Raw genomic sequence first — 576716 nt, 5'->3', positions numbered from 1 at the left:
GTTAAGTTACTCTCCTTCCTCAGCCTTCCTCCCCCATAGGATTCTCAGATCACTATTATCAGGGTAATCAACCCATGTCCCTTCTTCTCCTGAGGCCCTCTACTGTGTATGGACTCCTGAATCTCCTGATTCTTCCTCTTCTTCCTCATCAGACACACTTTCAATGTCTGATTCTTGAAACAAAACTCAACTTGTGCAATACATGCAGCAATTTGGACCCACTTTCTGAGGGACAACAGCTGCCACTTATGAAGACCATTTGGTGTTTTCCACCTGCCAGAAAAAAGGAAACAGGTAGGAAAGTTTGCTACTTCACCTCTAGATGTCCCCATCCCTTTTTTAAAAAAATGAATGTACGGATATAAAGTTTGCTTGCAGGGATGCCCAGGAACTTTCATAGGTGGTATTTCCTAAACTGTACCAGCTTCAACACCTCTCACAGGCTGAATTCCCACTGAAAATTTAATCTAAATACAACCAAGTTTCAAAATAATCAGCACCTTTTCATCCAGGTTCCAACATCCTCACTACAGCATGCTTCTAGTGAAGACGTCTAGCCCTGCCCCTGGGGGGGGTGGGGTGGGGTGCCTGCTGTCAGGGGTGCAATTGTTAAGCTAGCACCACCAAAATTTCAGACTATCTTTAGGAGTCCCTCCTGATGATACCACCCAGTTTTGGTGAAGTTTGCTTCAAGGGGGCCAAAGTTATGGACCCTCAAATGTGTAGCCCCATCTCCTATTAGCTCCCATTGGAGTGTTTTTTCAAAAAGGTGCATATACAAACAAGTCCAGGAAAATCCCATGATAAGGGGGGGGGGGGGTTTGCCAGAAATGGGACTGATCTGTGTTCTGTGGTTCGGCATGGAGCGATTGGTGGAAACCTGGATATTTCAGGTGACTATCCCAGGATTAATCACCAGTGGGAAATCGCCCACAGTTGGTAGTTTCCAAACTGGATATCAGATTTGGAATGATCATATGCCTCTTAAACTATTACTTTGCCATTTCTCCATTTTAAAATGACTTGTCAAATAAAATGTACATCTATTGGCAAACTTACCACCAAAATCCCAATAAATACTGGTGTAAAACAAGGATGTATATTGGCACCAACTTTGTTCAATTTATTTCTGAATGACTTCACTCCTAAACCCAGAGAGGCAAATATGCATTGTCCAACAATGAGTAATGTTGCTGTGTCAATTTTGCTATATGCTGACGATGCAATCCTATTATCCAGGACTAAAGTTGGCTTAAACCGCTTTTTATTGAAATGCAATGCATACTGTAAGGAAAATTCTCTAAGCTTAAATCTCTAAGCAAAATCATGGTTGCCTCCAATAGTCATCAACTTTTTAAGTGGTCCTTAAATGGAAGCCCTGTAGAGCAGGTTCAAAAATTTCAATATTTAGTAGTCTTTTTTCATCAAAATACCTACTGGATAACACAGGCAATTAAAAGATATAACACTTCAATTATGGCATTATTACATTTCTTCTTTATGAAAGGTCATGCTTTTATCCCTGCCGTACTAAAAGTGTATAATGCCAAAATAACTCAGCAGATATTATATGGATCACCACTGTGGATAAATGAATGGAATAACAAGGTGGAAAGGGTACAATCTTGTTTTTTATATTAAATTTTTGGAGTGCCTTATAGTGTCCCTTATGCAGTTTTATGCCTAGAGACTGGTCTCCATTTATTAGAAACCAGGGCATGGCTTCAATCCTTTAAATATTGCATTAAATTTTGTTTTAATAGGGCTGAGTGTAGTTTAACTTACATAGTGCTTCCTGAGTTGCAGAAAACAAAATATTACTCAAAAACTGTGCTGCTTGGGATCTTGATAAAATTCTATTTCATTACAGCAAATACAGCAGATCTGACCCACCTCCCTGTTGGGGCACACTGACTATTTCTCAAACAAATACCATGCCACTTCTGTATTATCTTGAAGAGAAAACACAATCCTGGTTTTTCCCCCTGGTTGATTCTTCTCTGCTCCCATTTTTCCTGCAGTACTTATACCATACAATGTGGACTGCACTCTGGTCATTCTTCAGCACCAGCAACCTTGTTATGCCAGACTTCCTGAGGAGCAAGCATTTCTTCATGAATCACTTCTTACATCTCCACAGAAACATCTGTTGAAACAGGCATCATTTCCTCATACACAGGTGTACTTTCCATAATGAAATTGGATGCAGCATCAGCAAAACACCTGCTAGAAGTAATGTCGAAGGCTTTCACGGCTGGATTCAACTGGTTCTGGTGGGTTTTCCGGGCTGTGTGGCCAGACCACGGCCACACAGCCTGGAAAACCCACCAAAACCAGTGCTAGAAGTAACTTTTCTCTCCCATTTTTAAAGAGAACAAGACCTGAATTCTAATTGGTGCATTTAAATCTCATTGGATACTCATGGGGTGAAAGAGGATATCACCCAGGTTTGGTGAGGTTTGGTTTAGGGAGTCCAAAGTTATGGACTCCCAAAGGGAGTGCCCCATCCCCCATTGTTTCCAATGGGAGCTAATAGATGGAGGCTACACTTTTGAGGGTCCATAACTTTGGACCCCCTGACCAATTTCACCAAACCTGTCATCAATAGGGGCTCACAAAGATACTCTGAAATTGTGGTGCTGCTATCTTAATAATTGCACCCCTGACAGCAGGCACCCACTAAATTTCCCCAGATTCTCCTTTTAAATCCACCCCCTTCCTGCCAATGCTTGTTTCTTTCTTTCTTTTATTATCTCAATGCCTAATAAAGGTTATTATTGTTGTTGTTGTTGTTATTATTATTGTAGATTTCACAGCTGCCAGATCTTTAGCTGGTTGTTGGCCTTCATTACAATTCGAGCCTCACCCAGAGGTCTAGGAAGTTGTAATGTATTGGCGTAGTATTTGTGCGGATTCCAGCAGGGCTGCCTTCTGAATTTGACCAATGTTAATTTTGTCAATTCGAAGATGTTTCAGGTGCTGCCCTAGTGTTTTTGGGATGGCGCCCAGCGTGCCAATTACCACTGGGATGACCTCAGCTGGTTTGTGCCATAGATGCTGAAGCTCAATTTTCAAATCGTGGTATCTAGGGACCTTCTTTTTCAATGACCCTGCTGTCACCGGGGACTGCTATGTAGATGATGCTCACTTTCTTGTCCTCGATCACGGTGATATCTGGTGTATTGTGTTTCAACACTTTGTCCATTTAGATTCAAAAGTCCCACAGGATATTGACCTTCTCATTTTCCATTACTTTCTCTGGACAATGTTCCCACCAGTTCTTAGCTGTTCTTATGTTGTAATTCTTGCATAAATTCCAATGGATCATCTTGGCCACTGAGTTGTGTCTCTGTTTGTACTCAGTCTGGGCAATCTTTTTGCAGCAGCTGAGGACATGATCTACAGTTTCATCAGCTTCTTTGCACAATCTGCATATTGCATCGTCCGAGGATTTTTCAATTCTGGCCTTGATCAAATTTGTTCTAATGGCTTGCTCTTGGGCGGCTAAAATCAGGGATTCAGTTTCCTTTTTCAGAGTTCCAGTTGTAGCCTTTGTAGTCTCAAAGTTGTAGCCCCACCTTCTATTAGCTCCCATTGGAAACAAAGGGGGATGGAGCACCCCCTTTGGGAGTCCATAACTTTGGACCCCCTGAACCAAACCTCACCAAACCTGGGTGGTATCATCAGGAGAGTCTCCCAAACAATCCCTGAAATGATGGTGCTGCTATGCAGGCCATAAACCGAAAAACACTTTTAAAATACAAAACCCCCCAAACGGGGGGCGGAGCTTCAGACACGTAATGGAGGTTGAACCAGAGAAAGCCCCATTACCTACGTCCTTGCCAGAAACCTTCTTACTATTTCCCTGCTACTTTTCCATAAAATCTGGAATAATTTGCAACTCTGTCCCTGTCTGTTGTTGAGCAGATGAGACTGGCTGTCTGCCCCTTTCCACTTGCCTCAATCACAGCATGTGATTCTCTGCCCCCTTCTGTCATTTCTCCATTGTTATTTCTCAAACGACTCAGGAAAGCTCATGCTGGGATCCATGTAATCTTTCATTATGGATCCATTGGACCACTCATTTAGCTGCAAAATGTAACACAGGTCCAGTAGCACCTTAAAGGCTGATGACATGAGTTCACTATGAGCTTTCATGGATAGCAGCAGTTCACCTCTTCAAGAAACCGAAACAGCCACTCCTTGGCAGTCCCCTCCCCTTCCAACTCATGTGGTAAAGAGGGATTGTGAAGTGGTGTCTTAACCAGAATGATGAGTGTTCTGGCAGTCCATTAACTAGGCCATCCTGTTTTGAAGTCTGTAGAGGCCAAATGTCTTCTCTGAATCTTTGCCAGCCTTGGCCATGATAGGTCTGAATCATGCTGTCTGAGTGCCTTTCAACAAAGCCCTCCTTGTCTTTGCAACAGGGTTGCCGTCCTCCAGGTAGGGCCTGAAGTTCCCTTGAAATTACAGCTTATCTCCAGACTATGGAGATCAGATCACTGGGAGGAAATGGCACCAACAGAGAACAGATTCTTTGGCATTACATCCCTGCTGAACTTACTCCCTTCCCCAAATTCCACCTTTTCCCAAATCTCCAGGAATTTCTGGCAACCCTACTTTGCTTTGGCCTTTGCCTGAACCCATGTGGCTGCTGTCTTCCTTCATTTTATGTCTGTCTGTCTATATGTATGTATTATATTTGTATGCTGCCCTTTCCTTTGCGGGCTCAGGGCAGCTTCTATCATGTAACCCCCAAGGAAAAGGCTTTGTTATCTAGATTTAATTTTAATTACATACTATTAAACAGCAAGCAGGCTATTTTCTATAAAGAATAATGTTAAGCTTCATTCAGCAGGTGGCAGCAGTTTACTGCTCATTGATTAACTGGCATTTGTATCTAATATCAGATAAATGTTGATGTCTATCTTATTATTTCGTAATAATTAATTGCTGAGTGATGTAGTAAAATGACATGTGGCTTAGACACTGATTACTAGCTTAGTGGAAATGCGAATTATTTATTCAGTTGGAAAAGAGTTTAACTTGGGACTGAGAATGGACAGCAAGTAAATTTTTGGCATATTTTCCAATGAGGAATTCCCAAATATCACAGTCAGGGCACAATCCTTTGAGACTCTGGCTTCAGACCTGTCGAAAAATGTCATTGTGCTCTAACTTCTGCTGTCCTCATCAGAAAATGTTTTGATTTACAAAACAATTTATAGAGTTTTATTTTTAGCTGTCCTGTCCTGTCACTATTTAATTAGAATGATCTTCTGCATTGCGTCAGAGTTGAAAGGTACGATCTGTATGCATCCTGCCCAATAGTTTTGTTCGGTGTTGATATTTGCATGAAGAAAGTCCACTGCCTGTTCCATATCCTGTGATCTGCTGGAGTTTATGCTCAACTTCTTGATTTCATTAGGCACAAGTTGTGTGGGATGATCACAAGAGGTCTCATGTTCCTCATACTGGCCAGTATTTTGCCTCTCTTCCATCATATTTAACCCTTTATCAGTTCTCACTTGGGTCCAGTTTTGATGTTGGGAAACATTTTCATAAATACAGCACATAACTATTGCTTTTTAAATGAATGTGTGCCATTGTGCATGTGCACCCTCTACACACTGCTAAATTTCACTTGGTGTTGAAAATCATGGTTGAATCCAGACTAAACTGGGAATTTCTTCCAATTTCCCCTTCCCACTGCAGACCCCCTTCACATTGTTCCTTGGGGTTCCCTCAACTACCAGGAGCAGCCTTTGTGGAGATCAGTGGGCGGGAAAGCCCCGTTCCAATGGTGAAAAATTTAGTCTGGATCCAACCTATTAAAAATAGTTGCTGCAAATCCTGAAACCTGACTATTTCACAACCCTTTCTCAAGGATCCCTTCTGCTTTTTTTTGGGGGGGGGGGGGGGGGGTGAAGGATGGAGTCAAATTGATTGGTGAAAACTAAATTATGGGAGCAATTGCTCAAATTCAGGCCGTTTCCGCATGGCCCCGCTGCAGGGTGCGGTAGGGGTGGGGAAGACGGCGCAGCCTGCGCAGAGGCTGTGCCATCCCCCGAATGCCTTACCATTCCCTCCGACCTTCCGGTGCGTCGCACAGGCCAGGGGACACGCCCCCCCGCCCTGGAGTCGCAGGGCGGGGGGGCATGTCCCCTGGCCTGTGCGACGTGCTGGAAGGCTGGAGGGGACAGTAAGGCATTCGGGAAAGGGGGGAATGGTGCCTTCCAGTTGCTGCCATTCGAACGGCAGTGGTTGGAAGACACTGCTTCCAAAAAACCTCGCTCAGGGAATGAGGTTCAGAAGCAGCGTCTTTGCGCCACTCGGGGGTTGCAAGGCCGGTGCTGCTGTGATGCAGCAGCGGCAGCCGTGCAAACCCCTCCCCAGGGACGCTGTTTTTAGCGTCCCTGGGGCGCTTTTTACCGCCCGTGCAGAAAGGGCCTCAGTCTTTATTATATAATTTCTGAGACCAGTGAAGGACAAAAGTGAGACTAAATAAAACATGACAGGGTATTATTGTCATATTATTACTGGTGTATTTATCTGATAATTCAACCATACAATGTGTGTAATAAGACGCTGAAAGTTTGTGCCTTTTGTTGCAAAGAGGAGAAGCAGTGAAGGAGAATGCTTAACCATCCCCCCCCCACACACACATTTTATCCCCAATATATATCTGCGTAAGGCTGAACACACTCAGACAAAGCTAACTTTTAAAAAGGAACTTTATTGAATTATGTCGCCCTAACTACAGGGTGCTAGAACTGAGGATTCTTGTCCTCAGTTCCAGTATTTATTCTATTTACAAAAACAGGCAGCAACAAATCATCTTTTCCCCTCCCACAGTTCCTGGCCTCTCATTGTTTCTGAAGCTTCGATGGGATGTAGCTTCCCAGTTTGTTTTCCCGCTCTTTGTGGGAAAAGGCCGATTCATGCTAGGAGTTGCAGTCCTGACAATCTGCAAGTTTAAATGTTATATGGAATCTGGGGTGGGGTGGGGTGGGAAACAGTGACTTGGTTGTATGTGCACAGTTTAGGAACCTTGCTGACGAGAAACTTATAGAAACCATTAATAGGTTAATGATTAGTTTGGATATGTCACTGCTCTCTAGGTATGAGGCACATCTGTAAGAGTTGTAAGTTTTCTAGAAGGGCTGAAAAAGTACAGGTCATAGGGAAGGAGGATCAAATGTGCTTCCTGTTCAAGGTTAGGTGGTTTTTCTTTGTCAGATTGTTTCAAAATTATCCATTCATTTAGAGAAATAAAATTATCAAAGAGATGCTGCAGCTCTGCATCCTGGCTTGGCTGTCTCACAAGTGGCAAGTTTGGGATGAAAAGCAGCACATGGGAGAATGATTAGGTACCCGTTTTCTTGCTACTTCTCCACTATGACTTGCCACCTCCGTTCCAAGTAGGTGAAGAAAGCATGGAGTCAAACTCCATGTGGGAATTCTTTTGCACTCACAGCAGCAATCAGAGCAGAACTGTTAATTACCCTCATGCCAAGTAACCCAGATCTTAGGAAGATGAGGCGAATGGTAACCAGTGATAAGGCTGTCTCTGTGGTGTCCCTGAAACTCTGTTTCTTCAGAAATCTGTCAGGCACTGGATTTCCTTAACTTTAACTATCAGTTGGTCATTTATGTCATCAGACATTATTGCTGGTTTTATCTTCAGATTATTTTTTTAGGCTGCTGTATTAATTATTTTATGGGTTGTTTTTATTAGTGTCATTGTAACTAATAATGTTTAAAATTCTATTTTGATTGTATACTACAATGTGAGAAGCTTTAAGGCTGTCAGTTGTGGGGTATAGTTTTTTAAAACAAACAAATAAAGCACTGTTTAGCCCTGGAGAAGTGAACTGTTGAGGTTGCCTTCCATACATTCATGTATAATGTATTTTAGTCTTGAAAATATGTTTCCTACAAACAACACAGTTTAAATTATGTAAATACCAAACAAACAAGGTCAGCTCCAACTGTGGCATATCCTCTTTCTCCCTGCCTTGGCTTCAGTTGTGGCATCTATCTTCAAGATGGGGTTGAACCTGCAAGTGGGCATCTTGGCTCTCCCTGACTGCCTGGCTCTCTCCTCCTTGGAACCAGTCAGCTGACCTCCTTCTCAGCCATCCAGGTGCCAGCCTTCTTATCCCCTCTTTCAATCATTAGCCTTGCCCTGTCCCCTCAGCTGCCCCTGCTGGCCCACCACCGGGCTCTAGCTGTCCCTGTCTCCCTGATCTTCAGGTGGGATGAGCCCAGACCTCAGGTTTCCACCTCTGTAGGCCCCAAGGCTACATGACCTATCAAGGCCAGTTGAGGCCTCTCTTCATCCAAGAGCCTTTTCTTCGTCACATGGCCATTTGGCTGTGGTCCCTGCCACAGTAGTATTTGTTCCTGCTACCATCAGCTGACTGATGTCTCCTGCTCCTTTGGCCTCTTGTGGGGTGTTCACTCACTGCTTGTCCATGTCTTTCCTAGTGGAAAGTGTAGTGTTGGTCAGCTATGGCCATCCAAGTCTGGCAGGAGGGGAAAGCCTAGTGAGGCAGTCCCCAAACACAAACACTAATTTTCTGCAAAGATGTGGGGAGACTTTTGCCAATTTTTCTTCCCAACCTCAGACCCCCACACTGCAGTGAAACTATTCTTGGGAGTTCCCTGGGCTCCAAGGGCAATGTTTTTTTGCAGCAGGGCACACAGAGAACTACAGCAGAAGAGTTACATTCAGCAAAAGATCTAACTCTGGATCCAACTCATGATCCTGGAGCTGATCCTATCATGAGAGAGAGAGAGACAGAGAGAGAGAGATTCCCATCTTGCAATGGAAATAATCCCGCAATCTTTATTCCAAATAATATATCCTTTTTCAATGTTTAAAACATATTTCCATCCATTGGCACTGCAACCTTGCCATCTTAATTCTAATCTGACCCATGTCCCCCTGATGCTTTATGGAATGCTGGGATGAAGTTGTAAAAATTGCAATTTCTCATAAAACCCTTATGGGCTGTGTATTCATTATTAAATGCCAAACCATTTATAACTGAAAAAAATATGGATTTGGAGGAGAACTGATTTTTTCCTCTTTGAGCCTCTGCCCCCAAGAAAAGTCCTCCATAGTTTAGCCCTTTGACAAATCAGTTGATATAATGCAAGAGGGTGTGCCATATAAGAAAGCAACAGAACAATTCAGGCCACTTTAGCTGTACAAGCAAGCCCCGAAGTTTGTTGTACATGGGATTTGTGGCAATGCACCACTGAACTGTGTGATCACTCACTAGCCAGTTTTGCTTTTGCTTCTGGGTCAGAAATTGTTCTCATTCAGAAATATCCTCATCAGGGTGTCCCCTGGGATCTTAAGAACTGCTGCTGTTCCTAGGACTACTAGGAATAGTTGAAGTTTAGGTTCAGCCTAAACTAGGATTAACAATCTGAAAGAGGGACACTTGTCTGCCATATGCAGGATATGGTTAGAGAGTTGGACTAGGACCAGGAATACCTGGGTTCAAATCTACAATTGGCATGAAATTTACTGGGTGCCTTTAGGCAAACTTTCTCTTTCAGCCAAATCTACCTCACAGGGTTGTGAGGATGAGAGGAGAATCACGAATGCTTCCCTAATCTCTTTGGAGGGAGGGTAGAATATGTGACAGCTGAGTCAACTTCTGCGTTGCACATGAAGGGGAGCAGCTAGGAGCAACCTGACAAAGGACCACCCCTCCTTCAATTTGCCGATGGTGCCTTCTGCCCTGCATATCATCGTGTTGCAATTAGCTACAAGTAAGGGACCAATCTTGAGAGAAATTGAACAGCCCTAGATTTAAGTGCTTCACTTAAGCCACACACATCACCAGAAAAAAGAACAACGTGACCCCTGTCCAGTTCCTTTTGACTATGCAAATGCCAGCCCCCATGTAGGTAATGTTTTTGTAAACCGTACTAAGTTGTAGCAGGTGCACATGATTCACTTATATACAACACTGCCAGGGTTAAGTGTCCTTTTATCTCTTTGGATTACCTTAACAGCTTCCTTTGGCCTTGAGTGCAAATTGAATTTGTAGACTGCTCTCCCCCGCCCCCCTAAGATCCATGTGCTTCTCCGTAGATTGTATTAAATCAGAGGAGAAAGGTCAGGAGAGACTTTTGAGTTGCTGCTTTTTGTGGGGTAAGGAGGTCGTTTTATTAGCAGTATTTAGAAAGAAATGCATAGTATATGATTATTTTAACATACCTGTTAAGTGTGTGAGTGTGTGACTCTGTGGCTGTGTGTGCAAGGGAGAAGCAGGAGAGGCTGACTCCTGCGAAGATGGTTTCTCTGCCCAGAGACTGCATAATTGCCTGCACGGCATTAGGTAGACACCACGTGGTGCAGAGGATTAGTGCATCAAAAAATTGATGCCAAGAGAAATCCTTCAAATCTTGTTTAAAAAGCAAACAGCAAGTGGGAAAAACACAATTTATTTGACGGGTTTATCTTTTCATTCAGTTGCTTTCGCTTATGACAGGGAATGGCCCTGTGCTGCCAAAGCATAGCAGGCACCTGTGGAAAAGGTGAATATTGACATTGCAAAGTGAATGCTGGCACAGCAGGAAGGAACAAACAGGTCACAACTGATCTATAGCAAAATAAATAAGTAAATATCCAGTGGGGTACAATGCCAGACAGTCACTTTGAAAACCAAGTGTACATTTTGGTCAATGAAGAGTTTACATGTGAGCTACAGATGAAGGAAATAGTACAATCCCAATTGTAAGCAAGAGGGGAGAGTCCCATCTGGTGCAGTAGATAAGGACTTGGAAATCCTGAGATCAGAAGATCACTGGGTGACTTGGACCAACCATGTTCTCTTAGTCTTACCTTGTAGGGTTGGCATGATGGTAAAACTGGTTATACCCACCACACTTAGGTCAAAGGAGGCATGTGCTGAAAAGCTGTGTTCTGTACTTGCACTTTATTTCTGCTCTAAAATGGGAAGGACAAATGTTCATTCTCAACAATGTAGGTGTCAGACTCGACTGCATTTGGGATGCTGTGAGAGGGCATTTTATAAAATCCTACATGGATGCTGCAATATGCTTGGATCACCAGCACTAAAGGTGAAATCTCTCTCATGTTACCGGAAAGGAATGTCAAGGTGACAGCCTATAGAACAAGGAAAGCATATTTCATATGGAAAACTGAATTCAGTATGATTTATAGAACAGCAAAGGCTGCTTTAGGCTTAAAAAAACAAAATAAATTAGTCTCTGTGTCTGGGGGTGTGGGGGAATAGTTCAGATCAATCTCAATTACTTGTAGCAAAGGGGTACTGGCAGAAACCAACATTCAGAAGCAACTCAGCCTCTGGTGCATTGATGCAAATGTGATCCAATACAGGGTCTGATGAAGATCAATAGTGTGAAGGATTTCAGAAAATGCAAGCATACCTAAACCGCTACTGTCAAAGCAACCAGCAAATTAGACATGACAGTCAGGTGTGTGTGTGTCCCCCTAATCTATTATAGAAAGCAACACCTGACCCTCAGCCATCACCAAATCCAGTTCACTGGTAAAATGTATACAGTTGTCATAACAAAAGTATATGAGCCTTTGCTTATTGTGAAAGCTCTCCCAAGAAGGCAAGGAAACCTACTGTACAGTTTTTTCCAGTGCATATGCACATCAAAGCAGCTGCAAAGGGGTGCAGGGAGACAGTGGGATAGGAAGAAGTGCCTCCCTTTTAGGAAACTATAGCAGGGAGGGCAAGAGCAATAATATTTTTGGATCAAACAGCATTCAGAATACAATATGGAAGTATTGCAGGGCAGGGGGAGGGTAACAAAGGACTCCTGATCTGGATTTAGAAGGGGAGTTTGTTGTTAAATGATGGAATGATTTTAATCCAGTTGTTCCCAAGTACTATGTTTGCCATAAAAGGATTTTAATTATCCTTTCAACACAATGCTAAGCATAGGTAGTTATAAATCCCACTGAATTCCATGGGTGTATTATTCCATAAATGGTGTATCTAAGATTGTGGTCTGACAATGCAGTCCTATGCCTAGTTATCACAGTCGACATGTTGATTTCAGTGGCCTTAGAAGATTGTAACCCTGTGATAGTTAAATCCTATGCAGAGTTACTGCAGGCTAACTCTATTGAAGTCAACAGGCTTAGAAGGATGTAATGTTGCTTAGTGTCACTCTGTTAATGGCAGAACCTTTCTCCAGCTTTTGATATATGATACCAATTAAAGTTTTGGGGATGAGCTCAGAGATTGAAACAAGGTTGCAACCTGAATTTAATCTGAGACATAGAAAATAAGAGGGAACTGAAAGTTTGCTGAAAGTGGAGAACCTTAGGGTGTAGTTGCTCCCTTTGATGCAGGATCCACTCTACTATCAGATGAATGACTCCATTTAAACAGATTTATGAAACTACCATAAACCTCTAGTAGTTTTTGTGAGGAAATGAAAATTAATCTAGTGCTACCACTTTATAGTGTACCACTCAGTAGAATGGATATAGTACATACAAGTCTGAAATGGGGAAATATGCTTCCACATATGTCAAGGGTTGTTTCCCCACTTACAAAATGTTGGTTAATAGCTGCGGTTTCCTTTGCTGCGGGACCTTTTGAATGCAGGCTCATGGTCCCCACCACAGCTTCCTCCCCTGGTCAAATGAATTTTGCAGCTGCACAGCAGCTACACAGGACTCCCCACGATCCGCTCAGAGGCTGTTCTTATTGGCTGCTGCGCTGTTCTGGGGCGGGGATTTTTTAAATTATCAAAAGGACGAAACCACGTCTCCGTGCTGTGCTGAGGAATCCACGTGTATTTGAACAGACACCATAGACGTCTATGCCCATCTGCGCTCAGAATGATGTGGAGACGTGGATTTTTAGCGTTAAAAAGAAAAAAATTAAAACTCAGGCTGCGTGTGCATAGCACACACCCCACCGTTGCCTAATTGGATGGAGGGCTCCACGTCACCAGCAACGACGGGAAACTTTAACCCGGAGTCACCTCCTGGGCTTCCCCATTCCCCCGGGCTCAGCGTGGGGTTTTTGAAAAAGTGCTTGACCAAACAGGAACTGAAATAACCTGCGCAAAAGAGGAAAGAGAGTGGCAGAATCGGGGTCGCTGTGTTGCTGCCGCTGAGGTAGTGGGGAATGCAGCAGGCCCCCGGATTATTTGCCACAAGTGCCCGCAACTAAAGGTGAGTGGGGAAACCACCAAGGTTCCCTCATCTTTCCACTTCATGGTATTTATCTCTACAAATGCCAATGAAGATGTGACGCATGTGCTATGTAAAGTGTGACTTTGGCCTGAGTTGAGGCAAGTCCTGGTTACAACTGGACTTTTGAAGTTTTAAGTCACCAAAGGAATGCAGTAGTAAGTAAAAACCAACCTCTGAGAATATAAAGCAACAAAAGTAGGAAAATGGAATCTTGATGCAGTTTGACGTATAGGAAATGAACTGACCACTTGGGTACAGCACCTAAATGCTATCCTTATACATTATGGGCTAAAGGATGGAATGTTGCAACAACGAACCCCCCACCAATTGGTGTGCTGGACTCACTCCTGCACGCCCATTGGTGGAAAGGTCATCCTCCTGACATTCTACCCACTCTCCCACCTGCCATTCCCAAACCCGGGAGCAAGCTGCCGGGGCAGCTCCAGGTTGCCAAAGTGCTGCCTCGCTGGCCCAGCCCAACCTCCTCCTTCACCCACCTCCCAGGCCCCCAACATCCACTTGGACCAGTGGACAGCACTGGCTTGATGTGGACTGTTTTGCATGCACAGGGCCTGGGAGAGCCCCCCCTTCTCCACCCCTATCTCCCACCCCCAATGACCAAACCAGGCCCTGTGGGGCATCCATGGTAAGCTGCCAATGCCCCACAGGACCCATTAGAAGCTCCCTTCCACCCACCCTAAACAAAATCTGGTCCAACTGCTCTCCCCCACCCCAAAAGCCACACCCTGCTTGGCAGGGCTGTGGCAGGAAGCTGCCCTACCTGCCAGCCCAGGCAGCACCTTCCCCTTCTCCCGTCCCCCTCTCCCACCTCAAAGACCAAGGCAAAGATTTACCAGACAGAAGAAGCAAAAGGTAAGTTGGGGGGAAGTGGGAGAAGTGAAGAAGGTGCAGAAGGTCAGGAAAAGCTGTGGCCCTTCCACCAACCTGATCAGTTCTCTGCTCACCTCCCCTATTTCCTATCTAGAGCCCATTTTATTTGAATTTAAAATGGGATTTTTTTACTGCTAGTAGTAACAAATTCTCTGAGCATTGTTGATACGTCCATCACAGAGCTTTCTAGAGCACTTTGAGAAAACAAATAATTCCTATCTGCAGTTCCAGCGGGACTTGCCATAGAAATAATTTTTTTTTAAAAATCTTCATTTTACATTTCCAGACTTGGTTGCATGGCATACTTTGCACGGACCTGTACTTTTCAGTCAGAATCTCAAGAGCTAATTGTGGCATGTTTTAATGCAGCTTGCAGGACCTCTTGCCTTTGAATGGCAGATCCATTCATGCCCCATCACAAAACATTTTTGAAAACACCCTAATATTCAAAAGCAATTTGCCCAAAAACATGAAAAAATGATTTTTTTTTTAAAAAAAAATCTGAAATCCTGCTTGGCATTCCTCTGGACTGTGAGAAGAAAAGGGTTGCTAAATGAAGGGATTCTGGTCATTTACCATTATGTTCTTGTGACTCTGAATGTATGAAAATGAGCTATAATTATAACATATCTCCGAATGTTATATCATTCAGATTAATTTGGGAGGAAAGGAATTTCTCTAGGCTTATCTCCTGAAAACATGCCTACATTTCCCTAGGTTACAAGAATGACTCAGTGATCTTACTCTTGCCAAGGAGTTGCAATATTCCAATCACATCAGCAAGGAAATTGTGTCACTGAAGCAAACAAAATAAAATGTTTTCCTCTTCAGGTTTAGGAAATTTTGTGTTTGTTATCATCAATCAACTGTAGTCATTTTTGTTCTTTGTTGATTTGATGCTGTCTTCAGCCTTCCCAACCTCTCTGGAGCTTCCCAAGGCAACGCCAGGTTACTGCATCATGGAGCACGGTGACAGCTGGGAGGCCTCGGGTGGCATCCCAGGCAAAGGGAGGGCAAGAAATGGGAATGAGGAAGATTAAGTGGTGTTTACAGCGGCAGAAAAAGAGGGGGAAAGGTTTAAAGGGCAAGCTGCCCGATGGCCAAAGAGGAAGATTAAAAGGTTCTGAGGAGCACTGCTGGATACTGTAGCCAGGAGCATCAGATCCTCCAGTTGGAGAGACCTGTCCCATTCTGAGGTCAGACAACAACACCTGATCACAGCAGAGAAAAGGAAGAAGAGGGAGCCACTCAGACAGGTAATGCTAAAGCAAGGGACCAGCTTCACTTTTTCAGTATATCCTGTCACATGGCCTGGTCCTTCATCTTGTGCTCATTTCCCTACAGGCCACATGGAGACTGGTATGGCTAGTGCAGCCTGCATACTTGGCTTTGCAGAATGTCATTTGCAGTGACTGTGGCATCACCATATTTTAGTGGCTTTTTTGTTTTTAATGGTTGCATTTTATTTTTTAGTTTCAAGCTACCTCAAGCAGTCTCTGGAGGGATGGCTCATAATTTTTCTAAATAAATAGAATGAGATGTTTCTACTGTTCTATATCCTACGGCACATTTATTTACTTTTGTCTTTTTCATTTTCTGATTATTTCAACCTTTTTGAAATCAATAGTACTGAATTGTGAGCATAGCTGTTGATCGTCTTGCAGTATATGTGTAAATGCATTCTCAATTATTAGTATTAATATAGTTTTAGTATAATAGTATTAAGACATGGGTATATTTATGAAAAAAAAATGGAAATAAAGTCCTTGGCAGGCTACTCACCTCCCACTAATGCCGTTTCGTGAAACCTGGTTTCTTTGAATTTTAAAATGTTGTAGTAGTATAAAGGGGGTACTTTTCACCAAATCCATTTGACAGCTGTCAATCAAATCAGAAGAACTAAAACTCCTATTCTCAAGATCTCTCAATCCTATCCCCTTTTTGTGTCTGATTTTATAATCTTTAATTAACCAATGGTAAATGTACCCCTTAGTGTAATCCCCTGCATCTCTATCAAATGTGTGTTGATTTGTTTCCTTAAATTTATTAGCTGATATTAACATATCACCCTCCTCCATCAGTTTCAGATGGAAGTTAAAATCAGTGACTGTATCCTTAAGTGAATTCAAAGCATTCTCAATATCTTCATCTAACTTACTGACAGTAAATATATGGAGGCAGATAAAAAGTTAGTGGGTGAATGGGAAGAGAAGAGGAAGCGGGGAAAGGAAAGGTTCATAGATTTCTCCTGTGTAAAGGGTCATCTCAAACTCCTTTCTTTTCCAGCAGTTCTCTCCTTATAATTCTATTTTGAAAGTTTTTACCCCAACCTACTGAGAGCTATAGTAATGCGTAAAGCCAAGTTAACGTCTTCGAGTATTTATAGAAAGCCTTGTCTGAAGACTGCATAGTAAATTATTCATTAGGTCTCCTGCCAGTTGCCAGGGCTTCCTCAAAGGACAACTGCCATGGAAATGTCTAGTTGGCAGGATTTCCTCCTGAGGCCTGAAGCCAGTGCTGGAGAGAGATGTGAGTGGTGAGTGGAGTTAGGGTATTGAAGGTGGCATGAGAGAGGCACTGCTTTCCTTGATGTGTAAATTCATCTCCCTACTGCCTTTAGTAAAGAGATACAGCAGAAGGGAAGACAATTTTCAAAACCTCTTCAAGACCTGCAAAATCTGTCTTCCTAGAGATGCCCTTGGGGTGCAATCAATGTGTATACAAAGGCAATGGTGACATTGCTGTCATACAATGTGTACCTCCTTTTAAAAAAACTGATCTGTCTCCAGCCCAAGACTGAATGAAACTTCAAGGAAGTGTGGCATTTGTTCAGATATTATAGAGTAAAACAAAACTGCATTTCTATAGCCTTTTCAACAATGAACCCTAATTTGTTTAGTGGTCTGCTACTGCTGGTTAGATTCAATGTCAATTGCACAGTCACTGACACTGAATGTGAAGCTGTCCTTGGCAGGCGAGTCCATGCCCACCTCTTGCAGTGGTATTAGCATGGAGCTGGAGAAAAGTGGCCTGCATGTTCATTTCTCTCTATCATCAGGAATCCCCTTGAGGAATTTTGGGTTGAAGGCTACAGTGTCAAGGCATCCTCACTTTCAAGTGGCAGAGGAGACCACACAGGGGTATTAATGTGCTAAAAGAACTGGTGAAAAGTTATAATAACAGTTTTCACAGACCATTCAGACATGTCCTGTAGACATTAATCTTTCCAATTCTCTAGCGCAGTGATGGCGAACCTTTTCGAGACCAAGTGCCCAAATTGTAACCCCAAACCCACTTATTTATTGCAAAGTGCCAACACGGCAATTTAACCTGAATACTGAGGTTTTAGTTTAGAAAAAACGGTTGGCTCCGAGACATGCGTTACTCAGGAGTAAGCTTGGTGAAGCAACTGTGCAACGCTTCAAATGGATGAATTACGACCCTAGAAGAGTTTACTCAGAAGCAAGTCCCATTCCCAGCAACTGAGCTTACTCCCAGGTAAAGGATCATGCCCAGGCCAGCCTAGGGGTGTGTGTGTGGGAGGTGATTTTCTGCCCCCCCACATGATGAACTCTGTGCACGTGTGCCCACAGAAAGGGCTCTGAGTGCCACCTCTGGCACCTGTGCCATAGGTTCGCCACCACTGCTCTAGCGGTATGGGGGAATGCTAACAGCTCAGCCCCACACACTGTTCAAAAACAAACATGGCATTTATTTAGGACATTAAAATATTTAAAGGTGTTCTTAGCTGTAAAATAATGCAACACCTTGGTCTTCAACAATCAGTTTCAGCAGATTCTCTACCACAGTGGCTTTTACTTCATTATTTGTGGTAAAGTGTTTCACCCCATGTTGCTGAAACACATCCCCCACTTTTTTATTTAAAAATTATTTTCCCTCATCAGTCTGTAGTTTCTGAGGGTGATGCCCTTCTGTGAATATAGTTTTGAAATTCCTGGCTACCTCTCCAGAGGTCTTATCTTTGAGCAGTACCCAGAGGCCTACCAGCATAAAATGGCACCTGGTGGAATACCTTGTTTTTGCATGCTCTGGCCTCTGATAGAGGAGGGGAAGCACAAAAACAAGGCCTTGCCAGCAGCAGGATCCCGGCCAGGCACCAGCTGCTGCCGCTTCCCCACCTCTATGCGGGGCCGGGAGTCTGCTGGGCACTCCTGGGTGCTCCCAGGCTGGGAGCCTGCTGGGTGCTCCTGGCCTGGCGGCTGCTGCTGCCAAGCCAGCCCCTCCTCCATCGGACTGGTACTGCCAATGCGTATTTTGAGAGAATGTTTAGTGCCATTAAAGTGTATTTGTACCCCCAGTGTTGTATTTAGAATATTTCTGCATATCCATCAGGTCTGCTTGCCATTGCTCATCAATATCTCCAACATAAATCCTGTTTCTTCGAAGATAAATTCTAGCTGGTTTGTGCACAGTGTTAGCATCTTGATCTGCAAGCCAATTTGCCACATTTTTCCTTCCATTCCTATAACCTTGCTTAGAGGCGACCCTGAAAAGCAAATCAACCCCTCCTAAACTCCCAACTTCACCAGGGTTAAAATAAATAGCATTTAAGATAGCCTTTTGAGGAGATATGACATGCTTGCTTTTCTTCACAGCAATGAATGTTTTTTCTTCATTAAATGCCTTCTATACAGAGATGTGGCACTCCCCAACCCCTCCTCTTTTGCCTTCTCTGATGTTTCACATACCCCCCAAAACAAACAAACAAACAAACAAACAAACAAACAAACAAACAAACAAACAAACAAACAAAAACAGCAAAGGCTAATCAATGCATTTTTCACAGAGGATCTCCTCTATCTCCTGAAGGAACATGCCCGGCTTGTGTATTTTGGAGACATGGATAGTCCGCTCTGCAGAGCTGGTGTGAGAGACATGTTTGTGTGTACTTTTTAAACAAGGAACATTTTCCCAGTGTTACCGCTGCTGCTCGGGTAACAATAAGTGATTTCAGCTCAGCAATGTATTGAGGCGCAGGAAGCTGGCGCTCTTCAAAGCAAAAGGATTTTATTTTGGAGGTGGTGGTCACAGCTTGGGCAGGAGAATCGTGCCTTGCAAACAAGCGCAAGAACTTTTATTCCCAAACATCAAAGGGAGCAAGGGGGCAGGTAGAAAGGGGAGGTAAGGGGGCAAGTCCCTTACCAGACACCAATAAGAAAACAACAATACAAAAAGAAGATACAATTACAACTTTTGAATGGGATTACGAAATCCCGCTGTCAAACATCTTCCCGCGAAATCTCGCAATGGTGCTGAAGGGAGAGCAGATACAATTCATTCAGGAAATCTATGTTGGCTCGCTACCTCACCCAGCTATCTCCTTTATCAGATGGCTGTTTCCTTCAGTTATGTCCTGAGGCTCCCGCGCCTCATCTCTGTAACAAAGAAGAGTTTAAATTGTCCAATGGTGGTTCCTACACGTTCTCCAACAGCTGGAACTTCTGGGTGCTGCTATCAGTTTTAATTAGCAAAACCAAAGAGGGTCTTTTGTCTTTGCTAAGAAGTTGGCTGGGTTTTGGTCCAAGATGTATTCCAGGGCTAACTTCCTTGTCCCTTAATATCAGCCTCTTTAGGCTACTGTTCTTACTGACAAACACAAAATTTCAAAAATAGCATTCCTAACTTAAACATTAGGGAAACCTTGAGGAATAAATACATATACTTGTAAGCAAGAATCTGCTAAGTTAACAGTAATAAAACCTTAAACTAGCTGGGGAACCTAATTAAAGTATAACCTCAAACAGTGGGCAAATCATAAATTCAACAGAAAAGGGGCTTTTTTCATATCTAAAAAGGGTAAAGGCTAGAGGGAAACCATATAACATTGGTACAATTACATGTTTATGTCCTTTGCAAGCCTTATGGAGGTCTCTGCGTCCTGACAAGTTACATGTAGCCATGTAACTTGACTCAAGAAAATATTTTGGCTATTTTCTTGGGTGGTAACACCAGCCAGTTTGGGACAGCAGGGTAGATAATCTGGTGCTTAGATACATAGAGGAGATATAATGTGGAGGAGACTATGTTCTTTCACTCCAAGGAAAACAGTACATGCGGCTCCGTCTAAGCTGTTCTCCCATTGGCTCTTTTCTTTTTAAAACAGGAGAGGTGGGGGGCTGTTTTTAAACCATTTTTGATCTTCTGTTAAATGTATGCTTGTGGCTGTAGCACATGCTCATTGGAAAGGTGGGGGGGGGATCTGGACATTTCTAACACCCCGACTCTCTGGTACATCCTGATAGGAACTGGCGGGGAGAATGAAGGGTGGGGTGGAGGGAAGTTCAAAATGTTAACTGGCCATCCTGATAACAAATGGTCCTCTAACCACAAACTCTGATAAAACGTGTACACCCACTTCCAAGAATTAGGCATGCAGGAATGGAAAAACACAAGCTGATGCTTTAAAATCCACCCTGAGTGCCACAGAGAAAATTTACCCCTTCCCATCATAACCAGGGACAGAAAACACAATTTCTACTAGGAGGATGGCTATAACGGGGTGGGGCCCTTGTGGTTCTGGACTCTTCTGATTATGAAGGAGAAGTCATGAGACAACTTTCTGACACATGGTATTATTTACCCCTTGAGACTGATCTCATCTTTATTTTGCAAGGGTTATTCAGATCGTAGTGAATGAAGCTCTTGCTATGGGTGAGATAGGGGAACCAATGGCTAAGTTCCTTACAGTTGAGAATCTATTGTTTGCTTGAAATACACAAAGGAGTATCTCTTCCTCCTGGCAGACCCATCATTACTGGGACTGGATCTATTTTTGAGTCTTTCGCCAAGCTTATTGATTTTCAGCTCCTTCTTTTTTTTAAGCCATGACTACTTTTGTTAGGGATTCTACAGATTTGATTTCCCAAATTGAAAGTCAACACATCCCTAATGGTGCTGTTTTGATTTCCCTGGACATTGCCTCGCTTCATACTAACATCCCACATGAGGAAGCCAAGGTGACTGCTTTAGATTACTTTGGTCTTCAGGATATTAGGTCTCCTCTATCCCACTTCCTCATTCAACTTTTAGATGTTATTCTGGGTGGTTTTTTTTTGGTTTGGTAAAGGTCTGGATAAACAGGTCTGCAGCATTTCAGTGGGGAGTAACATGTCTCCAAGTTTACCAAATTTATTTCTGTCATGGATTGAGGGATTGCACATTTTGGATATTAATAACAATCCTTTTTTCCTATTATTATTTTGTATAAGAGATATATTGATGATTTATTTTTCATTTTCCGTGATGCCAGTAACGCTGATTCATTTGTTTCTTGGATGAACACTATACACCTTAATTTGAAGTTTCTTGCAGGAATCAGTGATCAGCAACTATTCTTTCTAGATGTGATGGTCAAAATCAGACAGGAGAGGAAATTAACTGAATGTCTTTTTCAAAAAGCTACAGACCGCAATTCATATCTCCACTGGGGATCTTCACATCTTCCCTTCTTGAAATATAACAGCTCATATGGGATACTGTTACATACAAAGAGAAACTCTTCCCTGAACAAGGATTACAAAAGATCTGCAAGGAGGATGGAAGTAAGATTTTTAAATCAGGGGTATCCCTGATTGGTGATCTGACAAGCCCGCATTAAGGTTGATAGGGCTGATAGGACACAATTACTATCTGCCACAGTCAGGGCCCCTACACAAAGGATTTATTTTTCATTGGAATACACTGAGTTGGGAATAGATAGTGAGAAGATTGTGCAAAATTTTCCTGGTTACCATCTCCTGCCCAGGATTGGCTTTAGAAAAATACCATATCTTGGTAACTTGTGAGAGAAGACCATAGAAGGGTTAAACATAAGATCCCAGCAGTTACAGGACACCTCAGGGGCAGTAATTGCTCTACTAGTAAGTATGTGTGGGAATGTAAAGTTTTTGAATACAAAGGATAGTCCTGTAAGTTCTCTCTTTTTAGCAAATGTCATGTATGTACAAGTTGTCCTTGTGACTTATTATATATTAGAGAAACCACATGTTGGATCAGGACCAGAATTCTTGAACATTTCTCTCGAATCCGGAACAGAGTGATGGATACCCCACTTGTGGAGCATTTTATTAAAGAAAGACATGCACTAGAATCCTTAAGATTTACTGTTTCAGATTGTCTTGAGAAGGCTGATTCTTCTGTGAGTGATAATATGAGACTCCAGAGGCTGGAGAACAGGTACTCTTTTGAGTTGTCAGCCATATTTCCTGATAGCCTTAATCAAGTACTTCACTATTCTCCATTCCTATGACTGTTATAGGTGTGACTAATTAACCTGGGGTTTATTTATTTTTCTATGTGGCTCTGTTCTTTCTCTCTTCCAATTGATACTGACAGGAGGCATGTAGAAGAGAGTTGGGCTTTGAGATTTTTATATATGGGTTCTGCAGCATTGACTCTCTGATGAGACATGATTATTAATTCAGGGGTTTGGAGGGTTTTTGTTACAGAGAGCAGCACAAGCGTTTACAGTGTACCCTGAAAAAATATAATTGAAAATTTATTTGTAAGTTACATTGTACACTAGCATACCTCTGTGGGCTAGTGACATGGATTTTTGTATTTCACTTTATAATCTTTTTGTAACATGTTATAGTTAGCCATTATACTGAGTAGGTTGTCCTTTTCGTATTAGCAGCTACTTGGTGGGAGGAAGAAATGTTTTGGAACCACAGCACTAGCAGAGGGGAGAACATTTTTAGTCCTTTCCTTCATGCCATTTTTGCAGATTACCATTGAAGCTACCATCTGTCTTACTAGAGAAAATGTACAGGTTTACAATCAGGAACAATATCATAAAAGTACAACATGGTATTATAATTGGATTATGCCAGTATCACAGGCAGATAGCTCTTCCCCAGTATTTGAGATTATGGCCTTCAAATTTCACTCTCAAATTATATACAAATGAAGGTACCTCACATGGAATCAGACCATTATTCTGCTCGAACTGGCAGTAGCTGTCCAGAGTCTCAGCCAGAGGTCTTTCTCACTGCCTAGGATTTTGTGTTCTCAGTTATTTATCAAGGACTGGTGAATGGAAGTGGGAACTCATTGAGTAATATCCATGTGCAGGGATAATGGAAGGGTATGGCATGAAGAAGGAATGGTGCTCACGGTGAATACCAACAACCAGAATTTAATTTGAACCAGAATTAAACCTTAAATTTGTTTTCATTGGAGCATGATAACTCCAGAATTCATCCCCACCAGGAGAAATAGCAAAGAGAAGATGATAGATTACTGATGGTCAATCCCCTGCACTCTTGCAGAAAGAATCCATGATTCTAGAAAGCACAGATCTTAGGATAAGGGTTCCTGTCTTCTACAAACCAGCTCCACTGCTGGATTGCAGCCAAGCTTGGTTGCCTTTTGTAACATTGAGAGTCAACTGTGAAACTCCTAACTATCCACTTATGATAAAGGAGCTCATTGCTAATATCTGCCTGGTAGGGCTGCCTGCCTAGGGATCTATGGGTCAGGCTACTGCACTCTTTGAGATGTTATATTCTGCACACCTTGCTTGACATAGCAATTATTACAGATCAGGTGCTGAGATATCATTATGATTATAATTACCACTGTCATAGTGTGCTTAAGTCACTAGTCTGAATGCACCCCCCCCCAAATGAGTTTGACATATTGCGGGTGGGTAGAAGAAAAGTGCATGGATTTATACCCCACTTTTCTCAACTGTAAGGTGTCTCAAAGCGGCTTACAAATACCTTCCCTTCTTCTCTCCACAACAGACACATTGTGAGGTAGGTGTGGCTGAGAGAGTCCTGAGAGAACCGAGACTAGTCCAAGGTCACCCAGCAGGCTTCATGTGCAGGAGGGGGAAACAAACCCAGTTCACCAGATTAGAGTCCACTGCTATTATTATTATTATTATTATTATTATTATTATTATTATTATTATTATTATTATTATTATTATTATTATTATTATTATTATTATTATTATTATTATTATTATTATTATTATTATTATTATTATTATTAATTAATTAATTAATTAATTAATTAATTAATTAATTAATTAAACTTGCTATACCGCCCTATCCCCGGAGGGCTTAGGGCGGTGAACAACATAAAGTCATACAAAAAACATAAAAATAATCTTAAAGGCAGAATTTTCTACAAATAGGGGCCCATGTAGACCCATGCTATACCAACCCTCTTCCAAAAAAAAAATGGGAGGAGGGTCCCGAAATGAGGTTAGGGACCCTACTAGCAGAGGCGGGGCATTATCGGCAGCTGGACTCTCCGGAAGGCCTGGGTGGAATAATTAGGTTTTACAGGCCCCTCAGGCGGAATCCCTCTCCAAGGTCCCGCAGGGCCCGGAATAGCCTGATAGTAATGTGTTCCACCAGGCCGGTGCCAGGGCTGTAAGCGCCCTGGCCCGTGTGGAGGCCAGCAAAAGTAATTGAGAGGCCAGGGATCTCCACAGTAGATTCCCAGCCTCTGCTGATCGCAGAAGGACTCGAGCCGGGACATATGGGGTAATGCGGTCCCCGGAAGGTATCGAGGGTCCCGGGCCGCTGTAAAGGCCTTAAAGGTTCAAACACCCACACCTGGAACACTCGATTCGGAATTCGATGGGTAACCAATGCAGGCGGCGCAACACAGGGGAGAGATGTGTTCACGCGAAGGCACCCCCCCTTCTGTGAGCAAACCCGGGCCGCCGCATGTTGGACCAATTTCAGTTTCCGGATCAGGCGCAAGGGAAGGTTCATGTATGAAGCGAAGTTAAGCAATAGTCCAGTCTGGAGGTGACCGTTGCATGGACTCACAGTGGCTAGAGTCAGTGTTGGGAGAGAAAGGGGCCAGCCGGACGGGCCTGCTTCGAAGATGGAAAAAAACGCATAACCGGGTTATATGGGCCACCTGGGTCTCCGATTGAAAGACGACGAATCCAGGTGGAATCCCCCCAGGCTGGGCGAAAGGGAGGGGGTCGGTGCCAATATGGCCCCCCTCCCACACCGGAAGCGGGCTGGAAACTCCCCAATCTCACCCCTACGACCAAACCCCAAAGGATCTCATAGCTTCCATGGGTTAAGTTTTACACCTGCTCTGTTTGTAGCCAACCAGCGACCACCTCCAAACATTGCTGTAGAGCTGCAGGGGCAGCGGCAGCTCCCCCCTCCATCAACAGAATGAGCTGAGTGTCATCAGCGTACTGATGGCAGATCAGCCCAAAGCTCCGTACCAGTTGAGCAAGTGGTCGCATATAGATGTTAAATAACAGTGGGGACAGCAATGCCCCCTGAGGCACACCGCAATGAAAGTTGCGGCACCTCCGGGAAGCTTTGTCCCCACACCACACTTGCTGACTACGCCCCCGGAGGAACAAGGCAATCCACTGAAGGACAGTGCCCCGGACCCCGGAAGCGGCCAGGCGGTGGGTCAAAAGGTTAATCCCCGACCCAAAGACCAAATCCAGCGTGTGACCGGCCTCATGCGTGGGGCCAGAATTTATTAAGGAGAGGCCCAGTGTCGCCATGGATGACACCAGGTCCGCAGCCGCCATACAAGAGGCGGTGTCGACATGGACGTTGAGATCACCCAAGACCATAAGTCTGGGAAACCGCAACGCCCAGTCGGCCACCACCTCCAGCAACCGCAGAAGGCCGTCCCTCGGTGCGCTAGGCGACCGGTACACCAGAAGGATAGCCAACCTCTCCGTGGCCAACCACTCTAGGCCGACACACTCCATGCCAGTGATCTCCGGGACGGGGACTGCCCTGAAGGGGATGGAATTATGGATGAACATTGCCACGCCGCCCCCCCGGCCCTGGGTTCTTAACCACTATACCACACTTATGAATCTACTGTACTGAGTGATGGCATAAGAGATAGACAAAAGTGCTAGGAAAAAAAGCTGCTGGTCTATTTGTCAATCCTTGATATGATGAACAACCAAGGATTAAAGTCATGCACTCATTTAGAATGCAGTAGTTATGTCATGAAGCCACCAAGGCAAACTTGGGGGACACAACAGAACTACTAGTTCTTTGACAACATAAAGGCAGCGCCTTGAATCCTAGACAAATGTTTTGAAATCTTCACTGCATGAACCTGTTGATGTTTGTAACAAAGCATCAGAAAGGGCAAAAAGTGAACAGATGCGCAGAACGACCCTATGCAGAAACTGATCCACGTCTCTGCGAGCATGCGTGGGAACATTTTTAAGTGAATGCAAGGTAGACTCAAACACCCCCCCACCCCCTCCCCACAACGACCGAAAAGTGAAAGTGTCCAAAGGTGGGCATTTATGCTTGAAACCACGAGTGTGGCGCACAAAGGACTGGACTTTCTCAAGCAGTTTCAAGGGCTAAAATAAAATAAAATGAAATAAAATAAAAACAGCTTCCTTGTCCCTGGCTGGGATCAAACCACCAACCTCTTGGCCATTAGCTGAGTGTTCAATCAATTCACAGAGACACCACTGTTTTAAGGTTGGAGAAAACACAACTTCAGTCTTATCTCAAAACTATTTTCACATTGCCTCAAATCGACGTAGATCTTGGCACTGGGAAATAAAAAAAAGAGGGGCTGTGTGCATATTGCGTGCAGCCCACTGCTTCCTGATTGGATGGGAAGCTCCACGTCACTCACAAGGGCGGGTAATTCAAATCTGGACCCCCCCCCCCGAGCTTCCCCACCACTCCTTGTTTGGCGCGTGTTTTTCAAAAAGGTCTACTTTCTTCCAGGTTCTGAAAGACGCGCTGGGAGGGGGGCGGGCACAGAGATGGGGTGAATGCGTTTTTGGCGCTGGCGTAGTGGGGAGTTCTGCTGAAAACCTGGATATTTTGTGTGACGAGCGCGCATCTAATCATGAGCGGAGAATTATCCTTAGGGAAAACTGAAGCTTAATGGGGAAATAACAAAAGCCTCTGTGGGTGCATGACAACGTGGGCATTTGCTGTTGCTATAACATGAATGTTTGTTGTTTACTCTTTTCATGTTGAGATGCTGCTGAAGATATTGATTTTTTTTTACTTTGCATTGGTAGGACCAGCTGATGAGACAGAAGAGCAGGTTTCCTGTCTTATTATTGTGATGTAAATAACTTGAATTAGCTTACTTTAGATACTTTCACTAACTATATGTGGTTTGATAGGGAAGTAATGTCACTTTACATACTTTATGAAAGGGGAACTGATTGCAGAACTTGTTGAACTAGAATAATTACTACTGTTTTCCATTCACGTGCAACCAAGACAAGGAATAGTTTCTGTAGCAGCCTACATTTCTCTATATCCCTGTTCAAGCCTTCATACTTTTGTTTCCAGACTTTCTCAACCTTCACACTGGCTTCTTCTGTTCCATTGCCTGTGTCTTCAGGCAACAGCAACACATCCGATAGGTTGCTTTTGTTGCTGGGTGCTAAATCTTCCAGATTTTTCAGCTGTTAGAAGAATCTGCCAAACACAAGCAAACCAGAGAAGGGGGATGGGATCTTTATATAACAAGAGTATGTAGTTCAGAGGCATCTGTTTTCCTTTAGTAGTAATTGCATTCTAGGTAATATGCCTTTCTAGTACATTTTTAGACTTATTGAAAATGCTAGATGGCTTAGTTGTTGATAATTTAAAAGGAGAATATATGACACCCCCCTTTCGTCTTCTTTTCAATTTAACAGATTTCCCTCTTGTTTGGCACAATTTTATTTTGGGGAATGTAGGACTATGGAGGGGCTAGAGCTGCTTAGCCTGTGCCAGGGCAAAGGGGTGCTTTATGCTGTGCTCAGAGTTGCTGCCCTCCCCACATTGAAGTGTGTGTAGTTAGCTAACAATACCCCCCTAGGGAGAGTGTTCCCTTTCCCCATTGGAACAATTGTGGGGAAATCCCCCCTCCCCTTCCTGTTCCTCTTTCTTGGAAGCAGGGGTGTTGTGTTTCTAGGGAAAGGGCGTTTTTATCTGTGCAGACCAGATTTTGTGTTGGACTGTCCCTCCCAAAAGACTATCAGGACATATGTATTAGTATTTTTCAAGAGTCTGTCACACTTCAGACAGGAAAGGGTTAACATGCTAATGTGCATGCTAATTAGTTCCTGAAGTCATAGCTTTATAGCCAATCCATTGATTAAACTATTGGTCAGTTAGCCCTGGCTTATGTGGAACTAGTCATGTAGACAGAAAGTTACAAAGTCTGTTTCTTTGTTTGCTCACACAAGACATTGTGTTGCAGAAGCCATTGCATCACATTGCAAGGCAGGCACCATGTGAGACTATACAAGGTGTGAGCATGTAACCAAGTTAGTGCTAGAACAGGAAGTTGTTTTTATTTTCCTTCCAAGTGACCCTTCCTAATAGCTAGTAAATTTGTTTATATAAAACCAGCAACTGTGAATTGGTCTCTTTTATGCTACTCTGCTAATTATATTAAGTTCACAGGTTATCAACATATGCTAGCAACCCCACTCCCCTTTCCAATTAACTTCTATGGATTGGTAGTGTAGAGACCGTCTTAAGTGTGCAATTTTTAGAATCATGAGAAGTAGTGTTAGAGAGTAGGGGTGTGGTTGGCTCTTGGGGGCTAATCTGTCTATTAGGGGCAGGTTTTTTTAAATGACCAACAAGCAAGCATTATTTACGATTTAAATATGGGCAAGCAGAGTTAATGGAAGCAATTTTTCTGCCATTGTTGACTTGGAGCCATCATGGAAAGCACACCTATGAATGCAGAAATGCAGGTCGAAACAACAGAGATGGATGGCACGGGGACTGGAGAAGGAATTTGTGAAGACATGCAGCGTGTGAGAGTGGGGAATGGTGCTGAGCCAGGTTAGGAAGCAGCAGCAGCAGCAGTTTGTGTGGAAATGCAACCTCTTGAAGTGCAGCACAATGAGCCACTGTGTGTCTATTTCAATAGCTGCATGGGAGGCTTTTAAAATGTTCTTTTACCACCTTTTTGTCATAAACCATCTTTTGAGCCTTTTAAAGGAGCTGAGTCTTACTGGAAAAGCTCTCCTTGTGTCTACCAATCCTAGTAGATTGGTAGAAGCTGGGTTCATCAGAGGATTGGTAGACTCTAAACTTGGAAGGCAGAAGAGGTGGGAAAGGGCTCTGGGGACACACTTTTACCTTAGGAAAATCAAAATATTCTGTGAGGGATTTGAAATTCTGTTTGTGGCAACTTCATCTGAGCAGGATCAGCCCAGTTTGCACCATCTACTGACTGCATCACAACCTCTTCCACATTAAAAATCACATTTTTCTTGATGCTCTTGTCCTCCTTGCAAAATTGGCTACAGGGAAACTCCCAGTTAAATAAAGCTAATAAATGCAATTTATTGCATTTGCATTAAATCCATTTGGCCATGCTGGCAGGGGCTGATGGGAATTGTAGTTCATGAACATCTGGAGAGCCGCAGGTTACAGACCCGTGCTCTAGATGGCTACTAATTTTTAAAAGATCTATATTTTTAATTGAACAGAAGTTGAAGGGCTGCAATGCTGACTTATCCCCTTATGTGACTTACATGAGCCAACAGGCTCTAACGGCCCCTTTCCACACATAACCAATCAACAGAGGTTTTGACAGAGCCCCGACTTTAAACAGTGGCTCACTCTATTTGACAGTATTTTAGGGTGTGTAGCAATGACTCACTGAGAAGTACATAGGGAGTACTGTGCCAAACCCGCTGTTTACTCCATAGTAGGTAGGATTAACGAGCTCTTGGAAGCAAATGGCTGAAATAGAGAGGGGAGGGCTAGGATCAGGGGCTGTGCTGTGGGACCAAATGAGAAAGTATTGGGGGCTGATTTGGGCCCCAGGATATCAGTGGCCTGTTCTTAACATACAATGTGTCCCCTTAAATCTTCTTCTCTGTAACCTTGCAAATACAATCTGTGTTTACTTCATTGAATGGCAGGAAACATTTTTTTCTACATTATATTTTGAAACAATCTATGGAACTACTCAGTGGAAAGATGAATGTAATGGACCCATTAATTTCATATAAGCCCTGGAAAAAAATAGAACTGTATAAAAGCTGGCAAACCCAACAGCAGGATAAAAGTGTTACTACCCTTCTGAAAAGGATTAACTAACGGCAGAGAGAGGAAAAAACCTCTGATATAAACTAGTTTGCAATGAACAGATCAGAAACAAAACATACAGTCGGGGCAAGAATTAAACCCCATGAAAAATATACCCATCTAAGCAACCGGAAGAGGTCTTAATCTGACACCAAAAGGACATCAGATTTGGCACCAGGCAAAAAACTGGGTGGAGTTACCTTCCATAGGCATGGGGCCACAATGGAAAAGGTTCAGCTGGTGTGGCCAGGTGCTGTCAAGACCTGCCCTTAATCAGCCTCAACAATAGACAATGACTAAGAAAAGGAGGAGTCCTCAGTACACCTTTGGCCTCAGCACCTCAGAATGTTAAGAGAAAAGCACGTGGAAGGACAACACAGCACTTTAAGTCTGGGCAGGACCAGAGCTTTTACTCTAGTAGTGATTGAAAGGGTGGAGGTATAAGTCGTCAGCTGGGACCCCACTGGTTTAACATAGTATAATTTCAGTAGGTATATCTGTTTGGATTATGCTCTACTACTGAGTGAATGCTAGCTGTGCAGGAACTAGCCTGGTTTTTTGTTTGTCCTGTGTTTCTGGACAGCTCAACCTGTTACCCTTTTACTTGTGCAGGCCAGGTGAAGAATGGGGCAATGCTATTTCCATAATCTCTGACATTAGGGGCACATGCAGTTGAGTTTGCAGTGAATACTCCTCAGAACGGTTTGTCTGATATCGCTGTGGAACTCTTACAAGCTTCTACAGAATTCCTAGTTTCCAAAGAACATAGTCTAAAAACAATTGTTAGCATATTACATTCAGATTTATTTTTCAGATATGTCTTCTATCCACTGTGACTGTTTCAATAAGTCTTTAAGGTGTATTTTAATTGGATCAGTTTACCTGATTCCATGAAAAAACTTAGTGCATGCCTGTAGAGGAAAATCTGTTTTACCATTAGCTTTATTGTGAAGGTCAATAATTCTGGTGTGGAGCACATACTTGTCCTGTAGAAGGTCTAGGTCCATTGTCTAATAAGAAACAACATGAGTATAATGAAGGGGAGAGACCTGTGCTTGAGGCTGTAAAGAGCTACTGTTCACCATAATGGATAGGTGGACCAAAGTTCTAGTGTGTGAGGTAGCTTCATATGTTCAGTTTGCTTTTTCTCGTTCCTGCCCAGTAGCACTTCTGCTGGTGTCACCTTTCATTGGCTATTCTTTCCATTTTAAATTATGAATTATTCATAAAGGTAGTATCTCTGTTTACTGTCACTGAGTACTAAACTCAGATTGAATACAAGAAGAGGAAATCACACTTCTCCACTCATGTTTCAAGGTCCTGTGAGTGTTAAACTACTGTTAGTAAAGACCAGTCAAAATATGGACTTTGCCCAATGTAGGTACTCAAAAATAATCCCTCCAAGCCACTTAAAATAACCAAAATGAGGCAGAAGTGAAAATGAGCTGTAGGACTTAGTTTAAACCTGCAGAGTTTTATGTAGAAACTGGGGTGTTGATAACTAATGTTACATTCTGGAGTTAATAGTCTTATTACCGCTTGCTGCACCCCTCCCACTGCTGAACCCATCAGCAGAGGCTGTGGACATGACCCAAAGCCTGGCCCCAATGCAGTGGTGGGATCCAAAAAATTTAGTAACAGGTTCCCATGGTGGTGGGATTCAAACTGCGGCGTAGTGCCAATGTGGCTGGGTGGGGCACAACGGGGGCGTGGCCGGGCATTCTGGGGGCAGGGCATTCCTGGGCAGGGTTGTAGCAAGGACGCAGCCGCTGCGCCGGTCCTTGGGTGGGAAACGAATGCATGCAGGCGCAGGCTGCCACGCACGCCGGTGCACCTCCTGCTAGACTGCTTCAAGTTCTGCGCGCTACTGCTGAGAGGAGGGGCGTAACTAAGGCAAAAATCACATGGCAAAATCACCAATTAGTAACCCCCTCTCGGCACACACAAATAATTAGTAACCTACTCTTAGGAACCTGGGAGAACCTGCTGGATCCCACCTCTGCCCCAATGGCATTATTGCTCAAAACCCATGAAAATAATAAGGGTCAGCTTTTGAGTCTGCACAGGGTATTTACTTCTCACCACTAAATAATCTCAGTTTGTTATCATGTACATGGAATGGAACTAGGAAGTGACATTTTGTCCATACCCCTCTTTTTTCCACACAGAGTCCTAGAGTAAATGAAATGGAATACTTATTTTTAAAATTTCTGATCTGCTTTCTCCAAAAGGCCAAAGTAACAAAACCAAACAATACATCTTGCACATTAAAAACAAAGTTACTTTGATATTTGTATAGTTAAATTATTAAAAATGTCCTGCCACAGATTCATTTACAGAAAGCTAGCCAAAGGAGAAAAATGTTACACCCTTCTCAGAACGCCTTTAAGATGAAGACTCTCACCTTTCCATTAACAAGGTATTCTAGAGTCTATAGGCTACAATGCTAAAGGCAATGCCTCTGTCTAAATCTGAAGCAGCAAGAGAAAACCTGACTGCAATTAGTGTGTGCCTGATATAAAAAGGAAAATACATAGGTCCCAGACCATGTACTACCTTTCAGAGGCGTACTTAGGGAAACTGGAGCCCTGGGCAAAATATGAGTTTGATTTCCCCCCCCCCCCCCCCGGGCGGCCACCTTCCCCTACCGTGACCAAACAATGATTTTTTCCACCAGGTCATTTCAAAGTCATCATCACATTATAGAACATCCCCCAACTCACAAATCTGAACACAGCAATGGGCCATGCCACACAGCAGAAATAATTTTTGGAAAACATTTTCAAAATGCTTTCAAAATGTTTGATTACTGATATGAAAACATTTTATGGTGTTGTATCCAGTCCCCCCAATTGGGGGAAACAGAATCACTTTCAATGTTATTTAAACTGGGGACCCCAGACTCTCCCATTAAGGTGGATTTAAAAGGAGAATCTGGGCTCCCTAGTTTAAACAAGTGATGCTGGAATCCACCCCCAAACAGCATCATTTTCAATGATGTTTAAACTAGGGTGTAACCCTGCCCTGTATACCCTGCCTTATGAAATATTGAATTTTATATTGTTTCTCATGCTATGTGCTGCAAAATGCCAGTTTCCATGTTTGTATGGGTGGATAGCAGAGTGTCCAAGCTGAAAGCAAGCCTAAGGCAAAACAATCTGTGTGCAAATCTATTAGTTACTCCAGGCAATTATCTGGACGTCTCATAACAAGGACATGCATCTTTGATTCTCTCACCCTACCAGAGTACTCCATTAGCATAATGGAATCTGTAGAACTCCTGAGCACCACGCCTCAACAAGCTGTTTCTTCGGAAGTCCCTGATACTGTACCTTTGAGAAAACATTTCTCAAACAATTGCTGCTTCCTTGCATTTCCCCCACCTTTCAGATACAATCTCCCTAACAACAAGATCCTGTCCTAAATCACTCAAGCCTCAGCTAAATTTAAATACTTAAGGCAGAGACTTTAGGAAGTACCTCTGCATAAAGCCTTTCAGAGCTACTGATGTAATCTAGGACCAATTGACCTCATTGTCCCGGGAAGCAGATCAATAGATAGAGCTGCTAATTAGCTCGGCCTGCAACCAGCATAGAGGCAAGAAACGAAACCTAATGCAAAGGGTTTCTTTTCCCGCCAAACTAGCGATCCACCCTATAAAAGTCCTGCACACCTTAAGATCATTGCTCATTGCTAACTTGAACCTCCCTTGGTCTTGTTGGTGTGAGACACGACTTCGTCCTTCGCCTGGATTCAGATGCTGGTCAAATCCAATTCTATCACCCCACCTATCTTTCCTACCTATCTATATACTAGGAACTGTGTGTATGTGCCTTAACGTCTCACTGTGTGATTGTTTGCAACTAAAACTTGTATAAAAATATTTAAACTGCAAGTTGGTCTTTTGTGAATTCTCTGCAGATAAGTTTCAAGCCGTTTCTGATATACATAATCTAAAAAGATCCCTACCCAGCCTGCCTCTAGCACTGCCAAGCCAAGTTATTTTCCCCATTGCTACTTTAAGATATTTGTGTGCTGTTACACTCTTAGCAGCTGGTGGAGATTCCTTAGGAATAAGTTCACAACCTGTGAAAGCTGGGTAATAAGGGAGCCCAGCTTCAGGGTATGTGATACACTCCTGTAGAAGTAAGGAAGTCTCTCTTGTCCTTTGCCGAGCGAAGCGTATGCTGTATTTTCCTGGCTACCAGTACTTAAAAACACCAGAATAAAAGGCCAAGGGCATGCTAGGTTCATGGACAATGAACTCCACCCAGAGACAGGATCTGTATTCACTAATACTGCTGCTGGGAATGCAAATGTGAATACGAATGTAAATGGACTAAAAACTCCACCCGCAGTACAATGCAGTCAACCACACCTTTGCATAGCAAGTTCCATCCAAACACTTACTGGTTGGTTCCCCACCCTGGGACATGGACAATATATACCCCACTAAACATTCCCTTCTCACTGAACACAGTGTATAACACACTTCGCTCTGTGATACACCTCTGAAGATGCCAGCCACAGATGCAGGCGAAACTTTAGGAACAAGATCTACCAGACCACGGCCACACAGCCCAGAAATCCCACAACAACCAGTTGAGCCTGGCCGTGAAAGCTTTCGACAATACATTTTAATACATTGTTTGAGGTAACTATGATGTTTGTATGGGAACTAGTAAGGGAGGGAGGCTTTTGTTTTGAATTGTAATTTTTAGAATTTATTGTTTCAGGCTGTGTTTAACTGATTTACCTCGCCTTTTGAAGCCAGTACACCAAGAGTTCGCCTTCAGATTTCCTGGTTACCTGGAAGAGGAAAGAAACAGACTTGGGGTTGGCAAGGCATGAAAAGGGGAACGTTAATTGTTAAACTTGAATTGGGTCATGGTTTTGTTGTATTATTATGTTCTATATTGGTACATAATATGTTCAGTGAAAAGTGAGAGAAAAATTGTTTTACATTGTTTTGTGAGATTCATTCTAAGTTCTGAACCACAGAACACACAAGCTGAGGCTACACATGCTTCATGCAGATAGTGGCGAAACCATGGCAAAGGCTGAACTATGGCAGAGGATGTGATTCCAATCATGAACCTTCCAGGCTACCTAAAAACAACTGCAATCCATTTAAGGCACCCATAAAATGGGAGAAGTTCAGATTGAGGCAGTGATGCCAGGTGTGTGTTAATCCTCTTCTATGACATTTTCCTGATCACAGTTACTCCTCCAGAGTTGCTTCTTATCCTGTGGAGAAAAGAATACAAATAGCAGTTCTGAAAGGATGCTTAGCACTGTGTAGATGAAGGAACATTCTTCCTAGTGCCACTCTTAATCCAGCTCTCTACTTCTCCTGCTTTTAAAATGAGATCTCCCTGATCTCCACTATTTCCATTCACTACCACTTCTGTTTCTAAGGCATTCAGTGATAATCCATGTGTCCTTATTCAATCAAATATCAATTCAGGAAAACAAACAGCTCCTTCTCTCAGTATTAGTCGACTGACACATATAAGCTACCATATGCAAATTACTAATATAGTTCAAAATCAATTACCTAAATAAATAAATTTTGTAAATTAGTAAAAGGAATAAACCATTAATACAAATTCTCTGGGGTTCTCTGATTTTTAATTCTGAATACCTCTGCCAAAATTTTTGCTACCTTCAGTGTGATCCTACAGTTCTTGTCTTTTAAGTTCTCTCTTAATGAAAGAGCTGCCTTGCTGTCATCACTATACTTATTGTATTTATAGCCATCTTTTTCATTGAGACGCAAAGTGGGTCACACAGTATAAATCAACAATAGGACATATGCAGTGGTGGGATTCAGCAGGTTTGCACCACTTTGGCAGAACTGGTTGTTAAAATGGTGCTTGCAAACAGCCAGTTAAATTATTTGAATTTTACCACCAGAACCGGTGGTTAAATTATTTGAACCCCAACACTGGACATATGAAGCATCCAGTAAGCACAGCATAGAATAAACTGACACAATCCTGACCCAAATGGCTGAGGCTAGCCCAGTTTCATAAGGTGAGTGGGGTGAGCCCTGGTTAGTTCTGGAACAGGAGACCACCATGTCCAGGGTTGCTACACAGAGGCAGGCAATGGCAAACCACCTTTGTTCACCTCTTGCTTTGAAAACTCCATGAGATTACCATAAATTAACTGTAATTTGATGGCACTTTGGTTGTAATGCCAAATCTTTTGAACTCCCTTCCTTGGGAGATTCATCTGTTTCCCTCTATTGTTGTGTTTGTTCTGCCAGCAAGTAAGAACTTTTTTTGGGTTTTGTTTGGCATACCCCCCCCCCCCCCCTGTTATTGCCTTCCATCCCCGGGTCAGTTTAGCCTAGCGGTTCCTTCCTTAGCACTGCAAGGACTTCAGTTCGTCTGAAGCCTTCCTTCCTGGTTTTGGTGTCATGTTTATGTATTTGTTTTTACTGAATTATTTTATATATACTTTATTTTAAATAGCAAAACCTCAAGGCTCTGATCACACTCAGCAACTGAGCAACACTGGAGAAACATCAATTGCTATGAAACCCACCAATTGTTGTGATAGAATTTCCAAGGATCAACAACTGTGTGTCAGACAAGGACTAATGCCCCTGGTATTCCCTCACCTACTAACCTAATGGGTGTTATAAGTGACAAAAGAGAATCAAGTGTTAAAAGTTGCTGAGCAGCTGATCTCTATCAGCAAAGAGGTACTCACCTGTTTATCATTAGGGCTACTAAAGCAGTCTTTACCCCATAGCTAGACTGAAAGTCAGATCATGACAGATCAGAACAAATTTATTGTCTAGGAGAGCCTAGCAGCTACCACCTTAAAGGAAGCTTAAGTATTTGTCAACCTTACTCAGGCTTTCTAAAGTGTTAGTAAACTTTAGCCTCCTTCAGCACTTGAGGGAACTTAACTCTTCCTCAAATAAGTAGTAGTAGAAATTCATGAAGTTCACAACTTCTACTTTTGACCTCATTAATCTTTCATATTGATATATTTCCTTCCCCTTCTAACACCTTTTGTAGATTCTATTTATGTTTAGACCTCTTCTTATTCTGATGCTAAGGATGTAACAGTAAAAGGAGGGAAAGGAGTATTCAGATGTTAAAATATCACATAACTTTATTTACAAAAGTTACCTGAAGTTGGTATTTCAAAAATAATCTGGTGAATCTTCTCTACGGGAATACTGCATATTCTTGCTGTCTGTTATAAGGGTATTCTGATGTGGGCCTCTCCAGTTAATTTTATTTATTTATTTATTTACTTGAATTTGTATACCGCCCTCCCCTGGAGGGCTCAGGGCGGTGTCCAACAATCATATACAACATTTACATTAAAACAGGCAATCCCCACTAAAAAGGAACCATAAATATATAATTTCCATACTTTCAGACAGCATGAAAAGTACTCCCTCACCCCCTCCCTTGCGCCCACGGGAAGCCAGATGTTTATTATAGCAGATTTTCGATATCATCCCGGCTGGCCAAAGGCCTGGCGGAACAGGTCCGTTTTTACAGGATTACTATGTGATAGTTTCTTTTGGACATAAACAATTGAAGGTATTGTTTCAAAAACAGTACCTAGAATTATGTCTGGAAGCTGATAAGAAATCAGTGGTGTTATGACAATCTTCCAGTGATAGCTCATGAGATTCAAGGATTGGGGTGGGAGTGCGGGTTGAAGCCAATTATTTCTTTCAAAGACTTGAAATGACTACTGCTGAAAGTTAAAAGAGAAAGTGCCAAAGCGGGACTACAGCTGAACATAAAGAAGACAAAAGTAATGATTACTAGATACTTCCTCAGCTTAAGGGAGACTGCAATCATGAAGGAGACTGAGACTCGGAAGGGCAGTCATGAAAGAGCTAGAAAAGATCCTGAAGTGTAAGGATGTGTCACTGGCAACCAAAAAAAAATCTAGTTAATTCATACCATAGTAATCTCTATTACTGTGTAATGGGGTGAAAGATGGTCAATGAAGAAAGCTGATAGAAATAAACCAGATTACTTAGAAATATGTTTTTGGAAGGGTGTTATGGATACCATGGACACCCCCCCCCCCCAACTGTCCTGAGAAGCTAAAATGACTAAACCGAGGCTGTGGTATTTTGGTCACATAAGAAGACAAGAGTCACTGGAAAACACAATAATGCTAGGTAACGTTGAAGCAGGTAGTAGAAAAACATGGATTGACTCACAAGTAGTATCAGCCGCTTTTTCCCAACAGGATTTTGTCTTCTTTTAGAAAGGAAATTTAACATGTGAATTTTTCCCCACTGCCTATGGGACAAATCTTCAGGGGATGTATTTCAACTGGTCAAGCTGTTTACAACCTCCCTCTGTGTACTTTCCTCTTTGCCCACTGCAGTGGCGTATTTGCCCAGGGACATGGGCGCAACTAATCTGGTCACGTGGGGGGTGCAAAATCATCCCTCAAGTGGCCAGAGGGAAACTGGTGCCCTGGCTACTGGGTTGGGAAGAGTGGGTGCCTCTCGGCTCCTCTTCTCACCCAGCAACTGGGAGGCGAGGGAAATTGGTGCCCCTGCTTATATGCCAATAAAGGCTTGTGTTGTGTTGGTGCCCCTGCTGCTACTCTGCTAAATATATTAAGTTAAACAGTCCAACACTCTGCTGCTGGGCTAGGAAGAGGGGCTACCCGGCTCGCGCCCCTGCTGTTGGGCTGGAAAGAGGGGGTGCCCCTAGGCTCCTCTTCTGGCCCAGCAGCCGGGACGCGAGGGAAACTGGCGCCCGGGCTGCTGGGCTGGGAAGAGGGGCTGTAGTTCTACTCACGAGTAAGCGTTGCTCCTCGTGGGGGGGGGGCAGAAGCGTTTTTGCCTCTGGGTGCGATTTGGCCCCCCAACGCCTCTGGGGTCTACTCCCAAACGGGTAAGAGGCCGTTTCAGCGCAGCAGATAACACGGGAGCCCTGACAGGGGTAAGGGAGTTCTGCGGCCGCCGAGCGATGTCTTTAAGGCGCCGTCTCCACCCCCTTTCCGGGCCATCGCTGGAGGCTCCTTGCCCGCCCTTCTCCGCGGAGCCGGCAGAGAGTGTAATGCAATGAGAGGTTGCAAACCACAGGTGCAAACGAGGCTCGAAGCACTGTGGCGCCTGGGCTCTCGCTCGGAGGTGGTGGCGGCGGCGGCGGCGGCGTGCCTAGGGAGGGAAGCCAGGCAGCAAGCGACCTCGAGAGGCTTTCCCCAGGAGGGAGTTGAAGCGGAGTATGTCAGTGGCTACCGGGGGTAGTGAGCCGGCGGCCGCCGCTACTGGTGGGGGCGGCGGGAACCGGGTTTTCTTCCAGAGCCCCCGCGGCGGCGGCGGCGGCGGCGGCTCTTCCCGGGAGGATTCGGTCGCCCCTGCGGCCGCGGTGGTGCAAATTCAGCAGCAACAGCGGCGCCATCAGCAGGGCAAAGTGACGGTCAAATACGATCGCAAAGAGCTGCGGAAAAGGCTGGTGCTGGAGGAGTGGATCGTGGAGCAGCTCGGGCAGCTCTATGGCTGCGAGGTACCCGTTGCCCGTGCATAGAGGGGCGAGAGTCGGTCCATGGGAAGCGTTTTGTTGTGTGTGTTTTCCCGACTCAAATCTCCGGGGGTCAGATGGTGTCACTCCGAAATCCAGAGAAGACCCCTGTCGAGGCGCTCAGTACCACACCCCTTGCTGCACAGTTATCCAGGCAGTGCTGAGCACCTTCAATCCAGTAGCTTAATTCGCCTTGCCTGATATTTTAGAGAGGCATCGGGGCAGAGTTCTGTAGTACCTTTAAGCTCATCGCTGTGTTTCTGTAACGTATTTTTTTTTGCCCTGAAACTGCAATTACTGGCCAAGGAATTATGATGTAAGGAATTACTAAAATAGTCACCGTTTTGAAAGGGCTTTAACGGAATGAAGATCTCCTTGGTTGAGTGGAAGAAACAGCCACCTCCAAATGTCATTTACAATATTTGGGCTCTTCTCCCCTTACATCTTCTCCTAGTCACTGTGTCTTTTATTTTCCTTAGAAGGAAGAAAGGGGAATCTCCTAGAGCGGGTGATTCTTATATCAGATTGCAAATACCCTTTAAGGGGCAAGGTGCCAGTCCTCCAGAGGTGTCTAGATATTTGGTGGTGGAGGGCTTTCTCAGTGTTCCAGCATGCAGGGGCTCCTCTGTATCATGTGACTGCATATTGCACTGTGGTGGTTCTGCTTACAGCAGCTTAGCTGAAATCCTCTGCCCAGCATGCTGAGAAGCTCTGATTTGTGAGGGTGATGAACATATTTTTTTGCTGTTCTTCCTGGCTTTGACACATCCTGTTTATAATGTTGCATACTGTTGATAATTATAGACATCTTGTAAGCTGATCTATCAGATTTGTAGTCTCTCTGTGTGATGGCAAATCACAGGTTTAGGAGGCAACTGGATTTAATTGGCTTAAAAATCCATGGATTGTTTGGCTAAGTGGAGTCTCTGGACTTCATAATATTGTGTAAAAGAGGGAGACTGTCGTCATTTTCCAGTTTCTGCTACCTTTGCATTCTGAGTGGAGCCCATGTGGCTGAATACTTTGATAAACAGATATGGCTGGGAGTGATTGTGTGTGTGTGTGTATATATATATATATATGTATAAAATCTAAGTGTTGCCTATCCTAATTTTTTTTCCTCTAGCCAACTTGGAAGTAAAGGGATCAAAGCTCTAGGGGGAAAGGGGTTAGATTTCAGCGTTTCTAAAGAGATGATTGGGGGTGGAATGTGTCCAGGATTGTACTTATGGGCAAGTTAATTGAGGATCTGGGTTATTTTCTTATATGCTGGGAATCTTTCTGTTGAAATACCAGGGGCTGTTGCATGGGAAAAGTGCTCAGTGCAAGAGTCAACTTCAGTGGAGGTCCATGAGCTGCAGCCAAAGAGAATCATTCAAATGCTCATCAGGTTAGCAAACAGTGTGCTCTCCCCTCCCAAGCTGGAAAAAAGAGTGACGGGAAGAACAAATGCTTGATTTCCGCTGCATTAAGCAGGTTCTAAATGTGCCCTTGGGGACTTCTGTTCCTGTGACTTTGTCTGTTATGGTAGGTAGCTTCTTTTAAAACAGCAAGCTAGAGAAATAGCTTTTGTCTGTTATAAACTTGGGATTATTTAGTCCTGGCAACTGATGAATAGTTAATGTCAGAGGCCTGCTTCTCACTGAGGTGATGGACCTGCCTTTGGGCTACAGTGGCCATTAAAACTGTAAGGAGGGAGGACTTGTGACTGAATGCTTTTGTAGTCCCACCACCTTCAAATCCCTGCATATTTTTGCCTAGATGACCGGAATCCTTCTTCCTGGCTGTAGTAGTTTTCTATGTGAGGGAATTCCTTTGTGTTTGCGGAGGGGGCAGGGGAATATTTTAGCATGTGCATTCTCAATTGGTATACTCCATGTACAGATTTATCATTTTAGCCAGGGCAGTCCTAGACTTGAAGGAACCAGCTTTGTCTTATGTCTGCTGTGTTTCTATAAAGAAGGGGGTAGAAAAGGGAAAATAGACCCCCCCCCCCGCCACCCTTTAACATTTCATTTGTTGCTTCCTTGGGTCTTCATACTGGATATCTGAGCTGAGCTGGCTTGGGGCAAAAAGTCACTGAAGCAACAGAGGTGGTTTGGTTCCTCACACCTGCTGTTTTTCAATTTGTTGAGTTAGACCTTCACCTCCACCTTCTCCATTAATCAGGCAGATGTGAATAAACAAACATGGCTGCCCTTCCATGCCTATTTCATCCCTAGGCTGTACAATACACTTTCATTTACAGTGTAAGTACTACATCACTGTGACTGATAGACTTACAGACTAACCGGGAACTAATAAGAGAATTTTAAAAATTTGATGATTGGTTCTATTTGATGTTCCTGTAGTTGCATTAAACATCAGCGCTGAAAGTGGAGGAAGCAAATCTAGACCTTCTTTTGGTATTTTTGTCATCTTCTATGGAGTTCCCAACATGATATAATCGTAGATTCAAATACTAATCCACTATGGAGTTCACTGGGTGACCTTGGGCTGTCATTCTCTTTTAGTCTGACTTACCTCACAGGGGGGCTGTGAGCATGGAGGCAGGGGCAGAGCACCCACAGGGACATGTGGAGTTCCATGTCCCCAGACTCACATCATCCTTTCATCGGGGATGGGACACAAAATCGCCCCCACACCCCTCCTCCCATGCACCAACTTGGCTTCTGGGTTGATGTGGGGGAGGAGAAGTGTGCCATGTGGGGGGTGCAAAATTGTCCAAGTCAGTGTGGAGGAGGAGGAGATGGTGCCCACAGGGGAGGGGTGCAAAATCGCCCCCATACCCCTCCCTCTTTATCCCTTGGCTGGGCCCGGCCCGGCCAGGTCACTCCTTCAGCTGGCGGAGGCTGAAAGAGCGGCCTAGTGGGGCCATCACAGGGTGCCCTTTGGCCCTGCCCTGCCAGGCTGTTCGGGATTGTCACCAGCTCAGGTAAGTGGGGTGCGGTGGGGGTGGGTATAGCTACTGCATGGGGCCGCAGGGGGCACCATTTTGCCCTGGGCACCATTTCTCCCTGCTATGCCTCTGCATGGAGGAACATGGTTGATGGATAGTTCAACTCAACTCAACTCAACAACCTTTATTGGCATAATGATGGATAGTTGTACTACTCCTCTCACTCTAATAGCACTCTTGTAGTTATGTTTTGTAGTCCTGCAAGAAAATAGCATGAAATCCTGCATGTTAGTTTTTCATAGTTGCAAATAAAATATAAATTGTGCATATGGTACTTACCAAATTAGTGAGTGCCCCTACATTAATACATTACTTGTGAACTTTGATGGTAATGGTTTGGGGTGAGCAAGTAGCTCCAACTGTTCTCCTTTGCCTCCTTACTTTTCAAGCATTCTCAGACAGTTTTAGATTTATAGAGTGGGGGTGTTCAACCTATTGCTCTCCAGATGTTCATGGACTATGATTCCATAAGCTCTGCCAATTGGTCATACTGGTAGGGGCTGATGGGAATCGTACTCCCTGTACATCTGGAGGGCCATAGGTTGGGCACCCCTGTTATAGAGGATTAGTGGTTGTATTGCTGACACAACTCCTTTGCTTATCTTCCCAATCTGGGATGGGGCTTCCTTCTGTTCAGAGCTTGAAGTCCAAACATTCCTCATCCTCTGCAATCCTGGAATTTCCTTTGGGGTTGGGAAGATATTTAACATTGTTTTCCTTGCAAACTAGGTTGGGAAGGGCTGGAGGTGTCTTCCCTGTGCCCTGCCCATCCCTGTGTTCTCCTCATCTCTGTTGTAAGGAGTGGCTGTAGTGCCAGGTTAGAGGAAAGGTGGAATAAGAGGAGCTGGAAAATGAGGATTTACCAGGAAGAAGTCAAAAGACAAGAGTGGGATGGAGCAAAGTGAGAAGTATGGAGGAGGGGCTAGAGCTGCCTTTTGGCTTGAGGCCACCACTGTGAGTCTTCACAAGCCTTCCCCTTCAATCTTAATAACTGAGAACATTTGTCTCCCACTGAAACACTGGATATGAAATGTAAGTGTGGGTGGACGTTTCCCTCCAACTCAGTCTAAATCCAAATTGAATATTAACATTAGATGCATTGTAACTGTGTCTGGAGATGATCTTCCAGTGAAGACTTGAAAGGCTGCAAGCTGAGGAAAAGACAGGTTTGCTTGACCTTTCCCCTCTGGTTATATTTTTCTTCAAACTCATTGGCTTATTTTGACTGGTGTTCTTGCATGCTAGGAAAAATAATATTGAGTATATGTGACTGTGAAGAATTGTAAGGAATCTCAGCAAGGAAAAATAGCTGGAGTTGAAAGTGTTAAGCAACTTCCCTCTAAACTTCCCACACAAAATGTGTCAGAGCAGATGCGAGGATGGATGAATGAAAATGTGTGTTTTTCTATAGCGTAACATCCATTTTCATGTCATTGAGTTTGGTTCTATGTTGGGGCTCTTCAGGGTAGAGGAAATATAATCTTTATGGAGTGCTTCCTCCTCCTATCTAGTTCTAGTTTTCCTTATATATTTAAAATAATTCTGTTTAATACAAGTGGAACGTTGGGGACTGTCTTTTCTGAATAACAATGAAATGCTCAAAATGCTTTACTAATTAAACACTGCTGTTTGTGAGTGTCTTTGGCTGCTGGTTGGGATTAATTCATTCTGAACAGATCATGAATGAATAAATGAAATGAGTCAATTTCCAACCTGCACAAATGACTGTAACATTGTTTTTGTTGGGTTGTGTGAGAAAGAATGGTATCTCTCCTTTCTTTAATTGTGACCTACCTTTTCTAGCATATGTTCACAATTTATGATGATACATGATGATACTCTTAAAGCATGGAAATATTAAGGTTGTGCGCTTTAGTTCTTCAGGGGAACAGCTGTGTACTTCAAAACTGTGTTAACATAGACCTTCAAACAGCACTACATAAATTCTAAGTATTGTCATTTGTGAGCCATAATTGTGGTGCACAGATCAGGGTTGTTCAAAACCTGCAAAACCTGAACTCTGGGGAAATCCATTTGTCTAATGGAATCTAGCTGTTCAGCAAATTCACCTTTGTTACATCAGTGAGGAAGACTGATGAAGACATTCCCGCTTTCTGCCTTGCATTTGCTGCCGTGCAAATTCATATTGTTTGTTAACTGCATTTAACAGATTGTATTTGTCACTGAATCATTCATACTCTGTATTTCACACTAAGTTTGTATGGTGTATATATTGTGATAGTATACAATAACAATCACAATAATTTAAATGCAGAGTTAGTAGGTAATGTGCATTTGCATTGAGGGATCTGAAAGGGTAGAAGCAAATATTTACAATATTTAATAGTAGAAGTCATTTTTTATAGCTAGCTTTTCTCAGCATGAATTATTTATAGGATGTCTTGTCCAGAATAGTATGTAGGGAAAGTTCTCTTTGCCCCCACCCCAATTTCTTCCAAAATAACTTTGCTTAGGGTTTGTATGGATGGTCCCCTTTTTTGGAGTAATGCACTGGCAGGTTGCAGTCTATGCAGAGAAGTTTGGTATTAACAATATGTGTTCACCTACCAAGTATTATATAGTTAACAATTGAAACCATTGTGTTAATTGTTCTGTAACATGTAAATGTATTATTTTAAAGCCACACAATTTTCTAAAGAGCAGGGAAATGTGTTTGTAGTTTATTATAAATGGCAAGTGAAGATGCAGGTTTTTTACAAGGGGGAAAAACCTGTAGCCTTTGGGAGTGATATGACTGTTCTTGCCTCTTCCAGTTTATCCTAATTTATTGGTATATAAACCTTCTTTGGGATGTAATTCAGAATTGCAAAGATCCATGAGCTGACTGTGTTGTTACCCCTTGTAACTGAAAGGGTTGTCAAAGCTGGTAAAATACACTTAAACCATGTTGATACTTGCAATATTAGTACAATCTGAATAGTGTGATTCTCTTTGTAGAAATTGTACTTGGAATTTAGTTTTGATCCAAGAAAGCAGTCCTTCTGGCTTAACCCTATAATGAATTAGTGTAATGTTGGTGCAGGCCTGATGCGGCTGTTGCTCTTCAGAGCTGTGTGAAGAAGGATGGTGCAGGCCCTTGGCATCTTCCGTGGTGTCCCTGAACGTTTGACTGGCTCTTGGCCAAGTACAGGAATGAGGGAACATTCTCATGGATCCATGGCTCATCCTGGTCTGAGCTAGATGCTGCAAAGGGTGAAGCAGATGGCATGGCTCGCATTCACCATCAAAGGGTAATTGATATGCACAATGGAAAGGCTTTAACCGATGGATGATTCCTGATGGCCTGTAGTACAGTTCGGCCTGTTGAATGAATAGAGACCAGTAGCTCCCAGAAATGCTTGTGGATCAGGCACCTTAAAGGTACGGAAACTTCTTCTGCATGATAGTTTCTGTGTTGCTTGGAGAACAGATGTAGCAATAGTAATGTAGCTATGTAATGAATTCAGTTACTTTCTATGTATATGTTGTATTTTGAAAGCCAGTGATGTTGGCATTAGATGTAACCACACTGGTCCCTTAATCCACATGATTGATAACATTAGTAGAAAGTAAATTGTGATTACATGATATTGTTGGTCAACATGAATTGGCTTTGTCAGAAGCTGTGTGCTGCGTCTGGAATAAGATATCCATGGTAGTGTTTCTCACCATTCTTGCTGCAACTTTCTTTTGAAAAAGAGGTGATGAATAATTTTCAGCTCCTGGAAGAAGAAAACAGTTCACAGCAAACAGTGTCTGTAGGGTAGAGCAGGTGTCCTCAGCCTTGTATACCTGCTGGTGTTCTTGGAATTTTGAGGAAAGGTAGTAGGTACTACACCAAGATGACTGCCATAGGGGTGTGGTCTGCTGTGCAGTGTTGGTAGGTTTCAAGTCACATTTCACTTTTCAGCTGAGGCAGCTGTTTTCAAATGGGCAGGTGCAAAGGCCATGCCTCCTGGAATCTTCTGAAGCTCCTCCTACACTAAGGAAGCAGAGGAAAGCCAGAATAGGCTCTACTTCTGGAAAGAGCTATTATTTGCCTTTGGTGCCCAAAGAAAGGAAAGGCACAGCCACAGGGAAAAGTTTCCAGGTCTAGAGACATAAGTGCGTTCAGTACCGAGCTGAGAGAATCAACCGAGACAGCACTCTGCACAGTTAACTTACAGGGACTATTTGAGAACTAAGGGGGGGGGGGCACCATCCACCATGCTGGTGGGTTTGCTTAGAGTTCTATGGGTAATGTTTTATGTCAGCGTTCTATGGATGCTGACTGTGAGATGAAGTTTCTTTGCAGGTACATCAGTGATTCTTGGTGGCAATGTTTGGAAAGAAAACTCATGCTGCAAAAGAAAATTGCCTGTTAATAGTGTAACTGCCTTCCCGAATCTCAGTTTAGATATTTGTCTTCTTGGCTTGTGAAATATATGATCTGCAAAATAGGAGGTTTATGAAGTACTTAGTTAGGTCTCAGCATGTAATTGATAGTGTTCGACTTCTGAGAAACTCTGCGAAGTACAGCGGGTCAACTTTACAATCGTTAGTAATGAAGCCTGTAAACAGCAGTGGGGTAGGAAGTTGAAACTGTAAATTCAGTTTTTAGAGAAAAGACTATATGTAGGAAAATGATTGAACAATAGATGTAAAAGCATTCTTCGTAATGTATGTTACTTTGAAACCTGATGTGTGTTAGATGACTGAGTTTTCTATATTTAGGACATGAATTATTCATTATTCAGGGAACTCTTCAGTATTTTTAACTAAAGTAATGGATATGATAAACAGAAGGAAGTGATGTCAGGCAGTTTCTACAGTAGGGATACTGAAATGAGATGAGAATCTGAAAATGTGCAGAGTTGATTTTTAAGTCCCAAATGCACTAAAATGCTTTGTATGTTTTCAAACAAGGTTGAATAGAAATCAGGTGTGCATGTGAATTATTTTGTCATGGAAATGTTTGAAAGCAAATATCACCCCAAATCTAGTTTTATAAAATAAAATTGGCAGAGAATAAGAAAACACTACTACTTTCTGGTTGTGGTGGCTTTCCCGGGCTGTATGGCCGTCGTCTGGTAGATCTTGTTTCTAACGTTTTGCCTGCATCTGAGGCTGGTTTTCCTCTAAAAAATGTTAGGAACAAGATCTACCAGACCACAGCCACGCAGCCTGGAAAACCCACCACTACCAGTTGAATCCAGCCGTGAAAGCCTTTGACATTACTTTCACCCGCTAGTAATTGGGTGTTGGTAGGAGGTCTTACAGTAAGATGCAGTTCACAATCCAGGAAAACTATGCTTTTCACCCTGCCCCTTTGGAACATTTATTTGTTTACTATTTTATCTCCTGCCTTTCTCCACAAAGGAGGCCTAAAGCAGTTTACAGCAATCTTTTTCATTTTACTTTCACAATAAACCTGTGAGGTAAGTTAGGCTGAGTGCATGTGATTGGTCACTCACAAGCTTCCATAGCAGAGAGGAGATTTGAATCTGGGTCTCTCAGATTCTAGTCTGACACTCTGAACAGTGTACCACAGCATGATAAATTAACTAAAATGTAAATAGAACACAGAGATCACTTTAGCTTCTCTGCCTTTTGGGGCAGCTGTCTTCATGCATTGTGGTGAGTAGCAATAGAGGAATGTCTTTCAAGGGCTTGTCTTTCTGTTGAACTGCTCCTTAGTGCATAGCTTATTGATCTCAATAACCAAAATAGACAGCAGGTCCACCAAGGGCCAGAGAACTAGGCAACAAAGAGCAAATAGTGGTACCTAGGCAATCCAAAACTGTCCCAAAACGTTTTTCTGAGTGCATAAATATTAAAATATTTAGGAGCAGCAGTGGCGTAGGAGGTTAAGAGCTCGTGTATCTAATCTGGAGGAACTGGGTTTGATTCCCAGCTCTGCTGCTTGAGCTGTGGAGGCTTATCTGGGGAATTCAGATTAGCCTGTGCACTCCCACACACGCCAGCTGGGTGACCTTGGGCTAGTCACAGCTTCTTGGAGCTCTCTCAGCCCCACCCACCTCACAGGGTGTTTGTTGTGAGGGGGGAAGGGCAAGGAGATTGTAAGCCCCTTTGAGTCTCCTGCAGGAGAGAAAGGGGGGATATAAATCCAAACTCTTCTTCTTCTTCTAAAGTGCTCAAGGCATACACAAAAAAGTATACAAGTAAGGAGGCACACATATACAAATAGTGTAAATCAGTCCATGCAAAATGATGAGCCACTGGGTTTTCTTGCTTGTTTTGTAGGTTAATATTCACATCTTCAGTTCATGCAGTCCGCTTGCTTATGGGACATGGTATACCTTTCATAGCAGAATTAATACATTATAGACATTTAAACACTCAACAATTCTTTGATGTGCTCTAAAGATGTCAGTCAAAAATACAGTGCTAGAAAAAAAGTTTGTTTACATAGAGTAAGCAAGAGAACACGATCGTATGTATGGATGTGCACAGAAATGGAAGCTACTCTGCTCTAGAATGCTTATTCAGCACGTTATCTTTCTTACACTTCTCTTAAACAGAATTCAGGAAGAACAATGCCTGTTGGGTTTAACTGGAGGGGATTGCGCAGAATACTGATAAGCTGGGGTACCTGTGATATCAGAAGAATTCCTCTCTTTGGAGCAGTTTTTTAGGTGTAAAATTATGAACCCCACCCCCACCCCCAAGTGCTGCATGATTACTTTTTTGCTTGGCTAAAACCACAATTTTTTAAACACCACTTTAAATAGATCACCGACTGAAAGTATGGGAAAAAGGCAAAAACGATGAGGAAATCAGTGTCCGCCATGACTCGTATGAAGAGCGAAGCTGAAAGGAAGACAGGCTTATCCAGAGAGAGCAGAAAGCATGCTGGGTTCTTGTTTGTGTACACATTGACCCCGCTCCCCTCATATTTCATATTGAGCACACAGGTTACTAAATTACCTCCCCACCAACTAATATGTAGACATGTTAAAACTAATGGGCATGATCCAACCTAAGCTAAACATGTGCATGGCTTTTTATTGTAGAGAACACAAAGCTTAAAAGTGCTTCACATTCTTTGACTTGGGCTATTGGATAATGTTGCATTCTGTTTTTAAGATACGATAGTGAAGAAACTGAAGGAAGCTTTTTAATTAGGTGTGTTTACCCAGTGTGATGTACTTTTTTCCAAGGTGGAAATGGAGCTTTTATATCTTACAAGAAAATGTTATGCATGGATCCTTTTGATCTTGGAGCTAAAGTCAGTGGTTGTTTAGGCTCTTTGCACCCTCCAGCCAACTCAGGAATGAATAAAGATTGGAGACCTGCTGCAACATGCTTAGCTGCACCAATTGAGATTCCTCATTATTTGGGTTAAACTAACGCTTTCAATGGCATGGGTTGTTTTGTGAATGTGTGCCATGATTTGGGCTTATGCATTAAGCCTTTCTATCATTTAACTTGTGTACTTCTACTGTGTAAGTCTGTGGTTCTACTGTTCAGTGTAAGTACTTTGAGATTTTTTTTGTGACTGCTCGATTTATTTATATATTTTATTTCATCTCAGTTTTCTCCCCAGATGGAACCTAAAGTGAATCACAACACTCTCCTTTTCTCCATTTTATCTCTTCACCAACCTTGTGCGGTAGTTTAGGCTGAGAGTGGCTTACTGGCATCTGGCAAGCTTCCATGGCAGAGTGGGGATTTGGATCTGGGTCAAGATCATAGTTTGACTCTTTCATGGCAACTCGAGAGAAGTGAAGGTCCGGGGGAAAAGGGGGAAATTTGTAAAAAATCATTTTTTCTAAGCTCCCCCCCATTTTTTCCAATGGAAAATTTGGAGGAGCCCCCTGCCCCCAAAAGAGCTTTGTTGTTTTTGCAGATTCCTGGGGGAATTCTCTCGATTAGGATGAGAGAAAATACACAGCATATGCAAACTGTGATTCTAGAAGCCTCTTTATTCCTCCTACTACAATCTTCTTGTGTAAGGAAAAAAAAACCTTACTCATTCCAAATGTACAGCTTGAAAAAATGTGATGACCTTAATTTTTCCAGGGGAAAAAATGGGAAATTTGGAGACTTCCAGAAAAAAAACATTATACTGTACACACAATATTTTAACATTTTTATTTAAATGTAAATGTTTTGGCAATAATTAATATGTTCAATGCATTGTCGAAGGCTTTCATGGCCGGATTCAACTGGTTCTGGTGAGTTTTCTGGACTGTGTGGCTGTGGTCTGGTGGATCTTGTTCCTAATGTTTCGCCTGAAGATGCCAGCCACAGATGCAGGCAAAATGTTAGGAACAAGATCCACCAGACTATGGCCACACAGCCCAAAAAGCCCACCAGAACCAATATGTTCAATGTTCACTGTTTTTGATATTATGAAGTTTAGCTTAATAACCAAATATGCTTTCAGTCCTATCTGTGGCGACTCTATAAGAGATTTTGTCCTAATAATATACGTCCTTTTCTTACTACAGAATTTGTTTTCTGCCTTCAACTTCTGTTTGCAACTGTTTCTCAAGGGCTGGGTTTACCTTTTCAAGTAAGATGTTTGCCTTTTGAAATTCCAAAAATAGTGCAGTTTTATGTATGCATTTCATGTTAAATGAGTCAAAGAAGCATAAGAAAAATTGTTCCATATATTCTAGTTTCCTCCCCAAATTTCCATTTTCCCACATGCTTTCAACATTTCCTGTAATTTTATATCTCTACAAGAGCATAAAATGGAGTGTTTATGACAGTGTAAGAACTTGGCTTGCAATTTGTCCACTATATAAAGTAGAAGTCAATACTATTCTCCCAAGAATGACTCTTTCTCCCATTATTCTGGTGCCATAATGGAAGTTGCTTTGGTGTGGCTTCTAGAATCACATGAAAAGCTCCAGATCATGATGATGGTCCCATGATTTGGCTCTTTTCCATGTCATTGTTGCCCTGGTTTCTTCTCATGTTGGGATTTATTATGCTAGCAGATGGGAGGGAGCCACAATATCATGATGAGCACATCTCCAGTGTAACACAAAGCAAGCCAATTATCAATACTTTCTGGTGATTTATTCATTCTTTAAGAACCCTGTAAAAATCCAGTTTACCCATAATCTGCTGCTGCTTTAGACAGTATAGTATAGTATGCTTCATAGTATAGAAGGAAAGATTGCATATTGCAAGTATCCTTGGAAGGGATGCATTCAGGAGCCCAGAGAGTCCTCCCTTCTCAACCATGGGATCCACATTTCCGGAGGCTAGTCATGATGTTGGCACAGAGAGCAAATAATGCCATCAAATTTGGTGCGCAGTATAATGGCTTATTTATGGCATAGTACATGGCTTAGTTTTTCTGCCACTAGCCCTTTACTACCTACTGGTGATAACTATAGGAGTGAATGGCAGCCATTCTTTGCATAGTAACAGGAATAATGGGATGGTTTCTTTGCATGAGGCCAGAACTTGGACAGCTCCTGGTAGCCACAACAACTGTGGTTTTGTTCTTCCATCAGCTGGGTTTCACTTTAAATCCTTGTTACTTGTTTAACAGAAACTGCTGAGAAGGTTTTACGTATCATCTTCAGATAAAAATCCTAAATCCAGAACCTAGGCTCCATTTTGTGATGTGATCCTAGTTTGTGATGGAAGCCTGAGAGACTGTCTTTATACTAATTATATAGCCTGTTCTTCAGGGATGCTGTGCTATGCTTGAGAACTGCATAATTGCAGATAGTAGAGTACCTTTTCCAGTTCATACAACATTTGAGGATCACTTCTGCAGCCAAAGAATGTAGTGGAGTGAAGTCAACTTGTTGAGCAGCTAGAGTTTGGCATCTGCCATGTTGGAAGTCATGTTAACAACCCAAAGCTAAAATGGGCAAATTAGCTGCCACCCTTCTACTCATACTGTAATCCATGTGGTGCATCACTCTGAACAAACTGTTCACCACTGATAGGGATTGCTGTGAGATTTTCCATATGTTTGTAGGCCTACTTCATGGCTCTGACTTATATGTTTCAAATTACTTCCATAAATTTGTGGTTACTGCTGGATAAGATTCTGCAACCAGTTAAAATGTACATTTCCTTCTATAGCATTTATAAAATGGCATAGCAAGGATGAGATTTGTTAAAAAATGTAAAATGATTGCAGTTATCCTTTATATCAGAGAAAAGTTTTAGACTCTGTCACTCTCTACAAAGGAGCAGAACATTGTAAGTTATTCTCCAAACTGGAGGTCCTATTTTCCTACATCTGTGTCACCTGTAACTGGTCCATAATCGTTGGGGATTCGCAGCCCTTCTACTCTCGTCTCAGTGATCTCATTGGCTGCAAATCAAGAGTTTGGGAAAAATGGGACTCTAATTGCTCATCAAATATCCTTATTGATATTGTGTCCAGGGATGGGACTGCCTCCCAAAACCAGGCTGCCTGTTCTACTCCCTTCCTTGTCACAAATGCCCACTTAGGGACTCTGGAGCACCCCACAATTGACAGCTCTGCATCTGGATTTACCAGAAGGAGGAGGGACCTCCAGCAAGCCAATAGCAAGAAGGAACATCAGAGACATGAAAAGAAAGCTGGACCAACACAGCTGTTCCATGGAATAGGATGCACACACACCCCTAGCCAAGCTACAATCAGAAGGGTTCAGCAGCCTTGTATAGTGGAGAGGGGGACAGCACAGCCCCAGTTAGACTGCAATCAAGGAGGAGGGCCACGAAATCTGAAGAGCCAGTCTCAGGTTGGCAGGGCCAGACAGACAGCTTGTCAGGCATTAGGAGTCTAGAGCAAAGAGCTCCCAGGAATGAGGGAACCTCCTGAAAGGGATAAAAGGGAGACAGAGCAAAAGGGAGGAGATGTGTATGGTACAGGAGCTCAAGTTTGCAGGAGTGCTTTTAAGTACCTGACAGAAGTAAAGAGTTTATGAATAGAAGCCTGAGTCATGTTCTGTTTGTGCCAGAAGGGTAACTGAGCTCCTGCAAGGCCAAAGTGGCCTTCCCTGCAGGGGTAGTCAGCAGAGGGAGCAATTACATATTGTGCCTTTTTAAAAACGGCTGTAGCATAAAATATGCATGTGGTATTCACTCACTGTCCCGTTAGACTTTTCTGCTCACACAGTTTTCTTTGTTGCTGTTTCCATGAGCTCACTAGTAGGTTCCTTTCTGGACTGTGCCTTTTAAAACTAGAGGTAGAATAGCTCTTTAAAATGTTTGCCTGCACGTGGAGGGCTAGTACATTGGGGGAGAGGTTTAGTCCTTTTCATGATAGAGATATTTTTTTAAAATACTGCAGAATGTTTGACAAAATGAGGGAGAATTACTGGGGTGGGGGAGAGGAGAATGAAATATTTGTAATCTACTTATTTTTCTGATTGATTTCAAGTTATTAGAGTTGGTGGAGATGGCCAGACTCACTTTGTCACTTGAATAAAATAACTTAGTTAAATTTTTGGAAAGTTAGAAACTCACTCTTAGTAGGTTATTTGGACAGAACAAGAAAAATAAATACATTAATGATTAATGGTTTTGAAGGTTAGAGGATTGTTAAAGTAAAATCTAATAGAGAATTTTTTTACTCAAGTTAAAGCGCAAGTGGTAATATTTTTTAATGTGAATACATGGTGCAGATGAAGTTGGGAATCCTTATGGGAAATGTTCTTTTTTTGTGATATTCCTGTCTCTTTGGTATTAAGCTTTTTAAGTACTAATACAAACTTTAGTATCAGATTTTAATGTTAAATAAAATGTGCCTTCACATTCAATAGCAAACTCTTGCACTCTGAGGTAAATTGTTGTGAAATATGTTTGGCTGATCAGGGAGCCAACGGAGTGCCAAAATTATTTCTCAGTTATGTGATGTTTTGTAGTGTGTTGGCGGGGTGGTGGGGGCAAGGATGAACTTGGTTTGGGATTATTTTCTGAACTCTGTTACTTGTGTTCAAATAAATGAAAAGTTTTATCAAATGTCTGGCTGTATGGGGGATCTTCATTTGTAGTGTACAGCATTCAAATAGAGGAGCGATGAGAACTCCTTTTACCCCTTAGCTGACTAAAAACTTTCCTTCCAATTTGTGTACTTGGCAGCTTTCTTGGCAGCATGCTAAAGCGCAAATAACATGCTTCCTTAGCTGAGTGATATAGCTCACAGTCGAGAATTTCAAGTAAGTCTTCGCCCATAGCAGGTGCTTTTCTGCAGGATGTTCCCATACATGTTATGAAAGCAAACATTCTGAAGTGGATTGATATTGATACCTTCTACCTGTGGTTAATAAGCCTAATAATTACAGTGTTAAAAATCATTCCTGCATCCTACAGTCAGATCTATTGCAGCACTTTCACCTTGCCATATAGACTTCTTCAGCCCATCATTGCTTCCCTACAGGCAATAGGTAATGAGGCGGCAATGCATTTTACCATCCTGCCCACATAGCGCATCTGCATCCATTTCGTGCAGTTGAAATTATAGATAAAATTGAGGATTCTTGATGGCCTGAGCAGGCCCACTGGATTCTGTCAACTAAGGATTTTTGTCTGAAACATGAAATACTACAAAACTGGATTTTTCCTGCTTTGTTTTAAGCCTATCCAGTTCACAATTCAAAGCTGGCTTTGACTTTCTGTCTGCAGTTGGTGGCATTCAGAATTGTGCTTGGCTGAATATCGGCTGCTGGCATTTTTTTTACAGGGTTCAGTTGCTGGGCACTCATATGCTCCAGCGCCATCTGGCCATGTATCATTTTAAATTGGCTGCATTTTGTGGGTGCATGTGTACACTTGATGGCATTTGTCATGTTGGTGCATGCTCAGTACTTACTGGATAGGCAATAGTGTGAGAAGTTTTCAGTCCTTTGTATATTCCAGGATGGCAACATGGGCAAGGTTAAAGTACCAGAGATACTAGCTGTGAAGCTGTTTTCACCACATGCCCAAACAGGAAAGCACTTGAGGAGGTTAATCACCTTCTCTTTTGTATGGCCCAGTGAGCCCTGGAAATGCAGTTCAAGATCCTATGTATACCAAATGTTTGCAATACAGAGAACAAAGTCAAACTCAGGGTATTGCTGACAATTTTCAATCAGACTGCAATTTGAACATGGGATTGTTCGCCCATCACTGATATGTATGTAGACCTTATTTAACATTATAGATTAATGTGTACTAAGTCAGTCAATGGGACTTCCAAGTAAAAGATTTAGGCTTATTGCCTTAGTGCAAAATGAATATACCCTCTTTGATTTCCAGTGCTGGGGTGTGTTGACAAGGCTAATAGGCAACAATGCAGCTCATATGTTTAAAGGTTAAAGGGCTTAAATATACGTGGGTACCATTTTGCTTATATTATGAATGTACCTGAAGCCTAGTTTTGAACATCTTTATCCCTCAGATGTCATAAATATTAATGAAAAGGCCTTTGGCTGGCATGAATGAAGTTGTTTGTCCACTTCCTTCAATGAATGCTGCCATATGACTATGTCCTGTGCATAGGAGACCTCAGAATTGAGTTGGTTGCCATGGTTACTTAGAGGCCTGGTTCATACGGTGCAGAAGCAGTAAGCTTTGCAGCATTTAGAGAGGATTTGCACGTTCATTTGATGTACATGATTAACTTATCCTCTGTGGTACTTTGAAGTGGTGGGCTGCGTTGAACTTTCTATTCTAGCTCTGCATGAAAAGAATATCTTAGGCCATTTCCTCATGGGCCAAAAACGGCGGCCTGGGGGTGGTAAAAACGCTGCCCCCAGGCCGCCGTTCGCACAGGCGGCGCTGCTGAAACGCAGCAGCGCCGACCTGGCTGCCCTTCCCCTCCCTCAGGGCGGCATCAGGCCGTCCTAAAAAACAACCCTTTAAAGGGTTGTTTTTGAGAGAACAGCGTCTTCCCGGCGGTGCGGTGCAAACAGCACCGCCGGGAACACGCTGTTTCCCCTTCCCTGTCCCACTTACCTCTCGCTGTTGTCGCCCTGCTGGCCTCCTAAGTCCCTCCCTCGCTGTCCTCCGACCCCTGGAGGTCGGAGGGCAGCGTGGACGGGGCTTAGGCGGCCAGCAGGACGACGACAGCGAGAGGTAAGTGGGACAGGGAAGGGGAAAGAGGTGGCTCCATGCGGAGCCGCCTCTCCTGCGGCGGCCTCCGCCCCCACGCCGGCAGAATTCTTGCCAGTGTGGGGGCGCATAGAGGCCCATGCGGAAACGGCCTTAGTGTTTTGTTAGAGAGGTTTTAAGATACTTGGTTATATGAACTAATTTATGTATCTCCTTGCATTATAATGCAATGTTGAGGGCAAGTCACATGCTACCATGAAGCAACTGTGCACTGTAGTGGTTGTAATCCATGCCTGTACTTTGTAGTGATATGTGGATATCCTCACCACAAAACTGAGAATGATGAATGAAGCAACAGCTGGATGTGGCCTGTTAAAGAATGTGCAAATTCTGTCGTCTTAAAATGAGATACAGACTCGTTTATATCTTTTAAAGCTGTAGCCATTGATCAGTTTCTCATTGTAATGGTGAACTAGACAGCAGCTTGAGAAATGGAGGTCTAGTATTGCCAGCTTCTATTACACAATATCCAGAAAAAGAAGGTATTTGCTGTATGAAATAGCCCAAGGATATCCAAAGTATAAATTACTTACCTGTAATTCAATCTACAGACACTTAACAACAGTAGCAGGATTAAAATATTGAATTTGTTGACAAATGTATCAAGTATACTTGTGTTCGGATACTTGAGAGCTTAAGCACCACATTTAAAATTTGGCATAGCTTTAGTAAAACATGTGTATCAATGGTATTTATGTCTGGCTGGCTGTTAGATTTCAGGATGTCCTATGAATTGGAACAGCGTGAAGTTCTTAATCTGTCAGCCTCAGTCCTGTATGACTATCCTGGAGGAAGAGAATGGTGTGCGTACTCAGCTTTCCTTTGCAAAGGAATATGTATATTGAGTAGGTTTTTAGTAGGAATGTCAGGGATGTGAGGGGTGTATAAAGGGCAGCAGAGTACAGTTTTGGAGGAGGGAAGAATGGGGAACGTGTGGTGAGGTGTGAAAAGAACAGGCAAAGGACTGGGGCTAGGGAGGAAGACAGAATTGAGGGAAGACATAAATGGTGGGGAGAACAGTGAAAGAACAGAGATATGTGGAGACTGGGGGGTATGGAGAACTAACAACATGGAGCTAGCATCAATAATGGCAGAATTAAAGGCATGGGAAAGGCGCAGCAAGGAGGAAGAAAAAGAAGAAAGGTTTGTTCGTAACCTGGGTATCTGTTGTGCTTGTTTCACTATGTTCACATTTGCTGAACTTTTTAAAATTCCAGTTTATATCTTGCCTTGAAGTCTTATTGAATGACAGAAACTGAGGGTGAAACATTTATTTTTAATAACTAGCCTGCATTTCCATGAAATCTTGTGAGATTAGACATATGGGGCGAGGGCAGAATTCCCAGTGGCCAGGCACCTTTGCATAGTTCGGTGCCCTTTGACCTGTTAGGTTCCATTTTTCACCCTGATCCAGAGCTCATGAGCCACTTTGATGCCTTTTTTCCCCAGGTCTCTAGAACTTCCAAATCTGGCTGTGCATGGGGAAAATGGAACATCTTAGTGTTCTGTTACAGAAGTTTTAAGATCGTATGACCTTTAAAAAAATCTGTGCTGCTTATATTTCTAGGAGTTTCCTTTTTGCTGTTGTATAGAAGGGTGTGGTAACCTTTTCACCAACGGAGGATGAGTCACTTATTCAAGTGGAAGAACTTTTAAGCAGTGTAAAATAGTCATGGCAAGGAGCTCTCTGTTTAGCCATTAACCACCTGATTCAGTTCAGTTGAATGAATTTAATTTTTGTTGTTTTTTAATTTTTTAATTTAATTTTTATATGATTTATGTCCCACCCTTTCCTGGCAGGGTTGGGCACAGGATAGCTTATAACAATCAACAAACAGGTAAAATATGAGATTAAAACATATATAAAATCATACAATTTTAATTTGACAAGAAATGGTGTCCTCAACTATGCTCCTATCTCACAAACATTTTAAACTAATATTCAGAGGGAGAATCATCACTGATATAGGTGATGTTGTACCAAGAAGATAATAAGATAGAAACCAAAAGAAAGGGAGGGGGGAGATGTAGCCAATCCAATAAGGTCAAACAGGAGGGAAGGACAAAAAAAATGGTGTGTGTGTGGGGGAAACAGAAGGGAAAGGAGAAATGAGAGGAGGGAAGACCAGCTAATGTCCTATAGCTCATGTATAACTCAACCTTGGTACTTCTGATTTTGCTGTCAATCACATGAATTTCACAGTTGTCCTAAATAGCATAGTTGTTCATAGGGCATATAAACCATTGACCCTCCCCCCATTAGTATAGATTTGAATATATGCTCTCCCAACTCTTTCTGTGGTCATTTGTGGAATATGGGACTGATTTAAATAGCAACAGAGTAGTATCCCACCAGTGCAAACTATGGTGCAATGCTTTCATACACAGGCAGGGGCAGAGCAAGGGGGAACTGCACCTGGGGCATCCCTGCATCCTCCGCCCCTGCCTACCCCACCCTGGAATGCCCCCGTCACACCCCGACAACACCCCTGCACAGGCATGCCCCCGGGGCATCGCTCCCCACCCCGCCCCGTTGGCACTACACCACTGTACACAGGCTATTTTTCCACCTAGTTCATCTCTGACCCCTAGTTTTTGTACTACATAATGTGTACATTGGGAGAGAAGGTGGCATAGTATCAGTCTCAGAAGTTAAGCAGGGTCAATACCTGGATGGGATACTACCAAGGAAAACTGTATTATTATCTCTTTAGGTATATACTGGAAGACCAATGTAGCTGTGTGGCAGCTTCAAATGTGTTTTAAGGATGGTGTAATATTCTTACAATACAAAATAATATTTACTGTTAATGATTTCATTATTGCCAAGCAGGCATACAATTATGAATAGGTGGAGAAACAACCCTACAGTCGTTCCAGTATGTAGTAGCTTGAATCCAATCTGCAATTCTGTTACCAAGTCATATAACTTGTCTGATTGATATCTCCAAGACAGCTTTCAGGAGAGTTGGAAACAGTTACATAATCCCACAGGAAGTAACTATTATTCCCAACTTCTTAGAAGATAAGTAATAAGTAATAAAATTGAAGACCCAACAGAACCTGAAACTACCATCAGTTCTTCATAATCATACCCAGCTCAAAGTGTGATGAGAGAATCCTTAAAGGAAATAGAGATGGAAACTTTGGCACTTGGCAACAACATTATTCAGGACCGCTACCCGTGTTTGCAGGGGCAGGGCTAGGGGGCATTTTAACTTGCTGTATGGATCTCTTTGGAACTTTTCCCATGCTGCTCTGCAGTCCCTGGACTTCCTCACCGGTACCATTTTGTGAGCTAATGCTGGCAGTCTCGCACTGCATTTCTGTCACTTTATTTATATATATATTACATAGACACAACCCCTAGAGAATCACAGCACTGGGCTTTGAACCTTGTAGCATCAAATCTACAGATCAATAACACCCCCCTCCAAATAATGACACAAATGGCCAGGAAGCTTTTTCAAGGGGGTAAGTGCAGACAAATTGAGTTTTTGAAAACATTTGCAAAATGTTTTCAGGGGCTTGTGCTGAAAGAACCAGAGTCTTGCTTCTCAACCTTTACTGTTTGGATGAGAACATCCACTGCAATTACTCTTTATACAATGCTGTATGACAGTTCAGGGTTCTGGTTTTTCAATGACCAGTTGAACTTATCAGCAGCTTGCCTTTCAGACATCTACAGAATGGCATAATAATAAGAAAAATATTTCATATATCATAAAAGGAAACAATATGGAATACAACCAGCATAGAAATACAGCAGCAGAAATAAGAACAGTAACAAAACAGCAAACAACTTGAGAGAACCGTGGGTGTGATACTCATTTACAAGACAAACTCTCAGGAACTTTATTTCAGCCAGTCCATAAGCCACAAAGAATTCCACTCCCCATCCTTTCTCAGAGACTGTTGAATGCAAGCTAATATTAGAGTCCTCTTGAGCTCCTAAGAGGACTCATCACATTCTTTTCTCCATTCAGCTCCTGTTAAGGCAATAGATTAGCTTTGACAGCAAAATCTTCTGTAATCAAATCCCATCATTTCTGCCTTCAGTTATGACCACAAGGGCAGCAAAGTCTTCACAGCTTCTGTGTCAAGGATGGTTGTAGCAAAATACTCTATCTCTAATGGCTACTAGTTTACACATTTGGAAGGTTTGGCCTTTTAATATCAGCTACTCCCATGTATTGCAAATTGCAATACACAGCAGAGCTTCACTAAATATAAGTGAAATTTCTGCCCAATGATTCTGGTATTGGGTAATTTGACAAGCTAGGTCCTCGTCCTTAGGAATCAAGTGTTCTGAGGTCACTGTGAAGTCATTTAAGATGTATCCAGTATGAAAGTCACTGTGATGTTCTGTCACCTCCAAGTGTGCACCCCTGTTTGTAAATATGTATTGGTAAAATCAAAGATGATTTGAGAACTAGAAAATATTGGCCAGCAAATTCAGGATATCATTCCATTCTTAGTTCTGTCACACTGAATAGAAACAAAACTGGGCTGCTGGGCTGTTCTTTCTTTGCTGTCATTCCTGGATTACACTTCATAGTCAAGTATAATCATTCATTGAAACCCTAAGCATGTTGCAAATATGTGAGGACCTATTTTTTTTTAACATTTTGTATAGGATTTCACAGAATGATAGCACAATCAATGGCACCTATTGAAAAATCTCAGACAATTTCAACAGGATTACTGTTGTGGAGAGCTTTTGCTTTCAATGTTAACAGGGTAATTGTGTAACAGAAATGGATTCAGCTTCCTTTGTACTCTGAACCTGCTTGTGTACAGGCTTCAAATGACAAGCTTAACTACCTATTGCTTGCCCCACTCCCCTTTTTCTACAGCCCACTGCATGTACCCTGATGGGGTCAGGGTGGTTCAGGGTCTACATCTGACTCAGAAGATAGGGCTGTATCCCTGCCAAATGGGTTGACTGAGGTTCCTGGGACTCTTCTTACACTTTAAAGAAAGTCTCTCAACTGTCTCCCTCCTTCTATGGTGGTGCCAGGTGTTCAGCTCAGTCCTTGCCTGCCTCCACTCTCTCTGCTGGACAAGGAGGAGTTTGTACTTTGGTGAATAGCAAAAACTAATCAGTACCACCACACTGGCTCTTCAACATGTGCTCCACATGTATTTGCAAATAAAGCAAATGCTACAGGAACACCATAGGAAGAGCTCACCTGGCAGTTCTTATATTCCCATTTGGAGCTAGCACTTCCAATGGTATGAAAAGTTCCCAGTCTGTCATGAAACCCACTGGGCAACATTTGACCAGTTGCTCTTTCAAGTTAATTGAACTTGTAAGGAATAAAATGGGGGGGAGGGGGGGAGAACTAGGTGTCTGATCTAACCCCAGGAGTCTTCTTTCCCTTTTTAGGATCAGAACTGCAGTTGTAGTCTTTGCTGCTGTCAACCATTCTCTAATGGGGTAGCTACTTGCTGAATCGTCAGAATATGAGATGGGCTCAAGTCCTGCTTTCATGTTCTGAGAGTTCTAATCAGGTCAGAGAGAGCATTTCAGTAGCAAATTAATAAAAAATAGACAAGACCTACTGCTAGTTTTGAAATTCATTGTTAGCCCCCAAGAAATGAATTAGGGCTAGCCTTAAAACATGAACAGTGGTCTCTTGTTGCTTGCTTTTGCTGTCTATGAGGGTTTCAGATCTTGGCCTGATTCTGAAGTAATTCTGAATTATTTTTTATCAGTAATCGAGTTTCACATATTTCTGTAGATCATCTTGGTGAGGCATGTTTTTCCTTTGCTTTTCAAAGTCAAAATCTCTTAACTCTAAGAAACAGGAAGAGAATTATGCTATGAGTATCTCTACATCTAGTTCCCTAGAAGTTTTACTAGGTTATCTGTATTTGCTTTGGTGGAACTCCTGTGCCCAAAGGGTTGCCTGGCATGCAGAAACTTAGCGGGTGAAATTTCCCATCTTCATGCCAGGATTATTGCAATCCAGGCTTGTTAAGGGTACAAGTACATAGCCAAAAAGGAAAAGTTTCTAACTTGTGTGGTTACTGCTCTAAATATTTGTTTTGGTGTTTCCTGCAGGGAATCAGTCCATTGAATCAGTTTCGTTTTCTTTGCAGGCATATTAGTTGCATTTTGAATTTCTGTGTTTCTGTACAAATTGCCATATAGTTTGGAGCCTGTTGACAATATTAGATCCTTTAAATTATAGTCCATACTGAAGATCAAGGGGCAGTAAAACCTTCGCCATCAAGCCAAGGTTTATTTTTTGCTCCAGGAATTGCTGGTGATGTGAGATTAATAGTAGTAGGAACTGAGACACTATTAAGTTATGGATAAACAAAAAGATTAATCTACAATGTTTACATTGGTTTTTATTGCTTGGTTTGCATAGTGCACAAATTAAGCATCCTGGGTTTGGGAATGGCACGTGAACCCTATGTTTGGGTGAGCATGATCCTGAATATGGGAAACTGCTAGTGTGTGTTCTGTAGCTAGAATTAAGAACTGGAAGGAAGTCGGCAAACATTGCAGCCAAATGGCAGTGCTCTAACTAGGAGGCTCTTTGCCTGTCCCTGAGGTTTTCTGGAGCCAATTGGCCTCATTCAAATTCTTTTTTTTTGTTTTAAATTTAACATTGAGTTTTCTGAAGACTGCTGAACAGAGAAGAAAGTCTGAATTAAATATTTTATCATGTTGCTTCAATTTACTGTTAAAATTCAGGTTTTTAGTAATGGAGCTTCCTTGTGAAATATGTCTGCTTCCAATGAACCTTGTCTTTGCTTTATGATGTAGTGAGCAAATTAGAACATTGTATGGCTTTTCTCACATAAAACCTGTGATTTTCATTTGGAAGGAGTTTCCATATACAAAATTTGTATGCAATTGTCTTAACATCTCAAGAATAGTGGCTTTTTTCTTGTCAACTGATTCACTATCCGGGTCCCTGAATGGTGCTTTGTCTGCCATGTGAGACTGACAAACTGTTTTCACTAACTTGTTTGGTTATGTTGTTTGGTTCTCCTGCTAATATTTAGTATTTGGATTAATTATGTTATAGTAGCGCACTGTCAAGTTTTTCGTTTTTAGAAATACCAGAATACATGGGCATTTGTCATTCTGTCCCTTTTTTAATCAGACCTCCAAAATAGAATTGGCAAAGATGAAATGTAGAATGACAATCCCAAACCAAACTAATGTGGTTACATAAATATTAAACTATAGCTAAAGCTGCATTTGAACTGGAAAAGAGGAAGGAAGGAGAATTCCCACTGTGTGTTTTTGCCCTGCTTTCTACATCTATTTTGGACCATTCAAGTACTGATTCCATTTCTTGTTAATATCTGTTTCTAGTGCTAAATTCTTCTGTTCACATTTAGAAATAGCCAGAAAATGGCTGAAAGTGTATCTTTTGGTGTATCTAAAAGATACTTGTTCTCTGATTGGTGTTTATCCCTAGATCTAGGTCTCTGCCTACAACTACCAGCTGGTAAAGGTTGGAAGCATGTGATGAGTACACAACCTCTGGTAAAGCCTGATTAGATTAAATTGTGGTTTCCCACATACCTTCAAGGTGTATTTTATTATAGTCAGTCTGGACCCATGTAAGTTGCTCAGTGACAGACTTTGAATTTATGTGTGAAGCGCATTTGTTCTTACCTTGAATATGATGAAGTCTAGTGGGGTCTGCTTACAGACTCAGGCTTTTCTCATGCACAGAACTTGTCATATTTAGTATTTTACTTGCCATAGTTTTATAGCATCCCTCTTGCAGATAGCTCATTAGTTAAGGAAAGCCTTTTCAGTGCATTTTACCCATCCTTTATCATGACACTGTTAGAGATAGCAGAACAGTGTCCATCAATATCAGGCAGAGAGAAAACAAAGAAAGAGAATAAGAGTTGAAAGATAATACTTAAAGAATACCAAAAACCTACTAGGCTTCTAAAACAAAATAACATATTTATAGTCCGCCATACGTTTCTCACTTCAGGTGAACTACGCAGTGTAAAACAATACAGTCGAGTAGCATGAGAGTTAATAAACAGTGCAATAATACTAGGATTAGGAACAATGCAAAAAAAAAACCCCAACATGATATGCCAATCAGTGCAGAAGATGGTTTTATAAAAATAGAAAACTAATATAGTAAGAGCAGGATAATACATGTATGACAAATAATACATACAATAGACTATAGTCTTATTCCCTTTATAAAAGTGCCTTCCTAATATATATTATTGCATGCTTCAGACTGAAACATCTCTGTCAGTATTGTTATAATTTGTACATTTCCAATGCCCTTGAGAAGATCAGAAGAAACAGTAATATTTTTGGTAAATCAGAGGTGTCCTTGTTTAAGTAGTGATTAATAAGAGCTGATTTCAACATTAATCCATATGTGGCATAATCGGGTGGTCACATGCAGTTGTAGTCTTAGGTGGTCTAGAAAGGAACTGAACTGCATATTTCCTGGTTATTGCATCATACATCTGCTGGGCATCTTCCAGACAGAAAGCAGCCAGAAAGCAGGTGCTCTAGAGCAACTTCCTCAGACAAGGGAATCCACTTTTAGTCTCAGTTTGGGCCCTCTCTAAAGTTTTGTCACACGTCCAGCATTCCCTTAAATAAACAATGACAGAGCAGTGCCGCTAGTATGCGTGGCCCACTAGTTGAAGACTGGTGATCTAGAGTAATTGCTATAAATGGGTGTGCTCACTTCTGCTAGTGATGATGGCTCACAGAAAATTCTGGAGAACTTTTTTTAATTAGCTCATGTTACATTTAAAATTTGCACTTTTGTTGTCTTTTGTGTTTCTGATATAGGATTAAAAACAAGTTTGTAAGTCTGAGAAAAGACAAGACTTGTCTACACATGAAGAAGTCTTCCTGTAACTTGAACTTCGAACATATCTTGTTGCTTCTACTCTGATGGTTAATCTTGTGACAAGATGAAATTAAAAATGTTTACCTGTCTTATGGGCAAGGTGAATGTTGGTTGTGTCCGTGGTGTTTGAATGTGAAATGGATGGGGAAACCTCTTTTTAATTTCTTATATTACAAATGTGGAAACTTGGAACAGAGGACACTGCTGAACTTTAACATGGCAACCTTCAGACAAGATCCATGGCTACTGCCTTAATAGTACTGATTGAGATTAGTAGGGGACTGCTTTCTTCTGGGATTTCTGAGTGTAAAATTCAGAACTGGCTGAGTCGTTGGCCTTGGCAGTTTAGTAGAGCTTATTGGCCATCTGTTCTGTCTAGTTCACCACATGGTAAAGTTGCACTGAGCCAAAACACTGACAGAACAGCATGCAGCAAAACAACTTGCATTGTATTAAAATGGGTTTTGTTTCCAAGTAGGTTTAAAAGGAGTTATTAATTGGGGGTGTCCTCCCTGTCCTGTCTAATACAAGCACTAAGATGTAAAAGACACTGCAGAAGGTTAGTGAATAAAAAGAAGCCTGCTAGCTTTGGGGTAGGTGTCCCCAGCAGACTCTTTTTCTGTTTCAGTCCAGCACTTCTCTTCTCAACGGGTGGGCCCCCAAGCCAATTAAAGCTTCTCGACTAGACTTATTGCTGTTGTTGCATACTGCTGACTGATGAGGGTACTAATAGCACTGCTTGCTGTCCTTGAATTTGTTTTGTGCATGAAAGAGGCAGTACTGTGAAAGTAATGTAACCCAGCTCTGGGCAAATTCCTACTGGCGATTAATCCTGGGATAGTCACCCAAAATATCAAGATTCCCTCAAGATCTCCTCACGACCAAACCACGGAACACAGATCAGTCCTGTTTCTGGCACTCCCCCCCCCCCCGCCCCTTATCACGGGATTTTTCTGGACCTGCTTGTATATGCACCTTTTTGAAAAAACACTCAATGGGAGCTAATAGGAGATGGGGCTACACATTTGAGGGTCCATAACTTTGGCCCCCATGAACCAAACTACACCAAACCTGGGTGATATCATCAGGAGTGCCTCCTAATGATACCACCCAGGTTTTGTGAAGTTTGGTCCAGGGGGTCCAAAGCTATTGACTCTCAAAGAGGATGCCCCATTCCCATTGTTTCCAATGGGAGCTATTAGGAGATGGGGGCTACACATTTGAGGGTCAATAACTTTGGCCCCCATGAACCAAACTTCACCAAACCTGGGTGGTATCATTGCACCCCTGACATCAGGCACCCCTCCAAGGGACAGGCCTAGATGTCTTCACTAGAAACATGCTGCAGAGAGGATGTTGGAACCTGGATGAAAAGGTGCCAATTCTTTTGAAACTTGGTTGTATCTAGATTAAATTTTCAGCGGGAATTTGGCCTCTGAGGGACTAAACTCCCCTTGAAACTTCGTGCCTCCAGTCCTCTTGATGCTCCAGAGATTTTCTTGCTCAGGAAAATTAAAGTAACAAATCATAATAATATGGCAGAGCTTCAGGACAGAGGTCAGGATGCCTTCTCCCCCTCCCCCCACCATTAGTAGAGTTGCCTCTTCTTTTTTGCTGGTTGGCTTTCCAGTCTAGCTCATGTGCATCATTCTGTAGCCTCCTTACATCTGAAGTAGGCAGTCTATGTAGATGAGATAACCAACATCCTTTCACATTGCAGCTGTGACCTTCAGACAAGGGTGGATTCTGCATGGGCCAAAAACAGCGGTGTGAAAACCATGTAAAATGGTTTAAAACGGTGTAAAAGGGTTTACACCATTTTCACACCGTTTTCACACTGCTGTTTTGGCCCATGCGGAATCCGCCAAGGAGAATTTAAATCTAAATCTAATACAATAAATACAGCCTCATTTGAGGAACTTTTCACCTTTCAAATTGTATCTGTTGCAAATTCTGTGGGCCTTTGAGGTTGTTGAGAAAACTTCAGGGGGGAAGCGCAAAGGGAAGCTGCAACTCATGAGTTACAATTCCCCAACATGTAACATGTTTAAGCCAGTGTCAGGTGAGACAAGAAAACCTTTACATCATCATAATGCAATAAACTCATTTGTGTGCAATGCATAGGGAATGTCAACAAGGAAAACAATAAATACTTCTGGCCTTGCTGCCTTTTGTCATGACTGCATTACTTTAAGGCACAGGTGTGTTTGTATACTAAAAAAAAGCTAAGGGCAATGCAAGAAGAAAAGAACATGAAAAGCCGCAGCTAAGGAGTGCAAACATAATCCCTAAGTTAGTTGTGAAAAAGGAACCAGGGCAGTTCTGGGCAACCTTTACCACAGCTTCTTCTCTTCATCAGCTTTATGGCTATTAGTAGCCTGACAGGGGAAGGTTAAGGAGTGTCATTCCTTTCCTCAAAGGGAGCATGATACAGATATTTTTCCTTCCTGCTTCAGTGACTGAAACCCTTACAGGCAAAACTCTCACCACACACACACAGGAGCAGCTTCTTCTCTTCAACCAAAGAGAAGGAACAACTTTCAGCTATGAAAGAGAAGGAAAACACAGTCTCTCCCCATCCTACCTATGGATTTACCTATATAAACTGATCATAGGTTATCAAAACACCAAACATAAGTCCATTGCTCAAGGCTTAGAGCACCTTCAAGCAAGCCTTGTCATCTTTGAAGGTAACTGGCTATATGTGAACCTTCTATATTTTATCAAACTGAAGTATTTGTAATGCAAAGGAACATTCTGGCCAATGTTAAGCCAAAACATTCACATTTCTTTGGCAATGAAATTTTATTCCAAGGGCTGCTTTCTTTCAATATTTTTTCTCCTAAACATTCTGTATTGCTTCAAATTGAAGAAATTTACTTGGGAAATAAAATATTATTACCATTTAAATCCAGAAGTGTTGTGCCCACATACTCACGTATATGGACAGCTTAGTGTGAATTACTTACTCTTTGACAGCTAATTCACTCTGTCCAATAATGCATTCTTGTGAAAAGCTGCACTACTCAAAGTGTTGAAAGCAGTTAAATGGCATATGTCAGTATAGCCATAGTGACTTCTCGGGAACATTTATATATAACCAACTTGAAATATCAGTGTGGGCCAATAGAAGTTGACCTGAAAGACTTGGAAAAGGACTTAATCAACTGGGATGTATTTGTAGACTTTAATTGTGACTCAAATTGGTTACCTTGGGCCACAAGCACCTAATGTGTCATCCAAATGAAGCTGCTGCCTGGGTGTACTAGAACCCTGTTTGGGCACTTGGTGAACTCTGGGATTAAATCTTGTTTGTTGTTCAATTTATGTATGATGGCTTTGATCAATTTGGAGCACTCACTAACTGCTCCTCAAAGCTTCATCTTGTAAAAGCTACCTCATCCTGGACTGAAACTTTTAAAAATCCAATATGGCCAGGTTATGTATCTCTTAAAGTCATCTTATATTGAAAGGTACACAGAATAAATTATTTTTTTAGGTACTGAGAATGTTGGGTTTGCTGCAAGAAGCATGCAGTTACTGTTCCAGAATTAATATTCAGCTATGGACATTGGAATGCTACTGTACTTCTGCTACAGTTCTTCAATTTACAAGAGGGAATTTAATGGCGTAGTGAACAGGGAGATTGGTGTGTTCCTTAGCAAGGGATTGACAAGATTATGCTCAAATAACAGCTAGTATGCAAGTTCCCTTAAAGTGAATGTGAGCTCATTTAGTGTGTGCTTTACAGTTGCCTAGTTTGTGGACTTTCTACTATTGTAAGTGTACTAACTAGACCCTTCCATTTTGGAGGGTGGTTAATTTGTGATCTTCTTATAAATACAGGGGATTCTGTAGATTTCCCAAGAGGCACTATAGCTATGATCTAGTGAATGAAAAGGAGAAAACAACATATTAGTCATACTTCTAAAGCAGCAAATCCCCAATATAGTGTCTGTTTGGACCTTGAGCTTTGGGGGTCTTGAATAGAAGCAGCTGCCTTCATCATAGCATAATACTTGGCTTGAAATCTCCTGATTTTTTAAAACTAACTCTACCTCAGACAGCCATTTTGTGGTGGTGACGACTTAACATTTTTCAAAATTCCAAAAGTGCCCTCAGGTTGGGTGACTTGGGTCACTTGTCAAAGATGACTGGCAAAAGAATAGTGAATGAGTTCAGTCTGTGTTGCTCTACAGACTACAGAAGTTAATTTCTAAGCCAGTGCCTAGATCCTTCACTGATACCCTACTGACCTCCATATATAAATGCTGCCCTGTCAGTATTGCCTTTCCATTTGTCTCCTCCAGTGTCAAAATGGTATATGATGCCTCACAGAATATACAGCAACACACAACTGTTATTACCCTGAGGAGTTCATCTATAACCAAAATGTGCCCCTCCCTTCCAGCTCAAACTTCAAGTAATGTATAAGGATACATGTGCCCCTTCTCCTCCACAAAGCCTCTATACAAGAAATGAATGTTAATGTTCAATAAATACTGTTAGTCTCTTAATTTGTCTTTCAAAGGTTTAAAACTTACTGCACTTCATGTGTTATTGACAACAAAATTAGCTGTTATGATCTCTCACTAGACTTCAACTCTTCCTTGCAAGGTCTGAAACAATGTGGCTAGTACTTGATTTATCAGAGATTTATAAAGACTGATGAAATGGATAAAATTAGATTTGCTGATATTTTTTTTTGCTGTAATGCAGTTGTTGATATGAATCTGAATGTTATTTCATCAAAATGCTGTAGAAAAAGTAAGAGGTTCTCCAGAATTCTGATATTCCCTTGTATTTGTTATCCTTATCACCTCTACTTTCTCTTGGCCATGGCAGCCAGAAAGTATTGGCCTTGGTTTCTTTGAAGGATTTAAGAGAAAAGAGGCTTCCATCTGTAACATGGCAAAATGAAATTTCTGTTTTTACAGACCCGTATTGACCGAGTTACTACACTGTTGATTCAAATGGAGAAGGAAAAGAAAATAAAGGCTCTATGGAGGAGGAGGGGCATATGTGTCCTTGTATAATACTTGAAGTTTGAACTGGAAGGGAAGGGCACATTTTGGTTGCTCAACTACACAGAAAGATCAGCTGACTAAATCTGAACTGGGGTCTAAGCCAGAGAGAGGATGTGAGTGAATAAAAGAAAAAAATTGACCCATTATTCTGCTTTTGAGCCTGCTTAAAGTGCAGTGAACTAATATTTCAACTTGGTTCTTTCCCAGGAAGAAGAGATGCCAGATGTAGAGATTGACATTGATGATCTTCTTGATGCTGCTGATGAAGACGAGAGAGCACTCAAATTGCAAGTATGTTTGACTTTGAGTATATTCAAATTTGGGAAAGCATGAATAAATTTGGATAACTTATTTCTGATTCTGCTGTCTGGCCTACTGTACCTGTGTCTTTGAAAGTCACATGTTGCAAAATCATAACAAAAATTTCCACAGATGCTTATTTATTAGCAGATGTGAAAGCAACACTGGATGCCCACTTGCTACATAAAATGACTGTCTTTCCTCCTCCTCCTCCTCCTCTTCCCCCCGCCCCTCCAACTGATCCTTTTTTTGTTTGACTTCTAGGAAGCGCTTGTAGATTGCTACAAACCTACAGAGGTAAAATACCTTTTCCTGTTTTAAATATAGAAGCTTGATGATGTCACACTGTGATGGGGAATGGGGCTATGTGCATGTATACGTATGCAAAACAAAGTTTACTGTCCAAAACGCACTAAAAGAATACAAATATTTAGATGGTTAAATGTCATATATGTATTTTAGCAACCAGTAATTTGCCATATGCTGAAATGTAATATGCTTGTTGGAAAAAGGAAGTCCTGCTGTATTTAGTTATATGCATATTCTACTGATATAAAAAGTTTTGTGCATTGTTCAATGTGTGCTCCTTTAAAAAAAGTTTTTAAGATGGGAAAGAATAAAGGATTGTTCATGTATAACTGAATGTATTTTAATTCAGTAACATGGATGGAAATGCAGATTAGCAGGACATCAAATTTTCTGGGAGAATCTGAATCATTGTTCTGACTCAAAACCTTCTTTATATAACTGCTGCAACTGGGTAAAAGCAGTCCACTGAATCCAGTAATCAGACTCCTGGAAACAGCATTGAATTAAAAAAGGTAGAGAGAGAAGCTTTTTGGTTATTTAACAGTTGTCCTTCTAGAGGCTATTTAAGTTGATAGCTGTCTAACTTTATATTCGGGGGTCCTTTCAAACTTGCCCCTCACTGTTGTTGACCCCTCATAATGACTGATGTTGGATTGCCTCCTATATCCACATCAGTCCTTGAGACCTCCAAATAGTCAATGCCAGGAACTGTGTAACATGTGCTTAAAATGCCACAGGGCGATGAAGGCTGCAGTGAAGGAGGAGAATCCCCACTTCTCTACTGTGCCAGCATCAACTTGCATCAGTGGAAACTCCACTGATCGAGTAGTGATGGTGTTGCTCAGTTTCTCCCTCCTCACTGCAATTCCCATGTGGCCCATGGCATTTTCTCCACAAGGGTCGTGCCACTATCAGCATCAACTTTTCAGAAGTCTCAGAAGCTACTGTGGGAACAGAAGAAGTGGGATATTGGGCTGGCAATTTGAAAGATACAAGAAGCCGGAGGTTTCAGTGTAGACCTGCATATTGAGGACTGTTTCTAGGTAATACAGTTCTAGCAGAAAAACTGAAACACTAAGGACCTTTCGCATGGGCCAGTAAACATGGGTTAAGGACAATATAAAATGGAACTTCGCATGGATCCTGCGGTTAACGTGAGTCCGCTCTGTTTTTTGCCCCCCAATCTGGGTTTTTCAAGAATCGCACTATGTGCAACTTTTTTTTGTTTTAACGTGCCTTGCAGCTGTGGCCGAGCAAATGGCTGGGCAGGAGGCGCTTTAGTTGGCTGTGCTTTCTGTTTTGTTTTCTATCCTGACTCACATGTGGAGCCATCAGGCACAAAGGGGCATGTTATGGCTATGGGGGTTCATTTGAGCCTGCCTGTGAAGCTACGCATCGGTGGGAGGTAATTTTTTTTTTTAAAAAAACTATGCTTCCGTGCAAAGGCACTCTCCCTAGCCAATGCGTTTGTTGTCCACGGGACAGCCAGCCATGCGAATGGCCTGGGATGAAGGCGGGTTCATTTATCCTGTCTACAACCTGCTTTAGATTTGCTGTGCGGAAAAGGCCTTACTGTTTGCTCCCAATTAAAAATATTAAATGAGTCAGGTTGTTGTACAACAGTCTTCTAGCTGTGTTGGGTCTAATCATATGGATTCCAAAAGCACCACCTTAAAAAAAAAAGCTGCTTTGCCTATGCCTTTAAGGAATTAAACAAAGTTTCTGATATACTCACACAATCTTGAAAGAAATCTTGACTGGTTGTGTGCCAACAGCTAAAAATAGTTTCCTAACATGTGTTGCCAACTTAGAGAAGAGGCGTATTTTTGCAAGCCAGTGAGCTCTTGGAGAGTAAACAACACATTTGGCTCCCTAATGTATTGAGGCGATACTTTCTGACTTGATGTATCTCCTAGAGCCGTGGTGGCGAACCTTTGGCACTCCAGATGTTATGGACTACAATTCCCATCAGCCCCTGCCAGCATGGCCAATTGTTCTAGAGGTTTTCTGTCCTAGAGGATTTCTGTTTGGTTAATCAGTTGATATATGCTTAGAAGATAAGTAATTGGGGCCAAATTGCATTAAATTGAATTGCATTGAATTGCATTGAAATGTTGGGAATTCAGTGAATAAGCCCTCAAGTAATGGGAAGAAACTACGGACATTCTGGGTCCTGCCTATAAAATATCTAAGCCTCCATTGTGGGAGTGTCTTTCAAGGAGGCCCAGAGTGCCTAGTGTGAGAAGAACATTACTCATTGTGGAGGACCACCTCTGAAATAAACAGTGCCTCCAGAATGAAGAGACTGGCTTCAAGGCTGACTGTTAAATTGTGTGTACTGGGGTATGTGTGTACTGGGGTATGTGTGGGGGTGCTTGCCCACATTATTGCTTTTGTTGATGTTTTGTTCTGCACTTTGTGTGTTGTAGGATTTTATCAAAGAACTGCTAACTCGGATAAAAGGAATGAGGAAACTGAGCCCTCCTCAAAAGAAAAGTATATAACTGGAGTGGGAGCCATCCTGAGAGACGTGACCATGTAACTGGAACTTTTGAATAGAACACATTCTAGCTTAATTGTTATAAGCAATTTAGTTCTATTTTTTATTTCTTTTCTGACTTTGTGTTTTTAAAGATTTTTTTAAGTGTCAATTTTTTTTATCATGGATTATCAACATCATGGATGCTGTTTTTACTACTTGAGGATGATCAATATAATGGGGGGAAACTGCCAAATTAGAGACTGTCCCAGGCAGATTTAACTGTCCCAGGCAGTAATCTTACCTAATGGATTGTGTGTAGAACTACTTGGGAAGGATGTTTTTCATTGTTGTCTCTCTTTTTTTTACTACTTGGATCACTTAAGTTGTACATCCAACTCATGGATATCAAGATTCTTGTGCTTGTGTACATAAATTATTGAGTGATTTACCACTACTTCACTTGGGTGGAAGAGAAATGTGGTCTAGTCAACCATTTAAATGGAAGTTGTAACAGATGTGGTGTTGGGGGAGGGGGAGGGATGCAATTTGTTACAGTGAATGGTGCCACTGTTTCTAAATGCATTTAAAGCATTGGGGTGAATATTTTCATTCACAAAGTAACACATGAGCAAGCTGGGGATTTTAAGGGCTTAATTTTGAGGGTTTGAACTTACTTTATTGACTTTGATGCTTAGCCAGATCATCTCCTCTTCACCTCATGGTCTGTTAGGATTGTATTAATCGACTGCCTACGGGTTTGATGCGATAGTGGATGGTCGGTGCTGTTTCAGAGGAGCTTCTTGTAAAAGGAAATACAATTGCAGGCAAGCTGATTCTGTGTTTGGCCCACTGCAGTTCCTTATCACTCTTCTTAAACTACTCTTCTTCAATGTTAGATCACTTTCCTAGTGTTGACATCAACCCTGGGGGTGGAGACTTCTTAGTCATGAAAGCAGGATCCCGTTACTCTTCAGGAAAACATTTCACAAGCTACCATCTGCTGGTAGATGCTAGTCTAGCATTTTATATCAAGGGTGCTCTGAACATAATTTTATTTTTAAAAAGACAAAATACATGTTTGTGAACTTTATGTACACTGGCAAGCTTTTAAAAATGTATTTACTTTTGTAATGTTTTATCAATGATTTTATTTACTTGATATTTACTCAAATAAATGCAACAACTTGTGGCTTTGTTTTATATGTATTTTAGTTGTCAGCATACAACTGGAAATTAAAAGTGTCTTCATTGTACTGATAAGCAAAAATAGGATGACAAACAACTACAAACCTGATCCAGTTTAATTTTTGTTTTTTAAAAACTCACGAGTCTCTCATCAAATGTATGTTGGAGTGGGGTTTTTTTTGGTAAAAAGTGCCTCCTGGAAAGGTGTGTATGTTACCATTTAGTATAGCTGTTTTTTTTAAATAAAACCCTTTTGTGTTTAAGGGTTTTTTAATGCTTGGCAAGCTATGCTGAGAGGGAGCATGTGCCATAATATCTTGTACAATTATAGCACTCTATAAATAAGCTTTTAAGTCATAGCTGACCCTCATGACAACACCAAAACAAGTGCAACTTATTCATTGAGCAGTGTCACATGTGACTCAATTTAATGTAAGATTTTGGTTTTTGTGGCAAGGCATTATCACTGTATTCAAACTTCCAACTGTGGTTTTTGCACTTCCCTGAAAAACAGCATTCCAAATTGTAATTTGCAGCAAAAGTCAAAATCTTTAACTGTCATGCCTTACATTAGCATGGAAATCCCCCAGATTTGTTCATTTGCTAACAATTCCTGGTTGGTCAAATCTAAATACATGCTAAATGTGATTGTTTTCTGCTGTCACTTTGTGGAATAAAGCCTTCAGTTAACAATACATACTTATTTCATGGTTAGTAAACCACATTATGAGTAATGCATTGCAGATGGCTATGAATTTATATATATGTTCTAATTGTCAGATCATTTCGTTCCCCTCTCTATTTATCAAGGCTTGGCCTGCTCCCACTGCCTTTTGTCCAGATGTCCCCTCAGATTTGCTTGATTTCTTGTTGTCTTTGCCTGTAGAATACTTACTAGTGTCATCTGCTTCTGTAGCTTCCCTGAGTTGTGATTGTTTTACACAAAGTTTATAGCAACCACTCAGTAGCTGCTGTTTTTCCTCCTCCACTACACATGCAACAACAGCTACAAAAAATGACAATAAGCACATATATATAATGAGATTATTTAAGAGAGATTGGCAAAGCTCTGTGGATATCTCCCCTGAAGTTATAGAAATCTCATCTACAGACAGTCTTGCTCAGGAATGTACAAAGTGACTCTCAGTTCTTGCCACTAAATTAAAACATACAGACTTGGTTTATTTTATAACTGTCACCAAATCCATTAGGATTCATTTGGATGCTGTAAAGTAATCTCATGGAGAACAGCAGTTTACAAGCCCAGAACCAGCCTACTTCCCTAAACTCAGGTTCTAAATTGACTACTGATCTGGGCAAGAAATACTTTTTAAGAGACTATTTCTCCAACCTGTCTGCTGTTGTTTCAAATGGGGTGTTTCAAAATGGGATGTAGATGCCATTTTTAGATGAAGGTTACTCAAACCAGAATAGAATGCAAGAAAGTTAAATATGCATACTTTCTAGCACAGTTCAACCGAATTAGGATTATTAGGCAAGACCTAAAACTGATTTTACTCATGGGAGACTGTTTCAGGGGGTGGATGGTCTGGGTTCTAGATCATTGCTCTGGGTTCTAAAGCAGTGGTCCTCAACCTTCCTGATGCCACAACCCTTTAATACAGTTCCTCATGTTGTGGTGACCCCCAACCCTAACATTTATCCATTTTACAGATGGAGAACACTGATGCAGAGAGCCTTAGTAGACCCCTGTGAAAGGGTTGTTTGACCCCCAAAGGGGTCCCGACTTCCAGGTTGAGAACCACTGTTCTAAAGCATCTATAGTTTTGCATCTCTCTCTTTCTAGCATCAGGAAGGAACAGAAAAAACTGGGAGGGCTCTAAGTTGTATTATTTTTAAAACTGGGATCTGAAAAAGGTTTACCTGCCCTTGTGAGTTGGTTTTTTGAAAAGCTAATTGTGGAGACTCATTCTGATAGTGTTTTATATTCCTTATTCTCATGAAGCAGGGAAGGAGAAGTTTTGAACTATCATCACTGGGTGAATCTGGCTAAGATTTGTCAAATTCCTGTAGCAACTGAAATTTATTTTTGAGATAAAAGAGATAGATATTTATTGTCATGGTGACCAACAACTTAAACCCATATTTAAGTTAGATTTCATACTCCTGAAAATGGTGTGTTAAAAAATTTAAGCCAGGAGGCCAAACAAAGAACTAGAAATTAGACATGAAAAATACAGCAAACATCAAGGTATCAGAATAATTAGGAAGTGTATATTGTCAGAATTGTCAGGCAAAGAACATTTCCAAGTAGAGTTGACTTTTAATACTCTCTATATTTAAGCACATAACCGACTGGCACCACATACAAATCTGTTTCAGGCATAAATGATGCCTCACTAATTTTTCAGAGGGTTAGATAATCTTGTATACCTTAAATTCCTCAGCAATGTAGTTGCCGACAATTTCATCCTTTTATAGAATTCTGTATGTCAGGGTTTTCAAAGTTCTCCACAAGCTCCACAAACCTAGGAAGACTGAGCTAAAAATGGTTCTGTTTTCTTGCTTTTAGCTTTATGTGAGCATAAAACAGTGTTGTGGCTTGCCCTCCTACAGATTAGACATGTTGAAAATTCTTCTATTGTTTTACAATGTATGGGAGAGCGGAACTGAATTTTAATTTCTTGGCTAGGTCTACTTGTGGACTTGAAAGGGATCGATTCTTCTCTTGAGCTGCAGTGTAACTTCAGTGATTTAACAATAACTTCTAATGTATTGTAAGATGAGTTGAATCCATGGAACTGAGATCTCATTGTGATTCACCTCTTTATGCTGTGTAGGTGTTCTAACAGAGGAGTGGCATTTCAATAGTACACTGTTAACTAAAGCAGCATGAAACCAGAGCCTCTTTAGATAGGGGAACTTGCATGAACAGAGTCATGCTTGGAATAACTTTGCTTTTAGAAAGAAGGACTATTGTTAATCTGGTTTGTAATAAATATGCTGTGAAGCCCATTTCTCATTTCCCTTTTAAAGCAGGACAGAGGATGCAGGCAAAAGAGTTTTCAATATGCTGATGTAAAATTTCACACCTTGTACCTGCAGGACTGTGGCCAGATGAGTGATCTGAAGGGGAAACCAAAGGCTCATGGTTTCCTCAGCTTGTTTTCAATAATTCACAACTGCTGTCATTTTCTGTGTGAATCCAGATTCAAATATTCTTCCAGGTAGTTAGTTTTAAATAGAAGACAACTACCTCCTCTTGGTTTGAGGATGGGGTGGGTGGTGGAATGTCAGCATTCTAGCCAACATTGGGAATTATGTTTGTAATGACCAGTGGCTCTATGTATCACATTCAGCTTTCCTGTGTTATTCATGAGACCTATAGATTGGGGGCCCTTGCTTATTGTAGGAAGGTTTAAAGTTGTAGCGGACTATCTAGTGAATTGTGCTTAGTCTTCTTACCCTCTGCACTCAGGATATGAAAATGATCGCCACCAAGTTGCACACTCTGACTCATAAAACAAAATCCTGTATTAAGGTGATCCTAGCAAGAAAAAAGAATTCTGCAATGAGGAATATATTAAGTGTTCCGCAATTTTTGTGAGCCATTAGGGAGCAAAACAGAGATTAAGGTTTTTTTAAAAAATATATAAAACAGACTTCTTGTCTCTTGAATATCTGTTTACAAATATACAGTCAGAACACAGTAAGAACAAATAGATTCCTACATGAAGCACCACAATCATTGATTTCCCGTGTGGACCCAAGCAGGTCCTTAGCTGCCTCTGGTCTAGTTAAACTGAGATCTCCCTATCTTACTGTCTGTCTTAATTGAAACAACAGTCTGTCTCTCTCCTAGGAACTCTGTGTAGTATTCTCAAGGCAGGAGATAAGATCTCCTGGCATTTAGAGAAATGATCTCCCACTGAAGAGCTAAATAAATAATCAGCTTGGCAAATGGTGGTCCCCTAAGACTTAGAACAGCAGACCAATCAAATTGGGATATGTTTATTCTACATAATTCAGTTTCTCTCAAGAAGGGGAGGGCAAAAAGCAAGGAAAAGTACCAACACTACCTTCCCCCTACCCAAAGCAGTTATTGTGAATGTTCTAAAGGATGCTAATTACTCAGATGCAATTTCCAAGATCGTCCTGTTGGGAAATATAGCTTTGCTGATATTTGTTGTACACTGAAGAGGAACTTTTGCCTGCTTTGAGAGAACCAGAATGACTGCAACATGGTGGATTCCCAAGCTTGATCTATTTGGCCTTCTAATACACAATTGTCTTCCATGTGGTAACAAGAGGCATTTGATCAATTGTAGAGTTTTTTAATGTTGAAATGGAGGATGCTATTTTTTCTTCATTATGCAAGGTAAACATGAGAAGCTTTAACATAGCCTCTCCGCTCCCCACGCACCCCCTCCACCAAATCTGTTCTAGAGTCTTTAAATACCACTGTGCACTATTGGGAATGATACTGAAAATGATATTTCATGGATTTTGTTTGACCCAGAGATTTAAGTGGTAAGAAACAATGCTTGGATAGTTAGTAATGAGCTTTTACCATCCACAACTTAGTCTGTTTATTGTGGGTGCCTTTTTCATATCATACACTTTAGCTTTTTATAGATTTCAAGTTCTGAACATATCTGTATGCAAAACATACTTTCTGCTAAAGGGAGAGGGAAGGAATGTAATATCCAGCATTGTGATATGTTGAAATGGAAACCCAGTGTTTTGGAGGCTGTTAACAGGTTCTTCAAGTGAGAGAGAAACTACAGACTGACCTAAAACACCACTTTTGAAGCAGAATGCTATCCCCTGGGCCTTCACAAGAGCCAGTTCTTATTAAAATGAAAAGAGTTTATTGCAGCAGTAAATATGGAATTCAGCAGTTTATGAACACTTAATAACAAGTATGAAGAAACTACACAAGAGGTACTGGATTAACTGGTATATTGAACGTAACTTCCAAGAAGTCCCAAGAGGAATTCTTGAGCTGAGTCAGTTTTAGGAAGAACAAAACTGAACTGAAATGTGAAACTACTCTTCCTAAGTGGCTGCATTCTATTATAGGAAGCCAGAAAGTCAGTATACTATACTGAAGAATCCATACAGCATTCTCTCACAGGAAACACAAACTAAATCATGCTAAGAGAAATGGAAGCAACCTTTTAATTCTCAAAAATATAGAGAAATCAATGGAATCTTTCCTTGGTTAGATTGCCTTGATATGGTAATTGGACACACTCATAATTATTTATCCTTGTCCTCCCCAAGCTGACAATATCTTAACAGCTTAAACCATGCGGCTGCATGTTGCTTCCTGTTTTTAACTAAGGTAAAGATTGGATCAGAAGGAAGCAAGCTTGTATAACCCCCACCCCCACCCCCCAGGGTTAATCTTATACATCTCTAAGAAAGACTTCCCTCTTGCTTTTGTAGAAACAATTTATAAGAAAGGAATTGCTATCATGCAAAAATCTTCAGATCTCAAGCCTTCTTCTATCTGTCCACCATCAAGTTTTCTTTATATCTCATGTGTCTTTTTGGCATTGGCCTGAATCACACAGTTGTAAATTTGGTTCTTTGCCTTGGTGGTGGGGCAGAGGACTTAGACGCTGGGGGCGAGGTCTTCTACCATTTTTGTGAGGAATAGTAGATTTTTAAATGGAGATGATTTGCTTCTAAAATGTTTGGATTTCTGGAATTTGTAAAAGTACTACCTAATGGTTGTCACAGAGTTCAGTAATAAAGAAATCTTTATTTTTTTGTTTCCCATTTTCCCAGTTTCAAGAAATTGTAAGCCTGCATTCTTTGTATTTGATTTTCTTAATCAATTTGCTATACTGCTTCTGTGTTCCTATGTCCAGGCTGTAGTTGGCAGCTGATTGATTCAATGGAATGATTTCCCTTTCTTGTGTGAAGTTTCCTCAAATCAGAACGTGAGACAATAAACCTGTTTTGAATTCAGATTTTCTGGTCTACTTGACAGGATGGGAGGGGGAGTGTTTTTAACACTATCAGAATTTTTTTTTTTAATATCTGGAGTTACAGAAACAGGTGAAGCTTGTTTAAGAAGTGGGTGAGAACACACCACAGCAGGCCACTTTTCAGGTGCTGAACATGCTTTAGTCCAAGCTGGACATAAAATCTTATTTGCTGACATAGACATTCTTGACAAGACAACTACACAGGGAAACCATTGGAATCCACAAACAGAGACACTTCAACAAAAAAGAGAATCTGAAAATCCACAAAACCTGACTCCCATTATTAAAAAAAAAGTGGACTTTTCAAACACCATTCAACAATCATCAGATGCTACATACGTCACCCGGACACATACAAATGCACAGCATCCCATTCCCACCTCAGAGGTGGACAAAACAAATACCCAGCTAGACAAAAACACTCCACCCTGTGCCACAGAGACAAATATTTTAGGCTTTGTTTTCTGCATCAATTCTTTAAGCATTTCTAAGAACAAAAGAAACTCTGAGATACTTAATGCCACAGGGCCATTGTGAGATGTCAAACACTAGCACAATTACTCTGTCTGACTCAAAGCCAAATTGCTGAACTATTTAAAAGAATTGCTTTAGGGAGAAAGAGTGTACCTTGAAAAAATTCAAAACACAGAGCAACTCTAGTTAGACTCTAAGGTCTTATATTGAGTGATGCTATCAACTATACACATCAATCTTAAGTGAGAAGAAACATACAAACTCTGAATACAAAGTGAATGTGGCTCTAAGAGCTTCAATGAAGTACAAAAAAATTAAGACCACTCGATTCAACTTTTTTTTTTTATTCCAGGTGAATTTCTATCCATAAAGTCATAATTGGACCAATTCCCATCGTGACAGAGTAAAACAAAAAAGGGGTGGGAGTAAAGTAAATGTCTGCTTCAAGCCGGAAAAGTAAATAAAAGGAAGAGGCAGACAGAATTATTGTGACCCCAGACTGTTTTCTATAAGCTGGCAGTAAGCCCGAACAGTTAACACATAATACTGGAGATGTAGGGAAAAATTAGTTCTACTCTGAGCTGATTAATTTAGATGTGGACAATCTAATGTTCTTTAAATGATCACAACTAGCAGTTTTCTTCAAAAGATCACTACAGGCTGTTTACGTCTCTGCAGGAAAGTCTGGAGCAGTGGAGTGTAGCTCTCGCAGCCCAGTAAAAAGATTCAGCAGCCACTGGAATCTGAAACTTTTTGATCCAGCCTTGATAGTACTTGCAGAAAATGGCAGGATATTTGATATAATGTTGCAAATTCACATCTCTTGGTTTCTTGGTAAACTGGTGTCGTTGCATTGATACTAGTTTGGTGTAATCTGAACCTTGGCTGGCACTCTGCAGGAAGCTTATTAGAAGCTACTGACAAACAGGACCCACGTGGCAGCTGTAGAACGTTGGGCTGCCTGTCACCCAGGAAGGGGTTAACCCACATAAGTGACCAACAGATGTGGTTATTGCCCAGAATTAAGATCTCTATAGCTTGCTGCCTTCTGTCAGCCCCTGTGTGCTGGAATCTGACTTGAGTTTTAAGATCAAGTTGCGAGGGGGTGGGTGGGTGAATAGCGTCGATTAGTTTGATAAGGTAGATAATCAGACTGTCCCCTTTAGTTGCATTTTGTCTATGTAATAGTGGAGTAGTGAGCAATTCAGTGTTTAGAGCTAGTTTAGGAATATAGTGATTTGGCTTAGTATATAACTATTAGTATTAGTTATTGAGCTAGGCCTCGTCTTATATTGTATTATTAAGTCACTAATTAGCTAGCTAGTGGGGTTTGCATTTTGATTAGTCCTAGGCAAAGGATGTCTTTTTCTGCTTGCATCCATGGAGAGGCCATAGGAGTGTCGGAGATCCCAGTCATTGTGGGGTGTGGGAGGTATAGCAGTAGGTGCAGGCTGAATGCAAGACATAGGGGGAGATATGGATATGCTCGCTTGTTGTCTGACCTGTGGCCTATCCCAAGGGATGCAGGTTGTATGGTAGGTGTTCCTTACTCTGCTCCGAGGCTGCTATTGATGAATGCGAGGTCTATTAACAACAAAATTGCCACTCTCCGGGATTACCTTGGAGAACAAGCTGTCGACCTCCCATGTGTCATGGAAGCCTGGGTGAGGGAGGGAGAGACAGTTGCCCTCAATAACCTCACCCTGGATGGTACGGTGGCAGTCCAACAGCCTCGGACACAGGGCTGGGGAGTGGCGGGGCAATGCTTGTTTGTGATACTATTCCCTTTAGGACGTCCCCTGTCCCGGTGATTGATGGCATAGAGTGTTTGCTGGTGTACCGGTCGCCTAGCATACTGGCAGACAGTCTGTCGTGGCTATTGGAGGTTGTCTCTGGGTGGGTGTTGCAGCACCCAAATTTGATTGTTTTGGGTGATTTCAATGTCCATTCCGATTTGGCCTCCTCCTCAGTAGCTGCTGATCTAGTGTCAACCATGGCAATGCTAGGCCTCTCACTGGTTAACACCGGGGATTCTACTCATTAGGGAGACCACACTCTGGATCTTCGCGGCAGGAGAGCATCTCCTATCTACTATTGATAGAGTGCCGTGGTCCGACCACTATGTTCTAAAGGCCCAAATTGATGCTGCCATGCCCCCTGTCTAGGCAATGGGCGTATTTGGGTCTGCCCATGGAGATTAATGAACCCTGAGCGATTCCAGGACATCCTGCAGGAGACCTCACCCACTGACAACACTCTTGATGCACTGGTAGGGAGCTGGGAGACCAGACTCTCTGAAGCCATTGAGCTGGTTGCCTCAAGATGCCCTCTCTGCTCCCATGCCAGGTCAGCACCTTAGTATACTAAGGAGCTGCAAAAGATTAAATGGGAGCTGAGACGGCTTGAGCGAGTGTGGCGGCAGATTTTTGACAAGGGGTCATGACGCTCGTAGAGGACATTTATGAAGGCCTACGAGAAAGCAGTGAAGGATGCCAAAAGAGCTTTCTTTGTTTCCTCCATTGCATCTGCAAACTCATGCCCAGCACAATTATTTAGGGTAATTCAGACTCTAGTGACCTCTTTGATCGGTCCAAAATCTGAGGAATTAGCATTCAGCTGTGAGGCATTTGTTAGCCATTTTGCAGAGAAAGTCCTATCCCTCTGCCAAGCCCTTCCTGCCACAGTTGATACAGTAAAGGAACTGGAGGCCCCTTGGCCATCTTCTGGTCCTTGCTTATACCACTTCAGTTGTCTTGACCCCGATGATGTAGATAGGACTCTGGTAATTGTGAGACCTACCACTTGTTCTTTTGATCCGTGCTCTTCCTGGTTGGTAAAAGCCAGCAGGGAGGAGCTTCGGGGTCACCAGTTGAAAATTGTTAACAACTCCCTTGAGCAAGGAGTGTTTCCAGGTCCAGCTTAAAGAGGCAGTGGTTTACCCACTACTGAAAAAATCTCAATTAGATCCATTAGATCTAGCCAATTACTGCCTAGTCTCGAATCTTTCATTTCTGGGCAAGATAATACCTACGGGACTGCCTCTCCCCATATTGCCCAACTAGATCCCTCTGCTTATTGGAGGGAAATTTACTGGAGGTCCTCTCATTGGAGGGAAATTTACCTGGCCCAGAGGAGGTCTGGCTGGCTTCCACAAGGGCTAGGGCTTTCTCAGCCCTGGCCCCCACCTCGTGGAATAAGCTCCCTAATGAGATCAGGGCTCTGCGGGACTTGAGTGAGTTCCGCAGGGTCTGCAAGATGGAGCCTTTCTGCCAGGCATGCCTGTCTAACCAGCCGGCCTAATCAGTACTAACATTGACCTCCCATGGGTGCATGGGGGGGGGGGATTTCACCATCTGTGGTTGTTTTTAACTGTTTTTAACCGTTATTTTACTGGCTGTTTTATCTGTTGTGCTGCCCTAAGCCCTTCTTGGGAAGGGCAGGATACAAATAAAAATATAAAATAAAATAAAATAGAGCATAATCAAATTTTCATTAAGATCCTAACAAACATATTGTTTCTGTTTTGCAAGGTGAAGGAGGTGATCTCTCACACTCACTGTGAAGAACTGCACAGTTACTGGGGATGGCTTATTCGCGTTGCTCGGCACATGAGGGAACTGATCAGCTTGTTCAAGTTGGAACTGAAAATCAAATGGAAGCTGCAAACGTTCATGTAAAAAACTCCCAACCATTCCAACAGCAACTCCCATACATGCCAAAAAATCCCATACGTTCCTGCCTTATCACCAAGGCCACAGAGGACAAATCAACTAGTATAACTCCTGAGCTTCGATGTTCAGCAGGACAACATATTATATGAAACTGAGGCTGCTGTTCCATGAACCATGGTTCAAGCTTCCAAAGCAGCTATTTTGGACACCATCTGTTGAACTCGTATACAAATAGATTTGACCAACCCACAGGGCTGTTGAACTGAATCCTCAGTGTTAGCAGAAAGTTGTTTTTGTTCTCAAGACTGCTGTTTCGGTTGTTTGGGTTGTTGTTTTTTAGCTGAGCAGCATTGTTTTCAGCCAGAGAATTGCCTCTTCTTAACTGTCAGTGGCAGAAGGTTCAGCAGCTGTTTCAGTTTCTTTTCCTTTATAGCTCATTGATTTGAAATTATAACCCAATTTACTGGAAAAAATGATAACAAACAAAAATAGAAAAAAGGGAGAGCAAAAGAAATACCAGCTTTGGTAGCTGATATATTGAGAAAATCTAGGAGACATAGAGAGTTGGCTATAATTTGGAAGAATGAAGCGTAGCTTGAGAGAACTATTAGCTAATGTTGCTTTCTGACATTTCCCCCCTCTGTGCTGTTAGCTGTTACTGAGCTAGACAGAACTTCCCTCCTGGGAACAAAGTATTTTTCCAAAGTGAACTTCTTTGAGCAGTGGTTACAGCAACAGCAATTCTCAGGACAATCTCCTTTGTTATTTAAACCACACCTCTATTCCTGCTCCCCTTCCAAACCATCAATATGAAGTAATGTGACCAGTTACAGGAACCATAAAAGCGTATGCCAAGCATTTAAGTGGGTATCAGCTGGTACAGCGTACCATAAGAAAGCTGCTGAAATGGTGCCTGTCATCTTCAGCTTTGAGCCCCCCCACCCAAGACAAACATTTCTGATAAAAGAGATGTTGCATTCAGTCCTGGCATATGCTAGAATACAAATGTGTGGAACAAGAGCTGGAAGCATCTTTTTAGGCCAACTATTCTACCCTCCCCCCCTCCACCATCAATAAAGTAAATTCAAAACTAGAGCAGTCACAACAGAACATAAACCAGCCTGTTTCTGAAGCAATTCTGTTTTTGCACATTCTAATGCTCCGTGGCTTAGCCAAGGAGCGTACCTGCTGTGGGGCTTCTTACTCTGCTTGTAGTTCCCCACTGCTGCCCTGCTCTGTCTTTTACTCAAATCAGGGCAGGTGAGGGAACCCGTAAATGGTTTCCCATAAGCCTGGGGCTTTCCCATAAGCACTGCTTAAGCACCGTGAGCTCTTCCAGATTCTCTTTCACACACGCGTGGGAAGCCTCCATTTCCTGCATTCAGATTGGCTGAATCTCACCCCATCTCCCGCACTCACTTCCACTACTTTAGTTGTACATGACAAATCAGGCGCCCTAATCCTAACCCTCACCCACCCTTCTAAAATCCTTGCACGTGCGATGGGACGCTGTCCTCTATCCCCCTCCTTCTAAAATGTAAATCTAAAATCTTTGCATGTGTGAGCAAATCACCGCCCTCCCGTTCACGGTGCTTGCACACTCTGCTTTTCTGCCCAAGGTTTCTCCCTCCTTTACAAAAACCAAGTTTTCTCCCTCCGTTTTTTTCACTGCAAGGTGGGGGGGGGGGCGCCATTCCAAAAGAATCTCAGCCTTTGCAGTTCAGGAAATTCACGGAGCAAAGCCATTGCCGCGGGGCTGCTCCGGGACAGAAATGTGGCAGCCATTCTGCAGAACTGAGGGCTGTGCGAATCTCCTGATTACCATCGGGGCATTCCCCATGCCAACAGAGGGACAATTCCAGCATGCAAAAGCAGCCTAAGAACATGAAAGCAAACTCTGCTAGATCATATGGTGGTTCATCTAGTCCGCACAGCAGCCAACCAGCTGTCCTGCAAGGCGAACAGACAGGGCATTCAGGCCAAGGGTGCCTCCTGGTGCCACCTTCTACGGTAGAACTGGTTATTTGAGGTTTGCTATTTCTGAACATTGAGGATTCCCTCTAGTCATGAATAGTAGCCACCAGTGGACCAGATCCTTCGAATCTAACTACCTCTCCCTTTGAAGCCATCTATGCTCTTGGCTGTCACTATATATCCTCTGGCAGTGAATTCCACAATTTAATTCCTTGGTGAGTAAAGAAGTATTTCCTTTTATTTGTCCTCCAGTGACAGAAAGCATGCCACTCCCTTAGAAAACTGGTGTAGAACTGCTCTCATTTACTAGTCTCTAAAATGCCATTAGACTCTACAGAGAATTGCTGAATTTCCAAGAGAACAAATGTGAACTTAAACCTATGAATGACTAAAAAATATAGTTAAAAACTGGTTCCACTACTATCAACTTCCAGAAACACTTAAAGCTGATTACAAAAATGCAGGTTTTTAACACACTAATGACAGACTTTGAGAGTAACTTATGTACAAATGGTGATAAACTGATTACTGAAATGTATAAGATGTTACTGAAATGAGATACAGAAGATAAGGTGGTTAAGCCTGTAGTGATTAAATGGAATTGAAATGTGGTAGAAACATACAAATGGAACAATGGGAGAAACTGTGGAAGAAAGTTTTAAAGTTCACCACATGTTATGACTGGAAGAAAAATGACCATAAAATGATGTATAGATAATATTTGATGCCAAAAAATGGCAAAGATGTTTAAAGGTATGTCTAACAGATGCTGGAAATGCCAACAACAAAAGGGGTCTTTCTTTCATATGGGGTGGATGTGTTAAGAAGCTAAATTCTTTTGGAACATTATGTTAAAAGAAATACAAAAGATTCTGAGGACAACAATTGTGAAAAAATCTGAGGCTTTTTTGTTGGGACTCATAGAAGATTTTATTCCAAATCAATACAAACCACTCTTTAGGTATATGACTACGGCAGCAAAGACTTTATATGCACAAAAATGGAGAGACAATAAAATATCGACTGGATTTTGACAGTCACAGAACATTTCAGAAATTGCAAAGCTGATGTCTCTACTAAGGGATAATAATATGGACAACTTTTCAGAAAACTGGAAACCTTTTACAGAATACCTTTGGAAAACCTATTCAAACCAAGAGACAGAGGTCCATTTCACACAGCCCAAATAAGACATCCTGAGGACCTTAGAAAAGATGTTCTGGGAAGGAATTTTTGTTCATCTTTTTCCCCAAGACATCCTCAGGACACCTTCTTTCAGCATAAGGCATATTTTTTTTTGAAAAAGCTTTGTGCACCTTTTTTCCTTAAAGTGTCTGCAAGACATCCCCTGCCTGGCTGTGCAGAAGGCAGAACTCAGGAGGCATTTTATTTTTCCTGCCCAAACGTTTTGCTGTCTGGTTAGTTTCACCCTCCGCTTACACAGGACATTTTGTGTGCTAGCAAAGGGATTGTCCCTGCCTCCATTTGCTGAAGGTTGCCCCAGGATGTTTGCTCTGCAGGCTCTGATTTTGGACACCTTTTCAGTAACAACAGCGCTCAGCTCCTCCTGCCTTTTCAGTGAAAAGTAGTAGCATTCAACTCCTCCTGCCTATTCTGGTAATATATAGTTTTCCTCTTTTTTTATTTTGGCAGAGCTATCTTCAAAGATATACAGACCTGCATAAGAGAATCTTAGCCACTCAGAGGACTTCTATTACAAAGCATTGGGACTGTGCAGGACAGATCTACTGTCCACTGAGAAGCAATGTTGGTTTGATACTACCAACCCTACCTGTCTGTGTTGGCTCAGCAGAGTATCTCTGTAGCCTGTTCACAAATTACAGTGAATGCATGTACAATCTTGTACACTTGACTTTGAACATGTGATACAAACCCCACAATTATCTAGGTACCGGCCACTGGTTTCAGTTGATGCTTACAAATGTGATGCATGTGCACACATATGCAGAAAGTATATATGTCTTCACTGTAACATATAAATAGAGCTATTGTGTTTCAGAGGGCAGAAGTAGTTGCAAAGGAAGCACAGAATTCAATTTTAGTGTTGTGTTGAGAGGATATACCATGGTGAACTAGGGAACTATGTATAGGATATAAAGCAAGTACGTGCACAAGCTGAAATTATGCTATTAACTTGGATTTATCAAAATTCTGGCAACCAGTCCAGAATTCAGATTTTTGCACCCAACTCTCTCTGTCAATTGTTCCCAAAATTTGACTAGGCCATTTCATCCTTTTGGCTGACAGCCACGTTTGGTGCCTCTTCCGTACACATATGGGAAATGGCTGGGCACTGGGAATTGAACTTGCATGCCAAGCAGATGTTCAGCCACTGAGCCAGTCACTTCCTGGACCATTCATCTGACTGACTGTCACTCGCATCTAAACGAACACAGGCATTCTAGATATTTCACAGGAAAATGGCCACTATTATGATTTACATTTGTAGGATGCCTTTTCCCTTGTGGGCTCAGGGCAGCTTCCATCATAAAACAATACTATAAGATAAAAACAACATCCAAAAATCTAACAAGTCTCTGCTAAAAATAGAATCCCAATGGTGGAGAAATTCAAAATTTAAGACATTAAAATCCCAACAGCCTACGCAGAAAGGTAAGAAAGGAAAGAGCTGGAGAAAGAGGGAGGCCAGTAGAAGATAAAATCATTGCTGCCTGAACCATATGCCTGATGGAACAACTCTGTCTGACAGGTCCTGCAATATTTAAACTTTTTAAAAATAATATCTATTTTATACTGGACTTCTCCATTGAGTTTTGAACTTCTGCAATTTAGTACTCATCTGTCCCTTAAAATTAAGCACCTCTGAGTTTTGCCTAACTTCTGTGTTCTCAGTCTCTATGGAAGTATAATGCAAATATGTATCTAGTTCTCCATACAGAATCCTGCTGCTTTTGTGTCTGTTCTCTCAGCTTACACCTTCGGCAGCTCCCCCTTCCCTCCCAGTGGTGGGACCCTGATATTTCCCTGCACCTGAGGGCAACTGTTCACATTCTGAAAGGCAAACAGCTGACTGGTTATCAGTCACTAGCCTCATGCCTTTGAAGAGCATTGTTTGCTCAGGCATTTTCTGAAAACTAGGCAAGCTGCATACAATGGACTGAATGGAACACCCTTCATACAACCAGAAGTTTCACACTAATTCAAAAAACACAAAGGAACCTTCTAAGATTCCTTTCCATGTACTAACCTCATTTGATCAGAGACACTGCTGCCAGAACCTAAGAAATGGCCTGAATGAAAGCCACTTGTTTCTAATGTAAAACAAAGGGAACCCAAACTTTGATTGTGTATAAAGTAATGGCCTGGGTTATTTTTAACTGTGGCAGGAGTGCTGAATGTGTAAGGCGAATCCTACTGATACAGGAGATGCTTTACATTTTCTCCACCAGCACAAGAGCTCAGGTTACTGAACTAAACCGGAATAACAAGCTACTGTGCTAATCCCGCTGTTTCTGTTTTAAGATGCTCAGTGTATTTGATGGATCTGTGTTATTCCACTCTCTTACCAACACCAGCAAGCACTAGGCGATATTGGCCGGTGAAGATTCTTCCCACCCACCACCATTTTGCAATGTGATCCTTAACACCTTCCTTCCCAGTTAGAAGTTGGGGGTGTTTTTGTTTATCTTGCTTTGATGTGTTTGTTTATTATGGGTTCTCCACAGTATTTTTTTTTACTTGATTGGCTTTCTATCTTGACTCCATCTAAAAAAGCTAGAAGCAGTCAGCTATGTTCCTAGGGTATTTAGTATATAAAACAATTTAACAAGTCACAAAGGTGCAAAAATTTCTTAGCTGGATGGTAGCTGCTAAGAATCCTTCTCTGCACTTCCTTGCACTTCTGAGTGGGGCACCTGAAGGCAATTGGAAATAGCAGTGCCATGGGGCAATTTGGGGTACTTTACTGAATTACAAAATTTGCACTCTGCCTTTCTGCCTTCATCAAGGCCTTCAAGGCAGCTAGCATATAAAAAACATACATAATAAAAACATGGCTTTAAAATAATTGAACCCAAAGCTAAAATACATAACACATACATGAAAACAGCAGTTAAAATATAGGGTTGGAAGATGAGATCACTGAGCGAATGCCAGCCTTCATCTACTGGTGGAAGACCAAAACTGGAGGGATTAGATAAGTATCCCTAGAGCCAGGACCAAGAAGGCTCTCCTCAAGGTTGCTACCTGCCTATCTCAGAAGGCAGAGCCATCTGAAACAGGGCCTTGGAAGATGACAGTAGCAGCCATGCAGGTTCACAATAAAGTATTTATATTTTGATTTATAACCCGCCCTTCCCCGCATTATTTATCAATAATGATAAAACATACAAAACAAATAAGCATAAAAACATAAAAGCTTAAAATAGTTTAAAACAATAACAATGGATGGCATCATCCCATACCCTTAACATATCCCTGGGAGGCCACAGACAACAAGTTGATTCAATTCAGACCTGGCTGGCCAGATATAAAAATCTGATGGAACAGCTCTGTTTTACAGGCCCTGTGGAAACTGTTCAAATCCTGCAGGGCCCTGATCTCACTGGGGAGCTTGTTTCACCAGGTAGGGGCCAAGACCGTAAATGTCCTGGCCTTCATAGTGGTCAGTCGGACATCTTGGGGGCCAGGGACCACCAGCAGATTTTCCTCTGATGAACGGAGGGATCTTAAGGGGCAATACGGGGAGAGGCAGTCCTGCAGGTATGCAGGTCCAAGACCACTCACAGCCTTGAAGAACTTTGAACATGATCCAGTACTCGACTGGCAGCCAGTGCAGATGATACAGGACCAGAGTAATCCGGTCCATATATGATGCTCCAGTAAGGAGCCTGGTTGCTGCATGCTAGACGAGTTTCAATTTCCAGATCACAGATAAAGGTAGGCTAGCATAGAGTAATCCAGTCTGGAGGTGACCATTGCATGGATTACTGTGGCCAGATTGGAATGGGAGAGATACGGAGCCAACTGCCGTGCCTCTTGCAGATAGTAGAAAGCTACCTGAGTGGTCCTAATAATATGAGACTCAAGTGAAAGAGCCAAGTCTAAAGTGACCCCCAGGTTCTTGATGGCCGAGGCCAGTTGTAAAGCCTCACTGTCTAGTGTAGGCAGACCAAAGGCCACTGGTCACTCCCCTCGACCCACCCACAGAACCTCCATCTTTGTTGAATTCAGCTTCAGCCTGCTTGCTCTCAACCACCCAGCCACAGCCTCTAAACAATACTGGAGAGCCCCCATGGCTGAGCCCCCGTGGCTGAGGTATGTAGCATGAAGAAATTGAATAGTCTTGCAATGTTTAAATATTTTGATAAATGAATTCTGTTAATCTATTCACAATGTCATGCCCTTCCAGAGGTTTCTGTAAGACTGTTTAGGGAAATTTTCCATCTAGAAGATATTATTACCGATGTTTGGTTCTGCATTTCTCAAAACTGTGAATTTGTGACTGCAAAGATACCATGCTTCTTCACATCAAATATGTTATGAAACAAACATACAGAGTTGAGGGGGAAAAACCTTTGCCCCGTTTTCCTTTGCAAATCTATGTACACAGAGTTGACCCCTTATCTCCTAAGTGGAGGGAAAGAGAAGCAGTAAAAATGAAAGTGAAACCTTTTGGGCAGACTATTCCACAAGTCTGGGATCTCTGTGTGTATAGTGTATAGTCTAAGGCTTATCATATTATTCTCTCCTTGGAGGAGAAAACATATAAAAGAAACCCAGTTTGGGAATATTGTAATGAAGTTCCTCCAGCTATGGGTAAAGCAGGCATGAGGTAAAATCCAAACTCCGCAACAAAGAAATGCTAGGCCTGTTAGCCCAAATGCAACAACATCATGAGAAGTACTTTAATGAAGATGTCAAAAGGAAGATGTTTGAAGAGGCAGAATCTTCAGGTTGATAAACATTTTTATTTCATCATATTTCTTAAAGACTGCCTCAAGGAATTGTCATATTTGAGCAAAAATATATTTGTTATTCATGTGACTGCCGTTTCAGTACAGTTGTTTTGAAGAAATAAAGAGCTAAAACAAGCAAATATTCCTTTTGGGGGCAGTTCTGAGGCAGTGAATACAATGAATAATACTAAGTAAGCTAAAAGGGTATCAATAATAAAATAACAGCACTGACCTTTTAGTTTAGGGGAATCCATCATCAACCTACTGGATTCTGGAAACTATCCACCTTTGAGATCAAACCATCCTACTGCTCTACAGTTTCACAGTTTTCAATATCTCTGTTGAATGTGCACTATAAAATATTTACAACAATTATGACTGAGAGGATAAAATATATTTCTGAAATAATTCATGAAGATTAGACTGCATTTATTGCACTGAGATATATGAAAGACAATGTGAGATTTCTCTTGAATGCAATAGAATATTGTAAGAAGAAGGGATAGAAGATGGCAATTATGTTCTTAGATGCAGAGAAAGCATTTGATAAAGTCTGTTAGCTTTTTCTAATGAAAGCCTTGAAATATGTGAATTGCAGATAATTTTTTAATGAATTAAAAGCATATACACAAAATAGGATGTGAGAATTATAATCAGTGGGTCTTTAACGAATAAAATTGAAATGACAAAAGGAACTTGACAAGATTACCTATTGTCAGAACCTCCTTGAACCAAACAATTGAAACAATTGTGCTGAACAATGATTTCTTTATTGCAGGTCAGATAAGTTCTGTACACGGTCCAAGACGTCTCTGGCTTGGCTCAGCTGAGACGCCTCAATCATAAAGCATCCCGACATCCCTTCCTCTTTCCACCATACAGTTTCTCAGCAGTACTACTAGGAGCCAGAGCATTTGGCCTTCACTAAGAGCGGGAGAGATAAACGGAGCAGAAAGCAACAGCGAAATAGTTTCACACAGCAGATTCATACCAGAGAGAGATCCCATCCCCCAATAAGCAGGCCATCCCGACACCCATTATACCCCTTATTGTTCATATTGGCAATGGAGATATTAGTTATAAGAATAAGATCAGAGATAGATATCCATGGGATTAAAAAAGATAGTGAAGAGTACGAAGTGAGGAGCTATGATAATGATGCAGTTATCTCAATAACTACACCCATGACTGCATTAAAATGTGTATTGAAACAAATTCAAAGATTTGGAACTTATTCTGGGTATAAATTGAATAAACAAGACAGGCATCCCTATCCATAGCTCCAGGGGGCTGTCTGCGGCACCACACTCACATCACACACACCCCTAACCCCCAAGGAACTTCCTGGTAGCACAGGAAGGCTGCACAAGCATGACAGTCTCCCTATCAGTGAGAAGCCCCCATAGGGCTTCATAGATGTACACTATCCAAAAGGATAGAGTGAGTTCCAATCCTGGCCTGCCGGCATAAGACACCAGATGGCAGGGAGGAAGCTGACTGCAGTGGTGGAGGCACAGGGACATGGCTATGGCTGCAGCATCCTATGCTACATCCCACCGCTGGAAAGGGCAGCGGTCACCACACAGCAATGATGTCACCCCTCCACTGGGATAAATGCCCCAGAGAGGGTGAATCTACCAGCACAGCTGCCTTGCCACTTCCACAAGTGGATTCGACCCCTCCTTTGGATGGGGCTGTAAGTTATTGCTATCGAGTATGACAAAAGTGGACAAAGAGGAAATAGAGAAGATGACCAGATATTCAGTTACAAAAAAATAGATATCTAAAAATAAGTGTAACAGGACAAAATGAAAATCTTAACAAAAAAAATTATCAGAAGGTTTGGATTAGAATTAAAGATGCTATACAAAGATGGGAAAAGCTAAACATGTCCCATTAAAAGAATCTAAACTGACATTTTAAAGAAATAGGAGGGCCTCCAGGCAGAGATCTTCTTTGTCTGGTTATGGTTGTAGTAAAGCCATCTTTACTGGCAATAAAAATGTAGTGGTAGCCTAAATTCAGTTTGTACTTTCTCTGGTTCTTTAATTTAGCCTCAGTCCATGACAGAACAGAATCCGAAGAAGTATAAAAGTCAGGTTTAAAATATCTCAGTTCATAAAATCTCTACCATTTAAATTCTGAGATAAGGGTACTCGTGTTGGTTTTTTATTGTTAATTTAATTTACTTAATTTTTTTTAATTCCCTCCCTCCCCCCTCCCCTGTAACACATGATTTTTAATAAAATGGCTCCTTGCAGTTTATAGAGTTCTCAACCTTTAGAATGATATTTATCCTACGTATCAGAAACACCTTTTGTTCAGTCTGGCAACCTGAAAAAACAACCAAACTTCTAACATAGGAGAACGTGAACGGCCATGATGAATCAGACCAAACCACCATCCTGTCCAGCATCCTGTTTCCTAAGGACCACAGTGTTGAAACTTCAGAACAAGGACAGCATGGCATTGAACTTACTGGTGAATGAACCCATTCTGCCCTGTACGACTCATTTGTTCAGTTCTTAAGCTGGGGAAACCAGGTTAATTGCACATCAGGTCCTGTGGCTTGTAGGCCTCCAGTCCCCAGTGTGCTCTCAAGGCATAGGAGCATAGGAACTTCTCAGTTCCTTTCCAGCACAGATCAGTCTGCACCCTGCTGCCCACCACAATGTCTGAAAATGGGCTAAACTCACAGGACCTCCATGTTTCAACATGGAAGATGTCAGAACTGTGCCAATGCAGGGCAGAGCATGGTGCTTGATGAGCTGCCTGTTGTGGCCTCAGCAGAGTGGCATGAGAGTATGTGACTTTTAGGTCACTAAGGAATGCAGAGGTGATTCTAGCATGCATGACAGAGCATGAGCTCAAGAGATAAAAGAGCACTTCATAGATCCTGTGTTCGGCTGAACAACAAGGGTTAAATGTTTTGATCAGGAAATTTGGGGGCATAGGAAAGTTGACCCAATTTCAGCACAAACTGTATTTTTTTACAGATTCAACTGTCCATGATCTCACTTCTGCTAACAGAATAAAGCTGTGATGACACCTTCTTGTGGTCATAAGCATACCTCTGTCTTCCACGGTCCAGCATTCCTAAATGTGGGACACCCACTTTAGTCACTTTTGCTATTCCATTATCAGACCTTCCTAGGTTTCCTATGTTCAGGAATACTGGATCATAGAAAAGAGAGGCCTATGACCACAAGAAGATGTCATCATAGCTGTAGCCTGTTGAACTGGTGAGGGCTGAAACTACTAGTTGAGTAGTTTCTGCAGAGCCTGTAAAACAGAGCTATTCCATCAGGCTTTCCATGATGGCCAATTGGGTTAACATCTATTTTCTGGCCTCCGTGTGTGTGTGTGTGTGTGTGTGTGAGTGGTGGGGACATATTAAATTCTGTAAATCACCATCTGGAGTTGGGCCTTTTAGTAATGATTGTTTAACTGGTTCTGGTGGGTTTTCCAGGCTGTGTGGCTGTGGTCTGGTGGATCTTGTTCCTAACGTTTTGCCTGCATCTGTGGCTGGCATCTTCAGAGGTGCATCACAGAGGGAAGTCAGACTTGCTGAATCTCACCACTGGATGTAACCAGTTTGCAAATCTAAGCTTTGGAATTATGGCAACCACAGCTGGATCAGAGGATAGACCAAGAAGAACTATATACATTGTCTGTAATACAGGGCAGCCAATAAAAATAGCAGTTCTATGTTCTGCTCCTTTTCCAAAACATGCAGTACAATTTAACACATCTTCATATTGTTATGCTGAGTGCTTATTCTTCCTGCGTTTGGTAGACAATTGTGCAGTGTGGCAGTAGACAAACTTGTTATAAAATTGACAAGAGCTACTTTCCCCCAGTAGTTATTAAATTAATGCACATCCCTTCCTCCATTGTGACTGGAGGAGGAAAGAAGAAAAGATTGAGTCTGAGGGAGCAATTCTATGTTAGTCTACTGAGAAGTAAGTCCAAGGTTGTTCACTGGGTCTTACTCCTAGGAAGGTATCCTTAGAATGGCAGACAGAGTCATGTTTAGCTCTTCATTAATTCTGTATGATATAAGTTTAATTATGATAGCTAATTTGCTTTTATAAGAGCCAGAGACCTGCAATGACTTCACCACATTTAAAACAGTTTTGTATTCCTGTGGTTCCATTTGGAGAAGCACACAAGTGAAACTTTGTTTTCCCTACTGGAGGAGCTCTGCTCAAAAGACAAGCAGTGACAAGTGTTTTGTCGCAGATCACACCACTCACTGTTTTGTACTGGAACTTTGGTTGATTTTTTGTAAATAACTTGTTCCTTGCTAAGCCCATGGGTTTCCGTGTCTGATGTTTCACAATAGCAAAAGGGAGCTATCTATGGACAGAGGCTAGGAAATAGGAAAAGAGGGGCTATAACATTTTTGGAGCAAGGCTTTTTTTTATAAGCAGCAGGAGTTCTGCTGTAGTTATGGAAGAAGTTAGAGCATAGATGTTTAAAAGAGAGAAGAGACAATTAGCTGGCATATGTTAGTATGTCAACAGTCTGAACTGTTTGTAATGCAGACAGGGCCAACTGTGATGCAAGGCAATGTCTGCGGCGGGGCGGGGAGCACTGTTTTAACATCTCCTTTTCTTTTTTTGAAGGTCACTGGCAAGTCAGAAGCTGGTAAGTTTCTTTCAAAGCCTTCATCAATCTTCATTGGATTTGAACCTGTAGTTTTCCCCTTGAGTGGGCATCACCCTGAGTTACAAAAATCCTGGTACTGTGATCATTGTACATCAAACATTACTCTTTCTGCCATCTTTATTTAATAACATTATTCCTGTCAGTTTCTAAATGCTAGATAGGAGTTTGCCTTTGCATTCGGTCACTCCATTGCACTAGAATGCAGCTGTCAGAACAAGACTCTTTGAGTGGTTTGTTGAGCAATAAGAAAGAGGGCTGATATAGATCTAGTGTGCTGTCAGTCACTGCTGAATGCTGTTCTGTGGTCACGCTGATGCACACAATCCTCTGCACTAGTGAGTAGTCCTACAGTGAGATCTGGAATGATGACTTCAATGGTTGGAACTTAAAGATATAAGCAAAATGGGGCTGTGCCAACAATGGCAGCTTACAGCCCCATCCAAGGGGCCATGCACTTGGCCATGGGTGTGCTGGGCTGCCCACACCAAAGAGGCTTCCTGGCAGTGCAAGGAGTCTGGTAAAGTGAAGGAGCCTCCCTGCCGCTGAGAAGCCCCCATTGGGCTCACAGACTTACGCCATCCTTTTTTGGTAGCGTAAGTCAGAGGCCCTATCCGCCATCATTATGCAGCAAATGGATAGGGAGAAGCTAACAAACATCACCTCCACACACATGCCGCCCATGCTGGGGTGCTGGGATGCTAGAACTGTATCCAGCACTGTGTTCCAGCACCAAGAAAATCTGCAGCAGCTGCATGCTGGCGAAATTGTCCCTCCATTGGGTAAGTGCCCCAGGGAGGAAAAATCTGCTACCTGCTACTTCCATGCGCAGATTTGCCCCCCACCCCAAATGAGGCTCTTAGTATCATGTTACCCTGATATTATCACTACCCTGTAAGCTTCTTGCCTCCTATTTCACTCTCTATTTTTGGCTTCTGCTAACAAGAATGGAGGAGCACAGGGTAATGGTGTCCTGCCTTTAAAATTTGGGTTTTTGAAATTTCTTTCTGTTCAGGGATTCGATTTACAATATTCTTTTAATTTAAAAAGCTCTAGGAAATAAGTGATTGAGGTCTGAAGAAACTGTGGTGTTCTGCAAATATTTTCACGCTCTGACTTAAAATAGTGCCAGGGTAACCTATTGCATCAGATATCAAAGGCTAATTTTAGGCAGCCCTGGTTGGTATTTGGATGAAAGACCTCCAAGGAATGCCAGGGTTATGATGTGGAAATAGGCAACAGCAAACCATCTCTAAACATCTAATGTCTTGAAAACCTTATGGGGTCACATTGACTTGATGGTACAAACAAAAATGAAAATTTACATTGTGAAACCCATTTTTTAATTTAGATATTAGTGAGTTTTGAAGTATTTGGACAAAAACGGAACAGTAGCAAGAAAAGTCTAATGCTACCAAAGACTTGAGCTATTCAGTTTTATTGAAGTGTGTTGTGGGAGGTCTGATAGAGTCCAACAGAGCACATACTGGGAATGTGCTGCTCCCCAGAAAAGTGAAATTTATGAAAAATTGTGAGTGTTTGTTTATGTACTTTATTTGTTTTTTAATATTTTTTTTCATATATTTGTACTTCAAACACTGTTTTAATATTGGAAATGTTCACCACCTTGGGCAATTTGACCTGGGTGGAAAGGTGGCATACAAGGAGGAAGCTGATCCATTTCCAATGGCATATGCGGGGGGGGGGGGGGGCGACACAGCAGGGCAGACAACCAGGTGCCACTTTGGATCCCCACCCTCCCTTCCAGGAGGCTACTGTGTTCTCACCCACCAGCAGCTGCCTGCCCACCACTCCTGCTGCTTGCCTGCTGTTTCTGCCACTCCCCACCACTCACCCACTGGAATTGGGGGAGAGCATAATTTTAGTACTTGCCCCAGGTTCCATTTTCAGCAGGTATGCCACTGTCCATTTCTGATCAGATTGAACTGGTTGTAGAAACAGCATATGCAGTCACAATGAGGAGGGGGACATTGGGTGTATCTAAACTTTGTGATGCTAGGACAAATTCATGCATCTAAAATTGTCTCTAGGAACCAGCAGACTCCTGTGTAGAATATAAATCCTTAGAACTCACTGATACAGTGTCAGCAACTGGCAATGACTTCTCTGTACTGGGTCATTAGCGAAATGGCAGAAATAATTGGATCCAGGTGTGTATTTGTTCCACACTAATTGGTTAATCTGCAATTGCAGTGATTTGTTCACTCATTCTTTTATGGACAACCAAGATGACATTGTGGATCAGTCTGTTGCATTCCAGTATTTTCTGTGGAAGACTTCCATGTTTTTTCAGACCTAATAAGACACATTTTTTCCATCTTAAAATGTAATTGCAGTACTATGTGGACAGTAAAAGAACTATTGAGTTAACTCAGGTTGGCTTTCCTCTTGACATTTCATTTTACATTTCTCCTTCCATCTTAATTAGTTACTTCCTGTTCACATGAGAATTTATGTGACAATCTTCAGAAATGTTATCAGTTTTTGCTGGTAGGGAGGTTTAAGAATTTTCAAAACTGTGAAACAAACTAAATCACTGATCTTTTTATTATTGCTATTTTGTAGCATTATTATGAAAAACAGCAACATAAGTCTGATGATTATGGACTTGACTTGCTACAAAGTGTAAAATCCTGCCTTAAGCCCAGGGTTGGCATTCTGCCCAATCAAATCAAGCAGCTGCCAGGAATGCAGCATTATACCTAGACCAGGGGTCTGCAACCTGCGGCTCTGGAGCCGCATGCGGCTCTTTCAGCCTTATACTGCAGCTCCACATGGCTTGGAGGTCGGAGGGTAGCGTGGGCGTGTCCCGCCAACCCTCTAGAGCAGCGCTGGAAGGAAAGGTGAGTGGAAGGGCCGAACTGGAGGCGGCTCAGTGCGTGAGGGTGCCACTTTTTGTGTTCCCTCCACTCACCTCTCCTTCCAGCGCTGCTCTGGAGGGCTGGAGGGACACGCCCATGCTGCCCTTCGACCCCTGGAGGTCAGAGGGTAGCTTGGGCGTGTCCGTCCAGAGCACCCCCATCCCCCTCTGCTATCCCTGCAGCCGCCATCCCCCTCTGCCGCAGAGGGGGTTTCCCTGCCTGATGCTGCTGCCTCTCGCAGCGCGAGAGGTGGCGGCACCTGGCAGGCCGTAGCTGCCATCTCCCCTCTTCCCCAGCTGCCTGCCCCATTGGGCAGAGGGGGTTTCCCTGTCCAGCGCTGCTGCCTCCTGCAGCACAAGAGGCAGTGGCACTGGGCAGGCCGCGGCCACCATCCCCCTCCGTCGGGCAGAGGGGGTTTCCCTGCCTCTGCCCCCAGCGCTGGAAGGAAAGGTGAGTGGAGGGGCTGAACTGGAGGCGGCTCCGTGTGGAGCTGCCTCTCCAGCTCGGTAGCCTTCGGAGCCGTGGAAAACAGGTCCAAATGGCTCTCTGGGTGGCAAAGGTTGCCGAACCCTGACCTAGACAATGAAAGCCAGCATGGTGTAGTGGTGAAGAGGGACAACTGGTAATCTGGAGAGCCAGGTTTGATTCCCCAGTCCTCCACATGAATCAAGCTGGGTGATCTTGGGCCAGTCATTGTTTTCTCAGAACTCTCTCAACCCATGCAGGTAATGGTGAATCACCTCTGAATGTCTCATGTCTTGAAAATCCTACAGGGTCATCATAAATCAGCTGTGACTTGACAGCACACAAAAATGCACACCCCTAAAGATGGCTGTATGGGAGGAGACAATGGATATGGGTTATGATTATCACTTCTTTCTAACTTGGTTGTTGCTGACCAAAGCCTGAAGTGAGCCCCAATAGCTTGATGTAGCAGAGGCAATGCAGGATGGAGCATAAGGCATGATTTACACCCTGTGCCACCTATTTGTATTTGAATCTGACATATTTGAAATTTTACATAAATTACTCGAGTAGTTCTTATCCAAACCCAAATTAGATAGGTACCATCATTAATGTTTATTATGCAGAACTATTCTGAAAAGATCTTTAAAGCTTAGTTGCTGGTCTCTGTGCATTATATCTTCAATGCTACTGGAATAGAAATCTTTTTTAAAGACTACTTCTAGTGGGTAGGTATAGAATATAAAATTGTGCATACTTATTAAATTAGAATTTATCAGGGGTGGAATCCCCACGGTCAATTAACTGCGTGATACTCACATGAAATATCCAGGTTTCAGCAAGAGCTCCCCACTGCTCAACCGCTGGACACAGATTCATCCAGGTCCTGGCGCTCCCACTCCCCCTTATCATGTGTTTTTTAAGAACCTGAATGGAAGTGCACCTTTTTAAAACACACCTGCCAAACCCAGATCAGTGGGGAGGTTCAGGGGTTGAATCTAGATTTATTTTCCTGCCGTAGGGAGTGATGCAGAGTCTTCCAGCCAATCAGAGCGCAACGGGCTGTGCGCTAAGCGCATGCAGCCCCCCTTTTTGTTTTGTGCCAATGGAGGCTACGTTGAAACGTGGCTGCATGGAACATGATTTCTGTGACAACTGTAAACTAAAATTAGACTTTTGTGCCAGCGCAGCTGCGTGGGTAGAGTGCCAAAGCCGTGCATAAACATAGCTTAGCGCAAAAAAACAGCTACTGTCCTATCTACACATGCGTGTGGTGATGTAGTTGCGCAAAAAAAGTTACAAAAAGATTCCCCACCCCAACACAGCACGACAGCCAATCAGAACGAGGAAGAAAGAGCTGTTGAGCAGATCGCGCGTTCGATCGCGCAATCGTGGAGATTGCTGCACTGTTTGAAAGCATGATAGACATCGATGTCCTCATCATATACACACTGCAATGGGGAGAGTGAAACTGTGATGAAGTCTCTGGAACCAGCAGAGAAGAGGAGCAGTGGAGAACAGCAGTGGGCCAGAAAGGGCTGAGGAGCTCTGATTTTTCTTTACAGAGGGCTTTTCTCAAAGCCACATCTTTTAAACAGTGTATTTTAAACAGGGGGTTTCTCTTTTCCCCCCTTGTCCTAGGGCTGCTGATTGGTGGAGGCTGCTGAAGGGGTGGGGCTTCTCACATTTTAAAATCTTTTCAGTTAGTTTCTGGAACCAGCGGCGCGCGCCTAACGGTGCGCGCAGGTGTTTTACTAAATAAGAACATATTTTAAGGGATAGTAGAAGGTATAGAAACTTTCAGCTTTGTCAGGAACTGGGGAACCTTTTGGGATAAGGCAGGCCTGTACAAAAGGGACGGGCTTCATCTTAACCAAAGAGGAACCAGGCTGCTGGCGCTCAACGTTAAAAAGGTGGCAGAACAGCTTTTAAACTGATCCTTGGGGGAAAGCCGACAGGAGCTGAGGTGACTTCGGTTCGGAATACAGAGTCCATGGGGATGCAGACAGAGAGGGAGGTTTTTCCAAATCAACCACATACAAGCTGAGGGAGCATAGCAATGGGATAAGCAGATAGTGTCTACAAAAAGGCTAGGAGAGCAAAACACATAAAATCCCAGAAAGGTTAGACACAGAGACAGAGTATACAAGTGTCTCTATGCTAATAGTAGAAGCCTTTGAACTAAAATGTGGGAGCTGGAGTACAGAGTTTTGAAGGAGGACATTGATAAAGTGGGCATCACAGAGACATGGTGGAATGAGGAGAACCAGTGGGATGCTGTTATCCCAGGTTACAGGCCTCCCTACAGGAAGGATAGGACAGGGCGATTAGGTGGGTGGCCCCTCTACATCAAAAGGCAAGAGAGCATAGTGTCACATAAAATAGACAATGCAGGGGGGAGCTGGATTCCTCTACAGAAGCACTGCCAGATGTCAATACCAGGTGAAACATAGTTTAACATTAGGAATATATATTATCGTCCCCCTCGACCAAAGTGCACAAGAGGCATCTCTGAGATGGAAAAAGAAATTAGGAGAGGCCAACAAAAGCAAAAAATGTCGTGGTAATGGGCGTAAGTTTTAACTATCCCCACATTAAACTGGAAAAATGCATGTTCAGGCTTCATAGTAAGGAGAGAACATTCCTGGATATGCTAAATGACTGGTGGCTTAGGAGCAGATGCATATTGTAGAACCAACCAGGGGAGAGGTGATCCCTAGATCTAATTCTATGTAGACTCCAGAACCTGGTGCAAAAGGCAAGTCAAAGTTGTTTGTTAAGCCGCATAGGGAAACAGCCACCACAATGCTGTCAGATCCAGTATCTCTGCATGCAAAACAAGGGACAACTACTAACGTGTAGTTACATTCGTATTTCAGAAAGGGTGAAATTTCTCAAAGATGAGGGGATAGTGCACAGGAAGCTGGAAAGGGAAAATCAAGAGAGTCAAAACTATCCAAGGTGCTTGGAGGTTATTTAAAACAATCAGTCTTAAAAAAGCTCAGCTGGAATGTGTTCCAAGCGAGGGTTAGGAAAGGCAGCGCCCAGTCCAAAAGAAAGCCACCATGGTTAACAAGGGAGGTTGGAGGAAATTATTAGGAAAAAAAGTATGTCTTTTAGAAAATGGAAGTCCAACTTAATTCGATGTGAAGAATACCAGAGAGAACACAAATGGTGGCAAAAGAGAAGCAAGTTAGCTGTAAGTGAGGCAAAAGGATTATGAGGAACGCATGGCTGGCTTAATATCAAGACTAGTGCAACAAACAGTTCTTCAAGTACATCAAAAGCATGGAAGCCAGCAAGGGAAGCGGTAGGCCCATTAGGATGATGAAGGAACAAAAGGTGTGCTAAAAATGACAGGGAGATTGCAGGAGAAGCTGAATGAATTCTTTTGGCATCTTGGTCTTCACCCAAGAGGAAAGTGAGGAAAAATTCCTGGCACCTTAAACCAAGCTTCTTAGGAGGTGAATCTGAGGAACTAGTGAAGATAGTGGTAGACAAGGAAGCAAGTTCCCCTGCAAAGCCAGTGATAAACTTACATGCTACCAAACTCCCCCCTGGCCCAGGATTGGCATTCATCCAAGAGTTCTTAAAGAGTCTTCAAGCAATAGAAATTGCTGGATGTTCCCTCACATTAATATGCAACTTTATCCCTGGAAATCAGGGCTCCATCCCCTGAAGACTGGAAGATGGCCAATGTCACAATCTCAATCTTTAAGAAAGGGTCTAGGGGGGACTCCAGGGAATTTATACAGGCCAGTCAGTTTGGACATCTGTTCCTGGGCAAATTAGTAGAATCTATCATTAAAGATAAAATTATTAAACATGTAGAAAGCAAGTACCTGCTGAGGAAGAGAGTCAGCATGGCTTTTGTAGGAGGCAAATCCTGTCTTACAAACTTACTAGAGTTCTTTGAGGGTGTAAACAGACATGGCTGGATAAGGGGGAAGTCCAGTGGACATTGGTTCCCTTTGGATTTCCAAAAGGCTTTTGACAAAGTTCCTCACCAGAGACTGTTGGAGAAAAAAAATCTCAGCAATGAAGGGAATAAGAGGGAAGTCCCTCCTATGGGATTAAAACTGGTTGAGGAAACAAGTAAAACAAAGGGTGGGTATGGAAATGGGAAGTTCTCACAATGGGGAGATGTAGGGAAAGTGGTGTCCCCCCCTCTAAGGGATCCGTTTTGGGACCCGCCAGTGAAGTCTTTGAAACTTATTCACAATAAAATGACTCTTGGAAGTAGGGGTGGGTAGGTGGTGGTGGGCCAATGTTTGCAGGATGATACCAAATTATGTAGGGTGGTGGAGAACCACAAAGGATTGCTTAAGAGCTCCAAGCGGACCTTGATAAATTAGGTGAGTGGGCTCCAGAAATGGCAAATGCAGTTCAATGTAGCCTAAATGTAAAGTGATTCACATAGGGGGGCAAAAAAAATCCAAAACTTCACATACATCAGCTACAGGGGTCAAAAGTGCCATCAGTCAGCAGACTTCGGTGGAAAGGGATTGTCAGGGCGCTCTTTAGTTGGATAGTCTCCATGGGAATGTCAACTCAATGTAATAATGGCAGATGTGAAAAAGGCAAACTCTAATGCTGGGGATAATTAGGAAAGGAGTTGATAATAAAACTTCGGGCAAGGGATTTGTTCATGCTCCTTATATATAGCCATGCAGTGGCGCGACTCCCCCCAGCACTTGGAGGCACTGTGTCCAGTTCTTTGGTCGATACATCTCAGCAAGGATATCAAGAGATAGAAAAAGTACAGAGAAGGGCAACGAGGGATGATTGAAGTTGATTGGAGCCAACCTTCCTTAGTGGAGGAGAGAGGCTGCATGTTTGGGACTCTCGAATATGAGGAGACGCCTGAGGGGGCCATATGATTGAAGTGTATAAAATTATGCATGGGGTAGAAAATGTTGACAGAGAGAAATTTTTCTCTCTTTCTCACAATACTAGAACCAGGGGGCATTCATTGAAAATGCTGGGGGGAAGAATTAGGACTAATAAAAGGAAACACTTCTTTATGCAACGTGTGATTGGTGTTTGGAATATGCTGCCACAGGAGGTGGTGATGGCCACTAACCTGGATAGCTTTAAAAGGGCTTACCGACAGGATTTATGGGAGTGAGAAGTCAATCTATTGGCCACCGCCAATAATTGATTGATCCTCCTGATCCTGGTAGATTGCAAAATGCTCCTTAACAGACCAGGTGCTCAGGAGCAGGAGCAGCAGCAGAAGACCATTGCTTTCACATCCTGCATGTGAGCTCCCAAAGGCACCTGGTGGGCCACTGTGAGTAGCAGAATGCTGGACTAGATGGACTCTGGTCTGATCCAGCAGGCTAGTTCTTATGTTCTTATGTTCTCATGAAAAGGTGCCATTTCTTTTGAAACCTGGTTGTATCTGGATTTAATTTCTCAGTGGGGAAATGGCCAGGGTTGTTAACATTTCTGTGAGACCTATTCTTTTGATCTGGAGAAGTTTTACATTGCACAGACTCTAAAGGAAGAGACATGACCTGGAATCAACTTTATATGATGTAGACAGCAGCCATTTCAAGTGGAAAAGAATTACAGGAAGGATGCATTAAAAACTCATGAGGTACTAATAACGTAATATTGAAAGGTTGCGGCAAGATGGGAACATGAGATGATTGGAAAGATATATTTGGCTGAACAAGAAGTTCTGAAATGGCTGGTCATTTTAATTGAGGTATCTTTTATATAACTTTCTTTACAGAACCTATCATTCATCTCCCAGACTGTGGTCAGTAGTGACTAATGGAAATTGCTGTTGGGAGGAATGAGTAGAAAGCCATTTTAAAGCACATCATTTGGCATTGTCCTAAAATTAAATCTTATAGAGCAAACCCTTCAACAAAATAGTTTAGAAAGAATATATGAAATATGGACATGGGGTCTAATGCTGTGGGGACTATACTGTGAAGAAGCAAAAATCTGGGCAGTGGCATATCTAGGGGGCGGGGGGTCATTTGATCTAAGTGCCATCTGCCTGGGTCACATGGGGGTGCATTTTGGCCTTCTCCCCCTTGCACCCACCCTCAGCTGAACTCCCTGCTGCCACACCAGAAACAATGGCCACAATCCAGCAGAGGATAACAATGCTTAACTGTGGCCCTTTCTCACACCAAAAGTGTTTGCCCACATTCACCCCTTGAAATACTTCCCAGCCATCATTTTGTGATTTTCAGGTTTTTACATTTTTTTCATGGATTCAATGCTTCAGTGCTTCATCCTCTGATTCTCTGTAGACTGTGCATTTGATGCTTCATAGATTTATCCCCAAATATAAAAAACAAATAGAACTGATGAAATATACAGGTAAGATGGAATGGAGCGAGTTCAGAAAACGGTGCTGAAGAGGAAGTCCTGGGACTGCAGAGAGGCATGGGAATCATTTTAAAAAGATAACGCACAAGTCAAAACGTTTTGAAAATGTTTCACCAAAAGAATCACTAGAAAAGAGGATGCATTTAAAACATTCTGAGGCTGGAAATAAAACACTTTGAGCTAAAAAACTATGTGGAACTTCCAGTAGAATATCTGAGGGGGACGGGGACTTGGGGGGGGGGGTCACAAGACCCAGTGCAGTTGGGGGCCAGTGAATGGGGCCAGCTGGCCTTGCTCCATCCCCATTTCCATGACTGGAGGTGGAACTTGGGGGCAGAGCCAACAGTATAAATCTAGAGGCTCCAGAGCAGCTGGCTGCAGTCTGAGCATGGCTGGGGCCAGACTTGGATCTAGCTCTAAGCTGGCCTGATCTTCCCATGTAGGGTGGCGGAATGAGCTGGCTCATCCTGTTCACATTCTCTACATGGGGTGAGCCCTGCTCACTGTCCTTCAACTGCATCCTGCCCAGTGGGGGTGGGGCACAGCTGGGGGCAGGGTGCACAGGCTTGCCTCAGGCTCCATTTTAGGTAGATATACCCCTGGAAACTCCTTGAATGTTTTATTCACTGTCTCAAAACATTTTAAAGTGTCTGTGCAGAAAGGGTCTCTGTGTTAACTTTCTCCTTCCTGATCCAGTGTCTTGCTAGATATGTGCAGTCTGATAATGTACACATTTCTGTCGTATGAAATATCAACCGGACCCAGCAGTACAATTCTGGAAAACAACATCAAGGCATTTCAGAAAATGAGATGTTTTGTTCTCTGCAGAGTGTTTTTCAGAATAAAGCAGATGCCAAGCCTGTAATAATGCTGGGAAAGCAGTTCAAAAGGAGACTGATGTGGAAGTCTATGTAAACAAGGTTGGGTTTAATTATGGACTCCTGTTGTATCACTCACTGTAATGAAATGCTTGATCTTTTTAGAGCTCTTCTGCATACAGAGAATTACTGAAGTTATTTTTGTACTGCAATTTGCTTCAGACACTGTATGCTTGGCCATTCCTGTACTCTACTTCTAGCATATAACAACCTGTTGGCTAAGGTTTCAGATATGGCATATCCTAGTAAGGTAGACCTCCAGTTTCTACAGTCTTGTGGTCATATAACTGAGTACATTTTCATTCTCAGTATTAGAGACTGAGGTTACCATCTTGAAAAACCTACTTTGGACTACTTCCATTTTTCTTGGGTCTGTTCTGGAATAAATGGCTTTAGGTACATATTTGCTAAACATGTAACAAATAGATTATATCACCCATCAATGTAATTCCCATGGTTCTAGTATGCCTGACAGAACAGTTAGCATGCCTTGAGGAATAATTGGTATTCCAGTAATGAAAAGGGGTGCCGAAACTTGGATGGGTTGAGAATGCAGCAGTTAGGCTGTAAATGAAAGCCAGCTTGGTGTAGTGATTATAGGCAGGTAGACACTGGGTTTGATTCCCTGTTTCTCCACATGAGCTGCAGACTCTTCTCTGATGAATTGGATTTGTTTCCCCACTCCTACACTGGAAGCCTGATGGATGACCTTGGGCTAGTCATACTTCTCTCCGAACTCTCTCAACCCCACCTACCTCACATGGTTTCCTTTATGAAGAGAGGAGGGGAAGGAGTTTGTAATCTGCTTTGAGACTCCTTAAGATTGAGAAAAGCAGGGTACAAATCCAAACACTTCTTCTTCTATTTCCTTATTTGTTTTCTTCTTTTAAAGTCCACTTTTCTTGCTGAGATTTCAGGTGGATCATGGAATTAACAAACAGCATGATAAAAAATGGCACATTACATACCCTAAATAATGCAATAAAACTGGCTAAACATTTTCACAGAGGAGAAGAAAAATGCAACTAAAACAGAATTTAATTTCACTCAAAGGTCTCCTTTGTCAGATGATCTGGAAAGGAGGGAGCCAGAGCCTTGAATCTTTCATGCATTAATGATGCAAAGGATATTGGTTCATTATCAGCAACCTAATGCCACAGCATAATACTTCTGCTTACTGATTTGATTACTGATTATAAAATCATTTTTTAATTGTTGAGTTCACCTTGCTCTTCAAATTTACAATGCTCTTGAGACAGTTCTCCCATGACAGATCTTTTCCATTCTGTGTGTGCTTTACCCAGACAACAGCCATTTTATGTGTGTATGGGAGAAAGCAACAAGTCCCAAGTCCCACAGTGTAGTTAGCTGGAAGGGCTTGACTATTGAAGGAAGAGAGGGATGCAAGAGATGGGCAAGACTTGTGTCAATTTTTTGTTCTGGCTGTAGGCCCCCACTTCATAGTTTCCAAGTTCCTCCTCACTGCTCTTAGGAGAGGATTTTCAGGGGAGGGAGAGACACCAGAAAATCAAACATGTGCTCAAGAAGTTGCCTTCTACTGAATCACATCACTGGCCCATCAATGTCAGTATTGTCTAATCAGACTGGCAGCAGCTCTGCAGGGTCTTGGGTTGAGGTCTTTCATGCCACCTACTGCCTGGTTCTTTTGACTGGAGAGCATAGTGACCAAACAGGTCCTCCTGCTGGCAAAGTAAAGACCCTTCCACTGAGCCACAGCCGCTCCTCGAAAGGCTTTTTCACCTTCTCAAACATCCTCTGTTTGCAGTAGCTTAGGGTTAAGGCAAAACTGCTAAACCTGAAACTGACCATAGCCCTATTCTCGGACTGCGCCTTAGCACTCAACGTAACACTAAGGCAAGCCGGAACCCCTGCCCTTGCCTTAATTCTAACCTATTATTTTTATTTTATTTAATTTTTGTTACAATTTTGGGAACAGCTTATGACTGAATAAATTAAATAAAAATAAGTTAGGGTTAGGGTTAGGGTTAAGGCAAGGGCAGGGGCTCAGCCTTGCCTTAGTGTTATGATGAGTTCCGGGGCACAGTCCAAGAATAGGGCTATGGTCAGTTTTAGGTTTTGGTTTTTTATTACAATTTTGAGAACAATTTAAGACTGAATAAATTAAATAAAAATAATAAGTTAGGGTTAGGGTTAAGGCAAATGCAGGGACTCAGGCTTGACTTACTGTTAAGTTGAGTGCAAAGGAGCAGTCTAAGAATAGGTCTATGGTAAGTTTCAGGTTTCGGGGTTTTGCCTTAACCCTTGCCCATGCCTGAACCCTTACCTCAATTTTTTATATTTGTTTAATTTATTCAGACATGAATTGTTCCCAATATTGTAATAAAACCCGGAAACCTGAAACTGACCACATCCCTATTCAAGGACTGCGCCCTAGAACTCAACGTAAAACTAAGACAAGCCGGAGCCCCTGCCCTAGCCTTAACCCTAACCTATTTTTTTAATTTAATTTTTGTTGCAGTTTTTGGAACAATTTATGACTGATTAAATTAAATAAAAATAAGTTAGGGTTAGGGTTAAGGCAAATTCAGGGACTCGGGCTTGACTTACTGTTAAGTTGAGTGCTAGGGCACAGTCTAAGAATAGGTCTATGGTCAGTTTCAGGTTTCGGGGTTTTGCCTTAACCCTTGCCCTTGCCTGAACACTTACCCTAATTTTTTATTTTTATTTATTTTATTCAGACATAAATTGTTCCCAAAATTGTAACAAAAATCCAAAACCTAAAACTGATGATAGCCCTGTTCTCAGACTGCGCCCTAGAACTCAATGTAACAGTAAGGCAAGCCCGAGCCCCTGCCCTTGCCTTAACCCTAACCCTAACTTATTATTTTAATATAATAATAATGGAGTCGAACACGACTGAAGGGGAAACTTTACCTTTATGAGAATTAAAATTAAGGGTTGCCTTTTTCATAAGGAGCACAAGTGGCATGTGGTTGCTCCAAACCTGGCAATCTACTTGAAAGCTCTCAACCTGTCCTAAACTTGCTTGAGGGATAAATATATAATCTATAACACTATTACCATCCACAGAAATGTAGGTATATTCGCCTGAGGTTGCAAGTTGGGTTAAGCCATTTAAATGTATTAGGCCAAACTGAGAGCAAAATTTCACAAAGTCAACCCCCGCCGGGTTACATAAAAACTTATAAACATGTTAACACATAACACCAATATCAGGGGAAGGGCCAATGACAGTTATTAAGGGTATGCCAAACAAGCAAAAAAGTCCTCACTCACTGGTAGAAAACAATTACCCTTTCCCCATAACTGAAATAAAACATTTTAAGGTAGGAAATAAAGCGTGGCTGCGCCTGAGACACGGCTGCCATTGCGGGAGGGAGGGGACATTTTGTGCAAGTGTGGCCATTCTGCGCATGCGCATGGCACCCGGTGGCTTTGGCCCAATCTGCGCATGCGCAGAGGGCTGATTTCAATTGGAGACATGCTCTCACGAGACGCGTGAGCACGTCATCAGAGTGAGCCAGAGACAGGGCCTATAAAAGGCCCTGCCTCATGGTCCAGGGCCCACTCTGTTTCCGGACGTCTCATCAGGCTGTTTTCACATCAATAAGGTTCTACACCCAGTAGCCCTTTCTAAACTGCAATTTTTTTCAGAATTTTTAGGTTCCCAGCAAGTCGTTTGGGTGGTCGGCCACAGCATCGTTTTCTGGGCTGGCAGACATGCAGCCTCATCAAGTTGGGGTCAGGACCTTGGCCTGCGCCAGCAATCCAAGCTGTTTTAGTTTGGGAAAAGAGGCATGCGTTGGCATGACCTCTTACCCATCCTTTGGAACAAGCTGGTAATCTTCAAGCCTCCCCACGCATTGGTGTTACAGCTGGGAGAGAACGACATCCCTGCAGTGAAGAGCGTGCAGCTGCTACAAACAATGTTGTTGGACTTGGACTCCATTCACCACTTGCTTCTGGAAACTATGATCTTCTGGTCTCACTTATTGGGAAGACGGGTCTGGAGGGGAACTTTGGACCCGCTTCGGGTGAATGGAGCCAGAGCAAGGATTTGCCGGGCTGTGGCACATTTTGCCCGAAATCTTGGGGGGGCGGGAGGTTCCACATTGGGACATTTCATTTAAAGTAGAATCTCTGTATAGACAGGATGGGGTTCACTTATCTCCTCAGGGCATGGACTTGTGGTTGCATAGCCTTAGAACAGCATTGTGTGATTGGCTGAAAGCACAGGAGGCATTTGGCGGAAATCGGGGGAAGGGTTTTCACTTGCTGTGCGTTCTCTTTAAATGTTTCCCATACCTCTTGGACTTCCTCATTGGTGTCATTTTCTGAGCTTGCATTAGTAGTCTCATGCTGTATTTTCATGGGGGAGGGGGAGGTTTGTGTCTCCATAGCTTCAAAGGTATGAACTCTAGAGAATCACATCATGAGGCTTTGAAGAGTCATAGCATTGTATCCACAGAACTTTTTTTAAAAAATGAAACCACCACAAAATGGCAACCAGGAATCATTTTGAGGGTGTGTGTGTGTGAACAAACGGGGGGGGGGGGGGGGGGGAAAACATTAGAAAACTAAACGTTTTCAGAGTGTTTTCAATGACTTGTGCAGAATGAGCCAATGATAGAGTTAGACAGATGAATAGTTCAGATGGAGCAACTAATAACTTTATGATATTTTAATGTATTTTGTTGCTGATATTACTAAAAAAGAAGAATAATTGTTAAGAGTGTTTAATCCAAGAACTCTCTTGGAATAGGGCTGTTGAAATGAATTTGAAAAAAGCTGAGGTATGAATGCTTATGCCACATCAGGGAGCCTACTCAGTCAGCGAGAGACCAAGGGGCAAACCTCTGGGACTAAACTCAAGAAAATCATCCTCGCAAGGTAGGATGTTTACAAGATGAATTTCAGAAAACAGTTCATTTGGTAGCTGTAGCCACTCTAGGCCAAAATACTGGATTCAGACTGAAGCCTCCTGAATCCAAAGACACCACAAAAAATAATTAAAGAGATTTCTGAAAATTGTGCATGGAATAAGAACAAAAGAACTGTGAACAGTGATGATAACATTACAAAGCTAAAGTTAAAAGACTTACTACAAAGTTATATCCTACAAAGTTATAGTTCAGATATCCAGATGTTATTCAAATGTTGAGATCTTTCAGCAATCAAAGTCAAAGTAAGGTTTCCAGACATCAAGACGTACCAGCAAGATCAGATACAAGGCACAAGGTATGCACCTAGACAAAATACAGAACCAAGCAGGATGCAAGGACCAAAACAGAACAAAATATCAAAGCTTTATGCTCATAGATCTGTGTTAGCTGACCATTTAGGACTGTTGCTGACCATGCGACCTAGGGATCAGAGGAATTTGATGACGTGACTGGGCCTTGTGCAGCTGAATCCAGCCCCCTCAACAAATCCTCACTCTCTCTAGATGTGCTCAGGTTGCTGATTAGGCAGAATGCATTTCCTAGCTCCGGTGACCTTGGAACTGATTATGCTTGGTGTTATGAAATGCCTGCATGTGGTTCCCAGTGGTGTATGGCCCAGAGGGTAGTGACTGCAGTCTGAATCCTGATCTGATTACTTGGCGGGGAGGGGCACAACCAGCTCCAATGTTGAAGGGACCATGAAGGGACCACCTTACTCCATATGTCCCTTCACGGCCCCTGCATTCAGCAGAGGCCAACTTGGTGGTGGTCCCCGGCCCCTCGATGATGCGGCTGGTCTCCACTCAGGCCAGGGCCTTTACAGCCCTGGCCCCTGCCTGGTGGAACGGTCTTCCTCCATCTGTCCAGGCCCTGCGGGATCTTGGTGAGTTCCGCAGGGCCTGTAAGACGGAGTTGTTCCACTGGGCTTTTTTTGGAGGGGGCTGCTGATTGGTGCCCCCTCCCTCTTTCTGCTTTTATTTTGTTTACATCTTAGGTCCCTAACATCTTGGGACCCACTGTTCCCCCTCCTTGGGAGGGTTTTAATGTGGATTTTAATGGACACCAAAAATGTTGTACTGTATGCTGTGTTTTAAAGGGTTTTATTTTATAGTTAATATTCTATTTATTCTGCATTTTGTGTCTTTTATTGTTTGCTGTTTAGCTGTTGTGCATCGCCCAGAGCTCTTTGGGGGAGGGGCAGTATATAAATTTAATAATAAATAAATAAATGTCCATAGCTTAAAACTTTGACTCAGCACCTTTGAGGAGAAAGAGGGCTGGTGCTCAGCTCAACCAAGGTGACCCCTGCAGCTACCACAACTGACCCACACTTCTTTTTTGATATTTCCTTACAATATTATGAAAACTGAGCTGGATGTTTTCTGTGAATTCAGTTTTACAAAATTATCATTTCCCAAAAGGGGTGGGGGTGGGTGGGGAGGCTCTTCCCTTTTGCACTGCAATGTAATTTATCCTTGACTAGCAGGATGATTGGCTGGAACACACAGACAACCCACTCAGTGGAAAATCATTAAGATTAAGTACAAGCAGCCTAAGCTAAGCATTATTTCAGGCTGGATTTTTCCTTCTCCGTCCAAACCTTAAAATAGTTTTTGAATGATGGGTTGTATTTCACTGGAGAAAATTGCTCTCCCCTCCCTAGTCCTTGACTTTTCAACCTTTAACAGGGAAAAAAAATAACTGAAAGATAGATCAAGCAGGTATGTTTTTGCAATGGGAGATTGCTCAAGGATAGGGCTCTGGTGTCTATGGGCATTTCCCCACTCACAGGAATCCCCCCTATGCTGTGCGCTGCTCTCAGCGCGTGGCATCCCTGGCGCACGCCCGGGCGTCCCCACAACCGCAGGGTCATCAAAAGGCAAGTTTCTCCAAGCATCAGGGAGTGCAGCAGCTGAGGGGTGCAACAGCAGCAGCTGTCCCGAGGCTGGGCAAGCGCTTCGTCGCTGCCCTTGTTGTGGGGAGTGCAGGGGGACTCCGCGCTATTTGAGGAGAGTAGCGCGGAACTTAAGGTAAGTGGGGAAACCTATATTGTGCCATAGAGGGGATGCCTGAAGCAATATATTGTGTATACTAAAAAACTGGTTGCTTTCCAGCTGCCCATTCCTTATATTTTAGTTTTTTCAATTTCCACTCTTTATAAAGACCTGGTTTGTGGAAAGGTTTCTGTCCCTGAATACAGTTTAATGCAGTAATCTTTCCAGTGAGTACTGACAAAATATTAGTGATTCGGCCCATGAAGCAGGTACTTGCAGCATATGTGATGAACCTCCCATTTTTCTTCACTGCCTCTCCTTCTTTGAATTAAACTTGTCCAATTTTTATTATTTTGCCAATGAACAAAATTTCCCTTAGGAGTTTTTTTAAAAAAATAAAAGCCTTCCCTTTTCCTTTTTTCGGAGATGCAACAGGTGGAAAGAAATGGATGGGTGTTCCAGAGGAGATGAAGAGGAGCTGCTCTTCAGTTATCTCGTCTTCCTCCTGAGTCTATCGTTTGAACATATGAAGCTGCCTTACAACAAGTCAGACTATTGGCTCATCTAGCTGAATATGATGCATTGTGACTGGCAGGAGGTTCTTTAAGGAAAGGAAAGGGCTTCCACAGTTCTTATAATCTGAGGTCTTATCAGGGAGAGATGCCAGGGAGTCAGAAATGAACCTAGGAACTGTGCTGTGTCACTGTCACAGCCTCTTCTCTGCTGCAGAGCACATTCCTCTGGGAGCTTTTCAGCTGATCGAAAACTATTGGTCTTGCATGAGTAGAAGTACCGTAGCTGCTGTGGAATACATTCTGCAACAGAGAACAGCCTTCACCAATAGAAAAGGGTGTGGAAGCAGAAGCAAGGCATGAGGTCCAAGCCTGTGTTCAAATTCAGTGAGAACTTTCCAACTTTCAGAACTGGGTACAGCTGCAGTCTTCTACTGTTCTAAGCAGTTCACACAATTGTTACTCTTGATGTGCCTGAGAATGATCCAGAAAAAGCTATTATTCTAATGTCAGTGACCCTATGATTGAACCTAGGTGTGTGCACTCAGCAAAGCTGAACCAGAACCAGAGGCGTTCCTCCCATTGGGCAAAGTGGGCAGTTGCCCTGTGGGGGGCGCAGGTTTGTTTGTGGGATTTTTTGTATTTTCAGTATTTTTTCATTTTTGGCCTGCAGAGGGTGCAGTTTTTAGGCTAGCACAGGGTTGCCCCATCCCCCATTGTTTCCAATGGGAGCTAATAGGAGATGAAACTACACCTTTGAGGGTCGATAACTTTGGACCCCCTGAACCAAACTTCACCAAACCTGGGAGGTATCATCAGGAGAATCTTTTACTGATACCAACCAGGTTTTGTGAAGTTTGGTCCGGGGGTCCAAAGCTATGGACTCCCCAAAGGGGGTGCCCCATCATCCATTGTTTCCAATGGGAGCTAAACAGAAGATGAGGGCTACACCTTTGAGTAGTCCATAACTTTGGACCCCCTGAACCAAACTTCACCAAAGCTGGGTGGTATCATCAGGAGAGTCTCCCAAAAGATACCCTGAAAGTTTGGTGCTGCTAGCTTAACAATTGCACTCCTGCCAGCAGGCGCACCTTCCAAATTTCCCCAGATTTTCTCCTTTTAAATCCCCGCGCCTTTGACATGGGATTTAAAAGGGAGAATTCCTGAGGTCCCCAGTTTAAACATTGCAAGTGATGCTGTTTCAAGGTGCGGGAGAATCAAACCTCAAAATTAGCATCACTTCCAATGCTGTTTCAAACTAGAACCCCCTGCATTCTCTCCCTTTAAGGTGGATTTAAAAGGAGAATCTGGGCTCCCTAGTTTAAACACCATTGAAAATGATGCTGTTGGGGGGTGGATTCCAGCATCACTTGTTTAAACTAGGGAGCCCAGATTCTCATTTGAAACATTGAAAGTGATGCTGTTTCCCCCAATTGGGGGTACTGGATACAACACCATAAAATGTTTTCATAGCAGTAATAAAACATTTTGAAAGCATTTTGAAAATGTTTTCAAAAAATTATTTCTGCTGTGTGGCATGGCTTATTGCTGTGCTCAGATTTGTGAGTTGGGGCATGTTCTATAATGTGATGATGACTTTGAAACAACCTGGTGTAAAAATCATTGCGCCCATGGCGGGCGCCAAAAATCATTGCACCCATGGGGGGCGCCAAACTCCAGTTTGCCTAGATACGCCACTGGGCGTAGCTACAAGGGGGGGGGGTGCGCGTTGCATTGGGCATGCGCCTGGGGGGGCATCAAACTCAGGTTTTGCCCAGGGCTCCAGTTTGCCTAGTTACGCCACTGACCAGAACCCCCACCCCTGGGGGATGTTACCCTCCAAAAAGTGATAATTTAAAGGAAGCCAAAAAGCAGATCCCAAATCACCCCAAGTTGTTTCGGCATGATTTGCGCCTCTTCAGCCCCACCACCATGTTAAAGAAAATATCCTCTCCCTTTACCGTCTCCTTTCCTCTCCTTTCCCGCTAGTCAGGTCCACTGCTTCAGCCTCCAGATTCTATGTGAGACTTGAAGGCTGCAGTGGGGCAGAGCTGTGAGACTAGCTTTACCCAGCTGAGCCAGGCATGCAGCTCTCCACAGGGCTCCATTGCCACGACCTCTCGGTTCCACGTGGGATTTAGAGGCTGCAACAGACATAGAGCTCCACTGTTTTGATCTCCAGGTTCCATGTGGAATTTGAGACAGCCACCTATACCACTGAAATTAAGTTAAGTGAGGGGAGAGGGAGGAGTAAAATTCCAATTCAAGTCAAATGGACCCCTTGGGGGGGGGGGTGTTGGATTTTCTGATACATCTGAAATATCCTCTATTCCCTCCAAAATTCAGGAACCGAATTTGAATTTTACTGGTATTTTCCCCCCTCACCACTATTTGCAGACATTAAGAGTTATTTAAAGGTAAATATTTTACTGTGATTCTTTCCAAATTAAATTACCCTGGATAGAATTAGATTTTAAAATAGCTATCTAATTACTAAGTGCAGTTATTAGCAAGCAGAAAGGAAAGAGAAGGTATTTGCGCTTTCTCATAAACAGGAAGCAAAGGTGCTGCTTTTGCAAAATTCCATTTCAGAGAGATAGCATTTTAGGAGAAAAAAAATCAAATGGTGCAAATCTTTCTTCCATTTACCCTTGGTGAGGCTGTTAACATGATTTTTGGCAAGTAGCATGCTAACTGTACTGGTTAATAGGGTAGAAGTGGTAGGATCCTTAGGCGGAAGTGATCATGATGGATGGGAGTTTCTTAAAAGTAAGAACTTGAAGGCATCATTTCAAAGAGTTTCAATGAGCAGGAAAAATGGGAGGTGTCTAAGGAAACTATCATGGATATCTAAAGACCTTTCAAGTGAATGAAGATTTAAAAGAACCATGTACAAAAAATAGAAAAAGGGGGAAATCATTAAAGAGGAATTCTAACCAATAGCCAGGATGTATAGGGAGAAAGTTAGAGAAGCTGAAGTGCAGAACGAGGTTAAAACCATTTTAAAAGGCTTTTTTGGTTATGTCTGTAGCAAAAGGAAGAAAAGGGATAGGGTCATTGCCTGGAGAAGATGCAAAATGCTAACAGGGGATGGAGGAAAGGCAGAACTACTCAACACCATCTTTGCCTTGGTCTTCTCCCAAAAGAAAAACAGCGCTCAACCAGGGGGAAATGGAACAGAAGATGCTGTAGGGGAAATACTTACATAGCACAGAATAAATAAAGAGATAGTACAGGAATGCCTGGCTACTTTAAATCAGGGCCTGATGAACTACACCCCACTGGCAGAAGTAATCTCAGAAGCACTTTCTATAGTCTTTGAGAACTCCTGGAAAATTGGTGGTATATGGACTGCACTGAGATTGCTGTAATTTTAAGTCCGAGACTTGATTGTTCCAAGGCCCAGAAACCGGTCAGAATTTCAGTAGTAAAATGGGGTATCAAAGGTTTATCAGGGTCATTTGATGGTGACCAGAGATGCATTTGGTAACAAATGATTGAAAAAAATGGGTGCAGCCCAAACAAGTTGCAATGGCTCAGGAGAAGGGCTGATGGCTTTTCCTGAGATTTTGGATCACCAGGAATGGCTGCAATGTGTAAGAAATTCTAAGAGATTTGGTTATTGTCCAGCAAACTTGGGTAATTGTTCATCACTATTGGAGTGAGGAGCTTTTGAGGGTCAGTCAAAAGATTTTTGATAAATGTTCTCCTTCAGACAACCTGGCTATTTCACCTTGAAAGCACCTGGTGGAATGTGAGACCTTGTCTTTAATATCAACATGGTGTAGTGGTTAAGAGCAGGTGCACTCTAATCTGGAGAACTGGGTTTGATTCCCTGCTCTGCCACTTGAGCTGTGGAGACTTATCTGGTGAACCAGATTAGCTTGTGCACTCCAACACATGCCAGCTGGGTGACCTTGGGCTAGTCACAGTTCTTCAGAGCTCTCTCAGCCCCACCTACCTCACAGGGTGTTTGTTGTGGGGGTAGGGGTGGTCATTTGATCCAGGTACCATCCGCCTGGGTCATGTGGGGGTGCATATTGGCCCCTGTCTGCCTGTGCCCACTCCTGGGCTGAATTCCCCCTGGGTGAACTCCCTGCTGCCCCCCAAAACTCCCCCCACTGCTGCAAAAAAACTCTCACTGGGGCGCCTTCAGGTAAGCAAGGGAGGAAGCTGGGATGGAGGGAGGCCATGGCTTACCATAAGTAGAAAGGGAGGCTGTATTGCTTGCTTGCGTCCCCTGCACAGCAGGGGGAGGGGGGGTGAAGGGAGTTTAGTGGGGGGACGGGGAGTTTGTCTGTGGGCTGGGAGCAGTGCCCAGAGCAGTTTTGTGGCAGTACGCCGCTGTGCAGCTGTTCCTCTAGAACGCACTACCTTTTTCTCACATGGTAAAGGTGTGTTTTATGCTTTATGTGCTCCCATCCAGCTGTACTGTCAGTAGTGCAGGAGGAGACAATTGATGAGCTGACACCAGATGACCTTGCTGATGAGAAGTCTGAGCAAAGTGGCCCCTGAGGCTTTGGCAGAAATGCTGAGGCTGGTAAGGTTGGCTGTGCTTTTTTTTTTCCTGGCAGCCCTCTAGGGTAGTGGCCCACCAGGAAATTTTTCTGTAAGGTAAATGAACAGCCCACCCACAGTCACACAAAATCCAAATAATAGAATATATGTTTTAACTGTTTGTAGACAATTTTTCTCTAGTTCGTGTTTATCTAATTCTGATATACAGTGATAAGAAAGTATGATTGATTAATATGGGGGGTGGGGTGAGTAAGCTTATCTTTCCAGATGCAGAAGACAATCTTACATTGATTTGCTGCTGCTTTCAGCAGGATTCTGACTGTCATGCAAGTTGCGATGGATCACTCATAAGGGGGTAAGGAGCAGTACTCTAAAACAGCAGCAACTTTGAATAGCTTACCAGCCCAAGCAATATCTATACAATAACCTGAAGAGTGACCTGTAAGGATATAGTGTGCCTCAGAGTTAATTTCTGTATCTAATATTCAAAGACTAGCTCCATGCAGATAGTTAGATTCATGCAATGAGGCCTGCTGCAGCTATCAAGTTCTGCAAGTATGGGCTTGCAAAGAAATCTGACTTTGAAAATATCTAACGTGACGGTAGGCTAGCCTGATCTAGTCGGATCTCAGAAGCTAAGCAGGGTTGAATCTAGTGGGTATTTGGATGGGAGGCCTCCATGAGAAATGCCTCCTTCCTGGTTGCTGCAGCAACTGAGGTTGCCAGTTGTGTGTGTGGAAATATCTATAGATTTTCGGAGTGGAACCTGGGGAGGGTAGAGTTCAGGAGGGGAGGGATCTCTGCAAGATACAGTGCTATAGAATCCTCCCCCCAAAGCAGCCTTTTCTCCAGGCTAACTGATCTCTGTCGTCTAGTGGGAGATCTCCAGGCTCCAGCTGGGAATTGGCAACCTGACTAGCAACTGAAGCAGAATTAAGTTCCTTTCCACTTCAAGGGTTTCTGTGACTGGGTGAGGGTGTGGCATTGTCCTGTTCTAGATGTGCTTAGACCCTCAGAGTGACTTTTAAACAAACATTAGAGGAGCATCCATGAACGATAATCTCTCATTTTTCAACATCATTCATAAAATGCTATGTATTAACTGAGTCCTTTGAAAGAATGAAAAACAGTTTTTTGCCAATCTGTATGCCTCTCATACTTTATAAGGTGAAATCAAGAATTTAATCATCTCTTTGCAGCACAACATTGATTTTTGTGAAATCCATTTGATTTAATTGTGTGATGAAAGGATTGGTCCCATGAACAGCAAGTTTGTTGTCTTCATTTCATATTCACGGAGACTGTGCAGCACTGATTAAAGGGTGGCAGCTATAAATAGAAGAAAGGCAGATGCCAGGCAATGGCCGTGCAAGGGCTTTCTGCATATGCTGACTTCCAAGCAGATTGCATTGCTTCATTGCTCAGTGGTGCATGGAGCATTGTGTTCTCTTCATCATTGCCCACAGAATAATGCAGAAAATGGCCAAATTTTTTCATTGCAAGACATGATTTTTTTTACCATGGAGTAAAGTAAGGCCAGAAATGGGGAGTGCGCTGAGGGGGCGCGACAGCGGCAGCGTCGGGCCGGCTGCATTGTCACCGCCCCTGTAGTGGGGAGTGCCGGGGGACCCCGCACTACTTGCCTACAGTAGCGCGGGGCAGAAGGTAAGTGGGAAAACGCCCAATAAGACTTGTTGCCAACTTACTTTGCAGGCCTGGAGTAGCTTAGCCTCCACACTCCAATTTCTTCCCCCCAAGAGCCAGCATGGTATGTCAATAGCATCTAACACTTGCCAGACTAGAACTGAAGAGGTCTGAGTTCAAATTCCTGGATAACCTGGAACCAGTAATTCTCACTTGATGAGAGAATAAAATGGAGGTAAGGAGGAGCATGGAATAGCAATGGGGGGGGGGGAACCCCAAATAAATAAAGTGGCAATCATGTAAAACAAGCTGCAGATCAGGGGTGAAAAGACCCTCCTTCATTCACTGCTATTTCAGGAACTGAAGGTTGCTTCCACACACAGTTCTTGCCTCCCAAACTGTAGGGTTACTTTTTAAGGCATCCAGTCATCCCCCTCCTGGGTTCTGCTACATGTTCTCCCAAATCTTTCCTAAAATATAGTACCCAGAGTAAGTTGGAGAAAAAAGTACCTTGATTTCTTCTAGAGTCCCATATTTCATTCTGTGAAACATTTAATAGTATATAACTTTGATCTGTTGGATTATGTTGTCCTAGAGCTGTTGCTGTTGATTTTGTTATGAAACTATTTCCATTCTCAGTGGATTTATTTTATTTGCATTGCTTTCAATTTGTAAGTAGCAGGCCATGTGCAGAAAAGCATGATATCAGATTCTCAAACAATTAATTCATGTAAAGGCAGACTTTCACAGATGTGTAAATCATTCTTTTGCCAGCATGCAGAGATTAGATGTTGCATGTGAACTGGAGACAACCCAGCCTAACTCAACAGTGTGCCTATGTAATATCCAGTTTGTAAAACAAGTTCAGTAAATGTCCACAGATCACCTTCATTTGTAAACAAGAACCACTCTTGTATACACATGTAAGCAGACATAGGACTGTATGTGGGAATAGTGAGTGGAAGTTCATTCACAGAATAAATCTTTCCCATCTCCTCTGTTTTCTGTAGCCCCCGATGGTACCTGAAGACTCTCAAGGGCTCTTCAGGAACAGCACAAGATATAGTATAGAAAATCAAAAATAAGAAATCTACAGAGTTGCTTTGTGAAATAGCAAGAAGAAACTGGCCTGGTATATCACATTATGGTGTTTATGAGATCAGAGACAATTTAAGAGCTTCTCTCATATTACTTCAAAAATATAGCTTTAATGTGGTTGATGTAAAGCCATGGATTAGCAAGTTATGGTCTTTTTGACTTTTTTAACCAATTTGCAAACTTTTTAGTAAAGACTTTGTCCTGGTTTGTAATGACTTTTCTTAGCTCTTACTACATTTTTTATATTTGTTTAGCCCACTTCTATGCCATCTTTATTTAGCCCACTCCCCAGGCCGGACTGTTGTTAACCAGATGTGAATGGCTATGTTTTTAGGAGAGCATTGTCTGAAGTTCTGCATTCTTAATTTGGGAAGGGTAAGAATTATGTCATGTGTCGGGCAGACTTTCTTGATATCAAATCCTTGAATTAAGATTGGCAATGATCTTACCCTTGCTCAGCTCCATGAGGCTGGGCTGTACATGATATCAAGGTTATTATGGGTAGGGCACTGTCACAGATCCCAGCAAAAATGGCCTCTTGTAAGGCGATAGGTCTGCCTGGTTATCAGTTGGGCCCATCACAATCTGATGGAGGCCCAATGTTACCCCAAATGCCCCTTTTGGAGTGGGGAATTAGCTAAGGGCAGACCGTGTTTAATGAGAAATGGGCAAGCTCGGAATCGTGGTTGCCAGAATTTACATAGAGTAGTTTTTGCAAGAAATCCTCAGGAGAACTTTTTAAAAGTTAACAATTTTAGATTGAAGGGAAAATAATAAAAATGCAAGCACACAGTAATCAAAGCAGCAAAACTCACACAGTTCTAGGATATATAGAGAGTTGAGTGGATATCTTTGGAAAAGTGAAGGAATTTGGGGAGTAAATGGGCGATATTACCTGAAGTCATGCCCGTGGGGTCGCAAGGAAGAGGCGAGACGCGGAGATATCATCTGGTGGAGAGCGCCAGCAACAGGAAGCGTGGGATTCCGTGATCCTAGCAACTCTGCCGTGTGCTCGGCCCTGGCACCTTTTATTAGGGTTTACACAATACAGGAAGCTTAAAATGGAAGGCGATACCGGGGAGGCAGGAGAGCTGGAGAGCGGGAGAGTATCATATGATACATGACATCATGGAGTTGCCTACGTGCGGGAGGAAGCGTCCGTGTGTGGGTCTAATCCACACCTGGGGGCAAGAGCCCCTTTGTCCCTTTGTCTGGGACACCTGGTGACCGTGAGTCAGGCATCTCATGACCTGTGACTCACGGGGGAACGGGGGGTGGGGGAGCGTGTGCGCCCAGAAGGCCGCAGCTGGCACCGGCATTGCAAGCGCTCTATCTGCGGTTCTGCTGGGTCCGCAGGCCCATCCCTACAATTACCCAGTGGCGTATCTACCTGGGGACGAGGGGTACCCTCTGCCCCTGGGCACCACTAACCTGGTCACGTGGGGGTGTGTGCAAAATTGACCCCCCACGTGACCAGGAAGAAGACACCATCAGCATGGTCAGGGTCAACAGTGCCCCCCCGCTGCCCCCCTTTGCTCCTGGCTCCCAGGGAGCCGGCAACCAGCAGCCCCTGCTGCCCTCCTCTCCAGGGAGGCAGAAAAGACTGCCATCTATCGACATCTGGCACTTGCTTTTATAGCACTGAAGCAAGGGAGCGGGGCTTAGGGGGCATGGCCACGACCCCAGGGCATGGCCATGCCCTCCCCAAGCCCCGCCCCCAGCCTCAGTGCTATAAAAGCAATTGCCAGAGGCCGATAGAAGGCAGTCTTTTCTGCCTCTGATATTACTTATTCCTGAAGATGGAGAGTCCCAGTGCAGAGTCCCAGTGCCTGCACTGAGCTGCAAGAAAGTGGGGGAGAAAGCAAATGGCACAAAGCTCAACTGAACCAAAGCTTAGCTCAGAAGTACCGGTCACTGAGTGTTAGGCAAGGGGCTAATTTATAGTGAAGATCAGGCCCTCTAGCCATGGGGAGCTTAATCATCCAGGACAAAGGAGGGCCCTTGTCTTCCTGGGGGAAGACAAAGAGGAAAATAACACTTGAGTGTTTGGTAGTTAATCTAATGGTTTGAGCATTTGGTGTTAATGGGCCAAGCCAGGGAGTGCCTATAGGTGGCAGGGAGCTGACTCAATCACAGCTGCAAAATAATGGCAATGCAAATAAGGTGGTCTTTGGACAGAAGTTAGTCAGAGGAAGAAACTAAGATTAGTATTGCTCTGGTAGGAACACCCTGATGGGGTCATATTAACATATTCTTTGTCTCAGTGAGGCAAATAGACCAGGGCTGGTGGTGGGGACAACTTTCCCAGCTGAAGGCTGTCTTAATTTCTTTAGGAAGGAGAGGAAGGCTATTTTTCAAGGCAGATGTGGTTAAAGGCAACTCCAGACAAGGTTTTCTGTCCTTGTTGGTGATTTAGCCAATGCAGAAAATGACGCTTTGGCACTGCACTGTTAGGCAGGTTGGGTAGAGACATTGTTGTACTAAAACAGAGTCCCCACCCACCTACCCACCCACCATGGGTTGGTCTGGTAACACCAAAACAGTCAAGGAGACTATAAAGTCCTGGGCTGGTCCTGGTGAGGGATCCTCAGCATGGATACTGAAATCCTCCAGAATGATCAGACTAGGAGTCTCTGACACTATAAGTGGCAGTACCTCTGCCAGCTCATTAAGGCATTCATAACAGGATTCTTTTACAAAGAAGCTAAACTCCTTTTGTGGCAATGCTTTACAGGACCGAATCTCCAACACTGTCAAATATGGGCCTATTAGAAAAATTTCCAGTGTAGAGTTCATCATCAGATTTGGACAAGCTTCCAAATAAGAAGATGCACTTGTGACAAGGTGTTTACGCCCTCTAGTGGCTTACCATGGAACACTGCCTCTGGATGGTAGTCAGGAGTTGTGAATCAATAGCATTACCAATTCACAGCAAAAAATCCCCAAGCATAGACAACTGGCTAGATATGGAAAACCTTGGAAGGTTAGATGTTAAATACATTTTTGCCAAAAAGAAGATCAATTTTAGGCTGTGGATTATGTACCTGTTTTCTAGAAAAGAGTAATTCTTTTCTCTGTGGAGGTCAGAAGCATCTTCAGAAGGACTGGATGGATGAGTGGGAGAAAATAATCACACAAACAGTTGTTTATAAAGAAGTCTGTATTCTCTCTCTATTCTCTTTCAGGGATGCTTCAAATACTATTCTCAACTTGCTGGGATATGAGCCGGAATTGCTGAAATTGTGCTCAACCATTATTACACATGTGACGGAAGTGGATCTATAAATGAAAGCCCCTGTGTCTGTTCAGTGAACTTCTACCTCCACATATACAGAGGTGGGATGCAGCCGGTTCGCAACGGTTCGCTAGAAGTGGTTGTTAATTTTTCTTCAGTTCGGCGAACCGGTTGTTAATTAACCTCTCTGCCCATTTTTTTTTCTTTGAGTTGCTGGCGTTTAGTGGCCCGAGGAAGAATTTTAAACGCGTCAGCAGCTATAGGATTGGTTCTGCGCCTGGGAGAAGAGGGGGAAGTGGGCATGTGTTTGGCGCTTACGGAGGGGAGCACGAGGCAAAGCTTAGGAAGCGCTTACGGAGGAGAGCACGAGGCAGAGCTTAGGAAGAACAGGAGGTGATTTTTGAACTGGTTCCTGAAGCCTTTTTATCTTAGGCTATTAAAGTTAGTAACTTTTCCTTAAAGGCACAGGCGGCGGGCAAGGGGTGCGCGATTTTATCTTCTTCTGGGGGGGGAGCATTTGCCCCAGCTCTGCACCTGAAGCGGCGGTCCTTCCCTTCCCAAGCCAGCGGGGTGCCTGGCTAGAGTCCCCTCTAGGCTCCAGCCCACCCCAGAGACCCCTCTTCTAAAGCCTTTCCTTCCAGGCAGCAAGGTGCCTGGCTTTGCCGAGAGCGCGCCTCTTCAAACGCTTCTTCTCGAAGGGGGGGGGGAGGAGAGGGGAGCATTTGCCCCAGCTCTGCACCTGAAGCAGCGGTCCTGCCCTTCCCAAACAAGCAGGGTGCCTGGCTGGAGTCCCCTCTAGGCTCCAGCCCACCCCAGAGATGTGGCTTAAGAAGCCAACCTGAAGAAGAAGAAGAAGAAGAGTTTGGATTTATATCCCCCCTTTCTCTCCTGTAGGAGACTCAAAGGGGCTTACAATCTCCTTGCCCTTCCCCCCTCACAACAAACACCCTGTGAGGTGGGTGGGACTGAGAGAGCTCTGAGAAGCTGGACTAGCCCAAGGTCACCCAGCTGATGCAGGTGTGTTAGAGTGCCCAGGCTAATCTGAATTCCCCAGATAAGCCTCCACAGCTCAAGAGGCAGAGCAGGGAATCAAACCTGGTTCCTCCAGATTAGAATGCACCTGCCTTTACTGGGTGTCTTCGAAAACTTCTCAGAGGGGGGAGGAGGGGGGGAGCATTTGGCCCAGCTCTGTCCCAGAAGCAGTGGCCCTGCCCTCTCCAAGCCAGTGGGGTGCCCAGCTGGAGTCCCCTCCAGGCTCCAGTCCTCACTTGTGAAGTATTCCCTTCTGGATTTTCTGTGATCTCAGCAAATATGTGTTTGGGACCTCTACATTTTCCTGCCCTGTTTTGCAGAGAAAGTATAAATTATATCCTTTAAAAGAAAGAGATTCTGAAGCACATTCTGGGCATATTGAAGCAGATCATGCGTTGGGTACTATCCAGAGCTGTTAAGCTCTAGTTTGCATCTACATGGAAATAATGGGAGGCTCCCTTGAATAGCCAAATTTAAAAGCTTCCCATCGAGACCACAAAAGCAACTGACAGTTAGGGGCTGTATTTTAATTTTTAGAATTTCATTGTTCTTTGCCAACGGGGTGGGAATGTGAAGTCCTAAGATATCCTGTACCCTAACCTGGAAGTAGCTCATGCAAGCCAGATTTGTCAGAACTCTCAGTTGCTAGAGTAAAGGGATTGCTCTTGGTTAGGTATTTGAATGGGAGATTACCAAGGAGATCCCATTGTTTTAGGAAGACTCTGCTGTGCTAAAGCCTAATCATTCCAACCAGATACAATGTGGAAGGGAGATTCGCTTTGAGTTAACCTTTGCTCTTTGATCAATGCAAAACCTCCCACATAGGAAAACTCCTCTGCATGACCACAGACTGTTTTCTGCTATCTCTTGTCATCTATCAAGTCCACCCCAAATTAAAATTCTTGCATGTGGATGAATGGGACACTAATGAGATGAATGACACACTCTAGCAAACCCATCACATCATTGGCTCTTCCATCTACACTGTTTCTACTCTTCTGAGTAGAAAAGGCAATAGATGAATAGGCCAAGAAAGCAGCTGCAACAACATTCCCCATATTCACAGCTCCAAAACTGGTCCCCTGTGTTCCCTGGCAGCCTGCTCCACTGTCCCACAGCAGCTATCCAGCCCCACCTGGGCAGGTTGATGTCTCTCCTCCCTAGCAGGGATGAGTAGCGCTCTGCAGAGTGGCAAAGGCGCCTGGGGAAAGGGATGCCAGCCAGAGCACCCTCCCCCAGGGCTTCTGCAAGAGAAATAAAAGGAAGGGGCTAATATCAGTTTATACTATAATCTCTGCCTAACATTTCAGGTTTCTGTTGTCCAGTGCGTCCAGATAGAAGCTTGCTTCAGTTGAGAAAACCACTGTCTATGCATAGAAGGTAAAGATAGTGACCAAGCAACAGGTATGTGAACTACTGCCTGAAATCACATACCTTCTTGTGAAGCTATGTTGAAGTGACTGAGTGGATCTTAAAATGTAACTGTGTTAACTTCATTGTGTGCTCCTTTCAGGATGTCCAGTTGTGTACTGGGTGAATGGGTTGCGCTGGGTGAATGGATTGCACTTCACACACTACTTTTTGGTCTATACATAACTAATTGTATGTAACCATTTCTTACTGTGGCAAGCTGCTCTGATCTTTTTTCATTTTTAAAAACAATCTACCTTGCACAGATACATCAGCATAATGCTGCCCCCCCCCTAAAGTTGCTAACTCATTTTAGTAACTCATAAATTAGGAGAAGAAGCGTTGGTTTTTACAAGTTAGGCACTAGGAGACAGTAGAAAAAAAGAAGAATATGGGAGGGGAAGAGAGAGGAAAAGAAGATAATTTTAATCTGCAAATTCTTCCATATCTACACTACTCTACATGAAGCAACAATCAACAGTCATTTAAGGAGGAAGTCAAAAAAGGCTTGAGTAACCTATATATTCCTATTCACTTCTCCTTGGCATCTTAAGATTTCTAAACTGTAAGTAATACACATGTAGACAGAAGTGTACTATCTAGTCCTGATTAACTTACTGTGCTACAAAGCAGATAAATATAAATGGCATAACAACTGCACCTGGGGCACGTGTGCCATGAGTCACTGCCACAGCCCCGTCCAGGAATGCCCCGCCCCCGGACTGCCCTGGCCACACCCCCACCGCTGCGCACCCCTCCAGGCCCTGTTGGAGCTATGCCACCGTTTGAATCCCACAACCTTCGGAACCTGTTGTTAAAATTTTTGAATCCCACCACTGCACATATAGATGGAAAGGAAGTGGAAATTGGGCAGGCTGTGTGTGACGGACTAGCCCACATTGAAGGGTTGGTGTGTGTTAAGGTGCAGATTAGCTGGCCTTAGCAATACAGAAATGTGTAAGCACGCTCCTTATATGGAGGTACCACCTGATTGGCTGGGAGAGGCACAGTTCGCCTATAGCCTCAGGTAGGGGGAGTTAGAAGTGCTGGTTATATATAAACAGGAGAAAGCCTATCAGAGACACACTTGAAATCTGAATTGTTTGGATCTTGATCTGAAGAGAAGTCTGACTTTGTCAGCAAGAGCTCTTTGAGCAGTGTAAAGCTTTGTTAAGCTGAGGTGGATCTAAGTCTGTGGAAGGTGACCCGCAGCTTAGCATCCAGACAGAGTGTATCTGTCAGTGCACAGTTCCAACCAGTCTGGGAGTGAAGTCCAGAGGGGTAGTGAAACCCAAATAGGGACTAGTGAGAGAGGAAGGCTAGGGAGCGAAGAGTCCTCTAAGCTCCAGCTGGTAGTGTGGGACAGTGGGTGTACTAGTAGCTAAGAAGCTGAAGACTTTAAGAGAGAGGGAAGAGTACTCTCAGTGGGCCACCTGTGTGTGACCAAGTGTGTGTCAGTGAAACTGCTAGAGAAACCTGTGAAGTAAAAACTCTAACTATCTGAAACTGCAAGCTTAAGTAACCTCTCTGTGTCATCTGAGAAGCCAGTTCATTTCTGTAAATAATAAAGTTAAATCTGGTTTCACGTTACCATAAGTTTCAGTCTAATTTCTGTATGCCTACAAAGGATGGTGTCTGCATAAAAGCCAAAACTCTCTCTCACAGAGTTTCCCTCCATTTTTGTTGTCAGAGGCTCTGTTGATTTACTCCTTCACTCAAAGGGGAGTGTAGGAGAGGGGGTGTTTGGTGGGCCAGTGACCAATACATCAGATTGGTGGCCCAAGGCTTAGCAGTGAACAGTGACTGGTGAAGGGTTGAAAATAAAATAATACTTTTGGTGGCAGCATTTTGTGAGAGCCAGCCCGGTCGTGATACTGTGCATCAGTACACATGTAGTGCTTGGTTACTTTCTACCTGTTCTTGTGGGGGACACAAAACTGGGGACACTGCATGTCAGATGTTACCAGAAACTCTGCACTCACATTCAATGAAAAGTCAAAGAGAAGTAGACTGAATTTCTATGAATGTGGCACAGCTTGCTTTTGGAATTCTCTAGCGATATACTATCTTCTGCCAGAAATACGCAGAATCCTCACTTGGGGTCAGGATAGCTAAGTCTGAGCCCTCTAACATCTCTGAAGGCATGGGAATGCTCAAGGAAGAAAAGTGGATGAAAAGGGACAAAATGCTGGAAGAGAAGAAGCATGTGAAAAAAACAAAATGTTTAGGTCTACTGGTAAAAACTTTGATACTTGTTTAATTAACTTGTTTAATTAACAAGTTTTTGATAACTTGTTTAATTAACAGGGTGTTTGTTGTGGGGGGGGGAAGGGCTAGGAGATTGTAAGCCCCTTTGAGCCTCCCACAGGAGAGAAAGGGGGAATATAAATCATCATCTTCTTCATCATCTTCTTCTTCTTCTTTGTGGGAAATAATAAAGTCATAGATTTGTTATAGACCATATATAGTGTACATTTGCCTCTCAGTGAGAAACAACACAGAAATTATTTTGTGTTGGTATTTTTAATTATTATAAATTTCTTATGCATTTAATAATGTTAATAGTAACGGATCAATCATCTAAAATGAGTTTCTATAAGAACACAACTCTCCTAAAGCACCCCACCCCCACAAAAACAGACAAACCAGTACTTGATTCTTAGCACATAAAACACACTAAACCAGAAATTGCAATGACTTTGAAGTAATGATCTCAAACAATGCATATTGCTGCGCCCCTCACTTGCCACAACTGAACTAAGCTACCAGTAAATCCCTGTTGTTCAGTTGTGCTTAAAAAGAGAAGGGGACAAAAAAAGAAAGGACAGTAATGAATACACAAAGCTGCCACATACTGAGTCAGACCATGGGCCTATTGGGGACAGTATTTTCTACTCTGATTGGAAGCAGCTCTTCAGGTGTCAGAAAGAGGTCTTTCATATTACCTGATCTTTTAAACTGGAAATGCCAAGGAATAAACCTGGCATGTTCTAAATGTAAAGCAGATGCTTTTTTACTAAAACACTAATGGCATCCCACAGGAGAACAGGACTTGTTCCTGCGCAGCGGGCCTACCCGAAACAACTGAACACGTGCTCCTTCATTGTAAAGATTTGGCAGTCTATCGGTTGCTTTTTCTCGAGGCCATCTTGAAGAAATTTTCAGTGAGATCAGACAAGGAAATAGTTTCATACTTGCTTAGTGACCATCATCCCCACACTACTGAATCAGTTGCCAGGTTTTTAACAAAGGCACTTGGATCAAGGGTGAAACCTTTGTGTAAATTTTAGTCAATTGGTTTTAACATAATTTGCATTTTACCACTTTTTATATGCCATTAAAGGTATTGTATTTGTATTTGTATTTGTACTAAAACACTAAAGAAGCCAATATATCTTTGCCTTAACACAGCAGTGGTGTGTATCTAGGTGATGAAGGTGATGATTAAACAAAATGTATCTCTGTGCTGAACATTAAACCTAACAATGCAAGTACAGAAGTTAGTTTAGTCACTGAATGAAGCTTCTCTGCAGGACATGAGAATAAACACTACTCAAATTAGACTGCTGGAAAAAAAATCAAACTAAAACCAATCCCAAAAGAAACCCCCCCCCCCCAATAACCCAGTAAAAATGCAATGGTTTCAGGGTATGTGCAGAAGTCAGAGGACAAACCATAGTAGTAAGGGACCAGAAATGACACAGTAAGGCTATTTGGAAAATGGTTAAAAGAAATACAGTCTGCACCATAAGAAGAGATTCTACAGAAATGCAATGAGCATTTCACATCAGTTGTTTTAGCCTCTTCCCACCCAACCATGAATTCACAGAGAAGATGTTATTTGAATGTGTACATGAAGATTTAATTACACTTAGTTTAGTTTTAATAAATCAAAGTATTGTGGGAGTTTAGAGAAGCTGAAGTGCAAGACAGCACAATTGCTATGAACAAAGACTTGGAAATCACTTTAATAGGAAAGGGACTTGCAAGCAATATGAGCTGTCTCCACTCTGTTTTACACTGGAATTTTAAGTACCACATTACCTCAGGGAAAATAAAAGTTATCTCCAAGTAGCTTTGGACGTGATGTGGATGCAGATAGACTAGTAAGTGGGCCGGTGGCTTATGCTGTATATTCCTTTACATCTATGTCACCTAAGATGGGATGGATTGTTTGCATCTTTCCCATGATAAAAAATCAAGGACAGTGTAGCATCTCCTAGGTAGAAGTGTGAGAAAGGATCAGAAAGTGAAAAATCCTCCTATCTCAAGCTATTAAAAACTCAGTTAAGGTTCATTAAACTGCATACTCTGCTGGATACAAATATATTCACATTTTTAGAATAGGTAACAGCTGATCACATTAATTACAATTCTTGTTCATTTTTTAATTTATCCTGTGCAGAACCTGCATGGTTGTGCTCAGTCACCCAATATACACTGAGGGGTTCTGTTCTTGGTGAGTCCGCTGCTTTGGTGCTAGCAGGCTGCAGACCCCACAGGCAGACAAAAAGTGGTGGATTTTTTGGGCAGACAAGCTGTCTGCTCCAACCCTGACTTAGGCCAACTCCTATCTATAGTTGTGGCCTAAATTAAGGTTGCCAACTCCAGTTGGAGGCCAGAGTTTTCCAAGAATTACAGTTGATTTCCAAACTGCAGAGATCAGTTCCGTTGGAGTAAATGGCAGCTGCAGAAGCTGGACTCTATTGGAGTACATCTCTGCTGGGCTTCCTCCCCTCCCTAAGCACTGTCCTTCCCAGGTTCTACCACAGATCTCCAAGAATCCCCCAGTCTGGAGTTGCAGCCCTCACTTAAACATACATGTATGTTTAATAGATTGTGATGGAACTATACATGGGTTGAACGGGCTGGTTCATAGACTCTTTTGTAAACCTTCCTGTTTCTCCGTGTTTCCTTCATTCAGCTCATGAGCAACCACAGTCATTAATGGCAGTATTAGCTATTGATTGTCATATCTAACTTGGCCATTGTGGTGTAACAAAAGCACTAACAGATTTACTGAACATTCAGAATACCAACTCAGAGTTACAGGAATTCCTGCAACTCAGGAATAATGCAAACAGTTCCAGCAGTTGGAAAGCACTCAGAAACTGCTGGAGGTTGAAGAGCAAATGAACTGTGTAAACAGCCCTGAAAAGACGCCTGGGTACAGTCGAAAGAAGTGAACGTTGCCCTTTGTCTCTCAAGGCTTCGTTCCACCCCTTTTATGCTTATTACACCTCATCTAGCAAAATCTATATTTTAAAAAGGGAATCACTTGTTTTGCATGGACGTGCGCATTACAGTATTTTGACTCCCATGACTATGGCATTTTCCACCCTAACACCTATCTTTATAGCAATAATCTGTGTATTAATTGCAGTCATACTGAAAAGCAGTGGGAAAGGAACCAAGAAACTGGAAAGCAAGCCCAACCAGACGGCTGAGTCTCGCCCATGGGTGGATGAAGATTTAAAGGATAGCACGGACCTTCCAGGAGAAGAAGGTAGGACATGGCTTAGAGTCTGTGGGCTAGCATTTGACCAGCTGATGCGAAACAGAACAGTAGAATGGCTGGTGATTCATGGTTTGGAAGCCATTTGTGGTTCCTGAACAATGTGATAGAGTTTTTGGTCTGGTTGACAAAATGAGAAGGGATTCTTATGGGGTAGCATGAATCTGTTTTAACAGTACCCTTTCCTTCTCCCAGCACAGGGTGCCAAGGTTGAGTTTCAAGAGGAGAGGATGATGGATGCTCTTTCTGGGGGTTGGGAGAAGGGTCTCATGTATTGCCTTCTACTGGGTATAGGAGGTGATGTATCTAAAAGGAAATGTAGCGGTCACAATATTTGGGCTGCAGGGGATGGTTAGGTGTGGTTGGTAAGAGGTGACCTATGCTCTGTAGATCACTGTTTACATCGTATTAAAGAAGTGTGCAGATGGATCAGTAATCTACAAGATACAGCTTCTAATGTGAAGGGCCCTGAATGGCTCCTCTTTCTGTTTGTTTTCTAATTTAATTTTAATGTATTGAAAATTTTTAAACATCACACATAATTGGATACACTGACATCAATATGGTTGCTTACTATAGGATAGGAGTGATCTGGATGGGAAGCATATCAGTTCTATGTGCTGAGCAACATCTTTTATACTGGTGGTATTAAATGTTCTAGTAATAGTGGGTGGACCTTATACCCTCTTCAAATCAGAGTTTCAATAGAGAGAAAATGTTCAGTGCTGAAAAAGAAGCTTCATATTCCAGTGTATTTTGCTATATGCTTCTTTGCCTCTCAACCTTTTGTTTTGCTTTGCTTTTCATTTATTGATTGAAACAATCCAAAATAAAACTGTTGCAAAATATTCACCCTCAGGTTAGCAGAATCACTTCCAGATAAGAAGAAAATAGTGTGGATAATTTAAAATATACTTCCCCACCCCCCTTGCCTTTTTTTATTAACAGAGCATTACTTTCTCCATTCGTGTGCTCTCGATTAAAGTCCAGGATCTCTGCCAACCCAAGCACCTTTTATCCCCAAGGAAATTAAAACTGCCCAGTTAATAAATGCTGCAAGGAAGTGTTCGTTCTTTCTGTGAGTGCAATTCCAAGGCTCCAAAATAACACAGAGCAAATCCTTCTGTACAATAGTACACTGCAGCAAAGGACTGGGGCACCACACTAACTTGCTCATGGCAGCCACTTCTTATTTTCACAACAGGAACCTGGGCAGGTTGTTGGATTCTTTGCAACAGGACTTTTTCCCCACAAAATTGTATTTGAAAGCCAGACTACATTTTAGGGAGGTTTGCCATCCTCCAGGGGGTGGCTGGACTGATATCCCACTATTATAACTGATCTCTGAGTGACAAAGATCAGTTCCTCTGGAGAAAATGGCTGCTTTGGAAGGTGACTGTATGACCAGAGAAGTCCCCACCTCTCCATCATCAGTCTTCACCCCCAAAATCTCCACGCATTTTCCAACCCATAGCTGGCAATCCTAATGGTAGTACCGTGATTAGAGTGTCATACTAGAATTTGGGAGACCCATGTTCAAATCCCCATTTTGCCCTGAAACTTTGCAGAAAGACCTCAGGACAGTCACTATCTTTCTGGCTAATCTATTTCACAGGGTTGTTTTAAGAATAAAATGGAGAAGATCATGTGTACCACTTTAGCTCTCGATCGGTGGGGGCGGGCAGAGGGTGGGAAATGAAGGAAGGAAGGAAGAAAATAAATTCCATGATTAGGAACTGTAGCCCTAAAAAATAACCAAAGGGTTCACAGCAGATCAAGGCTTTAGTGTTTGGAAAGGGGCAGGTGTTAACTCTTTTTCTTCATGCTGTTTCCCCAATAAAAATACCCTCTTCTTGCTTTAAGTCTTTATGACTACCTGTCTTGTTTCTCTGCCAGGGCTTAAAGAAGCAGGGAAAGTACCATCTGGGGGAATCCTCCTGCCTTTGCTCTAAAAGACCTGGTTTTGCTACATAAAGGCCACCCAGTTATGGGGGTGATGGCTGTAATCCCACACTGGTTTGTCAATTAAATACATGGATGATCCAATAAGATTGCAACCATTTATTTTTCATTATTTCAAAACAAACCAGATAAGAATATATAAATCTCTGTTAAATACTGGCCAGTTCATTTAAATTAAAATCTCCCTCAAACCTTTGATAACTCTGTAAAACAGAAACTATCAGTCTGAAGTTTTTGCACTCTCTCACTGTGTCACAACAGAGCAGATAATTCAAGTAATTCAGCTGTTTAATTTTACCTAACACAACTTTTGGTATTAATTTTGCACCATACGTGCAAATTCTTTTGTTAATTAATTTCATTTATATCTCTAAACAGCTTAAACATAAGGAGGCTATCTCTAGCTAGAATAGCTTATTGATTTTTCACAGGTTAGAGTGTTTACAAAGCAAGGGCACTTTAATTGATTTTATGAGAATACAAGGTCAGAATTCCAACTCTCCTGCCATAACGGAATTGACCCAAACTAATAACTTATTAACATGGCAGTCCTAAGGAGAATTACATCAATGGACGTCCAAAGGATAGGACTAGAAATATATATATATATAGAATATATAGAATATATATAGAATATATATATAGAATTTCAGAATATATATATATATATAAATCTGAAATTCTAGTTAATCCTATGACTCTTAAGTACTATTTGTTGCATGTTTTTGTTTATCTCAGATATTTTTTTAACAAAAAGTTTTATTATTACATTATTGCATTAAACATTACATATTAGACATTCTAATAATAAACATTCAAACACAAACAAATCACGCATCACATATCCGTTGCACATTATACATTACACCCTAAATATTTCACCTACCCCTTTTGTGCTTGGTTTGGGCTTCCCCCTGATTCTTCCCTTATCTGATATATAATTATACAAAATGAAGGTATGTCTTTATTTCTTTACTAGCTATTCTAGTTTCGTAACATTCTCAAAGATCATTTCAATTTTATTGTTTTACCAGATTTTGAATAATTCTGTTTTTACTGTCTTGTTCTTATGTATTATGGATATATTTATTGTCCATGTGTCGCATAAACCTTTTCCTCCCACTGCAAGTCTTTTACTATAGGTTGAAAGCTTGTCCAGCTGCATGTACTCTGCCTTTACCTTTGTAATTCGACCAATCTTCAATCGCGGGTGGTTGTTCCTTCCGCCATGTCTTGGCTATTTTCATTCTGGCAGCAGTAGAAATATACAAAAACAAGTCTCTATTAATATTTAATATTCTTTTAATACCTATTCCCACTAGATATAATTCTGGTTTTAAATCAAAATTTAACTTCATAATCTCTTTCGTTATACTATGAACTTTTCTTGCCCAGAGATCCTTTGATTTTAGAACAATTCCACCACATATGTATTAATGTTCCTCTTTCTTTCTTACACCTCCAACATAGTGGGGATTGGTCCTTATAAATTTTTGCTAGTTTATGCTGGGTTAAATACCACCTGTGTAATACTTTTAGGTAATTTTCTCTCAATTCCATACTAGAGGAGAATTTGCTGTGCATTTTGAAAGAGTCATCCCAATCTTGATATGATATATTTCTACTGATGTCTTCTGCCCATTTTATCATCACTTCTTTTATGTCTTCTTTCTCTGTTTGTAATATTATAATTGTTTTGTATAATTTACTTATTTCTTTTCCTTCTCCACTTACTAAAATCTTGTCTATTTCTGATGATTTATTAGTTATTCCCAAATTTCCCTTATCTAATTTAAACTGATTTCTTATTTGCTCATATGAGAACCAGTGGCATTCTATATCTCCCATTTTTATATTTTCTCTGTTTTTAAGCTAACCTTCTCCATTTTTCCATAATAACAAGTCCTTGTAGGTTAGCCAGGGTTGGTTATATGCATTTTGAATATTTAGGGAGCTTTCTGTTCTTGATACCCAAATTGGTACATTCTTATAAAAGCTATATTTATATTTCTCCCATACCTGTGTTAGTGCCTTCCTTACTATGTGACTCTTGAATTGTATTAGTTTTCCTTTAGTATTAGGCCAAAGATATTCATGCCATCCTGAAATTTTATTGAAGCCTTCTAAATTGAGTATTTCTTCATTGTTAAGGGTAATGAACATTCCCATTATCCACAATAAACAGCTGCAGCATCATTGGTAGTAGATTGTAAGAGATCAGGGAATCTTGAATCCACCCTTATTTTTATTTTCTATTAGAGAGGTGTACTTGATTCTATGTTTTTTGTTGTTCCAAATAAATTTTAATAATTCTTTTTTCCATTCCGCTATAATACTTTTATTTGTTATAATAAATTGTTATATTTGTTATAAATAATTGGCAAATTTTGGAATAAAAATAGTAGTTTTGGTAAGATGGTAAGATCATTGTTTTTATTAACTCAATTTTCCCTGTAATCGATAATGTAATATCCTTCCATTTATTCAAGTCTCTCTTAATTTCTGACCATACTTTCCCATAATTATTTCTGAATAATTGTTTGTTGTTTTGTTCTATGGTGATACCTAAATATTTAATTTTCTTATCTATTTGGATACCATTATTGTTTATTAATTCATTATTTTCCTTCTGGTTTATATTAAATGTCAATAATTTTGACTTCTTTTTATTTATTCTGAAACCTGCTTGTTCCCCATATTCTTCTATTGTCTTGATGGTTGGGCCTAGATTTTTAGATGGGTTGTCTATGAATAATACCAGGTCATCCGCGTATGCCTTCAATTTTATTTTTGACTCTTAAGCACTATTTGTTGTATGTTTTTGTTTATCTCAGATATTTTAAACCACTTCTCTATTCTAAAAGAGTACTCTTAATTGGATAAAAGTTCAGCTTCGAATCAAATGAGTAAAAAAGCAATTCTGTGTGAATCAAATAAAAAGCAGTTCTGTAAAACAGAATAAACAGGAGTAGCAAAGAGTTTTGCACTCCAGAATCTCAGTGAAGGGTGAAACATAAAGCCTATTCAATGTCAAAGGCCCTTCACAATGAACGTTTTTGAACAACATGAGAATGTCAGAGGGAAGAAACCAAAGGGACTGTGGTGTGTGTAGAGAAAAAATGTGTTATAACTTTGAATTGAGGCTGGGGGGGGGGTGGTTTACCATGATTGTCTGTTTTGGGTGGTCTGGAGTTCAGGACCATTATTTTCAATAATGGGGAAAATATGAGGGTCTGTTGCAGCTGTTTATGAAGATAACGGAACAAAATTTGCACAAAACTCAATCCTCCCTGTAATCCAGAAGCCCCATAATTTCAAGCAGATTGTATAAATGGATTTGATTTCACAGACCCCCAAAGCAGGTGATTCTGTGCAGTCACACTTCTCTCTACTGATTCCTGAAATGCCCATCCAGCAGCAGCCTAGCAAAATTGTTCCAGTTGGTCCCAGCATTTTCAATGAAAGCTCATTATCTGCTACCTTTCCTTGTTGTTGTCTGTTGTTTTCTTTCACAATGCAAAAGTGGCTTCTGTTGCAGACCCTCCCTATACATTTTTGTCAGTCTGCCATTATTTTCTATTGGGAATTCTTCCGGGGGGGTGGGGGCAGGACATAGGTAAGGGGAGTTCTCGGGTTCAACCCCCGCATTACATGTCTGAAGCTCCGCCCCATTTGTGGTTTTTTATGTTTTAAAGTGTTTCTTCGGTTTTTGGCCTGCAGGGAGCACAGTTTTAGACTAGCAGCACCAAAATTTCAGGGATTTTTTTGGGAGACTCTCCTGATGATACTACCCAGGTTTGGTGAGGTTTGGTTCAGAGGGTCCAAAGTTATGGACTCCCAAAGGGGGTGCCCCATCCCACATTGTTTCCAATGGGATGGGAACTAATAGAAGATGGGGGCTACACCTTTGAAGGTCCATAACTTTGGACCCCCTGAACCAAACTTCACCAAACTTGGGTGGTATCATCAGGAAAGTCTCCTAAAGACACCCTGAAAGTTTGGTGCTGCTAGCTTAACAATTGCACCTATGACAGCAGGCACCCCCAAATTTTCCCCAGATTCTCCTTTTAAATCCACCCCCTTTGGCATGGATTTAAAGGGAGAATCTAATAATTTATGGCAAGAGAAACAGAGAGACATTTTAAAGATCTGGACACAATTTATGGACTGGATGAAAGACATTGGAGTCAAAGAAGAAATGTGGGAGAAGAGAGTACAAAGAATGAACTTATTGCTGCTTACTTAAATAAATGAGAAAGAAAACTGAGGGGGGAGGGAAAAGGGGGGGGAAGTATAGTTTGGAATATGTCAACAAGAATGCATATATTGTATAAATGTACTGAAATTTCAAACTATACAATAAAAAAATAAAAATAAAAATAAATAAAGGGAGAATCTGAGGTTCCCAGTTTAAATATTGAAAGTGATGCTGTTTCAGGATGGGGAATAATCCACCCCAAAACAGCATCACTTTCAATTTTGTTTTAACTGGGGACCCCAGATTCTCCCTTTAAGGTGGATTTTTGGGCTCTCTAGTTTAAACACAATTGAAAGTGATGCTGTTTGGAGGTGGATTCCAGCATCACAGCAGCCGCCCATGAGAAGAGGGCACGCACAAAACTCAGATTTTGCACCGGGTTCCATTTTCCCTAACTATGCCTCTGCCCAGAGGGGAGGGCAGAAGGGGCTGTCTGCTGGGAGCCCAGTTGGTGGGGGTTGGGGGAGGGTGGGACAGGGGAGTCTGCTTTCCCCAGCCTCGGAGAGCTGCTTTTATAAGCACTGAGGCTGCGGGCAGGGCTTGGGGAGGCATGGCCATGCCCCAGGGGTGGTGGGGGCAGGGCCCCATCCCCTGAACCCCCCTAAAAATCTATACCTACGTCCCTGGGGGGGGGGAGTTGAGAAGGTTTCACATATTGGAAGCAATAGCTGAAAATGTGCTGTCCTGAATGCCTGCAAACCAGATGGTGTGGGTTTCCAAAAAAGGGCACTACCAGTTATTCCTGAATCCCAGGAAGATTTAAGTAGTTGAAAGTGATTCTTCAAGAACTGATCTGTCCTGGCAATCAGCAGTAGCTTAATGGGGGCAGGGCTGGGGGCAGCTGAAGGGGAGGAATGATCTGCACACCCAGCACAATGTGTGCAGGCCACCCAAAGGGAGAAAGTGATCTGTGCCCACAGCACGACATCACTTCTGGGTTTACCCAGAAGTGCTGTCATCATGCTGGAATGCTCTAGCACTCTCCTCTACAAACTTTATAGTTTCCATAGGGTTTTTAAGAGAGAGTTCTAGAGCATCCCTGGCACCATGCCATTGCTTCTGGATAAACCTGTAAGTGATACCATTGTGCTGGGTGCATGAATCACTCTCCCCCTTCATCTGGCCTGCTTCCAGCTGCTGATCAGCTGAGGGTTGGTGGTTAGCCTAGTACAGTGGTGGTGAACCTTTGGCACTCCAGATGTTATGGACTACAATTCCCATCAGCCAATTGGCCATGCTGGCAGGGGCTGATGGGAATTGTAGTCCATAATATCTGGAGTGCCAAAGGTTTGCCACCACGGGCCTAGTAGATTGGCAAGAAAACGAGAACCCCAATGGTAGCTATGTTTATTAAGCAAAGTTCTGCAAACCTTGGCAAAGGAAACCTATTCTCTGGAATTTTGTTTGCTAATATGAACTTGCACAGATGATTAATGTTGTTCAGAATCTCTGGATGTATTGATAAGAGTCAAACATATCCCTGCAGCTAAGGAAACCTCTTAACTAAGGTGTGTGCCCTTCCCTCTCTGATTTTTCCTCTAGATGATGGCGACGAATGGCAAAACTTAGATGACAACATTGCTCACATCCCTTTCATGACAGAGCGTTACTCTGAAGAGGACATGGTTAAAAGATCAAAGGATTTTTATGCCCTTCTCAATAAGAGGCGGTCTATTAGGTTTATAAGTGATGAGCCAGTGCCAAGAGAGGTCATTGAAAATGTGATTAAAGCAGCAGGTACTGCACTATGTGAACGGATGCCTGGCAAATGTGAAATGCTGGGTGGCCTCTCTAACATCTTGTTAGCGTTAGCTGAAAATGTACTTAGACCCCACTGAGGTAACTGCAAAATACTTGCAAGAGGAGAGTTGGAGATGCTCACGAAGAACAAGATCCAAATCTTCATGGACTAATTCTGTACTGTTTCAATACACCTCAAAAGGCACTCTCCCTAAAATCTTGACAATCACAAACACATTCTTATGCTGGCATTATGGATACTATTTTTAAGAACTGCCAGGAAAACACTGTGGCTAGGTTGGAGGAGCCACAGTCTAAAAAACGAGTAATACAGATGCATGGAGGGGGCACAGAACTGGCACCTCCAGAGTGGGCCTGCATCATTTGCAAAGATGTCCTGCAGCAGTGATTCCCACACCATCAGCAAAACATAAGAAACAGGTTGAGGCCTTTGATCCCTTGACTTGGATTTCTTGCAAGATCTGAAAATAGAACCAAGGTGCATGTTCTGGTTTTGGCTCTATAACCAATACACATGTTAGCAGTCACATAATTTGTGCATAGGCACAAAATAGCATCACCTAGGTTTTCTGTGAGCAGGATGACTCAGCTGATGTCCATATGTAGCCATATCCACTGAGGCAGTGGATCAAGTGAGTAGGACTATAGAGTACATGTTCATTCGTGTACTATTGTGATATATCATGATTAAATATGACAGAGACTGGTATTATTAATAGGTTTCTCTCAATGAGAAATTATTACAGAGTGAAGGCCTTAATGTTAGACATCCATTTTCTTAATTATTTTTGTGTATTAGCTTTCTTTAATATTAATGCTTCTTTTATGTGATTAAAGGAACAGCTCCCAGTGGGGCACACACAGAGCCATGGACCTTTGTTGTAGTACAAGATCTAGAAACAAAACATAAAATCCGGGAGATCATTGAAGAGGAGGAAGAAATAAACTATATGAAACGAATGGGGGACAGATGGGTTAATGACTTGAAAAGACTGAGGTAACAACAATTCTCCCTGCTCAAATATAACTCTTTAAAATAAAGCTATTGAATATTTAGTAAGCTCAGGATACAAATGTGTGAACTCTGATTTGGCATAGGATATCATATATCTCCAAGTAAATGCATCTGCATATAATCTCTTGATTCAGAAATCCTGTGAAAATGAATATTCTAAATGCATAAAAATAAATATGACTGTTCTGAAAATCTAACAACTCATCAGCTGCATTATAATATATGATATAGTATTGTTTGTAGGACTTTAGTATAGTCCATTTAAAATTATCAGGTGTTTTTATAGCCAATGGCAAACATTTGTAGTTGAAACTACGATTAACTAAATAATGTAATAATAATGTTTGAAAACCACTGTTTTCTAGGACAAACTGGATCAAAGAATACTTGGATACAGCTCCCTACCTGATCCTTATTTTCAAGCAGGTGTACGGAATGTTTCCAGATGGAAGAAAGAAAACCCATTATTACAATGAGATCAGTGTTTCTATTGCTTGTGGAATTTTCCTCGCTGCACTACAGGTATGCTTCAAATTAAAGTATGAGCTGGACCAGGTTGGAAGGTTGGAAAATTACATGAGGCACCAGTATTCCAAATGGTAACTAGCATGTGTCCGGGCTCGGCTGCAGTGCCCGGACTTGCCCCACCAGCTGGCACTGCGGGAGATGGGAAGGCTGCGGAGGAGCCGCTTGCAGGGAGGGTGAAGGCCTTAGCGGCCTCAGAGGCCTTGTTCAAAGAGGAAGGCAGGGAAGAGAGGAGGCTTAGGCCCAGCAAGCCCACAGCTGAGGCAGCTATAAAAGATGGGCTTGAGAAGCAGCTCAGACCAGGCAGGGCCCGCCCGCCCACAGCTGAAGCAGCTGTAGAAGATGGGCTTGAGAAGCAGCTGGGACGAGGGAGAGAAATGAGAGGGCAGAAGGTATATAAAGGAAGTGGGAAAGGGCAAGTCTGGAGCTGCTGCAGCAGCAGCAAATGTGGGTGGTGGTGTGAAGAGACAAGGGAAAGGGACAGCTCAATGGTGGGAAGGAGGGAAGAGGACCCTGAAGCCCAGACCCCCTTTGAGAACCTAGGCCCCGGTTCAAGCTGGTCCTCACCCTGTGCAGTAACAGGGTGGGAGTCATTCATGCAAGTTGTAAACACCTCTCCCTTTGAAGCAACAACGAAGAGAGAGAGGGAGGGTGTGAAAGCTCAAGCCAGACAGTAGGGACGTAGGTATAGATTTTTTATGGGGGGGTTCGGGGTGGGGCCACACCCCCACCCACCCCTAGGGCATGGCCACGCCTCCCCAAGCCCCGCCCCTGGCTTAGTGCTTATAAAAGCAGCTCTCTGAGGTCGGGGACTCCCCTGCTCCTCCCCTCTGGGCAGAGGCATAGAGGGAAAATGGAGCCTGGTGCAAAATCTGAGTCCCCCCCCCCCCCGGGCAGCCTCTGTGATGCTGGAATCCACCCCGAAACAGCATCACTTTCAATGGTGTTTAAACTAGAGAGCCCAAATTCTCCTTTTAAATCCACCTTAAAGGGAGAATCTGGGGTCCCTAGTTAAACAACATTGAAAGTGATGCTGTTTCGGGGTGGATTATCCCAAGAACCCCCCCCCCCTTACCTACGTCCATGCCAGACAATGGAAGGGAGGCAAGGAGGCCTGCTAGGAGGAGAGTGGCGTGGGCAAGGGCTACCCCGTATACCCAGTGCTTTGTGGGCGCGGTGGTTTCTTGGCCCCTTGGGCCAATGGGGAGAGTCATCGTCTGGGGAGACCAACCCCCAGGTTAGGGAGGAGGGAAGGATACACCACCCAAAGGGCCCGGGCAGTAACGCCACAGCATGTGCTTCAGTTTTGCTATCACTTGTGGTCCAGGCCCCCTGGCCAGACCAGGGAAGGATTATTTTCATATGCACACACACTCTGGTGCAAAAAGACAAATCATGGGAGAGATCCAGGACTACTAGGATTGGGACAGTGACATTCTCAAGGCACTATTTGAGTATCATAGTAGAGAGGCATATAAGTGAGGTGTTTGCATTCAAACCGAGTTCTTTATTGATTAGACCACACTAACTCACATGCGGCATAAGAGTGCACCTACATCTGGCACAATGAATGTATAGATTTTGAGTTCATCATGATAGCAGATGCATGGAAGGCTGCATTTCCTCCTCAACATAAAGAGAAAAAGAAAACTACCCAGAATGAATATGCACAATGTACCATCAGATTTCACTTCCAAAGAAAGACACACTCACAATTTACTAAGCTGAGGGGCAAAACCATTCCATGGTGTCAATTGTCAGCTGAAATGGATTTCAAAGATTGATGGAGACCTGAGACAAATAGAGGCCCTAGGCAATGAGCAGAGGACCAGTTCAAGGATGAAAACACGCTACCCATAATTCTCCTTTCTTTTTCTAGAATGTAGGTTTGGTGACAGTGACTTCTACACCACTGAACTGTGGCCCGCGTCTGAGAGTGTTGTTGCAGCGCCCAGTGAATGAAAAGCTACTTTTGCTGCTGCCTGTTGGGTACCCTAGTAAAGATGCCACCGTGCCTGACTTGAAACGAAAGCCTGTGGATGACATTATGGTGGTTATATAAACAGGCCATGGAATAGGTGGGACATGACCCTCAGAAATGTATTTTTCAGTGAAAATAATCAGCAGGATGTTAATTTTCTTTGGCTATTTCTGAGACAATTCAGACATGCTCTCTTCTAACATCCACAAGTTTAGGAACACCAGCAATCCCAGAGAGGATACTGTACATGAACTGACATATCTAGTTACATGTCATGCCTTCAGTTCTCATGTACATACTTCTGTTTCTCATGCAACATCAGCCACATAATGAAATGGACATCTAGGTCCAAAAACCTTCACTTAGAAGAAACTGCATCCTATGTGAACCAGTGGTACCATTAGGACCAGATGATGGGGCAGAGGTCTAGGGTCCCTGCTCATGGGCTCAGCAGGGTTATCTCAAAAGCAGGCCAGAGCCTTGCATCTGAACTATACACTACCATTGAGAAAGAGTCCCATAAGCATTAAGTTCCATTTCTATAATTTCCTCAAGGGATCACTGGTTTGAAATGGCACATGATGTATACACCCATCTTCTTTACCCCCTCTCCTTCTCTTACATCTTATGAGTGTTTCTCTAACACCTTCATAGCATTAATAATGACAACGGGTGGATTCATTCATAATTATAAGTAATCTAAATAAGCAATTTAGGGTCAAGCCTAGGGTGGAGCCAACATTAGTTGAGGGCTGGGTGCCCGGGCTCTTGGACTTAGACCACCCAAAAGGGTGGTGCAAGTTCATTTAGCCCTAAGGAGGGCTTTCCAGCTGTGAGTTTTTAAAAAAGTTTTCCCTGCCTCACTGTGCTGCCTAGAAAGCCTTCTAGAGGCAGCAGGAAGGTGTGGTAGTGCTGCCATCCCTGACCCCCTCTGACTTTGTATGAAACTGAACATTAGAAAGAAGCACAGCTTTTCCCTTGGCACAACGAGAATCAAACTTCATGTTGCCTTTAAGGCATTTTTCTTCAGTGGATTCCTTGTTTCTATTTTACAAATCTACATTGAAACAACTTAGGGAGTAGATGAGCGCACTCCTTCAGACCCACAGTGTGGATCTGTAAGTAGTACCCTAACAGATCATTTTCCAGTAAGTGTGCAAAAGAATTCACTTCTATATTATAATTTGAATATATTATTAGGTCTTACATTCGTGATGATAAAAGAAGAAGCCCTGGTGCCAGTGTAGTTATGTCACTGTGTCAGCTTCAACTTACTTGTCCTTAGATGGAGCTGCACATGTACAGCCTTACCCATTTATATCAATGGGGGCTGGATAGGCAGCATACAGGTATAGTGGTTAAATTACTGTATAGTGTTGCGTAGTGGTTGAATAGGGGTCAAATTAATGGACTGCATCCAGGGAGACCTGTGTGCAAATCATGACGTGATTTTGGGCCAGCTATTCTGTCTCTCGCATTTTAACCTGATTCACAAAAATGATATGGGGTTAAGTGGTAGTTGGAGAAAGGACAAACTGCTCTGTGTTGTTTGGAAGAATGGAGATAAAAATGTAATAAATAAATCATAGTGTTCATATGCACCAGCAGCATGCATAGATCTCTCTTGCAGTATTGGGGCAATTATTTTCAGTGTGAATCACCTGACAAATCCAAGGACAGGGGTACCACTGCAGAAATGCAACATTAGCAAAAACTGATATGAGAAATAATCAATCGAGAATTAATTGCAGGCATTGGTTTCATACATTAATTCTACCTGAAGTATGCTATCACTTGAAAAATGCAAAGATAAGAAATGTTGCTTTTGTAGTTTCCCCTGAAGGAATATCTTAGATGAAATGAAATGCTCTGTTAGGGCTTGTCTTACATGTATGAATTAAAGGCTTCCCATTTATGTAGTTGGAATGACTATGTAATTTGAACAGAAACTATCTCAAGGCCTGATCATATGGGTGGTGGGCTGCCAGCAGGCAAAGGCATGGCTGGGTCTGACCTCACAGGGCAACGCAGGCAGCAAGCACAAGCGTGGTCAGGTTATGGTCCAATGAGTCAGGGAAGGTGGCTGGCAAGGCCTAGTCAGGTCACAGTCCAATTTGGTCAAGGCAGACAGCAGGCAAGGTGAAGTCAGGTCATAGTCCAATAGGTCAAGGCAGGTGGCAGGCAAGGCGTAGTCAAGTCACAGTCCAAGGATCATGGTATGGGAGAACTGAGAAGCAGGCTGGGAATCAACAAAGAACCAGGCATATGGCAGCAACAGGTAACACATTTGTTGCACCCAGGCAGAAGCAAGCTCACAGCGAGGCTTATATAGAGAGCCTTGTTCAAGGGGCTGGGATTCTGCAAGGAGTTAATCCTCATCAGATGCAGAGACTTCTAATCTCCCATATCTCGCTGCCAAACGAGCACTCTTTCTTTGCTTCTGCAGTAGCAGCCTCTGCTTCTGCCTCCTATGCACAACTGGCTCATCACTGGGTTTCTTAGGACAATCCGCAGGCTCCTCCACCTGCATGTTGTAACAGAGGGCTTATGATCCTGGCGAGGGAGAGATATTATCCCACCACTAGCCACCAATTGTAACAGGACGGGTGGCCTACAATCAAGGTTCCCCCTAAACTGACCAGTGGGGTTTCCTTGGCCACCCAAAATATCCCAGGCTAGTGTTCAGGGATCTTCTTTTTACTCTGCTGCCACCATTAAAGAGAAGGAACTGCCGCTGGCTGCCAAATATATTACAGGATCCCACCTCACATTCACTCTTGGTCTGAGGGGAATGTCCTTCAGAGTCCCATATACAAAAATGGAGAGAACTCAAAATTGGTTGGGATTCTAGTCTCTCAGACAGACACTCTTCAACCTCTCAAACACAAACGCAAGCGGGCACGAGGGTAATTTGAACACAACGAATGAAATGTATTTTGAAAACAAAAGAAAAGCTTCTTAAACTGTCTCAGAGAGGTACTAACTCTTGATGGTTTCAGAAAGGTTCTTTTCACTTAAAAGTTACAGAGCTTCAGATGTTACTTAGGTTTCACACACACACAGACACACGCAGGTGTCTTTTCAGGAATGATTTTGCTTTAGATCAATAGATCTAACTTTCTTCACAGACAGACACTAGTTCTTTCTGATCCACAGCCCACTGAATACACACACACACACAGCCTATGCCCTTTGAGATTCTGGCATACAAAGCCTCCCTCTCTCACACTAATCCCAAACTGGCCTCACTGCCACTGGATTGGGCTTTTCCCACACTGGTGTTACACAGGGGTAGGGCAGACTCTAGGTCTGGACAGTATTCACTGTCAAGCCACTGACTGGCGCGTCACTTTGCACCAAACTCAGGGCCTCCTTTCTCTGACAAGCCTCCTCAGCTTGTAGAGTGACTGGACTTCTGTCAGCTAACACTGCTGAGACAGAATCCTTCAGCTTCAGACCTGACAGACCGCTCTCTGTCAAACTCTGGCTCCTTCTGAATCTCTCTCCCAATCTTGACTCCTTCTCATCTCTGTATCAGAATCTCTTCAGAGAGAGTGTATCTTGACATGGTGCCCCCTTACTGCCCTGCCCCTAGGGCAGTTACATCAGGGTCCCCTCATATTGAGGGGTCCTGCCATCCCCCCCCCCCATGGGGGTAGGTTTTAAATTGGGGTCGGACGCCTTTTATTATGTATTATGGGTTTTTGCTGTTTTATGAGTTTTAAGCTATTTTATGGGATGGAGCCTATGTGTTTATATTTGTACGACCGCTCCTGTTGATGTTGTAGTGAATGTTGTTCACCGCCCGGAGCCCTTCGGGGATCGGGCGGTATACAAATTAAATAAATAAATAATAATAATAATAATAATAATAATAAACTCTGATAGGCACTGCACTGTCTATATATACTGCTTGCACTCTAGCTCCCCCTAATTCTGGCTATAGGCAACTGTGCCTTTGCTCGACTAGTCAAATGGGGTCCTTAGTATAGTGGAGCCTGCTGCCTTAACTCTGGCTGTTACTAAGGCCTTTTCATTAGGCCCTTTACACACACCAGCCCTCCAGGGTGGGGCAAGTCCATTACACATGTCAATAGGGAGGGAAGGGTTGGGAGTTGGTTCTGCTGTCTGGTCTTCCTCAGGAGCAGCCACCTCTGGCTGAACTGTGTCCTCAGGTTCTGCCTCCAAGTCCTCTGTGTCCTGGTAAGTACTCAGGGACTGGCTCATGACAGGTGGATCCATAAGAAAATAAACATGGAAATGTTGCTTATCTGAAGAAGTTCCAGTTTCGATGCATATCTTAAGAGTGCATGTGCAAAATCAAGCATACTTTTATCATATGTTAAAAGACACCACCTCTAGTTCCAGTTAATACAATTCAAAACCTTGGAACACCCATCTGCTGTCAGGTACCCTCAGCAATACTGTGGGTTCTCCATTGCTGTAGCTTAGATGACCTCATTCATCCATTGGTAGAGATGGAATGGCATTCACCATCCCAGAGACAATACTTTTAGCCAGGATGACCAGCAGTAGGGTTGCCAGCTCTGGGTTGGGAAATACCTACAGATTTTAGCGGTGGAGCCTGGGGAAGGTGGAGGAGGGACTTCAATGGGGTATAATAGACCTAGATGTCACTAGGTCTTAAACCACTCTAAATAATTTGGAAGATTACCCTCTCTTCTGACAGATTAAAACAAATGCTTTCTAAGGGTATGTATATTAGTACATGTGAGGAAACTTTCAAAGTTTATTTAATGATTCTACAGGCTATATCAAGTTAGAATTATTTTCCTACCCTATACTGTCTTGGTTACATTGCAGGGGAACCTCTTGTCCACCTTAGAACCAGACATAAGTCAAGAGGCTGGCAATTTACAAATAAAATTTATTTCCTCCCTTGAAGAGATTAAAAGATTGTTTTGTACAAAGGCTTGAAACTAAACAGTTATATCACACAGCTTATGCTCAGAACAGTCAAAATGGAAAATGATACAGTTAAAATGTATTAGTTTGGAGGAAGCCAAACTATCAGCCAAGTTTATAAAGACTAACCATCTATTGTAACCCTTAGTTCACTCTTCCAAGAGATTTCTCAGGTTCCTACTTCTGTCTTCCTGTGACTTTTGAACAGACACCTAGCCTAGCCCTTGAGTTTCCACAAATATTAAAACACCAAATGTTAAGTGTAAGCCTCTTCCAGCACCCACACTTCATTAGCCTGGCACTTCAGAAGTGAGACTCTAAGACCTCAGATTTTCTAAACCAGAACCTCTGGCAGTTAATCCTTGGCTGACTGAAAACTTCATGGCCAATTATGCACAATGTGCTTGCTGCATGGTGGGAGCGAATGTCCATTGCAGCAAGATTTCTTGTACAGATGTATTTCTGCAAGCCGCACTTTCACTTTTCATTCTCTTTGCGGCAAGAGAAACTACTGTTAGCATAATTTTAATTTTGCTTTGCCACCAGAGCTGGCAGATTTGCCAGTGACCACAGCAACTTTGCCCTGGACATCTTCCCTCCACTCACAGCCAGCCTTCCCATTCCCTCCCACTGCCATCCATGCCTTTCCCCCTTTCCCTCTTCCATGTTGCTGGCTCTTTCAAGTGGAAGAAAAGAAGTTCACTCACATGGGCTTAGCTAAAACACACTAACTTCTGCATTCTATTAATATATTGAGATATCAACGTAGTAATAGCAGAGAGTGCTTGGAAATAACATGCCTTTAATATCTGTGCCTCCAAAAATAAGTTCATGGATACAATTAAGAGAACCAGGCTGGGAGAGTTCTCTTTAGAAAAACTGCACACTCAGGAGGGAATGCCTCCTTACATGTAAACAGAGAAAAATGAGGAGAGCCCACTGCAAGCCCACTGCACAGAAAAGAGGCCCCAGGTAAGTCTTCCATGCATAATGGGCCCACGTTAACAGATTTTTAGTGTACATTTTCCCTTCATATCTTGTTCTTCCAAAGTTCCATGGGCACTGATTGGCTGTTAACCTGCTCTTCACACACTCCAACCATGCATAAAAGGAAACAACAGTTCCTTTGCCCATCTGTCCCAGGTGGTTTTGTGATAATCTATTCAAATGGGTGTACCAGCTAGCACATAGTCAGGAAGCAACTAGATTCAGTTCAGTTTCCTGGAACCTGGAGTAGCTCTTGGCATGCCATCTTCTCTGTGCCAGACTTGCTTGCTTGTATCTACAAATAACTGTAACAGGTAGTTTTTAAAAAACGAAACAGCCTCATAAGATTGCAGTCTAGAGCAAAAGAATGTCAAATAGGAGTTGATCTTAAAAAACACCACTTTCCCCTTATTCTGTCCAAGGTTGAACATGTATACTGTAACTCCAGCAAGCTCGGAGAGCTATCGAAAATTGCATTTTAACTTGATGGAACTGTCTGAACTACATACAGACAGGGAATGCATAGCTGGGATCTGTTTGCATTTTAGGCATTAATGATGCCAGCTGTGCACAGGCAATCCATCACATAATACTGCTGTGGTCACAGTGACAAATGACTGCAGTTCTTTTCTTTAACTTTGCTGAAGGTTGGGATATGTTCAAGAAGTAGGTAAGTCACACAGCATGGACACACCATAATTTGAAAGGTGGCTGGCATTCTCAAGGATGTCTAGCAAAGCACTTTATAGCAAAGCAGAGTTTTCTATTTTTTTAAAAAAGTTACACAGAAGTTATTTGTTTCTGCCAAAATATAGATGATCTGGGCGCTCTCTGCACAACAGGAACCTACCGGGGGGGGGGGGGGGGCATTGAAAAAAAAGGCTGCATGTGAATAATGCAGACTATTGATTTTTCTGGAATTTTAAGTCTGGCCATGAACCCGCCAAATTAGTCCCACTGATTTCCACATGAGAACAAAAACATGCATACAGTAGAGAAGTTGGGTAGTTTTAGACTGTGGACTTCATCATTCTAATGGGGAGGTCTATTTAGATGGTAATTGATATTTCTAAAGCAAAGTTACGTCCTTCTCTTGGCATTCTCTGCTGAGTTTGGGAGCTGGGGCCCTGACCTTTTGGCCCAACATCTGGCTCTAGTGGCACTACTGAGTAGGTGCTGAACTTCCCCACTGAAAACAGTTACCGTATAGACTCGAGTATAAGTCGACCCAAATATAAGTCGAAGCACCTAATTTTACCACAAAAAGCTGGGAAACTTATTGACTCGAGTATAAGTCTAGGGTGGGAAATGCAGCAGCTACTGGTAAATTTCAAAAATAAAATAGATACCAATAAAATTCATGAAGGTATCTCACTGGTTGTAAGAAAAGTTGACTAAAAACAATCTTCATGATCAGAGGACGAACAGGATGAAGGCAAGAAGGCTGCTTCATGCCAAAGACTGTGAGTATCCACAAGGCCTCCCTCAAAAATGGCTCACTACAATTTTAAAAATATAATTAAGCAAGGCAGTTTTCTGTTTGCTACTGATACTGTTTGCTAGCACCACCTTGTGAACAGTGTATGCTTTTATCCTTGCATGTTCAGGGACATATTTTATTCAAAGGTAAGATTTAGCCATTAGGAAGATCTACAGTGTCTCTTTGTCTCCTACCACACTTGCTAAATAGCAGAGGGTATTTCTGTCCTTAGAACTATAAGACCCTCTCTTTTCAGCTTTAATTTGTACTGCTTTACAGGGAGGAATTTGCATAAAAACTCAGCTTGACCTGATATACTAGTAACAAATCTTGACTTGCATTTTGCAGTCTTTAAACATTACAAGTGCAGTGGAATCTCTCTCCAAGAGGAGAACACAAATTTCAGAACACAAATTTCAAGGGCACAGAGTAATACCTAACACGGCATTCAGAGCCAATGGAGCAACTCTAGTTGCAAAGACTGTGGCCTTATCAAAGCTGGAGGATTTACAAGCCTAGCTTGTAACACAAAAGGGAATGGTGAATTTTATATTCAAGGGAATAAAAAGGGAATAAAAACACAAAAGGGAATGGTGAATTTTATACTCAAAGTTGGATGCAGTCAAAATGCTTCTTCCACAACTGGTGTGATCTCCTTTCTCGGTGTGCCACAGCTCCAGTGGCCATCTTGGAATTACCGGATATACTCGAGTATAAGCTGAGTGGGGCTTTTTCAGCATTAAAAATGTGCTGAAAAAGTCGACTTATACTTGAGTATATATGTTGGTTTGATTGATTTATACCCTGCCCTTCCTGACAAGTACTTAATTCTAGCTGGATTGTTCCTCAGCTTACATTTTAGGTGTACATTTTCCCCTTTAAAACAGCATCAGGTGGAGTGGGCATTTTAAATGACTTAGGAGTACCTAGTTTGTACGGTACATCACAAATTGTTTAAGTAATTAAATATAAAAGGGGTTAATTTATTTAAGGGATTATATTAGTGTGACATAAGAACATAAGAACATAAGAACAAGCCAGCTGGATCAGACCAAAGTCCATCTAGTCCAGCTCTCTGCTACTCACAGTGGCCCACCAGGTGCCTTTGGGAGCTCACATGTAGGATGTGAACGCAATGGCCTTCTGCGGCTGTTGCTCCCGATCACCTGGTCTGTTAAGGCATTTGCAATCTCAGATCAAACAGGATCAAGATTGGTAGCCATAAATCGACTTCTCCTCCATAAATCTGTCCAAGCCCCTTTTAAAGCTATCCAGGTTAGTGGCCATCACCACCTCCTGTGGCAGCATATTCCAAACACCAATCACACGTTGTGTGAAGAAGTGTTTCCTTTTATTAGTCCTAATTCTTCCCCCCAGCCTTTTCAATGAATGCCCCCTGGTTCTAGTATTGTGAGAAAGAGAGAAAAATTTCTCTCTGTCAACATTTTCTACCCCATGCATAATTTTATAGACTTCAATCATATCCCCCCTCAGCCGCCTCCTCTCCAAACTAAAGAGTCCCAAACGCTGCAGCCCCTCCTCATAGGAAGCGTGCTCCAGTCCCTCAATCATCCTTTTGTTGCCCTTCTCTGCACTTTTTCTATCTCCTCAATATCCTTTTTTGAGATGCGGTGACCAGAACTGGACACAGTCCTCCAAGTGCGGTCGCACCACTGCTTTATATAAAGGGCATGACAATCTTTGCAGTTTTATTATCAATTCCTTTTTTCTAATGATCCCTATAGCATAGAGTTTGCCTTTTTTCACAGCTGCCGTATGCATTGAGTTGGACATTCCCATGGAACTATCAACTAAAGATGCCTAAAGTCCCTTTCCTGGTCTGTGACTGATAGCACTGACTCCTGTAGCGTGTATGTGAAGTTTGGATTTTTTTTTTTTGCCCTATGTGCATCACTCTTACATTTTGCTACATTGAACTGCATTTGCCATTTCTGAGCCCACTCACCTAATTTATCAAGGTCCCTCTTGGAGCTCTTCGCGAATCCTTTGTGGTTCTCACCACCCTACATAATTTGGTCATCATCTGTACCAGAGCTTGGCCAACACGCTTACCCACCCCTACTTCCAGGTCATTTATGAATAGGTTAAAGAGCACTGGTCCCCAAAAGCGGATCCTTGAGGGGACACGCCACTCCCCACATCTCTCCATTGTGGCAGGGAACTTCCCATTTACACCCACCACTCTTTGTTTCCTGTTTTCTCCAACCAGTTTTTTTAATCCATAGGAGGACTTCCCCTCTTATTCCTTCATTGCTGAGTTTTCTCAACAGTCTCTGGTGAGGAACTTTGTCAAAAAAGCCTTTTGGAAATCCAAGTAGACAATGTCCACCGGTTCACCCTGTCCACATGCTTCTGTTTACACCCTCAAAGAACTCCTAGTAAGTTTGTAAGACAGGATTTGCCTCTGCAAAAGCCATGCTGACTCTTTCTCAGCAGGTCTTGCTTTTCTACATGTTTTATAATTTTATCTTTAATGATAGATTCTACTAATTTACCAGGAACAGATGTCAAACTGACTGTCCTGTAATTTCCCGGGTCCCCCCTAGATCCTTTCTTAAAGATTGGTGTGACCTTGGCCAAATCTCTCCAGTCTTCAGGGATGGAGCCAGATTTCTGTGGGATAAGTTGCATATTAAAGTGAGAAGATCAGCAATTTCAATACGTTTGAGCTCTTTAAGAACTCTTGGGTGAATGCAATCTGGGCCAGGGGATTTGGTAACATTTAGTTTATCAATGGCTGCCAGAACTTCTTCCTTGTCTACCACTATCTTCAGCTAGTTCCTCGGATTCACCTCCTAAAGAAGCTTGGTTCAGGTGCAGGAATGTTCCTCACCTCCTCTTGGGTGAAGCAAGACAGATGCAAATAATTCATTCAGCTTCTCCTGCAATCTCCCTGCCATCTTTTAGCACACCCTTTGTTCCTTTGTCATCCTAACGGGCCTACCGCTTCCCTTGCTGGCTTCCCCTGCTTTTGATGTACTTGAAGAACTGTTTGTTGCTAGTCTTGATGTTCGCAGCCATGCCTTCCTCCATAATCCTTTTTTTGCCTCCCTTACAGCTAACTTGCTTCTCTTTGCCACCATTTGTAAGTTCCTCTCATATTCTTTCCATCAGCCAAACTGGACTTCCATTTTCGAAAAGACATTTTCTTTTTTTCTGGATAATTTCCTCAACCTCTCTTTGTTAACCATGGTGGCTTTCTTTTTGGACTGGGTGCTGCCTTTTTTTCTAACCTGTGGAGACACCCATTTCCAGCTGGAGCTTTTATTACTCTTCGTGTTTTTAAATAACCCTCCAAGCATCCTGGACAGTTTTGACTCTCTTTGATTTTCCCTTTCAGCTTCCTGCGCGCCTATCCCCTCATCTCTTTTGAGAAATTTCCCCTTTCTGAAGGCAAATGCTTAACTTCACATTGAAGTAGTTGCCACTTGTTAAGCATGCTGAGATACTGGAATCTGACAGCATTGTGGTGGCTGATGTTCCCCTATCGGCTCAACAACACTGACTTCCTGCACCCAGGGAGTCCTGGGTCCCACACTTAGAATTAGATCTAGGATCACCTCTCCTGGTTTGGCCTCCTGCAACCATCTGCTCTAAGCCATTAACATGTCATTTTAGCATATCCAGGAAGCCACTGCTCTCTCCTTACTAATGACCTGAACATGCATTTTTCCAGTTTATATGAGGGATAGTTAAAATCACCCATTACCACTACATTTTTTGTTTTCTTTGTTGGCCCTCTCTAATTTCTTTTTTTCCATCTCAGAATCCTCTTTGTGCACTTTGAGGTCAGGGGAGACGATAATATATTCCCTAATATTAAACTGTCCTTCACACCTGGTATTGATATCCACCTTAGTGATTCCTGTAGGGGAACCAGCTCCCCATTGCATTGTCTATTTTATGTGACACTATGCTCTCTTTGATGTAAAGAACGCAACGCTCCTAACCCCAATCGCAGCCCTGTCCTATCCTTCCTATATAAGAGCCTGTAGCTCTGGTATAACAGCATCCCACTGGTTCCCTCCTCATTCCACCCATGTCTCTGAAATGCCCACTATATCAAAGTCCTCCTTCAAAACTCTGTACTCTTAAGCTCTCCCCATTTTAGGGCTCTAATGCTTCTACTATTAGTATAGGAGACACCTTGGTATACCCTGGTCCTCCTGGTCCTTAACCTGGGATTTATGTGTGCTTTTAACCCTCAAGTCTTTTTTTTTTGGTAGACACTATCCGCTTGTCACATGCACATTGCTATGTTCACTCGCTTGTATATGTGGTTGATTTGGAAAAACCTCCCCTCTCTGTCTGCATCCCCACATAGTTTACTGTATTCCGAACCGAAGTCACACTATCAAAGCTCCTGGGTCGGCTTTCCCCCAGGGTGATTCAGTTTAAAAGCTGTTCTTGCCACCTTTTTTTTAATGTTGAGCGCCAGCAGCCTGGTTCCTCTTTGGATTTAAGATGAAGTCCGTCCCGTTTGTACCAGGCACTACCTTGTCCCAAAAGGTTCCCCAGTTCCTGACAGATCCTGGAAACCCTCTGCCTTACACCACCTTCTCATCCCACGCATTGAGACCCTGTATCCTCCGGCACTTGCCCTAGCTCGCCCTGCTTGGCGATGGAACGGGTAGGCAGCATTTCTGGAGAATGCCACCTTGGGAGGTCCTGGACTTCAACCTGTTTCCTAGCAGCCTAAATTTAGCTTCCGGAACCTCCCGGCTACAATTCGCAATGTCGTTGAATTTGCCCAATGTAGACCACAACTGCTGAGCTCCACCCCAGCACTGTCTAAAAAAGCCTATCTAGACTGAAGTGCTGACATCCGCAACCTTCGCACCTGTGGCAGGCAAGTCACCATGCGGTCCAGGGTCACACCTCTCACCAAACCCAACTCTCTACATTTCTAATGATCGAATCACCCACTACAAGGAGTCTCCCACCTCCCCGAGGGGTATCCTCCAGTGCTTGAGGAGGATAGCTGATCACCAGTTAAGGAAGGGATCCCATCTAAGGGGAGCATCTTCCCCCACCTCAGATCACTGTCACCCTCCATCCACCAAGGCTCTTCATTCTCCATGACATCTGAAGAGAGATGTCACCTTGGGAAGGAGATGGGACCCGGCTGTTAAGGTCCCTGAGCCTCGGGATCTGTCACCCTCTAACTGCCTCTTTCAGCTTCTCCAGGTTCTGCCACCTTGGCTTCAAGAGAACGCGAGCATGTTCCTTTGAGTGCCAGGAGCTCATTGCAGCGAGGCATACCTACGACTTCTGTCCTAGTGGCAGATAGTCATACATGGTGACACTCAGTGCAAAACACTGGAAAGCTCCCCTTGCATCCCCCCTGCTGGCTTTCTGCCTTCATATCTGGATTTAGACTTTAGATATTTAAATATTAAGCTTTTAGTCACTGCCCCCCTGGAGCTATCTGTATGTACTATCTGTCAAATATGTCCTTATTAATTTAAAAAACAAAAAAAATTAAATTAAAATTGAACACCAGCAGGTCACTCTGCCTCTTCCTGGCCCAAGTCTCTTCTGCCATTGCTACTCCTCTCTGCTGGTTCCAGAGACCCCAGACTAAAGCCCCACCTCTCAGGACAAAAGCCCTTGCACCTCTCAGGGACAAAGAGGAACAAGAGATGAACTCTGTTAACCTGGTAAGCCCCCCTGTTGGGCCCCACCTTCCAGATTCGAAAGCAGCGCTTACAAGGAGAAAAAAAGAGATAACCCCTGTTAAAATACACTGTTTTAAAAGCTGTGGCTTTGAGAAAAGCCCTCCAAAATGAACACCAGCAGGTCACTCTGCTCTTCCTGGCCAAGTCTCTTCTGCTGCTACTCCTCTCTGCTGGTTCCAGAGACCAATGACCAGTGACCGCTTGTGACCAGTGGGTACTTGTATAAACAAAGGAGTAGCCATATTAGTCTGTTGTGGTAAAATAAAACAAAAACCCAGAGGACTTTTGTTTTGTATTACTGGTAAAGAACATTTATGAAAGATGTCTGGATGCTAAGACTACATATTTCATATTTGTATGATCAGAATTATCATTTATTTCAGCAGAGTTTAATATGGCATCCCACCCATTATAAGCAATATCAGAGGAATCTGTAAGGCTTTCCCAGTGCCTCGCACTTGACAGTGATAGCATTTAGTATTTTCAAGGCAACTGTACTTTTAAAATCTGTCTGCAGCTTCTCTTTCTGGATGCTTGCATAGGGAACAGGTGAATGTCCTGCAGAGACAAGGTAAGGGGTGGTGGTGAGGGACTTGCCCAAATCTCTGCAACTGCGCTGCCTGTATTACCTGATGGTGGACTACTTTTGTCTCCAGAGTTTTTTTATTTGTGCTTTTGCCATCAAGTCATAGCTGACATAACCTCACCGAGTTTTCAAGGCAAGTGATATTCAGAGGTGGTTTGTCTAGCCTGCTTCTGTGTCATAACTCTGGTGTTCACTACCCATCCAAATAATCACCAGGGCTGACTCTGCTTTGCTTCTGAGATCTGGGGCTACCCAGGTCATGGTTTGTCTCCAATAATCCACAAAAACTTTCCAGCATGGAAGTCTTTTCCAGCTTTGCAATCTTAAATGTTTTTAATGAGATTATAGAAGATCTGTGACTGGATCTTCCCAGAACTTTTTGAATAGAGAAAACAGCCATGTTGAGCCTTGGTTTGGACCAAGGTTGCAAGGGGAAAGAATGAGAAGGTTCAATCCTCAAGTTGTTTTGCCAATAAAATCCAACCCCATCCCCATCTTTAAGCAGCCTTGGGGTGAAAAAAGAGGAAATAATATGTTAATCTTTTCCCTTTTCATAATAATAACAGTGCTGGGGGCAGGGGAGGAGTATTGACTGGCAAAATTATGTATGAGTGGAAGAAATAAACCTCCTCCACCCCATGTTCTTAGAATTAATCAGGATCTGGTATAGTTTGTACTTTGATTTTAAAAATGCTGGGAAGCTCTGATCATGGATCTCCTGCATCATCCCTAGTTGGGTCCTGTGGAAGTCCTTGTTCCTTTAATAAAATTGAGTGTTGAATCGCAATAGTTTACTCTGGAATAATTTTTGACTTTAAAGTGCCACTAGACTTCTGTTATGTTTTGCTGGAACAGCTAACACTTTGGGAAAGTTAGGTGTGACTCCATCTGGCACATGATAAAACCCATGAAGCTTGACACCAGGCAAACAGCCATAGTAAGTTGGAGCTTTAAAGGCTATAGCAGAAAAGGCCCTGCCTTTAGCAGAGGGTACTTGGAGCAGGGTTTTTGCATAAGATAATAATTGATTGATTTCCTGTCTGAGATCCCAAAAAAGGCCCTCCAAGAGTGACACAGGGTTTCAGTTCCCAGGTTGCCTTGCAGTTAATTGTTTTCAATCTGTAGTACAGATACGCCTGAAGACTTAAAGCTGGACCTTACAAATACCTTAGCCATTTGAACAAAATAACTGAAGAGGCATGATCCTACACAAAAACCAATATTTGGCACACTCCCCCTTTTGGCAGCAGTAACAATGCAGGTCTACCCAGATTTGTTTATGCAGGATGTGGGGAAGAGGGGGCTGAGAGCTTTCAGAAGCCTGGGTTTAAGTGAATATCTGGGTTTAAGTCCAACCCTTTGCTGAGAGGAGAAGGGAAGCAGTCAGCCTCCAGAAATTTCAAATAGGTTCAGGTAGGAGGGGATATGAAGAGCTATTTTTTTTTTTAGTACATGAACAAATTCCGTATAATCTCTGGACAAAAGGCTAGAATTTTGAAAGGATCTCTGTAGGCAAACTTCTAAAGAAAAGCTCCTCAGATGCCACATTTCTCTGTAATTGTAAAACCGTAGATAATCTTTTCATGTGACTGGCTTGCTGAACATAAAGTAAATGCAGAAATGCTGTTCTGTGGAGAGCTGAGCAGGGATTCCTTTTGAAAATTCTTTAGCTGCACCGTCAAGCCCAGCAATTCATAATGATCCTGGGTGGAATACTATAAACTGGTAAGTACTATAAACTCATAAGTACAAACATGCCTGTCATAACATAAATCACATCAAAATATATCAGCTATTGTGTGTGTGTGTTGAAAGCCATCTTTCACTGTAAGAACCTGTTTCTACCACCTGCTTCTAATCTGACATATGTCAGATAAAGGTAAACAAACCTGTTTTTTCTTAAGCATAAAGGGAGGAAATGTTAACATAATATCCAAAAGATCATATGAGGCTTATTTCCTGTCCCATTTTCTTATATGATGTCATCAATGTGGGTGGTAATTTACAGAAGGTAGGAAGACAAGCCTCTTCTTTACAGTCTCCATCTGAGGAGTCCAAGGAGGTAGCAGGATAGAAATGTTTGAATTTTTAGAAAGGATGAAGCAGGTGAGAGCTGTGGTTCTGAGAGAGAGCCCAAGGGAGAGGAGGCAGTAGTTTGAGAGAGTAACTGATACTGGCAGAGTTGGAGGAGTGGGGTCAGAGATCTATCAGGAGGGTGTTAGGGAGAGAATGTGGAATGGTATAACCCAGTCTTGTCGGATCTCGGAAGTTAAACTGGGTTGGTGCTTGGAAATCAGACCTCCAAGGAAGACTCTGCAGAGGAAGGCAATGGCAAACCACTCCTGCATCTCATTTTCTTTGTTGGGGTCACCATAAGTCAGCTGTGCCTTGATGACACTTCACACACTAAGATGCATTGGAGTATAGACAGATCTGATGCTGAAGGTAAGGAGTTTGTGCTGAATCCAGGAGCGGAGTAGAAGCCAATGCAGGGCTCTGAGAAAAGCATTGTGTGGGCAGAATGACAAACTGATCTATCACACAGGATTGCTGTGAAGGTAAAAGGAAAAATAAGCAAGCCACATACCCTACCCCGATCTCTCTTGCAGGAAAGATAGGGTAGACAGTAGCTAGCTAGGTTGACTAGGAATTAGTTTCAAAGGTTGCTGGTGGGGGGTGGGGGGTGGGAGCTTACTGTGCATACAAAACAAATATCTTCCTGATATTTATTTTGTGAGAATTCAAACAAAACTCCTTCCCTACTCGAACATCCAGAAATAGTACTATTCAGTAAAAGGTTTACCACTTATGAACTGGCTGTAAGTCTGCTATAAATCATTTTTTAAAAACATCAAGGCCTGTAATAATTTGGGCAAGAATCTAATTCACTGGATTCAGGATCCTCAGTCTCTGTTTTATCATCTTGTTCCAAGGCAAGATACCATATGAATTCAAAACCAATGGTGAACTCCATTTCAGAGGGTAGCCATGTTGGTCTGCAGTAGAACAACTCGATTTGAGTCCAGTAGCACCTTAGAGTAAGGTGACCAAATGGTCACCTTTGTAAACTGGGACGGGCGGGTAGGTGGGCGGCCACGTGCGCATGCGTGCGCAGCCACAGGAGCACACTGCCTTCTGGGGTGCTCCTGTTTCCCGCCCTGTGACAGGGCGGGAAACGGGAGCGCCCCAGAAGGCAGTGCTCCTGCGGCCGCATGCGCAGGAGGCTGCCGCACTGCCTTGCGCCGCAGACACTTCAAAAAACCTGCGGGACGCGGGACAAATTGTTTTAAGTCGGGACTGTCCAACAAGATTTGGGGTGGTATGAGCTTCCAAGAGTGAGATTTATTTTTGTCAGCTTCCAGGTGTTCTAGAGTTCCTTGCCTCTGCACTGGATTTTCATTTCCTGTCGCAAGGCTCACCACAGCTATTGCCAGAAGTATGCATCATGCCTTTATTGTGGGCTGACTCTTACACAGACTCTTTTAGTCCTATACGTGATATGAACAGTGTTGACTTTGAATCTTGACTGCAGTTACTAGCCAGTATAGTTTTATGAAAGTCTCTTCTCAGTTTGCTGCATTTTTCTGCTGGACACATTGAAGGGACACATTCCCATCGGGAATCCTGATGAACTACCTATTAATGTCAAGTAATATAGTTTAATGGTATGTGTATTAAAATATATCTTCCACCATACAGAAATACTTGAATATTCCTTATGTTTTTGAAAGTAAAATATCACATGCCATTTTTAAAATGAGATAATTTAGATCATTTTCTGCTTTGCTGTATTGTACCAAAATGTAGCTGTGATGTTAGCTTAATACCACTAGGTGGCATAGTTACTCTGTTTGAAGTATATATTAGCCCACTTTTAAGATCTGCTTAGTTTGCAATCCACCAAACAGAAGGCAAACCCAAAACAGATGATTCTCTGACAAGCAACAACAAGGGCACTGTTATTGAAAATCATACATGGGTCATAGGTATTTATTTATTTATTTATTTATTTATTACTTAGATTTCTATACCGCCCCTTCCCCAAGGGGCTCAGGGTATTGATGCCAAGCCAGCACCTGGCATAGGTGGGAGCTTTGAGGAGCAGGGATAGAATTGATCAATGAAGTCACATGGTTTCCCTCCTTATTTCCCCCCATTTATCTACTGAGTAAGTGTGAACGTTAGAAAAAAAAGAGTGGGTGTTTCCCTACTATTTGCAGGCAACACACTTGTATGCACGTATGTGCACAAGCCATTTTTACACCTGCGCTGATGAGAAAAGGGCAGGATAAAAGTCTATCAACTTTACATAGTTTGAGGCTTTACTTTCCTGTAAAGATTTCTTTCCTTATTTTGTTATGCTCTGTCAACAAACAGAATGCAATTCCAAGTCATCCTTAAAACTTCCATGCAAATAACAGTGACCTATTCATATATGTGTTGTACTCTATTATACAAAAGAAACAATGAACGTGAGTAATTTTTGAGAAAGGCATGTGTAACTAAGGTCGTACTGTTACCATTATCATTGTATTCGGTTTATGCTTCTTCATACCTGTCCAGGGATGGGGCTGCCTCCCAGCACCAGACAGCCTGTTCCACACCTCTCCTTGTCACAGATACCCACCCAGGGACCCTGGAGCATCCCACAACTGGCAGCCCCACCCTTGCACTTACCAACAGGAGTAGGGACCTCCAGGAAGCCAGGGGCCGGGAGAGACTGCACAGAAAGGGCAGGAGAGCCTTAGCAGCAAGAACAAGTCTCAGCAGTTATAGGGAGTTAGCACAGCCCTAGCCAAGTTGCAATCAGCAGCCAGCTGCAACCTTAGAGAATGTAGCAGGGCCAGCACAGCCTCAACCAGGCTGCACTCAAGGAGGAGGGCCAAGAAGGCTGAAGAGCCAGTACCAGACTGGCAGGGCAGGACAGACAGTTTGCCAGCCACTAGGAGACTGGAATAGGAGGCTCCCAGCAAGGGCGGGGGGAAACTCCTGAGAGGGATAAAAGGGAAGTAGGACAAGAGGGAGGATAGTTGGTGTGATACAAGGGCTCAAGCTTGCAGGAGGGCTGTTAACTACCTGATAGAAGTAAGCCTGTGAATAGAAGCCAAAGTTGTGTTTTATTTAACCACAAAGGGCAGCTGAGCCCTTATGTGGCCCAGATAGCCTACCCTACAGGGACAACTGGCAGAGGGGGAGCTCACAATATTGAACTTTCCTCCTCCAAGAAGAAAATAGATATGGACTCTTCCCTCTAAGCAGTTCTCCTCTGAGACCCGTTGTGATGGGAAACCTATCAACCATATTTCCTCAGAAGACACTCTATGTATTTTCTACACTCTTTGAATATATGACCTCTCATATAACCTTTGCTTCTATGTCCATCTGGCCAGCCAGTGTTGGGAACAGGGAACTGAGCTAGATGGGCCATTTGTCTGTTCTACCATGGCTGTTGTATTACTCTGGGCCAACTGTAGTGACAAACAGAGATCCAGGGTGGCTCCCAAACAGATATGGATTTCCTGGTCATGTTATTGACTATCACCCAGCAGGAAGGAAGTATTTCAGATGCCCAGCTCCATTAGCCAGTGTCAACTGCAAGAGAAATAAGATAAAATAAACAATGGATGGGTGTGGAAAATCCTGGCAGCTCTAGACGAATAAGCACCTGCTAATGAAAGTGACTGTCATAGGTAACTTATAGGACCTGTGTTTTCCCCAATGGAGTACCTATAAACAAGACCTACTTTATACATTACATTTTGTTCTGGGGGTTGATTCTCAGGTAGAAAGATGTGTGGAGTGGCTGTGTGTGTGTGGGGGGGATATAATGGCTTTTGCCAGAAAAACACAAAATAAAAGGCAATGGGGAAGGAATTAGGAAATGTTTCTATGTATTTTGCAGCAATATCATTATACCACTCATGGCATATGTGTTTTGATGTTGGTAATTATCTCTGAGAATGAAGTATAACACATGAAAAGACCCTGGGTTCCTGACAAACTTTGAAGAGAATCTCTGCTGTGTTGAGGCAAGATTACCAACGGGGAAACGGGCAGCTGAAACTTTTCCTGACATGGAGGTAAATAACATCACCTGGTATTTGCTGCAGATCAAACTGATACTAAAGGATGGCTAGAGACACACACACACACCTGATAAAGTGCATCCACCTCTTCATTGTAGGCTTGGTTTTGCACACGTAAAACCGCACTGGGGATGTAGTTCATTTATTTTCTGTTTAATTTTATTAAAATATGTTTATCCTGCCTCTCCCTTGCAGAGAAGGTTCAGATGGGCTTACTTAATACCAATACCCAGAAAATTAGGGGTAATGACAATGGCAACAATTCCTGAAAATTCTGACGATCTTACAGTGTAATTGTCAGCAGAGTCAATAGATGTAGAAGGTGGTGACTGGTTAGCATTAGTGGTGCTGCAAACCTCACTGCAAATGAGTTTGTCAGATGAACTTACTATAATTGCCGGGAGCCAATCCTAGGATTAGTTTGCTAGTGTGGCAAAAGTTCCAAATTCCTCATGAACCGGTTGGTGGGTGCACATTAGTTTTTTTTAGTTACTAGCCATACTATTTGGTTAATCTCTGAGCTAAATTAACAGAGGGGCCTGTGATGTGGGCGAACTAGGTTGTTCCAGTTCTGGGAGAGAGAAAGAGTGGAGTGGAGGCCTGGAGCACAATGGATATGCAAATTCAGGGGCCAGCTTAGGGAGAAGTGGGGGAAAAGTTTTGCCTGCATTTGGCCTGGCAAGGCAGCAGGGTGGGTTTTGGTTTGCGCACGCACGCACGCACGCACGCACGCACGCACGCACGCACGCACAGAGTCTTTTTTCCCCTTGAAATGGGGAAGTGTTTGCTGAGTTCTGTTGAGGGGAGGAACCTGATACTACCCTGGGTTGCAAGGCTGCAGCAAACCTTGAAATTTCAGCCCAGTACAAACACACTACTGGAAATGAACCAGAGCTTCACAAACATCCGACACTTTTTATAGCACCCTACTGCGGCTGCACCAAGCTCCATATTCTGAAAAAATAGAATGTGAGAGATTGGCATTTATGAGTGATATAGGGGTGGGGGTGGGGTAAAATAGGATGTATTGCTAATTAGTGACATGGGGAGAACTCAGCTCTCATGGTCCTATGCAAAACTGCTCATGAATTGTACAGCTCACATGCACAAAATCGTACATGTGTGCTGTTAGGTGCTAGATGTGCAGCCTTCCAGCAAACTCTGACAAGTGGCTCAGCAAACATTCAATCTGATCAGCCATGGCTATAGAGCAGTGGTGGCGAACCTATGGCACGGGTACCAGAGGTGGCACTCAGAGCCCTTTCTGTGGGCACGCACAAATAGAGTCCCCCCCCCCACATATCTAGGCTGGCCTGAGCCGCTGGGCTCAATCATTAGCATTACACCTAAGACCTGGTTTTTGGGAAGAAGTAGGTAACCCTCTGAAGATCCTCTGAAGAAGAAATCCTCTGAAGATGCCAGCCACAGATGCAGGCGAAACGTCAGGAGAGAATGTTGCTAGAACACGGCCATACAGCCCGGAAACCACACAGCACCCAAGTAGGTAACCCTGTTAAGTGCTGTTAAGCCCCACTGATTTTCATGCAAAGAACTAAAGCGCGATCCTTTACCTGGGAGTAAGCTTGGTTGCTGGCAATGGGGCTTGCTTCTGAGTAAACCCTCCTAGGGTCGTGATTCACCCGTTGGAAATGTTGCACGGTTGCTTCAAAGCAAAGTCATTGACTACCACCAAGCTTACTCCTGAGTAACACATGCCTTGGAGCCAACCGTTTTTTCTAAACTAAAACCTCAGTATTCAGGTTAAGTTGCTGTGTTGGCACTCTGCGATAAATAAGTGGGTTGCAATTTGGGCACTCGGTCTCGAAAAGGTTCACCATCACTGCTATAGAGGGTGGGGGATATCTACTACTTTCAATTGCAACGTGATTCAAACTTGCAAGAATGTAGGCATTCCTAGTTTTAAAAGCACTGTTAAGGAAAAACACATCCCCCCCCCCTCCCCGGAGTATATTACACTGAATCGACCTGAGTAGGATTTGGACTAGACTAGCGAAGAATTTGTCCAAAGAAGCTCCCATGCTTCTGAGTTGTCTGCCTGGATGGTGGATTCTCCTTCTTTGGAGGTTTTTAAACAGTGGCTAGATGGCCATCTGTCAGTAGTGCTTTGATTCTGTGTTTCTGCATGGCAAGGACTGGATGGCCCTTGTGGTCTCTTCCAACACTATGATTCTATGCTTCTATATGTAAAGTGCACTGCTATAGTCTAGTCTAGTGGCAATGTTATGACTGCATGAATTAGCACAACCAGATCAGCAGTCTAAGGAGGGAGAGAATTTTCTTTCTGACAGGTAAAACTGAAAAAAGGTACCGTACTTCTGCCTACCATATGTAGCAAGTCTAAATAAATGAATGAAATGTTCTAATATATAGAGGTGAATTTATTTATTATTTAGAACAGTTATATGCTGCCTCTCCAAAGTCCTTTTCAGGGTCACTCACAATGTAAAAAACAACCCAATAAAATAACTGAACACGAGAGAATTAAAATTATCAATAAAAAGATCATATCAATGAAAAAGTCATTCAGCAGCCTCAAATCTATTTATTTATTTTTAGATTTCATTTGTACCCCAATGGGAACCCCAAGTTGCTTACACTGTTCTCTTTTCCTCCATTTTACACTCACAACAACCCTGTGAGGTAGGTTAGGCTAAGAGAATGTGAAATAGGGCAAAATTGTGGAACCTCAAAAGGCTTGATAAAAGATATTGTCTATCACCTATATTAAAGTATTGAATACCTAAACTGGGGGGACGGGGGGTGGGGGGGGCAGAGGAATAAACCACTTCTTGCCCTTCTCAAATAGCACCAGGTATATGATCAAGCACAATGTGCTTTTTCCCCCCTTGCTGTAAAACTCTGATTGTGCTGTGGTCTGCAGCCCCTTTATTTATAATTTTCTCTTACTTGAATGGTTTAAATAAAAAATGCCTGTAGTTACACCACTGGCTACTTCATTAACTGTTCAAACCATCAGGCTATTTCAGTTACCAGAAACAGAAGGGTTTCTGTATTTGTGAAGGTTTATATAAGTTTTGTTTTACAATAGACCCTTGTAATTCATCAGGGATTCATTCCTGGGACAACTGTGAATGGCAAAATTCACAGATACACAGAGGCAGGGTCTGCTGCCTTCCAGTAGCAACCCCACATGCAATTTTTGAAAAATTTAGCTGTTTAATGATTACAGGAATGGCACAGTGGGGGTTGAAAAAGGCAAAAGACTGGGTCATGTGATCAAATAGAACATAGGTGTCAAACTCGCAGCCCTCCAGATGTCATGGACTACAGTTCCCATCATCGCCTGCCAGCATCATGCCAGCAAGGGATGATGGGAACTGTAGTCCATAACATCTGGAGGGCCACGAGTTTGACACCTGTGAAATAGAAGAAAATGAACAAGTCAAACTGTGAGTCATGAATTCATGAATGGCCAGGGTCTCCTATATATGCCAGCAAGGAAACAACAGCAAGGAGAAATTTTCCGACAGGACCACTCTCTGTCAGGACAAGAAATAATGCATCAAAATGTTTCGTTCCTCCACAGAGGCTGAAATTTCTTAATATAGATCTGGCAAACATGTTCCCCCACATCCCCTGACAGTAGCCAGGGAGAACCTGTTGACCCTAGCACACACTAACATCAATTTTTCACCTTTGTGATATCTTTTGAAAAGGTTTGCCTTCTTTTATAGTCAGTGTTTCATTTTGCAACCCCTATTCACCCCCTTTGGAGGTGCTGGTTTCTGTTTCTGTTTACTATTTTTATGATGACCAATGCAAACGTGAGGCAAAAGATAATAAAGTAAAAAATACCTTAAGGCCTAAGCTACTTCCTATTGGTAATGAAACACCATTCTCCATTCTCTGCACAGTTTTATCCTACATTACCTTAATGAATAGTCTAAAATACCATATTTAATACAAGGGCTGTCAAGGGGGGTGGAGAAAAAAAGTCTTGTCCCTTTAAAAGAGGCATCTTATGTGGAAATAGGCAGTTGAAGCTTTTCAAGATACTGAAACACCATCACCTGGTATTTACTGAAGATCAGACTGATATTAAAGGGACAGCTAGAGATGGTCCTAAAAGCTGGCACCTCTGTTTAATACAAGTTTTTAACATGAGCTGTAAAATGTTGTATTTGAAATAATAGCTTCTCTTACAGTGGCATAAAATATATTTAAAAGTTGATTTTAAATTCTAAATAAGGAGAAGCTTTTTCTATTACGATGATCTCACAAAATACTGACAGCTTATATTAGTTGGAGCTTGCAAGAACTTCAAAGGAAAGTAGTTAGGTAATCTATTTATTCTAACTGCTCACACTTCCACCAATACAAATCAAGTTAAGTGAAAGAATTCTCCCATTTATGATGAAAAAAGGGAACTTAAGAAAGTGTCTATGTGACTTAGAACATGTCCAGATCAGTCAACAGGAAGGAAGTTGATCATTCAGTTCCTTTCAGCTGATCTGTGACTCATGTGAACATCGGTGACAGCATCCAAGCTTCTGGGAAGTTGAGAAAGAGATATCATTAAGAGTAAATAGCCATTCCAGGACAGCTTCTTATAGCCAACCATACTACATGGGTGCTGTGTGGTTTCCGGGCTGTATGGCCATGTTCTAGCAGCATTCTCTCCTGACGTTTCGCCTGCATCTGTGGCTGGCATCTTCAGAGGATCCCAAGTGATTCCAGCCGTGAAAGCCTTCGACAATACAAACCATACTACAATTTCTCCTTCAGGGCTGTCTTGGGATCTAAAATTGATCAGTACTGGAAAAAATCTACTAAGTTCTCTCATTGGTAGCTCATCATAATCAAGGTAGGGCAAGCAAAGGTAGATTGGCTGATGGGTGGGAAGGACAGGAGGAAGCAGGAAACAGAGATAGGCTATGGGCGCTTTCAGAGAAGGGAAAGAGAAATGAGGAGAGCGACTGGGAGTCATTGGGAGTCCTCCACTTACCTTGGGGCTCTTAGCTGTGCAGTGGAGCTGTAGTGTGGTCTCCTCACATTTCTGTGTTTACACTCAAAGAGCCAACACAGTGCCTGCCCCGCATCTGCTTGCCGAGGCCTCTGCTTTTCTTGCTTTTCTTAACCCAGCCCATCAACTTGTCTTAAAGGCACACATCTCATCACACCTGGTAGCTGCAAGATAAAGGGCTTTGTTAAAGCCTTTTAAATTGTAGTTGCATCAATATAACTTTCCAAAAATGCCACCCCCCCCAAGAAAGAGGCAAAGCACACACTGCTGAAGAAGGAAACAATGTCATAGACCTAGTATTTCTCCTCCTCCACTCCTTTCCCCTCCATATACACACAAAGACACATACTTGCTCTCACTCTTCCAGCCACTGCTGAGAAGAAGAGGTTTCTTTTTAAATAGACGCTTGTTTTAAATAAAGTTTTAAGAAGCCCTCTCAATCATAGGAAGAGTGGAAATAGATGGGGGGGGGGGAGAACTGGGGTGGAGCCAAAAACAGAACCTGCTGTTCCTCAGAAAAGTCATCCCTGTTTCTATTATATCAATATATGAACATTTAGAGAAGGAAGATGGAACTGGCATCACAAATCGGGGGGGGGGGGGAGGGGGAAGACATGGATGGCAGTATGAGGGAGTGGGAAGGGTGGAGCTAGGTAGGCTGGCCATGGGTGGAGAAACCATGTCCAGGGCAAAGCTGTGTTCACTGGCAAATCTGCCCACTTTGGCAGCCAAGCAAATTAAAAGTTGTACTAGAACTGGTCTGCTTGCCATTGGAAAGAATGGAAAGTGAAAGTGGGGCTCAAGGAAATACACCCATACAAGAAATCTTGCTGCAATAAACATTCACCCCGATGAAGCACTGAACAGCTTGTGCATAATCAGTCATCAACTCATTGACTTTCTAATGTTCTCATAGAACTTTAATTTAAGATATTCACTGCACTTATTCTTACAACAATCCTGTGATAAATGAAAAATTGCCATGAAATAATAACTGTTAAAGTTTTTTAACTCATACTGTTCAATCATACGAACCCACCTAAGGAAGGCTGAGCAATTTGTTTTGTCCAGATAGGCAATTGGTCATGAGTGACAGGTAATTTGCATGATGATCAGATGTTTGGTAACATGTGGCAAATACCTGAAAATCATATGCCTCTTGTTACCCATAGCCAGCCATGCATAAGATTCCACACTTTGTTTATTGCGGGAAAGCATACTTTTATCACTGGAAATGAAGTCCATTACTCTAACAATAGAAATAACTTTAGTCTGAACTTATGCAGTTTAAGCTCATGGGAATACACTAGTATCAAATGTGAGAAGAATCATAAGTAGGGCTGCCAACCTCCAGGGGGCACCTGAAGGTCTCTCACTATTACAATTGGCCAATATCAGTTCCCATGAAAAAAAATGGCTGCTTTGGAGAAAGGAGACTATGGCATGATACTTTGCTAATGTCCCTGCCCTCTGCAGACTCCAGTCCCAAAATCTCCCAGGATTTCCCAAACCAGAGCTGGCAATCCTAGGCTACTTCAGCATGGATAAACCAAGTCTTTTTTGTGAGAAAATATGTCAGTGAATATATTTTCCTCACCTCCTCTCTTAATACACAACCACAAATTATCTCAAATTAACACACTGCATGTAATTCGCTGACTACAAGAGGACTGTATTAGCATTATCTTACAGGTTCAAGTTTGCTCATTTCTAATTTTGCTGACAATGTCGTGCAGCTTACAGGAAGACCAGGTGACTGGGGCATATAAAACCTCATCTTATGCATGTTTACTCATAAGGAGGTCCTTGTGGATTCTGTGGGTCTAATTTTCAAGTAGGTGGGCACAGGATTACAGCCTTCATCGCCTTGTTGTTTATAAAGCCGATGATCATTTTTAATGAATAATTTTTAGTCAAGAATGTCCCATCAGGTGCCTGCTTTTCTATTGGCTGTTATAAAGTTACAGATATACCTTTCATCATGGAGGTAATGAGCTACAAAAACAAGGAGCTCATACTGCTCCTCTGAATAAAACAGTGTTTGTTAGGTCACAATAAGGTCTTCATTTTCAGTCAAGCAATTTAAAATATTTCTTCCTAGAATGCCTGGCAGTATTATTTCTTAAGATAATGAAGTTTTGCAAATGATTGTGATTATGCAGGCACTGTTGGAAATAGCTAGAATTTTTTTACCATAGTGTGGACATGGAAGCTATTTGACCAGCAGCATCTAACATACCACTCTGTTTCCCATTCTGGCCAGCCAAATACCTCTAGGAAGCCTATAAGCAGCAGGTGAGAGCAACAATCTTCTCCTATTGTTGTCCCCCAGCATGGAGGTTTCCCCTATTCATCATGGCTAACAACAATTAATAAACTTATTATCCTTCATGAATTGGTCTGGTTCCCTTTGAAAGCCATTCAAGCTAATTAATATTATGACATTTGTACAAGTGAATTCCTTAATAATTATGCATTTTGTAAAGAAGTATTTCTATTTTATCTCTTCTAAATCTACTGCCTATCTTTTGGGTGACTTAGATTTTAACATTTTGCAAGGATAAGAAAAAGTTATTGCTTACCCAGTTGGGCCATATTGTGCTCAATTATGTAAATCTCTATTTCCCTCACCAGTTGTCTTTTTCTAAGCTAAAAGGACCTATAATTCTCTACATGTCTTTCAAAAAAGAATGTCTCCTATTTTGCACCTTTAGCCATTCTACAGTATCCTTTGAAATGAAATAACCAGGTAAGCAAAAGACTAAGACCAAAAATGATTAAAATGTTAGTCTATCAGAACACTAACCTTGGAATGCAGAAAGATTATCTCCAACTGTGTCATTAGTTTCCAGATGGCAATTTCTTGCTGCAAAAATTCTAAGGATGAAATCCTGAGCACATTCACTAGAAAATAACTCTCATTGATTCCAGTGGAACTTATTTCTAAGTAAACATGCATAGGAGCATATTGAAAGTTTCTTAATTTTCACAAACTTAATAACTTCTTTTGTGGCGCATTTGTCGTAAAAACTATAGAGCTTGAAGAAATTCAGAGAATGTTGAAGAATATGGTGATGTCACTTCTGGATTCTTAGCCAAAAATGGCATCACAGAATTGCACAATGCTTCAGTGGTCCGGCAATTTCCCCTTGCTGCCCCTTTGCCCACCATCCTCCCCATGAAAGGACAGGGATTACTGTAGGGGGGTTCCCCACCAGTCCCATGAATCTGGTAACTCTGCAGACCGCAGTCTGCTTGTACATGCAACATGTCTTGGAATGGATCCCTGATCACTGCAGTCTGGAAACAAAGCATGCATTGTTCAGACAAGCACTTCAGCTAGTAAGCAGGCCTGGTCAGTTACATACTCAATCTTGCCTTAAGGGACACTGGATTTTAATTCTGAGACTAGTTTAAATAACCATTAGATACACAATTCTGACCCTGTAGCACAAAAAGCTACTGTGCAGCATGGTGAACTTTGAGATGAACTTTGTCAGGGAAAATCAAGATGTCTGACTCCTGATCAGTACATTGCCTTGCATACAGTTGAGGGAGTTTGGGCAAGTTAAGTTAACCTGGGCCCCTTCCGCACACGCAGAATAATGCGTTTTCAAACCACTTTCACAACTGTTTGCAAGTGGATTTTGCTATTTCGCACAGCTTCAAAGAGCATTGAAAGCAGTTTGAAAGTGCATTATTCTGCATGTGTAGAAGGAGCCCTGGTGATCACGTCAAAATTCGCTGCATGTCTTGTTGGTACTGGGCACTGCCAGATCACACGGGTCTTTTCAATGAGGCACCTTGAGATGCCTGCTTCCTACTGTGATGAAGCAGTCACAGTAGGAGGGGCAGACAAGCTCTTAGCTGAAAACAGCTGCTCAGGCCAATTTCACACTTAATTGTTTGCTATTCAAGGATGGATGTGCTTGCAATAGCAGTGGAAAGCCCAGGCAGCAGTGATATAGTTTGCAAACTCATGCTGTAGATTTCATGAATGTTACAGAATCTGGGAGCCCTATAAAAGCTTCTCAGTGGCACAAAAACAGTCACCAGACAATAAACAAGAGCCTTATTCAGCAGAACTTCATATTGTCTGAAAGCAAGTGCCCTTTGATATGCACACAACAGATGCTTGAGCAGCACTGGGCAGTTGGTGTGGAAAATCTGAAGTAATTCTCCAAAGCAGAGGGGGCAGCTGTTGTACGCAATTAATCAGAAACAACTAACTAAAGATTACTTTTAGTTCAACTGGTTTTTAAGTGGTTAATATGATGTATTTATATATTTCAGACCCCTGATAAATGTGAGGTTATTGAATGATGAGCATAATGCTGAGTAATTTTCAGTCTAATAAAAATTGTAATACTCATTTTTCAAAGGAAAGGCCACCTTTATTATTTTCTTTTTAATGCAGTTTAGGAGTGTGCCCTATTATGCCAAAGCAGCTTTAAAACAAACAAGTGCAAGAGCAGCCAGTAAAGTGGAAAATCCAGAAAGGCAAATGCAAATTGACTGCAACTGAGCACGCTCTGGTTCAGTGGCTTGCAGCACACTTGCTGTTTGATGGGAATGGAAGCCAGGAGAGCTGTCCCATGAGGGTAAGTGGGCATCAGATACAAACGGGAAGGGGAAACTATCTTGAAGTTTTGGTTTTATCAAATCTAGTACAGATTTAAAACTGGGGCCTCTAGGAATAGCTGGTTTGTCTTTTGGTCATTATTCAAAAAGGCAAAACAGGGATTTAGGATAAAATGCTCTCAGTAAGCCTGGTAGAGGAAGGAAACCAGGTTGATTATCATTGTATTTTAGTGGGTGGAGATCATCCAAGCATGACTTAATTCAGAAAATAATCACCTGGTGGATATTGTAGCAATTCTGTTACTCAGCCAGAGCTGCTGCACTGTGATCACAATGAGATCCGTGTCCAGCACAAAAAAGTATTTTTTCCAGCTCCACTTCATTATCTTTGCATTTTGTCAAGGAGGAAACCTATTTTTCATATGGCTTATAGGATTTATCTGTTCCATAATGAAATGGTTGTAAAGGTGGGAGTACAGTTAATGAAAGGCCAGTCTGGAGTTTTTGAAGGTTAAAAAATAGTTCTTGCTTGGATTATCATTCAAAGATGTACACTGCCAAATTCATGTTTTAAACTGCATAAAGCTGAAAGATGTTCAAAGGAGGTCGGAGGTTTGCATAAAATCTATGAGAGATCTAAGCTTGATTTTCTCATGCAGTACATCCATTGAACATCTCCATCCATGCATAAACCTGAAGATGAGCTGAGGCTTTCCAGAGAGGTTAAAAACAACAAAAAGGGCTTTTTTGATAATGTCCATAGCAAAAGGAAGAAAAAAGATAGAATAGAGTTACTGCATTGAGAAGATGGCCAAATACTAACAGGGGATGGAGAAAAGGCAGAACTACTCAACACCTTCTTTGCCTCAGACTTTTCCCAAAAAGGAAATGCTGCTCATCCAGGGAAAAATTAAACAGAAGATACAGTAGGAGAAATTCAGCACAGAATAAATAAAGAGGTAGTACAGGAACACCTGCCTACTTTAAATGAATTCAGATCTCCAGGCCCTGATGAGCTGCATCCCAGGGTATTAAAAGAACTGGCCGAAGTAATCTCAGAACCAATTGCTATAATATTTGAAAACTCCTGGAGAACAGGAGAGGTTCCAGTGGACTGGAGGAGGGCTAATGTTAGCCCCATCTTCAAAAAGGGGGAAAAGAAGGACCCTACTAATCTAATCTAATCTAATCTAATCTAATCTAATCTAATCTAATCTAATCTAATCTAATCTAATCTAATCTAATCTAATCTAATCTAATCTAATCTAATCTAATCTAATCTCTCTCTCTCTCTCTCTCTCTCTCTCTCTCTCTCTCTCTCTCTCTCTATCTCTCTATCTCTCTATCTCTCTATCTCTCTATCTCTCTATCTATCTATCTATCTATCTGATTTTAAACCATGTTCCACCAGGCAGGGGCCAGGGTAGAGGCCAGCCGCATCATGGAGGGGCCAGGGACCACCAGTAAATTGGCCTCTGCTGATCGCGGAGACCTACCCGGATATATGGGGTGAGACAGTCACAAAGGTCCAGTCAGCCTGACATCAATTGCCATCCAGTCAGCCTGACATCCATACCAGGGAAGATTCTGGAGCAGATCATTAGACAGACAGTCTGCCAGCACTTAGAAGGGAATACTGTGATCACAAAAAGTCAGTATGGGTTTCTGAAAAACAAGCCATGCCAGACCAATCTTATCGCTTTTTTTTGATAGAGTGACAAGCTTGGTAAATGAAGGGAATGCTGTGGACATAGCATACCTTGATTTTAGTAAAGCTTTTGACAAGGTGCACCATAATATTCTTTCAAGTAAGCTAGTGAAATGTGGACTAGACAATGCTACTATTAGATGGATTTGTAATTGGTTGACTGACCAACCTCAAAGGGTGCTCATCAGTGGCTCATCTTCATCCTGGAGAGAAATGACTAGTGGGGTGCTGCAGGGTTCTGTCCTGGGCCCAGTGCTATTCAATATTTTTCATTTTCATTTCATTTCATGGGTTGGATTATGGAATAGAAGGCATGCTAATCAAATTTGCAGATGACACCAAAATAGGAGGGGTAGCTAATACCCCAGAGGACAGTCAGAATTCAAAATGACCTGGACAGATTAGACAGCTGGGCCAAAAGAAACAAAATGCATTTCAACAGAGATAATTATAAGATGCTACACTTAGGCAGAAAAAATGAAATGCACAGATATAGGATGGGTAACACCTGACTTGACAACACTACATGTGAAAGGGATCTTGTAGTCTTAGTAGACCACAAACTGAACATGAGTCAGCAGTGTGATGTGGCAGCCAAGAAAGCCCATGCAATTCTGGGCTGTATCAGTAGGAGTATAGTGTCTAGATTGAGGGATGTAATTGTACCTCTCTATTCTGCATTGGTTAGACCTTACCTGAAATATTGTGTGCAGTTCTGGGCACCACAATTCAAGAAGGATATTGACAAGCTGGAATGGATCCAGAGGAGGGCAACCAAATGGTAAAAGGTCTGGAATCCATGCCCTACGAGGAGAGACTTAGAGAGCTGGGTATGTTTAGTTTGGTGAAGAGAAGGTTAAGAGGTGACATGATAGCCATGATTAGATATTTGAAAGGATGTCAGGTTGAAGAGACAGCACGTTTGTTTTCTGCTGCTCCAGAAACTAGGACCAGGAGTAATGGGTTCAAGGTGAAGGAAAAGAGAGTCCACCTAAACATTTTTTTAAAAATTCCTGACAGTAAGGACTGTTCAATAGTGGAATGCACTACCATGGAGTGTGGTGGAGTCTCCTTCTTTGGAGGTTTTTAAGCAGCGGCTGGATGGCCATCTGGAAGGAATGCTTTGATTATGTGTTCTTGGATGGCAAGGGGTTGGACTTGATGGCCCTTGGGGTCTCCTCCAATTCTATGATTTCACAAGGAAATCATGCCTGCAGGAATGCACATACCAGTTCTCCAATTCTTTCCATCAACTCACCATCAATTTACACTAACAGTACAATCCAAAGGAATGTTACTCCAGTCTAAGTTCATTCATTTCAATGGACATAGACTGGAGTACCTCTGCATAGGAGTGAACTATAATTGGCCACATAAAATCAGAATAAAAATGCCTGAATAAATAATATAGAGAACGTCTTTGGAATAAATTGGCTATACAAGGAATAGACAATAAACTTCTTTTTCTAATCAGGCAACTTTATACCAACACAAACTGCAGAGTTAAGTGCTCACGTGAAGGTCTCATGACTGATTCTATTTCTACCTTTAAAGGTGTGAGGCAAGGCTGTGTGTTAGCACCAACCCTTTTCAATTTATTTTTGAGTGACCTTCCATCAGCCTTATTGGAAATTAATAACCATGCCCCTAAATTAGGCTCAAGGCATATTCCAATACTTCTATATGCTGATGATACCATCCTTCTATCTCGCTCAAAAGTTGGACTTAGTCGACTGCTGAATAGATGTGGGCAGTACTGTACAGATAACGGACTAGTCATCAATTATCAAAAGACCAAGATTTTGATCTTTGCCAAACAATACAAAAAACATAACTGGGAGATTAATAAAGTGCCAGTGGAGCAGGTTAACCAATACAAATATCTTGGAATTACATTTTCTTATAACCTCTCCTGGTTACCCCACAAAAGCTGCTATTGCAGCTGGTACCATCAGGTATTCTGCCATCGCACGCCTCTTTTATGGAAAGGGCCACCCCCTTGTCCCAGCAGCACTAAAAATCTTTAACTCTAAGATAGAAGCGCAGTTACTTTATGGAGTACCTATCTGGCTCCAAGCAGTTGACGACTCCTTGAATACTGTCCAATCCAAATTTTTCCGTAAAATTATGGGCCTGCCAAATTGTGTACCGTATGCGGCCCTCTGTTTAGAACTGGGCCAAAATTCATTAGTTTATAGGGCTTGGTTGACAGCTTTTAAATTTTGGCTTCGCCTGCATTTCTCGCATGATGAGCACTCGCTGATTCACCTACTTTTGTCTGATACTCAGGCTAATCCATGGTTCTCTCTGATCAAAAGAAAGATTGAATCACTTGGTATATCTCTCGACTCGCTTTTCCCGCTATCTAGTTCAGAATCCTACAACTTGTTAAAACAAAAATTGTTGGAAAGCGAATGGATTAATTTATTTAGGGCTGCTATGAAAACTTGTTCACCCTTACATCTTTCAATACCCCTATATCAAAACAGGATGGCTCCCTATTTGTATTTTTTTTTACTAATCCAATGCAGAGAAGAGCCCTCACACTTGCTCGCTTCAATGTTTTCCCCTCCGCTTTATTGCGTGGTAGATTTAACAACTTGGAAATGAGCGAAAGGGTATGCTCTTGTGGTGAACAACAAATTGAAACATTGGCACATCAACTGCTTTGCTGCCCTAAATCTGCTAATATCAGATCAAAATATTCCAACATTCTTTCTAGGATACCTAGTGAAATGGAAGAATCAGGTAGACTTCCTTTCCTTCTGGACAATTCTGACAATGAAACTTGTGAATTGGTTGCACAATTTTTACTGGAGGTGATGCACAATCAATAATTTATATTTTATCTTAAACCTTTGTATTTGTATACCTTTTATCTTAAACCTTTGTATTTGTATACCTTTTATCTCAGGTTTTTTATTGTGTTATGATTATTGTTATGCCAAATAAAGGCTTATTATTATTATTATTATAATATAGCATGAAAGTTATAGCCTGCTAAAGCACAGAGCTCCAAGGGGGTGGGTGTGGGGGCGTGACGCACACGCCCGTGTGGGAGTGTGGCGAGGCCATTCTGGAGGTGTTCCGGGGGCATGGTGGGGGTTTTCTGGGGTGGGCATTCTGGGGCGGGGTGGAGGACTCACCGGTGCACCAGACGCTTTCCCCCCTTGCTATGCTTCTGCTAAAGCAGGACCTGTTAGAGAGACTTTTTCACAGGCAACCTTCTGTGGAAGGCTTTAAGGGCCAAATTAAACATCACAGCATTCTCATGGCCACCACAAAAACACTGAAGCCATTTAAAAGCAATGTTAAAATGCCATGAGGGTTTTCTTGCTTTTTAAAGTGCTGAAACTGCCATGGGGGTGGGGAAAAGCAGCCTTTTCGACACTTGTGAGTGGAGGAAACAAGAATGCTTCAGTCCACCATGCTGTGAGCCAGTCAGGATTGATCCCATAAGGTTATCAGATTAGGGCATGAGGTCTGCCCTCCCTAATGTCATTTCAGGTGAGGAGCGCCACCCTGCAATCATGATTCCAGAGGTTCAGGATTTGTGGTGCAGCCTGGAAGAACTCTGTACTGTTTGTGTGTGAAGGGGGGAGATGGAGCACCCAATGATTATGTCTCCCCAGAATCTGAAGATCACCCTTGGCTCAGAACTATAAACAAGGGTGTGGCCACTCTGATATTCCCATCACAACTTCCAGCAGCAGAGCCCCTAGTAAGAAAACTCCCTGGATTAAATGTGCCCAAGAATAATCCCAGTGTACACAAGTGAGTGAAATCCTTTCTCATCTGCAATTGTAACTCCAGTAAGGAGATAATTTGAGTACATGCCCTTGGTCCACCTCACTATAGCCCACCAACCACACAACTAGATCTCTGTGTAGATCCCACAATCTCAGGAATTATTTCCAGGGATCAAAAGGGGTTTCAAGAATAAAGAGGAATGTTGGAAAAATGTCTGCCCATGGATGGTTGGATAAATGCCAGTGCTATCAACATTTTTTTTTGTGCTGCTGACTGTTCTGATTTTGGGTGCTTCACATAATGCAGGATTCAAGTACAAAATAATTATGATTGTTGTGGTGTTATGTTTTTATTATGTTTTATGTTCTAAACTATCTTGAGCAGGCTCTCAATTGTAGAGTTCATCAAACAATCAATATACATGCATGTAACTATCGTATTTTCAAGGATGCTTTGAGCTTTTTATTTTCAAGCAGGCCACTCCCACATGTCATGAAGCAAGACGTTTTTGACACTGAGAGAACTTTCAAAATCATTTTGTGAGATGGGATGGGTATCAAACAAAAACAAACAAACAAACAAACAAAACCCTGAAACCTCTGTGGGGTATATTTTATCTGTTAGGTATGCCCAAAGTAACTCTTTAAATCTGGCCTCTATCTTAGCAACTTTTACAACAATCTTATCAAGTAGTTCATTATCATCATCTTTGTCATCATCAAATTGCTCTGCTGGGGCTTAATGACTTGCCTAAGACTACCATGAAATGAGATTCAAATCAGGATCTTCCTGATTCCTACCCTAGTAGCCACTATGCTACACTAATTCTGTAATAATCACCAAAATATATCTCCCACCATTCTTCTTATTTATGTTCCATTCCCCCCTCACCAGTCCCAGGTCGTCAGTATTTTCCAGAAGTTAGTAAACACTTTATTCGATTCAACATATGTTAAGGAAGTGGAAGCAGCTGGGTGCTCAGACATGATGAAAGGATAGTTGGCAAGGCAGGTTGTCGTTTGAACGCAGAATCGTCAGTGCTGTCTGCTTGTACAAAGGCTGCTACAATGTGAGGCCCAGAATCTACACAATGTCTCTGATCAGCCCCCCCTGTCTTTGTTCATTGTAATTCAACTACCAGCCCATTTGCTCACTGTGATCAGTTACGCAAAGGGCTTTGCCTTAATTTCTCCTCCTCTTTTCATGCTTTTCTTTTCCTGTTCTTTTTGAATGGCTGTCACCTTTGTTTGGAGTATCAAACAGACACAATAGCTGTGAAAGGGAAAGAAAATGGTCTCCAGATTCACTTTTGTCTCCAGCCCATTCAACTCTGATATAAATCAGAAGGGGCAGGGTCCCTGGAAACACTGGTCCGAAGAGAGGGGGGAGAAAGCATCTGGGCCATCCAATCTGTGCCAAATTCAGAAAAGCAAACCAAGCATGAATTCAGATGAGAAGACTGAATTATTGGGAAGGGGGAGGGGAAATGGGATGTCAAAGGTTATTCAGCAAATGGGTTGACTGGTTTGGTGAAATAACAATGGGAGAAAATTAAAAGTTTTTTCCTGGGGTTTGTTTTTAACATGGGCGATTAAAAGAAGTGAAAGATTCAAGAATGTCTTTACATGACTGGTAAAAAGAAGAAGGGGGAAGGGAGTTTCAAGTGTTGTTTCTGCATTTTTCTAATAAACCTCATGCCAGGGAGAGAGCCCACGAGTTTCTTTTAATGTGTATTCTGGTCCATGTAATTTTTATATTCACATCACATTGGCTCAATATAACATCATTTGCCTTCAAGAAACCTGGTCTAAAGACACACTTATCTGTAGATGGATTAATCAACCTTTTAGCTACTTCAAGAGAATGTAAGGGAAGGGCTGAGGGAGACCCGGCTCTGATAGTAACCAGATTGCAGGCAACAGTTACCTCACAGTCATCATATGAACACTGGGCACAGGCCTGGACAGTCCAACTTGGGAAACAAACCCCCTTAGTCATACATGTTTATTTACTTTCTTTCGGTACCAGACCATGGGCACACAAAATTTGGTCCAAGATTAAGCTATATTTGCACTGCTTCTGTTGTGGTTGCAGGAGATTTCAATGCCAGACCTGGCCCTTCAGATGAATTATTATATACTCATTTTAATTTAGCTCCACCAGAAAAAGATTTTCCAAATATCAACCCCCCCCCCCCCCGCCCCCGAACCTGTAAGGATATTAAGTTAACTGGAAAGGGTACTACTTATTTCAGCTTGCATCTAAGCTAGAACTCTCCATTCTTTATGGAGCAACTGAAGCAGATATCCCTGGGGACAAGTGCAATAGATTTTGTTTTGCTCAGCTATAATATAATTTGCTTATGAATTTAGAAGAAGGAACTCTACAAGATAGTGACCATCTCCTAATTATTTTGAATCTTAGTACCTATCAGTATGCATCTCTGAGTAGTGTAATTATTTGTTAGCACCTATTCCAAAATATAGACTCAGGGTCAGGTTAATCTGAAAACGTGGTTTATCTATGCCAAAATTATTTAACCTCAGATAAAGCAGCTCAGCTTTGAAATAATGTTATTTTACCAGTATTACAGACATAGTCATTTCATCCTAGTAGCAACTTTTTCTTGAATGGATACAAATCCTTCTAATGAAAACGTATGATCGTAGCATCCAGTCATCAAACAAAAAGTAAATTGAAGGAATGGTTTGATGCAGACTGCTATGCCACATTTCAGCAGTTTAAACTAAGTGCGTCCACAGTTTCTCCTGAACTTAAAATCTTAAAGCAGTGTTATAAAAATATTTTAATGGAGAAAAAAAAATGAAAAGTGCAAAGAAGCATCTGGACTCAAATGATCCAAACTTCAAAATCAAACAATCCTGCAACTTTCTGGTAATTAATTAGGGCTCAGTGTAGAACTTCTTAAGATAAGTTGCAATATTTCACCAAGTCTTTGGAAATCTTATTTCCATGTGCTCTATTCATCTTGTACACCCACAAACATATGTTTTGAGAAGCAATTACAACTCTTTCTGGCATGGCTACCAGCATTGGTTAATGAAGTTAAAAGATTAATTAATCAATTGGCCTCTGATAAGACTCCTGAAAGTGATGTGATATCCTCAGAAGTGATAAAATCAAATATTGATTGATTGGCCCCCAATCCTCACTGCATTTTTTACTCATATCAATCAAACTGCTCACATTCCCAAAGGCTGGGATCTTGCAATTATTGTTCCAATATAGAAGAAAGAAAAAAAGTCAAATCCTGCCAACTATCCACTAATCAGTCTGTACCGAAGACACTTATACTGGAAATTTCTCAAGTGGTTGAATATAGAAAATATACTGATGAATGAACAGCAGGTCCTACAGCTGGTCATTCCACCATAGACCAGTGCTTGATTTTGCATAATCTTGGAAAGAAATACAGATCTAAGCCTAATGGAAAACTCTTTTATTTATTTATCATATTTTTATCCCACTCTTCCCGGAGAGGCTCATGTGAGTTACAGCAACTTCATGCTGCTTTTGTGGACATTAAAGCAGAATTCAATAGTATCCCCAGGAATAAGCTCTGGGCAAAGCTCAAGAATTCCCCAATAGATTGAAGACTTTATATACTTACCTGCTTGCTCCAGGAAGGAAATTCCTTAAAAGTAAGATGCAGTCCTCAAGGCCACCTTTCCAATACAATACTTGACAAATGAGTTAAACAGGATTGCATTTGAGCCCCCCTAATTTTTAATTTTTACATCAACTCCCTGGTGTAATACCTACGAAACTCAAGTTTTATGTGCAAGTTCCATTATCTAAAACTTGCAGGTAAAACAATTCCTACTCTATTATATGCAGGTACTACTCACATTACTGACTTTGGAAATGGTAAAGATTCCTTTTTTGTCACAAGTGAAAGCCTACTAAAGGGACTAGCCAGGGAAGAACAAAGCATAGAAAAGTCACACCTAATCTATAGAGTTTGGAGAGACCAATGGTAGAGTGGAAAATTTGGGGGGCGGGCGGGGCGGCCGCTGAGCCCACCCCTCTTATTGCCCTGTGCACTGGTTGTGTATTAGATCATCTGCCAGCCCCCTCCCAGGGTTTTATCACTGGGGTGTGATGCCAGACGTCTCTTGTTATTAACTATTTATTGAAGGTTACTGCTGCTATAGTTTTAAGGTTTTGTATTATTTTTAACTGGGATTATTTGATTTGTTTTTACTGTGTTTGCTGTTGTTCTGTTGTACTCCGCGCCAAGCCCTTTGGGGGTAGGGCGGTTTATCAAATCGAATTAATTAATTAATTAATTAATTAAAATGGGAAAGAGCTTGGCCATAAGGAAGAATATCTCTTGTTCTCTTACTGGGAGCTCCATTGCAATGGTAGCCATGACCCAGGGGCATAGCGAGGGGGAACTGTGCCTGGGGCACATGTGTTCCCTTCGCCCCTGCCTGCCACGCCACGCCACACCCTAGAACACCCGCACCACACCCATGCACTGGCATGCCCCCAGGGCAAGACGTCCCACCCCACCCCCTGGCAGCTATGTCCCTGCCATGCTTATTTACTCTTATGTTAGTCACAGTGAGTTCAGTGGGATTTGTTCCTAAATAAGCATTCAAAATTGACCTGTGTTATGGGGCAAAAGTAACATTGTCTATTTTATGTTTCCTTCAGATTCAACTGGCTTTAAAAGTTCACTTGAAACCAGTCACCTCTCATTTCCGGTAATGAACTAAGCAGATAAGCATCCTGTTGCCTGTCAAGTGTAAATCCCCTGTAATGTAGGTCAAGCAAACAGATATACTTGGCCTTAATTAAAGTTGGCAACAAGGAATTACTCCACTGACATTGTTCCCTGCATCTTTATATAGCCATTAAAGGTCTGAGCCAATTGGGAAGCTTAGCATGCTCTGACTGAAAACTCTGTCCCAATTATTTCATTACAGTTTGTGTTGGTTCTTGTCTTTATCACTCAGTATTTCCAAAAAAATTCACATGCTAATCACATCCTCAGCTACTGTGTAAGATTCTGTACCTTAATTCTTTGTTTCAGAAAGTGAAAGAAGAAAAGGTGAAATTCATCAGACTGACAACCTCAGTTAGTCTTTTTAGCTTCTAGGTTACAAGCACTTTACCTAGAAGCTAAAAAAACTAAACTGAGGTTGTGATGATAAGCCACTTTGAGACTCCTTAAAGTACAGAAAAGTGGAGTGTAAAAACCAACTCCTTTTTCTTCTTCCTTGGTCCCAAAAGCCACCTAAAGTTGCTTTACCACATGCCCTGTTCCTTCCATGTGTTGCATCATAGCTAAGTAAATACACTTAGTGCCCTTAAGCCTCACTTTCCAGCCTCACTTTCCAGACACAAATCGCAACACTATTTTCATGAATTTCACAGGTGCTATTAAGAGAATGAAAAAAGACAAGGCTCAAACAGCACTATTTAAAATCACAGGCAGTGAAACTATCTCTAAGCTACAGATTATTTGCTGGGAATCCACGTGTTCTACAATGATAATAGTCTTGTGAACCGTATGGTTAAATTGTTTTCTCCATGAGCTCAGCTTGACATAATAGATTCTGTCAAATGTTTTCAATGGGCCTTTCCCCACTTTTCCCTCTACCACCGTCGCTGCGTGCTACTCACTGCGTGCGTCATTTCTGGTGCACGCCCTGGCTTCCTCACAACTCCGTGCTCTGCGCGGGGTTGTCAAAAGGCGCCATTTTCTCCAGCGCCAGTAATGACGCGTGCTGAGGGGGCACGAGAGTGGCAGCGTCGGGGCGGCTGCGTTGTCACCGCCCCTGTAGTGGGGAGTGCCACAGGACCCCGTGCTACTTGGCCCGAGTAGCGCGCAGCAGAAGGTAAGTGGGGAAAGGCCCAATGTGAGCCTCACATACAGGTTCAAGGCCAGAGAACAATTTTGTTTGCCAGAATGTGTGCAAAAAAAGCTCAATGGCAGCTAAAGATGGGAATGTCATACAATGTGCTTATAATTGGATCTTTATATTAATATCTATTTAAGCCACAGATGTGTTAATAAACCCATTGCACAGACATCATAAGTCTCTTTTACATCATTTACAAAGGTAACCTATCTTGTAGATTCCACACAGTTTGGGAAAGAGGGAGAACAAAACAATTTGCTATCTTTTGAGATAATTTCTTTAGAAGAGTGAATTTGACTTCCCCCTTAGATTATCCAGAACTGTTCCTGTTTTCCTATTGTTTCCTGCAGCAAAATTAGATTTCTTTTGTCATCTGAATAGATGCAAGGGGGGGGGGGGGGGGATGCATTCACATGACACATTTCCTGTCCTGCTGCTGCTGTTTGTGTAGCCTGAAAGGCATAACTCAGGATATGTCTTTTCCAGTTCCTCCAGCAATTTTTTGAATGTTATGTCCTTAAATAAGTAAATGTGTTTAAGGCTACATTTTGTTCAACAACTCCTGCAATGCGGGAGATTCAGTGCTCGAATTGGTGGCTTCATTTTGAAGCCAAAGTCCTTTCTCTGGTTTTACCTGGGAGTCTTTGCTAATGCTTACTGCTCCTGAGTTATTTCACCAACTAAAAGCTAGACTATTTGAACAGGAATACCAACTTCTTTACGTAAAGCACAGAACTTTGTTCTCCATTATTTTTTTGAGCAGCAGTGGCGTAGGAGGTTAAGAGCTCATGTATCTAATCTGGAGGAACCGGGTTTGATTCCCTGCTCTGCCGCCTGAGCTGTGGAGGCTTATCTGGGGATTTCAAATTAGCCTGTACACTCCCACACATGCCAGCTGGGTGACCTTGGGCTAGTCACAGCTCTTCTGAGCTCTCTCAGCCCCACCCACATGCCCTGTTCCTTCAGGGTGTTTGTTGTGAGGGGGGAAGGGCAAGGAGATTGTAAGCCCCTTTGAGTCTCCTGCAGGAGAGAAAGGGGGGATATAAATCCAAACTCTTCTTCTTGCGTCTGCTCCCTTTATTGCCTTCTTCCTTCTATGAACTTCCATGCACCAATTTAAATTAGCTCCTCAGAGTAAGGTCTTTGACTAAGGTTACTCTATAAAAACAAATGACTTGTATACACATGAACAACTTCAAAATGTTGTATGGTTGACAGATGATTTAAATAATCTATTAAATTAAACCATAACCCATCATTCTGCACTGGAAGGTTATCTGTCAGGAACCTGTATAGTTTCCATATTTAGCTCTTACAGGGATTTTTTCCTAGCAGGAAACTCCGGTCAGACATATGGCATCTGATCTTAGGGCTTCATAAAACAGAGCACTTGGTGCAGCTGCATTTCCATGCCCAGATTAGAAAAGTTTAAAAGCTCAGCATTTCTCACAGGGCCTGTTCTATTAATATCATGGCACATATAGAACAATAACCATCCTCTTGGCTCTGTAACTTAGCATCAAACATTTGGAAGGATCCAGTGGGTTATGTAGCCCATACTGTCATTTTGGTTACTGCCTGAAGATTAGCTTAAATATATGCACTCATCATTGTGGCCTCTGTGCAGTCCTACATGGGACTGTGCTTGTGCAGAGCATTTTAGTTAGCATTTTAAGAGCTTTTAGTCACTGAGTTTTTCCCTCCCCCCAGTCACGAGCCTGGGCTAACTAGTCTTCCCACCTAGGACTAGGGAGGAGAGAAGCACTTTCTCCACATCTGTCTTCACTGCCTTGTGGAGCAGAGGTGATTTTTGCTAACTGTTAGCTGAGCTTGGTTGTTGGCCTAGAGAAGTGGTTTTTGAGTAGCTTTTTTGAGCTAGTTTGTAGTTTTAATTTCCTTAGTTCATAAACAGTTACAGTAGCTTTGTTTTTTGCTTTATTTTATTTTTGGGGTTTTGTTTGAAAAAGGAATTTTTGTGCACCACCTCGTGACTGAGGCAAAATGGAGGCTTCTACATCTTGCCACTCTTGCGACTCTGCTTTATCAATGTCCGATGACCAGGCTGAATGGGTAGTCTGCCTTGGAGAGAGCCACGTGCAGGCTTCTTGCAAGGCTTGCTCTTGCTTCTTGTCAGTCCCTGGGTGATGAAGACTCAAGGTAAAGCCTAAAGGCAAGAACTGGCTCCTCATGAAGAGATGCAGGCAACAAACCCAGCTCCAAGCTCTTCCTTGCAAGCTGAGGCAGAGCCAGGTCCAAACTCTTCCCTGACAGCCAAGGTAGAGCCTGATACCATGCAACTGGGAGAATCATTAGGGACTTTAGACAAGCCAAGAAATGAGCCAGCTAATGTATTGTCGAAGGCTTTCACAGCTGGAATCACTTGGGTGCTGTGTGGTTTCCGGGCTGTATGGCTGTGTTCTAGCAGCTGTATGAAGGAGACAAAGGCAGAGGCTGCAGCTTCGGTCTAACAAGGCTGCTTGGTATGCTAGAAGACTTGGCAAGCCAGACTCATTGGACTAAGAGGACTAAGTCTCCACAAGAGCCTGGCCCCATTAGCAGGGGCATCCTACATAATCCCTGCCAGGGGTTTGGTTCTGCCTGGGTGCAACGAGTGGAAGCTCCATGTACCTGGTCACCTGCTTATGCTTTGAACCTCTGTTCCTAGCTTGCCTGCCTGCTTGCTTGAAACCCTGGATAACTTGACCTTGGACTACCTGAGAACACCTGTGCCTACCTGGATGTCACCCGGACAGCAAACTTGGTGCTGGACTTCATCAAGGTGGTCAAGCTGCTAGTGGTGAACAGTATTCAGACATTTGGGAGAAGATGGCCTTGGGCTCGGCTTCCACCCACAAGATCGAGAACTTATATAAAACTCACAATCCTAATGCTGACATTTTAAACCCCTCTCACAACTGTCTAATTGTCAAAGCAGTGCTGGCCAAGTCTAAGTCTGGGTTGGTGTTGGTACTCCTACATAAGGAGGGCAGAAAATGGAATGTCCTGGGGTGACCATTTATTCAGCAGGAGCGAGCTACTAGGTCATGATAGAGCGATATCAATATTACCTTTGGGATCAGCTGAAGCATCTGATAGCTTCCAAGGCAACTCATTGGAAGCCTTGTACCTTGTATAGGTGGAAAGTTTAAAGCTGGTCAAATAATAAATCAATGCAGCCAAGCATGTTTCTGATGACTCTGCCAGGGCGGATACCTCCAGTGCTGCTATGCATAGCTATGCTCTTCCACCTTGCCATCGGACAGAAAATCCCTAGTGGAGGACCTGCCCTTTGACAAAAAGCAGCTTTTCTAGAGAGCACAAATGACACACTCCATGGACTTCAGAAAGACAGACTGAGGGCTAAATCCCTGGGGATTTCCCAGTCTGCCCAGGCAGCTGGCTCCTCATCTCGCACCAGGTATGGTGCTGGCCCTAAGTACTGCCCTAATATGTATAGATATGGGTCCTATCCCAGTATGGGTATTCACAGCATCAGGGAGCTCAGTACAGGTGAAGGCTGTCCCAATACAGTACGCCTAAATTCCAGTCTAGGGGCAGGGGGTAAGAAGACCAATGACTCCCCTAAGTGTTCTGAGTCAATGGGCAAGAAACCTGCTGCCTGACTAGTGGTGGCACCTATTCAGTCTGATATCTTTTTACAGTTTGATAATAGTTAATTGCATTTCTTACATAGCTGGTTATTGTTTAGCACTGATGTTTGGTTTTCTCTATCATTAAAGTTGGCTTCTCCTTGTACAACTCTTGTCAGAGATTCATGTAGCTGACAAGTCCTGGGTGGACAAGCTGAGCAGGACCTGCACAAATGGGCAGTAGCAGGGAAGTATCTTCAACCAGTGTTTGACACTTGGGCGAGGGGGAGGGGGAGAACCAGAGATAATTTTTTTTTTGCTTCAGCACTGAATGCCCAATGCCCTTGATATTTCACCAGGGGAGGGGTGTGCCTGCACTCCTTAGGTGATGTGTTCCAGGTCAGCTGGTCAGGACCACTGATAAGAACATAAGAACAAGCCAGCTGGATCAGACCAGAGTCCATCTAGTCCAGCTCTCTGCTACTCGCAGTGGCCCACCAGGTGCCTTCCCACTGTTGCCAGTGATATTCAAGGTAATGCCCACTCCGGCAGTGAAGCAAAATTAAAATCATGCAAGAAGTGGTCTTCGTTGCCAGAGAGACAATGAAAAGTGAAAGCAGGGCTTGAAGAAATATGTCTGTACATGAAATCTTGCTGTGACGGACATTCGCCCCTATGACCCGCCAGACACCTTGTGCATAATTGGCCACTGTCCTCCATTTCCTTCACATTCCTCCTATATCATTAATGTGTCCCAGTTCTTTGCAAAGTTAGGAATACCTAAGTTTTCTAAAATAAATTAATGATGCATAGGATGGCAGCCTTTTGGATATTGTTTCCTATGTGAAAGGAATTTGGATAGATTTATTAATTTTCATCCAGATTTACCAAACAAACAAAGAGGCCTAAACACTGCTGTGTTCTTAACCTGTTTTCAGCTGACTGGTCTCTCTGGCTCTTTCTTATCCATGTCTGTTTACAATAATTCAGGCAGCAGCTGCTTTAAATGCTGCATTCGGGGATGGGTTCAAGTTGAATCTCTGACCAAGCTCAGCATCATAATCTGCACCTGCTCCTCATCTTAAATTTGAATAAATTTCTCCCTATAGTAATGACAAACACCAAGTTTGGGAGAAGTAATAATGTTGTGAGAGGCAAAGCTATCCCAAAGTTGTGCTTACATGCGGCTCACAATAAAAAGTCCTGCAGCAGTTGTCCCTGAGTGAAAGCCTCCTTTCAGCTGAATAGATATCATTGCCTTCGGGCCCCATAGGCTGCCAGTGAAGCAGCCACTCTGCAGGGGCAGAAAGAGCCATGTGGTGGCTGTGCTAGGACATGAGAGCCCTCAGAATCCATGTCAAAGTGTTCGCAGAAAACGTGAGCAGTTAATCATCTGCCAAGTTCTTACTGTCTTGAGCCAGTATTCACTTGGCTTATCACTGATCAGCTGTGCAGACTGAGAGAGGATTCATTGAGAGCTGAACCAGTTCTTCTTGTATTATATATTCAATATAAACACTTTAACGCTGATGAATGTAAAAAAAAGGTATTTCTATTTGGTAGAGCAGAAATCTGATTCTGTTTTCCCAGGCATAAGAATAATCATGGCTGTCAAATTCATAAATACATAAAATACATAAAGAAGTTAACAGCAGTGAACACAATCAATATAACGTTATTTTCAGACACTTTATTTAAATACAAACCTGATGTACATTAGACAGCACAGCAATAATTATGCTTGTGGTACAGGAGATGCCATTCTCCATAACTTTACTAGAACTGGCAGCACTGTTAGCTTGCAACAGCAGATGTGCAAACCTCCACTCACACTGTGGGTGAGTTCCTGCTGGGTTGCTGCATATGGTGTTCCTTAACACCACCTCCTTTAATCCTATCTAATCTATCATCTTTGTTCTTTGTGTGTGTGTAGGAGGGGAATACACTCTGAGTGTGTAAATAGAAATGCATTTATTAAGAATAGTCATATTAATTTTAATAATAATATTTCTCTTTTAAGGACATTGTTCTGCCAAAGTATGCACATATCTGATGTGTGTAGAATAATAGTCTCCTGACCTGGAGCCAAGGAGGCCGTCTATTGGGACAGGCAGTCCAAGAAACATTCAGTATGTTTTTAAGCAAGAAGTTACTCGGACAGAGATACAAGAATCTTGGCAACAGTCGTTATGCACCAGTGCCTAATAGAGATAGTACCTTCCCTTGACCTCCAACAGAGAAGAGAAGGGGTTGGATACCACCCTGATCCAATTCTTCTCCCCTAGCTCCCCTGGCTGAGTTGGCAGCCAGAGCTCTACTGGTCTCCTTGGCCTCCTCCCTCAAACCTTTTGAGAGCATGTTCTGTGGCCTCCCTGCCATCTTGAATGTTTCCCTCAACAGGGCAGATAACAACATTAGGAGGCCCAGAAGTCTACTGAGAAGATGAACCTAAGAAAAGAGTTAAACCTCCCTCCCTGCAGTGCAGTTCCAATTAAAAAATCAGCTCCCCTACCCAACCAACTGTAATTCCTAAGTGCAGTCTGACCTTGAGTAGTCAGGCCAGAGAAGTAACCTTAAAGACTGAGCAGAATGCTTTTGTCATCTGATCTCTGCTAAGTTGGTATCTGGTCATTTGTGTGATGGTCCTGCAGTATAACATAGCAAATTCCACAAAAAAGTAAGAGACCAGTCCAGTATCCTGTATTGCACAGTGGCCAGCTAGTTTCTTTGGAGGTACACCAACAGGACACAGAGGCTGAGGCCTTCTCCTGATGTTTCCTCCTGTTTCAGAGGTCTGAATGTGGAAGTTCCCTTTAGTCACTGTAGGTAGTAACCACCAATAAACATATTCTCCATGAATCTGACTAGTTCCCCTTTTAAAGCTCTTTATACCTATGGCCATCCCTACTTCCTTTGGTAATAAATTCCTAATTTTAATGTCTCAATGTGTAAAGAGGTATTTCCTTTTATTCCACCCTAAATCTACTACCCATCAACTTTATTGGATGCCCTCAAGTTCTAGTATTTTGAGAGGGTGAGAAAATGTCAACTTTTGTCAACTTTTCTGACCTTTGGCTGTATTAAATTATATTCATTCATTCATTCATTCATTCATTCATTCATTCATTCATTCATTCATTCATTCATTCATTCATTCATTCATTCATTCATTCATTCATACCTTTTGTCAACACTCTCTGCCCTATGCATCGTTTTATAAATCTCTATCAAGTCGTCTCCCCTTAATTAGTCTCCTTTGTAAACTGAAAAGTTCCAGAATATTGGTGGTGGGTGGCTCAGGTGGGTGGCTCAGGCAGGAGCTGCAGCTGGCCTCCGTCAGCAGGGAGACCAGGGAGTGCAGGAGCCGGCATCAGGCGCACGCCTGAGATGCTCACCATCTCCCCACCCAGCCAGGTTCAATGGCAGGTGACTCAGGAAGGTATTCAGGCAGGTGCTGGGGCCACAGCAGGCCTCCCTGTCAGCAGGGAGGCAGGGGAGTGCAGGAACTGGCCTGTGGCGGCCACCTGAGCAGTACGGAGGGAGCCATGGGGCACCCCCCCAATGTGATCAAATGGTGTGGACCTGGGGACATGGGATACCCCATTAGCGGTACACCTCTACCCATGACTGCTAAGTTTACTCAAGAGTCTTTGGTGAGTTACCTATTCAAAAATCTTTTGACAGACCAAGTATATAATGTCGGCCGGGTTACTGTTATCTACATGCTTGTTCACTTTCTCAAAGAACTCCAAATTTTCTCTCAAGAGTCATTGTTTCTCCATAGGTTTCACAATTTTGTCTTTGGTGACAATTTCTACTAATTTGTCTGGGGCAGACTTTAGGCTTTCTCCTCTGGCAAGCTGCCATGGTAGCTTAAAGGTATAGCTCCCATGTCCTGTGATTAGAGTCCTTGATAAGACTTCTGGTGCATTGTGTGAGTTTGGTGTTGTATAGAATCTGGAAGTGACACATGGACATCTCCTCCCATGGACTCTCCATCTAGAAATTTTAAAAAACAGAGAGATGAACAGTGGTTGTCACAGATTCACACTTTTATCATTATTAGTCTGTTTGGAATACCAACCTGTTAGCCAAAGCAGCTGTGAGCAATCTTTTGGTCCTTAGTCACGATGAACCAAAATGTGGGGGAAAGTTGGGGACACTCCGAGAGCAGACGGTGACTTATTAAATGTGTTCCATACATTGATGTAAACAGCTGCTTCCATTTGTTCAAAATGCTTTGTATAAATGTTCAGTATTCTCCTGCAGTGCAACAGCAGTATCTCATTAAGGGACAGGGTGACATGGACTGGGGCGGGGGGGGGGGGGGGGGATTCTGCAGATAATCTGAATGATCAGCTTTAAAAGCAGCTCTTCCATGTACTTCTTTAGCAGATTTGGCACCCCATCAGCATCAGTGAGTGGTTTCAAATTCCATTCAAGTTGTTGCCAGATTGCCATTTATACTGTGTGTCTTTTGGAGAAACAGTTTGGAGTTTGGCTTGACTTTACACATAAGCTAATGCAAAACACAATCAGCTTGAGTGCTTTCATGTGAATGCCTGATGAGAGGCCATGACTGCCAAAGGCATGTGCTGTCTTTTTGCTTCGCTCAGCAGGGGAGAGCAGGCAAACTGTTACTGGAAACGGAGACATTTCTCTGTGGGATGATATGGTGAAAGAATGTTGCTTTCCCCCACATGATGCTGCTTAATGCTTTCAGGGGATCAGTACACTTGACTGAGTCCTGTATTATCCATGTATTAGGAGTGGTAGCAGATGTTGGCACCAGTCTTCTTCTCTAAGGGTACACGGATTGTTAAATCAATATAATAACCTGAAATAATACATAGTCATTATTTGTTCATTTACTCATAACATATATGTCGATATATAAAAAGAACTATAAAACAAACATATAAACCAGCCAGTAAAAACAGACTTAACAGAAATCCCTAGAACCATTTTTTTTAAGTCTTACCAAGTTTACAGTAAAAAAAGAGCAAGAGTGCAGTAGCATCATAAATAACAAAATTTCTGGCAGCTTTCATGAGTCACAGCTCACTTCTTCAGATACTTCTAAGTTTACAGTTGGGCTTTAATGAGCCTTGCAGTAGTCTTCAGTATTGAATACACTTTTTGTAACCTCAGACTTCTATTTTGACATGTGAACACTAAACTTCAAGGAACATTAACTCATAGGACATATTGGTTCATTCCGCACATGCAGAATAATGCACTTTCAAACTGCTTTCAGTGCTCTTTGAAGCTGTGCGAAAATAGCAAAATCCACTTGCAAACAGTTGTGAAAGTGGTTTGAAAATGCATTATTTTGCGTGTGCAGAAGGGGCCATAGACTTAAACTGGCTTAATAGTCTTTCCCTCTTCTTTGAATGATAGAAAATGGGATCGTGGAATCGGAATCGAATGGAAAATTATCAGTTTATCATCAAACTATAATTCCCAGAATTGTTTTGGGAAGCCATGACAGTTATGTTATATAAAATAGTATAAACATGTAGCATGGGAATATGCCCACAACAGAATGCTGGGGAACAAAAGAGTGGAAGTGGTTTTTAGGAATGCTGGTCTGAAGTCCTCATTCTTCATCTTTGATTCCATGGTTAGTTACTTCAGACTCAGTCATCAGTGCTTATTTTTGTTCTTTCCTAAAGGTCATTTAGGGTCATTCTGCACAGCACAAATAAGACCTCTTGATGATGCTAAAAAGGCATCTTGGGGAAGAACTCCACACAGCTTTTTCCCTAGACATCCTCAGGACACCTTATTTCAGCTCAAAGTATCTTTTTTTGAAAATGCTTCAAAGTGCATCTTTTTTCCTTAAGCAGCCTGAAAGACATCTCCTTCCTGGCTATGCAGAATGCAGAGCTCAGGAGGCATCTTATTTTTCCCACCTGAATGTTTTGCTCTCTGGTCAGTTTCCTTCTCAGCTTGCACCTGAAATTTTGTGTGCTGCTGAAGGGAATCTCCTAGCCTCCTTTTGCTGAAGGTTCCCCCAATACATTCGCTCTGCAGGTTTCGATTTTGGACACCTGTCAACCCAAAAAGTACATAGTTGTACTCACCTTCTCATTCATGCAATATATAGTTTTCCTTTTTAATTTTTTGATGAGCTGTCTGTGCAGATACAAAGACCAAATATAAGAATGATAGCTCCTTGCCCCCATTAAGAAGCATTAGGTAGACCTGCCATCCGTGGGCCGACAGTTTTTTCAGTTTTTTTCTTACTGCACAGTACACAGTACTGTATCCATGTCTGCATATCTTCACAGACAGCTCATTGAAAAAATTAAAAAGGAAAACTATATATTGCATGAATCAGCAAAACAGCTGTGTATAACTGTGTACTTTTCGGACTGAACAAGCACCCAGGATTGGAGCCTGCAGAGCAAACGCGCTGGGGCCACCTTCAGCAAACGAAGGCAGGGAGAATCCCTTCAGCGGCACACAAAATGTGGGGAGCAAGCTGAGGAGGAAACTGATCAGGGAGCAAAACGGCTGGGCAGGGAAAATTCTCTTTCCCCCTCTGACACCTTTTTCTCTCCAGAATACAAACCAGAAGCTGCCTTTTTAAAAGACATCACCCAGATGTCTTATTTTGGGTGTACAGAGAGAAAAGAAGCAGTCTCCTCTTTTTAAGACATCCCGCAGACATCTTTTGTTGTGCTGTGTGGAACAGACCATAGATGCACAAGTACTGAGATCTGCTGCTGGCTTCTCTGCTCCGTGATTACTCTGGGACTTCTGTTATATTTTCAGATTGTTCTTGTTCCCTGTGGGTGTGCCCTGGATTCCTCTGCAACCATTATCCTTGATGAACACACAGACGCCTACTAGTGATGGGAGAGATTTCTTCCAGACATCCCTGCTGACTGAACCTAACCCAACAAGGCAATCACGCATCCAACAGATGTTTCTGCTTTCTTCCTCATCTGGCCAGTGAAAAAATTTTATGTCTTCCAATCACCATGGCAACTTAACATCTTTCTCTCCTAGAAAGTGAAGATTGCAATGATCTTTTCCTCAGACCAGAGACGAACATACATTCACCACTGGGTGTCTCAGGCATATGAGTTCAAAACAAATACGTTTTATCAGTTTAGGACAATAAGCTGAAAAGTTTAAAAACTATAGAATCTAAACCTAGGAGTCCTAATTTTTCTACCTGAGGGAGTATGTGCTTCTCCAGGGATGGGAAGATCCCTGATCCTGAGTGGTGACAACTGGAAAAGAATGAACAAGAGGCTGCAGAGAATGTACCTCTAAGGACTGCCTGCCTCGGGCTGAACACAGTGATGAAGATTGCCAAAGAGGCTCCCAAACGCTCTTGAGATAAGCCAGAAGCAATGATGCACAACCTGCTGCAATTACAGGACCTGGGAGGCAACTGATGAAACTTGCTGAGGGTCTAGCTGAGGGTCCAGCTATTTATGGAGGAGAAGTCAATCTATGGCTACCAATCTTGATCCTCTTTGATCTGAGATTGCAAATGCCTTAGTAGACCAGGTGATCGGGAGCAGCTGCAGCAGAAGGCCATTGGTTTCACATCCAAAGTCATCTGGTGGGCCACTGCGAGTAGCTGTGTGCTGGACTAGATGGACTCTGGTTTGATCCAGCAGGCTTTCTTATGTTCTTACAGATACAATGTGCAAGTACGTAGGTAAAGGGGGGGGGTTCAATCCCCCAATTACATGTCCGAAGCTCCACCCCCGTTTGTGGTTTTTGTATTTTTGGTGTTTTTAGTTTTTGGCCTGTAGGGGGCATGGCTTTTAGGATAGGAGCACCAAAATGTCAGGGATTTTTTGGGAGACTCCCCTGATGGTACCAACCAGGTTTGGTGAGGTTTGGTTCAGGGGGTCCAAAGTTATGGACTCCCAAAGGGGGTGCCCCATCCCCCATTGTTTCCAATGGGAGCTAATAGAAGATGGGGTCTACAACTTTGGACCCCCTGAACCACACTTCACCAAACCTGGGTGGTATCATCAGGAGAGTCTTGTTGCAAGAGATTGGTGCAAGAGACTGTGACTCTGTTTCTATGGAAGACTGTTGCTGGGCAAAGTGCTAGCTTGAAATTATAAAGGAAGTGTATAGAACTCTGTATGTATCTTTAGGTTTCTTACCCATCTTAGTGCTTAGTCCTGTGTAGCTTTAGAACTTTGAATAGTATTTGTATGCTGCAACTAACAAGTAAAGCCTTCCTGTGGAAAGAACAACTTGTGTGAGGTGTCTTATTCCAAGATGGTGGGAGACTGCTGAGTGTATGCAGTTGGACTACTAGACCTCTTTGTCTACACTTTCAATGTTTAAAGGTCGCAGATAGCTGAGTCAGCAACAAGGAAGGAGGGAGGGATGAAAATCGAATAAACAAAGTCCTTGTGTTTGTTGGAACTTTGCATGAAGACTTTGATTCAAAGTCCCAACAAACACAAGGACTTTGTAACGTATAGATGAAGTAGAGCCTAACTACCCATTCCAGGCTACATAGAATGTGGGCTAGGGGAGTTTAGCTGTACTTGCGGGAAAGCAGATCCAATGCAAAGTAAAGTCATCTTCCCCTGCCTTGAGCTGGTCGCTACTCCAGTTCACCACAGATAGGCAAGGGGAACATGCGATTAAGAAAACCATTAAGTGCCCAGAGTTAAAACCAGTATGTCAAATAGTAACCGATAGGCAATCCAGGACATGCAGGGTCAGCAGGAAATGAAATGACACACATGCAGGTAATCACGGAAACTGAAAGAGGATTCTTAGCGATTGTTATGTAAGCACTATGCCCCACCAAGACCACTGCAGGACACCACCAATGGTACTTATACCACCAATGTTCTACAAGACAATTTAACTATTTAAAATCAATAAAATAATAACAATATATCACTGATTAAATGCAATGCTGTAATTGCATCTTATTTTTATTTTAAAACATTCTGCTTCTAGGAATTGATATGTTATATAAAGGTGCTTTAGACAATGTCAACCACACTGAATGATCACCCATGATACCTACAAACCACATATGAACTTTATTGAATGTGTTTGTTTATTTGATTTTCATCCCTCCCTCTTCAGTCAGTGCATGGTATCCTCTCACGGCATCCTCTCTCAATATAGCCACACAAGATCCCTATGAAGCAGATTAGGCTGAGAGAGTGTAACTAGCTCAAGGTCACCAAGGGGAATTCCATGCAGGATTCTGGGTTGAGAAATATCTGGCATCTAGGTAAGTGGGCTTTAGGGAGGGAAGGAACCTTCGCAGGGTATAATGCCATGCAGCTACTTCCAAAGCAGCCATTTTCTCCAGGAGAATTGAAATAAATGTTTTATATAAATAAAAAACCAATTTATGTAGTCTGGAGATCAGTTGTAATTTCAGCAGATCTCCAGCACCTAACTGGAGGTTGGCAACCCTAGTTACATGACGGTGTGTGGTTTTGAATGTGCCCCCCACAAGCCATGATATGGAAAACATAATATGACTATTGTCATGGCACCATCCACAAGTTCAAAATCCTCATGTAATTTATAACCAGTCTGCTTTGAAGAGAAGCAAACACTTGGCAAAATGGGATCTGGCAGGTATGATCTCAGATCTTGAATCTTCCTGGTCATTGTCATACCCCTTATGCTTTGAATTTGATCATCTTTTTCATTGGTGAACTAAAATGAGATGCATTAACACAATTGCAGCTGCACTTCCTTGGTTTTGTTAAAAACCTTTATATGTAGTGTCAAGTTTGTGCAAATTTATCAAGCTAAAATCTCTGGAGAAGGAACAGGGAGGAACAGAGAGAATTGGGGGCAAAGAAAAGTGGGGAGAGTTTGTCCACCCAAAATCAGTCATAAGGAAAATGGTTATTCATACTTAGTACAATTCACTGAATATAAGAGCCTTTAACATTTCAAAGGACAAAAAGCTATGCCTCCAAAGAAGATAAGCATAGAAAAAAACAGCTTGTCATTTTTTTAAATAGTCACTGTAATTTAGAAAATTGGAGAGTGCCTACAAAAATGCCTGATTTATATCCAGCTGTTTGTCTCCATCTGCAGTGCAGGGAACATAACTGTCCTTTTAGGTTCAGGTTTTGCCCTGTTCTGCATTCTTTATTAGCGAGATATTAAAGTTTTGGCTTCGAATCCTACTGAAGTCTCAGCAGAGAAAGATAAGCCATGCATCTGGATTCTACATCACGATTACACATTCTTGTTTATATGTGGTTCATTCAGAAATTCATCTGGATTGTGAACTGGTATATTTTCTGAACCAAAAGAGTGCCAAAGGACAGGCATACATATTAATGTAGATCAGATGTTTGATCTCATGTGCACGCATTTTTGGAAGTGGAGACTAAAACCTGACTACATTGTGCTTTCATCAAAAACATACAAATATGCTGGACATGTACATCATGCAAAGGGAGAATGGCTGTTTGGCAAGTTAAGAAAGAGAAGATGTAGGGAACCTTTTATATATACTAGTCAATGAAACATCTGTTTTTGTCATTTAGTCAAAAGCACTGCCCTCTTTTAATAGTTCTGCAAGTATCCAGATTTAGTCTCAGCTGGGAGAATTCTAGAGTGTACAGTAGAGAAGTGAATGTTTTCTCCAGCAACTGAAGCTCGGTTACTATTGTTTTTATTTTATTTTTATATTTGTATCTTTTTTTTGTCTGGAGAATCCAAGTGACCAAGGATGCTTATCTTGTGAACATGCATCTAGAATGCCATGGGAAGGGGTGGAGGAGCTAAAGTGACATGGCCAAGAATGTTTACACTTTACTTCTCCCTTACTGCACTTCTATTACAAATTTCTTTCTCCCCTAGAATGTTTTGTAAAAGAGGATTGACCATTTACGGGTTTCAGACTATTTAGCCATTAGACTTGACAAGTGGGGGCCTGTGAAACTTGTGGGGGGGCATTTCCTCCTCCCCATTGCTAAGCCCACCAAGTCTGCCCCCCCCAGTTCTGATCTCAGTTGGCAAGCCTGATGCTGGCTCACCATCCAAGTCAGCAACCCATCCCCCAGTCCCAATTTCTAGGGGCTGTTAATATCCCACTGGGCCAGGGGGAAATACTGGCAGCCATGAATGGTAGGTGCATTCACTGTGCATGTGCAGGGAACACTTTCTTTAGTTTGTAGGGGAATTAAACCCCACAGGTTTTTTTTAAGTTTTAGATTTTTCTGCAGACTAGGGTTCCCCTGAAACTGGAGAAATACCTGTTGAGGGATAAGTCTGCACCATATCTTCAGATTTAAGTATCCACAAGCAGGGGGAAGACTTGGAGATTAGATATATAGGTAGAGTATTAGCCTAATCTCAGAGGCTGACCTAGTTTGTTCTGCAGAAGCATGCCCTTACATGACACTCTGAACATCTTATTAGCCATTTTTAGCCATTGCAATAGGGAGACTGCACTATAAGTCTACATGGCTGTAAATAGTTGTTGCTTGTTTGTTGGAATTGTATGTTGTTGCTGAATTGTGACTCACCTTGAGCTCTGTTTTGGTGGGGGAGAGTGGGATAGAACTATTGTAATGTTTCTGGGCTCCAAAATAAGAGACCAAAAGCATGAGGAGTAGTTCAAACAGCTTTAATGTAAGGAGCAACCCCAACAGATTCATACAAGCACTCTCATCTATGAATTGCCAGTGTACTTTGGGGAAGAACTTTGGGGGAGGTCTCCCGATTAATACACTAGACTAACATAAGGAAACGTCTTGAAATTATAAGTTCCATCACAATATATATGATTAAATAAATGTATTTATTAGTCATTTTGCACTCATGTGGGAGGCATTTTATGATATTTCTCTTCTGAGGTAGGTAGCAATTATCTCACTTAAAACAGTGAATGGGGCGTCTCAGGCCACCCAGTGAGTCCACGGCTGAGCTGGAATGTGAAACCTGGCTTCCTTGGCTCAGCAGCTTCAATGCTCTGTCAGTGATGAGTGACCACCCAGAGCACAGTTAGTGGTTTGGGTCTGGAGGGACAACTGCAGAGATGGCTTGGGTAGCTCCGGGGAAATCTGACCTGTCCTTTTGACATAGAGCTCTAATGTTAGTTACTGGCCCCAGTGTTAACTGATAAGCTTAGATTCTACCATGATTAATCTTCTTAGGATGTAATTGATACTTTCTAAATGAAGCTTAGGGCCAGCACATGTGCCTTGCATACAGAGAAGAGCTTAGTTTCAATTCCTGCTGTTTCTACTAGAAAATAAATAAATAAAAGGGTTTCAGGCATCAGGGCTGAAAAAAGAGTAGGGTTTAAGTGTCGGAATATAGTATCTGCCGTGTTCCTTAAGTAAGAGGTAGGGTATCTGATCATCACATCTAAAGGATTATTTAGCCAACAGGAGCTAAACTTTCTTTTCCACTCATTTCCCTGAGATTAGTTATTTTAGGCATTTTTTGCCTATCTCGGTACTGGAGCTGGGATGGGAGAAAAGACAAGAGGTACCATAATATGAGGAGGGAAGAAAAGATAGGGGAGGGTTCAGCTCCCTTGACCCAGTCAACCTTTTGGATGTACAATTCATACACACCCATCCCTACTCTGAAGCACAAATCCATGAAACTGATTCATGAAATAAAGGTCTAGCTTGACTTTGAGGTTCAAGAAAGTGGGCATATGTTTGCAAAAACATTTAAAACTGAATATCTTGTAACTATCTGAGGACACATTCAGTTGGCCTGAGCAAGAGCTCACTGTAATACAAATCTTTCATTTATCAATAGAAAAATGTGTAAGGAATGTAGGATTTTTCACTCACCAGCCAGCTTCAATTATTTTTTAAAAAATGAATAGTTTATTTTAAACTAATTCACCCTTCCTCATTTGATTTCCAAGAAACTCATTATAGAGCAGATAATTCCATATGGATCTCCAAGTTAGTTTCAAACAGCAGAACAAAACAAGAATCCAGTAACACCTTAATGCCCAACACAATTCATTCCGGTATATGCCATTCATTTCAGATCCCATTTCATCAGATGCAAGCTGAAATCTGCTTATCCTGGGATAAATTTTGTAAGGCTTCAAGGTGCCATTGGATTCTAGTGGGGTTTTTAAAAGCAGCTCCAGTATTTTTATATATGAATTCAGCCACTACCCAACTTTTTGTACTGCTCCCACTCTCTCCTCTTTTCTAGGCTGTTGTTGTTGTTGTTGTTGTTGTTGTTCCTTTCCAATCTCTCATCAATTCTCTTGGCTCAGATTTCTTCCCCCCTGCCCATTTTGCAGTTTAAACCCCACTCTAAAATTACTCATGTTACACAGAGACAGACAGAGTGAGCACATGGAGAACATTGCATACAGCCTTGTTGGGAGCTGCCAGATGTGTAAATTGTTTTCATAGCCACAGTGTCCCCATCTTTCTCTATACCTATTATCAGCTTGTGAATATCAGTCTATTTCATATTTATTTATTTATTTATTTATTTATTTACTTACTTACTTACTTACTTACTTACTTACTTACTTACTTACTTACTTACTTACTTACTTACTTACTTACTTACTTACTTACTTACTTACTTATTAGTTTTGTATACCACCCTCCCCCTAAGGGCTCAGGGCGGTGAACAACAATTTTAAAACATACTTTAAAACATAATAAAACCATATTTACAAAAGAACCAGAACCATAAAAAATTCAATGGCGTCAGATTACTCTCCCCTCCCCCACCCTTGTGGCCACGGGAGGCCAGATGGAATGGTAGATGGACTGCTCTGCATTTTGCCTTCACTACATATCAGCTCTTCAATATTATAAATTATTTTTTTCTTTCCAGTCCAATTTTGCATTCCTTTTTCTCTCTACCCATGTTTGCCATACACAACCAGCCGTCCATTTCTCCAGGCTATGTTTTCTACTGCACTTCACATTCATTCTCTTACTCATGTACCAAAACAGAAGGTTTTAATTCCAAATCAAAGTTATTCTTTCCTTCTTTTTGGAATGCACCAGCAAATTTATCAGTATGCTGAAGGTCTACTCTACACTAATCTTCTGGGTGACTAGCTAGTTGGCAAACTCTTATTTTCTTCCCAAATGTTTCACCTAACCCCTTCATACACAAGGGACAAACTCTACAACTTCTGAAATTTTAATTTATAAATGTAACTGTACCTACTATTTAAACAGCTGAAAGTTAGTATTCTGGAAAGATTTTATGGATTTCAACAGACTCGTATCCCAAGAGTCACTGCTGAGTTTAGCAATAATAGCACAGGGAATGCACTGCCCTGTCTGGAATCTTGACTCCCAACTGCTGTAGCCCACCGCTACCTCCTGAGTCAGGCTCAAGGATTCTTTCATTTGAATCAACTAGGACTGTATTATGATGCCAGCCATAGGCACCGTTTAAAAATAGGCATTCCACCTCTAAGCTTCCTTGTGCTACTACAGCTTGTCCATCTTCAGTGCTGCAGTGCCCTGATCTAGATAGCTGAGGCTAGCCTGACCTTATCAGATCTCAGAGGCAAAGCTGTGTTGGCCCTGGTCAGTATTTAATTGGGAGACAATGCAGAAACAGGCAATGGAAAACCACCTCTGAATATCTTGCCTTGAAAACCCTATGGGGTCACTGTAAGTCAACTGTGACTTGATGGCACTTTTTGCCACCATGCAGCTGCAATATGAGGACAGGCAACTCCACTAGGGCTGTTTTGGCTTGGAAAAATGAAACAGTGGGAAATTGAAACTACATCCTCTGGGCCACTTTTGGTTGATGTGCTGACTCTAGATCCCAAATGTGTTTAAGTGTCATGGGAAACACATGGAACACTTACATTACAGGAAAATGACTTTATACTTTATCTGTGTCCTCAGCCCTATCTTTCAACCAGAGGATCCACATGAGTTGCCAAATATGTTCAGATCCCATTTCTGCAATTTCTGCTCAGAGTGGGATAAATTATGTGAAGTGAGTTTCGACAGCTCATGTGAGTGGTTATCTGTATAGTGGATGATAGGGTCCAGTGGTGTAGCTGCTGCCATGGGGACTTATGGGGCATGTGCCCCAGTCGGCCACCAATTTGGTCATGTGGGGGGAGGAAAATGTTCTGCCACCACACCACTCCTTTCTCTCTTGGTGCGCCCCCCCCCCCCCCCCCCCGGCCCGGTGGAGGTCGCAGACAGACGCCACTTTGCCCTGTCTGGCCTGATGGAAGCCGCTGCCGGGCACAGGATTCATGGGCAGAGCAAGCTCTCCCAGCCTCGCTCCCATCCCCAGCATGCCTCAGCAGTAATAAAACATTTTGAAAGCATTTTGAAAACGTAAAAAAAATATATTTCCACTGTGTGGCATGGACTATTGCTGTGTTCAGATTTGTGAGTTGGGGCATGTCCTATAATGTGATGGTGTCTTTGAATGACCTGGTGCAAAAAAATCATTGTTTGGTTGTGGTGGGGGAGAGTGGTTGCCTACATGGTGTGGGGTGGGGAACTCAGATTTGCCCCGGGTTCCATTTTTCCTAGCTACACTTCTGATAGGGTCTTCTGTTTCAGAATTGGTACAAGTGAATATATAAACAAGAGTGCTGAGTTGGATTCAGTCTTGAAAAAGACAGGATATTTAAAATGTTTTTAAAACCCTGAAACATAAAGTGTTTCGAGACCTGAGTGCTTTATCCCTTTTTCTACTTCAGTGCATCCAGCGTGGCGCAGCGGTTAAGAGCAGGTGGACTCTAATCTGGAGAATCAAATTTGATTCCCCTCTCCTCCACATGAGGCTTCTCTGGTGAACTAGATTTGCTTGTGTATTCCTACATTCCTGCTGGGTGATCTTGGGCTAGTCACAGCTCGTTAGGCACTCTCTCAGCCTCACCTACCTCACAAGATTCTGTTGTAGGGAGAGGAAGGGAAAGGAGTTTGTAAGCTTCTTTAAGTCTCCTTTCAGGAGAGAAAAGCGGGGTATAAATCCAAACTACTCTTGCTCCTCTTCTTTAAGAACATAAGAACAAGCCAGCTGGATCAGACCAGAGTCCATCTAGTCCAGCGCTCTGCTACTCGCAGTGGCCCACCAGGTGCCTTTGGGAGCTCACATGCAGGATGTTAAAGCAATGGCCTTCTGCGGCTGTTGCTCCCGAGCACCTGGTCTGTTAAGGCATTTGCAATCTCTTTAGTTTTTGTCATTTTGAATCTACCATTTAAGAAGTCCATGGATGATTCTGGTTCATGCCTTCAGCCTCTTAGGGAAGTACAGTGAGCTACTTTTCTCCTCTCTTAAAATGGTGGAAAGGAACCAGGGAATTAGTACTTTGAAAACAGCCCTGCTGTAAAAGTAATCCTGCTGAGAACACGAGAAAGGCTTTGTTTTGCTAGCGCATGCCAGAGCCAAGAAGCTGACGAAAAACTGAGAAGCCACACAGAGAGATAATTTTTATATCTATTCAGTATCTTGCGTATGCTTGTGCTTAAAACGATTCCTAAACATTACACATATGCATTCATCCCATTAATATTACAATAGCACATTTAACAGTCAACTGAAAGTCTTGGGGAGAGACTAACAGCAACATGCAAATTGCCTGATGTATCCTTCCCAAACAAATCTGCATAGATTCTCAATAGTTGTGCTTGCCAGATACATAAGGGTGGAATTAAAATAAGTTCATTTTCCATACACGGGGCTATTCTGTTTACTGACTGAACAGAAGGCAAAGCCTAGCTCCTCGCTAGCACCGGAGGCACAGTACCTCATATCAGTGAAATCTGAGAATATGTCTAAAAATTCCACTGGCTTTATATATTTGGTGTTGAATTAAAATACGAGGGCTCTTTGTTTAGCTGAATCACATTCTGGGCTCCTACAAAACTTGATGCTTGCCAAGATGCTGTGTCATTTAACTAATAAAAATTGCAAAGCTTCCACCAGTGAAGTATTTTGAGGATTCAAAACAATAGTCTTGATCTAGCACTAACAGTCTGCACACTGTGGATCATTTTCACAATACTCAAATCCACTGCTCTGATTCCAGTAGCAAGGCTCTGATGAAGGGTTCTGATGAAGGGTTGGCAGCTCTAGGTTGGGAAATACTTGGAGATTTGAGGGGTAGAGCCTGGAAAGGGTGGAATTTGGGGAGGGGGAGGACTTCAATGGCACATAATGCCATAGAGTCCACCTTCTAAAGCAGTCACTTTCTCAAGGTGAACTGATTTCTATCACCTGGAAATCAGCTGTAATCCCAAGAAAACTCCAGCCACCACCTGGAATTTGGTAACCCTGCTCTGACATGAATGCAACTACTGGTTACGCAGTAGGGATCAAATACTTGGGACCCCCCCCCCTTTCCTCTTAGGGAAATGAAGTCTGGGGTAGGTCCTGAAATGCATTCTTGTTTCCAGTATTTAGATGTTCAGGGGACTGCTTTCTTTGGCAGACATATTTGGTCTAACCTACTTATGGTTCTCCTTATCTGACACAGGTTTTTTTTTCCTGACATGATGTGTCTGTGTCAGACATAGTTCTTTGTCAGAGCAATGATCCTCTGATACAATGATCCCTGCATCCCCTCCAGACTTGCCTCAATTTTTAAGGAACAGGATTGCATGCCTTTCATGGTCATATGACAAACAGAAATGCAAGAGATGGAGATATAGGGTTTGGAAAGCTTCTGCCTCTGCATTTTTTATCTATCATGCACTGACAATGATATTCTAGCTTTAGATGTCAGTAATGTTCTATCTTTGGATTTCCTGCATGGAGCAGTGGATTGGACTGGATCATCCATCATTCCAAATCTACAATGTTCAGTTAAAAAGATGGTAATTCTATTCTATTTTGTCCTCCATCCCAGTATGCTTTTAGCTTTGTACTAATCTGCATTTGCTGTTTCTTTGAATACACTGTGCAGCTACAATGCTGGTTCTAATTCTCTCTTGTTCTAAGAAATGGATGATCTTCCTGGTTCTTGACTCTGGATCTTGCTGACAACACCCTCACCTGTTTCCTGTTGCAGTTCTCTATGTTGCCTCTTGAGATGTGATCACTCCTAACTGTTAACCAACTGACTTGTACTTTCTGAGCAATGTCTAAATGGAAGCATGCACATGAGCTTTCCATGCATTTGGAACTCAAGCACTCACCTCAGAGGAAATGTGCAGGTTCTCCCAATCAACATTACCAAAAAGTACAAAGGACATAAGGATCACTCATACTTCTGCTATGGCTGCTTTAACTGTAATATTCAAACTTATTCATACCAGCCGCTTTCCCCCTTGCTGATCCTTGGGAGGAAGTGATACAAATGTGGGAGATCCCTGAACAATGCTATGCTTCCAGATTTTGAAATGTTTAGTATTTGGTGACTTTTTAAAAATTAAACTTTTTCATACATTCACTCCATTTTCTTACACTATCTCCTGCACTGCCTTAATGTTCAGCCTGATCTTCTGAAGTGTTGATTCACAAGGTTAAAATTCTGCAAAATGTATCTGAGTGAGAAATCTATTTATTGCTATCTATGTTCACAGCATCAGGATTGCAACAGAGTGAGCCCTAGCAAGTAAAATACTTATTCATGGTTTAATTCAAAGTTCCTGCCATACAGAAATAAATAACACATTCAGATCAGAGGGATTTTTCATGTCATGCTTTCATGTCTGTTCTGCTGGTCAGTTCAACTATAAAGACTTTCCTCTGTGTGTGTCATTTTTCAGAGCCAAACTGTTACAAGGCAAATTCATTCCGAACACTACACAGCTTTGAAAGAGATTCACACCATAACATCAGTCAGATGTGATGAAAATGTCAAGAGGCTCTCAAAAGAATTTTTCAGCCATCTACAACTTTGCTTTGATACTTTGCTAAACAGATATGAAAAGACAAGAGGGAAAATATATGTTCGCCTTGACTCCTGTTTATATGAATTGTGCCAGGAAAGAGTAGAATATAAAATCTAATGAAATAAAATCAAAAATGAATATGAAGTGAAATGTCATTCAGCAGCAATACATTATTCTTCATCCTTGCAATTATAGTTATGTTTCAAGGGGACCATTAGTAACTGCTTGTGGGAAACTTGGAATGGAAAACTTGTATCTAAAAACAATTTATCAAAATCATTGTTCCGTAGCTTCATATTTACGTTCCTTTGTAGCCATGCCCAGTGCGGCACACCCCCCCCCCCCAAAAAAGGCTGCATGCGCTCTGCACACAACCCACTACACTCTGGCCCCTTCCGCACACGCAAAATAATGCGTTTTCAAACCACTTTCACAACTGTTTGCAAGTGGGTTTTGCCATTCCGCACAGCTTCAAAGAGCACTGAAAGCAGTTTGAAAGTGCATTATTCTGCATGTGCGGAATGAGCCCCTGATTGGCTGGAAGGTTCGACGGGTGGGAAGAATAAGCCGCATCTATCCTCTGTTTCTCCCCACCGATCTGACTTCGGAGCATGATTGGGGAAAAAAGTGCACTTCAATGCAGGTTCTGAAAAAATGCGGGATGAGGCGGGGGGGAGTGCTTGCCAGAACCGGGATGAATTCGTCTTAAGCGGTGGGGAGTTCTTGCTTAAACCATGTTTTTTCGCGAGAGATAAATTGACTGTGGGGAATCGACCTATGTTTCCTATAAGGAAAGGCTGAAGAGTGGAACTTTTCAGTTTAGAAAAGAGTTGACTGAAGACATAGTCAAAGTTCGTAAAATTATTGATGGTGTAGACAGAATGGATAAAGATACCGTTTTTCTCCTCTCCCTTTTCTCACTCAAGCAATTTCGTTTACTCCTTCCTATCCTAATCTATCTTTCTATTCCATATTCAAGCAAGACCACTATAGAGAAAGACTGCACTTACTAGAAGTATGTATGTGCCTGGATTCTAGATTTCTCTACATCTGGGAATATGCATTCGCTCCTGTCAAGAAAACATCCATCTTGAGAATCTTCTGGTTTTGGTCAGCTGCAAGTTCAGCCAGGTTCTGGTTGTTTCTTGGTAACTGCTTATTTTTAAGGATGTTGTCTTGAACCAATACCTAGACACTGAGGACTCTGCTGCAGAGCCTAAAGACACTGTGGAGCCAGTGCTGGCTCTTCACAAGGAAGTGCAGGCAGCAGAGCCAGCTCCAAGCCCTTCCCTGCAAGCCAAGGCAGAGCCTGATGCAGTGCAGCTGAGAGAGCCATCATGAATCTTGGAGGAGCCAAGTAACAAGTCAACTGCACAGAAGAGACAGAGGTAAAGGCTACAGGGTAAAAGGAAAAGTGCTCTCATTGCTGCTAGGTATGGCAGAAGGCTCTGCAAAATAGAGGCATCTGCATCTGAGGAGGACTGAATTCTCACAGGATCCTACTCTCAGTAACCAAAACTCCCTATATAAACCCTGCCTTGGGCTTGGCTCTGCCTGAGTGCAACAAGTGTACTTCCAGGTAAGCTCTACATGCTTGATCTTTCTCTGACTTCTGGTTCTCAGCCTACCTGTGACTTGATTTCAGATTGCCTTGACCATACCTATGCCTGCTGCCTGCCCTGACCCTGGACTGCCTTGGCTCTGGACTAGTTTCAACTACACATTTGCCTTCTGCTTCAGTGACTCCAAACGGGTTGACCATGCCTTACATGTTGTTGACCTTAATTCTGGCTTGCCTGGCCACACTCTAGCTCCTAATTCTAATCAAGAACATTTGATGCAGCTAAGAAACGTTGAGCAGGATGGGGGAGCTACTCATTATAACTGCAAGAGTGAATTTGCTCTAAGCCTGGAAAGGCTGGTCTGGGCAGCTCCAGCATTGGTTGAGAGGGGTCACCAGGCTGATATCTTTTTGAGGATACAAAGAATCTTCAAGGTAACAGCTATTTTTTCCTTTTTACTGCTCTGCCTCCTGCCATTGTCAGAGAGACAAAATTACTTATGCTTTGCAACTTAAGGCCTCAAGAACAGCCATACCGGTAGGATGTCAGTAAGAATTTAGAGAGTTGGTTTTGTTATTTTCTGTGTACCTGTTATTGCCAAGATGCAAATTTGTTTGATTTTAAACATCTTTCTAATTTTCTCAATAAACCTCTGTTTTGCTTTTTAAACAGTATGAATTTACTGGCCAATTTCAGCTACACTACTGACCCTGATGGGTGTCTGTATTTCTCTAGGAAACAGTGAACTCCATGTTCCAGAAATGATTACTTCTGCTAATGGTTTTGAATTATCAATCCTGGACGTAAAAAAATAGATGTATCTGCAGCCTCATCATGCTGGGAATTCTGCTCATACCTTTGGTTCAGCTGCCCTAATGTCACAGAGGTATGAGCAGAATGTGTGTCTCTGTGTCAGATCTTTCATATGCAACATCCTGTCAAGCCTGTTTAGTAAAGGTGAAATTTAACATAAAAAATTTATATATATTGGGGAACTATTTATAGGCCTTGTAGAGACATCATGATTTTTACAAGATTCAACCATGATACTGTGAAAAATTATAGTTCCCAATTTTTTTGGGGGGGGGATTGAATTGTTTAAATATTTATTTTTCAACAAGTAAAGAAAACATTTCCTGTTTTCTTAGGTACATCCTGTAACAGGAAATCAAGCTTGCCACTCAAACAAGGGTGCTATCTTAAGTCTGAGTGTCAAGAAAGGACTAATCTAATCGGCTGTCCCAAATATGGCAAAGCTATTTCACATAATTAAAATTATGCTATAAAATATGCAGATTTATTGCACTAAGAATACCAAACTGCTGGGGAAATGCTCTTCCAATGAATATCCATTGAGAATTAAGGGAACTGTACAGTGCTTTTGTGCATCATAATAGAGTGAACATTGCAACACCCACACAGGGTTCAGTCCTGGAATCTCCCTGAATAAGGAGGAATGTAAACCGTGTTCAGCTCATGTACACCCTGCAAGTACAGCTACTTGTGGGAAAAGCACATTCACTTTACAAATTAAACTGGGGATCAGTATCTGGATAAATGTGATGCTTAAATCACACCTTCAGATATAAATTGTCTGAATTTAACAAGAAAATTACTCAGCACATCCATGAAGAAAAATAGTAGCAACCGAATCACCGGGGGCAGCCATTGCGGCTGTGGTGAGCAAGGAGGCAAAGCAGGTTGCTTGCAAAGGCATTGCTTGGGACCAAGCATGCACAAGGTTTGCAATGATTGGCTCCAGGCCCATAAGGTGGGAGGAGCCAAGGTATAAAGGGGCGCCACACCCTGAGCTCGGCCTTCTTGGCAGCCGAGACTCAGGAACGGCGTGGCCCACCCACCCTCCCTATGTATTCACGTTTACAATGTTATGTTTGATTATACTTTGTCGCAGCCCAGCGGTTGGCAACGGGAGTCGCAACATCTGGGGAGAATCCGAGCCATCCGGCCGGTCTTCTCCCATGCTTGTGCCCTGAGGAAGGGCCGGGGGTGTGGCGGGCCGGTAGGCTTAGCCGGTGCCCGACACCCCATGGAGTGGGGTTGGGTTGGGCCAGTAGGTGGCCAGTAGGCTTAGCCAGTGCCCGACACCCCAGCAAGCTTGAGGAGAACGGTGGGCTGGTAGGCGGCCGGTAGGCTTAGCCGGTGCCCACCTCATCAGCAGTTGCAGGAAGGGTTGAAGCTGGGGGTTTGCCCCTGGGGCTCCCAGCTTCCTGTGGTGGCCCCAATGGAGATTGGGGATCACAGGATGTTGCGACCTGTTTGCTGCCCAGCTTCTATATGTATATAGTTATATAGTTATGTTAATAATTAATAAATTGGGTTGCGGCCCAATCCATTTTCCAAGCCTGTTGTTGGTGGTGTAATTATTTGCCGGAGAAGGGTCTCACCATCTGCATGCAAATAAAGTGTACACTGTACACAGATTCACAGGAAGTTGGGACAGGGCTGTGAGTAAAGAAGTAGCATTGGTATATTCAATGATTATGTTGAATTTGAATCCATTTGCAAAGTGATTGTTTCGGAAAGTAACTGTGGATTCTGCAATATGGCTTTACTCTACTAGCACCTTAGATACTAGTAAGATTTTTGGAATATAAGCTTACTACAGTCAAAATTCTCTTCATCAGCTATATGATAAGTGATGGAACTATGATTATCAAAAGCTTATTCCATAATTTCTCATTGGCATCTAAGAACTATTGGACTTAAATGTAGCTATTGCAAAGTCAGGAAGAGAGTTTCCAGAAACAGCAAATGCTGAGTAGAATCTTCCAGCCACTCTAGTCTTACATTCTCTTTTTCTGACTGCATTATGTGTCTGCTCACTATAATCCTTAAAACTAAGGTAATAATCCGTACATATTTTGGATTTGGGAAACATCCAATGCACATAAAACTGGCTCTGAGTAAATTCCTTCAGGCTTTTGCTTTGTAGTTACAGCTGGATTGTGATGACAATGGCTGGAAATCTGCACTTTCAGTACTCTCAAGGGGGAACAGGATAGTGTGTTAAGATGGTCCCATTTAAGTAACAGAAATACCTCAATTGGTATGTATTACAAATTTTGGTTTGCATTATATACCACTGTTTCCATGATTTTACAAGGACTTTTACAACCATTAAAATCCTCCAGCCAGTGTACTGTTTGGTTATTTCAGATCAGCTTCTGAACTCCAAATTTCTTCATCTCTGGCACCTTTACTTCACTTCTGTCTTCATTTGCCTTCCCTTCCATGCTGTTATTCTTTTCTTTCAAATCTGTCCAGTAGTTCTAGAATCCTCCTCACCCCCAGTCCCCCTGATCATCTGCTTCCTCAGACTCCTGCTTCCTTGACTTTCTGTTTCTATTGCCCATACTTTCCAAGGCCTTTCTGCCTGCACTGCCGGTTTTCCATAAAATCTAAGAAGCTCAGCCAAAGGCAACCAGAAATGTCTAAATATCAGAGCAGATCAGCCAATGGCAGTAATAAAGTATCCTGCCTCCCCTACACCTCTGTGATATTGGAGCAGCTGAACCAATAAAAGCCACCACTTCATCACCATTAATTTAGTTGGTCCTGATGTAGGTTACGGCACTGCTTACATACAGATAGTGGATTCCAGTAATTAGTTCCTTTGTGAATTCAAATTGGTAAAATTAAACCTCTGATTGAGCACATTATTACAGCATTCAAAGAAGTCCGTGAAGCATAGCCAGGTATGGCTAACTATTTGGACTTCATTGCTGAGGAAATGGAGCAGAACCTTTCTCATTACTGTATCAATTATCCAGTGTGCCAAGGGTTTAAAAAGCATTTCTCTAGCAAATTGATGGACTATGATATTGCCATGGCAACTCAGAAATAGTAGCCCAATTGTGGGTTTTTGAAATCTCCATTGTTCATAAATGAGTATTCGGCTATCCTCTGAAAACATTTCTTAAGGTTCCAAATGAGTTCTTGTGGTTTGCAGAAAGATATTTAGCAGTTTTCAGGTGTTGTAATCTATACAAGTCTTACCCTAGCAGTATTTACAATCTCTCTGTAAGATAGTGCTGTTAGCCCCTGTAGACTGGGAGGGCTGATGGAAAGAGCATCTCTAAAGCTATGAGCAGGTTTCTAATCAAATATTATATTAGTGCCACCTTCCCATCCTCATGTGGAGTTTGGGAGGGCTGGCCAGTACCTCCGTTGTGCTGGGCACCACTTGCCCTATGCTGCATGAAGCTCAAGTGAACTTGGCACAGCGCATCTGATATGGGGCTGACCTGGCTCAAGTGAGATGGGAGACTACTGGCACACCTGGATATACCCTGATACCCATAATGGCCAGTCTGCCCCAATGATTACTATTTTCTTTTTTAAAAACTAAGAGCTGTACAAAATACATAAAAATACTGGCCTTGCCCAATGGACTAACAATTTAGTTTAGACACACATACCCAGCACCTAAAATTAGAATCAATATAAATATTGGACAGGAAGAAAGTGAAAAATCAGAAATGTTAGCAAACAAATTAACATTAGGGTATTTTTTTAACAAGTAGAACTGCATCAGCTCACCTAAGGGTGATTCCCCACTGAGAAGTTAAGCTGGATATACCCTGGTTCCAAAAAAACCAGCACCTTTTTTATCACTGTTTTTCCCTCTCCACTGCAGTGTATGTCTGTTGTGGTTTCAAGCAATGTAACACTCCCCATGAACATGTCATCTGCTCAACAGGTCTGTTCTTCTTCATCCTGATTGGCTGTTGTGTTGGAGGGGGGGACTTTTAAAAAAACATTTTTTGTGCAACTACATCGCTACGTTTATGCGTAGGTAGAACAAGAGAGGGAACACATTTTAGCAATATTTGACGAGTGAAAACAACAATATTTAATGAAATCTGAGAAGAAACAGAAAGAACAAGATTTAAAAGCATCAACATTTCTATGTAGAAGCGGAAATTATAGCATCAGCAACAGACAAACAAATAAAACACTATGAACAACTGTTGAGAAAGCCAGTGGAATTTTGTGGATACATTGCACTGCAGTTTGGGGGAGAAAAGTAGAATTCCCCAAAAGGTCTCAAAACCATATCCTCTTGTGAACAGCTTTAGGGTTACTTTAGCATGTTGGTACAGTTCAAGAGCAGCCTGCTATACCTTTATTGCTTAACAAAATAATGAATAGGTCATTCTTGCTTCTTATTCCTGTGAAGTCAGCAAATATGGAAAAGGGACTGATTCACTATATTACCCTTTTAGTATTGTTATTATTCATTATTTATGTGGTATTTTAAAACAACTCATTATACTGAAATGCGGCAATGTTGAAAGCTTCACTAACACTATGAAAGCACAATTTTAACAGTGTTCTAATGTTTCAATAGACCAAAGAAAAGCCTATAGTTATACTCTTAAGGTGTTCCCTTTAAATTGCCACTGCAAACTATAATTACTATGATTGCCCAAAGTCATTATGTGAGTAATCAGTTACCTATGGAAAAAGGTCATTTACAACTAAAAGTCAGTTTGCACTTCATTCTAAAAAGTACAGTATTGAACTTTTTTTTATTTCTTTGAAAGAGGTTTTCAAGTCCTTTGCTTTCAATGGGAGAAATTTTTAATGAGAGAAATTTAAATACTTGCTTATAACTTCCTACTGAAATAAATGGGGTTTAAAGGCTGCATTCCTATGTACCTAGGAGTATGCATGAATGTAGCAGTAAGACTGAAAAAATGGTTAACTTTGTCTGGAAAGTTTATGCAAATTGTTAAGAAGGCTTTCATAAAGGGTGTCGGTGAAAATATTCTGGAAATAGCCAAATATGCACCCCAATCCTATCCATGTTTACTCAAAAACATGTCTGAATAATGGGACCATCACAGAGAAACGAGAAGGCAGTCAGGAAGGCATCCTCTATTGTGCGTGGATCCACACATCCATAAAAGAGCCTCCCCCTGCCAATCTTCTGTTTCCAATTACTATTGGCATATAGGATGGGAAAGAAGCAGCCAACTGAATGTCCCCTCACCAAGAAGCATTCTTATTTAATTTTAATTGTCATTTTTATTGTCTTTTGATTTTGGGGAGTTGTTTTGGGATCTAGTTGTGGCTAGATGATAGGAATAAATTTTACAGGTGTAATCTGAAATCTTTGAATACATAAATCTGGTGACTAGACCTGTGAATGGGCAAGACAAATCTTTCTACAAACCTGAGAAGAGCATAAGGTTTGCAGAAAAATGTGAATTTAAAAGAATGCATTGGAGGTTTAACAATCCTGAAAGGGATAATAGGAGCATCTGTACGTTTAATCAATGGATTCCATCAATGGTTGTTACTAGGTGTCCACAACATTCCAGGCTTCAGTTTCTGTGAGTAAAATGCGGGCAGGGAGGAAGGTAGGGCTGCTTTGAGAACTATTTTGGGACCAGCAGGGCTAGGGTTGCCAGCTCCAGGTTGGGAAATTCCTGAAGATTTTGTAGTCAAGTCTGAGGCAAACAGGGTTTGGAAAGGGAAGAGGTCTCCTCGCTTAGTAGTCGTAATCGCAATGGTCAGCGTAAGAAAATCGTAGACGACGACGAGATGTAACATCTGGTGGAGATCGCCAGCAGCTGGAGAGACGTGGAGGTCCGGTTCCCAGCGAAGTTCTCCCGTCTGCCGGTTCCTGGCACCTTTTATTGTTATCTCCTTATCGGGGGCAGTAGGAGGGAGGACCGGGGAGTTCCGGGAGATGCTGAGGCGGGAGGTCGGAGACTACTGCGTCATCATGTGGATGCGGTATGATCCTCACCTGGCTAACGCAGGTATGGAGAGGGAGCCGTAAGCCGCCTGAGCCTAATTCCTCACCTGGGGTAAGACCATTGGTCCCTGCCTACCGTGATTGAGCAGATAGTTCGCGACCCGTGACTCATAGGGGATGAGGGAGTGGGGCAAAAAAGCGACCTAGTAAAGCGTCGTAGAGGTCCGCTGATGCCCCAGTAACGCTTTCTACTTACGGTGCTAAGGCTAGTCAGCAGTGCATTACTACATCTCCTCCTTTTGCGCATTTGTAGAAAAGGGGACCGGAAATGCTAAGGGCTGCGATTTAGAAGGACGCTTTGTCTCCTCCGCCGCCTGGGTCAAGCTGCTGGACCGAAAGCTGCTTGTGTAACATTGTGAGAACTTGGCTATGCGGCAAGGGGAAATTCGAGGGGCTTCGCACACGCTACAGGCAAATATTAGACACGCATTGAACTAAAACAAGATCCGGCTAACGAGGGCACAATAATTAAACCAATGCAGAGCTGTACAATAGCACTCAACATCCTCCCGCAGCCAGCTCCAGAGGGCTGACCACCAATGGGGCAAACATCATATTTCAGATTAGATACAACTTCTGCAGCTCACGTACTTTCATGTGAATCAATTGGGAATTATCAGAAAGATTAAAACAACACATTATGTACACATTCTCACAACCTTGCGATGTAATAACAATAAGTAATCAATAGCGTAACGATTGTCTAGGGTCGCTGATCTTAAAGTTCCTGCTGCTCGGAGGCCACAGGGCATCCAGAGCGGTGGAGGTAGAGTTGATGGACTTCAAGAAGGGCACAGGCCAGCCGCCAATAGTCTTAGCGCTAAAGAAGCGAGTCCGGGGACTCCCATCAGGGAAGGGCAGGGAGACGACCCGCTTCGAGAGGGCTTAATCGCCGCCTCGGCAGGAGGGGTCGAAGGCAGGGCTGAGCGGCGGGCAAGGCCCGGCTCCTCGGTGGAGCCTGGGGTAGAACGATGGTGAGGCGACTGAGGCAACAAAGAGTTCCGGCAGGAGTCAAGCGGAATGTAATTAAACGTTTCCAAGAGGGTCCAGAACCAGCCCCTGGGGAGCAGGATGTTTCCAACACGGGGAATGTCCTCCATGTGTGCAGTTCCAATTCGGGTCAACCGTAATTTAATGGGCCTGGGTCGGTTCCTTCGCTTGGCTGGCGCCGGTGATGGCTAGGTGTTAGATTCGTAATAGCGACAGTCTTGGTGACAAGGGAGAGCCAGCCGGAGGGTTTGGACGACGGGTCCCCAGTCGGCGCCATAGAGCATCTGATGGATGAGGCATTCATGAAGGGCTTTAGCCCAGACTCCGCTGGAAGTCTCCGGGTGCTTTGCAGACGGGAGCAGGCAGGAGCTTAGCAGGCTCCTCGACTTCAGGTACCTGGCCCAGGCAGAAAGATGAGACATTGGCAGCGGCAGCAAACCGTCTCCCAGATGCTGGTCCGGTGAAAGCTCATTAGGTGGCCGATCGCCATCGGCAGGAGGCAGCAGAGCAGGCAGACGGTACGCCGAAGTTGGCGGTGATGATCGGCGTAGAAGGCACAGAGGTTCCTCGGGTGTCTCGGGTGGTCTTTGCATGAAAGCAGCTCTAGGGCTTGGCTGGTGGTCGCCTTGACGCTCCCCAGGTCATCATTCGGTCTCTTTGGGCTGGCTATGGGCTGCCTCGTTGGAGACCGCTGATCCTTTAGAGAGATGTGTTCCATCTCCGGATGGGGTTACTTTCCTGGCGCCATTCCATGGGTTGGCCTGTCATGGCGAATCGAGTCCAATAGGACCTGTAGGAAGAGGGATTGTTCACACCCCTTTTCCGTAAGTTATGGGGCCGGGTCCCCGCCAGGCTCAGTTCTAGAGCGGATGGTGGGAGATCGATCGAAGTTTAGAGTTCTAGAATTTAATATAAGAAGAAGGCTTGTTTAAGAAGAAGGCTTGTTTTGCAGCCTCCGTGAAGGTTGCTTTTAATGCAATTCTCCTGGGGTCACTGTACCTCTTCTTTGAAGGTTGTTTGACAGGAGGGCAGTGAGGTAGCGCACTTCTGGTGGGAATCTGGCTTCAGAGCCGTCATCAGGGTGCTGGCCAAGGCAAGCGGTCCTGTTCTCGAGGGGGGGGGGAGGGAACAGGGCGGTCTCTTGGAGGGATTGTGGGTATGCATGCTTAACTGCAGGCAACACAAAGGGGCTTTGAAGCTAATCTCCTTTGGGGGATGGGTAATCCGGGAATGAAGCAACCAGGGCAACTAGAGGCAAAATTCCCCGCATTACACAAAGGGAAAAAGAGGGGGGGGTTCTTTTGCAAGGGAGCTTGCACCTCTTTACTGCGCGGACCTTGGTGGCTACAGTATGCAGGCAGCTGGATGGAAAGCTAAAATTTTGTGGATCGGAATTATCTTTTGGGAGATGTCACCAAACCACTCGGCCAAGCATCTTAGAAGTGATGATAGTGCTATAATGCCATCACCACTTCCCCCTTAAACTGGGGCCTGTCCTGGCAGTGCTGGCGTACCAGGACGGGCCCAGATTTTAATCCAGGGAGGGCCAGTCAGCCAATTGGCCCTCCCCGCATTTCTACTGGTCGAAAAACAGAAAGAGAGGAGGGGGGGAGAGGAAGCAGTTTTCACGGAAATCAGGAATGCGTAATCTTCGGAAGGCACGACAGGGGACTCAATGATCTGTGACCTGCTTTAACCGCATCCCAGACCAGGAGTCGCTTTTAACCTGACCTCATGAGGTCCTTTCCCAGAGATTGACATGGATGTCTAAAACGTGATGGGCGGACTCGTGAGCTGCCGCCGAGCCCTTCTGCTGTTGACCGTCGTAGAGCTGGGCTGATGCTCCGGCCTCACGCGGTTTGTCTCCCCCACCACCCCCCCAGATGCTGGAGAATTTCGTCGCCACATTGGTCGCTTCACCGGCTGCTCTGATGATTTAATGTAACATCAGCCGGTGTCCACCAGGCCCTTGAATCCGGCATCCTTCTATGGCGAAGCCTTCCACGGTGCGCTGGGCGGAGCTCCCCGCAGGGCGCCTCCACCGGCTGGCAACGGGTGGGTGTAGGCTGCGCCATGTTGGCTGCCGGGCTTGTAGCCTTTATTGGTCCGGCAGCGGCAGCGAATGGGGCAAGAGGGATCAACTGAGCGCATTGGCTCCGCAGGCAACTCCTGTGGGATAAGCTTTGTCCAGACTCTGGTATGGATGGGTGGACCTGCGCGCGGAGTCGCATCACTCGGGACGCATGAACAGTCCCTGTTCAGCCGGGCAGAGGCTCTTTGGCAGCAGCAATCTGCAGCCCAATAGTCCCGGGTAGGGATGGGGTCCTGGCCATACTGGGTTGGGGCTTAATAAGAACCCTCGTGGGGAACTTAAAGGAGATGGGGCCGGGTGCATGGCTGTTTGGTGATGCCATCGAAAGAGGGGGGGTGGTTTTGGCAGGAGGCCTTGGTGTTTGGGCTTTGCTCTGCAAGTACTCTCCCTCCTTGGTCCTGGCTTGGGAGACGCCTCGGGCGTGAGCTTCTCCCGGACGGGCAGTCGCTTTCCGCCAGTGGAAAGCCTTTCTGGCAACGCGGCACCGGGTTTTAGGTGGCCTTCCTCTCCCTCCGGGGAGGACCCTCCTCCATCGGGTTGTAGGCCCCCCCACCGGCCGCTTCCAGCACCCTTCTTCGAAGTGTCCGGCTCGCCTGCGAGTTAAAGCAGCAGTGCCATCCTGGAGGCTGCCTCCCCGCCGGGTGGAGAGTGCTGCGGGCGCAGGGCTAGGCGAATGGTGGGCGGAGGATCCGGACGCCCTGGCAAGCCTTTAAGCATGTCGGGCCAGTTCAGGGATTCTTGCCCAGGTCTGCAGATTGCTCCCGCGGGTAATCTGCGGGAGGCGCTCTCTTTATGCGAGGCGATGAGGAGCTCTGCTTTGGGCCTCTTCGCCATCTACTCCGTCTCCTCTTGAGCGCTTCCTGGAGCCTGCTGTTCAAGCAAAATCGGTGATAGGCTCTTTGGGGGTTTTTTCGCCGGATGGAGGAGAAACTCTGGCTGGCTACGGCTCGCATTGGGGACTTCTTGACAAATGCCTTATAGGGCGCACTCCAGAGTGCTTAATCGTATGGGCATGGCCTCTGGTGGCAGACAAATCTGATCGCAACAGCATGGGGGGTTGGCGAAAAGCATCGGGGCCGTGAGCTGAGCTGTTGTGTAGGGCGCCGCCGAGGCTGCCCCTGGCTGATGCAATTGCCATGGCGGAACTCGGCTTCCCAGATCACAAATTGTGCTGGGCTCCAATGGAGCATATGGCGAAGGTGGTTTTCCAGTCAACCGAAACCATTATTAGGTGATTCCTTCACATTGCCTCCAGCATGCCTCTCAATGAGGGGCTAGTGGATTCTTTACTGCCTCGCGATCAGCTTAAGCGGAGCTCTGCAGCGTGAGGGATGTTATAGTTTAAAGGGCGCATGGTACTCGACAACCCCTACCGCACGACGCTTTACCCTCCCCGCAGTAATCTGTGGTAGCGGACGGGCACAATGCAAGAATTCGGCATCGCTCTTCCTCGCCAGGGTTTTCTTCTGCAGATCGCGGTGGCTAATAATGCTCTGGCGAGTTTGAAACCCGCCGCTACCATTACGGGTGGCTGGACGGAGGTGCAGTGGCTTCGAAAAATGAAGGCGGAGCAGGGGAGTGGGGCGGCTGAGCCGCTGGAGAGTTTGGAAATGGGTGAAGGAAACAAGGGGGGCAGGAAGGAGGACAGGCGCCCAATTTAGTGGATAGAGAAAATTCTCGGGTTGAAATCTGAAGGCGTGAAAAGATCGAAGGAGGGCTGCTCTACAGCAAGGGAGTTTCATAGGGTCTGCAGGCTGGATGGCGACAAACATTGTCTCCATCGCCAGTAGCAGCCGGTATCGGCGCTGGCGAGGCTCTGTGCGAAGAGTGCGCCCGATGTTTTCCCAGTCCTTAAGATTCAATGTCCCCCCCCTCTGGGTACCATGGACACTGAGCTTCAATCTCCTTCGACCAATTTGGCGCAGCTCCCTTCTCTTTACGGGGACCCTGCCGCATTCTCGCTAACGCCAGTTCCTCGCCAACGCAGCTTGTCATAAGCTCCTGCTTTTGCAAAGTTCCCATACTCTCACCGGTGTTCCGCCGGGACGAGAGTGTCCTAGGACGCGAAGTTCGGATGCGCCGGACCAGAGGACAGGCGATAATCGGGAACGGGTGGAAACCCTGGATGCCGATCTCAGCCGACTTCGGTATCGCTGCCCTTCCCCAGGCGCATCGTGAGCAGGGTGGGAGGTTCGAGGATTCCCGGGTTTCGCACCAGCTTGTAGCTCGCACCCACGTGGTCACGCGTGAAGAACGGAGATGAGACACGAGAGATAACATCTGGTGGAGATCGCCAGCAGCCGGAGACCGGAGGTCCTTGTACCTCCCAGCGAAGCCCCTTCCCGCCTAACCGGGTTCCTGGCACCTTTATTGTTATTCTATCGGGGCGCAGGATGGAGGACCGGGGAGTTCCGGGAGAGCGTGGAGGCGGGAGGTCGGGAGATCATCATGTGGTGCATGATCTCACCTGGCTACGTGCGGAGAGGAGCGTGAAGCGTCTGAGCCTAATCCTCACCTGGGGGGGCAAGCATCTCATTGTCCCTACATGCCCGTGATTGAGCCAGATAGTTCATGACCCGTGACTCATAGGGGGATGAGGAGTGGGGGTGCGGTGCGACCAGAAGGCCGTAGGTCCGTTGGCGTCCCAACGTTCTACTACGGTGCTGCTGGGTCAGCAGTGCATTACTACACTCCGTAAGGTATAATGGCATAGAGTCCACCCCCTCAAAACAGCCATTTTCTCCAGGGAGTCAGATCTCTGCCTGGAGTTCAGGTGTAATTCCAGGGGATCTCCAGGTCCCACCTGAAGGTTGGCAACTTTAGGCCTGGAAACAACCTCTGGGTAACTTGATACCACATGACTTCCAGGACTCCACTAGGCTTGGCTGCTTGCTATTGATCAACAGTAGCCATCCTATGTAAACCAGTGTGGTGTAGTAGTTAGAGCTTCAAAGCAGGGTCTGGGAGGCCCAGGTTTCAAATCCTCATCTTGTTGTAGAAGCTCTTTGGATGATTTTGGTCCAGTTACATCCTTTCAGGAAAGGAAAAGAGGAAATTGGGGGGAGAGGGAGGAAATGAGATGCTTTCTGCAAGTCCTTGTATGTTTCCACTTGTAAATTATACAGTGAAGTTGGCTAAATCTGAAGATATTTAAATCTTGTGACTGCAGTTGTGAACGGTAAGACAGATCTTTCTAGAAATCTGAATAATGCCCCAGATTTGCACAAAAAAAATCTGAAATCATGGAACAATACACTGGGCGATTAAAAAAACACCAAAATGATAAAAGCACCTGTAGCTTAAAGAAACAGATTCCTTTGGTGGTAACCACACCATTCCAAGGCTTGATTTCTGTAAGTAAAAGGCAGAGGGAGTTGTTTTGGCCTTTGAAAGAAGACTCATAGGAGCTAGGTTTGAGAGCAAATAGTGAGTGGCTTGAAACAACCTGACTTGCATGACACATCTAGGCCTGGCTGCTTGTTACTCTTCAAAAAACACTCTATGAAAGTCAGTGTGGTGAAACAGTTAGAGCAACAGCACCACACAATCCGGTCATAGTTTTCCAAGATAGAGCTTTCTGTGTGGGGAGAGAGAAACCTGAAGACAACAGGGTGGATATATATGTAGATTGTTAGGTGGAAAGGGGAGAAGGAAGCAGGAAAAGGAGAGAGGCTATGGGTCTTTCAGGAAAAGGAAAGAGTGGGGAAGGGGAAATTATATGCCTTCCAAAAGTTCTTGTGGGTAAATGCGCATTCTAATTGCAAAGTTATCCGAATCTGACTCCAGGGACTGGAGCTGTGAATGGATAAGAAGACAGATTTTTCTATAAACTGAAAAATAACCGTTTGCAGAAAAATCTGAAACTTAAAAAAAATACATGAAGTGGTAACCCCCAAATATGATAGAACACCTGTTGCTTTGAGAAGTCCTTCCACATTCCTACTTTTAAACAATTGATGTTCAGTAGACCTTATTCACAAATAAATATACACAGAATTGCAGCACAGTCCTATACATATTTGCTTGAAAGCTGGTTCCACTACTTACAGTGAAGTAATCAAAGGATTGCCACTTTTTTTGGGTTCATTGTTGACCAGTTCCAACCTCTGACACATTTGCAAAGATAAACTCACTTGTCTAGTGAGGAGAGGCACAAGGGGACTGGAGCTGTTGCTGCTACTTCCTGGGGGGCCACGCTGATGTGATCCCCCTCGCAACTGTGCCCTGGGGCACAGTTAAACGCACGGGGCTGGCCCTACTCCTGAACTCCACATGGACACCTGGTTGCTGCTGGGGTAACCTCAGCTTGTGGGTTCTGTGGGGCAGAACTTGGAAGGAGTTTGCAACAACTAATTTCAAACAAAATGGTTTACTTTCTTTAACATATGACAATTATCAAACATTAACATTTAACTTAACACTCCAAGGTCCTGTTCAGGTTTCATTCCAAGTTTGATAATGCCAAGTCCATTTCTTCCTGCTGGTGGTTGGCTCATGAAGACTCCAAAGGCTTGGTGAACTGGATTCAAGATGATGAAGGTCCCCAAAAGAACTCTCACCATTTACATACACAAGAACCCTGAAGCAATACATTCTAGCATTTACAATATAGCAAAAATAAACAATTCCCTTCCCACTAGTTCCTAACAACATTGCAGTTACCTTAAACAAGGTGTTAAGGGCTTATAAAAATCTCCTAATCATCTTTTCAGCAGCATCAATGAGCTACATACATCTACCAGAGATGGCTGTTGTCAGGCCTGTATCATCAACAAATAACGGTTGAACTAGACAATACCCTAGTTAGTCCAATGCTAATGACAGAAATTTAAATATGAAATGATTTACAGTGCTTACACCTAATGCTGTATAATATGCTCTGTAGAATGATTAATAAAATAACGTAGCTCAAATGAAGCTCCTCTTAGTCAAAGCCTCCTTCTGAGATAGCTTTATACTGGAAAATGTCAGGCTTGGCACCATTGGCCTTGTTATCTGAGGAAAGGGAAACAGCTGGAAACCCTGACTTCTTGCTAACTGGATCTTGTTTTTCTTTCTTTTTTACATAGTAACAACTGATATAATCATGTCTTCAGATGTTTCATCGGGAAAAGGTCCTCTACTTTTCCAGCTATTCTGTTACGGCAGGATGACCTTCTGGGAACCACCTGCATGCCACCTTGAGCTTTATGAAGGAAGAAAGGGTTTGTGTGTATATACACCCACATATATACACACACACATATATATACACCTGTACGAGAGAGAGAGAGAGAGAGAGAGAGAGAGAGAGAGAGAGAGAGAGAGAGAACAAAAATAAATACATAGAATGCAGGGGATTCAATAATCTGGTAAGCAATCACATTCCTCAGTGCAGTATCTCCAAGGTCCGGCCAACAGTTTCTCACTGTTGTCAATACTCCTTTAAATGTAGATGTCACATATCAACATGGAATGCTGATTTGCCAGGGACTATTGACAGGGGTGATCTTGGAGTCCTTTTTCTCCCTCAAGGAAGGTACGATTCCCCCTTGTTCTCCAGGAAGCTGAGGGATAAGATGAAGTTGGGGTGGCAGCTAGGGTGTTGCTGGAGTAAAACATGTCAAATTAAACAGAACTCATTATAGAACACATTTGAAGGCCTATTGCCACAGTCCCTTTGGTTGGTCTTCCCGGCTAATAGAGAAGAATGCTTGAGGTATTCAGGAATGAAGCAGACTGTTGACATATACATATATTTGAATAAGAAAGCAAATAAATAAGATGATCATGGAATTAACATGCAAAGTATACATTTCTACAAATGAGCTAAATCTCCAGGTAAATACCTGATTTTTGGAAGCACTATCCTTTTAACTGGTTGTTGTGGGTTTTTTGGTCTGTGTGGCCGTGGTCTGGTAGATCTTGTTCCTAACGTTTCACATGCATCTGTGGCTGGCATCTTCGGATGTGTATCACAGAGGGAAGTCTGTTACACATTGTGCCTAGTGCCAGACCAAGGCCACACAGCCCGGAAAACCCACAACAATCAGTTGAATCCAGTTGTGAAAGTCTTCGACTAGTTTTAGTTTGTCAAGATGCATATAAACATAGATAATGCTAGAGCTGTATAATATTTTGTCAACAATTGGTATACAGGAGTTTTCCTATATTGCTTTTATTCCTGCAGTCCTTGTCTGACACCTGGAAAAATCATTCGTGGGGTCACAGGGTACATGTGGATTGTTGGGAAGGACAAAGGAATGAAATCAGTCCCATTCCTCAGTGGAACTACACATACAGAACAGGAAGGAGGAGAAATCTAACTTCCATATCCTTCCTCATTTCACTCCCGCCCCCCAAACCACATAGCTTTTCTTCCTATGATCCTGAAAATGATATTTCCAGGGGTTGTAGCAATGAAGAGGGATACATTGAGGAGAGGGATAAAAACCATTGATTCCCAAATCTACATTGTTTACTAAGTAGGTAAAGGTGAGCACCAAGTTATTACTGACACATGGGGTGATATTGTATCACAATACATGATACAACATGTCTGACTGTTTATGGGGTGGTTTTCCATTGCCTTTTCCAGTCATCTTCACTTTACCCTCAGCAAACTGGTACTCATTTTATCAACCTTGGAGGGATGGAAGGCTGAGTCAACCTTGAGCAGGCTATGTGAAACCGACTTCCATCAGGATTGATCTCAGGTTGTGAGCACAACTTTGAGTGCAGTTCTGCAGCTTACCACTCTGCACTCTGTCTTTATTGACTAGTTGACACTCTAGCAGAGGAAATATATACACATTTGCACATGCCAACTAGTCCCTCTGACAAGTGAGACCATTAACTTGCATACCACAAATAATGCATATCATAGAGTTTGATTTATAAGAGACCTATTGTGTCTATATTGTAATTATTTTCCTGGATGATAGCCTTAAAACTTATGAGATATATTTAGCTGTGTTGTTCAGCAACCTTTTTCCCAGGCAAACCCACAAAAGAATAATGATGTACATCCTTAAGAATCTGGATGGTGAGTACGTTTTCTATATTAATTAAAGAGTTTCTTTCCTCTTCTTTGTCATTTTATGTGTAGTATCTTTCATTTATTAAAGAGCCAGTGTGGTGTTGCAGTTAAAGTACTAGACTAGGATTTGGGAAGCTGAGGTTCAAATCCACACCCTGCCTTGTTAGGTTGCTGGGTGATCTTGCACCAGTCACACATTCAGCCTAATCTACATCAGCGTAACCTACCTCACAGGGTTGTTGTGGGGATAAAACAGAGGAGGAAGAGAATGATGTAAGCCCCTCCCTTTTAGGGAGAAAAATGGGACATAAAGTAAATAAGTAAATTTACAAGTCATCTTTATTATGCACAGTATATTTATTAAAATAGTTATCTGGATAGCAGAAACACTGTGATTCTAAGAAAATAGAAGCTGATACCACTGAAGTCAATTCAAATACAAGACTAGATTTTTCCCTCAAGCATACCATTAACAAAAAAGGCCTTTATAGCAAAAGAAGCACCACATTTTTTTCCTCTAGTATTTCTGAAGGCTATACACTGGTCAGGAAACATGCAGTAAACATATGATAGAGGCTTCTATTGCCAACTGGGTGTTTTCAGTAATTCATATGTCTATCGAATGTCACAGATATTATGTGAGAGCTATCCTATCCCTAAACATAATGGACACTTGAACATGCTGCGACACCCTTACCTTCCAGGTGAAGAGAAAAGAAAATGCCATTGAATAATATGGGAGGTGCAGGTTTTCAAGATTTCTTTAAAGCACTCCTGTGCTTTAATGTCAGAGAATGGAAATTTCTTCTTCCATTCTACTAGTGATAATGACCCATCTGACTTGGAAGCACCTGTTGGCATCATTTTCATGAAGCAAAGTGGATATGCGCTGGAACAGTGCCTGAACAGGAGACTGAAAGCTCTTTTGTGAGCTTTTAAAAAGATTAAGTGAGGTATGAGTGTAAAAAAATACATCTGGCTAGCAGGTAACAAACCCCAGCCATAGGATGTATAGATTCTATTTCATGTCCCCATAGAATAAGAGCAACAATATTTGGAAATTGACTCTTGGCTATTTAGCTAGAGATATACATGTATTAATATCATGATTCATATGTTCCATGAATAACCCCTAGCAGGAAGGTCATACAGATAGCAGATGCCTAGAGAAAATCTGAGAGTCATAGAAGGGTCAAATAAGAATTCCAGAGAACAGCCAAGAGTAATCTGACATACCGTAATTTGTGTCTGTTAAAATGTGTTAAAGTGGTAAAAAAAAAGCTCCTCAAATCACTCAGCCAACAAAAATTACGTTTAGTTTTGTTACATTTTAACTGAAGGAAATGGAGAAAGGAAGACTTAGGCCTCACATAAATATACATTTTCATATATTCTAAGACAGACTGGATCTTGCACATCGTTTATTTCTTTAACCAGTATGTTACAGACAAGCCAAGTGCATTTAAGAACTGAAATGACTCTATTGCTCTAATAAAGCACAGTACCCTAAGAAGAGTCTATCTAGTTATAAGGCATAAGGAAACTATACATAAGGGTTAGGGAGCCATTCTAAGCCCTGCCCCTGAGGCTCGAACAGCACATTATATTTAGCGTGTGGTCCTAAAAGGGACTTGCATCAAGTTGTCCTTAACTTGATGCATCACAGGAATCTGAATAATGTCTCCATCACCATTTCTGATGAAGAAAATGGTGCAGGGGAGGGCGCAGCTGTCCCTCCCTTCCTCTGCTGATCCATATTGCACTCTTGCGGTTCTTTTAACTGTAGTTGCCATGGACAACTTGTGGCTGAAAGTTTCCAATATCAGTCATGTATAAAATGTAGTATATAGTTTGGGCTGAATGTCTTGGGATGATGACTGAGCCCTACGCTGACACATTCTGAATATACACTATCATATGTGGAGATGTCAGTAACATGAAGTCACACTGGTGCCATCCTGGCATAACACTGGCTGCATGAGGTAATTTTGGGCAGCCTCCTGTGTCCTCTGCACCTTAACGTGGAATCCTTTTTTAAAAAATACCTCCCGGAAAAGCAAGCAGGACACAAAGAAGCTTATGGGCATTGGGGTCTTTGGGTTGCATTGGCAAAAGTAACTTTTGGCCCCTTCCGCATGGAGGCGGAAGGGGTTGGGTCGGTGTAATCCACGCCGACCCGATGACGCTGGGACTGTCCACATGGACGGTCCCAGAACTGGCTGGGACGACGGCGGCGCAGAGCGCCGTCGCCCGGCTGACCCGGCTTGTTCCTGGCCCTCTGGCACATAGCCTGGGGCCTGGAGACACGCCCCCCGGCCCTGCGCGCCTGCTTGAGTGTCGCAGGGCAGGGGGGCGTGTCCCCAGGCCTCGGCGACACGTCGGAGGGCCAGGGACCAGGTAAGTGATGGGGGGAGTGGGGGGGAGGGCACCTTGGAGCCGCTGCCGTTCGCACGGCAGCAGCTCCAAGCCGGCAATTCCCAACAACCTCGCTCCCTGTCGTCCCCAGGGCGCCATAAAACGCCTGTGCGGAAAGGGCCTTTGTTTTCCAGGACAATTGAAGTTTTCATTATTATGAGCATTTCTCTTTAATCTTTGTAGTATGATCCTTTTCAGACTTCTGACTGTTTATCTATTTCAAGGACTTTGTGTGATTCCGCACAACATATTTCTATTGAGTTGCAATCATTATAAATATGCTGTGCAGAATCCCTTTTTAATGAAGGGAAAACGAGTTCATTTATAATGACTGCAACTCATTATAAATATGCTGTGTGGTGGAATCCACTGTAGCTTGCATTGTTTTGTGGTAAGTTATAAGGGCACATGAAAATGGCAAATAACTTTTCAAAAGTTGACATATTTATCGACATAGGCATGGCCAGATGGGGGTTCTGCCCCGTGAAATTTCTTGGTGCCTCACAATGTTAGTGTTTTATTTTGCCTACATATATAAATTCAGTGCAGCCTCCAAAACTAGACAAAACCAGCCACCTGAAACACTCAGCCCACCCTACCTCCCCAATGCAAACTACCTTTTTTAGACATGCTGTAAAAGCTCCACACTCAACTGCAGGCGTACATTATATACAAAATATACAGAAACAAGTGACACAAACTACTGTGGTACTTTAAAACTGTACATTTAATTGCCCAGCCGTTTCTACTAGTCTATCATAAGAAGGACTTAGCTGCAAGATAGGTCTTTAAAAATTGTACAGAAATAAGAATTTTATCAACTATAAATTTAAACAGATGGGTAATGACATCACTTTAATAAAGTTCAGAGTTGACGCCACAAGATCTAATAGGACAAATCTTCATATTGTGAGCTTGGGATAAAGGACCCCACTTAACACAAGCAGCAACCCAAGTAATTAAGTGGCCTTTCATAAGGATCACACAGACTGGCACCCAGTGAAGTCTTTGGAACTCATAGGGTGTAAGTGCTTCGATCTGGCTCAAAGGTATCTTACAACTAATAGGTCAAATTCACATTGCTAAATGGGGAAAAAAGATTCACATTTACATAAATCAACTTAATATTGCCCCCCGCCCCCCCTAAAAATACCTTGATAAACTGAAGTGGAACTCAAATGAATTACTTTGTAACCTCAAATTACTTGCAAAGTATGAACAGATGGTAGTAATTTGTCCTATTTATTTCAGGTCTGAGTTTAGTCGTGTCCTTTAATATCCTAAATTCCAATACAGGAAGCCCGAATAATTGCCTGTTTGATACTTGGAAGACCATAATGTTCATACTTTCTTAAGGAGATGTGGACAGGCTTTCAGGACTTTCTGGCACAGAAATATATAAAGTTAACTTTTCCAGGATACATTCAAACATTTTAAATAAATAAATAAACAGGCTTTCCAGCCTAATCCAATATTATTGTATGTTCTGTGACTGGGAGGAGTTCTCCAGAGTTTCAAGTAGCGTTCCTTTCCAGATCTTCTGAGATTTTTAAAACTGCATTTAATGTTAATGAACCTTGTGCTCTACTACTGAGCAACGAACTTAACATGAATGCTCCAAGAACTAAATCTGACTTTTTAATTAATGTGTGGGTATCACAAACCAATCTATGTAATCTCTTACGTAAATTCATTTGCAAAAGCAGGTTGCCATCTTTTTGCTGTGCAGTATTAAGATTATGTGTCAGCCAGAAATTCAACAAGCTTTTACTATCTATGCTGGGAACAGCTGCCCTGTGGAACAATTCCTGCCTGTAATGCAGAAGAATTTTGAAGGGGGAGGGGGACGAGCAGACCCTGCTCTGAACAAGGGCCCTATTGGTATGGGTGTGTGTGTGTCTAACGCTTATATTTATGTTCTTCGATACTTGAACGGACTTAGGTTGAATTTGCTAAGAAAGATGGCTAAAGGACACTGATTGCTGGGTGGGTGTGAAGACAGTAGCGGAGGGGCATGGCGCTTTTTCCGGTTTAAATCCCCACTTGAGGCTGTCATTTGCTCTCCTGGCTCCACAGGCAAATCCAAGCGGTCAATGCGTCTCTTCCCCGCCCTCGGGGGAACTCCCGCGGCAGCTTCAGGCCAAGCCAGGCCTCCCTGAGGAGGGGCCAGCCCAGCAACGCCGAAGCCAGGCCAGCCGCGGGAGCTGGAAGAGTTTTCCACGGCGCATGAGAGGAGGGAAGGGGAAACGAGGAGGAGCTCCCGCCGGCTGCTCAACTTCTCTCCACAGTCGCGGAACGAGGCGCTGGGTGTCTCGGCGATGAACTCAGAAGCTCCCGGCTCCTTCGGCTCCCGGGTTTAACATCACGAGCTGCCTGGCTTGGAATCCGCCCGGGGGAGCCCCTCGCCGGCTCGGCGGTGCTGCTGCCTCTCCTCGGCTCCCGGTAAGGGCTGCTGCTGCTTTGTTCTTATGGCGGTTCCTCTTAGCCGCTCGTGGGCTCTGGCTCTGAGGGGAGGGTGAGCGTCCTGAGCGCTCCCGTTGCCTGGGCGGGCAGGGGAGCCTTTTTCCAGCTCCAGCTTGGTACTCTAGTCCGCTTCCCTCGCCTGAGAGTCGCTTGGCCCGAGGGATCGGGCTCCACCTGCCGTTTTCTGGCATCGAGGGAGGGTGCAGCAGGGGTTGCCCCGTTGTAGCCCGAGATGGGGGTACGAGCGAGTGTTCTTGCAGTAGCTTCTGCTTGCGAGGTGGAGGAAGACCGAGCATTACTTTACTGGGGGCACCTCTTCGAAAGAAGAGCGGCAGAGGTGCAGGGGGTGTGCGTGCTTGAGTGCTCATTCTTCACAGTTTGCGCCCTGGGCGCCCTCTTTAGATAGGACTCCGGAGCCCCTGGCTTCCCGGCTTGATACTTTCTAGCATCATTAGGTTCCCGTAGAGATGGGTCGGTGAGGCAAGGCTTACTTGGAAACCTTTCATCCCCTAAAGGGGCGATCAGAAAAGTCAAGTTGCCCCCGCCCATCGAAAACTCAGTATTATAGATAGACAGAAACAGAAAGCGGCTGGGTTCAGAGGACTCCTTATCTTTTGTTACCTGAAGAGACTTGGCAACCAGCAGAAAGGGAGGAGGGCTGTTTTACCCCTTGGAATCCTCCGTGTGTGTCTGCCTGCCATAAAGTTATCTTGAGACTGGTCTCTCTGTATTTTCCTTGCACAGAACCAAAGTTGCACTGATAGAGATAATATGATGATTGAATCATCATATTATCTTAATGCATGATGAAGCTGCTTTGTATGGTCTGTCAAGGCCATTACTACCTACTCTGAGTAGCAGCCATAATCTAGGGTCTCTCTCACATCATCTACTACCTGAACCTCTTTAGCTAGGGCTGCTGGGGACTGAATTTGGGACCTTCTGTGTGTAAAGCAGATGCCTTAACTCTGAGCCATGATGACCCTGCTTCGCTATATTATTTTAACTCCTCCTCTCCTGCACTTGCCATGGTTTGTTAAGACTTTCAGGGGTGGGGATTGTGTGCTTGCATCTGTTTTACTGCATGCAGATGTGCTGAGAAGCTGCAGATGAGTGTAAGTGCCTAATGTGAGAGCATGTGGCTAAATTGCAAGCTCACACCCCTGAAACGTGTGTACATACTGCCTTATGTGATTGTATGATGTGGAATATCAAGTTTGCCAAGCAGTGTTTCCAAAAATAAGCAAGTGTTTCATGAATGATAATTACTTAGCTTTGAGCAAAAGTGGTATGGGGAGTAAGGACCTGGAGTATTCTGACATTGTTGAACTTTTCGATCTACTGAAATTTATTTCTAGGCTGCCCCTCCCCTTAATGGGCGCAGGGCGGCTTACGACAATAAATGAACAGATTAAAATAAATGACAGTACGTTATAAAATGCATCATAAAATCAAATGTGATTCTTTCTGCACAAGTTTAAAAAATCTGTTTCATGAGGTCTGTGTTCTAAACAAGGCTCAGATTCTAACTTGTCTGCAGTCATATGACTAAACAAAAATATAAATACTTTTATGGTAAATAAGTACTGTGCCAGCCAGTTGGGGGCAACTTTTTAAAACAAGACCACTTTGGGATGTTATTCAGTAACACACTGTTAATATTCAGTCCTGTCTTGTTTAGCTCCATAAAAATGTCACTGCTGCTGGTATTAATTGCTGCTATAAAACTACATCCAATACTTGATGGTATCACTCCTCTCAAAAGCACCAAAGGACAGTATACCAAAGGACAATATATAATTCACCAGTGAACTTAGGTTGGCCTTCTGATTTCATGTCAGAGGCTCTTTTTCTCTGCTTCATATTTTACTGTAGTTATGTTTTGCTTTAGGAAAGTTCTTGCACTTTAAAAAATGGAACAACTAAATAAGTTCCAAATTGTGGCGAAACAGGCCTACGTTGACCTGCAGGCCCTATTCCACCCAGCCTTCTCCCAGGGGTTCCCAGCTTCTCCTGGAGGGGTTTTCTTTCTCTCCGTAGGGTAACTGCTTCCACCACCTGATGGAATTTCCCTCTGGGGAGGATCAGGGCCCTCCAGCTTCCTTTCCAACTCACCTCAGTTGTTTCCCTCAAATCTCAAGGGGGGCAAGGAGAGCCATTTCCCTCAAATCTCAAGGGGGGCAAGGAGAGCCATTTCTTCATACAAATAGCCCAATCTTATAGGGGGTGGATAGAAGTGGTGTGGAGCCATGCTGGCACATTCCCCCCCCAAACATACCCCCCCAAGCTGGCGAAAAGGGCAAAAACACCAGTGGCTGGGCACCCCTCAGCTCCACTGTGGCGAAACTCAGAAGTGGGCACCACCATGGAGGAATGCTGGTGTCCAATTAGGCACTGACAGGGGAAGGGGGGCAGCCAGGGTGTTCCCGGGGATGCAGCTGACTTTAGTTGGCTTTCCCCCAGCCTTTAGGACCAAGAACACTGCAGCCGGGGCTTCAGACTTACAGCACTCTTTTGAGTGGCGACACTGTTAAGCCCTATGGAGGGCTTCCAGACAGCTGGAGTCTTTTTTTTCTTTTAGCTGCCTCCCCATGCTTCCAAAAGCCCTTTAGTGCTGCTGTCCCTGGCTGCCTTGAGCTTTGGATTGAGCTGTAAGTAGTTTCCATGCCATTAATGTATCGTCCTTAAAAGCTCATGCTTGTTTCAGCTCTGTTTGAGATTTCTGTTTACTTTCAGATTTCTTGCTCATTGAATGCCCTATTCTATTGATTACAATATGTAATCCACCTTGTGTCTTGGTAAGAAAGTCAGACTGTAAATAACCAAATTATAATAAGTAACAATAAAGAATAAATTGAACAGGTGTCAAGAAGAGAAAAGAAGCTTTGCTGAATTGCACTGTTAAGTCTTCATTTTTAAGAGTTTTTGCTGTTCATGCAGCCATCAGTATATTTAACTGGAAGTGATTCCTAGATGGTGTTAACATCAAACTGGGCAAAGGTCATTGATAGAACCATCCCACATATTACACTGCAGCAATAAAGTGAATTATTACCATAGAAGTGTTTTAAAATGATTTCAAAAGCAAAATTATTTCCGGATTTCAACCTTCTACGCTGCCGATAATTTATATGAAATCGTTCGTGTATGACTGAAACATTCAATAACTGAAATAATAATGCTTGTGCATAGCGCTTATGTATCATATTTTAATTCAACTCTTTCCCTGAGAAGCTCAGTATGGCTTAAATGATTATCACAATAACTCTGCATGACTTAATGGATTAATGACTGGATTGGGATTTGAGCACAGATCTCTCCAGTCCTTTCCTGACAGTCTGACTGCTACATGGAACTAGGGATCTTTGCTGTTCGATCAAATGTTATCATTTGTTATCTGCTTGCTGATGGAATAAACAGTTTTATCGTACTAGCAGTTTGCTTTGAGATCCAGTGAGAAAGGTGGACAATAAATTAATATTAACCTGCTTAACTCCAATGGTTACCTTTCATGGCCCTCTTCCAAGTGCCTCTGCCTTCTGAGATGCAGGTGGTATATCAGCTCCAGTTTTAACTGTGGCCGTTTCTGCACGGGCGTTTAATGGCGGCCTGGGGACGTGCGAACGGCAGCGGCTTCCAGGTGCTTCCCCCCCACTCCCTCCCTGCACTTACCTTGTCCCCAGCCCTCCGGCATGTCGTTGAGGCCTGGGGACACGCTCCCCTGCTCGGCGATGCTGGAGCAGTCGCGCAGGGCCGGGGGGGCGTGTCTCCAGGCCTCGGCGACGTGCCGGAGGGCCCGAGACGCGCCGGGTTGGCCGGGCGACGGCTCTCCGCGGCGCCGTCGTCCCTGCTCTTTCTGGGACCGTTCATGTGAACGGTCCCAGCGTCGTTGGGTCGGTGCGAAATGCGCCGACCCAGCCGCTTCCGCCTCCATGCGGAAACGGCCTGTGTTATCAAGTTTTTTTTTAGATGTAATGGTTTTAAGAGGTGATTTTATTATATATGTTTTTCTTAGCTGCCTTAGTGGCCTTTATAAGGGCAGAAAGGTGGAGTATAAATAAATATTTGGTTAAATAAAATAGTACCAGTAATAAATAGCCTAAAACACAAGTTATGGGCACTATATGTTGAGTAACTCATACGGCTTATTCTTGGGATACGTGATACATACTGAAACAGTGTGGTATATTTGGCCCCAAAGTCATCTAATTGGAGGTTCCTGGTTCAAATGTTAGTTCAGCCATGAACTCACTTGGTAGCCTTAGAGAAGCCTTGATTGACCCTAACCCTCACCTGTCATGTGAAGGTAATAACATACCTTCCACAAATTTTGCATGACTTATTGAGACCATGTAAATGATCTACTTGTGTGTAGTATTAATTTAAGATATTTGTGTTCTGCTTAATAGAGCCCAAGGTAGTTTTGAGAAATTAGGAAATGTACTTTATCCTATTACTAGCATTATGTATTTAGTTCTGTACTTATGAATGGCTGTTCTTAAATTGACAGCTGGTAAAACTTACTGGAAATTATTTTCAAAGGAGGAATCTCTTTGTTATGTCAGAAACATGACTCACATGTCCATCCATTTCTTCTGTTCCATGGTAACATTTGAGATTCTTCTATTACTTCAGTGATTTTTCTCACTACTTTCTAGTGTGTTCATGGCTGGGAGGAGGTCAGAAGTTTCTTAGTTAAAATTTTTCCTACTTTTGGCTATCAGGGGTATAGTTCTGGCAGTCAACTATGCATACTGCTGAATCTATACCAAGAAATCCAAGATGAGGCTCAGCTATTTTCAGTTCCCTGAAAAAAAGGTAGGCCTGAGGATTATATTCAGGCCAACTGTTCTTCTCCAGGATTCTGAGCCTATCTATCTATGTATCTATCAGTGTAGTGTATCCAATAATTTCCCTTCAAATCTTCCTGCAGGTAGCATGTGTTGATTTGCTCCAGCTGCCAAGTAATGATAACATAATATTTTATAGTATTTTCAGTCTGTAAAAGACTATAGTGGTGGTGTTATAACAACAGTTTAATGTAGGCCAGTATTATTATCCTCGTACTGTTTGTGGAGGTTGAGACAGAGTCGCTTGTCTAATGCAGCAGAAGTAAGATTTGAGCCAGAGCCTTCCTGTATCACAGCTCATTTTCATAGCCACTAGCCATGCAACATAGAAGTCCGTAGGAAAGATTACAGTAAACTTTCTCATCTAAATTAAATGTAGCAGCACTGTAAGTGTTCTTCATGTCTTCCTTCCTGTTGGTAATGAACAGCTTTTACTGATTAAGGCTTGTGGTTCAAATTTCCACAAGTGCTTGTGGTCCTGGCCTCCAGCTAAATTTGTAATGGAATCCTGTTCACTTGTACTGAAGTTAAATCTGGAAGCAGCAGACAGAGGGTGTATGAGCAATTGTGGCCTCAAAGCAGAAGCAGACAGCTGCTTTGAAGTTTATGATTTACCTGTTTAATTTTTGTGGCATCTTGTAGTTTATATAACACCAGGGTGATGGAAAGTGCCATCAAGTCACAGCCAATGAATGGCAATCCTGTAGGCCTTCCAAGATAAGAAATGAACAAAGATGTTTTGCCATTTCTTGCCTCTGTGTAGCACTCTTGGCCTTACTTGGTGGTCTCCTGTCCAAATCCTAACCAGGGCCAACCCTGCTTTGCCTCTGAAATCTGATGAAATGGGACTGGCTCAGACCACCCAGATCAGGGCCATAACACTATACTTGATGATAGTGTGACCTTTCAAAAGGTATTTGAACTTGTTTTTATAGAACTGACAAAATCTGTAGAAAATGTCAGGAAGGTTAAATGGTATGCATTTGTGTATTTTATCAAGATCACCACATAACATAAATATTACTGAGCCCCAACACATTCTCTTTTTAAGTTGGCAACGTATTAGGAAAATTTAATCTAATGTTTGGAGCCCAATCATGTATCCATTTTCAGGTCTGGTTTATATTTAGTCCTCATGGAGTTCTATGCCCACTGACTTAGAAAGTGGAGGTAGAGAATCAAGTATTCCGATATTTTACCCCTAGCACAGTGTTAGTTATAGTGTTCAGATGACTGCTTCAGCCTCCACCTTGTACTAAAGAAAAAAGTATAGCCAACCAAATATTAGTGTCAAAGATGGTTGTGCTTATTCTTGCCATTGATTTTTGTATATTGTCTTCCTTTGCCAATTCTGCCTCAGGGAACATGTGCTTAATTACTTCAAGTAGGAAGTATTGCTGATATGAAGTTCTCCTGTGATAATATGTTTTAAATACATAAATGTACTTCTATGAATTCGTAGTTCATCTCCAAGTATCTATAGTTTGGAAAATGTAATTTTTACTCTTAAAGAATACCAAGCAGCTGCTTGCAACACATCATTTGAAAATAAGTGTCAAACTACAATTTTGTCTTTCAAGTTTGAACAAATAATTATGAGAAGATGAATTTAAAACTTAGATTCTGAAGAAGATAAATGGTTTTGCAAGTTGAACTTAATCTAGTCTAGCATTCAGTTTCATACAATTTGTTTACCATTTAAATCTAACTTATAACAGCATATTTTCCACTTATTAAATCCTCCTATTTTTATTTCATACCCCACCCATAGTTTAAAGCTTATTTCCAGACATACGGAATTCATAGTAACATTAAGGCTGTGCATCCGGAAAAAAATGAACTGAAAATAAACCCAAAAAACATTTCAACTTTTCTCATGTTTATTTTTGGTCTAAAGATTGGTGGTAATTTAAGGTGAAAAGCAGATCCTGGAAAAAATGCCCAGTTTTTCCAACATTTTCCAGGCAGGTTCAACCCCATTTTATTCTTTCCCTACTTCTCCCACTCAGTTACCTGGTAGCTGCCCCCGAAGTTCACGTTGACTTGGAGGTGGCTGGCAGCAGAGAGCTGAACACTAGGCTCAGCCTGGGTGGGCCCAGTATTCAGCTCAATGCCACTATCTTCAAAGCCCACTTGGAATTCAGATGGGGGGGGACGTGCAGAACTGAATTCTCTGAATGAGCCCAGCCCAGCATTCGGTTCTGCAACTCAGAATTTTTGGGGAATCAGGTTTAAAAGACCATTTTTTTAAAAGCCCGGAAAAAAAGCCATACTATTATGAGGGTTTGGGTTTTTCTTTTTTTAAAAAAAATCCAGATCTTTAAAAACCAAATCTGAAAAATGCCAGAAAAAAATGGTGCACAGTCCTAATTAACATCCTATTATCTAGGATACATGCCATATAGCATCAGGGGTGCCGCAAAGCAAAATGTAAGTGCAACAAAAATATAATGCACTATGACTATAAAAAGATTCTTCCCTATTTATCTTGCTTAATCACTTGTTTTCTGTGATTGGGTTTGAGCTGTTCCCCCTCAGAGTAAAGTTTAAATTTGACTATCTACAGAATTTCTGTATTTCATCTGTGGTTCTTGTTGCCTAAAATCCCTTAGATGTGTTGCACAGTTTTAACTCAATTATCTCCACATGCTTCAGTGGTTATTCTGTCATTATTGCAAACATCTTTATACTCATTCTGATATTTATGCATTTGTACCCAAAGCATTTAAGTATAAGAATCAGGTGCATAGCTTTGCACATTGTTCTCTTTCCTTTAATATTTTTTTCCAGGGCATTTTATTCAGGCACTGTTTCAAGGAGTGATGTTTTCTTCTGAGAATCTTTCACATATTTGAGGAATCTTAAATCAAAAGTTCTAAGTAAAAGAATGTAGAAATGGTTTTCAGTGTGTGCAATCTCTTAAGTTTTATTGAGCTCTTCAGAGTTTCATAGATGCTTAGTAAAAATAGTGATTGGGCACTGCGTTAATAGTTTACACACAAACCGTCCTTTGTCCATCTAGCTCAGTATATTGACTGCATGTGGCTGTAACAGTCAGACAACTGGTACACATTGCAGTGAACACATAAGCCTTGTGCAGATGACCCATTTGTGCATTCAGTCACCATGTAGGAAAGGAGAGTGCAGATGAGCTGACTAGCTCCGTCTCTGCACATTCATCAAATAGTCTGCATGACATACATGCAGAGGTTTACAGGGAAGCAGGATATGAGGGAACTTCTTCAGATGATTTGGTGTTGGTGCTCATGCCTTCTTCCCATGTGGTGAGTTAGTGCAAAGGTGGCCCTTTTGCACAGAGCTATATGTAGAGTTACCAGCCCTCCATGTGAGGTTGGGAACCTCTTGCAACTAACAATTGATCCCCAGACTACAGAGATAAATTTTCCCCTGGAGAAAATGGCTACTTTGGATGGTGAACTGTATGGCATTATACCCTCATTGAGGTCCCATCCCTTCCCAAATGCTGCCTTTTCCAGGCTCCCTCCTCAAATTCCCAGGAATTTCTGAGCCTTGAGCTGACAACCTAGGCTGTGCACCACCACAGTGTACACATGATTTTTCTTTGCATGCATGTTAAATAATTTTTATGTTTCATATAGCATGTTTGCAGCAGAAGGTAAAGATTGCACTATAGGGCTTATTACCAGCTTTGCTTTAACTTTCTAACGGTAACCACATGTTGGACCACATTGATATTAAAGTTATAGCCAGGAATTAGATGGGAGTGTGGATTAATGTGTCAGTTTAATATACTGACATCACATCTGTTGGGAATGGGTTTGGAATTCAAGAAGTTATTGAAGAATGGATAGAATTTAGAAAAACAGTTTTAAGGCCATGGAATTGAATTATATTGCATAACAATCTAGATTTTTTTGGAGGGTGGTCTTGGCTTGATTGTGTTTCAGTCTATGAAATGAAAAAATCTGACAGACTGGTATTAAAAATCTAAGAAGTCAGTGCAAAAACATACAAACCTTTTGACATTGCTATTTTTGTCAACAGCAGCAGTTATGCACAGTTATGCACAAGTTATGCACAACAATACGTACCTTGGATTCAGGATGCAATGGTATGAACTCAGCCAAGTAGAAGAGATGTCAGCAGCAATTTTGTTCCATGATTTTAAATGTATTTGCAACCAGATGCATGTGTGCAGGAGGATGGAAAACTTGTATACACAGGAAGCTGCTTACATTGAATCAGACCATCAGTCCATCAAGTCATTATTGTCTACTCAGACCACCAGCGACTCTCCAGGGTCTCAGGCGGAGATCTTTCACATTACCTCCTGGGGATTGAACCTGGGACCGTCTGTATGCCAAGCAGATGCTCTACCTCTGGGCCATTCTCCTCAAAATCATGTAAAGCTAATTTGTATTGCATCAGACACTTGGTCCACATTTTCACCCATGTATTTAACACTATTTTCTGTTGCTAAATAATAAACTGTTTTTAAAGGATACTGTGTATGCACATAAAAAGTGTATTGATCCTTCTGCTCCTCTGCTGACAATTTGAAAATTGTATGGGAATATCTGTATGGAGCTGAGCAGAAGCCCAATTCAGGCAATTAGCAGTAAGCTGACTATTGTAGTGAAGGAGTTGGCAAGCACATCCCCTCCACTACATATATAAAGTAATGTGTGATATGGATGCCCTAAATCAGGGATCCCCAGTGCACAGGCATAGTTCCAAGGGGGCAGGAGGGGGCGCGACACACTGGGCGTGCGCCCCTATGAGGGTGTGGCAAGGGCGTTCCGGGGGCATGGCAGGGGGTTCCGTGATGGGATGGGGCGGAGGATGCACCAGTGCTATGCCTCTACCCCAGTGTGCTGTCTGTGAGTGCAGTGGTGCCCACCAAGTGTTTTTAGGAAATGGGTTGAGCCAGGTAGGGCTTTTGGCCAGCAAGGATTCTGATTGACTATTGCAGATTTGATTGGCTGTGCATTTTTTAAATGTTGCTTTGGCAGCAGCTGCCACCAGAGCTCAATGATCTACGCTGTGTTGTTGAAGTTAAGCTGTGGCAATCATTTTGCGGCTGGCTCCATCTCCTATGGTAGCCCACCATGCTGTGTTAGAATTCCAAATGTATTTTGCTACAAAGGATGTTGAGAAGATGGATAAAAACTGTGAGGGAAACTATTGGAAATGCAAAGAAGTGGACCGTACATAATATTAAATGTGGTGGATGAGCAAAAAGACAAACAAATTGGAAAGAAATACATGCCAGAGTTCAGAAAATGTTGAAATTTAAATTTAATATGAAAACTAAGAATATGCTGCTGGGCATTTTGTGAAAAAACAGTAAAAAAACTTTGGAAGAATTGTTTAGATATATGAGAACAGTGTCTAGAGCAGGGGTCTGCAACCTGCGGCTGTCCAGATTTTCATGGGTTAATGGTCTAGAGTAATATTCACAGCACAATGGAAAACAGAAGAGTGTCTATCCCAGGGAAGAATGGAAAAATAAATTAAATGCAGTGATGGCAAAATTAATTAACTATGTGAGCAAAAGACCAATTAAAGTATTTCAAGATAAATAGAAAGCACATTGTTTATATTATTTCTAAAAAAATTAGGAGTAGGGAAGGATAGATATGAAGTATTGATAACATTCTTGATGTATTGTATTGAAAGTGTCTTAAAAAGGACAAATGTTGATATCATAATAGATGAGCTCCGTTCAATATTTGGGAAGGTTTTTTTAGAAATTAATCTTGATCATTGTAAGTATTTTTCTATTCTATTTCATTACAATTTACCTTGCAATATGGTTTAACATGAGTATTGCTTATATTTGATACTATATAGGATATCTTATGATTATACTTTTATGGCCATAATTGCATTACCATTTACTGTTCATAACTGTTACCAGCATTTATTTTTCATTGCTTATAATAGCTTTGTTTAATATATGTATGTATTTTTGTTTTGTGTTGAAATTTAATTGTAGTCATTACTTGGATATGGTTCTCAATTTTTTTCTTTTCTTTTATTCTTACTATTCTGATTTCATTTCATTTGTTTGATTTATACCCCATCCTCCCCCGTAGGGCTCAGGGTGTCAAGTAATAAGCAAATAACAGTAAACACCGATCAGATATCAAATATCAGCAGCAAATATCGAACCAACAAATGTCAAAAACAGCAAAACAGCAGCATCAGTAAACATAAATTCCAAATATCAAGTATCAAAAACATCAGTAATTATAACATAGCAATAGAATAACATTTCATAACATAACAGCAAATAACATCAGTACACAACAACATGATAGCAGGTTATAACATCTTAATTATAATGATGAACAAAATAATATAATGTCGTAGACAGCAGGAAATGGCCCCGTCAATGCCATCCCCATGTCCAATCTCACCCCTCCCAACCTTCCCCACTAACTCACCTACTAGCTTAAGCGAAAATAACACCTTGCCCTCTGGGACCCACAATGGATCATCTAAAGGGCTACTAACTACTAAAGGCTACAAAAATCAAACCACCTACTCTAAGCCTTCAACTAACTTCTACCTAAGCTAGGAAAAAACCCACAGGATTTACAAAGGGATAGACGACAGAGATTGAGCTGCAAAGACTATGAACTACAAACTACAGAGAATAAACATATAACATCATAGACAACAAGAAATAGGATCCCCTCCCTATGGAAATAAGTCATACATGGGACTATAAGATGAAGTTCAGCAACGTTACTCCTGCCCCCCACCCCAAAACTGCCACCCAGCATCACAGCCACGGCTCATAAAATGAATTCACAAGTAACATCACAGAGTTCCCTGCCACCAGCCTCTGCAACTCATTCTGTTTATACCTATTTAAATAAATTAAAGGATCCACAAGACTGTTTACTAGAGAGAACGTGTGGGATGAGTGCATATTCCTGACTAGAAATCCTGCTTTTAAATCACCATCAGCTCTGTAATTTGGTATGCGTGCCAGTGTGATGTAGTGGTTAAGGTGTTGGACTAGAATCTGGGACTCCCAGACATAAATATCTACTTTGCCAGATAAGCCAGCTGGTTGACCTTGAGCCAGTCACACAATTTCAGCCGAATCTACCTCAGAAGGTTGTTGGGAGGATAAATGGGAAATAATGTAAGCTGCTTGGGGGAAAGATGTGTGTAAATGAATGAATAAATATCAGTCCCTTCCCAGTGTGCCACAAGCTTTGTTCTCTTCAGTGGGGTTTGCAACTTGCACTTAACTAGATGGCTGATCCCCTGAGATATGTATTCAGCACCAATCACCAAAAGGGCTCTAGGTAGTGGTGTAGCCTTGCACCACTGCATTTGCTCTTCCTGGTCAGTAACCCCAGTGGAGGGGGCAGACGTGCTGGTGGTCACCCATTCCACAGCTCCACTGCCACAGAACCCAGAGCTCCAGGCTGTGGCATGGCTGTGCTGGCATCTCACTTGGACACCAGTGGATGTGGGGGGGGGGAGGCGCTGGGGCTTTCCTGGGAGTGTTAGTTGGCTCCTTCCTGGAGTTGAGAATGAGAAGTGCAGTGCCTTGGTCCTCAGACTTACTACATTCTTGCTGGTGCAAGTCCTATAAGCTGTATAGGGCTTTTATGTGGTTGTGTGTCGGGGTGTGTGTGTGTAGTTCAGGCCTTTTCCAAGCTCCGTACACTGCTGGAAAGCCCTCTTGGAGGCAGTGGGATAGTTCTGCATTGGTGCTATGTCCTGCCTCCTTCAGGTTTGGATGGGGTGTCGGTTGCCAGCAATTCAGAGATGAATTAGAATTGTTGCATGTTTAATAGCAAAAACCTCTCTTAATGTTTTTGGGGTTTTTTTGACAGCTAACACCAAAGTTTTTTCAGATTAATTGGATGTTACCAGTCAAACTTTTGCTAACAGACTCTGCATCTAAATTTAGTTTTCTTGTAGGATTTTTTTAAATGTCCAAACTCCAGTATTAGGCTCTTTTTTTGCATTTTATAGGTAGGCTGTTAATTTTCAAATCTAAAATAATGTGCACTGCTAGTTCCCAAACTTCTGAAATAAGGAATGTTCTTTGTAAAAATGCATATAATACAACAGAAAATGACTACACTACAGAAAACACTACATAAAATGAAAAAGACTGACAAAATTTACTACAGCATAAGATTTTGTGAGTCAAATTCTATGCTGAAATAAATTTGGTTTGTTTTAAGGTGTCACTGCAGTCCTGTTTTATATTACTCCTAAAAGTAAACATGGCTACATCTAGAGTAATTAAATACAGGTCATTTCAGTGCACTTGTCATATCGTTTTCTATAAAATTCATGTAGAATATGTAAAAGCATTGCATGTTTGTTTTAAAGCATCTCAAGTATTAGGCATCAACAGATATCAGAATCTGTCTTCTGAAGAATGACACATAATTAAGTTGACCTTGTTTGCTCTAGTGGCAGATATTTTTTCCTGCAGAGAACAGAAATATTTTAATGGAGGAACAACACAGAGTGAATAGGCATGCAGAGAACATTTGGCCACTTGTGTGGGTGGGAATAAAAAGGACAGGAAACTGAACTATTGACTGTGTAAATGCTGGGAGGAACTTCAGAATAAGTGAAGGGAATGTCTTTATTTCATCATGCACCTTTCTTTCATCACGAACCTCCAGGCAGTGTACAGGGTTCCTTGGCATAAACATCCTGATACTGAGCATAATGATGCAGACATGCTTATATCATGTGTTTTTCAACAATAACTTCCCATGTCCTTTTAGTCTACTCTCAGGTTATGTGTGGAATGAAATAGTGTATGTGAGTTAAAGAGAAAAAGAAGTGTCCTTTCCCCAGAAATTTCAGACCAAATTGTATAATTTCAGACTATTTCAGACGAAATTGTACAATGTCTGCTGATCATCTGAGACAGGCCAAGCAATCAAGCATTCTCATTCTCTTCTCTCCTGGACATGGATCTAAATGGTTCTGCCCCACTGCCAGGCAGAGCTACGCTTCTGTCTGCTCCTTTTTCTGAGCCAGACCTGAACTGTCACTGCTCTCTCCCTGAGGCAGACCTCAGTTGTTTCTTCTGCATTCCCTTCAACATCTTATCCCTCTTCTCAAAGGTGATTGGATGCTACAGCCACACTCCTATGGGCTCATCTGAGTGGCTGATTTCACTTTTAGGGGCAGGACAGTTTCCTGTCTGTCACACATACCAAATAGATTGGTGGATCAGTACAGACTGTGTTTATTCTGGCAAAGGAAGAACCACTGGGAACACCTTCCTAGTCTGAAAGCCTTGTAACGTGTAGGAGGCCTCTGTAATGTTCCCAGCTAGCAGAATGCCTACCGTATTTTGCCATACGGGAAATCAATTGCAGCTGAATGCACACAGTTTCCACTCCAAGTATATGAATACATCTTTTTACTGTTCTTCTATAAATGTTTTATTCTTCTCTGTCCAGACCCATACCTTGAATAATGATTTAGAAGACTCTGAAAGAAACTTCCTACAGATTTCTTTCTAAGGTGCTTCTGCCCTGAAAATAATTGATTGGGTGGGGAGATAATGCAACTTATGAGGTTCAAACTGCATGTGACGAGAAAGCAGAAAAGTGTATTTTAAAGATGTCTTAATTGCTAGCATTCTATGGTTGTATAGATATATGTGTATGAAATATTTTAGCAGCCCTTTGTGACTAAGGAATTTGTACAAGTGGTGAGATGTTCCTCATATCTGTATATTCAGAACCAGTATAGGTATGGTTTAGCTGCTGATACTCCCCTTGAAGATGCATACTAGCCTTAAGAAATAGCAAAGCATCTAAGTGATTTAGGGTAAGCACACTCCACTTCCACAGCAGGGCCACTTGAAGAGCAACACAAACACTGCAGTCCTATGTAGAACTATCTGGAGTCAGTCTTCTTGAACACAGAGAAGACTGTAGCCCAGTTCTGTGCAGGCAAACTAAGAAGTGATGGGCACCCCATCAACGAGCTGGGTGGCCAACCACGGTAATGCAGCTGCAGCTAGCTGCTGCTCCCCGGGAGTGGGGAGGCTTACAAAACAAAATAGTCTCCCCACCACCAAGAAGCCTCTGTAGGACTGAATAGTCTTACATGATCCAAAGGGTTGCATAAGTCCAGATTCCCCGCCGCTGGCTTAAGCCTGTAAATGGTCAGGAGGAAGCTGACTAATGTTAGCTGCTGTCCTGGCCATGCCATTGGACCCCTCCCCCGCTGCGTCAGCAGCAGGGGTTCTGGCTCCATGCCCCAGCAGTGGGGAAGTCATTCCGGTGTTCCCGCAAATGGATTCACCCCCCCCCTTTAGATGGTCATTCCGATGGTCATTCACAGTCATTCCGGTGTTCCCACAAATGGATTCACCCCCCCCTTTAGATGGGGCTGTAAGAAATCCTTCTCCAATCAACTGGAATAGTTTATTACGGACACAAGGCCAGCAAAAAGAAAACAAAGACAAATTCAAGTTGTACATATATACAGCAATCCATAATAAAAGAAATTTCAATTTACTACATTATTACAATCTCTATCTAATACTGCTCCCTGTCTTAACATGGATCTGTGCTTATTATATGCTAACATACAACATTTAGCTACCTGCAAAGATATGCAAGGAACATGGTCTTCCAATAAAATTCTTGTAAGAGCTAAGTCAGAGTCACCTGCGATTGAATTAGTATAGCAAATTAACAATGGTTGAATTAGAGACTTCCTTTCCTCTTTGCGGAGCTCACAATGCAGTAGGATGTGTGACATAGAGTCTACTTCCCCTGAGTTGCAAACACATACCCTCCTATGCCATGGGATTTTTTTGAAATCTTCCCGCTAAATTGGCAGATGGAAAAGGGTCAAAATGGGCCCTAGAAAAGACTTCATTTATCAGGAGCTGCACCAATTTGAGCCACTTAAGAACATCTTCTCCATATTCTACAGGAACTTAATCTTAACCCTTGATGGGTTAGGTCAGTCTAAACATGTCACACCTGTGGATTATTTGCCTGCAGAGAACCTCATCCTTCAAAAGAATTAAATATATCTTTTAGCCTACCCCTACAGAGGCTCATTGCCTGCATGGACTAAAAGAAGAGAGATTATAAGGCATCTTGCCTATATTCTCAGTCTGAAACCAAAATGGGTGGATCTTGATACCATTGAGCTGCTCTATACAAATGGAAATTATTGGAAAATACTTCTCACTTTTAATATACAAAAAATCCCATTGCAGTTAGTTAAGGAGAAAAAAACACTGAAACTTTTAAATATATTTTAACAAGGGTGTTTAATAACTCTTCAGTGCTTCTTTTGATTAATCCAATGCTTCCAGACAAGCCCATGACACAACTGGTTGGGAGAAAGTTGTCATCAACAATAATAAGCGCAGATCACCTGGAAAACTCAATTGAGATAGACTTGTATCCAGAAGGATACCATTATTGGTAAATTCCAGTGAAGCACCTGTGTTATTTTGGCTGCACTAGGCTAACAGTATTTTGTTGCAGATGCATTATTTATGGTAATGGATACTGTTGAGATATCCAAACAGAGATGCACTCTTTCTGTCTAACTATCTGCGCAGGTAATCTACCAGGCTGACCAAGAGAAGGTTCTCAACCTGATTTTGGGTCAAAGACTGTATCAATATTATACTTGCAACCAGCAGCTTACAATTCAGTTTCTTAAAAGAACTAAATGTATGGTTTTATCCCCCTCACAATAATCTAGGCTTCAGGGAGGAAGCATTCCTTAAAATTCCTAAACCGTCCATTGGTTTTAATTTTGTAAATCTGTCTTTATAACTTGGAAGTGAATCAAATATTTGTAGCATGACTTGGCTTTGAATAAAGCTTTATTCCGTAGTTGTTTCAGATACTGACTTTCTATGGTTTTAATTTGAACTGTAATTTTGTGCAGAACTACCAAATAACCATCAGTTATTTATAGTCAATTCCTGTCAGAATATATGCTGAAGTAGAAGTCTTCTGCTTTCAATTACATTTATTTTGTGAAAGATACAGAGTGGTTAGGGTGCTAATATTTGTTATTTTTGAATATGGGAAACAACATCAGGTTTTGGACTTCTAGTTTTGGGTCTTTTAAGCTAGTATTCTGAAACAAGCAATTGTAATTGTTCATGCTCAGTAATTCTGCAGGCTACAGTTCTGTAGGTATTCGACAAATCAATGTTTGATCAGTTGCTACAATAATTCAGAGTACGTATTTGTATATGCAGTGTGTATATGCAGTGTATTTGTATATTTGAATATGCAGTGTGTATATTTTGAAAAGGCCAGTTACCACTTTGTATGGGGGACTGTTTTGTTTAGTGAATTATTGAAGCTGATCTTTCAGGTTCATCCCTTCTTTTGCACAAGTTCCTAAACTGTGGAATATGTGCCCAGAAGGCTTTTGCAGTTGCAATTCTGCTGATTGTCTAATGTGGAAAGGAACGGTCACAGGAAGAAGCGGCAGAATTGTGCTTTCTTCTACATACTCTTTCGGATGGGATGGGGGAGAAATGCATAATCTCATGGACTTTTTCTGGTTGTTTAATCATAGTTACCAGGCCAAAGTGGCTTAGAATTTTATCATAAGTTTCATTTGATTTTCACTGGTAGAGTTCATTACGCTCCTTTAAGAATCACTGATTTAAGTGATGGAGATTAAGCTGTTTAGTTTGCTGGCTTCTCCATGTGGTGTTTGTTGTGCATATTCTTCTGTACTGACTTTCTCTCTGTTCATATCTTTAAACAATTAGTTATTAATTAACAAATTATCCTTAAACAATTCTGATGTATTCCTGAATGTGTATATTTCTAAATATTTTGCATTCCTCCATTTTTACCACGCGGTTCAAAAGTAATTGGGATTTCTTTTAGAAGAATGTCATCATAAGATGTTTCTAAAATTAATTGTAAATAAAGTCTCTTGAGATCATTATATGAGTTTGTTAACTGTTACTAGTATGGCAGCACGGAAATTATTTTTGTTTTATTTCTTCTACTTAAAATGTTCTTCCTGCAACTTTTGGAAGGAGCTTCACACACAACTAGGGCTGCCAACCTCAAGGTGAGGCCTGGAGATCTCCTGGAATTACAACTGATTTCCAGTTGGAAGAGATCAGTTTCTATGGAGAAAATGGCTGCTTTGGAGGGTGGACTTTATGGCAAAATATCCTGTTGAGATCCCTCTCTTACCCAACTGCCTTCCTAGCCTTCACCTCTGAGTTCTGCAGGTATATCCAACCTAAAATAGCAATCCCTACACGCAACAAAATTAATCCCTGAGTCAGTTACCAGCCATACATTACCTGGTATACTTAATTAACCTTGTGATCCAATGAAATATGGTGCAGAAGGGTTAACCTTGTGATCCAATGAAATATAGTGCAGAAGAGTTGACCTGGCTGGATAAAAAGAGCGCTAGCAATACACATAATCAAAAATTACAGTTCTTAGTTTTAGAAATGTTGCTAAAGGCATATTCATAGTAGAGTAAAACAGGTAAACAAAAGAAAACACGTCAGCTTGCTTGTTTGTTGTAGGGAACTGGATTGTTATTTTCCTGTGACATCCTCTATTGTTACAGTCAATGATGAGGGAAATGTGTGCATTTCCTTTTGTATCCAATAGATAGAGATTCTTAATTGGGAACAGCTTATATTTTCTGACAGAAAGGAAATGGATGGACATTTGAGATTATTGCACATCTACTGTTATTATTATGTATATTCTAGTAGCCAACCCAGCCAAATTTGAGGATACTTGCGTTCATAGATTAAAGCTGTGAATAGACAAGACAAGACTGAAAAAATGCCTAGTTTACTGAAAAATCTGAAATCTGAAAAAAAATACACTAGTGAGTTTTTCTAAATCCCAAATGGTCAAAGGAGCACTTGTAGCTTTAAGAAATGGATGTCCTCAGTAACCATTGCTAGGAAACAGCAACAGTTTTGCCATCATTCCACCAGGCTTGGTTTCTATCAGTAAACAGCAGGGGAGGGCTCTTTGCAGAACTGTTCTGGCCTTTAAGGGAGGACTTATAGAGCTCCACCTGGTGGCAACCACTGGGTAACTCGGTACCACCTGACCTTCATGGCTGCCCAGGCCAGGCTGCTTAGTATTGTTCAACAGCAACCATCCCATGAAAACCAATGTGGAGTAGTGGTTTGAGTTTTGGTTAGGATTTGGGGGACCACACTTGAATCCCTGTTCAACTATGGAAGCTTACTGACTGATCTTGGGGCATGCTAAGCCTAAATTGTTTCATTGGGTGGTTTTGAGGATAAAATGGAGGACAGGACAATACTGTAAGCTGTTTGGGGTTCCCACTGTGGGGAAATGTAGGGGCATATAACTGCAAATGGAGGCAGATAAAAGTTGATTAACTGCCTTACTTTTGCCTGCTTCTAAAGATAACCTACATTTTTCTTTATTCCTTCATGATAATTCAGAATGAATCCTAGCACATCCTCTAAGCAATTGTTTGAATTTTACTCCTAGACTAAACATCCAATGTAAACTATTTTAAAATGTGTTTGTATATGGATCAGACATGTGCTTAGAGAATCTGAGCATGAGTGGGCTGACTTGAGAGAATGTAGTTGTAAAAGCTGTTACTACTTTGTGATTTTACAGGGAAGTGTAATTTTTACATGCTGTTGACTAAAATGATGTAATTGGGAAGTAACCCAAAGATATACACGCTTCATCATTTGACCTTTCAAATACTGAAGTCTGGCCACATGGGCTTTTGAGCTTAATTTTGCATCTGTTACAAGTATTAAGCTGTAGCTAAATATTGGTCATGGCACCAGCCAAGTAATACAGGATAAACCTATAGAATTAATTGAGATCTATTTGGACAAGCGTTCCTAAAATTCCTCTTAATTCTTCTTTTCAAGTATTTCTGAGCAAGGTGAACTTCATGCTTTGGCACTGTGTGCATACATATTTTAATTTAACACTTTGTGCCTATCACTTTAATGTGCGAAAACATCCTTAAATTCAATATCTAAAAGCTATTTGTTGTTTATCATGCCATGGTTATAAGAAGTACTTTTTCCATCTGATTTTGTTCACTTCATTTATACCCCTTTGCCTTTCTTGCCAATGAGGACACAAACCAGTGTCCTTACCTCAATTTTAACCTTACAACAACCGTGTGAGGGAAGTTAGGCTGTGACTAGCACAAGATCACCCAACAAACTTCCGTGGCAGAGTGGGGATGTGAGTGTGGGAACCTGCCAGATCCTACTCCAGCACTCTAACCAATATATTGCTCTGGCTCTAATTTAAAGCATAATGATACACACATTGTTGTTGTTTTTTAAAATGGCATGTATGGGAAAGCTAAACTGTAAAGTTTGAAGAAAATACTCTCCCTGGTCCACTCATTCTAAGGATGCATAGAATGAATTGAGCTCATAATATCTAGTTCATAAATTCAGCAGATATTATTAGATGTCCAGATACTCATGCAAGGTTTTAATTTGCCATCCAAATCTAAATTATTATTGTTCATAATAATATGAAATTTTTGAAATATAATTTAAAAGCTATCAAAGTAGTAATTGGATTCACAACTACACAAGATACAGTATATAAAGCTTTTCCTACTTTTCGTATTTGAAGTCCCTTTAATGGAACTAAAATTTAGGGTGAAGTGATCTTGGGAAGAGACCCATTCTTTGTCGTTTTTCACTATAGTATGTCCATATCCATTGCTGGATTACATACATGGAAATATTGATGGAGATGAGAACATCCCACATAACGTTTATCTTTAGTGACATACCCCTTTTTGAGGAATTCTATCACAATTGCAGGATGACATAGGGGTTTTCTTTCCTTCCAGCCTTCTCAGTTCTTTCCTGCAACATATCTGTTGTTGTTGTTTTGCATAGAATAAGATATACACTACACTACTGACAGCCAGCATGGTGCAGTGATTAAGAGCAGGTGGACTATAATCTGGACAGCCGGCTTTGATTCCCCACTCCTATGCGTGAGTGTTGACTCTTATCTGCTGGACTGGATTTGTTTCCCCACTCCTATACATGAAACCTGCTGGGTGACGTTGGGCAAGTCACAGTTCTCCCTGAACTCTCTCAGCTCCACCTACCTCTGTTGTGGGGAGAGGAAGGGAAGGAGTGTATAAGCCACTTTGAGGCTTTTTACGGTTGAGAAAAGCTGGGTGTAAATTCAAACTCTTCTTCTACTCACATTGCACTTGGACCACCACTTCCATTGACATGAACAGAATGATCCTTTCATCTATGATTTGTATACGTATCACAGTATGTGTAATGCCCTAAATTAGATTGGCCATATGTACTCTGCCAGCCAGCCGCTAGCTATGAACAATTGGCAGTGATATTGAATTATTTTTGATGATGTATGTATCATGTTTTAATAGAATTTGTTAACTACAAATTATTGGGATAGAAATATGTAATAAGTACATATTGAGATGACTGGTCACTTGCAGTATTTACATTTAAATGCATTAACTACTATATTGGTACTGAATACTTAGTCAGAATTTTGTGATATGGATATTTAAAGCAATGAAACATGAATTATTTGAAAAACCATGATTAAATAATATTTATCAGCAGAAGTATTTTGAAACATAAGAAACTAAACATCTGGCATCCTTCTGGAAAAAAGTTATATTTTTCTCTTGACCCCTTGTAAAAAGTAAATATTTTTCTACAAGTTTTATTTGTAAGATGTTAAGCATGTGGCTGAATCAAAGGGTTGAAGTATCATTTTGCTTTTAAAATTGTATCATAAGTTGACTGCAACAATGACATTTCCACAGGAAGTGAAGGTAAATAAATTTGTTCATGTGTGGGTTGATTTCCAAAACTACTGTTTTATACTATGGGCAGCTACTATATATCCTCTGAGATATAGTTCCAAGTGGTAATTGCCTTTGGGTTAACTCTCAGCTGTCAGAGAACAATTACACAGTTTTTGTACCCATCTATTAGATCAGTGATGGTAAACCTTTTAGAGACCGAGTGCCAGGGATGGAGCAAGCGAAAACTGCATCCGGGGCACGTGTGCGCCCTGTACCCCTGCCATGCCCTGCCCTGCCCTGGAACGTTCCGAAACACCCCCATCACACCCCCTGAAATGCCCTCACCATGCTCCCGCAGGGGCACGTGCCCAGTGCGTTGCACACCCCTTATCCTCTTGACACTATGCCATTGCCGAGTGCTCAAACTGGACAATGGTGTACGTGCCCACAAAGAGGGCTCTGAGTGCCACCTCTGGCACCCCTGCAATAGGTTCGCCATCACTGTATTAGATGGTTGTTGTCCGACTAGCAAGATCTTCAGAAGCAAGTGGTATGAAGTATTGCTGTCAAACCATGGCTATTACATTTGACTAAACAAATGGCTATTACATTTGACTAAAGTATTGACCAGTTGGTGAAACAGTTAAGCCAAAACATCATAGAAGAAGAACAAGAAAAAAAAGGAGAGAAGGAGTTTGGATTTATACCCCACCTTTCTCTCCTGTAAGGAGACTCAAGGTGGCTTACAAACTCCTTTCCCTTCCTCTCCCTATAACAGACACCTTGTGAGATAGGTGAAGCTGAGAGAGTTCAGGGAGAACTGTGACTTGTCCAATGTCACCCAGCAAAAATATAGGAGTGCAGAAACACATCTGGTTTACCAGATAAGCCTCTGCCACTCGGGTGAGGAGTGGTGAATCAAACCTGGTTCTCCAGATTAGAATCCATCTATTCTTAACCACTACACCACGCTTCTGAAAACTGTGATACTTCCTTGGAAGAGGTAGCTGTTTAAAATTTGGGTAAAGGTATGTAGAACATCCCAGATTCAGTCTCCAATGAAAGAATCTTAGGAAGATGATATTGAGAGATTTAGAGAGGCATTGATTGCCTGAGAACTCAGGTGAACAATTATCAGAGTAGACAATATTTTGCTAGATGTACCATATCAGAGATTGAACCAAAGCAATTACATATATTCATTAGGCTTATGCTCTCTCGTTCTCTCCTCTCCCCACCAAACACCCTGCTAGGATGTATGCAAATCTTACTTCAGTTTACATCTGCTCTGAGATATGTAACAACTCAAGGTTCGAAATACCTTTTGATCTAAAAGGCACAAATAGTCCATTCAAAACTGCTGTATCTTATAAAAATCAAGAGTTTGCTTGATTTATTTTATTTATTATAATTGTATGCCGCCTTTCCCTTCAAAAAGACCTTTAATACAACAAAATCAACAGAGTGAATCAGCAGATTCAGTGAAGAGTTCAATGAAAATCAAATGTGTTTAGATGTAGCCTCAGATGAATGAAAAAATTAGAAATATTTTAATTGGCTTCCCATGAATTTTTTTGTCAGTTTTTGTTCATAATTTATAAGAGCGTCAATATTTTATTGGGAACTGTAATAAACATACAGAGATGTGACTCTTAACACAAATGCTCATATTTTTGAACTTTGAAATCAGATCACTTGTTGCTGTAGCCTTCAACATTACAAGTCCATAGAATATTCACTGTTCTAGCTATGGTCAACTTGGATGTATCAGTGAGTGAGTTATATTCATCCTGTCTGTTACTTTTAATAAAATATTTGTCTGTTCCCCATCTCTTGTGAGGTTATTGAAAAGGCAGCTTTGATCATGTGCTTTTTCATGTGCATTTTTTGTGAGATTTTGGAATGCATAGTGCTTGTTTTATGCTCTGTATTATTCACCCTGTGTCAAAATAATGAACTTTGAGAGTCTAGACTTCAGCTGCTTCCACAAGGCATTTGCATTGACAATGGAGTCTACAGACAGGAAAATTCTCCACATTTTCCTTGGGATCTCCTTGTGCCCACCATTCCCCTCTTTCTGCTACTGCTAGGGAATTCTTTTGCCAGCTTTTTAAAAATATAGTTGTGATATTGCTTTAGTATTATAGTTCTGTTGCAATGTAGCAACTATCTTTTTTAAAAAAACAGGGAAATTCTACTGATGGGATGAATGATAAGTGTAAGGGAATATTGAGGGGAAATGGCACTGATGTAGAATGTAGAACCATCTTGTCCATGCAGCTGGTAAATCTATTTTGATTCTGTTCTTTCTGGTAAGACATTTGAGAAACATCAGCACAGATTACAGGGAAATCACAGAGTGAGATGGAAGAATAATGACTGGATGATATAAGGAGGATGCTCTCAAAATACCTGCTCCAACCTGAGAATCCCAGTTTGTGTGGGTCAGTGGTGTAGCACCAACGGGACCGGGTAGGGCATGATGCCCCGGGCGAAGCAGCGGAGGGGCGTGGCTGGGCCACAGTGGGGGTGTGGCATTCCAGGGCGGGGCGGATGGCGCCACAGTCGCAGCGTAGGGTGCGCGCGCGCCCTGAGCGCAGTTCCCCCTTGCTCCACCTCTGGTGTAGGTACTATAGTAACTTTGTTCTATAGACTATATATCATATGTACTCTACAGAAGAAGCCATATTAGCTACAGCAAAACAGTCATGTGACAAAAAATAAATCTATTTCATCAGATGTATGGAGTGTGTCCTCTTTTGGCAGGTATATCTGTAGTATGTGTATGCAATATAATGTTATTTGCAACAATACAACTGTTGAGATCTTTACTGTTTCTTATCCTCCTACAGCTATTAAATTAGCCTAGGACAGTGTTTTCCAACCTTTTTGACGTCACGGTACCCTTGACCTCACTCTTCATATCTCACGGTATCCCTCCCACCTTCCCCTCCCAGTTCCCCTGCTTGCCACCCCCTCCACCTTCCCCTCCCAGGGTGAAGGGAAGCATGGGGGGTGGGTAGGAAGTAGCTGCTGACCTTGCGGCAGGCCCTGCCCCCTGGACCAGCTCCATATCCTTGCTGTTGCCGGCAGGAGACACTGCAAAAGTGAGGGGGGCCGGTAGTGTTGCCGTGGTTGGACATGCTCACGGCATCCCAGGGTACCACAGAACCCTGATTGAGAATCGCTGGCCTAGGAGTTGGTATCAGTTGTTTCTTGTGAACAGTTACCATTCTTAACTTTGTGCAGGAATGTTAACACACTCTGCTACTTGCAGTTCACTGTTTTTTTACCTCATTGCTTGTTGCTGTTTATTCCTGCTACTATACATACATACATACATACATACATACATACATACATACATACATACATACATGTGTGTATATCTATCTACATCTGATTTATGTGCTTATTTAGTACATTTTAACCTATCCTTCCTCTAAGGAGCTCATGACAGGATAAATTGGTCCAATGTGTTCCAGTTTATTCTTACAACCCCGTAAGGTAGGTTAAGCTGTAAGAGAGTGACCAGTGAATCCAATGAGCTTCATGGCAAGATTTGAATTGGGTCTCTCAGGTCATATAGTTGGATACTGTAACTATATACTATGTTAGCTCCCAGTGAAATGACATTATATGCCCATAAGTGCCGTTATAAGGAGAGTTACATCCTTCTTTTACACTATATGTACTTATGGCTTTGGAGGAAATAATAATAATTAAAAAAACACTTATTACAGATTGGAGCACAAATGAACATGCAAACGTATGCCTGTGCCCCTATGCCCCCCTGTTCACTGAAGGTTTTTGTAACTTGTGTGAGTCTGCTAAATTGGCATTAAATGTGGCTTTTGCCTGACCTGTCTCCATGGAATAGAAATATATTTATACTGGAAGCTAGTAGAAAAATAAACTAATTTGAGGATTATATGTGAAATGCATTTGCATTAATTCTTTTGGAATTAACACATAAAATGTTACACTAGAAAATGTAGGAAACGGAGCTCATTTTCAGTAGATGATTTGAAGGCATTCACATGGGTAAGCTTGGGAAAATGAAAGCTTTGGCTAAACGGCTGCCCTTCCACACTGGAGTTTAGTCGTGGTGCTTGGCAAGCTGCAGATTCAGCAGAAAAACCTCTGCAAACCACAGTTGTCATGGAGACTAAACTCTGTAGGTTACAACCTACAAGAAGTCTGCTATCTTTCTTTAGAGGAATGCTGTTGCTAGTAGGGATATAAGTATGTTCAGTGAAGCCCTGCAGGGAAATGAAATGGCTGGCATTTACTCAGGCCTATGAAGGCATAAAATATATATGTGAGTAAAAAGAAACCATTTGTGCATTATCGTAGTGCCACATGCGGTATGCAGAAAATGAATAACTGCATTGTATGTCCTTATAACAAATGTTACCAGAATTTGTATGTTTCTTTACCTTTTGTCAACAGTAATATGTTGTGGTTCAATCATCTGTAAGAGAATGATTTCTGAATGAAGTGAACCTTTTTTCTGACTTGGCTGTATGTGTTTCTGGCACTGTAACATGATCCCACCTCTCTGCTATAATGTTTTTTTTTTCTTAACTAGTTCCTTGGCTCACAACCATCTTGTTCTGATGACCTAGTTTTAACTGCACTATTATGCACATGAGTCATGTTTAAAGGGGACCTACCCTGGAGTGTCTTGGCAAAAGTACATGGATTGTTTATGAATACAGTATTGCATTACATAATGTGGCCATAGTTCTCTGTTGCTGTGCACTGTGTAAGACTTGGTTGGGAACAACACATTCGCAGAACTAATTTGAATACATTCATTCTCTATTTATGTAGCACTTGAGAAAATCTCTCAGCAGTGCCAAGTGCTGACAAATCCCTGAGTAAATACTGTACAGATCCTGTAAAATGTACTGTTTCCTGGGAATGAGGGGAGGTATTGTGGACCTTTGCAATTTGCTGTGCTTTGGAATTTGGCCTAAAGGCTGAAGGGTTGCATTATCTATCATATATCTCCACAAATTCCTTAATTTGTCACAGTTCACCTCCCTAAGACCCAGAAATGACTCTGGATACCTCAAGTTCATATATTATAGATAGAAACAGAACTGTCTGCTTCAAAGAACTTACTTTAAAAAAAACTAATGTGAAGCTTCCTTTCTTAACCGCACACTGTAAACTTCTGTACTGTGATGCTCATAGGTTAGTCACAACATTGTGTTCTATTTCAGACACAACTAGGTCCTTGATACTGTGAAATTTCCATACCCCACCTCAATATTAGGCTTACGATTCCTTTCAAATATAAAACACAGACCTATAATAGGCAATTTTAAAATGGGCCCTACCTATTTGCAGAAAATCTCATCTGATGGGGAGAATGTAGCCAGAGGAGCAGTTGTATATGTTCTTGTGTTGCAATGGTTTAGCATGGAAGTAAATGTGTAAGGGAATAGGATCACCCCCACCAGAGCCTGTTGTTCCTAATAGTCGTGTTTCTTGATTGAAAAACTGCAAGAAGGTGTGTTGCTTTTTTTTTAGAAAGCTGAGTTAATTCTGTTACTTTGAGAAGTGTAACTCTGCCTCATAAGTAGAATTAGCAGCCTGACTTTTGTGCTGCTAATCTCTTGCATGAGCAATTTGGATAGAATGAAGGAAAACTGAGAAGAGCATTTGTAAATGAGAAAGTCAGTGAGTAGGTCTGCTACAATGACTGGAACTAGGGCAAAGGAAAGAACTCTTGCACAGCATAGATATATATCAGGCTTTCCTTATACACAGATGATTTGCTCCATCCCAGCTCATTAACTGCATGGATTGTTTGGTGGTTGTTTTTCTTTTTCCTGGAGCATACCACAACATTATCACCATCACATTTTCCTTCTGTAGTTTTCCCTTCTTTGCTCTGGTGTTGCCAGAACCTGCTTTTATCCAATATGGACAGGAAGATGTGGTTTGTCAAATCTTTCCACAAGTAGTGCCATACTCCCTCACATTCTTCACTCCATTTGGAAGGACAGCTATGTTTTGATAAGATGGTACTGTTGCTGATAAAAGTACCCACACTAAATTACAGGTGAAAGGTAGAATATAGACTGAAATATTTAGATGTTGTTGCAGCACAGCACTGTGCACAAATCTCCATAGTTATATCTGATGTTAGTTCTTGTATTTTTCCACTTGAACATTGAGTTTGAAGAAAAAAACAATCTTGTCATTTAATTGTAAAATAAAGGACAAATTATTTTATTCTTTCTCATACATTAAAAACTAGGAATTAGTTGCAAAATTCTCAGAACTATTTGGATAAAAGTATACTAATAAGATCATTTATGCTAACATGTTGGGCTCCTCTTATGGGCTAGTGAGGCTCCACTCATTATAGACAGGCATGCTTTCTACCTTACTCCCTTTAAGGAAACAGTCACGTCATTGGGGATCTATAATATGCATATTTCAGAGGGGTTTTCTATTTTGTCATCATTAAACGGTCTTGTACAATTGAATTCTACCCCTTCTCAGTAAATGTAATAAATACGTATTAATGAATTGACTATCTCCAAGCCAAGTACCATTACCATGGACAAACTGAAGACAGAGAGCAAATGCATCTAGTTATATAAATTTAGTTTTGCATTATTCCATCTGAGTATCTCATCCTAAGCTTTGCTGTCCTGGTAATATTTAAGATAAGGCAACCTGTTGCAGTGCCATCCTAACATTGGAGATGATCTTGTTGCTCTCGTCTGGCAGAGATATTTCATTCATGTCTGTCAGGCTCATGTGCTGGTGTTAGTTCTGAAAGATCAGAGAATTAATGATGAAGTTTCTCCTTCAGGCACAATGTGAGACATGGAAGCTAACTGTGTCCTGGGGTTTGATCCAAAAACTAATGATTCTGCAGCCCTGCAGGAGCTAAGCAGAACTGGTATGGAGAGTGCCTAGACTGGTAGCCAAGGGATGCCATGTATACCCTGTGAAGTTTTGTGGTGGAAGAAAGGCAGGCTATGATGATTGTAACAAATGATGCACTAAAATGGCATATTCAGTTATCATAAGGGCCAATTCCCATGATCATGGAAGAGTACGCTGGTTCAAATCATTGTTTGGGTAACATGCTCATAGTCAATATCTGCTGAGATCCTTGTGTGCTGTGGGCCTGCTTCTGGTGTGTTAGAGGCTAAAACAGGGTGATTCTGAAACAAGTGGAATTTTCCCTCGTATTTCAATTAATCTTTACCTTATTCCTTTATATATTGCAATTGTTTTAAGCTGCAATCACAACAAACATTCAGAAACTCATAAGTCACTTTGACCTGGCTAATCTTTATCCTCTGAAATCTCTTTGTTTGATGGGCATGACTCATTCCATTCTTTTTATAATGTGGAATTGCACCAGTAGCAAAAGTCTGTCAACCAATGTCTGATTTGTTAAAATTCCACTCAATTACGCTTTAGGGCATTGTTTCTGGAAATACCTTATGACTGACACACAGTAAGATGGTACTGGCAGCCAACTATTTGGCAACTGTACCTCACATGGAGCTTGGATCCAGAGAACTGTGAGCAGAAGAAAAATAGCCACTAGTGACTATATTTTTGTTGCTTGTGCAAGAGTTCTCACAGTGACTAGTAGGTGCTGTAGCAGTTCTCATTCTTTGGCAAGAGGTCATGCAGCATTTTGCAAAGATGAAAAAATATCATTGGATTTTTCACTTATTTTTTGCTACGTTGTAGTATGAAGGGTAAAGCAGCCATTATGTGAATGGAAGTTACTTTACTTGTATAGGAAGGCATCTTTGGTGTTTACCCAGTGTGTGTCACATGGTGATTCTAGTGGTTGCCATGCATATCAAAGTGACTTGTTGTGGATTTGCATCTGGTTCACTGAGTCACATGGAAGGCGAAAATATGGTGTTAGAAAATGGGCCAGACATGATGGTATGACCCTGCCCAACAATACTTCAATCGGCAGGTTGGTCACCCACACTATAAAACAATTAAATTGTCATTTCTGCCATTAATAAAATAGGACCATTATTAAAGAGATTTTCTTTCCACACTCACAATTGCTCTGTCCAGTTAAATAATATGATATATAATAAAACATTTTAAAGTTATCTGATTTTTAAAAAACCCATTATATGCATCTAATGGAATTTTATTACCATATGTAAACTTGTGTAATAGCTCTAGGCAATCTCAGCAGTTTAGACAAGCCTGTAACACAGCCAACTGTAGAGTTGCCTACTGTCCTAAATTTGTCAAAGTAATTTGTTGGGTTCTGAACAAAAAAAAATCTGTTTAAAATATATACAACAGAATGGATTGTTAGAAGCACACTTAGAAGTGTATAGAAGCATACTTTAAAAGCAGCTAATACAGTGAAACCTCAGTTTTCATTGCCTTCATTTTTCATCAGTTTCAGTTTTCATCGATTTTTTCAGTGAAGAATTTATCTCGGTTTTCATCGATTTGCCTCGGTTTTCATCGATTTGCAGTAAGGTGCAGGGGTTTGTGGAGAAAAATCACCCGGACAAAGCTGTTGCAGACCGTGTCTGCAACTTGTTTAATTACAATGTCTTGCCCCATTTCAGACAAATCTTAAAGAGGCATCAGAAACAGACCTCTTTGGACAGCTTTCTGGTGTGACATTGGTTCCCTGGCTCTGAAGCTGGTCCTAGTGTTATTGTTTGTTACTGTTTTCAGCATTAAACACTACGTTTATTCACCGAAAAATGTGGTTTTGGTATGTTTTTTGGAGTGTCTAGAATGGATTAATTGGATTTACATTGATTCCTATGGAAAAGTTTGCCTCGGTTTTCATTGGTTTCGGTTTTCATCAATTCTTTTCGGACGGATTACCAACGAAAACCGAGGTTCCACTGTAGTTTGTTAGAATTTTGCAAGACTGAAAAATGTATTGAACTTCCAAGTCCTTTTTTTGCTATCAAATCACAACTGACATACAGCAATCCTGTAGGGTTTTCAAGGAAAGAAATGTTCAGAGGTTTTTTTTTGCCATTGCCAGCCTATGTGTTGTGACCCTAGACTCCCTGGATGGTCTCTCATCCAAATACTAACCAGGACCACCCTGCTTAGAATCTGATGAGGTGGAGCTAACTTGGACTATTCAAATCTGAGCTGTTAGTTTCACTATTAAAAAGAAGTATAAAGCCAGAGAAAGGCAATACAGTAGCTTTAAGATAGTTGAAAGTGATTTGATACTTTATTGTCATCATATATACATATCCCCTTTCACACACTGTTGCATCTGGTTCAACAAGTTTAGCAGACTTTTGAATTCCTGGTATGTAAAAATCTACCAACTCTGTTTACCAGACATATAAGCTGGCTACCCTTAGCCCCATGGGAAATGGTATCTCAGTTTTACAGTTGACAGCATTTACTGCTACCATGAAGAATGTAAATAGCATGATAAACCCTAACCAAATTTGAAATCCTAAGTGCAATCATTATTGTTCCTATTTTAGAGACAGAAGAAGAGAGAAAGTGGCCTGCTTCAGAGCACACAATAGGTTGAATCCAAATTACTGTAGGTGGAAGGGGATTCATTGAAGGGAGGTTTGCCTAATGGTCCTCCTTCCCTTTGAAATCTGATCATGAGGGACAGGGTACTCCTGGGAATAATGAGGGATACAGCATAGAATCATAGAATTGTAGAGTTGGAAGAGACCACAAGGCCCAAACAATCCAACAACATGTCATGCAGGAACACACAATCAAAGCACTCTGAGCAGATTGCCACGCAGCTTTTGTTTAAAAACCGCCAATGGAAGTTGGGGACTCTACCACCCTCTGAGTATTTCACTGTCAAACAGTCTTTACCATCAGAAGTTCTTCCTAATGTTTAGATGGAATTTCTTTCTTGTAGTTTGAATCCATTACTCAGTGTCCTAGTCTCTGGAGCAGTAGAAAACAACCCCGCTCCCTCTTCAACATGATATCCCTTCAAGTATTTAAAGAATTGTTATCATGTGACACACACCCCTCCTTAACCTTCTCTTCTCCAGACTAAACATACCCAGCTCCCTAGGTTTCTCCTCATAGAGCATGGATTCCAGAGTTCTGCCATTTTGGTCACCTTCCTCTGGACACACTATAGCTTGTCAATATTCTTCTTGAATTGTGGTGCCCAGAACTGGACACAGTATCCCAGTGCAAAATAAACTGGTATTATTACTTCCCTTGACCTGGAAATATATTCCTATTAATGCTGCGCAGAATCTCATTGGCTTTCTTAACTGCAACAGTTGACTCATGCTCAGCTTGTAGTCTACTAATACTCACAGATTCCTTTCACATATACTATTGTCAAGCCAGGTGTTGCCTATCTTATATTTGTGCATTTCATTTTTTCTGCCTAAGTGAAGAACCTCACATTTCTCTATATTGAAATTTGTTTTGTCAGTTTTGTTAGTCCAGGTAGAGGTGTATCTAGGGAAAATGGAGCCAGGGGCAAAACTTGAGTTCTGCCCCTATGGGCCCGGTGTCTTCACTTTGAAATGAAGTGCCGGAGTTCCCCCTTAAGTGAGCATCCTTTTTACATACTGGGTATGCAGGACTAGATAAGACTGAAAAAGCAAGGGTAATAATTCAACTTAAATGCAGCAGAACCCCCCTGAGATGCTCGCAAATTAAACTTGAATAGATTGGAATATCCTTAGTCATGTTGGCAGTTGTTGGGGTGCGGGTCTGAAAGACAGGAGTAAATTTGCTCAATTCTGGTAAAAACTGCTTTGGAAACACTACAGGCTGCCCCAGACATCCTTTTACTCCAGAGCTTTTGGGTTAAAAAAAGATTAACAATGTCCTCCTAAGCTGATCCCGCCCCCCCCCCCCAGTCCAAGCCAACTGACTTCAGTGGACAGGGGTGGATCACTGTTGGGGATTGCAATGTTTCAAATGCAAACTGTCCAAATTAACTGTTTTGTGGATTGGATGGCAAATCGTTTCAACATGGGGGTAGGGTTTGAGGTTGATGGAGAAATAGATGCGATGGGGTGTCCAGCTAGAAAAAAGGTTCAAGGGTCCCTGTAGCTGACGAAGCTGATTTTAGGGTTGCCAGCCTCCAGGTTGAGTCTGGAAATTTCTGAGCTTCACAAAACAGAACAAAACAGCAACATTGGAGGGTGGATTCTATGGCACTATACTTTGGGGAGGTCCTTCCTATCCTCAAAGCCCACACAATCTTCAGGACTTCTTCACCCTGGAGGTAGCAATCCTATTTCTGCAAGTCATCTCACACTGGGACTTACACCCAAGTAAATATGCACAGCATGACACTCTTGACTGGGTTCCCCAACTGTTTTCAGTCTGTGTGTACTCTTGGAATTCAGACCCCAAAACAGCCACCATGAGAGGTGAAACCACATGCACAGATACACACACATAGAGAAAGCCCAAGTGTGGAGGAGAAGGGGGGGTAATCAAAAGAAATACAGCAGCAAAGAGAATAAAATCATCCATGTGTCAGCAGCAGCTGTGCAACCACTCAGGTTTTGGTCTGTGCAACCACTCAGGTTTCCAGTGGCCAATCAGAGGCCACAAAGGGAGGAGTGGTAGGAAGGAAGGAGGGAAGGAAGGAAGCAAGCAAGCAAGCAAGCAAGCAAGAGGAAGGCAGGATGGAAGGAGGAAAAGCAGAAAGGAAGGAAGCAAGAAAGAAGGATGGAAGGAAGGAAGAAAAGAAGGAATACAGAAGGAAGGGAAGGAAGGAAGGAAAAGAAGAGGGAAGAAAAGAAGGCAGGCATGCAGGCAAGAAGACAAACACTGCAGGAAAGACCAAGTGACAGAGGCTTCCTACCTGGGCTGGCTATTTGTTTGAATTCATCTTTGGTGCTTTACCCCTTTTTCCATTTCTTATACATGTGCCTTTTTCCCCTTAGGACTAATTAGGACTAATAAAAAGAAACATTTCTTAGGACTAATAAAAGGAAACATTTCTTCACGCAAGGCGTGATTGGTTTTTGGAATATTCTGCCACAGGAGGTGGTGATGGCTGCTAACCTGGATAGCTTTAGAGAGAAATTTTTGGCTTGAGAGAAATTTTTCTCTCTTTCTCACAATACTAGAACCAGGGGGCATACATTGAAAATGCTGGGGGGAAGAATTAGGACTAATAAAAGGAGACACTTCTTCACGCAACATGTGATTGGTGTTTGGAATATGCTGCCACAGGAGGTGGTGATGGCCACTAACCTGGATAGCTTTAAAAGGGGCTTGAACAGATTTATGGAGGAGAAGTTGATCTATGGCTACCAATCTTGATCCTCTTTGATCTGAGATTGCAAATGCCTTAACAGACCAGGTGCTCGGGAGCAACAGCCGCAGAAGGCCATTGCTTTCACATCCTGCATGTGAGCTCCCAAAAGTATCTGGTATAGCAGAGTGCTGGACTAGAAGGACTCTGGTCTGATCCAACAGGCTCTTTCTTATGTTCTTAGCTCAGTTGAAAGTTCCTTAGACATGTATCTTGGTTTCTATAGACATCTCCTGTTTTTCATCCTCCATAATGAAACTTCATGTGTGACATGAATCAGCAGATGGAAACTTAGCAGTTCTGCTGCTTTCATCATCATACTCCATCCAGATCTTCTATCTGTATCCATAACACTTCTTGAAGTTTTCACAGATCTGAATATTGCATAATTAGAAGCTTCCTGCCCCATGTCTCTACCTCTTTGGTGACATGTTAAAAAGTCTTGGAAGATGATTAAATGGCTGGCATAATCCCACTGATTTTGTTGGAATAACAAGTGTTTGTACTTGTCCAATGAATGAGTCAGCAAAGAGCTGGATCACAGCGTTACAATTATCTTCTTTCAAGTTTTTAAATAGACATTTGTTCACATGTAACTATGAATAATGCAAAACCAAACAATCCATCATTTCCTTGTTCCTTTAACTGTCAATACAGGCTACCGTTCTAAAATGTTTTTCATGCTTCTTTTGTAGCCTTTAGCTAATTTAGTTAGAAAACTTCTCGAAAGACCACAACAGGCAGTTTATAATATTTTGTATTCTCCATCTGTTCTTGTATATCCTGGCAAACAACTCTCTTTGTTGTCTTTTGAAAAAATTACAAAAGTTGCTGTGAGAGTCTATCCCTACATGTTTTTAATTTTCACAACAGCCCTATGAGATAGGTCAAGCTGAAAGAGTCCGAGTGCCACAGTAAGCTTCCAGCCCAAATGGAGTTTTGAACCTTTCAGAATATTAGCACAATACCATACTGGCCATCCTCTAATAGCTACAGTTGTTCTTCAGAATTTTGTTTTCCCCCAGGTACTCTTGAAATTGGGGAGAGGAGGTGGCACATGCATTTAGTTTTTACTGTAGATACATACAAAATGCATATGTAGGAACTTTGTGGTTTCATGGAGCATCCAGCTTGTTGCTTCATACCTTACAGCTGCTGAACTGTTGATACCTTGTAGAACAATTAGCTAAAATGTGAAAAATATTATCTACTGAAGTAAATCGGTTCTTGTGAGTTTAACGTCTTTAACCCAACGAACAAATATTTTGGCCTTCATGCTGGTGGAACTCAGTACTGCAGGTTAATATTTCTTTCCCCTATTCCTGTACTCAGAGGCGTAGCGGGGGCACGGCGGGTGGGGGTGGGCGTCATTTTGCCCCGGGCGCCATTTCCCACCCCCCACCTCTGAATATAGGAATAGGGGTGCTTCTTGGTATGGCTGTTCCTTACAGCCATCTGTGAAATATTGAGGATATAATCATTCAGCAAAAGTTTCAGAGTTCAGAGTGATCACTTTCTAGAAAGTTTGCATGTGACTACACACTAAGACTTGAATTTGTAATCATAACTGTAACATTACCATGTTTGAAAGAACATTTCCCCCCAAAAGTTTCTATTATAAATCAACATCTTCATTTTCTTTTATCAAACTGCATGTTGAAGATTTGGATGGCATTTTGACACAGAAAGTTCCTATAAATTATTTTCAACTTCAGTGTTTTTCAGTGGGCAGGCAGTTCCTAATAGGTGTGCAGTTGCTTTTTTAAATGTGTGACCTTGAGTTTTAGCACTGAAATGAACTAGACTGGCCAAGCAATTAAAATTATCTTAAGAAACAGAACTACCCATATCATTGTTTCACAAACTGCTTTCAATAGAGATTTTGTTTTGTTACACATCACAGATAAAAGGGTGTATTTCCCTCATGGAGGAGGTTAATTTTGGCTGAAAGATATCCTAAAGGGCAAGAGATAGGGCTAATGCCTTTCTCCCTACTCTGCTCATTGTACTCATGGCTGCTGCTTTTAATTTTTAGAAGTGCCACTGGAAGCTGCTTACACTTAGCTTCAGAGGAACACAAGATCTGCATTGGAGTGGGTGTGAGAGATCCTTGGGATCCGTTGCTCTCCAATGGAACTGCCATTAACTGGTGGAGGGGTGAACTGTTTGAAGCCTTGATTGACTGCTCCAGAACAGTTCCAAACTTTGAGAGGCCTGAGTGTAGAATTGGCAGGAGGGAGAGTCTCTTTGCACAAGAGAGAGGGGGAATTGTGCAAATTCCTTTCCTCCCACATGGCATGTCTTCCTTGAACATTCAGTAGCACCAGCAGCGCTGGTGGTCAAGGGGGAAGGTTGGCTTCAACACAGTCTCTAGCTAGCTCAACATTTATAATAATTTTCTGAGCTTTCCCAGAGAGGCCAGGCCTAGCGCCTAAGGTTTGTAGTTGAAAGTAGACATTTGATGGGACAAGAGGGGTAATGTATGTAAATCAGGGTTTCATAAATCAAAGAAATTTATCTGCAGTAAAATTCCATGAGTCTGCATTTTTCCTTGTCATTTGCTCATGCTTTTCTTCCTATTGTCCCCTTTCCATCATATTATTGAAATTCCAGTCTGTGAATATATTTACCTACTATGGTATGTGATCATGACTCCCTCTAGTGACAAAGCCCTGGGCTCTGTGCAGTCAGCTTGTCACTTCAGTTATCAGCATGTAGTAATAATGACGACAACAACAACAACAACAATAATAATAATAATAGGTCCTTGGGAAGGATTTTATATTTAGAGATGAATTCCAGACACTTGTGCTGTGTTGTTAGGTGTAGTAGAATATTAATATTAATAATAATATAAAAAGAACACTGTATCCTGTATTGCATATCATTGACATTGTTCTGTCTTTAGTACAGCTATATGAAAGTTGTATTTTTAGACAGGGCAGAACCCATTTAGACTGAGAACAGAATGAACCACTTTACAAAGCTTTTCCAGTGTGAAATGCCATTGCCTTCTGCAAATGTCACTCCATTATGAGCTATTTATGGCCTTTCTGAGGGCCATTTAGTAGGTTTACCAGTTTTGAATCTGATATGATTTCTCTGGTAATAGTAAAATATAACATTTAGCTGTTAAATATTACATTTCCATAACCAAGTGAATCCAGATAAGATTTTTTTCTTCAGTTTACTTACAATTTATGTGAACCACTAACCAACTTTTATTATGCAAATCCTCATCCAGTTTAAATTTTTTCTTTACTGAATTTTTGGACAGATGGAATAGGTATTGCAAATTTCACAAACTCCTCCTACCCCTTTGACTTTTCTTTGATTATCTGTCCATCACTGTGTTTTGGTTCATGCGCAGAATACGCTGGAATTTCCATATTCCATAACAACAGTAAAGTATAACAGAGGTCAGTGCCATCTCAAGACTTGTCTCTGAATAGTTTAAGGTGATGATTAAATCCTATCCTTGCTTATAAATGGGAGATAACCCAGTATATCTGGAGATGACTTTGGTAAGCCTCTCTGGCACCAGTACAGAATTGAGTGATATCATCATGCCGTGCCATTGTCAGAGTAGAGATTAGCTGGCATGCAGAGCCTTCCCAGCCATTTTCCTGATGATCCCCAGCAACCAAGAATCCTGGCACAACTTTTAGGATCCATATTGAATATGCAGAAAGAAAAAAATACACCCCCCCCCCCCGCTCCCACTGTACTCCAAAGCTGTAATGCAGTTTCTGGAACCAACTAACTCTATATATATCCCTAGGGCATCTTCTTGTGTGAACTGCTCCAAAGTGTATGAGTTGTGAGGTTTAGTCCAGCCTCTTCCTTTTGATTTGTTGCTGTTTAGCCTGTTACTGACCAAAAGATGAGCTTTGCCTTCTTGACAGTGTTCTCCTGGTGCAGGGGTCTACAATCTGCCATGCTGACAGGGGCTGATGGGAGTTGTAGTCCATGAACATCTGGAGAGCCGCAGGTTGCAGACCCCTGTCCTAGTGGGATCTGAACCTATTGTACCTGTTTTATTCATGGTGACTTTCCTTAATGAGCTAGTGGGGAGTTGATAATGATGTATTTTGTAAATGTGCAATTGAGTGTGCTTTATTGCTGCCCAATATCTGCATTCTTCTTTCCTGGCAAAAGATTAGTGCTCTTGAGCTTCATCTCTTCCTAGACCTGAACCAGTGCGCAAGAGAAGTCTTGGGTGTTCTATCAGGATAGCCTCTGCTTATAGAAGCATTGAATGCTGTGGCTGGAGTAGCTGTGTGCCCTTCCCTATGGATGCATCTGGCAAATGGGAACAAGGTTGCTTATCAGGAGATTAGGATCCATATTTGCAGAGTATGTTCATACCATGTTTTTTTCTGGTCATGGCATGATCTCCTTCCAGCAGAGCATGATGTGTTACTTTTGTTCCCTTCCTCCTGTTCAGCATATGGGCAGCAGTGGTCTGATATCAGGAACACATTGCTGTGTCAGTATGTTATTTATTTATTTATTTATTTATTTATTTATTTATTTATTTATTTATTTATTTATTTATTTATTCCACTTTTATACCGCCCTCCCCCAAGGGGCTCAGGGCGGTTTACAACATAATATAAACAAACGGATAAACAAAATAAAATATTAAAATTCATCAGTTAAAATGCAGCGTTCTAAATTCATAATCAATTAAAAACAGATGGCGTTCGACCATTAACTCCTCAACTCCTCTGAGAGGGGAACAGCGGATCTCAGTTGTTAATGGGCACCTATCAGCAGCCGGCCTCCCCAAAAGCCCGGCGGAATAACTCAGTCTTGCAGGCCCTGCGGAACTCGTTTAGGTCCCGCAGGGCCCGGACAGCTGGTGGGAGAGCATTCCACCAGGCAGGGGCCAGGGCCTAAAAGCTCCTGGCCCTAGTGGAGGCCAGCCGCATCATAGAGGGGGCGGGGATCTCTAGTAAATTGGCCTCTGCCGAAGCAGAGACCCATCGCGGACATATGGGGCCAGACGGTCCCTGAGTAATGAGGGTCCCAGACCGCCAGCGTAGCGTCTTTAAAGGTTAACAACACCAATACCTTTGAAGCATCTATTCGGAATTCAACTGGGAGCTAGTGCAAACGGTGCAACACGGGTGTGATATGATCTCTAGAGGCACCGCCGCGGGAGCAAACGGGTCGCCGCGATGCTGGACCAGTTTTAAGCCTTCCGGATCAGCCTCAAGGGTAGGCCCGTGTAGAGCGAGCCGCATAAGCTCTAATCTGGAGGTGACCGTTGCATGAATCACTGTGGCCAGATCCGCCTGGGAGAGGAAGGGGGCGAGCCGGCGGGCTCGGTTTAAGATGGAAAAACGCGAACCCGGGTTACATGGGTCACCTGGGTCTCCATAGAAAGAGATCTAATCCAGGTGGGACCCCAGGCTGCGGACCCAGGGGGCCGGTGCCAACGAGACCCTCCTTATCAATCGGGCGGCTTGAAACCCTCCGCACGCCCCCCGGCGACCTAACCAAAGGATTTCCGTCCTTGCTGGATTCAGTTTTTTAACCTGCTCTGCATCAACCAACCAGCAACCGCCTCCAAACAATGCTGTAGAGCTGCAGGGGCGGTTTCCGCTCCCCCCTCCATCGACAGAATGAGCTGGGTATCATCAGCATACTGATGGCACTTCCAGCCCAAAGCTCTGCACTAAAGCTGAGCAAGGGGTCGCATATAGATGTAGCTAAATAACAAGCGGGGACAATAGTGGCGCCCTGGAGTAACAATCGCAACGAAGCGGGCAACTCCGGGAAGCTTATCCCTCAAGACCACATCTTCAGCTGACTCCGGTCCCGGAGGAACGAGGCAATCCATTGAAGGACAGTGCCCCGCACCCCGGAGACGGCCAGGCGGTGGGTCAAAAGATCGTGGTCAACCACATCAAACGCTGCGGTGAGTTTGGCTGTCTCTGTCTGCTTATAATATGTACTGTCTGCTTATAATATGTACTTCACCAGCACATTGTTCCATGATTGATAGTTGTGCCAGAGATGCTGTATATTCCAGTGCGATTGCTATTCTTTCTGCACCTTAGATTGGGATCTTTTTTGAAAATTTCTTTTCTGTTGTGCGGGAATGTGATATTGACTGGCTGTGCTGAGGAATACGTTATTAAGGTGAATTCAAGTTTAATGCACCAACAGCATGTCTCCTGAAATATAGATTGGTATTGTGGTGATGTATCAGCAATTAGGATTTTAAATAAATTATTTCAATTGTGTTGTGAGGGCTTTTGGTAACATAATGCTTTCAAAACTGAGGAGAGTATTGTTGGCAAGGATGGTTAATTGAAGTCTGAGCAAATTGCTACACAAGCATGAAGTTGAATGTCTAAGATTTCCTGGCATTTACTAGATTGCTTTTATTTCTGTTTCAAAATGTTTCTCTCCTTTCCCCACTCTTGTGGTCTCTTCCAACTCTGATTCTATTATTCTAAGAACATAATTCGTGCCCTTTCCTCAGATGAAACTCTAAAGCTTGGATCCTAGGTAGATTTTTCAGTTCTTTCCCTTTTAATTTTTCCAATTCTTTGTGTGATATTCTGCTTTCCTGTTTTAATTATCATATCATTTGTACAATCTCTGTGGAGTCATTTGGCTTCATTAAGACCCTTTCTGTCATGCAGTATAAATTAGTGCTCTTTATTATGTTGCTATAATATAATTTATGAAATACATAAACAGAAGCAATATGATATGTATTAATGAGGACTGAGTGACAAAGTATGCTTGCTAAGCCGTTAGCATTAGACCCTTATGTTCACTCAAGCCAGCTGCTAAGCATATTTAAAGTCCTTTAACCTGTTTTGCAAAGACAGAGGAAGGAACACAGTTTTTTCTAATTTAATGAATTTCAGAATTAACGTAGAACAGGTGTCTCCAACCTGTTTGAGTCATCCACAAAATAGCCAACATGGGAGGCAGAGCCAATCACAGAGGAAGCCCAAGGGAACAGGAAAAGAGGAGTAATTAAAAATACACTAAAAGGAGCGAGTGAGAGTTTAAAAAACATTGCGGTATTAGCTGCCACCAAACCAATGTTATTTTAATTTGCATCTGGGCCCATCCACTTGGTAGATGCCAGGGAAAGGGTTGGCAGGCACCATGGTGCCCATGGACACCACTTTGGGGACTGTGGAGGTAGAAGTTCTGAGTCATTTCTATAGATTCCACTGGAATCATCCAGTCTTCTTCCATGTAGGGTTGACAGTGGATAGTTTGGATGGACACATTCACAGCGATGTTAAATTATTAATTGAAATTAAGAATGTTTCTCTCCTTAATTGAGCCAACTGTGTAGTTTTCTAGGCACACCACTTTTTTGGGAAAATATTAACTGTAGGTTTTGGATTTTCTCTGCAGGATTGAAAAATGCAACAAAGCAGTGAGACTTAGGTTTTCAGTTTCTAAATGCTGTAGTTGTTTACTGCCTTTAAAAATATTATTAATATGTCTAGGATATATTGTTGAAGGCTTTCATGGCCGGAATCACTGGGGTGCTGTGTGGTTTCCGGGCTGTATGGCTGTGTTCTAGCAGCATTCTCTCCTGACGTTTCGCCTGCATCTGTGGCTGGCATCTTCAGAGGATCGGGATATATGTCTAGGACATTGGAGATGGTTCAGTATTGGCTTTTGCTTCTAAGGATGCAGTCCTGGGCAAACATGCTGGGAGTCAGTCCCACTAAATTCAGTGTTTATTATTTCTCACCAAAATATAAAACCTGGTCGAGAATAGACATGATCTGGCTTCCAGCAAGTGTACTAATGTGGTGTGACAAATCAGAATTTTTTTAATAATAATAAGCCTTTATTTGGCATAACAATAATCATAACACAATAAAAAACCTGAGATAAAAGGTATACAAATACAAAGGTTTAAGATAAAAGGTATACAAATACAAAGGTTTAAGATAAAATATAAATTATTGATTGTGCATCACCTCCAGTAAAAATTGTGCAACCAATTCACAAGTTTCATTGTCAGAATTGTCCAGAAGAAAAGGAAGTCTACTTGATTCTTCCATTTCACTAGGTATCCTAGAAAGAATGTTGGAATATTTTGATCTGATATTAGCAGATTTAGGGCAGCAAAGCAGTTGATGTGCCAATGTTTCAATTTGTTGTTCACCACAAGAGCATACCCTTTCGCTCATTTCCAAGTTGTTAAATCTACCACGCAATAAAGCGGAGGGGAAAACATTGAAGCGAGCAAGTGTGAGGGCTCTTCTCTGCATTGGATTAGTCAAAAAATACAAATAGGGAGCCATCCTGTTTTGATATAGGGGTATTGAAAGATGTAAGGGTGAACAGGTTTTCATAGCAGCCCTAAATAAATTAATCCATTCGCTTTCCAACAATTTTTGTTTTAACAAGTTGTAGGATTCTGAACTAGATAGCGGGAAAAGCGAGTCGAGAGATATACCAAGTGATTCAATCTTTCTTTCGATCAGAGAGAACCATGGATTAGCCTGAGTATCAGACAAAAGTAGGTGAATCAGCGAGTGCTCATCATGCGAGAAATGCAGGCGAAGCCAAAATTTAAAAGCTCTCAACCAAGCCCTATAAACTAATGAATTTTGGCCCAGTTCTAAACAGAGGGCCGCATACGGTACACAATTTGGCAGGCCCATAATTTTACGGAAAAATTTGGATTGGACAGTATTCAAGGAGTCGTCAACTGCTTGGAGCCAGATAGGTACTCCATAAAGTAACTGCGCTTCTATCTTAGAGTTAAAGATTTTTAGTGCTGCTGGGACAAGGGAGTGGCCCTTTCCATAAAAGAAGCGTGCAATGGCAGAATAACTGATGGTAGCACCTGCAATAGCAGCTTTTTTGTGGGGTAACCAGGAGAGGTTATAAGAAAATGTAATTCCAAGATATTTGTATTGGTTAACCTGCTCCACTGGCACTTTATTAATCGCCCAGTTACGTTTTTTGTATTGTTTGGCAAAGATCAAAATCTTGGTCTTTTGATAATTGATGACTAGTCCGTTATCTGTACAGTACTGCCCACATCTATTCAGCAGTCGACTAAGTCCAACTTTTGAGCGAGATAGAAGGATGGTATCATCAGCATATAGAAGTATTGGAATATGCCTTGAGCCTAATTTAGGGGCATGGTTATTAATTTCCAATAAGGCTGATGGAAGGTCACTCAAAAATAAATTGAAAAGGGTTGGTGCTAACACACAGCCTTGCCTCACACCTTTAAAGGTAGAAATAGAATCAGTCATGAGACCTTCACGTGAGCACTTAACTCTGCAGTTTGTGTTGGTATAAAGTTGCCTGATTAGAAAAAGAAGTTTATTGTCTATTCCTTGTATAGCCAATTTATTCCAAAGACGTTCTCTAGAGACTGTGTCAAAAGCTGCCTTCAAATCAATGAACGCAGCATAAAGTTTGCTTCTTCGACTTTTGGAGCATTTATTAACCAAATGCGTAAGCAGCATGCCAGCATGGTCTAACGTGGATTTCCCCCTCGTGAAGTTTCCATATTTCGCTCACCAATGATGCCCGACAAAATCCTGCCAGGCCTGTAGTTTGGGTAGAAGTGTCTTAGCATATATTTTCCCAATGACTGATGTCAAACTAATTACGGAAGTTGGTGATCCGGATGGGTCACCTTATAAATAAATAGGTACAATGACTGTGTAGATAGCCAAGGCTTAGGAATGCGAGGCCTTGAGTCATTGACGGGTGAATAGGATTGGCCAAAAGGGGTACCCTACCAATTCCATATGCGACTTCAGTATCTCTGTAGAAGAGTATTCCTGGGCCAATAGGCTTTACGGGGTTTCAATTCATAGTTATTAGATCCATGGGATACTCTCAGAGTTGCAACAGGAGGTACAATAAATCATCTAATGATGGAGATGGATGATAAATGTTACTGGCTTCTCTTCCTTTTGGAACAGCTTTCAAAATGATCTATCCAAACCTCAGGGAGAATGGAAGAAAAAAACGCCCTCATTTTATTGGAGTCAAGCTCCGTTTGTCAAGGCCCAAAACTGTCTTGAGTCATTGGAGATTAGCAGCTGATATATAAGCGCATCCCACCGATTCTATGCATAATAGAACCTGTTTCTTTCTAGCTGAAGAATGAAGAGGTTTTTTATATTGAACGAGCTGATTGCGCGACACAGGATTTCTAAATCTCTTGAATTATGCTGGTAAGATGCAATTTAATTAGTTTAGTTTAATTCATGGCACTCTTTGTCGTCCAGGGGGCACCTCTTAGTGCTGTATGGAGGTTTCTGCTTAACGGACTTTTACAAGATAGCGTCTGTGATATACTCTGATTAATGTTTCAAAATTGCCAATTGCCACAATAAGGCTTAATCCAACCTTGCCTTAGTTAAAAAAGCACTTAAGAGTTTACCTAGATGCTGAGAATTAACCAGCTCATTGGCCAAGGTAAGGGCCAAATGGGATGTCCAGAAAAGCCGAGGTAAATACTCTTTAGATGTATCCATAGGAACGGCCACACCCTCTCCCGGTGATGGAGAACAAGGCAAGTGAGAGGTGATCCTCTAGTGGTAGGTCTCCTATCTTAAAAGATCTGGACTGAAGTTCTTAATTTTGGTGACATAAAACACACCTATAACACTGTTCCCTCAGCCGCATTCAACAAATGTGAAATTATTAGAACAGTCATAGCATTTTAGACCACTGGAGCCATAATACAAGTTATGTTTGATAGCTTAATTCGATCAGATTCCTAGAAGCAGTGTAATTGGTCTGGGTATCCTCAGAATGACGCTCTGATGGAAGTAAGAGGGAATAGACATAATCGCTATCATCATAACCTTCACGTTCCAAATATAGGTTAGATTATTACCCACTCTCGCATTGAAATCCTCCAACATAGTGCAATTTCAGCCGAAGGATATTTTTAGTTCTAGCTCCTCAACAAACGAAGCGGCTCAATTTTGCCACGGGTCAAATTTAACGTGCTATTATTCAAGACCAGGGCGCGATACGTATTACCTAACATCAAGATGATTTCGCCCACCATCAGCAATGCTTGAATTAAGTGGGAGGGGGGTTGATAGAATTTTTGCTGGCAGAGAAACAGAAATTAAAATGCAGAGACCACCAGAAGGACGGCCGGGCCCATTGCATTTAATTGCTGGGGAGCAGAAGGCCCTGTAGCCCTCAAAATCTATGGGATGATATAGCCAAGTTTCCTGTAAGAGAATTAGATCTGCTTTTCTCAGATATTTGAGAAAGTTTGGGTTCCCGCATTTATTCCTCCACCCCGAGATATTCCAAGACAGAACCGAAAGATCAAATTGTTTTTGGCGTAAATCAGAAATTTAAGTCAATTCAATATCAGATCACAACCCATTGATATTAGAACTTAATCAGAGAAAAAAAATGAAGGAAAAAAAACTGGAGGCTAGACAACTATTTACTATTAGATGAGGTTGTAATCTCAGACTGTAGGAAAAGATGGAAAGAATTCTTTGAAATTAATACGAAAAATTATTTATTTATTTTATTTTATTTATTTGTTCCACTTTTATACCGCCCTCCCCCAAGGGGCTCAGAGCGGTTTACAACATAATACAAGTGGATAAATAGAATAAAATGCTAAAATTTATATTAGTTAAAATGCAGCGCTCCAAGTATATAAATATTTAAAACAGATGGCGTTCAGCCTTTCACTCCCCTGACTCTAAGAGGGGAACAGCGGGTCTCAGTTGTTAATGGGCACCTATCAGCAGCCGGCCTCCCCAAAAGCCCGGCGGAATAACTCGGTCTTACAGGCCCTGCGGAATTCACTGAGGTCCCGCAGGGCCCGGACAGCTGGCGGAAGAGCATTCCACCAGGCAGGGGCCAGGGCCGTAAAAGCCCTGGCCCTGGTGGAGGCCAGCCGCATCATAGAGGGGGCGGGGACCTCCAGTAAATTGGCCTCTGCCGAGCGCAGAGACCGACGTGGGACATATGGGGCCAGGCGGTCCCTAAGGTACGAAGGTTCCATTATGAGAAATGGAACGTAATATGGGACGCATTTAAAGCACAAGTGAGAGGTACCTTTATTGAAATAAAAGCGACAAATAAAAAAAATAAAAAAACCAGACTAGAGGAACTGGAGAAAGAGTTAAATGACAAAGAGAAGGAATTTATGAAAAATAGTAAAAATAAAAAATTACAAGAAGAAATAAATTTCATTAGACACCAATATGATGTAATATTATCAGAAGAAATAAATAAAGGCATGTTAAGAACTAAAAGGTTTTGGTTCGAACATGCAAACAAACCAAATAAGTGGTTAGCCTGGAAATTAAAACAAAGAACAGCGGAGAACTTTATTTATGAAATAAAGATTAATGGTCAGAAAACAAATGACAAAGATAAGATAAAGCAAGAATTTAAAGATTTTTATACAAAATTATATAAGAAAAAAGAAAGTCTTAGTGAAATTGATTTAATAAATAATATTAAATTAAAAAATTATAAATGGGAAAAAATAGATGAAGAATCAAAAGATTTATTAAACAAAGAAATCAGTAAAGAAGAAATTGTGGCTGCAATTAAGAAATTAAAACTTAATAAAACACCGGGCCCGGACGGCATTTCGAATTTGTTCTATAAAAAATTTACAGAAGAAATTATAGAGATATTGCTCACAGTATATAATAATATTGTCCAAAATGGGGTACCTGAATCATGGAAAATGGTGAATATCACAGTGATACCAAAGGAAGGCAAGGATAAATCAGAGGTGATAAATTATAGACCAATATCTCTTTTAAATTCTGACTATAAGATATTTACATCAATTTTGGCAAACAGATTGAAAGAAGTCCTTTTAAAAATAATTTCCCCGGATCAAACCAGTTTTCTCCCAACAAGACATATGAAAGACAATATTCGTACAGTAGTGAATATTATAGATTATTATGAAAATCACCCGGACAAACAAATGGCTCTATTTTTCTTAGATATGAACAAGGCGTTTGACAGCCTTAGCTGGAATCTGATAAATGAAGTGTTATATAGGAAAGATTTTGGAGATAAAATTAGACAATAGATTAAACAAATTTATTTGACACAATATGCGAGAATCATAATAAATGGAGAAAAAACAGAAAATTGCAAAATAGAATGTGGAACTCGCCAAGGCTGTCCCTTATCTCCATTATTGTTTATTTTAGTATTGGAGATATTGATAGACAAAATTAAAGAAACTGATAGTATAAAAGGGACAAAAATTAAAGGGGAACAATTCAAGGTCCAAGCGTACGCAGATGATTTAGCAATCATTCTGGAAGATCCAATAGGATACATAATAAAATTAAAAAAGATATTAGAAGATTTTGAGATAATATCGGGACTAAAAGTAAACAGAGATAAAACACAAATACTAGTTAAAAATATGACGGAAAGTGATAAAAAATTATTAGAAGATAGATGGGAGGGACAGATTGCGAAGAAAGTAAAGTACTTAGGTATTAACTTAACTGCTTCAAACCTAAGATTATTTGAAAATAATTATTTAACAGGGTGGAACAAGATTAAAAAATATCTTAAAGTTTGGGGGAAATTAAACCTATCTATATTAGGTAAAATAGGAGCATTAAAAATGAACATGTTACCGAGAATGCTTTATTTATTCAATAACTTACCAATATTAAAATCTGACAAAAACTTTAGTATTTGGCAAACAGACATATTGAAATTTTTATGGGGGGGGGGGAACCCCGGGTTAAATATAAAATTCTGACAGACAAAAAGGAGAGAGGAGGTCTAGCGGCTCCAAATTTAAGATTATATTATGAAGCATGCTGTTTGGTCTGGTTGAAAGATTGGTTCCAAATTAAAAATAAGAGATTATTAGCACTGGAGGGGGCAGATATGAGATATAGAATGCACGCATATTTATGGTTCCATAAAGAAAAGTTGAATAAGCAATTCTTTCAGCACCCCTTTAGGTTTGCTCTATATAAAATATGGGATAAATATAAAAATAAATTGTATAGGAACGTGCCATGGTGGATATCTCCCCATGAAAAACTTTTGAATAAAACCGTACTGGAGAAAGGGTGGCTAAAACTTTATGACTTATTAAAACTGGAGCAGACAGTAAACGGAACACGAGTAGAAATCAAAACGATGGAAGAACTGGAAAAGGCTGGATGGAAAGTAAACTGGTGGCTGTACCAACAACTGTATAGTATTATAAAAAAAAGAATCGACACCACTGTGGATTCAAGGTTTTGAAGATGTACTTTATTTAAATCTCATGATAAAAAATGATCATTTAATTAAACGTATGTACAATTTGTGTCTAGACTTAGATTTGGAAGATGAAGCAGTAAAGGAATTTATGGTAAATTGGGCCAAAGACATTGGTCACACAATCCCATTGGAAAAGTGGGAAAAAGTATGGAAATCAGGTCTCAAAAATATTAGTAGTAATAATATTAAGGAAAATCAGTATAAGATCTGGTTCAGGTGGTATATTACACCAAAACAATTGACCAAATTTACTGGTAATTCCAACAAATGTTGGAAATGCAAGTTGGAAATAGGAAGTTTATATCATATGTTATGGGAATGTAAAAAAGTCAAGAAGTTTTGGTGTGAGGTACACAAAGAAATTCAAAAAATTCTAAAAGTTAATATGAAACGCACTCCTGAACTATATTTACTAGGAATGTGTGATAATAGACAAATAACTGAGAATGAAACTCTGTTTCAATACCTGGCAACGGCGGCTAGGATTATGCTAGCTAGAGATTGGTGCCAGCAGACAATCCCTTTGATACTAGAGTGGAGACATAAAGTAATGGACCTAGTTAAAATAGCCAGATTATCTGGATATGAAAAGTTGGAGATGAATGAAAAATTTAAAAAGTATGTGATTTTAGACATAACTTAAGAAGTATAAAAAGTAATAGAGTTATAATATAAACACAAGTAGTAGATTTTGGTTGTAAAGGTTGTTATATAGCTTGGTATGTAACCGCGGAAGTTTATTTATTTATATGTCAAGTGGAATGTAGAACGACATTGAATGACATAGTAAAGAAGTTGTAAATAGGTTATGCAATCAATATGGAGAAATTTATGTACACTGAAGTTTGTAAATATAATAAAGCAAAAATAAATAAATAAATAAATATTCCCAGCGACAGTTGCTTCTCTGAATTAATTCCGAAAAGCCGAAGGAACTCCCATCAGTTGCCCAAAGAATAGCCGAATTGGGCCGCTGGTGGGGTTGTAGAAATGATGGAATTAGAATTCGAAGACCGGAGAGTTACGGTGTCTTTACCCTGGTTGATGGTTAGAGTTTTGCCAGATCGAACTGGGATGAGGTTCAAATCTCGCATATGAAGTATCAATTTGGGAAGTAACGCACACCGCAGCATTGTTACAAAATGATAAACAGAAAAGAGAATCATAAACAACAATATTCCCTACCGGATCTATAGCAGGAGTAAAATATACGTGACATTCGTCTAACCAGGCTTCAAATCGCCTTTAGGGATGCATGCAATTTGCGGTTGCACTGGCCTTCGGAACAGCTCTAAACTAGGTATTGGCTGCTGCTGCCTGTCTTACTTTGAAATGATTCGAAGTAAATACCGGTATCGTGCCATACCGCGCTTAATAAAATTATTCTAGGCTCCAATTCAGACCTCGTGGAATATCGGTCCACCTCCGAAATTGAATCTTTTTGAAAAAACACAGCCAAGACTTTATAACCTCATTGGTGAAGCATGGCACCAACTGTCCCCTATAATATCTACTCAAACGCGTTTCAAAAAAAGTCACTGGTCTCCATTCCAAGATCATTATCTTGGCGATTAAGTTCACAAAATGTTAGCCAAGGTCTTAATCGTGCATTAAGTTGAATGGCGCTTTTGTGAAGGAGGGGTATTGAGTTTGAAACATTGAAAAACGCTATCCCAAACTGGAGCGCGTTCTTTTGCCCACCCTCTATCAAAGTCCTTCTTTATGTCCCCAGGTTTCATTGGGTTTATCCCCGATGAAACACCGTTGTTACCCAGGAATGAGAATGTTAGCATTGTGTTCTTGAGAGTCGTTTCTGTTTGAATACATTATGACATTGCGCTGTTATACCAGTTTCGCGAATTATTCTTTTGATGATATAATGGACCAAAATGCCGCTTCCAAAATATAGAGAGTAATTTTATACTGCGCTGCTTTTGGTGGTAATTTAATCACATGTTAAATTTTATATTTTGCTTGTTGCGGATATTTGGTTTGTGTTGGGCGGTAAGAGAATTAAAGCGGCATTTATGTTTTGGGCATCCACTGAATCCGCAGCTGACTGAATGGCAATGAAACGCATTCAGGTTTACCAGTAACGCATTAAAACAGATGTTTTCCAGAGGTGGATTGTGTAAAGCCGAACACAGTAAAGCAGCCAAAACAAAGCACATTAAATTCCATTTCTACTTTTATATTGGTTGTAATTCTATTGGCTCTTCCTCTTTGTTTCATACGCAGTATAACAAAGCTGCTTATAGTTATTATAACAAGAATAAAATGTGGACCACAATGAAAAAATAGAATATCTGGCTGCGTAAGCATACAGCTGATTTTACTATTAGCATGTCAGTAGATCTTATGAATCTAACGCTTCCACTCTTTATTATTAGAACTCTTACTTCATTACAGGAAGTTTAATGCGGATTCTTAAGCCTGTGGCTCTCCAGATGTTCAGGAACTACAATTCCCATCAGCCTCTGTCAGCATGGCCAATTGGCCATGCTGGTAGGGGCTGGTAGGGGCTGATGGGAATTGTAGTTCCTGAACATCTGGAGAGCCACAGGTTCCCTACCCCTGGGCTAGATGGTTAGAGTGTCAGACTAGAATCTGGGAGATAGAGGTTCAAATCTGCACTTGCCATGGAAGGTGATTGGGTGGCCTTGGGGCAATCACACACTCACACAGCATTGTTATAAAGATAAAACAGAAAAGAAGAGAATTATGTAAAGCACATTGGGATCCCCATTTGGATCTGCTAGCAGGAGTAAAATAGAAATAGTGCTGTGACATTGCTCCAACTTCATTGTCCGGGCTTTAGGGATACAATTTGGTGGTTAAAAGTACACTTGGTTTTGAACAGCTCTGAAACTTAGGCTGCTGCCTGTCTTACTTTGAAATGACTGAAGTAACAGCACAGATTGTGCTAATAAATTATGCTAATAAATTATTCTAGGCTCAGTTCAGGACTCTTAGAACATTGATTGTCCTGCATCTAGAAATTAACTTTTTTAAAAAAATTATCAGTTTTCAAGACTTTATAACTCACAGAAGTATGCAATCTGGTCTGCAACCTTCTAATATCTAATTAAATTGTATGTTTTTAAAAAGTCACTGGTTCTACTTCATTCAAGATCATTATCTTATGATTAAGTTCACAAAATGTTAGCTGTCTTACCGTATTGTTAAGCGGAATGGCGTTTTTGTGAAGGAGGGGCATGCTGGAGGTTGAAATAGTTTGTAACCATATCCCAAACTTGAGGAAAAGTGTTCTTTTGCTCCAATTTACTGGTCTCAGTATGAGAATAGTTTCCTTTCTTTATGTCCCTCAGGTTTCATTAAGCTGATCTCAGTTGAGATGCCAGATAAAACACCAGAGGGTAAAGAAACGTTACCCAGGAATGAAGGTTAGTATTGTGTTCTTGAGAAATGTTTCCTGTTCTTTTTCTCAGAATACATATTGCAAGGAAAGAAAAATTAAGCCTTTTTATGTTAAATTATTCTTTTTGATATAATGACCAAAATGTTTACCAAAATATAGAGTACTTTATAAATATGTGCTGTTTTGTACTTTAATCTATGAGATGGTACAATTTATATTTTGCTTGTTATGGATATATTTGGTTTGTGTGTTAAGTAAGAGAATTAAAGTGGTAGTATTTATGCTTTTTGGGCACTGGAATCCAGTTTGACTGAATGGTAATGAATGCATTTGTGGTTACATCAGGTAGTCATATTGTAACAGATGCTTCAGATATGGATTGTGTAAAGCTGAACACAGTAAAGCAGCCAAAACAAAGTTAACATTAAATTCTGTTTTCATTTTTATATTGGTTGTAATTTATTGGTTTTCCTTTTTGTTTTACAAGGCAGTAAATATAACAAAAGTTGCTTATAGTTATAACAAAGAATAAAATGTGGAGCACAATGAAAATAGAATATTCACAGTGTAAGTATACAGTTGATATTTTACTAGTATGTCAGTAGATCTTTATGGAATCGAATGTGCTTCACTTTATTAGGAACTTTACTTTATTAGGAAGTTTAATGTGGATTCTTATAAGGAAGCTTGGAAGAGCATTATACATGAAATAATGCTGATGAGGGTATGTTTTATAGGCCAGGACCAGACTATGGATTTGCACGGGCTCATCTAGTGTATTTTCTCTAAACTTTCAATCCTTGCAGAAAGGCAGGATATAAATACTCTAATGACTGAATATATATTTCATAATAAATCATATACATGACAAACTATCCTGAAGTAAGCTCAGACACATCACACTAATTTTGTAATCTGTTGTCATTCCATAAAATTGCAGACATAATTTTATCATCCATTAGGTATAGGTGTATGGCAAAATAGTTGCCAACCCCTTCATCTAATAAATTTCTTCTTAATCACTGTTTCTCAAACTGGAATGCAGGGATTTCTTGCAGTCTGTTAGGGTATTCCAGCTCTTTGTAAGGAAAGCTGGGAGGACAGAACTAGTTTCCCCCTCTTCTGAAGGACAGAAACTCATAGAGTCACCCCTACAGGGCCGTAACCAGGTTTTAAAAGTTAGGAGGAGTGAGCACATTGTTGAAAAGGCACAACTCCTCCCAGTTGGTGACTTTGCTTTCTGCCTCAGATAACTTCTCTTCTTTTATGTTCCTCCATTCTATGCTTTAGGTCCCTGGTGGCACCACAATACTCTTGGGCTGGCACACTTGCCTCCTTAGTGACAGCAGTTGTTGCTCTATTTTGGAATGAGAGTTGGAAGAATAGGAAAGTGGGTATGTGAACAGCTGAAGGGTTTGTTGCTCATAGGTGGTGGCAGTGGCTGTGATTTTTGGCTCCTGACTTTTGGCTCTTGCTGCTGCTGCCACCACTGCCTTTGGCACTGTAGCTCAACAAGGCAGCAGCTGCCAAAGTACAAAATCAGGCAGGTGGCAGCATTGGAGGGGAAGGCAGGCAGGGCTAAACCAAAAGGGCTGCAGATCACAACATAAATTACCCTCCCACATGGGACGCTCTGCGGTTTCCGGGCTGTATGGCCATGTTCTAGCAGCATTCTCTCCTGGCTGGGGAGGGCACATTTCTGAAGGCACAGTCTCAAAACTTTCATGGTCTCATCAGGAGACTGCCCTAATGATACCCCCCCCCAGGTTTGGTGCAGTTTGATTCAGGGGGGCCAAAGTTATGGTCCCTCAAAACTGTAGCCCCCATCTATTAGCTCCCATTGGAAACAATGGGGGATGGGGCACTCCCTTTGGGAGTCCATAACTTTGGACTCCCTGAACCAAACCTCACCAAACCTGGGAGGTAGCATAAGGGCAGTCTCCTGATGGTACTTTCAAATTTTGGTGCTGCTAGCCTAAAAACTGCGCCACCTACAGGCCAAAAATGGAAAACCACTAAAAATATCCCAAAACGAACCCTGCATTTTGATGCCCCCCACAAGGTGGTGCCCTGGGCAGCTGCCCACCTTGCCCAATGGGCATTACGCCCCTGCATGAAAGCCTTCGACAATACATTACCCTCCTACATCTCTCTCTCTCTCTCGTTCTCTCTCTCTCTCTCTCTCTCTTATACACACACAGCGTCTCCTACTGCTGTAACCTCAGTAAAGGGAGCAACCTGCCTGGCTAATTCACACACCCCACTATCATGAGGAGGAAACCCGCCCCCTGTTTCTTTTAGAAGTTTAATGTAAGGGAGCTTGGAAGGGCAGATAAAGACCAACATAGAGAGCCTGACGAGGAAATGTTGCTACTTTAGCTCAGTGCCTCCAAGCTGTTGGACGACAAAGGCGCCCACAGATGTTCAGAGGGGTGGAAGAGCAATGATAGTGTCCCTGCCTTGGGAAAGGCACTGCTAGGCACTAAGGCAGTGCATGTGCGTGTGGGTACACACACACACACACATTTCCCCTTAGGACACAGCACACTCACAGAGCAACCCCTCCAGGTGTAACCAGGCAGCTGCCTCCTGTGGAAGCTACCAGGCTCCCAGTGCTTGCTTTCTCCCCACTGCATCCCACCCATGGTTCCGACTTACAGCACTGTGGGGAGGATAGTTTGTCATGTATATGATTAAATGGAGGAGAAGGAAACAATGTATGCTGTTTTGGAGCCCCATTGGGGAGAAAAGTAGTGTATAAATGAAGTAAAGAAACAAAAATAATTGTGATAAAAGGGTTAAAAAAGCTGGCCAGTTGTTTTCTTCCCACCTTTTAAAATGTGTTTTAGCTTTTTGTTAGTTGATTTTCAACCAAAAAAGTTTCTACAGCAGCCTACAAAATGGAGAAATACATTAACATTAACGTATATCACTACTCTTTAACAATTTCCAGTGGAATGACCCTCTGACCTGAATAGTCCACACTTGCCTGATCTCATCAGATCTGGAAAGCTAAGAAAGGTTGGCTCTAGTTTATTCTTGGATGGGAAACCACTAAAGAAGTCCAGAATTGCTATGTAGAGACAGGCAATGGCAAACTACCTCTGAATGTCTCTTGCCCTAAAACCCCTGTGAGTTCATCATAAATCAAATGCAACTCAATTCTTTGCATGCACGCACATGTACAGATCTCAATGATCTTTGTTTATATCTTGCTTGGCTCTATGACTGGTTTTAATGAAGCTCTTGGCTCATCCATTCAATCTACTTGATTTCCTTGAATGTTCCTAAATTATAGCACATGGAAGGAAATGAATATATTCAGGACTCACCTCCATCCACATGCCACAGTTTAAATTACAACATCTGGAATTTTCTACAAGGATGATTTGGTGTTGTATTAATAACAGGTCAATGGAAACTGTGTTATAGATTTGAATTTGTATTGTAAAGTTTGCCTGCACAAAAATGCAAGGAAGGTTTATGATGCTTGCTGCCATGAATGAAGCAGCCCTAGAGCTGCTTTACAGGTACAATAACAGTTCTGTTAGCTGTCTTGAGCAGATAACTGTTCTCAATTGTATTTTATTGTATTAATTGAACAAAGTATGTTATAATAATTGAACAAAGTATGTTTGGTCTAACAAAGTAGTGTCTTATTGTGACAAATAAATGTTTCATTTTTTTTCTAAAATTATCTTTAAAATAATGTTTATCAGATTAGTATTCAGTTAAAGTGAACATACATTGAAATTCTAGTGAAACTTGGCCTTTGAATTGAGAATCTCTGATGAACAGGTAGATTATGTGGTCTTTTGTTTCCTCTTCTACCAAGCCCTTGTCAGTCAACACAAATGACCTATAAATGATGCAGATCTTGCTTAGCTTATGAAAGGTGAGGTTTTGAGTCACCAGAAGGCTTATTGTTTGCATGTACATGAGAAGTCTATGCAAAACATTTTTGATGAGGCTTAAGTATCTTGCATTTCTTTACAGTAGTTCAGAAAGCCACTGTCTCTTGCCAACACAGTTTACCACCTTCTTCAATGGAATTAAAGTATGATTATGAATAGAACTGCAAGAGCAGATTATTGTTCTGCAAAGAAGTTCAAGCTGTCTTTGATCTATTCAGTGCTTTTTACTTACTGGGGTCTTCTTTCTTTTCTAAATCTGGTGAACAGAGTGGTTCAGTTCTCATGATTTCTAAAAAAATGTGTATACCCTACGACCGTGGTGGCGAACCTTTGGCACTCCAGATGTTATGGATTACAATTCCCATCAGCCCCTGCCAGCATGGCCAATTCGCCACCACTGCCCTACAATCACTTTTGTGGTAAACAGAGCTAGGTAAATTGATTGGTACCGAAAGTTTAATAATTACATCTTTTAAGAACATAAGAACAAGCCAGCTGGATCAGACCAGAGTCCATCTAGTCCAGGTCTCTGCTACTCGCAGTGGCCCACCAGGTGCCTTTGGGAGCTCACATGCAGGATGTGAAAGCAATGGCCTTCTGCGGCTGTTGCTCCTGAGCACCTGGTTTGTTAAGGCATTTGCAATTTCAGATCAAGGAGGATCAAGATTGGTAGCCATAGATCGACTTCTCCTCCATAATTCTGTCCAAACCCTTTTTAAAGCTATCCAGGTTAGTGGCCATCACCACCTCCTGTGACAGCATATTCCAAACACCAATGTTTCCTTTTATTAGTCCTTATTCTTCCCCCCAGCATTTTCAATGTATGCCCCCTGGTTCTAGTATTGTGAGAAAGAGAGAAAAATTTCTCTCTGTCAACATTTTCTACCCCATGCATAATTTTATAGACTTCAATCATATCCCCCCTCAGACATCTCCTTTCCAAACAGTCCTAAATGCTGCAGCCTCTTTTCATAAGGAAGGTGCTCCAATCCCTCAATCATCCTCGTTGCCCTTCTCTGCACTTTTTCTATCTCTTCGATATCCTTTTTGAGATGTGGTGACTAGAACTGAACACAGTACTCCAAGTGCGGTCGCACCATGCCTTTATATAAGGGCATGGCAATCTTTGCAGTTTTATTATCAATTCCTTTCCTAATTATCCCCAGAATAGAGTTTGTCTTTTTCACAGCTGCCATGCATTGACATTCCCATGGAACTATCAACTAAGATGCCCAAATCCCTTTCCTGGTCTGTGACTGATAGCACTGACCCCTGTTGCGTGTATGTGAAGTTTGGATTTTTTGCCCCTATGTGCATCACTTTACATTCTGCTACATTGAACTGCATTTGCCATTTCTTAGCCCTTTTGGAAATCCAAGTAGACAATGTCCACTGGTTCCCTCTTATCCACATGCCTGTTTACACCCTCAAAGAACTCTAGTAAGTTTGTAAGACAAGACTTGCCTCTGCAAAAGCCATGTTGACACTTCCTCAGAAGGTCTTGCTTTTCTACATGTTTTATAATTTTATCTTTAATTATAGATTCTACTAATTTACAGGAACAGATGTCAAACTGACTGGTCTGTAATTTCCCAGGTCCCCCCTAGATCCTTTCTGAAAGATTGGTATGACATTGGCCATCTTCCAGTATTCAAGGTTGGAGGCTGATTTCAGGGATAAGTTTCATATTAAAGTGAGAAGACCAGCAATTTCATGCTTGAGTTCTTTAAGAACTCTTGGATGAATGCAATCTGGGCCGGGGGATTTGGTAGCATTTAGTTTATTAATGGCTGCCAGAACTTCTTCCTTGTCTACCACTATCTTCACTAGTTCCTCGGATTCGCCTCCTAAGAAGTTTGGTTCAGATGCAGGAATTTTCCTCACCTCCTCTTGGGTGAAGACAGATGCAAAGAATTCACTTAGCTTCTCTGCAATCTCTCTGTCATCTTTTAGCACACCTTTTGTTCCTTTGTCATCTCTAACGGGCCTACTGCTTCCCTAGCTGGCTTCCTACTTTTGATGTACTTGAAAAACTGTTTGTTGCTGGTCTTGATGTTCGCAGCCATGCATTCCTCATAATCCTTTTTTGCCTCCCTTACAGCTAACTTGCTTCTCTTTTGCCACCATTTGTGTTCCCTCTGGTATCCCTCCCCAGTCAAGTTGGACTTCCATTTTCTAAAAGACATCTTCTTTTTTCGGATAATTTCCTCAACCTCCTTGTTAACCATGGTGGCTTTCTTTTGGACTGGGCGCTGCCTTTCCTAACCTGCGGAACACATTCCAGCTGAGCTTTTATGACTGTGTTTTTAAATAACCTCCACGCATCTTGGATAGTTTTGACTCTCTTGATTTTCCCTTTCAGCTTCCTGCGCACTATCCCCCTCATCTTTGAGAAATTTCCCTTTCTGAAGGCGAATGTAACTACATTAGTAGTTGTCACTTGTTCGCATGCAGAGATACTGAATCTGACAGCATTGTGGTCGCTGTTCCCTATCAGCTCAACAACACTGACTTCCCGCACCAGGTCCTGAGTCCCACATAAAATTAGATCTAGGATCACCTCTCCCCTAGTTGGTTCCACAACCATCTGCTCTAAGCCACAGTCATTTAGCATATCCAGGAATGCTCTCTCCTTACTATGACCTGAACCTGCATTTTTCCAGTTTATGAGGGGATAGTTAAAATCACCCATTACCACTATGTTTTTGCTTTTGTTGGCCTCTCTAATTTCTTTTTCCATCTCAGAATCCTCTTTTGCACTTTGGTCAGGGGGACAATAATATATTCCCAATATTAAACTATCCTTCACCCTTGATATTGATATCCATAATGTTTCTGTAGGGGAATCAGCTCCCTTTGCATTATCTATTTTATGTGACACTATGCTCTCTTTGATGTAGAGGGCAACCCCACCCCCAGTACGCCCTGTCCTATCCTTCCTGTAGAGCCTGTAACCTGGGATAACAGCATCCCACTGGTTCTCCTCATTCCACCATGTCTCTGTGATGCCCACTATATCAATGTCCTCCTTCAAAACTCTGTACTCCAGCTCCCCCATTTTAGTTCAAAGGCTTCTACTATTAGCATAGAGACACCTGTATACTCTGTCTCTGTCCCTAACCTGGGATTTATGTGCTTTGCCCTCTAGCCTTTTGTAGACACTATCACTTATCACATTGCTATGCTCCTCGCTTGTATGTGGTTGATTTAGAAAAACCTCCCTCTCTGTCTGCATCCCCATGGATACTGTATTCTGAACCGAAGCCACCTCAGCTCCTGTCGGCTTTCCCCCAGAGATCAGTTTAAAAGCTGTTCTGCCACCTTTTTAATGTTGAGCGCCAGCAGCCTGGTTCCTCTTTGGTTAAGATGAAGCCCGTCCCTTTTGTACAGGCCTGCCTTGTCCCAAAAGGTTCCCCGGTTCCTGACAAATCTGAAACCCTCTGCCTTACACCACCTTCTCATCCACGCATTGAGACCCTGTCTCTCCGCTTGCCTAGCTTGCCCTGCGCGTGGAACAGGTAGCATTTCTGAGAATGCTACCTTGGGGGTCCTGGACTTTAACCTGTTACCTAGCAGCTTAAATTTAGCTTCCAGAACCTCCCGGCTACATTTCCCAATGTCGTTGGTGCCAATGTAGACCACAACTGCTGACTCCACCCCAGCACTGTCTAACAGCCTATCTAGACGAAGCGTAACATCCGCAACCTTCGCACCAGGCAGGCAAGTCACCATGCGGTCATTCCTCTCACAAACCCAACTCTCTACATTCCTAATGATCGAATCACCTACTACAAGGCCCCCCCATCTCCCCAAGGGGTATCCTCTGTGTGAGAGGATCCTCTGTGTGAGAGGATATCTGATCACCAGCTAAGGAAGGGGTCCCATCTAAGGGAGCATCTTCCACCATCTCAGACTGGCACCCTCCGTTCCCCAGACTCTCATTCTCCATCACATCTGAAGAGATGTTACTCTGGGAGTGGGACCCGGCTGTTAGGTCCCCGAAAGCCTTATCTGTCACCCTCTCTGCCTCTCTCAGCTTCTCCAGATCTGCCACCTTGGCTTCAAGAGAATGGACACATTTCCTGAGTGCCAGGAGCTCATTGCAGCGAGGGCACACCCATGACTTCTGTCCTAGTGGCAGACAGTCATACATGTGACACTCAGTGCAAAACTCTGGAAAGCCCCCATCCCCCTGCTGGCTTCCTGCCTTCATATGTAATTGTGTTTAGATATTCAAATATTGACTTTAAATGAGTGCCTTCCCCTTAAGCTTTCTATACCCTTTACTATCCCTTAAGATATGTTCTTATTTAGTGCCTCTGGTTCCAGAGACTAACTGAAAAGATTTAAAAATTTGAAAGCCCCACATCTCAGCAGCCCCACCTATCAGCAGCCTCAGCAGTTCCACCTATCAGCAGCCCTAGGACAAAGAGAAAAAAAAGAAAAAAAACGTGTTAACCCCTATTAAAAATACACTGTTTAAAAGAAGTGGCTTTGAGAAAAGCCCTTTAAAAAGAAAAAGAAAACCAGAGCTTTAAAAATGGCAACTGGGTGCCCTGACATTCTAACACAAGTTTGCGGGTTGTAAATATAACCTTCCATCCCTTAAAAGGTCAGGTTCGTGGCTGTAGTGTAGTGGACGCTCATGCAAAATGTGGATGACGCTTAAACAAACAACTTATTTAAAGATGGGAAAAACAAGAAATGCAGATCAGAAGCGTTTGGTTAACTGAAATATTTTTACATGGCTTATACATAAGCTTTGATGAAAGGGATAGATGGCTTGCCACCCAGAAGCTGCATTTCTGTCCATAGTTCAAAGATTACAGGAAATGTGATGGTCAAATAAATTTATCCAGCATGTTGGGACAATATGGAAAATTGACATGGAACTGAAGTCCAGTTGCAAGACGCCATGCAAAAGAACAACTTACTATCTGGCCCCTTGCAATGGAACCTTGGCAAACCTTTCACTCATTGAGCAGCAGCAGTGTCATTACAGCAGGAAATCCTGATTTCTTTCTTGGTGTAGTTGCTGCCAGGTTTCTTGAACAGATGGCTGGTTTGTGGGACTGAAGTAAGCTAGCAAGTTGTTTCTGTTTCCATGATAAAAACCGAAAATATTTTTAATGTTTTTTTTTAAATCCCAGATTTTGCTGGGCATCTGGATACATTTTAGTTTGAACATGGTTTTTAAAATTACTGGTACTTGGTAAGAATAAGTCAAGTATATTAAAACAGTTTGTTTTTCCAGTAAAATATTGTTTTTCCAGTAAAATATTGTTTTTCCAGTAAAATATTGATTACTAGCTTTTGGGATTTTCATTTTGGGCACCCAGGCTTAGACTTGTGACATTATCAACCCTATTGGTCATGATCAGATTCAAGATTTGTTCCAGATTTTCAAGGGCTCTGAGCTGAGTGTCCAAAAAAATCAAAGCCCCCCCCCAAATGAAGGGGGATGTGTCCAGCATAATCATCCACAATGTCATGAATTACATGACATTCCCATCTCTTCCAGTGCAGAAAACATGAAACTGATTAAAGTAAACAGAAAGCAATGATTTGAAGGAAGGCATGTAGACAAAAATCGTGGAAAATGATTTGCTTGACAACGCTGCATGCAGAGATGGAGCATTTAGACTTAATGCACATGGGAGTTCCATAGAGTTGGTGCTATGACAGAGAGGCAATGAGCTCTCACTGAAGCCAAAAACATTTGAAGGATAGGAACCATGTGTGCTGATCTGAGTTGGCAAGTGGATGTATGTACGGAAAGGTGATCTTTTAAGAATGTGGGTCCCAGTTCAGGAATGGCTTTATTGGTAAAATTGAACTGAGTTTGAGAAAAAACAGGCAGCCAGTGAAACTGTTTTACTACCAGCATAATATTCAAGGCTGCCTTGGGCTACTGGGCCACTCACCAGCTGAATTGTTAGAGATAGCTTCAAAGGCAACTACATACAGAGCATATTACATTGATCTAACTGAGTGGTTTACAGATAGCAACCATCTATCCACCAAATTCAAGTCATGGTTTTACCAAGTCAAGTGACCTCTAGTAAGGAAAAGTCCCAAACTGTAAAATTGTCAGCCACTTCTTCCACAAAGTTCTTGCAGAAATAATGGTAAGCAAAAAGGGGAACGTGCTGTCAGAGCAACCCTGCAGCGTTTTCAAGGCAAGAGATGTTTAGAAGTGTTTATGAGAAAGCATAACCAAGCTCTAGCAACTCTTCTGGGGACTCAGGTGGCTCAGACCCTGTATTAGCAATGGTAATTGCTACTTTACCAGTTGCCTTTTCCTCACTTCTGCCAGTTTTCAGGAGGAAGCAATGTATGAGCTAATACCCAGTATTTGTACTGTTGTGCTCAGTGACCCCTGCAGAACTGGCTTGCAGTACCACGGGGGCCACTCAGTTTGGCTTGCTTCAGGGCCATTTTTACTTCCCAGTCCACTCCTGGTTTACTGTAATATGTGAACAGTGCTTGAGAGGAAAATATATCTTGAGGTTATAGTGAATGCCTCAATGAAAGTGTCAATTTGGTGATGAGTGGCAATGTTGAAAAAGTCAAACACCATGCTAGGGATTATAATAAATAATTAAATGGACTGAAAATTAGATAGACTGGAAGCTGGACTAGATAATTAGTCTGATGCAGCAGGGCTGACTTCCTTATGCATTGAATGTCAGAACAGAACAGAATATCAGAACAAATGTAAAACATATATATATATATATAATATTGCAAGCATCGCTGGGTAGGGCAGGACCAATAAAATCCAAGTAAATACTTTCCTAGACACGTATCGTGTTAGTATTTATACTGTGGTGCACGAAAAGGAGAAGAGGGCCCTTAACTCTCCAGAGCTGTTTGAGAAATCGAGTAGGCTGAAAATAGCAACAGTTTATTTAGCAGTGTTGTTGCTAAATTAGACTTGTAGTCTTTTGAAGACGTAAGGAGACTATTAATTACTTTAAAAAATAAAATCTAAAAAAACCCCCACAATAGTTACCATGAGATTTGGCTGGCTTTTATCCAACTGGAGTCCAGCATTCTAGCCTGCTGTGATCTAATGACTTTTTCATCAGACATAAAAATCCACATGACCTATGAGTTTAACGTGTGTCTGTGGGTGGGGTGAGGGAAAGGAACTGGATAATCACAAAACATCAACACTGTGTGCTTTCCACTTGGTTAAATTATTATCCACTCTCAAAAGGAAGTAGGTGTGCTTTCAATGAAGTGTTGAATTTTAGGGAACAAATAATTTGTCCATGTGTTTGAAAATTATGTTCATCATAAAATTCAGGTAATGAACAGTCATTAAGCAGCTTTCAAATGCAGTGTGTAAGTCCTGGGCAGTGCACGCAGACCTTTGTAAAACCTGGCTTTCTTCGCTGTCTAAAACACTACTTTTTAGGCTGTTTTTTTGTGAAGCCTAAAATTAAATCAAGTCTTGATTTAATTAGCTTTAGCTTTAACCTGATAGTGTTATATGACATTATACATGATATATGATATTATACGTGCTCAGAATCCTTGGAATTTTTTAATCAATGGGTTATCTTATGCTCTTTCTCTGCCTATTGCTGTTCCTTCTAATTAGGCAACTCAGATCACAACTAAAATCGAGGATGAAAAGTAGGGTGATGCCCTTTGTTGACTTTGGCTCCAATTCCTGCCTTTGGGACAGGTTTGCTGGGCAAACCTGCACTTTAGTCAGGCTCCCCTGCTCTTCTGACTTATTCCTATGTCAGCCAGCAAACAAGCCTGCCAGGGGGTGGGTGGGTGGGAGCATTTTAGCAGCTGAACACAGTAAATTTATTTCAGGAAAACATCATAAGAGTTGGGAAGATCTCCCCCTCCCCTTCTCTGGATTCTTTTTAACGTTTACATAAAACATTTTTTAGCATGTTTAGTTCTGAATTACAGAACACAGAAATTACATCACTGTTTTATTCAACAATCCAATTGTGTGTGTGACTTCAATATGTTTGTCTGTCTCCAGTCATAGGTGGTGAAGCTTTTTTGACAGGCAGACAGTAATCCTTAAAGCACTCCAACATCTCAAACACTGTTGAAATGAATGGAGTTGACACCAACTGCGGGGTTTAAGGACTGGATCCTTATTAGTGATAGGTAGTAAATCCATGTAAGATAATATACATCTCAAAGAGGCTATCCTGTATCTCCTTCTAAATATAGCCTTGAATTTACTATGCTTACCACCTCCTTAGCTGCCATTTAGATGTGTATCTAGTAGCTCAACATGCCCATGCTGCTCTGTGTTCCATGTGTTGTTTTCTGAGAGTTATATCACATGTTACAAAACTGCTGCACGCACCTTTTACTTTGACTAGTAAAGAAGCTTGTGACTTGCTTCTAGATTGTCACATGTGATGCATGTACATGTTCTTTTTAAATTCTCCAGGCATGTGATAGTAAACTATAGGAGGCAGCATGTGGACACCAATCAGTTCACTGATCAGTGACATTTCCTTTATGAAAATGTCTTCTATTTATGAAGTTTGTGAAGTGGGCCCTAAGCAGGACTGGAGAGGCAGTATGTGCAGTGGTTAACAGTGACAGACTCTAATCTGGAGAGCTGTGTTTGATTCCCACTCATCCAAATAAGCATCAAATCTTATCTGGTGAACTGGATTTGTTTCCCTGCTCCTATACAGGAAACCTGCAGGGTGGGGCTATTCACAGTTTTCTCAGAATTCTCTCAGCCCCACCTACCTCACAAAGTTTCTGCTGTGGGGAGAGGAAAAGAGAAAATTTGTAAGCTGCTTTGAGACTCCTTACAAGAGGGAAAAGTGGGGTATAAATCCAAACGTCTTCTTCTGGTTCAGTGTCGTTTAGCATTCCAAGCAAAGGGTAGTTCTCTCCTCCCTCCACACTTCCTGCCAGTGCTTCCTGAACAGCAAAATATGGATTAAAGAAAAATAATCTATTCCTGGGAAGTTATTTTCTTTCTAATTTCTTTAACATTAAAATATAATTATTTATTTCAAAGGATCATAGTTCTGCAACAGAATACATTTAATTCAGTTTTTGGCAGCTCGGAGATTAACAGATTTATTGTATCATAAATAATTTCTGAATTAGAATTTCACAGAAGACTTATTAACTTTCTTCACTGTCTAGCTTTCACACCCATCTACATATCTAATTCCCAATTGTGCAGATAGTTAAATCCACACATAGAAGGCACACTTACTCCAGACAGATGTTTCCACACTTACTCCAGAACGATGTTTCTTCAAAATGGAGTACTCTCAAACTTTTTTAAAGGTTTTAAATCACCCCCGTAATAAAAAAATGTTCTCTACACACATGCAGAGAATGTACCTACCTCTCATACTGACTGTGTCCCCCAGACACAGATTGTCTACCTCTGACCTTGTTTCTGACCCCAGCCACTCTGGCTGGTCCTAGAGTACGAGCAGCAGAGTCCAGAAGTCACTGAAAGCTCCATCCGCAGCAGTGCCTGAGAGCTGTTCCAGCCCATTCATGGTGGTGGTAGAGCCCTGCTGCAGCCGAGCTTGGAGGTGAGGGAGAAGAGATGGGATTCTCTCCCCATGATTTTCACAGCCCCTACTAGCACATATCCCCTACGGAGCCCCTCGGGGATAGGGCGGTATAAAAATCTAATAAATAAATAAATAAATAAATAAATAATGGGAATGCTATGGCATGAATTATCTTGATTGTCCAATCTTGATCATCCAAGCTTCTTCATGGCCGCCCTTCACAGTCGCAATCTAAATTCTTATTTCTTGATAGCAATCTTTCTTTTAGTTGATGACTGAGCCAAGGAATAGAAAATCTGTAATCATTTCAGTTTCTTCATTCTCATTCTTCAAGTTGTGTAATTCCTTAGTGGTCATTACTTTTGTCTTCTTGATGTTCAGCTGTAATCCTGCTATGACGCTTTCTCCTTGAACCTTCATCAAGAGTCTTTTCAAATCTTCATTGTTTTCTGTCAGTCATGTGATGTCATCTGCACATCTCAGATTGGTAATGTTCCTTTCATCAATTTTTACTCCGTCTTCATGTATATCTAATCCTACATTCCTTATATGCTGTGCATATAGATTGAAGAGATAGGGAGACAAAACACAAAAGTTTTTTAAGCAAAACATTTAGTCTCTTGATTTTTATTTTACAACAGGTTGTAAAACTTAAAACGTTGCTAGAAAAGCTTATTTTGACTAAGGAAAAAGGAATGCTGAAACATGAGTAACTTTCTCCTATCTTCAGAAAAAAACATTTCACACAGAATCAAAACTGGTTTTAGGGTTGCCAGCTGAAGGCTGGGAAATTCTGAAGACTTTTGGGGGTGTAGACAAGGGAGGGCATGGTTTGGGGAGGATAGAGACCTCAGCTGGGCGCAACACCAGAGTTTACCCTCCAAAGCAGCCATTTTCTCTAGGGGAACTGATCTTTGTTGTCTTTAGATAAGCTGTGATTCTGGGAGATATCCTGGTTCCACACAGAGGATGGCAATCCTAACTGCTTTTAAAATCCCATATCTACCAATATTGAAGTATTTTTGCCATAAAGAATGCTTCTAAAATAGCGTCCTCCTAACTATGCACACTGTGCCTATATTTTAAGGAGGGCCAACCGCTTTGGAAGGAACCCGGCAAGGTTCTGATAAATCCTAAATTTAGAGAGATTACTTTAAGGAAATACTTGTGTTAAGCTTAACTCTCTTTTTTAATTGGCTCCCTGTGTTTTGAATTAGTTTGAAAGGAGAAAATTGCTTCTTGCTGACAGAGTAGGAAGGCAGCCAGCTTTGATGTTTTATAAGCAATAAAATATTAATAGAAATGGTACATGTTCAACTGAGACGGGTCAAACTAGTAAAATATATTTTGGAGCAGTCAGCAAATCTGTCTTGGGGGTATAATGCTTTTAAATTGCAAATTTTGGGGAGTTAAAGGAGCAAGGTAGTTGTATCCTAACTTAACTGGGCATTAACATTCTTGATACATTTCTGCACTCGATTTTTTCTTAAGAAACTTGAATTGCACTCCCTGCTTTTTGGGTACATCCTGTACTTTAGCATATGAAAATCTTTTTAAAGTTTTATATGTTAAATAATAGTAGCAGTTCCTTGTTGTGGGCTTTGCATGCCAGAGTTTTTGAGCATATGTTCTTTTAAGACCATTCTGACAAAGAATGGCTACTGTTTCTTGTTACATTTTTATCCCACTTTTCATCTTGCTGTTTGTAGTAATGCACCGCTGACCCAGCAGCACCGTGGTCGAGCGCTGGAACACCTACGCTCCTACGGCCTTCTGGTCGCACCGCACCCCCACTCCTCATCCCCCTATGAGTCACGGGTCGTGAACTGTCTGGCTCAGTCACCGGGCGCAGGGACAATGGTCTTGCCCCCAGGTGAGGATTAGGCTCAGACGCTTACGCTCCTCTCCGCACGTAGCCAGGTGAGATCATGCATCACATGATGATCTCCCGACCTCCCGCTCTCCCGGAACTCCCTCCGTTCCTCCCTTCTACACGCCCCCGATAGAATCACAATAAAAGGTGCCAGGAACCAGCACGCGGGAGACTCGCTAGGAACACGGACCTCCGCGCTCCCGCTGCTGGCGATCTCCACCAGATGTTATCTCCGCGTCTCGTCTCGTTCTTGCGCTGACCACGTGGGTCGACTACAGCTGTTGGTGAACTGAAAAAGAGTGTAGCTAGAGGCAGAGAAACTGTTTTTAAAACTTGTAAGTGGTGATTTTGTGTTGGATCATTCCAGAGCAGATGTATTGGAAGCATGCTTTGCTGTCTTCCCATCATTTGAAAACTGGGTCTCCTAGAAGACATCAGAGAAGTCCTGTGTCTCTGTGTTCCTCTTTCCTCTTAGAGCTATGCACTATGATCCATATTGATACTCAACGTGTTTGTGCATGTAAAAATGACATGCTCCCAGACAGTTGTTTCATTGTGTTTTGGTATCATGCTTCTAATTTCCTCACAGTTTCCTATAATCTGAAGAATGCAGATGTGGGATGACCTGAGTGGATGGGTTCTCCTGGCCAAACTTTTTTTTGGAACCAGATCCTCCTGCCCGTGATGCCATTTCCCTGTCTTCTGAGTGGCCAGGAAGAGTCCATGCATGTCTCCTTTCTCCTGAAAGATAAGAAGAAGAGTTGAAATAATTCTGTTTTCCCTGCCACAAGGAGGCTCAAAGTGGCTTACAATTTCTCCCCTTTCCCTCCCCATAATGTAAGCAACAAATGGGAGCATTTCACACTTCCAATTTAGGGCAAGGAGCAGTAATAGGGACCGCAGAAAAGTCTAGCTATGTCTTCATATAACCTGTGAACCTCCAGTTGGTCATCCGGACCTAGGATGATAAGAATTACCTTGAACGTGTCAAGTGCATGGCTATACCTGTGCTTAGACTTCGGAATTAACTGCTTTGATTTACTTCTTTTCTTTTGGGGAATGGCCATTGTCCAAAATCCTTGGCAGCTCCCCTTGCACTGTTGAGGCCAAAACCCTAAACAGCGCCTTAAGGCTTCAGATACTGAAAAATACAATTCATTCAACCATGCAGATGTTTGCCATTGGGGCATTATAGCCCAATCCAGAGAGGTGGCTGACTGGAGTCTTGTACGCTGTGTGGGCTTTTGCTGAGTACCCACTCCACCAGTTAAGGGGCAAACATGCTGGTGGAGAGGGCAAACACACAGGCAGGCAGGTGCCAGCTCTGAGGCACTCGAACCTGGAAAAGTCTATTGCCCTACAGCTCTGCTAACATGCAAGGCCACACTGGTACAACAGGGGGCAGGCTGGGGGCAATCTAAGGGGTGAAGCTGATTTTAGTCAGTTTCTAGAAGGCCTTCAGCCCATGCACATCCCCCTCCCAGCTGTAGGCTTATACCACCAGGAAGTGTGGCATAAGATGTTTTTAGCAATTTTTTTCCTTCAAGTTGCTGGATTTTTTTTTTTTTTGGCCTTTCTGTGCCTCCTGAAACCCTCTGGAGGTGGTGCAGTGGCATGGAAGTGGTGCTTTCCCTGGCCATTACACACTCTGGTAGGGCTGTTAAGGGGGCATAGGACCTGTTGCTGAACTTTGGAGTTCTTAAATTGGTAGTCACGGACTTAAGTACTTGTATCGAATGGAAAACAAGTAGAAAAGTCTCTGAGTAACCTGTCTTTTGTTGAGGGGTTGGTCCTACAATTCTTTACAACAGTAATTATTCTTTAAACACTCTTTGGGGGAAATGGGTGATGTGGGATAAAATTCCAGGAATTGTTGCTTTTTAATTTTTTATATAACTGCAGTTGTATCAGTGTCTTATTTGTGAAGTGGCACTTTGTATGCATGGGAAGTATGATTTGGAAGTATTAAAGCGGCGCTTACAATTTTTCTAAAATCTCTATCTTTTGATGTGTTTAGTTTCTATAGAAACAAGCTTAAACAAAAATATTAGCATCTGCTTTCACATACAACAGGAGGTAAAAAGTTCAACAACCTTTACTGCATCTTGACTATACACGTTACTGCTTATTTTTCAACTGAACTTCACATTCTGGCATGTTTTCTTCACTCTGAAGATATTTAATTATTTTGCTTGGCAGACGGACTTTGATACACTGAATAAACTAGAATGCTAGTTCAAAGAATGTCAACTTAGGGGTATTTAGTCCTCTGCCAAGAATCAAAATTGTGAATTATTATGTAGATTGTGGGCTTTGTACTTCAGCCCCTGGAAATCACATTGTTTCAAAAAATTGTTTAGTGTCAGTGCTTGACATATTGATTTCAGTTGGCCCATGTTGTTAATAGTTCTGGCTTCTGCAAAATTTAGACATGATGCATTTTACATGAGCTTTTTTGTTAAAGGTAACCAGATGTTCTGAAACATTGGTTAAAATGGGTTCCTTCAGTTTTGTTGACCATAGTGGGTAATAGACTATGTGAAATGGCTGCAACTATTGAAGTATAACATTCAAAGAAGTCATGACTTTTGATAGAATTTTGTCAGAATTTCAGCTTATGCAGCTTTTGATCTAGATTTGCTTTCTCAGGGGCAAATTCTGCTTTATCTGGCAGTTCTGAGTACTGTATCAGAATCAACCCCCCTCCCCAGTAATTCAAGACATGATTAAGGTGTAGTAGGAATGGTTCTAGGCTTGCTTCTGATCTCCAGGGGCCATGTTGTCAGGTTCACTGTCATGTTTGATAATCAGTAACTTTGGCCCCTTCCGCACATGCAAAATAATGCGTTTTCAAACCACTTTCACAACTGTTTGCAAGTGGATTTTGTCATTCCGCACAGCTTCAAAGAGCATTGAAAGCAGTTTGAAAGTGCATTATTCTGCATGTGTGGAATGAGCCTTTGATTAAAGCTCACCTTTGTGGCACATTTTCATTATGATGTTACTAATAACTAATTTGTGAAGACTATATTTACAGTCAGGCATGTTTGATCAGAAGAAAAATTGAGAGTTGGATTTCATTTCCTGAACATATAGATTTATCCTTTTCTCGTTTTTTAACAAAAACGTAGTGCTCTTCCTGTTTGTACCACTGGGAGGTCTTTTAATTTTGGTAAGTCTTAGATATGTAGCTAATTAGTTTGAGAATTTTTTGCTCTGGAAACATGTAGTTTCTTGAAAGCTTTATTCTCAGAGTAATCCCTCCGCAGTGTGATATATAAATATATCATTATTTATGTATCATTTATGTATATATGAGAATATGTCTGATTCCAAATTAATCTAATCCCTTGGAAATGAATTGCCGGGGCATTAGACATTCTGACGTAACTCTCTTTTTAAAAAAAATCCCAAGAGACTGAGATCCAACCTTTTGAATTTGTGTAATCGTGCTAGAGTTTTTGTTTGCATTGACTAACATTAATATACAAAAGTGTATGAAAAATGCATGTAAAATATGGTTGTCAACCATTGTAACTGCTACATTCTTAAACTGAATTTGTTTCATGTGAGGTTAGGTTACTTTCTGCTAAACTTAAGTTTTATAGTATCTTAAGTTCTTAAGATTTGGACTCCGTTATTTCAATATATAATGATGTTTTAATTTTATTGGAACAGATAAGAAGAATGAGGTATTCTTTATATGTGTGTGTCTGTGTGTATATATCATATATCATATAGACATTTGAGCATAACTTTGTCCAGTGAAACAGATGGTCAGTGAAACAAAAGCATGCTGTACAATCCATTTAAACAAAAGCTCCTTCTCATTACTCTGCTATAGGACTGGTGTGTTGTGGATACTTTTAAATGAGAGATATTAATGACAGAATGAGTGCTCAGGTTTTCAACATTATAGTTAGTGTAGTTGAAAGTGGAAAGCGATTTGTAGATGGGACTGAATAGTTAATGGATGTAGAGTTACATTCAAGTGAAATTTCTGAAATTGTGATATTCATCCCTCTGGAGTGGAACCAGCAATTCATAGAAGGGGTTAAAAAGGGGACTGCTATCTCCCATTACTAGTTTTAAGGTGTGGTTGTGCTAATTCTTCTTTCCATTTAGAGGATAATTTAGAGGATAAAGAGCTCAAGCATGAAATTGCTGATCTTCTCACTTTAATATGCAACTTATCCCTGAAATCTGCCTCCATCCCTGAAGACTGGAAGATGGCCAATGTCACACCAATCTTTAAGAAAGGATCTAGGGGGGACCCGGGGAATTACAGGCCAGTCAGTTTGACATCTGTTCCTGGTAAATTAGTAGAATCTATCATTAAAGATAAAATTATAAAACATGTAGAAAAGCAAGACCTGCTGAGAAAGAGTCAATATGGCTTTTTTGCAGAGAACAAATCCTGTCTTACAAACTTACTAGAGTTCTTTGAGGGTGTAAACAGGCATGTGGACAGAGGTGAACGATTGGACATTGTCTACTTGGATTTCCAAAAGGCTTTTGACAAAGTTCCTCACTAGAGACTGTTGATAAAACTCAGCAATGAAGGAATAAGAGGGGAAGTCCTCCTATGGATTAAAAACTGGTTGAGAAACAGGAAACAAAGAGTGGGTGTAAATGGGAAGTTCTCACAATGGAGAGATGTAGAAGTGGTGTCCCCAAAGGATAATTTTGAGGACCAGTGCTCTTTAACCTATTCATAAAATGACCTGGAAGTAGGGGTGGGTAGCGTGGTGGCTGGTTGCAGATGATACCAAATTATGTAGGGTGGTGAGAACCACAAAAGATTGCGAAGAGCTCCAACAGGACCTTGATCAGTGGGTGAGTGGGCTCAGAAATGGCAAATGCTACAGTTCAATGTAACCAAAATGTAAGAGTGATGCACACAGGGGCAAAAAATCCAAACTTCCACATACACGCTACCAGGGGTCAGTGCTATCCAGTCTGGACCAGGAAAGGGATTTAAGGTGTCTTAGTTGATAGTTCCATGGGAATGTCAACTCAATGCATGGCAGCTGTGAAAAAGGCAAACTCTATGCTGGGGATCATGAGAAAAGGAATTGATAATAAAACTGCAAAGATTGTCATGCCCTTATATAAAAGCAGTGGTGCGAGGCACTTGGAGTACTGTGTCCAGTTCTGAGTAAGCGCATCTCAAAAAGGATATTGAGGAGATAGAAAAAAGTGCAGAGAAGGGCAACAAGGATGATTGAGGGACTGGAGCACCTTCCCGATGAGGAGGCGCTGCAGCGTTTGGGAATCTTTAGTTTGGAGAGGAAGTGACTAAGGGGGGATATGATTTAAAAGTCTATAAGAGGTATGCATGGGAGGGTAGAAAATGTTGACAGAGAGAAATTTTTCTCTCTTTCTCGCAATACTAGAACCAGGGGGCATTCATTGAAAATGCTGGGGGGAAGAATTAGGACTAATAAAAGGTTACACTTCTTCACACAACGTGCGGTTGGTGTTTAGAATATGCTACCACAGGGAGGAGGTGGTGATGGCCACTAACCTGGATAGCTTTAAAAGGGGCTTGGACAGATTTATGGAGGAGAAGTCGATTTATGGCTACCAATCTTGATCCTCTTTGATCTGAGATTGCAAATGCCTTAACAGACCAGGTGATCGGGAGCAACAGCCACAGAAGGCCATTGCGTTCACATCCTACATGTGAGCTCCCAAAGGCACCTGGTGGGCCACTGCGAGTAGCAGAGAGCTGGACTAGATGGACTTTGGTCTGATCCAGCTGGCTTGTTCTTATGTTCTTATGTTCTTAATTTTTCCTGTCTCAGGAAGCCTTTGCTGAGGAATGAAAAAAAGATGACTTCTCCAATTTAGTGTAGAGCAGTAAAGAGAATTACAGTATATTTAAACATGAAGTCTAAAATAAAACGTGACATTAGATTAATTAGCTGTTAACAAATGCTTGTTTTTCTAAACCTTTCTAGTGAAGACTTCCATATTTCAGCATATTTCTGGCACAGAAAGTTTAAAAAAGAATTATTTGTTATTGCCTGTCTTTTAGAGGCTTGATGCTTGGTTTTTTTTAAAAAGTAGTAGTCCTGATCTTGAACATATGAGCAGTTTTGGAATGTTATGAGGGAGTTGTCAGCATCATCAAAAAAAGGCAGTCTTGGAATGAGGCTCGTCACAAAATGTTGAGGGTTCCCACGCAATGTTAGTGATGCTACCTGCAGTCGCCATTCTGTTCTGTTCAAAACTCATTTGATTTTAAACCTAAGACCCAAGCAAGTACCAGGGGGCACATTGGTATGTGTTGTCGTGTCCCTGGGCATCTCTTTGGGGATCACAGACCTAACCCTAGTGCCTGATACAAAATATATTTATTTATTCAGAAATTGGCAAAGTGTCTCAAATGCTGGCCCCAAATTCAGCATGCATAAGTTATGACATTTTTACTGTGGGTGCCCCATGCCCAATCTCCATATGGAGATAGGGATGGCAAGGGCCTGTTTGAGCCTGGCCACAGCCAGGTCTGGATCCAGCTTTAAACTGTAGGCTTCCAGCCTGCAGCTTAGAGCTGGATCCAAGCATGGCTTAGGCCAGGCTCAGACTGAGCATGGATGCTGTCCCTCTCTAACTTTATCCTGGGCTCATTCCGCATATGCAGAATAATGCACTTTCAAACTGATTTCAGTGCTCTTTGAAGCTGTGCGGAATAGCAAAATCCACTTGCAAACAGTTGCATGAAGGGAAATTGGGTATGCTGTGTGTCAGTTTCGGGCTGCAACCATGGCGTGTTCTAGCAGCATTCTCTGACGTTTTAGCCTGCATCTGTGGCTGGCATCTTCCAGAGGAAGATGCCAGCCACGAATCTGTAGGCGAAATATCAGGAAATGCTGCTTTCACGGCCAGCCAACCCTTAACTTCAATACAACAAAATCAATTCGGCAAGTGAATAGCCTTCGACAATAAGTTGTGAAAGTGGTTTGAAAACGCATTATTTTGCGTGTGCGGAAGGGGCCCTGTTGTCTCCAGTATAAAGCTAGAGGTTAATATGTGGAGGTTAGGTGTGGGGCCAGCTCTGCTTGCTGGCTTTTAACAGTGCCCCTGTTCTGAAATCCATGGAGAGTTCTAGACTGGGGTGCAGTTTTGAGGGGGGGGGGGGCGTGTACCTAAAATGCACTCCCGGAAGTGGCGCCCAGGGCTCCAGCCCCCTGTGCCCCTCTAGTTATACCACAGTAAGTCTCCCATCTGGTTATTTGCCAGAGCCAAGCCTGATTAGATTCAATGTCATTTGAAATAGTTAACCATACACAACTAAACCTTTTGACAAAATTATATGGGTGCAGCTTGTTGCCAGCAGTAGCTGTTGGAAGCACTGGCCGATAGAGTGTTTATGTTTGACTCAATTTCACACAGTATTTAATCTCACAAAAAAGGTTCTGGAATAAAATAAAATTCAGCAACACAATAATATGCATTAATCCCAGAATGAGCCCTGTAGCAGAAGTGTCTGGAAGGCATTGTAGTTCCTTGTAGCAATGGAGAATTTGTTGCATATAAAATTGTTTGGAAATTCCATTGAAACTGTATGCTGGCATATCAAGGACAGAACTATTTATTTATTTATTTATTTAAAAATGAATATACCACTTCTCCAAAGTGTCAACTTGAGACAATATAGTAACTCCTGATCTTGCTACATGAGGGTACATTTTCTAAGTTAGTCATTGACTGTGCAATTCTAAACAGAGTAACACCTTTCTAAGCCCATTGACTGTGGTGTAACTCTGTTTTTGTATTCTTAATGTGACAGAGATAGTTATTTGATCAGGCACCTTTCCAAAACTAATAAAAATATGACAGATAATTTCTCTGTTTTCGGAACTGGTATATATAGTGTGCTTTTGCCACAGGTTTTGTTTGTTCAGTTAATCTATGTAGAATTTTTTTTCTGTCATGTAACTGCATTGCAGCTTGGAAAATACAGCACAACTGTTCTAGCACATTTGTGTATACCGTTACATAAAAAGCACTTTCCTTTAAATAAGGCAAACACAAGTGAGCAGAAATGTATAATATATGCTAGGATATCTCAGTTTCCAAATGAGTTAAACAGTAGCTTAGTAGGAATGTATAGGTCAAGAAAGTGATAATGTATGGGACTTGTGATCCCCTGGAATTATACATCATCTTCAAATTACAGAGATCCATTTCCCTGAGAAAATGGATGTTCTGGAGAGTGGAATCTAAGGCATTATACCCTGCTGAGGTGTCTGAACTCCCCACGCTCCATTCCCAAACCTCCAGAAACTCTACCCCACATCCCCTACCTAAGATTGGGGGAGGGGGGAGCCTGAGAACGCTGACTACAGTCCCTATCTAAATTGAGCACTTGAATCCTGCGTACATGTAGAATACATCTCTTGAGTTGATCTATGTATATCCCTGGGGAAAACATGGTGTGTAGTTGGGCCCTTAGTGTGTCCTAGAATGCTCCACAATAGCTAAATCTAAGGATTCCACAAGGCATATATAGATTCTGTTTCCCGCCCTCTTTCCTGAGTGATGCCTGACTCTGCCCCCAAAGATTGATATCTGGTAATACCCAGCCTCTTACCCTTACAGAGATTTTGTGGGGGGAAATGCTACTCCATACTAGGTATAAATAACATTTTCGTTACTACTTGTACTGTGACATTATCCTCTAAATGGAAAGAAGATATCTCTTTTTAATTTTAAGGCATCTTTTTATCAAATACAGGGAGCACAATAACTTTAAAATAATCATAATTCTTTGATCACATTTAGTGAAAGTTGGAAATATTTCTACAATCTCTATGTTGAACTTTGGATGTCTTCCATACAAAACAAATTCATGTTTTATAGTGTTTTATTTCTCTTATTCACGTTGGTTGTTTTGGAAGTATGACTGAGGCATATGGAACACTTAACATCAGCAATTTAACACGTTGGAAAGTGACCCAACATTGACATCATTCCAACTGCCCATATATCCTAGCTTAAGTTTAACAAAGATCTCTTTCAATGTGACTACAGGTTTAAAAGAGAGAAACAGAAATTACACAGACTTCCTATAAGAAAGCAAAATTCTCCAAGCTGTACATCTGCTTTCCATCTTTAGCTACCATTTTAACTATAAGTTAAAACTGAAACATTTGCTAATGCGCTGTAGAATACAGTTCTCATTGAAAGATTTTGACAACAGCTATCTGACTTTAATTTCTTTTTCTCTGCTAGTAATGGCTTGGGGAGTAAACAGATTAGGATTGCTTCAGCCATGAGGAATACTTTCTCCACATTCAAATTTAGCCGTTTGGCTTTTCTACTCAAGAAGTTGTCTCATGAATGCAGTCTTTCAGCCTAATCTGCAGGGGAGGGAGTGCAGTCTAGAAGCCAGTGGGGAGGGCAAAGAGGGTGGTGCATGCCACACAGCTCCATGATCTCCAAACTAAGAGGCGCTGCCTCTCCCAGAGCTGTGATGACATAACTGAGGATTTTGGAGCAACTGGGGGTGAGCTAGGGAGATTCCCCGGGGGTGTAGCCAACTTTAGTCAGCTACCACCGGGCTTTCAGCCCAGGAAACAGTCCCCTCCTCAGTGAGTCCATTTCCCACTAAGAGTGCTTTTCAGGCAGCATTTTTTCTCCTTCCTGTGCTGCCTGAAAGTCCTCTGGGGGCAGCACGGCAGCGTTGTCATCCCCTGGCCGCTGTCCGGTCTGAATTGGGCTCTTTGAATCTGTGTACTTACAGCATTCCTATCTTCCTGGTGTTAATTTTTGTATTGGCACGCTTTCTGGTTTACTTTGTGTATTGATACTTGAAATCATTTTTAGTTATTTTAAGCTAATTTGAGATCCAACTTTGACACCCCTCCCCCAAGAGTAGCATTTTCTTTCTTTGTTTTCCACTAAGTGTGCCATGTTTTCCCACAGGTGCAAGGGAGAGCAGTTTATTTGACCTTTTAGATACCACCACTTTTCATGATAAGCCTTGTCAGGGGATCTCAAGAAGAAATATTTCTAGCTCCCACCTTACACCTTGTTCTTTTTTATCCTACGTACCAGCATGACCCTATTTTCTTCCCATTATGTTCCCGTAGTTTATCAAGTTTACCATAGTGAACGTCCCAGCCACAGAATCTTTAATATTCATTTGCTTTTGAGCACTGTCTTATTTTTGACATGTTTAGATTGTGTTCAGAAATTTTGGGAGGAAGTGGTTCCTTTTTTAAATAACATGTAAATGCACATGCTCCTTTTTATGCTTGTGAATTTCAGCTGTTGAGTAGCTCCCACATTTTCCTATTTGTCTAAAATCAAATATTTAAAAATTCCATATGCACCCTGTCTCAAACTTTGTGCAGGAGTCCATTTTTAAGTGAGTGTCTCTTGTTTAAAGCTCTTAAACATTAATGTGTATTAAGAGGGAATCTTTACATTTAACAAGCTCATGTGATGTTTGAGTGAATCTGGCCATCCAAGTCAAAAATCAATACCTGTACTATAGGATTATGCCAGAAAGGTCAAACATAGATAAACACTTTCTCTAGGCTCATTAGGACTAGAAATTTAAATAGAAATAAAATGTTGGAGGGAAAGGGAACAACATCAAAAATGTGTAGATAAATCAAACTCAGTGAGTCCACTCCTGCTATTGATAGAGATCCAAACTTTAGAAGTGCCTTTCTCTCCATTTAAAATGTAGCAAGCTAGTGGGTAGTTAATGCACATAAACATACATTATTCAATATTACCCTAATAGCAAACCTTTATATTCACCAGCTTATTAGCAGAGCACTTAAATGAGACCACTTATTGACAAAGTAAGAGTTTCTTTTCTCCATGCTTCAGATAATTCCAGGTATGTTAAAAATATTTTGTAAATTAGGGGGGAAACAATGGCTTTAGAAAAATGGATGAAAATGGTGTCTTTAAGAAACAGGCTAGTGCCTCTTATAGATGAAGACAATGCATTTTAGAGCATTGAAAATGTACAAGAAATACCATAAAAGGAAAGAGTAAAGGGTTGGTTCTGGTGGGTTTTCTGGGCTGTGTGGCCGTGGTCTGGTGGATCTTGTTCCTAACGTTTCACCTGCATCAGTGCAGGCTCATTGTTTCCCCCCTAATTGTTTCCCCCCCAATTTATAAAATGTTTTTAACATACATGGAATTATCTGAAGCATGGAGAAAAGATCCACTGACTAGACCATGGCCACACAGCCCAGAAAACCCACCAGAACCAGTTGAATCTGGCCGTGAAAGCCTTCGACAATACAGTAAAGGGTTGGATTGACAAGGAGAACATGTTGCTTTTTTTTAAAAAAGGTATGATATGAGATAATACATTTGGTGTCTTTTTAGCAGAGGGCAGTTTTTTAAAGGAATATCTGAATGTTGAGTGTATTTGAGCATTGGTGAAGGGGGAAAAAAGGAAAACAGAAAGAAGGAAAATTAGCTTGTTTAAGCACCTATCAATTTACAGATTCCAGCCAGCAACAAGTTTTCTGGAGAGCTGACCTATTTTCATTCTCTATCTCTAAATAAAACTAAAAAAGGCATTGCATTGTTTGAGTCCAGTGGTAGCACACTTATTCCACACATCAGCTATCTACTACTACAGAGTAAGTGCACTATAGCATAAGACTGATAAAGTTCAGAGCTATGTATTCTGAAAACTATGCAGCTAGCTGTGGAGCCCAAGCATTGAGCAAAGCAATCCTAGGGGTGTCGGGGAAGCTGCATCGCAGCAAGGGACCATGCACCGACTGAGCTTCTTCCTAAGCTGGCAGCTCTGGCCTTGGAACTGGAGCTGGTGGCTGTGCCTGACTCTGAAACGGTTGTGGTCCTCCCTAGGCTGCAAGGACTGCTGAATCCCAGCAGGGAGAGGTGGGGCTAAAAAGGTGATGAAGAGCCGAATCCCCATGGGGAAAATATCCTGGAATTCTTACCTTAAAAATCCCGGTTTGTGCGAGGACTTCCTATGGCTTCTGGCCCTAAATCGTGTCTGTTCTGGCTGTGATCCATGCTATCCCCCTCATCCTGGGATTTTCAAAAATTGCCAGAAAGGTGGATCTTTTTGAGCCTGGCATCATGGGGAGCGAGCCTGGTATCCTGGTTTATTTTTCCCACCCTGACTGGTTTTTCAAGCTGTCACTGGAAAAACCACAGCCAATCAGAGCGCAGTGGACTGGGCATGCTCAGAACACGTGACTCCGGGCAAGCTGAGATGCGTTTCCTCAAGCAGAGGGGAGGGGATGCTTGTTCATGTTCCTGCCCCAAAACAACAGCCAAAACAAGAGAGTCGCAGAGCAGATTACGGGCTCATGGAAAGGGAAGTGAGGTTCTGATCCTGGCATTAACTCGACCCCTCCACAGATGCAGGTTGTGGTGGGGAGGGAGGGACCAGGATTAAAAGGTATGGGATTTTATGGAACTGGGGGAAATCAGGCATATTTTCAACAAGGGGATCGCTGTGCCAAGAGTTCACTGTGCCGACTTACTTCTGATAGCTCAACCACTTTGTTGGGTTCTGGCTCTGGAGTTGTTGTACCTGGAAGGAATCCTTTCTGGGAGTGCTCAGCCACAGAGTGTGTGGACTTTGCTGTCCCTTGTGAGTTTTTCACCTATGTGCTGTCCTTGTCATGGATGCTGCACTCTAAATCCCCATGGCAGGATATTGTCAGGCAGCATTTTCTGCCATATGCCCCATCGTATGGGGTTTGCCAGGTTCCAACTTGGGGTTTCAAATTACCTGGGGTCCTGTCACTGGACCCTGGGTAGGGGTCTTGGCTAGTGCCTGTGGGCTTTGCATTGGCCATGGCACTAGTCACCATCCTGGGCAATTCAGCACCTTTGGAGCAGAACTATGCTGATGGGAGGGAGCACTAGCTCATTATGGGGCCCTGTGGGCTGTGCTGTGGTTTTGGCAGGTGTCATATTGCACAGACAAAACTGGGCATTCCTGGGCTGAAAGGGCTGAGGTAACTGACTAATGTCAGCTCTGCCCCTTTGGTGTCGGTGCCATCCACTGTGCTGATGCACATATCAAAGCAGTCTTCGACTCTTGTACAACAAATAGTTCCCAGATTTTCACAATAATGAAATCTTAGTTTTGAAAATCAAAATTTTAGTACATCTATGTTATCCTACATTGGCAATGAAATTATCTAAGTTAAGACATGATTACTAATATACAAAAGGATTGCACAGCTAATAAAAAGAGTTAACATTTGGAGGAAAGGCCATCTGATTTCATATAGGAAGTAGATCCAGGAGTTAGTTTTGTATAATAGCTTTTAGAATATTTGTGCTTAGAGCAGCACCACCACAGCAGCACTGGTACTCCTTTGCTGCGCTCTCACACTACTTCATTCCAGCATGAATGCCCCTTACAACAACACATGTGGCATCTGGGCCAGTATCGAAATCATGCCCCTCCTAAGTGGTTCCACCCTCCACCTCAAGGATTGCACCATCACACTGCTGCCATCAGTCTCAGTGATTTATTGTACTGTCTGCAATTTGTCACTATTTCTCAAAGTTCTAGTCATTTCTCTAGGGCTTCACAAAATAAAAAAATGTTTTCCTGTTCCACCCTGCTTTCTGTTACATCTGATGTGTGCCAGTTGCCTTCAAGAACCTGAAGAAAGACTCACTTCTTTATTTTGATCTCACTGGTTCCCTTCTCCAGTTTTACTACCAGTGTGTCTACTGGTGAGCTTGTGGTTTAAAGACTGTGGTCCCAGTATCTCTTTTGACTGAGTCCTATTCCCTCCTCAGGTTAGGAGGATGTTTGTGAAAAGCAGCACAATTCTGTTACTTTGCTGGGGCCAGGTTAAAAGTGGAGGCTTTAGCATTTCAATTGAGATATTAGCAAGAGAAGAAGCTTACTCATCTTTAATCACTGAAAAGAGTAAAAGTGCTGCAGAGCTGCAGGCTTAGAAGAATTTTCCCAGCAGGCTTTATTTCCCTTTTAAGCCCTCCACCACTTTGAGGCCTGCAGTGATGGCTGGCTGCCAGCGGTAGTATCAAAACTGCAGCTTTAAAATCTAAAGCGGAGGGTGGCTCCTAGCCACTTGTTAATCTTGTGTTGAACACCTTTGAGTGAATAGCCATTTATGTTGTTTCTTTGGGGGAAATGCATTAGTGATCCCAGGGGCGCATTCTTCAGAATTTGGATGTTTTACCTTGCTTTGCAGATGTATTTCTAGGCAGCAGAATCTCTTGGTGTAAAAATGCCCAAGAGCAGCTTTAAGCCAATTACCATTTGTAAAATGAACAATTGATTTAATGGAGTAATGGTAGGCAAGGCTTATGCATTCATCCCTGTGAAAAATGAACTTGTTTGTTGCAGAAGATGCGTCTGTAGGGTAAGCAGCTCTTTTCTTGTACTACCTTTCATTCTCATTACCTCTCCTGTATCTCTTGTCTCATTTTATAAATCTTTAGGTGTATTTCCTTCTTTCAGTTTATGCAATATTTGTATAGTCTGAGCCTTTTGAAAGGATTTTGCTCATGTACTGTTATGAAACTCAGCTTTAGTGTCTCGTCATGGTTTGTTGTCTTATTATTTCACTAACACTACAGCCCCATGCACACTTGCTTAGGAGTAAGCCTCGCTGAATTCAAGGCCCTCACTTCCAAGCAAATGTACATATGATTGGACTATAGATATGTAAAAATGACATCCTATTGCTGATAGAATAAAATACTTGTTATGTCGTCAGAATGGTTACAAACATACTGTTCTTTTTTCCTGAAATTGCAGAGTTTAGTGTCAGAGAAAAAAGCATGAATGTCTATTAAAAGTTCAGGTAACTAAAATTAAGAGAGACCTGATTTTCCCCCCTGAAATCTGTATTTCAGTCTTGCAACTCATTTCCAATGAAATAGCTTTTGAGGCAGGGGCATAAAATACAAACCTCTTCCTCATATGCATTAATGTAATAAGAATTCAGCATTTCAGATGAAAATGTAATGTAGAATATATATTCCATTGGTGGGTTTATGTAGACCAGCCTCTGGAGAATATACAGACAGAGGTCGAGGGGGCCAGAGAATGCCACACACCCAACCACCCCTCTGGCCCGCTGTATTCAGCTGTGTGATGCACAAGAGACTTTGAGAGGCTTGGCCAAGGTCACAACCTGAGTATGAGGAAGAGGGGATGCCTGAGCCTCCAAAACATCTGTTTCAGATCAACTCCTATTCATTTAATTCACCCCCAAATACTAGTTTTCTCTTAAAGGAAAGAGGGAAATCATTTTTACTCATTATTATTTACTCATAATTATTAAATATATATATTAATATATATAATTAATTAAATTAAATATATAAAAATCAAAACGTGTATTATGCCATTATGTGGCGCATATTAAGCTTTCACTGCCAAAGACTGAAAAAGAAAAATCCCATCTCTCCACAACTGATTCAGATACTTACAATCAAAATAGAAAAGGTGAATACCAAATAGTAGATATTTGTGCTTGGAACAATTAAACATACTGTTCAGTGGAGTCCTTATACTGTTAATTTAATTAGGTTTAAACGTTCTCAGGCTTTTGTAGCAAATATTTTTTCTTGGGTTTAAATGTTTCCTTCAGTGACTTACAGCTGTAAGTTTCACTCCTTGTTAATATATTATTAAGGTATTCTTGTTTCTTTAGCAGTAGAAGCCTCTATTATAGGCTCTTTTCACACAGGGGATTTTCTCCACATGGAACAGAGGGAGCCTCTGAATTATGTGGGGACTTATAAGCATGGTTTGTGGCCTTCTTGGGGTTCCCTTTTCAGGAAGGCTTTTTAAAACTTTATTTCAACTTAAAGCATTGTAGATCTATTGAAACAATGACAGATCTATTACAGGAATATCAAAATAAACAAACCTCTCTTTTCTCCTGTGTGTGTATGGAGGAGTGGGGGAGAGAATGTCAGTTCTAGGACATGGTCTCCTTCTTCAGCAGCATGTGATCCAGGGAACTACTTTGCCTCTTTTATTTTAGAGGGGATTATGTTTTGGAAAGGGCTACAATATCATTATAACTGCTATAAGAGCAATAACGATATAACAGTAATTTAAAAGCTCTTACAAAGCCAGCAACCTTGAGACTACTGGGTGTGATGAGATCTGTGCCTTTAAGAATGAGTTTATGGGCAGAACCAGGAAAAGCAGACCTGGGAATGTTCAGCAGACAAGCTGTGCATTGAGTGCCTTCTCATGTGTAAACAGAGAAACATGAGTAGAGCCCACTATAACTCCACTGTTCAGTGAAGAGCCCCATGGCAAGTGTTCTATGCATAATGGCTCCTAGTTTCAAGTAGAAAAGTGGGGGGCTTTGCTCCTTTTTCTTGCATGATACCACCAGAAGTTGCTCTGTTGTATTTTGAAAGTAGCTGATGCTCACTATGCAAGAAAGGTATGAGGTCCAACGCTATTGGTCGGTTAAGATATAAGATGTAACCATGGCTCCAGCACTGGCAAAGATCTAACTGCTAAATTATCTCAGCCTGCCTTGTAGCACCCAACAGACAACAAAACCTCACTGCATAATGTGCCTTCAGCAGATAATTTATGCATACCCTACCCCTTTTAACTCTTTTGACCCTGCAGTTTTCTGACTCCTGGCAAATGCTACCTGCTAACTATATACCAAACATGAACACATAGAGTCCAGAGCCCCAGGAAGAGCCTGCATGACCTATTCCAGTTTCCACTCATGCAGTATACACGCAGATTAGTTACATTAAGTGCACTTTACTGAAGAGAGAAAGTAAGTGCTAAGCAATTAATTCTAAGATAGATTGGTTGAATTTTAAGAAGGGGAGGCTATGCTTCAGGAAATCCTGAGGTAGGGTTCTTATGTAAACTAATTTGTGAATTCAGGGAAAAATAATATCTAGATTAGATTACTGAAGTGTTCCCTATGAGGGATGCCCTTGGAGACTACTGTTTGTACAGAATGCTGTGGCCAGAATGTTGACAAGAGTGAGTCATGTGGAGCATATCACTCTAGTCTTGTTCCATCGACAACTGACTCCCAGTTTTCTTTTGGGATCGATTCAAGGTGCTGGACAGATTAGGAACTGAGATTGGGGAGAGGCTCCGTTCTACCACTAGCTGATGGCAAGAGCAGTTTTGTTTTCAAGAGGCTCTTGCCAGACAACTTTGTAGGCAGGATATGTTGGCAAGAGAACAAATCAGGATTAAACTAGGGTATCACATTTGAACATAATATGAAACCACAGCTGGAACTAAATGTGGGCAATAAACTAGCTTTGTATTCTGATTTAAGGTGCTTAGGTACTTAAACTAACCAGTTTTACTGTGTGATGGTCTGGGTTCAGATTACCATTTAACCATTATTACTTTAATATAAACATGGTTTCATATTACATTTGAACAAACCTTTATGATATGTTGTGATCGGGATGAATTGTCACACAGAGGCTCCCAATAGGCTTCAGAAGATTGTAGTGTACTCTAGCCTACTGAGCCATTATTTTCTTAACTTCAGTTCCAAGCTGTCTTCTTTTTTAGTGAATTATTTGATGTGTGTAACTCTGGATCACACATTTGGCATTGCATGGCTGAAGTGCACTATTACCCCTGAGTGTATAGAACCCCATCTTTCTTTCTTCCTTGGGTTGCTGGCTATAGATTGGGGAAAAAACTGGAGATTTTGGGGGTAGACCCTCAGAAGGGTAGATTTTGGGAAGGAGAGGAACTTCAGTGCAGTATAATGCAATAGTTCACCTTCCAAAATGGCCTTTTCCCTCAGGTGAACTGATCTCTGCTACCTGGAGATCAGTTGTAATAGTGGGAGATCTCCAGCCACCTGTGACTTGGGTCTTGGATTGAACAATTTCATTATGCTTGCAAACTATGAAAAAACAAGGAGGGAGTGGGGGGGGGGTGTCTTTCCCCTGATCCTGAAATTTCCACACCCATTTCTACTGCTTCAGCCCAAAGATAAAAATAAATAACCCAAGCTAGATATTTCACCATTTAGGCCATCTATATATATAAAAAGCTAGCCGTGTTTTTGTTGATGACAGTATACCTCAGTAACTGCTGCGCCAATTCCTCTGAAAATTCCCAGCCACTATAGTCAGCCTGGCGAGAGTGTTTTTAGATGTTCACATACCTGAAATTTCACTCCTGGCCCAGGTAAAACGCCTTTTTCCTGACGCTCCCTGGTGAAGGACATGCAGCTGCCTGTGTGTAACTGTCACCCTTAGAATGTTCGTGCTGCTTAGAATGTTCACTCAGATGGCCAGATGTGCACAGGGAAAACAGTACATAGGCAGTAACTCGAGTGGAAGTGAAACACATACACACACATACACACGAGGGAGAGGGAAGGGAAGAAGAAGAAAAGAAGAAGAAGAAGAAGAAGAGGAAGAGTTTGGATTTATATCCCCCCTTTCTCTCCTGCAGGAGACTCAAAGGGGCTTACAATCTCCTTGCACTTCCCCCCTCACAACAAACACCCTGTGAGGTAGGTGAGGCTGAGAGAGCTCCGAGAAGTTGTGACTAGCCCAAGGTCACCCAGCTGGCCTGTGTGGGAGTGTACAGGCTAATCTGAATTCCCCAGATAAGCCTCCACAGCTCAGGCGGCAGAGTGGGGAATCAAACCTGGTTCCTCCAGATTAGATACACAAGCTCTTAACCTCCTACGCCACTGCCACTGAGAGGGAGGGGTGGCATCAGAGGTGGGATCCAGCAGGTTCTCAAGGGTTCCCGAGAGTAGGTTACTAATTATTTGTGTGTGCCGAGAGGGGGTTACTAATTGGTGATTTTGCCACGTGATTTTTGCCTTAGTTACGTCCCTCCTCTCAGCAGTAGCGCGCAGAACTTGAAGCAGTCTAGCAGGAGGTGCACCGGCGTGAGTGGCAGCCTGAGCCTGCGTGGATTCGTTTCCCGCCTACAGCCCCGCCCAGGAATGCCCCACCCCTGGAATACCCAGCCATGCCCCTGTCGTGCCCCACCCAGCCCCATTGGTGCTACACCACAGTTTGAATCCCACCACTATGAGAACCTGTTACTTCAATTTTTGTATCCCACCACTGGGTGGCATGCAAGGGAAGAGAGGGAGGAAGAGGAAAGGGATGGAGGGGGAGGCATGCAAGGAAAGAGAAGTGAGTGAGGGGTGGCATGCAAGGGAGGGGAGGCAGGGGGCCCAGCATCTTGATGTGACCCACCCACCCTAGCAGAGGAAAAGGGAAGGGAAGGAGGGGGAGGGGTGGCATGCAAGGGAAGAGAAGTGAGGGAGGGAAGAGAGTGAGGGGTGGCATGCAAGGGAGGGGCGGCAGGGGGTCCAGCATCTTGATATGACCCACCCACGCTAGTAGAGGGAAAGGGAAGGGAGGGGGTGGCATGCAAGGGAAGAGAAGTGAGGGAGGGAAGAGAGTGAGGGGTGGCATGCAAGGGATGGGAGGGAGGGGCCAGGCACCCTAGATTCCCTGAATACTGCGGTTACAGTTAAGAAAACCAGGCACGCATTACTCAGGAGTAAGCTCAGTACAGCAACCGTGACATGCTTTGAATGACTGCATCTCGCCCCTCAGAGGGTTTCCTCAGAAGCGACACCCATTGCCACCAACCAAACTTACTCCCAGGTAAAGGATCATGACCAGCCAGCCTAGATGTGTAGGAGGGGTGCCTTTCCATTCCACCCCCCCAAGGAATGCGGGCACACACATCACTGACATCGCACAGTATCAGGCTGCGTGTTTGCATGAGCACTGCTGGCCTCTGCAATTGATTTGCTGCTACTGTTCCTTTCCCATTTCACCACAATAAGCCACAGCAACGCGTGGCCAGGCCATGCTAGTATTATTTAAAAACCCAGAAACATTTAAATGGCTTCTCATTGCTGTATTTGAAGTCTGACCCAAGTCTTGGGGCTGGTGATCACCATGATACTGACTTCGTGTGGAAAATGCTAGGAATGGTGTCAGCTTGATGACTTAACCCATCCTTCTTTGACTATAACATTTAACACTGCAGCCTTTACCTTATAGTTCCTTGTCAGAAGGAATGTTGTCTTGCCAGTTGCCATCTCATCACCAGTAAGGGCAAATCATGAATCCATTGTTTTGCTGGTAAGTTGCATAGTGGTTTGCTTTGCTTCAATCCTGTACTTTCTGGAGTAACACAAAAAAGTTTCGCTTATTGCTGCTGAGCATAGTCCAACATAACAGATAAACACCTACATGCACACATCACAGTATGTGTATACTGGGTTTAACAATGTGGAGTTTTGAAAAGTGATTTTTTAAAAAATCTGGTAAAAAAATTCTGATGGTTAATTAGGTTGCAACCCACTGTGTGTAAGAAATGAGAGCGGCTTGACCTTTCTGTGTGGCCAACATTTTTGCTGCTATTCATTTGTGCTAGGAGCTTTTGTGTGAAAGGCTTTCTTGTACCCACCCATGGAATGAAAGAAACAGCAGAACGTAAGGAGTAGGGAAGCACTGTGGCTCTTGAAATCTATTCATAGAAGTTTATCTTTAAAAATAAATTCCTGTGAAATCAGCTGAAATGGGCTTGTATTTAACTATTGTATGTAACCTTTGTTCTTGCAATTCTGTGAACATTGTTGTAAATAAAACTGTCTCATTCACCGATGAGTTAAAGCTCTTGCTGGCTTTTTAATGTTTACCACTCTATTTTCCTGACACCTGCAAACCATGTGCAAAGATTTATGTTTTCTGTGCTCATTTTTCCTTCTTGGATTTTGAACAACGTATAGCAAGTGCTTTTTTGGTTATCTAAAAAGTGCCAGTACTCATTTGTAAGGTTACACCAATTTCTATCAATCGCTGCACTCCCTGCCCCCAGGACTGGAAGAGCATTCCAAAAGATGCTGGTACTCAGCGTGGGTTTTTTTAAAGCCCTGGAAGGTCCACTGTAGGCCAGCCATTGGGAATTTGGCAAAGGTGCCAACATTTACCATTCATAAATATAAATGTTTTTGAGTATTCTGACATTAAAGGAGCCATTTTTCTGGCTGTTCTAGATGTAATTTGGAATAATATCTCAAAAGTTGAAGTCAAAAATGCATACAGTTTTCAATTGATGCTAGGATTAGTGTTGTCTAGAGTTTGGCCTGGCTCTTTTTTAATATTATATTGTTCTTTTTGAATATTATATTTTTAATATTATATTGTTCTACTGTTACATATTATACTGTGACATTAAATATAATTGGCGGGTATGGAACAAACTGTATCTTATTCGTTGAGTGTAATGTGCATGGAAATCTTCCCTAAGAGGGCTTTGTGTGTGTTTTAGCTAAGGTTATGATCTACTTTCTAGCAAGTTCAACTGAAATCTGTGGGATTAGCGAAGTGGTCTCAATATTGCTGTGGTAATTTAGGTAAATTAAGCCTGTCAATTAAGATTTTGCCTCCTGAGGCTATCTATTTGTCAAGAGGTAGGGTGGTGGTGACTCAAGACAGGACCTTTTTAGTGATGGCACTTTGCATTTGGAATGCCCACCCCCATAAGGCTTGCCCGGTGTCTTTTTTTACTTATAATAAATATCTGGTTGTGCTTGACTAGAGCCAGGGTTTTTTCAATCCTGACCTCAGTAGGGTGAAACGTCTGTAACCTAGTTCAGTTCTGCAGGGTCTGTAAGAAAGAGAAGTTCTGGTGGGCCTGCGGTTGAGTGCAGTGTTTTACAACAGCTGACCTCCCCTTCTTTTCCTTACTGCTCACAATTTAATGATTTGGCTCTGTTATTCTTCCTTGAAAACACTTTCAAGATCATCTGGTTTCCCAACATGTGATTTAGAATGCTCTTAATTTGCAGTTAACAGTAGTTAAATATAATACGAAACCATAGTTATGGAAGATTGGGAGAATCTTAGCATGTGAAGTGGGAGGCAGGGTGGAAAGGAGTAATTCTGCTGCCCACTTCAAAAAATTAAATCGTGATTACTGCTTGGGAGATGTTTATGCCCCCAGTTAATTTTTTCTTGTAGAAGTTATTGTTAGAAATCTTACTGTTAGTGATGTTAGTTCAAATTAATTGTAAATATTTCTTTGCTTTTAAAAAGCAAACCTAAAAAAAGTTAAATATTTTTTAAAAATACATTAGGGAGTTTCAGAACCTGAAAATTATAAAAGGAGCACCTGTAGCTTTAAGTAATGGATTCCCTTGAGGGTTGCTGCTAGGCAACCACAGTATTGTTCTGTGGGTTGGGTTTCTGTGAGTAAAAAGGCAAGAGTAGAAGGCAGGGTCCTTTCTAGGCCTGTTTTGGTTTTTCAAGGAGGCCTATTTGGCACCAGGCATTTGGCACCAGTGTTGCCAGCTCCAGGCTAGGAAATTCCTTGAGATTTTGTGGTGGAGTCTGAGGGAGAACAGAATTTGCGCAGGGGAGAGGCCTCAACCAGATATAATGCCATTAGAGAACACCTTCCAAAGAAGTTTCCAGAGGGCAGATCTCTGTTGTTCGAAGTTCAGTTGCAATTCTGGGAGATCTCCAGGTCCCATCTGGAGGCTGGCAATCATACTCTTGGCAGCAACCTCTGGATGACTTGATACCACCCAACTAGACCTCGCTACTTGCTATTACTCCACTTTGACTACAATATGAAAGCCAGCATGGTGTGGCAGGGTCTGGGAAATGGCGGTTCGATTTTGAATTACAGCTGCTGTCCAGATGACAAATATCCGTTTCCATTGAGAAAATGGACTGTAATTCATTCCCCCAATCTCACCTTCCCAAGGCTCCAACCCCAAATCTTCAGGAATTTCACAACCTGAAGTTGGCAACACCAAGGGGGAACTGATCTCTTTGGAAGGGGCAGGAGATCTTCAAATCCCACCTGGAGGTTGGCTATTTTAAAAGTAGAATTAGGAAAAGGGGAGAGGAAATAGTGGGGTTCCTACTTGTGAAATATGGTAGTAGAATTACTAAGCATAATTGGAGCCATTTTTGAAAAATAAGAAAAAGAGATGATAGGTTTTAAATAGTATCATGTCAAGCATATTAATATCTTAAAATAAGTCAGAAAAAAGCATTTGCTATGAAAATGTATCAAGTATTGTTTTGAGCAATCACATAGGTTGCAATGCATCAGCAAAAACAGGTTTTTTACATTTTTCTTTATATAAGACTTTGTGGTATGATGTGTAGGTGAAATAATCACTGTACTGCATTGCAGAGAGTTATTAATATATTGTCCTGTACTTGGGGGAAATGTCAGAATGTCCTTTGGAAGATCAGTGTATGTACTACTTTTATGTGTTAAGGTTACTGAAGGAGGAAACATAATACTTGCAAGTCAGGAAATTAGACCACAATATTCACCTCATCTTTTATAATTGATCAGGGTTTAAGAAACAAATAAAATTTTGAAAGCATGGTTAATTTTTTTGTGCATAATGGCACTCAATCCTCTATTTTTAGAATCTTTCAAGCAAATGTCTACCTCATCAAAACTTTGTGAAAACATTACATAAACAAAAACAATTGTGTAAAATTTGTATGCTAGCCCTCCAAAAAGTCTACTCCATCCCTCTATGTTTATTGTGCAATAGACTTTTGAAAGAAGTCATGGGTAAGTGGAAATTTCTCATGCTGCCAGTTAGATTTTTAATTGTAAAACTTGAAATATGTTAATATTCAGTCTTTTTCAATTTTTAGTAGTAACTGCTTGCCTCTGACTGTACTACTTGGGGATTAGCAAAGTCACTGAATATCACGCATTCATTATATTTGCTGAATCAGCATATCTGACACCTAAAACAAACACTGGGCGGAGATGCACACAGAGAAAAAGCACTGGTATTTATTCCCATTTTTCTCCACCATAAGGAGTCTCAAAGCAGCTTACCATCATCCTTCCCACATGCACACACGCATGCACGCGCGTGCACGCACATGCACACACACCAGGTACCTTGTGAGATAGGTGGTGCTGAGAGAGTTCTGAAAGAACTGTGATTAGCCCAAGGTCGCCCAGCAGATTTCCTGTGGAGGAGTGGGGAATCAAATCTGATAGTGCTCTTAACCACTACATGACACTGAAGAAGGCTGAGATGGGTACAGAATGTAGAGTTTTCCCACATACCCTTATTTCTGCTGCCTCTTCCAAAGCCTGGAAGGATCATGGTTTCTGACCAATGGGAGCAGTAGTGGTTAAGAGCAGATGCACTCTAGTCTGGAGAACCGGGTTTGATTCCCCACTCTGCCACGTGAGCTGTGGAGGCTTATCTGGGGAACTAGATTAGCCTGTGCACTCCAACACATGCCAGCTGGGTGACCTTGGGCTAGTCACAGTTCTTCTGAGCTCTCTCAGCCCCACCCACCTTACAGGATATTTGTTGTGGGGGTGGGAAGGGAAAGGAGATTGTAAACCCCTTTGAGTCTCCTTACAGGAGAGAAAGGGGGGATATAAATCCAAACTCCTCCACCTCCTCCTTCTTCATATGCACATTGAACCCTAGCTGATAAAACTGCTACCTGATAGAGAGGAGGATATACTCAAGCTGAAAATGTACCTGAAACTAGACATTTTGACCTGGCTCTGTATATCAAAACAAAAACAAACAAATCCCCATAGCCACTTGTGGAATTCTAGGAGAAACAAAACATTATCTCTCAGAATTTAAGAAAGATCTTGAGGAGGGAATAGGATGAGTCTTCACTCATCCAGAAACAGATAGCCAAACGAAGGGAGAAACAGGAATAAAAGAGACCCGGATTGTAAGAGACCAATTATAACCCAGTATAATCGTGCCGTACAGAAACGGCCCAAGAGTGTCACCCAAAATGGAAATCTTTTACATTCAATGCAACTGTGTAATATCACCAGATAATATAATCATATTTCTGTAATTTTATTACACAGACTGAAATCTTGTGTTCTAAAATTGCACCTCCTTAAAATGTGAGCAAGTTTTTTCCTGCATACCTTGGTATGACCAGGGTGGCTTCCACATGGAGTCTTTGCTTCATAATCCCTCCTAAATGGCAGTGGCTTTTGGAGGCGGGGAAGGTTTGACAAAACACTATCATGCTGTCATTGACCCTCTGGGTTTCCCATACCTGCTTTCGTATGATCTTTTCTGGAAGATCATGCTTATATTATACTAGCGGGGCCCGGCCACGCGATGCTGTGGCAATTGTCCTTCTCATCACAGTCTACAACCCACACAGATGTCCATGCAGGTCCAATGATCCGCAACATAGCCTTTGGGGGTGGTCAAATGGAATCCCTCTTTCCCTTTTCAATTCACATTGTTATATGGTCGTGTCTTTTTTTTTAGTATAAGGTAACCCTTTCCATTCCATAACGGAACTGTCCAGAGTGCGAATTCCGCTGTCCATGAGGCTGGTTGACACGCACAGTCCTGGCTTGGGTAAGGCAGAACTGGGGCAAGCAGGCTATCCCAGTCAGGCAGCAGAGGCAGGGTGGTGAGGTGCTCAGATCGAGGCCAGCTCCCTGGGTTCCTAAAGGGCCACATGCAAAAGAAGTGGAGCCAGTAGTGTTGGTTCGCCCCCACCCCGCGGATTTTCTTAGAAGAAAAAGGCAAACTCCAGCTCGCTTTTAGTAAAAGAGAGCTGTGGCGAATATGGGTGAGGAAGTGGGTAAGTGGTGGTTGGATGTGAGGGAGGGCAGAGTGAGGTGTGTGAGGATGAGCTGGATGTGTGTTGTGTGGCTGCAGTGGGTGAGGCACAGAGAGTGAAAGTTACCTGCGTGTGGGGGGGGGGAGCCCCACCTGACGTCTAAAACGGCAAAGTGTGTATGTGTTTCACTTCCACTCATATTACCTAACAGTATTACCTATTTACTGTTTTCACTGCTCATCTCTGCGCATCTGCATGAACATTCTAAGCCCTCAGGCCACAGACAGACAGGCTGCACGAACATTCTAAGGGTGACAGTTGAACACAAACAGCTTCATGGCCTGGTGTGCCAGGAAAAAGACGTTTTACCTGGCTCAGGTATGGATTTTCGGCGATTTGAAGGTCCCATTACCTGCCCGCAACAGGGAGGAACATCATGTGAAAATTTGGGGGCGATCCATCCAGCCGTTTCGGCGTTAGGGAGTGACTAACAAAGTCACTGTTTGCTTTTTATATATATAGATTGCACATTGCCGGTACAGTTTTTTCAATTCATTGTCCACATTCAGTATTCCTCCCCTTTTGTTCTTACCCCCCACCACTAGTAGCTTTTTAAAAAAATGGTAATAGGTATATTGCTAAAGGGACATTACAGTTTAGCTATATATTTACTGTATTTTTTTAAGCAAGAAGTCTATTAATGATTGGGGGGGGGGGGAGAATGGTGGGTGCAAGATAAAGCATGGATAATGTTCCTTTGCAGAGGTTCCATTGCCTATGCAAATGTCTTTGTATTCACAGTGGCAGTGAAAGTGAAAGCAACATATATCTAATAATGCCCAGTCACACAGCTGGGGAATGCAGTTTGAATCAGTGATGGGATAAGAGAGGATTTGTAACATCCCAAACAACTACATGTGTCTTTCCACTGATGACTTAGAATGTTGGTATGGTAATACATTGTATATTCAGTTGCTAGTTTGCATTATTTTCAAAACACATAAATGTGTATGATGTTTCATGTTTCAGCTTCTATTTTTGAATAATGTGTGCCATTTATGTGCAAGGTCCACTCTGTCGTGTGTTTTTTCCAGATGACTTTCTATTCTCGTTTTTCATTTAAAAAATTGGTATTAGTGTTTTATTTTTTACCATTTCTTTTCAAACCACTTAAAATATAAAAAAATGTTGCTGTTAAATTTGCTATGCAGTGTGTCAGATACTTTAATATACCAAAGTTTTCTCAAGTTACTGGTCCAATAAAATACATCTCCTTGTCTCCTAGTTTCCTTTATTCTTTGCCACCAGTGTGGCATTGACACCCTGTTCATATACACTCTACATTTTTTAAAGTGTTGTCTAGTTTGAATCAGTGGTTGAGAGAAAGCAACCAAAATGTTTTTGAACTGTTTTTTTGGGTCCTCCGCCCCATCAGTGCTATGCCTAATAGAATAGTTTGCAGATGGTTGCTCAGTGAAGTGTGAATTTTAAAGTAACCCACAGTGGTATCTATTGTCCTGTTCTTGAATTGAATGATGTCATGTTTCATTTAAGGCTCTTAAACCATGCCGAGGACTGCATTTGGTGTGGGCAGTGAGAAAGCTGTGAATCAGGTTTCTGTGGAGCCTTTTGTGTTTAGGGTTTCGATAGCAAAAAGCTGACTCGTGCAATATTTCTACCAAAGGAGCTGTGTAGACTAGTAAGACCTTCTCATTTTACCTGAGTGCCCTAGTGTAGTAATTTTGGAGCTGCTGGAGTTGGAGAATGCATTTATCTTCAGTTACACAGGTAAGCGGCAAGTTTTTTGAGGGAGCTTAGAGAGTGGGGAAGAACTTGTTTGTTTTCTCCTTAAAGAGCTGGAGACATTCCACAGTGATGAGGTACTGTCGCAGAGAATTTTTCCTCACAACAAGTCTCTGGACTCTAACTTACAATAGGGCATGACAGAAGGCTGTATAATACGATATGACAGCACATTTGAACTTGGAAACCGAGGCAAACCAGTGAATGAATCTCTTGCTGTCCATAAACTGAAGTTGCTGTAGAAACCTCAATTTAGCATGATTTTGGGGGGTTAGGAGTACCATAATATTAAGTGCATCACTGGCAGCATTTGGTATTTATTGAATGATTTACCATACATATAGTGTCTCAGCTTTAGAAAACAGGTATATAATGTAGCTCTGTGAAGAATACAAATTTTACTTGCTCTTCTAGAATGCTTTGGAATAACAATTAGTATTTTTAAATACAGCTGAGCTATCCACACTGCTTATAAGCATTTTTGGATGATATTTGACAAAACATTGATATTCTAACAGAGTACCTTAATTGGTTATAATTCTGTGACAGAAACATTATGAATGGTGGATTTAGTTAACAATTTTCTTGATCAAATTGCTTGTAGTTCTTGTTCAGCAACATGCATCTGTATGAATAAATGTTTAAATTCATAACATTTTAAAACTAAATTTAATTTTAGACATTTTTCAATGTTTTTTAACTTTATTTGTATAATCAGCAGTCTTTCATTTCTTGAAACTTAATTTCTTATCAAGAATAGGATCAGGGTAATAATCTGAAGCTCAAATCTGATTGCACGTGGCATAAATATTTTGTACTGGAAGTATAAATTGAAATTAAATCAGTGGCAATTTTAAAGTTAAGTGTTTGATAGGTGAGTTGAATAGAAGCATCTCTAGTGAAAGCACATCAAACAATTAAAAATGAAATATAAATGGTTGTGAAGTTCAACATTTGACATTGTTGAGTTTCTCAAGATGCATTATAATACATTGTCTCAGAATGTACTTTTGACTGTGGTCTTTAAAAGGTCAGAAAGAGAGGAGATCTTCCGTGATAATGGGAAATACAGGGGGTCAGGTTATGGTTAAGGATAGAAAGTACAGTACAGCACATTTAATTTTTAAAAAACTTAATTTAAATTAACGTTAGATTAACATCTGTGGGAAAGTACTTGCTTTATGTGTGATCTTTCAACTTGTGGTATCTAATGTTATACTTCGCCTGGCATTGTAACGCAATCTCTGTGGGTCACTTTTTTTGTTCATTTAAAGCCTCTTGGAGTGTCAGGGAATATGCCAGACAGGGTGGGGAACTTAAATACATTTCTGGAAAGGTATGAACAAGAAGGGATCATGTTGCTGAAACACATTTCCTTGTGAGTGTTGATAAACATGCAATTATCCTTTCCAGTGCTTGGCTAGCACAAATCACGTCCTGTCCCATCCCCCAATACTTGGAAGTATGAAAATGTGAAAAGCAAGGGTTTCTCTGTCATTTTAAATACTGAAGAAGACAATTTGTGACATAAGGCTGCTTTTTAAAAATAGCCTTGTTTCAGATTTTCCTTTGTTCCTTGCAGCAGATTTGTGATGTCTCCTGTCTCTATTACTGGTAGCCAGTGGTATGGAATGCAGCATGGCAATAACACTGGTTAGTCTAGCTAAATGTTAAGTGCGGCAGATAAAAACTCAGCCAGTTTTCACTGTTTTCACTGTTCCACTGACCTAATGCCAACTATTTAGATCTGCCTAGGTACATTTTCTTTGGTTGAAGAATCCCTGAAGCTGAAAGGACTTTGAAAATTATTCTGAACAGCTACCTGTTATTGCAGGTTTATTGTGTATTTATTTGAATTCTAGCTCCCCCTAAAGGCTCAAAAGGTATAACCATTCCTAAAAATATTGTACATAGTTGCCATTAATTTCCCCCAAAAAACCAGAATTCAGCTGCAGACTTCAATATCCAGCCAAGCTGGTTCTGCTGTGGAACTCAGGGGTCACTTACTACTTTCATCATGTCAAGCCTCATTAGACCTGCTCAAAGGCATCTCAGCTGGGACAAAAACTGTGGACATCAGAAGCATGTGCCAGGGTTTTGGTTGCCAAATGCCAGGAAAAGGCAGCTTTTTGATCTTTGGGCTAGTTGCCAGTTTTCTTAAAAACAAAACAAAACCAGAATCTAGCCTTGTTGCTAGAATTTTGAAGTAAAAATCTTTTTCACTCAGGGCTAGGGTTCTGGTACCATCTGTGGCTTGAAGGTAGGTCTGGAGGCATACTCACTAGCCCCTGCCATCCGAGTATCAGCCAAACAGGATATTTGGCCTTGTGGCATACAGCAGGACAGTACTGCGTGCACATACGGTACACAGTGAGAAACCAGGAAATAATGTATGCAGAGCAAATAGAGAAGTGATAGAAATTAGAGAGGGATGACTCAGGAAATTGAGACAGGCTTAATACTGGTCAGTTCTTACAGACATTATATTGTTAAGGAATGTAATATATGGCCTTATGCCATAATGGTAGGCTCAGCAAACTTTCTGGTAGAGAAGCCAGGTCCGTTGGAGGAAGTCTCCTGAGGTTGGAGGAACGATTCAAATTTTGCTGAGCAGAGAAATAGGACATTACACAAAACATTTAGACTCTTTACAGATGGGAAGTGCTGAAACTAGAACTGAGAAGGAAAAGTATATCCATTACCAAGAAAACATCTGCAGTGTGGATAATTCCACTCAAGAAAGTAACTAACATGTCAGTGTGCACATGTAGTCATGTACCATACTCCCTTTCATAGGTAGATGCATGTACAACCACTGTGGACAACACAGAGACAGAACATATAAAATGTCTGTTTGAAACATACACCCCTCATATGTGGCTTCATGAGAGCCAGCATGGTGTACTGGTTAAGAGTGGCGGACTCTAATCTGGAGAACCAGGTTTGATTCCCACTCTTCCATATGAACGGCACACTCTAATCCGGTGGACCCGGCTTGTTTCGCTACTCGTACACACGAAGTCTGCTGGGTGACCTTGGCCTAGTCACATTTCTCTTACAACTCTCTCAGCCCCACTTACCTCACAAGGTGTCTGTGTGGGGAGGGGAAGGGAAGACAATAAGGGCAGCCCCATCCACAGTGGAGGCAGTGGGCCACTGTGCCATTGTGGTGCCACCCCGCCACTCCCAAAGAAGCTTTCTGGCAGTATGGAGAGGCTTGCAAAACATCTTTGAAAAGAAGTGGGCAAAAGACCTGACTTGTTAGCCCCAGGCTAGCCAGATTTCATCAGATCTCATAAGCTAAGTGGGTTGGCTCCGGCAAGTATTTGGATGGGCTACCTCCAAGGAATAGCAGGGGTGTGGCCTGGAGGCAGACAATGGCAAGCCAGCTCTGAATGTTTCTTGCCTTGAAAACCCTATGTGGTCACCATAAGAACATAAGAAAGAGCCTGCTGGATCAGACCAGAGTCCATCTAGTCCAGCACTCTGCTACGCGCAGTGGCCCACCAGATGCCTTTGGGAGTCCACCAGATACCATAAGTTAGCTGTGACATGATCACACACACACACACAAGCACTCAAAAGGAGAAACAACCTTGAATTCTTCTTAACTTCTATAATTTTCAGGCGTAAATTTGCAACATACAAATGCTATGACTAATACTGCAGGTTTCAATTTTTGTTCTAGTATTTGCCAAAATCATGTTTTAAAAGTGGTGCTGCTATTTGGCATTCTTTTTTTTGGGGGGGGGGGACATATAATAGTAGGAAGATAACTAAAATGTGCATTATGGAATCCTTAAAAACCTTGACTATCCTTCCCCCCGCCCCCAATTCTAAGGATTTGTTTTATTTTAATTTACCTCAGTGCTCTTTTTGTTTATGTTGCATTAATGAACAGTGCAGTGTTGACAAAGCAAACATGACTTACTAGTGCATTCAGGTTATCTGTAAGTGAGACAACATATCATTGGGACAGGAAGACAGACTACAAAGTGATTGAATGAAATGGGACCTTTTTATGACCCAGCTATGGTAGCTAATCAGGTGTCCTTTGACACAGATCTTTTGCTATATGTCTTATGATAAATTAGCGGAAGCCTTGTCCAGTTATCTTGTTTATCCAGGTTCCAAGCCAATTCAAGTCAGCATAGCAATATTCTGTTTTAGTTGGCCTTTGATAAACATATACACATTTCTTTATCAGAAACCCGAAATAACTTTTTTTTGCCAACTAATGGAGTTTTATACAATTGTGTGAATACTCTTTAGCAGCATGATACTATAATTATTGCTGGATTGTTTCTTTGCATGTACATTTTAAAAATTAAAGCAAATATTAAAAAATGTGAAACGTTTCGTCTATAGATTTTGATTAGGTTCAATAGTTGGAGCTATTCCAGTAAATGCTGTAACAGGGCTCCTGAGCTATGTAATGTGAACTTCTCTCTGTCACCTCTTTTCCAAGTGGGACAAGAAAACAGAAAATAAGTTGGGATCTCACTTGTAATGTGTAGTCTAGGCTTTTAAAAGAAAGGTTAAAAGGAAGATTTTCCTTTTCAACACAGGCAGCCAGGTACGTACTACAAGATCACAAGTCTGTGAGAAGGGACGGATAGAAGAACTTGACAAAACAAGGGAGAAAATCCAGCAAAGCGAGAAAACTTTGTGTATATATTAATGATGGTATAAAGAATTTCATGACCACAAATGTCGGTTGATGGGAAAAGGTGTCTCACAGAAGATAAAAAAATGAGTTAAGTGTTGTCATGCTGGGAAACGCTGATTTGTGGGCAGTGATGCATTTCTCATTTTCTGCAAGCTTAGCTAACGTCACTGTTTCTTTCATAGGCATGTTTTTGTATATTTTAATGTCGGTTGGTTGCCGATTGTGATGGTCGTGGTAACAATAACTGTTTAATGGATTTTAATGCAACTTTTATTTTTTTTTGTTACATTATGTTGTATTATTTGTTGTTGGTTTTATTGTACACTGCCCTGAGCCCTTTGGGGGTAGGGCGAGCTAATTAATTAATTAATTAATTAATTAATTAATTAATTAATTAATTAATAATAATAATAATAATAATAATAACAACAACAACAACAACAACAACAACAACAACAGCTATTTCTTTCTTTTTTTAAGATGGCTACCACTTGCCTCTTGATGAGTTGCCTCCTGTAATGGTGGGCACCACCCTCAAGGCACCCAGGACCGATCTGCATAGAGAGAACAGACGACTCCGCTACTGTGGAATCCAGACCATGGAACTGTCAGACAATGACCGTCCAGTTAGCTTCAGCTCCACGTCCTCTTCGGCTTCCTCCAGGGATAGTCACTGTTCCTTTGGCAGCAGGACCACTTTAGTCTCAAACAGTCATCTTGGTTTATTCAACCAGGACAAAGAATCAGGGGCTATAAAACTAGAGCTGAGTCCAGCCCATCAATTTCCCATCAAGGAACTGCAAAAGAATAACTTTACAGAGCCACAGACCACTGAGGGAAGTTTGGGAAGAAGGCCCAATATGCCACGGAAGGTAGAATCAAAGGAAACCAGCAAAAACTGCGTCATGTCCCTGATCAGTGAGCCCACGAGTCCAAAACTCCTCTATGTGGACAGAGTAGTCCAAGAAATCCTGGACACAGAAAGGACATATGTCCAGGATTTGAAAAGCATTGTGAAGGTAAGTGGGTCTGTTTGTGAGTGCCGATGTACATACACATGCGCGTGCACACACAAAATTCAACATGACGAGAACTCCACAAAGGTATGATTTTATTGTAAGACTTGTGTTCAGTTGCTGTTGCGGAGAGTTGAGCAGGCAGCTTGCTAGGAGTTTCAAGGGATAAATAACTGCTTCTGTAAATAAGAATATTGGGACAGCACCTGCTTATGTAGGCCCTGTACAGGATAGGAAATAAAAATTATTGTTGATTCAAATAATAATAAAAGGCTCCAGTTTGTTAACAGTTATTTTCTGACTTTTGGTGATATCTTGTAGTTTTTAGGAGGTTTGTGTTGTTTTGTTTTCACTTTTATCCTAGCAAAGGCATCATGAACATGCTATAAGTTTTCTAATTCATTGGAGTAGCTGAAAACTTTTAGGGACAACTCTGGGCCCACTGTGAGTAAGAGGTGACAAACATGAACAACCAAGTGAGTTGGAATGTCATCAGTTGCCCCTGCACTTGGATATAAGAGCTGCTGGGTACCACTAGTCTACTAATTTCATCCATATTTTCCTTTTCTGTAGAATGCGGTTGTTTTGAACACATAGATCAGCTGGTCAAAATGAGAGACCTTGCAGTAACCTACAGGCTTATAGGGAAACTATATTTATTTACTTCTGTATTGATTAGGATGCTGTAGCATCCCTGTCTAGCACAGATTTATCACAGAGACATACACATAATCTGCAGTTATAATACGTTGCTGTGGGCAACTATCTGTGTTAAGTACATTGCTAATCTGGAAAAGTAAATACTGGTCTGATGATGACACACAAAAGCAGACAGCGAGGAAAAAAAGATTACCGAGGTTTTATAGATAAAGGTAAGTTTTTAAAAAAATTAATCCCCAGAAACAAGTCCTTTCCTGCATAACTGCTTTAGGTTCTAGTTTTATAGTCAAATCTTCCCTGCAGAAAACATTTTAGAGGATTCTTCAGCAATTGTAATAGAACACTGAAACAACTAATTCTTTTTGTGTACAGGAGAAAGCAGAGATTTTGAGATAGTGTTTGGAAATTTCATTAAAGTTACTGTTTTCTTTGTATGTGTGTCAAACCAGTTTTTCAGCTAGAGAGATAACAGCCCTGCTGGATCAGACAATGAACTGTCTAATCCAACATCCTGTTTCTCAAAGAGGCCAACCAGAAATGAAGTTCCAAGTTTGAGAACCAAACTAGATGCAATGTTGGAATCTCTGTGAATGGAACTCCTAAGATATTTTTCATTAGTGGGCAGCAACTGTTAGGAGTCCCTGATTCAGGTCAGGTTTAAAGTCCCAATTTGTGGGGGTATCAGTCCTCTGAATAATTTTCCCTAACCCCAAAGGCCCTTTCTGCACAGCACAAATAAAACATCTTGAGAGTGTGAAAAGAAGTGTTTTGGAGAGGGACTCCACACAGGTTTTCCCCAAAACGTCCTCAGGATGTTTTATTTCAGCTCAACTCTGGTTTTTCAGAAAATGCTGAAGTAGCATTTTCCTGAAGTCCCTTTGAAAACATTTCCTGCTTACTGTGCGGAGAGCAAGAAACGTTTTATTTTTCCTGCCTCCTCCTGCCAGCTCTTAGTTCAGTTTCCACTGAGCAGCTTGGCCCCCAGTTTCTGCCCTCTTCAGGAGACTCAGTGCTGCCTCCATTTGCAGAATGTTCCCGTGGAGTTTTCTCTGATTGCATCTCATCTACGCATCATTTCAGTATATAAAGTTCATTAATAAAGTTAGTTTTTTCTGGCGATCCCCCACACGTGTCTTTTTAGTTTTAGTTTTGTTTTAAATAAGATTTCTTCGAAGCTACGACATCACAGTGTGAGCATCGACTGCAAAGAGGGCAGAAAATGGTGGGTGTGAGCTGCTCAGTGGAAACTGAATGTAAGAGTCGGTAGGGGGGAAGCGGGAAAAAGAACTGGTTTCCCCAGCAAAGCTTTTTTTGTCTGTGCTATCCTATCCTATGTGACCAACTCTGGTTGTCAAATTGCAACCTACTGGCTGTTTTCCCACTTAATGAAGCCCATATTCTCTATTGTGAAATGCTCTATTGTGGAATGCTTTCCCAGAAGAATTAGGGTGAGGGTCTTTCTTTGGAATTTGTCAGAAGTTATATCAAGGCCATTGTATTTGCCAGGATTTTTAATTGTGGGTGGTGGTGGTAAACTGAAGTATCTTTTGGGGATACTTATTTGGGTTTTTTTTTTTTGAAATTATGATTTGCTAGCCTCCTTGAGCCATGAGGAATGGCAGAATAAAAACAGTTTAGTAAATTAATAAAACTGAAGTTGGGTGCAAGGTAAGGGAGATAATCCTTTCTATTCCTCTGTTCTATGGTCTAAGTCTAGATTGCAGATGTAGATTCTCTCTGGCTTTTACCTGTCAAGAAGAAATGCTAGAGAGGTCAGCTCATGGATTTCCCACTGTCTCATGTTCTTTGGCCTGCAGATAGTGCCACTCCATTGTGTGATTCAAGAGAAAATATAGTCTTATTGCTTTTGGTACGGTTTTAACTGTAGTTTACTGAGCTGGGGAGAAGGCAGTAGTGAGGTATGGGAGATTTAACAATGCCATAGCCAAACCTGTGTTGGGAAGTACTATGAGTCTCTGTGGCCTGTGCTACTTACAGCACACTCTGCCAGTTGATGAACCATGATTCAGACCCTCCTGTCATTTGAGCCTGTGGAATTTTTCCTTTTATGTCTTACATTCGTAGACTTCCCTTGCTCAAGGATTTAGGGAAGCTCTGAATGGCATTCAATGATGAGTTCATTCTTTAAGTGCTATGATTTAGGCTTATCTCCCTCATGGCCCTCATTCCCATGGCCGCCCAACATCCTTCCTGTCTCCTTGAAAACTGAATGAGTGATTTTTCTTATTCACCCTGCTGATGTATATGTCACCAACTTCCTCCACAACTCTAATGTTTTCTGTTAAGAATAACATACGTGAGTGTAGATCCAGGACTTAACAGTCTTGTATTAAGAAAGGAGTTCCAATAAATCCTGAGACTGAATGTTCTCTTGCAAAGATTTCTAATAGAGAAAGTTGGGGGAGGGGGGCGACCCAAACAAAGCTATGGTTTTAGCCTTGGGCTATTATACTTCTGCACAGGTGTGTCCAGCTGTAACATTTGCAGTATTATTTTTGTCCCTTTTCTGTTTGTTTTTGTAGCATAATTAAGATTTTGAGTGGCAGTGCTCAATTGGTAGGTGAATGGGGAGGCAGGGAAGAATGCTGCATTTCAGGCTGTTGATAATGTGTGGAGCTTTTCGTTACTAATGCCAAATATACCAAATATATGTTTATGAAGCAGACATTTCTGAATTTAATTTAAAATAGTTACACTCCATGTCTCTACAAAATGGTGATTGAGTTGGCTTACAATATAAGATTATTATAACTAATTAAAATAATTAAAACCCCATTGCCTAAAAATAACCCTGCTCCAACCCAATACACTTTGGGGGGAAACCGAAGGTCTACTCAGAAGGAAGTCCCATGTTATTCAGTGGAGATTACTCCCAGGAAAGTGTCTTTAGGATTTGTAGCCATTTCGTGCCCTTGAGGAATCTTATTGCATTGTACTGTGTCCAGGGCAACATTTAACCCAGTTGTTATAATGAAAAGGGATTTTCTTACATAGTTCCTACTGCCTTTGGAAGGATAAGGTGGACAGTACAGCTGCTGCATTTCTTTTTCTTCTGGTATATTGTCCGGGATTATGGGTGAGTTATTGCTATAAGGAATTTTCTTTGTTCGCACAGGATATTTTATCTTGGAAGGAGGCTAGTCTTTGAGCAGAACAAACAAATGCAGTGCTGTTGAAGCTGCCCTGTGGAAATTGGTTTGACTGTCAGAAACATCTGAAATGTTAAAGAGGCTTTACTTTGTCTTCCTGTAGGCAATCATGAACATGCTGAGTTTTTTGACCATATAATCAGCAAGTAGCTAATTATAAGTATGATGACATTCTTCATGGTGTGATTAAAGTATTTCATATCACCTTGAAGGAAAGGGCTGCTATTGTGTCAATGCAATCTGGTCTCCCAGCTTGCATTTTCTTTGAACGCACAAACCCAAAAAGACTAGGTGTGTACTTATTTTTCAAAGGCAGAGGGCTATGCCACATATGCAGAGGTAGGCACAACTGTTTTCCAAGGAAATGTGGGCCTCAAAAATACTTGCTTAGAGGGTTCATCATGTATATATTTGAACTCCATAAGACAGAATGCAGACAGATAGGTATGTGCATCACCATTTTCTTTAATGTTTTTCCATCTACCATGTGGTGTTTTTTAAAAAGCCCCTTTCCTCTCATTGGGTCTGTCTCTTCACTTCTTGTGTGTGCACCCCACCCTCAAGTCCGCCCACTGGCTATGGGTCCACTTTTACCAGCTTCAAATTCTGGTTAAAAGTGAACCCCCATGTTAGTGCCAGCCATGACTAATATGAACACTACCGTAGTTCTTAATCATGGTTGAGAGTATCCTTCCAATGACTGTGGATCACATACTTCCTTGCTAGTTGTGGTCTGCATAGATTGAAACTGCACCCTTCCAAGTTAGCATGCACCTGTCTGTGAGCAGAGGACACATCTTCCTCCTCTTCCATATGCTGCTGAGAACAACAATCCTGACCTTGTACAGCTGGGGTACAGCTGACCAGGTAACTACATCCCACCAAATTGTTCCTTGATTGTCTTTATAACAGATGTGCAAAATCTTGACTAGATTGCATCATCATCTTGTTTTTGTTTGACATACACTAACAGCCTAAATTAATGTTGGGTAGTAGTGATATCTATGCCACTCTTTTGATCCTGATAGCCAATTTTAATAGTCTCCAACTATAATCACTCCAGATTGAACAGTCAAGACAGATTGGTATTTAATTCCTCAGTAATGTAAATGAACATTCAACATGCTTTTATACTTTTGCATGAAAGAGAGGAACTCCTCTAAAGCTAGAGAACTGCCCAGAAGATTAAAGCTATTGTACCTGCTCTTCTTGTGACAATGGGGCAGATCATTCAGCCACACTCTGTTGACTGAGTACGAATGCTCTTGTGAATGCAAATCAGTATAGATAAAAGGGTGGGAGTTAATCTACTTCACCCTTTGGCAATCTTTTCATCATATTGTCGAAGATGCCAGCCACAGATGCAGGCGAAAAGTCAGGAGAGAATGCTGCTAGAACACGGCCATACAGCCCGGAAACCACACAGCACCCAATCTTTTCATCCTTTCAGTAAGAAGGAAGAAAACAAAACACATAAAACAATTGTATAGGAATCCCTTGTAACACAGCTGAGTGGTTGTATTGTTTAGAAAGATGTGTAAATGACAGTCTTGTTTTGGATAGAAGAATGGAGATGAAATGGCTGAATCTGTATTCCAGTTTTACACAGCTCTTTCAGAATACTTGTTTAGTAAGCCTTAAATCATGGTGGTGGCCATAAGTACCCATCACTAATTACAGGAATTGACTTTCAGCTCATGTTACTGGCCAGTTTGTCATGGGCTCAGGTCCATCTTGTAGTCTTCTCAGATGGCTGCACCATGCCCCATAAAAGCACCATAGCACCCTGTGCCCACCAAGAAGAGGACTGAGGAAGGAACATATCAATAATGTAACATTTCATTTTGGATCGAGAGCTAATACCTGAGGCAGTTGTCTATGGTCCTAATTGGATACTATTCACAAGTACAGAATTGTGGAAAATGGAGTGGCAGAGCTATAAGGGGGTGGTGTGTGTGTGTGTGTGTGTGTGTGTGTGTGTGCACCGTGCACTGTGGGAACATTTTGTTCTTTTGGTGACATTGGTAGAACAACCAGAGTAATTTCCTTGTATTTTTAAAATATTTTTTCTTACAAGAGAGAATTCCATACTTGATCTTTTTAAACATCATTCTCAGGTACAAAAATGGATGTAAATTTCAAGATACAAATTAAATATAAAAATCCTATCCCAGATTCCAAAATATTAAACACTTACCTTCAAATAAATTTACACACTCCTTAAGTTGTTGTCCTAGATACTGAGAGCATTTGCCATGACCTATTAAACCAGTTTACACAGAGTTTGTATTGCTTTGCCAGTTAGGGTGTACCTTTTTCTTCCAGACATAATTTAGATTGGTAACTAATTACATTCCCTCCATTTACAGCTCATCCCCAAAGAATCAGCATAAGATTTCACAGGACTTCATAACCAGCCATACCCTTAATAGTTCTAACTGTTCTAGAGGAATATGGTTGTATTCAGTCATTTGTGGGAAGAAAATAAATGCAATTTCATTAGGATAATTGCAGCCAGTTGGCATGGCAAACTGGAACTCAGTTAAAGGCTTCAATTGTGGTTTGCCCATAGGACAAACCTGTGTGTGTTTACATTCTCTTTACAGTAGGGGTCTGCTGTGTACCATTGGTACAAGGCCTTTTGAACTAAAGTTGCTAAGGTATGTTTTGTTTCCCAGGTCCAAATATGCATTTCCGTAATAGGTTTTGCCACCAACTGGCATTTTGGATTTGTTCACCCAGTTTCAACTACTGCTCTACTGAAAAGTATGCCTGCCCTCAACAATCGCCACTAACTATGTCAGTACTAGGTGACGATATTTTGAACATTCGTGTTAGCCTCAGCATAGACTTTTGAAGTCTGCTAGTGTCAGAACAGGGACAAGGAACTTGTGCAGATTTGGAATACTGATAAAGAAAAAGGCTGTGGAACAAGACTTCTCTCTCAGTATTTCATGACTGGCTAAAAATCATGTGGTAAACAGTGTAAGAAGAAGTAACACGCAGTTATCAAACAACTAGTGCTAAATCCATCCTAGTTCTGTGACTCACCTTAGAAATTGCAGGGGGTTCGTCTAGTCCCCAGAAAAGGAAGTGAATGTTTGGCTGTAATTTCAGAAGACAATAGGGGTCTCTCTCTCTCTCTCTCTCTCTCTCTCTCTCTCTCTCTCTCTCTCACACACACACACACACACACACACACGGGTTTATTTTAATAAATGCTTTAGGATTGTGTAATGTTTCATTATGTCTGTTGCGGATTTGTTGTTTGAGAGTTTGCAACCTTTTATTATGGCTTCAGATTATGATGGCTGTTGTTACTTTGCCATGGTAGTTTTCAGTATCCCATTGGGGTTAAAAACCAAACCAGAATAATCAGTTGAAAGTTATCTTAAAAAGCTTCATGGTTATGTTGATCATTGTCCACCAGGGACTTTCTGTGGAAAATCATAATTTTTAATACTTCCACTTTTGTTTCCAGGAAGACTTTCCAGACTTATTAAATTACCAGGTTTAACATGATATAACTACCTGGGAATGTATTTTTTTTTCTACTGAATTTTGTGATCCCTGAGAGTTGGCTTCATATAAAGCTGGTTTCCTCTTTTGTCAAATTTTGTTATCATCTTTAACCTCGCCTTGGAAATAGATGCAGTGGGGCTATGCAGATAGGACCATATTTTATTTTCTCACATTATTGTGCAGAATTTAAACTTGCCTCAACTGGTGTGGTGGGGGCGGGGGGGGGGGTAGGGAACCTCTCCAAAAAATCTTTCCTACAAAATATTATGGGTTCACCAAATGTGGAGGTAGGGGTAACTCTTACCATAGTGATGCTCCAGAGTAGTTGCGGTACTTCATTAAAATTGCGGCCACTTGTACGAGTAAAACCAGTTGCATTGGAGAGTATCATTACAGTAGGATAGAACTTGCTCACTGCTGTGACTCAGGAGTAGTGATATAGTCTTCATTTAGAGTGACCTCATCAAGGCCAGATTAGGACATGCTGAAGTCCTGAGCAATAACAAATCCAGCACATATTTTACAAATTTACTTTACTCCTTTTTTTAAATATCTGCAGCCACCCATACTCTTGTGTTGTATTAGCCCATTGCAAAACACCTTTGTGTCTAATATTTATGATTTTTTGCTCAATAAGCACAAAACTCCGAGCAGCTCCTAGGTCATCCTGCCTTAAAGCAACCAAACCTGTGATGAATTGCAACCATGGCTGAGATGGGAATATGCAAAATATTTTGATGCCTTGCCTTAAAATTAGGAACTGATAACAGCAGTATAATGGATACATGAGTGGAAAGAGGAAAAGTGTTAAATTATAAGCAGGCTTCTCTATGGAGCACTGACTTTCATGGTTGGGAAATGGAATGGAACTGTGAAAAGTGTAGTTTCTCTTGTAAATTTCACATATGCACATTTACAAGCTATCCTTTAATTGAAAAATAAAGTGTAAACTTTTTTAAAAGGTCACATTTTCTATGTGAAATTTCTATGCTCTTGAGACTGAGTACTTTGTATAAGCTCAGTTAGCTTTCTACATCTTAATCTGTTAAAAGCAAATATGCATTAGAGTTGTAGCTGGAAATAACCTGTCCTGTTTTGTACTCATTTTTCACTTGTTGGCCCTGGGTGCTGTATGTATGGCAATACTTTCAGCTTTGCAAACCTTTGAAAATCTCTGCTCCAAGGCATCTTGTGAGTGAAAACAAAAGGTCACTCACAGTTTCAGGAAGCCCCAGAGACATTGTTATAATGACTTAATGTACAAGTGTATTTAAGAGAATAGACTTCAAGGATGAGGTCATAGACTGGTAAAGGTGGAATGTAAAGTAGTTTGGTAGATAATGTCTGCTGGAGAATGTAGATGTCATTAAGTTCAGTTGTTATAAGTCTCCAACCTGTTAACTCTTTGTGTTTAATAGGGTCATATTTCCTAACCAGGGCAAATTCTAGTTTTAGCAATGGGTATACTCAAAAGGAAAACATGTTTTAAATGTGGAATGCTGATATAGATCATTGAAGAAAACACTTAGGGGAAAGGCATTTCTTCAGTGGGGTCAAAAGTGTACATGTTGCCGAAGGGTTGGTTGCACATCATACTGTTATTGTTATATTTTTTTGTTCTTTCTTTTCCTGTCCCCCATCTTCCCCTTCCTTTTAAGAATAGTAAACAAAAGAGATGGGGGTAGAGGGAAGACTTGCCATAGTACTGTTATGGGTTAATTTGAGCCACTTGTGAAGATATATGCATCCTTACCAGGTTTGATTCCCTGCTCTGCCACTTGAGCTGTGGAGGCTTATCTGGTGAACTAGATTAGCTTGTGCACTCCAACACATGCCAGCTGGGTAAACTTGGGCTAGTCACAGTTCTTTGGAGCTCTCAGCCCCACTCACTTCACATGTTTTTGTTGTGAGGGGAGAAGGGAAAGGAGTTTGTAAGCGCCTTTGAGTCTCCTTACAGGAGAGAAAAGGGGGATATAAGTCCAATTCTTCTCCTTCTCCTTCTCCTTCTCCTTCTCCTTCTCCTTCTCCTTCTCCTTCTCCTTCTCCTTCTCCTTCTCCTTCTCCTTCTCCTTCTCCTTCTCCTTCTCCTTCTCCTTCTCCTTCTCCTTCTCCTTCTCCTTCTCCTTCTCCTTCTTCTTCTTCTTCTTCTTCTTCTTCTTCTTCTTCTTCTTCTTCTTCTTCTTCTTCTTCACATTCTAAGGCCCTTTCCGCACAGGCGTTTTATGGTGCCCTGGGGACGGCAAAAACGCCGTCCCCTGGGAGCCATTTGCACAGTGCTACTGGACTCAAATCTAGCTCTTGTACTGTAGACCTTGTACTGCAGCTACTGTCCTAAAAAGAAAAAATAAACTCCCTCAAGCTCTTTCAACTAGTTGTATGGTTCTTTGTGCCCTGACTTGAACCTTCCAGCATCTCTTTACCACTTTCAGCTTACTTAGGCCTCTTCCGCACGGAGGCGGAAGGGGTTGGGTCGGCGTAAACCCCATGCGGAAGGTCCCAGAACCGGCTGGGATGACGGCGCCACGGAGCGCCGTCGCCCGGCCGCCCCGGCTTGTCCCTGGCCCTCCGGCACGTCACCGAGGCCTGGAGATACGCCCCCCCCCCCGGCCCTGCGTGCCTGCTTGAGCGTCGCAGGGCAGGGGGGGTGTCCCCAGGCCTCGGCAACACGCTGGAGGGCCGGGGACCAGGTAAGTGAAGGTTGGGAGGGGGAGGGCGCCTTGGAGCCACTGCCGTTTGCACCGCAGAGGCTCCAAGGCGGCATTTCCCAACAACCTCGCTCCCCGAGCGAAGTTGGGAAATGCCAGCTTCGCGCCGGTCAGGCAACTTTTCTGATAATTGCAGTTTTGAGGAAACACATGATGCATGTTAAATCAATTGTCAGTAATGGCTACCTTATTTTGAGTGTTTTTATTTAGTCTTAGTAGCTGACAGATGTATGGAATAGTTGCAGCATAATGGTGTCTGGATGTAAAATACGTTGAACTTCTGGGGATGGATGAAGAACTTGACATTGGTGGGGATGGATGGAGAACTTGACATTGAGCTGGCATTTTCAGCAGCAGCCTTTATATTGTGTATTTCTACTCTTCTGTTTGGGGTGCATGTGTCTTGGATTGCTACTTAATACTACAAAGTGCAAAGAACAACTGCTTTAAAACATTGCAGTTACAAACATCTGAAACTATTGCATCATCCTTGTATGCTTTTCTCAATTACACACACACACACACGCACACACACACACTACTCATTATGTGTGTTTAAAATTTTTTTTAAATACTCATTTTTAACATACTCTATCACATTTTCCCAGATAGTTCTTTTCGTAGTTGTAGTATCAGATTTTCCCGTATGGGATTTGCAATGTGGTTATTATGCAACTAATATCTTCATGTTATTTTCCAACATTCCTTGATTTTTAGTGCTACAGAATGCTGTGTTGTCATTGGTTGAATGCCACTGCAAGTTGTCTGAACCCCTAGGCAAGGGATCATGATATTTTTTTGTTAAGATGATTCCAGCTGTTCACTGATCTATTGCTGTTTTCCTTCCTCCTGCAGTGTGTCCTTCTACAGGTCACGGTAGCACACTAGCTTTTTTTGCTACACTAAAATGGATTTTACATTGTTTTTAATTTGAGATACCAGAAATGTTACCCAGTGTCGCCTTAAAAACAATACTTTCCAGTGGAGTTAGACTGCACATTCAAATGTTGATTCAACTAGTGATTTACAGGCCTGGCTGGTGCCTGAACAGAGTGTGTATTCAACCAGGGTATGCACCAGAAACATCTAAAGGAATAGTGTGGCGGGGCAAGGGTTGTTCAGAAAGGAAATTACTATAGAAAGCAACCTCAAAATCAGTAATGCTTTCTTTCTTCATTTGCAATTGTGTTGTACATAAAATGAAATCTACATATCTAATGTAGCAAGCAAATAAATTCTGGCTGTAATATATTCCAATGTAGCAAATGTTGAATTTTAGTGTCCCAGGTGGACACGGAAGAAGAACAGAGGCCGTATTCTTTTACAAACTGTCAGTTTTGGCCTTAGTGTTTGCATTATGTTTTGGAATTTTAAAAATGCTGTTCAAAGTTATATTTCAAGGTAGCGTAATCAGAATCTTAGAAATATCTGCATGAAATCTGGGTGCTTACATAATTCCTTTCATTTAAAAGATCTCTGAATGTAGGAGAATGTCACTGACCTTATTGAGTAAATTAATGGAGATAATTAAGCTGTCACTGTGAGTGAAATCTGAATACATTTACAGCTTGAAAAACATACAGTGTACAGTCAAAAGAGCATAGCAAAGCATTCAGTCTTTGGGTTTATTCCTTTGGTATTGGTGAACAGATAAGTATTGTTATTTTCCATAATAGAATGACTGTTCAGTGTAGGCCTACTGAAGGGATTACAGTAGTATAAAGTGAAACTGATCTGGAGGAGACTCCGCTTGTGCAATTAAAGATAGTTCCATTTATTGAGGAAGAATAGAACAGCCATGTTTATGACATCCTTTTCATTTATTTCATAGAATTACCTTGATTGTATCACTGACCAATCCAAACTCTCCTTGGGGCCTGACGAACAATCAGCTTTGTTTGGAAACATAAAAGATATCTATCATTTCAATAGGTAAGTAAATATTCAAATTAAGTGAAAATGTGTATGGAAACCTGGAATCAAAGCTTTCATTACTCTTTTTTTTCTGAGGAAGCTAAAGTCAAAAGGGACTTGGCGCTTCAACAAGAATAATTTGTGGTGTAAACAGAAAGCATACACTGTCATTGTCACTACTTGGCAACGGCTCTCACTGACAGCTCTTGGATGTTGTTCAATGACTTCGGTCCCTGCCCATAAATGGGCAGGACTTGGAGCAAATGAATGACAGCCTAGAGCAAGACTAAGTATTTACTGGCTTACCTGTTTCCTTTATACCTATCTACGGAGAGAGGGAGGGAGACTAAATTGGACCTAATCTGTGCTTTCCCTTGTCCAGTTCCTGTCCTCTGCCTTGGTGTGAGATAGCAGTGGATGATATCAAAGGGCTGTGTACTCTGAGTTTCTTTCTGTTTCTTATTTTTGTCCAAGAAAGTATGTTCTGGTACATAAGATTCTTTCCTACTTCTGTATATCTTATTTTAATGATCCAGCAAAAGCTCTTCTGTTTCTTTTTGACATTTCCTGTGATTCACCTTTGTAGATTAACATGTATGTTGAAGAAACAGAAGAAATCTAATCTTAATGCCCACAGGTTTTGTGGTATGCAAGAAGATGGTACAATGCATGTGCTTGTCTCATCTTTTTCATTAAAACAAGACAGTCTTTATTGTTTTATGATGTGCTTAAAACAACTCAACATGTGGGCACACAGATGTTTATAAAATGGGAAGCTGGAGTTGGCTCATTAACTCCTATTACTTGCTATTTTGTGTTTTATTCAAAAATAATGCTTTAACTAGGGAAGGGCAGTTCATATCAGGTATTCTTCCATAGTGAGTTGATCATACTGAGACATAAATGGGGTTATATTTCCCTCCATTATCATAACAGCAAGCTAATAGAAAGAATGCTAATACAGAATCCTTTTTACGGTGACATCATTCTTCAGCACTATCTGAGGACAGCATTAGTGCAACACTTTTCAAGGGAAAGGGCCCATTGACAAGCACTGAGGTTAAACAGGCCACAAATTAAAACCCATTAATTCAGTTGCCTTGGATATTTTCTGAACTGAAAGGTTGAATATAAATATTGTAAATAAATAATAAAGCAACAGTGTCTGCATGGATGGTATGACAAGCTCGGAAGGGTCCGAGTTAGACCCAGAAGCCATGCGGAAATTATGGCCGAACCGGGATGGTTCACTTCCTTATCCCAGGATATATCGGCCGTGGGGAAAACGGCAGAGAGAGAGGGAGGGAGAGGGAGACAGAGAGAGAATCAAAGTGATGCTTTGTAGCAGAGCAGTTGTGTGTGGCACAATCAATCTTTCTGGTAACCAGTAGTGGCAAGAACTATTTTTCACTATGTATGCGTGTTTTAACATAATGCAGGTGGTTTTGGCAATGGTAGGAAGGGGTTAGGGGCAAAAAGCATAAAAGGGAGATGCAGAATCTTGGTTGCAGAAAATAAAAATCTCAGGTGAACTTTGCCCTTTAGGAAGAAAAAATTTAACTGGAATTGTTGTAAGTTAAAATAAAATGTATTTTAAATAGAGCCAGCCTATGTTAAAAAAAACCTTCTATTTTCTTGTTTGTTTGTAAAAACTAGTGAACTTTTGCAAGACTTAGAAAACTGTGAAAATGACCCTGTGGCTATAGCAGAATGTTTTGTTTCTAAGGTAAGTAACATAACTTTTTCTTGATATTAACTTGCAGTTTAGTGCACTTGAGCCTCTGGTATACAAAAAAATCAAGATTTCCTCTATTCACAGCAGCATACAACTGATAAATGATATGACTGAGGATATAAAACTTTCACATAAATGAAGTGTCAGTAAAATAATTATACTACAGAGATTGAAAAACTTCATTATACACACACACACACACACACACACACACACACACACACACACACACACACACACCACACCACACCACACCACACCACACCACCCCCAAATCTTGTTGAATAAATAAAGAACAATGCAAATAATGCCACATGTTTTTGGCATTTAGGGATCCCGTTTCGGTATTCTTTTTTAAATTTTGCCCTTTATTTAATTTTCCACCTGAATTCTCGTATACAAAAGCTATTCAAAGGAATTGGAGCTATGCATCTGTGTTTTAACTCATTATAGCCTTTTCTGAATTTCTTTAAAGGAATTGCCAAGATAATTACATTTGATTCAAGGAAATGAATTGAGACTCATCACTTTGAGTTAAAGCTATCTTTTTGAATGGCCCTTGATTATTTTGATATGTTCATTAGTGATATTTTTTCTGAATCGATTTAAAATGGAGAGAGTTTAGACAAAACTATTTTTGAGCTTATCCATAATTACATGGCCAGTTTTTGAAATGAATATTAATGTGCAAAAGAAAATTGAAATTATAAAAATGAGGTCATGCACAGTATTATTGAACTTAGCACAAAGTAGAATGAAGTTAAAATCTTGGTGGGCGTGTTTTCCATTTGTAAGTTTTGAACATAGCATTGCCTTACACTGAGCCAGATCATTTCTTTGTCTAATTCAGTGATGTTGGAATGGACTGCAGAAAAAAGTGTGATTTTTCAAGTGCAGATCTGTTAGGAGCCATTATGGTTTACAATCAGAGAGAGAGAGGCATTGAGGCATCTCCCTGTGGTGAACAATCTGAGAGGGCTTTTGGGGCTTGAAGTTGCGGAAGTAAAGAGTTATTTGCCTTTGCTATGATAAAACAGAACTCTGAGGAATCTAGTGGCAGTCAGTGTTTGATTCTGGCTTGGCCTCCTATGTGACAGCTCTGCATACTGTGGTTTAAGCAAATATAACACAGACTGGAGTGTAATGTTTAGGTTATTGAGGGTACAGTCAACAGAGGGATGCAACATTGCTTCCAGTTCATCTGCTGTATGGGGTTTTCCTCTAAAGAGAGATGTTTATTTTGGGTTTTCTGTCTGTAAGGGCTGAATGAGGGCTGTCACCAGCAACATATTTCGAGGTAGGGCATTTCCAGGATTCTGGTAGGGTCCACTGGAACACCAGTCAGTACCTCTGAGGAAAGTGCAACCAGGTAGCTGTGAGTATGGGTGGTGGAGGGAGGTTTTTGGGAAGGAGGGAATGATACAGAGGCAAGTAGGGATATGTTGGGGTGGGGATGGAAGTGTGAGCGGAAGAACAGAGAGCGGCCCTTGACACTGCACAGAGTCCCTACAACCTGGACACAGTCCCAATTTATTAGTGCATTTTATTGGCTTTTTCATCCAAGGAGCTCAAGGTGGCATACATCAGTCTTTGTTCCTCCATTTTATCCATGCAACAGTCCTGTGAACTGGGTTAGATTGAAACAGAACAACTGGCCCAAAGTAACCCAGTGAGCTTCATGGCAGACTGGAACAGGCTGGGGAATTATTTGCTTCCTCAGTGTTGAAGATTAAGATTGAGGTTTTTACAAGCTCCTTTTCTCATGCAACTGACTTGGCCAACATGGACTGACAGTTTCCCCTCCCTAAAGCTCCTATTAGGCCTACCACATATTACCATATTCCCATACTTTATATTATACAGGACAATCTGTTGTGGGGAGAAAGGGAAAAGGAATTTGTAAGCCACCTTGAGACTTCTTACAGGTGGGAAAGGTGGGGTGTAAATCCAAACTCCTCTTCTGCTGCTGCTAGTAAATGCCCCCACCGGCTGCTAGTAAATGCCCCCACTGGCCTGCTGAACAGTGCCAGGAGGAAAGATTCCCCAAATGGGGAATCCCTGCCTCCAGCTAATCGATGTAAAGGGGAATGGACTAAGATGTCTTGAAAGAAGATCATTAGACCTGTATAGGTGCTAGTATAGGTGCCTCCCAATCATTGGAATCTTTCCCTGTATTGCTGTAGTTTCTGAACATTTGCTCAATGGTGCCATTTCAGAAAGACAATAAAAAAATTTAGGCTTAATTTAATGCATAAACTGCCTTGAGTTCCAGTGAGAAAGGCAGACAGTGTGTGTGTATGTGGGTATGTTTGCCATCAAGTCATAGCTGACCTATGGTAGCCCCATAGGGTTTTGGCAAGAAATGTTAAGGGGTGGTTTGCAATTGCCTTGCTATGCGTATTTCGGAGAGAACTGTGACTGGTTCCAGATCTTGAAGAAGAAGAGGAAGAGGAGGAGGAGGAGGAGGAGTTAGGATTTATATCCCCCCTTTCTCTCCTGCAGGAGACTCAAAGGGGCTTACAAACTCCTTGCCCTTCCCCCCTCACAACAAACACCCTGTGAGGTAGGTGGGGCTGAGAGAGCTCTGAGAAGCTGTGACTAGCCCAAGGTCACCCAGCTGGCGTGTGTGGGAGTGTACAGGCTAATCTGAATTCCCCAGATAAGCCTCCACAGCTCAGGCAGCAGAGCTGGGAATCAAACCCAGTTCCTCCAGATAAGATACACAAGCTCTTAACCTCCTACGCCTCTGAGGCAGACTATAAATCAAGTAAATAAATTGGGTTTTTTAAATGAGTTCAGTTGTATTTGTAATGTGTGTTTTTGTCCTCTGGTAAATAGTATGAACCATAATTCTTATGGCAGTTTAAAAAGTTCCATTTGTGGGTTAGTATTTATAGTTCGGTTAGTAGCTGGGAGAAATCAGCATATTTGTGATACTCTGAATTGCTGTTTCCTGCTTTTCCATTTCTGTATGGTTTAAATTCTTATTCACAGTTTGGGTATACCTTTAAAATTGAATCCTAAATTTGGAGATGTTGTTGGAGAGCTTTCATCTTTAATGTGAAAGATAAGAGTGATGAGAGTCTGATTCTATCGGCTAATTACAGACTGTAATGTCTGTTGCAGATTGTGGTTAACTTGATTACTGGTTTCTTGCAAGGGTAGATATCTGCCTTAGCTGTTTACTTTAAAGTCATGCACATTTAATAGGTTGTGATGCAAACTTTTGTTCCTTAGTGAAGAGAACTACATGAATTCAAATTGGAAAAATGATGAAGTATCTAGCGATACATCAGCAACGTTTCAGCTGAAAAGTTCCATAATTACTGGGTGGATTGTCACTATCCAGTAATAAGACAGGCTTTTAAGCAGGGTGAATAGTTTTACTGATCTATTTTTAAAATGTCAGATAGTCTGTTACGACCATTGCACATTTCAAAATGCTTATGTAATTGTTTTCCCCAATTAGGGGCTTGTTCACACAAGAGTTAGCAATCTTGGCCAAGAGTAGGGTTACCAGCCTCAAAGTAGGGCCTTGTGTAACCCCCATGCCCTGAATGGATTGGCCCAGAATGGGTTGACCCAGTAAGGGGGTGGAGACTCGGAGCAGCAGAGAGGCTGAAAGAGCTCTTTTGCAGAAGAACAAGGCTACCAGACTCGGACCTTGATTTCTATAAGCCCTTAACACCTTGTTAAGGGTTTTCTTTTGTGGTTGTAATGGGTGAGAGTTCTCCTGGAGACCTTCATCATGTTGCAACCTGTTCATCAAGCCCTTGGAGTCTTCAGGAGCCAGCCAACTTGCAAAGAAGAATTTGGACTTGGCAATATCAGTAGACTGTAAATAGAAGGACTTGAAATGCAACCTGAACAGGACCTTGAATTGTAACGTTAAATGTTGATGTTTTAAAAGTGTTAATTGTAAAGAAAAGTAAACCATTTTGTTGTTTAAAAATTGTTGTTGCAACTCATTCCAAGTACTGCCCCACAGAACCCACAAGCTGAGGTTACACTTGCATGGTCCTGAAATTACAACTGATCTCCAGACTATAGAGATCAGTTCCCCTAGAACAGTGATGGCCATCTTTTCGAGACCGAGTGCCCAAATTGCAACGCAAAACCCACTTATATATCACGAAGTGCCAACACGGCACTGAATACTGAGTACTGAATACTGAATACTCAGGTTTTAGCTTAGAAAAAAACAGTTGGCTCCGAGGCATGAATTATTCGGGAGTAAGATTTGTGGTAGTCAGTGGCTCTGCTTTGAAGCAACCGTGCAACTCTTCCAATGGGTGAATCACAACCCTAGGAGGTTGCAAGCCCCATTGCCAGCAACTGAGCTTACTCCCAGGTGAAGGATCGCGCTTTAGTTCTTAGCATGAAAATCAGTGGGGTTTAACAGCGTTTATCCGGGTTACACTGCTTCCCCCAAACTAGGTCTTAGGTTTAATGCTAATAATCGAGCCCAGCAGCCCAGGCCAGCCTAAATGTGGGGGGGGGGGGGGATGCAACTCTGTTTGCATGTGCCCACAGAGAGGGCTCTGAGTGCCACCTCTGGCACCCGTGCCATAGGTTCGCCACCACTGCCCTAGAAGAAATAGCATCACATCTCCATTGAGCTATCTCCCCTCTGCAAACTCCCCTCTGGCTCCATCCACAAATCACCAGGACATTTCCCAAGCCAGAAATAGCAATTCTAGATTTATATGACTATGGATAGCAGTAGCAATTTGGCAATACTTTTTTTTCTGAGGTGCAATCATGGGAGTTGCTGCTGCTTGCAGTCATTCAGTTTGTACATCGCAGTCTCCATTGAGGATGGGATGTGTGTGTAAATTGCCATCAAGTAGTGATTGACTTTTGACTTAAAGCAACCTAGAAGGGTTTTCAAGCAGTGGTGGGATTCAAATAATTTAACAACTGGTTGTTTACAAACACCATTTTAACAATCGGTTTTGCCGAAGTGGTGCGAACCTGCTGAATCCCACCACTGGTTTCAAGGCATGTGATTTAAGCAGAAGTGGTTTGCCATTGCCTGCCTCTGTTTTCCTTGGAGGTCTCCCTTCCAAGTACTGGGCCAGTTTAGCTTACAAGATCTGACATAATAATATTATATTGTGCAATCTTTGGGATAACAGGGTAGCAAAATATCATCTGTGAAACAGCGCTTTTACTTATTTTCTTGGAATTTCAGAATTTCTGATGAATGGCGATTTCCTAGAGGAATTATGACTATAGACAAACTGCTATACGGATCAAAATGCTTTTGATCATTTGTAAGATGATTTGTTCTGTTTTCCTTTTTAATGCTAAAATATACATCAGAAATTGCTCCAGGTCTTGGAATGATGAGACAATTATGTTAGGTTTGGAATAGGAAATACATCTGACTTATTTGTGAACTGGAAGTAAAAGCTAGATGTCTACATTTTTCAAAGATACTCGTAAATACCACCAATGCTTGACTCTTAGAGATAAGAATGGTCTCTAGGACATTTATCAGGCTTCTTTCTTTTCTCTTTTCAGGCCACATATGAATAAATTGCATATTTATTAGCTGATTGTATTTTTTTAAATGGTTGAAAATTAGTAAAGTGTCAGAATTTCTAGCAAGCTGTGATAAATGCAGATACTAAATAAGCTTCCCCTCCCCTCTTGTACACAGAGTGAAGATTTTCACATATATACTCAGTATTGCACCAATTACCCAAGGTATGAGTATCTTTTGGGTCCTTTTTTCTTTTCATTTTGTACTTTGGGAAAGTGTTGAATGTAATGAATGTGATCACTTTTGTACGTTTAAACTACTCCCCAGATATAGAGTTAATAGCAAGTTTGTTGACAACAGCAAGACAATGCATTGCCATGTAATAGAAAGTACAGGAGGCCCTTCATAGTGATTAGATAGTTTGGAACTGAAAAGTGGATCGTATGTCTAAATTAGTCTATTGGTACAAAGACTCATTCAGTCAGAAAAAAATTATTAAAAAGTGGTCACTTTTAATGACATGGAATGATAATGTTAAGAGATTTTGTTAGCCCATTTATATTTTTATGTGATTTGAATCTAATATTTATAAATATTGGTTGAGAGCGAGGCTGGTTGGATGAGAGCGAGTCAATTGAAGTTAAATCCTGTGAAGACGGAGGTCCTGTGGCTGGGACGGGAGAGAGACCAGCGGACTTTTGCCTGCCTTCGCCTTATATCTAGCCTCATCCGTTAAGAGCCTTGGTGTGACTCTGGACTCAACATTATTGTTGGAGGCCCAGATGACTCAGAACTCCCGGGTAGCTTTCCCCCATTTGTGACAGGCACGGCAACTGGCCCTGTACTTATCCCGCTCTGACCTGGCCACTCCATGCAACGGTCACCTCTAGACTGGATTATTGTAATGCGCTGGCCTGCCTCTGACAGTGATCTGGAAGCTAAAACTAGTACAACATGCAGCAGGCAGACGGCTTACAGGAACATCTAGTTGGGACCGATCACTCCGGTCCTATACCACCTGCTCTGGCTGCCCATTGAGTACTAGGTCATCTTCAAAGTATTGGTTTTGACCTTTAAGGCCATTAGTGGCATTGGACCTACATATCTGAGGGACCACATCTCCCCGTATTGCCCTGCTAGGTCCCTCCGCTCCTTGGAGGAGCACCTGCTGGAAATCTCTGGCCCAAAAAAGATCTGGCTAGCCTCCACAAGGGCCATGGCCCCTACCTGGTGGAACAGGCTCTCTAAAGAGATCAGGGCCCTGCAGGACCTATAGAGTTTCTGCAGGGCCTGTAAAACGGACCTGTTCTGCCAGGCTTTTGGCCATCCGGGGTAACCATCAGACCCTCGTACCATCTAGGCCTCCCATGGGCGGGATGGGGGGGGGGAAGTCAGCATCAGCTGTTGTTATTAATCTGTTAAGTTACAACTTTTAATTTATTGTTTTATACTGATTTTATTGTGATATTTTATTGTGATCCTATAAGTGATGTACACCGCCCTGAGCCCTTCAGGGGAGGGCGGTCTAAAAATGTAATACATAAATACATAAATACACAAACAAACAAACAAGCAAACAACCCACTAATGGAAGACACCATTTTCTCAGGTGCTTTGATAGAACATGCAGAATGCTATCAAATGTGACAATCACAGTCTATTCCTTTATGGACTGTACAGTTGTCAAACATGATTCTTTCACTTATCTTCTACATTAAATTGATTTCCACTTAGCAAATGTATAACACTTGAAACAGTCCAAAGCAGGCAATTGCACTGCTGTCAGGAGTGTGGATTTTAAGCTGTGGTTTTCTGTGTAATGAATATAGAACAGCTTTAAAAGCTTTGCGTTATTCTTCCAGGTCTGTGGCTGTACTAACAGAATGCATGAGGAACAAGTCTCTAGCAAAGTTTTTCAGAGAGCGACAAGAAGCGTTACAACATTCTCTACCTTTGGGATCCTATCTGTTAAAACCTGTCCAGCGAATACTCAAATATCACCTACTTTTGCACGTATGTTGTCATTTAAGTTCTTCTCATTTAAATCTTCTCTCCCTACACTTTACATTTGTTTCTTCATCAGTGCCAGGGGATTTTATGCATAACTTTTGCATTAGACTGGATCACTCATTGATTGGTACTTCTCCGCATATGACAACCATTGCTGACTTTTGCGTGATTGCAGCAAATTGAGATTTCCTAGAGAAGTACTTTTCTTTTGTGGTCTCAAGACTCTAAGAGGGATGATCATGGGAACTGATTCCAGTCCACTCCTCCCCAAACATTGCATATTTGATTCTCCCATGTTTTAAAAAAACCCTGTCCATTAAAATTGCCTGGAAGCGTAAGGATTCTACCTTGCCTGTGCCCAGAAATTCTATCCTTCCAGTAACAGGAATTTTTGTTGTAGTTCATATTGTTCAAGTAGTCCGTTGTAGATCATACAGTTCCCCCATCTGCCATTTGAAAGTAGTACTATTATACATTTATTTTATTTACATTCTTTATAATCTGCCTTTCTCATTAAGACTTACACAGTGTAAGCCAATTCAGTCTGTAGGGTGAGATGTCCAGTAGGCAGTGTGTAATAGGATTAGAATTTGTATGTGAGAATTGATACCTTGAATTGAAACTGGTAACTAATGGGCAGACAATGAAATAACTGCAGAGTGGGCTGATACGCATGGGTCCACCTAGCTATCAATAATAATTGAGCTGCAGCATTTTGCGTCAAAGTCTCTGAGCTGAGGGGAGACCCATGTAGAGTGAGTTATAGCACTCTACTCTCAGCATTACATGGCATAGATACAGGTGGCCACATTGACCAAGGTAAGGCCATGTTGCAGCCTAAACTAAGTTAATAAAAAGTATTTTCTGCATTAATTGATTTTTCCAGCAGTAATGTTGGATCTAACTCCCTGAGCTCTTGATCAAGTCAGTGAGGGTCAGCTGAACTCCATTGAAGGTAGGAAGCACAGTGTCCTTCAAGATTTCTGTCTTCCCTAACAGAATTACTTCTGTCTTGGCAGGATTTTGTTTCAATTTGATCACACTTAGCCATTTAACCAAAGTGGACAGGCAGTAATTTGGGACTTCATCACTAAGAGATTTCATCAGGATTTTTGTGAACATGTAAATTAGCCCTGGCATCCCTTTTCATTTCATTTTTTAAATTGAAAACATGCATAATGCCCTTTCCATCCATTCCCTAATGTAGATTATGCAACTTTTTAAAATCTACAACGTACAGGAAACAATCAGTTAAATGAGACCAAAACTTAAAACTATAATGCATTCAAACCACATTATCCAGTGAAGTCATTGAGAAAGAACAGCTCCATAAATCAGCAGAAATAGACCACAAAAGGCAAACAAAAGCCCTATAGAAAAGGGCCATCTTTACTTGTTGATGTAAGGCCAATAGGTATGAGTCTACACAAATTTCTCTAAGGAGGCATTCCAGGGGCATGGTGTTATGGTAAAGAAGGTCTTCTCACTCTTGGCCATCAGCTGTATTTCAGACAATGGAAGCACACTGAGAAGGACTTCCAGTGATGGTATAAGTATTAAGGCAGGTCTAGATGGAACAATATAATTCTATACTGACAGCAGCGTCATGGATAAGTACATGGAAGGGCACTTTGTATTTCCCTTCTTTCAAGAGCTAAACTAGCTTCCTCACAACAAGCCTGTGAGGTAAGTTAGGCTGAGAAAAAGTGGGTGGCCCAGCTTCCCAGCAAGCCTGATGACATAATGGGAATTTTTATTTTAAAAAAATTACCCCCCCCCCCGCTTCCCTCCTGACCTATGAGACACAAAACGTCTTACATCATTAAAACCACCTTAAATCTTATTCAGAAATACCATACAGATATAAAGTCAGAAAAGCAAACCATCACATTACACTGACTGGACTCCAGTCAAGAATTATTTAAACATACATTGGAATAGCTTCTTTAGAGAACTTGCATGATCTTTGCAAGACTGGGATAGTCTTACATTCTCTGGGAGGCTGTTCCATACTGTAAGGGAAGTGAAACTTCAATTCCTCCTAAGGTGCTTTGCTGTGACTTTCAGACACTGTCCTAAAATGGAGATGGTTACTTCAGGTTGCTTGTTGTGAAGTATAGTTGGATGTCATCAACAAATTGATGACAGCCCACATCAAAGCTTTGGATAATCTGTTTTAAGTTCATTGACATCAGTACAGACCGTTGTAGAACACCGCAGAAGGGACTTTGTGCTGCAGCTTCTAGATTTTTATCCAGATCTCGCATGTTCTGATCTGCCACTAATCACTACAGCACATGGCCCTCTTCTACCTTCTTTCTACCCTGTCGCCTGTTCTCACAATGTACTTTTTCCTTCCCATTGCCACCCACGCTATTTGCTTTCTTTGCCCTTTCTCACCCTGAATGCACTTTCTTTTTTCCTGCTCCCATGACTTCCACAGATCCTTTTGTGACACTCTTGTCTTGTTTAGATAATTCAGTTCTTTACTTGGGTGACTGGTAGGTGGTGCATGAATGTGTGTGCACGCATGGGCATGAAACAATCTAAAGTTCTACCGCAGGGCTCCTGCAGCAAAGGAGTACTTGTGGTAAGTAGATGGTAATTTTTTGAATGCAAAGGTTTCATTATTGTATATTCAGGAGAGGCAGCAATGTCAGGAGTCAGTTGCAGCAAAAGTAACAAAATAAGTTTTATAGACTGTAAGATTTATGATGCCATAATAAGTTTTAATGGAGTACAGCTCACTTCATCAGATGCATGATGACTTCCTTCCTCAGACTGCTTCAGTTTTACTGTGGTCTGTGCTTCTGATCTTGCTATCAGTGGTTAAAGAATCAGGAGTAATATAGTTTAAATTAAAAACAGATGTATGTTTTTCAACCTCTAGATGTTGATAGTGGAAAACTGAGATCAAACACCAGATTGCAAATAAAGTAAATTAACTTTATAGCTTTTTGTATTGTCGAAGGCTTTCATGGCTAGAATCACTGGGGTGCAGTGTGGTTTCTGGGCTGTATGGCCATGTTCTAGCAGCATTCTCTCCTGATGTTTCACTTGCATCTGTGGCTGGCATCTGTGGCTATCAGATCCTCTGAAGATGCCAGCCACAGATGCAGGCAAAACGTCAGGAGAGAATGCTGCTATCACCCCCCCCCCCCCCCACCCCCCCCCCCCCCCACCCCCCCCCCCCCCCACCCCCCCCCCCCCCCACCCCCCCCCCCCCCCACCCCCCCCCCCCCCCACCCCCCCCCCCCCCCACCCCCCCCCCCCCCCACCCCCCCCCCCCCCCACCCCCCCCCCCCCCCACCCCCCCCCCCCCCCACCCCCCCCCCCCCCCACCCCCCCCCCCCCCCACCCCCCCCCCCCCCCACCCCCCCCCCCCCCCACCCCCCCCCCCCCCCACCCCCCCCCCCCCCCACCCCCCCCCCCCCCCACCCCCCCCCCCCCCCACCCCCCCCCCCCCCCACCCCCCCCCCCCCCCACCCCCCCCCCCCCCCACCCCCCCCCCCCCCCACCCCCCCCCCCCCCCACCCCCCCCCCCCCCCACCCCCCCCCCCCCCCACCCCCCCCCCCCCCCACCCCCCCCCCCCCCCACCCCCCCCCCCCCCCACCCCCCCCCCCCCCCACCCCCCCCCCCCCCCACCCCCCCCCCCCCCCACCCCCCCCCCCCCCCACCCCCCCCCCCCCCCACCCCCCCCCCCCCCCACCCCCCCCCCCCCCCACCCCCCCCCCCCCCCACCCCCCCCCCCCCCCACCCCCCCCCCCCCCCACCCCCCCCCCCCCCCACCCCCCCCCCCCCCCACCCCCCCCCCCCCCCACCCCCCCCCCCCCCCACCCCCCCCCCCCCCCACCCCCCCCCCCCCCCACCCCCCCCCCCCCCCACCCCCCCCCCCCCCCACCCCCCCCCCCCCCCACCCCCCCCCCCCCCCACCCCCCCCCCCCCCCACCCCCCCCCCCCCCCACCCCCCCCCCCCCCCACCCCCCCCCCCCCCCACCCCCCCCCCCCCCCACCCCCCCCCCCCCCCACCCCCCCCCCCCCCCACCCCCCCCCCCCCCCACCCCCCCCCCCCCCCACCCCCCCCCCCCCCCACCCCCCCCCCCCCCCACCCCCCCCCCCCCCCACCCCCCCCCCCCCCCACCCCCCCCCCCCCCCACCCCCCCCCCCCCCCACCCCCCCCCCCCCCCACCCCCCCCCCCCCCCACCCCCCCCCCCCCCCACCCCCCCCCCCCCCCACCCCCCCCCCCCCCCACCCCCCCCCCCCCCCACCCCCCCCCCCCCCCACCCCCCCCCCCCCCCACCCCCCCCCCCCCCCACCCCCCCCCCCCCCCACCCCCCCCCCCCCCCACCCCCCCCCCCCCCCACCCCCCCCCCCCCCCACCCCCCCCCCCCCCCACCCCCCCCCCCCCCCACCCCCCCCCCCCCCCACCCCCCCCCCCCCCCACCCCCCCCCCCCCCCACCCCCCCCCCCCCCCACCCCCCCCCCCCCCCACCCCCCCCCCCCCCCACCCCCCCCCCCCCCCACCCCCCCCCCCCCCCACCCCCCCCCCCCCCCACCCCCCCCCCCCCCCACCCCCCCCCCCCCCCACCCCCCCCCCCCCCCACCCCCCCCCCCCCCCACCCCCCCCCCCCCCCACCCCCCCCCCCCCCCACCCCCCCCCCCCCCCACCCCCCCCCCCCCCCACCCCCCCCCCCCCCCACCCCCCCCCCCCCCCACCCCCCCCCCCCCCCACCCCCCCCCCCCCCCACCCCCCCCCCCCCCCACCCCCCCCCCCCCCCACCCCCCCCCCCCCCCACCCCCCCCCCCCCCCACCCCCCCCCCCCCCCACCCCCCCCCCCCCCCACCCCCCCCCCCCCCCACCCCCCCCCCCCCCCACCCCCCCCCCCCCCCACCCCCCCCCCCCCCCACCCCCCCCCCCCCCCACCCCCCCCCCCCCCCACCCCCCCCCCCCCCCACCCCCCCCCCCCCCCACCCCCCCCCCCCCCCACCCCCCCCCCCCCCCACCCCCCCCCCCCCCCACCCCCCCCCCCCCCCACCCCCCCCCCCCCCCACCCCCCCCCCCCCCCACCCCCCCCCCCCCCCACCCCCCCCCCCCCCCACCCCCCCCCCCCCCCACCCCCCCCCCCCCCCACCCCCCCCCCCCCCCACCCCCCCCCCCCCCCACCCCCCCCCCCCCCCACCCCCCCCCCCCCCCACCCCCCCCCCCCCCCACCCCCCCCCCCCCCCACCCCCCCCCCCCCCCACCCCCCCCCCCCCCCACCCCCCCCCCCCCCCACCCCCCCCCCCCCCCACCCCCCCCCCCCCCCACCCCCCCCCCCCCCCACCCCCCCCCCCCCCCACCCCCCCCCCCCCCCACCCCCCCCCCCCCCCACCCCCCCCCCCCCCCACCCCCCCCCCCCCCCACCCCCCCCCCCCCCCACCCCCCCCCCCCCCCACCCCCCCCCCCCCCCACCCCCCCCCCCCCCCACCCCCCCCCCCCCCCACCCCCCCCCCCCCCCACCCCCCCCCCCCCCCACCCCCCCCCCCCCCCACCCCCCCCCCCCCCCACCCCCCCCCCCCCCCACCCCCCCCCCCCCCCACCCCCCCCCCCCCCCACCCCCCCCCCCCCCCACCCCCCCCCCCCCCCACCCCCCCCCCCCCCCACCCCCCCCCCCCCCCACCCCCCCCCCCCCCCACCCCCCCCCCCCCCCACCCCCCCCCCCCCCCACCCCCCCCCCCCCCCACCCCCCCCCCCCCCCACCCCCCCCCCCCCCCACCCCCCCCCCCCCCCACCCCCCCCCCCCCCCACCCCCCCCCCCCCCCACCCCCCCCCCCCCCCACCCCCCCCCCCCCCCACCCCCCCCCCCCCCCACCCCCCCCCCCCCCCACCCCCCCCCCCCCCCACCCCCCCCCCCCCCCACCCCCCCCCCCCCCCACCCCCCCCCCCCCCCACCCCCCCCCCCCCCCACCCCCCCCCCCCCCCACCCCCCCCCCCCCCCACCCCCCCCCCCCCCCACCCCCCCCCCCCCCCACCCCCCCCCCCCCCCACCCCCCCCCCCCCCCACCCCCCCCCCCCCCCACCCCCCCCCCCCCCCACCCCCCCCCCCCCCCACCCCCCCCCCCCCCCACCCCCCCCCCCCCCCACCCCCCCCCCCCCCCACCCCCCCCCCCCCCCACCCCCCCCCCCCCCCACCCCCCCCCCCCCCCACCCCCCCCCCCCCCCACCCCCCCCCCCCCCCACCCCCCCCCCCCCCCACCCCCCCCCCCCCCCACCCCCCCCCCCCCCCACCCCCCCCCCCCCCCACCCCCCCCCCCCCCCACCCCCCCCCCCCCCCACCCCCCCCCCCCCCCACCCCCCCCCCCCCCCACCCCCCCCCCCCCCCACCCCCCCCCCCCCCCACCCCCCCCCCCCCCCACCCCCCCCCCCCCCCACCCCCCCCCCCCCCCACCCCCCCCCCCCCCCACCCCCCCCCCCCCCCACCCCCCCCCCCCCCCACCCCCCCCCCCCCCCACCCCCCCCCCCCCCCACCCCCCCCCCCCCCCACCCCCCCCCCCCCCCACCCCCCCCCCCCCCCACCCCCCCCCCCCCCCACCCCCCCCCCCCCCCACCCCCCCCCCCCCCCACCCCCCCCCCCCCCCACCCCCCCCCCCCCCCACCCCCCCCCCCCCCCACCCCCCCCCCCCCCCACCCCCCCCCCCCCCCACCCCCCCCCCCCCCCACCCCCCCCCCCCCCCACCCCCCCCCCCCCCCACCCCCCCCCCCCCCCACCCCCCCCCCCCCCCACCCCCCCCCCCCCCCACCCCCCCCCCCCCCCACCCCCCCCCCCCCCCACCCCCCCCCCCCCCCACCCCCCCCCCCCCCCACCCCCCCCCCCCCCCACCCCCCCCCCCCCCCACCCCCCCCCCCCCCCACCCCCCCCCCCCCCCACCCCCCCCCCCCCCCACCCCCCCCCCCCCCCACCCCCCCCCCCCCCCACCCCCCCCCCCCCCCACCCCCCCCCCCCCCCACCCCCCCCCCCCCCCACCCCCCCCCCCCCCCACCCCCCCCCCCCCCCACCCCCCCCCCCCCCCACCCCCCCCCCCCCCCACCCCCCCCCCCCCCCACCCCCCCCCCCCCCCACCCCCCCCCCCCCCCACCCCCCCCCCCCCCCACCCCCCCCCCCCCCCACCCCCCCCCCCCCCCACCCCCCCCCCCCCCCACCCCCCCCCCCCCCCACCCCCCCCCCCCCCCACCCCCCCCCCCCCCCACCCCCCCCCCCCCCCACCCCCCCCCCCCCCCACCCCCCCCCCCCCCCACCCCCCCCCCCCCCCACCCCCCCCCCCCCCCACCCCCCCCCCCCCCCACCCCCCCCCCCCCCCACCCCCCCCCCCCCCCACCCCCCCCCCCCCCCACCCCCCCCCCCCCCCACCCCCCCCCCCCCCCACCCCCCCCCCCCCCCACCCCCCCCCCCCCCCACCCCCCCCCCCCCCCACCCCCCCCCCCCCCCACCCCCCCCCCCCCCCACCCCCCCCCCCCCCCACCCCCCCCCCCCCCCACCCCCCCCCCCCCCCACCCCCCCCCCCCCCCACCCCCCCCCCCCCCCACCCCCCCCCCCCCCCACCCCCCCCCCCCCCCACCCCCCCCCCCCCCCACCCCCCCCCCCCCCCACCCCCCCCCCCCCCCACCCCCCCCCCCCCCCACCCCCCCCCCCCCCCACCCCCCCCCCCCCCCACCCCCCCCCCCCCCCACCCCCCCCCCCCCCCACCCCCCCCCCCCCCCACCCCCCCCCCCCCCCACCCCCCCCCCCCCCCACCCCCCCCCCCCCCCACCCCCCCCCCCCCCCACCCCCCCCCCCCCCCACCCCCCCCCCCCCCCACCCCCCCCCCCCCCCACCCCCCCCCCCCCCCACCCCCCCCCCCCCCCACCCCCCCCCCCCCCCACCCCCCCCCCCCCCCACCCCCCCCCCCCCCCACCCCCCCCCCCCCCCACCCCCCCCCCCCCCCACCCCCCCCCCCCCCCACCCCCCCCCCCCCCCACCCCCCCCCCCCCCCACCCCCCCCCCCCCCCACCCCCCCCCCCCCCCACCCCCCCCCCCCCCCACCCCCCCCCCCCCCCACCCCCCCCCCCCCCCACCCCCCCCCCCCCCCACCCCCCCCCCCCCCCACCCCCCCCCCCCCCCACCCCCCCCCCCCCCCACCCCCCCCCCCCCCCACCCCCCCCCCCCCCCACCCCCCCCCCCCCCCACCCCCCCCCCCCCCCACCCCCCCCCCCCCCCACCCCCCCCCCCCCCCACCCCCCCCCCCCCCCACCCCCCCCCCCCCCCACCCCCCCCCCCCCCCACCCCCCCCCCCCCCCACCCCCCCCCCCCCCCACCCCCCCCCCCCCCCACCCCCCCCCCCCCCCACCCCCCCCCCCCCCCACCCCCCCCCCCCCCCACCCCCCCCCCCCCCCACCCCCCCCCCCCCCCACCCCCCCCCCCCCCCACCCCCCCCCCCCCCCACCCCCCCCCCCCCCCACCCCCCCCCCCCCCCACCCCCCCCCCCCCCCACCCCCCCCCCCCCCCACCCCCCCCCCCCCCCACCCCCCCCCCCCCCCACCCCCCCCCCCCCCCACCCCCCCCCCCCCCCACCCCCCCCCCCCCCCACCCCCCCCCCCCCCCACCCCCCCCCCCCCCCACCCCCCCCCCCCCCCACCCCCCCCCCCCCCCACCCCCCCCCCCCCCCACCCCCCCCCCCCCCCACCCCCCCCCCCCCCCACCCCCCCCCCCCCCCACCCCCCCCCCCCCCCACCCCCCCCCCCCCCCACCCCCCCCCCCCCCCACCCCCCCCCCCCCCCACCCCCCCCCCCCCCCACCCCCCCCCCCCCCCACCCCCCCCCCCCCCCACCCCCCCCCCCCCCCACCCCCCCCCCCCCCCACCCCCCCCCCCCCCCACCCCCCCCCCCCCCCACCCCCCCCCCCCCCCACCCCCCCCCCCCCCCACCCCCCCCCCCCCCCACCCCCCCCCCCCCCCACCCCCCCCCCCCCCCACCCCCCCCCCCCCCCACCCCCCCCCCCCCCCACCCCCCCCCCCCCCCACCCCCCCCCCCCCCCACCCCCCCCCCCCCCCACCCCCCCCCCCCCCCACCCCCCCCCCCCCCCACCCCCCCCCCCCCCCACCCCCCCCCCCCCCCACCCCCCCCCCCCCCCACCCCCCCCCCCCCCCACCCCCCCCCCCCCCCACCCCCCCCCCCCCCCACCCCCCCCCCCCCCCACCCCCCCCCCCCCCCACCCCCCCCCCCCCCCACCCCCCCCCCCCCCCACCCCCCCCCCCCCCCACCCCCCCCCCCCCCCACCCCCCCCCCCCCCCACCCCCCCCCCCCCCCACCCCCCCCCCCCCCCACCCCCCCCCCCCCCCACCCCCCCCCCCCCCCACCCCCCCCCCCCCCCACCCCCCCCCCCCCCCACCCCCCCCCCCCCCCACCCCCCCCCCCCCCCACCCCCCCCCCCCCCCACCCCCCCCCCCCCCCACCCCCCCCCCCCCCCACCCCCCCCCCCCCCCACCCCCCCCCCCCCCCACCCCCCCCCCCCCCCACCCCCCCCCCCCCCCACCCCCCCCCCCCCCCACCCCCCCCCCCCCCCACCCCCCCCCCCCCCCACCCCCCCCCCCCCCCACCCCCCCCCCCCCCCACCCCCCCCCCCCCCCACCCCCCCCCCCCCCCACCCCCCCCCCCCCCCACCCCCCCCCCCCCCCACCCCCCCCCCCCCCCACCCCCCCCCCCCCCCACCCCCCCCCCCCCCCACCCCCCCCCCCCCCCACCCCCCCCCCCCCCCACCCCCCCCCCCCCCCACCCCCCCCCCCCCCCACCCCCCCCCCCCCCCACCCCCCCCCCCCCCCACCCCCCCCCCCCCCCACCCCCCCCCCCCCCCACCCCCCCCCCCCCCCACCCCCCCCCCCCCCCACCCCCCCCCCCCCCCACCCCCCCCCCCCCCCACCCCCCCCCCCCCCCACCCCCCCCCCCCCCCACCCCCCCCCCCCCCCACCCCCCCCCCCCCCCACCCCCCCCCCCCCCCACCCCCCCCCCCCCCCACCCCCCCCCCCCCCCACCCCCCCCCCCCCCCACCCCCCCCCCCCCCCACCCCCCCCCCCCCCCACCCCCCCCCCCCCCCACCCCCCCCCCCCCCCACCCCCCCCCCCCCCCACCCCCCCCCCCCCCCACCCCCCCCCCCCCCCACCCCCCCCCCCCCCCACCCCCCCCCCCCCCCACCCCCCCCCCCCCCCACCCCCCCCCCCCCCCACCCCCCCCCCCCCCCACCCCCCCCCCCCCCCACCCCCCCCCCCCCCCACCCCCCCCCCCCCCCACCCCCCCCCCCCCCCACCCCCCCCCCCCCCCACCCCCCCCCCCCCCCACCCCCCCCCCCCCCCACCCCCCCCCCCCCCCACCCCCCCCCCCCCCCACCCCCCCCCCCCCCCACCCCCCCCCCCCCCCACCCCCCCCCCCCCCCACCCCCCCCCCCCCCCACCCCCCCCCCCCCCCACCCCCCCCCCCCCCCACCCCCCCCCCCCCCCACCCCCCCCCCCCCCCACCCCCCCCCCCCCCCACCCCCCCCCCCCCCCACCCCCCCCCCCCCCCACCCCCCCCCCCCCCCACCCCCCCCCCCCCCCACCCCCCCCCCCCCCCACCCCCCCCCCCCCCCACCCCCCCCCCCCCCCACCCCCCCCCCCCCCCACCCCCCCCCCCCCCCACCCCCCCCCCCCCCCACCCCCCCCCCCCCCCACCCCCCCCCCCCCCCACCCCCCCCCCCCCCCACCCCCCCCCCCCCCCACCCCCCCCCCCCCCCACCCCCCCCCCCCCCCACCCCCCCCCCCCCCCACCCCCCCCCCCCCCCACCCCCCCCCCCCCCCACCCCCCCCCCCCCCCACCCCCCCCCCCCCCCACCCCCCCCCCCCCCCACCCCCCCCCCCCCCCACCCCCCCCCCCCCCCACCCCCCCCCCCCCCCACCCCCCCCCCCCCCCACCCCCCCCCCCCCCCACCCCCCCCCCCCCCCACCCCCCCCCCCCCCCACCCCCCCCCCCCCCCACCCCCCCCCCCCCCCACCCCCCCCCCCCCCCACCCCCCCCCCCCCCCACCCCCCCCCCCCCCCACCCCCCCCCCCCCCCACCCCCCCCCCCCCCCACCCCCCCCCCCCCCCACCCCCCCCCCCCCCCACCCCCCCCCCCCCCCACCCCCCCCCCCCCCCACCCCCCCCCCCCCCCACCCCCCCCCCCCCCCACCCCCCCCCCCCCCCACCCCCCCCCCCCCCCACCCCCCCCCCCCCCCACCCCCCCCCCCCCCCACCCCCCCCCCCCCCCACCCCCCCCCCCCCCCACCCCCCCCCCCCCCCACCCCCCCCCCCCCCCACCCCCCCCCCCCCCCACCCCCCCCCCCCCCCACCCCCCCCCCCCCCCACCCCCCCCCCCCCCCACCCCCCCCCCCCCCCACCCCCCCCCCCCCCCACCCCCCCCCCCCCCCACCCCCCCCCCCCCCCACCCCCCCCCCCCCCCACCCCCCCCCCCCCCCACCCCCCCCCCCCCCCACCCCCCCCCCCCCCCACCCCCCCCCCCCCCCACCCCCCCCCCCCCCCACCCCCCCCCCCCCCCACCCCCCCCCCCCCCCACCCCCCCCCCCCCCCACCCCCCCCCCCCCCCACCCCCCCCCCCCCCCACCCCCCCCCCCCCCCACCCCCCCCCCCCCCCACCCCCCCCCCCCCCCACCCCCCCCCCCCCCCACCCCCCCCCCCCCCCACCCCCCCCCCCCCCCACCCCCCCCCCCCCCCACCCCCCCCCCCCCCCACCCCCCCCCCCCCCCACCCCCCCCCCCCCCCACCCCCCCCCCCCCCCACCCCCCCCCCCCCCCACCCCCCCCCCCCCCCACCCCCCCCCCCCCCCACCCCCCCCCCCCCCCACCCCCCCCCCCCCCCACCCCCCCCCCCCCCCACCCCCCCCCCCCCCCACCCCCCCCCCCCCCCACCCCCCCCCCCCCCCACCCCCCCCCCCCCCCACCCCCCCCCCCCCCCACCCCCCCCCCCCCCCACCCCCCCCCCCCCCCACCCCCCCCCCCCCCCACCCCCCCCCCCCCCCACCCCCCCCCCCCCCCACCCCCCCCCCCCCCCACCCCCCCCCCCCCCCACCCCCCCCCCCCCCCACCCCCCCCCCCCCCCACCCCCCCCCCCCCCCACCCCCCCCCCCCCCCACCCCCCCCCCCCCCCACCCCCCCCCCCCCCCACCCCCCCCCCCCCCCACCCCCCCCCCCCCCCACCCCCCCCCCCCCCCACCCCCCCCCCCCCCCACCCCCCCCCCCCCCCACCCCCCCCCCCCCCCACCCCCCCCCCCCCCCACCCCCCCCCCCCCCCACCCCCCCCCCCCCCCACCCCCCCCCCCCCCCACCCCCCCCCCCCCCCACCCCCCCCCCCCCCCACCCCCCCCCCCCCCCACCCCCCCCCCCCCCCACCCCCCCCCCCCCCCACCCCCCCCCCCCCCCACCCCCCCCCCCCCCCACCCCCCCCCCCCCCCACCCCCCCCCCCCCCCACCCCCCCCCCCCCCCACCCCCCCCCCCCCCCACCCCCCCCCCCCCCCACCCCCCCCCCCCCCCACCCCCCCCCCCCCCCACCCCCCCCCCCCCCCACCCCCCCCCCCCCCCACCCCCCCCCCCCCCCACCCCCCCCCCCCCCCACCCCCCCCCCCCCCCACCCCCCCCCCCCCCCACCCCCCCCCCCCCCCACCCCCCCCCCCCCCCACCCCCCCCCCCCCCCACCCCCCCCCCCCCCCACCCCCCCCCCCCCCCACCCCCCCCCCCCCCCACCCCCCCCCCCCCCCACCCCCCCCCCCCCCCACCCCCCCCCCCCCCCACCCCCCCCCCCCCCCACCCCCCCCCCCCCCCACCCCCCCCCCCCCCCACCCCCCCCCCCCCCCACCCCCCCCCCCCCCCACCCCCCCCCCCCCCCACCCCCCCCCCCCCCCACCCCCCCCCCCCCCCACCCCCCCCCCCCCCCACCCCCCCCCCCCCCCACCCCCCCCCCCCCCCACCCCCCCCCCCCCCCACCCCCCCCCCCCCCCACCCCCCCCCCCCCCCACCCCCCCCCCCCCCCACCCCCCCCCCCCCCCACCCCCCCCCCCCCCCACCCCCCCCCCCCCCCACCCCCCCCCCCCCCCACCCCCCCCCCCCCCCACCCCCCCCCCCCCCCACCCCCCCCCCCCCCCACCCCCCCCCCCCCCCACCCCCCCCCCCCCCCACCCCCCCCCCCCCCCACCCCCCCCCCCCCCCACCCCCCCCCCCCCCCACCCCCCCCCCCCCCCACCCCCCCCCCCCCCCACCCCCCCCCCCCCCCACCCCCCCCCCCCCCCACCCCCCCCCCCCCCCACCCCCCCCCCCCCCCACCCCCCCCCCCCCCCACCCCCCCCCCCCCCCACCCCCCCCCCCCCCCACCCCCCCCCCCCCCCACCCCCCCCCCCCCCCACCCCCCCCCCCCCCCACCCCCCCCCCCCCCCACCCCCCCCCCCCCCCACCCCCCCCCCCCCCCACCCCCCCCCCCCCCCACCCCCCCCCCCCCCCACCCCCCCCCCCCCCCACCCCCCCCCCCCCCCACCCCCCCCCCCCCCCACCCCCCCCCCCCCCCACCCCCCCCCCCCCCCACCCCCCCCCCCCCCCACCCCCCCCCCCCCCCACCCCCCCCCCCCCCCACCCCCCCCCCCCCCCACCCCCCCCCCCCCCCACCCCCCCCCCCCCCCACCCCCCCCCCCCCCCACCCCCCCCCCCCCCCACCCCCCCCCCCCCCCACCCCCCCCCCCCCCCACCCCCCCCCCCCCCCACCCCCCCCCCCCCCCACCCCCCCCCCCCCCCACCCCCCCCCCCCCCCACCCCCCCCCCCCCCCACCCCCCCCCCCCCCCACCCCCCCCCCCCCCCACCCCCCCCCCCCCCCACCCCCCCCCCCCCCCACCCCCCCCCCCCCCCACCCCCCCCCCCCCCCACCCCCCCCCCCCCCCACCCCCCCCCCCCCCCACCCCCCCCCCCCCCCACCCCCCCCCCCCCCCACCCCCCCCCCCCCCCACCCCCCCCCCCCCCCACCCCCCCCCCCCCCCACCCCCCCCCCCCCCCACCCCCCCCCCCCCCCACCCCCCCCCCCCCCCACCCCCCCCCCCCCCCACCCCCCCCCCCCCCCACCCCCCCCCCCCCCCACCCCCCCCCCCCCCCACCCCCCCCCCCCCCCACCCCCCCCCCCCCCCACCCCCCCCCCCCCCCACCCCCCCCCCCCCCCACCCCCCCCCCCCCCCACCCCCCCCCCCCCCCACCCCCCCCCCCCCCCACCCCCCCCCCCCCCCACCCCCCCCCCCCCCCACCCCCCCCCCCCCCCACCCCCCCCCCCCCCCACCCCCCCCCCCCCCCACCCCCCCCCCCCCCCACCCCCCCCCCCCCCCACCCCCCCCCCCCCCCACCCCCCCCCCCCCCCACCCCCCCCCCCCCCCACCCCCCCCCCCCCCCACCCCCCCCCCCCCCCACCCCCCCCCCCCCCCACCCCCCCCCCCCCCCACCCCCCCCCCCCCCCACCCCCCCCCCCCCCCACCCCCCCCCCCCCCCACCCCCCCCCCCCCCCACCCCCCCCCCCCCCCACCCCCCCCCCCCCCCACCCCCCCCCCCCCCCACCCCCCCCCCCCCCCACCCCCCCCCCCCCCCACCCCCCCCCCCCCCCACCCCCCCCCCCCCCCACCCCCCCCCCCCCCCACCCCCCCCCCCCCCCACCCCCCCCCCCCCCCACCCCCCCCCCCCCCCACCCCCCCCCCCCCCCACCCCCCCCCCCCCCCACCCCCCCCCCCCCCCACCCCCCCCCCCCCCCACCCCCCCCCCCCCCCACCCCCCCCCCCCCCCACCCCCCCCCCCCCCCACCCCCCCCCCCCCCCACCCCCCCCCCCCCCCACCCCCCCCCCCCCCCACCCCCCCCCCCCCCCACCCCCCCCCCCCCCCACCCCCCCCCCCCCCCACCCCCCCCCCCCCCCACCCCCCCCCCCCCCCACCCCCCCCCCCCCCCACCCCCCCCCCCCCCCACCCCCCCCCCCCCCCACCCCCCCCCCCCCCCACCCCCCCCCCCCCCCACCCCCCCCCCCCCCCACCCCCCCCCCCCCCCACCCCCCCCCCCCCCCACCCCCCCCCCCCCCCACCCCCCCCCCCCCCCACCCCCCCCCCCCCCCACCCCCCCCCCCCCCCACCCCCCCCCCCCCCCACCCCCCCCCCCCCCCACCCCCCCCCCCCCCCACCCCCCCCCCCCCCCACCCCCCCCCCCCCCCACCCCCCCCCCCCCCCACCCCCCCCCCCCCCCACCCCCCCCCCCCCCCACCCCCCCCCCCCCCCACCCCCCCCCCCCCCCACCCCCCCCCCCCCCCACCCCCCCCCCCCCCCACCCCCCCCCCCCCCCACCCCCCCCCCCCCCCACCCCCCCCCCCCCCCACCCCCCCCCCCCCCCACCCCCCCCCCCCCCCACCCCCCCCCCCCCCCACCCCCCCCCCCCCCCACCCCCCCCCCCCCCCACCCCCCCCCCCCCCCACCCCCCCCCCCCCCCACCCCCCCCCCCCCCCACCCCCCCCCCCCCCCACCCCCCCCCCCCCCCACCCCCCCCCCCCCCCACCCCCCCCCCCCCCCACCCCCCCCCCCCCCCACCCCCCCCCCCCCCCACCCCCCCCCCCCCCCACCCCCCCCCCCCCCCACCCCCCCCCCCCCCCACCCCCCCCCCCCCCCACCCCCCCCCCCCCCCACCCCCCCCCCCCCCCACCCCCCCCCCCCCCCACCCCCCCCCCCCCCCACCCCCCCCCCCCCCCACCCCCCCCCCCCCCCACCCCCCCCCCCCCCCACCCCCCCCCCCCCCCACCCCCCCCCCCCCCCACCCCCCCCCCCCCCCACCCCCCCCCCCCCCCACCCCCCCCCCCCCCCACCCCCCCCCCCCCCCACCCCCCCCCCCCCCCACCCCCCCCCCCCCCCACCCCCCCCCCCCCCCACCCCCCCCCCCCCCCACCCCCCCCCCCCCCCACCCCCCCCCCCCCCCACCCCCCCCCCCCCCCACCCCCCCCCCCCCCCACCCCCCCCCCCCCCCACCCCCCCCCCCCCCCACCCCCCCCCCCCCCCACCCCCCCCCCCCCCCACCCCCCCCCCCCCCCACCCCCCCCCCCCCCCACCCCCCCCCCCCCCCACCCCCCCCCCCCCCCACCCCCCCCCCCCCCCACCCCCCCCCCCCCCCACCCCCCCCCCCCCCCACCCCCCCCCCCCCCCACCCCCCCCCCCCCCCACCCCCCCCCCCCCCCACCCCCCCCCCCCCCCACCCCCCCCCCCCCCCACCCCCCCCCCCCCCCACCCCCCCCCCCCCCCACCCCCCCCCCCCCCCACCCCCCCCCCCCCCCACCCCCCCCCCCCCCCACCCCCCCCCCCCCCCACCCCCCCCCCCCCCCACCCCCCCCCCCCCCCACCCCCCCCCCCCCCCACCCCCCCCCCCCCCCACCCCCCCCCCCCCCCACCCCCCCCCCCCCCCACCCCCCCCCCCCCCCACCCCCCCCCCCCCCCACCCCCCCCCCCCCCCACCCCCCCCCCCCCCCACCCCCCCCCCCCCCCACCCCCCCCCCCCCCCACCCCCCCCCCCCCCCACCCCCCCCCCCCCCCACCCCCCCCCCCCCCCACCCCCCCCCCCCCCCACCCCCCCCCCCCCCCACCCCCCCCCCCCCCCACCCCCCCCCCCCCCCACCCCCCCCCCCCCCCACCCCCCCCCCCCCCCACCCCCCCCCCCCCCCACCCCCCCCCCCCCCCACCCCCCCCCCCCCCCACCCCCCCCCCCCCCCACCCCCCCCCCCCCCCACCCCCCCCCCCCCCCACCCCCCCCCCCCCCCACCCCCCCCCCCCCCCACCCCCCCCCCCCCCCACCCCCCCCCCCCCCCACCCCCCCCCCCCCCCACCCCCCCCCCCCCCCACCCCCCCCCCCCCCCACCCCCCCCCCCCCCCACCCCCCCCCCCCCCCACCCCCCCCCCCCCCCACCCCCCCCCCCCCCCACCCCCCCCCCCCCCCACCCCCCCCCCCCCCCACCCCCCCCCCCCCCCACCCCCCCCCCCCCCCACCCCCCCCCCCCCCCACCCCCCCCCCCCCCCACCCCCCCCCCCCCCCACCCCCCCCCCCCCCCACCCCCCCCCCCCCCCACCCCCCCCCCCCCCCACCCCCCCCCCCCCCCACCCCCCCCCCCCCCCACCCCCCCCCCCCCCCACCCCCCCCCCCCCCCACCCCCCCCCCCCCCCACCCCCCCCCCCCCCCACCCCCCCCCCCCCCCACCCCCCCCCCCCCCCACCCCCCCCCCCCCCCACCCCCCCCCCCCCCCACCCCCCCCCCCCCCCACCCCCCCCCCCCCCCACCCCCCCCCCCCCCCACCCCCCCCCCCCCCCACCCCCCCCCCCCCCCACCCCCCCCCCCCCCCACCCCCCCCCCCCCCCACCCCCCCCCCCCCCCACCCCCCCCCCCCCCCACCCCCCCCCCCCCCCACCCCCCCCCCCCCCCACCCCCCCCCCCCCCCACCCCCCCCCCCCCCCACCCCCCCCCCCCCCCACCCCCCCCCCCCCCCACCCCCCCCCCCCCCCACCCCCCCCCCCCCCCACCCCCCCCCCCCCCCACCCCCCCCCCCCCCCACCCCCCCCCCCCCCCACCCCCCCCCCCCCCCACCCCCCCCCCCCCCCACCCCCCCCCCCCCCCACCCCCCCCCCCCCCCACCCCCCCCCCCCCCCACCCCCCCCCCCCCCCACCCCCCCCCCCCCCCACCCCCCCCCCCCCCCACCCCCCCCCCCCCCCACCCCCCCCCCCCCCCACCCCCCCCCCCCCCCACCCCCCCCCCCCCCCACCCCCCCCCCCCCCCACCCCCCCCCCCCCCCACCCCCCCCCCCCCCCACCCCCCCCCCCCCCCACCCCCCCCCCCCCCCACCCCCCCCCCCCCCCACCCCCCCCCCCCCCCACCCCCCCCCCCCCCCACCCCCCCCCCCCCCCACCCCCCCCCCCCCCCACCCCCCCCCCCCCCCACCCCCCCCCCCCCCCACCCCCCCCCCCCCCCACCCCCCCCCCCCCCCACCCCCCCCCCCCCCCACCCCCCCCCCCCCCCACCCCCCCCCCCCCCCACCCCCCCCCCCCCCCACCCCCCCCCCCCCCCACCCCCACTACGTATAGAGACTGGACTAATCTCAGTACAGGCAAAAGTTTGGACACTCTCTATACTATATTGGCTTAAAATTTATGCTATTGCCAGAGAGGCCTTGTAAGACTACTCTTGTTTGATACGTTCCCCCATGGCTTAGAACAGTTCTTCAGAAATTATCATACTATGGACTTTCTCCTGACTACTCACAAGGTATGAACTATGACTTAGAGCCAGGGATTTAGTCAAACTAAGAATCACAGGCGTGGAGAGGCAACATGATCTCAATAAGCTTAAAAACCCTATTTTTTAATAAAACAAAGATTCAAATAGACTTTTCAATAATGCCTTATTTTAATTTGCTGCCCAATGTTAACCTTAAGTAGAGCTTTTAGCCTACTTAGATTTATAATGCACCCTTTATTGTTATACCATTGGGATTTACAACAAAGTTCCAATTGAGGGCAGAATTTGCAGCTGTCAAATGGGGAGACATTGAGAAATACAGAACATATTTTATTTGATTGCCCTTATTATGATAAAATACGTTGGATGCTCATTCCCTACGACCAGACTAATTCTTCTTTGACTAAAGAAGAAAAAGTGTCAAATATTGCTATCAGGCACAAATATAAACATCCAACACACACTGTTGCAAAGTTTGCCTGGATTTCTAGTAAAATTAGGAAGGACCGACAGAGTTCCACTGGAGCAATCGGCTAATTTTCGTTTGTTATTTAACTAGGATACTCGATATGGGATCTGTATGCCGCGTTATGAATATTTCTGCTCCCTATTAACTGTATGCTGCTATTTTTTTAATCTGTATTAATAACTGTGCTTTTTATATAATTTTTAATTTTTGTACTTTGCTGGTCAATGACCGTAAATAAACTGACTTGACTTGACCACAGGCTAATCTGAATTCCCCAGATAAGCCTCCACAGCTCAGTTGGCAGAGCTGGAAATCAAACCTGGTTCCTCCAGATTAGATACACGCGCTCTTAACCTCCTACACCACTGCTGCTCTCTATACATTTTGGAACAGCATTACTGACTTTGCTGGAATCAGATTTTCACTTCTGGAAGAAATATCGATTCTCCCCTTCCTACCTTTTTCTTTCCAATTGCTAAGCAAATCCTCACTCTCCCATCTGTGCTGCATAAAAATCCCACATTTCAATACCCATTTACATTAGGGTGTAGCTCCATCAATTTTCCTTGGATTGTTTGAGGTGTTCCCCTGACAGTGACTCTACTGTCCACCCAAAAGGATTACTTGATGAGACTCTACCTTCTAGGAAGAAGGATTAAGTCTATTAAAACTTGTCAGAAAGAAAAAGGAAGTGCCTCGGGAGTTGCTAAATAGCAGGCGTTGTTAGTTTAATTTTTATTAACAGAGGCCATTTGCGAGGAAGCTTCTATTTTCAAATTATTTTCAGAGACTAGGATAAAGACTACAGAGCTACTGAATCAAAGCTCCAAAGGAATGTCAGGTTTTAGGGAGTAATGCTCCAAGCAATGATTTTGAAATACAAAGAAATGCTACTTGGCTGCTGCCCCCTCTCCCAATCTTCTTTATCCATTTCTCAGGTTAGCAACTGGAATGCCACTATAAGCAGAAAATGACCAATCCGGAAACTAGCCCCACTGCATACAGCATGCCCTGACCAATTTCCAATATGTGCTCCCATAAGTAGCAGCAGAAGAAGCATGAATCTCCAGACCAAATACATTATTTCTCTTGTGGGGGAGGTCTATGTAATTTTCTGCTCTAGACATGAACTGGAAGCACTGGGAGAAGAAGCATCATATTGATCCCACTTCTTGTTGACTTGTAGTATCCAAGCTAGTCTCAGGGGTTTTTTTGCAACAACACTACCTATCCATTCTGATGCCTCTTTTGCCTCTGAGGGAACCTAAAGGCGAGGAGAGAGTAACTGAAGATTGTGGTGATTACTATTCTAAGAGAAATATACTCAGTCCTTCCACCGTTAGTTGACTAATCAGATTTTCTGTTGCCTTGGGTAACAGATAAATATTATAAAGGTTATCAGCTGAACTGGAATGACATAATGTGAAATGCTGCAATGAGACTAGAATTACATATGCAAATATTCATTCATTTATTTTATTAGATTTTATACTTTCCTGCCTGTCTGTTGTAATTTTGGTCAATTCCGCACAACATAATAATACCAGATTACATTCAGTATTTAAAACTCCAGGTCTATTTTATCCCGGTTTCTCCCTTTGCATGGGTGACTGTTTCCAAGAACGAATCAAGTTAAGACCAGGAGGAAATACTTTTTATTTCTTTCGTACAAGCCTAGGTTTTTTTGTTTTTGCAACACAGACGCAGCCACATGCTCGAACATCCCTGGTATGCTGCATTCTGATTGGCTCTTCCTCCCCCGCCCCCCTGCCCAAAGGCAATGCTTCTGATTGGCAGATTACAGGAAAACCAGCAATCACAGGAAAACCAAGCAGGATACACACACTCCTTTTCTCTAGCTTTGGAAAAGAGCCGGTGAAGTGAGCAACACAGCAAGCACATTGTGCTATACAAAGTAAAACATTTTGACCAATACTGGGCAGAGCACTATATCCTATCCACATTTAAAGCTGTGCAAGAAATCGCAGCACGAGACACTCACCCTCCCCACTTCATGATATACCAAATAACAATTGGCTGGTCTTTGGGACTGTCACAAGGTGAGAGCATCCTGCCAGGGCAGGCACTTCTCCCCACCAGAATCCCATTGGGATTGTGAGCTTGGAGCTGCGGGGCTGTGGCTCAGCAAGTGAGTGGCACTTGGCGAGAACGAGCAGCAACAGGGTGAGCTCTCATGTTTTGCTGCATGGACTCACTTGCCTGGCTCCCAGAAGAGCTTCCCAGCCCCTCCCAGGATCCCGTTGGGAATGTGAGCCCAGAGCTGCAGGACTGGACTGGATGGGCTGTGACTTGATAGCAGGCGGTGCTTGGTGAGAGCAAGCAGGAATGGGGCGAGTGCTGGAGTGCTTTCCCTTTATCAGACTCACTTGTCCTAGCTTCTGGAAGAGCTGTCAAAGAGCAGAAAAACTTGCTTAGAGGAAACATTTTGGAAAGGAACGGGCATTAAACGTGACATGATTTAAGCCAAGGAGATCAGGCAATGGGGCGGGAAAAATAAATCGTTTTTGCTCCCATGTTATTCCCATGGCAGCAGGTTTAATGCAGGATTTTGGGAAAAGATCATGACTTTAGCATTTTTTGAAAAACCCAGGATGAGGGAAATATCCCGCTTTAGGATCAGAAACCGTGCAAACTTCTTGGCCAAACAGGGATATTTCCCTTGCTCAACCCGGAATATATGGACCGTGCAGAATCGTCCTTTAAGAACAGCGCTTATCCAATTTATAGTATGGGATGTTACTAATCAGTGTGATTTAAGTCGAATTCTCAGATTTTTTTTAAAGGGGTGGCTGTGTTCATTCCACGGACAGTGGTGCTTTCCCCTGGCATGAGAGGCCCTCCCCTCATGCAAGAGGCTTTCTTGGTGCAATCAGTCACCATAGGTCTGTCTAAATACATGTGATGTGTAAAGGGAGTCCAGTGTGGTGTGTGATTAAAGTGTCAAACTAGAATCTGGGAAACCCTGCTTCAAATCCCCATTCTGCCATGGACACTTACTGGGTGACCTTGGGCCAATCACACACACTCAGTCTCAAACCTGGCAAGTTTTTGGATGGAAAAGCTTCAAGGAATAACAGAGTTGTGACATGAAGACAGGTGATGTGAGCACCTCCAAACACCTCTCTTGCATTGAAAACCCTATTGGTTTGCCGTAAATCAGCTGTAATGTGATGGCAAAAAATTGAGGTGACAAAGTACCAAACTAGTAGAATAGACTGTGCTGCTAGAAAGCACTTCAGTCTGGAGGTGAAAAATTACGTTTCCCCATTCCCCTACATAAATGATTCCATGAAAGTAGAAAGTGATTATAAATGCAAAAAACTAGTTTAGAACTCCACACATTCCACCCCAAGAAAGAAGTTTTTTCCCCAGAGAATTTTTACATGGAAGAGCTGTAGAAATGTGACCCTTGGCATTTTTCCATCTCATTTTTCTGCCCATTTAAACCAGGCCAGAGTTACTGTGGAACCCATTATCAAAAAACTGGAATTTGCTGTGTTTCTAATAAGATACATTTGTAGCTGTCAACAGACTTCATAGTACATAACTTACCCATTCACATCTTTCTCTGGTTTCACAATGTTCAATATTCTGCTTGTATATGACTTGTTAAAATGGCGAAGCACAAGGCCATGAATGTTATGATCCTCATTGAGTTTTATGATTTCATCAGCAATCTGGAAGTTAGCATGATAGTTAAACTGGATTTCTTTTTTAAAAGTTAGAGGTCTTCAATACTAGAATGCTACCAAATAGAAATAAATTACAAGTATAAAAATAAAAATTTCCTTATCCCCGAGCACCATCAGCTATACTTTTTCCACTGGCAGAAGATGAGAAATATAGCAGTGTAATGATTTAAGATGGGTGTGTGTGTGTGTGTCTTTAAATGCGAGGTAAGTTACAGAAGAAATCGGGCACAAGGGGAATGAGAGAGAGAGGTGATTAGTTGACAACTGAGAGAGCAGAGAAGCCTTTTTTTTAAGAGGAGAGGGTCTGTTGTAAACTGACAGTGAGAAGGGGCTGAAAAACAGAAAACAGTATGATGTTAACAGCCTAGAAAGCACATTGACTAGAATCCTTCCTAAAGTTATAAAAGTACAAAACTGCCCAATGACCTTCAAAACTGCTTCAGAGCTCAGATACAATACTTTAGAAGAAATTAAAAGGAGGTTGGAATTAAATGCTAGTAGCAGCGATATATACCTTTGAAAGAAAGGAATAAATAAACAGTATTTTGCATATATCATATTTATTCACAAAACAAGGACAGAGTAGTCATCACAAGCAGAGATGCATTCATTGATCTGAAGTTCCAGAGGGATCAAAACTATGAACCCTCTAGTTCAGGAACCTGCTTTACAAAGAGGTCAAACAGTTACTCTGTAGAATCAACGAAAGGGTCACAGAGATGGTGATTGGATAAGAAGCAAAAATAGCTCTTGAACCCTGCACTTGCCAGACCTGCCTCCCTATGGAGCGGGGAGGGAAAGACGAAAATAGGTCACTACCCGCCCCCATGGAGGAAGAGAAGGAATAGGCTTACCACGGCTTCTATGCCTTGTGTGTGCCCATCTACATTATGTGGGATGGGGCCTATTAGCATGTGGTTGCATTGGCTCCCACCCACTTTGCATCCATTTGCCTTGTACAGGGTTAGGGTCCCTGGTCCTGTGTGGTGGGGACTGCTTGCAGTGGTAGCAACTCTACAATCACACAAATCCTTAATGGGAGCAGGAAGAGAAGTATAACACAATTCTTCTCTGATCATTCTAAAAATCTATTGCAAGTAGAGAAAAGAAACTGCTTAAAATCCCAAAGGCCTACCATTTCAGAAGTTCTGAATGCCCCCCCAAAGATTCGCTGGTCAGACCCAGGGTTGGGGGGGGGACAATAAAGCTCCAGTTAAGAATAACTGGTATAAATTATTCTATTTTTTATGCATTTCCTTTGTAAATGAAAAAAGAACTTTGAGTTTTAAATGACCTTAATAAACTTTATCCTAGAGTAAAACTAGACTTAATTATTGAAATATAAACTGGTCCACTGATTCCTGTAAATGGGTCTCTCATCCTCTCTTTCCCCCGGTCTCCCCACAGGACTGTATGCCAAGTAACCCTCCACAGAAGTATGCCATTGTGCAGGGAAAAAAATAGTGACCCACAAACTTGCTAATGAAAAAGTGCTTCCCTCTCGTGCAGCCCAAAATCAGATGGGGGGGGGGTAATGGGCTCTGGGAGCTGTGATGCACTTGCCTTCCTCTGCTGGCATAAGGGACACCTGCACTGGCAGAAAAGGCACAGTCGCTGGCATTCAGCCACCCCACAGCTCCTCAGTAGGCAAACCTGGAAGCAGATGCTGCTGTAGCACTATAGTGGTGTCTGAGCAGGGCGGGCTGGGGCATTCCTGGGGGTAAAGCTGATTTTAGTTGGCTTCCACCAGCGTTCCAGCCCAAGAATACTGCCTTTATGTGGTATAAGCCTGTTTCAGCGATGGGGAAGTTCAGGTGGCAGGAGGGTTTTTAAATTTCTCTCCTTTCCATGCTTCCTGAAACCCCTTGGAGGCGGTGCAGCGTGCCTTTGCAGCACTGTCCCCAGCCACCGCAGCACTTCCCCCCCACCTGAACTGCACTCTGAGTCTGTTTTCCTGAGTTTATGTAGGGCACCACAGCAGATATGTGCCCCAGAGACACACGGTTCAAGCGGGACATTTAGCCCATATTTATGCAGCACGGCAGTGTTCTCAAGCCTGTGCACAGCATTTTCCCCAATCAGACTGCTGTCTCACTGGCTTGAAAAAGTCCTCACTGTACATAACCTGAAGTCTGGTTGCCTGAACCATACTAGCCATCTATCATTTGCCTGATGGTAGGAACAAGCAAATGTCTTGCTTGCAACCAGTGGCTATGCAGCAGAAAGAAAGCATAAAGGCAAAAGTTGTTGAACCTAAGCTTAGTTCCTCCCACCCTGGCATCGTTCAGAAAAGCAGAAAAGCTTAACTTGTAGGACAGAAAGTGTGCTGTACCACTCAGGCAAAACCAAAACAGCCAGCCATTATTCTTGCCATGCTCTATTCTTTCCATAAAGTGATGGACAATCTATCTGCTTTGCACAGGGGATACTACTGGGCTTCTGCCTTCTTTATTTCATCCACAAAACACATAGGCATGGTGAGATGAGAGAAGGTACAGCTCTCCTTCCTTTTCTAAAAACAGCCCTGGAGATCTCAGCTATGTACAAGGCTGTTCGTTTATATGTAAAGTAGGGGTTCTTTTGTATAAGAACAGAGAATGGAGGGAAAACATTATACATTCCATATAATTGTGCCTTACTGTGCTGTGCAAAGCATTTATTTTCTCCCACTAAGCCAATTCTTTGATGAATAGCAGGTATAATTTACAGGTAAGCATGAGCTGGAACAAATATGCTGAAATGACAGCCGGATTAATGTGTGCACTAAGGGTTTAGTGCATCTTAATTTTTCTTTTCCATTTAAAGAAGCCCTCCAACTACCCTGGCAGCAAGAAACAATAGGGAGACCCTCAGAATCATGCCTCTGTGTGAGAAATTTCCAGTGAAACCTGGACCCTTTACCCTATTTACCTGAAATTCAGATAGGAAGTATGAATAAAATTATCTCATCTCAACCGGGGGTGGGGGAGTTCAATGGTATCCTCAAAACCAGTACTGAACAGTACTGAAGATGGGGGGGTGGGGTGGGGGGCAGGTGGAGAGGATGAATGATCACAATTAAACCAGACTAGAATTTCTGCTCACATTTCTTCCATCCATACTGAGCATTTTCACAATTCTACCCATTACATTACATTAGTGGAACTAATGCATTATATTTTTGAAAAGACAGCAAGAAAGAGAGGGCGACAGTAGCATCACTGAACCAACTGAAAAAATATCAATTAAAAAAACTCAAAGGATCTATTTATTTGAAAATGTTATACTGCGGTAGACAGCTTTCAGTGAGAATTAACTGACAAAGTTTTTGCAGCAGAGAAGGACATACTGATTTAAATGAGGCAGATTGCTTGTATCAACTAAACAGTATTACAGCACCCTTAATTCTGCTCAAGTGTTACACGATAGCATCAGCGTGTGGAGTCATTAGCATACTGATGAAGGGTTGACTTGAGGTCTGAAGATCGTTGGTCTTAGCATTTAATTCCTTTGTTATTTTTAGAAAGTTGCATAATCATAATCAGTCAGCAAACTGCTTGGGTCATTTAAGAACTCAGTCTTAAATTAAGTTCAACTACTTCAGGAGGAGTAAGATTGCAATCATACACATAGTTATTTAGTAATAAAACCAGTTGCATCTGATGGACAGGAATGGGCTGTACAGTCAAGCATTATGGACACTTACCTGCAAGAAAAACTAATACTTTCTTAGTGGGAAGTAAGTCCCACTGAGCTTTGTGGACTTAATTCGATGTAGTTAGTCCTATGAAGTTTCAAGCACCACCACATAAATGTGTTCTGGATCAGAACTTTTTACAGCCTCTTTACCATCTTACCATTGTGCATATAGCAGTATGGTGAACCTTTTTGAGACCGAGTGCCCAAACTGCAACCCAAAACCCACTTACTTATCGCAAAGTGCCAACACAGCAATTTAACCTGAATACTTAGGTTTTCGTTTAGAAAAAACGGTTGGCTCCAAGGCGCGCATTACTTGGGAGTAAGCTTGGTGGTAGTTGGTGGCTTTGCTTTGAAGCAACCGTGCAACTCTTCCAAAGGGTGAATCATGACCCTAGAAGGGTTTATAAGCAAGCCCCATTGCCAGCAACCGAGCTTACTCCCAGGTAAAGGATTGTGCTTTAGTTCTTCCCATGAAAATCAGTGGGGTTTAACAGCACTTAACAGGGTTACCTACACGTCATGGCCAGCGGCCCAGGCCAGCCTAGACATGTGTGTGTGTGTGGGGAGGGGGGTGATTCCCCCCCCCCCCAACATGATGAACTCTGTGCATGCGTGCCCACAGAGAGGGCTCTGAGTGCCGCCACTGGCATATAGCATTTAAAAGAAGGGAAGACAGCATGATGTAGCCAACTCTTGTCAGATGTCAGAAGCTAAGCAGGGTCAGTACTTGGAAAGGAAACCACCTGGAAAGGTTCTGCTAGAGCAGGGGTAGGGAACCTGCGGCTCTCCAGATGTTCAGGAACTACAATTCCCATCAGCCTCTGTCAGCATGGCCAATTGGCCATGCTGGTAGGGGCTGATGGGAATTGTAGTTCCTGAACATCTGGAGAGCCGCAGGTTCCCTACCCCTGGTTTAGGGGATAGTAAATAGCTCCTTCAGATTTATTTGCTGAGCCTTTCCACCCCAATTGAATCCTATTTTGAGTTCTAAATTACTGTGGAAAGGTTAAGTCAAAGGGAACTTTGATCCACCTGATGAAGCTTACAGAACAAAATGTTAGGGGCTTTATATGACAATAAAGCTGTCACCTATCACCGGCATCTTTTTTCCTTTTTTTTTTGTTTCCTTGCATGTTGCTTCATGTGCCCCTATTTTTCTTTCTCTATCGCTAGCACTGCCAAACATTAATTGGTGTTAGCAGTTTTCTAGTTCTAGAAGTCCTTTTAATGCAGTAAATATTAAATGAAAAGTTTTGTAATATATTTCCAGTAACACCTAATAACCCCATCTGCATAAACGAGGAATGAAACACTCAATTTTACAATTAAGTTTTTAAAAGGTTTTATATCTTTTGCCTTTTCCTACAAATCTCAGGCGGATTACGCATGGGCCAAAAACAGCGGTGTGAAAATGGTGTAAAATGGATTAAAACGTTGTAAAAGGGTTTACAATGTTTTCACACCGCTATTTTTGGCCCATGCGGAATCCGCCTCAGTGGGGAATTCTGCTTATATTTATATTAAAAATTACTTGTAATAGGGGCCATAAAATATGGTTAAATGTCTTGACAAAAGGATGATTGATCTTGATAATCTTAATTTCTTTCACATTTTACCTTAGATTCCTGTTTATACTTGAGGAAATCCTCTGGGTGTCGCTGTTCATAGGTGTCACATAAACATGTATGAATGGCTTCTGTGATCATGTCTGAAAAGACAACTGGAGGACTTGGGCCCCAAGTATTGGCAATCAATCAAGTATGAAAGGACACTGCAGATTGACTAAAAAAGTTCCTAGCACTTTTCTACTTTTATAGGCTTCAAAGTCCCTTTGATCACAAATTCCTTTCCTGTTCTGCCCATTTTCTTGCCACTGTGGTGTCCTGCTCCTTTCCATACATTGATCACCTTCCTCGCTCATGTTGGTACTTTTGACTTGCTAAGTCTTGCAATGATGTCTCTCACTGGATCATATGACAGAGTGGTATGAGTGTCTGAATTGGTTACCTGGAATTATAATATTAGAATCTGTGAAATGTTGTTCTCATTATATGAAAAATATATGTGTGTATATGATGAGATAATGATTGCAATGATATTCTTATAGAAGAAATGCTTTTTCACTCTCTAAACTATTGAACAAGTGTGGCAGTTGCTGTATAAGTTGCTGTATCTGTGAGGTTTGACACATGAAATTATGCCTTAATGTGCTTGCTATGCTATTTTTCTTCTTCCAGGAGATACAGAGTTTACTCACTAACTGGAAAGGACCAGATCTTGCAAGCTATGGGGAGCTGGTTTTAGAAGGAACATTTCGCATCCAGAGAGCGAAAAATGAGCGAACGTTGTTCCTCTTTGACAAACTGCTGCTTATTACAAAGAAGAGGGAAGAGGTGTTTATCTACAAAGCTCATATTTTGGTATGTTAATTGTACTAGCTGAGGGAAGAGTAAGAAATAGCATATTTCAGAAGGAGTCTGGATGTTCATAAACATTCAAAAGATAAATATCAATGCATTTATTTGAACTGAGTGACCAGATGACCAGATTTTCTGTCATGGCTCTCTCTCTGTTGCAGTGTGGTAATCTCATGCTGGTGGAAGTAATACCAAAGGAACCTCTTAGCTTCAGTGTCTTCCACTATAAAAACCCCAAGATGCAGCACACCGTTCAGGTACTTAAAAACAATAATATGGCAAGATATGGTCTGAAACATGACATTAATGACAATATGGACAGATTAGAGAGCTGGGTCAAAACTAACAAAATGAATGTCAACAGAGATAAATGTAAGAGTCTACACTTAGGCAGAAAAAATGAAATGCACAGATATAGGATGGGGGACTCCTGGCTTGACTACACGTGAAAGGGATCTGGGAATCGTAGTAGACCACAAATTGAACATGAGTCAGCAGTGTGATATGGCAGCCAAGAAAGCCAATGCAATTCTGGAATGCATCAATAAGAGTATAGTGTCTAGATCGAGGGAAGTCATTGTACCACTCTACTCTGCATTGGTCAGACCTCACCTAGAGCAATGTGTTCAGTTCTGGGTACTGCAATTCAAGAAGGATATTGACAAACTAGAACGTGTCCAGTGTCCAAAATGGTAAAAAGGTCTGGAATCCATTGCCTACGAAGAGAGACTTAGGGAGCTGGGAATGTTTAGTCTAGAGAAGCGAAGGTTAAGGGAAGACATGATAGCTATGTTTAAATATTTGAAGGGATGCCATGTCGAAGATGGAGCAAAGTTGTTTTCTGCTGCCTCAGACACGAAATAATGGATTCAAGGTGCAGGAAAAGAGATTTCACCTAAACATTAGGAAGAACTTTCTGACTGTCAGGGCTGTTTGGGAGTGGAATGCACTGCCTCGGAGAGTGGTGGAGTCTCCTTCTTTAGAGGTTTTTTAAATTGAGGCTGGATGGCCAACTGTCAGGAGTGCTTTGATTGTGTATTTCTGCATGGCAGGGGGTTGGACTTGATGGCTTTTGTGGTCTCTTCCAACTCTATGATTCTGTGATTCTATATATTCTATGTCTATATCCTGTGAACAGCTGTTACAGTTTGTACCACATCACAACTGGAATCACTGGGAATTGGATCCTTCTGAGCACTCTACCATTGATTCTGTGAAAATCTGCCCTCTGACAATGTCTACCATCATCCTGTTTCTAGTTATTGTATCTTTTTGTATTTTCTATTTTTGTGCAACAGGCTAGATCCCAGCAAGATAAACGCCTCTGGATTCTTCACTTGAAGAGATTAATTCTAGAAAATCACCCTGCCAAAATTCCAGCTAAGGTAAATATTAACAATTTCCTTTGTAAGGTGTGGATTTTTCCTTATACATTTATCCTAGCTCTGAACATGGGACTCCTTGCAATGAATTGCAGTATCTGGCTTCATGAAGACACCTCTGGGGCAGACATTGTAGCCTTCTGACACTGCTGGAAAGTCCTTTGCTTAATCAGCAGGTCTACTGTAGCGAGAGGAATTGGCTTTGTACGTTTGCTTGAGGTTATGCGTTCTCGTGGTCTTTTACAGTGTGAGAGGACATTCTCAATTATTCAGCAGTTCTTGCATTGCTGTAATCTAAATTGTTGGCAGAAGCGCCTCCTCCTGGATGTAGACAGGATTGTGGGGTGGAGGTTTTTTTGCTGACTGTAGTGGGGAGTGCTTCTTCTCTCTTTCCCAGTTCAGCCCTGCTTGATTTGGTACAAAGGAACTTTGTGGGTGTGTTCCTGTGTGAAACTGGCCCTGAGTTGTGGGTAGATACAGTCTGGAGGATGTTTGTCCCAGCTCATTGCTTTCTTTACCTTGATCTTACAGTAACACTTCTGCAGCTCATATACTCAATTTATTGTTTTGTTCAAACATATTTTTGAACGCAAATTACCTTCACAATTCTTATCAGTCCTCCTAACTAACTGGGGACAAAATCTATCTTTTTAATAACTTTTTTAAAAATCCAACCTTATGAATGGAAGAAGGGGGGCTTAGCTGCTACACATTTATAGCTAAGCACTATTTCATTTCCCAAGAAGGCCAGCTCTCTTAAATTGTTATAAACTGCTCCATTTGCTATGTATAAATTGTATGAGGGTCAGATTCTTTATCCAGTTTTGGATTATAAACTTTTGAGAAGCAGAAACAGTGTTTTTGGAACTGAATTTGTGGTGATCACAACACCCAGAGCCAAACAAACTGTTTTTGGAACTGAATTGTGGTGATCACAACACCCAGAGCCAAACAAACAGACTTGTTCGATCATCAATCAAAGATTGCTGCTAGTATAGTCCTAAAAACATTGTTCCTTTTTATGAAAAGCTATGATCCTGAGAATTATGTCTACACTGTTTCCAGAATTTTCAGGTTTTCATAGTATTAGTATCGCTGAGGGAATTTTTATCTTGCCTTTACTCTATAAACTATGCCATTTAAGATGAACTTGTACAAAATTACCAAATCCTAGTTTATCTCAGCCCATTGCTTAATATTTTCTGTGTTTCTGGATAACTGTATATTTCTATATTCTTATCTATTAAAGAAGCTTTCAGACATCTTCATAGTATCAGGAACTGAAGTTAGCAGAATATACTTGCATTTACAGAACTGAAATAAAGGGAATCTAGCCTCTCGTTTTAATCCTTTTCCTAATATAGGTTGAAATAACACTGTTCAAACTATATTTCCTGTTGTGTCTCAAATACTCACAAATATATTGCAATGTGAATACTCAAAAGAATCATAAACTACACACTGGATTTTAATTTTAAGAAAGGAAAAGTTTGTGACTCTAGGATGTAAATGAACTGTTGGTAAAGCTGTTGAAGCATGACATTGATGTTCGGCTGTACTCTTTGGTCTATTTCATAGCTGAAGCTGTGCATGTGCAACACTTTGTGGGAAAATGTCTGAGCTGTTTCTCTCAGCACACAATCTGAATTGAGTATATGCTATCTCGGTGTGATTCCAAACCGGGTATTCATTCAGTTACAATCCTGGTTACAAATGGTGCCAATAGTCAACTGCTGTACTGCCTCTTTCCATTTTTTCCCCCAGCAGTGTATTTGTTGTCCCCCCTCCCCGCCCATTGCTGTGAAATAGAGGCACAGTTCTGTGGTGTGGATGGTCCTTGCACAGCATTACTGTCATATTGTTGAAATAGCATGTTTGACATAGGCTGATTCTGCACAGCAAATGCATAGCGGGTTGCAGTCGTTATAAAAGAACCCATTTTCCTTTTTCTTGCTCACATGCATGCTACGGAGGCAGCAATTGGAGCCCACAGAAGCAATCTGGGTTGCTTTTGCGCCTTCGCAAGGAAACGCCTCTCTTTTTTTTATTTCCAGCAACACATGCATAGCTAAGCAGGCATGCAGAAATGAACCACCACAGCCATACGACCGTCCCATGACACAACCAGCTGCACCTGCATAGTTATGCAGATGCAACCCACAAAATAATAATAAAAAAAGAAAACAGGGCCTTCCTGCAACAGCAGGGCAATGGTAGGCGGATTCTCCCTGATTGTGGACAGCATGGTGGACGAGAGGGAAATGAAGTGCCTCCTGCTTGGCCATTTGCACAGAAGTGGCTGCAACCTGAGATTTTTTCAAAAAGATTGCTGGTTTAGTGATTTTTGAAAAAAAACTGGGTTATGGGAAATAAAACAGGACAGGCTTGTTTTGGAGGTGGGACCAGTGGTGGGATTCAAATAATTTAACAGCTGGTTGTTTACAAGCACCATTTTATCAACCATTTTAACACCACTGGGATCTGTACAAAGTCCCCCTCCCCAAATGGGTTACATAGCATCCTATACCTGTGACTTTTTGCCTGTGTGGAATCAACCATGTGTGGAAATGAAAATGGTTGGCTTCATCTTGGAGGTGTGCTATTCTGGTACTCCCCTCCCCTCCATTTACTTGTCACCTCCAAGCAGTGCAGCAACAGGTTTTTTTCTTCCTGAAAAAAAAATCGGCACAATACACTATTTTTCACTTCAGTTGCAGCATCTTTGCAGTCTGGTCACTTTTTTCTGTAGTTTTAGTTTTCTTTAGTTTTCTTTAGTTTACTTTTCACTTTTTTATAACATCAATAAAAATTAATGTCATTTTTCAATTTGTGATTGAAGAAGTTTTAACATGGGCGAGAATTTGTAGTTCCTAACTAGAATTAGCTGAAACTGGGGGATGGACAAGTTGTTCCCTGGGAACTGGATATAGGATTAGTGGATTATTATTATTATTATTATTATTATTATTATTATTATTATTATTATTATTATTATTATTATTATTATTATTATTATTGCTTAATAGCAACACAGGGGTGGGAATGTTGAGAGATGATTCTATGAAGTGCAAATTGGCTCATGTTTTAAATAAAATAGGTCAATAGAGGCATACACAATCTTCCCCAGTGATGACAAGAAAATCTAAAGCGGGGCAGGGGGGATTATTTCAGTGGTGCAGTATTCACTGTTCTCTCTGTCCTCTATTGTAATTCCTTATGCAGCTAATACATATTTGAGGTTAGAACAGCGTTGCCCTGGTGTGGCAAGAGCTTTGCCTTATTAGGCAACATATGATATGTTTATGGTTTGTTTTTTCCTTTAAAAAATTAAACGATGTCAAAATAATAGTCCCTCTTATGATATAAGAGAGGTTGTTCTACATTTCTTAGAAGTATGGGAATACTATACACATTTGGCAAAGTAACATGATATCCTACCCAGGATCAGATACTAATGAAGATGGTATATGCAGTTTTCATAGAATCCACCCAGTTAATGGATGGTTTTTGTTTTACAGGCCAAGCAAGCAATTCTTGAGATGGATGCTACTTGTAAGTATGTTTTTTTTCAACAGTTAAGAAAGTGGGAAGGAATAGTGTAAAGTGAAAATATGCAGCCGGCAACAGGGAACACAAATGTTAGCTATCACCAAGTTTCCTCCTGTTAGGGGAGGTTTGTGGATACAGTTGTGATGTTATGTTGTCACTGACACCTGTTGTCACTGAATCCTGATAGGCTTCAGTTGGTGGTGTTGGGCAAGTCACTATCATTTAACTTTACTTCCCATCTTCACTATATGGATGACAACACAGGCCTATTTCACAAGGTTTCTGTATTAATTACAGATATAAAAATACATCTCATTTAGTTTGGCCCAGGCTGCTTGATGCTTGCTTGTGTTATTGCTGCTGATGATAGTGCATACAAATAGAGTGAAGATGACTTGTCAAATTCCCCACATGTTTACAAACAAGTATTTAATAGACTAGGATGGGCTGTTATTGTTTGTTCAATTCAGTTTTCTTCTGAGAAATGTTTTTAATTTCAGCGTGAACAACGGGAAAGGTACATGGGAATACTGACAAAAAGTTTCTCAAAGCCACATCTTTTTAACAGTGTGTTGTTAACAGGGGTTTTCTTTTTTCTGTTTGTCCTGGCCGTGTGCTTGCCCAGGCTTCTGAGAGGTGGGGCTTGCTATTAGCTGTGTTGTTCGGTCTCTGGAAGCAGTGGAGAGGAGTAGCACAGGAGAGGAGTAGAGCAGGTGCTAATGGCGTGCACAGTGGTTTTACTCAATAAGGACATATCTTTTGAGGGATAGTAGAAGGTATGGAAAACTCAAGGGGGAGGCACTCATTAAAAGTTTAATAATTTGAATATCTAAATAGAGTTAGATATGAAGGCAGGAAGCCAGAAGGGGTGTGGGTGCTTTCCAGTGTTTTCCACTGAGTGTCACATGTACAACTATCTACCACTAGGACAGAAGTCGTGGGTATGCCCTCGCTGCAGTGAGCTCCTGGCACTTAGGGAACATTGAAGCCAAGGTGGCAGACCTGGAGAAGCTGAGAGAGGCAGAGAGGATAACAGACAAGGTTTTCAGGGACCTAACAGCCAGGTCCCACTCCCAGGGCGACATCTCTTCAGATGTCATGGAGAATGAGGATCTGGGGGACGGAGGGTGCCAGTCTGAGGTGGTGGAAGATGATCCCTTAGATGGGACCCCTTCCTTAGCTGGTGATCAGCTATTCTCTCACACTGAGAATACCCCTCGGGAAGATGGGGGGTTCCTCATAGTAGGCGATTTGATCATTAGGAATGTAGAGAGTTGAGTTTATGAGAGGCGTGATGACTGCATGGTGACTTGCTTGCCTGGTGCGAAGGTTGCGGATGTCATGCTTCGTCTAGATAGGCTGTTAGTGCTGGGGTAGAATCAACAGTTGTGGTCCACATTAGCACCAATGAAACTGGGAAATGTAACTGGGAGGTTCTGGAGGCTAAATTTAGGCTGCTAGGTAACATACCCAACCACAGTCAATATAGAACTTCAGTTAGGAAAAATATGCTTTTAAAAACTAATTTAATTTGATAGTAGTAATATTATAATCACCCAGCCAACGTAACTTGAGGATAAGACTGAAGTGTAAAATAAAGTTTGGTTTTATTTTGTCCCAAAGGCAATCTTCAAATAATATGGGAATGCGAGTTAAGGCAGTTTGCAGAAGCAATTTGAAGCATTTCTGTTGTTCCTACACTTGAGAGAATTTTTTTTTTCAAATTGGTCCATCTGATGTATCAGTTAATACTTAATTACTATTGTTTCTCCCAATTCTTTATAGATCACCCAGGATTCCATTATAGCCCAGAAGGAGAAACAAAAGCACTGAGTAATTCTAAAGAAGGAATTACCCCTCAAAGAGTGAGAAGGAAATCAGGTAATAACAAGGCTTGCTGTAATATTTTTTTAAAACCTCCAAAATTAAACTTTTTAATAATTTATGACAATAGTCAAGAAATTAAAGAGATTTAAAACTGCACTTAGATATTACTGTCTAGTTAATGAGTTTCAGTGGGCTTTCAATTAAACTTCAGTGCAACTCTGATTAATATGTCCAGTCACTTCTGCTGTCACTTTGCCATAGAGTTCCATGTAAAACCCGGTTTTATGAATAACTCCACAGTATCTCTGCTTCCCCAAGTACCAGTGCATTTGAACAGCATTATGTATAATGTGACTGGGATGTGAGCGTTTGTACATTTTTATGCTGCTTTTCTCCCTGAGGTTATCCAGATCAGATTACAGAAATGTCCAGATCATCTAATTTCAACAATATAAGTCAACTAACAAAGCCTGTGTGGCACCTAATCACTAGGATGACTATTGTAGACCCAGACTGTAGGCCACAAGCTAAGAGCCAAGGACCATGAGCACTTTAGGTTTAACTCTTCAACTTGTTACAAGCCCTGAGACTGTGGTAAAGGGCGGGTTACAAGCAGTGGTGGGATCCAAAAATTTTAAGAACATAAGAACAAGCCAGCTGGATCAGACCAGAGTCCATCTAGTCCAGCTCTCTGCTACTCGCAGTGGCCCACCAGGTGCCTTTGGGAGCTCACATGCAGGATGTGAAAGCAGTGGCCTTCTGCGGCTGTTGCTCCCGATCACCTGGTCTGTTAAGGCATTTGCAATCTCAGATCAAAGAGGATCAAGATTGGTAGCCATAAATCGACTTCTCCTCCATAAATCTGTCCAAGCCCCTTTTAAAGCTATCCAGGTTAGTGGCCATCACCACCTTCTGTGGCAGCATATTCCAAACACCAATCACACGTTGTGTGAAGAAATGTTTCCTTTTATTAGTCCTAATTCTTCCCCCCAGCATTTTCAATGTATGCCCCCTGGTTCTAGTATTGCGAGAAAGAGAGAAAAATTTCTCTCTGTCAACATTTTCTACCCCATGCATAATTTTATAGACTTCAATCATATCCCCCCTCAGTCGTCTCCTCTCCAAACTAAAGAGTCCCAAACACTGCAGCCTCTCCTCATAGGGAAGGTGCTCCAGTCCCTCAATCATCCTTGTTGCCCTTCTCTGCACTTTTTCTATCTCCTCAATATCTTTTTTGAGATGTGGCGACCAGAACTGGACACAGTACTCCAAGTGCGGTCGCACCACTGCTTTATATAAGGGCATGGCAATCTTTGCAGTTTTATTATCAATTCCTTTCCTAATGATCCCCAGCATAGAGTTTGCCTTTTTCACAGCTGCCATGCATTGAATTGACATTCCCATGGAACTATCAACTAAGACGCCCAAATCCCTTTCCTGGTCTGTGACTGATAGCACTGACCCTTGTAGCTTGTATGTGAAGTTTGGATTTTTTGCCCCTATGTGCATCGCTTAGTAACAGGTTCCCATGGTGGTGGGATTCAAACTGTGGCGTAGCGCCAATGGGGCTGGGCGTGGCACGATCGGGGCGTGGCCGGGCAGTCTGTGGGCGGGGGATTCCTGGGAGTGGCTGTGGCAAGGACGAAGCCACTGCGCCGGTCCTAGGGCGGGAAATGAATGCATGCAGGTGCAGGCTGCCATGCATGCCGGTGCACCTCCTGCTAGACTGCTTCAAGTTCTGCATGCTACTGCTGAGAGGAGGGGTGTAACTAAGGCAAAAATCACATGGGAAAATCATCAATTAGTAACCCCCTCTCGGCACACACAAATAATTAGTAACCTACTCTCGGGAACCTGTGAGAACCTGCTGGATCCCACCTCTGGTTACAAGTGTAAATAGACATAGAAATACAAGGACATGTACCACTAATTAAACTCAGACAGAAGAGAAAACACAGTTAGTGTTTTCCCAACTTTCTGAAAATGTCTCCGGCAAAGCCCAGGCTTATAATAATTTGTTATAATACTAGGACTCCCATTGCTGCAATACTGTAGCATGATTATAAAATATACATAAGAATGGCCACAGCTGAAAACCTCCAAAGACAATGAATTGACACTGATATACTATTGACAGTGCCAATAGCAGAGAGATAGGGTTCTCCTCATCATGAGCTACAGGCACATTCCACTGAGATGATATAGAACTGACCTTAGCTTAGAGGATTTAGGAATAAGGAGGGGAGATCCTAAGACCTCTTCATCCACATTTTTGCTAGCCTTGATTTCATGTGTTCTCAGGCTTAGTGGGGTAGCTAAACTGTGACGGCATTGGGCATTGTCTTTTAAGACTTTTTGGCCCTAAGTCTTACATCCTCCTCCTCAACCTCTCCTAAGTGATAACAATAGTCTGCTTTGCACACTGATTTCGTTTTAGAAGGTACTAATGCACCTGAGTTGTCCTTTTTCTTTTATTTTTTTCTTAGAACCTTCATCCAGAACTCACAAAATCATAAAGCCAGATGGTAAGTAATAGTGTCAAAATTTGGAACTTTAGAGTCTATAAATACCTAGCATATCATGCAGCAATAAATAGCATATATAAAAATAATTCTATGAAAATATCATTAAAAACTATACATTCTAGAGCAGCTGCTAGGGTCAGCCTTTTATAACAACAAAGTTCTAGAGCAGCTGCTAGTATTTTATAAACACAAAGTCTGGCATCAAAAATAGTAAGGTGAAACATAGGACATTTCAATCTCTCAGTGAACTTGCAGATGCCCTACTGCAAAAACAACAGATGTCTGCCACAGATGTAGGCGAAACATCAGGAGAAAATACTACTGGAACACTGCCATACAACCCGAAAAACCCACAATACCCTAGTGATTCCGGCCGTGAAAGTCTTCATCAAGACATTGAACAACAAAATACTTTAAAGAAAGTCTTGATTTGAAACTTATAGATATCAATTCAGCTGTCTTTTGCAAAGCACTTGGTGGAGCACCAGATCATTTCAAGGTTCTGGTACTAACTTCTAAGGCCTGCAATGGTTTGGGGTCAGCGTATCTTCAAGACAATCTCTCCTGATATGTTCCCTGCCAGATTATTACGATCAGTGAGTGAAAATTTTCTGGTGATCCCTGACCCAAAAGATATTTACCAGGGTCAGGGCCTTGTCTGTCCTGGCCCCGACCTGGTGGAATGCTCTGTGTAGTGAGACCCAGGCCCTGTGGGATGATGCAGTTTTACAGAGCCTGTAAGACAGAGCTGTTCCACTGGGCCCATGGTTGAGGTCACTGCAGTTTACCACTGCCTCCCTCCTCTTTACTTGTTAGTCTTTTATTGCTTATATGATGGACTTCAGTGAATTGCTGTCCTATTTTATGATAACAATTTTAAATTTTAATATATTTTATTGTATTTATGTTATTATTATAAGCTGCCCTGAGCTTGTAAGGGTTAGGATGGCTTATAAAACCAAATAAATAAATAAACTGATACTTAGAATTATTTTATTTTCTTTACTTTCAGAAATGGATCCAGGCATACAAAAGGTAAGCTGTAAATATTTTCCCCTCCATTAAACTGCACTATCATTGAGATCCATGATATTGAATTGTTTAGTGTTTTGTAGATAACTTTGTTTTCCTATAATAATTCCAGTGGTGTCTACTCCACGCAGTCTTATATACCTCTTTTATTCTACATTATTGGGACTCGATTTTACCTTTTTTTTAAACTATAAAGTGCGCAGGGCAAATTTGTGCCTGTGGCACAAAATACAAATGGCTACCTCATACATAAACACTAATCAGTCTGGGGCATAATCGACCAGGAACCTAAGTAATCCATACTAAAATGAAGGGAACTGTGCAAGAATGTGATACCTTATGCTCCAAGGCTCACATCTGCCTGTCAAAGAAAACATTTTGCAGGAAGAGCTTACCCAGGGGTCTGCAACCTGTGGCTCTCCAGATGTTCAGGAGCTACAAATCCCATCAGCCCCTGCCAATTGGCCATGCTGGCAGGGGCTGATGGGAATTGTAGTTCCTGAACATCTGGAGAGCCGCAGGTTGCAGACCCCAGGCCTACAGTCATATGCTAGTTCAGGGGTAGGGAGAGCCGCAGGTTCCCTACCCCTGCGCTAGTTCCAAGCCTACAGAGTACTCAACGATGATTGTTTTGCACTTTATTTGACTTTTGCCTCTCATTGTTATCGTATAATATTGTTATCGTATAATATTGTTATCGTATAATAATACTAGTTCTGCTCTGAACATTACAGACATAGTTCTAACCTGTATACAAAAAAAATACTGAACTTGGGCAACAGTTTTCATCAATTTTACCAATGTTTACAGTTTTCATCTATTTGACCAAGCTGGCAAGAATCAAGGCAGTGAGAGAGCTTTTAGGCTGGTCTAAAGACTTGTGAAACAGTTAGGTTAAACTTCTGCTAAAAGACTTTAGACAGAATTGACAAGCTATCCTGGGGTCTGGACCCAAGGTTGCAGTGACACAGATCCAAGCAGAGGAAAGGAGGGAGTAGAATAATGGCCTGGAAGAAGGGCAAAATGAACATTTTATTCAGAGAAATAAAATGTGTGTTGATTGTGCTAGAAAGAAAGAGGAAAAGAAGCAGGTGAAGTGTGATGTTCCCTGCTATCAGCTGAATCACCAATAGGAAATTACCTGAAAAGCCGCTAATCCTGACAGTGTTGGGATCTGGCCATCTGTACTAGCACAGCATAAGAATGGAGTTCTCAATGTAACAACGGTCATTTTTCTCCAAGCGGATCAGTATTGAAGGAGCCCTGCTGTCCCAGGCTGAAGTTCTTCTCAGTCCCAGGAAAAGGCTTTCTTTGAATCCCAAAGGACTTGAGTCTGGTGAAGCTGCCTATAGTAGTGACCGAGAAGATAACATTCTCACTGGTGTTACAGATCAGACAGATGCTGATGATGAGGAAGAAACTGAACAGGTAGCCTTCTTTGTTTATGGAAAAGAAAAAGGCATACAATGATATATAGTAGTACAGTGGTGGCGAACCTATGGCACGAGTGCCAGAGGTGGCACTCAGAGCCCGCTCTGTGGGCACGCGTGCACAGAGTTCATCATGCCCCCACACACACACATCTAGGCTGGCCTGGGCCTCTGGGCACAATGCCCCACAGTGAACAGGGAGGACTCGACTGGTGGACCTGGTGCCTGTGCTCTGGGTGGCTGATGCTCGAGTGGGGGGCAGAGGAGGCGGAGATGCTAGAGAGGTGCAGAGTGGTGTACACAGAATTTGGGGTGCACGCAGGACTAAAACTTCGGTATTCAGGTTAAATTGCCGGGTTGGCACTTTACAATAAATAAGTAGGTTTTGGGTTGAAATTTGGGCACTCGGTCTCGAAAAGGTTCACCATCACTGTAGTAGTATAATTGGGTGCAGTGGATAGGGTCAAATATACCATCTAAAAAAATGTGTAAATAGTATTTTTGTTTAGCTACTAGAACCTGCAATGATCATTAGTGATGACTGACATTTGTAAGACACATATTCTTTATCTATTACTAAATGTTAATATCCAATCATGGATATGGAAGGTACACAACAGGATTTTTACAAGTAGCAGAAGGTTTTTTATCATTAGTATACACTGTCCAAACTGATTTCCTTGACCCTGCCACCACTGCTGGGGACAGGGAGGAAAGTAGCTTGCAGATGGCTCTTTCTTCTATTACTAGTTCCAGATTAGTTCCAGGGCTGTCTTTCAGTCTGCCTACCTACTATGGTTTTTTCCTGCCATTCTTCCAAGAAGCTTGGGGTGGTGCAGTGGCGTACAGCCCTTAGAAGTACCCTCTGTCCCAGGCCCCACTAATCTGGTCATGTGGGGGGTGCAAAATCACCTCCCCCCCCCGTCCTGCTGCCTTTTTGTCTTCAGGCACCCTTGGCCCCGCCCATGTCATCATCGACGTGGGCAGGGCCAAGGAAACCTGAGGACACTGCCTCCCAAGCCTCACCCCCTCTGGCTCCCAGCTGGCAGTCCCTTCCTCTGGGGCGAGCAGAAGCAACTAAGGCTCCGTCCTCGTCTTCTTTGCTTTTATAAACATGGGAGGCAAGGCCATGCTGGGTGTTCCAGGCCTGCTTGGGTGGCTGTGAGCCCCTTCCACGCCCCCTTGGGTGCGGCTTGCTGCTGGGCCATCTCCCAGCCCTGCTCGTTACCTCCCAGCAGCCATGGGAGGAAGCCGGCGGCCTCAGGGAAACATGTTGGCCCCTCCCCCCTCAGCTGAGTTGCTAGCTGCGGGCCCCAGGCACATGGCCAAGCTGTTGGCCGGCCCCGCCCCAGGCCCTGGTCTCCCAGCAGCCACGAGAGGCAGCCAGCGACCTCAGGGAGCTTTGGCAGCCCCTCCCCCTTCACCCAAGCAGCAGCCCCCACACAGCCAGTTATCGGTCGTGGGAGGGGGTCCCATCAGGCCTGGGGATGGGCTCTAGCCCTGACCCCAGACAATGCTATTTATCTGTAACTTTTTAATATTATTGTATGAGTTTTTTTCCCTTTTATGTTCATTGTTTCTTACTAATATTTGTGGAATATTTAAAATTTATTGTGGGATATTTAAAACCTTGCACTGCATTCTATAAAAAGTTACTACAAACTCCAATGATACCAGTAGGCTGAAACTGGAGTATCTTTATGTAGGATTGCACTGTAAGTCATTTATTAATGTTTTCTGTTTATTTTTCTAATATTTCAGCAGCTTCATTTACTAGCTTGGGGTTGTTGTTTTTGCAGTGTTTATTAACTGAGTGTACTAATGCTTATCACTTTTCACATTTTTAATGAATGCATTTTGATAACAGAAAAAACATTAAAAAAGGAATAGCTTCACAACTATTCAGTTTCAGAGCAGTGCCTTCTTAAATATTCTACTTAAAGCCCAGCATTCACTCTTAGCAAGTGTAGTCATTAACATTTCATATTACATTGAATTTTTCTGACCTGACAGTGTTTAAAAGGCAGCACAAGGCTCTGTGAAGTATTATTTAGTACCTGATGACTGAACTCTGTCACTGATCAGACTTGGTTTGAGCTGATGAACTATGAGTCATAGCATAACTTTTTTTCTTTTATTGCAGAGTGAACAACAAAATTCACAACCGAAATCAAAAGGAGGTCGCAAAAGGCTTAACAGTCAAGTTGTTGAAAATGTTGAAAAAAGAAGAAGTGTTAATCTCAGCAGATATGATATTCAGGTACTTAAGTGAGCTATGGGTAACTTTGAGCCAGTTGTACTCTCAACCTAACAGACTTCACAAGGTTGTTGTGAAGATAAAATTGATAATGGGAAAATGATGGTAACCACCTCATGTCCTTATTGGGAAGAGAAGCGAGGTGGAAATGAAGTAAGTTAAATAAATGAATAAAAATTCACAGAAAACTAATTTATTTTGTTTTAACTGAATGAATTAAAAGGCATACAATCTTTGCTGTTTTGTTGCTAATTTTCCATTTTTTTTCTCTTATGCAACCTTTTAGCTGCTTCAGGCATTTTTTCTGGAGTGGTGACTAAGGAATTGACCACAATAAATAGATTTAATAAAATGAATAATTTTTTATTTATGGCTGCTTTTAATAGGAAATTATTTTATCTGTTTTATTTACTGCTGTGTGACACCTTAAGCAGTTTTAACAGTACGAATTAAATTTTGTCCTGTTTTATATGCCAATAAAGGCTTGTGTTGTGTTGTGCATCAATGGTGCGAATTGCCTATAAATAGTTTAAATAAACAATATGTTCTTATTTCAAATTTTTATAGAACTCCAAAGATTCTGCAGCTGAAGAATCTTCCCAGGTGAACACCAGCCTTACATTTTCCAGCAATGGAGGCAGTCACACATCTAGACAGCTTACACCACAAAACAGCTCATTTTTGATGAATCTCTTGGGGAGAACAGTGGGTGTAAGAAACATCTGGACAGACCATCAGATTCGGCAAAGCTTGTTCCCAACCAGACGCCCCACTCAAGAGGCTGTAGAGGATGAAGATGATTATCAGATGTTTGTACCATCTACATCTTCATCCAATTTAGTTTCAGTTGCATGCGAAGAGAGGGTCCCTTCAAGTCGTCCTTGCAGCTGGCACGTAGGACTAGCTCATCAGAGTGAAGCATCCAGCTCTGACTCTCACAGAATTGTGAGGCGGGCCAGCAGTGCTGGTGAAAGGAAAACCTCTCCATGTGGCTCAAGATACAGAAAAAATGATGTCAGCCAAAATGCTTCTTGGAATGAAATAAAGCATTCTAGGTCTGATATGGATAATTTGCAGGTTTGCCCAGAATCTTCCAAAGAACTGACTATTGATGACATAGATCATGTCTATGACAATATAAGTTTTGAAGATCTGAAACTAATGGGTCTGGTTCGGAGAGACGAATCTGATCATACTCCACAAGGATCAGCAAGAGACTCGCTCTATGAAACCCAAGGTCAAGAAGGTGCCTTCAAGAAAAGGCAAGTTAGCAAGACCACCATTCCTTCTACCAGAAATGAAACCTTGTCCAGGAAAAGCTCCCCACCTGTAAGCTCTCATGATCTAAGAATAAGTGAGGAGAATATCTATGATACCATCATGCTCCCAGAACAATCGTTGTTGAATTTCAAATGTGATCATCGTAAGTGTTCCAAAAAAAGGAGTTTTCTAGGCCTCAAAACAGATTTTGCATGTTGTGACCATCTCCGACAATTTATTTCTGAGGAGAGTCTGCAGTTCAGTGAGGATGAAAGTCCATATCATTATGTTCCATTAGATCATGACTATTTGAGCTTACTGGATAGCTCTTCAAATTCTGACTCTCTCTCACATAAATCTGCTGCAGATAAGTTATCAGAGGAAGTAGATGAAATCTGGAACGACCTAGAGAATTACATCAAGAAAAATGAAGAAAAGACACGTGACCATGTTCTTGCAGCTTTTCCTGTTTCTAAAGATGACATAGAAAATATGCATACTGGAACTACTTGTGAACTGAATAAGGATGTAGAACATTCACTGTCTTCTCTCTCACTGCCAGAAACACCTGTTTTCCCCAAAACTCTACCCAACAAAGTAGCCAGATTAAGTGAAGCCAACTTCAGGTCTGAAGAGCCAGCATCATGTAAAGCAAATTCATTATTATATCTCAACAGATCTTCTTTCTCCAATGAGATTGCTTTTGTAGATGGCCTTTATGAATCTGCCAATCGTTTTCTGTGCCATACAAATGCAGAGTCTGCTGACAATGAAGTGGATTCGGTGGATAAAACAAAAAACCGGGTCTTCACAATGGCAAGACAGTACAGTCAAAAAGTCAAAAAAGCAAACCAGCTTTTGAAAGTGAAGAGCCCAGAGCAAGAGCAACTTTTGAGCCGGCAACAGAAGCCAAGGCACAAGGACTTGGCAGCCATTTTGGAAGAGAAGAAACAAGGTGGTCCTGCCATTGGTATGATACCATGTTTTATTTTTCCCTCCTTATAAATGAATATCTTGGATACATCAGATGAAATTGCTTCTGCTTAGATGTAGCACAAATAAGACTTCTTAAATAAATCTGTGCAAATAATTCTTTTGTAAAAGTAACAGGTGAAAACTGCATTGTATTTATACTAGTTAGGTTAGACTTAAACCAGTGGTTCTCTAACTGAGCATTATCTGTGGTCACAGAATATGCACAAGTGCATAGCATTGCTATACATTATACTCATTAGTTTGGAGTGGTAGATGTATTCTTCATAAGGCTTGTCTTTTTATAATTTCATTTATACCCTACCTTTCTTCCCACTGGGGATCCAAGAAAACTTACATTCTCCTCCTGTCCTCCATTGTATCCTCACAACACACACAGAAATAAGTTAATCTGTGTGCGTATGTGTGTGTGTGTCTGGTTCAGAGTCACCCAGCCAGCATCCATGGCAGATTGAACTTGAGTCTCCCATATTCCAATCCCGCACACTAACTGCTGCACCACATTGGCTCAATTGTATTCCACACAATCTGACAAATAAGTTCATAGACTTGGGGAATGTCTTTTGTAGGCAAAATCCCCCCCTCCTAAATGCTTGAGAAATGAAAGACAGGGTTCCTGAACCTTGTACTATTTCTGGGGAAAAGCAGCTTAGGAAAGGTGATTTTGAGTAGACAAATGGATGGGAAGAAAAAGTCTTATCCTCCCTTTGCTAATACTCCCCTCAGTCCAAAGCTGCCTGCAGTGTCCCATCTGATAGGCAGCCACAATGGAAAACAATCAGGTAACATGTCGTTTCACTTTGAATGGGGACTTGCACCTAAGTTGCTGAACATTACACTGTAGTTGAATAAACCACACTACCTTATAAATATGTTTGCAAGCTACAGGTCGTGTCCCTTTCTATGTAAAGCCTGAAGTTGAGGATTCTTAACAAAATGCTGAGAAATTTGGGAATCAGGATAATTTAGCAGAGCAGAAAATACAGCAAAGGCTCAAGTAATCCATAACATTAAGGCCCAACTTAAATGTGATGCTGCTGAGGGCAAAGAGTGACATGCCTTAATAGTAGCACAGTGTCTTCTTTAAAAGAGCAATGCAGAGGTCTCTAGATTAGGTTAATTTTGCTCTGCCATGGCCAGCAGCCCTGTAAATAAGACAGTGTATCTCATGGAGTTATTTGCCTCATGATCACATTTAAACTAGCCATAAATCCCTTTTCAGGTAAGCGGGCGTTGCTTTGGATTAATAACTGAGAGTGCTGCAAGTGTCTGCATGTTTAGTTTAGCATTCCTCTGGTGCCCTTGGGCTAATTACTGGGTGCTAACTTGGGCTAGCCACAGTTCTTCTGAGCTCTCTCAGCCCCACCTACCTCACAGGGTGTTTGTTGTGGGGTGGGGGAGGGAAAGGAGATTGTAAGCCCCTTTGAGTCTCCTACAGGAGAGAAAGGGGGGATATAAATCCAACTCTTCTTCTTCTCTTGCATATTAAGCATTGCCATTTAATCAGTTATCTTTTTTTCCCCCTTTTCAGGTGCCAGAATTGCTGAATATTCTCAGCTCTATGATCAGATTATTTTTAGGGAAACCTCACCCAAAACACACAAAGCCACTTCTCAAGAAGCCTCAAATATAAGATATTCCTCACCAGTGTCTACATCTCAGTTAGCTGCCGAGTGCTGGAGAGCAGAAGATTGGCTTCTGCACTCAACATACAGCAATGGAGAACTCTCTAATTTCTCTGCCTGGCCAGAAGGCACACCATCGCTGAAGTCCAAAAGTTCTTCTTCGGAGATTAGTGCAAAACAGCACACGAGACAGTTGCCCACCGCCTGCTCAGTGCCTTCCCTTCAGACTCCTCCCCCACTCCTTGTTCCTGCACAAAGATGGAGCGCTATTATAAATCAGCCCAACAAAGAGAACTTGCACTACAACCATGTTTATAACTCTCTGGGGAGAAAAGAAAGCAATGAAAATGCACAAACGTACAGCCGGTCACAATCTTCATCCTCCGTCGGGGCCAACCCTTCCGAAGAACCAATTCATTATCCAGATGGGAAGGACAAGAAGCCGTTCCATTCAAGCAGGCACTTTATCAGTCGCCAGTATCAAGAATCAGTGCCCACTGTCACTCCAGGATCTGCAAAGTGTGATGAGACAAAACAGATGGCTGAGAGCGGCTCAGAAATGATTCTGCAAGACTCTCAAAAAATTCTTAGAGTGAATAGAAACTTGCTGTCAAATGCACAAATAGCCACACAGAACTATTTTTCAAATTTCAAAGATACTGACGGCGACGGGGATGACGACGATGACTATGTTGAAATAAAATCTGAAAATGAGGAGTCTGATTTTGAGGCTCCCCACAACCAAACAAAGCTGTTAGATCCAAAGATAGCTGCCCACTCCATTCCTTCGGAAGACCATAGTGGTAAAAATATGGCCATGACCTCTGCCATACCACCAGACTCTCACCTGATCACAAACAGAGATTCAGATAAACTGAATGACTATCTATGGAGAGTTCCACCTCCAAATCAGCAGAATATTGTCCAGTCGTTACGAGAAAAATTTCAGTGTCTTAGTTCAAGTAGTTTTGCTTGATATTTTTTGAAACTTATTAGGCTGCCTTAATGTTGGTGTATAGGAGAATAGCCAGTAGTGGCAGCACATAATGGAGTTGGGTAGGTCTCATCCCACCTTCTCACTTTAGAAAATTCTGAGACCATTGCTGAGACAATTTAAGTATGCAGGTTACTGTCAAGTAACTGGTGGATGATACGTTACAGAGAACATCCTGGATTGCTCTTGCTTGTATCCATTTTACCAGCCCACTATCCTGTACATTAATCCCTTTATCTGCTCCTTCTAAGGCCTCCACTGTGGAAAGGGGAGGTGCAAGAGCTATCCTTATCCACTTACTTTCTGCCTGCTGGCTCCTCTACTGTCTGGAGCCCAGCCCATTCTGTCCTCATTGGTTGGTCCTTGACTTTTAAAAAGGAGGTAGGTCCACCCAGTTTCCTATTGAAATCTCAGCAAGGAAAGTAGCTTAGAGCAAGTCAGATAGGTCAGAATCTGGCAAGTTAGGGAAATAGCACTAATTCTGAAGCAGCAGGGGAAAAAGTTTGTCATATGCTGCAAATATTTCAGTGGTGTACCTTATCATTTTATCAGCTGTATATAAAATAATCTCAGGTTTACTTGCTTATAAGGCTATGTTGAAATCTTCATGTACTAGGTATGAAATGCTGTCACTGACGTACTGGTATAGGACTCCATTACACTTAAAATTTTCTCCCTTTCTCTCAGCTAAACCATTTTTCCAGTTAGCTTTGAGAAGTGAAATGTGCAATTGTGGAGTAGACCAAAATTGAAACTATGGGATCAAGTATATCATTATTTCTGAAGTATTTTTCCCGGATTGATATTGGCTCAGTAGCTGGAAGGCAATTACCTGTCTAGGAAATGCCCCTTTCAGGCACAGGTAGTGCTTATACTGTACTTATACTTAACAACATGGAGTTAATCTGGCCCGTTAAGATGAAGAGGCTTTGATTGATTTGCTTGTATTTGAATATGCCCAATACATTCCATTCTCTTGGAGATGTGGTATGTTCCATTTATCCCATGGATATGAGTAGTCACTTCCTGTTGCCAAAGCTACTGTTGTGAGATCCTCTAAGACATAACTTTGGCTTGGATTACTTGAAAAGAATAGCTCATGAACACATAGCCAGTTTTCAGATGAAGGAAATAAACAATTATGTACAATGTGATGTATGTTTCACTGGTCAGGGTTTCTTTCTTATGCATCACTTCGAATTTTCAATATACCTCCTTACTTTAGCAAAAGCACAGTGGCCTTCACAAGTTTTACAATATCAGTGGTTGCTCTTACAGGTAACGCTCTTCTGATCCTCAGTGGCAAGTGTATATGCTCTTCTACCAAAATGAAGGTTGAAAGGTTTTGTGGTTACTGATATAAGTTGAACTGTGTGCTATAAATGCTTTTGTGGTATCAAAAATAGTTCAAGTATTTGGGACTTTTCTGTCCATTCTACCATGAACTGGTATCATCTTATGCACGAATGTCTTCACTCAGTAGAAGCCCTTGGAGCTAATCCTGTCAACTAGTGTAACAGATGGGGAATAATGTAAGTGTGTGTAATATACTGAAATTAGCAGCTATCTGCTTTTTATTTAAGAAGATATAAAGTACTGTAAATAGTAACAATAGATGTAATTAATGTGCATTAACAATAGCACATTTGATCTCTTTGGATTACAGGAGTCGTATTAATCTGATAAAATATAGCCAATGGAGCCAAATTATAATATGTAGCCTTTCAAGGGACAAGTATAAATACATTTTGGGTACTGTTAGCTTTTTTGGCAGGGAAGCAACCAAGGACTGAAACTCACATAATTCTGAGAATGCAAAGGGAGTTATGGTTTTCAGCTTCTGATGAGAAAATCAGATTTAGAGACCAGCTTTCTCTCTATTTCTTGTACCTAGATAGCTTGATCGGTATTGCTATTATTGTGTAACCATTTGCCAAAAAAAAAAACAGCAACAAGAAATCTACTCTTAACCACTAAAAACAGTACAGCTTATCTTTTTTTTGAAAAAGCTGGGATAACAAAAGAATGCCAGCATTTGCCTGATCTGAAATCTCCATATGCATTTTGGAAGTGAACAGTTGGTTGATACAAGGCTCCGTTCTGAAGAAAATGGAGTTCCTCATTCTACTAAGTTTTGTTCTAGAAAGCTTAATTTACTTCAGTCCTATAAAACTTAGGAGAGGAAGAAAGAGTTTGGATACACAGCCTTCTAAAAAGAGTGAAAATGACAAGCAATTTTCTTGGCTATTAAAAATATCCAGATGTGATTTTTTAAAATAGGGCATTAAACATATGAGCATCAAAAGTAAGTTACTGTTTCTTGGTACACAAAAGGATGAGTTCATTTATGGGGGCTTCATAGGAGTGTCACTCATTTGGTAGTCTGAACAAAACAGCAATTTATCTCCTGTCCCAAGAGATTTGCCAAGCAGTTACTACATTAATTGCTGCAGACAGCACAAAAAGTGTCATTTGGGGGGAGGGTACAGCTATTTGAGAGGATGGAATAGCACTGGCAGAAAGTTTGCAGCAGATGGATCAAAGTGACACATTGCAAACTGGTCATGTTATTTCATGTCCCTAATTGTCACTTTAAAGGTCAATTCGTCACTTCTTTTGAAAGGTTACATCTGTACTCCTTGAGAACCTATGGAAGATTTATTGTACCCATGTAACATTGCTTGTAATGTTACGTGATTACCAGGTTGAACCCGCTACTCCTCCTTTAAGAAAGAAAGTTCTGACTTAGGTGAACAAAGTTGGGTATCCAACCATGTGATTTTAGTGCTCTTCAGTATTTGCTCGTAGTACTTGCCCACTACTGCTGGACAGCCGTGAAGCTACCAGGGGGCGGTGTGTGTGCGTGTCTGTGCCACGCACTGGGCACACAACTTTGGGTCACGCCCCCCCCGGAAAATTCCCCCGACCCCCCCCCCACGGCGCTTCCCCCCCACACTTATTTAAGCGACCTGAGCAGGCTGGAGAACAGGCCTGCCTGTTCTGGTGGGAACTACATTTCCCAGGGTCTCCTGGGAAATGTAGTTCGCACACATGCAGGCCTGTTCTCCAGCCAGCTCAGGTTGCTAAAGTAAGTGTGTGGGGGGGTGTCATGGGGGGGCAGCGTGATCCCCGCCCCGTGGGCCCCCACACACTTACTTTAGCAAACCAAGCAGGTTGGAGAACAGGCCTGCCTGTTCTCCAGCCTGCTTGGTTTGCTAAAGTAAGTGTGTGTGTGTGGCGGGGGAGCCAGAGTGCGCACCAGGCGCTCTCTGGCCCAGCTACGCCTCTGCTGTTGGATAATAAGAACATAAGAAAGAGCCTGCTAGATCAGACCAGAGTCCATCTAGTCCAGCACTCTGCAACTTGCAGTGGCCCACCAGATGCCTTTGGGAGCTCACATGCAGGATTTGAAAGCAATGGCCTTCTGCTGCTACTGCTCCGAAGCACCTGGTCGGCTAAGGCATTTGCAATCTCAGATCAAGGAAGATCAAGATTGGTAGCCATAGATCAACTTCTCCATAAATCTGTCCAAGCCCCTTTTAAAGCTATCCAGGTCATCACCACCTCCTGTGGCAGCATATTCCAAACACCAATCATGCATTGCGTGACGAAATGTTTCCTTTTATTAGTCTTAATTCTTCCCCCCAGCATTTTCAGTGTATGCCCCCCTGGTTCTAGTATTGTGAGAAAGAGAGAAAATTTTTGTCGACATATTCTACCCCATGCATAATTTTATAGACTTCAATCACACCCCCCTCAGACGTGTACTCTCCAAACTAGAGTCCCAAATGCTTCAGTCTCTTCTCATAAGGAAGCAGTCACTTGTTCTAAATGGGTTCACATTATCTGTTTCCTAATTTCTGAGTATCATTTGCTAGCATTTTATTTGATTGCTAGGAGACAAAAGTTTTACGTTGCACTTTTTTAATGACCTGTTTTGTAAGGAATATGTAAAAATGTATGTACATGTAGAAGACTTCTTAAATAAAACTTTTCTGATTTTGTTACGCTTAAAAGCAGAGTTGAAAGCATGCCAAACCTGAATATATATAAGTAAATGCTGTTTAGGAAAAAATAAATATTAAGTTGAAGCAAAACTGCAGTGTGTTTTAATAAACTGTTACTGTTGAATATGAAAGTTTTTGACACATTGTGACAGTTGATTTGTGGCCTTTTTCATTGCTTCCATTACTTAGTTAGATAGGGGAAGGTCAGGTGCAGAAAACATTAGTAACTCAGGGCATGGGTCCAAAACAAGGTAATTATTCCAACACCTCCTCTCCTTCCCATAGCACTCTGTTGCTTTATAATGGATAGCCCCACCCAAAGCTTCATTTCAAGATAACATCACTAGCAAAAGTGGCACCCATTTTCTAAAAGAAAAGTCATTATAACAAGGAATCCCACTGGCTGCCCATTCAACCTTTTTCTTCTTCCTTCCCCAAGTCTGGAAGGATTAAGAAATAAATTGGCCAGTTTTGTCAACTTTATGTGCTGTGGTTTAGAGCGGTGGACTCTAATCTGGAGAATGAAGTTTTGAGGTTTGATTTTCCCTCTCTACCACATAAGCAGTGGACTCTAATCCTGTGAATTGGATTTGTTTTCCTGCTCTTACCCAAGATACTTGCTGGATGACTTTGGGCCATTCACAGTTCTCTCAGAACTCTCTCGGCCCTTCCTACCTCACAAGGTGTCTGGTGTGGGGAGAAAAAGGAAAGAAGTCTAAGCTGTTTTGAGAGTCCTTCCAGAAGAGAAAAGCAGGGTATAAATCCAAACTCTTCTTTTTGTTTTCGAATTATAAGCAACATTCACTTTTGCATAAGCAAAGGAAAGTCTGATAATGTCACTTTTTATGCTATTAAAAGAATGCAGGCTTTAGTTTGAAGGGGAGGTTGCATGTTTCAGTTTTTAAATCAAATCACAGGCCTTAATTTCAACATCAAGAACTGAAATTCACAAGATCCCTGTTCCTATGCTTCAGGGGTCAGTGATATCAGTTACAGAGGGAGAAAGGCATTTGGGCATCTTCATTGATAGTTCCATGGGAATGTCAACTCAGTGCATGGCAGCTGTGAAAAAGGCAAACTCTATGCTGAGGATAATTAGGAAAGGAATTGATAATAAAACTGCAGCGATTGCCAAGCCTTTATATAAAGCAGTGGTGCGACCACACTTGGAGTACTGTGTTCAGTTCTGGTCGCCACATCTCAAAAAGGATATAGAAGAGATAGAAAAAGGGCAGAGAAGGGCAGCGAGGATGATTGAGGAATTGGAGCACCTTCCTTGAGAGGCTGCATACATTTTGTATGTGAGCTCCCAAAGGCATCTGGTGGGCCACTGCAAGTAGCAGAGTGCTGGACTAGATGGACTCTGATCTGATCCAGCAGGCTCTAATGTTCCCTTTATATTTGTTTGGAATTGCTGGAAAAATTCACTAGTTTTTTTTTCTGGCTGTTTGCTACTTCCTTAAGTGGGAGAGGATTTTTTTTTTTTAAGGGAGACCGTGCAATGAAACTTCAGCGCAACCATTTGAGAAAAATATCCGGATTTTACTGAGAACACCTGTTACTACCAGCATCTTCCGTTTCTAGCGACTTGAGTACATCGGCCAAAAAGCACGAACCGGAAGTGCTGTCCACAAACGTCATAGCAAAAAAAACAAAAACGGAGCGAGCAAGTCCTTTGCTCCCGTTCCAGCTTCCTTGTTGCTTTTCTAAGCACTTACAGAAGTTGCTATAATGATTCTCAATTGTTCTCTTTCCTATTAGCAGTCCAAACTACTAACACAGAAAACACCAGTGACTATTCATTCTGACTCCTTTCTTGCAGAAGCTTCAACATTTACCATTCAACACTGTTCAGGACTGTATTCCAACCTCCCGATTCCACTCATCTTTCCACGGGAGTTAAACGCTTCCATGCAAGACTCTTAGTGGGGATGCCCTCACGCCCCGGCACGACTGCAGAAGCGCTGCAGGCCTGGCGCCGCTTGGGCTTGCGAGCCACCCTGGCCTAGGCCGCAACTGCGTCACAGCCTCGGGCGCGAAGCGGCTCGGAAACCCGGCTCGGTTGCGCCCGGCCCCGCCTTTGCAAGGCGCTGCCCACGTTGCCAGGCCTGGAAGGTCTGCGCGCCCGGCACCCGCGCCCCGCCTTCCCTGGGGCTCAGCCCCTCCTCTCCGCGCGAACTCCCCCGGTGTCAGAGGCAGCGCCGATCGCCGGCCTGCTCGCTCCGAGACTCTCAGCCCATCATGAGGCTTTCCGCGCTGTGCCGCTGGGCACGGAGACCGGCCACGCCGGCGGTCAGCGGGGCGGCTAGAGAAAGCGGCGGCGCTCAAAAGCTGCTCAGCGCCGGCAAAGGCTGCCCCGCGCTCTTGCCTCACCGAGGGATACGCAGCACTTGGGGCTACCTGGCGAAGCTAAAGATTGCCCAAGGCGGCGGGCGGTTGCAGGGCTTGCTGGCCAGGTAGGTGCGCACCCCCCGACTTCTCTCTGGCCCCCTCGGGAGCCGGCGAGTTGCTCACCGGGCCACTTGCCCGTGCTCCACGTGGGAGGCTTCAGTGCTGCTCCGCCTCCTCCTGCGCGCGGCTGTCGCTGAGGCTAGAGCGCCGCCGCCTTTGGTAGCCAATCAGCGGCTCAGAGGCGCGGGCGCGGCTGCCGAAACTCTTAAACTCTTTCATCATCTTGTGGCACTATTGAAATTATTCCCATGAAGACCTGGAGAAGGCTTCTGAAGATTTGCAAAGAAAACCCCCACCAATTTGACTTCTCCACCCCTCCTTTATGTAGCCTCACAATATCCACGTATCTTAGGCTAAGAGAAGGACTGACTGGCCCAAGGCCATCTAACAAGTTTCATGGCAAAGTGGGGATTAGAACCTGAATCTCCCAGATCTTAGTCTGATACACTGTGTTGGCTATTATAATTATTATATGCAGGGGCTCTCAAGGATCTGCTTTCCCCCTCCTCCACAGTGTTTCTTCTTTACTTTCTCCTTTCTATTCCTTTATCTTCAAGTTTCTCTTCTTCCTTCTCAGTCTATCTTTTATCTGGCCTATTTTCATATTAATTCTTTATTGACTCAATTTATATCCTGCCTTTTTCCTCCAAGAGGACCCAAAGTAGCTTGCATCATCCTTCTTTCCTCCATTTTATCTTTACAACAATCTGGTGCAGACATGTAACGGGGGGGGGGGGGGGAAGGCTTGAGCCTTAGGTGCTCCTGGGGGGACACGGGAAGACCCCCCATCCCCATTGATCTAGGCTGGCCTCACCACCTGGAAGAAATTTAACCTTAATTTTAATTAAGAGACTTTCATGGCAGGGGTGAAGTGGTGGTGAGGAGAGAAGGAGTGGCTCACTTTCCCCTCTTCTGGAAGAAAACCTCTAGTTACTTTAAAATTAAGATTAACTTACTTTCAAGCGAGTGGCTCTGCAGCTGGGAGAAGACTGGGGGTGGGGACAAGACCAAGGAGGGCACTCTTTCCCTGGCCTGTCCCTGCCCCAGTCTCCTCCCATCTGTAGTGCTGTTCACCTGAAAGTAAGTTAATCTTAAATTTAAAGCATCCAAAGGCTTTCTTTTTGTGGCAGTGGGGGAAGGAACAGTAGTTGTGGATGATCTTCCTCCCCACTGCTAAACTTTTCCTCTTCTCCCTCTTCCGTCTTACATTCCTCCTCCTCTTTTTTCTCTCCTCTCCTCCCCTCCCCTTCTCTCCTTTCTCTCTTCCTTTCCCTTTTCTCTCTCTTCCCCCCTTTTCTCTGTAGTAGTGTGTGAGCACAAGGTAGTATGAGAACAAGGCATTGAAGTATGAGTAGTGTGTGAGAACAAGGCAGTGGCATAGCACCAATGGAGCGGGGTGGGACGTGATGCCCCGAGCACACACTTCAGCTGGGGTGAGGCAGGCAGCACTGCATCAGGATGCGCTCGTGCCCCAGGTGCAGTTTCCCCTTGCTCTGCCCATGGAACAAGGTGTTGGGGCACTGGTGGACAGTAAGATAAATATGAGTAATGAGTGACAAAAAAGGTTATTGCAATTTTGGTGTGTATCAATAGGGGCATAACATTCAGATCACAAGAGATTCAGATCTCTCCTCAGGTGCCATTTTCTGTATGCCCCTGATCCGGTGAATTCATTAGATTGAGAATGTGTAACTGTTCCAAGGTCAACCAGTGAGGTTCCACAATGGAATGGTGATTTGATCCTAATCTAGAGTTGTCAGCTAATGATTGACAACAGGCAGGGAGGTGAAGATGATGCATAATACGTTCATGCTGTGACATCACTTTCAGGGAAAACCTGGAAATGACACCAGATCTCTCTAGGAATCATGGAAACTCTGTGGTAAACCTTACCTTTTACTAACAATATGGTCATAGCTCTGTAGTCACAATGAACAGAATGAAAGCATTCATTTCGTAAAGCTACAAGCATCAATTCTTTTGAGGGGGTTTTGTAGGGGTGAGCTTGCGAACCCGGCAGAACCGTAGAAGGAGCGCTAGGCGTGCCGGTGCCGGCTACGGCCTTCCGGGTGCACACGCTCCCCCAACCCCCGCTCCCCCATGAGTCACGGGTCGTGAACTGCCTGACCCGCGGTCACCAGGTGTCCCACACAAAGGGACACAAAGGCTCCTGCCCTCAGCTGAAGATTAGGCCCAGACATGGATGCTTCCTCCCGCACGTAGCAGCCCGATGAGATCATCCATCACATGATGATCTCTCGCTCTCCCGATCTCCCGACCTCCCGTTCTCCCGCCTGCCCGACCCCTTTTACACGCCCCCCATTGAAACCCTAATAAAAGGTGTGAAGGGCGAGCGCACGGGAGAGTTGCCAGGATCACGGGATCCCGCGCTTCCTGCTTGCTGGCTCTCTCCACCAGATGAAATCTCCGCGTGTCGTCTCTTCCCTGGGACCTCGTGGGTACGACTACAGGTTTTAATTAAGAAATTAGATATATCAAGTGTCTGAAAATAAAAAGGTATGTTGGTGGTCAGAAGTGATAGTTGTCATTTTTTATTCCTTCTATTGGAAACTACCTCCTGAGTGCCATGGAAAAATGTGTAATCTTATTAAAGAAGAGTGCCAATATATGTGTGTTTTGATTTTGATGTGCAAAATGCATGCAAGAAAGGGTGCGACTCTTTTTTTGTTGCTACTCATGCATTTTGCCACTTATGCAATTTATGTGTGTGCTTCTACTCATTGTTCATAATTAATTTAGTTCAAAAGAATTTTGAAATTTCTTAAGTTCACAATGTAGTGTATGAAGGGCCACTGTTAAGGTCCAGCACAGTTCACTAAAATTTGTAAATTCTTGACAGATAATTTGTCACAGGATTTTTCTTATATTTTATTCCCAGTAAGGATAAGGAGAAAAACAAATAACCATATTAGAAGTGTTGATAATTTAATTGCAATAGTTATGTATAAAGCAGCTGTTTTTCATTTGTTTGATTTGCTGCTGTAGGGTTCTGTCTCTTTCTATGCATTTATGAAAAAAGATAAAGTGTAATTTTGAGGGAATTTCTGAAGATAAGTTTGCCAGTTCCATCTTGGGAACTTGGAGATTTTGTGGCAGTGCCTGGTAAATGCAGCATTAGGGGAAAGAGTGCAACAGGGCAATGATGCCATAGAGCTCACCATCTAAATCTTTCATTTCCTCCTTTCTAGGAAAACTCCAAGCCCAATTTGGAGGTTGACAAATCTACATAAAGATTGTCTTGGAATGGCTGGTGGGAAATGTGGGAGGAGTAGTGTAACTATTAGTAACACATTTAATTCATCTTTTTTGTTTTGTTTTTTAGAGAAGTAATTGAAAGCTCTAAGAAAGCCCTGCGTTTATTGCAAACAGAACATCCTGCTTTTAAGCCGACACTTTCCATAGTTCAGGTAAATTTAAAAATTTATTTTTAAAGTGACATTATTGCCTTCGCTTGTTATGACATGTGTATTAATGTATGCATCCAATGAAAATGAAGACTAAAAATGTGCGTCTGAGTTATAAAATATAACCCTTTATCATTAAATCTGTGTGATGGTTCTCCTTGTATTCTGTAATACTTTTAAAATGCAAGTAGGAAGAGGCTGAAGGAGCTGTATTTCCATTGGACTTCAATTTCCCTTTTTCCAGTCATTAAATACTGTGAATTTGTAGGAGCTTTTTCTTCCCCTAAACAACTAGGCAAACTGGAGCCCTGGGCAAAACCTGAGTTCGATGCCCCCCAGGCGCATGCCCGGTTCAACACACACCCCCCCCAGCCCCCTTGTAGCTACACCCAGTGGCGTATCTAGGCAAACTGGAGTTTGGCGCCCCCCCTTGGGCAGCCGCCCTCCCCCACCGTGACCTAGCAATGATTTTTTACACCAGGTCTTTTCAAGGTCACCATCACGTTATAGAACGTTGCCCCAACTCACAAATCTGAACACAACAATAGGCCATGAAATACAGCAGAAATAATTTTTTGAAAACATTTTCAAAATGCTTTCAAAATGTTTTATTACTGCTATGAAAACATTTTATGGATGCTGGAATCCACCCCCAAACAGCATCATTTTTAATGGTGTTTAAACTAGGGAGCCCAGATTCTCCTTTTAAATCCACCTTAAAGGGAGAATCTGGGATTCCCAGTTTAAACAACATTGAAAGTGATGCTATTTTGGGGTTGATTCTCCCCCGCCCTGAAACTGCATCACTTTCAATGTTTAAACTGGGGACCTCAGATTCTCCCTTTAAATCCATGCCTAAGGGGGGATTTAAAAGGAAAATCTGGGGAAATTTAGGGGGTGCCTGCTGTCAGGGGTGCAATTGTTAAGCTAGCAGCACCAAACATAAACTTGCTCTGTAAGTGGAAAAGTGGGTCAACTAAAACAATATGGTCTCAACAATAACTGTTGATGTTAGAAGTACCAACATTTCAGAGTATCTTTAGGAGACTCTCCTAATGATACCAGCTAGGTTTGGTGTAGTTTGGTTCAGGAGGTCCAAAGTTATGGACCCTCAAAGGTGTAGCCCCCATCTTCTATTAGCTCCCATTGGAAACAATGTGGGATGGGAGCACCCCTTTGGGAGTCCATAGCTTTGGACCCCCTGGCCAAACTTTACAAAACCTGGGTGGTTATCAGTAAGAGACTCTCCTGATGATACCTCCCAGGTTTGGTGAAGTTTGGTTTAGGGGGTCCAAAGTTATCAACCCTCAAAGGTGTAGCCCCCATCTCCCATTTATCTCCCATTGGAAACAATGGGGGTTGGGGCACCCCCTTTGGCACTGGCGTAATGCCCATTGGGCAAGGTAGGCAGCTGCCCAGGGCATCACCTTGTGGGGGGCATCAAAATGCTGGGTTCGTTTTTGGGTATTTTAGTGGTTTTCCATTTTTGGCCTGCAGGGGGCACATTTTTAAGGCTAGCGGCACCAAAATTTCAGCGTATCATCAGGAGACTGTCCTTATGATACACCCCAAGTTTGGTGAGGTTTGGTTCAGGGAGTCCAAAGTTATGGACTCCCAAAGGGGGTGCCCCTATCCCCCATTGTTTCCAATGGGAGCTAATAGGAGATGGGGGCTACAGTTTTGAGGGTCCATAACTTTGGCCCCCCTGAACCAAACTGCACCAAACCTGGGGGGTATCATTAGGGAAGTCTCCTTATGAGACCCTGAAAGTTTTGAGACTGTGCCTTCAGAAATGTGCCCCCCCCCCAGCCTGCAACCCCCCTTTGACAGCAATGCAGAAAACTCAATGCAGAACAAAGATTCTTGGGCAAATTTCGGGATGTTCTTGCAGGGAGGGCATTCTTGGATGTATCAGCACCAAAATTTCAGGGTATCATCTGGAGACTGTCATGATGGCACCCCCAAGGTTTGGTGCAGTATGGACCCTCAAAGAATGGGAAATGGGGCACCCCCTTTTAGGGTCCCCCTAAACCAAACTGCACCAAACTTTGGGGGTACCATAAGGACAGTTTCCAGATGATACCCTGAAATTTTGGTGCCGATACATCCAAACATGTGCCCCCTGCAGGCACCAATGTCCTGGTGCAAAAAAAAATTTGGTCGTGGTGGAGTGGCTGCCCATGGGGGGGGGGCATCCAACTCAGGTTTTGCCCAGGGCTACAGTTTGCCCAGGGCTGCCTTGTTACGCCCCTGCCCTTTGGGAGTCCATAACTTTGGACTCCCTGAACCAAACCTGGGTGATGGCATCAGAAGAGTCTCCCGAAACATTCCTGAAATTTTGGTTCTGCTAGCCTAAACACTGTGCCCCCTGCAGGCCAAAAACAGAAAACCCACTAAAATACCAAAAAACCCCACAAACGAACCCTGCATTTTTGGCACCTGCCACAAGGGGGCACACTGGGCAACTGCCCACTTTGCCCAATGGGCATTATGCCCCTGATTCAATGTTACAAGCTTCTGACCTAGGTTTGCTTTCCATTATGTATTTGCAAACAATTCGTGATAGCCATTTATGGTTAATGCCTGTCCTTTCCCTGTTACAATTTTCACTTCTTATTATTTTTTGGTTCCTGTCAAGGTTGGGGATGATGATTTGGGGCAAGATGTGAGAAACTTTGCTGAAGAGGTAAGGGTACGAGAGTATGATTAATTTTTCAAATGGAATTGAAAGGTGACCTCGTTCAGTCACAAATTGTTTCATTTTTTATTTGTTGCAGATTGGCCTGAATATTGTACATAGCTGTCTCCCTCATGATTACACCGAAAGTGAGGTAGTTTTCTTATTTTACCATGGCATTGAATGGTTAATATATTCATCAGTGTTATTTCTAACCAAATACTCTATGCGTGCATGTGCATGTTTGTGTAAAGTACCGTCAAGCCATAGCTGACTCATGGCAACCCCAACAAGGGACTTTCAAGGGAAGTGAATAGCAGAGGTTGTTTGCCATTGCCTTCCTCTAGCACAGGGGTAGGGAACCTGCGGCTCTCCAGATGTTCAGGAACTACAATTCCCATCAGCCTCTGTCAGCATGGCCAATTGGCCATGCTGGTAGGGGCTGATGGGAATTGTAGTTCCTGAACATCTGGAGACACCTTAACTGAACCTTTCAGGTGGTTTCCTTTTCCAAGTACTGACCCTGCTTAGCTTCTGACATCTGACAAAGAGTTGGCTACATCATGCTGTCTTCCCTTCTTTTTAAATGCTATATGCCAGTGGCGGCACTCAGAGCCCTCTCTGTGAGCACGCATGCACAGAAGTTCATCATGTTGGGGAATCACCCCCCCCACCTACTACATGTCTAGGCTGGCCTGGGCAGCTGGCCATGGCGTGTAGGTAACCCTGTTAAGTGCTGTTAAACCCCACTGATTTTCATGGGAAGAACTAAAGCACAATCCTTTACCTGGGAGTAAGCTTCAGTTTGCTGGCAATGGGGCTTGCTTATAAAACCCTTCTAGGGTCATGAGATTCACCCTTTGGAAGAGTTGCTCGGTTGCTTCAAAGCAAAGCCACCGACTACCACCAAGCTTACTCCCAAGTAATGCGTACTTGGAATAACGTTTTTCTTGAAAACCTAAGTATTCAGGTTAAATTGCTGTGTTGGCACTTTCGATAAGTAAGTGGGTTTTGGGTTGCAGTTTGGGCACTCGGTCTCAAAAGGTTCACCATACTGCTATATGCACAATAATAGTAAGATGGTAAAGAAGGCTGTAAAAGTTCTGATCCAGAACACATTTATGTGGTGGTGCTTGAAACTTCATGGGACTAACTACATCGAATTAAGTCCACAAAGCTCAGTGGGACTTACTTCCCACTAAGAAAGTATTAGTTTTTTCTTGCAGGTAAGTGTCCATAATGCTTGACTGTACAGCCCATTCCTGTCCATCAGATGCAACTGGTTTTATTACTAAATAACTATGTGTATGATTGCAATCTTACTCCTCCTGAAGTAGTTGAACTTAATTTAAGACTGAGTTCTTAAATGACCCAAGCAGTTTGCTGACTGATTATGATTATGCAACTTTCTAAAAATAACAAAGGGAATTAAATGCTAAGACCAACGATCTTCAGACCTCAAGTCACCCCTTCATCAGTATGCTAATGACTCCACTGCGCTGATGCTATCGTGGTAACACTTGAGCAGAATTAAGGGTGCTGTAATACTGTTTAGTTGATACAAGCAATCTGCCTCATTTAAATCAGTATGTCCTTCTCTGCTGCAAAAACTTTGTCAGTTAATTCTCACTGAAAGCTGTCTACGCGGTATAACATTTTCAAATAAATAGATCCTTTGAGTTTTTAATTGATATTTTTCAGTTGGTTCAGTGATGCTACTGTCAGCCCTCTCTTTCTTGCTGTCTTTTCAAAATATAATGCATTAGTTCCACTAATGTAATGTAATGGGTAGAATTGTGAAAATGCTCAGTATGGATGGAAGAAATGTGAGCAGAAATTCTAGTCTGGTTTTAATTGTGATCATTCATCCTCTCCACCTGCCCCCACCCCACCCCCATCTTCAGTACTGTTCAGTACTGGTTTGAGAATACCATTGAACTCCCCACCCCGGTTGAGATGAGATAATTTTATTCATACTTCCTATCTGAATTTCAGGTAAATCGGGTAAAGGGTCCAGGGTTCACTGGAAATTTCTCACACAGAGCCATGATTCTGAGGGTCTTCCTATTGTTTCTTGCTGCCACGGTAGTTGGAGGGCTTCTTTAAATGGAAAAGAAAAATTAAGATGCACTAAACCCTTAGTGCACACATTAATCGACTGTCATTTCAGCATATTTGTTCCAGCTCATGCTTACCTGTAAATTATACCTGCTATTCATCAAAAGAATTGGCTTAGTGGGGAAAATACAAATGCTTTGCACAGCACAGTAAAGGCACAATTATATGGAATGTATAATGTTTTCCCTCCATTCTCTGTTCTTATACAAAAGAACCCCTACTTTACATAAGCGAACAGCCTTGTACATAGCTGAGATCTCAGGGCTGTTTTTTAGAAAGGAAGGAGAGCTGTACCTTCTCTCATCTCACCAATACCTATGTGTTTTGTGGATGAAATAAAAGAGGCAGAAGCCCAGTAGTATCCCCTGTGCAAAGCAGATGGGTGTCCATCACTTTATGGAAAGAATAGAGAGCATGGCAAGAATAATGGCTGGCTGTTTGGTTTTGCCTGAGTGGTACAAGCACACTTTCTGTCCCTACAAGTTAAGCTTTTTCTGCTTTTCTGAGCGATGCCAGGGTGGGAGGAACTAAGCTTAGGTTCAACAACTTTTGCCTTTATGCTTTCTTTTCTGCTGCATAGCCACTGGTTGCAAAGCAAGACATTTGCTTGTTCCTACCATCAGGCAAATGATAGATGGCTGGTATGGTTCAGGCAACCAGACTTCAGGTTATGTGTACAGTGAGGACTTTTTTCAAGCCAGTGAGACAGCAGTCTGATTGGGAAAATGCTGTGCACAGAGCTTGAGAACACTGCCGTGCTGCATAAATATGGGCTAAATGTCCCGCTTGAACCCGTGTGTCTCTGGGGGGCACATATCTGCTGTGGTGCCCTACATAAACTCAGGAAAACAGACTCAGAGTGCAGTTCAGGTGGAAGTGCTCGCGATGGCTGGGGACAGTGCTGCAAAGGCACCTTCTACACCGCCTCAAAGGGGTTTCAGGAAGCATGGAAAGGAGGGTAATTTAAAAAAACCCTCCTGCCACCTGAACTTCCCCATAGCTGAAACAGGCTTATACCACATAAGGAAGGGCATTATTCTTGGGCTGGAGCGGCTGGTGGAAGCCAGCTAAAATCAACTTTACCCCAGGAGATGCCCCAGCCGCCCTGCTCAGACACCACTATAGTGCTACAGCAGCATCTGCTTCCAGGTTTGCCTACTGAGGAGCTGTGGGGTGGCTGAATGCCAGCGACTGTGCCTTTTCTGCCAGTGCAGGTGTCCCTTATGCCAGCAGAGGGAGGCAAGTGCATCACAGCTCCCAGAGCCCATTACCCCATCTGATTTTTTGGGCTGCGAGGAGGGAAGCACTTTTCATTAGCAAGTTTGGCGGGTCACTATTTTTTTCCCTGCACAATGGCATACTTCTGTGGAGGGTTACTTGGCATACAGTCCTGTGGGGAGACGAGGAAAGGAGGATAGAGACCCATTTACAGGAATCAGTGGACCAGTTTATATTTCAATAATTAAGTCTAGTTTTACTCTAGGATAAAGTTTATTAAGGTCATTTAAAAACTCAAGACCTTTTTTCATTTACAAAGGAAATGCATAAAAAATAGAATAATTTATACCAGTTATTCTTAACTGGAGCTTTGTGTCCCCAACCCTGGGTCTGACCAAAGCGAATCTTTGGGGGGGCATTCAGGAACTTCTGAAATGGTAGGCCTTTGGGATTTTAAGCAGTTTCTTTTCTCTACTTGCAATAGATTTTTTAGAATGATCAGAGAAGAATTGTGTTATACTTCTCTTCCTGCTCCCATTAAGGATTTTGTGTGATTGTAGAGTTGCTACCACTGCAAGAAGCAGTCCCCACCACACAGGACCAGGGACCCTAACCCTGTACAAAGGCAAATGGATGCAAAGTGGGTGGGAGCCAATGCAACCACATGCTAATAGGCCCCATCCCACATAATGTAGCAGATGGAGCACACACAAGGCATAGAAGCCGTGGTAAGCCTATTCCTTCTCTTCCTCCATGGGAAGCGGGTGGTGACCTATTTTAGATCTTTCCCTCCCGCTCCATAGGAGGCAGGTCTGGCAAGTGCAGGGTTCAAGAGCTATTTTGCTTCTTATCCAATCACCATCTCTGTGACCCTTTCGTTGATTCTACAGAGTAACTGTTTGACCTCTTTAGCCAAAGCAGGTTCCTGAACTAGAGGGTTCATAGTTTTGATCCCCTCTGGAACTTCAGATCAATGAATGCATCTCTGCTTGTGATGACTACTCTGTCCTTGTTTTGTGAATAAATATGATATATGCAAAATACTGTTTATTTATTCCTTTCTTTCAAAGGTATATATAAGCTGCTACTAGCATTTAATTCCAACCTCCTTTTAATTTCTTCTAAAGTATTGTATCTGAGCTCTGAAGCAGTTTTGAAGGTCATTGGGCAGTTTTGTACTTTTATAACTTTAGGAAGGATTCTAGTCAATGTGCTTTCTAGGCTGTTAACATCATACTGTTTTCTGTTTTTCAGCCCCTTCTCACTGTCAGTTTACAACAGACCCTCTCCTCTTAAAAAAAAAGGCTTCTCTGCTCTCTCAGTTGTCAACTAATCACCTCTCTCTCTCATTCCCCACTTGTGCCCGATTTCTTCTGTAACTTACCTGCATTTAAGACACACACACACACACCCATCTTAAATCATTACACTGCTATATTTCTCATCTTCTGCCAGTGGAAAAGAATTATAGCTGATGGTGCTTTCGAGGGGATAAGGAAATTTTTTATTTTATACTTGTAATTTATTTCTATTTGGTAGCATTCTAGTATTGAAGACCTCTAACTTTTAAAAAGAAATCCAGTTTAACTATCATGCTAACTTCCAGATTGCTGATGAAATCATAAAACTCAATGAGGATCATAACATTCATGTGCTTGTTAGCCATACATTTTAACAAGTCATATACAAGCAGAATATTGAACATTGTGAAACCAGAGAAAGATGTGAATGGGTAAGTTATGTACTATGAAGTCTGTTGACAGCTACAAATGTATCTTATTAGAAACACAGCAAATTCCAGTTTTTTGATAATGGGTTCCACAGTAACTCTGGCCTGGTTTAAATGGGCAGAAAAATGAGATGGAAAAATGCCAAGGGTCACATTTCTACAGCTCTTCCATGTAAAAATTCTCTGGGGAAAAAACTTCTTTCTTGGGGTGGAGTGTGTGGAGTTCTAAACTAGTTTTTTGCATTTATAATCACTTTCTACTTTCATGGAATCATTTATGTAGGGGAATGGGGAAACGTAATTTTTCACCTCCAGACTGAAGTGCTTTCTAGCAGCACAGTCTATTCTACTAGTTTGGTACTTTGTCACCTCAATTTTTTGCCATCACATTACAGCTGATTTACGGCAAACCAATAGGGTTTTCAATGCAAGATGTGTTTGGAGGTGGTTTGCCATCACCTGCCTTCATGTCACAACTCTGTTATTCCTTGAAGCTTTTCCATCCAAAAACTTGCCAGGTTTGAGACTGAGTGTGTGTGATTGGCCCAAGGTCACCCAGTAAGTGTCCATGGCAGAATGGGGATTTGAAGCAGGGTTTCCCAGATTCTAGTTTGACACTTTAATCATGACACCACACTGACTCTCATTACCGCCTCACATGTATTTAGACAGACCTATGGTGACTGATTGCACCAAGAAAGCCTCTTGCATGAGGGGAGGGCCTCTCATGCCAGGGGAAAGCACCACTGTCCGTGGAATGAACACAGCCAATTCCTTTAAAAACAAATCTGAGAATTCGACTTAAATCACACTGATTAGTAACATCCCATACTATAAATTGGATAAGCGCTGTTCTTAAAGGACGATTCTGCACGGTCCATATATTCCGGGTTGAGCAAGGGAAATATCCCTGTTTGGCCAAGAAGTTTGCACGGTTTCTGATCCTAAAGCGGGATATTTCCCTCATCCTGGGTTTTTCAAAAAATGCTAAAGTCATGATCTTTTCCCAAAATCCTGCATTAAACCTGCTGCCATGGGAATAACATGGGAGCAAAAACGATTTATTTTTCCCGCCCCATTGCCTGATCTCCTTGGCTTAAATCATGTCAGTTTAATGCCTGCCCTTTCCAAAATGTTTCCCAAGCAAGTTTTCTGCTCTTTGACAGCTCTTCCAGAAGCTAGACAAGTGAGTCCATGCGGGAAAGCACGAGCACTCGCCCCATTCCTGCTTGCTCTCACCAAGCACCGCCTGCTATCAAGTCACAGCCCATCCAGTCCAGTCCTGCAGCTCTGGGCTCACATTCCCAACGGGATCCTGGGAGGGGCTGGGAAGCTCTTCTGGGAGCCAGGCAAGTGAGAGCTCACCCTGTTGCTGCTCGTTCTCGCCAAGTGCCACTCACTTGCTGAGCCACAGCCCCGCAGCTCCAAGCTCACAATCCCAATGGGATTCTGGTGGGGAGAAGTGCCTGCCCTGGCAGGATGCTCTCACCTTGTGACAGTCCCAAAGACCAGCCAATTGTTATTTGGTATATCATGAAGTGGGGAGGGTGAGTGTCTCGTGCTGCGATTTCTTGCACAGCTTTAAATGTGGATAGGATATAGTGCTCTGCCCAGTATTGGTCAAAATGTTTTACTTTGTATAGCACAATGTGCTTGCTGTGTTGCTCACTTCACCGGCTCTTTTCCAAAGCTAGAGAAAAGGAGTGTGTGTATCCTGCTTGGTTTTCCTGTGATTGCTGGTTTTCCTGTAATCTGCCAATCAGAAGCATTGCCTTTGGGCAGGGGGGCGGGGGAGGAAGAGCCAATCAGAATGCAGCATACCAGGGATGTTCGAGCATGTGGCTGTGTCTGTGTTGCAAAAACAAAAAAACCTAGGCTTGTACGAAAGAAATAAAAAGTATTTCCTCCTGGTCTTAACTTGATTCGTTCTTGGAAACAGTCACCCATGCAAAGGGAGAAACCGGGATAAAATAGACCTGGAATTTTAAATACTGAATGTAATCTGGTATTATTATGTTGTGCGGAATTGACCAAAATTACAACAGACAGGCAGGAAAGTATAAAATCTAATAAAATAAATGAATGAATATTTGCATATGTAATTCTAGTCTCATTGCAGCATTTCACATTATGTCATTCCAGTTCAGCTGATAACCTTTATAATATTTATCTGTTACCCAAGGCAACAGAAAATCTGATTAGTCAACTAACGGTGGAAGGACTGAGTATATTTCTCTTAGAATAGTAATCACCACAATCTTCAGTTACTCTCTCCTCGCCTTTAGGTTCCCTCAGAGGCAAAAGAGGCATCAGAATGGATAGGTAGTGTTGTTGCAAAAAAACCCCTGAGACTAGCTTGAAGGCCATGTCAACAAGAAGTGGGATCAATACATGCTTCTTCTCCCAGTGCTTCCAGTTCATGTCTAGAGCAGAAAATTACATAGACCTCCCCCACAAGAGAAATACGTATTTGGCCTGGAAATTCATGCTTCTTCTGTTGCTACTTATGGAGCATATTGGAAATCTGCCAGGGCATGTTATGTAGTGGGGCTAGTTTCCGGATTGGTCATTTTCTGCTTATAGTGGCATTCCAGTTGCTAACCTGAGAAATGGATAAAGAAGATTGGGAGAGGGGGCAGCAGCCAAGTAGCATTTCTTTGGATTTCAAAATCATTGCTTGGAGCATTACTCCCTAAAACCCACTATCTTTTGTTTTTGATCTGCAGCTCTGTAGTCTTTATCCTAGTCTCTGAAAATAATTTGAAAATAGAAGCTTCCTCGCAAATGGCCTCTGTTAATAAAAATTAAACTAACAACGCCTGCTATTTAGCAACTCCCGAGGCACTTCCTTTTTCTTTCTGACAAGTTTTAATAGACTTAATCCTTCTTCCCTTGTATAGAGTCTGTTTGATCAAGTAACTTTTTGGGTGGACAGTAGAGTCACTGTCAGGGAACACCAAACAATCCAAGGAAAATTGATGGAGCTACACTTAATGTAAATGGGTATTGAATGTGATTTTATGCAGCAATAGATGGGAGAGTGAGGATTTGCTTAGCAATTGGAAAGAAAAGGTAGGAAGGGGAGAACAAGATTTCTTCCAGAAGTGAAAATCTGATTCCAGCAAAGTCAGTAATGCTGTTCCAAAATGTATAGAGAGCAGCAGTGGTGTAGGAGGTTAAGAGCTCGTGTATCTAATCTGGAGGAACCAGGTTTGATTTCCAGCTCTGCCAACTGAGCTGTGGAGGCTTATCTGGGGAATTCAGATTAGCCTGTGGTCAAGTCAAGTCAGTTTATTTACGGTCATTGACCAGCAAAGTACAAAAATTAAAAATTATATAAAAAGCACAGTTATTAATACAGATTAAAAAAAATAGCAGCATACAGTTAATAGGGAGCAGAAATATTCATAACGTGCATACAGATCCTATATCGAGTATCCTAGCTGTTAACAAACGAAAATTAGCTGATTGCTCCAGTGGAACTCTGTCGGTCCTTCCTAATTTTACTAGAAATCCAGGCAAACTTTGCAACAGTGTGTGTTGGATGTTTATTTGTGCCTGATAGCAATATTTGACACTTTTCTTTCTTAGTCAAAGAAGAATTAGCCTGATTCGTGGGGAATGAGCATCCAACGTATTTTATCATAATAAGGGCAATCAAATAAAATATGTTCTGTATTTTCAATGCCCCCCATTTGACAGCTGCAAATTCTGCCCTCAATTGGAACTTTGTTGTAAATCCCACTGGTATAACAAAGTGAGAAAGGGCATTATAGCAGTAGGCTAAAAAGCTCTGAAGGTTAACATTGGGCAACAAATTAAAATAAGGCATTATTGAAAGTCTATTTAACCTTGTTTTATTAAAAATAGGGTTTTAAGCTTATTGAGATCATGTTGCCTCTCTCTCCGTCTGTGATTCTGAGTTTGACTAAATCCCTGGCTCTGTCATAGTTCATACTTGTGAGTAGTTGTGGAGAAAGTCCATGAGTATGATAATTTCCTGAAGAACTGTTCTAAGCCATGGGGAATAAATGTATCAAACAAGAGTAGTATTACAAGGCCTCTCTGGCAATAGCATAATTTAAGCCAATATAGTATAGAGAGTGTCCAAACTTTTGCCTGTACTGAGAATTAGTCCAGTCTCTATCGTAGGGCACTTGTCGAGATGTTATTTGGGAGCTGGAGAATAGATCTCAGAAATTGTCGAAGGCTTTCACGGCCTGAATCACTTGGGTGCTGTGTGGTTTCCGGGCTGTATGGCCGTGTTCTAGCAGCATTCTCTCCTGACGTTTCGCCTGCATCTGTGGCTGGCATCTTCAGAGGATCCTCTGAAGATGCCAATACAAATCACCAATAACATCAGGAAAGAAAAGAACATCTATACAGCCCAACCACACAGCACCCAAGATCTCAAAATTTTGATTGAGGGCGTTCAAGGTTGCAGAAGCGAGCGGTTATGGTGAGTGGTGTGCCATAGGATAGTTGTGCCAATGATTTGGCCTTAAATAATTTAATGGCAGCCGCGATGTGATGGCCACCTCTATTCCAATAATAGTTTCTGATGGCTCCAGAACTTTTCAGAGCATTAGCAATAACATATTTTGTGTGGGCTGTTCTGGATCCTGATGACTGAAAAACTACACCCAGATATTTGTAAAGTGAAACCTGCTCCAGTTTTTTTCCATTTAATTTCCAGATATGGCTTTTAGGTCTTACTGCGCATACCAATACTTTGGTTTTATCATGGTTAATTTCTAGATGATTTTCTGGGAGAAATCAGCAAGAGTCCTTAAAGCTCTTCTCAGGCCAACAGGCGTTATAGAAATAAGAGCCAGATCATCCGCATAAAGGAGTAAGGAAATACTTTTGTCAGCAATTTTAGGCGGATGGAAGTCCGGGTTATTAAATAAGGGTACCATATCATTAATGTAGAAATTGAATAAAGAGGGGGCCAAGATACAGCCCTGCTTGACACCTCTACTACTTTTTATTTCATTTGTTAAGTATCCTTGTGGATTATATTTAACTTTAATTCTGGTGTTCTCGTAAAGAGCTTTAATTAACATTAGTAACTGTTTGTCTATGTTGGTACTATGCAACTTTTTCCACAGAATTTCTCTTGAAATTGAATCAAAAGCAGTTTTAAAATCTACAAAGGCAATGTAAAGAGCGGCCCGAGATTTTGAAGAATATTTGGCTATAAGATGGTCCATAACTACACATTGATCTTGTGTTGATCGGCCCTTCCTGAAGCCCCCTTGTTCTTCTGCTAAATTGTTCCCTTGTTCCAGCCAGTCTCTTAATTTCCGGCAAAGGTGTTTGGCATAAAGCTTGCTAATAGTGCTAAGTAGGCTAATGGGTCTATAGCTCACTGGGATGTTCCTGTCACCCTTTTTGTAGATGGGACCAATAACAGCTATTTCCCATCCCTTGGGGGTTTTCCCTGATCTATCTATTAGGGTGAACAGTTTAGTCAAAACTGGGACCCACCATTCGATATTTCTTTTAATAAGGTCAGGTGGAACAAGATCGAAACCAGGAGCTTTCCCATTGTGTAAGGTGTCAATAAGCTTACGCACTTCAGAGGTAGTCACCTCAGGCCAGTTTGGAAGGTTAGTCGTTATTTCTGCGCTATCTGCATCGACCAGTTCTAATGCTGAATATAGAGATTTATAATGTGTTTCCCAAATATCTGGGGGAGATTAGCCTGTGCAATCCCACACATGCCAGCTGGGTGACCTTGGGCTAGTCACAGCTTCTCGGAGCTCTCTCAGCCCCACCTACCTCACAGGGTGTTTGTTGTGAGGGGGGAAGGGCAAGGAGATTGTAAGCCCCTTTGAGTCTCCTGCAGGAGAGAAAGGGGGGATATAAATCCAAACTCTTCTTCTTCTTGATATGTGTATGTTTCATGAATACATTCAAATGGACTCTAGCTAGTCCCCTATTGTCATGTCCAATCCTTGCATTTTTTAAAAAAATGAATACCTTTTTGTGTGTACTTACATATACATTTTGCATGTTTTTCTATCACAGAGTAACAGATGTTAACTTGGGAAGATTAGTGCATGGAGACATGAATGAATGTGTCATTCCTCCCTTTGCTAGTGCAGTGATCCAGCTTCTGGAAAAACTAGGTATGAAGTTTTTATTTTGCCATTCTCAGCAACTGTATTTGGTACATTCATATGTAGCTCAGCAGTGGTTTATTAAGTGGACTGGGCCAAATAACTGTCTTCCTGTTTCAAGTTCTCTCTTGCCAGCTGATGCACTCTGCCCCACCCCCCCCAGCACCTTCACTCTGCCCATTAGCTTCCTGAAAGGATTTTTCCCTCCAAAAATTCTGCCACATGCACTTTGCCTGGGCAGCCCTTTGATCTGTTAATATTGTGATGCAGTAGCGTGAATGTGGTGATTTTTCTTTATTTCTGTTCACTTTGTGTTCTCCCACTTTTCCATTTATAATAAACCATGAAAATGCCCTTCAGCTGCTCAGTTTGGGGCACCTCTCTGTCAGGCAGAGAAACCGCTCTGAAAAAAACACCAAAATAACTCCTTTTCCTTCTGTCAGAAAATAAAAAGCAGGAACCAGAGGCTCTTTGGAGTAAAACAATGGAACAAGAAAATTTATTTACATGAACAAAGAGAAATGATTTTGGCAAAGGAACAAATCTTAATAAACAAGAGGCTGGTATTGAATGGTTCTTATGTACAAGTAGTTACAATATCTCTTCATAAGTGCTACAAGTTTGGTTCGGGTTACTAGCTTACTGTCTTCAAGATGTTTCATTGCAATAGATTTTTTTTAAATAGACATACACGCACCAGTTTTGGTGACTCCGTATATAGTTGGTCTTACTATTTGTTGAAAAGACCTTCCTTTTACCCTCAGGTAAGTATTTCACAAACAGTTTCTTAAAACACCAACTTCTGTACAATCTACTAGACATGACTAGCCCACATGTTGCTTCAAAGAGCAGGAATTCCTGCCTCATATAGCATACCTTGACCAGCTTAGAACAGAGCCTGGTTAGCATGCACCTGTTCACTCTGGCATTTTGATTAGAACTCCCCTTCAAAATCTCTTCCCACAGCCTTTAGAATTCTGCCTTTCACAGCCAGCCAATCACAAGCAGCTCTGACTTTACCCCTTGTGAGCAGCGCTCCATTTGCAGAAAATAAGGCTGATAATCCTTTTTAGGTAATCATCACACCTGTGTTTCAAGGGGTCTGAAAAAATACAAGAAAGAAATTGAATGGGCATAAAGGGGATAAGCAGAGAGAATCAGGCTTCTCTATCCCTTCTTCCCTACTCTTTTCACTTGCCTTTCAGCTGTGTTTCCATGTTTCCTGGAACCAATGGAGGAGATCCATTCTGCTAACAGCAGTGCCTTTCCCTAGTACAAAGTATCACACTAAGGCAGTGGTGGCGAACCTTTGGCACTCCAGATATTATGGACTACAATTCCCATCAGCCCCTGCCAGCATGTTCCCTAATTCTTTTGAAATTCACTTCTTACAATGTTCTCGTTGGCCACTTTGACTATATACAGCCCTCTGGGAGGTTTTATTCAATTGTCCCACCCTGTACCCCACTAAAGTAAATGTATAACTGAGGTGATCCCACTTTTTTCTCCTGTTTTTGATCTCAGAGAGTATCATAATAGAGGCTTTTCAAAGTTCAACATTAGAATTTTATTAAACTCACTGGGAATATGATACAGGTGGGGAGAAATTTAATGGAAAGGAAAGAAGCAGTTTTATTTCCAAATATTTAAGATGCTCTTAATAATACAGCTCAAATAGCATTTTGTTACAGATTTCTAAATTTCTTGAAATAAGATTGACCTTGTTAAGTAACTTTGTCGCATACTTTCATTCAGATGGAATAGAGTATTTATCCAACTCTGTTTTCTCCTTCAGACTTCCCCAAACTGTAGGATCATTTCAGAGCTTTTGAAGGAAATCCACCTCAAAATTAAATGGGAATTCTTCTCTTTCAGTTCCCCTCCTGGATAGATATTGGTCCCTCACTGACACCTTCTCTGTCATTCAAACAGTTCCCTCTGTTCTTTACACACACTTCAGAAGACAAACCAGCTCTGTTTTCAAAAACTGGGCTAGGAGTTCTTTATGTAGAAGTTTATTCTCCTCTTTGGTTGTCTGTAGCCTTAAAACAATTTATGGAGTATTCTTGTTTCATGCTCAGAATGGCATACACTTTCATGGAAAAGATGAAAGCCCATGATTTAGTTGTATGTTCTCCAGTAAGAGTAATACAGCTAACTAGAACAATTGTTATCTTCCAATATCTAGCAAATACTTCTCTAGATGAGAAAAAGGTGTTACTCTTAGGAGTTGAAGGACCCCTAGAAGTCTCTTTGCAGTGCCTTCTTCAAAGAAAAGGAGTCATGACCATGAGCTGCCCTTGGAAAATGAAACAACTTCAGGCTACGGTAAATATTATCCATAATTAAATATTAGTTTTGTTCTTGTATTTAGTTCTAAGCAAGGGATTTCATTCATTCAGAATTTGTTTGTTTATATGTTTATGTGCTTATTTATTTACTTCATTTATACCCAGCTTTTCTATCCAGTGGGATCTCAAAGCAGGTTACATTATTATGTTTTCCTCCATTTTATCTTCACAACAACCCTGTGAGGTAGGTTAGACTGAGTGTATGTGATGGGCCCAGGACACCCTTCAAGATTCCAAGATCTTAGTCACTTACATGAACTACTACTCTACACCAACAGCTTTTGTTTATTTACTGTACTTGGGTCACTATTTTGATCTTATTCATATCCTTCAATCCTATTTGAGTTTTACTCTCCTACTCTCATATCCATGTGCAGGGAGATTTGGAACAAAGTTTTGATTCAGTTACATCTCTTTCCTCTTTCACCAACTTTTCTAATCATATGTATAAAGGGAACAGCAAGTCCATGGTTATTTAAACATGAGATATCTCTAAGCCTTAAATCAGGGGTCTTCAAACCATGGCTCTCCAGATGTTCATGGACTACAATTCCCATCAGCCCCTGCCAGCATGGCCAAGTGGGTAGGGCTCATGGGAGTTGTAGTCTATGAACATCTGGAGGGCCATAGTTTGAAGACCCCTGCCTTAAATATTTAAATTGCAATTAGGGGTTTAGTATTGAGGACTTGGAAGGATTCCATTTTGAAACAGCACTGAAATCTTATAGAGTTTATGTTGCATTGCAATTTTGGGAGTCGGGGTGGGAGGATACCACTTCTAATCTCAGTTGATGTAAAGATTGAAGGTTAAAGCGTGGAGTGGAGAAATTAAGCACTTTCTTCTGACCTGGTAATTCAATTCTTTCATCCAAGGGACTTCTAAATAGCTGCCATCATTGCAAAAGCTGAAAAACCTTTGTAAAGTAACTGAAAAAAAAGCAGACCCCAACATGGCTTCATGCAAACTGAGCTTGCCTCAGGAGTATTTCCTTTTTTCTGTTCTGAATTTATTTCTCAACAATTTCAGTGAGTGCTGAGTTCTAGTATTATGGGAGAGAGAGAAAATATTCCCTCTGTCCATTTTTTATACCTATGCATGTTTTTATTAACTTCCATCATGTCTCTCCTTTGCTACCATTTTTTCTAGACTGAGATGTCTCAGACTTTCCAGCATTTCCTCATAAGAAATCTTGGTTCCTGTTGTAATTCCAGTTGCTCTTGTGATTTTTCCAGTTCTGTAAGGTCCATTTTGAGATACAGCAACCAAAACTGCACACATCGTTACAACTGAGAATCTGAAATTCCCAGATTCAAATCACCACTGTTGTTGCCTTATGTTTCTCCTGTGCTGTTTTCTCCAATGCAAATGAAGGGCTACAATTCATTCCTATGGACAAAAGTAAAGCCCTGTGCTTGAAAAAAGGAGAAAAGTGAAACAGAATGTTGGAAGAGGGGGAGAAGAGAGCTGGAGGAATATCTGATAGGATAGAGACAGGGAGAACAGAGTGAACCAGGGAATGAGATAGGGGTAGGGAGAGCATGCCAAGACTCAGGACAGGGAAAGAAATTAGAGAAGATGTTTCCAGGGAGGAAGGGAGTAGGAGAATGGAGGACTGAATGAAGCAACAGAGTGGAAAAGTGATGGACTTAGAAGCAAGAACCTTCTTCCTTGTCTCCTCTCCCTCCCATCAAATTTCACCCAAGAAAAGTATAGTACCTTAATTGGCTTGCTCGGAATTGTATCATATAAAAGTTGAACTTTTCCCAGTGTTTCACATAAGTTTCCTGAAGGTGGCAGCCAAGGCAAAAAGTTTTAGGTGGAAGTTATCTTTTTTTATTTTGGACTTGCAGCTCCAAGGCAGAGTTGACTGGAACCGCTCTGATTGTAAGATTCTCCTTTGGCAAGGTCTTGTTTTTACAGCTGCTGATGTTACTGTAACATTTGGTGTGTTTTAAGTGGTTGACAGAAGTTTGAAAAGGCTCTCCCTTCATCCACAATAGCAATGAAAATTTGTTGAAGTTAAAACTAAACGACTCTTATTATTTTCTATTAAAAGAAGAAGAGTTTGGATTTATATCCCCCCTTTCTTTCCTATAAGGAGACGCAAGGAAGCTTACAATCTCCTTTCCCTCCCCCCTCCCCCTCCCCCTCCCCCCACTACAAACACCCTGTGAGGTGGGTGGGGCTGAGTTCCAAAGAGCTGTGACTTGCCCAAGGTCACCCAGCTGGCATGTGTTGGGAGTGCACAGGCTAATCTAGTTTCCCAGATAAGCCTCCACAGCTCAAGTGGCAGAGCGGGGAATCAAACCCGGTTCTCCAGATTAGTTTGCACCTGCTCTTAACCACTACGCCACTGCTGCTGCTAAGAGTCATTATGTTGTCATGTTGTACTCATGTTTTAATTTTGACTTTAGTGAACATTTTGTGCAATTGTAGATGACAAGGCACCTCTTACTAATACATACAAACCATCCATGAAATACTGGTTCTGGTGGGTTCCACCAGACAAGATCCACCACACCACGGCCACACAGCCCGGAAAACCCACCAGAACCAGTTGAATCCGGCTGTGAAAGCCTTCGACTATACATCATCCATGAAATAAATTATAACACCTCTATTTTATTTTTATTCCAAGCTACACATTGATGGTTTGAAAGAAATTGCCAAGGGAGAGGGTTGAACAATTGGGCAATTTGACCCTGATTCTTATTTTCCATATAAGTTACTTCAGATTCTCAGGAATGGGAGAAGGGCAGTGTCCCCATTTCCTTGTCTTCTGTCTTTCTTTTGCTGATGCACAACTAGGATTCCTAGAATTATGTGTATCCTCAGTGTAAAGTATTTCTAAAAAACCTCCTTCCATCATTCCTTTTAAAAAAATACTTTAATCATATATCTCTGCATACTCTGTCACCCTATTATACAGAAATCCCATTCTTGTTTTTTTTTGTCTGTAGCCTCAGTATGTTATTCTTCAGAATAGTTATTTGCACTTGTAAACCCACCAAAAGCCAAACTGCTTGGTCACTGCTGCTGGGGGTGTGATGGATTGGGGGGGACAATAATTAAAAGTTTAAAAACAGGGCTACTTTTAAAAAACTACCAGGGAAACATGCAGCATGAAAGCTAAGGTTGCTGGACATTAGCTGGCAACCCAGGCAGGAAATGGAGGGGTGAGGCCTTTGCCACTTCAGATTTAACAAATTGGTTTACCATAAAATTTCCTAAAATAGCATAATGTCACTTCTGGGTTCTCCCCAGACATGATATCACACTGTCCATGCAATCTTACCCCAAGTATATTGTATAGCTTCTTCACTTTCATTCCCCTAATTTCTGACCCCAGTAGCAGCAGCCACTTCTGATACTAGATCTGTTGAATCCTGGGGTTACAGGACCCAGTTAGGGCAATGAACCATACAGGTTGGCAGGCTGCAGTGAGTAGGGGGAAGAGGGCAAAATCCTTGTTGCTTTTTGTGTCTGTGGCAGTCCGCTCACAGAAGAGGCATATCTGCTGGTGGAAGGGGCAGGAGGGATGATTTTGCTCTATTTCCCCTCATTGCAAGTCCATGGACCCCCACATATGAGTCATGGGACTCTGAGAATCAATTATCCAGGGGTTAGAAATGGCTGCTGGGGGAGAAGAGAGCAGGGAAAGACAGTAATGATCTCCATCCTCTGGCTGATGGCTGGATTCAACCAATAGACACAGTAGCCCTGTTCATATGTTGCAGTGGACACATGTAAAGCTTGCATGGGCATATACCTGCTTGTAAGAAACAGCCAACACACATGCACTTTACAAATGAAACCAGGGAATAGTACCTAGATAAATGTACATGTTCAGCTATATGTGCATTGAACCTAACATGAGAATTACTCAATGCGCCTATAAAAGAAAATCTGTACTGCATTCAAATTTGTGCGTATTCCTGGCTATAAAATCTGCAACATTCAAGTAAAAAATCAGAATATAAAGGTTCATTGACTAAGTTGACTACATTTTTTCCTCCCCCTCTTTTTTTTTTTTTTGGAAATTCTCTATTTCTATTACTGAGTGTGGTCCTTTATTCCTTACACTTTCAACTTGCCATATATTTATTAACTTAAAATCTACCTACATCAGTCTTAGAAAAAACATGCTCTCATTACATCCATTAACTTTGCAAACAAAGGATTCTAAATCTGATCATGGGATTTTACAATGTCATTTTTAGAAATTGATTCCAACTGTAGGGGAAAGCAATATTTGTGCAACCCTCTAGGTAGGATGGCTGTCCAATTATGTGAAATATACAGTTACGCTGTGTCGTTATCATTCCATACTTGGCTTTTGGTGCCTGCATTACTGTTCTTAGCATTAGACTTTCATCTTGGGAGAGATGTTTCTTCTAAGCCTACTTCAGTTTAAATCCCATCGGAGATAGACTGTATTCTGCTTTCAGCTAAAGTTTCAGAGTATATATTGGCATTAATCTTCCACAGACTGGAGGAAGAAAATACCAGTGAGAGGCTTAAATGTATGGAAAGCTCTATCTGCTCTATTCCTGAGATGTTGCTTAAATGATTGCTTCATGTGGCTTTTTAATTTCATTCTTTGCTGTCATTAATTCTACAACATGCAAATAGTTATCCTTTGGGTGCGTGTTAGTATTTCTCTGTATCTTATAGCATTTAGCTGCAATTACCTGAAGCCTCTGTTTTGCATCAGGTTCACTGTCCATTTAGAGCCCATATGGAGTGTTCTCAAGGGGATGAACTTGATAATTTAATTATCCCATTCACCCTAACATAGTTTTTGGTATAATAGACTGGCCTACTGGATAGCTCATTCAAGGTCTTCTGAGTGAAAAAATATGACAAAGAGTTGAGGGTGAGATTCATGTTGATATCTATTTAGATTTTTTCTACATTCTGCCAAATAATGAATGGCTTGTCTAAAGAGACTTCTTGTAGCACATTAACTTTTATTAAAAATATATCCTTGTTCAAGCATCTACATGAAGTGCTATTGAGAAGTAGTGTAGCTGTTGCATTAGTTTGCTAAGAACCCTCCCAGTTAGGATTAGAGTTTATTTATTTATTAGTATTTATATCCTGCCTCATACCAGCATCTCGAGGAAGCTTAGACATGTTAAAAACAATTTAAAAAACTACAATAAAAACATCATGAATGAAATGTAACAATTAAAACAAAAATAACACAGTTTAAAAGTTTATTCTTGGAGTGAACACAAGAGTTACCCAAAATGATAGTCTGTCCCTTTTTTGGATGGGGAATTAGCAAGGGGCACACTTTGCTTTGTGAGAGGGGGTAAGTGGCTTGGTCTGCCCGTTTATACCAGGGTTGTTTTCTGTTAAAAATCTGCAGGAGACCAGGACTAAAGTTTACCAGATTTTACTTAGAAAATAATAAACTCACAAGCACACAATTGGGGTAAAACACACACACACACAAGAATATTTGGAGAGTCCTAGGATTTGGAAAGGGAGGAATGATAGAGTTTGAAATAGATTTTGAAGACGTGGGTAATAATTACCTGTCCAGACGAGGAATGATCTGAGAAGCAGAGTTCACTGCCTGCATTGAGCTCCAAAGAGATGGGGTGAAAGCAGTGCTGGGAACAGTATAACCAGACCGGTGCGTCTGGTTATACTGAATACTACTACGCTAAAAGAGCTAATCTTCCCAGACAAAGGAAATTGCTCTAAAGAAAGTCTAATAGGGCTGCCAACCAATGGTTGGTACTCAGCAGGAGATTTGGGGGGGGGGGGGCACACATGCAGTGTGATGGAATTCAGAGAAAACCAGAAGTGACATCATGCCAGTTTAGGAATCACTAGAAATGTGACATTACATTGTGTTCTATGCCAGTCATTTTTACTTTTTTTTCTGATGCTGCTCAAAGAAGCAATGGCAGAAAGAGCAGGTAACCATCAGGAGGTCTCCCACCATAATGGGAGACCTGGCATAGTTGGACAGACCTCACCAGCATATTTAATGGAATGTCTGTATCATCTTGCCAGAATATGAGGCACATGGATAAAGTTGGGGGAAAAGAGAATAGTGTATTTATACCACATACTTAAAGCAGTTAATAGTAATTTCCTGGCTCCCCCTCCACCCCCACAGGCCTTTTAGAACTTCTTTGAATTCTATAATTCTGTTATTGAATTCTCTTATTAGAAATCTCAGCAACACCTTCACTAACCTACAACTCATAGTATAACCCAGGACAAGTAAATTGGACCCACTTATTTGTCTTCATGTAGTCCATGGAATCCATTTAAAAAGAATCAGCTTTCTTCCTGACAGGTTTCTCGTCATAAAGTTTTCGAGATAAGAGATTATTAGAAGTGACTTACAGTGATGACAAAATCAATGTAATACCTTTTATTGGGACCAACCAAATTGACACAAAACATTGAATAAACTTTTGAGCTCACCAGAACTCTTTATCAGGCTGGATTTCACAAAATTTTAAGTAATACAGTAAAGTACAAGTTCTTTCAGCCATGATGATAAGATCTGATCTTCCATGCATCCTTTGTAGCATGCAAACAGCTAATTGCTGGCATGGTGTCACCTTACAATACAAATTGTGTCTACCTTTTTATCTTTGTAAGGAGGTTCCCCCCCACCCTCCAGGGACATGCTTCTCCAGCTTCCTAGTGCCTAGAGAGCTGTCTGTCTTGCCTTGCTGGCTTGAGCCTGGCTCTTCAGCCTTCCTGGTCCTCCTTCTTGATTGCAGCCTGGCTGGGTCTGTGCTGGCCCCACTCTACTCTCCAAGACTGCTGAGGGCTGCTGATTGCAGCTTGACCAGAGCTGTGCTGCCTCTACTCTTTTCCCTGGAGCTGCTGTGGCTTGCGCTTGCTGCTTAGGCCATTCTGCCAATTTTCTACTGTTTCTCTCAGCTTCTGGTTTTCTGGAGGTCCCTGTTCCTTTTGGTAAGTCCAAGGGTAGGACAGACAGTTGTGGGTTACTCCAGGATCACTGGGTGGGCATTTGTGAGAAGGGGTGGAACAGGCAGTTGGGTTCTGGGAGGCAGCCCCGTTTCTGGACACATGGATATACAAGAGTATGAAAACAGTTGGAAGAATAACCAACAGAGACTTTGGCAGACTCCGCATAGGCCAAAAGCAGCGGTGTGAAAACAGTGTAAAAGGGTTTACACCATTTTCACACCACTGTTTTTGGCCCATGTGGAATCAGCCTTCTACTCAAGCACAGTGGAAATGAAGGGAAAGTAGAGGGGGGAATTTCTCATTGGATTGTACCAACAGTCAAATTGTTACTAGAGCAGAGTTTATATTAGGCTAAAACATTCATTTTAATGTGCAAATATTTTTGTGTGGTTTTGGCATGAGAAACAATCGACCCTTTTTCTAACCATCATATCAGAGTTATATGGGTGGAAATTGTCAAGTTAGTGTTAATATTAGTGTTTTGCTTAAGTAAATAACCCATCTTTTTTCCAATGTAAACCCCAAATAGCTTTCATCATTCTCTTCTTCTCTATTTTATCTTCAAAACAACCCTGTATGGTTGGTTAGTGTAAGTGATTGTCCCAAAGTAATCCAAAAAGCTTCCATGGCAATGAGGATTCAAACCTGGGTCTCCCAGATCTAAGCCAAATACTTTGACCACCATACCATGCTGGCTGAACATAAATGTGTAATAAATCACATAAAACGATGCAATAGAATAGCACTACTTCTCTTTTGTCTCCATAATTCAAATGCTATGGATGTCTTCTCTCCCACTAAAATTATTTAAACATTCAGTAAAATAATTAAATCAGAAACACAAGTTTTGGTCAAAAAAGAGATGGCTACATGTATGAGTTCTTTGTTCTCTCACCATTTTAAGCATTTTTACATCCCCATGTGCACAGCATGGGACTAAAACAGTCCAGTCTCAACCAATTTAAAGTTACCAAGGATGCTTTCTTCACCCACCAAATTTTAATTATATCAGGAAGATCGCCATCCCTGGATTAAATAACAGACTATTCCAAAAGCCTGGGTTGTAGGAAAGAAAACAAACTATAATTTGTAGCCCAGTCATAACCTTAAACCAGTGGTTGGTATGAAAGTGGAAATTATTCATTTCTGAGTCATGCACATGGTTTGGGGGGGTAGGGGGTACATGAACCTGAAGATCACTTCCGAGACTCATTGCCACAAAAAACTATGGTTTATCATTATTTGTCCTCTATACCAATAGCTTGTCAATAATCCTTGTTTAATTAGACCTCATCGTTCTTTTTTTCCTTTCTGTAAGATTTATTTGATAAAACATACCAAAAAACCCTTTTTAGAGATTCTTTGTTCAGGAATGAATACATGAGTGTGTATATAGCATCTTCATTTAACTTTTTCTGATCAAAGTGGATTAAGCAGATAAAAATCAACGTTGCATGTTGTACATTCATCTGGAAATATATACTGATTTTTATCTTTTAGCTGAAAGTTCTTTATCCATTGTCTCCCCCCCCCCCCACTTGTCCTTTAGCTTCATGATGCTGATGTAGTAATAGTAGGCAGTACCAAACCCAAAGAGATTCCAGTTACATGGATGTCTGAGATGACTGCTGTGAATTGTTCACGTGACTTTCTAGATGGTGAGTTTCATTCATGCTGAATATTATGATATATCTACAGCTTTCAGAGAGCCATTTTCACTCCCTTCAAGTATTTTTCTGTCCAAGAAAACCTAATGAATTGGGATCAAGTCAGAAACTTATGATTCCTGTTTTAGTTCCTTCCTGGTTTTTAGTCTGCTGATTATCCTGCTTGGGTACAAAAACAGATTCAGTCTGACCCTAATATTGATGTGTGTTAAGACTGTGCTACATGTTTCAGTTCTGGGGTGCATAATGACATCACACAAACTCTCAATGAAAGAAATCTGTTTGGCTCACTTCCTGAACAGTGTCTGTACAGTTTTGTGCATGTGTTTTTGTAATAACCTGTCTGCTTGAATAACACTGAAAGAACAGCAGAAACCCTATTTAGTTATTGTTATGAAATAATGTATTTATTGTTATTTCATAAATGGAGAGGGAAAATATGTTTGTTAAATGCATGTACTGTATGAAACACATACCTTTGACATGAAGAATGCACAGCTTAATTGCAAAATATATATTTGTACCTTTTCTACTTGTATCCTGGGAAGCATAGCATCAAAAGATACATCAAACCCCTTTAATATATTTTATTTTTATTAAAATCTTTTTATTAAAATCTTATTTATTTCATATGCTGAAAAAGATATCTATGGTTATCTTATAGTTTAAGAATGCTCTGTTGAAACATCTGTGAGCTCACTACAGTGAAATGCTGTTAAGAGCCAACAAGTGAAATTGATCAATTTCCCCCATTTCGTTTTTTTTTTTGGTGGCTGTTGTTTTACCTGGTGTATCTTACGTGGCCATTCTTATAATCCTATATTCTTTTAGTGACAGCTACAAAGAATTATGCAGCTGTAATGAAAGAAGATAGAGGCCTGCTTGCATTGATGGTCAAGATAGGCAACTTCCTTTTCTTTGCTCTGTATTCCACATTGGCGGTTAGTGAATCAGCCCCCTAGTTGCCTGCTATACTCTTCTGTAATTCAGGTGATTAAAGCTTGAGATATGACTACTGTATATACTCGCTTATAAATTGAGTTTTTCAGTCCTTTTTAAGCGTGAAAAATGCCCCCCTCGATTTTTACGTGAGTCAGTGATTCCCTCCCCACGACGCCCCCCCCCCCACTTACTTTAACAAACAGGCTTGAGAAGAGGCCTTGCCTGTGTTCCCTTCCAGGCTGAAAAGGCCTGCTGGAAACTACATTCCCAGGAGACCCTGTGCAGGGCACCCCCTCTGTGCAGGGAACCCCCTCTGCCCAAGGGAAAAGGCGGCTGTCTTCTCCCTGGGGCAGAGGGGGAATGGCGGCGGTGCCCTGCTGTGTGCCACTGGCTGCTGCATTTCCCATCCTCGACTTATACACAAGTCAATAAGTTTTCCCAGTTTTTTGTGGTAAAACTAGGTACCTCAACTTATACTCGGGTCAACTTATACGCGAGTATATACGGTATGTAATTTCCTAGTGACATTTAAAAATTCAAGCTACAGTGTATACCTGTGATGCTTCTGCATAAGGGTCTGACAGACCATTATCAGAAGCTATGGGGAAGTCATTTGGCCCAAGGAAAACTTACTATTCTCAGTAAGAATTCCTTACAGCGCCTACCTTAAGAGGGTTGGGGGGGGGGGGCTGTCTCTTATCGTCACCACCACTTAGTTACCATGCCCTTTAAGTTTGATAGCTGCACAACCATCAAATAGGGCTTTTTGGTAACATTGAGTTGACCACACCCAAGGCACACTTGTAGGAAACCAGTCAGTTTTTTATATCTTAAATACAATGTTTATTCTACTATCACATCTCTAAAGTGTATACAGGCTACAGAACTGGTGTTTATACACCTCTAGCATGTGTACACATGACAGGTGGAGAGACTAATGGAGACAGAGAAATATTTTTGACAACCTGCAACTTACAATATCTGGACATCTGATCCTTACTTCCTTCCTTTGGAAAATTGAAAGGGAAGCATGATAAGGAAGAAGCTGTCTTTTGCATGGTAATGTTCTCACAGACTCACACACACTCAAAGAAACAAAGAACAGCTCCTTTTCATTTCTCTCTCCCACATGTCTGAAAAGGTCTTAGCCAAGCTGGGTCTTGAGTTCTGACAGCCTGGGCCTGCCAGGACTTATGCAGCCAATAGATAAGTACTGGTATATCAAAGGGATCCAGTACTTTCTTTCCTGGCTTTGAAAAACTTGCCTGTTCAGCAAGATGAAGTTTCCCAGCCCAGCTGTCACCAGAAACAGTGAATGATCTTGATAAATGTCAGCCCCTTCCAAAGAGGAGACAGTTCCACTTCTGCTGTCCATGACGACACTAATATTTTGGTTACTAGGAGGAACCCTGTAGATCTTCCTATTCAGCAATACTTGTGCTCAGTCAGGTTGTTTTCTAATAGCTCATGTTTTATTAGTTATATTTTCAGTCTTTTGTGTGCTTGTCCTTTCTGCTTTTTGTGTTTTCATATTTGAGATGAGAATAGCCAGTTAAGGTTCTTGTCTTTTACTTGGAGTTAAAAAGTAATATGGTTGAATGTTAGTAGGTTCCCAAAATAATAAAAAAAACACCAGTGATCTGTACTGTAGTGCATTTTGCATTCTCTAGATAATCCAAGCTCATCTTCTCACAGATCGAACTCCCTTACATGATTGGAATGTGTTCTTCAATGCTTCAGATATGTATATTCATAACTCGATGAATGTAACGTGTGTGAAATAAGGAATCACAGATCAAACACAGTTCAGAGAATTTATAAATGGCACCAGCTACTGCCTGAAATGAAATGATTTTCAATGAAATTACCAATTAGTAAATCTCCAGTCATCTTCAGAGTCCTCAGTATTTCAAAATGTATATTTTGTTTACAATTTCAAGGTGTGTGTGTGTGTGTGTGTGTGTGTGTGTGTACACACACACACACACACACACACACACACACACCTTGAAATTGTATATATGCTCTCTCTCTCTCTATATATATATATATATGCGCGCTAGTAGCCACTACAAGACATTGTAGGAGCATGCTTTGTATTCTGTTCAGGGATTTTCCTTGTGGTCATATTGGTTCTTCAACATCTGCTTTCATCAACAACAGGGACTAGCAGATTGCTTTTTAAAAGAGAATCTCTTATTCACGAGACCACCATCGAGGAGAAGTCTTTGTAGTACACACAGCTTTACTAATATAGCTGGAAATTGAAAATATATTTTTCTTTATCCTTACCCATAGCCATTTATGGCTAGTTGTACTTCTGGTCATAAGAGTAAATAGCATGCAGTGTTTGAAAGAGCTTTGAAAGGTGTCCACATACTATTTCTGTTCTGGTGTAAATAAGGCATATAACATTAAATCCTGTAGGTTGACTTTATTCTGTGAAACACAAAGATTTGTCTGGTAGGATGGGGGAGGAGATTCTAATTTGGTCCTCTTTCAAATTGTTCTGGCTGTGATCCCAGTGTGGCCTCACTGTAGCTGTAGTGGATGTATGGGTCTAGCTGTCAGTGTTTTTAAACTTCCAGTGAAGTGCTCCAAGTTCAATCTAAATTGAAATTTTCCAGAAGACTGAGTTTGAAGGACAAAGTGTGAACACAAACAAAAGGCCTTTGAATTTATTTTGTACTTATGTATGTTATTCAGTGTTAAGAGTGTAATCTTTTGTTTAAAAAATGGCTTGATTATCTTTGCTACCAAAAGTTGATGCGTAGTATAATAACATTTAAGAAGTGTTACAAGATGAATGAGGCTATGTAAACAAAAACAAGTAGCGGACATGACCAGAGGATGAGTGCGAAACTTCAGTTCTTCTTTAGTTTCCCAATTAAACTCTGCTTTCTGTATGTTGTGTCTGTTTACTCTGCAATCAACTTTGACTTGTGGATGTAGATTTCATTTTTCTGGATGGGGGGCTTTGGTTTCAGTAGACATTTTTTGTTTCTGAGGACTACTGTTAAGCTGCAGGCTTTGCTTGCAAGCCAGGAGATATTGGGAGCCAAAGCACAGGAAGAAAAATGTATCAGATCTCTCTTTTGCTTGCTTCGGACTCCTGGGCCTTCCAAGCAAGTCATATATTTTAATGTGCTTGGACTGAGAAATTCACTTTTATATTGTGTGGTCTTCCTTGTTTTTCGTCCCGTATTCAACTTGGAAACAGAAAATAATGGGAGACAATGACTGACTTACACAGAAGGCTGTTTCTGTGCACTGTAGCGAGGATTCTAATGTATGTGAATGATTATTATTCTGTCAGTTAACAATGCAGCATTACAATCTAAAGCATTCTGATGGCCCTCACCAAGCCATCCTTATTCATAGATGAAAATACATACATTCTTGTATCACCTTTGCTATGGAAGGGTGATAACTTTTCTAGGAAAACAAAGCAGTGGTCTGGACTTATCTTTTCCCCGCTGGGATTATTGAGCATCACAAAACTTTTGAGCTTCCCATTCTTCAGGCTATATGTTAACAAAACTTTTCCTTTACTTTTCTTTCCCCTATCCTTAAACTCTGCTTCTGTGTTCTATATTTATTTACTCTTTAATCAGCTAACACCCATTTTGTTTAAAGATATACAAGAAAGCCCTAAATGTTCTAAAGTGTACAATCTCCAGTTCATCTGAAAAGTGATCACTTGCCACCCAGCTATCCAATGACCTTCCATGCCTAAATAGTGGGCTGAACCTTGGCCTCTTCATGCACATTCCACATTGGGTGCATTGTAGCAAATAGCTTAAGGGCTCCAATTTCCTGCTTAGGCAAAGAAAGCTGTTGAATGTCGTGCAGCACTTTGTATTTTCCCACCAGAAAGTGAGTGGGAAAAAAAGAGATGGCAGAAAGAGTGATTTTCCAGCTTAACTACAATGATGTAGGTTGAAGGTTTAAAATAGGTTTCCAGAACGTATTTTGAGATTCACACTAGCAAGTAGTTTCATTTTGTTGAGAAAGTAGAATCATATTGAATTACTTAAAGTTATTCAGTAAACATATGGTGGTGTTGGGGGTTGGTGGTGAGTAGTTTTCTGAGGTAATTTTAGACATAGTATTTAAGAACATGAACTGCATCAGTCCAGAAATTTCATTTATGAAGGATTTGCATGTACCTAAGTCTCTTTACTTTTTTTCTTTGAACAGCAGTTCCATGGTATAGTAATTTCTTTATCAATTACACTGTGTAATTTCCATGGGTTGTATCCGGTGATGTGCAATGTTGTATATAAGGTAGGGCAAGTTTGGCACATGCCCTGGGCGCCACTTGAAGGGGACTTCATCCCTGCCTGCCTGCCCATTCTCTGCAGTCACTCAGTCCATGTGCCACATAAAGGGCTAGTCTGCAGTGATGCTCAACGCACGAGGGTATGCTTCCCACCTTCCTTCTCCAGGTTGATGTGTGGCCTGGCCTGGAGGGAGGGAGTGCCCACTCCCAGCCTCTTCCCTGACTCACACAGGCAAAAAGAGGTGGCCACTCAGCATGCCCCACATTGCCACGGCACAGGCCTTAGCCACAGTGAATGGACTTTCCAATATATATCTTGCACACTTGCATGTAGACTGTTACTGGTACTTTTGCTGACAGTGCAGTTTTTCTTTTTTCAACACATTCTGTTTTTTCCCCCAATTAATTGGTGCAGTTGTTTTTCATTTTAAAGGATGGTATAGTTACGATGAACAGCCTCTAAAAGACAGTGACCAGATTCCTGGTGAAGTTGTAGATCAACTGGCAATGGCAATATTCCTGCAGGTTAGTGAGATACTGCACTGCTTTTTATTCTTCAAAAACACAGGTTTCTGAGCCTCTAGGAAAGGATTTTGTCCAACCTTGTCCTTCCCCAGCCTGCCCATGGGAAAAAGACTTCTCTGAAGAAGAGGAGCTTCCATTGGTTCCCACTATGGCAAAGGCTTTGTGGACTCCAGAAGCTCTGCCAGAAGACTGTTCCTCCTATCCCACAACAAGCTCCCAATCACTTTCCCTTGGAACCAGAAGACCAGACCCCTGAGTAAAGCTGTCCAGTTCCTACACTGTCTCCCCCAGGAGCAGAAAAGACAGGGAGCTAGAGCAAACCATCCTGTGCTCTAGCCTGGCTAGGAGGTTATAGCTAAGCTCCAGCTCTACAGACCTTGCCTATCTCCTGCCTTGACCACTGGATCCTGCCTTGATTGCCTGCCTGTGAACCTTGAGCCTTGCTGCCCAATTTGTCATGTACAGAATTCAAAAATTAAAGGCATCAATTTCATGTCAGAGAAAGTAATGCTTAAGAAATTCTCCCCATGTAAATTTTTCCCCAGATTCTGGGGAAGAATGTAATCCATTCTTGTTTCAGGAGATGCACTGATGCTGTAGTGATTCACAACTCTTCTGTTTCTGATTTCTAGACTTTGTTCAACTTACTGATCACAGTCTGCCCCAGTTTCCAGTTTAGATTTTTTTATACAAATTGCCAATACCAGCATATAATGCACCTTGATCAGGTCAAAATTCTTTGTTGTGCTGTGATTTAACCTATGTCACTATTTACTGGTGTATTTTAATAACATACAAATAAAATAAGTATGTTATCAATTCAGCAGACTTGAAATTGATGTACAAACTTTCTTAGATAAATTGGAAAGAGGCACAGAAAATGGGTTTGGTTTTGTAAACCAAAAGAACCAAGTCAGAAGTGGGTGCTTTTGAGCATTCACCTTAACGTGAATGAAAATACCATGACAATTGTGAATAATAAAATATGGCATTGAAATTTGATTTTGTCACAGAATTAGCTACTATGCCTTTTTGTTTCCTCCTAAAAGAATTTGGTGAAAATAAGTGAGAGATGGATACATGCCCAACAGTGCAAGAAATGGAATCTCCGTTGCTTGAAACTTCAACCCTGCTCTCCTGTTCCCAGGTAAGACTACGGTACTGCTTTCACAAAATGTCTACATTATTAATCTAAACCCAATCTAAAGTGTGTTGATCTCTTTTTTTAATTGTCAGTTTTTCTGCTTATCACATAATTAATGAGGGTACACTGTGAAGGGTTTGAAAACCCACCTCTGCCATACATTCGCATGATTAACAGTTCAATCTAGAGCAGAGTTGCCCCCATCTTAGCCCATTTACATCTGTGGACCTGGAGGGGTGTAACTCTGTTTAGGATGGCACTGTAAATCACTATAACTTTAACTCAATCTTTAATTGAGAAAGAGGACACACTTGTAAGTAGAAGTGTGACATGGGTAGTTAACTTCAACCTCATTAGTAGATGTTTCATCTAATGGTGCTGAAGATAACTGAAAGACCTTTGAACAATCAGAGAACTGATGGTAATGTAGAAATGGGAATACATGATTCTATGTTCCTTCACAAACACAGCACCTGAGAAGGAACCAGATTTTTACTTGGATTCAGGCTTGAGGAAACTGAAGGTGGATGTCAAGACCAGAAATCATCAATGTGGTATGGTGGTCAGTAAGATGCTGAATGTTTTCTTTGTGACCTTTATCTTCTGTTGTGCTGGTGATTTCATAATTATTTTTGTAAATTAACATTAACACTTTTATAGACAAATAATGCTTTAAAGACAAATAATGCTTTATAGACAAATAATGCTTTTTATAGACAAATAATGCTTAAAGCACCTGAAATATGTATTTGGGAGTTGTGAAACTAATATTTCTGTATTTTGGCATAAAATTTGCCTATAATCCTATCATGATCCCTTCATTTATTTAACTTCTGTGCCTGTATTTTTCTTTAAAGGACTGAGATATGACATGACGTGCTGTTAGATGGGGAGTGGGAAACATGACTTTCAATCAGTGTGTTCATTACTAAAATGTGAGAGTTAACACTTGGCGTGTAAAGCATTCACTCTAATGTAGAAACTCAGCATCTAATGCCAGGTGGGCAGGTGTGCGTTACGGATTAAGGAATGGCCCAAGTACTTTCTCAACATTTCTGTATTCTAAGCATCATGAGAAGGAATTCTTGTTTGACTCAGATTTATTTATATCCTCCTAAAGACTTCATATTTCTACAGCAAGTGGTGGTGTGGCTTAAACCTGCCTGAATAGTATACTCTTCAACACTCTGGCCCTGTACAATTAAGAATTTCTTTAGTAAGAATTTCTGGAATTTAAGACCCCAAGCAATACTGTTATCCCAAAAGGCAATTTTAGGCTGGCTACCCAGACTCCTGGCTGGAAGGTGGGATAAATTCCAGGAGACAAGAGGCTTTGAATTAATTAAATAATTTTATTCAAACTGACAGCATTTCTAGTAGCAAAGGAAGAGGACTGACTGACAAAGAAATCATACCCTTTTTGTAAGCCAAAGTCTGGGAATGGAATGTTCTTAGATATATTGCAAACAATTATCCAATCATACAGCACAACATGACTGACATCTTGAGAGCTACATTTCAATTAGTAAAGTATCTCTTTGATTTAGGTCATCCATACTGGAAGCAATTCAACAACAGGAATATAATGAAAGATCAAGCAATTCCCTCTGAGACATAGATGCTGACCAAGGATCTCGCAATGTTTCTTTTCCAATACTTTATCTTACATCAGTAATGCGTACAGCATTCAGAACAGGCAACAAGCTTATCATCTTTCAAGAATGTTGAGAGCAGTACTGAGCTTCAACTTGAATCTTAATACATATATAAAATCATGAAAATAATATTAAAATTGTATACAGATTATAAGATTAATTTTTGCTTATAAATCATGTTTAATGCTGTTTTAAACTGATTTGCATAATTTTGTTAAAATAACATCATATCTTTATCTGTAAATGAGATGAATGGTGCCATTCTACAAAACAGCTACTGAATTCCTGAAGGAGTTTTCTGTTCACAAATTGTTCCCACTCACTCCAGGCCTCTAACAACCTTGACTTTCATGCTGCTTTCATTGCTAAGCAGCCAGTTTCGGCTATATGGCCCAAACTGGAACTTTGAATCTGATTTTGTCATTACAATACACTTCTTCAGTCTTTTAGTCTTAATTTCAGATTTTGGAGAAGTTGGAGACAGGATTTTGATAATAATTCTTTGGTGCTTAAGAAAGCATTCTGCATATATTCAGAGGTGTACATTCATCCACACAAGTTAAACACAGTAAGCCAAGGTAGCTTACTGTTATTTATATGGAACAAAATATTTCTCCTCCTTTCCCCCTTTCTGCCTCTTCTATATATGGATATCTACAAATACTGATGCCTATAGATACATAGTTATTCATTTAATTAATTTTTTCCCACTGCTGTTTCTTGTCACATCAAAGAGGACAGTGCAGTGCTAGAATGAAAAACCCAATAAATTATGTTACTCTCTGTAAGTCACCTGGGAACCAAAGGAAGAGTAGCCACTGCATGTTGAATCACTAGTTTGTTTTAGGCTTGGGGTCTAACAGTTAAATTCCATTTCATTCAGCAAGACTGGTTTCCAGTGTAATTGTGCTGCCAGCTATGAATTGAGTGAGGTAACTGGGATGGCTGTTGCATATTTTTGCCTTTTGTAGATATGGTGGGAAAGTATAAACACTTGTATGCTCCCATCATGCCTTCAACTTGAAGTTTGATGCAACCATATGCACAAAAGATTCATGGCATCTGTTCCCATAGCTTTTCAGGCAGAATGACTGCAGCATATATTATAGTGGTATGCATGATGGGAGCATGGGAGTATTCATGCTATACTACTGTACCTCCTGAGGAGCTGTGTATGAACAGCTGGAGAAGAAATTCACATTATTTTCCTGACTTGGGGAAACTTAGTTTGGGGTAGTTTGAGAATTCTGCCAGCTATATGGCCAAGTCTTGTTTTTATGACATATATATTAAAATACTTCTAAAGTATTCAGCCTGACTTTTAAAAATTGTTCTCTTAAAGAAAAAGAAATATGTAGTTTTAATGTTCAGAAACCTCCATCAGGATATATATTTCCAGATTACTACAGGAAGGAGAGTCAGTATTTGGAAGCTGTTGCAGATCCAGTAAATAGATTCTCAGCATGCCAAAACAGAAAACATGACCACTGAAAAGTACACTTAAATCAACAGTAGGTCAACCATATATACTGTGTTATGGCTTAGATTAAATAGATGTAAATATTTTACAAGTGGTAGGATTTCTGTTTGGCTGTTGTAACTGCACAACAGTGTTTTTATATATAAATTAAATATTGGTGGCCAGATGGAAGACATCATGTATTCTCATTCAATAATATGTAGTTTTATAGTGAAACAGATGGGTAACTCATTGAAAAGGCTGAGAACGTAGCATAGGAATTGTAACTGAACAGCTGCTTTAGGCTAAGAGTGTTAATTAGAGGTATTTCCAAAGATGGTACAGTAAATTCTGCAGGGATTCCCTTTCAAAAATCTACTTAATAACATTCTCAAAATAGTTCTAGACATTTTCTCCTGTTCCCACTTTTAATGTTTATTATATTCTGCTCTTTACCCCATGACGTTCCTCCTCAATTATTGGAAGAAGAGTTTGGATTTATACCCCTCCTCTCTCTCCTGTAAAGAGGCTCAAAGAGGCTTATAAACTCTTTTCCCTTCCTCTCCCCAGAACAGACATCATGAGAGATAGGTGGGGCTGAGAGAGTTCTGAGAGAACTGTGACTAGCCCAAGGTCTTCCAGCAGGCTTCATGAGTAGGAGCAGGGAAACAAATCCAGTTCACCAGATAAGAGTCAGCCACTCTTATGGAGGAGTAGGGAATCAAAGCCGGTTCTCCAGATCAGAGCCCAAGGCCGTTTTTGCACAGCCAATTACAGCGTTTGGGTTTCTGGGCTGTATGGCCGTGTTCTAGCAGCATTCTCACCTGACGTTTCGCCTGCATCTGTGGCTGGCATCTTCAGAGGATCTGATGTTGGGAAAGCAAGTGGAGTATATATATCTGTTGGAGTGTCCAGGGTGGGTGGAGAAACATTGTCTGTGAGTAACAAAGAAGGCAACCAGGTCAATAGTTGAGGCCATCTGAATAGAAGTATGAGTAACAATGAAGACTATAGCATGGGAGTAACACAGGAGATAGCAAGGTCACTGGTGGGAGCATCTGAATAGAAGTATCCTGGCCTTTGTTTCTTTTGTCTATGGTCATCCTGTGTTTGTGTGGAGCTGGTTAGACACTGTCTTGACTCTAGTATTTTTCAACACTGGCAGCCAAGTTCTGTTCATTTTCATAGTTTCTTCCTTTCTGTTAAAATTGTCCATGTGCTTATGGATTTCAATTTCTTCTCTGTGTAGTCTGGCCCAGTGAGTGGCTTTCAGAGTGTGGTCCAGAATTTCTGTTTTTTTTTCAAAATAATATTCTATGTCCCAAGTTGGTTTCATCCATGTGTGTTCTGCTATTGCTGAATTTTCTGGCTGAAAAAAAGTCTGCAGTGCCTTTTCGTGTTCTTTGATCACGTGTCTGTTAAGCTTAGCGTTTGGTGGTTCCTATGTAGACTTGTCCACAGCTGCATGGTATCACGAGGAAGACTCCTGCAGTAGCCTAAAGGATTCCCCTCTTATCCTTTGCTGAAGCATTGTGTAGCATCTGTTGAATTTTCTTAGTGGGTCTGTAGATTGTTTGTAGGTTGTGCTTCTTCATCAGTTTTCCTATGCGATCAGTGGTTCCCTTGATGTATGGTAAGAACACTTTCCCTCTAGATGGCTCTTTATCCTTGTTCATGTGGCTTGTTCTTGTTCTTGCAGCCCTTCTGATTTCTGTATTAGAGTAACCATTAGCCTGTAGAGCCCTGTTTAGGTGATTCAATTCATCTTGAAGGAGCTGAGGTTCACAGATTCTGTTTGTGCGATGTACCAAAGTTTTTATGGTGCTCCTTTTTTGCCCTGGATGGTGATTGGAGCCATCGTTGTGCCATCGGTGTTATTGGCAACGCTGCAGCAATGGAGCGTTCGCATGGGTGGGCGCTCCATAGACAGGTAGCGCATCTGCTGAACCCTGGCTCTTCGCACAGTTGCACTTTGCAAACGGTGTTCTTTTTTCCCCAGAGTAGATGTCACAGGCATTCGGCGCCAGGATTGGCCAGTGTGGGCCACCATCGTGGGGGGCGGGCTCTGCGGCACCGATTCCTGCTGGGCGCTTCGCACAACTGCGGTCGCAGAGTGCTGTTGTTGAAAAACCTCAGCTGTTGACTTTCGATTACACTGTTTTGGCCCCACTTGAGCGTTGCTGCATCGCTGCAGCATCGGTGCTGCTGCGACAGCTGTGCGAACTCTTCGCCTATAACGCTGCTTTTAGTGGATTTTTGGGCCATGCAGAAACAGCTCAACACTCTTAACCACTACAGCATGCCGCACAAGTTTAGGCTGAGAAAACATGCAGCATGGTCTTTCTCCCAGATTAGGATATATTCCTATGTTAATGACATACCGTTGCTAGCAGACATACAGCCATTCTTCTTTGTGGTGTCTTCACATCAGGCAAATGAGAAACTGAGCCTATGCAAAGTTTTGTTTGGAATCTTTTAATACTAAGCTAAAAGATGTTGATGTTAAATCAGTCCAGCCTGAGAAAAAGAAGGTAGCATCAGAGGGAACTGGGCCCAGGGCACGTGTGTGCCATGCATCCCTGCCCACCCCGGAATGCCCCCACCACGCACTGGTGCGTGCCCAGGGAAAGATGCCCCGCCCCGCCCCCTGGCAGCTATGCCCCTGGGGAGCGTGTATGTCAAGAGTGGGTGGAACATCCCCTCCTATTCAGTTCTTCTACTGTCACAGTGATTACAGCATGACTAACTGCTCTCTCCACAGAGTTTTTTGAGTTAAGTATTTTCCAGCATTATGTTGACACTCCTTGCAATTTAGGATTTGGAAGAAAATTCCAAGGAATTTAACTTCTGTCCAATCAGACATGCATATTTCATTGGCACCATTTTTGGTGGGTCAGACCTTCCTTGACAAAGACACGGCATGCCTCATCTTCTGCATAGCACAGGAACTTCTGCAGTATGTATCTGCAGATTCCAGTAATCACAGGTTTCTCCAATGATTGTGTTATTGGCAGATCTGAATGCACATTGATTATGTGCATGCTGGATTCTTTAATGCTGCAGTGAATGGGACAGCCCTCATATGACTGGGAGTTCCATGCAGTACATTTCAAGACTGAACACTAAGCAGTTCACTTATTACCCCAGCCTTCCAAAAATGGAACTCAACCTTTATTCAGCTATAGAGATGGCAAGTGCTGTGTAGTGGTTAAAATGTCGGACTATGGTGTTGGAAACTCAGGTTTAAATCTCCACTTTGCCATGGGTGACCTTGGGCCAGTCAGACACATTCAGCCTTGAGCTTAGCAAGTATTTGGATGGGCGCCCTCAAAGGAATACCAAGACCATAATGTGAAGACAGGCAAAAGCAAACCGTGATGTGAAGACAGGCAAAACCAAATATCTCTTGCCTTGAAAACTCTACAGGGTCCCCATAAGTCAGCTGCCCCTTGACAGCAAACAAAAAAAGTCATACATTGATCTAGCCTTCTTATTTTTTTTTTATTATGAATCTCTCTGTGTTGCCTTGGTGCATATTCCTGGTTTCTGTTGTCTAAGAAAAGTATTTTACAATATATATTTTTTGTAGTAGTAGTAGATTTTAGGGGGGTTTTTTGTAGGGATTTCTGCATGCAAAATGTAAATCTTTATTTCTTAATATTGTACATTCAGCTGAAGCATAGTATTGCCAACCCCCGGGTGGGATCCAGAGATCTCCCAGAATTACAGCTGCTGGACTTGGATTTGGGTGATGGCACTATTGGGGTGGCTCCCAGCCATGAGCAAGGGGAATGGGGCAGGGGGAGGGATATGGAGTACGGGCGTCTGCTTGCCTGTCAGTTCATGGCTGCCCCTTCAGCTAGTACCTTCAGAGATGGGGTACCCGTTCGAGTCATCTCTGTGGTCAGCGATCTGAGCTGCTTGGTGCCTCATGGGTGTGCCTGCTGCAGTGAAGGGGCTTATAGAATTAGTGCCTATGATTTTTGAAGGTGCAACTTTGTGCTTCTGTCAGGGGGCATTCCCAGGCTGAAAGGGCGTAGGGAGCTAACTGATTCCAGACACACCTCGCAAACCTCCCACCACCATGCAAACACAGGAGTCTGTGCCTCAGTTGTGCTGACAGCCACCCATTGCAAGCCTGCATTGGTGCCCAAGAATGCCTCAGTGACACTGGGGTCCTATACTAGCACAACTGGCCCTCATGCCAACATAACTCAGAGAAACACTACCGTAAAGGTTGGCTCCCTGAGCCCCTTCATACACCCCTTAGTATTGTGCTCTTAATGTCTTAATGTTCTTCGGTATTTTAAAAAAATAGGCTTTGGCTTTTATTTTAGTTTGAATAATTAAGTTTGGGATGGGAGAAGGGACCATGGAGTATCTACAGTAACTCCATTGTTTTCAAGTTTTGCTGGTGTCTGCTTTGCTTTTGACCACCAAAGCTGAGAGTGATCTCCTGGCTCCAATTTGTTTTCTTTTGCAGTGATATTGAGATTTCCCGAGGACAGAATCCCAAAGCCGTTGATGTTCTAGCCAGGGAGATAGGATTGCTCGCAAACGAAATTGAAATCTATGGCCAGACCAAAGCCAAAGTACGCCTGTCCCTGCTGGAAAGGTTAAAGGATCAGCCAGATGGGAACTATGTGCTGGTTGCAGGGTAAGAGATATTTACTTTCATTCCTTTCACTTGCACTCCCTTACATCACATACATGCAATCTGTATTTTATTTAATAGGTGTATTTTCCCCAGGTTTAAGTCACAAAACGTAAACATATTCTCCCTCCATTACTGAAAATGGTATTTCCCTTCTATTTAAGAACGATGCAGCCTTATTCCAACTGTGTCCATGAGGGTTAATCATGTTTTTATGGATGATAGATCTGAGTTGTTTAAAATAACTTTCTGAAGAAGTGTGATTTTTCTTGTCTTGTTGACTCAGAAGTGTTTTTCTTATTGGGCAGGGCTTTTGTTCTATAACTTCCACTTTTGCTGATAATAACTTAATGACAGTGACACAGAATTTTCAGTGTATCTCCAGTAAGGCTTATCTTGTTCTCTGAAAATCTTTTCCCATACCTTTAAAAAAAATCATGTGCCAGCTAAAAAATCCCACCATCTTAGGGCAGAATAATTCTGCTCCCAAAGTATTCTGTGTGGGCTCTTTCCTAAGTAAAATCACTCAAACACAGAACATTGGATGTTGCATTTCGGTATAATTTAATCTCCAAATACTTGTCTGCAATGCAAAACTACTGGATGGCTTTGAAGAACTGGATCGCTCTCTGGTCTGAGCCTAGGTCTTTCCTAACATCTCCCAGAACCATAGTCCTTAACCCACAACATACTTTATTGTTGCTGTCCAATTATGTGATGTTGTGAGTAGAGCTTTCTGTTCTTGAATGTCAAAGGAAGTTGTTGACAGCCATGTGGTCCAGAAGTAATTAAAAAAAAACCCAAGGAAAGGAGGACTAACCCAGTGGCACATAACTGCGTGCCTCTTTTAGGGCTTAACTACATAAAACCACACCTGGACAGATTTTTTTTTTCCAACTGTATCCGCTTTAGAAAGGAGCAACAGGTAGCAGAGAATAAAACAGGATGCTGACTGTTTCTTTGCATGTGTTTCTCTACCCACATGCATATTTCGGAGAAACACTGCTAATGTTGACATCTTGAGGGATTGTTGCTGCAGATAAACACTAGGTAGGGAAAGGGTTAAGCACCGCGTCCACCTCACCACTTCTGTGCTTCAAGTGGCTCTTTTCCATAGTGGCTTATTTTGCATGGGAATAAGACCTCAGAGTAGTCATATAATTCCCCCATTCAAAGGGCCTAAATAATTGAAAGGCTTTTGAAACTATGCATCATCCCAGGGTTTATTGTAAGCCCCAAAGCCTGGAGATCAGCAACAGATACTGCACAGCTCTGTTCTCAAGCTTAGTATGCATGCCAGGTATTTTGTAAGCTGCTCTTTCCTACATTTTAAGTCACCAATGCTCCTGTTGCACTCTGTATGTTCTTCTGCGCCAGTATTTCACTGCTTTGATGGTACACTCCCACCTACCATGTGCATTGGTAGTGGGGATATGGGCAATGAGGCTATCTGTGTCTTGCTTAATTTTAACTTGCTTGATGAAATCCAATGAATAGAGCTGAGAAGTTTGTATATAACAAAAATAGCCATAGTTAAGGGCCAATCTAAGTAGATTTATACCCTTCAACAGCCATTGAAGTCAATGAACTTTGGATTGCACTGTTAACACTTGTTCCATTGACTGCAGTGGCACAGAATTACACATTTAACTCTTCTAAAAAATCAATTTTTTTTTACTCCACATATTTTGGCTTTGAGGAGCTTTCAGTTCATCTTCCAGCAAGAAAAAAAATCATAAAACATGATGGAGGTTTTTAAATGTGAGCTGTAACATGTTCTTTTTCTTCTGCATTTTATATATTCAGTAGACTGGGAAAAATAAAAGGTGCAAATATAAGCAAAGGTATTTTGTAGCTGTTTTCCATGATCAGCTCTAAATATACATGAGGAAGTGGGAGACCCAGAAAGACTTGGTAGGATCTAATTTCCTGCTTCCCCACTATTTCCTCTTCTTCTTCCTTAGAGCACTCTTAGGTCAATTCCCCACTGTCAATTAATCGCGTGATACTCACGTGAAATATCGAGGGTTCAGTAAGAACTCCTCACTGCTGAACTGCTGAACACAAATTCATCCAGGTTCTGACGCTCCCTCCCTCTTATCACGTATTTTTTAAGAATCTGTATGGAAATGCACCTTTATAAAAAAAACATGCACCAAAGCCAAATTGGTGGGGAGGATCAGGGGACAAATCTAGGTTTATTTTCCTGCCATAGGGAGTGATGTGGAGTTTTCGAACCAATCAGAACGCTTTGGCGACTACTTTTTAAAAATTTCGCACTGGTGGCGGCTACGTTGAAACGTGGCTGTGTGGAATGTGATTTCTGTGCCAACTGTAAACCAAAATAAGGCTTTCATGCCAGAGCAGCTGTGTGGGTAAAGAGTGCCGGAAATGTCGAAGCCACGCATAAACGTAGCTTCTATCTACGCATGTGCGTGGTGACGTAGCGTGCGTGGTGACCCCATCCCAGCACAACAGCCAACCTTTATGCCTAATAAAGGTTGAACTTGAATTTGGACAGCCAATCAGGATGAGGAAGAAAGAGCCGGTGATCCCTGTTTCTGTGTGGAAATAAGCAGCTGCAGCTTTTTAGGGCATGGAGCCCTTCGGGGATAGGGCGGTATATTAAGTTTAATAAATAATAATAATAATAATAAATAACATCACCTAATAAATAACATCTAATTAAGTCTCTATTAAAAGGGAGGACTTTTCCCCCCTTCCAGTTCATTAGCAACCCTGGAAAAGATGGTCCTTTAGATATGTGGATCATAGGCCATGAAGAGCTTTAAAGGTTATAATGAGCACCTTGAATTGAAGACTAAAATACACTGGTCAATTTAACTGTTTTATGATGGGCAAGATATATTCCCATCAGTTAGATCCTGACAATAATTAGGCTGCCATATCAGTGAGGGACCCCAAGCTTTTAACATGTTCTTGTTACTGATCATATCCCACCACTACAAAATCTAGACCAAATCATTAGCTTGTGGTCAAGAGTAGATAATGAAAAAACACTTTGTAAGCCCATTGGAAACCATGGGATAGGGCACAGTAAAAATATAATAAATAGGTATGTGATTCCAGTATGTGCTGGTAGATACCATTCTTCGTAAATATTTTCCCAGATAATATATTCTTCCAGGTTTCAGTTTAAAACAGAAAGAGAGGGGGAAATGTTGAATATTTTTAAGACATTAGCAATATGAACTATAGGACAGTAGCTGCCAAGGGCTATGTTTAGCTCCCTTGTACATTTTTAGAAAAATCTCTTTTGGAATGAAGTCTCATGTTTTTACCCTAAGGAACACTGAAAAGAATTCAACTTCATTTCCATAATTATAAATTTTATTTATACTCGTTATCACGTTTATGCTGTTTTTTTAAGGCATCCCACAAGAATCAGAATGCCCTTATATTGGCTTCTTTATGATGTTCAGTTTTTCTTATATCAAAAGATCTCCAGTTTCCTGGCACAATTAAAGACTTTCCATAATGTTGCACAGTTTGTTTATTGTTTCTGTAGGCCATTCTGCTCAGTCTATAAGGGTCTTTGTATTTTTCCCACACACAGTAACCACAGATGAGCTGTTGTGCCATCCCATATGTCCAAACTAAACATTTCTATAGTAATAATTGTGTACTGTGTCTTTCTGCACAAGAGATATTACATTATGTTGAAAAGGTTTTTGGAAAACTTTCCAATTCCAGTTTTTATTGAAAAGTGTGATTTTGTAATGGCATCTAGTATCAACTTGTGGGATATGACCACTAACCGGAACACTTTAAGAGCTTGGGAGTACTCATGAACTCATGAATTTGGGACTGATCAATATGCGAATGACACTCAGCTCATTCTGTTGATGGAGTGGTGGGGGGGGTGGCCTCTGCCCCTGCGGCTCTACAGCATTGCTTGGAGGCAGTCACTGGTTGGTTGAAGCAGAGCAGGTTAAAACTTAATCCATCGAAGATGGAGATCCTCTGGCTGGGTCATGCAGGGGGGCGGGGATTAGGGATTTCCAGCCGCAGGTGTTAGAAGGGGTCTCCTTGGTGCTGACGTCTTCGGCTCGCAACCTAGGGGTCCACCTGGATTCATCTCTTTGGGTTGCTTTTTTCCTGGGTTGCTTTTTTCCATCTTCGCCAGGCCCGGCGGATGGCCCCCTACCTCTCCCAGGCTGACCTGACCACAGTGATCCATGCAACGGTCACCTCCAGGTTAGACTATTGTAACTTGCTCTACGCGGGCCTTCTCTTGCGGCTGATCTGGAAACTGAAGCTGGTCCAGCACGCGGCAGCTCATCTCCTCGCAGGTAGCTTGGTTCAGGACCATATCTCCCCCATATTGAGCCACTTGCATTGGCTCCCAGCTGAATTCCCGATCATCTTCAAGGTGTTGGTCTTGACCTTTAAAGCCCTTCACTGCCTGGGGCCCTCATACCTTCGAGACCGCCTTACCCCACATGTCCCAATTCGGCCTCTGCACTCTGCAGAGACAAGTTTATTGGTGGTCCCCGCCCCTGCAATGATGCGGCTGGCCTCTACCCAGGCCAGGGCTTTCTCAGTCCTGGTCCCCACCTGGCGGAACGCTCTTCCTCCATCTGTTAGGGCCTTGCGGGACCTTGGTGAGTTCTGCAGGGCCTGCAAAACTGAGCTGTTCCACCGGGCCTTTGGGGTAGCTAGCTACAGATTGTCCGCCCCCTCCTGATGCCCTGCGTACCATCCGGATATACCATCTGCGGCGATCTGCTGGTCCCCTCCCAAGGGGGTTTGGAGTAGGGAGTTGAGGTTTGGACACCATTTTTTGAAATGTGAGATTTTGTGAGTTATGAGGTTGCTACTGTTTTAATGTATTTTAATGTTTTTATTTTATTTTATTTTTTATTTTATTGTTACCTTTTATTGTTTTATTTTATTTTATTGTTACCTTTTATTTTTTATTTTATTGTTACCTTATGTTGTATTGTTGTGTTGGTTTTATTGTACACCGCCCTGAGCCCTTCGGGGGTAAGGCGGTTTATTATTATTAAATAATTAATAGTATTTAATTTATTATTTATTATTTATTTATTATTAATTAATTTATTAATTTATTTCTTATTAATTTATTAATTAAATAATAATGTTGGTGATGATGATGTAGGCACATTTTGCATGTGCACACATAGTTAGCAGACAGGGCTGGCCACCTTAAGGTGGGGCCCAGACTTCTCTGGAATTCTAACTGATCTCCTGACTACAAGGATCAGATCCCTGAGGGGAAATGGCCTCTTTGGATGGTTGACAGTATGGCAGCAAATCCCCACTGAACTCACTCTCCTCTCCAGACTCCACCATTCCCAGGCATTTCCCTCAAGTCTCTAGGAATTTCCCAGCTGGGATTGGGAAACCAACAGTGAAAAGGTACTGAACTCCATGGCTGCCCTCCTTACCTCTGAAAGACTGATGAGAAAATAAATACTATGCTAGATTAAACTCTCCTGTTATCTATAAGATGAGCTCCTGTTATCTATAAGATGAGCTGCAACCATAACATTATTTTTGTTTTGGTCCTCAGTGAATGGTGGATCACTGACTGAATCCAAGATATCTCAGAGGCTTCTGGTTCAGCTCTGTTCTGGCTTGAGTCCTGCTAATGTCGTTGAAATTCCTCATCTTTCTTTGTTCTGGATGGAGCTTTGAACAATGTTGTTCACCTTCTTGGTTCTGTTGCTTTCATGACTGTAGGAAGTTGTGTCGCACAGCTTTGAGAGCAGCTTGGCCAGGAAGGAGGCAGGGCATGTTGCTTTATAGCAACTAGGGCAAAGCTCATATTTTTTATTTAAAAAGACAACAAAATGTGCAACAAATACTTTAGCCCATATCCCTCACTACAAGTGAATACAACACACAGAGTAACAGCTGGACCTTTTCCTTAGTTTCCATAGCTTATGGAAAGATGTTTCTAATTAGAGGTGGATTTCTAGCTTATGTCTTCAGGAGGTCATGCTATAGGAGTTACCCTATTTGGCTAGCATATGCATGAATGCTTGTATGTCCCTGGGAATGAAAATGTAATCCTTAATGTCACATACCTTAAGTAAACTACTTATTTCATTGCAAGTATTGAAGTATTGCAGATTTAAACAGTTAAGTGGAGACTATTTTGGCAAGCATTTTCTTTAGAAATTGAGTGGGAGTGATATGAATGAAAATGTAATCTTGTTTTTTTAAGCTCCATTTTTCCTTGGCTGATAAAAGAGGTGCCCCAAGTGAATGCTTTGGACAGCTTTCTGGGAAAATTCATAATTGTTAATCATATTTTAATTTACATATGGATATGAGGGGGGGAGGGGTTGTCATGACCGGTGTGGTAAAATGGTTAGAGAGCTGTGAACAGGTAAGACAGATCTTTCTACAAACCTGAAAAATGATGCATGTTTGCAGAGGTACCTGAATGCTTTAAAAAAATGGGAGGGGTTTAAAAAAACAAAATGATAATAGAAATACCTGCAGATTTAAGAAACAGAAGCCTTCAGTGGGTCTTGCTAGGCAACCATAACATTCTTGGATCAGTATTTGTCTGCAAAAGGCAGGAGGAGGGGATGGGGCCCTTTCCAAGGCTTCTTTGGCCTTTAGCAAAGGTCTCATTGGACCAGGCCTGACAACTACTACTAGGCTACCTGCTACTATCTGACTTTCATGACTTGTCTAGGCCTGGCTGCTTGTTACTGTTCAACAGAAGTCAGCCTATGAAACCCAATGCGGTGCAGTGGTTAAAACTTCATGCTAGAATCAGGGAGGCCAAGATTCAAATCACCACTCTGCCATGGAAGCTCACTCAGTGATGTAAGGCCAGTCACACACTTTCAGCCTAACCTACCTCACAGAATTGCTGTGTGGATAAAAAGGAAGAGAAAGGCTTGACAAGCTCCAGGTGAGGCTGAGATCCCCTGAAATTGCAACGGATCTCCAGGGGACTTGTCCCCAGAGAAAATGGCTGCTTTGGAAAATGGACTCTGTGGCATTATACCCACTGAAGTCCCTCTTTCCCAACCCTTGCCTTTCCCAGTCACACACACCCGCCTTAAATGTCCAGGCATTTTTCAACACAGAGCTGGTGTAACCTCTATCTGTGGGTTCTGTGGGGCAGAACTTGGAATGAGTTTGCAACAACAAATTTTAAAAACAAAATGGTTTACTTTCTTAACATATAACATCAAACATCAACATTTAACATCACAGTTCAAGGTCCTGTTCAGGTTGCATTTTCAAGTCCTTATATTTACAGTCTACTGATACTGCCAGGTCCAATTTTTCTTTGCAAGTAGGTTGGCTCCTGAAGACTCCAAGGTCTTGATGAACAGGATTCAGCATGATGAGAACTCTCACCCATTACAACCACAAAAAAACCCTTAATAAGGTGTTAAGGGCTTATACAAATCAAGGTCCAAGCCTGGTAGCCTTGTCTCCTCCAAACTATGAGCTCTGCAGCCTTCTGCTCCACCCCTTTCTGGGTCAACCCATTCTGAGTATGGAGGTTACCCTGGCAGTCTTAGAGGAGAATAATGTCAGGTGCCATGCTTCCACTGTCAAAGAAGGTTGGGTATAATGAAGAAAATAAAAAATTAATATAGATGAAGATGAATGGTAGATAAAGGATATGTTGGTGAATGGCTGACAAGGAGAGAATGAGGCAAAGGAGGGGGGAAGGATATGGGGTTTCCAGGAGGAGGGGAAAAGGTAATAATGGGGGGAGTGGGATTCAGGGGAAATTGCTATATCTCTCCAACAAGACCTTGAGGGTTCCCTGTTATGCAAGTGGACCTGCCCCAGCAGCTGCTCTATACAACCAGCTTTTAGTTTTCCTAGGTCAGGGGTAGGGAACCTGCGGCTCTCCAGATGTTCAGGAACTACAATTCCCATCAGTCCCTACCAGCATGGCCAATTGGCCATGCTGACAGAGGCTGATGGGAATTGTAGTTCCTGGTATATCAGGCTGGGATTCTAATCTAGAATGGCTGCAGGGGACAACTGCTGAAGATGGGGAGGGCAGACAAAGTTAGGTAGTGTCTGCTGAGTGGAAAAAAGGGAAGAGGATATTGAAGCTTTCAGGGAGGGAAAGAAGAAATAGTGGAAGAGGAGGAAATTAGATGCTCCCAGAAGTCATTGTGGGATCCCACTTGTGTTATATTGAAACATAAAAAGAACCTTGCTGAACCAAACTAGTATAGCATCTGGTCTAACACCGTGGCCATGCAGTTACTTTGGAGGGTCAGCAACAGGGCATAGAGAACAAAACCTTCCACTGATGTTACCTTCTGGCAGTGATATTCAGAGATTTTTCCCCCTGGAGAAAATGGCTGCTTTGGAGGGTGGGCTGTGGCATAATATTTGGTTGAGGCCTCTTCCCTCTCCAAACCCTTCCCTTCTCAGAATCCATCTCTGAATATCCAGCTGGAAAATGTGTCTAAGTTTGGTGCCAATGAGCATTCCTTCAAAGATAAAATATCAGCCTAGAAAGGGTTCTTCCCCAATCTCTGCTATTTACTGACAGAACCACACCTTGAAATGATGTGGCTGCCTAATAACAGCCACTGAGAAAATCTGCTACTGGCCCTCGTTTTATCATTTGGGGATTTTTTAGGGGTCCCCCAATGTTTTTTTTTAATTTCACATTTTTCTGCAAATCTAGGGTGTTTACCATGTTTGCAGAAAGATCTGTCTTACCCATTCCTATCTCCATATACTGCATTAAAGTATCCACAGATTTAGCTGACTTAAATGTTAGTATATTATAGATGATTCCCATGGAACACGAGATAAGACTATTTACTATATGTCCTCTGTGTTTTGAAGAATGAGATTTCAAAGTGGTTGGAGAAGCTTTTGTCTTAAATGTAAAGCTATGCTGGCGTCAGTTTATACTGCAAAGAGCTTTGCCAAACCAACTGATGTTTTTCCCATGCCTTCTCTGTTGCTTCACCAGAAGAGGTATTGCTGCAAGCACAATATATGTGGATTTAGTCATTTTGTAATAGCATGAATGATTTGGAGTTAATTATACATTTTTTCATTTAGCACCTTTTATATCCTTAGTTACACTGACATCAGTAAGTACACTGAATTCTTTTCAACCTCATATTTAGGATTACACCAACTCCTCTTGGAGAAGGGAAAAGCACTGTGACCATTGGTCTGGTTCAAGCTCTAACAGCCCACCTTAAAGTAAATTCTTTTGCCTGCCTGAGGCAGCCTTCACAGGGACCCACCTTTGGTGTTAAAGGTACTTGATACTTACTATTTCATAATATGCTATGGTTATCCTCTAGTTGACTATTTGTATGATACATTATACTGTTTCAGAGAGAGTCATAGCTGACTGAGACAGCATCTACTTTACATGCAGAACACCATAGGTTCAGTATCTGACATCTCCAGTTAAAGGATCTCAGGTAGAAATTTTTGGGAAAGACCTTTCCATGCCTGACATCTTGTAGAGTTACTGCCAGTCAGAGAAGGCAAAACTAAATTAGAGTTTTAGCATGGAGTCCTATAATGTAAGTAATTCATGAATACAGAACTGAGAGAGAAAGCTTTTCATAAAGGGCTTCTCATTGCTCCACATTCAAGATCTATTCCCTCTGCCTTATCGGTGGTTGACCGTTTGCTGCTTTTCAGAATGTTCATTGTAAATGCCCCAGTATTCAACATTGTGAGCACTTGTGTATTTTGAACTGCTGATGCTTATTAGTTTCTGGAATGCTCCTACTAGAGAATTTGCATGTTGGCTACCACATACCTGATTGGTTTTGTTACCTGCATTTTGTTTGTTCATGCCTTCCTGCGGAATGTTTTTTGCTAATTTAATTCAAACATTGTCTTTGTGGTGCAGGTGGTGCAGCTGGGGGTGGATATGCTCAAGTCATACCAATGGAAGAGGTAAACTAAAATTTTCTTTACAACTTTTAAAACAATTTCTCTAGTTCTTCCTGCTATTGAAGTGGAGAAAATATACAGAGACAAGCATGGATTTGTCTGAAAAACTACTTAAGGGATTCAAGTTAAACAGCTGTTTAAGTAACTATTACTTATATTCTTCTATTTGACATGGTTGAAACAATGTGGCCCAAGGGTGTCCAAAAAAGATGTTACAGTTACATCTCAACATATAAGGAGCCTTGCTGGGCTATACAAAAAATTCCAGCATTTTCTTTCCAACATATATTAGTGTTGATTCTCACACTTATTCTGTTATGAAGAAGTCATGAAACAGTGTTGTGTTGTCCTCCAGTGGTTTCATAGTTAATAAAAATGTCTTCTAAAATCAGCGATATGAATACAGCAATATCCATGTTTTGAAAAATCCTTCTCTTCAAAGCTGCCTTGATGCATCCATACTTAGGTTCTATTGGCTAAGATCTATCCATTGAACTGAAGCCATCTTAACTCATTTTAGATCTCTTCAGCCTTGATAATTATGATTTAATAATATTTCTTCGACTTGTAAAGTTGTTCATCTTAACAATTAATCCCACAGGTGAAAGTGCTTGGATAGATTTTACCTGTCTGTCCTTGTTTAATATAGTGTGTGAAACCAATATCTTTCTCATTTTTCATTCATCTGTAGTTCAACCTTCACTTAACTGGAGATATTCATGCCATCACTGCAGCAAACAATTTGCTGGCTGCTGCTATTGATGCTAGGATTTTGCATGAAAACACTCAGTCTGATAAGGTAAGAATTCCTTCTATAATTGTGGACTTTTTGTGAACACTGCTGTGGTAGTGATATGGAGGCAAAACTCAGATTGGCCTTCTGGGCTGAGTCGTATTTATCTTTCAAGTATGTAGTTGGGTCATGCATTTTCCACTTTTATCCAAGCCTGGTTAACCTGCACTCCTGCCAAGCAGCACATGGCCAAGGGGTTGGGGCTCTTCTAAGTAGGCTGCACTATCAGCAAGACAAGCTGTGGAGACCAAATGGAGGGATTTGTCCTTAGTCATGGTATTGAGCAAAAGGAACTGAAACCTTTCAAACCCTGGGGGAAACAGATTTGTGTTACCACTGCCTTTTTCCTGTTTAAAAAGAAAAGGTGCTATAGCCCATCTTTGGGTCAGTCAGGATCCAGGACTGCAAAAAACTTAAGTACTTGGTACAGAAAAGCTTCCTTTCCTTGCTTCCCTGAAGTAGCAATATTGAGTACAGATCTAATTGAGAAGTTCAAAAGTACTTGAACAAAATCCACCAAGTACAAATCTGGACCTCTCTGCTAACTAGATTTATTCTGAAATTGCCAAAGTGATGAATGCAGGGATTCAGTCCCCTCCATACTCCTCCAAAGAGGGTCAAAAACGCAACAAAAGATAATGACTGTTTTTACAGATTATTTGAGTGTTTACTCACCTTGTTAGCTTAATTTTTAATGAGAAACTTGAGCTTTTTCCTTCACCTAGTCAGTTGAGGGGTAATTTCATGGGTCAGTCTAAAAATGTTGGGGAAACCACTCACAGGACATTCTGCTAGCTGACTAGGGGATTGAGATTGTCAGATTGTCTCTGTCACTGCCTTCCTAGGATGTTCTAAGTTTTCCTGCCAGCTGGCAACACAGACAACCAGTTCCATAAGAAAAAAAAAGCTTTAATGTAGAATATTTTCTATGCTCCCTTTCAGTATCCTGCTCAAGGCAGCTTACAGTTAAACAGCATGCTATTAAAACACAAGCTGTTGGTCATAAGCAATTTCAAAAACTGGAAACATACCATTAAAAAACTGATAAAATATTCCCTATTTAAAAGCCTGTCTAGAAAGAGGCACCTAAAAGAAAATAAAGTAGGTGCCAAGCAAACTTCAAATGGGAGAGCATTCCATAGGCAGGATGCTGCCAAAGAAAATGCCCTGTCTCTTGTCACTAGCCTCTTCACCTCTGAAGGCAGGCCCAGAAAGCAGGGCTTGAAAGGCAGATCTTAACTGGAAGGTGGTTCGTATGAGAGGAGATAGTCCTTCATATACCCTGGCCTCAAGCCATTTCAGACCTTAAAGGTAAGAACCAGCACTTTAAATCATGTCTAAAATTGTACCCCAAAGTGCACCTCACTTTAGGGAGAGGTGGCTGGTACGTAACCCCACAAGCTCAGCCATAAACGGCCCTACCTACCATGCTCCTTACCAATCCTCTGTCCTTGCTTGCTAGGCACAAATCTGAGCCCTTCCCTTCTTGAGAAAATGCTGTGCCACTGAAGTTGCTAGAGGTAGGGAGCAAGTTTGACTTTAGGAGCAGACCGAGAAGTGAAAATGGCCCTGGAGCAAACCAAGTTGATTGCCTCCTACAGTGATGCAAGCTGGTGCTGCAGGACTAGGGAAAGGCCATGGTTCATTGGTAGAGCATTTGCTTGGCATGTGGAATGTCCCAGGTTCAATCCCCAGCATCTCCAGCTAAATGATCAGGCAAATAGGTGATGTGAAAGGCCTCCACTTGGGACCCTGGAGAACTTCCAGTCTGAGTAGACAGAACTGATTTTGATGGACCAAGGGTCTGATTTAGCATAAGACAGATTTGTGTATGTGTACTCAGCTAAAGGGTGGCAATAGTAGGCCTTAGCTCACCCACTGCTTCCTCCCATAGCCTGGCTGCAGTCCCGGAAAAGGCAAGTTGTGAGCTGACACTGATTATCATTGCTGCTGAAAGATCTGAGCCAAGTGACCCCTGTAGTGTTGGCAGGATACTAAGGCTTGGCTCTGCTGCTTCTGGTCACCAGTGGCTCCCTAAGGCAGTGGTCCACCAGGAAATTTTCCTGGAAATTAAATGGGCAGTCTGCCCCCTCAGTCCTTTAACTCAGTGTTGTCTCCAGTGAAACCCTTTGTTTCTTCTGTTATAATTCAACAGGTAGCATTAAGCTTTAACTCTTGTATGGAAAGATGATGTAAATGAATATGATGGGTACTAGTACTTCCTCATGATTTTCAGTATTTGTTGTTTACAGGCCTTGTATAATAGATTGGTTCCATTAATTCATGGAGTGAGGAAATTTTCAGCTATACAGCTTGCACGCATGAAAGTAAGTTTACTTTTAATCACATTTCATTAATTCCTTATAAGTCCCTGATTGGTTTTTTAAGTTGTCACTGGGTGTCTGATTTTTCAAGCAAATAGGACCAGATAATTCAAAGATGGGTTCGGGTGAATTCAGTTATTTACAGTGTATCAAGGTGGGGGTAGACAGTGCTGCCAAGTCACAGCTGACTTACAGATCGATTCCTCACTTGTGCAGTCGACCTGGGTTCGCCCTAGGTTCAACCTAGGAACTCCCCACATCCGCTGAGTTCACCCAGGTCCATTCCAGCTCTGCCTCTTCTTACCATTACATTTCTGACTCCACCAGGAAGGTACAGTTTTTTCTGCCAACCTAGATTGAACTCAGGTCGGAGCTGGTAAAGTGGGGAATCTTCCTCGCCATGATTCTCCCATTCTGCCAATCACAGATAAGCGTTTTGGGCATGCACAGAACGGGAGACTCACGGTGGGGAAAAGCGCACTTTTAAAAACAATTCCTTCTTGTATACGAAGCTTTGTGACGTCATGGCTATGTTGCCGTTACATAAAAACAAAAAAAGGAACGCACGATCACATTCCCTTCTTAAAACAACAGCCAATAGGGAACGAAGAGGAGAAGAGGCGCCAAGGTGATCCCGCCCTCTGAGTACTGCTCCAGCATGATAACCTCGGCTACTGTGGGGAGTGACTGTGGAATCGACCTAGGTCAGTACTTTCATGGTCCCAAGTCGAACCTAGGTCGATTCCGCAAGTGGGGAATCGACAGTGATCCTTTTGACTTTTCAAGACAAGAGACTTTCAGAGGTGTTTCTCCTTGTGCTGAAAGAGTTCTGAGAGAACTGACTAGCCCATGGTCACCCAGCAGGCTTCATGTGGAGAAGTAGGGAATCAAACCCAGTTCTCTGGATAAAGTACGTATATTTGGTCATTGATCGTAAATAAAGTCTTCTTCTTCTTGGATAAAGTATACTGCTCTTAACCACTATACCATTCCGGCTTTCCATGCTCTGTCATAATGATTTCTGTAGTCATATCAAATTGCATTGTCCACTTTAAGTGACCTGAAGCTTCTGTTCCCCCCCCCCTTTTTTATTTTTGTAACATCTGGCCTGATTAAGAATTCTAGTGAACTCAAAAACTTATGCAGTGTTATCTATTTTAACAATAATAAAAGGTATTACATGGATTGTGTGCTGGTTGTTTGAAGTAAAAGTGCAACCCATGCCTTAAGGTGAACTCAAATGTAAACAGATAACTAGATGATTTGCATCAGGACAGGTGAATATGTTCAAAGAAACTCATTATTGTTAAAAGTTAGATTGTGCTGTGCTGACTGAATCTTCTGTACAACTCACAGTACATTACAATAGTCCAACCTATATAACTATAGTTCTTATCACCTTTTGTAGGAAGAGGCAGCTATCAGATAGTACTGCTTGTGTATGTTGCACTTCCAAAGAATTTTCCACTACAAATAACTGTCAGTTGCTTGAAATACTGATAAATATATGCTTTCAAAGAATGGGCACCTGATTTGTGCCAGAATTTGATAAGAGGGGAAATGAGCATGATTTGATTAGGGGTGTCTGGTTACTAACCTTTTCCTTCTGCAGTCAACTTTGATGTTTGGAAAGTGACTTGTTAGCTCACAGCAGTCTTTTCCAGGGGTCAATTTATGGTATCAGTTAATACATTTGATAACTGCTGGGTGGCAATGGATGGTTACAAAATACTTAAGAAATCTAATCCTTTTTTGTTTTTAAATCATCATGGTAAATTTTTTAGAAAGTTATATTTTGAAGTTTTTGGCAACTCACTTGCCTAAAGTAAAACAGGACATGGACAATATCTATGTTTGTAGCTCTCCTTGATACTTGAATTGGATTTATCCATTCAGAATTGTTTTTACTGGAGTTTCATTGCTATTCCAAATATCTGCAGGAGAAAGGGGTAGTAAATTGCTGATAAAGTTTCAAACACAGCTTTAATGGTTGTATTTTTTGTCCTGGTTTCTTCTTACATGTTTACATTTTAGTCATCTAAGTTGGGAGGTTAAACTTACTTAAATGTTGGGAATTTTAACGAGATTCAGATTTGTAGTTTATGCGAGTTAAGTTGTGGCCATGAACATTTATTAAGCCTTAATGATGCCGTGAGTTGTAAAGGAGGGCTGTCATGTTCCTGCCAAAAGGTTAGGAAGGGGAAGAAATCCAAGAATACCTACCACAGGGAATGTGGCCTCAGAGCCCAATTTCCCACCCTTCAAGATTCTTTCAGTCGCAAAGAATGCCTGTAATCAGTTCAATTTCCTGTCCTACGGGGAACATTTAATATCAACTCTGTGGATTGTATTTACTTCCAAAAGAAGTCCTGTTGTCTAGGGAACTGGCAGACAAAAGAATCCTGGGGAGGTCAATGTGGTGACAAAACTAGCCAATTGTGACAGATAGGCTCTTTTGTTGCCCCGATTAACAGAAAAATGCCATCAAGCAACTAGATGTGACAGACATCAGCTCTTGTTACCAAACTGGTGCTGCATGCCGGTTCTTTAAGATGTAGAACCCAGATCCCATCAGTGGGTTTGCACCTTACTATTTCCCTACCTCCTTGTGGATTTTTTGAGGTGGAGCAGCAACCCTTTCATTCAAATGGAATATTATTGACTGGTGGCTCCATAGAAGCTACATATGGAGAAAAGGATGAACAGCTGTGCTAGGAACACAGCCCTTAGTCACCTCACTTCACTTCACTTCAGGGTGAGATCCTTCACAACTCATAATGAAGCAAGCATTCAGTATAAGACGGACTGCTGAGGAAAAGTTAATTTAAAAGTGCAGTTCTGTCAGAGACGTTATTGTTTACATTCAGAGTGAGGCCTTAGGAACAGGAGAAGCCACCTGATTGGTTGTTGCATCCTACATTCTGATTGGCTAAAAAAACTTGATGATGCACAGGGGAGGAGGATATCTCCCTGTGAAGAACTATCTCAGGGGCTTTTGGCTTTTGGAGTTCTTGGAGTTAAGAGCTATCTGTCTTAACTGTACTTTAAAACTGTGTGGAAAACTGGCTTGCTCTACTATGTGACAACTGCGTGACTGGCTTGCTCTACTGTGTGTGAAAGCAAAGTGATACTCAGATTGAGTGAACTGGTGGAGGATTATTGAGTGGCCCAAGTTGAAGTCACCATATATATAACCAAGGAGGAATATATCTTCCAGAGAGGGGGAAGAATAATTCCTGGTGCTAGTAGTCTGGAGTATTTGGGTTTGCTTTATTTTCTTCAGAGAAAGTGGTTTATGTTTGATTTTAGGGCTTTTTAACATCTTGAGGGTACTATGTGAAGTGCCTAACAAAGTGTGTAATCCATTAGCCAGAACATCATAAGTAACTGTACCATCTATGAAACAACAATAAAACATCTAAGCTACTTGTGAAACTGAACAAACTTATTAAGCCAGTGCCCAAACCAAAGAATTTCTCTGCCCAAGCTCTTCTGTAAATGTATTTATTCTGCCTTACCCTTTCTTTCCCTCAAAAATATCTATCTCCATTCCTTTCTCCTCTCTGTTCAATAAACGTTGATTCTGTTTAAAATCTGCCTCATTATTTTGTGTGCCTATTACAGGGTTTGCCTAGAAAGGTTGTAATAACAGGCATCCTTCACCTTCTGGGGCAGTTAGAGGGCTGAGGGAAAGTCCTTCAGTTTCACCATACACCAACATTTCTTAAGCACCTCAGTCCATGAAGAGAAAAAGATGGGAAAAATTTACAAGTCAGTGAGTGGTTTCCCTACTTCAGTGAGCTGACAAGGTGAGGGGGATCCATCACACAGTGATTACCTCTTCCTCAGACCCTCATAACTGTTCTTACTGCTAAGCAGGGGCGTAATGCCCATTGGGCAAGGTGGGCAGCTGCCCAGGGCATTACCTTGTGGGGGGCACCAAAAATGCAGGGTTCGTTTTTGGGTATTTTTAGTGGTTTTCTGTTTTTGGCCTTCAGGGGGCGCAGTTTTTAGGCTAGGGGCACCTAAATTTCAGCGTATCATCAGGAGACTGTCCTTATGCTGCCCCCCAAGTTTGGTGCAGTTTGGTTCAGGGAGTCCGAAGAGGTAGCCCCCATCTCCTTAACAAAGAATGGGGGATGGGGCACCCCCTTTGAGGGTCCATACCTTTGGTCCCCCTGAACCAAACTTCACCAAACTTGGGGGATGCCATCAGAACAGTCTCTAGATGATACTCTGAAATTTTGGTGCCGATACATCCAAAAATGCGCCCTCTGCAGAAACATCCCAGAAATTTGCCCAAGAATCTTTGTTCTGCATTGAGTTTTCTGCATTGCTGTCAATGGGGGTTGCAGGCTGGGGGGGGGGCACATTTCTGAAAGCACAGTCTCAAAACTTTCAGGGTCTCATCAGGAGACTGCCCTAATGATACCCCCAGGTTTGGTGCAGTTTGGTTCAGGGGGGCCAAAGTTATGGACCCTCAAAGGGGGTGCCCCATCCCCCATTCTTTCCAATGGGAGCTAAGGAGATGGGGGCTACCCTTTTGAGGGTCCATAACTTTGTTCCCCCTGAACCAAACTACACCAAACTTGGGGGGTAGCATAAGGACAGTCTCCTGATGATACACTGAAATTTTTGTGCCGATGTGTCTAAAAATGCACCCCCTGCAGGCACCAATGTCCTGGTGCAAAAAAAAATTTTTTGGTCGTGGTGGGGTGGCCACCCATGGGGGGGGGCATCCAACTCAGGTTTTGCCCAGGGCTCTAGTTTGCCTCATTACACACCTGCTGCTAAGCAGGCCCTATTCTGTTCCTCTTCTGCATATATGGAATTTTGAACAGAGTTCCTCTTGTGCACCATCAATGATAGCTGAACTCCAGTGGAAAAATGTATTCCTAAAACTATGGAAGATCCTTACCATATAAGGTTTTATAATTAGAAACTGATTTTGAAATTGCATGTGCTAGTTTAGCTGGTAGTTGTTTCTCAATTCTACAAAAGAATGGAGGCTTTTATTGTGATGATTTGATTCTGGCTTTGTCCCGATGAAATAATAGTAGTTTAATCTTTTCTTAGAAGTTAAGAACTAAAATGAAAAATTAAGTTTTGCTCACATGACCTCTTTCAGGATGAACTTCCACCAAAACACACAGTCATATCCTGGCTATTTATTGAGCCTCACAATAGCTGCATTACACTGACCTCAACATGTGGTAGTGGATTTTATATGCCCTCCTCTGTACCCACAATTGTGACTGTGACAGGGACAGCATGTCCTGATGATGGGTCATATGACTTCAGTGCTCTATACATTTCTGGAACTATCTAATCAACAAGTCTCTGCTTCTTCTTCCCCAGCGACTGGGAATAAATAAAACAGATCCTGAGACTTTAACATCAGAGGAGATTCACAAATTTGTACGACTTGACATAGACCCATCTACAATAACATGGCAAAGAGGTAGGTCTTAATAGTCACTTGGGTACCAAGGCATCAGGTTAGGCCATATGGCATGCAAACGATTGGAGCAGAAACACTGGAAAGATGTGTGTGAGAGAGATCCTTGCTCCCACACTAGTTTTCATGTCTCCAACCCCTCCTCTGAAACTGTTGTGGGGAAGAGAGGGAGATATATTGGTAAATTCATTGCCAACCTTGGGTGCCATGATTATTCTGGATGTGATTTCAGCTGCTCTGCATGAAATTCTAAGACAATCAAGAGTTCAACCTGAAGAGAAAGGAAGGAAAAACTGGCGGGGGGGGAGCGCAATCCAGAGAGGGCTGTATCCCCACGATGCCTAGCCATGATGCCTGGTCTTGCACTGTTGCTTGCATGCTATGCCAGCATTCCATTGGGCAGGGCTGACCTTATTTGGCCTCCAGACCCGTCTTGACCCCCATATACCTGCTGAGTTGCCAGCGGAGATAGACTGCGATTTTTGCGGCATATCTCTCTTCTCTCCTATAGGAGAGTTGGAGGGGTTTTCAGACTTTCCGTGCCACAGGAAAGAGCAGCACTCAAGTGGTATTGCCCTTGTCTACCTCAGCTCTGAATTACGCTGTAGAAATGTAATCTTGTCTTTAAACTCTTCCTTAGGCATAATCCTAATTGCCCCTTAGAAAACAGGAGAGGGAAATTTGTGGATGTTGTTGTTGCACTTTAATGAATTCTGCTGACTAGGTCACAGTGCTGTAGTTTTTTTTTTTTTTTGGAACAAGTAGAGCAAGACCAACTACACCCACACCAGTTTATTAAGCACTACACTAACAAGTACAAATAATGCAGCAAAGGCATTCAAAATTCCTCATATTACATTACCCAAAAAGACAGGGTGGCAGTCACTCACTTCTAAGACTGAGAGTATGTCAGGTCTTCTCAGGAATGGCAAGAAGAAAGCTAGCTCTCACAGTCATGTTTAGTTTTTGCTGAGACAAGATTGGGGTTTTCTGGGTGGGGTCCTTTCTCTCTGTTTTTGTCACTCCCTGGATCACTCTGAGCATCTATTGGCTAGAAGACCCGAAATGTTTCTGTTGCTTTCAGTAGGGAGATCAAAAGTTCAGCTACACCTTTCCCTTGCAATTGTTTTTGCTGCATGTGTTCTGCACACTTGTATTATTTCTGTATGTTTCCCTGCTACAGGGGCAAATAGAATGGGGCAGCATGGGAAGAAAGTGTTAAAGCTCCCTTCAGCCCATGCTGCAGTCCTGATCCAAACTGGGGTCTCACTTGACTGCCATTTATAAAAAATTAAAGAATCAATAGATTGGATCAGGCATCTCCCCTTTGATTTCCTAAATTACTGCATTTGTTTGAATTGCTTTAAATTGTTATGTATTATTTATTTGAAAAGAAAAAGTGTGAATGAAATAAGATCTATTCCTGCAGCAGAGTGGGGGCGGCCCCCTTGGAGCTGGGAATTAGTGGAGCATTTTTAAATAATTTGTTCGTTGGTTTAAAAGAATTATTTCCCTCCTTTCAGTGCTGGATACAAATGACAGATTTCTTAGGAAAATAACAATTGGACAGAGCAGTACAGAGAAGGGTTTTTCTCGTCCGGTAAGTCACGTTTTGATAGTCTTTGGAAAAATGTTAGGGTGTTTTTCTCTAGCTGTTAAATGTGGAACAAATTTCTTGTGTTAAGGTACAGGCAGGAAGGATTAGAACAGGGCTTTTCATTCTATGCTCACTTATGTAAGGTATGATAACCAATTCTGCATCGATACATGGGAAAATAATTGCTTAAAAGAAACTTCATTAGATAATAAGAGTTAATCAAATATAAATTGTGCAAATATTATTTATATAGTGAATGTATATCCCACTTCTCCAGTAGTTCACAAGGAAAAAACCTCCATAAAATCCATATACGACAACATAAATTGTCAGTTTTTATTGACTTTAATATTATCACCAAACAGTCCAGAATATCCTAAAGCTAGTAAAAGACCACAGAACAGCTAAACAAAATAAATCCCCTTAGTTAAAACCTAGCTAAAAATTAATATTTTTTGTGATGCTTAAAATACGGTAATGTGGACCTGATAAGCCTCGTGGGAGGGCATTCTGAAGGCATGATGTCACCCCTGCAAAGGCTTTGTTTGTAAATTGCAGAGATCAGGGCTTGTGAAGCAGATCTTAACCAAAATTATGAATCCAAATATGTTTTTGCACAAAAGACTCCCATGTATATTACTTATTACAAGCCTATTTCTATACATATATATTTCTATATATTTCTATTTATGTGCTAGATCTGTGAAAGTGTTCCAGGCAGAACAATTTAACCTACTTTAAGCAGAATGAATAGTGTTCTGTCAGTTTTTTTACCAGTGCAAGAGGAGTGAGAGACTGTGGGATTTTTAGGACTCCAGTGAGGAGGGTTGTTGGGTACGATAATTTATTCTCCCTCTTATGCCAATGGAAAAATTTGAAGGATCAAATCCCATATGAGAAACAGACAGCAGTTATGCCATCTGGGTGAGGTGTTGCAAAAGTGCAGCCCAGCCCTTTACACACACATTTGCTTGGAGATACAGCTGGGATGGAACGCTGTATTTCAAATAGCTGTGGAGAAGATGGCAGTATTGGATGCAACCGTATGTGTGGAGCTTCCACATCTTCCCATGGGCTGCACTTACATATCTTAACAGTTACCTCATGACTCTCAATTTTCCACCTTAGTTAGGCTCCTTCTGATGACAGCTTCCTATGTTTTTTCTTTGTTACTCTCTGATCCATGCATCTGTGTGAACAAGCAGAGAACAGTATTGGTTGAAGATCTCCTTATCTGCAATCTGCTAATTGGGAGCGCTAGACTATGTCTCTAGAGCAGGGGTAGGGAACCTGCGGCTCTCCAGATGTTCAGGAACTACAATTCCCATCAGCCCCTACCAGCATGGCCAATTGGCCATGCTGACAGAGGCTGATGGGAATTGTAGTTCCTGAACATCTGGAGAGCCGCAGGTTCCCTACCCCTGCTCTAGAGTGAGAAATCATTGCCACCTGAGTAGGCCCCTTGGGCTGGAAGCATTCTGAAGATGGAAAGACTACAGTCATTTACCATCCTGAATCTAGCAAACTATTGGAAATTTAGAGTGTTTTTGGACTAACCTGTTAAGGGGAAAAGTATGGATTAGAGCTTGTAGTTCCTTTGTCTTTATGTATCATTATTTTTTCAGGCTCAATTTGATATTGCTGTTGCAAGTGAAATCATGGCAGTCTTAGCACTGACCACCAGTCTGTCAGATATGAAAGAGAGACTGGGGAAGATCGTAGTTGCAAACAACAAAAACGGGCAACCAGTGACAGCTGAGGATTTGGTATGAACAATGGAATGCTTTTTGCAAGTTGTAATTTTGCTTTTTAAGACACATTTACATTTTTATTTTAATAGTTAAACAGCATTTCACTAATCTTTTGCAATAACAGGACTATATATTTTTATTTTATTTTAAAATATTTCTGTTCCACTCTCCTGAATCTCAGAGCAACTCGCCACTTCATACAAATGCAGTACAATGAAAATACAGTTGCTGTTTTGCCATTCAGTTCCACAATTGTGACACTGTTATTGAAAATGGCTGTCATCTCATGAACACAACCATACTTCTTGACAAAAAGGGTCTAGCAATAAAAGGCACTGGACTCATCTTAATGGGTACATATAAATCTCTACCTGACAAAGTGGCCTGTTAAAAATCTCTCTTTTTGAGTGTAAGGTATATAATCTAAAAACAAATTGGAAGACTTGGCAAAATTTCTCATTAACCAGAGACTGTTTTTACTAGTATTTCTTCTTCTCCTGCATTAGTGGTTCTCAAGCTGTGTTACAGATCACTGGGGCAGGATTTTAGAACAACTTAGAACAGGGCAAAGAATTTCAGGAAAGCTAGAATCCTTCCTCTCTAGCCAAGATACAATTTTGCTGAAAATGTCCCAGCAAACATTTCTTGTTGATTCACATTGCACTTATGAAAATAACCACTCCTCCATTCACCCCATAATTCCTACCTGATTCAGGAATAGTTACTGTTATATTTAAATGGTATTTTCTTCTTTGTGTACATGTGTTGCTTTGTTCTGCTCTCCATTTTAATGCTAGTGCAGTTTGTAATGCACTGTTTCCTAACCAAGAAGTAGCTTTGGACCCAGAATATGTTGTGAAATAGGCCTTTAAGTTTAAAATGTATGATAAAATTGACCTCTATAGATATAATATTCCTCTGTCTGTGTGTGAGAGAGAGAGACTCTTTGGTCAAGTTTCCTTGCGACGGGCGCTGGGACCCGGCCCCGCATGGACTCGTCCCCAGAAAGAGCTCGGGACGCATCTGGCCAGCCGCAGAAGCGCCGCTTCACCCGGCCGACCGAGCATATCCCCGGGCCTCGGCGCATCGCCGCTGAGGCCTGAGGTGACCACGCCCCCTGGCTCCCTCGGCGCACCTGCTCCAGCGTCGCTTGGGGCAGGGGGGCGTGTCCCCAGGCCTCAGCGACGCGCCAGAGGTCCGGGGACAAGGTAAGTGCAGGGAGGGAGTGGGGGGGAGGTGCTTTGAAGCCGCTGCCGTTCGGGCACAGTTAAAGGGCTGACTGAAAGCCGGCCAGTTCCCGGGAAAGTGCACTTCCCAGCTGCGACTCCCGAGTAATGACCGGGCTTCAAGGGCTGGTGCAATGCAGCTGCACCCCCTGTGCGAATGGCGGCCTGGGGACGGCATTTTTGCCGTCCCTAGGCTGCCATATTCCGCCCGTGCGGAAACGGCCTTTGATTTTGTGCTGAAAAGAGAACTATTATTTCCATTTCTTTCAAAAGAAGGGAAGAACCTTTTTTGAGAACAAAATGTGAAGACTCTGAAATAAAACAGGAATCTAGTGTCACCTGCAAAGTTTATACCCACATACGTGTTCGTGAAACAGAGCTCACTTCATTAGGTGCTTAAAGTAAGCTCTGATTCTCAAAAGTTTATGCTGGAATAACTGTTGTCGCATTTTATTGTGCTGGTAAACTGCTACCCGTCTGACCCATCTGTAATTCTTAAGGCATGTTTTCATAAACATTCTTGTTCAAAATCCACACTTTTTCTAATTTTCTTCATGTTAAAACAGAGTAGTACTTTATATGGTCTTCAATTCATTGTTTAATGTTGAGGCTAAACCACTAATTCCTTCTCTCTTTCAATTATTTCAGATGTGAATAATGTTTAATAAACGCTGCAAATGTGCAATTGCTCTTAATTTCAGGGTGCTATACCACATATTCAGTATAGTGTAATAAAATCTAAAATATACATTGGCAGATGAAAACCAGATGCTGCAAGAGTTGAAAGCAGGAGGAAGCAGAGAAGAAAAGATAACTTGAATATTTCATAAACTGAGAGTCTCCCTTCATGAGTGTAATGGGTTTAAAAACCCAACCTCTATAATGAAGTTACAGAGTTTGCTGCCAAAATGTCAGTTGAACAGATTTCTGAAAACTGGGTTGCAATTTGACTGTAGAATTGTAGCAAAATATTTGATGGACAGATACCATATCTTACTGGCATGCCCAAGATTACTATTTCAGCTGTTGTAAGGAATATTAAATAAATATGCAACTATTTGTTTAGCTAAGAAGCTACTCAGGTTACTGAGAAGCAAGTCTGTTAAAAATATTAAAGTGTATTTGCCTCTATGGCAAAATACTCATTTTACCAGTAGTATACAGGTCAGGATGTTGCCTTGAAACTCTAGACAAAGTCACTGTGTGGCTAGCTTTGTTAGGATCCTTGAATTATCAAAAGACCTATTTTATACCACATGGGATGAAATGATAGTCCATATCCTGTTGTTTGAAAGTTGATTTCTTATTCCATACTGAATGAAGCAGGTATCCAACCCCAGATCCCATCTGGACTTTTAAGACATAAATTAGAGGTAAAGCCATTGTCAAAATTAAATTGCAAACTGCATTTTAACCTTTCAAAGGCACAATTTATTAACTTCCATCTGTCCATGGATCTGAGTATCATTTAAGAAATATCATAGGTCTTAAGAGAGTAGGAAAAAGGCATTACCATAGGAATAAATTCTTGAAGATGACCACAGTGTATCTTACTATATAACTGAGTAGCATGTTCCCGATGATGAACCATAAAAAGCAACGGACTCTGGGAGATGTGGTCTGGAGGATATAATTTTTAATGTACAGAGAGACTGATGGGGCTACAACTCCCAGACATCCACTCAGTTGGTAACTCTTCTTAAAGCTTTGGTCCATTTCCTTGCCTGAGCCAACTCTTCCATAGGGGTCCTCACAGGGCTAGACTACTTCTGCTCTGAGCCAACTCTTGAGCAAGTCAGCAGTGAGCCTAGCGCCAGCGGCCAGGACTGAACAGACTACCCCGCCCAGAGCACTCCAGGCAAGCTACCAGTATGCTTGGTGGGGAGCGGAAGGTCTCACCGCATTCGGAATGGTGAGAGTGGGGCTTTGTGGGGAGAGGCCTCACCATGCCCACCCAGAGCACTCTAGGCAAGCTATCAAGAATTGGACTTGGGTGGGGGAGTGAAAGAAAGTTGGAGTAGGGGCAGAAAGAGAATGAATGCTACAGAGAGGCAGAAAGAAGAGAACTAGGGTAGGTGGCCAGAAAGAGAGAACAAAAGTTGGGGTACAGTGGCAGCAATGTAAAGATCAGAGAGTTGGGGGAGAAAGAGAGAGAGAGCTGGAATAAATGGGCAGCCAGAGAGTTAGGGTAAGGGTGGAAAAAGGAAAGTTGAGGAAGTTGGGCAAACAGTCAGAGAAAGGGAGAGCTGGGGTAACAGGGCAGAAAGTTAAAAACAACTAGGGTAGTAGGGAAAAAAGGAGGTCAGAAAGAGAATTGGGGTAGCAGGGCAAAACTAGAGAAAATTAAGATAAGGGGTGGCAGAATGGAGAGTGAGAGGCAGAGAAGAAGGGGGAAACAGAAGAAAAAGGGTGGGGTAATGTTTTTTTGAGTCTCCGTTTGTAGGTTCCCACTTGCTAGAGCCCATTGTATTTTTTCACACAGCTGGCTCCCCATCTTCACAGGCACTCTGCTGCTCTAACCCTCCATTGCAAAGCCAGAATCCAGCTTTGCAAATGGGATGTGTGTGCCTATGGATATAGGGAGAACTCTTCTTATCTTCACAGACACCCTGCTTCCCCCCCCCCCACCTTTGCAAAGTCAGGAACTAGCTTTTCAAATGGGGTGGTGCCTATGGAGATGGTGAGAACTCTCCCCATCTTAGTGGGTACCCTGTTGCCCCTCTTTGACAAAGCTGGATGTTTGGGGTTGGGGGGGGGGATCAATTTCAATGTTTGCGTTGGTCACCATTTCCTGTAGATATGTCCCGTGCACATCTCTTGCCCTGTAAGGATCAGTTTGCTGGAGCCCGTTGTATTTTTTCACACAACAGGCTTTATTGCTAGTTTATTAATGAATATCTAGTGCCACCACATGCTGAAATTTGCTATTCTGGTTACAGCTGTAGAAGTGGTTTACAGACTTATCTAGTTGTTACTTAATTGGCTATGTCTCCTCCTCCTCCTCCTCCATCATCATCATCATCTTCATCATCATCATAAAAGAGCCTTAATGGATTAAACTGAGGGCCTATCTAGTCCAGCACTTTTCCAAAAAGTAGCCAAATGCTTCTGTGAAATTCACAAACAAGTCCTGAATGCAGCAGCCTACTTCAGTTATGCAGAGCATGAGATTCTGAGGTATCATGCTGCATTATTGATCACCACCCTAAGCCACCACTTGTTAAAGTGGCCTAGGCGCAGAGCGAGCAGTACATACCTATATCTCTTCAGGAGATCCTGTCAGGCTTATTCTAGCTGCTACCTCTGAGGGAATATTGGTAGCTCTGGGGGTGGGGGGAGGGTTGTACTTTTCCTTCCAAAAACTGGTTACTCTTGTCAGGCTGGATTGGTCACTCTTGAATGACTCCTTGAGGCTTATTAACAAGTGAATATAGATGGAAAGTTTATTTACAGATTTCTAAGATTATAGTTAGATTATAGATAGTTATGCTTTTCTTTTTCTTAAGCAGGAATACTTTGATAAATATTTTAGTCAATTCAGTCAATTCAGTTTCAGTCAATTCTTTGCTAAATACCTTAGTTGTTTCAGACAGTTTTTTGACTCAGTTTTAGTAAAACTTTCAGAGGGAAAATCTTTCTTTCGCAGTTCTAGACAAATATTTAAATATCCTACTCCTTCCACTAAAGAAAGGCACACTGGGCTTCACAGAGCAGGCTCTGGGATATCCCACCTGGAACCCACTCCTGACTCTGTTAATTAAATAACACACACCCTTAGAGACTTCACTGTTCCATATCTAGATGCTTTCTCCACAGAGACCTATAACCAAGCCCTCCGTGTGTTGTAAGTATTGCCTTTGTGATGATGTTTCCCTTTGAACTTAGGCTGAGGTATCACACACAGCCTGACCTTTCCCAGTCCTTCACTAAAACTGACTATGCAACCTATTGAGCAGCAAAGCTCTCTTTCCCAGCTTTCTGCCTTTCTCTCTGATCTGTCCTTCTGATCTCACGAACACACACCCTCTGGCCTTTTATAGACAGCTGCAGTACCAGCCAGCCAATCAGGTAGAGCTCTGGGTTAACTCCTTAGATTCCTTTTCTCTGCCAGAACTGCACTTTAAAATTAACCCTTCTTCAGCAGTCCGTCACATAGGCCTCTTAGCTAAATGGAACCCCTAGCAACTATTGATAAATCTCCATATATTAGTAGAAACATTTGAAAGGCACCTAAGCTAATGCCCATCATGACATTCTGTGGCTATGAGTTCCATAAATTACATACGTTTTATGCAAAAAAGTTCTTTCTTTTGTGTGTTTATAATTAATTTCATTGAATGACCACACTCAATGGGGGAGGACTATCTTTATAAACTTCTCCTCCTTCTCCTGTCTTTTGCCCCTATACAGAAAAGCCTGTGGTTTGCTTTGGCTTTTCCTCCCATGAAAGATACTCCAACCTCTTTATTAGTTCCATTGCCCTTCTCTGTATCTTTCCAGTGTTGCCTTAGCCTTTTGGACATAGGTGTTGCTTTACACTGGCTTTTAATCTCACTTGCGAGTTTGAGTTCATCCAATTTGGAGAGATGCTCATCGATTTTTTAATATTGGTCAGCACTGGATGTCACCATCCTGTGTAGTTTAGCATCATCCACAGAACTGGCTACATTGAAGTCATGTTTAAATTATAGATGTTGAAGAAGGGCAAAAAACTGGATTCCCATTCCAGGTGGTCCAAAAGTATCCCTTTCCACAACAGAGGGGAAAGTACTAACTTAATTCCTTGTTTGCAAAACAAGGTCAGCCATGCATATAGCTCTCTACAGATCCAGTTGCACAATCCCGTCTGCTTTATAGGACCAGCAGAGGGCATGAAGATACCAGCTGAGGGAAGATGCCCATCCCGCAAGCCGCTCTTGATGGTTCCATGTTACCAATGGCAATTGCTCCTCTCTCAGGATCTCAATAAAATGCAGAAACTTAAAATTGAAGGGGGAGGGGAGAATCAGTCACCCATTTTGACCTGACTTTTAAAAAAATAGAAATGTCATGAGGCCTCTGCTATTGCTTCCATCTGCGAATGCAGCACATGAAATAATACAAGGACCTGCTTCTCACTAACACCCAAAGAATTTTAGAAAAGACAGATCTTCTCTTTTTTCCCACTTGTTTCACTGCAGGCTTTAGGGAAGGGCCAAAGTGCTTTGCTTGTTGCCGCCCCTTACTGATGCCACTTCAAAGCCTGCAGGAATATCCTTGAGTCTTTCTGTTCTCACTGAGTATATTGATTCAGCATTCTTCCAACTGTATTGCTTTGTATGATGCAATTCAGAAGCTTGTTTCTCATTGCCATTCGAAGTTTACAGTGATTCAAGCTGTCTTTCAATAGCATCACCCTGTGAAGACAGCATCATGTTTTCACAGTTCTAGATTTACTCAAAACTAGGTTGCTTGATTTTTTTTCTCTTGCCAAAAAAATTATCCTGAAAATTAAAGTTATTGTTCATTTAAATGATGTTTCTCTTTTTTAGGGAGTAACTGGTGCTTTGTCAGTTTTGATGAAGGATGCAATTAAACCAACACTGATGCAGACATTAGAGGTGAGTCAGCCAAGTTCTTTAACTCACCTTTTAAATTTAAATTTTAATCCTTCATGTTTGGTTCCAAGATCATACGTAAATTGCCAGAGTGCACTATTTAAACCAGGTTTTTACAAAATATTCATCCAAACTAGACTGCTATCACATTGGATTTACATAAGCATTTTTACAAAGCATGTTGTTTGAAGAGGATGTTTACTTAGAATCTAGGAACAGTGGGACATTCATAAAGTAGCTGTTCTAGAAATATTATTAAGACCAGAAGCTACATACTCTGTGTGCTTTTGACCCCTTTCCACTGCCTTAGGAGACTTAGGAGTAGATACCTGTCATCGCATTATGGCCTATAGACTTAATTTAAATGTTCCCTTCAATATGTGGAAAGATTTATTTTGAAGATCCGTATGGTTTGGATCCAACCTTGTACATTAAACAGCTATGGAGTAGGAATGAATAAGGGCTTCTTGCCTACCCTATTACACAGCAAATAAACAGAAACACTATTTTTAAAATGGTTCTGACTGAAGTAATTATATACGTGTGCATTAGGATTTAAGATGCTACTGTTTTGCAACAACAACAAAAGAACATTATCATTTTATCAGGCTCACTTGCTAAATCTAAATATATGTTTCTAATAAGATCTTGGTGCTACTTCAAAGGCTGGTCTACACATGCAAACAAAGCACAATTACGCTTGCAGCATGAAAAGCCGTCTTTCTTCAAAACCCTAATAAGAGTACTAAGTGCCTCAATATTGTAACAAATTTTATAGAGTCAGGATTTCACCACAGACTCTCTGGTCTTACATTGTTTACCAAATTTCTTCTCGACATTATAGCAGTATCATAAGAATATCTCAATAAATCTTTCATGTACAGTCATATAAACATAAGTCAACTCTAGACTATATATAATACATGGATCAATAATAAATCACAGGGCTACTCGGTATCCAGATAAATGCCTGACTTCATCAGTGCTTCAGAGCTCTTGGTAATCAGCTCTCCCAAGTCTCTTTCTGTAAGAGAAATACTTTTGGTTTGTCCCTTAGAGAGGGACAAAACCACATTTAATCATCCCGGATTGCTGTGGCTTCTCTAAGAGTCTATGGTAAGTCTAGAGCAGGGGTCGGCAACCGTTAACACCCAAAGACCCATGGGGGTGTGGCCCCACCTCCCAAGCCCCACCCCCATCCCCAGCCTCCCCAAGCCCTGCCTTCAGCCTGCAAGCCAGCCATGCAAGCTGATGGACAGAGTAAGTTGCAGAGGTGGCAGGCGCCAGATGATGGAAGGAGGGGAAAGGATGCCGGAGGGATTGAGGGAGGGAGGGAGGGAGGGAGGGAGGGAGGGAGGGAGGGAGGGAGGAAGGAAGGAAGGAAGGAAGGAAGGAAGGGGAATGAGGCGCGCTCACCACTTCCCAAGTGCAACTTGCCGTTGTTGGTGTCGCCGCTGCTGAATGTCCTGCCCAAGCAGGCAGGATAGACAGCGGTGGCAACACCAACGATGGCAAGTTGCACTTGGGATGTGGCGAGCACGCCTCCTTCCTTGCCCCTTCCTTCCTTCCTTCCTTGCCCCTCCCTCCCTCCTTTCCTTCCTTCAGCGTCCTTTCCCTCCTTCCCAAACACCAGATGAGGGAGCCGCAGTACAAGGATGAAAGAGCCGCGGGTTGCCAACCCCTGGTCTAGAGAGTCTATGGGGAAATACTGACTCTATATGTTACAATATTGAGACACTTGGTTGTTCTTATTAGGGTTTTGAAGAGTGACAGCTTTTCAGGCTGCAAGCCAGTTTCAATGTAATTGTGCTTTGTTTGCATTACTGCTGGTACACTGATCCCCCTCCCACGCAAAGTGTTTGCTGAAATGGTGGTCTACACATGCAGCAGAAGGGTGGGGGGATGGAATAGATTGGCAGCCCATTCTAGAGCCCTGGAGCAGCCAAGGACTGCCCCAGGGCCACCCTGCTGCCTCCAGAAGACTTTTCAGCAATGTGTAAGGCAAAAGATATATAAAGGACTGCTTCATGTGTTGGAATGGCAGCCTAAATATGCATGATAACTTGAACAATGGATGTCCCTCAACTTCCATTTTACTTTAATGAACAGCAGTCATCTCTTTCTACCCTGCCTAAAACTGCCTTGATATAAACAGAAGGCAGAGTTCTGTGTTACTGCCAGAGATCCAAAATCCCTTGGGGAATCTCATACCAAGGATTCTTGGTTGCCCTGCCCTCCAGTCTGCCCCTGTTTGACTCCCATTCTGGTCTATAAGTCTGACATCAAATATAATTTGGGTCTGATGACTGTTTGGCTTTTTCATGTGTTACCCAGGGTACTCCAGTTTTTGTGCATGCTGGACCTTTTGCAAATATTGCTCATGGTAATTCTTCAGTTTTGGCAGACAAAATTGCCCTTAAATTAGTGGGCAAAGATGGATTTGTAGGTAAGTACAAACTTGTTTCTTTCTGGCATGTTCATCTGTACTATAAATGGACATTCGTTTGAAACAAATGTCCAAACATTTATACTGAAGTGTGTGTATGAATAATGTTTTGTATAGCATTACTTCTGAATCACAAGATATGTCCTGTCTCATTTATTTGTTGAGGGTTTAAATCTGCTATGCATAAGCAGAAATGGTTTTCCCAGGCAACTCTTCACTGGCTGCTTCTTCCCACTGTGTGCTCCTAAAAATCTTCTAATGGTATTCAGGGGACCCTCCTGAACAAAAGGCCATGTGCCACAAAGAAGTTGCAGTGAGGGAGAATCAAACAAAATCCCTTCCCCCCCCCCCTCCTTGCTGTTAGACCAGCAGAGCAGGAGCTTTAAAAGAGGTCTCGCTAACTCTTCACAAGTGCTCCAACACAATCAAGAGAGCATGCTGCATTCTGTGATGTTTCTAATATTCCCAGCTAAAAAGGATAACTTTTCTCAGAATACTCTTATTCTTTTAAATGGTACTTTTAACTGACCTCTAACCTGTTTCAATATATGTTTTCTTTAAATTTGAACATTTGTGATCCCAACGGCTGATGCAGACATAATGGCCCCTGATGGCTTAAGGAGTAGGAACACCTGTTAGGACAAGAGCATGGCATTTTGCAGCTTGCTCCTTAATCAATCATTAGTCTTTATATCTTCATTAGGCCTCGTGCAAAAGTTAACATTTCTTTAATCAAACATTTTCAAAATAAACAGGTAGTTCTTTATTAAGTCTACTTGGGAAATGAGGCTTTTTTAAAGCACAGGTATATTCTGAACTCACTGACCCAGAATCTGGTATCAAGAACAACTTTTTTTATTGTGGTTATAGAAGTAGTAGTGCTGTAGGAAGTTGAGCTAAGAAATTTTCCCACTCCACGTTTTGATGCCCCAAATGCTCAGTTATCATAAAATTGGCAGAAATTGCCCCCTAAAGCAGTGACCAGTTGTGTAGAGGAAGGTTGACCAATGCCGAGGGCTTGGGACCCAGAATATCTGAAGTTTTCCAGACAGTTTCCAAGTAAAATGGATTGGTTCTGGGAAGCAAGCTTCAGCCCAAGCTGCAAGAAGTTCCCAGTTCAAGAGTGCTTGTAGCTAGTAGCCCTGATAGTTTGCAGGGATTGGGGTTTATACCTCTTGGAGTGGTGTAAAATATTACCTGGTAGAGATTAAGTGGGCAAAAAGATAAGAGGACATTGCCCTAAGTACATTTCTGAGCATCTTTGGGCCATTTATTTATTCGGACTCAGCCTAGAATTTTATCAGATGTGGCACCTTGGCTGTTTTCTTGGAAGGGGATATTTTTCCAATGGGAAATAAACTGCTGAAGTAATATCACTGTCAGTTACCCTACCCCACCCTTAAAATGAGGACAGGACCTGACAAATAGAGAGTTTAGGTGGGGTAGTTTTGTATGCACTTTGCCCTTTATTGATTCAACAAACTCATCATTCCCAGTTTAGGGGAGAAAGTGAGTGCATTGCAGATTAAAATAGCTTTTAGGAGAAGGGGAGTTGTGTTTGTTGCTTATTTTCATACTTGGTAGTGGGACAAACTTTGATAATCTATTTGCTTGTTGTAAGCATAAGGTAGAGTAATCTTGAATGAACTGCATGAATAATTGATTTTCTTTATACTACCCTGAATATGTTTATCACAATAAACACCCAATGATGATTTATCTATGCATTATATACACAATTGTATTTCAATAGTCACCTTATATGTACAATCACAATTACAACTGAATAACAAAAACATTATGAATGGCTTTACAAAAATAGTGCAGCAAGTATGTTTAAATTGGAAATGAAGAACCTCCAACTCATTTTTATATACATCATAAAGAGATTTGTGGTATTTCCTTGGTAGTTGTCTTTTCTCCAAAAAAAGGAAGCAAATCCTAAATACTTTGCCTTAAACCTGTTTTGGCACAAAACCCCCACACATGAGCTGCCTTAAAACATGCATATCTCAAGATTCTTTATAGAGTTGTGTTTTTGCTTGGCTTTATTAAAATTGCAATCTACCAACTGTTCTAAAGATTTATACTTTTATATATCTAACTATCTTGTGTCATATATCTAACTATCTTGTGTCATAAGATTCCTAGCTTTTGTGCTCCCATTTGTTTTCATAGTTAAGAAAATGCAATGCCTTTTGTAACAGAAGTCTTTCTTTCCTTTCTTTTGGGTCAAATGTTAAATTAATAATGGCTGCTATCCAAAATAGTGTGTAAAGAGATCTAGGTGTACAATGGGGCTTATAACTGCCATTTCTACTAACGACATTAGTTCTCCCCCTCAAATAATTTCAAGCAGAGTTTTAAATTCTCCAAGTGTATGTGGAGGGGGGTAGGTGATGTCTTTGGATGGGAAGGGACAAGGCAGACTGCACTAGACACAAACAAAGTTCTTCTGAGTTGGCTTGGGCCAATAATCAGCTGGAACAAACATGACAAATATGTTTCTAGTTTTTCCTTCTGTAGCGTCTAGAGCAGTGGTTCTCAACCTTCCTAATGCTGCGACCTTTTAATACAGTTCCTCATGTTGTGGTGACCCCCAACCCTAACATTTATCCATTTTACAGATAGAGAACACTGATGCAGAGAGTCTTAGGTGACCCCGTGAAAGGGTCGTTCGACCCCCAAGGGGTCGCGACCTACAAGTTGAGAACCGCTGGTCTAGAGCAGGGGTAGGAAACCTTTAACACTCAAAGAGCCGTTTGGACCCATTTTCCACGGGAAAAGAAAACACTTGGAGCCGCAAATAATTTTTGACATTTAAAATAAAGATAACACTATATATATAGGGTTTTTTTAACCTTTTACTCCGCTCATTCTGAGAAGCGCATGGATGCGCCTGCCCTGCTGCCTGCAGGGCGGGCAAGGATGAAGCCGGCGGCTCAGCCTCGCTGGCCGCCGGAAATTGCCCGCCCCGCTCCAACAGGGTGGGCGAGAGGGGAAGCCCGCGGCGCGGCCCAGCCGACCGTGGGCAGTTGGTGCGCCCGCCCTGCTGCTTGCAGGGGCCTGGGCAAAAGATGAAGACGGTGACTCGGCTCTCGCAGACCACAGTTACCAGGGAACTTGGAAGGGGAGCATGTCGCGACTCTCAAAGGCTGCAGTTTCCCTAACCCTGGTCTAGAGGAACTTACCCAAGTGCTGACCTGCTGTATTTCCTTGCCCATACCAACAGCTAGTAATATGAAAAGAAACAGGAAGACACACAACATTGTGATATCAGAATATCAGTAAGTGCTATGAAACTATATTGGGGAAAAGGAAGCTAGACACACAGCTGCCTTTATCAATGGCAGTTGTATATATGTTTATATCATAGTCTCAAGTTCTGGTCTTGAGTACACTGGAACAATATGTACGACAGCCACAGTGTTAGAAGTAAGACACACTGTGGATTTAACATAGGCTCAGCGGTTGAGTATAGTATATCTTACACTAGTAGGTGTCTCCTACTTTCATAACACCTTTGTACATGGCAGTTCTTTGTATTTTGCTTTTATCTTCCCTTCTGAATGGAAGCAATCAACAAACAAATCTTGAGCTCAGTTCATACTGTAATGTACCGGGGAGAGGGGGAGGGTAAGCCTGTAAGTCTATAAAATATATTCTGTGTTCTTGCAGAATGAGGCTTGATATTAAATTTAAGAGTCAGCAAATGTGCTAAGAACCAAGGGCTACAAAAACACAACTCCAAATCAGTGGAGAGGATCAGGGAATACAAAACATGCCAGACTCTTGAGCAATCAGTCTCACTCACACACATTTTTCTTTTCCCTTGTTTCTTTTTCCTCCCCTCCTCCAACCATGTGAGAGCAAGTCCTCTGCAAGTAATTATCCCTTGTGGGAAATGATCTTTTTTCCAATATAAAGGAGTATCATTTGGAATGACATCATACTTTAAATGAAGACTGGCCCAGTGGGCTTCTTCATTCTATCCAGCTGTGTCTCTTCTCAAGCCAAACAATAAAAGAAGCTGGATCATTATTTGATATGATGCTGAGATTACTGATGGATGTAGTGATGATACACAAAAACCAAAAACCACAAGTTGGTCTCTTCTCTCAGCCCCAGATTGAAAATGCTCAAATGTTCTTACTGCATTCACAAGTTTCCAAGAAAATGGCTCTGGCAATCAGCAGACAAATTCACTCACCTTTATTCATTCAAACCAGAAAGCTACCAGCTCCATATCTTATAACTCAACTTTCAGTTCTTCTAACATGAAAATACCATGTTAAATGAAGCATTCAACTTTAGACCATTTTCATGGATACTGGCCAGGTATCCAAATATGCATCTAGCAGTTGTGTGGCGTAATGGTCTTATGAATAAGGACCTACCTAGTCATTATGTGGTAGCTTCCCAATGTATTTTCCTAAAAAAAAAAAAAAGAGAGACAAGAATCTGATTAGACATGGAACAGAGCATGGCTCTTTCATCTCTACCTTTCATCTTTTTTCTGCTCAGTGCAGCATTTCCCCCAGTCCTGTCAAGGTTCATGAGAGCCACTTTGGTGCAGAGATTAGAGTGTCAGACTAGCATCTGGAACAGTCGGGTTCAGCTCCCACTCTGCCATGGAAGTTTGCTGGGTCACCTTGGGCCAGTGACACATCCCCATCCTAATCTCTGGGTTGTTGGGAGGACAAAGTGTAAGAGAGAAATGTAGGTTTTTTGGATCCCCATTGGGACGAAAGGTGAAATATACATGAAGTTAATCAGTTATTCACAAAGGACATTCTCACAGAAGTGAACAGAATCACTGTGTCCCTCTCATAGTAGAGAGGATTCCAAAATCTATACAGATGAACTCGTGTGCCTGCTCTAATACTTCATGGACCAACATACTCTGGGGACTTTGAAGTACACCTAGATGTCCAAATCAAAACCTGTTCACTCCTGGGGTTCATATAAATCCAGTTCCCTATCCTTCTGCATCCCACCCCCGTACAGGATATCCAGGGTCACCCCCTGGCTCTGGGAACAAAGATGTTGATCAGTCTGAGAACAGCCCAGTGTTAGAAGGTAGAGTCACTGCCCAGAACAAGGGACCTTTCTGTGTTCATCACAGCTTCCAATGAAGAGCCTTGTATGACCAGGAAGGGCAGCTCTGAAGCCCTTCAGTAAATATTTGGATTTTTCTGATGTGCCATTGCTTTCTGTCCCAACTGTGAAACAATCAATCCCTTGCAAGGGTGTGAGCACATCTGATTATCTCAGCTACATCTATTCTCTGTTCCACTGAAAGGCCCTTTCCGCACATGTGCGGAAACGCACCTCTACCAGCATGAACAGCCCTGACGTCCCCTGCAGCTCGGTGGTGCCCCTCCACTCACCTTCTTGTGCAGCAAGGGTCTCTGCAACCCTCCAGAGGGACGCTGCACAAGAAGGTGAGTGGAGCCAATGGGGAAAGCAGCGGCTTCCCGGCGGTGCGGTTTGCACCGCGCCGCCAGGAAGACGCTGCTTCTCAATAACCTCGCTTATTGAGTGAGGTTTTCAGGGGTGGCTTCATGCTGCCTGGGGAAAGCCAGGATAGCACTGCTGCACAGCAGCAACGTGTCCTGTGCGAACGCTCTCCCAGGGACGGCGTTTTTGCCATTCCTGGGATGCTGTATTTGGCCCGTGTGGAAAGGGCCAAAGATTTGTATATTCATCCGCCACAAGTGTTGGATATTCATCCACCACATGCTGCACCTTCTTTGTGGAATGATCCTCTTGGGTCCTAATCAGTGGTATGATTCAAATAATTTAACAACTGGCTCCAGTGGTGGGATTCAAATAATTTAACAACTGGTTGTTTACAAGCACCATTTTAACAATCGGTTCTGCCGAAGTGATGTGAACCTGCTGAATCCCACCTCGGCAGGTCCCAGTGCCTACTGAGTTCTGCTCTCCCTCTCCATTCAAAAGTAAAAATTTAAAAAAAACACCCTCATGATTTTGTTGGTGATTGAGGAATAGCCCAGGGAGTCCTGTTCCCATTGGGAGACAGACTAAGGCGGATTTCGCATGGGCCAAAAACAGTGGTGTGAAAATAGTATAAACCCTTTTATACTGTTTTAAACCATTTTGCACCGTTTTCACACCACTGTTTTTGGCCCATGCGGAATCCGCCTTAGACATAGAAGCATCTTCCCCACTTCCTGGCTGCCTTGGTGAGCCACATGGATCCTCCCTGGAGTCAGGAAAAGATTGAGGGGGGAAGGGGGTAGGGATTGTCACCAGCCTGCTGACTCATCCTCCCTTGTCAACCAGCTGTTATTTCCACCACAGTTTTTTGAACAAAATGCATCATTTCGGCTGAGAGGACTGTAGAGCCGGCAGCTGGCTTTTTACTCATGGGTGAACCTCCTCTTCACTAGGAGTCATCAGTTTCTGCCCTCTCGCCACTGGAGAAGATTGGGGATGGATGCTTACAGCAGTCACAACCCCACTGTGTGGTTTGTGAATGTATGTGGCTGTTTGAATAAAATTGTGACTGCTTCCTCTATGTTGTGAGGAGAGTGTTTCCGCTTCTTCACACCTCACTCCCAAAATGCTTGGTTAGTCTGTAGGTCAGCCAGGGCTTGAATCACCATGCTGCTGGTGCTCTGGTGCTTGGGGAAGAACAGTGGTTGTGGGAGAGCTTCTCATCTCTGTCTTAGAAAGTCATCAGCTGTACTGTTTTCTTGGGTGGGAAGATCAAACAGCCTCTAACTAACAAAGGCCATTTCCGCATGGCCACGATCGGGGGGTGCGTCGGCGTACATGTCGCCGAAGCACTACCTCGGGACCGTTTGCATGAAAGGTCCCGGTAGGGGCAGGGAAGACGGCGCAGCCTGCGCAGAAGCTGTGCCATCGCTCGAATGCCTTATCCTTCCCTCTGACCTTCCGGCGTGTTGCCCAGGCCAGGGGACACGTCCCCTGCCCTGCGCAGCAGCTCTGGAGTCGCAGGGCAGGGGGGCGTGTCCCCAGACCTGGGCGATGCGGCGGAAGGTCGGAGGGAAGGGAAGGCGCTCGGGAAAGGGGGGAAATGGCACCTTCCAGCCGCTGCCATTCGCACGGCAGCGTTTGGAAACTGCTGTTTCTGAAAAACATTCGCACGGCAGCGTTTGGAAGCTGCTGTTTCAGAAACAGCGGCTTCCCGCCGCTTGGGGGTTGCGAGGCTGCCGCCGCTGCGATGCGATAGCGGCCGTGCGAACCCCTCCCCAGGGACGCTGTTTTTAGCATCCCTGGGGCGCTGTATTCCGCCAGTGCGAAACAGCCAAAGTGTTAGGCTAGAACTAAAGAAGAGGAGTTAGCAAAGAGGGCTACAAGTGCTCTTTTATCAAAGCACCATTTTAATAATGCACAAAATAATGGTTTTGATAATCGCAGACTTAAAAATGAATTATAATTCTCATATTCATTCGGATCTGTTTTCTAATGCAGAAGCATACTATTTTCTCTATGGTTGTACTACAACTGACTGCACTTTTATCTTTCAGTGGAACAGAGTATAATCTGGTTTCAGGGAACTGATGGAATGTTAAGGAGAAGGAAGATAGGTAACCACAGGTAGAGCAGACAGTTCAGGTTAGGACCCCTGCATATTAAGTTTGAGACTGTTCTTCACAAAAAAATAGACTGGTTGTAACTATATTGTCAAATAGAAATAAAGCCTTAACCACACTATTCTAGAATATGTCAGAAGGAAGAAGTGGGGAAGAATTGCTAATAATAGCATAATTCCCCAAAACTTAAATAAAATCCAATACAGTCATTATTTCTGGATACCTCATGTGTCCAGCTTCCCATTTTAGGTACCTAATGCCAGCTTTACCTGGAGTCTGCCCCTTACCCTGCTGTGCACATCCAGTACTGTTAGGAACAGGACTCCCTTCTGACTCCATCAGTTGGGACAAAAATACAGATAAGTGTATCTTTCCTCTTGTAGGTAGAACAGGAACTTCAAATTGTTAATTTTGACCTGGAGGAGAAAGCAGCCAGACTCTTTGCCTCTATTCTGGCCACTCAGTGGCACCCTTGTTATTTCTTTTAGTTAAAGAAAAAGTTGGAAGACTCTGCTATGTTATATCTAGTTTGACCTGTGACTCTGAGTCAATACTCCGAAAGGTAAATAGACTGGTTGCAAAGCATTGTTAGAGTCAGTTATTGCTTAGTATGTAAGCTTACCTGATATACTGGAACTTATTTGAGTGCTGGATAAACAAAGCCATGTGGAACATTTCTCCTTGATGAATAATTATGTATTATGCAAAGTACTTGATATTCTTTTGTAATCCAGCAAACCTACTTCTCTTTTAAATAGCAAATTGACATCTGGGAAGAGATTTGATTTCATCCTTGATTTTCAGCTTCCATCCCTACCTGTCTGTCACAAGCTGACATGCACCAGTATCAAATTTTGCATCCTCTTTTTTATGAGAGAGGAGTCTTGCATGTGTAACAGTAAAAGTTTTAGTAAACAATAGCAGATTCTGCCAGGGGAATATATAATATATATTAACACAGAAGCCGTAGAGGAGGGTTGGTTAACCCCCTTTTCTTTCCTGCCATTTTTAAAGTAGCAACCAGACACTTGCCAAATTCAGATACTTCTTGAAGGATTCACCCTCACCCATTGAGGTTCAGCTGCATGTTAGCCATTGCAAATACAGGAGTGAACAGGAAGGAACCTAATCTAAATTCAAGGGAAAATGGTAGGTGAGAAAAGCTTTGTATATCTGTATCCCAACCCCACACTACAAAAGCCTCTCCTGAAGCAGCTTTTATTTACTTCATTGAGTCGTCAGCTTCGTTTGCACACCTGGGAAGATAATGTATGGAAATGAGTTGTAGAAGATGCTGAAATGTTGAGGGAAGTCTCTAAGCTGGGGGTCTACAACCTGCGGCTCTCCAGATGTTCATGGACTACAATCCCCATCAGCTCCTGTCATCATGCTGGCAGGGGCTGATGGGAATTGTAGTCCATGAACATCTGGAGAGCCGCAGGTTGCAGACCCCTGCTCTAAGCAATATAGGAACAAGATGGTTTCTGCTGTATTTGTGTAACAATGTTTTTGTTATAATTCGCATTGCAGGCTATGAAAAAGTTGTTCTATTTTTTGAATTCTCCCGGGTCATTATCTCAAATTGATATTAAGCAAATTAACTTTGATATTACTTTGCAGCAGTAAATGCCAATGCTGTTCAATCAATTGAGATTGACACCATTTGACTTCTTCAACCTTTCCATCTTGATAAAATGATTTTGCAGCCCCAAAATCAGTTATACCCTTCTAAACTCATTACCTTCACTTGACTTAGAAGCGCAGAGCTCTGTTTAGGATAGCACTATTAAAATTTTAAAAAACAAACCAACAACACTGCAGCTTTCTGTAGTAATCTAATATTTTCCTGTGGGGTTTTTAATTACCTTCTGAAGATGCCAGCCACAAATGCAGGTGAAACATTAGGAACACGATCTACCAGACCACGGCCACACAGCCCGGAAAACCCACCACAACCAGAAGAGGAGCAGGTTCTTGCAGAGTGGTTCTGCCTGCTTGTAGTGAACCTGCCCACCTGAGTGTTTGTTCTGGGCAGGGACAGTGGCAGGATGCTCACCCCCCTCAGGGTAGTTGTGGAGGCTCTGTTTTGCTTTGGGACATGGTGGCTAGGGGGCCCTATCCTGGCTATTTGCCCAGGACCCCAGAATTGATAAAATTGCCCTTGTTTGAACCACAAGGTATACATATTTTAATGAATAAATCTTCATTTGATTACATAATGCCTTGGTAATTTCTTGTGAATGCCTTGTGTGTTTACAGTGGAGCTTCTGTGTTTATTTCAAATAAAGCAATTTTGGCTTCTTATTCTTTTTGAAGGTATTTTCACATAGACACTTTTATTTTTTCTGTTGCTCTAATAAAACATTAATGTTTGTCAGTCTGCAGATAACTGGGATATTTGTTCTGTTCGTTAAATATCTACTACCAAACATAACTCCAGTGCCATCTTTCATTATAATGTATTGGAATAATTTAAGCCATTTCAGCAGATTTTTCCCAAAACTAAAATATAGCTAACACAGAGAAATTCTTTGTCTCCCACAGGGAAGGGCCAGTATCTCTCTTTCTTCTAAAGAATTCATAAATCAAACCTTGCAACACTGTCAAAGTCTTGGTTCTCATAACTCACTCCTATCAATTCACAGAAGGATAGAGTTTTCTCGTTCCAGTTATTTATGCATGAGGGGAAACAATAGCAATCGCTTCGCTTTATTTCAGTAAACTGGTTATATATAAACCAACCTGAACACAGGGAAATCCAAAAGCAATTAAGCTTAGTCAAGCAAGGACATAAAATATATTATTATAGTTAAAGTTGAAAACTGGAACAAGTTAGGCAAGCGCGAAAGTATTTTGAGATAGAACCCGTGTGGTTGAAGCCATGTTTTGGGGCTAAACATAGTGGGTGCCAAAAGATATTTGCTTGCTGCCAGTCCCCCTCACCAAATGGAGGTTGCCACTACAAAAAAAATGGTTCACAGGGTGTTGTGACACATAAATGTATGTAGTTTGGTTCTCATTGTGAACTGAAGGCATTTTCCCCCAGGAAACTATCTAGAATGAAGATCCTGAGCCTCTTCAGCTATACTATCCTTGATATTTTATATGTTGCTATACTAGTGCACATGCTGCATTTAAAAACCTTTGTAAATGCCACCGAGCATAATGAATTCAAGGGGGTGGGGAAAATGCTTGCATGATCGGCATTCTTCTCCATTCCTGCAGCATCTCCCAAAGCTCAGAACAATTATTTTCAGCCTACATGCAGAAATCACCATATGGTTTGGGGTGCTCAAGTGAGGAGGCACAAAGGAGGAGGCAAAGATATATCTGTGAAAGAAATAGGAGGACCAGTTTCACCCCTTTGTCCCTCCTCAGTCCAGCCCTTTAATTTGTGCAGTTGTTTTTCTACATGGGTTCTACAGCCTTGGGAAGAATCTTTGGGAGGTTTGAAGGGACTGCGGGAAAACACCATGTTTTGTGCGCAGATGGTGGCATACAGGTGATCTTTCTCCAGTCCTGTAATTGAATGTGTTTTTACTTTGCAATAAAGGGCGTTCAGTGGAATGTAGGGAAAGTATCTTTCTATTCTTTTTGTTGCTGCTAGGGAAAGAAATAGGAACATAGGGAAAGGAACATGTTGAGATACTCAGCAGTGTGATTCGGCTTGTGATTTGAAATGGGAGGCAACGATGCTCTGCTGTGATTGATGACTTGAAACTTGTTGGGTCCTGGGTGATTGCTCCAAATGATAGAGACATTGATCATTCTGATTCAGTGCTGCCATCTGTGATGACAGCTGCTGTGATCTCTGTGAACAGGAAACTGCATTCTGTACATACATTGTTGGTCATGTGCATTTGAGAAGCAATATTCTGGCTCCACCTTTTCCAATATTTTCCCACTTCAAAGAGGAAGGCCCTAAAATTAGGCTACTTGAATCCTGTGATCTTGGACTATAGGCCTCTCAGAAGCCTCTCAGAGGTGTGTGAGTATGGGAGTCTGAAGCTGTCTTGAGCTCATTCACATATTGGCCAGCCATGGTTTGTCATCATGCTTGAACTCAGTCTCACACCTTAGGATCAGTGGTGGGATTCTAATTATTTATCCACCAGTTCACCCCCCCACCCCTCCCCACTTACCTGGCTCCTGTGCCCCCATAATTCGATGTTGGGGGGAGGTGAGGGAAGGTGGTGGCTGCCGGGCTTCTTTCAGAAAGAGGCTTTCAGAACTCCAGAGCAGCCTTGCAGCCAGACTGGTTGGGGCTCTAAAAGCCCCTTCACTCCTCCTCTTCTGGGAGACTATCTCCCAGGAAAGGAGGCCCAAGGGGGCTTTCAGAGCCCCAACCAGCCTGGCTGCAAGGCGCCCGGCTGCTCAGGGCTCTGAAAGCCTCCTCGCTTCCCCTCCCCCAGGTGGTGGGATTAATTCAGCTGGTTTGTGGAACTACAGAAAAAATTAGCTACCAGTTCAGCCGAACCGATGCAAACTGGCAGAATTGTTCCAAACCACAGCTCAGGACATCTTTTTAATCCCTCACCAAAGGAAAGATTGCCGTTCTTTTTGCAAGTACACAACATGCCATTATTCATTTGGCACTGGTGAGTTACAAAAAACAAGAAAACAAATTTCAGCTGGAAAGATCCTTAAGTATTGTTCACTGACTAAAGGTAGTGTTTATATGATTGGACCATAGTTTATTTTTCTAGAAATCTATCAGCAATCTTATTAATTAAGGCATAGACCTTGTACAACTTTATCCAGGACCCATGGACTGGTAGCATTTGAGGGCCTCCAGGGGCTCTGCCCTGTGTCCCGGCATCTCAGACATGGGACAGACTCTACAGGGGTTCCAAGGAGGCAACGGCAGGGCCTGGGGTGATAGGGAAGCAATCCTTCTCATAAGAATGATCCTGGCAGCAGGCCACACCACAGTTCTTGAGCTCTCTACTTCCACCCTGCCTCTCAGCTGTGTGGTAGGGTGGGAAAAGCATGGGTGGAGGCCACAGGCACCCACCCCACCTCAACAGGGGAAGGGGCTAAGACCTAGTGAACCACCCAGGGGGCTGGGGACAGGAATCAAAGGATGACTTTCATTCTAGAGGTAGCCTTTCTCTTGGGTGCTGAGCCAGAAATGGGTGAGAGGCTTGCCTTGCCTATATAGGAATTTAAAAGTGGGGTGAATCTGGCCAGACTTTCCTTCCTGATGGCAGAAGGAGGGTCAGAGAAAGGAAGAGCACTTGAGTGTGTTGCTGTCAATGGGAAGACAAGATGTCAGGCCAAGGAGAGGATGAGTCCCTCTTACCTGACTACCAACAAATATGTCAGTTTTATCTTTAGGTAATATTTCTTAATCTCAGATACCATTTTTGGGTTGTTAGTAGGTTTGTTTCTTTTTTCCCCACTTTGTTTCTATTCAAAATGTAGTTGTTGTAAAGAAAATCCAAATAATTCCTGGATGCTTGCAGGTGAAGCCTAGTCTGGAGATGGTTCGATTTGGGGAGGGGAATCATCAGTGGGGTATAATGCTTCTTCCCTTCCTCTTCTCACAACAGGCACCTTGTGAGGTAGGTGGAGCTGAGAGAGTTCGAAGAGAACTGTGACTAGCCCAAGGTCACCCAGCAGACTTCGTGCATAAGAGTGGGGAATCAAATTCAGTTCTCCAGAAGTTGCAACACATAATTATAATGAAAAATGTTTTACATCCTGTTGCTCTTGGGTCATCTTTATGAATGTGTGGGTTCTCCAAGTGGTACCCCCAGTCATTTTCCATCTTCCAACTATACAAATCAGTTGTCAGTCTAGAATACAGATTAACAGAACAATCCTAACAATGCTTTCCTGAGTTTAAACTCAATTGATTACACTTGTTTAGGATTGTCCTTTAAGTGGTAGTATAATTGTCAAGAACTGTAACACAGGAAGCCTGTAGTTCATATCTTACCTTGGTTATATACTCATTGGGAGTCATTAAGCAGTCTAATTAATAAGTGAATAGTAATATTGTATGGCTTCAATAAAAATATTAAAATATAATATTATTCGTCATTATATGGCTAAAGAGTTGTTGAGAGGTGAAACACTTTGCAGTTATGTAATGATATCTGAGGGTCAAGGTATTATTATACGCGTTGTCTTTTTCTAACCGTACAGACTGGATTGAAAAGAGTGAAAACCTGTGTATGGGATCCTGAACAACTCAAGAGGTTTTAGGCATTAGTTGAGTTGTATATTGAAAAAGAAGCTTGTGGAATTATAGGGAACATTAGAGTACATCTGGGAGAGTGACATTCATAGTCAGTTTAATAAAGTTTTTTTTTCAGAGCCCATTGTGTAAACAGCTAGTTCATTCACCCTTGCTGTGGTAAAAGTTTATTCTGGCAGCTATTCATTTCGGTGTTTTATTGCTTGCAAAATGCCCCAAGCATTGTGTCCCAACCAGACTGCCTTGGATCCACTGGGGCAGAGTTCATGTGCTTTTCTGACTTTGAACTCTTCCTTTTTCCATGCTTACAGTTGCACCAGGACAGATATGTTTACATCATGAGAGTCGATGGCAGCTTGCAATTCAGTATTTCCATTTCCTTTTGCATTGTTCTGGAATTTCTTTTACACTATTCCAATGTCCTGAAACTTTAGCCTACTATGCATGTTTCTCAGATTCTTCCAGAGTAAGCGCTTTGTTTTGATTTAGATGTGTTGATAGTAAATGTGGACTGCAAGAAGATCGGTTACACCAGCCTCTGTTTGCAAGGGATTTAGTCATCAGTTAAATGAATGTTCTCATTACAGTTCCAGTGGCCCCTTTGTGTAAGGCTTTCAGCTATTTTAAAATCTACAGTTGTGTTCAGGGCTAATGTACTTTAAGCTGCAGCGTGGAGAACAGCGTTACTGCCCTTTATACATAAACTCTATGAAATCTGATCTGTTGCTTTGCCAGCAAACTTGTGAATTTTTGGGGGGACATTCACTATTCTATAGAATAAAATATATATTTCCCAAGAGTGCGTTAATAATTCCATTGAGAGAATGGGCAGTATAAGCCCCAGTTCTTAAAAACACAAAATGTTGAGGCTGAGTACTGCAGTAGAAATCTCACCAGAAAACCCAAATGGGATTACATTCTTCAGTGCATAGTATCTATTTTAATACATTTGTTTAAGGTACTTCCCTTCATTTTTCCCCTCCTATATATTAGTCTCATTCTGTTCTTGTAATTCTGGACTTCATATTTTCCTGTCTGTGTTTTCAGAAAGTTCTGCTCAGATACTGCAGTTGTAATTTTTTTTTTAAAAAAAGCAACACTCTGTTTGTTGTTCACCTCAATTGTGGTGGTTGGCATGTCAAATTAGGATCTGGGAATCTCCACTGTGCCATGGATGCTTGCTGGGTGACTTTGGGCCAGACTACTTCACGGGGTTGTTTGAGGATAAAATGGAGGAGAGGAGACCAATATAAGCTGTTTGGATCCCATTGTGGAAAAAGGCAGAGTACTTGCAGGAAGTTAAGAGGTGAAAGTATGAACTCTGCATTTTCTTAGTGTTCATTTGTGGCATTAAAAGGATAATTGGCCTACATAAACAAAGAGGCAAATTTAAGCTGTTTGACAGTGTAATCCTATGCAGTGTTCTCCCATCTAGGTCCACTGATAACAATGGTCATAGCCGGAATAACGCTGTATGGGAGTAAATCCATTTAATTTAAATAGTGATGTCAGACATGTTCTTAATTCTGTGCTGTTAAAGTCACTTTAAAACACTACATTAACTGGATTTTATCATATAATTGGGGCGGGGAGGGGTTGTACTATGTATTTGAGAGAATCTTGAAAAGAAGCAGATTTTTCTGTAAATTAAAGCCACAGAAATAACCTTTTTAATCTTGTAATTACTGAAACAAGTCCCATGAATCTTTCTTGCCCTTTTGGCTCCACTTATTTATGTTTTCATTGGCACTCTCATTTGAAAGCAGGAAATCATACAAAGTGATTGTGCTGAATATTTGAGCACAAACAGGTTTCAAAGTACATGGATTTGGCACATTGCTTTATCTTCACATTTACTCTCCATTTCGTTTCCGTTGCAGTTGGTTGCCTTCATCCTATCACCTTTATACTGCATCCTGTTTCCTTCCTTTCTCAGAAGTTGTAGTACCAGCAGTCCTGACATTATGTTTTTCCCACTTGTGTCTTTAAAATAAGAAATTTGGTTCCTTATTGAGATAAGCCCTTAATGGATCTTTTAAAAAATAAATGTTGAGCCAGATCTTTTTTTTTAAATCTCATTTTGTTAAATGCTTAGACCTACATAACATTTGTCTAACTCTGCTCAAAGAAAACTGGGAAAGTGGGTGGCCGCAAAGTATGAACCAGATATGCACTTTAGGCAGCACAGTGCAAAAAATACTTGCTGTTCTTTGCATTTTCTAAACTGAATTGCACATTATTTGCACATGAGTTTCTTTGCACTACCACTGGGAACTGTGGTTTGTGTACAGGGAAAGATGCAGATCCACAGTGAAGAGTCTCTTCCTCTTCTCCAGGTGCCCAGCCTGCCAAGAATAGGCTGGGAAAAGCATTCCTTCTGTGCCATTCTTCTGTGCTGGTTGCTTGAGTTGCCTGTTTATCTACCTGAGTCCCAATTGCACTGAGGGGGAAGACAGCCAAGTATTAATCACTTGCTCTACATCAGTGGTGGTGAACCTTTGGCACTCCAGATGTTATGGACTACAATTCCCATCAGCCCCTACAATTGGCCATGCTGGCAGGGGCTGATGGGAATTGTAGTCCTTAACATCTGGAGTGCCAAAGGTTCGCCACCACGGCTCTACATTTTGTCTCAGATGCTTTGTCCATGTGGATTCTTACACTGCTTCTTGATGCCATGTGTGCTTGAGAAGATCTGTGTACTAAACATGTGTCTGTGTGAACAAGGCATACTTCCAAATGCACTGTGAAGAAGCCAAACATGAGAGAGAAACCTTTTCTTCTGTGACCACCTGTCACTCTGGTACTTAAAGAAGCAGCTGGTTTATGTTCTAACAGATAGTGTAATCATTAAGTGTTTGGGTGGAACTTGCTATGCAAAGGTATGGTTGAGTGCATTGTATTGCAGGAGGGTTTATCAGTCCATTGATTGGTTCCCCACCCTGGGACATGGACAATATACCACACTAAACTTTCCCTTCTCACTAGACATAGTGAGAAACAGACTTTTCTCTGTGAAGATGCCAGCCACAGATGCAGGCGAAACGTTAGGAACAAGATCCATCAGACCATAGGCACACAGCCTGGAAAACCCACCAGAACCAGTTGAATCCAGCCATGAAAGCCTTGGACAAAAAATTGGAAACATTTCCAGAACCAAGGGGGGGTGGGGAAGAGTAGAAGACCAACAAAAAAAACCCCATGGTATTTGGCAGCAGGAAACAGTTTTAAACTTCTCATGCAAAAAATATCTCAGCCTTGAACTTTCACAGAGTAAAACAGCTCAGAGTGAACATTTAATCTACTGCATTTAATCTACTAATTTATTCATTTTCATTGCTGGGAAGAAAAAAAATCCCAGATTGTATTCTACACATTTGCTGATTTAAACTTTGTGTAGGTTTTTGTGAAACAGATGCTTATGAAGTGATCCAGACCCCAATATCTGGAGGAATTTTCTCCTCTAATCTTCAGAAAAAAATTGATCATATTCCCCACCCACCCAATGATTCATGCAAAGCACCTTGCTATTGATACAAGTCAAAAAGTCACTCCACATATAAGAGCATATGAAAAGCCATGCTGGATCAGACCAAGGCCAGTTGTCTGTTGACTGAGTGGCCAGCCACACATGGAACTCCAAGTCTGCATCAGTGAAATGGAAGCTTTTCCCTTGATGATCTCATTCCTATTCATTGAAATTCATCCTTACAGTGACTGAAGCCGGTTTTGGTGCTGATATTGGGATGGAGAAATTCTTCAACATCAAATGCAGAGCTTCTGGCTTGATTCCCAGTGTTGTTGTGCTCGTTGCTACAGTGAGAGCACTGAAGATGCATGGAGGTGGGCCAAACGTAAGTTGCTGTACTTAATAAAACAAATAATAAATCATTAGAACTCCCTTGAGTTAAAGTAAAGGTCCTTATCATTTGAGATATGTATAAACGTTTTAATTTAAAAATTGTTGGAATAGCTCACTGCAGCATACTTAACAGAAATGTTTGTCCTGTCTTTCATCTTTTGCTTTATCCTTAGAGCTTACTTGACTTACAGCCTCATCCAGAGCTGCTGGGTGGGTGGAGAGGGTGCAGCTTTGGTGCAACTCTGCCCTCTCCAAAGGGCTTTCCTGCAGTGGAGGAAGCCTGAACAGTTAAAAGAAAAAAGAATTCACCCATAGTTCAGAATAGAGATTTGTCACGAAAATTGTGGCATATTTTGACCAGCAGCTCCACTAGCATGAGGGGGTTGAACAGGGTCTGGGGACCGACTGCAGTCAGTCCCCTCAGCATTTTGCACCAGCAGGCCTGGGTGACAGGCGCTGTTTCTGGGTCTGGTGGCACGAAATTGCATGGCGCTCAGCTGCCCAGGTTAGTGCCTCCTCTGCCAGCCTATTTGCCCCTTGCACCATGAGGGGAACTCTAAAATGATTAACACGTTGGAAGGAGAATGAAGTCTGTTTGCAGCCTCCTCTCTCTCTCTCTCTCTCTCTCTCTCTCTCTCTCTCTCACTCACTCACTCACTCACTCACTCACTCACTCACTCACTCACTCACTCACACACCTAATCCAGAATTTGGCCCTTCTCGCTTTTTGGCCTTGCAGTGTTCTTTTAATTTTTCCATGGGTAAACCTATGATATCCCACAGTTTCAACTACCATTTTCAAGCTGTCAGTGCTTTCTTCCCTATTTGCTATGCTCTCAGTTCTCCAATTGTTCACTTCTAACTATGGACCCAGTACAGCCCCACTTTTGATTTGATAGGAGGGAGTTATTAACATTTATGGAATTTAGAAGTATTTTACTTGGCTAGAATGTGCCCTATCTCTTCAGCATCTTTTGATCTGGACTCAAGGCTTGAGCTCCTTCTTTTGCAACATTCTTCCAATTTTTTTCAGCCTGTCATCCAAGCATGCAGTCTGGGTTTCATCTTTGATGAGTTCTTTTGATTTCTTAAGTTGAATATCTTGCTGAGCTTGGAGCCTGCTGTTTCATTTGTTCTCTTCCTCTCACTCACAGTTTTTGCACCCTCTTCGACTGCCTGTTGCTGTTGGTAATCCAATCATCTTCCATTTGCCAAAACTTTGATTCCCAGTTTATCTAGTGGGCTAGCCCTCGGTCATTTGCAGTTAGTGTGCTGTTTCCTTCAAGGCCTCTCGTTCTGCATTATTCTAGCATAAAGTCTGTAGCTTTTAAGGATTTCATCACTGCATCCCCTGCTTTTCTTTTTTCTCATTCTCATTCCTTTCCCCTCCATTCCTCACTGGAGTTGCTTCACTGCTGCATACTTGGACTTGCATATTCATATTGAAGCTTCCTCACAGAATGCATGTCCTGCTCCTGCCATCTCTCCCTTTTAAAAAATCCTTCTGCTAACTACTTTTTCCGCTTAATATTTTGCAAACTCACTCTCTTACCTACAGCATGATCCTAACCATGTTTACTCAGAAGTAAAGGCCCATTGATCTCAATGGCATCTTTTGCTACGTGAGTATGTTTTGGAATGCAGCTCTAATATTCTTTTCATATACCCTGCATGTCCTCCAGAGACATGTAGACTGGGTAGAAACAAATAGAGCTTTTGCAACTAATCACTCAACCCCTACCTCATCAATTTCAAGGGGGTGGGGATATATTTCTTACTTGCGCAGAAACAAAATACGGAACTTGGCTAAAAGTAAGATGGTACTATTTGAATATTTCTGTGCAGAATGGGCACAGCCATGGAAACTTGCTTTCACTTCTGGTTAGGCCAAACATAACACTAAAATCTCAGCAAAGAAAGCAGCTGGATTTATAGATCATAAGGTAGAACCTAATTTTATTTCTTTTTCTAGTACATTAACATTTCTAGCTCATTCCCTCTCTCTAGCTTTCCAGTTGAAATACAATGCTGTATGTAACGAATTAACATAATAAAGGAATTATTGTACTTATTTCCATGCTAAAAGATTGCCAAGTTCAGCTTAGAAGATTTATACCTGTTAATAATTAATTTTAAGTAACAGGTATATTCCAGATCTGTTAGAGCCAAGGTTAGTAGTTAGATTTGGCCCTTCTTTAGGAAGCAGGTATAGGAAGCAAATGTTAAAAGACACCCCACACACACCCACACAGCTAAACATGACTTCCCAACAAGGCCCCTCATGTACACCTCACTCTACTGCCTCCTGGTCACACTACTGGCCATGCCCAACTTCCTTTCCTTTTCCAGTCCTGTTTTTATTGCATCTTCCTGTCTGGTCTAAACCCTTAGGTGAACCAGGGGTATCAGCACAGGGGCATCTGTAGTCAAGCACAATTATAACGATTAAAATGAGATCCAAAAGTGATTATCATGGCATTTAATCTGGATGTCAGATTCATCTCTTAATTATACCTATCAACGTTTGAAAAAATAGACTCTTAATAAATCTGAAATGTTTTCCAGTTCCAGCTTGTAAAGAACAATACTTCAAAGATGCTTGGGTAGAGGCAGCAGGATATGGAGTTTGATCAGTGTAGTTTCTACCCCACCTTTACCTGACAGATTGAACTCAAGTGGCTTCCAAATGCAGTTATTTAATTACACATGAAGGAATTTATTACAGCCAAATTAGTGCGGCTGCCTTGTATAGCTATGATGGCATTAGAGTTCTTCTTCCTTCTGATACTGCCTAGGCTATGTTTTTAAAACACCTTGTTCTCCCTAGGACTTCACAGGGAAATGGGGAGAAACAATAACTTTTATTTAAGTCCTGGAACAGGAGGCTGAGAATGTTCAGAAAAGCTATTTGAAACACAACACTTGCTGGGCTCATTTTGTTACGATAGTTTGGTTGACTGAGGACAGAGAACCCTAACCCTAACCCTGGAACAGGAGGCTGAGAATGTTCAGAAAAGCTATTTGAAACACAACACTTGCTGGGCTCATTTTGTTACAATAGTTTGGTTGACTGAGGACAGAGAACAATGATCAGACAACCTTCTAAAACTCTTTAGTGAATGTTTGTGTTTTCTACAACTTTAGGAATCCCACCGTATGGGTGGGCTCTTCCTAGAAACTCTAGATCTTTAGCTCCTTTCTCTTAGAAGCTAGGCTCTGAAGCAGATATAATCTCCTCAAAAAGTGTTGACTAAATTAGCCTGGTTTCCCTACAGGCCAGACTCTGAAAACTATATCGTCATGAGAAAGGATCCCCCTCTCTGCTGCCTAACCCTCTAAAGGCACAAATCCTATCTGACTCAAAAGGTCATTTCCTGGATTTCCTCCTCTACTCTCCCCTCCCATCTGGCTCCCCCAGCATTATTTGGGTCCTAATTAGCTGTTAGCTGCTGTACACACACATCAAAAAAAGCATACAAGGGTTTGACGGTTGATAGAAAAAGGCCATCAAGCCAGCCTGACTGAATAACATGAATACAGTAGTAGGAGAAATTGATTGGGAGCATTTATATCCCACTTTTCTCAGGAGACCAAATTCAAAGTGAAGGGATTTAGTAAGCGGTGTGCTCAGCCCTCTCTGTTTCTGCTTTCTTTTATAATCCCTCGTCTTGGGCAGTTTTCCCACAGAAGAGTTTTTTTCTGCTCACAGGGCCTGGCAGAGTAAAATAATTGTGCATTTAAAAGCATTTGCTGAAGAAGATTTAAGAGCCTCTTGCACTCTGCTTCCTCCCTGAAAATGCCTATGCTACATCACAATGTTTACCGTATATATTCATGTATAAGTCGACCCGCATATAAGTCGAAGCACCTAATTTTACCACAGAAAACTGGGAAAACTCATTGACTCGCGTATAAGTCTAGAGTGGGAAATGCAGCAGCTACTGGTAAATTTCAAAAATAAAAATAGATACCAATAAAAATGTTTTTAAATATTTATTTCAAAGAAAAACAGCATGGTATCATGCTTTAAAAGTTCTGAAGTGGAATATATAACTCTCACAGACAATATCTCTTCAGAGTTTCATAGGGAAGATGCTGAACAAGATCCCCCTTTTAAAAAGTCCCTACAGGTCCTTCAACATGGATAGCTTATCATTACATAGTGAAGATGCTTACGTGGTGATGGCAGCTGCTGCCCCAAAGCAAGTCTTTTTTGCAGGTCTGCAAGCTCAGCTGGACAGAAGTCCCACCTGCTTTCCAAAAACACTGGGTGGGGGCCGAGAAAGGTGCTGGCAGTGACTGCACCCCAGGGCACCCTGTGTCTGTGGGGGATTCCTGCCACCATGGGCTCCAGTGGTGCGGATTTCCCAATGAGTATGGCTCCCTGGCATTCATGGACCTTCCTGGCATGAACAAAAATTCTGTAACATATAAATTTAATATTCACACCTATTCACTGAATATTCACTGTGAATGAAACTACTGGCCACCTGTAGTGCAGCGAAGCAACAGCCCAAGGCTTACCTGGAGCTGCCTTTGTATCCACATAGCAGGGAGCAAGTGCAGAAAAACACTCTCAGCTCCCAGCCTTTTTTCGCTCGCCACCCATTCACTCGCATATAAGTCGAGGGGGGCTTTTTTTCAGCACAAAAAATGTGCTGAAAAGTAGACTTATATGTGAGTATATATAGTAATTTTAAAATGGAAGTGTAAAACATGTATAAATAGTAATGGTTGTATTTTTAGATGTGTTAAAATTAACTGGAAAATGTAGATTCCAGTTCTGTTGGATCTTGCCAAAACTCATCACAATAATCTAATCTAATTTTTGGACATATGCAATAATTTATGAATTAAATAAACCTAGTGAAACAATAAATGCCAAGTTACAACAAATTTCCACTTGTTAATCAATATAAAAATGCTGACATTGGCTGCTCTTAGAAATATGTCAAAACATAAGCTTGAAAGGCTATCTCAAAAGCTGAAACTATTTGGTAATGATCCAGATTATTAGACTATTGTTTGTTAACCTTGTTTGTGATTTTAGGTAATAGCTGGTGCCCCTCTTAAGAGAGAATACACAGAAGAGGTAAGAAACAGTTGCTGAAAAATTTACAGCACATTTTAAAACTAAATTTGTGTTACAGTAGTTGGTAATTTGCAGGTTGAACGTAAGATGAAAAGTGTGCTACCCACAGAAGGATTCAACCAGGCATACTTCAGCTAATATTCAGTATTATTTGTATGAGAACCAATGCAATTGAAAATCACTGTAACTGCTTCATGGGTTTGTCATGAAAGAGCAACATATTTGTCCAGACCTCATTATTATTTATGAGTTTGTGTTGGGTTTCTCGCTGCAAAACCACTGTTTATTTTTGGTGTCACAGCAGTGTTTGTTTTTCCTGCTTTGATGATCTGGCCAATGCAGATTGCCTGGTTTCCATGTTTCACATGTCAGCAAACAAGATGCTCTGGGTCACCTTGTTGTTGTTTTTCTCCATTGTATCTCTGTGCATGAGCGTGTGGTGTTCACTGCTGCTTTTTTTGATTTCATGGCATTGATGGAAGTCAATTTCCTGCCCATAAAAGTCATGTCACGAATATTCTGGGAGACATGCTTCTCTGTACGTTAGTAATATTTAGTTTTACCAAGGGTGTACATAGGACTAACAAGATACAATGACACTGATTGTTGAAGCTGTGATTACAGCAGATGTCATGATTTTTGTGATTCTTAAGTAAGTCCCATGAATGGTTTTCCTTGAAGAATGAAAGGGCATGTAAACCAAGAAAATAAGTCATTTCTCTTGCACATTCCTACCCCAGCACTATCCAGATTCTTGTTTCCCCCTCTACACTCATGTTTTGTCTTGTTCTTCCCCAAAACTCATCTGGTTCTTTTTCCTGTCCTTGTGTGATCACAAGGCCTGGAATCCTGTGTACCTCAGGGGGATTGTGAGATCCTTGTGTGGGCTTCCAGATAAAATATTGTAGGATCTTTGCGTGGGCTTCCAGGAAAGTCAGAAATACTTGCCACACTACCCCTAGGCCTCCAAGCAGCTGCGCCCAGCCAAGTCTACAGTGAAGTGTTTGGGATTTGTGTTTTAGCAGAATCCAACATTAGTTTTGTTACATTAGTCTTGAAAGGTTTTCAGTGGAATGGATTTCATATTTCAGTCATTAAAAGGTTTTCATGATTTAATCCTGGATGTGACCTTGCTGATACTGGTTACATGTTAACAGAGCCATCTCTAAGGTATGGGACAAACTAAGAATCTTTGGGTAGGAAATATCAAGCAGAAATGTCTTCATTAAGTGCATTTACCATGTAAACCCTTTAGGTGGAGCTGTGGTTTAGAGTAGGGGAAGCTAGTCAATAGCCCTTATACAGTTCTGAGTGCCTTCTTTTTCTTAGCCCTGTACAGTTTTGACAAATATTTTGACAGGTATTTTAGTGATTGTAATGGTTGTATTACTTGCTGCCATGTCGGCAATGTGGTTGGAAATAAATGTGCTCCAATTTACAGTGAGGGATAGCTGTCTTCAGATGAATATAGTATTTAATTATTTTTTAAAAATTAAAACAAACTTGTTATTAGTTTCCAATAACATTTGGCTTTCTTTATTTGTAGAATCTCAAGTTGGTATCTGATGGCTGCAATAATTTACGAAAACAGATTGAAATAGCACAGCTGTTTGGTGTTCCTGTTGTGGTTGCTTTAAATGTTTTCAGGTAAATGGAATCCTTTATTCACCTAAGTATAAAACCCCCATATTTTAAGGACATGGTGTTAGAATGTGCAGTTCCAGTGCCATCCAATTAGCTTTATCTCTTCATCTCTGTATCTGTTATTTTTATTGTAAGTTGTGACATGCACTTTGGCATTAAAATTCCTTTTTTGAATTGTCATTTAGTCAACGAGAGATTTTGAGTGGTACCTTGAAGGTGATTTATTCCAAGTACCTACATATTATGTTTGTTTGTGCCTTTATCTGTGACAGAGAGAAAATATATACTTTTCATTTCTTTTAAACATTTATAAGTTCACTTTTCTCCTAGATAACTGGACCCATGGTGAATAACAACGAACTCAGTACAAGATAACATGTATTGTAAGGATTTCTGTTTTATTATTTTAAGAACATAAGAACTAGCCTGCTGGATCAGACCAGAGTCCATCTAGTCCAGCACTCTGCTTCTTGCAGTGGCCCACCAGATGACTTTGGGAGCTCACATGCAGGATGTGAAATCAACGGCCTTCTGCTGCTGCTGCTCCTGAGCACCTGGTCTGTTAAGGCATTTGCAATCTGAGATCAAGGAAGATCAAGATTGGTAGCCATTTTCATTTCTAGTCTGCTTGTCTGACTGGAATCCAAGGCAGATTACAAATATGATAATAATGTTCAGTCAAACAATAAGCAGATTACAACATTTGAATCTAAATAACAAAGATTCCCATTAAGACAAAATAATACCGTTAAGCTGAGATTATAGCACAGAGGGGAAAACCACAACAGCAATGCAAACAAACCTGTGTGTTCAAACCTATGAAGTTTTTTGGGGAGGGGTACTTCCTAATAGTCTGGTAGACCATTTCACAATGTAGGAGCCACCACAGAGAATGCATGAGAATGACAATTGTTGATTTTGCCTGTTTGCAGCATGGTGTCTTCAGAAGGCTTGGCTCAGATAAGCAGAGCTGTCATAGTGGAACTTAGCAGGAGAGGTGGTCTTGCCTCTGTGTAGGTTCAAAAACATTGAGGCTAGCATTTGTAGATCATGGCTAGCATCTTGAATTGAACCTGGTAATTGATTGGTAACTAATGGAATGTCTGCAGAATGATATGCAGATTCTGCTTGGTGCCTGAGAGTAGCAGGGCCATGGCATTCAATACCAACAGGAGTTTCCAAGTCATCTGTAAGAGAAGACCCATGTACTGTGCATCACACTAGTCTGGCCTTGAGGTAACCATAGCATGTATCTGTATGGCCTGGTCAGCAGGGCCAAAGTAAGACGCTAAGTGGAGTTGACTGGATGCCTTTTGCAACTTCATTACCTTCTCCAGTGATAAAGCTGGATTGAATATCATCCTTGAGCTCTTAATCAAGTCAGTGAGAGTCAGCTGGACCCCATCAAAAGTGGGGATCACCTTGTATTCACTTAACTCCAATTGTTAATCACTGGTTCAGAGTCTCTATTGTGTTATTTGGTGATTTGGATAAGGAAAATATGGAACCATTAATAATTTTTCCTAAGATTGTTGAACAAGACTGAGCCAAGGCTCACATTTTTTGTTTTTAAGAATGTTGTATCCTTTTCTTTAATATTGTACTCTAGCAAATTCATTCATGGCCATTAGTCATAGATACAGTTGTCCCAGCTCTGTCTGTAATTAATATAAAGCTAAAGAACTGATTGGTTGGAGTAGTAGATTGCCCAGCCTATAGAAGATGGTTAAGAGACAGCATAACATAGTTTTCTTCCTCCACATGCTACTGACCTACCCAACCGCCCTATGTTATAAAAAGTTACCCTGGTTTGCTTGTTTCATTCTCTTTTCCCTCTTTCATGCATAGAGTAGCGATAGAAAATTTAAGGCCCATCATTACATCTGACCCACATCAGACCTCCCTTTCAAATAGTCCTGTCTACAGTGATTTCTACAAATTCCTGATTCCTGGAGCAATGACACATTTATTTTATGGAACACTTATATTTTATGGGTTTTTTTTCCTATTTATAGTACAGATACAACATTCTAAAACTCATAGGTTCGTAAGTACCCCTATTATGGATTCTACTTTCTGTAGAAAGTCAGGGGGAAGTGTCCAGATTTACCCTCCTTCACTGTTCCATTAATTGATCAATCCTCTAGACTGGGATTACACTTCTTAGTGACTTGCAGTCCTTATAATTCTGCCCCCTTTCTGTGCCAATTGTTCCGATACTAGTTCAGGATGCATTTCGTATTAGATTGTTTAGTAACTCTTTTGTGGGCAAATGCTTTCCAAAAGCTTCAAGATATATGTATAAATTATTAATATATGTAGTGGCAGACAATTCCCAGTTATTCTACTGACCATAGTTGTTGTTTGTTCTTTCTTTTAAACACCCTCACTCTATTGGCCAACATTAGGCCAACCTGTATTTTTTAGACAAATTAATGGAGGTAGAGAAACTATAAGGTTTCCTGTGTGACTCATCTGCCCTTGACTCTTTTCAGTGTGGCTTCAGGTCTGGCTATGGAACAGAGATACCCTTAGCAGCTTTAGCGGACAAACTCTGTCTGCATAGGTATAAGGGGCCTCTGACCCAGATGCCTATTCAGTTTTATTGAACTGCTTGGGAAATGGGGGTATTAGTGCTGAGTCACTTTAGCAGTTTTCATGTCTTTCAATAAATGGTTTTTCGAGAGTAGCATTTGGAGATTCAGGGTCAGCAACTTGTTCTGCAGTGTTCCACAGGGTTCTACATTGTCACCTATGTTATTTAATATGTACATAAGGACATGAGATCATCCATATATTTGGTGTAGGGTGTCCTCAATACACTGATGATTTTTAGCTATGGAATATATCATTGACTAAACTTCCAAAAATACCTAACTGTGTTCTGGGTTTGTATTAGTCTTCCATACTCAGGGGGCTGAAGAAATTGATACTTAGTCCAAGCAAGATGTAGTTGATGCTGGCTGGAAAGCCTGATGGTCTAACTCAGGGGTAGGGAACCTGCGGCTCTCCAGATGTTCAGGAACTACAATTCCCATCAGCCCCTACCAGCATGGCCAATTGGCCATGCTGACAGAGGCTGATGGGAATTGTAGTTCCTGAACATCTGGAGAGCCGCAGGTTCCCTACCCCTGGTCTAAACTAGTTGACAATGTGTTACCCATGATGAGTATTCCTTTGTCTAATTCAGTGAAGTGTGTTATTAGACTCCTGCTTGAAAAGCGGATTGTTGAACAGACTTTCCAGGAAATCTAACAAGAAGCAGAAATAGCATCATTAGTCATCTTTGTTTATTATATAAAACCTTTCGAAATAAGACCTTTAATCATACCAGTTTCATAGCTAATATAGAAACCTTGCAAGCATACACCATTCTGTGAAGGACCTAAAAGTCCTTGCAAAACATGTGGTGTGTTAAGTTCCATCAACTCCCTTCCAGTTTATGGCAACCCCATGTATTAATGTCCTCCACAATGTCCTATTGTTAACAGCCTTTCTTAGGTCTGCAAACTGATTGCTTTATTGAATCAATTCATTTCATGTTGGATCTTCTTCTTTTCCTGCTGCTTTTTAACTCTTCCAAGCATTATGGTATTTCCAGTGGTTCTTGACTTCTTATAGTGTGACCAATGTATGGTAGCTTCTAAGGAGAGCTCAGGCTTGATTTGAACTAGAATCCACTTGTCTTTTTTTTAGTCCAAAGTACCTGTTCAAAACTCCTCCAACGCCACTTTTTAAAGGAATTTGCTTTATTCCTGTCAACTTCCTTTACAGCCAACTTTCACTCCCATACATTGTAATGGAGAATATTATGGCATGAATTAACTTGATCTTGGTCACCAGTGAAACACCCTTATACTTAGGAATCTTTTCTAGCCTCTTCATGGCTGCCTTTCCAAGTCTCAATCTCTTTCCAATTAATTAGTTGCAATCTCTGTTTAGGTTGATGATGGAGCCTACTAATAGAAAATCTTGGACAACTGCAGTTTCTTCATTGTCAGCCTTACAGCCAAATCCACAAACTCCTGGCAGCCAGGGATGGTGCCGCTGCTATTCTGCCTCCAGAGGGCTTTTAGACAATGTGGGGAGGCAAACAAATAAACCTGGCCATCTGAATGCCCTCCAGTGGAGTTATACCACCCTTTTGGGTGGCATATGTCTGAGGCCCTTGCCACTGCATTTCCAGTCCTAATGTCTTGGTGAAAGCTGACTGAATCAAGTCAACCCCTGAGAATGCCCCCCCCCCCCATGCCAGCATCCGATTGGATGCCTTCTGTCCTCCATGGTGGCACCTACTTCCAGTTTTTGCTGCTGAGGAGCAACTGGCCATTGCTTCTTTTTCTCTGTCTGCTGGCAGGGTTGCCCCCTATACTGGCAGAAAGGGCAAGCGAACCAGTACAGCCCCTTGCCACCTCCATTGGCCTGTTTGCCCCCCCCCCCCCGGATTGTGTCATTAAAGTCATTACTTTTGCATTCTTCATATTCAGCTGTAAGCCTGCTTTGACACTTTTCTACATTAACCTCCATTAGTACTCATTTCAAGTCTTCGCTGTTTTTTTTGCCAGTAATGTGATGTCATCTGCTTTTAGAGATTATCAGAAAATCTCACCAACAGAATAAGATGCTCCATCTTTTTCTGAAACTTCCAATCGGATATTTTTTTGTTACCAGAATGCTTATTTATACCCTTTAAGGCATCACTTTCAGTGTCGTTTAAACTAGGGAGCCCAGAGTCTGGTCTTTCTAGTCTAAACAACATTAAAAGTGATGCTGTTTCAAGGTGGATTCCCCCCCCCCCCAAAAAAAACCCCAGTATCATTTTCAATGTTGTTTAAACTAGGGAGCCCTAGGTGTGTTCAGATTTGTGAGTTGGGGCATGTTCTATAATGTGATGGTGACTTTGAGATGACCTGGTGCAAAAATTGTTTTTTGGTCATAATGGGGGAGGGTGGCCTTTGGTTGTGGAGGGGCGCAAAACTCAGATTTTGCACCGGGCTCCATTTTCCCTAGCTACGCCTCTGTTAACCAGTCATGTCTTTCATGCAGTAGCTCACATGGGAGGAAACTGGCTCTCTTCAACAAATCAATGTCAGTTGCCAAGACTAGTATGTAAGGCACCAGTGGCAACTAGACCTCAGCATTTTCCCATCCCTGTTGCATATGTGTCAGTTCTTTTTTTTTCTTGCCTAGTCTGACATATTTCTCCATTGTAGCAGTGAAAATGTACATGTTATGAAAATGAACATGGTGTGAAGTTCCTTTAGCATGCTGTGTACTGTGTCTTGAATAGCTGTTCTTACTCAATATGCCTAAGCATGGGGAGCACTTAACAGTTGTAAATGAAATTACTCTCTTATTGGCAGGACGGATTCTCCTGCTGAGATTGATTTGGTCTGTGAGATTGCCAAGCAGTCTGGAGCCTCTGATGCAGTACCTTGCAATCATTGGTCTGATGGAGGCAGAGGAGCTGTGGAATTGGCTCAGGCTGTAAGAAGAACTGCTGCTAATCAGCAAAATACATTCAGATATCTGTATGACCTGGAGGTAAGAGAGATTAATGTTGCCACATGAAGACACACAGAAAAGAAAGATGCAACAGATATTTCAGGATAAAAAAAATACCAAACAGCAAACACAGCATATTGGTATGCAGGTAGTCTTTCAGGAAGCACCCTTAGCCAAGTACATTACTCCCACTGAAACAGAATGTTTGTTTGCTTCTGTGAATTTTAGTTTTTAAATATCCTCAGTTATGCAGCTTCTAACTCCAAAACATTTTTAAAAATCAGGGTTTGAAAACACGTGACTGAATTGTTTAAAAATATTATATCCATTCTTTTGAATGTTATCTCATTTTGATGGCTCCTGTTCTCCAAGGAGTTCATAGAAACATAGATAGGGTTTGCGCCCCCCCCTTTGATTATCACAACAGTCCTATGAAATAAATTAGGCTGAGTGAGAGCAGCAAGTTTAAGATTCTGCAAGAGTGTTTGGGAGAACACTCTTCTATAACATACAAATTAGATAAAAGTCTGAATGGGACCTGAGTGTCTGAAGAGACATAGTAAATTGTCCTTTTGTTGCTACTAATAATAGGGCTTTAGGTACATGACTGTTTCTTTGTCCACACATTTGTTCATTCAGGCACCCAAGACAGATAACAATAAAATGCTGCAATTAAAACAGTTTAAAATGTCATCATGAAAGAAGTTCATCCCAGTAAAAGCTGTCTATCTCATCATGTCATTTAAAGGCCTTCTGGAATTAAAAAATAAGTCTGTTTAGCTTTGGCCTGAATGACTCAGGGTAGCCAGATCTCCTCAGATTTCAGAACCTAAACGGGGTCACTCCTAGTTAGTACTTGGATGGGAAGACCACCAAGAATGGTTTTAATGCTTGGGTGTTATTTATATAGTGTTTTAAAGTTATGTTTTAATTTATGTTGTCCACCACCCTGAGCCCTTTGGGAAAGGGCGGTTTATAAATCCAATCAATCAATCAATCAATCAATTAATCAATCAGAAAGAAAGAAAGAAAGAAAGAAAGAAAGAAAGAAAGAAAGAAAGAACGAACGAACGTACGTACGTACGTACGTACGTATAGGGGTTACTATGCAGATGCAAAGTAATGGCAAACCATGTCTGTTTGGCTCTTGCCATGAAAACACTTCAAGGTTGCCATGAATTGGTTCTAACTTGGTTATACTTTCTCTCACCAAGGCTGTTCAGGAAGGCCAGAAAGGATGGTACTAGTCATTGCGATCTTTAACTGGTTTATGGTCTAGGTAGGAACAGTTCATTTTGTAGCATCCTTGAAGTTAAACTGATGAATGTCTGAATGGAAATTAGTGGAATGTCACTTAAGCCAGTCTGAGAGATGGAATAGATATGTGTAATTAATAAACAAGCAGATGTTTAAAATCTGTATCTCATTAGATTTTTCCAAATCACTCCCTGTTCATTCAGTCAGAATATAGTGAGTTCTGGCATAGTTGGGAAAATAATATATGAAAAAAACAACATACTGACTTGAGACTGAGAAGTGGGGAAAGATTACTTTGGTTGTCAAGGGGCTAAAATACTAAGAAACAAAAATGAGAGAAGATGAAAATATACAAATAAATGATAGCATTGGGAATTATACAAGGGACTTGTTTAAAAATCAACCTGGCTCAAGGCTATGAGAAGAATGCAGAAAAGTTTCCAATATTAATAGTGCTTGTCTTCACCCAGTTACCCACATAAATCGTTTGACTTTGACTGTTTCTTTATGAAAGAGCTGTTGGCAAAGGCTGTTTGAACCCACCATGAAGCAATCTGTATTTTTAAAGCTTTAATTTGAATACATATGGAGAACATCAACATATCGACTCCCTTATCAAAGGGGACTTCCTCTCTAGTTTTTTCTTGAATTTTCTTGAAGAGTGAGCCTTTCAATTGAAACAGTGAGCCATTACTCAAAACAAACTGACTCAACCATTAGCAATAGGTTTAGATAACAAGGGCAGGATGATAGATGGAAGAGAGGAAGGACCATATACATCCTCTCCCACAAGCATCCCAGGCTTCAATAGCCAAGGAACCTATTTTCAAAGCATACTGCTATTCAATGCTGGAGTGTTTCTTCTGTCACTAGTTCTGGTTTTTCTTAATTTTTAAAAAATACAGAAAACATGCCACAAGTGCTACAAATGGTCTCTGCCACAGGTTAAGCTTGGCTGTCTTACTTCACACTTTGATTTACAGATGTACCTGTACTAAAACTGAATGCTGGTATAATTAACTGTCAATCTTGTCCTCCAAACCATACAAAGACAGGCATTCTTTAATGTTTCGAATGTTCTGTATGCATTTCAGTCACCGTATTAATTATTAAATTACTTTTAAAATGCAAAATTGTTTCAAGGATTGGGTTCTTCTTCTTGATGACATCTCAAAACATCAGCCAATCTGTGCTATGCTCAGTTCTGTGCAATCTGTCAGAACTTTTTTTTTAAAAAAAGAGCTTGGCCCTGGAGAAGAAAATTGCATTTATTTTTAATGCAATGAAGATATTTCTAAACCTGACTCTCATCCAGAAATATTTTGTCTTTCACTCTAAGTTAATGCGGTGCTTGAAAAATGAAAACCATACTAGCTGGCCTACAGTTAGCTGACCGGTTAGCTGACTGGATAGCCTGGCACATCATATCAGGCAGAAAACAACAGGAAAAGTACTGGTTTGAATTGAGGCATAGCATGAACTCATCTAGCAGAATCACTCTCATACAAAAAGGCAATAATTGTAAGACAACAGGAAGATAAAGCAGAACAGGTGCTATTTTAGAAGAGGAGGAAAGGATTAAAGGAAACTGCCCAACTACTTAAGAAAAAAAATTGAGACAAAAAATCTTGAAATAGAAGTTTCAAAATCACCAAGACAATGAAATGAAAGTCTGCTTGTTATTAAGGTGGCTAGGAAGGGAAGGCGACTAGTACAAATTTCTGGGAGTCTGAATGGGTCTTTCTGAAGGCCCAACTGAACTGGGTAAGTCTTATAATGTTAGTAATAATTTATTTATATATTAATTTTATTTATTTATTTATTTATTTATTTATTTATTAGATTTTTATACCGCCCTATCCCCGAGGGGCTCCGGTTATAATTTATAATGATTTATAATTTATAATTATATATTATAATTTATAATTTTAGTTGTAATTTATAATGAGACATTTGGAATGGTTCTGAATTGGTGGGGGGCAGAGTCTTTACTGGGGACTTAGTGTAGCAGTCCTGTTATTTGGAAAACTTGATGGGGAGTTGAGCTGTTATAAAATCCCAGGAGTAGTTCATATTGGGCTTCTTAAGCGTATGTATTTTTTTAATTTACATTTATTTATTTATTTATTTCATTAGATTTTTATACCGCCCCATCCCCGGAGGGCTCTGGGCGGTGTACAACATTTAAAAATAGTATAATTAATAACATTTAAAAGCAGCGATCCAAGTTTAGATATAAAAATTAGAATTGAGTAAAATCAAGATGTAAGATTGGTACGTCCAACGTTTCAACAGTATAAAATCCCTCCTCCCACGATGAAGGGAGGCATGGCTGATCCACAGTGATAGATTAAATTAGCCAGTCGTAGACCTGAGCCGAACATAATGTGACTGGGTCTCAAAGGCCAGTGAGACAGCTCCGTCTTACAGGCCCATGAACTCGCAAGGTCCCGCCAGATAGGACAACTGGAGAACCAGGCGGAGACCAGGCTGAAGTCCCACAACCCGTGGGCTTGACCGCTTGTCGCCGAGGGGCCAGGGACCACCAATAAGTTGGCCTCCGCCGATCGGAGAGGCCGCCTAGGGACATATGGGGTGATGCGAAGATACGATACATTGTATCTGATCTACCTTTTTCAAAGTTGATTACACAGCAGTAGTCAATACAATCAGCTAGATGGGATGTTCGATAAACAATGCAATAGGATTAGGATTATAGAAATCTGGAAATTGAGAAATCTGAAAACAGAACTGAAACAAAGTATGTGTATTAATATTAAAAATTCCATAGCAGCATCCTATTTACAGTAAGCTATACATAGCAGTATAAATTACAATCCCTAATAATTTATCCAAGTAACTTTGTAAACATTTTGTACAGTACAACCCTCTTGAATAATTAAGTTTGCAGAAAGTCAGGTGAGTGACAGCCCTCCTGAACTACATAGGCAGGCCATTTCATTAGATGGGGACCACAGCAGAGAAGGCATGTTTATAGGCAGTTGCTGATTTTGTCCATTTGCAGGCTGGCACCTGCAGAAGGCCCTGCTCAGATGAGAGAAACTGTTCTAGCAGAGCATAGTGGCAGAGATATGAGGGCCGTGAAGGCTTTTGGGCAGCCATTGGAGTGACTGCAGAAGGGGAGTAATATGAATTCTCTATCAAGCTCCTAATAATAGTTGAATGGCTTTGATCTGCACCAACTGGAGTTTCTGAGTTGGTTTTGGTGGTAGAAAAACAGAATTGTAGTTTGTAAAAATATGAATTGCCCCTTTGGAAACCACTGGCAGAATAAGAGACAAATGTGTGTGTACATCATTTTGGTGATTAACTCACTAGGGCGACCTCTTAATCCCTTATTGACTGGACATAAAACATTGCTCACAGGTATGTGGTTATTCTTGTTTCCAGCTATGCAGAGTATTGGCTGGCTGGCTGGCTGTTACAAAAATTATCCACACCCCACCCCTGTCTCCCACTGAGCAAATGTTTCAAGTTGAAAAAACAAGTAAACATTATAAGGTGCCACATGAACGTTTCGTTGAATAAATAAATGAGATGTCTGGGGTTTTTTTTTCAAAAAGTGAAAATCTTTATTGTAGTGAAAAGTTGCATATTTTTGTGAGGAGATCGGCAGTTTTGCATCGGAATTTTTAAGAACACTCTGATGACAGTTGTTTATAATTTATCGATTAGCTGTAAAATTTCATCAGTCACCTCCATTTCACTTAGATCTTCAGCTGCCCCTGCCTCCCTGAGAATCTGTTCAAGATGTCCTATAGAAAAGACATACGAAGAAGTACCCAAAAGGTTTTTTTGTAGTATGTCAGCCATAAAATGTCTTACGAGACCCTCATAATCATTGGTATTATTCTCTAATAATCATCATAGTGGAAAGACCAGTAAAAGTTTTCTTTGCTCAGTTGCAATAATGTCCATCAGATCACATTTGAAGCACAGGCCACCCTGCTCCCCACCCCCACCCTGGCCAATTTGATTTGTGAGTCATATATATCAGCATGACACTTGAAAGCATTCGCAAATACACTAGGGTGTAGGATACCCCCTAAAGTGAGCTTCTTTCAAATGAAATCTGGATATGCTTTTGCCCTGAATCAAAAAATTATGAGGTTGAAAGCTAGCTTTGTCCCTTTCTTACTTTCATACACACACCCCATGTATGCTCTTGACAGCATGACACTTTTAATATTTGTTTTTATTAAACATTTTCCCACTCCTTTCATGTTCTCAAACACGGGGTAGGAAGTGGCGGCATGTTGAGGAGATGAAAATAAATCTCTTATGACCACAGGCAGAGGTATGGATTCACATAACAGTTTCACTTCAGTGTTCATTTTCTGTCATACGTTAAGAAACAAAATCTTTTCCTTTGCCAGTACTTCCAAGGAGGGTGCTTTGGGTGTAGGAATCACCCTGTCATCCATAGAACCTGTGAAGTCAAGAGAAGAATGAAATTAGAAACATATTAAAAACGAATGGGAAAGTAACAGTGAAAAGAAATGAAAGCTGAAATGTGCAGAGTCAGCTTTTATTTTAGCACCATGCCATATCAATCCAGAGCACCTTCAGCTGCACATTTTGTCTTGGCTATGTTCCTGACAATGGCATGAGGAAGATATAGATGGCTTCATTTAGCAGAGAGCTGGTTATTTATTATTTCTCACAGACCATGTGGAAATGAAGTACTGACTCCCAGACTCAAGACTATTGTATAATTTTTGTGGAGAAAAAACCCAGCTATTAAACCACAAAATGAAAGAATATATCCAAAGACTTGTTTTCTTTGCATTAAAGATAACAAACCAGACAAAATGATTTTAAATATTTTGTTGTTTTAACCAAAGAACACTCACATGAATCTGAAAGCAGGTCACATAATGGGGGCTATTCACACATGACTGTCACATTGTGAGATTAAGAACAGGTCACAGGTTTGTATACTTTTCCCTTTTCCTCCCTCTCTTGTCTCACCATGGAGATAACAGCTAGGCTGTGAGATCTTTCAGTACTCAAAATGCTGGGTTTCCTGGTGTATCTTCCACATGTGTTAAGGAGGAAGGGGGAAATAAAGAAGCATAATGCCTTGTTCTAGGCTCATGCATGGAGACCCAGAGGTTAAAAGAAGTAACATCCAAACAGCTAGTGTGGTTTAAGGAATGAGGACTTAAATTGCTGCTTCATCGCATGCACAAAATCTAATTCTTGAGCTGACATTTTACCACACCACAACACTAAGAGTCTTAACCATTATGTCAGTGTGCAATAAAAAATCTGGGCATAGGCCTTTGGTGAACCAAGTATATCAATTTGTCATGAGGCATCCAGACTTGGGCAACATTTCTTTAGCCCCCATTTTATTTTCCTTTCCTTGGGGCATTAAGGAATTTTGTGGTCATACAGGCATGTATCCTAACCAATAAATAGCTAAGGGATGGAATGTTGCAGCGATGAACCCTCTACCAATCGGTAAGCAGGACTCATGAAGTGAGTGGGTGACATTCTATTCCCTTCCCCTTCCACCTTTCCCCGACCCAAAAGCAAGCCCCAGCAGCCCAACCCAGCTGGTGGAGCAGTGGTGCTTTGGTGCCCACTGACCAATGGGCCCACAGAAGCCCTCCTGTCTCCCACACCCCACTCCAACAGGCCACTCTCGCCAGCAGAGCAGCGGCATCTTGGCATTGCTGCGCCTTGGAATCCACTGCTTTGCCGGACTGCAGAAGCCCTCCCACCTTCCCCCTCCCCACTCTAATAGGCCATTTAGGCAGAGCAGCGGTGCCATGATGACCACCCTTTCATGGACCTTCAGAAGCATTCCCACCTCTCCCCACCCCAAGCATCCCCATTCTTCCCTCATTCCATCCCAAACCTCACCTTGCCAGCCTCCCCCACCCCAATACACACCTTCCCATACTCACCTCCTCCACTTTAAGCTTCCCCATTCCACCCTATCCCCCCCCAAACCCCCCCTTTTCCCCCCCCCCCCCCCCCCCCCGTAGCTTTCACCCAAAATGTCTTTTACTACATTAATGGACCATCTCACTAGTGGATTGGCTGTGTAAAAGCACTTTCACCCTCTAGCAGTCTGATCTTCATAGCTGTGGAATATACATTCTCAAGCTTAGCATTACTTGCAAACATGTAATTTATAAATTAGAGATGTGATACATACAAAATAGAGAGGCAACATTAAAATTGTGGAATATATTCTTACAAATTGAAAGCATTTCTCTCTCTCCATCTTCAAGTGAAATAGTGAATGGAGTGTTTTGTGGCTTCCGGGCTGTATGGCCGTGTTCTAGCAGCATTCTCTCCTGCTAGATCACGGCCATACAGCCTGGAAACCACACAGCACTCCAGTGATTCCGGCCGTGAAAGCCTTTGACAATACATTGAAATAGTGAATGTTTTATAATGCATGTACAATTTGTTGAAGGTTGTAATTATGTATTTTTATGTGTGTGTGTGTGTGTATATATATATATAAGTATATATAAGTGGCTTAAAGGGTACAAATGATGGCTGGGAGGGGTGAAGTGTTTGCATGTGAAGTGTCAGAATGAGAGGAATAAAGAACCAGTGAGAGAGACAGAGCTGAGATGAGAGGATGTAATTGAGATAAAGATATAATGGCAACATCTGGGTTTTATTTAAAGTCCAATTAGAAGCAGAGCGAGTGGGAACTGTGCCTGGGGCATGCACGCACCCTGCACCCCTGCTGTGGTGTCACCCACCCCTGCCCCGGAACACCCTCGCAATGCTGCGGCCATGCCATGAGGCAGTGTGCACCTGGGGCATCTCCCCCTGTCCCATAGGTGCTACGCCACTGAGTGCGATAGTTAGGAAAGGAAGATGTTTGTGATAGGTTTAGGAAAATTAGGTTTATTGTGTATATATTTATAGATTTCTTAAAACAAAGTTTGTTCTTATTCATTTTATTTTATAAACTCCATGTTCCTCATCAGTTCTTTTTTTGGGGGGAGGAGGAAACGGCTGTACTGTTGGCACAATCGGGATCAGCATCAGTCAGGATCAGGCCCTTGCAGCATTTTTCGATCATTTTAAAATGGTAGCAGCATCTTTGTGGCAGCCACAAGGACAGCGTCATGTCTAGTTTGGCCCTGAGTGACCCAATGAGTTGGATGTGGAGAGGCAACTCTAACTCATTTTATCTCAGCACATCTGCTGGGGGGGGGTGTTATTTCTGGTGCTTCTACTCTTTGATCTCCTCCATGGCAGCTGCCCAGTTTAAAATGGTCATATCCACAATGGGGATTTTTTTTTCATTGTTTATAATGTCAGGACTTAGCTAGCTTCCCATCTTGGGAACCTCTTAGTGCATGAAAAGTGAGAATTGCTTTGGCCAGTCATTAAACTGCTACATCACAGTGATGTTTCAAGGCCATCAAATGAGGAAACCTATCCCTGTATGACAATGTGGGGGAGAGTTGTCTAAAATAATGAAGTGACAGTTCCTTGTGTCTGATATTTCTAAACACAGCTGTCACTGTGTGTGTTGCTGTTGCTTTTTGCGATCATGGCTTAGGATGCAGTTAAGAGGTAAATTCTGTACTTAGTTTTAGCGAGTGGCAATTTGAAAGAGCCTGTTTCATCAGTCTGCAAACACTGGAGACGCAGCGCATGGGTTAGATTGTTTTTGAAATATTGGTCTCAGTAAGGCTACATGCTTCGTAGCAAAACTGTAAAGAGTCTGTTATTCCTCAGAGTAGCACCAGAGCTACTGAGGCACTAGCAAGTATGCATGTAATGTGACCTCTGTAACACCTCATGTCATGTCCAATATAAACTTACACTGACTGTTTCACGCTATGTTTTTCATAAAACACTTTCAGTGGAATAGAGTTCTCTGGTATTTTGTTATGAATAAATGATACGCTATTTAAAGGCTCACCATGGTTTTCTAAATGAAGGGATGAATTATGAAAATGCCTGTTGTTCCCCATCTGCCATCTGTATAAACTTTTAGAGCTAAAATCAGCCCACATTAATTGATAACTTTTGAGTCTAATTTTTTTTCATGTTTAGCATTTGCTAATTTGACGGCTGCAGGGCTGGGGAGAATTGTTATTTTTTTTTCTTTTTTGAATATATACACCAGTGATACTAAGTGGCTTGGAGCCCCGTGCAGCTCTTTGGCATGCCACTTCTTGTGCTTTCGGGCACTGTTCTATAATGTGGCACCAGCCATATGTTCCAGGAAAGAGGGTGGATCCATTCCCAGCAGGGCTTGTGATTGGCAGGTAGTTCCCACCTTGAAGTTGCTGCCACTGCACTGAAGTGAGTAGAGGTCAGGTAGCCTGTGAGCCCCATCCTTTTTGCCAGGGATGGAAGAGAAGGGCACATCCATTCCAACAACCCCCCACCCCACCCTTTTCTGTCGTCCCTTTACTCTTATTCTAGCACCGAAGTGGCTGTTGGGAGGACAGCAGCCTGGCCACAGAAATGAGATTAAAACCATCACCACCATTGCAGTCACTTTGGAAAAGACATGAAGCCCAGAGGCGGGGGAGTTACCTCCATTTCTGCACAATCAGCTTGCTCCCCCCAAGAGGCCTTGACAGTCTTACTGTCTTGCCTGAGTGCAGTGGCGAAGCCACCAGGGATCGGGGGTGCACAACGCACTGGGTGTACCGATTCTGGTCACGTGGGGGGCTGCTGGGGGGGGGGAGGCGAAAAAGCCAGAGTGTGCACCGAGCGCACTCTGGCCTAGCTACGCCTCTGCCTGAGTGGCTGTGTCTTGAGCTGAAGAAAGAGAGGAAAACGCTTCACCTCATTCAGCAGTGTATTGCAATTCTGGACCACAGCATGCCTACTTTTAAAAAGCAGTATAATTAGGATGCACCCTGCATTGTACTGAAGTTAAGCAAATACCTCTATATGTTAAGGGAAATGATGCCATTGGCAAAGAGATTCAGCCAGAGAAGTGACTAAACTGCTGAACTGAATACTGAAGCATCTTTAGAGAAATCATGCTATATAGCATATTTTCAGAAGTGTTATGTGAGGTGTTATTGTGTTGTAATTCTGTTTCTCAACCAAGAGAAGTATAAACCACAATGGCTACATACTTGTGATTAATTTTTTGTCTTTTTCATTATGGATGAATAATTCATCCCACGCAGAAGTCTTCTGAAGATACATTACAAAGAAAGAAAAAAATATGTTGATGTTAGAACATTTGATTCATGAGGCCAATATTCTTTTTTAAAAATCATGACATTGTCTCTGTGAGCAGTCAGAAATTATTTGGCTTTAGCAAAGCATCAAGTTTTATTGAAGATTGAATTTGACAGCTGAGAATTTTGTTTGAAAAACTAATGACACAGAGTATCTGTTTAAAAGCATAATGTAAGAAGAATTGTAAATTATCCATGTATTTATGTAGACATGAAGAATTTTTGATCAGTATGGCTGACTCCAATTACTGGGTCATATGTTCAGTAACACTTTGTTTTGTTTTAAATGAACTGATCTGACTCTGTCACACACTACAACTTATGATTTTGATTAGAGGTAGTTCACTGAATTAAAGTACAAGTTTCCTTTGTATTCAGCTACCAAAATCAACAAAGAAGGCCCTTTCAATAGATACAGTGCATGTATAAACATTAGGGGAACAGAGGAATATACAGAAGAATTTTCTGTGACTATCTTTGTATCTACTGATCTCTCTATGTGAATTTATCACCTCAAAAATGTAATATTTGGAAACGTGTATTTGCTTGCATCTTGCGCATCAGTTCTGCTGCCAGTAGAGCTTTCCTCTGGCAGAAGAAGCTGAATGGGAAGAGGCTCATTAAACTGGGGGAAAACATTTATGGGATACAGGTCATTTTTTCTTCTACTTACTTTAATCAAAGAGCAATTTTACAGCTCTGCAAGGATTGCCAACCTCCGTGATCTCCTGGTATTACAATGATAGATAGACCTGGGACACGGGTCCCAGAAATGTTTGTGTGAATGACCTGGGAAATCATCCTTCTGCTGGCTGTGTTACAAAATATCCCCGCCTCCTGTACAGTCATAAACATATTGTCTCTTTGGTCATATGTGGGAACAATTGAACCAGAATGAAACAGAGTTCCATCACTGAAAATAGTTGGACATGAAAGGGACTAATAACTTTTCAGGAAGATGTGCTTGCTATTTTTGTAGATTGCTGTCCAGGGCAAAACAAGATTTTGTGATAACAGACCCTCAGTAATGCTTCATTCTTGTAGCTTTGGTTCCAGTTTGTGCTTATAAGTGATAATTACAATGGTTTAGATCATTGCCCAATTGCAGTAATCTTGGATGCCACATTCATCTGGGTACTAGTATAAGAGTGCCTTTTAACATGAATTCTAACTCAAAAGGGTCAGTTTCTATTTATGCCAGCCCTTGGGGCTGAAACTGCATGTTAATACAAACTCTGTTACTGTGCTACATAAGGCCAAAGTAGAATATACTTAAGTGGTATAAAACCATGGCGTGATGAAGCTGCAGAAGTAATGTGCTTCCTGAAACCCTTTAAGAGGCAAATTATCAGTGGCCTTTTGACTTTTCAGAATGTGCATGAGATAGCACTGCAATGAATAGCTGAAATATGTGAGCAGCGAGTTTAATGGCATAGCCATGAAAGGGCTGCACGAAGAAGTTTCAGAACCTATCCCCACAGCTGGCAGTTGTCAGGTGCTTAAGGTTCTTTAATAGGTAACCTGTGACTAGTCTGTGGTCTACAAACTCAGAACAAATGTGGTTGAAATCTGATCACTCTGATGTGATACTATTGTTCCAACTTGTTTTCCTTAATGTTAACATTTATTTTCTGAATAGGACAGTGAAGCAGCAAGGAATGTTATACTTCATGTGTGAGTGTGCTAAGCATAGAATAGAATGTTTTCTTTCACTACACATTTTAGAATTTGGCTATATCCACAGTACACTCCAAAGTTACATTAATGAGGATGTTTTGCATTTTTCTTCCTCATTTACAATGACAGCTGACATGGTAGTACTGTAATATATGTTATTATGACAACATTTTACCAGATGAAGTCCTCTCTACAGTCTCCTAGAATGACATTCAAGCTACTCACAAAGCATTACCTTAAGCATTCATTAGATTTTACTGTCCTTTGCAGTATGCATGAAAAGCTCCAAATGAAGATACAACATAGCCGGATACAATTTAACCACATTAGTTTAGCATGCAGCTCATCCAAGAAATACCTAATGGCAAGGATTAAATTGAGAACATTTCTTAGAGCTTCTTGTAAACTTCAGTGTTTAGAAAACACTTTTAGTACTTCTTTTAGCACCCCTAGATTGTGGATCTGTTACTTCATGGGAGTGCAGCCCCATTCACAATGGATGACACCTTAAATCCTGGGTCAGACTTTCAGTCCACTAGTTGGGACTAAGCTTTAGTTTATTAGCCCACATCTGCTCTAAAAAATGCCTCCCAAGGCAATCCAGCTCAAACCTCTAAACAACCTCACCTAGTGGTTTTAAGTGAATATTAAAGAACATGAATATTAAAGAACATTAAAGACAAACTTTGTGGGACCCCAAAGACTAAAAGCCAAGAGGCTAACAGCAGTCTCTCTCACTTGAAATCTATACTCCAGTAAGACTGGAACACCACAGAACTTTGCCTCCCAATTCCAGCCCAGCTGGGCAGTCCAGAAGTATACCATGATTGATGGCATCAAAAACAACTGAAAGGTCCAGGAGACTCAACAGTCGCACTCCCTCTGTCCATCTCCCAGCACAAACCATGCAGAAAGACAACCAAGGCAGTTTTAGCCCCGTAACCAGGCCTGAAAATAGATTACAAGGAATCTGAAAATATTCTGTCATCTATGAAAGCCTGGAGTTGTCCAGCCACCACCCTTTCAGTAACCTGGCTCACCAATTAAGATTGACTAGTAATTATTGAAATCTTCAGGGTCCCAGCTCCATAGCAAACTAAGGAGCTATCTAATACTTGAGAGAGAAAGCCTGGAAGTGATTGTGTCAACTGCCCCAGTCATTTCCTTATTCCAGAGGTCAACAAGCACAGAGAGGGGATGCTAGGCAAAATAAAAAAAATATCATTTCAGTTGGAAGACAGTGATAGAAGGGAACAGACTAATCTTCCTGGAAGGAAATTATATGTTTTAGTGTCACTTCGGAGCAGACCCTGTCCCAGGTTGCTACACTTTCAATAACAGATGACAGCGGCATCCAGAGCAGGACCTCAGAAGTTGACTGTGGTGGTCATGTAAGTTCATATGGTAGTGAGTAGACCTTAAGGGATGCTCGCCTCGAGCTATATAGGGTTTTTAAGGTCAATACCTGAGTTGGGGCCAAGAAGCAAATTGAGAGTCAGTGTAGGTGGAAGGGGATTGGAGTGTGATGGTCCCTGTGACCTAGTCCAGCCAGAATTTTGAGATCTGCTGGAAACGTGAGATAGAACTGAGTATAACCTGCATATTATTGACATCCCAGCACAAAGCTCCAGATGATTTCTTGCACTGGCTTCATGTTAATGTGGAAAAACATCTGTAGCCTAAACAAGGCACACTGGATTAAGATGTATGGGAAGATGATAGGATCTAATAAAGAGTCCAGAGGAGGAACAACCTGCTTCACCTGTAAGCTGTAAGTGAATAGTTCACTAAGCAACTTGATACATATATTTCAGCTTTAAATTCCAAATGCTGACTTTAAAACATCTGCCCCCCTCTGTTCGCTAAAAAACACTGTTGTAGTTGAGATTCTTCCTGAATTGGATAATGGACAGGTTAAACCCTGTCATTTTACAAGGAAGCATTGAAGCATTCCATTACTATGGCACTTTTCATCTAAGTGATCTTTACACACACAACTGCTGCAATCAAAGCTAGCGAAGCACAAGCCAGTCAGTTTGATCAATGCACTATTGATTTCTAAGACATCCTGCTAGAAAATTCCTTCTGCTCTAGTGATTAGGCATTCTCTGCAGCTTCTCCTTAATCATGAAATGAAATCTGGCTGAGGTAACCACTGCTACACAGGGAAGGTTACTAGACTTAACCCTGACTTAAAAATATTCTGTATCCTTTGTCTCTCCTTTTCCAGTAGAGTCATTTGTTTATTTGCATTTCTATCCTTAATAATCAAGATTCTAAACACCTCTTTTTAAAAAAGTAATATGATAGATAACATGTTAGTTATTTACAGGCATATAAGAGTAGAAGGGAGCACAAACAAGTTCTTGCTGAGTATAATTTAAATCGTCTTCACACATTCTCTAGCACTGATCATTCCTCAAGTGGGTTTGTTTTTGTTTTAAAAAAGATGTCTCCATTGAATGCACATGCCACCACTGAGCAATGGGGGGAAAGGAAGAAAAAAATCCTTTGAAAGATTTGGTTTACACAGTAAAATCAACATAAAGCATTATGATTACATCATCACAAAGTATCTCATCATACCAAGAAATAAAGTCAGAGAGGTAACACCACAGTTACTCTGTGAAGAAAATAGATCTTGAAAACAAATAATTTCAAAAACAAAAAAAAATCCTTGTGAGAATGCAGTTTAATTATTTTAAAGTACATAAACAATACTTGGTATGGTGAAATTGGAAAACCACAGAGAAAAAGTAGGAAGATAAATTGTTTCCTTAAAACATAGTCTGTACTTGGTATTCTGCAGCTTGATAGACTATTTTCTTACTCAGTGCCTTTAGTCACAATGACTAATACAAGTGGCCATTCAGCCATGGGGGAAAAAGTAGGGACTTTTCACATGTATAATAGTGCATGTCAGACTAAAACCACAGCACACTTGTCAAGTTTCTCTTGGTCAAGAAATCAATGGATTAAAAACAAATATCCTAGCATTTGATGTGGTGTGCTTATTGTCCATATAATGTGTTATATATCTTGGATCTCTCACCAATAAATAAATCTATATCAACCTTTTATTTTATTCTCATAAAAAAGGACACCAAAAGCTACTTTCTATCACAGCACACACCTTTAATGAATATTAGCACTTTGCATTGTTTCCCCAGGGAGACCTACACAGCTCAGTTCAAAATCTGCTCCAGAAACCTATCAAACAAACCTTGCAGTCCAAGAGTGTATGAAGGTTCTTGCAAACATGTGTTAACATTTGTTATCCACTTTGTTTCCACAGCTTCCAGTTGTAGAAAAAATAAGGATCATAGCACAGAACGTTTACGGAGCTCAAGATATAGAGTTGTCACCAGTAGCACAGTCTCAAATAGATCGTTATACCGAACAGGTAAAAACAGCATTGATGTGTGTGGCTGGGTGCATCATAAATGTTACTCTGCTTAATTTTATATTGAGTATTTGTTTGACTGAGGACTGTGCTGGGGCCTTCCCTTATCCATAAAAAGATCAATTAATTCTGTCTGCTGTCCTGAAGGCTCAACATATATGTTGGAAATGATGTATGATGCAGTGAATTCGCACACATTCACACATACACAAGATCATAACTGTTTAGGATTGCACTGTCAATTATGTAATATTAAACTAGCGTGGCATTACAAGTGAAATTGCCCACGCAGAGAATAATAAGCCCCCCTGTATATCCCAAGCTGAAGGCTACATTGTTCAGTTAACTGTACTGGAAACTGGGGCAGAAAAGCACCCCCTCTTCCCCATGCATGAAAATGCACTTGAAGTCAGAGGCTAGGGCTTCGGTACACTGTACAGTTCCTTGTCTATTCTGAGGACTCATATGGAGCAACTCTAAGAGCACTTTCCTGGGAATTATTTCCATGAAGTAGAGTTTTGAGTAGACTTGTATTGAATAGCACTGAGAGAAGCAGAATCAGCTACTGAATCTAAAAGAGATAATGCAAATGGACATAATTGATGCTGGTCCCAGAACCTGGATTTCTTTGTATCAGGATTTCTTTTTAAATGCAGAGTGCACACAGTCTTGACTATAACCTGACCTGCTTGTTGTTCCCTCTCAGGGATTTGGAAATCTTCCAATCTGCATGGCAAAAACTCACCTGTCTCTCTCACACATGCCTGAAAGAAAAGGCGTTCCAACAGGCTTCATCCTGCCTATTAGCAATGTGAGGGCCAGTATCGGGGCTGGTTTTATTTGTCCTCTAGTTGGAACAGTAAGTAGCGTGTCCTCAGTTTGAATTCTGTCTTTTCGTTTCACTTTTTATACTTTTAAGAAAGAAACTCTTGGGAGAACTTTTTTTAAAATTATTGCCAAGGTCAGCAAAATAGTTTTGGCAGGTTTGTTTGTTTTACTTACTAATTCATTTTCATTATTTTAACGTTGTTCTAATGTCTGTCTCCTTTGAGGAATGAAGACAAAAATCAATCATATGTATGTAACATTTTAAATGCAATATGTATGTACGCATGTGCACCCATACACATCCAGCAAAGGATTTTGAAAACAGCTGATTTTGTTGTGGTTGGGCTTGTGAGCTGATCATGTAATGCTACAGAATCCTACTGAAAGAATGTGTAGAGTACTGGTCAAACTAGACCAGGGGTAGGGAACCTGCGGCTCTCCAGATGTTCAGGAACTACAATTCCCATCAGCCCCTACCAGCATGGCCAATTGGCCATGCTGACAGAGGCTGATGGGAATTGTAGTTCCTGAACATCTGGAGAGCCGCAGGTTCCCTACCCCTGAACTAGACTAATTAATGGCAAATCCTGATTAAGGGCAAATCTAGTCATGCAGGTAGAGAGGAGTATGATTTAGGAAGCAAACTGTATGAGGGGGCAGATAAAAAGGATCCTTCCCTACTGCTCACCCTTTCCTACACATCTTCTTCCCAAACAATTTTCAGGCAGGTTCATGTCCAGTATTATTGTGCCTGGGAAGAGGTTTGGGGATAAGAGTTATGTAGTTCTCACTAGGGCTTCTCTTTTTTTTATTAGATTGAACCCCTTTCCCCCTCTGCACACACACTCCCTTTGTGACTGCAGCAGATTTCACCTTAAACACGTGGCTCTACAGCTACCTATCTCATTTGGACCTGAGACACTATCTACATGGCAGGGATAGCATTAATGAGAGATTAGCAAATCACGGTGCCCAAGATCCAAAGAACTACAGAACTAGTTTCATGAGTTCAAGAGCCTTTGCACTTGTGCTTCTCTGATAGCCGCACTATATGTCACATTTATTTATGTACTTATTTAAAACATTTCTATGCCACCTTTTCCTCCGAACAGGGTCCCCAAGGTGGCAAACAGAAAAGAATATCAGACATTAAAACAGCATTTAAAATGAAGTGTATATCAAACATTTAAACAAATTCAATAAAACATAGAAACACATGACAATGCCACCAGGAGGGAAGGCCAGTACACATAGGGAATGCCAATCCAACAAAATAGCTATGACAAGCTGCATTTCAAACAATTGGAGTTTGCAAACCAATTTGTGATGTGTCATGAGAATATAATCTAAGGGAACAAAAAGAAAGTTAAAGTTACCACTGTGTTATCAAAAGCTCTGAGCTCATGGATTCTGGCATTGTTCATATGTAAAGACCCCTTTTCATGGTTTATAGTGTAAAACACATTCCTTTTCTGAGTTGCTGGTTGATCTTGCCACATCAACCTAAAAAAATTACAGCTTGGTTTATTAATAATTATTAAGATGATGTATGGAGCTGTACTACAGATGGAGACCAAGAACAGATCTGTGTTAAAAGAGAGTCCTCTTCTGGTGTTATCTATTCTTCCCAGAGCATAGCTTGGCTTCCTCACATGGGGCAGCACACTGGGTGAGCGACATCAAAGTCTGGCTAACTGTGATGTTGTTCTGGCACTACTGCAGCAAGGAAGGAAGGGATTCCTGAGTAGATGTGTGTTTAGCATTCAGGAAGTGCCGTCATCAGGACTCTCTGGCCTTGGGAGTATTCTTTCTATGTATCTAGCCAGGAAACATTCATTTCACCTCAAGTGCAGTGAACTGTTAGCACTTCCTTTTAGAGTAGTAATCCATAATGTGACTTCAACCCTTTTGTGCACTCTTGGGAAGCTAATTCATGTCTTCTGGAATTTTATGAGTAAGGCTAAATGCTGAATTATAACATTGTTGAAATGACCAATATATTAGCTGTCCAGATCTGGTCCTCTTCCAAACCCACACAGTGCTCTTTTGGCTTCCTGACCTTTATGTTCTGAGGAGTGAAATTACGTGCAATGATTTAGCTCAAATATTTGTGTCAAAAGATGATGCAATAATCCACAATAGATATCAGTGGTGAGTACTGCATCTTTACTGAAAATATGATATATGCACCCACATTTGCAAGACTATCCTGTCCTTCATGGTTATTATTTATCACCCATACATGAATGTAGCTAGACTGGGCCATTTGTGAAGCATTTGACTGGTAGCTATATACGAGTTGACTGAGTTCCAAAGTTGGCATATGTCAGGAATTGTCCTGCTGTGTCATTGGTCAAACCTGATTCCTTGTTTCTTCTCATTGTTTAAAGTTTAACAGCTATTATTTTAAGAACATATAATAAATTTACCTTTTAATTTGCATTCTAGGATCAGACATTTAAAACATGTTCCAAAGTTATTTTGATCTTTTGATTTATTGCTCCAATAATTTACTAAGCTTTTATAAATTATATAATGGTCGAAGATCAGTGAATTCCTACTAGCAGATTAAGGCCCAGCTCAGGTTGGTGAAGTTATTGGTCAATAGTAACAACACATAAAAGATCCTGGACTGAATCTCTGGCATCTTCAGTTAAAGGATCTCAAGTACCAGGTACTGGGGAAGACTTCTCTGGAGAGCTGCTGCTAGTCCAATTATACAGAACTGAGCTGGACAGACCAGTGGTTTGATCTAGCACAGGGGTGACCAAACTTGCTTAACATAAGAGCCACATAGAATAAAGTTCAGATGTTTGAGAGCCACAAGAAATAGCAAATGTTACACACATTTTTAATTGTTTAATGCATATTAACAGTCCCATCCATGAACCAGGCACCTGAGTGTGGTGCCGCAGCTGCACCCAGCTGCCACCCTACAAAGAGCCTTCCTGGTGGCATGCAGAAGTCGAAAAGCCTCCCCGCCATCTCGCAGCCCCAATGGGCTTCACTGCACTTATGCCAGCCAAAAGACTGGCTTAAGTGCAAACTGTGGGCCACCAGCCTACTGTCAGCAAAGGCCAGAAGGAAGCCAACTAATGTCAGCTCCACCTCTACCCCCACTACGCTGGCAACAGCAGGGCACTAGTGCAGTGTTCGGCACTGCGTTACAGTGCCCAGGGGTGGGGGGCAGCAGCCACACACTGGCAGGATTACCCCTCCACCGGGGTAAGTGCCCCAAGGAGGGCAAATCCACTGGCCACACTGCTCCCTGAAAATGATTTGGGCCCCCCTTTTGATAAGGATCTTTGTTACAAATCTTTCATGTAAATATTAAGAAATACACATACCTAATAACTAATGTATGTAATTTTTATTAATTTTATTAACATTAAATGAGACTGCCAAAAATAAAAACAAAAGGGGTAAAAACAGGGGTAAAAACAGGTATTGCTAATGACAATGACAATGTAATTACTGCTAGTAGAAATACTGCGACTTTGTTGTTGAGTCATTTAAAATCTGACTAATATGTTGTCAAGGCTGTACAATTACAGGGGCTATGGGGCCTTGGGAACTTCTGACCCCGACACCCAAGCTTTTGCCACCCCTTCCTCCCCTGCAGAGGCGCAGCTGGGCCAAACTGCGCCCGGTGCGCAGTGTGCTTTTTCTGGGGGCCCCATGCCCCCCCCCATGCCCCACACCCTTCCCACACTTACCTACATTCCTTTTCTATTTCTAGTACTTTTTGAAGCTGAAAAAAGCGGCCTCTTCACAGTTCAGGAAAAAACCTGCCTGACGAACTATACTTCCCAGGAGACCTTGTGAGCCCCAAGATCTCCTGGGAACTGTAGTTCCTCAGGCAGCTTTTAGCCTGAACTGTAAATAGGCCGCTTTTTTCAGCCTCAAAAAGTACTTTAAAAAGAAAAGGAACGTAGGTAAGTGTGGGAAGGGGGCAGGGTGTGTGTGTGCCGCGGGGAGCTGCTGCGGGGGGCGTGGGGAAAAGGGGGAGGGGCTGGGAGCGATTTTCCACCCCCAGCATGCACCCAGTGCACAATACACACCCCTATCCCCTTGGCGCTCCGCCACTTCTGCCCTGTAGCAAAGGATAGTAGCATAGCCAAAAACAAGGTCGTTCACAGCAGGAGACAAGCCAGGACACAGAGTGACCTACTCCACCAACCAGCCTCCCTGGCTGCAAACCACACATTATGTGGCAAAGAACCACATGAGGCTCACAAGCTACAGTTTGGCCAGCCCTGATATAACATAAGGAAGCTTCATATGTACCCTCTCCAACTATCCAGACCTTTATTCATTTTATACTATTTTTGTTGCCCTCCTCTGCATCCGTTGCAGCTTGTCAATATCCTTCTTGAATAGCAGTTCCCAGAACTATACACAATATTCCAGGTGAGGTCTAACCAATGCAGAATAGAGAGGTACAATTACATCTCTCGATCTTGACACTATACTGCTATTGATACAGCCCAAAATCGCACTGGCTTTCTTGGCCGCCGCCTCACACTGCTGACTCATGTTTAGTTTGTGGTCTAAGATTCCCAGATCCCTTTCACATGTAGTGTTGTCAAGCCAGATGTCACCCATCCTATATCTGTGCATAATACTATTAATTCTTATGCTAATAAATTGTCAGACAGACTGGCTGATGAGTTTGTAGTTGCTGTTTCATCTGTATCAGCCAGCAATAGCAAAAGATGCTTGATTTCATTTTATAGTCTTCTAATGTGAAAATATGAAGCAATTTCTCTTCTGAACTTCTCTTACAATGCTGCACTATTATGATATGATCTTTGAATTGTGTAAACAGTGCCTGAATTTTTTTGACAGAAAATGTAGGAAGCAATGGGGAAGTCTTTCTGTGGGAAAAATATGTATCAGATGAAATTGGCAGTGAAACAAGTAGTACACTTAATTGACGTTTGCATGGCTTTTATATCATGTCCCTGTTACCCTGACCTTGGAGTTGTGGCATGTTTGCAGGTGGACTGTTGACATCATAGGTTGGCTATACTGTGAACAGGCAGGAAGACTTGTTGAGTGTGCTTAGGAAACCGGTGAGGTAATTTATGAGTTATGCTTGGGAGTTGATTTACTGAATTCTCTAGTGTATGTGAAAGGACTCTTCCCCACCTTAAAAAAATCACTGCAGCTTTGTACTTTCTCGTGTTTTGTTAAGCAGCTTTAGTGATGGTAATGCTGTATTCCTTACAATACATAGACAATTCTGGCTTCTCCCAGAGTTAGCTTTGATTAAATCCAACAAAGAATATACATACAGATAAACATTATTTTAATGTGCCAGCGTTTGGAACCACTCTACTCAACCCATTAGATAAAATCCTATTTTCCTTTGTGGGGGCTGTTTATTTTTATTTATTTTATTTATTTTTTAAACTTTTATGCCGCCCCATCCTCTAGGGGCTCTGGGCGGTGTACAGCATAAAACATGGTAAAACAAGTCACTAAAATCTTTAAAACAGCGGTAACAAACATTAATAGTAATCCATAAAATAGCTTAAAACTCATAAACAGCAAAAAACCATAATACATAATAAAAGGCGTCCGACCCCAATTTAAAACCTACCCCCATGGGGATGGCAGGGACCCCTCAATATGAGGGGACCCTGATGTAACTGCCCTAGGGGCAGGGCAGCAGGGCACCATGTCAGCTAGCTGGACACTCCAAAGGCCCGGTGGAACAACACAAGTTCAGGTTGCCACAGGCCCCTGCGGAACTCCACCCAGGTCCCGCAGAGGCCCAGACAGCTGGAGGAAGGGTGTTCCACTGAGGCCTAGGCCAGTGCCGTAAAGGTCCTGGCCAGCAGCGTGGAAGGCTACAAAGGCCAGACATAGATCAGGCAGGGGCAGGGGGGCCACCAGTAAGCTTGGCCTCTGCAGAGCGCAGAGGCCGAAGTTGGGACATATGGGGTGATGCGGTCCCGAAGGTACGAGGGGTCCCAGGTCACGCGAAAGCCTTAAAGGCCAAAACCCACACCTTGAAGATGATTCTGAATTCCAACCCGGAGCCAATGCAGCTGTCGCAACACAGGCTGGGATGTAGTCTTCCTGCTGAGAGGCGTTTCTCCTGGAGCAGGCGTGCTGCCGGTGATGTTGGACCAGTTTTTGAACTTCCGAATCAAACTAGCAAGGGAAGGCCGGCATGCGCACAGCGAAGTTACAATAGTCCAGCCTGGAGGTGAACCGTTGCATGGGATCATGCAGTGGCCAGATCCGCCATCGGGAGAGGTGAAGGGATGCCAACTCGCCCGGGCCTGGCGAAGGATGGTGCAAAAATGCAGTCCGGGTTGTATGGGCCACCTGGGTCTCCATTGAGAGAGCATCGAATCCAGGTGGACCCCCTGTGACTGCGTAACAGAGGGGTCGGGCGCCAATGAGACCCCTCCCACACTGGCTGCTGGAAATCTCCTAACCTCACCCCTCATGCGAGTTACAGCCAGAGGATCTCCTGTCTTCGACATGGATCTCAGTTGCAACTCGCTGCTCTGTATGCAACCAACCAGCTACCGGGCTCAAACAATGCTGGAGAGCCGCAGGGGCTGACAAACCGCTCCCTCCATCCCAACAGAATGAGCTGAGTGTCATCAGCTTCATAGGCTGGATGACAAGATCAGCCCAAAGCTCCGCACTCAACTGAGCAAGTGGTCGCATATAGATGTTACAGCCATTAGCCATAGCGGGGATAGCGAAGCGCCTCCCTGCGGTAATTCAGCACTGAAGCTGGCACCTCCTCGGGAGGCTTCATCCCCGCACCACACTTCAGCTGACTTCCGGTCCCGGGAGAAGCCCGAGGGCAATCCCACTGGGGCGAGGACAGCGGTGCCCCGCACTCGGAAGCGGCCAGGCGGTGGAGTCAAAAGGTCGCGCGATCGACTCATATCAAACGCTTCGCGGTAAGATCTAACAAAACCAGCGAAAGCTCGACCGCCCGGGTCGAAGTTGCATAATGGAGCGTGTCTGTGATGATGGCGACAAGAGCGTGTCTCATCGCCTCCATTGCCCAGCACGGAAGCCGGACTGGAAGGGGTCGAAAGCCGATGCGTCATCCAGGAAGCCCTGAAGCTGCTCCAACACCACTCTCTCAATTACCTTCCCCAGAAACGAAAGATTCGAGACGGGGCGGTAATTGGCCAGATCACCTGGATCTAACGATGGTCTTTTCAAGAGTGTTGTGGACAGTATGTCTCATTCCTCCACACAATTTTTTTTTACAGAATAGATATCTGGGGGGGGGGGGCACAAGGACCAAATAGCACTGGAGGGGGGAGCACTAGGACCAAATAGCAACTTGGGACAATTTATTTAATTGAGAAAAGGGTTAAATAGCCCCCCTCACACTACACTCTACTGGTTTTACCTCTTCAGATTTCAGTTCCCTTGAAAATGCTGGTTGAAAGGATCACATCAACGATATCTCAAAGAGAAGCTAGAAATCAGTTGTCTTGTAGGGATTTTATACACATAGAGGGCCAGCACCCCACCATTATTTTCTCCTTGGCACCACTGATCCTTGCCTGCTGATAAACATTCTGAGTGATCAGATTTCAATTTCTGTATTTGTGAAAAGAACTGTAAAAATGATGGGGAAATCTACAATGTGAGAAGTTGAATAATTAGTTTCATTGGATTGTACAAAAACTTTCTCATAATAACCTTAAGGAGAACAGCTAGCTATATTTCAGTATAATTGCATTACAAAGGTCATTTGTGCTAATTCTAATAGGTCAGCAGAATTCTCATTTCCTGCTTTGCATTCCAGGCTACTCTAAGTTGAGTCTGACAATTGATTCTAATTACATAACATGTTAGGATAACATGCATGTTTATTATTTAATCACTGTCTATACTACACCTCCACTCTATGGAGGGTTTTTGTTTGGTGTATGTGTGCTATTTTTGCTGTGTATGTTGAGTTTTATTATAGTGTAACATTGCAAGCCATGGGAGAAAATCCCACAGCTAGCTGGCAGAACTTTATGATATAACAACATTGATTTTCTTTCTTGTAGCTGTTTTGGCAGCTGGAGATAGTTTAATTTTGATAAGTTTGACATAAAGAATGGAATGTGTTCAATTTTGGATGCCAGAAATATAGAGGGAAAGGTACAGAAAAAAGAGACATCACCACCTTTGGATTTGTGAGATTCTTTATTCCTCTTGCATAGTTTAATACGCATTTACTGATGTACATGAAATAACTTTGTTGGTGATGTGTACTGGTCCTTTAATAACACTGCAGAATAACTGCTTTGAAATCAAATGACAGAGAAAGAAAAATTGAACTCTAGAGATAAATATACATGTTGCCACCACGTTGTTGTATCTAAATTAGAACTGTAGGGATCTCTCAGAAGAAGCTAAAAGATATGAAAAAATGTATGCACAAGATTTTCCCTCCCAAACATGCACTGGTGAATTTTAAAATGTGGATGTTTGCAAAATGAAACCAAGAGATTATTCTGCATCACAAATTCAGCATGAGTTGGCTAAGGGATTGTACAAATTTTATTTGTAAATAGTTCAATAGAGCAATTTAGTGAAAGGTGGGGGTGGGGGGACTCAACCAAGAAGTACAGGGAGCCTCAAAGCTTGAGCTGGAAACTATAAAATCTATAACAAAATAACTGTATTTATTATATGGTGTACACAGCAGATTTGTTACCAAGAAAGGGCCTGGAATAAGGGCTACACATTTTAAAATTTCAGTATAAGCAGTTACAAAGAGCTCAAACCAAGTTGATTATATCCTCATGATAAATAACCAATACATAACTATGTGTATTTCCACCTATTGGGCCTTCCCCAGTAGGCCTATTGGGTCACAAATACAAAACATAATTATTAAAGACACATCTGGAAATATACCTTACAGGTATTTTTATCTGAAAACAGAAAATCTAAGAGGAAGGAGTAAAAAGAGAACCTAATTAGTGCAAACAATATTTTTACTATAAGATTTTTAAAAATTCATTAAATATAAAACCTTTTATATTTTAGATCTTGTATGACATGATGTTAATTGTTAATACACAGCATTTGTCTTTCAACATGGAAACATGCTTACACAAAAATCTAGATGACAAAAATATATCCTTGAGCTAACTTATACTATAGATTTAAGAGACCTTAACTCCTTCCCAGCAGAAGTAAATATAAATAATCAGTTAGAACTAACCTGGTTTAAAATTACCAGTATTTCCTGGATGTCTGTAACATCAACCAGTGATTAAATGTATTGGCTGATTCGGCCAGCTATTATATGAAATGAAAGGATGAGGCAATACCTTCTGTGTTTTACAACGAGAGGGAATGGCAGAAGAAACAGTTTACAACGAGAGGGAATGGCAGAAGAAAAAATGGAATGGAAAAAAGCCTGAAAGCCACCTGATTCAGACCTTGAAGTCTGCACGTTTGTACATGGTCAATCCGAAATACTTCTCTTTTTTGTAAACCTCTGTAGTTGTGACACGTCCTGCTGTAATTTCTCCACTATCCAAAAGTGTATCTGTTTCTCCATGTGGCAAAAAGTTTGATAATGCGTGATTAGTGAAGTGTTTTTACAGAATTCCTGTAGAACTGAAATTTTTCTTAAACCCTGCGTTAATGTTTTTAAAAACCAAAATTTCTAATGTGCACATTATCTTTGGTTCAGATTTTTTCTCAGTAAGATACTAATTACTAATCATCTAAACTGAAATGCAAATTTCACCAATCCTCCCTCCCTCCCTCCCTCCCTCCTTCTCTTTCACCTTATTCTTTATATCTGAAACTATCTGTATTACATGTAGATGCAAATAATATAAGCTAGGGGAGAGTAAAGGTGAAAAAGAAAAAAACAGCCATAAGCACAGTCCACCCAAAGCTGAGCCCTTTGAAGTCACATTGATTTCCTGTCTTAAATGTCCTGCCCCAAATGTAATACAGCATAAAAGCTCTTAAGATTGGCTGGATCATGTCTCACATGTATAAAGAATACTTCAGTGAATTAAGCTGTCTCTTTCAATCAAAATATAAGCACAATTTACACAATCCAGAACCAGCCATGATAACACATGTCAAGAATAAACACACATGTTTAACAAAATGTCATATATCCTACCCAGGGCCTGAGTGAGGGGGAACTACGCCTGGGACATGTGTGCCCCCCGCACCCCTGCTACACCCATGTCCGCCCTCACCATGCCTGCGCAGGTGCATTGCACACACCCCTTCCCCTTGGCACTACGCCACTGATCCTACCATTCCTCCAGCCTAAGGAACCTTCCTTCCATTTCAGTGATTCTTCTTTTCAAGGAAGACTCCATCTCCATAGGCTAGGTCGGATGCCTGCCAATAGAAACATTGTGGGAGTGGGGAAAATAAACAAAATAAGACCATCAGGTACAAACCCTGTGGTTTTTATTGTTAGTGGTAGCCTTTTTACTAATGCTCCCTTGTTTAAGTGGAGTTTAAAGAGAGACTGAATCATTTCAAAACTTCTGCATGCTCATGATATCTTGTTGCTTTATCCTGCTACACATATCTTATTACTTGTTCTTCATTTGCTTACTGCCAGGGAAATTGTCAACTCACACTACTTATCTAATCCATTGCTAGAAAGGCTTGGCACATTTTCATGCTGATATGAAGCTTTCCATTCCCCCAGGATTCCCTCCTTTAGCTTCTTAGTTCTCTCAGTTACCAGGTCATCTTCACTGCTATTCAGTTCACAGTTCATTGTAGAGGGCAGGAGGATTGAGAATATTGCAAGCTAAGTCATGCCTACTTCAGAAGAATCAGGAGTGTGTTTAAAAGTAAATGTGTAAGATAAATATTAAATATTAAAAGTGGTGTATTGTTTTACACTTCAAAAACAGCCATAAGCACAGTCCACCCAAAGCTGAGCCCTTTGAAGTCACATTGACTTCACTTTCATAGTGAAACCTTCAGCAGAGTTACACCCTTCTAAAACTACTGACTACAATAGCACTAGAACTGTAGAATTCTCTTTAGGATTGCACAAAAGTCTTCCAGATGGATTACAAGCCAATTGTTTGTTTACAGTGTTTATTTGTCTACCCCTACCTTAACTGTTTAGTCTCTAAGAGGCTAACAATACAACGTTGCAAGGACAGGAAGTCCATTAACAAGACTGAAAATACACTAATTAAAAATAAATCTAAATTCTTCTTCTTCTTCTAAAAGTAATCCCCTGTGGAAGCACTGGGTCATTAGTGACTCATAAGGTGATGTCACATCACAATGTTTACAAGGCAGATTATATTTGTGAGATGGTTATCCATTGTCTTCCCCAGTCCTCTACACTTCACCCCCAGCAAGCTGGGTATTCATTTTATGAAGCTTGGAAGGATGGAAGGTTGAGTCAACTTTGAACTGACCACCTGAAACTGACTTCCATCAGGATCATACTCAGGTCATGAGTGTAAAGGATTTAATGGTGTTGGTGGTGGAGTAACCTTGAGTACATTCCACAGCCCGGGCGATGGGCCAGGTGCATCGGCGGAGACTTTATCTTTGCGCGGGAGATGAAGTCTCTGTTCCCATGGGAAGCAGGAAGGGGGGATGGGGTGAATGGTATTATAACCTGTGCTTCTGGCGGGAAGTGTCATTCCTGCCACTGCGTGTACTTGAGCTTTCTAAGATGTCTTAATAAATGGACTTTTACTCCCAAAGCCTTTTATTTCTGCGTCTATGGAATTCCTTACAATGAGCACAGCCTTGTCTGAAGTATTGCAGCTTATTATTTATTTATTTATATTTATTATTTTGATTTTTATACCACCCTATCCCCGAAGGGCTCCACACCACTGGCAGGGAGTCGGCGGCAGTGGAGCGGGGCTGGTGCCACCACCGTCTCCCTGCCTAGCAGCCGGAGGGTGAGGGAAACTTGCCCCTCGGCTGCTAGGAACTGGCACAGGGTTCCTTCCACTGGGACTTGAGATGAACCTGATGACATACTAAATCTACACCAGAAACACCACATCTCTCCATTTACTCTCATGTGCCAGCTACATTCTTCAGGTAGCCTTCTCTATGGATACTCTGTACAGTAACAGATTATGTGTTTTTGCTGTGGCAGATCCAGTTCTCTGAAATAGCCTACGAGAATGGATCAAGAGAATGCTTTTCTTGTTGCATGGAGGTTTAGCTGTTCTGGCAGATGTGGCAGCCAAGGGGCGAGTTTCCCTCACCCTCCAGCTGCTAGGCAGGGAGACGGCCCCTCTCCACCGCTGCCGCTGACTCCCTGCTAGTGCCTAGCAGCCGAGGGGCGAGTTTCCCTTGCCCTCTGGGCAGGCTAGTCTCTTGTGAAGCCTTCACATATTTCTTAAAGGGGCAGTTCCCCAAAGATTTCTTAAAGGGGAAAGTACTGAAACTCAGTTTGAAGTCCTTTCCCCTTTAAAGGAGCAGCAGTGCTCCTTTCCCCTTTAAAGGAGCAGCAGTGGCGTAGGAGGTTAAGAGCTCATGTATCTAATCTGGAGGAACCGGGTTTGATTCCCAGCTCTGCCGCCTGAGCTGTGGAGGCTTATCTGGGGAATTCAGATTAGCCTGTACACTCCCACACAAGCCAGCTGGGTGACCTTGGGCTAGTCACAGCTCCTCAGAGCTCTCTCAGCCCCACCCACCTCACAGGGTGTTTGTTGTGAGGGGGGAAGGGCAAGGAGATTGTAAGCCCCTTTGAGTCTCCTGCAGGAGAGAAAGAGGGGATATAAATCCAAACTCTTCTTCTTCTTCTTCTTCTTCTAAAGCAATCTTTGGAGAATTGCTCCTTTAAGAAATATATGAAGGCTTCACAAGAGACCAGCCTTCTCCGTTGATGGAGGGGGAGGGCGGCAGCAGCGGGGGGCAGGAGCCTGCTGGGTGCCCCCCCATGTGACCCACAGGCATGCACCTGGAGACATGGGTGTCCTTATGTCTCCATAGGCAGTACGCCTCTGTCTTCTGAATGTTGTTGATTGTTAGATAGTTCTTTAAATTGACTCTTTCCATCATTGGTGTTTATATTTAGGTATAGTTGTGCTATTGTAGTTGATGAAGATATAATTCCTAATGTATTCTTTTGCCGAGACAGTAAACCACTTGCGGGGACTGCCTCTTTAGTTTGTATATGTTTCTGTCTCGAGAATTCTGTTCTGTTTGTTGTAATTGGTTGATCAGTTGATGGAAGAGATGGATAGCGATTTGTTAAGTCAAATTCTGTGGGGTTCTCAAGATTAAGGGGCTCATGATGTTTGAAGGGCCTACCTACTGGCTGCGACCAGCTGATTAGCTGATTTTGTGAAGTCTCATTTCAAGCCACTTCTTCTGTAGATTTACTGGGATTGGATCCAGCCCTTTAATCTCTATCAGTTTATTTTTCACTAACCCCAGTCTGTGTACGATTGCTTGTTTTTCATAGGCAGGAAATTTTCAAAGGTCGTTAGAAGATCTCCTAGAGAGACGTCCAATAAATTAAATGATGAAGAATCAGGTGATGGTATCCCTTGATTGTCTTAGCTCTAGTTAGGGGACCTCTGTAGTTCTACACTCCCCTTCTCCACAGATCTTGCTGTGGAGATCTATAGTCATCAAGCCCTCATTTCTTGTGTCTATTATAGGTTTGCCAGGATTAATGCCACCACATTTGTATTGGCAAATACACATACTGGAAAGATACCTCCCCCCAATTGCCCCAGTCATTTTTTTTCAGTTTTTGAATTGCTATAGGAATTTTGGTAGTGTAAAATGACAACAATTTTTTTTTGTCTGGTTCCCATGACTAAGCTGACAATATATATTTTCGACAATATATTTTTTGTCAGCATAAATGACAATATTTTTTTGTCTGGTTCTCCTTAAGATCCATCCCAATATAATTAATCCCAAGGAGTTCACTCAGACACCTTTTAGCCTGATACTTGCTTCTCCAATTGGGGATCAGGCCCTTGAAGCTACAAATTGTCAAACAGATCCTGTTTGGGTGTAAAACTAGATGCTGGGTGCTCTCTCTCCTTCTCAACAGCTCTGACATCGTTTGAGGTTACTTGTGCAAATTCCACTGATTATTTTTAGAAGTTGCACTGCCAACTCCTTGAGGATCCACATAAATTCTAGCTGCGACTTTCTTTGGAGTTTTTAGTACTCAATTTCTCCTACTTGGAGGATCTTTTGGGTGTAAGAGCTGTGTTGATAGATCATTTATTTTGTTTAGCACCTCAGCAATTTGGTCTCCAACAAGCTTAGGTGTACAAAAGTTAGTTATATTTGCCAGGAGTTTATTTGTTTCTCTGAGCATTTGATCCATTTTTTTCCTATATGTTGTAAGGTCCTTGCTGTTGGCAGACATTGGTCTGCTAGTTCTGCCAGCAACCTTGTAAAAATATTTTCGGGAGAGGCTAATTCTTTCTCAAATGTACTATTCTCCAGAATATCTCCTGTTAAATCACCATAGGGAGTTGGAGTTTTGGGTGTATTTTCCTCCTGCTGTTTTGAATTATAATTAGTTTCCTTGGCACTCTCCAGTGGCAAGAATCTGTTCTGAGTAGGAAAGTCCAATGTTAGCTGGGGTCTCTGCGATTGTACCAGCACAAAGTCATCCAGTTTAGTCTGGTTTTGTTTGGGCTGTTGACTCAGCGAATTTGATGAGTTTGACCTGTTCTTTCTTTTGGTCATAATGCTACTTTTTCGGCCCAGAGTTGTACAGAGAGACTTGATAAGAATTCACTGCTCAAGCTAATAAGTAGGTCCTTGCAAAAGGCATCAAACAGCTGGAGTTTCACAAGTTTCTCCAAGGTTGTAAATGAACAGCTGCTATTAGCTCTGCTGTTAAGCTCAGAGAGCTGAGTCAGAATGTGATGTTTTCATCAAGTTAAGGCTGATAAAACAAATTAAAATAAATTAAAACTTATGAGGTCCTAATATGCCTCTATCAGTTCGCCTGCCATCTTGTTCACCCCTCAGAAGCCGATTAACTGAGTCTGGCAATGTTCACCCATTATAACTTAAGTGTAACAACTGCAATAAGAGTTTCACTTATCAGGCTCTCATAACCAAAACTGAATGGTGGTCCTTTGTTGAGGCGAAAATTCATGAACTGGGTCTATCATTGGACACACTGGCCCTACTGAATGCCAATGAGTTAAAGCTGACCATCAAAAAGAGACTATTTGATCTCGAGTATAGCTACCTGATGCAGCAGGCAAATAAATGTTGCTCTCCCTTGCACTTGGGCATACCATTAAAACCGCATACCATGGCCAGATATTTCCATTTGGTTTTAGAACCCAAACTGCGATGAGCTCTAACTCTTGCCAGGTGCAAAATTCTCCCTTCAGCTACCACTCAGGGTAGAATACAGAAAGTGCCTTTTAATGAAAGACTTTGTCCCTGTAGCTCAGCCTATGAAGAATCGATCCAACATGTGATATCATATTGCCCGTTACATAGCTTAGCTAGGAATAAATATCTAGACCCATGGCTAACAACCCCAGTTGATTATACTGATTTATCAATTGTGGTAACCATGTTGGATTGTGAATCTGCAAGAGTATTAGAAGTGTTGGCTAAATTTTTGTGCTCTGTTATTAGCAAATGGTCATAATTGTATTGGAGGTCGTATTTATCACACTGGTGTTGCCATTGTTGCTGTTATCTTGTTGTTGTTGTTTTAATTATGCCATTAAAGGTTTAATATATATAACTTAAGTGGCTCTTTGGTATGTTGTTATAAGCAGAGGCGTAGCTGGGCCAAACTGCGCCTGGTGCGCATTCTACATTTTCCGCCCCCCCATAACCCCCCGCTGCGCCCCCCCTTTCCCCTTCCCACACTTACCTTAGTTCCTTTCCTTTTTCAGAACTTTTTCAGGCTGCAAAAGTCCTGTTCTCAGTAAAAACTGCCTAAGGAACTATACTTCCCAGGAGACCTTGTGAGCCCCAAGGTCTCCTGGGAACTGTAGTTCCTCAGGCCGTTTTTACTGAGAACAGGCCTTTTGCAGCCTGAAAAAGTTTTGAAAAAGAAAAGGAACTAAGGTAAGTGTGGGAAGGGGATGAGGGGGTGCGGGGCGCTGCAGCGGGGAAGGGGCAGGGGCCTGGGGGTGATTTTTTTGTGTCCCCAGGCGTGGGCTGGTGCACAGCGCACCCCCCACCCCCTTGTAGCTCCGTGACTGGTTATAAGAATTCTAACTCAATTGTGATGAGACTCTCAGAGCCCATAGACACGGCCAAATAGTTCTTTTGGCATTGCTGGCCCAATTATATTTCATTCTAGAGCATTCATTTTATGTTATGCAAAGGGTGATCTCTCTTGTAACATTATCCAATCTAACACCATTGGGAAAATAATGCTCTGGTGCTGAGATTAGTTGGTTACTACTTATTACTTACTGCTGGTACTGTTTCACTGCTAAAAATAGTGGTGTGTATCTTCCATTGCAAAAATGCAGGTACATTTGCCAGATTACTGGTTAACAATCAGGGCACATTGCAGTTGCAGTATAGGAAGTATAGCTATGTGACTAGTAGGCTCAGTAACACCTTTACACTGGAATCATATAGTGGAAGGAAGCAGCAGCAACAGGATGACAACCATATGAACTGATTGTGGCAGTGGTTTCTGTATAAAGAACTGCATCATGGGAACAGATCATATGGAAGTGGCTCCTATGCCACAGTAATCGTATACCATTGTTTCTCAGTTTCTGTGACAATCCAAATTTCTTTCAACAAATACAGTGCATCATTAAGTGCTTGTTAAAGAGCAGCTAAGAAAGTTGCATAGTAAATTGAAGGAACAAAAGGATTCTATAATAGTTAAAAGATTTTGCTAGGGTTTTTTTCAGAATTCTAAAGAAGTTTAGAATCATTCCAAGATATTGGTCTCTTTCCAGAATTCCATCTGTAAACTCTGCTTTCTTGCAGTTTAAAGCAAGCTTTTTTGAGGGAAGAATCTGATGACAAAAAAATGACATAATGGCTAGGTTATTTCCAGAGCTGCTAAGGTGGCATAGGAATTTGATAGTTGTTTAAATAAGTGGTAAGAATCCAGCAGCTCTGAAAATCTGGGCACATTGAATGCCATTAATTTTGGTTGTGAAGCTTTCCTCATTTATCATTTGAATGCAAGCATGATCAAAGCAAAAGTGCTACATCCAACCTCTTTCTATGTAATTATGATCTCCACTTTCATCGCAACAAATTTAATGTTTAATTCAGTTCCCTTTTAATGTAAATGAAAAAAATCTGTTTTGAACGTTCGTAAGCCAGTCACATTTCTGGGCATTTTTAGGGTCCCAGGCCCTGGGCTGCAACTGTTCCCAGGTGGAGCCCCAAAATTGCTTTCTGAGAATGTTCTGTCAGGGCTCCCTCAATATATCCCTCTAAAGAGTGCTTTGCTGATCAGGAGGCAAAAAGCGTCTGATTGTCCTCAACCAAAACCAGAGCCTTCCTGTCTCTGGCCCTGACCTGGGGTAACTCTCTTTCAAGTGACACACAGGCCTTACAGAACCTGATTCAGTTCTGCAGGACCTGCACAACTCAGATGTTCCGCCAGGCCTATGATTGAGGACTACAACAATCTGCATCTTGCTGGCCTCTCTCCCTCCCCTCCTTTCCCCTATTATTTGTTGTTATATTTTGTTTTCCTTTTCCTATTAGGCTTTTAATTGGCCTATCCCTTTCCTGCGGCATTAAAGTGCCATTGGGTTTTATTAATTGAGGTTTTAATGTTATTTCTATATTTTAATTGTTATGAAATTTGTTGGAAACCACCTTGAGCCCAACTTGTTGGGGGTAGAAGTTGAATAAATAAATGCATAAAATAAAGAAATGCCCCGCACTCTCAGAAAGGCTAGGCAGCTGACCAGGATCAGATGATCAATTGTGTTGAATGCTGTCAATAAATCTAGCAATATCAGCATCACTAAGCTGCTCCAATCATACTGGAGTCAGAGATCATCCATAAGAGTTACCATGGCTGTCTCAGTACCAAACCCAGGCCTAAACCTTGATTGGAATGGCTCAAATTTGACTGCATAAGAAGCTGACCTATGGAAATATAACTGTCCTAAAATGAAATTTGCTATTTTGTGTGTGTTCTTTTAAAGATGCCTTTTCACTCAAGAGAGGATTTTTTTTTAATTTGTTGAAAACCAATCTGGTCACATGAACAAAAGGTGGAATTTTCTTATAGCCATATGTATGTAGATGGCAGCAGTTAGGACTGCAAACTGTTAATCATCTATTGTATATCTTTTATTCTATAATTGCAAACTTTTGTACTGCTTTCAAGGTATGGTTTTAATGGTGGGTTCATGTGGCCATTTTTCTTCCGCTGCAAGCTGGTTTTTTTTTAATTTTAATATCCCAGCATAAGATACATTACACTGAGAGTGAGTCAGTCCAAGTGAGTCAGAAAAATCTGCTTTTTTTTTATGATTAAGCAAGAAGAAAACTGAGATATTCATTCAAAAGATATGGCTCAATGTAGATCTCTCTGTAGAATGAAAATTACCGAGTGATCCTTCTGAGAACTGTTAGCGGTGACATCTCTGAAGGCTTAAACTTTGCTCAAATGTACTGCAACATAGATGATGAAAGAACAAAGTTCTACAATTATCTTGGACACCCGAGGAAAGGCCCAGTGTACCGTGCCTATTCAGCACATACCTCTGTGTGTACTGTGACCTATAAGTATTCCTTTTTTGTGTAATATGGTAGTTTTTTTAAGTACACAGAGTATAAGGGCTAACCTAACAGCATAGTTGTGAAAACTGCCTTTACAAAAAAAAAAAAGAGTATAAATTCTTGTTAGGATCTTAATAGCAGAGACAATGTCGGGTTCTTATTTGTTAACAATTCATTCAACAACAACGGCCTTTATTGGCATACAAAAAAACCAGATATGTATAATAAAGAAAAATTACAAGTGAGAAAAAACACGAGGTGAGCTCTGGTTTTTCTTTTTAGAGGGCTTTTCTCAAGGCCAAATCCTTTAATCTTATAACAGTGTGTTTTTAACATGGCTTTTTTCTCGTTTTCTTTGTTCTGACCGTGTGCTTGCTCCAGGCTTCTGGGGGGTGGGGCTTGCTGAGAGGTGGAGCTTCCTATTAGGTCTGTTGCTCACTTTCTGGCAGTGGCATATGGCCCTAGGGTACCCCATGTCCCCGGGTGCAAGCCTTTTAGTTATGGGGGGGGGGGGCGGATGGCCTTCCCATGTGACCAACCACACAGCCCCTCTTCCCTGCCTACAAGCCAGGCACTAGTTTTCCTCACGCTTGGCTTGTAGGTAGCGCAGGGGAGCTGGGCAGCCCACCCCTCTTCCCTGCCTATAAGCCAGGCGCTAACCTGGTGAACCAGGTTATTTGGTGAACCAGGTTATTTCCCCACTGCTCCATATAAGTCTGCTGGGTGACCTTGGGCTGGTCACAGATTTCTGCAAACTCCCTGAGCCCCACCTACCTCACAAGGTGTCTGTTGTGGGAAGACGAAGGGAATATAATTGTAAGCCACTTCGAGACACCAAAAGGTAGAGAACAGCGGTGCATAAACTCTTCTTCTTATGTATTCCAGCCATCAAACATAGCAGTCTTTAATTCTCTTATATGCCCTTATATACCTTCCTTATGAAGAGAGGCTGCAGCGTTCAGGATTCTTTAGTTTGGAGAGGAGACGTCTGAGGGGGGATATGATTGAAGTCTATAAAATTATGCATGGGGTAGAAAATGTTGACAGAGAGAAATTTTTCTCTCTTTCTCACAATACTAGAACCAGGGGCATACATTGAAAATGCTGGGGGGAAGAATTAGGACTAATAAAAGGAAATACTTCTTCACACAAGGTGTGATTGGTGTTTAGAATATGCTGCCACAGGAGGTGGTGATGGCCACTAACCTGGATAGCTTTAAAAAGGGCTTGGTCACATTTATGGAGGAGAAGTCGATCTGTGGCTGCCAATCTTGATTCTATTTGATCTGAGGTTGCAAATGCCTTAACAGAGCAGGTGCTCAGGAACATCAGCCGCAGAAGGCCATTGCTTTCACCTCCTGCATGTGAGCTCCCAAAGGCACCTGGTGGGCCACTGCGAGAAGCAGAGTGCTGGACTAGATGGACTCTGGTCTGATCCAGCAGGTTTGTTCTTATGTTCTTATGCTGTGACAAAGTATCACAGCATAAACGAAACCAGCTCTTAGGACCCTTACACATGCTGCCCTCATGGTGAAAAAACCACTAAAATGAACGTCACTTCAGAATCTCAGCATTTTATTTGCTCATTTAAAAGTATATTCTTAGTTTTTTGACTCCATGTGGATGGGTGCACTCTAGCATAGCCTCATTCAGAAACTGGGGCAATCCTGGTATGCAAAAATTTGCATTATAAGCTCCTTCCATGTAGCCCTCGTGACTTTACCTCTATGACTGGAGAGGGAGTTAATACTGAGTAACTCGCATGCCATAATGGTAATTTCAGAAGGGGCACTCAGGGAAGAAACCCAGCATACTTCTAGTGGACTATGTTCCATTGAATAAGGAATGCCGACCCTGAGACTGCACTGTGCTGTCAAAAGGCTAAGTTAGTTAATTTTTATTAGCTTCCCTTTAATTGAATTTTGAGAGAGAGCTCTGATTACAAATTTAGTACAGGAAAATATAAAAGGAATGCATTGCACAGCTATCCAAATAGATTAGTTCCAGTCTTCCCCTCTGTTGTGCAGGAAAGTGTAACTATCTGTTTGGTAAAGGGAGATAAATATACTTTTTGCAGTATTAATATTGACCCAAGGGAGTATGCGATCAGCCCCCCTTCTCAAGATAAAATATGGATATAGGCTTCAGGTTACATGGGCACAGATTAACTTGCTACATTTCAGAAACTCGGTTCAAACAGCAAATTAAAAACATTATATCGTTTGTGCTCTTTTTTATAGCAAGACTTAATAAAAACACCCAAAGATACACTGTGCTAAGCTGTTCCCACACAGGACATGCATTACAGTAGTGGGATTTTTAAATATATATAATGGCATTATTGGCTAATGTCATTATGTTCTTTTTCTTTCCCTTGTAAATGTAACTCGGAAAGCAGTTCTTGGAAACAGAAAAGTTTGTTGTTTCTCTTTTTTGGACAAAAATTGATGGAAACTGAACAAACATTTGAGTACATTATAGTTAATCTCTGAGCAAAAATTATCAAATTGGTTTTCAAAAAGAGAGAGAGAGAGATGAGCTGTGTTTCTGTCTCAGTGAATAATTAGCGCCCGAGATGCTTCATAGCGAATAAAAATCTGTATTTCAAAAGATGGAGCTTGTTGAAGTTCTGAGATAAATGCTACAATACTCACCAGCAAATGAAAAGGGAAAAAGGCAGTACCAGTAGTCAAGCCTACATGCACAGAGATTCACCCTGTACTATCCCAGGCAGACCACATGTCCCTTCTGCACATTTGCCTGGTTGCCATTTCAGCTATGTACACAGAAACATTGTGCTTGTGCAAAAACCCCTCAGCATTATTCCTAACTGTGCCGCATCCCATCTCTTTCAGAGTTTTGTTGCCTTTCGTGTAAATGTAACGTGACACCCTTCCCTACATCTTCTACAGTTCATAATACTTAAAATGATTTCTGTACTTAATTATTGTGTACAGTATTGCCAAAATCTGGCTCCTTTTGCTTTACAAATTCATCAGCTTTCTGCTTTCAAAATTGCTGCAGTCCGTTCACACACCCATCCAGACGTTAAATCTTCCCTTCCATGCTAACCCCTATAAGAAATGGGGAGAAATTAAGACTTTTAATTGTGCTATATATAACAAAGATCCCTTTGGTGAAAGCAAAACCACTTCAACAGTGCAGCTGCATCCTAAAATTCTTATAATTAATCAGCAAATCTGAAAAACCAAATGAAAGAAGATTTTGAAACTATGTAATCTAGACAATTCTTTACACAGTATGTCATTTTAAGTGTATGTGCTAATAATGCTAATTCACAATTTTTTTCCAAAAATGAAACATTCTGATAGAATGAAGCCTTGCTTTCTAAAAATGTTGAATTGCTATTGATCAGTAAAGACATGAACATTAGCAAGATGATAGATCTGCAGTGTTAGTAAATATAATGTACAAGGCTGTCTCAGTACCCTTTTTATGAACAACAGCATCTTTCAGCATCTAAAGTTACAAACCAAAATGATGTACCTACTTCCAGATCATTTCCAATGGCACCAACATAAGTGACCCTTAGGCTGGTTATCTCAAGAATGCACCAGCATATGAATCAGCTCCCCCACTCCTTAGGATTACACTGTTAATGTCATCAACTGCACCTTCTAGTACTGGCTGCCTTCCAAAGCACCAGGCACTGAGGATCGATAGTGTTTGTGCCATCACAATAGGTATCTTAGTCTTCACAGAAAATCCGGTGACTGTCTGTAATATTTTTCCCCCTAATGAGAAAGGTCCAATTATATTTACAGAGTGCTGATGCTGGAACTTAAACAGTAAAAGTGTAAATCTTTTTTATTTCAGATGGGCTCAGGCTATAATTCCCCATGTTCAGAACAGAACTAATGTAAGCTAAGTTTGGGAATTTCTTTCATAAAGGGAATTATTAAGGGTTGTAGCCTGTGAACTGTGAATGGGTTTATTTATTTTAGAAGATGTGTTGCCTTATTTATCCACTAAGTGACATGCAAAGTAGCCAGCCATAAAATCACAAAAATATAAAAATGAAGGACATCAGGTATATCAAAAACATAATCAAATGCACAGTTCTGGACAGAGAATAAAACACAAACATACTCAAAGAGCTGTTGTGGGTTTTCTGGTCTATGTGGCCACAGTCTGATACTTTTTGCTCCTAAAATTTTGCCCGCAAATATGGCTGGCATTTTCAGAGGCATGTCACAGTAAGATGTGTTCTCCATGGCACCACTAAAAGGCCTTCTGGAATAAATCAGTTTTTAAATTTTTCCAGGAGACCTTAACAATTAGGCAGGCATGCTTCTTGGGAAAGCGAATTTGCTTAGGAAATTGGGAATGTAATGCATAATGCACTACTATGGATCCCCATCAATCAATCCTAAGAAAAAGTTGCTGCAATAAGCTCACCTCCCCTGCACAGTTTCAGGATCAGGGTTAGTTCATATAGGCTCAGGCAGCCCTTCAGTTATTGTGGACCAGGACCAGTGATGTAGGTAAGGGGGGGTTCTCAGGTTCAACCCCCCCATTGATGTCCAAAGTCCCCCCCCCGTTTGTGGGTTTTTGCATTTTAAAGTGGTTTTTTGTTTTTGGCCTGCAGGGGGCGCAGGTTTTAGGCTAACGGCACCAAAATTTCAGGCTGCCGTCAGGTGACACTCCTGATGATACCAGCCAAGTTTGGTGAAGTTTCGTTCAGAGGGTCCAAAGTTATGGATCCCCAAAAGGGGTGCCCCAATCCCCCATTGTTTCCAAGGGGAGCTAATAGTAGATGGGGCTTCCCTTTTGAGGGTCCATATCTTTGGACCTCTTAAATCAAACTTCACTAAACCTAGGTGGTATCATTAGGATAATCTGCTACTGATACCACCCAGGTTTGGTGAAGGTTGGTTCAGGGGGACCAAAGTTACGGACTCCCAAAGGGTGTGCCTCCATCCCCCATTGTTTCCAATGGGAGCAAATAGGAGATGGAGCTACACCTTTGAGAGTCCATAACTTTGGACCCTCTGAAACAAACTTCACCAAACCTGGGTGGTATCATCAGGAGAGTCTCCTAAAGATACCCTGAAAGTTTGGTGCTGCTAGCTTAACAATTGTACCCCTGACAGCAGGCACCCCCCAAATTTCCCCAGATTCTCTTTTTTAAATCCACTCCCTTCGGCATGGATTTAAAGTGAGAATCTGAGGTCCCCAGTTCAAACATTGAAGGTTATGCTGTTTCAGGGTGGGGGAGAATCCACCCCAAAACACCATCACTTTCAATGTTATTTTTACTGGGGACCCCAGATTTTCCCTTTAAAATGGATTTAAAAGGAGAATCTGGGCTCCCTAATTTAAACACAGTTGAAACTGATGCTGTTTGGGGGTGGATTCCATCGTCACAGCAGCCGCCCACGGGGGGGATGCGCAAACCTCAGATTTTGCACTGGGCTCCATTTTCCCTAGCTGCCCCTCTGCCTGGAGGGGAGAGAGAAGGGACTGCCTGCTGCCAGCTGGGGAGCCCAGCCGGGGGGGGGCAGGTCACAGGAGTCTGGCACCCCTTACCTCGGAGAGCTGCTTTTTATAAGCACTGAGGCCATGGGCGTGGCTTGGAGAGGCATGGAAACACCCCCGGGGGGGGCATGGCCTCGCCCCCACTCCCCCCTAAAAAATCTATACCTACATCACTGACCAGGCCGTAGAAGACTTAGGCCATAGAGGACTTAGCCGGGAGCCCCAGGGGGTCATGGAACAGATATCTCTCACTTCCTCTGCCCCCAACCCCAATCTTGAGAGTTTGAAGACCATCTGGAAAAAGAATGCTACTGTTTGAGATTCTGTGCAGCCATTGTCCCCCTTGTCAGGAGCAGAAGGCTACAGTGGGGTGAGATTTGTTTTATCAATTCCTTTCATTCATATCTCTTAGGTCATATCCATGCATTTTAAGATCACTTATTTTGCAGCCTGTTAATTCTATCAACCTATATTTTGTGCGTGTACAAAAAACCCTGAAATACTCTGTAGAAACTCAGATCAAAAGATACCTACTGAAGAGCAATACAAATGAACTGTGTTTAAATATCCTGGTTGGCATATTTCTTGGCATTGTACAGAGAGTTCAGTTCTAGGAGGAGTTGTGAGCTTGTTTGGATACCTTCTGTGGGAAAATACTTCAGGAGTTTGATGGCATTATTCTCCTTAAATATGCCTCAGATATTTTTAAACCCTTGAGCTGCTTATTACTTGAGACTGTCATAATCGAAAGTTTTCATTTACTTGAGTTCACAGAAGTGGAGGAATGAAAACAGGCAAGCTGAACTCTAGATGATTTCTGGCTTGTTATGCCCCTGGCTAAACAGTGGAGTTGCAGAAATGTTTCTATGCCAAAAATGTTTCATGTGAAATTAACTTCTTTTAAGTTAAGAGAAGTGGATCCCTCAGCTTTGGTTGTATATAGACCTTCAATCGCCTTTTTTCTTAAAAAATGAGTCATTTTCTGAATTTTATAGTTAGAACTTTGAGATAAATATAAGAATGTAGTCTAAACGCAACTGATTGGTTCAGAATAACACCGGCTCAGGTGACAGTTTCAGTCACAATGAAATAGGTACTTCAAAAGAGCTACAGTCTCTCTTTCCTGTAGTCTATGATACATGAGGGAGGCATGTTTACCTTCATGGAAGGAAGGCTATGGAATGCAAAAAAAGTAGCTGAAGCCATTTTCACAGGAACTTTGTCTCATAGACTGTGCTTATAATTAAAGTTCATACGGAAATATCCACACATTTGTCAACAAATCGCGCCCCAGGCTTCAGCCTGGTGGCGCCGTTGCAGCAGGGGAGGAAGGAGTGAAAAGCCTCCCCTCCCTGCCAGCTGGCCGGCCGAGGCAGTCACGTGGCCGGGTACCGGCACGTGACTGGGGCCAGGTAGCCTATAAGAGACTGCGTCGGTAGGGACCAGCCTCTTTCTAGGCGGCGGCAGCAAAGGGAGGGACTGTAGTCCGTGCTCTCCCTCGCGGCCTCATTTAGAGAGGGTTTGTTCGGCCTTTGTCGGGAGCCCCAGGAAACGGCCACAGTTGTTGCCACTGACACTATGTTATTTAAAGTGTATATTTTTGCAGTGGAAAAAGAGGTAAATCAGATGCTTGCAGCTAACATATCTGATCTATTCATTCCGCTCCCCGCCACCCCAACACACACACATATACAAACTCCCCTGCCCAACTTACCCTGTTTCTGTGATGCTGCCCAAAAACAGAGACAGTGTGGGCATGAACAGCTAATGACACTAGAGTAGCATTGCTTATAAGGTTGGAAGGGGTGGTCGTGCCCTGTTCCTCAAGTTATCTCCTGCCCCTCAGCCTTTAACTGAGAACAGATTCAAGAATTGTGAACAGTGTTGACCAGGCAACTGGCAAATTGAAAGGCTGAACTAAAGATACCTTGTGAGAGAACTCCTGAACTTCCTTTGAAACCTATGGGGAGGTTGTCCCTGTGAGATGGGGGGCTGCTTTCCCTGCTTATCAGATGGCATATGCGTGTGCATTTGCAATGGCAACAGAGTTTCTCCTTGGCAGTTTTTCCTGCACCTCCCATGGCTCAGCCTCTTCCAGCCACTATTTTCCCCAACTATCAGCTAGTTCTGACTGATGGTGCGTTTCCCATGAGGAGGTGGCTTGTGAAGCCTTATGCTCCCCCGCATGATGCGAGGGAGCATAACTTCGATTACAGACTTTCCTGTGCAAGGAACATGGTGGAGCGGGCATTTGGGAGACTGAAGGCCAGGTGACATAGCCTTCTTACGAGGCTCCAAGTGATGCCCCACACTGTCAACCCAGTTGTGGAGCATGTGCTGTGTTGCACAACATATGCGAGAGTGAGGGCCATGATGCTCCTGAGAGTGAGGCCCAGGCTGGAGCGCTGCTGAAGCAGTTGGAAGAGCAGCGGGAGATTTCAGTGAAGGAACAGGAAAGGAGGCAATACACTCCCTGTGATGAGACCAATCTCGCAGAGGGCAGGGCTGTGCGAGACACTCTGGGCACCTACCAGCACAGAAGTGAGGGCCATTGACACCTATTCCAACTGTGGGAAATGGCTGTTAATTGTTGGGGTTGGGAACATGGTCATTGACCGCCTTACCCTAGCTTACTTCTTACTCCTGCCTCTTAATGTTTTGGTTTCCATCTCCTGTCTGTGCAGGCACTATTTGTTAACGTTATTTCCAGTATCGGGTTAGCAATGGAAAAATTGTTCTTTATTGTTCTTTATTGTTCTTTCAAAAAGTGTTTTGAAACCATGCAAAAAAACCTGAGTGAGTTCTGGAACTATGCAAACGTTCATTTTTCTTCCTTGGGGATCCCTGGCTTGGTGGGTAGGGTGGTTCAGGCAGCAGTGGGGCAGGCCCCTTCAGTGGCCAGTCAACTGCCAGGGCTTGGGGGGGGGGGCTGCTTGGCTGTATGGGGACCTGATGTTCCTGTCTTCCCCAACAATCCTTTCAAGCTCCTCATAGAAGGGGCAGGTCACCCTGTTGTTACCCAACACCCTGTTGTGTTGCACAACACACTTGTATTCTCACTGCAGTGTCTTGGTCTTGGTGCAGCATTCGACAGCAGTTCTGCTGTGACCCCAACTCCTCATCTCCACAGCCACCTTCACAAAAACATCCATGCTCCTATGGCTCTTGGTAAGGGCCCGTTGGACCGCCCACTCACCCTAGATCCCTAGCAGGTCCCTAGTGTCCACCTCCTTTCAAATGACACCTCTCCCTGGTCCCTTGGCAGAGCTCCTGCCATAGACCACAACAGCAGCGTCGCCACTTGTGCCAGTCATTGTTGTCTGTGCACGCCAATCGCTCAAAACTACACCAGCAGCACCCCTCCATAATACTGAACTCAAACTGATCGTTTCACGGCCAAGGTTAGTTTTGGACCATAGCCACCCCCGCAAAAAGGCTGCACACCTGATTGGTTGACCCACAGCGAGCGGGGGGGAAGCCCCCTCTTTTTTCCAGTTCTGGATAGGACCCGGTACTGGCCTCAACATGGCAAGCGGCACAAAAAACAATGGGGCACAGCATCATATCACATTCCCACTCACATTCTCATATTTTTGTGGAAAACGAGAGAATCCCCCCCATGTGATATGCCCACTAAACTTCAGCCCAAAGTGCACATCTCTCTAGCTGTGCGCTCCGAGCAACCAGTACATATACAGAAAAGAAAACAGGGACATTTGGGACTTCACTCCTGATTAACTGTGGCAAAATGGCACCCAGTCCATACCATGACCAGAAAACGTGCTTGGGGGAACATTTTGGGAAGGGCGGGCTGCAACAGTCGGTGACTCAACAGAGTTAAAATCTGACATGACATCAGGTGCGAAGATCAGATCAGGGGGGCGGGTGGCAGGGTGGGGAGATCAGGCAGCTGGGCAAGGAAAATAAACTGGTTCTGCTTCCGTGGTGTTTGCACAATAGTGGGTTCAACGCAGGATTGGCGATTTTTTTAAATCCCAGGAAATATCATGGGCAAACCTACTTTAGGATCAGGAACCATGCAACCTTCTTGACCAAGATATTTCCCTTGCTCAACCCAGGATATTTGGACTGTGAAGAAGCAACCTTAGAAAGGCCCTTTCCGCATGGGCCATTAACAGCGCCCTGGGGACGCCAAAATCGCCGTCCCCAGGGAGCTGTTCGCACAGGGGGCACAGCTGCTGCGCAGCCGCGCCGCCCTCGCGCCTCCCGAGTGGCGCAAAGCCGCCATTTTCCGACCTCGCTTCCCCAGCGAGGTTTACGGAAAATGGCGGCTTCGAGCACGGCAGCGGCTTGAAGGCGCTTTTCCTCCCCCCTTTTAACTGTCGACCTACCTTCGCTATGGCCGTCCAGCGCATCACCGAGGCCTGGGGACACGCCCCCCTGCCCTGTGACGCCCAGGGGGGTTGGGTCAGTGTTGTGTATGCCGACCCAACCCCAATCGTTGCCGTGCAGAAACGGCCAAAGAGAGCTAAAAGACAACATTTTTTGTTCAGGCTGAAGACACATTAAATGTGAATGTTTGTATTAAGGAACTGTGACTTGTGTGAACCCACTGTTTTCTTCATATTAGCTGAACTAATAAATGAGAGCCAGGGACTCCTAACACATTTGACAACACAAATTAATGACTGAACAATTATGTCCCAAAACACTTAGGTATGCTTGATACACTGCCACATCCTAAAATATAAGGTTGGAAAGCGTGATGACAACTCACTCACAGCCAATCCCTGACGAGGCTGCCACACACGAGTGCAGGAAGACTTTAGTGGCTGAGCTGACTCTCACATGCTAGCTGCCTTTCCCCCCAACAAGGGGGCCAATTACAAAGATGAGTCAGTGTTATTCCCACCCAATCCCCAATGAGGCTCCAGCACATGAGCACAGGAATGCTTCAATGGCTGCCCTCTTCCCTAACAAGAGGTCATGCAAGTGTTGGAGGAGGGAGAGGCATTCAGTTAGCCTGCAGCTATGTGTGCTTTTTTAAAAAAAAGTTAAGATCAATCAATGTGTCTCTCTCATCTCTCCCCCCCCCCCTTTAAATTTTGGAGCTATTTTGTCTTAATTTAATCTCACACTTCTGCCAGCATTTCAGGTAACTACAAATAAGTTGTACGATACTCTTGTCAGCTAATTAATCAAAAGATCTGCATTTCATATCACTAAGATAGTGTAAGTTTTGTTGCTAAAGGGCTGGGATCCCAAAGTGTGCTTTTAAAGAAAAGATTAAGATCAGTCAATGTGTGTCTGTCCTCTTCCCCTTCCCCCTCTAAATTTTGCACCTATTTTGTCTTAATTTAGTCTCGCACTTCATGCCAGCATTTCAGGTAATTAAATATAGGTAACAAAATGTAGGGTTTTCAATACTCTGTCAGTTAATTAATCACAAAATCTACATTTCATATTTCTAAGATAATATAAGTTGTTTTTGCTGCTAATCAACAATCAGTTCCCCCAGAGAAAATGGCTGTTTTGGAGGGCAAACTCTATAGCTTTTCAGCCTGCTGAGAACTTTTCCCTCCTCAAATCATGCTGTGGCTAGACTTCTTCCACAAATCTCCAGGAATTTCTCAACCTGGAGTTGGTAACTTTATGTGCATATGTGCCTGCATACACACACAAAAAATGAATCTCTATTTTATAAGCCTTTTTTCATTGAGTCAATGTATGTACTTTTTGTTTTGTGGTGTTAACTGTGTGCCTGTGAAAATTGCCCTGGGCAGTTGGGGTGGGGGGCAGAATGGCAGGTTAATAAATTGTGCATGTAGCATAAGCAGTCAGTTTACTCTTAAGTTGGGACAAACTTTGAAAATACTTTGAGAATGGGGTTTAAAAAGATAAAGATCAATCAGTGGGGACAAATCAAAGATTTTAGGTGAAATCAAGTAAAAGGGACTCCAATTTTTTCTAGCAATCCCCTCTTTCCATAAACAGTACTAAAATTTTAATAAACTGATTTAAACGTATCCTGCCTTGCTGCTTGTCCTGGCTTGAGCTGCCAGGCAGAGATAGGTTACAGCGGGGAGCTGAGTCCAGTCCAAGAGTCAGGTTTCAGCATTAGAAGTCTGGTCCGAGGGTTAGAATGCAGAGAATCCACAAGTCAGAGGAAGCGTTGCAGCAGTCACGTGCTTTGTTGCGTCCAGGCCAGGATAGTTTGTGCACCTGCTTGATAGGCTCTTCCAGAATATTAGGCTTCATCCTGTGAAGACTCTGCTTCCCCCTGCTTCAGAAGGTGACTTCTCTGCGCTAGCAGGCTCGTGCGTCTTCGTTTAACACACAACAGTTGTCTCTGTCTCTGCCTTTGTTGACATGCAGGCTCAGGTGAGCTAGATGCTCGAGTCTCTGCAGCTGGAGCAGGGCTGGATGCATGACCTGCTTCTGCAGGCACTTCTGACTCTGAGTTTTGACCTGGCTTCTTGTTTACCCTGTAAAGCCTGCAGGAGCTCTGGCTGATCCAAGCCCAACTCTCATTGGTTCTCAACTTGGTCTGGGCTTACTGGGTTCTGCTCATCCCCTGAAGCCTCACTGCACTCCAGGGGATGGCCCATGACACCATTGCAGGCACCTCCAACAGCTGGCTAGTTCCTGTATAAATTAAATAAATTCTAACATGGTGTCTGACTGGTACCTGCTCTCCATAGTCTCAGGCAGAAATAGAATTTTCCTGATGTTGTGTAAAGTAATTTTAAGAACAGAAGCCATGTGAACAACCACTGAGACATCTCTACCTCTTCCCCACACCATGCAGTGCATATGTATGAACTGTGAACTTTCCTAGACAGAAATTATATGTCAGTGTGTAGTGTGTGAAGTGGATTTCATCTACCTACCTTTGATATATTGGGCATTTTATCTACCTGTTGTTCAAAGGCTGTTGAATTAATGATATTACATTTGTAATATTTACTGTTTATTATTACTTTTTGTGTTAAAGTATGAAAACACATAACCTGTTCAAAATAGGATATATTTTGGGTTTTTAAAAATAATTTATTTATAGTATGCCTTAAGTTATATCAGTCTTTTTTCCCCTCTTGATAGGGAGTTATTGACTGAAAACATGATGAGCTTGAAGGAACAGCAGGTGTTAGAGTCTCGTTCTTAAACTCCATTTTGATTTGCATACTAAATTGTAGAAGGATCAAATAATTGGTACTTGTGTAGTCTCTTGAGTGAACAAACTGTTGTAATTTGTGATTTGTAAAACAACTTTAATTGTACAAGAACTATTTTTTTCTTGTGGCTTTCTGGCTAACCTGGCGCTTTAAGGAAAATGCTGGTTCATCCGTTTTGAGTGGTTTGGAGGAAAACCCAACCGGCTATTGATCATTGTTAATATTAAAATCACATGGAGGATTTTAATTTTTTTATTTTATTTTATTTTATTCGGCTTAATAGACCGCCCAACCCCGAAGGGCTCTGGGCGGTGTACAATGAGACATAAAACAAATACAATATAAGGTCTCATAAAATACAATATAACGATAAAACATTAAAATACATTAAAATACATTATAGCAGCAATTCCAGAGAGTACAAATAAAAATACATGCCCAAATGCATGCACAGGGGGGCCAGCATTGCCCAAAAATGGATGGTATCAGTGATCAGGCAATGCTGAAGATGGCAAAACTGTCATGGGGGCTACAGAGGGGGCAGGCAGTCTGCGGCTGGCATCCCCAAAGGCCCGGTGGAATAACTCGGTCTTACAGGCCCTGCGGAACTCACCAAGGTCCCGCAGGGCCCGGACTGCAGATGGTAAAGCATTCCACCAGGACGGAACCAGGGCCGTAAAGGCCCTGGCCCGGGTAGAGGCCAGCCGTATCGACGAGGGGCCGGGGACTACCAGCAAATTGGCCTCTGCAGATCGCAGAGGCCTATTTGGGACATATGGGGTTAGACCTTTATCAAAAACCCTAGCTCACTGAGTCAACCGTGCATCCCTTAAAAAGGTTCAGCCTATGTACACAGTTGTATTCCTTTTCTAACTTTAGTATACCCTAAGTTCACTGCTGTCAATAAACATAAACTGAAGTAATACTGCATAGCATTACACTGTAAGAGCAATAGGAGTGGGGCTCTGCTCTAAGATAGACTCTTATAGGGCTATTGTACCTTGATGATGGCTAGAAATATTGTTCACTGCCTAGGTTGGGACTGCTATAGAGGGAATAGAAAGTTGCTATCAGACTGGGGACCTGGGGATCACCTACTGCTGGAGCTTTTGTGCTTCCTGTTCTCCCACTACCAATCACTGCTCTCTTGAGTGCTTACTGCTTTTCTAGTGCCTGGGTTGAACAGCCATGTTTAATTCCAGCTAGAGTGGTGCTGTTCTCAAAGCACTGACCCATATGATAGGTCATCTTATCTATTTCAAAGTAAAGTGCTTAAAATATTTTTCATGAATCTCCAGAAAAATTAATTAAATTTTTTTCATTTAGATTGGTTTTGGAGAAGGGAAGAGAATAGCAAGTACAGGAAAAAAAACCACCCTTTGCACAAACCATGTTACTTTGTAGTTTGTGTTCCATGGAAACAAAACAGAAAAAATGCTAGTTCTGTTGAATGTCCAGCTTTCGTGCCCTTCTCCTTTGCCTTCTATTTCTCCCTATTTGTATAGGGATTTACTGTGAAATACAGATAAGAGGGAAACTGCAAGTCAGTAATTATCAGAGCTTTAACTGATATATTAAGAAGAATATTCCATACTTCAAAAGGGATAGATACTAAAAGGTAGCTTGTGTGAGTTTCAGATGTTAAAGTTTTTTAAACAAAATTCTTTTCACTCACAGGGTTTAAGAATTTCCACAGTAATGTTTCCCTCAGTGATACAAAACTCTTAGTATTTTGGTCCTAAAAGCATATCTACCCAATTTTGTATTACTATAACTGATAACTATTGTGTAGCACTGTTTTGTTTTTTAGCAGAAAGGTTTGTTTTATATTAGAAAAAGACATTTTACATATTTTTATTATTTCATCATCATCATTATCATTATTATTGTTATTGTTATTATGGTAGATTTCACAGCTGCCAGATCTTTAGCAGGTTGTTGGCCTTCATTACAATTCGAGCCTCACCCAGAGGCCTAGGAAATAGTAATGTATCGGCGTAGTATTCATGCGGATCCCAGCAGGGTTGCCTTCTGAATTTGACAGATGTTAATTTTGTAAATTCAAAGATGTTTCAAGTGCTGCCCTAGTGTTTTGGGGATGGCGCCCAGAGTGTCGATTACCACTGGAATGACCTCAGCTGGTTTGTGCCATAGACACTAAGCTTGATTTTAAAATCGTGGTATCTAGTGACCTTCTCGTGTTCTTTTTCGTTGTTGTTGTTGTTGTTACAAAAAGGTATTACAGTCATTAAATGTAAATAAAAAGATTCATTAATCCAATTTACACAGTACCTAGCAAAAATAATATACCATGAATCATATATTATCTCTAATATAAGAAAAATATTTAGCCTGAATTTTACATTGTGTGTTCCTTACTGCATAAGACTTCTTGCCATACCAAATCAGTTTTATTATTTATTTATTTATATTTATTTATTTATATGTTCGGTTTATAGACCGCCCTCCCCCTAAGGGCTCATTATCATTTTGAAGAGTTGAAAATTTTACATGCATATAAGAAACTGGCCTTATCTAAATTATGTCTAATTACCTTGATAGCATTATAACTAGAATTTACCATTATTTAATAACTCTAGCGCACTCCCCCTGTTCTATATGTATGATTCATGGACTTCTTTGCATAGACATGTCTTGCTAGGTAGACTTTGGTTACTTGTAAATTAACTTATTCTGTGGTATAAAACGAAGCATTAAAATAGCACATCTATGCAACTAATTCAGAACTATCCCAAAAACATATGTCTTAAAGTTTAGTTAAGGCTATAGTTTTAATTCATGTGTTTAGTGTGTTCCAGGGTTTTTTAAAAATAATTCAGTATCTTCCTTAAATATTAAAATAGAGCTATCTCTTGTGTCTGTGTTCCTAATAGAAAAAGTAGCCTACTTACTCCTCTGTTTTTGAGGGAAGTGAGAGAAAAAATAAACAGCATTTGATATGCTCAATCCAAAACCACTTTTTTCCAGAAAAATCCTGAAGTAAGAATGCTTTGTAGTACAAATGAAGGAATCAAAAAGCTATTTATCTAGTCACTGGTGAATGTTGGTCCAAGATACAAGGTTGTATTTGCAGTAGAGTTTTATTTATTTGAAGTACTTTTGTACTTCTCTCAGCCAAAGTTTCCTGAAGCAAGTTACAAAGGAACATTGGTTCCACACAAAATAAAATACCTCAGTAAAACTAAAAATATACTAAGAAGGCAAACTACTACTTACCAGCATTAAGTAATAAAAATAAACTTATTCCATACAAACAGCATATTAAAAATTCTTTTAAAATGCAACAAAATGCAATTTAAAACAGCAGTATGTTAAAAGTACAGTTAATACTATCAGCTCACACTAGACAGCATTAAATGATGGAAAGTAAATTAAATCAGCACTAGGAAGAGGCCACCAGTTACATAATATTAACCACATCTGGTTATAGAGCCTGAAGGAAAAGCATGGAATAAATGTCTTTACATTGCCAAAAATGTGACAGATAAAAATACAAGGAGAGTATCTGCAGGGAAAGGTATTCCATACTGAAAAGGCTCTGACTCTTATGGCCACCCAGCTAATCTTGGACGGTGGCAAAGATACAGAACAGGACCCTTGAAGAATATCTAACATGATGAGTACATGGAACAAAATGGTGTTTTAAATACCCTGCTCCTGGGCAACTTGGAGTGCTAAAAGGAAGGAACAATAATCTGGATTGGACCCAGAAGCAAGCAGCCAACTAGCTGGTATGATGTGTCTACTTCTACTAATGCTAGTCAAAAGCCTTGAAAACATATTTTTGCAACAGTGTTATATTTTTCTTCAAATATTAAAATTCTTTTCTGCAGCAAATCAAATGTAGTTAATAATGCTAATGTAACCAAACAAGCAAATATTTGCACACAATGTGGCTATCAGTCAAAGACTGTATAATCTGAGTTGACTAAATCAACAATGTATACATTAAAGGGACTGTGTCTCAGTAATGTCCCAGTGCATCAAGTGAGTCTTACATACAGACAAGGAAACATTCATAAGAACTAATCAGTGCTCACAAATTATACAGTTTATGACTGCTAGCAATGTTGTGTGCAAATATTTCCTTGTTTGGTTATTCTAGTTGCACACTCCTCATGTATTGAATGCTCTAATATGTTATTGTGGTAGAAAGATAAAGTGGAACTATAAAGACATAAAACACCAATATCAGTATATATAGAATCTTCAGTGTCATTCATCAAGAATAACCTTTAGCAAAAGGCACTGTTGACACACTCTAGAGATAAGAACCAGACTTTAAATTGAAGCAAATACTAGTCAATGTAGTTCTTTCACTAGTGTTATGTAATCAAAATGGGGCAATAATGTGGGCAGCTACAATTCACTAACTGGAAAAGTTTAGAGTATGTTACAGTACTCCAGTCTAGACAGCACAATACCATGTCTAAAGACCCTATAAAAAGATATTTCTGAGCAAGAATAAATTGAAAAAAATTGCTCTTAGTTGTGACACAAACCTGCATTTCCAATACAAACACTGAGTCCAACAGCACCTTCTTTATATGATCAGCTGTATGTAAGTTCACCTTTTCTAAGGTTATTACATCTGTCTCTCCCAAGATCTCACATTTCCCAGCCAGTCACCTCTGTCTTGTTTGGATTCAGTTTCAACTTGTTTCCTCTTTGAGGATCTCAGTCTTCAAATGGAAAAATCTGGGGAGTTTCTGGGCATATCGGAAGGAGGTGCATTTTTCAAGGGAGAAGAACCAAACTTGCAGGGTGGTTTTGGGATACTTTCCAGGTTTGGTAAAGTTTGGTTTAGGAGATCCAATACTATGGGTCCCCAAAAGGGTAGCCCCAAACTTCCATTTTTTCCAATGGTTTCTAATGGGAGATGGGATACCCCTTTGGGGACTTGTAGCATTGGATCCCTGAACCAAACTTCACCAAGCCTGAATGCTCTTATCAAGAGTTTCCCTAAGCCGCCCTGCAAATTTGGTTCCTCTACCTTGAAAAATGTGCCCTCTACAGGTGGAAAACTGCAAAAAACCTCAATTAAATTCCCCATAGGCTCAAATTGAACCAATTTTTTCAGTTCTTTTCATGAAACTCAGATATTTTGGGGTTTCTCGAAAAAGGTCTTCGGGTTTTTCAGCTTTACTGATCATTTTAAAGCTAACCCCCCGCCCCTTCATTACATCTTCATTATCTGCATATCTAGATGAGGCCTTATCAGTTCAGAGCTGTGTGCGTGCACGTAAAGTGCCATTGAGTTGCAGCCAATCTATGGCAACTCTGTACATTTTCAAGGCAAAAGGCATTCAGAGGTGATTTACTATCACCTACTTCTGCATAGCAACCCTAGACTTCCCTGTTAGTCTCTAATCCAAATATTAAGCAAGGCTGATCCTGCTTTATTTCCATGATCTGTTGAGATTGGAGTAGCCTGGGCTATCCCTGTGAGGCACTTCAGAGTTACATATGCTAAATGGAAAGTTTCAGATCACCCCTTCTTTGTTGCAGTTTAAATGTCAGATGGTGTCTACAGGAATAAAAGAAACAGAATACTTTCCAAACCAGAAAAGACTGTCATTATAATTTTTAATCAAGGCTTTGTCTAAATTAAGCGATCCATCACTAGAGAAAGTCAGCACCTGTTGCCAGCCTTTGGGCCTTAGAAAACAAACACATAAAGACATGCAGTTTAAAAATGAAGAATAATGACTGGCAAAGAGACCAAGAGGATTCTTATTTTCATTAAGTTGATCTGGTTTTGAATATGTATTTCCCCAAAATAGAACCTACCGGTAATCTTCATAAAATCGTATTAAAATTTTATTTAAACAGTAGTGAAAAATTGTGATTTGGTTGCCTTCATAATCTATGTATTTATTTTGAGGCATTGAATATATATACTAGGATTATGTCTGTGGTCTTGAAAAAGAATGCTGTCTGAAAGACTGAAATTATCAGTGTTTCTTAAAGCTGTTCCTCTATTTTGCCTCTATCAGGCAGCTCTTATTTCATTGTGAAATTCTGGGATTCTTTTTTCTTGGAGCAGGGAAGGCTGTTGGTCACTTATGACTATTGATTCCGGCTTGGGGATGTCTCCTGAACCCCTTTATAAAGTTATATATTTCCTCTGCTTCTTCAAACTGAAATATATGACCTTAGTTAAATCATGCCTCTCTTTCTTTGTGACACTCTTTTTATTTCTGTATTAACAATATTCTTTTCATGTTTCATGCGCTGACTAGTATTGAAAATATTAAGGGACCACCATAGCTCAAAGTGATTGTGCTAATTTAAAGATGCAGTGATAGGATTCTGGGGCTACTGGGATAAATAATTCACATATACAAAGCAGCGTCAATTCTGTGTGGCTCAGAGCATTGAATCTGTCAAGCGTCCTGCAAATTTCTGCTTTCATTTCTGTGGCAGTGAAGAAAAGAGTCTGTGAGCATTATAATGTGGGCATTATACTACAAAGGCTCAGTTCAGTAGATCTATTTACTTTGCTGGTACTATTTGGTGGCCCTTCCCTTTGCTTGGGTCAATTTTTGGCACATGCAAAGCCATTATTGTATTAATAGGAAGGGGGCTGTGACTGGTTTTGCTCAGTGACACATTGCACTGTATGGCCCTTACGGCCTTTTTGTTTCTTCCAGCTTTATGGCTGCCTGTCCTTAGCCACAGCTCATCCCACACCTTTTGTCATATAGACCACTAGATCAATTCTTTCCTCCTAGCCCATCTTCCAGATAGTGCCAAAATATTAGAATATTTGTAATTACCTGTTTTATCACAAATTTACTTTTGGCACCGGATAAATTAATTTTGACTTAAAATGCATTGGCTCATTAGCATGGAACCCACTTGGAAAATTCATGTGTGATGGACAGCTGACGTCCATGAAGTTGCCCTGATCATAGAACCCCTTGATTGACAGTTCAAAGAGAATTTTGAGAATGGCAGTTGGAGAGTTGTGACAGTTGAAAACTGACAATTGACTGAGAGAGAAATTAACACAGAGAGCTTGAAGATAGTGGTATTTGCTAAAGCTGTCTGGTGGAGGATTCTCCTCTGGAGTGAAAATAAACATATTTGGGTTTTGGATCAGGAAGGATCCATAACCAGATATCTAGGGAAATAGTTCTAAGATTGATAGAGTGATCCATTAGAGTTTAACCAGAAATAGCTCTAATGAAAAGAGTGATTCCCCCACCAAATTGAAAGAGAAACTGGGGAAGTCTGCTAATGTAACTGACCCTCTGTGTGCTAATTGAATGGCAGAGAGGCTTGTGAAAGCATTAAGTGATCTTTGTCCTTCTTCTTTTCCTTTCCTTCTCCATTCCTCCCTTTGAGAGTCATCAAAGTTATCTTGTTATCCAGTCTTCTTGGCATCATCTCCCCAACACTCTGAACATCATGAGCAAAAGAACAGCTTGTAAAGTCTTTACTAGTTTTGAACAATTGTATTGGCTTCAATGGAATGTGAACTGTAGGCAGATGATTGTTTATTTTTAATAGTATAATTTATAAGTGCTGCATGAACCCACCCTCTGCACTCATAACTCTGAAATTGTGATGTTATGAAGGCAATTGTAACATAATTGTGAGCTGTATCTGCAAGCACTCAGAAAAGGATCCAGTTTTATTAAGAGATGTACATTAGATGGTTAATATATTTTGTGCATACACATTGTTGTATTGCCACAAGAGAATTCTAGCATAGGTAAGTGGAAAGAAATATATTACCTGGGCAATCAAGCAGTAGTTCCTTTGCTTCTATTTATGGCTCACCCCTTGATTGGCTGCGTGGATATACGATGTACCAAGGTGGAATTCCCTTGTAAAAGAGGCAACAGCAGCTCTAACATTTGTGATGGGAGAGATCGGATGCTGCTGTTTCCTCCTAGTTCTCCTACCCAGAAGAAGAGCACCCAGTCACTGTAAGTTTGTGAGTTACTAGCCAACTTCCTGTTATGATGAATCCAACCAATGCTCCAATGTAACACATAAACTCAAAATACATATTTTTGAGTAGTGACAAAATTAATAATTGAGAGATAAGGTTGATGTAATAAAAGTGGCTATTATAAGCATTAGAAATTTCCACTACAAACATATTTTCTAATTTCACCAATAATTAATTGATGGAAGTCTGTTTAAGTTGATAGAATTGATTTTGTATTTTAGATCCTTTTATGTGAGTACTGCCTGAATACCCTAAAATAACACTAAGAAGCTAGCACTGAGAAGCAGAAAGAGCTTAATATAGACTTGTATGAGTATAATAGTTATTTGAATGGCTTCAATTTGTTATTTATATTCCTAGTATCTTGAATTATGCTAGACGAGACTTCACAATGTGTGACCTTTCATTTTCTTTCCTAGAATTTCTTCTTGTATGCACAAGTACAAATGAATCTGTTTAAGTATTAGACTTTAACAAAGGGATTGGAGTAGCAGATGGTTGGATTCATTTTGTCTTTTAACTGCATCTGTAGCTAAGGGTCCATGAAGAACAATATGGTATTTCACTTAATCATAAATATATGTGTGCAGAGCAGTTATCAGCTTACAGTTTCAGGACTGTAACATACAGTTCATTGTTCCCCTAGATGAGCACTATGCCAGGATTGCCTACAAGGCCTTGCTTCTATGATATTGACCTCGACCCTGAAACAGAAAAAGTCAAAGGGTTGTTTTGAGCGCACTCCGAGTCAGGTGAGTAATTGGTTTGTGTGAATTATAAGAAAATCATGAGTCCCATGTATACTTCCTGCGCTTTCCAGCGGTAATAGATTTATAAAACTCAAAACTGCCTTGAACATCATAGAAAGATTCCTTTCTTTGCTTTCGCTAATCACATATCCAAATATTCAATATATAGATATACCAAGAGGAATGTCATGGATCTGAAGTTAAATGTGCCTTGCCAGCTATACAATTAGTGCTTATACCTCTAGAATTTAGACTGATACAGAAATCAGTGTCTTATCATTCCCCTTGTTAGTTTCCTAGTTAATCACTCCTCAGCAATTCCAAATATGTTTTAAAAATTCATAATTGCTTTAACAATCCCAAAAATGTACATATAGCCAGGCAAGTTCAGGTGAAACAGTCTTTTGCCATTTCACCCCATTCCTCAACCTTTTCTCTCAGCTTGTGAGTAAAACTTACCAGGGGGCAGGGAGATTTGAATGGAGAACTATCTTTATGGAAAGGAAGATACTGGCAATAGGTGATCTATGAACTGCTTTTGACTGGTAGAATGGGCCGTAGGGAATAATGCCTAAGAAGTCATTTGTGTGTTGAAGTGAGATTTTTGTCCTACTTCCTTCTAAGAAGGAGGTTCTAAAGACACACCACAAGTGAGTCAACACTAGCTGGGGGTGGGAGTATAGAAGAAATAGAGTGTGCTGTGAAAACATCAATAGCTAAATGTGATTGGAATAGGAAGGATTTTGGTTGCGTCTCTGTATGCTGAAAAGTAAAGGACACATTACTGCAAGTTAAAATTTCTACATTCATATGTCAAAACAAATCACATTTAACGGGCTAGACACAACCAATGGTTTAAAATTCCAGTTCATATTAACAAACCACATTTTGCTGGGCAGCTTGCATCCAAACGTCACCTTAAACCAGAATTTAATCAAACCATGGTTGATGAGCTGTGATTTACTAAGATACCTGCATTAAATGATGGCTGTCATTCAGACATCACAAAAAATGTAATTAATCTACAATCATCCACAAACAATCCTTTCCGACATACTCTATGGGAGTGGACTGCAGTTGTGGGGATTACCATTCAGCACATAACAAGGTGATTTTACCTATGCAAAACACCAAAATATCAGACACCCCAAAATTACCCCCTGCACCCTCAGTGCTTCATATACTGCTCCCAAGTGCAAGCTTTCCAGTGTTTTGAAAGAGGGATCCTTCACTGGAAGGTGGATGAGGAGCACAGCAACTTTTGTGGTGTTGGGATCTGCTAGGTGTTGAGAGCTTGGCAACGCAGTGGGCCAAAAGCTGCCTTGGGTGTAACAACAGTTTGTGGTAGACTGAACGGTTTGATGCCTGGATTTCCAATATCAAGCAGTGCCTGCCGAACACCAAAGTGAGGAAGATTGGGGTCCTGCTGAATTATGAGAGTAGCTTTGTGATTTTCCTTGGCAGTGATGAGAAAACGAGTGTCCTCTAGAAATTCTGAGTGCAATTTACCAAAGCCCTTTGGAGGAAAGCTGGGAGTATTTCCTTTGCAGCCGGGGACATGCTAAAAGGAATTGGCTAGAAAGCCCAGCAGAGGCATAATTGGCCCTTCCCCTTCCTCCACCTGAAGGGGAACCAGAGCCTTCTCTCCTCACTCCCCCAGCCCCCACTCACCAACTCCCCCTCTCAACCGGAGGTCAACTCTCTGGAGGAGCACAACAGCAGCCACCACCTGCCTCACCTCACTGCTGGAGTCTCATCTCCTGTGCTGGGCTGCACCTTGCGCGCCTCCCCCAGCCAGGCCAGCAGCAGCTGGCAGAACTGGCCTCCTTCCCTCTCTTGCCCAACACGAGGGTCAGGCTCTGACTGCACTCCTTTCCAGAGGGAACTCTGAGGCCAGCCGCATTGCACTTGTTACTGGAGACTCACTTCTGCACCTCACTTCTGTTGCCCTCATCTGTGCACCCTGACTTCCTGCCTTGGAAAGGGGCAGACTTACCATGGGGGTGGGTACTGCCAAGCCTTGGCTTGGCTTGGGCAGGATTCCCACCCCCCAGTGTCTCTGCTCCATGGGGGAAGGAGGCAGTTTCCATCTTCACCTCAAGAATAGGAGATTAGAGCTGCGTGAAGGGGTGGGCTAGGTGGAGGAAGGGGCACAATGTGGACGAAGAGGCTGGGTCCAACAAACCCAGCAGTGACTTCCTCCTCACAAAAGGGCATCCTGAGCACCCCCAGAGCAGACAGTGCAGTGCTCCAGCTCCTCGCTCCTGGGGAGGGAGGGAGGCAGTCAACTGGATTTGCCCCCCACATGACCTAGTCAAGTAGCACTTGGGGCTCCAGCAGCCATATGCCCCCCTCAACTACTGAGGACACACAATCACAGCAAAAAGCTTTGTGGAACTCAACTTCAGTTTAAATAGAGCTTATTGTGGTGTCTGAATGCAGCAGTTGTGTTAGCAGAGAACCAGACAGTAACAAACTTGTGTAATATGTGGCTAGTTTTTTGACAGTGACATAATTCAAAAGGTGAGTGTAATCAGTACATGTTCCTTGGTAAGTTTCATAAGATAATGAGTTCTTTTCATAAGATGAGTTCTTTTTATTACTTATCCTACCTTTCTTCCAAAAAGCTTGGGGCAGTGTACTTGGTGTTATTCTTTGGGAAGATGGGATTTGTACGTTGTGAAACTATACTATACTGTGAGGGACAGTTAACACTACTTTAAACTTCCAGCAAAATAATTCCAACTGTGTCATATTACACATAATTTGATTTCTGGAATCCCTTTTTCTTCTTTTTTAAAGAAGAGAGTCCTGCTTCTTTGAGCAATGAAAAGAGCATTCCTAATTTTTTTTTCATTTTCTAGACTTCTGAAAATATAAAGTGCAGCTTCCATGTTTCCTGAAGGACAAGATAAGCATGAATTTGAAGAACGCCTATAATGTGTCTCTGGAAGAATTCTGGGATAGACCAAAGCACAAGAATAAGTCCTTTGCTAGGATCTTTTTATAGCAAAAATAAATATCTAAATGTCTAAACCCTGCCCCCCTCAAAAGTCAGTACAAACTGATTTATTCTAAAATGTATTTTACAATTGTATTTTGCAATACAATTGTCTACACATTTGATTGTTTACTGGAGGGAAGCACTAGCAACAAACTAAAACTGTTTGCACTCTTAATTTTTTCTGTTCCCTTCGTCAGCTGGGGGAATCAAACTGTATCCCTTGCTTGAGGCTGCCAGATAAACAAGCACCGTCAAGCAGCATTAAAAGGCACAGGACTGCTTCTAGCACTCAGATGCTGAAGCCTCACACAATATGTCTGAATGATCAGCCAGTGTAACCTTGGACACTGCTGGGGAAGGGGAGGTGTTCAAATTTGGGGCCTGGGGAAACAATCCAGGAATTCTATAAAAGTTAGAAACAGAGTGGTTCCCCCTCTGTGGCTAAACAGCTGTGTAGCGCTTATATTTCATGCATCTCCAAATATCATGCCCTGCCAAAGGAGTCTGAGTTACTAGGCCTATGGTGCTTTGAGCCATTGTGAGTGACTCCATTAGAAATCCCAAATGTCAACAAGCCTTCTTTCTTTCTTCAGAGTCAATAGAATTAAGCAAACTTTATCTTCAAGTCTCCGCCCACTAAAGGGTTAATGCTTGGTTTCTGACTGAGAGCAATTTTGCCCTTTTTTGGGTAGTCCTTTAACTTGCACATAGGAGAATGGATGTAATCTAGTGCACAGATGTGTTTATTTCAGTGCTTCGTACTGACTATGGCAATGTAGCCTTAATAAGAAGGCCCAAACACTGATTTTGATTAATGAAAGTGTGTGGGGTGGGGGTGAGGGGGATTGAGGCCAGTCCTGCTATTTGGTAATTGGTTATCAAAACATTTTACTTTGGATTGTTATAATTGCCAGTCACAAAACACATCCATTTTTCCCTGAATTAACGTAAAGTTCCCATTAATAGAGAAATTGTTATAGAACTTCAAATCTCACTAAACCAGCATGGTGTAATGGTTAAGAGCAGGTGGACTGTAATCAGGAGAACTGGTTTTTTCCACACTCTTTTACATGAGCAAAAGACTCTTATCTGGTGAACTGGATTTGTTTCCCTGCTCCTACACATGAACCCTGCTAGGTGACCTTGGGCTACTCACAGTTTGTTCAGAACTCTCTCAGCCCCACCTACCTCACAAAGTGTCTCTTGTGGGGAGAGGAAGAGAAAGAGTTTATAAGTCTTGTCAAAGGCTTTTACAGCCGGAATCACTGGGGTGCTGTGTGGTTTCCGGGCTGTATGCAAACCATACAGCAGAACACATAGCAATAGCAGAACACATAATAAACCAACCTGGACACAGAATATTATTTGAAAACACAGAAATTCTGGACCACTCTGACAACCACTACGTCAGACTGCACAGAGAAGCCATTGAAATCCACAAGCACATGGACAATTTCAACAGAAAGGAAGAAACCATGAAAATGAACAGAACTTGGCTGCCAGTTTTGAAAAACACTAGAGTCAAGACAGTGACTAATCAGCTCCACACAAACACAGGATGACTATAGACAATCAAAGGGAACAAAGACCAGACTACTTCTATTTAGATGCCTTACCTATTGACCTTGCTATCTCCATTGTTACTCACATGCTACACTTCATTGTTACTCTCTTACCAGGCCACTATTCAAATGCCCTCACCTATTGACCTTTACTCACAGGTATAAATTACTCCACTTGCTTTCCTTTCCTACTGTCAGATCCTCAGAAGATGCCAGCCACAGATGCAGGTGAAACTTCAGGAGAGAATGCTGCTAGAACACGGCCATACAGCCCGGAAACCACATAGCACCCCAGTTTATAAGTCTCCTTGCAGGAGAGAAAGGCAGGGAATAAATCCAAACACTTCATCATCATTATATTGCTAATTGTATTTCTGCTAATTGTTGATAATCATCTGTGATTACAATGCAATCTTTCTTTCCTAATGTTTATTTTACACTGAAGATGGGTAACTGCATTATCTTCTTGAAGGCACCAAACTCTTCCAATCAGATACTTATCAACAATTCATCCCGCATGGTTACATAACGTGTTGTAGGATAAACAAGCAACACACCTGGTGCCTGCAAAACACACTGAACTTCAAGTCACACAAATGGCTTCATTAAAATTCTGGATGGTTGCATCTCCACTCACTTAATCAGTGCTCATTTCTTTTGGTTAGAACAATGTAATACTTGTAAGGAAAAATGTGAGGGTTTGTTTTCTGGGCTCTTATTTAGTTGCTGAGGATTAATTAGGGCTGATTTTAAAATAAAAGACAATAAGTGCTTTGTTATATTATTTATTAAAAGACTCTGCTTCTAAATTCTGATTAATTTTAGGCTATATTTTATGCCTGTCAATGGTGTGGGTAGCAGACAGATCCACAGGAAAATATATAAGCAATTAGATGGTGCAAGCAATGAATTCTCATTGGAACACATACAGTTCAAGTTTTATTAAACTGCAGCTCAGTTTTAGTGTATGGCTTACATTTTTTCACTCCAGTAAAAAAAGCTGAATTATAGAAATCATACAGCATGAAAGTAGGCCACCCATTTATAAGTATTTGGCAAGATGAAAATGGCCACTTCAATATTTCTAGATAATTATACAATGTAGTTTGAAGCCAATTTGTTTATATAACCAATCAATTAACATTTAAATATTTGTACAAGTGTAATTGCAATAGCAGCTCCCAGATATCAGTGATACAAAGTCTATTTTATATACACATTGTGAGTAGATATGCATTTGTGTTAGGGTTTTTTCTGAAAAAGCTCAAATATTTATTCACAAAGTAAACACTTTTCATTCAAGGTTTGAGGGGCGTTTGGAAGAAGTTAACTTGCATAAGCTGTCATGCAATAAATGTCTTGGCACAATAAGGAATTAGGGTGTGCATTTTAAAAGACAAGAGAGGAATCATGGATCCATGTGAACACCCAGCAAAATGTTCATAAATAATATAATATATATGAACTCTTAGAAGACTTTTTCCTGTAAACAAGCTATGAAAATTAGTTTATAATAGGATAAAAACAGTTTCCCTTTGGAATTCCAACATGCATTGCTGTTCTTCCCATGCCTTGCAGGCCAGTTAGAAAAGAGATTCTCTTTACAGGCCAGCATATTTTAGCAAAACAAACATGAATTAATCAAGTGTTGGGCTGGGACTGGGGTCACTGGAAGGAGGAAGCTTAATTTTTAGCATTTTAAACACAAAAAGAAGTCTTGAGGCACTCTGAAGACTAAATTGTTATTGTAACTTAAGTTTCATGTGCTAGAAACCATTTCATTTAGTCCACAAAAGCTTTCAGTACAACAAATCTGGTAGCCTTTACCACAAGACCATTTTATTTTTGCTATGGAAGACTGCTATGGCTATCGCACTAAAATTCATGGAGTTTTAGTGAACTTTGAAGAGGAGTCAACCTTCCAAACATGTCTTTTTCCTCTCTGATATATGGGATAATCTTTTGAGCTCTTTTGTAGAGCCGGATTCTGAAACCCCTTCCTGTATCAACTCTTGAATGTTTTTGTTTTATTTCAGGAAGCTATTTATGTTAAATCATTTATATTACTAATCTAAGGCTCACTCTGCACATGCAGAATAATGCACTTTCAAACTGCTTTCAGTGCTCTTTGAAGCTGTGCGGAATCCACTTGCAAACAGTTGTAAAAGTGGTTTGAAAACGCATTATTTTGCGTGTGCGGAAGGAGCCAAAGTTACAGCCAACTTGGATTAGACGTCTGTAGTATTAGCCTAATGGTACCTATCTCAAAACAAAGTCCAACATCTAAAAACTGTTCCGTGTACTCATATTTGGGCTTCCTTCTTCTGTCTTAGATGGTTAATAATAATGCCAGCCATCTGGGTCTCCATTACTTCTTGCTTTTCTTCATCAAAGGTAATGTTGAAAATGGAAAGTTTTTCATTGCTGTGACCTGGGGAATGTCTTCTTCATAGAAAAGGTAATGAAGAAGAGTAAAAATTTGGCATCTATGTTGCAAAGCGGCCCTTTGCCACTGTTTAGTAAAGATGGGCACTGCACAGGCCAATTATTAGACACAATGAGGCATTCTCTGTGAAACTGATCTGCAAGTCGACTTCAGAAAATAGTTTCCCCTGTTACGTACAATTTAATTAAATTGATTTCAGAGGGTAGCCATGTTGGTCTTCATTAGAAGAACTAGACTCCAGTCTTGTAGCACTCTGGAGACAAATTTTAATTGTATTGATTTATTTATGTTATTTGCAGCCTACCTTCCTCACAGGGACTCAAGGTGGATTACACACAGTGAACCAGTACAACAAAATGGGAGATTCAGTAACCAATGCATTAAGAATTTATAAGTTTGGAACCACCACAAAGAACTGAAGCATAGCATAAGTATACCCAACACATTGTGCAGTACAAAAATTATATAATAAGATCCTACTTGCAATAAGCTATATACAATAGAAGCAGAATATAAATAGATGGTTCCCTCCTTCATTCTGTATCTTTAAAAAAATCAACTTTCTAAAAAGCCTTTATTGATATGTTGAACATTTAAAGGTTTAAGTCATCTTAAATCTTTTTTAAAGCTGATTTTCATGAGTCTACCAAAATTAAGAGCAACATGTGAAACATCTAGAATTACCCCCACCCAAAATGTAGAGGCTAGAAATACAAATGGGAAACACTTCCTCAGTAATCAAATATGTGTATTTATTATACCATTTTATTGTACAGCTAAAGCTACATGCAGTATATTTTTTCAAAAACAGCCATTGGACATTAATGGTCACAAATGTATACATAATAAAATCAGACCAAGATCAAAACAGTCCCAAATAGAATGAGACACCTGCCATGATAACTTCACAGTAACTGCAAAATGTCAAAATCTTGTTTTTTAACAGTATGCAACATTTTTAAGCTTATTGTAGCAATAGTTGTATAAACGACAATTACTCCATTCCTAGCAGTTGGAGACAAGCAATGCTTTAAATGTCTTTGTAACACAATTTGTTCAGGCATGAAGATTATAAGCAAACAAAATCTCTGTTGTCTTCTCTGGTTCAAAGAGTCTTCTTTAGCACCTTGATCCCAAGAGGTTACACCAAGAGACCAAAAATCAAACTTTTCTCTTTTATTCATGATGCTGGCTTCCAGGAACTCTCTATGCATCGGTGTGCTTAAAACGGTGTCCCGCTTTGATCTTGGTCTGATTTTATCACATGACTATTATGAGTGTCTAATGGTTGATCTTGAAAAAAATATAATACATGTAGCTTTAGCTATACAATAAAATGGTGTAGCAAATATGTATAGTTGATTATTGAGGAGTGTTTCCATTTTGAATTTCTAGCCTCAACATTTCTGCTGCTTCTTTTTGCAATTCTAGATTTTTATGAGTCTTCGAACATATGTAATATATATTGCATTAATTTTATATAAGCAGTTTAACCGATGTGCTGTGGTGGTAGTGCAAGACCAGATCATCCATGTGTGTTTGCTTGTGTACACCTCTGAAGTCTGATTCTGCAGTTAATTTGAGGCTTGAACAAGCTACAAGTCAAACCCTAAAAGTCAAATGCACATATTTGATCTCTCTTCATCCTTCTTCATTAAAGCACCACTGCAGTTGCAGAAGTGTGTCCAAGGCTCAATTTACAAATGTGTGGCTATTGGTAGCATATCAATAAACAGTCTTTTTTGCAAGATGCTGGCATTTCCCAGATTACCACTTGGTTCATTCTGGATGCCTGAGCAGAAACCTTGAAGTTCTGCCAGATCCTAAATCAGTGTGAAAGGAACAAAAAAAGAGAGAGATATTAAGTGTTCATAGTGGTTTATATCTTGCTTAGTGGTTAATATGAAATAAAGATATATTCTGTGTGTATTATTTGTAATCCTTTAGGAAGCACAATAATAATTTCCTTCTCCATGGCTCTAAAATGTCATACTACAATTCCAGTAGGTATTTCTCAGATAGATTTCTTTTTTGTTTTTAAAAATCCATAAATTATGCAAGCTTTCTCACCATATGCACACAAACTATTAATACAATAAGAAAATATCAATATGAAAATTGAGAACAAATTTGGGAAATTCAATGGAGTTCTTTGGAAGTTAATGGGAGTCAAACTGCCAATCAATAAACCAA

The 576716-nt window shown here is 43.2% G+C and overlaps 4 protein-coding genes across 4 annotated transcripts; all 4 read left to right on the top strand.

Annotated features, from left to right (window-relative positions):
• The first annotated feature begins 39137 nt into the window (after nt 1-39137).
• PPP1R14C (protein phosphatase 1 regulatory inhibitor subunit 14C) lies at nt 39138-76542 on the top strand. Its single transcript, XM_048488859.1, has 4 exons — nt 39138-39698; nt 70841-70924; nt 71198-71230; nt 73672-76542. The coding sequence occupies exons 1-4, from the start codon at nt 39417-39419 to the stop codon at nt 73744-73746; spliced, it is 474 nt and encodes a 157-aa protein (XP_048344816.1). The 5' UTR covers nt 39138-39416; the 3' UTR covers nt 73747-76542.
• Nucleotides 76543-133739: 57197 nt separating this feature from the next.
• On the top strand, nt 133740-147474 carry IYD (iodotyrosine deiodinase). Its single transcript, XM_048507446.1, has 5 exons — nt 133740-134066; nt 141838-142032; nt 142894-143053; nt 143437-143593; nt 145476-147474. The coding sequence occupies exons 1-5, from the start codon at nt 133880-133882 to the stop codon at nt 145656-145658; spliced, it is 882 nt and encodes a 293-aa protein (XP_048363403.1). The 5' UTR covers nt 133740-133879; the 3' UTR covers nt 145659-147474.
• An 84290-nt stretch (nt 147475-231764) lies between these two features.
• Nucleotides 231765-402072, top strand: PLEKHG1 (pleckstrin homology and RhoGEF domain containing G1). Its single transcript, XM_048505306.1, has 18 exons — nt 231765-231984; nt 283551-283625; nt 331463-332001; nt 343887-343987; nt 345626-345695; nt 351370-351416; nt 353055-353205; nt 381614-381796; nt 381955-382050; nt 383092-383178; nt 386694-386727; nt 388510-388605; nt 391038-391076; nt 392089-392111; nt 393351-393536; nt 395682-395798; nt 396363-398025; nt 399580-402072. Exons 2-18 carry the CDS (start codon nt 283577-283579, stop codon nt 400647-400649), a joined length of 4551 nt encoding a protein of 1516 aa, XP_048361263.1. The 5' UTR covers nt 231765-231984; nt 283551-283576; the 3' UTR covers nt 400650-402072.
• A 4624-nt stretch (nt 402073-406696) lies between these two features.
• MTHFD1L (methylenetetrahydrofolate dehydrogenase (NADP+ dependent) 1 like) lies at nt 406697-571948 on the top strand. Its single transcript, XM_048488844.1, is given in 29 exon segments — nt 406697-407130; nt 410469-410553; nt 413189-413236; nt 413328-413381; nt 418170-418220; nt 418222-418295; nt 424326-424426; nt 426606-426745; nt 435288-435396; nt 441063-441154; nt 442204-442301; nt 449896-450069; nt 459195-459331; nt 459941-459987; nt 460676-460783; nt 463030-463104; nt 468460-468562; nt 470083-470159; nt 471782-471922; nt 478665-478733; nt 481065-481176; nt 498679-498818; nt 503877-503918; nt 505465-505565; nt 510926-511106; nt 526512-526619; nt 527326-527478; nt 567409-567514; nt 570376-571948. Coding segments are annotated over 28 exon segments (2925 nt in total). The 5' UTR covers nt 406697-406915; the 3' UTR covers nt 567499-567514; nt 570376-571948.
• The last annotated feature ends 4768 nt before the right edge of the window (nt 571949-576716 follow it).

The sequence above is a fragment of the Sphaerodactylus townsendi genome, linkage group LG01 (assembly GCF_021028975.2).
Source record: "Sphaerodactylus townsendi isolate TG3544 linkage group LG01, MPM_Stown_v2.3, whole genome shotgun sequence".
NCBI classification, from domain to species: Eukaryota; Metazoa; Chordata; class Lepidosauria; order Squamata; family Sphaerodactylidae; genus Sphaerodactylus; species Sphaerodactylus townsendi.
This window is presented reverse-complemented; position numbering and strand designations above follow the sequence as displayed.

What these genes read in the sequence shown, in the direction of transcription:
- PPP1R14C (XM_048488859.1), top strand. Translation starts at nt 39,417, where the DNA reads ATGTCAGTGGCTACCGGGGGTAGTGAGCCGGCGGCCGCCGCTACTGGT. An exon ending in GGCAGCTCTATGGCTGCGAG is followed by an intron (nt 39,699 to 70,840) that starts GTACCCGTTGCC and finishes GTTCTTTCCCAG; the next exon opens with GAAGAAGAGATGCCAGATGT. An exon ending in ATTGCTACAAACCTACAGAG is followed by an intron (nt 71,231 to 73,671) that starts GTAAAATACCTT and finishes TGTGTGTTGTAG; the next exon opens with GATTTTATCAAAGAACTGCT.
- IYD (XM_048507446.1), top strand. Translation starts at nt 133,880, where the DNA reads ATGACTATGGCATTTTCCACCCTAACACCTATCTTTATAGCAATAATC. An exon ending in AATGACTTGAAAAGACTGAG is followed by an intron (nt 143,054 to 143,436) that starts GTAACAACAATT and finishes ACTGTTTTCTAG; the next exon opens with GACAAACTGGATCAAAGAAT. An exon ending in TTTTCCTCGCTGCACTACAG is followed by an intron (nt 143,594 to 145,475) that starts GTATGCTTCAAA and finishes TTCTTTTTCTAG; the next exon opens with AATGTAGGTTTGGTGACAGT.
- PLEKHG1 (XM_048505306.1), top strand. Translation starts at nt 283,577, where the DNA reads ATGCCAGATAAAACACCAGAGGGTAAAGAAACGTTACCCAGGAATGAA. An exon ending in AAGAGTGAGAAGGAAATCAG is followed by an intron (nt 388,606 to 391,037) that starts GTAATAACAAGG and finishes TTTTTTTCTTAG; the next exon opens with AACCTTCATCCAGAACTCAC. An exon ending in TCAGCAGATATGATATTCAG is followed by an intron (nt 395,799 to 396,362) that starts GTACTTAAGTGA and finishes AAATTTTTATAG; the next exon opens with AACTCCAAAGATTCTGCAGC.